This window comes from Lepisma saccharinum, chromosome 17 (assembly GCF_977018435.1).
Source record: "Lepisma saccharinum chromosome 17, izLepSacc3.1, whole genome shotgun sequence".
Lineage (NCBI taxonomy): Eukaryota > Metazoa > Arthropoda > Insecta > Zygentoma > Lepismatidae > Lepisma > Lepisma saccharinum.
In genome coordinates, this window is record NC_139245.1 from 2,187,663 (window position 1) to 2,764,378 (window position 576,716).

Sequence of the window (576,716 nt, forward strand, 5' to 3'; positions counted from 1 at the left end):
GTGTTAGTGGCAATGTAGTGATTCGCTTGGCATCTGTCATACCACATAATTTGTTTCATAAACTATACTTCGATAACTGGTTTACCAGTGTTGATCTGCAAGTTGAACTGCAAAAATGTGGAATCCAGTCATTGGGAACTGTGCGACCAAACAGACTGAAAGGTTGCGAGTTTACTTCTGACAAGGAGATGAAAAAAAGAGGCAGAGGAAGCTTTGAAGAGTTTTGTATGAAGAAAGACGGTGTCACTCTCCGGGCGATCAAGTGGTATGACAGTAAACCTGTGCATATTCTAAGCACTATTGTTGGTTCGTACCCTACATCATCAGTGGAAAGGTATGATCGAACCAAGAAAGAGAGGATCACAGTTACGTGCCCAAATGTTGTGATGTATTACAACAAGTTCATGGGAGGGGTTGATCTACTAGACTCGCTCATAGCTTTGTATCGTACTAAGATCCGGTCCAAAAAATGGTACTTACGGATTGTATTCCATCTCCTTGATTTGGTAGTAGTAAATGCTTGGCTACTGTACAGAAGGGACTGCAAAGCCTCGCAAGTACCTGCCCAAGAAGTACTGAGCCTACTTGAATTCAAGGCATCTGTAGCATCATGCCTTTGCCTTCAGCACAAAGACACACAGAAGAAAAGGGGACGACCGAGTTCATCATCACTAGAGCATGAGTTTGAAATGAAGCAGAAGAGAGGACGTACAGCTCCAATACCCGAGAAAGAAGTAAGGATGGATGACGTGGGTCACTTGCCACAATTCACAGAGAAGACGCTGTAAGAAACCTAGATGTGATGGAGTGCCAAAGATTATGTGCATAAAATGCAAGGTTGGTTCATTTGTGTCTCACTCCCAGTAGTAATTGTTTCCTCGATTTCCACAGAAACTAATCAAGTGTTTAAAAATGAAGTGAACAACCTTGAGGACTGAGCTATGACATTCCTTATTTTTTCAGTTTGATACTACAGAAAAAGAACCTGATTATATCATAATAATGTTTTGTGTACCGATTTTGTATACATTTGTGTGTATTTCATGTGTATTCTAATGTGTTCTTTTGCATATAAATGGAAATACGTTCACAGGATATGGGTTTCATTAACAAAATGAGTGTCACTTTTTGTGTATATCACTATTGTTGTAGCTTTAACGCCCAATGGGTTTTCAAAATTTTGTTTTTTGTACTAATTACGTCCTCTACCAACTCTCAAAGTACATAAATATATTTTTCCACTGTAATGTGATAAGTGCATCTAGAAGTATACAGGGTGAACATAAAAATCTTTCCATGATATAAAGCATTTGTTACATGAAAATATAGGAAAGACTTTATGCTCCATTGAAATAGTGCATAATGAAATGCTTAAAAATAATAATCAGCCTATTCAAAGACATTCTATTACAAAGATTTCCAAGTTGCATGTTCAAAGTTACAGAACACATTTATTTTTTTAATTTTTTTAAGTCTGGATCAAAATCCACACAGTTGAAATTTTTGTATTATCTGTGACCCCTAGAACTGGCAAAGAATTCTTTTTCTGTGGATATGAGGATCAAAAGATTATGAATAGGGTAATCTCTTTCATATCAAACTGTTCACTGTCATCCTCATCGAGCATGATCCATAGTTTTCTTCAAGCAATGAACTAACTATATTATGCACTTTTAGTTTCAACCTAGAACTAAATGCAAATATTATAAAGTACTCCTGTTACGTAATTGTGTAAATTCTTTTCCTTTCATAAGTCGTCTCACTAGATATGCAAGGTATCAACAGCACTGTATACTAACAAGGAAACATAAAACTCAAACTTATGAACAAAACTTATGTCATTAAATTCAGCATTGAAAATTATGTAAATGGCATTAATGTTTCCAACACCTTTCCGCTATAAAAGATATGAGCAAAATAAGTGTAGTTGAAGCCTCGCAGATACAAAAGAACAGATTTATTGATTTTGGGTAACATCGTTGCCTAAAGAATGGGAGGTTTTAGTTTCAATCTCAGATGACTATACTGATGGCCATTCAGTTGCACTCTAAAATCTTTTTGTAAGCTAACATAACACTTATTTTAGTTATATTTTCTTCTATATTGGAACTGTTTGAAATATACAGGTCTTGTAAGTTTCTTTCAACAATGAATAAAATGACAGGTTTTATGAAAATAAAATCCATTGAAAAGCTACTTAAGAACATTAATTAATAACACAACTTACTAGGTACAATCCTGCACACTTCTGTGGGAAAAAACTTCACTCCATCCATTGAAGTTATTTTCCAAAACTGAACTGACACTGTCTCCCATCATCATCCACATGGAATTCTTTATGATGCTCTTCAGGTCTTTCCCTCCTACAAATGGCAAGCATCCTTTTGATATGCAGAAGGAATGTAGCAAATAGTACATGTGAATGCAAGCATGTGTATTACATTAATGAATCTTTTGAAGAAGTTCAGATAACGCTACCTTTATGTTGTAGTTTAGATGTATTTGGCAATAAAAGTATAAAAAACCTATAGTGGAACCACAAGCAAAAAAACCTGTGCAGGAAAGGGCAGGGGGAAGGGACATTCATCGCGGCTCATGCCAGCATTGCCAGGCATATTGATTTCTCGGAAGAATTCCTTAATAAACTATTGCTATGGAACTTCCAACGGCCAGCTCAAAAACATGTTTCCTGCTCATCTTACTTGAACACCAAACCCCAGCAGAAGGCAAATTAATTTGTTATTGTTAGCATTAGACTTGAAAGATTGTGGAAAATCCCGACAACGAAGGGTGGCACGTTAGCTTCATTTGTGAACACAACTTTCTACGATTTACTGTCCGAAAATAGATGCATGGCAGACCCCTTGTGTCGGTGCTGAGAAAGGCCAAACTTGAGTGTGTTTTCCGTGCACCCTCTTAGATTTTACCACCCAAAGATGCAGAAAAGATTAAAGACATTGGTTGGGTCCCTCGGACGGTTTACTTTCTTTTGTTTGAAACACGTCCACTCCTGAAATCAAGATGTTTGGTTTATTTTTGCCAAACACAGGGTGCTGGGTTTAGCACCATTGTTACAAAAGTATCCGACGTGTACATCGTAAACAACGCGTGCCACTGCAGCAGGGGGCTTTTATTGTGACCCTTTGCTTGGCATCTCTAGGTTATTAACAACCTATATCATTCCCTTCCCTTCTGGAAAATGAATGTTGACATAAAAGTACCTATTATTTCAGACCTATGAGTCTATTTCAGTCACAGTAATTTACATCCATTATTATAATAGGAACATGGTAATTTCAAACTCAAGTGGTGTTTTCTGAGAGGGCAACGCTATTATGGGTTAATATGCCTAGTTTACCTGCCTGGTAAAAAACGAAACATAGTTTCCCCCTCGCTGGAAAAAATCTGCAGACATTCCCTTGCCCCCAAGTGCGCACCCCTATACCCCTTCCCTTAAAAAAATGTTGTTTATCCTCCATTAGATCATTGGATTTTGTAGCAGATCTTCTGGTTTCCCAAGGAACAGTGTCCTGATTTTTGCAAGTCTGACCTGGCAACACTGCCCGAGCAAAGACAACGGCAGGGAAGATGCGCGAACGCTTTGACGAAAGATTTTTTCCTTGTGGTCGAACTATATCATGTTTAATGTAAGGAATATATTTATGTGAGAATATTTATACTTTTTTAAAATAATGTCCATCTGTAGTGAGTGAAAAAAGGGTTCTATTAGTTTAGTCTTAATTCTTATGTGATAAAGTCTTACCAAGAACTTCATGTATGTATGTATGTGTGGGAGTGTCTGCTCCGGGGAATTTAAATCCTCCAAATTCTTCAACAGAAGTACACCCAGCAGTGTCAGCACTTTCTGTATCTCCAGGTCACTAGCAGAAAATAATATTTTGGTCCATTGCTCCAACTTTTTCCGGATGATCAGCTATTGTGGTCTGAAGCTCACCCAGCAATATTCGGTTCTGTAAAAACAGAACAACGACTTGTTTATACAGTGCAAAGGTACACACCAATTTAATATAATAAACATGCAAAAAGCATGACAAATATACATAAATATAATTCTGCATACACTATGCATGAAAAACTGAAGTAAGACATGTATTCTTTCTCATAAAATTAAAGCTATCAAACTTGCTTCTGAAATTCCCATCAGTCAGTGTGGCAAACAGAAGGAAGTTGCACTATCTCTGTTTTATACGCCGCATACTGACAGAAGGTAAACTGCAGTAGCTGTTTGAGAAGATGCATTCCCGTAGGGAAATCCATCAGTATGTTACCCGTAAGCGGAACAACTTCGATTTACCCCATCACTCTACCACGGCCTACAAATCCTCTTTCTCCTTTTCGGCTCCCAAAGCATGGAATGCATTGCCTGCAAATATCGCTAGTGTAAAAAACCCATTATATTTCAAAGGTAAAATAAAAGATCTGCTGTTAGTGGAACAATGGCAGAGTCGGGGCACATACTGAAGGTATCAAGTCACTCACTATAAGGAATTGTATTATTATTACTATTGTCTTTTTTATTTCTAGTTACACTTTTTTTTTGTATGAAACTAATTCCTATGTATTTTTTTCTTTCTTCATTTTTTATTTTTATTATTATTATTATTATTTTACGTTTAGCTTACTGCTCCATAAGTTTATAATCATCTCATATGTATTCTCATATTGACAAGGGTTAGGTGGCAGAGCAGCCCTTGGCTGAACCTCGCCCGCTGAATAAAGAAAATTTATTATTATTATTATTATTATTATTAAACAACATTTATTTTCTTTTTAAAGAAATATGAAATGAGAGATTACACATGATAATGCTATTTAGAAATCTATATGTAGTACTTTAACATCTGAAAAGGTAAAGGGCAGTATGACAAGATGGAAGTTTCACGACATTAAAAAAGAAGTGAATACAGTAAAAGCAACAGTGAAATTTTATTTAGTTATTTTACTTTTTAATGGAAACCAACCTAGACAAAGACTCTGAACAACCTGAACTTGGAAGATCTATAGTGCAAGAAGTTAAGCTTGGATTTGAGGGCTTTGGTTTTACACATGAGTTGCTTTGGGAGAGTTGGAAAATTTTGAAGGTGACTGAATGGTATAATAGCTGGAAGTAATGTAGATATAAATATTCATGCTTCTTTTGAAGGAATTTAATGAAAGGCATTAGTGACAAAGTTTTACTATTTCTGCCTTGCAGTACTGGGATCAAAATAAAGATTTGTACTTGCTGGAGAATAGAAATCAATCATAGTGGAAAAAGGATAGAAAAATTAAAACATTATACTTACAGTGTCTCTGCCATAGACTTCTGGGACATTGATATTGATATAGGCTGTTGCCTTTTCTGTACCAAGGAATCATCTGTTCATGTGCCACTTCTCTGGATTTAGATTATCTTCTGGTTTCGATACTTCCATGCTGCAGGATCATCCACCAGTCTCTACCCTGGCCCCTTCTGAGCTGCAGAATCATCAACTCGACTGTGCTACAGATACAACTACTAAATGAAAAAAACTTTCAAACATTATTAACTCTCTTCATGCTGGATAGCAAACCAATAACACCACCTTACTTACTGCATGCCAGGAACTTACCTCTTATCCATTTCCAAGTACTCACCGTAAATGTTGATGCAGATCTCTCTTCCTTTTCTGCTCTTCTCTGCACCCACAAATAAACAAACAATTTCTTCTCATACAGGACCTCAACTTGTTTCAGGCATGCTGGAAAAAATGCATGGATTAAAATATGAAATTAAAAGATTCTGCACCTACCTCTCCAGCTATGGCCTCTGTCCCCCATCTGGATTCCATCATCTCCAGGATCCATCCATCCAATTGGAAGGGCCTAACATCTTGTGAGGACGTCCCTACCAATATACACGCTGCTGGCTGCCTGGTGCCAGGTGAGGCAGAGCAGACCCCTTCACCAGCCACTCCCGAACTTTATATATCGCAAACTTATTACAACGGTCCTTCTTGGACAATCATCAAATGTCTATTTTGGAGAAAGGATATCAGATTGATGCAGAATGAAGACTTAGTAGCTGCAAAGGACAATGGATGCAGAGATTAATATATATGGTACTTACCTTCATAACCTTACCTTGGCCATAGACTGTTGAATCCATGGTACATGTCCAGCAGTTATTTGTCCTGCATGTTCTCAGCATTCTGGAGTTCACTCATCCATCTGTGGCATGGAAAACTTAGAGCTGTGGGTGCATCTGTATCTCTAACACATCTTGTCCTAGATTCTGGCAGAAATATGAGATTACACATGGTAATGTTACTTAAAAACATATCGAGTAATTCAACAGTGTATATTTTGAAAAATTAGAAACATGATAAGATTAAAGTTTTAACGTTTAATCAGAAAATAAAAAAATCCAATAAAACTGCCAGGGAAAGTGTGGAGTTTAATTACTACTTATTTTTAAAAAAATGAAAAACCAATCTTAACAAGATGCAGAGCTACATGAACTTTGACCATTTTTGGCATTCAGCATTATGAAATATGGTTGGTACACATGATTTGCTTGGGAATAGTTGGAAAGTTTTGAAGGTGTTTGAATGGTATGAAAGTAGCTGGTAGGAATGTGGAGAGAAATGTTTATGCTTCTTTAGGGTGAGAAGCAGTAGCTAATCTTGTAGTGTGAAGCCACCCTGCGTATTGCTCCCTACATAGTAGCTAATCTTGTAGCGTGAAGCCACCCTGCGTATTACTCCCTACATAGTAGCTAATCTTGTAGTGTGAAGCCACCCTGCGTATTGCTCCCTACATAGTAGCTAATCTTGTAGCGTGAAGCCACCCTGCGTATTACTCCCTACATAGTAGCTAATCTTGTAGTGTGAAGCCACCCTGCGTATTGCTCCCTACATAGTAGGCAATCTTGTAGTGTGACGCCACCCTATGTATTACTCCCTACATAGTAGCTAATCTTGTAGCGTGAAGCCACCCTGCAAAATTACTTCCTACATACTAGCTATCTCGTAGCACGAAGCCACCCTGCAAAATTACTTCCTACATAGTAGCTATCTCATAGCACGAAGCCACCCTACAAAATTACTTCCTACATAGTAGCTATCTCGTAGCACGAAGCCACCCTGCAAAATTACTTCCTACATAGTAGCTAATCTTGTAGTGTGAAGCCACCCTGCGAATTGCTCCCTACATAGTAGCTAATCTTGTAGTGTGAAGCCACCCTGTGTATTACTACCTACATAGTAGCTAATCTTGTAGCGTGAAGCCACCCTGCAAAATTACTTCCTACATAGTAGCTATCTCGTAGCACAAAGCCACCCTGCAAAATTACTTCCTACATAGTAGCTATCTCATAGCACGAATCCACCCTGCAAAATTACTTCCTACATAGTAGCTATCTCATAGCAAGAAGCCACCCTGCAAAATTACTTCCTACATAGTAGCTATCTCGTAGCACGAAGCCACCCTGCAAAATTACTTCCTACATAGTAGCTATCTCGTAGCACAAAGCCACCCTGCAAAATTACTTCCTACATAGTAGCTATCTCGTTGCACAAAGCCACCCTGCAAAATTACTTCCTACATAGTAGCTATCTCGTAGCACGAAGCCACCCTGCAAAATTACTTCCTACATAGTAGCTAATCTTGTAGCATGAAGCCACCCTGCATTTTGCTCCCTACATAGTAGCTAATCTTGTAGCATGAAGCCACCCTGTGTATTACTCCCTACATATTGGCTAATCTTGTAGCGTGAAGCCACCCTGCAAAATTACTTTCTACATAGTAGCTATCTCGTAGCACAAAGCCACCCTGCAAAATTACTTCCTACATAGTAGCTATCTCGTAGCACGAAGCCACCCTGTGAATTACTCTCTACATAGTAGCTAATCTTGTAGCGTGAAGCCACCCTGTGAATTACTTCCTACAGAGTAGCTAATCTTGTAGCGTGAAGCCACCCTGCAAAATTACTTCCCACATAGTAGCTATCTCGTAGCACGAAGCCACCCTGCAAAATTACTTCCTACATAGTAGCTATCTCGTAGCACAAAGCCACCCTGCAAAATTACTTCCTACATAGTAGCTATCTCGTTGCACAAAGCCACCCTGCAAAATTACTTCCTACATAGTAGCTATCTCGTAGCACGAAGCCACCCTGCAAAATTACTACCTACATAGTAGCTAATCTTGTAGTGTGAAGCCACCATGCATATTGCTCCCTACATAGTAGCTAATCTTGTAGCATGAAGCCACCCTGTGTATTACTTCCTACATAGTAGCTATCTCGTAGCACGAAGCCACCCTGCAAAATTACTACCTACATAGTAGCTAATCTTGTAGTGTGAAGCCACCCTGCGTATTGCTCCCTACATAGTAGCTAATCTCGTAATGTGAAGCCACCTGCAAAATTACTTCCTACATAGTAGCTATCTCGTAGCACGAAGCCACCCTGCAAAATTACTACCTACATAGTAGCTAATCTTGTAGTGTGAAGCCACCCTGCGTATTACTCCATGCATAGTGCTAATCTTGTAGCTTGAAGCCACCCTGCATATTACTACTCCCTACATAGTAGCTAATCTTGTAGCGTGAAGCCACCTTGCATATTACTCCCTACATAGTAGCTAATCTTGTAGGGTGAAGCCACCCTGCGTATTACTCCCTACATAGTAGCTAATCTTGTAGCATGAAACCACCCTGTGTATTACTCCCTACATAGTAGCTAATCTTGTAGCGTGAAGCCACCCTGCATATTATTCCCTACATAGTAGCTAATCTTGTAGCATGATGCAACCCTGCATATTACTCCCTACATAGTGCTATTCTTGTAGCGTGAAGCCACCCTGCATATTACTCCCTACATAGTAGCTAATCTTGTAGCATTACTCCGTACATAGTAGCTAATCCAAATGATAAATGGATCCACAGCTGTCAAATTGTATAGTTTTCTTTGCGAGAGGTCACACAATAATGGCCCTAACTTTTAAAGCCTCTTTTTTAATGAAATGTGTAAAAGTTAACAAAACACAATAACTATGAATTTCAGTACACTAACTGTACAAAATGTAAGAAAACAGTAGTTGTGTTTGGATATTCATTCATACAGTGAATAGAGTAGCAAGTCTCTCCCTTTATATAATAATTAGCTGATTACCAGGCATTGCCCAGGTATTTATTTATCCCAATCTTCTATTAGACAGGAAAATAATGAATTCCAAGTATTGAGTAAAATGAACTTTGAGTTGAGTGGCATGGACAGTACTCTAGAATAGAAGAGAAACTCTGTACATTTCAATGTGGTGGCCCTGTACATCTAGGCATAGGATGCACCTCTCTTGCGTAGTCCAGAACAAATGCTTCCATAGCTTTGTGATCTCCCCTGTTGCTGCAGCTATTCGCTGTGTCTGTTGCTCTATGGTGTTGATCTTTACTTTGTACACCCTAGACTTAATGAAACCCCAGACAAAAAGTCAAGGGAAGTCAGGTCTGAGAGCGAGCCACCCAAAGCCTTGGGAGCCACGGCAGATCTACCTGTTGGGGAAGGTATCTGTGAGGTAGTCTCGAACAATTCTGCTGAAATGGGGTGGTGCACTATCTTGTTGGAAAACTGCTGTGTCTTTTATACCATCCTGAACACCCAGGGGCGCCGACTTGTCAAAATTATTGGGGGGGGGGGGCTCTGATCACTGAAATAAATTAATGTATGACTCACTCTCTCCCTTTTTTAAGTTTTGATTTCAGTGTTCGGAATCACGTAAAAGCCCATGAATTCCTCAAAAATATCAAATTTTTTATTCACAGTTCTAATGCAGAATATTAATATTGTCCACGAATGGATATTTCACAAGTTTCGTCAACCATAATAGCAAAATATTCCCGACTTTTAATATCTGCTACCACGGACCACAAAACAGATCTCTCTAATATATCAATGATCTCGTTCTGAATGTCATGTTACAGCCATTTGTAGCCCAAAAGTCTCATCCACTACTCTAGTTCATGCACATCGTCTTTTGAAACTCTTTTTAGTAAAAATTTTAACAATACTCATAATTACATACTTAGTATATAGTAATAAGTCATGTGTTTTGCTGTCTCTGGTTATAGCCACCCCCAAAGTTGATGGTTTAGCGGTCTCAGCCCCCCAAATTGGTGGTCTAGAACATTTCAAATGTGTATTTAAAGTTAAGCTCATGTGGCACAATTCTGAGTAAACTTTTCAAGAGAAGCAAAATTATTTGGGGTCTCTACCCCCATATCGTTAACATTGGGGGGCTCGAGCCCCCCCCCTTCCAACCCCATGGAGTCTGCGCCTATGTGAACACCAGACATTAGCGATATAAGCAAAATGTCAAGATACTTTTGAATCACCCTGTATATGTGGACATCCCCCCTTGCATAGAGGTAACGACATTGTCTTGTAAACAAGGGATCCCAGATTTAATACACTGTACAAGCACATCTTGGTTTGAATCAGACGTAAAATCTTATGTCCACCTCCCCGATCGCATAGTGGTAATGTCATTGCCTTGTAATCAAGGGGTACCAGGTTCGAATTTGTCTTGTAGCGTAAAGCTACCCTACGTACTATGTCTTATACAGTAAATTGATCTTGTAGCGTGAAGCTACCCTACGTATTATTCCTTATACAGTAAATTTGTCTTGTAGAGTGATCCCATGAGATATCTGGAAGCACTTCATAGAATTCAAATTTTGAAATAGCATGTAAACCTAAACAGACGAGAGGTGTCGTGAAAGGCAGCATATTAAGTGCCTATGCAAAATATCCCAGTGCTGGGGATACTTTATGAGAATTTTCCTAACTGGGGGAAAATAGCCCATGCCCCGTCCCTCCTTCCCCAACTTTAAACAGTGCTGTAAATATGAGATTTTTACATATTGTTTTACAAATTTTACATGTTTGGGCTACATAATAATCCGGACCATAATTATTACTCTTATAATACTTTTATCTGTGGTAGTACGATAATAATTTAGAACACTACAGTATATGTAATACTTAACATCTGGTTTTCAGTAAGATTAACAAAAACATGACATTGTTCAAAATATCCCGTGTCGTATTATGTCCCCCATGCTTGGAGCAGATTTGAACATACAGTAAAAACTTGTTAAGCCCGACAGGCAAAAGGCCCAAAAAAACAAAAAAAAGCAGAATGCAAGGTTTTAAATGTGGCTAGAAGTCCACAAGAGAATTTCCCAAAGAAAAGGAAGTCAACCACTGATGAAATTCTGTTTCCTGCAGACTTTGTACTGTACTGTATAGTGTATTTAGGCCTATGCCCTATAAGTACACCATAATAAACTTGTTTGTTGCTATAAACTAAGTTTTAATGCACTTTCTACTGTTCTTTTGGGTTATTTCAGTTAATCCGGACTTTCGTTAAACCGGTCAACTTATCCCCCATTAGTCTGGATTAACGAGGTTTTACTGTATTACCGATGTTTTGTATTATCCATTTAACCATTGGCGATTCCTCCATGTAGGAAGTAAGGAACTTCCAATAGTTCATTTACACTTATTTCCAGTTCTGTGCTTTTTCGAAGTTAAGATCATAAAATTATGAGTGCAATGTGCATGCATTTCACTGGGATCCCTAATGTTCGGTATCACTCACTTGATGCAGCTGCCGCCAAAAACTAGTCCTCCCTGCTGCTGAGGATAAGCGGGGGTGTGGAAGGGAGGGGGGTTTCTAAGTGGTTTGTTTGCGAGGAAGCATCAGCAAGTTAGAGGGGATGAACATTAGTTTGAGTCTTTTACGATTGTTCACTGTGTATCAGTGCCGAAACATTTTTAAAAACACTGAGCGGGCTGAACTAATTTGTTTTATAATTTTATGCCATGTCAGGCTGAGAATTTGCCCTGAAATACCTTTCTCCTTAATTGATCATAAAATGTACGCTTTTGAATTAAACCGTTCCAGGCCACTTCTGAGAAGTGTGAATTTTAGTCTACTTAGTCGTAAGTGAGTATTTCGAAGATATCCGCTTTTGAGTGCATAATCCGGATAACTGAAAAATAAGTCAATGTTCATCGCTTTTAGATCCTAAGTTATATTGTATTTTAGGTGTTTTTTGCCCGCCTCATTTCAGAGTTTTTAATGCCTATCGATTATCATCCTGGATATAAATCCTTATCCTTACTTAACTTCATAACTGTAACCATGTAGGTCATTGAAAATTAACGCATTGGATGTGTGGCAAAGTTATTGAAATATTGGGGACGTTGACCCACTGTGCCCCTCGAGAATTATGTTTCCTTTTTTATAGACAGATTCAGATGTTTTACCTAAGATAAAGTTGGTTCCAGCGAGCTGAAAACTCAAAATGGAGATATTTGATCCCAAAGTGTGGCCCGCGAAAGTAAATCTTGAAATCTGAGTACTTTCGCTTTTTATTTGTAAAAGCCATTTTACACACACTCAAATAGAGCATGTCGAAACCTAGCAATCCTATCCTAATGACTTAAAATTATAGCTGCTGTTGTGGATGCCGCGTTGGGTGCTACGCCTTCGGGCTGTTCTGTAAGGTAACAAACGCACTTTACTTCACAATAACACATTTCCCCTAGCTAAACATAGCTGAAAACGATAAATAATTTCACGAACCATAAAAAATATTTCACTTCCTCGAGTGGTTACAGAGGGTGAAGGGTACCGAAATATTTTGATAAAACTCTGTAATTAAGTTGTGCAAATTCTCGAAGTGTATAATGAAATCTACAGTTTTCGTAAGCGCGGGAACTTTATAATAGGCAAATAATTGGGAAGGCTCGAGCCCCACATAATTTAGCACCACTTGTGTGCACACATACCTGATATTGGATAATATCCTGGAAATGTATCAGTTGCTCGAATAGTTTTTGACGCCGTATTTTACCCAGTACAACCAAACTACATGCAACAGGCCCACCGAAAAAACATCCCTGGGCGAGGAGCGAGTTCTGCACTTACAGTACGTCGCAAGAAAACAAGCGTTGCCTCTTGCTCTTGAAGGTTGACTTGCACTGCATGATTTTCCCAGGGTTCAGAAGTGAACCTGATAAGCAGGGGGTGGGATTAACGAAACTGTATAGCGCGCTCTGTCGTTAAATTTGGAAAGTTTGAGAACAAAAGTTCGCGATAAAAAAAAAAAGGGAAGAAGGGACTGAGGTTTTGCAAGGAAGCTTTGATGTAATCAAGAAATTACACCATGTGAGGCACATAGATAGATAGGAGGGATGATCGGGGGGGGGGGGAGAACACAATGACTAAATTCTATTAGACGAATACAAACGGACTCACGTAAAAGGATTCTTCATGCACTAATTCTCAACATAGTCTGCTCCCCGGTTCAGGCATCTATCCCAGCGCTTCACGAGGTTCATAGAACTGTCTCATAGAACTCGGGGTCCTGTTGTCGTGCTCGACATCATCATCCGAGTGAAACCGGCGTCCTCAGAGATGTTTCTTCAAAGGAGCAAAGATCGACTGATTTGGTGTTTTAAATTGACTTTATGCACAGTAAGGCTAATCGAGACTAGACCTACACTTTAAATTGGGATCCGAACCACCATGTGCCTCCACCAGGTATTTAACCCGGGACCTCTTGATTACAAGGCGACGACGCCATCGGGGAGATCCCAAGCAGCAAAAAGATTTTCGTCCGTGAATCACTTGTTTGCATTTACATGCTGTGATATTGGACATGTCAATTTGTGTTTACAATATCATAAACATTGCAATATAATAATATTACAATGAAATGCAATATACCGGGTGGTCCAAAAGTCCCGGAACGTTATCATATCGTGAGAAATACACAAGTGTTCCTCAGTTACGACCGTTAGTAGAAAATGTTGCTGGCAAGATGATGTCCGATCAAACTGTCCGACGTGCCTTGTGGAAGCATGGATATCATGGCAGAATACCACGAAAGAGGCCGTATGTAAATAAGGTGAATCGCAGGAATATACTTTCATTCGAGAAAGAGCACATCCAAAAGGACCAGGAATTTTGGGATAGTGTCATATGGTCAGACGAGTCCAAGATGAATATATACGAGGCAGATGGGATAAATAGGGTCTGGAGAAAATCAAATAAAGACAATGATCACATTAGCACATTTCCAACAGTTAAACACGGTGGTGGGTCATGAATGATTTGGGGCTGTATGTCGTCCAAAGGTGTTGGTACCATTCAGTTTATTGATGGTATCATGGATGCATATGTCTCTTTGGACATATTGAAGAACAATGTAAAGCAGAGTGCCCAAAAAATGGACATGCCCCCTATCTACAGATTCCAACAAGACAATGACAGTAAGCATAATATGCGAGTTAACATGAATTGGCTAATGTGGAATGTGCCCAAACTACTACAAACACCAGCTCAAAGTCCAGACTTAAATCCCATTGAGCATTTATGGGCAATTTTGAAGAGGCGAGTCCATAAAGCAGGCGTCAAGTCCAAACAAGAGTTGAAAACTGTTGTGCAAGCCGAGTGGAATAAAATAAACTCTGAAACATGTCGGAAACTGGTTAATTCTATGAAGAACAGGTACAAAACAGTAATTAAAGCCAAAGGATACGCATCAAAGTATTAGAACTGTCAGTCAATTTGCTCTGAATATACTTTTTTCTTTTATATTATTAAGTGTACGAATAGAAAAGTTGTACAGAAAATGACATGTTTCTCTTTCAGTTTCATTAAATTTATTATTGTCATTGGTTATACAGAATTTGGGCAAGATTTTATGTTCCTAATGATATAAGTTACTGAATTGTAAAGAAACAATTTCAAAAGAGTGTATTTCCTTGCAGATATTAAAGCATTTTCTTTGGAAATCCGTGTGTACGAATAAGAATGTTACATACTGTATGTGCCTCCACCAGGTAGTTTTACAACAGGTGACGACATCGGGTACTTTCGCTACTTTTTCCTAGACTGTGTCTTTAAAAAGAAAAATATTTTCTTTAACAAAAAAAATAATGGTGGAAGAAAGACAACAGCCACTAATCATTGTTGAGACTTTCCCCCTTCCCCAATAAAGGAAAGTAAATGAGGTTCTCTTTCAGATTAGGATCAATGTCTGTTGTATACAAAAGCAGCGGTGCTACTTCAATGTGACGACAAAGTTTTAATAAGCCATACATACAAACCTCTTCGCACCTTTCCCCCGGCGCCACCCATGCATGAGAGCAAGAAAAGTTCGGTCGAAAGCAGAAAGAAATGCATACGACATTTTGTGTTACATACGATTCATTGTTTGAGCTCCGAAGTACAGCGCCTTGAATAACGTAGTGTGGAAAACGATCCAAGAAACTAGTTCCCCAGACGGATGACAAACATACGTAGATGGCAATACGAATGCTAATTTTCTTATGAAAGTAATGTGACTTAGTTAGTTTTTGGAATATATTGTGTAGATTTGTTTGTCTTGAAAGGCGGTACGTGAATTGATGGAAACAGTTATATTTGTGGAGTGATTTGCAGTCACGAAGTGGCATTAATTTGGAAAGAAAAGTAAAATAAAATTAATAAATAAATAGAATGCGTAACACAAGAAGAAACATCGCAAAGTGATTCCGGACGTCAGGTGTTGGATTGTGTACTAGAGTTTTATTTTTCTATGTTATTAGAATATAAATAGTATCCTGAGAGATATTTCATACCGAGGCGACAAACCACAAGTGTCGTTTGGAAGCGAGCAGTCCGTAATCAATGCAGCCTTTCGAACCGTAGGGACACAAGCTCTGACTGCACCGCTTCCTCAAGGAGATTTTTACACCAAAGCGACACGCGACAAACGATACGAGGATTTCACACCAAAGCGACACGGGTCCTTCGGTCCAAGGTAACTTTCATACCGAAGCGACACATGTTGCTTGGAAACGAGCCAATCAAGAGCAACATTTCACATCGTAGCGGCATGACTGGCAGCACAGGCTAGCGTTTGGTTGGTGAAATCCTCAAGCGATAAGTGTCGCGTGCCGCTTGTCGCTTTGGTGCGCAATCTCCCTAAAGCAAGACACTCATTGCATCGCGCAAGCGCGAACAACAAATCACGGCAACATGTTGAAAGCTATTGAGGAAATGGCCTAGTTTGAGCGACGCACAAGCGACAAAGCGACACGTGTGGTTTATCGTGTCGCCTAGATCTGTTGTTGTAATATGCAGTTTATCGTGTCGCCTAGATCTGTTGTTGTAATGTGCAGTTTATCGTGTCGCCTAGATCTGTTGTTGTAATGTGTAGTTTATCGTGTCGCCTAGATCTGTTGTTGTAATGTGCAGTTTATCGTGTCGCCTATCTGTTGTTCGCACAATTAGCAGCGAACGCTTGCTAATAGACTGAAGGCACCATGTCGCTTGTCACTTAGTTGGGAACTCCCCCTGTAGCGCGTCGCTTCGGTCTGAGCACCCTTCCTTTAAGGAGCTTTCCGACCGAAGTAACAAGTAGCACGCGAATACGCCATATGAACGTGTCATTTGCTGTTTAGACCCTCATGTGCAATGAATGCTATTTTACAGTCTGGAAGTGTGTGTCACTAGTGTGACAGTGTGAACATTCCGTGTCGCTTGTCCCATTGGTTTGAAAGTTTCCTTACACTCATGTCAATGGCACTACGAAAGTTTTGTGGGGTTCCCCTTGTCGTTTCATGTAATCATCATTATCATCATCATCGCCGCGATTATTTTAAATCGGAAGAAAAGAGACAGTAAATATCAAAAATACAAATGCTTCAGTGTGTATATCTTTAAAAGAAATGATGATAATAATAATTAACCTAATTCATACACAAAAATTTAGTTGCCAAGAACATTCCACGTGTATTTTTTCTCCCGTATTATTAACGAAAGTATGACGATAACAGGACGTGGTCGACTGTCTAGAATTTTCGTTAATATCATACCACTGTACCAAATATCATATCAATTATCACATTCATAGAAATGCTTCATGTAAAAGAATCAGACGTTGCAGCGAAAACTCCATTTACTTCCATTATAAGCAGACGAATACCAAGCACCGGGATCAACACCAGCGCCTCTAGCGGTATCCTTTCTGAGTGGAACCTGCCAGAGAGGCCAAAACCATAGACATACTACTACAAGATGTTACAGCTGCGGGTTAAAAATGGTTGACAGTATGGCGGCACTGGAAGGTCGTTTCCTCGCGACCACCGACAGCAGCACCGTCGGGGGAAAACAGATGACGAACGATATGCGCAAGCACGCGCAGATTGCTCGAAACAACAAAACACTATCGTGTGCCGTACCATTCGCTTTCCGATACTTTCTAACCGCGTTCAGGCGATTTGCGTGTATAATAAATTATACGCGCAAATTGACTAAACGTAGTTAGAAGTGGCGGAAATTAATTATATGCAATGATTTCGTTTAATTACAAACTTTTCGCATTAAAATTGATTTATATAAAGAAAAAATAAAAGTATACGAAAATTATACGGAAAACGTACTATTACCAAAACTTCCTGAAATTGCATTATTACTTTGAGCGGAAATATATAATTTCCTCTAAAAGCATTTTTTTTAAAAATCTTCATCATACGAAAATGACAGTCTTAAAATAGGTGACATTTTTTTTTCTTGGGTGGAGAAATGGAATGAAATAAGTGTACAAGAATTCAGAATGATTTATGTCATGCTAATCCATATTTGCAAAAATATTTTTTCCCTGATTGATCCTTCGGCTATACAGGATTGTATTGCAGGATTTTACACAGATCAATAAAAAACATTTTCTTTGCCACACATTAAAACGGAAAAAAATGACTGTGTACAGCAACTACGCTCCATTCGATAATAAAAATTCCAATACTGTCAGGGATCAGATCCAGTGGCGTGACCAAGGGGGGTTGGTGGGGGTTATAACCCCCCCTCTTTGGCCCAGTAATCCTAAAAAAAAAGAACATCAAATGCAGGTAAAGATGGCAAAATGAGTGCTGACTACTAAAAAATGTATACATAACCCCCTCCTTTCGAAAATCCTGGGCATGCCACTGATCAGATCACATACCTTAAGGCACTGATTAGAAATAGGTTAGTCTGTACAGAAAAAAATATAATAATTACTAAGAGAATTCTCGGAAGTTTTCTCAAAAATCAAATAAACAAGAAGTACTAGGTTGAATGCTACGAAAAGGTTGAGCCTTTAACACAAATTTACCGTCATGACAATGACCACTAAGTTGAAGTGAAATTTCATACCTTATTGTAGCAAGTGCAGCAGCACCTACTATACATACTATATGCTTGAAAGAAAAGTATGAAAACATTTTGGAAAATTAATTGTTGTTCCTTGTAGACTTCTTTCAACATTTAAAGCAATTGAAAGAATGAAAACCTCTAGTATTGAAAATTAATATTTCTACTTTAAAAATACTAAGAAAATATTAACAAAAGAATATCTACATATACATATATATAAAAAAATATCTACAATATCTCTTACATAAAACAGCTTATTTAAAAACCAAATACTCATCATTTACTAAATAGCTGAACATGAATGAAGAAATGTTGATTTATTTCCCTCCACGATGAACTTTGTGCCAGCTGATACGAGACTTAAACAGAGACGTGCCATATTTATTACACTTCCCACGTCCAAGTCCCATACCGGACTTTGCATTTGTATCTCTTCTATCTTGATGTGTGCATAAAACACGCGCACAGGTGGATAATTCCTAGAAATTAAATAAATGCTCTACAGTGCTGTACAGTGGGATTAATTTTCTTGCATTTTCATGTTCAAATACTATTAAAAAAAATATGAACTGGGAACTGCTCAATGGGTAACATAGTTTCCCTGGTGACACTAACATTTCAGTAGCCAACATGCTAGAGTGCTCACCACATACGTAAATGAGAGTACACTTTGAAAAAATAAAGTTTCCCGAAGCTATGGCAAACAAAAATAATGTACTTAATGTATTCACTCTAAGAAATGCATGACTTCATCAGTAACTTCTGTACTGTGTGTATCATGATACATGCATGTTACTGAACACAAAAATGTTCATCTTAAAATAGATAAATTGTGGAAATGATCACACTCTGAAGTGTTTTTTTTTTTTCACACAAAGGTTTCTCCGAACTGCAAAGTTATTCCCACACAATTTCAAAATTTAAGCAGACTGGTCGGCCGGATGAAGCTACTTATCCAAATTAAAAACTAAATATTGTGTAGATGAAAGAGTTGTAGAATACGTGCATTGCTGGTACTATTTGTAAATATTACACGTATTCTACTCACATTCTCGCAATAAAATTTAGTAAGTAGAAAAAAAGGTTCGTGAATATGGACACGAATTTGACTTCAGCCGGTTCGCGAGGAACAGTAGAAACACAGAATACTAACTACGGTCAACCAATCTCCCATAAGACTGAAACAGCCCTGGCCAAAACCGTCAGTTTTCCACGCTACATTATTCAAGGCACTGTATCCGAAGCATGTAATCTCAGGAAGCAGATGCAAATGATGATATTCTTTCGGCGTCAGAAAGTGCTTGCGCATTAAACTGAAGCGCGAACTTGTCCAATCCATCAAAATATCGCTGTTGTGCATCTGCTACGACAGATAAGGGACCCTTGAGCAATGTGGGCATGCTTAGCCGAAACAAAGAATTGCTGTAGCTTTACAATACTGCTGCAACAACACTTATCCCGTTGCTTTTCATTTAGCCAACTACTGCTCCTTTTCAGTTTGGGATTAGCTGAAAGCATACGTATTCAATAGACTTAGTTACGTGTTATGGAACATTTAAAATAAGCGTGTGCCAGGATGGATCGAATTCGAAATCCGGGTCCCATTCAAAATCTGTATTCCCTCCGAAATCCGGATTCTCCGGTTTTACTATCCGGATTCCCAAATCCGGATCGTGCGTAGAATCGCCTCGGCCCTCGATCTGTTGGTACTGCCCGTGTGGTGAATACTTTTATCATAGACGAAAGAAGATCCTGTCGCTTGTCACTTCAGTGTAAACCCCCGTGTGACTTGTCGCCTGTCGCGTGTTCCTTCTGTCTGAAAGCTTCCTACGTGTACAATGGATAAAGAGTGAATGTGAACCAGAAAAGCAAGGCAGATTCTATACACTATCTAGCTATTGATAACAAACTTTATTTTAAATTCTCATGATTAAGGAATCAAATTTATTCTCACTATACGGTGAGCAAAGTGATTAAAGGTTAAACCCATTTTCGAGAATAATATTTTGTGATTCTCCCACTTTTAACTTTTGTAGGCATAATATCCTGCATTACTTTTACGAGACGAGACAGAACCCTTCGACTCAAGTGGCAGTGTTGCTCGCCACCCCCTCGCTCGCAGGTAGCCATGCTCACTTCACCTGCTGATCGAAGAGTAGCTACGGTCAAATGGTGCACTGCGCCTACTTTTCGTTTCAAGCATAGTCCGTCCGGAAGGTTTCTGGCACCCCCTCCTATCCCACCATGATTAATATTTGTGACCCTTGCACTTTTAAACCCCTTATCGCAAGATAAAGCTAAGTTGGTGGCATCAATTTTACACGGCGAACATTTGCTAAACAAATTTCCGTGACTCGTGCTAACGGCAAATTAAAAATAGTCAAAGGAATTATACACAAGAGGAATCAATTACCGAAAATGGTAAAGCACGACACCGAAATCTGTAATAGGTCCGAAAGGAAAATCGTGAAAAAAAAGTATAAAAGTTCTCGAACAACCAGATTAAAACAACAAACAAAAGCTAGCTCGAACAATGCAAATGAAAAAAAGTAGGAAAAGAACTAATACGAAATGAAATATGCGAGCATCGGAAGTAGGCTGAAGGAAGCAACCGATATTGAATAAACGTGGATAGAAAACGTAAATCAAAGATTCGCGACGGGAGCCCATATTTGTTGTTCGATTTGCACTCTGTTCAGATGCATTTAGACTTAAAACAAACTTCGTCGAACTTTTTCCAAAACAGATATATCGGCAAAAATTTAAAAAGAAAAAGCGCTCCAAGATGAAATAAAACACATAACAAAAGTCTGTAATGGGTGCAAGATATAGTGGGAAAGAACAAGCGTCACAGGCCTAGGCACACCGAACGGGGAGGGGGGTGTAGTTATTGGGGTCAGAATCCTCTCTTTGGACTTACTCACCTATGGTGGCAGGACCAACGAGAAAAAAGATCTCGAGAAGAAAAAAACTGCAGAAATAGAGTTCAGGGGTTGATTGTATCCAGGACCGCTTGCTTGATTACAAGGTGACTTTACGCTATCGGAAGAAGCTTTTTTTTAACAAAGGAAAAAAAAATCTCAAAATAAATCTGCCAGCCGCCGTGGCGGGGAGTGGTTATCACATAGCGCTACGAAGCCAGGGGTCCCGGGTTCAAATCCCGGCCTGTGCATGGGTGTTTGTGAGTGTCCATTCACCAATTTCATCACATCATTCATCCCCATTTTCGCAATTAGCCAAAAGTGGCAGAAAAGCGAAGTGAAATAAAACAAATCAAAGAAATCAATCAATCAAAATAAACTTGTTCTCTGTTGAAATCAAATCAAGAAGGAAGCAAGACCGCCACACACTCGCGTGAAACTCTGGCTAGATTCAAGAGTTGGAAACACTACACTTCTCGCGACCTGCTCTTCCAGGCGAAACTACAGTCGGGACGCGCTAGCAAGCGGCGTGGAACCACCCACTCTGGTAGCGACGCGCTGTTGCCGGATTGACCTATTTCAGGATTTTCGCCAGCCCACAGAAACACGTGTAGGATTAAACATCTGGTTAAACAGTCAACAACGGGACCCTTCCATTGTTCTCATCGAACTTATTTAGGCACAGGTCAAAGGGCTGGTAGCAGAGAGGAACACTTGCCACCTTTTACACCGTCTAAAATTTTGCAATTGACAGAACAGGCTATCGGGGATGACAGCAGATAGGTGGCGCTCGGCTATAGAACACACAAGGAAGATTATTTCCGAAGCATGGGAAAAGGAGGGAGTTAAGAACAGCAAATGGAGGATTTTGTAATTTCACTTGGGCGGGAAGACAGCAGTGACAGTAGTAGCTCAGATGAAGATGTTCCTTTACCAACCAACAATGAAGATGATCTTGGGATAGCGCCACTGCAATGGTAGCCGGTAATGAAAAACAACAATTGATTCTCTAAGTACTACTTCTGTTCTTTCATTCATTTTTTATGTTTTTACATGCAGGTAGCTCAAAGCATTAATAACACATGTACCAAATGTATCATTAATGTTAAGGAAATCGAGCAATTGCCAAGCGTTTCGTTGTAATTTATTGAACTCTGTATTGCCAGAGCCTGTATTCTCATATAGCTTCCCAACAAGGGCGCCGACTTTCCAAAATTTCTGTGGGTGCATACAGAGGCCTGCACAAGACCTGGAGCAGACCCGTTCGCGAGACATCGCTCCTGAAATGCCATGCAACCTGCGCAACACCCTCGCTTGAGCAGCTTGTATGCCCACCTGCACAGATCGTTCCTGGCAGGCATGGTAGACCCGGCGGGTACCCGCAGTCTTACGATACCTAGTAGGTCTCAGTTCGTTCTTTCCATCAACTGCAGACCCCTCCCTCTACATGACGTAGTTGCTTCGAGTAGAAACTGCACCGGGCCCACACCGTTCTGCAGTGTTGCCAACTGCAATAGATTTTCACTACTTAAAGAAGGGAACTCGAAGCTTCGTAAGCCACATCACCAATGAAATGAGATTTACGAATGTTGCTACCCCCGCCCCCCCCCCACACACACACATTGAAATAGGTTTTCCGTGGCACAGGATCCATAAGTATATGTCGTAAACAACCAATATACGTATATATAGTGTAGGGCCTCCCCCATGGCGCAGTGGTAGCGTCATTGCCTTGTAATCAAGGGGTCCCGGGTTCGATACCCGGTGGAGGCACAAGTGGTTCGGATTCCACTTTAAACTGTAGGTCCAGTCCCGATTAGCCTTACTGCGCATAAAGTGGACTTAAAACACCAAATCAAACCAAACGTATATATAGTGATATAGGGTGGGACTGAAACATGTCACGTTCGACGCCGAGGTCGCGAGTCGAACAACACACTGTTCTACTGCGAACACCAGGGCCGTAGCCAGCCAGGGGCATTGCCGTTACCCTCGTTTGGGGAGGGGGGTTTCAAGTACTTGGATAAACGTACCAACAACAACAATCACAATAATAGTAATAAAGTAGCATGAAAGGCATTATTATCCTCATAAATCACGCAAAAAGGGCACGCAAAGAGGGGGTAGAAGTCCGTTCTCACGTATTTGTGTTGAAACAGAGGATTAGAAATATTTTTTTCAACACGTCAATTTCACATTAGCTAATAATGGAAAACAAGCACACAAACTGTTTTTGAAAGAAAGAAAGTGCATGATAAATGCATTCCGAATGTACATACATATGGCATGTAAAATTTCCATCTACAATATTTTCTTTTCACATGGAGCGACGTATTACATAATCAATTCATCCAACTCGTAACAAACCAACATTAATAGCAAATAATATCACGGGCCGCCATAGCATTCTCTGTTTTAAAACTTTTCTCACTTAGATCGTTCGGCGCTCAGGGCCGACTCCCGCTACCCCTTTGCTACGGCATTGAACTTGATGAGACTGTATAATATTTTATAACATATTTCTACTTTCGTAAAATTTGAAATCAAGGGGTTGCAATTACCCCTCCATTCCCCCCCCCCCTTGCAGGTGCCGTTGGCCGTCTGGAATGAAAATGCAAGAAAAATATGAAAATTAATTCCATCTTGAATACCCTTTAGCCTTGCTACTCTTAAATTCTGCTAGCCTGTTTTTACTTGTACTTTAATGTTTGACCCCCACCCTGACCCCTCCGCTAGACTTAATTTCCGTCCAAGGTTGTGAGCAATGCACCCTGCCCGCTCTGGTTGCGCCACTGCGTGCCTGGTTAAGGCACCATGCAATGAAAAACAATTAGTTTTCAGTGAGGAGATTTTTGTTTGCTCGATCATTCATTTAGATAAATGAAGCTGTAATACTGCGTGCATTTCCTGACAATAAGATAAAAACTGCTTACGCTGAACTGAAAATGCCAAGTATATAAATTCTCCTTGGAGGAGAGAGCTCCTTCTAGGACTTCGTAGGATTTAGGAGCTACGTAAGTAGGCAACACTGGCTGTAGCTGTCCACGTGGTGATGAAACACCTGGAGCGACACGCTGCCGAAGGGCTGTTTCCTTCCAGCAGGTTTTGCAGGCGCCCGGGTCTTGTTGAATGCCCAGTTACCTTGTAAGCGCAGAGCGCCTTGAAGAACAAGAACCCGGGTAAAGACGCAAGTCGACTCGTTGCCGTGCGCAGTCGAGCAGGTATACCTGTCCTCGCGGGCAAGCGGGCAGTGGGTAGGTAAAAGGCATACAATGCAGCCCTCTAGGTGCATATCAATGGCGGTTAGATCTGTAATTATCAAGTATTGTATACTTTAAACAACTTACTTGCACAATGATTGCAAGAGGCAATGTTATTATCAACACGTTACTACGTTACTAAAAGAAAATACCACATCCATACAAATTAAAATGAAAAAATCTTCATAAATGCAAATAATTTGAATTGTATTGCAGAAAGAACTATGCAAGGATTTTGTTGTGAACAGAAACTACAAAATGACTAACTTCATGTACCAAATAATAATAATAATAATCATGACATGTTAACTATCAATATAAAACACATTCCTTCTTACGTCATTTGCACTTATGAATTTCTTTATGAACATGCAAAATTGCCAAATCATTCAATCTTTTTTGGGTCATTGTTGACCGCAAAAACGTTTTCATTTCGAACAAATGCATTACACGAATCCCTGTCTGCAGAAGTAGCAGTTGCCGACGGAAGCACTATACTGGAATCAAAAGCGTTTTTACACACACAACAGAACACTTTGTCCAATTCTTTGTCGTAATAAATCCAAGAAAATGTCTTTTTCCATCCTTCATGGTATGACCTGCCTGACAATTTCTTGACACTTGTTGCTAATGTACTACAGGAACTGGCAGAAGACACATTCTCGGGTTCCTTATTTTTTGACTGAACATGCTTTTCACTATGTTCAGTGTCAGTAATATCCACCTGTGATGACGACGACAAACGTATGACGAATTTATCCATAGCGACTAGCAAACCTACTGTTCGAATTCGAAAGTATGTAAAGAAGCAATACTCAATATTGTGTTTCAGCTTTCCACACGCGTCCCGTGCCACGTTTGGAAATTGCGAAAATTTTTGCTCGGCGAAGTAGAAATTTTAACTTCCATCTCAATGTTTTAATTGCTTATTATTTTTTGATAATGGCAGGTGAGAAATATTTATTTTATTTTGTTTTTATCAAACTAAAAATCTTGTGGGTGCGGCGCAGTGGTAGGGTAAGTGTTGTCGCCTTGAAATCAAGTAGTCCTGGGTTTGATACCCTGTCGAGGCACATAGTGGTTAGGATCCCACTTCCAACTGTAGGTCCATTCCAGATTAGCCGTAGTGTGCATAAAGTGGACTTTAAAACACCAACTCAATCAATGAATTGTCACTTACACAAACTGCATTGTTGTTCTTTGAGGTAGAGGATCATAGATGGCAGCATGCAAAAAGAACGACGTTTATATTTGATGATGCATAAAGCAGTTTAGGAAGTGGGCCAGAGATGGCAGCACCCAAGAAAACTTATACAATTGTAAATAGAGAAAAAGGAAAGCACTGATGTGGTGAAATAATGATTGTAGATATTAATACTAATTATAATGAAATAAATAAATGTACAATAATAGGATATAAATAAGGTGGAAAGGGTAATTAATATTCAGTAATAGCATAAGTGATCATTATATAAAAGCAAACCAGTCGAATTGTAATTACGATTCTGGGTATTTTACGGTTCCCACGAACTGAGAGTTTCGTGCGAATTTTGGGTTGTTTTTCCCAGGTGTAGCGTCATCTTACGGCAGGCACCCAACAGGCGCGGCTCGTGCATTATGTACCCGGGGGTTCACTGAAGTCATGTGACACGGCTTAAAAGATTTGTCCAGAATTTTTTCATGTGGGAGTATAAGGTTTTGTAGTAGGGGTTTGCGAATAAATTTAGGGCTGAAACTACAATAATTGTGCCTTTATGAAAAAAGTGGGGTTTTGTTGGAAAATCATGGACGTCCTCAAGGAGGGGCAAAAAAACACTCCTTCAGTCTGAAGTTACTGCAACGGTTTTATAATAATTACCAAAAATTACTGTGACTGAAAGTAAATTATATGCGTGTAATATATAATTTTTGGTTGACATTCAATTTCCATGGGGGGCGACCCCCTTTCCCCCTTCCGGACGTCCATGCCGACTAATCAGAACTAGTCCTACACTTATCAGAGGGAAATAGCAACTAATGGCATGTGCATACTACATGATGAAATCGAACCTGAGACCCTTTCATTGATACGCGACAGCTTTGTTCAAATTTGGGGCTGGTCGACCAGAACACGCTTTTTTTCAGTGGACAAGGAAGTTCGTTTACGTTAATTATGTGCATTTCTATCGGTCATTTCTTACCTGCCCGGACAGCAACGCCTGCACTGCATCAAATGACATAACCTAGGTAAAGTCCATCCCTCGCTTCACTCGCAGCATCATTTAATACTTTCCAACAAGTATCCAAGCACTTCAAAAACCAACAAACTTGAGACGATTGACACCGAGCGACAGCGAGTCACGTCTTCGCGCCATTCTTTCTCTTTCGCGAACCCGAAGTGTTTCCACGTTTAAGGAAAAACCTCTGAATGCATGCACAAGGTATTTTGGTAATGTATCTCCTTTATTTTAATTCATCGCATCTAAGTCCAGCTTTTATTTGTTTCCACTCATCATCTCTGCCACAATCTTGCATTTATTCCAAGAATTTCGGTGCAAAAATGATACAAGAGAAGATTGAATATGTAATGTGTGCGCTTCAAACTTGAACCCAACACAGCAACACTGGAAGGGAGGAAGCAGCGAGAACGGAGCCTTGTCCCGCGGCTTCTGCGAGAGAACGAACTGCGCATGACCGTTGGGTGGAGACATAGGTTCCAGTGTTGCCACATGAAGGGAAATTTCCCTTTTTGAAGGGAAATTTGGAGCTAATTTTAAGTGAAGAGGGGGAAAAGGGAAATTCGATGAAAAATAGCGAATTTTCAGGGAAATATTAAGACAGACTCAATATTAATTATATTAAACATTATACGAGATTCCAGTTTTGAAAATAAGATTTTTTTTAAAAAAAAAATTGTCATATTCTTTGTTCTGAGAGGAAGGGTGGAATTTGGGTTGGTCCACATCTGGCTACCGTTTGGGGCTGGAGGTTATTGACCATTCACCCTTATGTCCCGGCTTTGGGAGTGGGTGGCTAATTGCAAAGATGGGGATGAATGATGATATGATGAAATTTATGAATGGACACTCACAAACAGCCATCCCAGGCGGGGATTCGAAACAGGGACCACTGGCGTCGTAGCATTTCAAAGTTAAATTGTTTAGCATTTTATACATACATACGAACATGGATCAACAATAATATTTATTATTATTATTATTATTAATTCTTTAGATGAAGGGAAAAAGTGGACGAAAAAGGGAAATTTTACCCCTTGCAAAGGGAAATTGTGCTTACATATTGTGGCAACACTGATAGGTTCTGCAATCTCATCTTCCATGTATTTTGTCCTATACCCTCCTCGTGCTTCTGCTCCCGCACGAAGCTTTCACAATGGCACGAGCTGTCCTGTGGGGGTTCAACTGAGGGTCTGTATCAGGGCGGCCGATTCGCGGTTTCTTCTTCTCAACAGTAGCGAAGCGTAGTCTTACGAAGGAGGCAAGCAATGTTTCAGTACAACAAAACATGTAGTACAACGACATGCCGAGGGGAAAGATTCAAGGTTTATAGCCTCATTTACCCAGTCGCTGGATTTGTCAAAATATCGTAATAAAGTGACTGTACTAAAAATAAACCATATGATCCGCAAACGTCACATTTACTTTTTAAAAAAAATCCAGGTAACGTTATTCATATGATATTAAACGTTTTGCATATGCGAACTTTCCGCATACGACTAAAGGGAGACGGAATTTCTTACTTACTTATTAGTACCTTTATTTGTTCATTATTATTTAATATGGTCAAACGGTGACCAAACCGATTTAGATAAAAAAAATGGGAATCATTTGTTTATTTTACGCTGCATGATGTAATTTAGTATTTTTGGGCACCCTAAAAACCGCATTGGAGTAACTTAAACACTAAATAAAAAGTTAAACACAAGCAATAAAAAATTCATTTCAAAGCAAAGAAACACATGCTTAGACGATGTACTCACCACAATAAATTTCAAACTCTTGGTGTTGGTCGACCCCCTTCCACGATTTTCATTTTAACACTTATCTCTCTCGAGCTAAACGAAGCAATTTTCAATTGCTCAATAATACACCCGCACTTCACATCAACCGTTCCTAAATACGCGTTCATTCCGATAAATTCACAGCACAAAACACGAAGCAACAAACACTCACACTATCCCACGCGCTTTCCAAAACTGTAAATGCAAGCATCCACACAAGATCACTTTGAAAATCTCTGAAACAACAGAAAGTGATACCAACCTATTTCCTTAATTTTATCCGTCACAAAGGAAAGATATATCAGTTTGGAGATAAAAATTACGCGGAGGAATCAGAATCATTTCAGCAGAACGAGTATGTACATTAATATTTAAGTAATAAAGTGTCATTCAATGGCGTGCCCGGGGCGAAGGGGGGGGTGGATGGTAGACATAACCCCCTTTTGGCCCAGTATATCTAAGAAAAAACGCCAAAGGAAGGAAAAGATGACAAAATGGGGCAAGGGGTTCCGGGTTCGACACCCGGTGGAGGCACAAGTGTTTCAGATCCCATTTTAAACTGTAGGTCCAGTCCCGATTAGCCTTACTGTGCATAAAGTGGACTTAAAACAACAAATCAATCTATCAATCATTAAAACATATCCTTGTGCTCATAATATGCAGAATGTATAGGATTTACTTCTATGCCATGTACAAATATCAGTAGATAGTTCTTTCTCAGATAGCTTTATTTTCACCCCAAGTTTTATTCAAAAGCAGTCAATTTATTGATTGTAAAATTTGTGAAAGAGCTCACTTGAATTACTGCGTAAATAATTTGGCAGTTGCAAACACTGGTAGCGGTCAACACTTCTGGCGTAATTTGAGCTGGACCGACCAGGAAGCAGGGTGCAGGACCAAGGTCCGTCCAATCTTCCCTCCCTCCCTGAGAAAACTCTTCACGGGGGTGCAGAAATTCCACTGCCCCAACTCCCAATGTCAACTTTTTTTACGCGTTTTACATTTCGCGAAATCTAAAATAATTTGTAATATAATATGATATATATGGAATTTAGAACAGTGATAATAACTTCTTTTAGTTATTTTATGACTAACAATTATTATTATATTTGCGATCTTGTTTACGTGTTCATGAAGACAAATATTCGTTACTAGTTTCTGCTGGCAACGTACCCATAGATGAACCCTTCTGCTTTCGGTTGAACTCGGCTATTTTCGGGAATCACGCAAACTCGGAAAGCACAGCTTTTTGTAGAAGTTTTGTGGACGGGTTCCACCAGAATTTCACGCTTCGCCATGTGACTCCTTCGGAGGCCTTATTTTCCCGCGGAACGGCTGCAAGCATTGAGGCTGGTGCTTGCTACAGAGCTGCTGAGGGAGTTTGCGGCCGCATTTTTTCGCGAAATCGAGTGCGATGGAAACTAAATACGGTTAGAACATTAAGTACATTAAATGATATTCGAATTATGCAAGCAGTGCTTGCATTGCTTGTACTATATCTTCGCCTCTGCTTCTCAGCAAAAGAGTTCGCCGTGTTACGGGCACAAATACATGACTTATTGTATAGAATTTTTAGCGAAATAATGTGAAAATGTAAAGACATTGTTTATTGTTCATTCTCGAGGTGATTATCGTATATTACTGGGGGTTCACTGATCCTGTGCGCTATAGGGCCAACCGCGCCTGGCACCCAAGCACTTTTGGTAGGCGCATCTATTGCAGCTCCAAGTTAAGGTTAGCGCCGGCCAGGCGGCGATCTTTGACTAACCCCTTTCTCTTTGTTTGTTTGGGAGATCGATTTTATTAATATTTCCGTCAATTTGAAAAAGATCGATAAAGAAAAGAAAGAAGAAAAAGTACACAATATGTATTAATTGCAAGAAGAAGAAGCCTTAGCAATTACAAGAAGAAGAAGCATTAATTATAAGAAGAAGAAGCCTTATTAATTGCAAGAAGAAGAAGCCTTAGCAATTATGAGAAGAAGAAGCCTTAGTAGAAGAAGATGCCTTATTAATTGCAAGAAGAAGCAGCCTTAGCAATTATAAGAAGAAGCAGCCTTAGTAGAAGAAGATGCCTTATTAATTACAAGAAGAAGAAGCCTTATTAATTAGAAGAAGAAGCCTCAGCGATTACAAGAAGAAGAAGCCCAAAGAAGATTGGCTACAATTAATAAGAAATAAAAATAGAAGAAAATTAGTGTATAAAAAGATTTCCAAAGTTATCTAATATTTGTACATGATTATTCAAGAATATATTACGAATTGTACCCTCCGTAGTGGGTTAAATACATTGTTTCTTTCCATATATTCGTAGTGTTAATCACCCTGATCTGTGCCCAGAGGTATCTCATTGTTTCTACCTTGTGCTAAGCTGGCAGATGCTCACGTGAGAGGACGTGGCACAATTCACACACATTTGATTTGTTCTTGATAAATTCTTCTCCGTAATACCGTAACTCAGTTCTGTAAAATTCTGTTTTAGAGGTGAATTTTTGTAGGTTCCTCAAAATATAATCTAAAAACGCAGTGATTTATCTACACCCCCCTAACACCCTCCCAAATTTTGGTGAACACCCCCCCAAGCAGAAAAGTGGAACACCCCCCCTACAGGGTGGTGTAAATATGGATGTTTATATCAACAATAGAATGACAATACTTCAACATTAACAGAAAGGAATCATTTGTAGCTGAGGAAGCGTAGTCCAATGGACCTTCCGATCAACTAAAACCAAAGTGTCAAGGAAGGAGGGTGGAATGTGCAGCATCGTCATTTCCTGGAAACAGCAGCACCCTTGACAAGGCTTCGGTCAGCTCTAGGGAAGGGACACTGCCATCTGGAAAATGTCAAACTGACCTCTCGCCCTCCTTCCAGGGAGCACATTCCACGCACAGTGTTCACAGTTCAGCGTTTGAATACCTTATATATATTACAGATTCGTAAATTCAATTATTCAACCCCTGAGTCAATGAAATTTACATTTTCTTGCATTTTCCTTTCGATTCTTTCATGTGAAAAATGTACGATAAAAGTAAGGGAAGAAATTCAAAGATACAGGTTTGACTCCTTGAAGTGAATTCTGTTACTATGGTTAGCAACACTATTCTCTGTAACTTGGCGAGAAGAATGATTTTGGAATGGTAGAGAAAAGAACAGTCAAATGCCTTTGGCCTTAGGTCAGTCTCAGTGTAGCATCTCCGTTCGTGTGTTGTCGTTCTGTTTAGTGTATAACAATGTCTGAAACTTTACTGCAAAACTGTCTGAAGAAGATAGAGAAAATGAAAAACCAGACAGAAAGAAACCGAAAGTGGTGAGTAGAAAATCAGTGAACCGATATTCATAAAGTACCAATATAAAATTTACTCACCGAGTATTCGATATAAAATGGCAAGTATTTCATGAAGAACCTAAGTGATTCATTCAGGTCTATAGTTGATGACCATTTTTGTGGCTCCACGAGTTCTTACCTTTGTAAAAGAAATTATATACTATTAGAAAGAGAGTTGTAAAAGAGGGAGGGTCCACGTGGGGTGCTTGCCTAGGCGCTAAGTACAAATGTGGTGCCGAACAAGCAAAGCAGATAAAAATAGAAAAACGTTAACGTCGTGGTGCCCTGTGAAATTACTGGCACCCTATTAAATTAAAGTTATTGTCAGTTTGCAAAGATATAGCTTTAGTAAAAATTGTATTTCTCTTTGTATCTAGTCGGTTCCCTGACATAATGATATGTTTAAGTTTATTCAACTTTTCAGAAGAAGCAAAGGAAGTGGAAGCAGGCCCGTAACTAGAGGAGGCAGGGGGCAACTGCCCCCTGAGAGCCTGCTTTGCCCCCCCTGTGAAAAATACAGAACGCCTAGAATTCTCACTAATCTTTACAATTACTCTAGCAACATAACAAAGACACTTATTGATTTTGTGATTTATGAACGTGTGGGGGATTCAGTATAATGTCGTATCAGGATTGGGAGGAAAAATTTCCTTTTTGGTAACAGTGATTCATGTGGTAGAGAGGGGGAGTGGATATCTGATTTTTGTTACTTAGCGTTGCTTTTCTTCCACTTATAGCTAATTGCAACAATGAATGATGACGTGAAATTGATGAAGAGACACTCATAAACAGTGTCGTAACCACAGGGCGGCAGGGGGCATTGTCCCCCCTACCGTCCTGACCTTGGAAGGAAGTCCATTCTAGGGGAAGCAAACATTGAAGTAAAAAAAACAAGACTAGAAGAATCTAAGAATAGCAGGACAATTGGATACTCATGATGGAATTAGTTTTTACGAGATCCTTGAATTTTTATTCGAGACTGCCAAGGGCACTTGCAAGGGGCAATTACCCCCCTCTCGATTTCAAAATTTTATACAAATAAAAATACATTTCGTAAAATTTTCTTGCTCACTTCGCTCGCAATGCCTTCTATTCTTATTGTCCAAGTTCAGAGTCATAGCTATGGGGCGGTGGGAGTCGGTCCTGGGAGCGAAACGTTCTATATGAAAAAAGAAATGTTAAAGGGAATGTCATGGTGCCCCGTAAAATTATTTGCGCCCTATTAAAACAATTTCTTTCTATGAAACTTAATATGAAATATTAATTATGACACTGTAATCCAAGAAGTCATTGATCAATCAAGGGATTCCTATTTGTTTGTCAGGTGTCAAAACATGTATTTCAACTATAATATAATACAATTCACACAATATTTTGCAAAATTGTTAACGTAACCAGTAGGCAATCATTGTCTGTAGTGATGCAAGAGTCTCCCCTTTGAAGGAAATAAGAGTCCGTGGTGGACACCCATATTTTAGCAAGTACATAAAAAATGTATTACAAATTTTTACATAGTTCATCAAAGTGTAGATAATATGTAACCATTATTATTTAATTAATTCGATTTTTCTTGCCTAACAGAACACAATGGTGTTGTTGGATTCTCGTTAGATTGCTTTGTGCGGAAAAATCTTGCATACTGGAAACTAGAGGGAATCATTATGAAGCATGATTTATAAAGGGCTGCCTTAATCAGTTCTTCAGAGAGGCCCATTAATCGTCTAAATATCAAGTGTATACAGTCCCTATCAGCCTATTTATGTTAAACTTTATATTCTTTGCCAATCTGGAGAGGTCATTATCGAAAAAATGCCATTTGATGTTGATCGAAGTTTTTTTTTGTCCGTTGAAGTTTCAAGATATCATCCCTTTTCTGTTACTTATCTCTTTTGGAGGAGGTGTCAAGTGCCTCTGTGTACCCTGCTATATCTGCCAATGCGACCGACACAATATATTAAAAATTTGCCCCCTTCTAGGATTGACTTTGCCCCTCCTACAAAGAATTCCTGGTTACGGGCCTGAGTGTAAGGAATTAAACATAAAAGAAATTTAATTTTCATTAAGTCGCACAATTTATATCTGACCATAGGCGCACCAGTAGGTCACGACGGCCCTTGCCACTGCCTGCTGGAAAACGTGGAGAGAGAAAATTTGTTTGGTTCATTGTGCTCTTTGTGTTGGATAGTGAAATAAATGCTATTCAATTTTTAAATAATTGAAAATAATAAAGCATTGCCTCAATTTAGAAGTGAAACTTCCTTGTCTTCATTTTGCAGTTAACATGCCATGCGTTTATTTGCACATGTTATTTCGTTTCCCTTTAAGGCAAAGAGGCACGTGGCTCCTAATTCCCTGGAGTCTCTCATTTAGTGTTTGAAAGATAAACTCTCAAAAGCGCCAAGCGTATTTTCTAAAGTTTTGTAAGGGTATAATGCATATGCATATTATTAATTAAACACAGCGACAGTATGATGTTTACTCTTTACAATCTTGCTTTGCTCGTTCGGCGTCCTCTTTACCTCACCACATGCCCCCTGCCCCCCTTCTGTTCTAACAGAAAATATGCATGTATAATTTTAATAGTTCTATGTAGCGAGTGAGTTCCAAATTCTGCTGGTATTTTCAAATCTCTGTTTAAACGATGATTCACAAACTGAAATAAAGTAATGAAACTCGATATATTTAGAGCATGACCATGAAGACGTTAAAATGTAGTGGAAAGTTTGGATGCACATTTGATAGATACCTGATATTGCTTTTGAATTATATCGGTCAAGGAATTTCATATTGAAGTCTTCAACGAACGAGCAAAGCAAGATTGTAAAGAGTAAACATCATGGGATACTGTCGCTATTTTTAACTAATAATATGCATAATCAGTTTGCAAAGAAATAGTTCTAAAAATTTTCTTGCTCCCTTCGCTGGCAGTGTCATAATTTATTTAAGTCATATTATATCTGCATTTATTACTACTACTTCAGACAGGCAAGTGCGCACACACCTATGCAATTCATTCTCACTGATATTTCAATTGGGCACCCCAAGATGAACTCAGAGTTACACCTAGGGCAAGAACGATACAAATACAATTAAAAAAAATATTGCGCAAGTGTTCCTAATTTCTTATAACTAGCTTAAGAATTGTATGAAATGATTCCTGGTAATATGATGTTAAAATTTTGTGTTTTTTAATGTCATCCCTTGTGTTTTGTCTAACGATTGATTAAATCAAGTACTGAACATTATCGGAAGGAAAGCAACACTCGAAACGTTAAACTGAAATGTTAACATTAATCTATTTTCCATCTTTTCCTGTATTTGACATCTTTTTTCTTCTGAAATGTTACGTGAAGGGAAGGGAGGAAGGGGTTAATCTCTAGAAACATCCATGAAGAAATTGAATTAGGGTGAACATTTTTAAAACTGTCCAAAATATGCACTTAACTTCCCCAAACTTACACCCCCCCAAAATTTTCCAGCACCCCCCCAAGGGAAAAATCCTGGATAAACCCCAACGAAACGAAGTTGTACGTAATTTGTTTACACGTAATTTGCCATAATTTTCAAGAAATACATTTCATTTGTACGTTCTGAAGCTTCAACAATCGCGGCGTGACAAAGAAGGCAAAGAGAGGCGGCATGAAATCAAAGGAGAACGATTTGCCACAGTGTTGTTCATAACACGGACGCATTTTCTTTTGTTGGTAATTGATACGTACGTGCTTAATTTCGCGTGACGCTTTTTTCCCGAGCTTGCCAATAGCTGACGCCTGTCCGTGTGTTTGTGCGAACGTGGCAACGTAGAAACCCCCCAGCCACATGGCAGCCAACGAGGAGACAGAATTTGGTCACGTTCTACCGTTCTGATTGCACGTGTAAAGTCAACGGCAAAGATAATAGTAGGTCAACTGTTCATCACTATTTTTATTCAGGGTTGTTCAAGGTCCAGGAATTTTAAATAAATTCAATTCCTGTCCAGGAGGGAAAACCAGCAAGCGTAAATGGGTTCTGGACCGTAAAGTATTTCAATTCGGTCCAGGAACCTTTTTTCCGGCTGAATTTAAATACAATCCAGGAATCTTTTTTTTTTTTTGATCAATTTAAATACGGTCCAGGAATTTTTTTAGGATGAATTTAAATGCGTTCCAGGGACCTATTTTTTGCGGATCAGTTTAAATAGGGTATTCCGTATTGAAATGAAACAATTCGCAACTTTGACCGAATTTAAAATGTGCGAGAAAAAAAGGTCACAGAACCTTTTCCCGGATAAATTTAAGTACGGTCGAGGAATCTTTTTCCAGATGAATTTGTAACATTTTTATACACAACACACATAGCTATTACTATTGTTTACTGACGTGAAAATGTCGATACGTATACAATGGGATGTTTGTAGCATTTGGAGTAATGAGTGATGAAATTAGCTAACACATGCAACAATAATAGTAAGTTTTGATGGAACAAGAGTTTGAGAAAACATTGGAGGTGTGTATACTACGTATATATTTACGAATTTCCCTTCTTCCATCACTCAGACATACTGACTGGAAATTTATTATCGGTTGGAAATTTCCCATATCACACGACTGGTGCACGTCGAAGGTAAAATATTAATTAATTCCAAGGTATGTGGTAAGTTGCCCTTGTTTGATGATTCATATTGTTAACTACAAATGGTTCAGAATGCCTGATTCGATGCATTTAGTTTAAAATATCATAACACGATCCATTGCTTAAACGTTTCCGATCCGAACTTCATGATAAAGATAAAAATCACTTGTCACAAAACCGTCCTTCTCTCAAACGTCTACTTTCGATGCCATCATATAAGCATTCTGCTCGAAGGGAGGTTTGCGGGGCAAATGATAGCAAAACATTTCGCAAAATCCGCCCAGCTGTCTCGTTGCAACTGTGTTTAACCATTGCAGCATCACGCTAATAATCCGAAGGCTCAACTAAACATTCCCCTCAGCTAACATTTACCACCTCAAGCGCTGATCTAACCAGTTTGACCTTCAAGGAGGCTCCGTGGACAGCAAGCAATGACTCGTCGTGTATATGAACAATTCTTGTCCTACTTGCTCTGTTTTCGGTTGTTTTTCCAATGCCTTCCTAAATTCAGTATTCAACTATTCACGGGCCGACTGACTAGTCCGGCGCGCTACGACGCAAGGGGGTCCCAGCAGTGGCGTCTCGTCCCTTGGGGCTTCCGGGGCTTAGCCCCTAAAGAAAAACGGACGTATTCACGTAATTATCAATCACCATAACGCATAACTATCACACAGTCTTTTAAATGGCGATTTTTACCCACGTAAATTCATCGTCTGTTGCAATGGATACGACAGCGCTCCTAGCGGCATTGATGTCAATTATCGCTTTCCGGGGCACGTCGCAAAGGAAGGCGTGGCCTACACCCACCTACGCTACAGTGAAGGTCACATGCTAGCAGAGAGAGAAGGGAATAGTGCAATGGATTTCAGTGCTGATTCGGGGCTAACTCCGTTGCGTCCCGTCGATCACACGTGTTGTACTGGCTTTCATTCGCTATGTTTGAGTGAGTTTGGCAGGGTTGATGTTCGAACACAAATTGATGAAGGACATAGGCTGTCAATTACAAGACACAATGAATTTGTCCGGAAAAATAGGCATATATTAAATAGAATTATAGATTGCTTAAAATTCTGTGGTCGACATGAACTTGCTCTAGGAGGACATAATGAAAGAGAACAATCTTTAAACAGAGGCATCTTCCCATCCCTTCATAGAGGGAAAACTAAAGAGGGAACTTTGTGTTCTTTATTGCAGTGAAGAGTTGAAAAACATAAATTCAATCAGTAGATTGCATTTATTTTTTATTTAAAATTATTTAGAGGGTACCTTTTCAGAAACAGTAAAAATGACAAACATAGTTTTAATAACTCCAGTGGCAACAGCTGAATCTGAATGATGTTTCAGCACATTGAAGCGTATTACAACCTGCTTAAGAAATGCAATGGGACAAGACAGACCAAATGCCTTGGCACTTGCTTACAATAGAGAAATAATACATTTCCAACATAGAGGGCTTCAACGAAAAAGTAATAACAAAATTTGCTGAGCAGAAGAACAGGAGTCAACGTTCGTAGAAAGGTATGTTTCACAACAATACCTGTTTCTTTTGTAATCATGTTAATTGTCATTATATTTTAAATTCTTTATTAAATAAGTCCAGTTTTGTAGTTTAGAAGAAGATAAATACCTTTTTTTTGTAATTCATGTAATTTGTCATTACATTTTAAATTATTTCAAAAAAGTAAGTCCAGTTTTGTAGTCCAGAAGAAAAAAAGTACCTATTTTTTGTAATTCATGTGAATTGTCATTATATTTTAAATTCTTTAAAAAATAAGCCCCGGCCAAATTTGAGGCCACGAGACGCCAATGGGTCCCAGTTCGAATCCGGACGTGATCAAAGATTGAGTTTATTTTTTAAACCCACTTTATGCAAAGCAAATATTGACGACCTGCAGCTTAAAGTGGGATCCGAACCACCATGTGCCTCCACAGGGTGCATAGTTTTTTGTTTTAAAGAGTTGGATTTATTGTTGGCAAAAATTAATTTAAGTTTCTGCTGAATAACTTAATAAGTACATTGCACAATCATTTAGCAAATTAAGCAAAGAGATTGTTGTTGTTTTGATGTCATTATGTACGCATTAAATAAACACATACCTACAATAAACACGTTCCTTAACAGTATAATACTCGTAATGATAATAATCCGTGGGTCTACTGCTCTTGAAGGGCCTTGGCCTATCTCCCGACTGCCAGTCTCCCTCCCACAATCCTACCTAGAGGTGTGGAGTTCTTGAACTGGTAATGGGGTGACGCGTGGTTAGCACGTCGAACCCCCAGCCGTTATAGGAGATATCCATTACCGGCTTAACGCTCCTCACTCGTAGCTCCCCAATTTCCTCACGATGGTGGGTTGCCACCGATCCTATACACAGGCCGAGAACCCAGGAAGACTCGAACCCATGCTGTCCCGCAGTCAGAGCCCACCCAAAGCACAGTGCCTTAGACTGCACGGCCACGGAGGAGAACTTGACAGTATTGAAGTATTTTTAAAATAAAACTATTACTTTTCGTCATTAAAACCGTAAATATTATGACAGTTGTATCATTTGATTAATTTTGTACTCGAGTATATTGAGGTAGGAACGTCGCTGTGACGTGGTAGACTACCTCAGAGCTCCTCATGCCTCGCGTCTCGAGCGAGGTGGAAAGGGGGCGGTGCTAGTAGTTGAAACGGCAGATCGCTTGAAGTCGGACTGGGAACCGAGCAGTGGCTTGACGTTTGTACGGGGTGTAATACCTGTAATTACGTGTTTGTGTCGAATAAATAGTAAGTCAAGGAAACTGATTCTTTTTACTTCCCGTCGTCATAAGTATGGCGCACGAACAGGAGGACTCGATCGTCTACGTCGTTAGAATCTGGTTGTAGCTGTTAGATGGAAGAATTCAACTTTTTCGTCTGTGATGTTGGAACGTAAGTACTGAACTTTTTCTATGTGGAAAAGAAGAGTGGCGAATAACTTTATCGCGCTGTGATTGTGGCACCGAAATTGTAAAATAGTTGTACTGAATACGGCGACTAAAATTTTCAGCTAGCAGTAACTGAAATTGAAAATGGCTACAAAAAAGGAATTGGAGTTTCTCTTTAAACAATTTGAAGCTAGACTCGCGGAACAAGTCAGTAGTGTTGAAGCTAACGTCAAAGCTGATATTAATAGTGTTGAAGCTAATGTCAAAGCTGATATTAACAGTGTTGAAAGGAACGTCAAAGCGGATATTAATAGTGTTGAGGCCAGTGTAAGTAATGTAGGCACCAGCATAGGTCTCTTAAGGCAAGACTTCGAATTATTGGAAGCACGAGTCGAAAAGAAAGTGTCTGATAATTTGGTCGAAACAAAGGAATGCGCCCATGAACTAAAGGAACAAGTGGTCAACTTGAGCACGAAATTGGAAGAGAAGATAAACGAGGTTTCTGTTACGTGTGTAAATCAACATAAAAAATTGAGAGAGGTTTTCGATTCTCATGTAAAACAGGTAGAAAATGAATGCGTAGAAATTAAGAAAACACTCGAAATAAATCAAAAGAAGTTTGAAAGTTTAGTCAACCTTGTACATGGAAATGAAAGTAGTATGAAGGAGTTGTTTAATAACATTAGTGGACATGAAGTTGCTATTGATGAGTTGAATAGTAAATTTAACGAAATTAGTGTTAAGTCTGGACAAACTATTCAAGATCTAAACTTGAGCGTTCAAACCGTTCAACAGAAAATATCTAGTAATGACATTACTGTTAAGGGTTGCTTACAACAACTTACAGAGATTACTAACAAATATGAGGTTCTAGATGATAAGCTGGAGAATATTCGGTATCAAGTTAGAGATTTAACGAATGATTGAAAGCAAAGACCATTACGTAAAGGAGAATCTGATTCAGATGTAAAATTTTCGAGCTCTGAAACTAAAGTTCAGTTAAGGGGGCTTAAACGTAAATCTGTAAGTAGCTATAAGACAGGTAGAGTTGCGAAAAGCATGTCAAGAGATAAATTTCATGATAGTAGTTCGGAAAGTGGAACTGATCATAAAAGTAGTAGTTACAGAAGGAAGTTTGTACCTAGTACACTTAAGTACTCCGATCTAGATAGGTTACCTAAATTTACTGCAACTAGGATGGATTATTTGGCGTCACAATTTCTTGAAGAGGTTGAGGATCGCTTGGATATGTTAAATGTTCCCAAAAAAGATTACATGAAGTATGTACCAATGCTTTTGAAAGGTGTTGCTAAAAATTGGTTCTCTCAAGAGAAACTACACATTGTAGATTATAGTTCTTTTAAGGTTCTTTTCCTTAATGCCTTTGAAAGTGCATCGTGGAAGTCAACATGTCTTGCAAATGTCTTGTGCAAGAGATACAGCAAAGAAAGTAGACAAACTCTGTTAAATTATTTCTGGTCACAGATTAATTTACTAAATTCCATTCAGCCAGACATGCCAGAACAGCAAAAAACTATTTTAGTAGCCCAACAGTTACCAAATAGAGTTAGAGAAGCAATCTTAAATCAACCTAATATTAGTCTTGGTACCGCTGCGGAATTGGTTGCGCGTCATGAAGCTTTGTATGCAAGTGCTGAAGGTGAAAGTAGGAGAGATGGAAGGCCTGTTGGTATTAGACAAGTACAAGTTGTTAATGAAACTAAAAGAAATAATCAATCTAGAGTAAGCAATATGCAAAATTCTAATACAAGCCATGAGACTAATGTAAGGAATTATGGTAATTTCAGGAGATATGCCACTGATAATAATAGTAGTAATGATAGTAGATCTGGTCAAAGGTCTTGGAGAGTAAACCGTTTTCCATATTCTGGTAATAACTATAGAAATAGTAACTTTCGAGGTAGATACAATTATAGTAACCAAAATCGTATAAATGCTGATAATAGTAGACCTAGGTATAGAAATATTAGTACAAACACTGTGTCACACGATGATGTTCAAAACAATCCTCAAAGAAGTGAACCTAGATCTAGTACTAGGGAAGAAATAGAAAATGGTAATGGTGGGTCTTCACTTAGGGTGAATAGATAGTGAGTCTATTGTTATTGTGACACAGAATAGCATAGGCGAAGATGAGAATATTGTGTCAGTAGACAATCTTAATACTGAAGATTTAAGAAACAAACTTTGTAATGAAAATTCTAATAAAGCAAACTGTGAATCATGCCTTAAAAATGTATGTAGGGTAGATATTAATTTTTATGAAGACTTGTTAGAAGATGAAGCGAAATATAGTTCTAATAACTTAATGTTACCTGTAAACCTCAGGAACAAAGTCAAGAATACAACTTCTATCTTTGCAAATATTAATGGGATAGAGAGTAAATGCTTAGTAGATAGTGGTAGTGACATTTGTTTGATGTCAGAGAACAAATGGAAAAGTATTACTAGCGAAGTCACCAGACCTAAATTAGAGCCAATAGAAGATATTATTTTGGTTGACTATTCTGGAAAAAGAAAACAGAAAGTACTTGGAAAATTTTGTGTTGATATAGAAATTGAAGATATTATGTTTTTTGTTCAGTTTGTTGTCAAAGATTTGACAGTAGACATTCTTTTAGGTTTAGATTTTTTGTATAATGTAGAGGCTCTTGTAAACTTCAAGGAAAATTCTTTATTGTTACACACCAAACAAGGTGAAAGGTTAGTTAAATTATTACCTATATCTTGTCCAACTTCTGATGTGAGTGAAGAGGCAGAGAGTAGTTGTCTTAATGTAACCCAAACGTCAAAAGAGGAAAAAACTGTTGCTAGTGTAGAAGATCTTAAATTAAAAGCTATGCAAGCTGAAATACTCGGTGAAGATGAAAAGAAGCAACTGTTTGATTTGTTACTTGAATTTAGGATGTTGTTTGATGAAAAACCTGGTTTATGTACTAAATATGAACATCATATTGAATTAGATACAACAGAACCTTTAGTTTCTAAGCCATATCGAATACCTTATCATTACAGACAAAATGTTAGAGATCATATTCAAAAATTACTTGAGTGGGACATTATAGAACTTTCTGATTCACCTTATTTAAATCCACTAGTAATAGTTCCTAAGTCTGATAGAAGTGTAAGGGTATGTACTGACTTCAGGAATATTAATCAACACCAAAAAGTTAGTCAAATTAGACCTATTAATATTGAAGAGGCATTACAAGGATTTGTTGGTAGACCATATGTATCACTGGTCGATATGTCCTCTGGATTTCACCAGATTTTGTTGTCAGTCATCTAAAAAGTATACTGCATTTTTGTTTGAAGGTAGACAATACCAATACAAACGTTTAGTATTTGGTACATGTAATGGAGTACAAGCATTTACGATGGCAATGACCAAGGTATTAGGCGACATTCTGTCAGAGAATGTTATCATTTATGTTGATGATTTATGCATTAGAAGTGAATCTTTAGAAAGTCACATAGAACATTTAAGAAGTGTATTTTCTAAATTAAGAGAGTCTGGTATGACTGTACGTCTCAAAAAGACATTCCTCTGTAAAGAAAAGTTATTGTACTTGGGTCACATTATTGACAAAACAGGTATAAGAGTAAATCCAGAAAGAGTAGAGGCTATTCTTAATCTTCCTACTCCGAAGGATGTAAAGACACTTCAAAAAATAATAGGTTGTTTCTCTTGGATGAGAAGATTCATTCCAAACTTTGCTACCATATGTGCACCTTTATATGAATTGTTAAGGAAAGGTAAGAAATGGATATGGACTAAGAAGGAACAAGAGAGTTTTGATTTGCTCAAACAAGAAATTTCTAATGATGCTAAACTATTTCATCCTGATCTTAATCAAAGGTTTTATGTCCAAGGAGATGCTTCCTTACTTGGCATCGGAGGATATTTGTATCAAATAATTGATGGCGAGAAAAGAATAATAAGTTATGTAAGTCGTACACTGAAAGGTTATGAGAAACAATACACCATAACCGAGCTAGAATGTTTAAGTCTTTTATTTTGTATTGAGAAATGTAATCAATATCTTTTGGGTAAAGAATTTACTTTAGTTTGTGATCATAAGTGTCTCACTTGGCTGAACCATTCGAAGAATTGGAACCCTCGCTTATTGCGTTGGTCCCTTCAACTTCAAAAATACCAGTTCATTGTGGAATACTGCAAAGGATCTGACAATGGCCTAGAGGACTTATTGTCCAGACAATTTTCAGAGTCAGAGCCGATCTTGATGCACATAAACAATAATGTAAGGTTTAAAAATGAAGTATTGGATATACCTGTAGAGTTGTTAGTCCAAGAACAGTACAATGATAAGATATTTCAACCTATTATTGATTATTTGAACAATTGTGAAAATGTAAATGTAAGTTTACCTCAAAGGTGTAGGAATTGGAAAAAGTTTTATAAAGTATGCAATGGAATTTTGATGATAAGAGATTTTCACTTTGAGAACATCTGGAAAATATGTATACCTCAATCTTTAGTTTCGGTAATACTGAGGAATTATCATGACAATATGGGCCACTTTGGTTGTGAAAAGGTACTCAGAAGAGTTAGGAAACTGTACTTTTGGCCTGGTATGAGAAAAGGTATTCTGAGTTATATCAAAGATTGTGAACTATGTATGAGAACGAAGCCGAGTAGACATCCGCCCAAGGGCATATTCCAACAACATTGTAACCAAGGTGAAACTATTTTGTTTTTGGATATACAAGGACCATTAATTAAAGGTTCGCAAGGAGAAAGGTTTCTTCTAACCTTACAAGATGCTAACACTAAATATCTGTTCGCTTATCCAATTAGGTCAGGTACAGCCAACAGTATTGTAAAAGCCTTGCTAGAAGGATATGTCAGGCATTTTGGCATTCCACACAAGTTAGTCAGTGATAACGCCACGGTGTTTCATTCTAACAAATATATGGACACTTTAACAAGTTTAGGTATAAAATTGGCGTATACCCCAATATATCACCCTAGTTCTAATTTAGTTGAGAGAATTCATTCTGAACTCAACCGGCTTATGCGTGTGTTTTGTAAAAACAACCACAAGGATTGGCCGAAATATATAGATGTAGTTGTAAGCTTATTAAATGATAGTGTACACACACAGCTAGGATTTGCTCCCTCAGAGTTACAACTAAATAGAGATCTTAACTCATGTATTTTGAATCATTTTAATTTACCGCCTAATGAAATTTCTCTGTGGAAAGATAAACTATACATGGCTTTTGTAAAGGGTTTCCAAGCAAGGAAAAAAAGAAATGACAGGTACAACTTGCAACAAGAAAATAGACCTGAAGTTAAAATAAAAGACCTGGTATTTGTAAAAACCCATTATCTTAGCAGCCTCCTAGAAAATCGCACTAAAAAGTACTGCGAGGTCTATGAAGGGCCGTATATGGTAATTGACAAACAAGCAACTAATGTATACATTGTAATAGATTTGAAAACTGGCAAAATAAGTGGTAACCATCACAGTGATAATCTAAAAATCTGGAATTGTACCATTGAAAAAAGAAGTTGTTATTTAAGCCAATTGGAAAAACTAAATCCAAAATTGTACATACATTTGTTTGGGTAGATCAAAGAAAGATTTTGTTTAAAATTATTTATATTTTCTTTAACATAAATGTTGTTGTATTGATTATACCCAGTGTATTTGATCATGATGTATACCAGTTTAACTGTAACCACACAAAGTATGAGTGTAGATAAGATAACAATGTGTAAATTATAAATGGGTATTTTGTTTTGTAAAAATTTCACTTGAAGGAAATTTTTCTCCCAAGAGAGGGGAGTTATGACAGTTGTATCATTTGATTAATTTTGTACTCGAGTATATTGAGGTAGGAACGTCGCTGTGACGTGGTAGACTACCTCAGAGCTCCTCATGCCTCGCGTCTCGAGCGAGGTGGAAAGGGGGCGGTGCTAGTAGTTGAAACGGCAGATCGCTTGACGTCTGACTGGGAACCGAGCAGTGGCTTGACGTTTGTACGGGGTGTAATACCTGTAATTACGTGTTTGTGTCGAATAAATAGTAAGTCAAGGAAACTGATTCTTTTTACTTCCCGTCGTCATAATATATAACATGGTTATGATTGGGACTCTGAAGTTGATGACCTTAAAAATGTCAAAAAATGACCTACATAATGACCTTAAAATTCTTAAAACATTACCTATAAAATTATTTTCGCTCTGAAAATGAAAGCTTGATTTTTTCATAAATTACAAGAGAGTAGTTGAATACTCGATAAAATCCGTTGTCTGGTAGTTGAAACCACTGAAGCGAAAGGACAAAAGCAATTAAGTGCTAATGTAGTTTTCTTTATTTTTTACTTCAAGGTTTCTGTAGAAGTCCTTCATGTTATTTCAGACTGAACCTTCCATGATAGAGTAGTGGGACAGCATCTGAAAATACAGCTGTGCACCAAGTTCAAATGTAACGAGGTACAAAACAGGATGATATATATAGACAAAAATTACCCCCCTCCAGACTATTAGAAAGTTGTTCTGGAACATTCTAGCAGGTGGCTTTCTCTTGTCAACTGTACTTTCTTTCACCTGAAAGGCCACACATTTTCTTCCATGTTGAATGTGGTTGGACTTTTTATCTCACGCTCTATTTCCTTCATTTTTCTCCCTTCTCCTCTCCTCTTTCTCTCTTGTCCTTTCCACTCTTTCTAACACCTTCTTCCATTCTTTGTTTAACTTTAGTCCCTCATTCCAGTTCATTGTGTCTTCTTCATCTTTCTTCTCTATTTCCTTGGCCTCCTTCAATTTTCTCACTAGTATTCTCTTCTCCCTTCCTATCTGCTTAGCCTCATCCCACTTTGTCATGTCCTGTGGGTGGGTAGGTCTATGACTTGAAAATGACTGCCAGTAGACAGTTTACTTTTTCTTGGTAGACAACGTCCATTAGCCTGCGATCGGTTGCAGGTGAGTGCCGTGCTTACTTTAAATTTTAATGAAGTGCCATTTTAACAGTATTTAAAATACTGGCCTGTGGTGCTCTCTAGCTGACTTTTAGAGTTTCACGAGTGACGTGATCACATTTTTATAAGATGACGTAAACGACATTATTAGAGAGATCATTGTTGTGGAAATAGTGTTGTCAGAGTGAGCGCAGAGCTCACACGCAACCGATTACATTATGTATTTTCTTATTTACATTTGTGCATTATTTAGTCAATAGGTCTATCCTGTTTCTAGTGAGTTTTCGTACCTATATGTTCTTGTCGTGTTAACAGAAAATTCGAAAAGTGTTACAGTGATTTTATATCATATCAGATTTCTGGAGATCAGATGGAACTACTTCAGAAGAACATGTACTTTTTGTTAACGCTGAGACTTGTTGGCTTTGAAGACATATACTATGCTGTTTGAAAACAAATAAACATTTTGAAACAAAAATGTAATGAATAAGAAGCTTTAAAACCAGGGGTGAGTGTCGCACTGACCCACAACCGGCGACATGACTACAGCGAGCGTGACCAATCGTGGGTTAGGGACGAAAAGTAGGGGTTAAACAACCAACCACAAGTCTCCCTAATGGCTGTCACTGTTGGAAATGAATAAATTATGTGTAGTTCTTTTTTTAGTCTGTTGCACGAAGACATGTATACATTTAAATTAGTCTCTGAACCATAGAGCAGGGAAATAAATGAGGGGGCAACGAACATTAGTGTCATGTTAGTTTGAATTCTTCAAATACAGTGATTTTCGGCAGGTCCGGACACATTCTATACACAACCCTGTTTTGTACCCATCGATGCAATAGAAAACTGAGATAAAATAAGGGTCATCAAGGCTTTTGTATCCTAATCAGAGTGTCTACACATGCCTATGACAGGACATGTGTGCACACATATACACATCATATGCACTTTCCAAATCGAGACTAAAATAACTTATACACACAGTTTGAAATATCCGTTGTGCCAGGTAAGTGTTCGCAAAATACAGGGTTTTGCATGTTCCCATGCTACAACTGACTGGATAATTATAAAATTACTGTCACATTTCGTTGTCTAAAGCTTATTTTTGTTGAATATACAGGGTGACTGGTAATTAGATGTATTCCCTGAAAGGGGTTAAAGTAGAGACAATTTGCAATAAATTTGACCATATGATACCCCATCTGAAAATTAGTAGTTTTCAAGATAATCGAGTTTCTATTGTTTTTTCTAAAAATGACAATTTTCCACATAAAAAGATGAATTGAGAAAAAACTGCTCATTGTATGGAACTTATTTCAGCGTTTTCTGATAGCTAACAAATAAGTGGTTCGTTTAAAAAAAAGTTTTTTCCAAATAACAATCACATGTAAGTACCGGGTGGGTCTAAACTTACAAGTGATGATAAAAAAATGCACTCTTAGTTTACTTGGCAACGTATTAATAACAAAAATGGTATGACACGAACCGTACAAATTACTTAAATTACTTCCTTGAGTCATCAGCTATCCAACAAGGTACAAATGTTGCTAACATTCACATTTGTGTACAAGAAATAATACTTCATTCATCTTCATGTGTATGGAATCAATGAACAATACAATTAAAGAACATTACACGTCTTGCTCAAAGTGGGCACCTCCGTTACGAATGCAGGCACGCAGGTTTTTACGGGTCATTTGGTCACTTAACTCGTGATGTGATGGTGGCCTTGACGTGTTGACCAGCTGTTAAGATCCTCTCCCTCAGCTCTTCTTGCGAGTTTACCGGTGTTTTGTCATGTGGCTCCAAATGTAAAAGTCGCAAGGCGTCAAATCGATCGGGGGATCGAGCTGGGCAGTCATCATGCTGATAAATCATGTCACTTCTTGTAGCTAGAGGCACATCCTCCAACAACATTGCCATCCCGTTCCGCAAAAAATGTTCATAAGTGATGCCATTTAAGATTTGGGGCTGGAAAAATGGCTCTATGAAATGATTGTTGATTACGCCCATCCATACTTCTGCCTGGGCGTGCGACAGTGGCTGGATGAAAAGTACCCAAAGAAATGGATTGGCCGAGGCGGACCGATTCCCTGGCCGGCTCGATCCCCCGATTTGACACCTTGCGACTTTTACATTTGGAGCCACATGACAAGGCACCGGTAAACTCGCAAGAAGAGCTCGGAGAGGATCTTAACAGCTGGTCAACACGTCAAGGCCACCATCACATCACGAGTTAAGAGACCAAATGACCCGTAAAAACCTGCATGCCTGCATTCGTAACGGAGGTGCCCACTTTGAGCAAGACGTGTAATGTTCTTTAATTGTATTGTTCATTGATTCCATACACATGAAGATGAATGAAGTATTATTTCTTGTACACAAATGTGAATGTTAGCAACATTTGTACCTTGTTGGATAGCTGATGACTCAAGGAAGTAATTTAAGTAATTTGTACGGTTCGTGTCATACCATTTTTGTTATTAATACGTTGCCAAGTAAACTAAGAGTGCATTTTTTTATCATCACTTGTAAGTTTAGACCCACCCGGTACTTATTGTTATTTGGAAAAAAACTTTTTTTTAAACGAACCACTTATTTGTTAGCTATCAGAAAACGCTGAAATAAGTTCCATACAATGAGCAGTTTTTTCTCAATTCATCTTTTTATGTGGAAAATTGTCATTTTTAGAAAAAACAATAGAAACTCGATTATCTTGAAAACTACTAATTTTCAGATGGGGTATCATATGGTCAAATTTATTGCAAATTGTCTCTACTTTAACCCCTTTCAGGGAATACATCTAATTACCAGTCACCCTGTATAAGTGAAAAGGAACAGTTATGCCAAAAAGTCTTACAAGGCAGTTCAAAAACAGGTGTGTGGAGTTAAGGCTGAACTTACTGTTGTTTTTAACACTGGGCATCCATGATGCATTTCCAGTTTTTGCTATTCACTTGCTTAGCAGTCTTGCGAACTATACGGAAATGCCATGTTTACTCTTGCCCTGGTACTCCATCACACTTTACATAGTCAATACTGTGTGTGACCTCCTCGAACAGACAAACAGACATGACATCTGACCTCCATGCTCTGGATCAGCTTGGTAATCGACGCTGGAGGAATATGGGGCCACTCCTGTAAAAGGGCATTCCTCGGGTCAGGAAGAATCCGTGGTAGTGAGTTATGCTCTGCAAGTGATCGCCCAAGAGCATTCCAAAGTGCTTCATATAATTTAGGTCAGGCAAGCATGCAGGCCACTCAATATGGGTGATGTCTTCTGTTTCCAGGAATTCTGACAAATACGTGTGAGGTGAAGGCGAGCATTGTCATACATAAACAGGAATGGTTTTTGTGTTTATTTCCTTCTGTTCCCTTGGTGTTCCTCAAGTTATGTGGAGCAGTGTACAAACAGAATAATAATAATGAACATTAACTATAATAATGATATAAACTAAGTAATTCGTATGGAACTACAGGTGTAAATCCACATGAAGACCAGCTGAACATTGTACTCTGTTGGATAATCTCAAAGGAACTCGAAAATGTTTGCCTGTTTAGAAGTGCACTTAATGTCCTCAGGTGCTAACTGTTTTGTATGAAATGTGAAGAAAGTGTTCAAGGAAGGAAGCAAATAGAAAGGAAAATGCGAAGTGCAGGATTTCCCCCCACCAACAATCTTACCTCACAAATCCTCCCCAGAAATTTCAGGGGAGGAGTTTTTGTTATAACAACAAAAGATAAGCAATTAGTTTTGATTTAAAATATGCTTTTCTAAGGATAAAATCGAAAGTATGAAAATGTTAATATTGTATGCTTTCTCTCTCTCTCTCTCTCAAGAGATCATTAACAGATCTACATCAATAACAATACATGCACAATAAAAGTAAAACAAAACTGCAGACAATATACCAGGGTCACTATTTATATTTTGAACCTAACAATGAAAAAACAGGAATTTGGCATTGAAAACTGCTTTATTGTTTTTCGAAGTATTCTCCTTTATGGTCAATACACTTTTGCATTTGTTCGAACCATTTGTCAAAGCAGATTTTCCAATCTTCTTGAGACACCTCCATAATATGGTTTTTGAATGCATCAACGGCATCTTCCGCCGACGAAAATCGTTGTCCACGCAATTTATTCTTGACATTCGGAAACAAGAAGAAGTCATTGGGTGCCAAATCAGGATTGTATGGCGGATGACCCATCAATTCGATTTTTTGACTGTTCATAAGTCGGTTGTTAGACGAGATGTGTGATAGCTGGCATTGTCTTGATGAAGAATGATCTGACGGCGTTTGTTTGTTTTCCGTATTTGACCGAAGACCTCTGGCAAACAAATTGTTGTGTACCATTCAGAGTTGACCGTTCTACATTCCTCTAAAGGCACAGTTGCCACATGACCACATGCCACATGAAAAAACAGGCGACCATTTGTTTCGATGTGCTTCGAGCGCGAACAACTTGTTGGATTGGGTTCATCTTGAAACATCCATACAGTCGACTGCTGTTTACGTTCCGGCTCATATGCATATATCCATGATTCGTCACCTGTTACAATCTTATATACGTCTTTTGAAGCACCACGATTGTATTTATTGAGCATTTGTTTGCACCAATTGACGCGAGCATCTTTTTCAGTTTTTGTCAAATTGTGTGGGATCCAACGAGAACATACCTTTCTCACAGCTAAATGATCATGTAATATTTTATATATGCTGGTGGAACTAATGCCTATGGTTGCCTCAATCTCACAGTATGTCACATGACGATCTTGCAGTATTAAGTTTTGCACAGCATCAATGTTTTCTTGAACAACAACTGATTTTGGATGATTCGCGAATCTCGTCGGTGAGCGAATGGCGGCCACGATTAAATTCGTTATACCAGCGTTTCACAGTGGCAAAGGATGGGGCTTCATCACCAAATGTGGAAGTAAGTTGATCGATGCACTCTTGTCTTGATAATCCACGTCAAAAATCGTAAAAAATCATTGCACGAAAATGTTCACGAGTTAATTCCATTTTATTGTTGTCGCGCAATCTCCAAGGCAACATAAACAACACAAATGAAGCTATTGACAAAACATTTGAAGTACGTTATGGTCAATAATGCCAGACGATTCCGTGCAAACGTCAAATCGCGCCTAACTTCAATCAGTGTTGCCAAGGCTCAAAATATAAATAGTGACCCTTGTAACTATGAAATCTAATTGATTTACATAAATATGAGAAATCGTAGAAATCCAAAACTAAACAAAAACCTACACATACTAAAACTATTCCAACTACTTGTTGCAATAGTTGAACAGGTTTAACCAGACCAGTTAGTAAAGGAGTTAGTTTGCCACCTTATAAATTTCTGATATATGTAAAAGTAAGAAATTAATTCCTTTGTACGTATTAACAATAATGCATTTTTAAATATTAATTTATTTTTATATTTAATAACATTATAAATATACATAATTATCTATATATGTATATATTATGTGTGCGTGTGTGGATTAACATCTGCCTCCCCCCCACCAGTTTTCAATGATTTCGCACCCTGTGCATAGGTCTATATATCAATTATGCCAGAATCTTAAAACAATGAAACTTACTATCTATAAATCAGTGACGTGCACTGAGGAGTAGCTAGTCTAGCAGAGATAGATTAATCAATCTCGCATCTATAATTATTTTCAAATCACAATATTTATTGTCTTGTTAAAGCCACAGTTCATATGCAACACTTTCTTTTTCACGCACTTCTCGTCCCTCTGTGTGATCCGCGGACAAACTGGCCTAAGCCCCGCGACAGGTTAAGTTTGCAGCAGGTTTTATGTATTAATCCACTCTAAAACCGCACTCAGCATCCCCGTGCCAGTCTCGCCTTAACCGCCGAGCTGTTCATATCACAGACAGTGAGAAAATCCGCAGTATTGAAGCGGAACTATTTTCTGCGCGCACGTTTGGGTCTATATATGCGAAAAGTTGCTGCAAGGTTAACCTGTCGCGAGGCTTAGCTCGCTCTTCTTCCACCTTAGCAGTTCCAGGTAGAAACGGGTTTCCGAAGGAAAAGGGAAGACCTCTCGCCCCCACTGCAATGGTTGAAAGCCCGTGCTTTCAGGTCCCTCAGTCTATCTCCTATAGGACAGATAGGGGATTGGTTGTCCTTGATTCTTTGTAAAACCTCTAAAGAACTCAAGGGAAAATTTTCTGTAGTACTTTCGTATGTTCTTTGTATTTACAGAACTTTATGGGGTGTAGTTTTATTATTTATGAAATGGAAACGTGTTATGTGCAGACAATAATGTTATGCTTTCTTTATTTTTCTTTTTTCAAATATGGAATATATAATGATTAAATTACAAATATTTGCTCAGGCTCTCTCTCGCTCTCGTTTTAGTAGCATTTTTTTTTTTAATATACTAATCTCTTGACCTCCAACGGATGTATTTATGCGGGCAAGAGAACGAACGTTCATATTGTTGTTGGTTTGGATTATTTTACTTCGCTTTTCTGCCACATTTGGTTATCGCAAAAATGAGGATGAGTGATGATATGATGAAATGGATGAAGGGACCTCGAACAATCCAGGCCAGGATTCAAACCCGTGATGAGTGCGCATTCTTGTTCCGGTGTTGTACTCTGTAGTGAATAATGAAATAATTTGAAATGGAAAATGTATCTCAGAACTCAAGAAGCCAAATGAATATTATTGAAGAAACTACAAAAAAGTGTGTTTTGTTACCTGTTTTGTTTCTGTGCATAAAGTGGACTTAAAACACCAAATCAACCAACCGTGGGGGAGTGGTTACCACAGCGGGCTACGACACCAGAAGTTCTGGGTTCGAACCCCGACCTGGGCATGGGTGATCTTTGTGTTTGTCCCTTCATTAATTTATCGTATCATCTTCGCAATTAACCAAATATGAGAAAAAAGCGGTGCTAAGTAACAAAAATCAAGTCAAACCATTGATTGATTGCTTGATTTGGTTTATTTTACTTTGCTTCTCCGCCACTTTTGGCTAATCGCGAAGATGATACAATATAATTGATGAAGGGACACACTCAAAGAATACCCATGGTCAAGCCGAGATTCGAACCCAGGATCACTGGCTTAGTATTCAAATCTTTTTTTTTTATTTTCCAATGTGGGTGGAGGTTACGTGTACTTTTTTAGTACTCATTCATCATTTTGCAATCTTTTCCTGTTATTGATGTTCTATTTTTAGGAATACTGTGTCCTAAAGGGGGGGAGGGGTATGACCCACACCAACCCCACCCCCTTGAGCACGCCACTGATTGCTACCCCAAGTGTCGACGTCACCGCACGTCACTGCTATAAATAAATTCCAGTAGAAAAATATAGGAAATAGTTACTATAGATTAAGAAGGAACAGAGTATGCAGGGTGTCCCTTGGCGACTGCAGGAATAGTCATCATCTACTGGCAGTAATTTTCAAGTCATAAACCTACCCACCTCTTCAGCGGTACATAATTATGTAGTGGCACCCTATGCACCATTCATTCCCATGATTAAATCTCTTGCAACTATTTTCTCTCTTCTCCACACCAAAGTTTCTAAATGTGTCATCTTTTTGAGACACCCTATAGAAGCATGCAGCATCAGGCATGCAAATTTCGTTTTTGACGAAATATGAAATAACATTACTTACGTGAAATTTAGAAAATTTCGCACTCTCACGTTGCACAATTTAATGGTTAAATCGTATTAATTTTGAAGATCCACTGTCTTCATTCACAAAAGGGTACGGCCTTTAATAGAATTTAACCATTAAATTGTGCAACGTGGAAGTGCGAAATTTTCTAAATTTCACGTAAGTAATTTTAAACCTGAAAGGTGTGAGGTGCATTTTCCTACCCTGTTTTGAAAACAATTTTGGATGAGAGTCTCTAAATTTATGGGAGGTGTCACAAAATAGATGAATTATCCCCTTTTGGCCATTCATTCTTCCTACAGAATGCTCTAAATTTCAAAGGTTATATTGGCAAATTGTAACAGAAGAGCTGCTCTAACACTTCTGTAACTTTCAATCTCCAAGCTTCAGTCTGCGTCAAGTTCCGAAAATGTCAAAAATGAGCAAGGAGTGAAGATTTTAAAATCATTATGGAAGACTTCATAAAAAACATTTATAATCATGTTCTGCATCTTCAGATAAGATACACAAGACATGGTGTGGGCCTCACATTCCACTACAAAGGCTTCTGCAATAAAGGGTTAAAAATGACATTTTTTAAAGATTTTATAACCGTTGACACCTTGTACGAAATCACACATGTACTGAATTAACAACGCATAAAATATACCAGAATAGCCAACATACCCATAAGTAAAACCATGTGAAGATAATTGACTAAACTTTTTGCAGGACTTCCAATAATACATAATAATTGTCTTTAAAACATGTATTTTCATTCTTTTTTCCATTACAAAACTACAAGAAAATACTTACTCTAGTCTTTTACATTAGAAACTAAAAATTCAAATAAGTTCAGTCTTACTATCATTGTAATTGAGATCTTTAAAATGCATACCAATGCTCTGCATGGTACAGAATGGCAATACCTGAATTGTTCGGACGGATTGAATGATACAAACACACTACTTTACACAACTATATTACCTAAAAATAAAACACATATATGTATACTTCCATACTGTACATGCTACATGTTGAAGTTACAAGGACTTAAAAAGCTATATGAAGGTTATGTTGAAAAATTTAATATTCCTGCTAAAATTTGACAAGTCTCAATTGAATGTGATCCAAATTTGAAGCAGTAACTGTTATAGGATGAAGTTAAGACAACAATGGGATCTAAATGTATGTTTCTTAGTAACCACACATTGGGTATGGGTCATTCCATGTCAAATCATCCAGAATTTTGTGAAAATGTCACCCACCATCTCCGATTTTGATGAAATTCAGTATACTTATAGAACTTTTCATGCTGATTACAAAAATGACAACTTTTTTGAGATTGATCAAGGAGTTCAGAAATTACGCGTTTTTAAAAATCTATGTGTACGCCACATGCGGCTCCACTTTGAATGACACACATTAGGCTATAAATTATAGTATCTTCTCTCAGGTTTGCCGTAGAAACTTCAAGTTTGATTTCTTTTGCTCAGGATAGTATAAGCTTTCATTTAAATAAGGTTTCTGATCAGTGTATCAATAATCATGTATTTTATGTATAGTTTCATGTATTTTTTTACAAAAATAAATGACTAACTTCAAGAACGAATTTCGTGCAATGCCCCCCCCCTTCAATTTCCCCCAAATTTTATATACAGGTAGCTGAGAGTGGGTACTAATGCTTGATGGAAAAATTGGGATGGGCGGTTCAGAGACAGGGTGATAAAAAAATCATTTGCATTAAAAGTTAATGTTATTAAAAATGCTTATGTATTAGCACAAAGTCTGAAGTACAATATGTTTTGAGGTATAATATTCAAAATTTCTGTTCACTATGTGTGAAGGTAAGCATAGGCGTAACCTGGTGGGGACAAAGGGAATCATTTTTCCTATCCAAAATTTATAGATAAATTAAAACCTACAAGTTAAATATATTTTGTGAATCTCCTGGCACTTGAGGAACAAACAAAAAAAGAGTAATTATTGTGATTTTTCAAATGTATTTAGTAAATAATCTTTGACACTATTTTTATGGGACTGAAAACTTTGATTCTCTCAACCAAAGATAGTTCCCAAGTTCCCAAGTTACGCCCATGAAGATAGTACCGAAAAATACTTACTCGATTGTATTCTATGCATTGCCAAAATTTCATGCACTATAAATTGTGCCGTTCACATTTTCTGTTCCCAACTGTAAAAAAAAATATACCTGTACCTTCCCTGGATGCTACGTAAAAGGATTTTCTTGGAATTGCTGGCCTGTCAAGGAAGCTATGCTTTGTTGCATGCTAACTTCATCCACGCTTTACTTCAATTCATATCTACTTGTATGTGAAAACTTCAGTGTTTTAGGTGGACTGTCGAGCTAGGAAACAGTCATCGTTGAAGGAGTGGATCTTTGGATCTTGTTGAACTTGGAATGGAGGATAAAGAAATAGGTGCAAGTGGAATCAATTACACCATATTCAAAATACCCTGGTCAGCATTCAAATGATTTCTTAATTAAAATCGTTCAAGCAAAGTTGATTCCGTGTTTCGTCATTTATTTGCAGTAGTAATGTAGGTTTATGAAGACATACGGATTATGTACTAGAAACACAATTTGTAGTTTTTACACAAATCAATGATCATTAACTGTAAGTTTCTTTCACAGTAACAGTAAAATAACTCAGTTACTTTCAAAGTACCAGTAACTGTAACGGAGTTACTTTTTAAATGATTAACTGAAACTCGGTTACTTGTAAAAAGTAACTTACCGAACACTGTAAATAACCTGTAGCCTAAGTTCAAAACAGTGCATACTTAATCTTCCTGATGCTGTTGTATAGTTGCAATCGCTGACACATTGTACAGTGGGTTGTTATCATTTCACCTTACGTGATTAATAAGAAATTTATGCCTCTAATACTATTTCTATGGAATTGGTACTTCATTGCTGAACTTGTTACTTGATACTGTTGATGTCTATACAAGTACAAGTCTTCTAAGTGTTCCAACCACCCCATCACAAGGAGATTTTCTCAGGTATGTGGAGAGAAAAGCTCCATTTGGAAAAACTTCAATCAGCACAAATGTGTATTATTAATTCTTACTTCATATTATGTATCTCCGTGAAGAGTATGAAAAAAATTCCATATTGAGATAAAATGCACAAAAAGAAGAATGTTCTCGAAGAAAATTTGCTAAGCTTGGGAATGCTAATGACTATGATTATAATTTTTTTAAAAAATTGAAGACAGTTGAAACTAACTTAGATAGAGTGGAACTTCGATTTTACGTTGTTCAGGGGTCCAAGCTGAAATGCGAGAAAATGTAAAACCGAGGAAAATTTGCTAAGTTCAGACCACCAATATTGAATGTAAAATGCAGGGAAATGTAAAATCGAGGAACTTGAAATCGGGGTTCCACTGCAATTATTATTTGTAGGTTTTAATTAATCTATAAATTTTGGATAGGGAAAATGATTCCCTTTGCCCCCACCAGGTTACGCCTATGCTTACCTTCACACATATTGAACAGAAATTTTGAATATTATACCTCAAAACATATTGTACTTCAGACTTTGTGCTAATACATAAGCATTTTTAATAACATTAACTTTTAATGCAAATAATTTTTTTATCACCCTGTCTCTGAAACGCCCATCCCAATTTTTCCATCAAGAATTAGTACCCACTCTCAGTAACCTGTATATAAAATTTGGGTGAAATTGAAGGGGGGGGCATTGCACGAAATTCGTTCCTGAAGTTAGTCATTTATTTTTCTAAAAAAATACATGAAACTATACATAAAATACATGATTATTGATACACTGATCAGAAACCTTATTTAAATGAAAACTTACACTATCCTGAGCAAAAGAAATCAAACTTGAAGTTTCTACGGCAAACCTGAGAGAAGATACTATAATTTATAGCCTAATGCGTGTCATTCAAAGTGGAGCCGCATGTGGCGTACACATAGATTTTTAAAAAAGCGTAACTTCTGAACCCCTTGACCAACTTCTCAACCCCTTGACCAATCTTAAAAAAGTTGTCATTTTTGTAATCAGCATGAAAAGTTCTATAAGTATACTGAATTTCATCAAAATCGGAGATGGTGGTGACATGGCCTGGATGATTTGACGTGGAATGACCCGTATCTGCTCCTTGGCAAGCTACAGTGAGAAACTGTTTTCATCAAAACAGGTACTCACGTTTTCCGCGATAGAGAAATAATTAGAAAATTACTTAAAAACAGCTTTGTGGAAAATGAGTACCTGAACTATCTATTACTGCATCTTTCTTTCCTATAATATGAATGTTTTCATCAAATTGGAAAGCAGATCCACAATTGACATGCGAGATCACACACCAATCCTTCCTATGAAATTTGACACTTTCGAACTGGGTCAACATTACTGCAATCACCTAATTTTGATAAGTATTATCATCTCGGATAAGAATGAACATATTGTTTTTCCTCTCTGACATATTCGCATCAAGCATTGTGGTACAGTTCTGAAGATTGTTGTGTCATACTAACATATTTAAAATATGGTTAATGGTAGCAATAAAACCAGGCATGACATACACAGCATTTTTTGGATGGCATTCATGGCATATTTTGTATCACAAGTATACTTCCTCTTGTAAATCACCACAGAAGTGTTATGTCATGTGTTGCAATTCAATGCAACTTGTAAGAGTGAAGAAAATTTACTAATAAAAGACAGTGAAAGTCATGAACAATAATGAAGAAACTAAATAGTAGTGTAATATCACAAAAGTTATGAAAAATACACATTCCTTTGCTCCGTGACTAGAAAATATTATAAGGCATTTCTTTGAAGATAACACCTTATATTATTATGTTTTAACAAAACTATATTCTTATTGCCAGAATATAAAGATGATTAAATGCAACTGTAATACTATGAACTGATCTTATGTTCCATCCCAACTTTTTGTTGTAATGAGCACATTATTACAGAATAACCTACACCTAGGCAGTCAAAACATATACCATATTTACTCAAAATGCCCCATTCTCTCAAATAAACTAGTGTAAACGATATTCTCATGATTGAAGAGAGGAAGTGTTGTTCTGTCAGTATCCACCAATTATAACAGGGTGTCTACCAAAATAAATCCAAAATTCTTGACCTTTCTTTCCTTTTCCTTTTTTCTTATCATAAATTTAATCGCCCCCCTACTTAGGTATAGTTGGAAATTAAGAAAACATATTACTATATTTTTATTCAATGAAAAATCCCTACGACAGAGCCGGTTAAGATGAAAACTGAAGCTGTACTTTAAGAAGAGATTTAGACTTACTTTAATATAATTAAAGTTAATAATAGTTATTAATGCATGTAAAAATTAATGCTTCAGACTTCATCCTAAATGGGGAATAGTCACATTATTTTTTTAAATATTTTTTTCTAATCATATGTAATTCTTAAAAAACAAAGTGAAAAAGTCTTAACAACTCAATACAATTTTTGATTTCCAAATATTCAAATTTATCAAATCCCGGTAAAGGTATATAACAACGTAAATTAACTGTACTGTAAAAAATAGCAAAAATTCTTGACAGGTAGACACCCTGTGTTCATCTCTACTTCTTTCATTTGTACCCATGTTGCTAAATGTATGCCAATAATGTATGCTTTCATACACAAGAGGTCAAGTCATGTACAACACACAATCTCTGGCCCTCCCTCAAATACTGGAACTTCCCACAGATGAACCCAGCTTTGTATCTGACTGTGAGAGTGGGGTGGATGCCAGAATTACATGCACAGAGTTGCAGCTGTTCAGCACTATGAGAACAAAAGGAAGAGGATTATGATTATGATATTTTCCCACGAAAGAGGAATACGGCAATACTATTCATTCAAATCCTAGACTCATGACGACTGGAACTATTTAATCTCCCCTCAATGTTTCAACATACTTGACAAGTGATTAAATCAAACCTCATTATCATCTTCTGATTTATCATCATATTCGACTTGGCAAATTAATAACTCTCAACGCAACACATGCAAAGCATTGTTGAGGAAATAAGGAAGTTCTTACCACAACCTGTATACCATTTCATATTAATGGCATTGTTTTGACTGTGTTAATATGAACAATTCAGAAATAGAAAAACTTTAAGTTGTTAAAAAAGATGAGGAAATTGGTATAGTTTCAGATTTCTGCTAAAATCGGCAATTTTTCTTCTTGTCGATGTATAAAAGAAATGGGCACTAATTCTTAAACTGAAACCCAGTATGAAGTGAGACATAATCATATCTGAATAACTTCACAAATTTTGTTTAATTCAACTTTCCACAAATAACATAAAACAAAAATACTTCTATCTTTAATGAATAATCCTAAAGTATGAAATCTCTACATGTTTACAAATGTTTAGCATCAATTCAAGGTGCCAGCATAAAATATTCTCCTATATGTCCAGGTTATTTGAGGGCATAGGGTATTTTAGTAAATATAGTATTTCAAGAAATTACACCAGGAATATATTACATTGCATAATTTCTACCAGCAATACAGAGGCTACCTCCTCGAAGGGAGAATTCAGACCGAAGCGATAAGTGACACATGACTAATGTCTCTTGGAAACGAGCCAATCAACAGCATGTAGCTGTAGTGGCATGACAGGCCAAACAAGCCTGCATTCAATTGGTGAAATCCTCAAGAGACACATGTTGCCTGTTGCTTCTGTGTGAAATCTCCCTAAGGAAGCTTTCAGACCAAAATGATAAAAGACAAGTGACAATCTACAAACAAGAAGTAACATGACATGGGATGCTTCAGTCTCTTAAAAAAAAAAAATACTGTGCATGCATAATCACCAGATCGAGGTAACACAATGAACAGTATTGAGAAAATGATACAGTGTCTGTGACACACAAACAACATGTGCATGTGTGCCATTTCGTTATGAAATGTTGCATTAATTTTCTGAAGGTTCATTTCCAAGCGAAAGGGTTGTTTGCTATTTGTCTGGTCTGAAAGCTGCCTTAATTACTTAAAAAGAGTTAATGATGTATTACTTATAATCCTGGCCTTATGACTCCTGACAATACACGAAGTACTCACTTTTCTATTACACTATTTTCGTTGTTTAGGAAATAAATGTATCTATCAATTCAGTTTAGCAATTAAGGCACAGTGCAGTCCTCCTAATGAAAATAGGTAGAATTATTTCATAGAGCAGTTTCAAATTGAGCTTCCAATTTCCAGACATGAGGCACTTGACAACTTGTTAGAACAATTGCTATGAACTTGGCATTAAAAATGTTTACTGAACATGAACATTAATCTCCCGCCACATACCTTTCTAGGCACAACTAATACATTTATTATGGACTGGAGAAATTAACTGACACTCAATCTGTATTTGTGAATAAATGCATATAAATATCTCAGTTTATCTGTAAAATTACTGATGCTTTTACAGGTGCAATATACCTATAAAAATTCTGCAGTTTTGTTACTATTTTCATTAATTTAAGGGTATAGTTAATGTACCCTGGTTTTGTAAAGTAAATGTCTAAACATTCACTTTATTTTCCAGAGCAAAGTCCATTGTGGTTCCCAGGTTACTTGTATTAATCAAAGAGGTGAATAGACCATTCAAGCTCTTCATATTTATATAATAATATGCTGCACTGTTCAAATGGACTAAATTACACTCCACAACTTATTTGCAATGATCGTTTACTTTCACTGCAACAATGCAGTCATGTGGTATACTTGGGGCATTTTCCATTATGCGTAATTACTTTGTAATTTCTTTCAGCCGTCTTACAGTAATATAATGGTTCTTCTTTTTTCACCAATGTAAAAAAAACATTTCAAATAAAAAACTTTGAGATAGAATTACAGGACACATTACAATTATGTGACAATTAAAAATTCTAGATCACTTAAAGCTTACAGGAAATTGCTCAAGATCTGCATTCAATACAGAAATATCTTTTCAGAAACACAATCCTTATTTTACCAACCTACTTAATTAATATTAATTGCTTCAACCAATACTTTGCTTGTCACTCAGCACTTAACCATAACAAGGAAAAAAAATACACAGATTAAAACAAAGGAAATGACTATGAAAATTGGATTGTCTGGAATAGGACATGAATTAATTTGAAAACATGTCAATCCAAATAATGAAATTTCTCAGAACAATAAAAACATATAAAGCTTTCAAAGTAAAAACAACTTTATCACAAAACACTAGGCACATCTAACTAGGCCAGCTTAAGAAATCATGCTCACGGTGATATGTTAAAAATAATTTCCTATGCACCATGGTTGTAACAATGAAACAATCACAAAGAATGTGACATAAATGTGGAGCAATGATCAACAATTCACAGATTAATTGCACTACAGAAAATTAATTCCCTCATTTAAATTATGGGAAACACTGCTGTGACACTTTTCATGACTTGAACATGTTGATAACACATGGTGTGAGATACTGTAACTTTTTGGGGCTAGAAAGGTTTTTAAATATTTCAAAATATGTAAAAGATCAACTCGAGCACACCCATTCTCTCTTACCTTAAAATAAAACATACGAACGATGACCACTTACATGACAGTACACATAACACACCTTAATATTCTCCACAAAAATATTTGTAACACAATTCAAGAAATATCTTGCATCGTCATATGCAATCGTCATATGAGAAAACGTTCGTCAATTAACGTCTTCTTAGCCAAGTTTTTCCTTCCACCCATGTCTCTAATTCCCACAAGAACCTTCAAAGAAAAATATCAAGTATACAATCATTTTACTTTCACATACACCTGAATATGGATAACACTTTTAGCAGATATACAGTGTGTCCGGCTTAAAAGTATAATAACAGAAAAATTCATAACTTGTAATATTGAACCAATAGCACAATAAGCAGCATGTAGTTTGAAAGATAATCTCAATTTTTTTTTTACAATGCTTGCAAAATGTCAGCAGTCGTTACATTGTGCATGATTTCCCCAATGTGTGGTGCACATTGATGAAGAATAGGGTCGTAGGCCCATTCTTTTCCATGGAACAACGTGTCAATGCAAGAACATACTTGGACATGTTGCAGTTGTATGCTGTGCCTCAGTTTACGCCTGATGTAATCTCCAGCAAGATGGAGCACTGTGCCATTACGTGCAAGAAGTGAGGGGTTTCCTGGATGCTGGAAGGGATAGGTGCTCCTATCGCTAGGCCCCCTAGATTCCCAGACATTACTCAGATTTTTTCTGTGGGATTTTGTAAAGTTTCAAGTGTACCAAACACAAGTTCGTGATCTTCCTGATCTACAATTTCACACTTGTGCTGCAATCTGGAATGTGACGCTAGTAATGCTGTACAACAGATGGGTCGAGCTTGAATATAGGTTACTTGCATTAATCAGAGGTGCAACTAACTAATGGTGCAGGTATAGAAGTGTATTAGGCATGTAAAAAGTTTTTGAGTTACTCTATAGGCAGTAGAAAACTGTAAGGAAATATCTTAATAAACTTACGAGTTATGAATTTGTCTTTTATTATACTTTTAAGCTGAACACACTGTATTTTATTTTTGCTCTTCACATTACTTCTACTAGCAATGTCAATCGGTTATTGAAACCAAGATCATTGTTGCTGTTCATTCTCAAGTGTACATAAAATTTGAATCATGTAGGCATATGAAGTAAATTTTATATTATACATTAACTTTATTGCATAAACACGATTCTCTCATGTTATTCCCTGTCATTTCCATGAAATTTTGAAATACCTTTCTGGATCATTCTGTGGTATTCAAGAGAATAAAGTTTACTCAACATTGTTCAAAATAAATGAACAAAAATAAACTATATAAAAAAATATGCAGAAAATGTTGTCAAGAAGCTCGTTCAAGCAAAATATTTAAATTTACTTTCAATGGCGATGACTGGGTTCTCTTATCAATTCCTTTTCCCAATTACAATTCTATTAATATACAGGGTCCGTTCTGAAAGTATCCGAACTGTCCGCAGTGCGGTGCGAGAATCGGTCGGCAGTTCGGGTAAGCTGTGCCAGGTGGCAGTGGGGACCTTAACCTTCAAAACATGGCCTAGCTCAGTTGCCTGTGAGCAGTGGTTGAGGTGCAATCGCTTGTGTTGTGTACACGGAAAAAACGTCGCGTCGAGAATTTGGTGAAAATGGAGCGCACTTTAGAACAGCGCTACGCTGTGAAATTTTATGTTAAATTGAAAAAAAAAAACTTTACGGAGACTTTAACCATGAATGGATGAAACCTGGCTATTCGAGTATGACCCCGAAAGCAAGAGACAAAGTTCAGAATGGCACACCCCTGCATCCCCTCGTCAAAAGAAGGCACGGATGTCAAAATCAAAGGTGAAGACAATGCTCCTTGTCTTTTTCGACGTGAAGGGGGTCGTGCACAAAGAGTTTGTACCTGCTGGGACCACCGTGAATGCAGCTTACTACAAAACAGTGCTTCAGCGTCTCCGACAGAGGGTCCAGCACGTCCGGTCTGACATCGCTGACAAGTGGGTGCTCACGACAACGTGCCGGCTCACGCAGAGCTGTTGGTAGGTGAGTTTTTGGCCAAAGTATGCATGCCAACGCTGCCTCATCCCCCTTACAACCCTGCTACTGGGTCAACCCTGAAAGTCTGGGGGCTCCCAACAAGAATTGAACCTGGGACTGGTTGCACCAAAGGCAAGAGCACTAATTATCTGGCTACACATGAGCCTGTTGGCCAACATTTCAAATACTATATTTACTCATGTATAATACATGAGTTAGAACAGGTCTTTGATAAATTTTCTCAGTATGATATGAAAATTCTGTTAGGTGACTGTAATGCACAGATTGGGAAAGAAGAGACATTTAAACCCACGATTGGTAAAGAAAGTCTTCATGAATTAAGTAATGATAATGGTATAAGATTGATTACTTTTGCAACCTCAAAGAATTTAATTGTGAAAAGTACCACTTTTAAACATAAAGATATCCATAAATATACCTGGTCTTCTCCAGATGGTAAAACTCATAATCAGATAGATCATATTCTCATTGATAAGAGAAGGCATACTAGTATAATTGACGTTCGTACACATAGAGGTGCTGACTGTGCCAGTGACCATTATTTAGTAATTGCTAAATTAAGAGAAAGACTCTCAGTGATAAATCATAAGCAACAAACTCTAAAAGTTCTAAAATTTGATACAGGAAAGTTTACTGATGAAAGAATTAAGAAAGATTACCAAATTAAACTGTCAAATAGATTTGATGTTTTGCAGGATTTAAATGATGATGAAAATATAAATGAAACAGACGTAAATAAGAATTGGGAGAACATACGTAATGCAATAGAATCAGCAGCTAAAGAAAGTATAGGATACCATAAACCGAGAAAAAGTAAGCCATGGTTTGATAATGAATGTCATAATCTAATAGAAATAAGAAATCAGGCTAGACTTAGGTGGTTAAATAACTCTGATGATACAAATCTAAACAATTATAATAGAATAAAGCGAGAAGTTAACCGCACGTTTAGAAGTAAAAAAAGAGATTACTTGAAAAGCAAAATTAACGAAATTGAAACAAACAGCAAAAATAAAAATATCAGAGATTTATATAAAGGTGTAAATGAATTTAGAAAGGGGTGGCAACCTAAAGTAAACTTGATAAAAGATAAAGACGGTGATTTTCTAGCTGACCCAAGCGATATTCTAAATAGATGGAAGAACTACTTTAATGACCTTTTAACTGTCCATGTAGGAGATAAATCAGAAGTGAATGAAGTACACACAGCAGAACCTTTAGTCCCAGAACCTAACTTGACTGAAGTTAAAGATGCTATTAAAAGGCTAAAGAATAACAAAGCACCTGGCATTGATTTAATACCAGCTGAGTTAATTAAATATGGTGGAAATTCATTAATATGTCAAATTCATAAATTAATTTGTTTAATATGGAATAAAGAAGAAATCCCTCAACAGTGGAAAGAATCCATAATTGTTACTGTGTTTAAAAAAGGTGATAAAATGAACTGCAATAATTACCGTGGAATTTCTCTACTCTCAACAACATATAAAATATTATCTAACATTCTTTTAACAAGACTAACCCCATATGCTAATGAAATTATAGGTGATTATCAATGTGGATTTAAACGCAACAGATCAACTACAGATCAAATTTTTCACATCAGACAGACACTTGAAAAAAAGTGGGAATATAATCAAAATGTCCATCAGCTATTCATTGATTTCAAAAAAGCATATGATTCGGTCAAAAGAGATAAATTATATAATATATTAGTAGAGTTTGGAATACCTAAGAAGCTTGTTAGTATGATAAAAATATGCACCAGTGAAACAGAAAGTAAAATTCGTGTGGGTATTAATATGTCTGACAAATTTACAATTCATGATGGGTTAAAACAAGGAGATGCATTATCTCCATTGCTCTTTAATTTTGCCTTAGAATATGCTGTTAGGAAGGTAAACGAAACTAAAGAAGGACTAAAATTAAATGGTGTGACTCAGTTGTTAGCATATGCAGATGATGTAGACTTACTGGGGGATGATATGAATACAATTAAGAATAATGCTAAAATATTTTTCAAAACTGCTAAAGAGATAGGTTTGGAAGTTAACAAAGAGAAAACTAAATATATGCTTACAGGCCGAAACCAAGTGTTAGGTAATAATCAAAATCTAATTATTGATAACAACTCGTTTGAACCAGTTTCCAAATTCAAATACTTAGGAGTAATATTAACAAATGAAAATTATATTAAAGAGGAAATAAAAAGTAGGCTTAATTCAGGAAATGCATGTTACTTCTCTCTTCATAAACTTTTGTCTTCTCGTTTAATATCTAAGAATCTAAAAGTTAAAATATACAAAACCGTAATTTTGCCTGTAGTATTATATGGGTGTGAAACTTGGTCCCTTACATTGAAAGAGGAACATAAATTGAGAGTATTTGAAAATAGGATCCTTAGGAAAATATTTGGACCTAAAAGGGATGAGGAGACAGGTGAGTGGAGAAGGTTACATAATTTAGAACTACATAATTTGTATTCATGTCCAGACATTATTAGAATAATTAAATCAAGAAGACTTAGGTGGGCAGGCCATGTGGCACGAATGGGAGAGGAAAGAGGAGTTTTCAGGATTCTTGTTGGGAAACCTGATGGTAAGAGACCAGTAGGAAGGCCAAGACGAAGATGGAGGGACAACGTCGAGATGGACCTAAGGGAAATCGGTAGGGATGGAAAAGAGTATATAGATCTTGCTCAAGATAGGGACAGATGGAAGGCCTGTGTTGCTGCAGCCATGAACCTTCGGGTTTAAGAAGGCTAGAGAGTTAGTTAGTTAGTTAGTTACTCATGTATAATGTGCACTTTTTCAAAAATTTTTGCCCACAAAAAGGATGGTGCATATTATGCACGGAATAATTTTTTAATGTTTATGGAACCCTATCATGTTTTATATTGTTGTAAAGCTTGAATCCTGAAGTTTCGGAACATGGCAACAGTATTCCATTCAAAATGGCAACACTTATTTGCAATGCGGTTGAAATAAGCTCATTACAAAATGAAGGAACGTTCTGATTTTTATGGTACTTTGTATGAAAAAAGATAAGGAAAAAGAAAATAATTAAAATGTATAACTGGCCAAATAATATGGCATATATGGAGTGTGTAAGTGCCTTAATGGAGGAAATCTTGTGCTGCTAGCTGCTAGCTTGAGGGTCCTGAATGTGCCTCCTATAAATGTTTTGTTAGTCATAGAAAAAGTATATCTTTTGAAGTTTTCTGATAAAAGTAAAGAGGAAATGAGCAAAACCACTTATAAAAGTTTAAAGGCCATGTGCCACAAGTTGTCACTTTGTAATGTAATGTTCTCCTCTTAGTCCACATAGCAACAGGTGGCTCATTGAATTGAAATGATGTGATTCACTGTTGATCGGCATAGCAACAGTTTTACGACCTACAACTAAGGAAGCCATTTCTTGAACCTGAATGGTACTGTGCATTATATACGAGATATAATTGTTTGTCACTTTTCCCTATCAAAAACCAGGGTGTGCATTATACACGCACGCTCATTATACACGCGTAAATACAGTAAATATCCTAAAGATGAGACCTGTTGTATAACCTGATGCTACTTACCTTTTCGATCAGATAAGTGATGCCAATTGCCAAGAGATAATTCTGGGAGAGTACTTCTACAAAGCAGAATATTAACATGTCAAATGTAGTTAATGTAAATTCATTTCCATAGAACAGAACGTTGTCAAATGAGTGGCCATTATCTGTAAAAAAGAGAAATGAAACCGGATTAGAAGATGGAAAAATACCACACAACAAATATTATGGGTAAGTTTAAAGAAGATTGCAGTAATGTATGAATAAAATACTTTTAAACTTTCAGAAAAATCTCTTTTAAAAAAAACGTTTTTTATGGGTCTGTTTCCCAAAATGGGGGACACAAGTGACATGTCATTAAAGAGTTGTCTTTTGTCATGATTTACTGCAAATTACAAATAATTTGTGTTTAAATATCTGAGCCACATTTAAATAGCATTGCAGACCTTTCCTTGAAAAAAAAATAGTTATAAAAAGCAGTTTAAAAAACACTAAAAATAATGGGATTGTTTTGTTATTCAATTATGTCATAAAATCATTTGCATATTAATAAAAAACTGAAATATCGTTTGATAACACCCTACCCACAAAAAACTTACCTCCCTACAACTGAAAAAAAAACATTACCCTTAAAAGGTAATAATATGAGTAAAATAATAATATTGCACTAGAAAATCATATTTTCATTCCCACCAGACGAAAATAGAACTATTGTTTCCTCCAGAAAAAAGTGTGTGAATACTAATAATACTTGACTGCCGGCAGTTCATCTGGCTTGGAGAGAATATGCACAGTTGTACTGCCAATGGTACAATGTATTGGTACTACAGACAATTTGCAGTTTGCCAATTGTACTGCATGGCAGGTGGTGATCCTTTGATCGTGTATAGTACATTAATGTACTGCTAGTCATTACAGAGTTGTGATGATGTGAAAGTGTAAGATCTTTTTGAATTACCCTGTATATTCCTGTAAAATTTTAAAAACACTACTTCAAAATTCTAATCATAATTATTACTTTCACATCATTCAACAATTGAAACACTACTTGAAAAAAGCTAAAGGAAGCTTTTAAATATTCTACAATATTTTACAATTATATGATGATATTTATTATATACTTTATGGAAAGTAACACAACTAAAATTGATAAGCTCTTATGCACTTTACATGAGCTATTTCTACTTCTGATCTCAGTCAAAGCATGTAAATTGGAAGGACTCTTGTTCCATCAATTTCTGTTTACAGAACATATTTTCAACAGAATTCAATACAAATACAGGGTGGGCACGAAGTCGCTTTCCCCAATAAATAAAGAAATACTTGTTTTGGGGAAAGCAACTTTGTGCCCACCTTGTATATATGTTTGGTTATTTTTACTAAAACAAGCTGCTTACTCGTGTATACTAGAAGAAGAACATTTTTCAAAGATACAATCTCTATCCGTTCTTTGACATCACTCAAATATAATCCTTACCTGAATATAAAACTCCCTTATCCATAGTGTCTGTGAATTCTATATCTAGCAAAGATTCCATGAAGAGCTTCTCCCTTACTTCATAATCCAAATCTTTAAGAGCCTACAAAAACACATTTTTTTAGTGTTCAACATAAAATCAGCTGCATAACAAATATATTTACAGAATGCCAACAAAAGAAAGAACATTTCATATTATAAATATACTACACACTTCTTTCCAATTATCTGTAAAATGGAAAATGAGGTACAGAATATTAGAAGAAATTATGCAATGGATTACATGACAAATATGTAAGAAAACAGCAATTTTCAATTTGTTGGTCTCAAAAAACCAAGGTACAGCATGGGTAAAATGTATAATGATAACACTGGGGAACAGTGAAATTGCGGCACAGTGTTTGAGAGCTAATTTAGGGCGATTTCATGCTGCTGAATAATGATATAATAATATATTTCCTAAATTGGCTCTAATTTATGAAATAAATGCAACTAAACCAAAATGGCGGAAACATAAGACATACATATAAATGAACTTCCAACAACAATTTAATATTTCTTTTTGTGATTACAATCATTATTATAAAAATAAATTTATATAGGCCTATGATCATAATAATTAAGAAAATATGTACACAATGAAGTAACAAACTATGTGAAATGTTTTCTATACAATTTCCTGCTGTATTGCTTTTTAGGACAATCCCTCTGTAAGCTCCAACAGTAGTCGGCCATCATGTGGTGATCCCACCGTCCCTGGTACCTTTCTTCCATTATCCTTATATCCTAATGGAACATTTCTACCTGTTCTTCACTAAAATCACCAAGGTCCTTAGGGAATCTGTCAATGTGGCTATGTAGAAAATGTATCTTCACACTCATATTAGCTCCCAATTTCTCAAAATTTTTCAACATATTTCCAACTATATCGCGGTAGTTTTCTGCTCTGTGATTCCCCCAAAAGTTTTTGACGACGGACACAAAGCTCAACCAGGCCTCAGATTCGATGTAAGACATGTAAGTTGTAAAATTGGCATCATTTATAAGTGTACGAATTTGTGGTCCGTCAAAGATTCCTGCCTTCAATTTTTCAATACTTAGTCCTGGAAAAGTGTGGCATATATATTTGAAACAATCACCACTTGTATCTAAGGCCTTGACAAACTGTTTTATCAACCCAAGTTTAATATGCAGTGGCGGAAGGATGATTTTGTCCCTATCTATCAGCGGTTCATGAATGACATTAGCTTTTCCCACTGTAATATTTTCCCTTGGGGGGCAAACTTTTATCGTCCAATGCTTTCCTCTAGCACGACTATCCCATAAACATAGCAAACAGGGATGTTGTGTGTACCAACTTTGCTGCCCTAGTAAAAAAATCACAATCTTCAAATCCACACACACGAGCCACTTATGTTCAGCATATTCAATTTTTTCTAAATCCATTTTTATGTTTTGGTATTCTTCCTTAAGCTTTGTTGATTGTCCGATAGGAACTGAACGATGTTTATTACCATTGTGTAGTAAAACACATTTCAAACTTCTTTTAAAACTGTCCAGAAATAAACGCCAATCCTCTGGGCGATATGTTGATAGACCTAACAGCAGCAAAAGCTCAGCAATATTGTTACAATACACAAGATCATTGTCTTCGCTAAAGTAAGGAAGAATATTGTGTTCTCTTGTTCTATATGATGTTACAGTAACACCAGGCTGAAGACAATGTTTTTATCTTAGTCGCGATGCTAGAATCTCAGATGATTTTTTTGACAAATGTAGGTCACGAATCAAATCATTCAGTTCGCCTTGGGAGAATTCTTGCGGTGTAGAACTACATCCTTCAAAATCACTTTCGTTTTTATTGTCATTAGCACTTTCATCTGATATCTCAACGTCATCGTCGATATTTTACGAAAAGGTACATACTTTTAAAGGTAAATTTTCACTATGCAGTATTGGCGGCTTTGCTGACTCTACATTAGGGTATACCCAATTACGCTTTTTTAATCTATTCATGCCTTTAACATTTACAGCACAAAAATAGCAATCATTAACATGATATTTTGGTTCACTCCATGTCATGGGCACTCCAAATTTGAGTCCCTTTCGTCCGCCATGGCCCAAATAACAAAGTGATTCCAAACAAGTTTTGCAAACTATATGTGGGACCCATTTTTTATTCCGTTGTCCCAGATTTTTGGCAAAATAAGCCTGACACAAATCTCTCACTACATCCATGATATTTCTTCTCTGTGATGGTAGACAATATATTCCACATATATAGCAAAAAACATTTGGGTTATTGAAACACTTACTACGTGAGGAACTCATATTTCCAATGTATTCACATTAAACGCATTTCGCTTAGTTATACTACAAAATTCAACATTAAGAGATATATTGCTTCATACGTTGCCTAGAAACAATTTACAAAAAAATAAATAAGTTTCTAAATAGGAATTTCAGCCAATTATCAAATTTTGATATTACCGAGAAAAGTGTGGAGTAATTTTACCTCCTACATTTTCCATGGTGTGTTTATTTTTGTAACTGGAGTCAATTCAACTGAACCAATCATACAATTGGCAATCACAGATGTTTTGTGTGCTGAAACTGTTATTAAACTTTATGCCACACAATAAAATATTTTTTTTGTTCCCCAGTGTAATCAATGTAGAACAATATGGTACTTTCAACAATCTATGTCGAAGTAGTTGGATATTTTCCTCTAAAATGTCTATGTGATGAACATTCCTTCAGTTCAAGTTTACAAAGTTCAGGATTCCAATAATGTTTCAAGTGTGCAGCATGACATAGTTGTATAGCTTAATCTTTTACATGCTTTAAGCTACTTTGGTTTTAAAGTATCTGAATATGGTGTCAAAATGTCACATATGAAGATGCACTTCAGTTGTCGGGAGCGGCCGAGAGGTCACTCTGGCTTTTGACGTATATCTTACAGCATTTTAATAGTTTAAAATTTGTTTTTTCTACTTCTGGTGCTCTGTTTATTATATCCCTTTTGCTTCATTACATTTTTGTTTCAAAAGGTTTTTGTTTTCAAACAGCGTAATGCATCGTCAAAGCAAACAACTCTGAGTGCTAGCAAAAAGAGCATGTTCCTCAAAGCTGCCCTGAAGATTTCAGGGACAGTTCCATCTGTGCTCCACAAATCTGATATAATATAAAATCACTTAAGACACTTTTCGTATTTTCTATTAACATGACAAAAATTTATATGTTCAAAAACTTACTAGAAACAGTGAGTAAATAATGCACAAATCTAAAGAAAAAAAATGTAACAATCAGTTGTGGGTGAGCTCCACGCTCACTCAGACAAAACTCCTTCCACAGCAATGGTCTCTCGCAAACCACAGTCTAAGTCATCTCATTAGAATGTGATCAGGTCACGCATGACACTATGAAAGTCAGCTAGAGAGCACAACAATCCAATATTTAAAATACTGTTAAAATGGCACTTCATTAAAATTGAAAGCGAGTGCAGTGCTCACCCACGACTGATCGCAGGTTAATACATCCCTGTTCTTGTTTTCCTATATTATACATTCATGTGTTGTTATGCAATTTTTAAAATTGTCTTCTTCTATTTCTGTTATGCAGGGTGACCACTCTAGAACCATGATAAAATTCAAGTATAATTCCTGGTTTTCAAGGTGAACTTTCCAAAAAATCAACGGTACAAGCAGATGTTTTCCCTATTTCAACTGTACGCATTACCGCCTCTCACTACCCACACAAATATATTAACAATATAAAGGGTAAGTGTGATTCCAATGCCTCCAAAAATTCTAATTCAATTGAATTATACAGTATTTAACATTTTTCTTGTATGTACGCATTGCTTGCATTCTAGAATTATTTCTCTTGTAGTCTACGGTTGTTACAAGCTTAAGGTGCAGAGTATACATCTGTCTTTTCACATACTAACACTCAAAATACATCTACAACACAAGTCACAAATTATTTTCCTGTAGTTTACGGTTATTACAAGCATAAGAAAACAGTTTTTCTTTGTGACGTTTCAGGAGAACACATGCTCCTTTCATCAGACATCCAATATGACCCATCATTGCAACTTTCACTCATCCTGCATACAAACTATCCACATATTTAGTTGAAAGACTTGCTATAATTAAACAACAAACACCATTCAGTGTTAAAAATGCATATGAAGTGAAACAGAAACTAAAAAATATTGTTAAAAAAATAAATAAATAAATAAATGTCTGATGAAAGGAGCGTGTGTTCTCCTGAAACGTCACAAAGAAAAACTGTTTTCTTATGCTTGTAATAACCGTAAACTACAGGAAAATAATTCTATAATGCAAGCAATGCGTACATACAAGAAAAACTATAAGGCACAAATGTTATGGGATATACTAATGTACCAAAAATTGTTAATTGTATAAGAATTTCAAACTCAAATTTACCTAAGATATCTTATCTTGCAATAATCTTCCATCTGTCAGACAGATTGTTCTGCTAAGGACACTAACAAAGTAAATGGATTGAGAGGATTCTGTTTTATTTTCCACGCACCTATTTTTTCCTTCCTCGACAAAATTAGAACCTAAACTATAAAAAAATGCCTCAGGGCAATTATGAATATGTATCAATTCAATGGGATTTGGATTAATAGAAGTTCCAATTTTTCACGACTTTGGAGAAAAATTTATGCAGAATTCATGCATAATTATCGGTGAGTAGCCACCCTGTTATATCTATCTCACTTATATGTTAAGATGTAATTTACAATAGCATTTTACAAATACACTGTTCTAAGTGACAACTCACATGCTCAAGAAAAGCCGAAAGAAATTTGTTCATGTTGTGATATGCTTGAATGCTCCGATCTATCCCACCACTATTTACTCGAGCTCTGGATGCACCTGCTGTAGAAATTCTTCTCATCAACTGTGCAGCCTGAAGGAAATATAAATTTAAAATGTTTTGTAACAAACCAAAACAAAAAATAAATCACTGAATCACATTCATTCTCTCACTTGCACACATGTGTGTTTCTTTTGTATTTCTGGCACATATTATCTTTTTTAGAATACACAATACTGTACATGTCCTCAAAGAGTGGTATTTTGTCATGCATCCACAGAGCTGACATTAGAAGTGATTTTACAAAATATTTTTCCATAAGGTGACCACACTGCTTTTCCCATATAGTTATTATTTTTTCCCCACAAAGTATCAGCCTATTTTCAACACAACTTTACATCCTTCTCCATTAACTTTCATTATTGTGAGATACAATGTATAACATTTCACCTTGCTAAAAGCCCTGTCATTCAAGGGGATTTCACCTCTCTACGACAATTAGTTCTCATGCTATGATTTTTTTGTACTTTGCGGCAAATTTGAAAAGTGCATGCCTGGAAAGTGCTTGTCCATAGAGGCTAACATGCAGGAGAGGCATCAGTCTCCTAGAGATTAACCATTACTTTTAAGTGTGCATATTGCTTCTTATTAACGTATAATTTATATTGTTGAACTAGCACAAATCATTATCGCAAACTGTCTTGCATTAAATGCATGTGTCTTTAATTCATAATACTAATATATAATCACCAAGTTTACTTTATGTATCATTGTATTTTTTGTATGTCTAAAACTATCAGACAAGATATTGCTCAAACTTTCTATGGATTCATGTAGTCTGGTTTTCTCCATTATCTTGATTAAAAAACAACGTAACAATCCCTGTCATCTCTGTCAAGTAAAGTGTGGAATCAACTGCCTTTAAATTGCAGAAAGGAGAGTAATTTGGCCAAATTTAAACAACAGATTAGGACATTAATCTATGAATACTGACTGACCTGTGTCTCATCTACCTCATTGCCTTCTTCACATAATGTACTTGAAAATTGTTTATTCCCTTTTATTTCTTATGCTTTTTAATTGTATAATAATATTCCATATTATTAGAGGCACATATTTTTGGTAAATAAAAAAAAGCAAAATTTTGGTACAAAAACAAGTCAATTTCGGGTTCAAAAGTGGCAAATAATATAAAATTTTGGTGTTATAGCAGTGAAAAAAATGACCAAAAGTAGTACATGTATATAAAATTACATTTTGATTTCAAAATTGTGAACATAATCCTAAATTTGATATAAAAACTGTACTTATTACACAAAATAAACATATCCTTTCTAATAGCACATTTATATAGTTATATAGGGGTTCATTTTTGCTTCTTAAATATTTATACCAGAATTAATAAATTTTCAGTGAATTGCATAATGCAGTGTCGCGTCGGTAAATAATCTCTAAATGTCGTGTTTAAAAGTCTATTTTGCATTTTGCAGTTTATTTCGCATCATATCGTGACAAAACATGGTAGGAATATGCACCTCACACCTTTCAGAAACAGGAAAACTTAACATTACAATGTGTTATTTCACATTTCGTGTTTTCGTCAAAAATGAAACATGCATGCCTCTACATATTATATATATTTACAAACAAATAGCACAACTGTACATTAATTCATATAAGGCAAAAAGCAGTTTTTTATAGCTACAGAATCAATGTAAAGTAAGTTTAAGTATAACCCTTCTCCAAATAAATAATAATAATACTCTACTAATATGTTATCATAACCTTGCATACCCCTAAATAAAAATATTTTTGTATCAAATATTTTCAAAATATCAAAGCATGATTTCTTGCATGCTACTTACTGAACTGATTGGTGCCATGACTTTCCTGTAATATGCACGCAGGCGATGTGGTACAGACATCTGGAAGGTTTGTTGATCCGTGGCTGGAAGAAGTCCACGGTGACCACAGAGGTCATCTTCTTCACGTTGCAGCTGCTCCAGCATTGTCTGCATGTCGGTATCGGCAAACCCATGGGCAGATCTGAACAGTGAAAATTTCAAGTCTAATCACATGAAGATTTATGAGGGAACACAATGGGATAAATATGATAGTTTACTCTGTCCCGTAGTTCTATATTAAATGAATATGTGGATACAGCATGTAAAATTATTGTCAGTTTGATAGTCAGCCTTAAAATTAATAAATATCTGACACAAACAATCCCACACTGGCAAAACAGGGTTACCAACTGAACTACAGCACCGAGTCAATGCAGAAATATGAATACAGCTTCTCTCTCTCTGAGTGAGTGAGTGAGTGATGCGAGTGATGAGTGAGAGTGAGAGAGAGAATGAACTTTCATCATCTCTCTCTCTTCCTCTTTTTCCTTCTCTCATTTCACCCCCTTCCCACCCCCACCCAGTGAGTGAGAGTGAGAGTGAGAGAGAGTGAGAGAGTGAGTGAGTGAGTGAGTGAGTGTGTGAACGTCTTCTTTTCTCTTTCTCTCTTCCATCTTTCTTTCCTTCTTTCTTTCTTCCTTTCTCTATCTCTATCTCTCTCCCACTATGACTAATAAATCAATAATAATTAGAGCCACATAATGGTGAATAAAAGATGAAGATTTCGGTGCAAAAAGTGGGCACATTTCAGGATCAAAAGTGAAATTTCAGTGTTAGAATTTCTGAATAAAACCTTAAATTTGATTTTAAAAACTATACTTATTACACAAAAGAAACATTTATCTTCTAATAGCAGATTTATGTAAATATCAGAGTATTAAGTACACTTCCTGTGTAAAGAAGTCCATCTTTGCTTCTCAAATATTTACAGCAGAATTAATCAGTTCTCCCTTCCTTGCATAACTCACAGGATAATTCAGACTTCAGAAAGTGTCGTGTCAGTAAATAAACTCTAAATTTCGTGTTTAAGGTTCTATTTTGCATTTTGCAGTTCATTTTGTGACTAAATATGGTAGGAAATTGCACCTCAAACCTTTCAAAAAATATGAAAATTGAACATTACAATGTATTATTTCACATTTTATGTTTTTGGCAAAAACTAAATATGCATGCTTCTAACAACAATAAAATAAATGCCTAAAATACCAATACATACTACAAAGTGAGTGTAAGACACTTATGTGCTGCACAAGGTGTAACCTACGATTTAATTACATAATCTTTGTTTGCAAGTAACACAGAAACTTCATTACTTTATACATAGAAGTGAATAATATTTAGATATTATTTCTGAAGCCAGTCTATGTAAATACTCCCTACTCTGCCTCTTGGCATAGCACAATACCATCCTGAAGATCGGAAACCATCAAACACTTTGGACATATATTTTTATTGTGAAATTGTATGTGAAATGTTTTCTTGCAAAACACTCTCAAGTTACAAACAAATATTTTCCAGCTTGTACCTGATCAGATTTTTTTTCCACAAATATATGCTATTTACTTTACTGTTGATACTTTGAACAGCATAACAACAGCAATAATAATAGGAAGCAAATCTAACACACATCTAAAATTTCAATTTCTTATGACAAAAAAGAGACAATGAATTACTGTACCTTCCATGTATGTAATAGCCAAAATTTTCTGCTGTAAGGATAAATACACTGACGTTTGCTATTGAGCATACGTCAACAAACTCCTGAATTCCATTTTTGATGTATCTCTCAAACACTGCTACCACAAATAACCACTGAAAAAAATTATTTGATAATATTAATTATACATATACACCCGCCGCAAAATGACTTCGGACCTCATAAGAAAAGCACAAAAAATATGGAAAATTCATGTGAAAAGCTATTATTAAGCTATTAGATACGGCAAAAAATGCATACGGAGTCATATTACTTTTGAGAACCATTTGGATGCGCTTGGGCATGGAATCACTAAGACTTTGGAAGTAATTTAAGTCCTAAAAATGAGATTCAACTTCCCATTGTTAGAAAGGTTTCCATGGAAACGAAGCCTAAATGTTGGACATGGAATGAAAATGTCTACGGAATCCGATAGAAGGCACCGAGCTGAATGCATTGGGCGTCAAATCCTTTGTCTATGTTAATTAGCAATGGAGATATGGGCGTTTGAAATTATGTAATTGTTTATTTCAAATCATCTCCATGGAAACAACAATGGCTAAAAATGAGATTCAACTTTCCATTCTTAGGAAGGTTTCCATGGAAATGAAGCCTAAATATTGGACATGGAATGAATTTATTTTATGGAATCTGAAATAATAGCTTTTCACATGAATTATCTGTATTTTTTGTGCTTTTGTTATGAGGTCCGAAGTCATTTTGCGGCAGGTGTAACTATCTATACAGAACATGGTGAATGAAAATCATGATTTTTACTTTAAAAATATTTTTTTTTTAAAAAAAAACATGCTTAAAATTGCTTGTATGTTTTCTGGCACCATACATATAGATATATATATATTTTTATAGAAAGGCTTTTTCTGGTAAATAGCCCTGTAAAATATTTGAACAGTTTGATTAAAGCAAAAACAAATTACATGTAAATATATATTTTTCTATTTCTATTACTGTATGAACTTACTGTCGAAATTTTCTCTGATAAGCTTACTTTTCATTTTTCCACGTAAATTTTTCTCGCGATCGATTTCGCCACCCGTCTGGCAGCTTCATCAGGTGTGTACTGTCTTTCTGCGGGTGGCGTGGCTCCTTCTTCTATCACTTGTGCAAAAGAAGGAAGCACTACACCCGCACCAGAACAGTAGAAAGTGAAAGGACCACATCAACTAGCACCACGAGCACAAGTGGAAGAAGAAGGAACCACACTGCCTGCAGCAAGACAGTACATGCCTGACGAAGCCACCAGATGGGTGGCAAAATCAATCGCGAGAAAAATTTACGTGGGAAAATGAAAAGTAAGCTTACGTGGGAAAATGAAAAGTAAGCTTATCAGAGTAAATTACCTATCTCCGCGTAATCGCCAAACAGATATCTTTAGATACTACTGTGGAAATGTTTGTTGAGTGTCTTAATGAAACTATAAAAATTTTCTTCCACTGAAAATAAAACATTTTGGATTAATTGTAACAAAATATTTTTTATAGCCTTTGTAGCTGAATTTTGGCAGTTTTTATAGCCTTTGTAGCTGAATTTTGGCAGTTTTTATAGCCTTTGTAGCTGAATTTTGGCAGTTTTTATAGCCTTTGTAGCTGAATTTTAGCAGTTTTTATAGCCTTTGTAGCTGAATTTTAGCAGTTTTTATAGCCTTTGTAGCTGAATTTTGGCAACTTTTTAATGATAGTTTGCAAAATATAAGCTGCCATGTTTATTTACAGCTTAATGATAATGACACTCTTTGCAGTTTAACATGAGTAGTATTTTGTACATTATTCTGTGCAAAATTTTTGCTCTTTTTGCCTATAAGGATTATTGAATTTTAAATCAAGAAAATTTAAGTGCGTTGTACTGATGCTCATGTATCAAAAAGTATCACTTAGAATCTATTTATCGATACCAGCCAATTCTTTTCTGGCATTTTGTATTTTCATGGGGGTCTGCAAAAATGTCACATGACATTTTCACAGAGCATAATTATCCTGGAAATTGTGTAAAATTAGATGTTTCTCTTTACTTTGCACAAGTTTTGTATGAAAAATGGGTTTTTGTGATTACATAATATGCATTCTGAGGTCTGAATTATCCTGTTAGTTATGCAATTCATGGAAAATTGATTAATTCTGTTGTTAATATTGGAGAAGCAAAAATGGACCCCTTTACACATAAATAAACTTAATAGTCTGATAACTACATAAATGTCCTATTAGAAGTGAAATGTTAATTTTGTGTAATAAGTGTAGTTTTTTTTATCAATTTTAGAATTATATTCACAATTTTAAAATCAAACTGTCGTTTTATATACAACTTTTCATCCAATTTTTCACCGCTATAACACCGAAATTTTATTTTATTTACCGCTTTTGAACCCGAAATTGACTCAGTTTTTCTACCAAAATTTTGCTTTTTTATTTACCAAAAATATGTGCCTCTAGTTATTATCCATTGTCTAGTGCATATGCTTTTAATTCTAACACTATGTTTTAGCGTTAGCTTCACACTTCTACTCTTGTGAAGAAATTTCTTTTGTTGGTGGTGGGCAACTTAAACATAACGTAAAAATAAAGTTCCCCGTGCATATAGCACAAAGCAATTAAGGCACATTTAGGGGATGTGGGGGGTAGGGCCCCACACATTCTCGATCATGGCTATTTTGGAGGTGATGTGATCAGCACTATGTTCTGGATGCCTTTACCTCGCCAGGGTTGCCCCCCAGGTACCCGTTGATTTGAAACAGGTGGAACCCCGGAGCTTGCTTTATGCGGGAACAAGGCCGGAAAAATTCCAACCTTAGATCATCCACCCTGGAATCGAACCCCGGTCTCCCACGTGGCAGTCAGACACCCTATTGACTAGACAACCACGGCTCTACTTAAGCGTAACGAAATGCAGTACAGTAGACTCGCAATTAACCAAGGGAGTGGTTGGAAAACATCACGATTCATAATGCACCCCCTGTTTGTTTACTAGTAAGTTGGAGTCAAGTCACCATCCACGCTGCACGTGTTCCTTACATTGTTGGTGTATCCGATTGTTGGTGGTGTTTACATCTGTGTAGGTCTATTCTAAGGGAGTAATGTAGTACGAGTGGCAAACGGAAATGGTGTGTGGTTTCTCTGGAAACAAAATTCAACGCAATAAAAAGGTTGGATAAAGGTGAGTCTATTAAAAAGTTTGCTGCTGATTATGGAGTCAGGGAAGTGACTGGTGGAGATTGGAGACGTAAGCGGAAGGACATTGAAAAGTGGGTGAGTCAAAGTGTGAACAGGGGCAGTGGTTTAGCGCAGAAAACGATGAAGAAAGGTGAATATGAGCGGTCCAAATAATTACTATGCAGTTTTAAGTGTTGTTTCGTCATTTAAGACCTATTAGCACATTATCTCCATATTATCCGAGTTTTTCCATATCCGAGGTAGTCTCGGTCCCAATTAGCTCGGATAATCGCAAGTCTGCTGTATAATATTTCAGTGAAGAGTTGTTGGTCAGCATGCCAGATTTGGAACAAATTACAGTCCATCAATGGTTCAAGAAATTTCTTTCACCTGAAGATGGGAGATCCTCGCTTGAAACAGCACTTTAATAGCTGAAGTAGAAGCACTAGACAATGGGTAAGTCCAATTAACATTATCAACATTACATGTTATGCCATACCTGCACGAAATAGATGAAGAAATAAACCATGATGCCTACAGCCAGTCTGCATATCATGCTTGGCGAGTTCTGTGCCATGTTTTCTGGCAAATGAAGGTGGACTTCTGGATCAGGCATTGCCCAATATTTAAACCCAACCACCTAAGTAAGAAAAAATACACCACGTTAACTTCACACAAATTATTGAACAGGGATGCGAAAAGTCCATACACTCCTGATATCGATCGACATGAATTTTAGTTTCCTGTGTAAGAAGCATTGAATGTTATGAGCCAATACTGAATATACGATTTATTGCAGTTCGAATGACAGATTTTGGCCCAAACAGAATCTCTATTCTATTTATTTATTTACTTACTTACTGATTCATATACAGTACTGAAACACAATTTTATACTGAAACTGTAACAAGAAAACCACAACAAAACAAGACAACACAAGATGGCACAGAAAAAATTAAGTTAAACGTAAATTTTTAACGACTGTCAGAAATTGCATCCTGACAATTGGAGGCAGGTTATTACATAAACAGGGAAGCTTATAGAAAAGAGATCGCTGTAGAAGGGAGAGCATTGTAGCGGGATTGTGAAAGAGCTTTACGTTGCGGGTTGACTGTGTGGGGACTCGTAGATGAAATTGATTGATTAGGCATTCAGTTTTAATTTTGCCATTTATAATTGTGTGCAAAAATTTCATGTATGCTAGTTCGTGATGAATGTGTGGTGGCTGGATATTCAAAATACACATAATATCTGTTTCATGGAGGTGTCTGAGAGAAGGTATTCTATGGCGAGCAACAGCAGGGTAAAAGCTGAAGACAGGGTCAATCCTGGAAAGATTAGTTTTAAAAGCCATAGTCCAGATGCAGGAGCAATATTCAAGAATGGGGGAGATAAAGGATTTGAAAAATATGCTAATGGATGACTAGTTTTGGATTTCAGTGAACCCGTACAGAAGACCAAAGAGATGCATGGCTCTATTAGTAGTATGGTCTTGTAAATCACCAACAAATTAATAATTCTAGAAACATGTATGGTGCTCATTTTTTTCTTCCATGATAACACTAAGATCTCTTTGAGAGGACATCTTTTACATGGGAGTGTTTAACCATCATTCTGAATTCAAACTCAGTATTAGCACAATAGGAAGCTATGGTTCTATATTGAAAACGAAATTTCAATTTACATATGCTAATAAATAGTTTTATACTCAAACAATTATAAATATTTTTTATAATTATTATATTGATTAAAAAAAATAGAAATAACAAAAATTACAACAGAATCAAATTATGCATTTATAAACAAGAACATTTATAACATATAAGTGTTATTTATAAGAAAATATTTATATTATTATCTCTTTTTGAGATAAAGTAAGTCCTCGTTTTTATAATTTAGCATGCATACATTCCACCACCGAGCATACTCAACATGCTAATTTCCTCATCCAGGCCTTCTACAATCCTGATCTTCAGTTTTCAAAACTCAGCATCTGGCTAAATCACATCCAAAGTTGAACATATGTTTGTCACTTTATATAACTTTCCTTAAAGTATTCATTTGAGGAATTGTAGCATTTATAAGCTTGCTTGTTCAGGAAGATGAAAGCAGATACATATTCACTGCTTCAAATTCAACATGATATATTTTCTACATGGGAGTGCAATTCCACAACTTTCCAATCTTTTTTAAAGATTATATCATAATCAAAGTTCACTAAAGATTCATAAAAGGCTTCTATAAAGCTTAAGCATCCAAGTTATTATCAAATTGTCACGTTTAATGCTTTAAAAGCAACAATAATTGTACAAATATTTATCAATGCCATATTGCTATATCTGTACTTATCTTTGTTCCATCATGAGATTCCTCCTAAAGTCACAGACAACTAGTATGATACTAGATGTCTGTGACTTTAGGAGGAATCTCATGATGGAACAAAGATAAGTAGTATCAGAGTAACTAGTTCAAGCCCGATTTTTTAGTATGTGTTATCTTCAATTGTTTTTGTTATATTTTGTATATTTTTGTCAATAAGTGCTTAACAGCTTGCATGTTAGTGTAGTAAATGTAGATATTTGTTCTGTTACAGCTATTTTACAATGTATATCCCAATATACTTATCTAATAATTACAATTACCATTTTTTTTAATGTTGCTACAAAATACCAAGAATGACATCATATTATACATTGAACAATTTTAAAGAGTTGACCTTCGTATATAAACCTTGATGCCAATGCAAATGTACACAATTTCAATAAATTTAATTATAAATTTGAATGTAACTTATCTTGCTTGTCTGAAAGAACACATGATAGAAGATGTTTGTTTTTCATTTTGTCAGTCAAAAATAACTGTTATGAATATGAATTCAAAATATTGCACAATTTTATAATTTTGTCATGATATGCAAATTGGCTTTTTAAAACATCATATTTAATAAAATTAGTTTAAATAGTAAATTCATGCATTTAATTGCATTATATGAATAAATTTTGAGCAATCATATGATTAAATTATTATAATTATTGCACATATGTGGAACTCTGAACTTAGCCTAACCATTTTCAAATGTTGTTATGACAATGTATTAATTTTATTGTCATAAGTGTTTTCGAGAGTATAAAGAGAATGCACTTTGTTCCTTTTTAAGAAAATGGTGAGGCAGGAGCATTTCTGGAGAATCAATTCCAGTTTCCACTGACGACACCTCACAAGCAGAGCTTGCTGCAGGATTAGTGAATCACGTTCTGACAAAAATATCTTTGAAGAGTTTACAGTCATCGGCAAACAGAAGAGCATTTATAAGAAGAGATGACAGTCTGTCAGGGAGATCATCCATGTAAAGGAACAAAAGTGGGCCTAAACGATGCCCTCCTAGGGGACACCAGACAGGACAGGTAAAAAGCTGGAAGAGGTGCCAGAAAGAATAACATACTGTTCTCATGTATAAGATAGTCTTTTAGCAAAGATAGAAATTTTACATGGATGTTACATTTGGATTGTAATTTATGAAGGAGATTTTCCAACTTCGAAAATAACCCACATTGACTGATGGTTAGGGCAGGAATGACCAAAAAATTATCTGCTTAGGTTGCCTTTTTGGATGGTCTTATCTGCATATCACTGACAAATAGTTGCTTCCTGAAGTCCAGACAAGACATATCAAACAATGTCTGGCTATTTTGCAACTTAGTGAGATTTTCATTACCAGGTGGATTGGTTGGGGATCCACAGTCCATATCTGACACTATGGCCAGAATGAAGTCTAGATTTAACTATGCCAGACAATTCTCTATGGGGAATCATAAAGGAGTATGTCTGCAAAAGTTGCTATGGATCAACGATGTGTTGCAAAATGCAGTGCACAATGCCATAGTGACTGACACTGCAAATACTATGATAAATCAGCAACCAGACCTGGCAACACATCCACCTGTGGAAGGAATAGATGTTTTGGATCCATAAAAGCCAACACACATTATTTACTTCATGTAGATGTCAGTGGTGTACAAACTTTTCACCCACACTGTAGTGTAGAAAACGTTACTGGTCATCTGCAATTTGGTGTATTTTTTAGTGTGGGATATTACCATCAAATACCACAAAAAAATTTCAAATATGCCAAGACTGTTAACACCATTAAGCCTTGTTTTCATGACAACCATTTTTGTATTTGATTTTCATTTATATTTGGTACAAAGTCTGAAAAAATACCTTGCTAGAAGGTTGAAACATAATGTTTAGTTTAGGTTTTAAAATAAAATAAATTCTACCTTGACCAGCATATTGGATTTTTGGTCAAGGCCGTCTATTATAAGAAGTCACACTAAATAAATAATTATACGCATTCCACTTTTTAAACACATTAGAAACCAAATAACAGCATTTTAAAATGTGCTGCAAAATTTCTTAATCATTCAACATACTTACTTCAAGAAAGAATGCAGTTAGAAACAGCTGCAATGAAAGGCATATTCTTCTCTTCGTTTGGATCTCATTCCATTCGTTTGCAACAAAGTACGTCCTCCATATGCTGACTGGTTGTTCAGTGCTTTCTGAATTTACTGCACTTGGGCAAGTTGGTCGTGGTATGGAATTTTTAGCACGTGGTCGTTCCCAGTCAATAAAAAATATGTCAATTGATACCTGTCTTGCCACTAAATGTATTACTTCCACAACCTACAACAGAGGTAAAAAATATATATCTGCTGCATACTGAGCAAAACTTGTTAAAAAAGTTGAGAGAGATATTTGACAATATATATTTCTCTTCTTTTTAACAAAACTAAGCAAGTATATACTGAAATATTAATTTTTAGAAATAAAATAAAGGGTGTCTACAAAGGATTGAAGCGGTTTCACAATGTTACTGTACATGCATTATTGAACATATCATGAAGTGACTTTACAGTTTTGTAAAGAAACTCAGCAAGTTTTGTGACATTACAAGTTTTCGATACGTCCCCGCTTCATGATTCTGAAAACACAAACTTCATAGTCAAGTTCTTCCCAAACGCAATGCAGCATGTCTTTATCAATTCGATCAAAAGCACTGAAGACCTGAGCCCACAGTTCTGCGAGATCACTCGGTAATGGAGGCACAAACACTAAATCCTTCACATAACCCCCCCCCCCCCAATACACACACAAAAAAAAGTCACATGGAGTTATGTTAGGGAATCATGAAGCAATGACAGCAGTTGTTGATCATCATTTCCACAATGACCAATCCATCGTTTTGACACTCTGGTGGTTAACAATTTGTGGACATCGTGATGGAACTGGGGCGGCGCACCATCCAACTGGTGGATAAAGTTCTCAATGTTCGTCTACAACTGTGGCATGAGCCAATTTTCTAACATGTCAAGATACCTGTATTCTGCAATGGTTGTTCGGTGAAGAAGAAGGGGCCGTAAACTCTAAATTTTGAGACTGCACAAAATGCATTGCATTTCGGAAAGTCACGAATATGCTCAACGGCGCCAGAGGGTACAGAAAATCCACAACTTGCAATGTGTCACAAACCTTGTGATATGTTCAATAATATATGTACATTAACATCATGAAACTCCTTCAATCATTTGTAGACACCCTGTATATTCTGAGAGAGTTGTATAAATAAAAGTAAGGTAAACATTAAATCCAATGTAATGAAATACCCTTTACACTTCAGTATTTTCCATATATTCACATGGACCCAGCCCTTTTCATTTCACAAAAACTTTAAATTTTATTCTTAAGATTTTATTCAATATTTTGCTCCAAAACACAGCATGAAAATGTTACATCACACCTCTTAAACCCCACATCAAACATTACATATGGTTTTCTTCAAAAATGAAATACGTATGCTTCTATTATAAATGAGCCAAAATGAATACATTGAAAATAGTGTTGAGTACACTTTAATCACAATATGCAATGAACTCAACAACTTTGTTCAAATGAAAATGCATTTTCCAAGTTACTTAACTCCCTAGTAGGGCAGAATCCATACCACTTAGAACCGATGCCCTCGCACATTCCCACTGATAGTGATGCTTGATAATTGTAATAATTAAAAGTTCCTTAAAGTACTGATCAATATTAGTGACTGGGTATTTCACTCCAATTAAAAGCATCAATTTTCCAGAGTTTTGCTTCTATCTATCAGACTTTTATCTTAAGGAGACTTCACACCCAAAGTGACAAGTTCCTTACAAAACACGTCACTTGGAAGTGAACCAATCAATAGTAATGTTCCACACAACATGCTGCACAAGCCTGCATCTTCAAGTAACACATGGCAAGTGCTACTTGTCATTTTGATGTGAAATCTAGTAATATAATATAATCCTCTCTTTCTTGGATCCATCAATCTGTTATGTAAAAGTAAAGTAAAGTGTTCCCCTGTGCATAGCACCACGCCATGAAGGTCAATCTTTTATGTAAAAAAAAAAAAAAGTATTACTTCTCTCATAGATTACAGTTCTTACAAGCACATAAACACAATTTTCAACACTAAAGTTGCTGACCACGGCAGTCGTTCGAGCGTCTGAGTACCATGCGAGAAACCTAGGTTCAATCCTCGGTGGGGGAGAACCGGGATTTTTCCCACCTGTTCAAGGGGCTTTGGCACCCACCCAGCATTGTATAAAGTGGGTACCTGGAGGAAACTCTGGGGGGTAAAGATGGCCAGGGGCATGGTGTTGATCACATCAACCCCACCTTCAGGCATGATCAAGAAAGTGTGGGGCCGTAACTCCACACCCACTATATGCATTCAGGGCATGGTGCAATGTACAGGGCAGCACATTACTTTTTACTTGGTCAGCAACTTGAGTGTCTTTAATATGGAAAGAAGGCTTAATTATATTACAATTTTCAATGTAACGTTTTGGATGAACACACGCTCCCTTCATCAGACATTTATTCTTGTTGACAGTGGCGGCGATTGGGTTCCAAAACTGCTGAGGCAACGTGCCAAAACTTGGGGGCAAGGACGATTTACTTTTTCTTTATACATAGGGTTTAGAATTGTACGGGGGTAAAAGTAAAAACCCGTAATTGCCGCCACTGCTTGTTGATTAATTTTACACTAATAATATTACAAAGCATGTGTTCTCCCAAAGCGCTACATTAAAAATTGTTTAGACAACTAATTCTACAATGCAAGAAAATTAACCCCAAGTAGTAAAAGGTCACAGTTACCTTTAAAGCAAAAGCTACAATGATGTAAATCTTAATAACTTCTTCCTCTTCAGCTGATGGGAGTAAAACTTGAGCCACTGACTGTCCTTTGTAGAATAGAAATGTGTGAAGGGTTACGCCAATGGCCACAAGGAAAAACATGTTGGCTAAATATCCACAAGAAAATAAAACAAGGTGGGCCAACGTCAGAAAGTCAATTGCCACACGACCAGATCTTCTCGACCAGCTCCATGTTTGAATGCCGGACAGTACGACAGCAATTGCACTTAGAACACCAATGGAAACCTAAAACATATGTAAATACCTTTGTTTCTTAACGAGACACTAATATTGATTATGCTATCTAATTACAAAATAAACCATCACAAGTGTATTTAGTAGGGATGGGACCGATTAATCGGTACTCTATCGGTATCGGCCGATATAGGCATATCGGTGTATCGGTTTATCGGTAAAATTACCGATTATTTTACCAATCCGATATATCGATTATTTTCTGATAATTTAGTGCAAAATTGTGCCATTTTGTTGTAATTTTTATGGATAATATACATGCCCTACTTTCTAAAAAAGTAAATGTCTAAATATGCAATTTCTCTTGCACTGCAGTCACCTTGAAACACACATTTATTAAAGAGATCAGTGTACCTTTCAGGTTCTTCAAGGACTATTTGTAAGTTTATATCGGATCGGTAGAATATCGGTTATCGGTATCGGTAAATTTTATATCGGTACTTTATCGGTATCGGCCAAATTTTCATATCGGCCCATCCCTAGTATTTAGGAACTCACAGCTTTGCTACTTATCCGGTTTCCAGGTTGCAGAAAAGCTATGAGTTCCCAAGTGGATGATGGCAGAGGCCACTGAAATTAAATGGAAGTAGGGATGTGCCGAAGCCGATTACAGATGTATGAAAATCGGCCGAAATTGACATATCGGCATCGGTATCGGAATCGGCAAAAATCCGATATTTAAACCGGTACAGATTATACTAGAGTTTTACCTTCTAACAAGTTTTATATTCTAGTTTTGTAAGATTTATTGAAAATTAGGTTCTCATTCATCATTATTGTAGAGTTTTTGTAATAAAATTATTGCAAACTCTCATTCAGAGGATCAACCTAACTCAAAATCGGAAATAAATCAGTACATTTCTGATCCAGGATCTGCTGTTGTATTGGAAATTCAGAAGTGAGTGTTCAAACCTGAAGCAAGTGCTGAGAAAATACTTGGGCATACCTGCTGCATCAGTATTCAGTGATTGAGTGTTCAGTGTTGCTGAACAGATTTGCTATAGGAGAAGAAGTAGAGGAAATGCTTCCAAAACTGGTGTTTCTGAAGTTGAATCTGGCAGCAGTAAATTTCCAACATTAAGAACAGGAATGCATTTTGCATTTCAAAGAGCTGCTTGTGTACTAATGTTAAATCTCTTGAGAATCCATGTTCTTCTTAAAGGTTCACATAACCACCTTTTTGTAGATGCAAATGTACATTCACATCTCTTGAGAATATATATGTATATACATATGATATGCAATAGAAATGTACATAGCAAATTTATTTTTGTCATGCTGAAAATAACATCCAATTTCTGTTTAATAACCTTATGTATCGGAATCGGTTAAATATCGGCATCGGTATCGGTACCAAAAATTATCGGTGAGTACATCGGCATCGGTAAATTTTCAGCTTCGTCACATCCCTAAATGGAAGTATAAAAAACAGTTTTGTGAGTGTGTGGGGGGGAAGGGGAAAAGTACCTCTTTTTGAGAACCCTTGTATAAATCATCACATTTTTATTCCCTGATTCATTCACAAATTCTTTCAGGGTACTCATCATCAAAGCTGAAAAAATATTATCCTTATGCAATGGTAGTGTCCAACCATTCATCCATATCAATAAAACCAGTCACACTGAATTGTTGCAATGTGGGGGGGGGGGAGGGTGAAGAACCAATGTGACTTTTAGGATTCTGCAATCACCTGGCACTCTTTGTTTTTTGCTGATATTGTCAATTTTTATTTGCCATAAATTTGTGTCACTATCTATGAGAATCTTCGAAACTACCAGAGCTATAGAAACAAATTTTGGTGAACCAATAAGATTCACCAAATACACTCTGTAAAGAAAAAATAGCGACACTTGCTCGGATATGGTTTTCACAAGATTCATTAACCAACACACCCAGTGCTTTTCATCCATTCATCCATATCAATAAAACCAGTCACCTAGCACTTTTTGTTTTTTGCTGATTTTGTCAATTTTTATTTGCCATAAATTTGTGTCACTATCTATGAGAATCTTCGAAGCTACCAGAGCTATAGAAACAAATTTTGGTGAACCGATAAGATTCACCAAATACACTCTGTAAAGAAAAAATAGCGACACTTGCTCGGATATGGTTTTCACAAGATTCATTAACCAACACACCCAGTGCTTTTCTATTTCATCTATTTTTTATGTTTCCATGCAAGAGGCTCTCTCTGGTGCTACTCTGTTGAATGGAAGCCGATGAGTGCTTCGTGCGATGCGAACTTCCCGCCTGCACAATGCACCTCAAAAGCAACGGAGTAGCACCAGAGGGAGCCTCTTGCATTGAAACACAAGAAAATAAATGAAAACAGAAAAGAAGTGGGGTTGTTGGATAAATGTCAACATTTTCGCAAAACCACCTCTCGTTTCTTCTGCAATGATAGGAGCGAGTGAGAGAGGCATCACATGAGAGGTTTTCCATCGAACAAACACGACTGACAATGCCTCCTGCCTCTCTCACTCCCTCCTATCCACTCCCTTGCAATCCTTCAGCACCCCTGCTCGTTCTAAAGTTTACTAATGCATTTGAGAACGCTCCTTCACAAAAATGGCTGGCTGGTGGACAAATCCTGATTTTCTTATTGTTTTAATTCACTTCATAATCTTGTGAAAACCATATTTGAGCAAGTGTCGCTATTTTTTCTTTACAGAGTGTAGACAACATAAACTGGCCATGAGAGAAAATAATCGATCAAAAGGAAAGTGTTGATATGTGAGAAATTAGTAAATGCGAAGATCTGAGATCTCCTGAAATTGAAAATCAACCAAATGTTAATTTAAAGTGACATAAATTATTTCGATTTGTGAGCCTGCCTGTCTATGGGTGTAAAATAATAGAGATTTGTGAGCCTGACTGTCTATGGGTGTAAAATAATAGAGCATCAGCAATCAGTTAATTTTTAGCATTGTAATATTACCTTCAATCATTCAAAATACAAATATGAAGTCTGGAGAGTTCAAAGAATTGTGGATTATTAATTTGATGTGATATCCATCTTATCATCCTGTCCATTTATCTCTTCAATTTATCATTCAAACCTGATCACCTGGGTTTGAATCCCAGTCTGGGCATGGGACTTCTTTACGAGAGCCCCGTTATCAATTTCATCACATTATCATTCATTACCACCTACAGTAGGCCTCTGTGGCAGATGGCCAAAATTTACATTTTGTATTAAAAAAAAAAGTATTTTTAAAATGTTTGTCTTCTTCTTATACTTAATAAACAATAAAATGGTTATTACGACCACAGTTGTACATACTCTGTACAGACCAAAACGAGGCATGACTATTAGTATCCAAAAAACAATTAAATATATTCTTCCGGTTGCTTTTGGGTACATAAGTTGCTTTACTTTGGAAAGCCAAACACTTTCATCCGAAAGTATCGACAACAAGTGTGTAACTGTTGCAATCAGAGTGGTACACATACAGTCAAACCCCGATTTTACATTTTTCAGGGGCCAGTAAATAAAATACGTAAAATGCGGGAAAGCATAAGGGAGGGGTGAAACTCAAGTGTCAGTACGAAATTACTACACAATCGACTTTTTATGGGGTATATTGTATCAAAAATTATTTAACAATAGGAAGGAAGTATAATAATCCAAGTTCTAATGACGGATTAGTGGGACCCACTTTCGAGAGTAGGGGCGGTGGATGACTGCTTCTAACTGTTGTCTATTAGGTTCAGTTTATGCATCCGATCGTGTGAGATCTCCGTTCACTCTGTAAACTGGTAATTACTTGCTAATTTTAGAAGTTCTGGGTAATTGGAGGGTGGGGGGGGGGGAGGTGATGATTTATAGCTGGATGCCAAGCATCTATATATACTGTAATCAAAGTGTCCTGAAGACGTACAGAATGGTTCAGATTCCACTTTGAGCTGCATATGTATCCAGTCCCGATCAGCCCAACAGCATGAAGTGAACAAAACAAGCGAGAAAACATATAATGCGGGAATGTAAAATCGGGGTTTCACTGTATAAAACAATATTGAGGTACTGTTTTCAACCCTAACATCCAGGCATTGCCTCTGTAGAGGATAGATGAAGGTCAAATTTCTGGTAAAAAATGTAACTATCTTCTACTACTACTTACTAAAGCAAAATTGGTATTTATGACCATAGGCCTATAGCCTATGTGTACTGAACAAAACAAGGAATGATTGTACCTCTACTATTCGTAGTTTCTGAGATATCAATTTTATTGAAAACAGTATGGCATTTCAAATTTTCAGCTGAAAAAAGTTTGTCACAATGCAAATACTAGGAAAACAAACTGGGCATCAAAGGGTTGATAACAAAAAAAAGTAACGCTTTTAATCTCTCTGATCCTCACCTCTATTGCATGTAACATTGAGCTGTCCATTTCATACTCCACAGTAAATGATGTTGACACTACGTCATTATTCTTTATCTGATCGTTTGATATTGCACTATACGAAATTATTACTAGGGGTGGATAGATCTTCCCTTCCTCTTCTTTACCTTGAAGCTTTATCCTGAAATGAAAGAATTGTTGACAGGAAAATTTAGAGTAACCATTTACAATATTTACTTATATGTAAAACACACACAAAACTCCAACTATGTGCCAACAGATGTGTAAGATTTATCTTAAGAACCAGATTACCAAAAGCGATAACTAACCAGAAGCTATTGAAATGAACAAAGAAGTGCAGTAAAAAATCAGATACCGGAAATTGAAGAATAGAGTATCCAGTTCCAATATGTAGCAAAAATGACAGATTGGACCGCAGAAGGTTAGAATAGAATGGAATTCAATGGCATGCATTCACCTCCAAGAGGGGTGAAGATGACAGTAAAGTAAGGTAAGCTATGCAACAAAATTACAATTGCACAAGTTTTCACCTGTGAATAAAACATCTACCAAAGTTTCCTAACGTATAAATCATATGGAAAAATATCAGAACAATTATTTCAACAAGTAATGGATTATAAGTACACACATGTTTAAAAAATATTTCGTGTTACTGTTTGAAGATATTTTATTGAAACCATGTGTGTCCAGCAAGATGGATGTGGGGACTAAGGTGTCAAGTTTTGTTCTCCAGCTATGGGACACCTGCAGGTTCGAGTCTCCTGGGGGAAACGTAACAACTTTTCTTCTGAGATATTGGCCAGCGTATGGGACCAGTGGCTGCCCACCATCATGGTGAAATTGGGGAGCTACAAATGAGTAGCATAACCAAGTCGTGCAAACCCACAACTACAACTGGCGGCTCGTTGTGCTGACAACATGTCAGCCCGTAACTGCTTGGATGATCTCTAGAGGCACATATTTTTGGTAAATAAAAAAGCAAAATTTCGGTGTAAAAACTGAGTCAATTTCGGGTACAAAAGCGATAAATAAAATAAAATATCGGTGTTATAGCAGTGAAAAATTGGATCAAAAGTGGTATACGAGGGCAATTCGGAAAAAAACCTCCGTTTGCACATGCACGAGAAATGTCCGGGAAGAGTGACGTCAGTCCTGTGGCAGTATGTGCAGTAGTCCAGTGGACAGTGAGCAGTGGAAGGAGAAGGTTGTGTTGCAGTTCACTCGTCCGTTACAACAATTGAAAATGAACGTTCCAATAGCAAAGCCCGCCAAATGTGAAGTGTGTGCCGTAATTCGATTTCTGTGTGCGAAAAATCTTTCGGCGGCTGCGATTCATCGCGAACTGTGTGATGTTTACGGACCAAACGTGATGAGTGACAGTGTCGTACGTGAATGGTGTCGCATGTTTAAAGATGGACGAACCGACGTGCACGATGCGGCAAGAAGTGGGCGCCCATCTGTAGTCAGCAACGAACTCATGCAGGAAATTGACAAAACTGTCCGTGAAACCCATCGGTTCACGATATCGGAACTTTCTCTGCGCTTTCCCCAACTTTCTCGGACTGTTTTGTACGAGGTGGTGACAGAAAAGTTGGGGTACCACAAGTTCTGTGCTCGTTGGGTTCCAAAACTCCTTTCGGAGGAGCACAAAAAAACCAGAATGGGCTCTGCTTTGGACTTTCTGTCGCGTTATGCCAAAGAAGGAGAACAATTCCTTAACAGAATTGTGACTGGCGATGAGACCTGGGTGTCGTACGTGAACTCTGAAACCAAACAGCAATCAATGGAGTGGGGACATACGCACTCACCAAAGAAACCCAAAAAGGCTCGGCGAACATTGTCTGCCAGAAAGGTTATGGCAACAGTCTTCTGGGATGTGAAAGGTGTACTGTTAGTGAAGTTCATGGAGCGTGGATCGACCATCACTTCGGAAGTCTACTGTAAAACATTACGACAACTCAGACAAGCCATCCAGAACAAGCATCGGGGTATGCTGACTTCCGGTGTGGTGTTGGTTCACGATAACGCTCGCCTGCACACTGCTGGACTTACTCAAGAACTTTTGGAGCAGTTCCACTGGGATGTTTTTGGTCATCCTCCCTATAGCCCAGATTTGGCACCGAGCGACTACCACCTCTTCAGGCACATGAAACAGTGGCTTGCATCGCACCGCTTCGACAATGACAATGTGCTTCACGATGCTGTTAGCAGGTGGCTTCATTCCCAGGTGGCAGATTTTTTTGCAGAAGGAATTTCAAACCTTGTAAAACGTTATGACAAGTGCCTCAATTTGAATGTTGATTATGTTGAAAAGTAATGTCATGTTCTAAGTTTCAAATGTATATAATACAAGTTCTGTATCTACGAATGTATGTCATTGATAACCAAATGGAGGTTTTTTTCCGAATTGCCCTCGTATAAAAAGACATTTAGGTTTTAAAATTGTGAATATAATCCTAAATTTGATTTAAAAACTACACTTATTCCACAGAATTAACATTTCACTTCTAATAGCCCATTTATGTAGTTATCCGAGTATTAAGTTTATTTCTGTGTAAAGGAGTCAGTTTTTGTTTCTCCAACATTAACAGCAGAATTAATAAATTTTCCGGGAATTGCATAACTCTCAGGATAATTCAGACCTCAGAAGGTGCTGCGTCAGTGAATAAACCCTAAATTTCGTGCTTAAGAGTTAATTTCGCTTCTTGCAGTTCATTTCGCATTATTTTGTGACAAAACATGGTCACAAAATGCATCTCACACCCTTCAAAAACATGAAAAATTAACACTACAATGTGTTTTTTCAAATTTCGTTTCTTTGTCAAAAACAAAATGATGCATGCCCCTAATGATCTCGCATCTCGGCAGTTGGTAGGTACACCCTGGCCCTCAAGGGCTGTTGCACTACAGGGTTATTTATTATTTTACACATATGTGTATAATATAATTTCCTAAATGTATATATAATGGAAGTTATTTTACAAAAATGTTAGAAAGGAAATATTCAAGATTTAAGAACAGGCCTCAGTGAATCCATTATAAAATCTACCCACACAATAGAGAAACTGATAGCAATTCAGAAGAAAAACATTGAAAAGTGATAGAAACCAGATGGATATGTGAATGGAGAGATAACAAAATGAACCATGATGTACGAAACTAGGCCAACTTTTCGACAGAAATAATAATAAACAAAAATATGTCTGTAACCCATTAATAAAATTTCCCTTTCGTTCTTCCAACATAAACATTTGCAGTAAGTCAAGTTTATCTGGTGAGAGTAACAAGTGAATGGGGTGGAGAACAAAGAAGAGGCATTCACACACCATAAGAACCAGTCCACAAGTCTTCAGCTAGTCCAGCAGACAGTACAAGACAGGAACCCACATGTGGCTCATAACTGAGATGTGTGGTAATGCATCTTGATAATACAAGATGCCTCAATTATTGAGATCATTAAAACACACCACAAAATTATTCAACATTGATATTAAGTTATATATTCTCTTTATATCCGTTAGACACAGATCTCCAAAAAGTTGCACGGCATAGATACCTAAGATTCCAAGAGAGATGGTTACTTAAGTGTTCAGATCCATATGAAATCTTAACCAAAATGTCATTTTACATGGGTTGGAAATTTAATACTGGCGACACTTACCTTGCTTCTCACTTATATCACATGTTACTTTGATGCCTAAGCTACCTCCCAGTAAATGGACTCTTCCTTCCAACACTAGGCTCATGCACAGTGACGAGAGGAATAGAGTATCGTTGTAAAGTTGTGTAGTCAGATCCCCACTAAAGTGAAGCTCTGGTGATTGTCAATGCGCAGTATTACTGTTCATTTTTTGAACCTGCGACCTGCATTGTGAAAGAAGAGGGGACACTTTCTGCTGTATTCTCCTGTCATTTTGCAGGGCAATGCTCGGGTGCATGTTGTGCAACCTGTGGCTGATTTGTTAGCTTGATGGGGCTTGCAGATGCTCTACAAGCCCCTGTGACTTTGCTATGATCCCCAAGATGAAGCTTCCAAACTGTTCCAGAGATTCTGGCAACAGTTGTACACAATGCTGGTGACTACATCGAAGGGCTGTAAAAGTTTCACAGAGGTATCTCTTTTGTATCATTTGAGAATATATAGTTGCCACTATTAAATTTCCATCCCACATATATACTGCTTTTGATCCCAAAATATGCTGCTTTTGTACCGAAATCTTGATCTTTTATTCATCATAAATATGTGGCTCTAGTGAGAAGTTACACAATCAATTGTGCCATCAATTTGTTTTTGTTTACTTGTTTTGCAGCTTCTGTCTTGAAAGACTCCTGGATTCTACAACCTTAAAACATACGACACTTTTTACAAATTATAATACGCCTGTACAATAACTTGAGTGAATAAAATGTATACATGCCTTATTAAACAAGAGCTCATGTATCTTACAACAGAAGGCTCTAGTTTACTATCCTGCTTATCTGATGTGGCAGTCTTTACACCACTTACTGTATCAACAAGAAAAAACCTTCTTGTTAAAATCCACTTCGACTTATCTTCATACTGCAACAAAAAGAGTGTCTTAGTAAAAAATAGTATTATGTAATCAAAATAATTAAAAAATATATATTTAAGATTATGTAGCTGTACTCAGAAAATTGTAGTAAACTCTTTATTTTATCACAAAAATATTTTCCTTAGCTTTTGCCACAATGAATACATCAATTATTGATTCTTCCTTGCATAAAGCAGTCAACTACAGGCAAATGTAACTTCAGTAGCAAATGAAGAATTTAAGAGTATTAACAACATGAGGTAAAGTGTCTTGATAACATGTATTAAAAATTTCTACAAGATGTGTGTGTTGCATACTTGAATTTGATTAATTTGTACCAATATTCATATTTTTGACAAATTCTGCCAATATTAGTAAATATGAAAATTGTAACAGTTTAAAATTGTTTAATTTAATAATAAATGTTAGAATATGAAAATTTCAGTGAACTGTCATGTCAGTCAACTACATATTTAATTCTTGTTTACAGTAATAGAATAATAATAGTAAATACAGCATTTTAAATCACTTATCAATTTTGATGATGCAAATGCAGTCAAAGCATGGTGCTGATCACATCACCTGCAGAAATGGTGGAGATTGTGAATGTGCCTGACCTCCATATCTGCCAATAATGTCTGCACAGCAAGCAGTGATTGATTCATTTGGTTTATATCTCTTCACTTTTCTGCCACTTGTGGCTATAGCGAAGATGAAGTTGTGATAATATAATGAAATTGATGCACAGACACACACACACACACAAAAGCATGGCTGGGAACCCCTGGCGAATTTGTAGATGATAAAAGACTTCACACATATAATGTGGAATCTCGATGTTTATGTGCGGGGAAATATAAAATCAAGGGAAAATGTTATAACATTTTTCTGTATTGGAAGTATAATGTATAATGGGAGAAAATGTAAAATCGAGGTTCCACCCTGTCTCTCTGTGTATGAATGGGGGGATGAGGAGGCATGTATAGACTAAAATAGCTCCCTACTTAATCACGAGTTAAAGGAAACGGTACATACAAATTCATAACACAAAATATCCACAGTATTGTGTGTGCCTCGCGTGACATAAAAAATGCAGAATATTTCAATTTGGTTAGTTTATACTGTATTCCACCTCTCTAAGTTAAATGTGATGAAGATTGATTCATTGATTGATTTTCTGCTTTAAGTCCACTTTATGCACAGAAAGGCTAATCGGGACTGAACCTAGTTTAAAGTTGGATCCGAACCACTATGTGCCTCCACCGGGTTCGAACCCGGGACCGCTTTATTATAAGGCGACAATGCTATCACTACGCCATTGGGGAGGCCCCCAAATGTGATGAAGAGGATAGATGATGAAGTGTTGAAATAGATAATCTGACAAACACAATAACATCGATATATTTTGCCCAGGATTTGAACACAAGGCACTCCATTTCTATCTTTGCATTCGCTCGTATCTGATACTGATAGATTACAATTCTGATACCACTTACGTTATCATTTTAAAGAAATAAAACCTACGAGTACAGCTGGCAGCCGACGAGAAGAGAGCTGGCAGAAGAGGTGTGACGTACTGCCAGGCGACTCCACTCTTTCGCGTGGGGGAGGTGCTCTTCCGCCAGAACTCTTCTCGTCAGCTTGACAATGACCCGCCAAGAAGAAAACAATACTTCCTTCTCCCCAACCACCCCTAAATTCTGCAAATGAACCTGACCCTCCCTTTCCCTCTGTGCCCCGTCTCCCTTCATTCAGCGATGTTCTCGTCGGCTGCTGGCTGTACTTTGTATTGTTGTGAGATGTGAGAAAGAAATGCACCATCACAGGTTTAACTCACATGTGGTTTAAAAAGTAAAGTAAAGTTCACCATGCATGTAGCATTGTGCCATGAAGGCACATTTAGGGAACGTGGAGGTAGGGCTCCACCCATTCCTGATCTCATCATTTCTTGAGGTCATGTGATCAGCACCATGCTCTGACCACCTTTATCACCAAGGGTTGACCCCAGATACCCATTGATACTGGGTCTCCCATGTGGAAGTCAGATGCCTACTGACTATACACCAAGGCTCTAAAGTTCCTCTCTAAAACTAACATTTTCACCATACAAAGCATATAACAGCAAATCCACAACAGTGGCACTCAATTACATAACTATTTCATCACAATACTTACTGTATTTACATGATCTCCTTGAGATCTATAATTCAAATGAAGTACAGGAACTGCATACAAATGGCTATCCCCATTATCGTCATAATACTGGAGATAAAGGTCAATGAACTCTGTGCTGCGATGTGACAAAAGCTGCTGAATAGGCACCAGGCAGGACCAATGGTACATTGTCCCAAACCTCAAAGCAGTGTCTAAAATGGTGCTAGTGCTTGGGCACAGCTGTAGGAAGCTACCTGTAGTAGGGTATATGCCCTTGAAGTGCCCTTCTGCTGAAAATACAGCTGCGGTAAAATTTAACTTTCCCTTCTGAAACAAAAGAAGTGAGTGTCATTTTAAAACTTGAACAATTTTTGGATATACAACCACCAGATGAAAATATCCACTATGTTATTTTATTTGACAGAATTCCTGAAAATCAAAAGTTATAAACTTCCCCTTGCTTCAGGAAATATTCTAAAACCTAAAGAACATTTGTAAGGCATTTCTAGTGATGAGAAAATTTGCAATTTAGGAAATGACTGATAAAGAGTCATTTCTATTTCATTAATTTGCAATGTATCAAACATTGGTTGCTGGAAAGAATAAACAATATAATAAAAGGTTCTCACATTGGCACGACATAAGGATGTTATCCTACATTCCACCAAGAACACTTGGCTTCTTCAGGGATAGGTTATGGAACAGGAGACCTTACAAGTTGGAGACTGCAGCCTTAAAAGTGTAAAAATATGTGCCTATAGGTAGGTAAAAAACAAGTACCTTTTATTACAATAATATGTTGGCACATAGTGAGCCAAGCTTTAATTAAGAATACACAATACAGTTTTTGTCACATTCAATTAGAATATCAAAGCAGAGAATTTTTTTTGGTTTAAACCAAAATAAAGTTAGTGGAGAAATAACTGTATATTCTCATTTCTGGGAAAACACACATCTTAAATGATGTGTCACATGACACCCTTCCCACTTAAATCAGTATGTAATTCCAAAATGGCGGCTTTCAAGATGGCCACTATGATGCATACATACTGGCCCCATCTGGTGTGCTCCCACCCCCATTAACAATATCTGAAGTTTAATCGTCCTCCATCAAGCAGTTTTCAAATTAAAATGGCGGTGCTGGACTTTTGCCTCATCCTGTATATTATTTGAATATTGCACGAGTTAAAATATACATTGATAGAGCCTAATTAATATGTAAAATTACTGCTGTAAAATTATTCCATTTCTTGTTGCATGTCATGTGTTATTCTATCCATATTATTTTTAAAAAAACATGTTAACTTTAAATGTTGGAATTATTAGGGTACTACAGTGGAACCTTGATAACTCGAATAAAATCTTGATAAGACGAATTTTTGTACAGTTTATGGAATGCCGTTCGAGCTCAATAACTCAAAGGTACAGTATGAAAAACCTGTATGAGTCGAAGTTAAATTCTAATCATCTCTATAACTCGAAGTTTTAGTCCCACGGACCTCAATAAGTCGAAGTGTAGTAAACTTTAGACCTCTATAACTGAAAGTCAGCGATTTTGTCCCTCTATAACTCGAACCTTGGTAAGTTGAAATCCTTGATACCTCGAATTTTTTCCCCCTCAAGTTCACGTTATCAAGGTTCCACTGTATTAACAATTCACAGTGTACACAAAAATTCTTACAATATACAGGGTGTCCAAATTGAAACACCCTAATTTCAAATACTTATATTAAACATAATATACAGGCAAGAACAGTGAGGTAGCTTAGCTGTGGAAATTTTAAATAGGTAATGAATAGTAAAGATTCGTTTATTTTGTATCGTTCCAGGGGGTGAAATGTGAAAATGACAACTAATTCTGAAAAAGCGCAAACTGTGTGGTGGTACGCAGAATTGGGATCCATTATTGCAAGAAATCGGTTTGTACACAAAATTTGGGAGAGCAATCTCACGTGATGCCGTACGAACGGATTTCTTGGGACTTCGTGCAAATGCATCTGCAATGAGCTGAACGTTTTCCTCTGATGTTCATGATGGCCACCACCATGCCTCTTAGCGACAGATCCTGTCTCTAGAAACACTGCTTTCCATGCCTTGATTCTCTTGGCATCGGGAGGGTCTCTGTGATACTCTGCACAAAACAGTCGTTGAACTGCAATAATGGATCCCAATTCTGCGCACCACCACACAGTTTCCGCTTTTTCAGCATTGGTTGTCATTTTCACTTTTCATCCCCTGGAACAATACAAAATAAACGAATCCTTGCTATTCATTACCTATTTAAAATTTCCACAGCTAAGCTACCATATACCACCTACCACACTGTTCTTGCCTGTATATTATGTTTAATATAAGTATTTGAAATTAGGGCGTTTCAATTTGGACACCCTGTATTTTTAAAGAACCTGGATATATTGTCCAATGTAATGTAATTAGTGGAAAAATTATTATCACAACTCTATTGCTAAATATATGATCAAAATGTTGGTACTTCACACCACCTGTCAAGGCACATTAAAAACAAAAGCCAAGGATCGGTTGATTGCTGCAGGAACATGAAAAGGACTTCAAGTTTTTATACTTTTCAATCCTTTTAAGCTACTTTAACAACTCTTTCTTTCTTTTTATCCCTGAAGTAGCACCAAAGTCTGTTCAAAAATTTGGAGGACAAAACAAAGTGTGTTTTGTGATTTGATTTTATATTTAACAAAATAATGGTATAGGTAATAATCCCCCTTTGAAATTACCTTATCATTTGGATCCAAAGTATAATGAGCTGAAATCTTCTTCCTAGCAAGAACAGTTGGTGCATCACCCTCTCCATAATAAAGCCATGGCAAATACTCGTTTTCTGCTGTTGCAGAACTTTTAGCACTTTCTAACAGCACGCATGGGCTTGACTTGGAATCATCTTTGTAGATCACCAAGGTGCACATATTGGCAAGAAACTGGCAAGCTGTCATGTTTTTCTTCTTCTGGAATTAATCGATTAAACAATTCAATTTTAGCCGTTAATCTTGAATATGTTTCAATAAACCACTAGTGGCAAAAGGTTTTTATAATAGACCAAACATAATTTTACTTCATGAAACAGAAAAGTGCAAAAGGAGTGGAATTCATGTCATACCAGAGTGAGTCGTGAATTCATAGCATTTTGTTGTACAAAGGTAGATTGGTCAGGGACATCACCCACAGACTGATCAGTTGAGATGAGAATGTCAGAGGAGAAATTTGTTGTTTGTGTACTCCTACAACACTATTAGGATTATATTTCTTGCGGTTTACAATTCTTACAAGAAAACATTACAGCAAAATGTAATAGCAAAAATTGTGTTTATGTGCTTGTCAGAATCGTAAACTGCAAGAAAAATTATTCTACAATGCAAGCAATATGTAGATGCGAAAAGAACACTATTAGGATTTGATTTGTTGATTTTACTTTGCTTTTCTGCCAGTTTTGGCTAAATTTCGAAGATGAGGAGGAATGGTGATCAGACGAGTGAAAGAACAAACAGACAACACATCACACACTTCCACAGGGGATTTTCCTGGCTGTGGATTTAGGTGCGAAAGCCTTGTTAGCCCATCAAAATGCAGCCCAGGGTATACTACTTAGAACAGAGGTTGACAATTGAGTGCCTTTAGAGAAGGTCACCCCTTACACCATCCCACTATTAGAAAAAGAGGTTAAATGCAACAGCTGCAGTGAAGGAAATATACAGTGTAGAAGGTGAAGGGATAATGCACCCTGCAAGAACAAGAAAATAGTTCCAACACTTCTGGTCTGAAGGAACAATCTTGTTGGCAAGTCAGGGGATGGATGGTTCAGTAACCACCAGCACCAAAGCTCTTCTCGATGCTGTTGAAGAGCATGCTGGTATAGGGTGACCACAAACAAAAGAATCTTCGGGCAGAAGCCTTCGCACACCTTCCCCTCCATCCTTCAACTCCAGCCATAAGGAAGCCTGCTCCACTCTCCCCCTCCCCTTCACATGGGAGTACGATGCACAGGAGTCATGGTTCTGCACAGGTTCTTTTGTGTGTGGTTCCACTATACCTGCACCTCACAATTAGCAGGGGAGGTCCTTGCACCTCAAACCACCATGGCTTGTCACATCAACCAGCTTGTTTACCACAAGCTAACCCCAGAGAAAAAAATCATCCTCTGTTCAATATCACTGCAAAATTCAGTTGGCAACAGGTTTTGATGGAGAATCACAACAAAACACAACTGAATCAATACTGATGCCATGTACTGGTACCGACTAATACCAATGGCATTAGTATTAGAAAGTACAGGATGAAGTTCACATGATGACTGTTAACATTATGGTTTCGTTTCACATAGAGTGTCTGAGTTGCTTTTACACTAGAGTTATTTTGGTGTTAAAAATTAATACTATGATCCCAAAACATGTGCCTCCTTGTTTGACACATTGAATTGAATTGTTCTATTAGGTCCACTTTATGCACAGATAGGCTAATTGGGACTGGACCTACAGTAAAGTGGGATCCGAACCAATGTGCAATGTGCCTCCATTGGGTATTGAATCTGGGACCTTCTTTGACAAGTGAAATGAAATTGATAAAATCTGACCAAGTAATCTACCTGATAATAATTGATTGATTGATTGAATTGGTGTTTAAGTCCACTTTATGCACAGAAAGGCTAATTGGGACTGGATCTAGTTTAAAGTGGGATCCGAACCACCATGCCTCCACCGGGTATCGAACCCGGGACCCTTTGTATACAAGGCAACGATGCTACCACTACGCCATCGGGGATGCCTATCTGATAATAAGCTGGAGATACAATTCATTTCATTAAAATCCATCAGTTTGATCCATTCTCCTCCCGTTGAAGCCAAATCATGACACATGTCTTGACTTCTGAGCTGGATATCTACTATTTTTGAACCATGGTAATTATGTTACACAATCTTTGTGAACATTTCCGAGAGAGAGGTTTGTGAACATTTCCAAGACATGCCCACTAACAGGTCATCATGTCTCAAGCCTAGATTCAAATCCATAATACCCAATATATTATGGATGTGCCAATATGAAATTTTGGCCGTTACCGATATAAAATTTACTGATAACGATAACCGATATTTTACTGGTCCAATATAAAATAAATGGTCCTTGAAGAACCAGAATGGTTCATTCACCTCCTAAATAAACACTATTTCCAGATGACTGCAATGCAGAAGAAGTTGCATTATTAGACATTTACTTTTTTAAAGAGTAGGGCATGGAGATTATCCATAAAAATTATAAGAAAATGTTAGAATCTTGCACTAAATTATATTGGATCGGTAATTTTAGCAATAAACGGATACACCAATATGCCTATATCGGCCAATACCAATAGAGTACCGATTAATTTTTCCTAGGGATGGGCCGGTATGAATTTTTGGCCGATACCGATAACAGATATTCTACTGATCCGATATAAAATTAGAAATGATCCTTGAAGAGGTTCATTGACCTCCTTAAATGTGTGTTTCCAGGTGACTGCAGTGCAAAAGAAATTGCATATTTAGACATTTACTTTTTTAGAAAGTAGGGCATGGAGATTATCCATAAAAATTAGAACAAAATGGCAGAATTTTGCACTTAATTATCAGATATTTATTGATATATTGGATCGGCAATATAATCGGTCCCATAAAACTGTTAAGTGTTTGTTTCAAATCCATTCTCAGATACTGATATCATATTTATTTGTTATTTAAAGAAAGTTATAACACTACCTTGCACAAATAACCCATGGCTCTTAAATGTTTCTTCAAAAAATCTGATGTAACTTTCTCTCCGTTTTCATAATCCATAACAAACATATCTTTGTCTTCAGGAATGTCTGCCAATTCTGATTTGGGAATACAAAGACCATCCAAATATTCATGTGATCCACTCGAAGGACACGTACAGTTCCCTTGGCTTTCCAATTGCAAATTCAAGGAACACGGAACACACAAACTATGATCTGAAGATGGTACAGTGCTTACAGTACACTCTTGACATTCCAGGGTATCAAGAAAATTTCCATTTTTTGTCTGTTCAACTGAAATGAGAGAAAAATAGATATTACAAATACAGTCCTTGATAACAGCTTTCACGTATTATCTTTGAAGAAGACAAATAGACGGTAGCATTAGTGCCAAAGTTTGTAAATTTTCTTAACATTTACATGCTTGTTAGTTTTAAGTTCACTTCAGGCTCAGATAGACTGGGGTACTGGACCTACAATTTAAAGTAAGATCTGAATCACTATGCAATGTTCCTCCACCGGAGATTGAATCAAGAGCTCCTTGATTACAAGAAGAAAGCTTTACTAACACGTTGTAGAAGCCATCAACATTTTGATGCCCTTTCATTGCAAGTTAAAAACCTATTCAGTTCATGACAAAAATTAAATTTGTTGAAATACTATTAAAATAGAGTTAATATTGATTTTGTCCTGCATTTCTGGAATTATACAATTAATGTGTTCTTGGTTCCGATACAAACAAAACAGGGATGGACAAATATGGAAATTTTAACCAATACCAATAAAGTATCAATATAAAATTTACTGATAGTGATATAAACAAGAAATAAATTGTTCAATAAACAATATTCTGTCCATATAATATGAAAACATTCCATGACGAAACTGAATTGTTCATTCAACTCTTAAATTACGACGCCAGGGGTCCCAGGTTTGAATCCTGGCGTGGGCATGAATATTTGTGAGCGTCCATTCATCAATTTCATCATATCATCACCCATCCCCATCTTTGCAAATTAGCCAAAAGTGGCACAAAAAGCGATGTAAAATAAAGCAAATCAAATCACAAATCACAAACTCCTAAATTATTGCATGTAATGAAGTGTCTAAATTGTTTGCGTTGCTACATGCTGGTGTCTTGATGAGTGATTTTCACTATTTTTGTTGCATGTTTATACATGCTGTCATGAGACTGTTGGGAGTTTGAACATTACATTTCTTGTTAAAGTTGGCAAAAGTGGAAGTGCAATTGAAGACATGTTACTCCAATTTATAGGGATAATGTTATGAAGAAAATGGATTAAACTTTATTTTGAGGAAAGAGAAAGTGTCACTGATGAAAGGAGGTCAAGGTGGCCAGTAACGAGCAGAACTTGTATCAAAATAATCTGCAAAAATGGCCGAAAGGAACTCACTGATGAACAAAAGCAAAGGAGAGTCGAAGTTTGTCAGGACCTTTTGGCAGGGTTTGAAAAAAAACACATTTTTTTAAAAAAAAAAACTGGCCCAGGTGGGTTTAATCAGGTTTCATTGTTTTTTTTGGGGGGGGGGGGGTTTGTCGAGCTTTTATAAATAAAATGTGAATACATGTAATATAATTCACATTTGTAATTGCTGCTCAACCTACCCACTGCACTTCGCCGCACGGCACACCAAGTAGCAAACCACAACAAACTGCTAAACCATAGTAATGTTTATTTTTTATCCTTTATTCTCTTACGATTCCCTGGTTACCTCTGTGGATAGCAAGTTTGTATGTTTGAATTGATATTAGCATATGTTGTATCAATAATGGATACATTACGACTTTTGTCAGAAGCATCAAGAGATCAATTGCAGGTGTGTACTATTATCTTCAGTCACAAGCATAATAAAATAGCAATAGCATAGATAGTATACATAGTATTCCCAGATAGTATATTTTTTTTCAAGAAATACGCTGTTACGTAGAACGTAATAGTTGTGTTATTGTAATAATGTAGTAATCATGTAATTCTATGCTATTTGGTATACAAACTGCAGTAGTGAATGTATTCAATATTGAGCAAACATAAATACGTTGCTGTTCAACATACATATTGGTATCTTTTGTCTAAAGTACCTGCACAATCTACAGCTTAATATAGGCCTATGTAATTTCTTAATAAAGATTAAACGTTTGTATTGGTGTACTGAGCTCTGATATTTTGTTCTACTTCATTTCAATATTAGAAGTGTTGTGCATTTTATATAGCAAAATTAATCTCGAGTTATAATGACAGTCGTTATCGCATTCTAAGAATCTAAAATGCAATCTTCATTAGTATACACCTCTATGACGTTCTATCATTTCAGAAATCATTGAAATACCAAAGTTAATGAAAAAAAAAACACATTGGGTTTTAAAATGTTTTTTTTTTTCAAGTGGGTCCAACCCTGCCTTTTGGAGAGGCAAGACAATGTTTTGGGCCATGCTATCACTGGTGATGAAATATAAGTGTACCAAAACGACCCTGAAACAAAGCATCAAAGTGCACAATATAAATTCACCAATTCTCGACGAAAAAAAATAATTCTGTCAGTCCATTGATTGATTGATTTGATGTTTTAGGTCCACTTTATGCACAGTAAGGCTAATCGGGACTGGACCTACAGTTTAAATAGGGATCCGAACCACTATGTGCCTTCACCGGGTATCGAACCTGGGACCCCTTGATTACAAGATGACCACGCTACCACTGTGCCATCGGAGAGGCCCATTCTGTCAGTCCAAATCAAGAGTCAATACGATGCTGTTAACCTTTTTTGATAACAGAGGGATTATTCACCATGAATTTGTGCCAACTGGACAAACAGTAAACCAAGTTTAATATTTGGAAGTGATGATAAGGCTGTGTGAAAAAGTTAGATGGAAACGATCTGAAAGTTTCAGCAACAACTCGTGGCTCTTGAATCATGATAATGCACCAGCTCACATGCCACTGTCTGTGAGGGAGTTTTTAGCTAGTAAACAAATAACTGTAATGAAACACCCTCCCTACTCATGTGATCTAGCCCCCAACGACCATTTTCTTATTACGGGGTTCACTCCCAGACATACTCACATTATGCCATGTGTTCTGACACATGATGTGTATCCTCGGTACTAAACAAATTTAAAAAAACCCTCATTACCAACCAATATATCCAGAACTTTTGTGTTTAACTCTGCAAGCCACAGAATATATGGAACCTTCCTATCAAGGAACAGCATGGTGGCAAACCTGGAACAACTACTGTCCTTCAAACTTGGACATGCCACATAATCCTGCATCCCCAACCTCCCTTCCCACGTGCGCCCAGATCAGAGACTTGGGAGTATTTTTCATGTAGGAAGTCATAGATAGTAAATAGAGTTTAGGTGGCAGATGATGAAAGTCTCTTGGGATGAAACGAGATAAGATATGTGACAACAATTTACAAAATAAAGGATCCGGCAATATATATCTACCATTTTCAAATATTGGTATTCCCAATGACCCTGCAGTAGAGATGAAACCCAGCATGCTACGTAAGAGCATGAGGGATGCAATTTCCATAGCAATGGAGTGCTGCATCCTGATCAACATGCTTTTGTGGTAGAGGCGTATTTTAAAATTAATCATTGTATGGTAGCTGTTTAACATTAGGACCAGAACGACACAGTATGGAGGTGGGTAGTTTATTTCCAACTGTCTCCAGGAGTAAATCACGACCAGTTTTTTTTGCAACATGTACCCCAAAGTTTGATTGATTTGTTTTATTTTACTTCGCGGTTTGTGCCTCTTGGCTAATTTGCAAAGATGGGGATGAGTGTTGAAATGATGAAATTGATGAATAGACATTTTACAAACAACCATGCCCGAGCGGGATTCGAACCTGGGACCCCTGGTATCGCAGCACGATGTGCTAACCACTCAGCCACAGGGTCCGTCACCCCTAAGTTTGAGACACCATAGAGAACAATTACAGAAGTCAAGGCAATTCCATCCACAATGCTCATGCCAGCCCCCGTGACAGAGTGGTTAGCACATCGCACTACGATGCCAGGGGTCCTGGGTTCGAATCCTGGTCTGGGCATGGATGTTTGTGAGTGTCCATTCATCAATTTCATCATATCATCACTCATCCTCATCTTTGAAAATTTGCCAAAAGTGGCACAAAAAATGAAGTAAAATCAATTCAATCAACAACAATGCTCATGTCTGCAATGGATAATTTTGTTTGTCAAATCCGTGAGTGTAGTTACAATGTGGAAAGGTGTATATATACCTGATGTGATTTGCCAAAAACAAGACGAAGTTAACAGTTTTGTGTTATAAATGGCATTATTGTTGTTTATCAATTACCACAATCTTCCCTTACATTAGTTGCATTCTGTTACTATGGGAAATATATTAAAATGGTAGATATACATTGCCAGACCCTATACCCAGTCATGCCATAAGTTCTGTCCCTAAGTGCAAGAGCTCCACACGGCCCATTCGACTGACGTCCGCGACCAGCTGTGTTTACAATAGGTCATGCGCATCCTGTAGCGTAAACCAGTCCCTAGTTTGTGGCGTTCACTTGTCCAGTTAAGATGGAGTGGGCCAGCAAGGAGAATCGGATCGCTGTGATCGTGTTGCATAAATGCAACAATTCACCGGTGGAGATTTTCAATCTTCTAAAGCCATTACAAATTACGCAAAAATTTGTGTATCGGTGCATCAACCGGTTCAACGACATCTCCTCTATCGATGACAGAGCTAGAAGTGGCCGTCCGTGCACTTCACGGATGCCAGCAGCTGTGAAAGCCCTAGCTGCCCGAATTCGTCGAAATCCTCTTCAAAAACAGAAACTTACGGCACGGGAGATGGATATACCGAAGAGGACGATGTCCCGCATCATCAAAGAAGACCTTAAACTTGGGGCTTACAGAAGAACCACAGGACAACTGCTGACACCTGCTCTGAAGAAGATACGAACCACAAGAGCCAAGAGGTTACTCCAGCGGTACGCGGACGGGAAACACAGGAGAATCCTTTTCACCGATGAAAAAATTTTCACCGTACAAGAAAAATTCAACCGGCAAAATGACAGGATTTATGCCCACAGCTGCCAACAAACTTCCTAGGGTCCCAGCTTCAGTCATGGTTTCGTGGGGCGTGTCGTACGACGGTGTCACCCAGCTGCACTTTTGCGAACAGGGAGTCAAGACCAAGGCTGCAAATTACCAGAACGATGTTTTGGAGAAGGTAGTTAAACCATTGAATCACACTCTCTTTTCTGCTGAAGATTGGACATTCCAGCAAGACTCCGCACCGGCCCACAGGGCAAAGATGAACCAGCAGTGGTTGGCCAACAATGTTCCCAACTTCACAGCCGCAGAGGATTGGCCCTCTGGAAGCCCGGATCTCAACCCAGTGGACTACCGCCTTTGGGACTACTTAGAGCAGAAGGCCTGCAAGAAATCTCACTGCAATATTGAGTCACTTACGGCCGATTTAGTGAAAGCAGCCGCTTCCATACACCAAGATGTGGTGCGTGCATTGACGCGTGGCCTCAACGATTGAAGATGTGTGTGCAGGCCAAAGGAGGCCACTTTGAATAGACTATGTTTTGTTTCGTTCCTGTGTCCCTAATGTACACTTGGCAATAAAGGATTTAGTGTACAACAACATTTTGTGTTATTTACACCTATTGTAATAGGGAACAGAACTTATGGCACGACTAGGTATAAAGATTGGCAACCCATCTGGTGGTTGGCAGAAGATGATGATAAATTGAAATGAATTTTTGAATGAAGTCCACTGTATGCAGTGATAGCCTACTAGGGACCGGACTTGAAGTTTAAAGTGGGATCTAATCAATGTGCAAAATGCCTCCATCAGGTATCAAACCTCGGACCCCTTGATTACAAGGCGACAAAATTACCATCGGGGAGGCGAGGATGATGAAGTATGAAATCATACAAACATAACTAAGAATATATTATGTTGGGCTTTATCTTACAAATTAACAAATAAATATCAATTAAGGATATATGCGTTAATAGGAAATACTAAACTTGCCTTGTATTTGATTTGAAGAACAGACATCGCATTTTGCTGTCACGTTTTCTGTTTTATCAGCTGCAGTACACAAGATACATCGTTGCCTGTCACTGGACGGAACGTGATTTGCTGGACACTTTTCACATGTTGGAAAGCTTCCTAAATTGTCAACCTCTCGACAGTCTGGAGTACAAATGCATGAAAGTTCTAAAAAATAATAATAATTAAAAGAAAGTTCAAGCAACTGAAACATGTAAAAAATATGGATCAATAAGATTTTGGAAAATCCTCAGAAATTCCTAGAATTATCAACAGACACTAGAAAATACACATTAGTTTGACAAGTAGGTATCTACATGCACTCTCATAAAAAGTTAAGGTTGTTTTGAGTGGAAACTATAATAATACTACAATTTGCATTCACAGCTATGGTACATTCACTGCATCACATACAAAATACAATTAAAATAAACTCACAGAGTGGAAGTACATGGAAAAAGCAAGATTTTCGTAGAAAACGACATGCATTCGCATTAAATTGGATCAAAACTACATTCCCCAGACACCTATAACTTCTTCGTTTTGTCAATTTTTGACATTTGTACTTACCTATCTGCTTCGCAGAACATTCTTTAACGTGTATTCACGTTTTTTTTATCAAAGTAATTGCAATTTTTTTTTAAAAAAAAAAGTGTTTTTGTAACTGAAGAAGGTACGTTTCCGCAAATGGTTTGTGGGGCTGTGTGTCAATGGTTCGTGGGGCTATTATATATTAGGTAACAGTTTCATACATCGGAGACACATTTCTTCAATTTGACAGAAGAAACTACTTACAGAAATGAGTTTCTCCAATGTTTACAACGTTCGTCGAGGTATTTTCTTTCATCGTGGAATATATTTGACCGGGAAATCAAGAGAAATATCTCACCGACACACAATTGCCATTGCTTTCATTTGCTTGCCCTACGACAGTCAAGATTTGCCAGGCATATTCTGTGTTATGGAAGCGAAAAAAGGAGTCAAAGAAATTACTCTCTATGTGAAAAATTGTGTTTTTTTTCTTGTAAAAAGCATAATGGCACCTTGAACTATGTTCCGCAATACACAATTGGTAAGTACGAACCACGCGAAACACAAAATATCAGATTTTAATGTGTCTCCGATCTATGAAACTGTTACCTATACATTATATTATATTTTTGGTACCAGTTGTATAAGCCGGAGACACATTAAACTCATTTATTTTCAAATAAAAATCATTTCTACTTACCTCATATGCATACCGGAACATTTTTCAAGCTGGGGATCACTTTTTTTTCCATGAAAAAAGCGTTATTTTTAACATTATAATAACATTTAACATTATATTTATTGGTCGTTGCTAATTCAGCGGGCAAATCTTGACTCATGTTGTCTATCGTCAGCTGATGTGCAAGTGTTTCCAAACTTATGAACCGATAAATGCCGCACAAACTATTCACAAAAGGTTTTTAAGCGAAAATTGAGGCTAGACTCTACTTTACGTCCTTATCTGCATGGTGATTGCTTCTTTGCGTTCGCGGTGCGCGATCGTGGTGCGTCACTCGGCATTTCTTTGGGTAAGTACCTTTTTCTTTTTATACTTTCTGTTCACGATAGCCCCACTATCCATTCACGGGGTCGAGGTATGCCTACGAGGTTAGGTTAGGTTCCATTACCACTCATTTCACCCCTAAATATGTGCTTCAACATCGAAAAAATTCCTGAGTACGTTCAATTACGCATATCCGGACAACATCGGTTTTTCTCAATTTACTCCTTCAGGAAATTTTTCCTCGCTTTGGGATTTACGTTGTTCAATTCCTTATAAAATAAACTTTCCAACGATATATGACATGTATTCCTAAGGAAAAGGACATAAACTAGAGTAAACATACACATAAACACCCGCTCACACGTCATCTTGTAAAACTACCGGGTGGTTGCTACACTGACAGGGAGTTACATAATCGAACGCACGGAACATTTGATTTACGTAGTCGACGGTAATGGCGGCACGAGCTATCATACAACGGAGATGCATGAATGATGAAAAATACCTTACTTACAGGCCAAATAAGTTGCACGATTCGAAAAAACAATTTCCCCGGCTTCAGAAAGTCCTCAAAACGCAATTCCGTAAGTACTTTCTCGTCTTTTCTCCTGTAAATTTGAATATATCCGTCTCCGACTTATACAATCGTTACCATATTATTTTCGAAACAATTTTTAACTATTGTAACCTATACGTGACCCTACCTAACCTATCCTTACCGGAAATGGTTCGTGGGGCTGTGTGTCAATGGTTGAATTTCCGCTATGAAACATTCCCACATCACACAAAACACCTTCCAGATGTTAGACAATGCTACAGGAACTTATTACCGTAAGTAGTTTCTTCTGTAAAACTGAAAAAATCTGTCCGGGGAATATCAGATTAGTACACTTTCTCGTGTAAATTTGATAAAATCCGTCTCCGGTATAGTAGTGTTACCGTTCCTACTAATGGACAGTTGTATAATTATGTGTCAGAAATTGAAAATTCTCAGCATATGCATTCTTTATTGCTGGAGTAAATAATACTACTTACTGTCAAACGAAGGAACCAAATATTTATCCTCCTCGCAAGACATACATTTCATTAAGTTCACGTTGAAATATTCGCCTTCCTTACAAAATCCTGAATCAGCATAATAAATATTTTCTACAGAAAACACCTTGTTTGCAGTGTACAACAAATTTAAAAAAACGACGAAAACATAAGCATCCATATTTCGAAACTTGAGCACAAATTTTGGTGCACAGATTATAAACTTGTATACAACACCATATCGATCAATCGAACAGAAGATGTGCGATAGATTGACAAGATTGCCAACCTACTCGTACTACATGTAGGTGAAATGCTGATGGATCAACCATCAAACACTGGAAGAAATATGTACATTGCGTTTAATTGATATTTTCCTTACTCCTCAAAGATAATAAACTAGAACTAAAATTGCAATGAATTTGAATTATCACACTGATACGAAATTTTACGTTGGACTTCAATTTTTTGGAACAGTATAATTTTTTGGAAGACGTTTGCAATGCTGGCAAAGTGCACGTATAAGTAATATAATCTGTGGTTGTGTAGTGAATAAACATATGCATAAAGTGCAAGGCTGGTGATAGACGAGAATTATTCCTTGTATCACGTAGAAAACCTCTTCTCTCGAAATGACGGACTCTGATTCTGTAGCGACTAACGATCTGAAAGAAAGAATCAGAAACTACCCTGATTTTCCGAAACCTGGGATCCTTTTTAGGTGAGTATTACCTTAATGTCTGAGGGTAAATTTGTATAGTGCATAAATTGTACATCGAAAAGGAAGGGGAAAGTGTAGCGATTGATGTTCCATGTGCGACAATTGCTTTGTGATATCAAGATGTTCAATATTATACATTACACTGCTGTAATCATCCTTCCTAGCATGCATGTATCCACTATATTTCGGCAGTGGTCCGAAACAAGTGTCTTGTATGTAATAATAATAATAAAGTTTACAATTAATAAGATGAATATGTGTATTAACAATATATTAAAGTAAGCCAGTTTGATAATTATTGTTAATACATGATCAGGTAAAAAGATGATATGAGAATAGATAGGGTGACCAGATAGTTGTTGACCAAAAAGATAGGTTGAAGGTGCGCGTGCATTTTGCTCTTTCAAGGGGTCCGCAAAAATCCCGCGCGACTTCTTGACAGTCTAATTATCCTGGAAATTATGCAAAATTAAAACATCTATTTTAATATTCTGATGCAATTCTTGAATATTCTAAAGCAAATTTCTTGGTATGTTCATGCATATAATTGGAGGAGAATATTTACACACCAATATTGATCAATATTTTGAACAAATTTGAATTATTGCAATTTTCAAGTATGGGAATCGGTAAGAGTATCGGTATCGGTTCAAAGTGGTATAATCATTATTATTAAATTCCAATGAATTTGAAAGATTTTTGCTTATTGATGGAATATGAAAATGCCACTTGAAATTGTTCATAGGAAATTCTTGAGTCAAGGAGTAAATATTTCAGTTTGTTGACATCTTGACGTTTTCCGTTCTGTGGATTTTAAGGCATTTTTACGCTTAAAATAATGAATGAAATTAAATAGCAAGAAAAATAGTATATTTGGGAATTTTTTGCAAATTGAAAAGAGTATGGAGTATATGAACTTCTAAAAGAGTATGTCTGGTCACCCTAGAATAGATATATAACAACATGTATACCTACTTGATCTAGCTTATGACTAGGCTAGTTATGATTGCCCAAGTTCCTTTTGTTTTATTGTAAATTCATCATGCTACGAATGCAATTTTTACATGGTTCGATTTCGATGTATGTCTGTTAACACATACTGCAGAGTTTTAGTGATTGCTTAAGATTTTGTTCAATATATGCTTTCGTGGTTAGGTTAGGCAGGTTAGGTTCCTTTAGCATTAAAAAAAACTCCCTAAATGCATTCTACTAAGGTTACGATTTACTTCTACATTCATTCCCATGCTTCTACGATATTTACTGTCGCTTGTCAACGAAGAATATTGTGTCCATGAGAAGTGTGCATGCTTGCATAAGGTAATTTTTAAGTTGTTGTTTTTTTCAACATAAATAACACTCTTTTTTTTAGTCCAAACAGTGCTCATTATTTTAAGGAAGGTTCAAATTTCGTGTGACAATGATTTCCAAAATTATACGATAATTAGTCTTTGTGCTGGGAGAAATCATAAAACAATCAGAACCGTTACCGTGAAAAGGAAGACAAAATAATTCTGGGTAGTAGTATTACATAATGAAGTGATGAAGGTAGCATAGTGTTAATGTACGAGGGTTGTTCCGAAAGTTTATGGACTGAGATCACTATTCGGAGTCATAGTCAGTACGAGGGTTTGTGTGAGTTTCCTTTTCGAAGTAGCACCCTTCACACACTATACACCGATTCCAGCGATACATTAGCTTCTCAAACACATGTTGCAGACCATTTTCTGAGAGTGAATGTGACAGCTTTCACTTCCTGGTCCTTGCTAAACTTCCTTCCGCCTAACTCTTTCTTAAGTTTTGGAAACTCCCAAAAATCGCAGGGTTCAAGGTCTGGGCTGTATGAAGGATTGTTTAACTGCCCACCAATTTTCTCCAAAGCTGCCATACCTCGCCATGCCACATGTGGCTTAGCGTTATCCTGCAGAAGAAACCATACGTGTGAAGTTGTGAATTGCACCCTTCAAATGCACTTGCAAAACATTAGCATAATAATCTCTATATACAGTTTGATTACTTGGAACCTAATGCTGCAGTACTATTCAACGGATATCAAAAAACAAAATCAACATTAACTTCACAATGTTCTCATCGTGTACTGATGTTGATGGATGCTCACTTCTCGCCTTATCCTGCACATTGCGTTTACCTTCCTTAAAATGCTTCCACCACTTGAATACGGTCGATCTGCCCATTTCTTTGTCACTGTAAGCTTCTTTGATCATATCAAACGTTTCATGGCCACTTTTGCGTAACGTCACACAAAATTCAATAGCGATCCTTTGTCTAGTAATTATCGGTATATCATTCTCATCCGCCATTGTAATATACTCTGCAGTTCGACTTTTATAGCGAGCAAACAAACAACAGCTGCACGTTGGTTCACTCATACATTAACAAAGCAAACCACAGGCTATCTTCACGTGCAACAATCTCAGACTCGACTTACACAGAATCAGCACAGTGTTGCCAATCTACGAACTTTCGGAACTTCCCTCATATTTCAAATAATGGACACATTTATTCACCATCTATTATCTAGATGGGAGTGTCATCTAACTGAAAATTTGTGAGGAATGGGTCAGATGCCTGCTTTCCTGAAAGGTGAATTAGATGTGGTGGTCCCATCTCGTGGCCAGTAAGAGCACAGGAACCACTCCTTTGTCAGTTTCTTACATGTGGTTCTTTGTAAAAATTTAAATTATCAAATATTTCAATTACTGATTAAATTGACAATTCATGCATCACCTTGGGCCTGCTGCACATGTGTAACTTGTAGTTACATTTAATAAATGTTTTGGTTGCTTTTTTTATTACCATCAAGTACATTAGCTTTCCAGCAGTAACATTAAATTAGGGGATTTTTGAATGAAGTGCTTTATTTTTTCATATATTAAAGATTTTTAGTGAAAATATAGTTAGCTGAGTTATCTGTGTTTTGTGACATTTATATGTGTCATTGTGAATTTCTTATTGTAATTTTTTATATCTTTTCTATAGGGACATATTTTCCGTATTGAAGGAACCAGAATCTTTCCGCAGTTTACGAGATATCCTAGTCAATTATATTAGAAAGCATATTCCACAAACAGAAGTCATTGCTGGGCTTGAATCTAGAGGTTTTCTATTTGGTACTGTAATAGCACTAGAACTCGGAGTACCATTTGTACCCATAAGAAAGAAAGGGAAACTTCCAGGAGAAGTGAAGCAAGTCACATATACATTGGAATATGGCTCTGTAAGTGTTATGTGCAAAATTCACAGTTTGTGAATCTTTGTAAATTTAGTTGTTTCCTGTTGTTTAAAGCCGTGTAAGGATGGTTCATGATCTATTGCTATGAATTCACAGCATGTATATCTTTTTTTTACACATTAACACACTCACTCTCTTTCTCTCCTCACTTCACCAGTGAGACTCAGTTGGGTACTTGTGAACACTACCATGAAATCCAATGCGAAGAGCTGTGTTGCATTGTGCACACATTAAAAACTACTTTTCCCTCATGCATTCTCCATCTTATGTAATGAACAAATTTACAGTTTCTTGTTTAAGACAATACATATTTTTTTTCATAATGTGCATTGAGTAGCACAGCTTTTTTTAATATGTATATTAAGCTCAATGAAGAAATAACGAAGCAGAGGATATTACACCAAAACTATGGTAGCTAGAAATGGGTCGACGGGCCCGTAATGGAGATGCAGGTGTGACGAAACTGATTCGTGCCCGTTTTCCCACTAGATGGCTTTACGTGTCTGGCAAGGTATGCACAAACGCTGCTAATCGAGCAGCGGCCGTGTCCAGTCATTCCCAATGGGTCCCGCATCAGTTGGCACCAGAACAAGAGGCCTATCGCATGGACGTGTCTCCTCAATCACTGCAGCATTACGACGACTGTGGGGACGATTTTCCTCTCAGCAATTGTTACCGGTGACGAAAGTTGGTGCAACCACTTTGAGCCCGAGTTGAAACAGCAGTCGTCGTTAGTGGAAGTACGCAGATTCCCCTCCACCAAAAAAGTTCAAGACCCTCCACACTAGTGCCAGGAAGGTCATGCTTTCGTTCTTCTTCGATCGCAAGGGACTGTTCCTCGTTGACTTCCTGGAGCATGTAGCTACAGTCAATGCCCAGCGGTATTGTGGAACATTAACGAAGCTCAGGAAGGCAATCAAATCGAAACGTCCTAGTCACCTTTCGTGTGGTGTCGTCCTATTGCCTGACAATGCTAAATCACACACAGCCAACGCAACAAAGGAATGTCTGAAAAAAATTAAGTGGGAAGTCCTGAGGCCCCCCCCCCCATAGTCCAGATCTGTCCCCATGTGACTTCCACATCTTCAGTGGGCTCAAAAAAGCACTGCAGGGACAACTGTTTCAATCGGACGATGACATCAAGGAATACATGTGCAATTGGTTCCACCAGCAGCCAAAGGAGTTCTACGAGCATGCCATTTTGCGACTGGTGCCACAATGGGATAAATGCCTAAACAGTGGTGGACAATACTTCTGAGGTTTGTTACGTAAGTACTGTGAAATATCCTCTGCGTCGTTATTTATTGACTGAGCCTCACATACAAGTACCCTCTATTGATTCCCTACCATGCACTGGGAGAAACTCAACTAAACAACACTTTTTTGGTCACAAGTTGATCCTCTATACTATGAATACAGTGGAACCAGCTTACCAAGAAATAATCCTACACATTCTCAATTTAAATACTACACAAACCACTTTGCTTTACACCACTGCAGATTTCAATAGATTTTCTTACTTATCCTGGGCATCAGTTCTATGAAGGCTGAGTTTATACGTGATTCTATATTTGACTTTTAATCACTCATTCAAGCAGAAATTTGTAATTATAAATTAAAATCTTTACAATCTAATTTTCAAAGATACTTTTCTTTGGTTAAGAATAAAAATATTTAAATAAATTTACATGAAAGAACCTTTAATATTACTTGTAATTGGGTTTATTTTTTGCAGGATGCATTTGAAGCACAGAGTGATAGTATTAGAAGTGGCCAAAAAGTTCTTCTAGTTGACGATCTATTAGCAACTGGTGGTAAGTTGCCTTTAGAATTCCTCAGTAACGCGTCTGACTACCATGCTAAAGGTCCCGGGTTCGATCCCCGGCCGGTTCAAATCCGGGAACTTTTCTAACGATGGAAGCGGCCCCGGTGCCCACCCAGTGTCGAGTAACATGGGTACCTGGGGGAAACCCTGGGGGGTAAAGGCGGTCAGGGGCGTGATGCTGATCACATCACCCCCACTCACGACCGGATCAAGAAAGTGTGGGGCGTTACCCCCACACCCCCTATACGCCTTCATGGCGTGGTGCTAAGCACAGGGGAACACTTTACCTTTTTTTTACCTTTTTTTTCATACAATCTCTCCCCCAGGAAATTAATCTTGGCAGTGCACATGTTAAAGTTACACTGGCATAGTGGCGTATTCTCTGTTATCGCATTTTCTGGTGGTAAACCAACTTCTCTCACAAAAATGTATCAAAGATTTAGCTCTAACATATATGCAATTATATAACAATGTTTGCTTGTATCATTTGCTGGGAGCTCAGAAATAGCAAAGACAAAATGTTAGTTATCTGATAGTGAATTTGTGAAAAAATTTTGGCGTATGTGGTGAGCCTTTCCAAAGACACTCAATTGTCAACATCTCTTCCAATTAGTGTACCCTGGACTGCATTTTGTAGGCTATTGAGGCTCTGGCGCCTGGACCTGCAGCCAGAATAATCAATCCTCTGTAGGATTTGTGCCATCCACATGTGTTTGTGATTCTTCCTTCACTCATCTAATTGTATCACCAGTCATCCCCATCATCGGGATTACACCAACCAGTGCGGATCTACTTATCGCGCCCCAAAGCAAAATATTACCAAAAGCCCCTCCCCACCTACCTACCTTTGCACACACACACACACATATGTACACATACTCATATATAATAGTTTCACTGACAGGTGGGATACCCCGGATGGATGATCTAGTCAGAATTTTTCAGACTTTGTCCCCCGCATAAAGCGGTTCTAGGGCCCACCCAGCCTCAAATCAAATGGTATCCCGGGGGAGGGGTAAAGGCGGATGGAGCGTAGTGCTGATCATCGATAATATGTGCGGCCCTACCCCCACATACCCTAAATGTGCATTCATGGCATGGTGCTATATGCACAGGGAGCTTTAAATTTTACCTTTACCTGTATATACGTATTGTATTAGTTTCTGTACCCCTGAGGAACTACGTTTTTTTTTTTACATACGCATATACGATGGCTAAGGCCCCTCCTAGAGCCTTACTTGTCTCCGGGCTTCCCCGCACTGGGGGGTTAAACGGTTTGTAGATCCAGCACTGACACCAACCTCCATGGTGATTAGCACAGCATGCTACAGTGCCAGGAGTCCCAGGTTCAAATCCCGGACTAGGCATGGGTGTTCTTTGTGAGGGTCCCTTCTTCAATTTCATTCATATCAGCCATCACTCTTGCTCATCTTTGCAATTAGCCAAATGTGGCAGAAAAGCGATAAACCAAATCAAACAATAAATTGTCCCGATTAGCCAAAAGTGGCAGAAAAGCGATAAACCAAATCAATCAATAAATTGTCCAGATTAGCCAAAAGTGGCAGAAAAGCGATAAACCAACTCAATCAATAAAATGTCCTGATTAGCCAAGAGTGGCAGAAAAGCGATAAACCAAATCAATCAATAAATTGTCCCGATTAGCCAAGAGCGGCAGAAAAGCGATAAACCAAATCAATCAATAAATTGTCCCGATTAGCCAAGAGTGGCAGAAAAGTGATAAACCAAATCAATCAATAAATTGTCTCAATTAGCCAAGAGTGGCAGAAAAGCGATAAATCAATCAATAAATTGTCCCAATTAGCCAAGAGTGGCAGAAAAGGAATAAACCAAATCAATCAATAAATTGTCTCAATTAGCCAAGAGTGTCAGATAAACGATAAATCAATCAATAAATTGTCCCAATTAGCCAAGAGTGTCAGATAAACGATAAATCAATCAATAAATTGTCTCGATTAGCCAAGAGTGGCAGAAAAGCGATAAACCAAATCAATCAATAAATTGTCCCGATTAGCAAAGAGTGGCAGAAAAAGCAACATAAAATAACCTAGTTCAGAAACCTACTGCATCCCACCGACTGTGCTTGTTAAGCACATGCTGTGAAATTAATTACAACCAGTCACATTGGACAATCAATCACATTGTGTGGCTTTTTTATTGTAATCTGTAATGGGTCTATGGAAACAAATTATTTTATTTTTTATTATGTAAAACCTACCTTGCATAATTACTTGCTATATATAACTTTTGCTTATGTTTGGTGTATTATAGGTTCATTGAAAGCATCATGCCAATTGGTGGAGGCTTTAGGTGGTGAAGTCTCAGGATGCCTTGTTGTAATGGAGTTATGTGACTTAAAAGGAAGAGATAATGTACCAGCAACAGTGCACTCTATTATCCAGTTTTAGTTACACATCACAATATATACAATATTTGTTTGATTGCAGAAGTGAAAATATTAGTTTGAGAAAACTACAATGAACAGTCAAAACCAACTGTGATAATTTTGAACTCTGCTACATTCCTTAAGAAGTATATCTTATTGTTTTCTATATATTGACTTGATGCTATTCATTCCTGTATACATATGTAATGATTTTTGTGGATGCACTCCCATTTTGAATGCAGTTTTACTTTTATAAATGGGTATCCATGATGTATGCAGCTTTGGGGTGTAAAAAAAAAAGTAAAGTGCTCCCCTGTTCTTAGCACCACGCCATGAAGGCATATAGGGGGTGTGCGGTAACGCCCCACACTTTCTTGATCCGGTCGTGACTGGGGGTGATGTCATCAGCATCACGCCCCTGACTGCCTTTACCCCCCAGGTACCCATGTTATTTGATGCTGAGTGGGCACCTATTTAGCAGTTTATATATTATACATAACTGAAAACTCTAATGGAAAGATAAACCTTCATAAAAACAGTAATAGTATACCTATATGCTGAAAAATAATCCATTAAAAGTATATATCCATGAATTGGTCACAAAAATAACAAAAGCATAAAAAAATATTCTATCAGCATAAAGTTGAGCTTCTCAAATCTCTTAAAAGATATACTCAGCAACATTTTAACCTGCTTGCCAAGTGAAAAGTGTCACAAGCATATCATGCCTTTAAAAATATATATATTAATTATTGTTCTGCTGGTTGTCAGTCAATTTTTTGAGCAAACACAGTTAAAATTGGATTTGTTAGTTGACGGTCTAAGAACATTTTCATGTGTCTAGTTTTATGTGGAGGTGGCAAAGTTATTTATATGCATGACAAATGTGCAGCCACAGGTGAAAAATATTATTGTTGGCAGACTGAACAGTTTAACAATGTGGCCATATGGCTAACAGTGGTTGGAAGCAGTTCCATTTTTTTTTCAAACTGGACATTAGAAGTTATAGAGGTATAACTAATTTAACACTAATTTAAGTTTCTGGTTTATTTGGTTTTGTTTCAAATGAGTAAATAAAACTATTAATGTTCAATTTGCAAAAAAATAAAATAAAAAAATTGTGAAGTGCAACACTGTTGGCTATGTAGCCACATTGTGTTTTATTTTGTTAGTCCTTCATATTGGTGCATTCTTACAGTAATATCTTGCTTGGTTTTCAAAATGTATCAGAATAATGGGAACTGGACAAACGTCACAACAGTGACACACAATTATAAATTTCAAAGCTTCTAAAATCTTTGCTTTTGTCTTTAATGACATCGAAGTCTATCTTTGTGTGCAAGAAAAATTGGTGTTACTTGTATAAAAATATCGCTAAGATTCACAGAATTCGAAATTTTAATTTGATTTTCTGTCAGACGCATATTGTTTGTTTGTTTCTTTCTTTTAAAAAAAACATTAATACTATTTAGTACAGGGTTATTTTTGACATGAAGATTTTGATCGCAGTAAAAACTAGAATTTATTCAAGTGGTAAATTTTATGACATGAGTGAAAAATTGACTCTGATGGTCAGAAGAGTAATGGTGAACATGTAAATATTAAGGTAGTGAAGTGAGAAAATGTAGAAAAGGATGGGTTAAAACTAGGGCTGAGCTGATACCAATGGTGATGATGGTATGAGTACCGGAAAGTATTGGTTGGAATTTATTACAGTAACCCAATGACTTATGTAAATTCGCAGTTACACAATAACTGTACATAGCTGTCACAAGACATTTTTTAAAATTGAAAAGTGTGATTTCCGTTTGTTTTTATATTCTTTTATATATTTTTCATAATTTTATAGTTTATATCCGAGTAAATACTGCTTCATGATGTTTCATTTATAAAATAATACTGTGTAAATATATACATACATATAATAATTATAAATATTGCAGTTTCTTGCAAGGGTTGTTTTGAAAGTTCGTGGACTGAGATCACTATTCAGAGTTCGAGTCAGTACGAGGGTTGGTGTGAGTTTCCTTTTTGAAATAGCACCCTTCACACTCTATACACAGATTCCAGCGATGCACTAGCTTCTCGAACACATGTTGCAGACCATTTTCTGAGAGTCTGTGTAAGGTTGTGGATGTGACAGCTTTCACTTCCTGGTTCGTGCTAAACTTCGTTCCGTGTAACTCTTTCTTAAGTGTTGGAAATGCCCAAAAATCACAGGGTGCAAGGTCTGGGCTGTATGGAGGATGGTCTAGAAACTGCCCACCAATTTTCTCCAAACACTGAACGCGACAGACCTTCTGTTCTTCACACTCGGTGAACGTGGCACCCATCTTGCACAAACATGAGACATTTTCTGGTGTTCCTTAATGATTTTGTGACATCTTGCTACACCAACATTCAGTTTAGCTGCCAATTCACGAATCGCCAAACGTCTTATCTTCTTTTAACAATGTCTCTGCTTTCACAATGTTCTCATCATTCAATGATGTTGGGGACACCCACTTCTCGCCTTATCCTGCACATTACGTTTACCTTCCCTAAAATGCTTCCACCACGTGCAACAATCACAGACTCGGCGCAGTGTTGCCAATCCACAAACTTTCAGAATTTCCCTTGTACAAATTACACTCAAGCAATTACTCATACCGGCCAATACTTTTCCTGCAATTTGACCTTTCGTGAGGTCCTCAAAAAGGCCACGCAAGATTTTGGTAGAGTGTAATTTTCCTGGAAAATAAGCAAAATGCAAAGCTTCTTTTTATTCTACACCAACCAGTTTTGCATGAATAAATTTTGTGGTAACGTGTCGGTGGGTAATATTGGTTTGGCCGTAGTTTAATCAACAAAGGTTTACTTGATCTTAAGTCCTGTTTGCATTATCTCTACTTCCCTAAGACTAATAGTAAGATTTTAGGATTTCTGAACATTAATAACAGCTGGGAAAGTATGTAGTAGTTAAAAATAAATGTATACATTAGGGATGGAACCCGTGCTCTAGCATTATTTGCTGATATTAAAATATGAGTGCATTGGGTTATCAGTAAAATGGCCAGTAATTTTCCCAATCTGATGTTTCTATGATGAGTCTGTAACTAAGTGCAAAATTCTGTCATTTTAATGGCTATAACTATGTAATTTACATGTCCAGTTTTGTAAATAAACGTCCAATTTCACAATTTCTTTTTCAAAGGTAAAACACATGGCAGTCATCTGGTTGCATTGATTATGGAGGTTAATAAACCCATTCAGGTTCTTGAATGAATTTGCAATTTATATCAGATTGGTACTTTATCATTATCAGCAAAAATTTCATATCAATTCGTCTCTAACATACTTTAAAATGAATCATGACTTTGTTTAAAATTGTTGCCATGTCTACATTTTTAACATTTCACTATGAAATACAGAAGTTAAAACCCACACAAAGTATATTTAATCATGATTGACATATTTTTACTATATTCTAAAGAAAAGTTCTATTTTTGTAAAAAATATTCCATGTTAATTGGTCATTAATTGTTACATGTATAAACATTCCATTTTATTTATTTGGTAACTTCATTGTTATTAAATGTAGTGTTAAGAATTGCTAAACATTAATTTTAAAAATGACATCTATTTTTATAAATGGGCACTTTGTTTAAATATATTGTATATTTCTATTGCACATTTGCCTCTGTAAATTACTTCTGCTCATATTGTTGTGATGCTCTATTGAAATTAACCGTTGATTTACGGTCTCAATAAAAAATATCACAGAATATTGTGTACTTATTACAGTATTAATAATCCTTACTGCTACATACTTGAATTTTTTCATCCAATTTCAAGTGTGTCAGAACTTAAAAGACAGTTTGTTAGTTCAAATTACAGAAGTAGGCATATTTTGAGAGGCTACTTCATATTGTACTTAACTAATTTATATGATACAGAGATATTTTACTGAAAGAACTTATAAAAACTAGTTAAATGACTTTTAAATAGAACTACAGGATGAATAGAATAAAGTAATTCAAAGTGTACTATTATTATTATAATTGTTTGGATTATGAATCTGTATACCTTGACAGTGTCAAATTAAAAAAAACATTAAAATATACTACGAGGGTGGATCATTAAGTATCGCACTACATTTTTTTTAAAAAGAAAGTTTAATAGGTAAGACAACATAAATTATACACATTGAAACCACATCTTTTAGCTACTTTCCGACATAGGAGCCAAGCTTTTCAACATATTTTTCCCATCGTGGCACTAGTTTCAATATACCCTGTTCATAGAACTCCGTCAATTTGGAATACAGCCATCTGCGCACAACCGATTTCACTTCTTCATCGGAATTGAAGCGTTGGCCATCTAGGAATTTCTTCATTGGGCCAAACAGATGAAAGTCTGAAATGTTGAACCGGCCTGACAAGGTTCTCAGATGGATCCGCCGGTCATTGAGAATTGCCTGCTCAATGGCTGTAACATTCAGTTTCGTTGCAGCTTTTACTGGTCGCCCGGAACGTGACGAGTCAACAAGCTTCAGACGGCCTCAGGTGCACCACCTGGAGATGTTGCTACGGTCCAAACAGTCTTCCCCATACACGCCCAACATTTCCCTGAGAATTTCACTTGGGTTTTGTCCTGTCGTCCACAAAAAAACAAACTACAGCTCTTTGCTTTTCACACGTTAACGACAATAACATGCGTGCCATCCTTGTTAAGTAGTTCACGCTTCTGCCACAAAAGTTATACCTGATCAAACAAATTCCGTCTCTAGCGCGAACTTCAAACCATACATCTGTAAAATTTCAACGTCCCAGCCACAATAACATCGCGGGAAAAAAATTGTTGTGTGATACTTAATGATCCACCCTCGTATGTTTCTTCAGTTTTGTGTACACGAGGATGATATACTAAAATGTTAAGGGCGTACTCCCACAGAGAGAGAGATATTGTGTGCATGTATGTGTGTGAATGGTGAGATTTGATTGATTTAGTAATTTAAGTCCACTTCATGCACAGTAAGGCTCATCGGGACAACCTGCAGTTTAAAGTGGGATCCGAACCACCATGTGCCTCCAGGTGAGAATTGACTGAGTCTACTAACACAATATTTGGAGACTAAGCAAGAGACTTTTATATAAATGAATTGCTCCAAAAGACTATATACATAATTAAATAATAAACCTGCCAATTGATTGATTTGCTTTATTTTACTTGGCTTCTTGTGCCACTTTTGGCTAATTTGCAAAGTGAGTGATGATATGATGAATGGACACTCGAACATCCATGCTCAGGCTGGGATTCAAACTCGGCACCCCTGGCTTCGTACCGCGATGTGCCAACCACTCTGCCACGGGGGCCAACTGTAAGATATTAAATGAGCTGAGTGGAGCTGATAGTGACATGGCGAGATGTAGGTAGTGTAGCTTCAAGATTTAAAGTCTGGCCACTCATTTCACTGATAGTTCTAGAATGGAGGTGTGTGTATTCACTACATTGTCTGACTTGTGGTTAATTGGTACAACAGAAATAAATGCGCTGGTAGAGTAAAATAGAGTTCAACACCACTGCTGACGTAAGCGGGTGTTTCCCTGCTCTGTGCATAATCCTCATTGCACTGCTGGAGAATCAGAAAGCACCTGAATTCTTAAAAAAACACGAAACTCTTCCCATCCAAGGGCTGAACTGTTGGACAGAGAGAGATAGAACTTGTACAGTGGGATCCATAAGTATTACCAAACAAACTGTCCATCACCACATTTACTCCCTTTGTTTTAAGCAATGAAAGCTTCAAGAACTGACACAAAACACCAATCTGCTTACAACCTTTGAACCAGTAAACGTAAAAATACGTTGGAAGAAGATAAAACCAACGAACATAGTTATAGATAATTTGCTGAGCAATACTTATGAATCCCACTGTACTGTTTGCATGACCTCGTAAACTACAACCCTACATCAGTTTCAAAACCTCTTGAAAGCCCACTCTTTTACAGCTTACGCATGATGCTGATCCTCAATACAAACAACAACAAAAATGCCAATGTACCTTTTTGGTTTTACGAGAGATACTGTGGAAATTTCTGTAAATTAATCAGAATTGCTCTTAACTATGTTGCAGCAAATTCGTAACATGCTTCACAAGTTGTAGGTTGTTCATTTGAACAGTATATAGCATGAAATAGACAAAAATGTTAGCAAGAAATGTTGCGTGTCCAATGGATATTTCCTATTAGTGGCTGAGACTTTCTAGGACAGTTGAGCATGCAGACGTCTGTCGAAACTTGTATAGAATTAAACACAATGCTATGAACTCTAGCACTGTATATGATATGAATACAGGTGACTTTAAGTTGTAATTGTTGGTGACAACAATAAACTGATTCCTCTCTTTGTGAAATTCCTCATCACTCATCCAATCATGAATATATAAGATAACCATAATGGCAGTCCCGCACCGAGGGCAGATGGTCCAAGGCATCGTGCTTCGGGCTATGGGATGCACAGGTTCGAGTCTCCTGGGGGAAGCATAACAACTTCTCTCCTGAGATTTCGGCCTGTGTATGGGACCGGTGGCCATCCACCATTTTAAGGAAATTGGGAACCTACGAATGAGTAGCGTAACCCGTTCATGGAAACCTACAATGATGACTGCGGTTTCGTCGTGCTGACCACACGTCACCCCGTAACTGGTTGTATGATCTCCCTCCTCAGCAGATAGGAGAGAGGTTGGCAGACGGTAGGCAGGCCCTGGCCCTCATGGGCTGTTGCATCACAGGGTTATTATTATAATGGCAAATTATATTTTTTGTTATACTACACACACAGACAATTATGAATTGGCCAAATTAGGCTACGAGAAACTTATGAGTTACATTTGTAGGTGATGATATTGTAGTCTATAATTAAGCAAACCATGGAGGAAGATATCTGGCTTAAGTATCATGGTACATTTGGGCTGTGGGAACTTGTAACATAACTCATCCCAAAGGCTACACTGACAAAGACTACCCAAGACAAAGAATGTTAATATTATCATACGCCCTGTATCAAAACAATGATTCCATGCAGAACAGTGGCAAAAAATATGAACATAGTCCAAGAAATATAGTATTTACAATGCATGTGTTCACTTTTACCCAGAATTCCAACATTCAAATTAGAACACAAAATAATTACAAGATTTTTATTTTGTCGTACATTGTTCTCAAATAACTTTCACAAACATATGCAAATTGTGCTAACGAAACAAAATCTGCATATTCACTCTTTTGGATATAATTTGTTCCGCTGTCACACTGGCAAATTCTGAAACCATTATGATTGAGTTGATAGTTGCAGTATTCTTATGTTAAAAAAAAGGCTGGAATTTTCTTGAGTTTCTGCATTGCTGCTTGATATAAACTAACTATACATCAAAATAAATAGTTTCACCAAATTCCTCAACATGGTTGAGAGATTTCCTGCTCCACAAAACTCAAAATAAAACGAGTGGAAATCCATAAACTGTGTCTTTTGTAAGGGCATAATATAAATCACCTGCTCCCAGGCAAGCATAAAAAGCAAACTTTAATGGTGGAAAGATCACATTAAGCACCGTTCAAACTCTCACATACTTCCTCCTCTCAATGCCAAAACTAAATGGAGCACTGAACCTCCTTGCACCTTATAATCTTGAGCGGTCTTTTCATCATTCCTACAAAATAAAAGATAACATATTCAATACCCATTTCGTTAGTTTTAACTAGGGCTGAGCCGATACAACTTTGAACCGATACTTTGAGAATTGTAATAAATAAAATTGGTTCAAAATATTGGTTTGTAAATATTATCCTCCAATTTTATGAATCAATTTTCAGTATTCGTCCATAATTTGTGCAAAATAAAATGAAAGTTTCAATTTCGTATAATTTTCAGGATAATTCAACTCCGCGAGAATGTCACACGACCCTTTTATGAATCCCATGAAACACCAAAATGCAGGAAAGTATCGGCTGGTACCAGTAGCTGTAATTCAACCGATACCGATACATCAGCATTGGCTCAACCCTAGTTTTTAACACATCTGAACTTTAAACACAAGATGAAGAATTAAGTACACTTTATGCTCAGATGGCTAATTGGGACTGAATCTCAGATTGAAAGTTGATCTAAACAACTGCATAATGTTCTTTTACCGACGTCTGTGGCAGAGTGGTTAGCACATGCCAGATATCACATGTTTGAATCCCGGCCAGGATTCTGACTGTGTCCCTTCATCCCATTCATCATATCACTCATTCTCATCTTTGTGATTAGCTAAAAGTGGCAGAAAAACAAAGTGAAATAAACCAAATCCATGTCCTTCCATCAGGGATCGAACTCTGGACCCCTTGATTACAAGGCAACAGAGTTAGTTGTACCGCTACATCTTTGGGAAGCCAGTGGCAATGAATAAGATAATAATACTTTCTACAGTAAGAAGAAAATTGCAGTTTTTATGCAATCACTAAAAATTTCCCAAAATTCATATTCCTCTTTGACAGAGAAGCCTGGTAATGGTAAAAATGGAAAGGCACTACAAAATGCAAGTTCATTTTTCAGTACATGGTGTATGTTGTAGGAATTTTAGCATGTTTTTCTATAAGTCCCTAACAGTGGCACTTCACTCCTGACTGTACATTAACAGACAAGGCATTATGGATGTAGTGGGACCACAATTTTATACAAACCACACGCTATCTTTGTGCCTTCAATAAAGTAAAATTTTATAAAATTCTTAGAATTTATATTTGCAACATTGTAAGTTATATGTTAAGCAACAAACCATTGAAAATGTATAATTAAAGTTCTAAAGTTCTCTATCGTGTATTTCAATATACATCTCACCTTACATGGTTGCATCTTTCAACTACTAATTTGAAAAACATTTCTTCTTTGCTCTCTTTATTAACTAGCATCAAATGAGATTTCAAATTGATGGTTGATCTGTAGTAGAAATTTCTAATGTATAGAAGAATGTTTTTACTGTAAATTTATCTCAGTTGAAATTGTAATATTTTTTCTTTGAACACACATGGAACTCACTTCATCTTTCTTTGCAAGCTCATGCTATTTCTTATTTTAAAAGAATAACTGACCCAAATTGTCGCTTCATAAAAAAAAGTAAAGTGCTCCCCTGTGCTTTGCATGAAGGCATATAGGGGATGTGGAGTCAGGGCCCCCACTTTCTTGATCATGACCGAAGGTGGGGGTGATGTAATCAGCACAATGCTCCTGGCTGCCTTTACCACCCAGAGTTTCCTCAAGGTACCGACTTTATACGACACGGGGTGGGCGCTGGAGCCACTTGAACAGGTGGAAAAAATCCTGGTTCTCCCTCGCCAGGATCGAACCCAGGTCTCTCACGTGGTGATCAGACACCCTAGCGACTAAGCTACCGCGGTTTCTTAAATTGCCACTTCATACAATTGTAAAAAAGGATGTATCTTTCCAGCTCTGAAAATTGAAGATTTTGTCTTCGAAAGTATCTGCAATTGCTAAATGTTAATTGGATGACTACTACAGCTCTGTAAAAAAATTCAAATAAAATTCCAAGTTTCGCAGCAAAAAACTCCAAAATTTTCAAACTCAATTTTTTCCCAAAATATTCTTCCAAAAAAGTTTTTGAAATTAGGATAAAACTAAATGTTAGTACATTTAATATACTGTAGAACCCCAAATGTTTCCTTTTAAGCACACTAATCAGTACAATTTGAGAATTAAAATGCTTGTGGTATCCAATACACTGATCATAGCAATCCTTAGTACTTCATACGTTTGATACAAAAGTACGGAATTTGTTGATAAGCTACATACCTTCATCATGAACATCATCTACAGTAATATAAGATGAGGAATTCTATTTTGAACACAGATAAAACAGCTATGAAGAACACACATTATATTTATGAATATTCAAGATGTAGTAAAGTCTTGATAAACCTATATGTATCATATGTACCCTCATTCTCTACTACATTTTCAGTTGAAACTGCATGAAGTATTCACATAAATACACTATTCATAACTGGGAAAAGAGAGACACGGTAGTATATAAATACGGAGAAACTAGTACTCACTTTTATCCGCGAAGCTGTTTTTTCTTTTTCGATTAATTTCAGTGACCACTGACACCATCCTCGTTGGAACTTGCTGTACTGTTGCTTGGCGTGCGTCTTTTGTTGGTATTTCTCTAGCTGCCACTAGTTACACTGTTGTTAACTATGCGTCTCGGTCTGTGTTGTCTTACTATTTCCAGGTGATAACTGTTGTAGTAGGGGAATCCAAGTGTGGTGCGCTTGCCCGCTATCGATGTTTAGCTCGTGCGGGAAGTGCATTATGGCGTGCGTTTCCTTATTTTTGGTGTCTACGAGCGTGTGGGCAGTGTGTTTGACTTGAACCTCTTGAATTTAACAGCTTCGCGGATAAAAGTGAGCACAAGTTTCTCCGTATTTAAATACACTAATTATATACAATTACTTTCAGGACATGTCTCCTATTTAAACAGAATTTATAGAAAATAAAGTTTGTACATGGCATGTTATGTTACTACGAAGCAAAAATCTCAGCTTTAGAATATGAATAGTGCAAACACGAAAAAATGAAATTAGCGCATTTACTCAAATACTAAATGTGCTAATTTTATTTTTTTAAAAAATGCAGTTTAAAATGAGGATGCACATCTTACACAAGTATAGTCAACTGAAGACAATGGGTGAAGTTTGTGGAAGAACATATTTTTCTTACCAGTGAGACAGGTCAATATTTCTTGTATTTTGAAATGCCATTGGACACTAGTGACAAAAAGAGTACAAGAAATCTTAGCTTGTGAAATGCAGCAATAAAACTTCTGCCATGAAAGCTCAAGACTGGCAGTGGAATTGACTTCAAAAGGTACAATGTTCCCCTTTTCAACCCCAGGTGCATGACTGATTTGAGGGGCAACGGTACTAGAATAAATATGGTGCACAACATTAAAAAAGCTCATGATGATGGATCAGAATGAGTTTACTCATGCAATTAAGGGTAGAATATATAACACTCACTGGTTAGCCTTAATGTGCCAAGGATATATGCTTGCATTCATACCATTTAAAATATTGGGTGCCCCACGAAAGCTCAACATTGGAGCAAACCGAGGTAGCAAGGTCCCTGGAGGCACTTGCTACCTGGGTGTTGCAAGGTGGTAATTGCTACTTCAGGCAGCAAGGATTTCACGTGCTACCTGCAGTCAACATAGTCGTCTGCTAGTGGCAAGATGACGGACCGGGGTCTTGAGCAGAATAGCTTCAACGGTATAATGCACAAAATCAATGTCATCAACATTTACATAGTTGTAAATAGATATCTTTGTTAACCTTTCTGGCCCTTCATTCAAGTTTGACATGCAGTGTGAAAAGCATGGATCACAAAATGTTTGTAATTTGTTATCAGTTGTTGCTTCCTGCTACTGAATTCAGAAAATTTCACAAAACATGCCCAACCTAGAAACTGCACTTTGCTCTAATGTTGAGCACTTCTGAGGCATCTATTATCACCCAGCTCACTGTGATCATGAACACACACATATACTAAACTGATTCATACCCAATGAAGTTCATCTGGCACAAAAAAGTATCTAAATACAGATTCTACTAGATTGCTATTGTCTTACATCTGTTTTCCTGAAAATATCAACCTCTGCTGCTGTGGGGGAATTCCTTCCTTTTCTTCAACCCTCTCCTTAATCCGCTCCACTTTGTCTGTTGGCTCAATATCAATTTCTATCTGAAAAACAAGAGTAAGCAGTCTGAATTAGTTGTAAGATAAATAACAATACATAATTTAGGGACAAACTATATCTACACCGTGTTCATAAATTATTGGCCGATTTTGTAGACTATATTTTCATCAATAATGAACAGAAATATATGATACTACCACCCTTTGAAAGAGGAATGTTTGAAGTTTTACATAGACGTTAAATGCATTTGACGTGTGCCCACCATGTGGCAGGGCAGATGTCCACAAGGTACAACATTCTTCGCCAAACCTTCTCAAGCATGTTTTGCAATGGCAGTTTCCCTGGTCACTGGACCTCATATGATGTAAGTTCATCTGCAAGCATTTCATCAAAGACAATGTTTAAGTTTCTCAAGTTTCACAGACACTGTCAGAATTGAGCACGCTGCCATCACAGACGTCATACAAAACATGCTTGAGAAGGTTTGGTGAGAATGGGAGTACCACTCATCAAACCATGCTTTGATGCACCAAGCAGTATGAATGAGGGCATTGTCATCTTGGAACACAGGTCGTTTGCCAGGGAACACAGTCCAGGTCATAGGATGGAGATGATCCCCCAGAATGTTGTGAACCTCCCATGAAGAACTACAAGTGGTCCAAGACTATGACACGATGTCTCACCCCACACCATCACAAAGACCCCTTCTCCATGCTTAACAGCAGGAAAGATCAGACCAACATGCTGATTCGTCAAACCAGATGACCTGTTCCCATTGTTGTTGTGTCCAGTCAGATCATTATCTGCTTCTTCAACTTTTGTCCACTGTTCCATTTCGAAGATGACATCACTGTGCTCCTTGTAACACCCACAAGGTTTGCTGTTTTGATATGGATGTTCACATTAATTTGTCAACAGCCTGTATCTTACTGCAAAATTGTGTCATTTTATTAATTCTTGTGGATAAACATGAGTTGTCATATACTAATTTTCCTGTGAAGTAAATGTCTAAAGACACAGTTATGTTTTCAAAAGAAAACCTACTGCAGCCACCTAATTAATAATAACCCATGGCTTAAGACACCATTGAGAGCCCAGGCCTTCCTACAAACTGTCGGCCTCACTCCCACACGATCGTACTCACTCACGTGCCTGAGGTGGGAGATCATCCAACCAATTATCCCACCAATTAAGAGGTGACTCGTGGTCAGCACTACAAACCCCCAGTTGTTGTAGGTTTTCATGACCGGGTTACGCTACTTATTTGTATCTTCCCAATTTTCTCACGATGCTGGGTGCCACCGTTCCAATACACTGGTTGACATCTCAGGAGAAAAGTTGTTACGCTTCTCCCAGGAGACTCAAACCTGCATACATCCCGTAGATGGAGCCCAAAGCATGATGCCTTACACTGTACGGCCATGGTGCAGGATGCAGTCACCTAATTACATGCATTAATTAGGGAGGTCAATGAATCACTTATATTCTAAACTGGATCAGGCCTTTGGTGAGAACAGTGCCAATAGGAGTTTGATTGCTGACCATGTTCTAACCCACCAAAGAGCAGCTTGATAGATCCTGGTCCTCAAAAGATTGTTGTGCTAGAGATATTTGTTTTAGTGTTGATTAGAATATCAATTATAGATATTGGTATATTATCAGTATCAGTAAAATTTCATACTAATCTATTCCTTCAACTTAATGATGATAATATTTCATTCCCACTGATATGCTATATATTTTTACATAAAAATATCAAGAATGGCCGGTAAGGTTGCAAAATAGGTACAGGATAGCTGATAATAGTTGTTAGAAAGGTGGCAGCATATGGTAGGTAAAAGAAACTAACATGCACAGCTGTCCTGATAATGCTGAACATGCGTGCCGAGTGCATAACCAAAGAGCAACTCTCTCTTGTGCAGTTTTTGTGGTAAAATGATTTCCTTAAAAGGATGTCTTAAAGACAAATTTTGAGTTTTTCTTAATACAAAAGAAAAAAAATAATGTCTCAAACTACTGGTAAGCACAGAGTTAGCTTAGGTATACTTAGACTATTCCTATTCCTATATAATGCAATGATTCAATATGGGATACAGCTCAAATTGAGCAATCAGATTCGGTTCCCTATATAAACAAAATCATTAATACTACTGTAATAGCACACATACTACAAAAAAGGGGGGAGAGGGTTCATTCAATACATACCTCCTTTCCAGTCAATGTCTGCAGATAATCATGCCCACATGAAAGAAAAGAAATATATGTAAACATTAGCATAAATATACAATTTCACACCCAATATGTTAATAATTTACTAGAAAATTCTGAGAACAGAATATCTTTTATAACAGTAAAAAAATATGTAAATCCAAAAAAAAATTATCCAAACTGAAATCTTAATAGTATTAATTAATAATCCACAATTAAAGTTCTCCACCATGAAAAATTCAAAAGCACACAAATTGAAACATACACAAAAAAAGTAAAATAACAATTACAGTTTGGAAATTGGCAAGGTTATTCCAAAACACAGAATTTCATAGTTTTCCATGTTGTGCAGTGGAATTGAAAACTTGCAGATCAAAATCTTCAAATAATCACAACATAATAATCTTACATTTTACTAAACAGGCAGCAGCATCGGTGCGTGATTCATCATATCGCATTTGTTTATAAAGTGCCATCTGAATGGGGGAAACCCTGGGGGGTAAAGGCGGTCAGGGGCGTGATGCTGATCACATCACCCCCACTCACGACCGGATCAAGAAAGTGTGGGGCGTTACCCCCACACCCCCTATACGCCTTCATGGCGTGGTGCTATGCACAGGGGAACACTTTACCTTTTTTACCTTTACATCTGAATGTGCTACAGTACATTTCCCTAATCCAGTATGCAGTCATTGTTGAATGTTAACTATGATACTCACTCTTATGCAAATTACTGAAGAATTTCCTCACTCATATTCCAATATGAGAGCCCACAATAACTCAAGAAAAGTTGTGACTCATCTGTCTTCCATGAAACAGAGAGAGTTGTGGGTGAATTTTATTTTTGCTACTTCCCGTTGCTATGATGCCACTGTTGTCTAATCCCAACAATGAGATGATTCATGATTAGATTAAATTGATGAAAGGAGACCCTTGCCCAAACCAGAACTCAAGTTTTTTGGCTACTGAGGCGACTATAATGGATAAAAAGCATAGTGGATGTCCATTGGTACTGACTCAGGGTTGCTACGACTTTTTGATTATGAAATTCCCTGACATTTCCATGTTTTCCAGTCCAAAAATGAAATTTTTCCACACTTGTTATCATCATGAATTTTGCTTTCCAAACTTGTGTTTTTCAATTAAATATGTAATCCGTTAATATTCACTTTCACAACTTTTTTTTTTTTTTTAGCAAATTTCATTCTACACACACAAGAAAATGTGAAAATTCTAAGAGTAAAATGTAAAATTACAATCGGTATCAAATGTATTGGGTGCTACAATCATGTGCATCTAGCCTTCAGGCTCAGGTAACAGAGGAGCATTATTTCACCATAACAGATCTCCACAATATAAAAGAAAAAGTTAATAAACCATACAAAATTTCTCATTTTCTGGTGGATCTATACTGTCGTAGAAAATGCTGCTTTTTTGCTTACATTTATAAGTACACAGAATCTGGAGAAATTTTTGTTGCATATAGGAATTTTATAGGAAATACCAACAAGACTAAGATCTATAAAACAATAGACGATAACCTCATCTTCACCAACCTTTCCAATAATTATGATCATATTGTCAATATACTTTAGTTATCAATCAGATATTTGGACTGCAAGTTTTACTTTGATATTCTTTCTAATATGGAGTATTATAAAAGTGAAAATTTATTACAGACATTCGAAGGAACCATAATTTTGCACGAGACTGAGAATCATAAGAACAAAAGAAACAAGTTTCTAAACTGAATCATTTTTGGGATTGGAATCACAAAACCGAATCCGGAAGTGGAAGTGAATTGTTTGTTCATTTTGCAACTTTTTCTCTAGCAGACTCCAAAATTCACATAAATTCCAGACGATGTGTAGAAGTCCCCATTTCCCAGTTTTCCAGGTTTTACAGATTCATAGCAAACCTGTGACTCAGATGAAAAAAAATATTATGATATTTTGGTACGAATATTGCACATTGTTCACCGTCCAACGAACATTGTGCCACAGTGTATAATCAACGGAACGAGTTTACAATACCGGACCACTCTCCAATTGCTATGAAATTTCGCCTACTCACTAATTGAGACCTCCTAATCACGAATCTGCATGTAATAATTGGCGGCAAAGTATGGAAATATAGAGAAAAAAATGAAATAAACTATGTTTTCCTAACGTAAGAACAGCAGGTCCACAGAAGATGCCATTTTCCCAACATGAAAAAATCAGGGTGCAATACACCGTTGCCAAACGTACCTAATGAAACGAGTCCACATTCCTAAATAATAATTTTTCATTGGATTTATGCTAATGGAACCTAACCTAACCTCGTAGGCATTCCTCGAACACAAGGTAGGAAAACTGTTGTGCGCGTCTCCCGCCCTTCTTCCATGCTGAACACAATGTAACTGAGAACGCAACAGTGTGGCAACGCTGGATACACCATAACGAATTGGGTCTCACTTATTGCACAACACTTGACCAACCTTGTGTTCTGACGTCAAGGCAAAAAGTTTTTCAATTTTAGTGTGTTAAGTTCTCTTTGCGTAAATAATAATTTTTCGTTGTATTTATGCTAATGGAACCTAACCTAACAGGCCTAACCTAATTTTGTAGGCATTCCTCGTCTGACGTCGGAACACAATGTAGGAAAACTGTAGTGCGACAAGAAATGCGAAAGAAACATGGTTGTCATTTGCTTTGTATGGAGAATCATCGTGATATCTAACAATGTTATTCTACAACTTCTACACATTATTTTACAATTTTCATGCTTGACCACCAATTATTAGATGCAGATTCGTGATTAGGAGGTTTCAATTAGTGAGCATGCGAAATTTCATAGAAATTGGAGAGTGGTCCAGTATTGTAAACTCATGCCTAAACAACATACCATAAAGTCGTCCTGTACATGTCAGGTTGTGCGACTGATATGTAACGCATAAATTTAACATCTTGATACAAATATATTTGAGGAATAAAAGCATTTCCTTAGTTAATAATAGACAACTAATAGCTATCATGGCTCACAACCTTAACCTGCGAGTGGTACACATGGGTCCTCAGGAGCCAGTGGAATTTTGTTGACGTGTTTACTCACAGATGGCAGGTCTGATTACTTTCATCTCCCCGGTAGTCTTTTGACTGGCAGTGGTGAGTGTTGTGCTGAAAAAGGTTTTCCGCAAAGTGTTCGGAAGGTTGTGTATTACAGGGGAGTGGGTCCCCAGGACCCAAGTGTACCATTTAGGTAACTTTTTTTTCTGGATGAGGGATTGTTGATCATTTGTTATATTTCCCTCTGTTCCAAACATTATGGCGGGAGGAAGTCATTTAACCAATGATGAAATAGCAGACATCCTGAATAGGGAAGACGATTCTGAAGATGATGCTAATTATGTACAGTGAACATGACAGTGAAAGTGAGATATCATCTGATAACACCATTGCTGGAACAGAGGAAATCGGTGGTATAGTGCTGCATATTCTTGGAGAAGCAGATCAAGAAGAACCACCAGCTGTTGTAGTAACTACTGAAAAATCCAAACATAAAAGTTGCGCATTGTGCCCCATCAAAAAGGACAGGAAAACAACTACTGCCACCGTTGCAAATTGCCAATCTTTCAGAAAAATTTTGATCTCTTTTGTAGCAACTCATGAGAGCATCTATATTGTACCTGAAAACTTTTGAGCAATAAAGAAAATGGTCAAAGGTCAAATTTCCAAATTTTAATAATACTGGTCCCCAGGACCCAAGTGTACCAGTCATGTAACTTTTTTTAAGTGTACCACTTAAGGGTTAATCAAAAATATAATTTGTTTCTTGGCATTTTACATTCAATTCACAAAACAAACTGAAATGAAAGACTTTGTCTATTACCCATCTGTGGCTGCTGTACATTATCCAAGCAAAGGAGCCTTGCCCCCCCCCCCCCCCCATGGGTCAACCTCTTCTTTCTTCTCTGATAATTGTGGTGGGTGCCGAAAGAGAAAAAAATGAGGAAGCGAGTAGATAGAAAGAAAGAGAGAAGGGAGATAGTAGGGGAGGGGGTTTGAAGATGAAGAAGAGAGGAAAGAAGAAAATGAGGCACCAGAGGCAAGACTTCCACCGGGTATAGAGAGAGAGAGATCGAAAGTGCACTGTATTTGATTTATTTTTATGGCACTTGATGCACTCAGTAATCAAGGAGATCTAAGTGCAGATTTCCTTATGCCTCGCTCCCCTTCAATGTTGCAAAAATTAAATACACTCTGTGGTCACATTGACTATTGGGTCTATAATACTGCATGGGACCACATTTGTTCACTTGTAATCATTCAAGTCTCCCACCCGCGAATGTACTGCGCCAAAGCATATACAATCAAAAATTTGTATATATGAGGTGTGAGACCCTTCTGGGTACTTATCTGATAAGGCCCGAACACCTCTCACACATTTATTTCCTTAATTTTAGCATTGATACTTACCTATTATGCATTGCGGAAGATTCTTTAAGGTGAAGTTTTGCCTTTTTTCCATAAAATAGTGTAAACTTTTCATATTACGAGTCATTATTTGTTTTCCTTGTTATGCTTGGGTAACAGACAATATGGCATGCACTCATCATGGATCATCGCACGTCGTGCTTGTGTTTTGTCGATTTGGAGTGGGTATGCAGTGTTTCAACCTTCTTAACCGAAAAATATCTACTTTCGTGTTCATTGTCATCACAAACCATTGACGGATAGCCCCAAAAACCATTGATGGATAGCCCTAAAAACCATTCACGATAGCCGCACGGACCATTTCCGGCAAAGTAAGGTTAGTTCGGTTAGGCAAACATAGTTAAAATTTGGTGTTGTGGTAGTATCAGAAATAAAAATATTTGGTTGTGAAACAAAAAAATTTGCGAAAATCGACAGTTTCCATTCCGAAAACGGTAAATTTCTCGTATCGGACAAACAGCTGAAATTTGCTAGTTCATTTAATTTGAATATTCGTACTTACGTATTCTGCATTGAGAAACATTACTTAAAGTGGCATTTCGCTTATTTCACAGAAATAAGCTCTATTTGCGACATATCGAGTAAGTTTTCTTTGTTTCTTTTTGCCTTCGGTAACACGCAATATGGCGGTCACAGTTTCACTACCGTACTCGGCATGCAGTGTTTCCACCCCACTGCACCCAAAAATACCTACATAGCCCCACGAACCATTTCCGGTAAGGTTAGGTTAGGTCGGGTCACGTATAGGTTACAATAGTTAAAAATTGGTTTCGAAAAAAATGTGCGTAGCCCCACACACCATTCTCGAATAGCCTCACGAACCATTGACACATAGCCCCACGAACCATTGACACATAGCCCCACGAACCATTGACACATAGCCCCACAAACCATTGACACATGGCCCAAAAACCATTTGCGGAAACGTACCTTCTTCAGTTACAAAAACACGTGTTTGGAAACACTGACCGGGATTACGTCATCACACACAGGCTATATCCACCTGGAAGTAAATGGATGCAAGAGCTTTCGTGCATCGGTCACACATTTATATCGAAAAGTAGATGACTTACCAGCAAAATTCAATGAACGATGCAAGAAAGCACTTACCCAAACTTCCACAAGTATAAAGAAACTGCATTCGGTAATTCCTCCTGTAAATTTGAAGAAATCAGTTTGTCCGATACGAGAAATTTACCCCAAAAACTAACGCCTTATTTTCACTTATTTTGCAATTTCTAGACGTTTCCAACAAATTTTAACTTCAGATTCGTGATTAGGAGGCCTCAATTAGTGAGTATGCCAAATATGAAGAAAGTCGGAGAGGGGTCCGGTCATCTCAAGTCGTTCCGTTTTCAGTTTCCGCGAAAGAAAATACCTCCAAGAACTTCGACAATGCTACAGAAACTGATTTCAGTAAGTAGCTTCTCCTGTAAATTTGAAGAAATCTGTTCGGGCGATATCGGATAGTTACCCATTTTCTGGATCAAATATCCAAGTTATTTGTGGTTTCCGCGTCTGGGAACAAATTTTAAGTTGAAAGAAACATCGAAATCTATAGAGTTAAAATAATCAACGTAATTTTCGAGGGGGTACAGTAAGCCACCGGCCACCAAACATGACTGGAACATAATAATAATATTTCACATGCTGTATATATCGTAAAAATATTTCGTAAAGGCACTCTTCATTCCAAAACTAATAAACAGACAGCGACTGTGATCCGACAATTTTGATACATCCCATAGTTATTGGGTATAGCGATCTATAATAGACGAACTACCGGTATGCAAATCTTTAGTGCCGGATAATAACGTTAAAATTGTACACAATCAGTACGGCCCACATAATAGACACAATGTTTGAAAGTTGTAACTCCGTAATTTGTTATAATTCATGTACATCTTTCAATATATTACTTACCTTCACTTTAATTAACATTTTCTTGGTTGACTTTGTTCTTTACTTCGTTCAGAAACACAACAATCTACAGATTACTGTCCACTCAAAATCACGTCACCGTCGGCAGGATTCAATGTTGCAGGTCACTTACAATTTGACGAATTTCGCTCCATTCTTTTTAGTTTTTACTCAAGAAAAAATGACAAACTGCTCTCAAGCGTAAATATGTATTTGCTATGGATGGTAATTAGGTGCACTAGCGTACGTAGCTTTTTTTTCCGGCGAGGGCTAGGTTACTGGCGTACGCCGAGGGGGGCTGAAGGGGCTACAGCCCTCGAACTTTTCATAAAATATCAATTAAGAGCAGCAAAAAACTGAAAGTGGTAAGGACAATCCTCCTGTAAACAGGGTGCGAAATCACTGCAGACTGGGGAGGGGGGGGGGAAGCAGCAGACAGACACACACACACACTCACTCTCTCTCACACACTAGTGTGTGTGTGCGTGTATATATAATACATATATATAATGTATTTAAATAAATAGCTTTGTGTCAATTATTAAATAATCAAATTATCCATATTATAAAATATACAATATATTATATCGACTGTTCTTAATTCAAAATCCGATTGCAAATTGAAGATTTTTAATATGCTTTAAGGGGGAAGAGCAAAAATTTAGAGACATTAAAAAAATAATAGTTCCCTATATAAAAGTCACATCTAAATGCTATTGTGTGTTTTGTTAATATATTTATATACTTCGCGATAGCTGACGAAAGGCGATGAGAAATGGAGAAGAAATAACAAGTCGGACTAATTTCTGTGTTCTGGGGATTGCTGGGTTCAGTGTCCTTAGAGATGAGGGTCATTGTTGTCTATTCTTCGTATATATTTTGTATCTTATTCCAATAAAGTATATTTGACTCCCAAACTAATTGTTTGTGTTTGTTGTGAGAACAAAAACTCTCTCCCTCGGAAACGTTTGGTGGGGGGGAAATTTCAGGACAAAATCGTTGATGGGGGGAATTTCCCCCTGTGCCCCTGGGATTTCGCACCCTGCCTCTAAATGACCCTTATAACCATTCTTGTCTTTTACTTTTAAAACGAAGGTTTAAAATGGTAATTGAAGCTCATATCTCATAGGGTATCACCGAAATCGATTTATGTAATGCCATGATCCAAGCAAGGATTTAATCTCAGTAGAAGTTATGTACCATTAACTTGAAAATTTTAATAAAACTGAACATTGATTGATTGATTGATTTGGTGTTTTAAGTCCACTTTATGCACAGTAAGGCTAATCGGGACTGGGCCTACAGTTTAAAGTGGGATCCGGTATCGAACCCGGGACCCCTTAATAAAACTGAACATTCGGAGGTCCAGTGCATTCTAAAATTGTCTGAACTTCTGACCAGAGAAGATTAGATTCATGATACTGATCTCACGTTCACATTCAGCTGTAGATATTGGTACAATTTCGATTTAATTCTCATAATATTTGAGTGAGGTGGAAATGTGTCTTGTATTTTCTTTGTAGATGTGAAAACCTTAACTAGTGACGCACACATGCTTTACTGTTAAATGTTTACTAAAACAATGTGATTGGTTTGGATTTCGATCCCTTAGGATGATTTAAAACCGAAACGACACGCGATGCTTGGAAACGAGCCAATCATCACCAACGTTTCACATTGCAGTGGCATGACAGGCCGCACAAGCCTGCGTTCGATTCCTGAAATCCTCAGGCGTCCCCATGTGTCACGTGCCGGTGTTAAATCTCCCTTAAATTCGCCTTGGCCAACACGCCGCATTTGTAGAAGAGCGTTCTTGCATACCCATGTGAACTGCAGAGCGAGCAGCTGTACTCTAGCGTTGTAAGAAGACCTCGAGGTTTAGTGTGCAGGTGCATTGGCGTATTTAGCGGGGGGGGGGGCACGTGTGCCTCACAGAAAAGATGGCTAGAAATTACTGATAGAATTATATTGCAAAGAACAAGAAACATTCGAGCAATCTTTTCCCGGATAGTAAAAAAAAAAATAAAGCGAAGTTTAGCACGAATGCATTGTTCAGCACTAGATTTACTAGACAAATACTCGACACCGGAAATCGAATCCGAGGTTTATTGGTTACAATGCAATAACGTTAACTGATTGACATAAAGCGAGAACCTTGTACGAGGGTCACTATTTATATTTTGAGCCTAACAATGAAAAAACAGGAATTTGGCATTGAAAACTGCTTTATTGTTTTTCGAAGTATTCTCCTTTATGGTCAATACACTTTTGCATTCGTTCGAACCATTTGTCAAAGCACTTTTTCCAATCTTCTTGAGACACCTCCATAATATGGATTTTGAACGCATCAACGGCGTCTTCAGCCGACGAAAATCGTTGTCCACGCAATTTATTCTTGACATTCGGGAACAAGAAGTCATTGGGTGCCAAATCAGGACTGGACGGCAGATGACCCATCAATTCGATTTTTTGACTGTTCATAAAGTCGGTTGTTAGACGAGATGTGTGACAGCTGGCATTTCTTGATGAAGAATGATCCGACGGCGTTTGTTTGTTTTCCGTATTTGACCGAAGACCTCTGGCAAACAAATTGTTGTGTAGCCTACCATTCAGAGTTGACCGTTCTACGTTCCTCTAAAGGCACAGTTGCCACATGACCAGTTTTCCCGAAAAAACAGGCGACCATTTGTTTCGATGTGCTTCGAGCGCGAACAACTTTTGTTGGATTGGGTTCATCTTGAAACACCCATACAGTCGACTGCTGTTTACGTTCCGGCTCATATGCATATATCCATGATTCGTCACCTGTTACAATCTTATATACGTCTTTTGAAGCACCACGATTGTATTTATTGAGCATTTGTTTGCACCAATTGACGCGAGCGTCTTTTTGAGTTTTTGTCAAATTGTGTGGGATACAACGAGAACATACCTTTCTCACAGCTAAATGATCATGTAATATTTTATATATGCTGGTGGCAGTGGCGTAGCGTGGGATTTTTAAAAGTGTTACCGGTTATCAGTAGGACATTTAAGGGAGGAGCCGTAAGACTTGGGCTCCTCTCCACCTCATGCCCCCCCCCCCCCCCCCAATGTCTTCCAAGTAGTTCGAATAATATCATTCTGGTACGATTGAAATTCAATACCAGATTTTGGTAAAGTTATTAATCAGGGGAAAAAAATGTTGGCATAAGCACTGAAGTGAAATCACACACATTGGTTGTTGACACAATATACATTAGCCTAATAAAGAAATACGTAATATGATACTTACAGAAACATCGAAGGCTACTTATAGAGCAGATCAATCCGACGACTCTTCTTTGAAAATAGTTTTATGATGCTGTCATAAAATGAAGTTTTCTTCTTGAGATCTCGAAGCAGGTTTTTTTCTATTGCCATCAATGATAGACCCGACAATCTATTCTGTCCTTGGGTGTTTCTCTGATACGTGTGTATCCGCCGCAAAGCGGAAAAGGATCGTTCTGCTGAAGCACTTGTAGTAGCAGGAATAGTTAAAATCAAACAACACAATTTGGTTACTTCAGGTAACGCTTCAGTGAGTCCAACGGTATGCAAGTGCATGTTTATGTCATGAACTGATTTGCTTCTAAATTCAGGAGAAGCATATATGTATGCAAGTTCATCCTATCACGTTAAAAAACTGTCCAAAGTTTCTCAAAAGTACGCGAAGCGCTTTTTCTGGGAAGTGTTTTGAATAAGTTATGAATCCATCACAATCAAGCAAGGCCAAGAATTCCAATTTATCAATATCTGCAAATTTTGTTATAAATTGACCTTTCAACGTATCGGTGATTTCGTAGAAGAGTCTCCGACAGATGTCTTTCTTACTGATAGCAACTCCACTAACTTTTAGTCTCTTTGACTGTTGCGCACTCACACTTTCATTCAGATTTTCCATTTTCGACCACAAAACGTCAAAATCGTCACGCATTCTTGTAAGGCTGTCAACAAAATCACTGATTTTCTTTTTGCAATACCCAACATCGTGTATTTTCTTTTGCAGAACACTGAACAAAATATCGGCTTTTGGAAATATAGCATGAAAAACTTCCAACATAAAGTTAAAATCAAAGTTTTGAAGGGCTCGAAAGTATCCTGCTGCACAAGCTCTAGTTTCGCCGTCCCATTCATCCGTGTCTTCCATCATGGACTTGAACAAACTTGTCAATTCATTTTTACAATTGAAAACCACCTCAATTATTCTATTCCTGTAATTCCACCTTGTGTTAGAAACTGACGGCAATCACCTATTAACTTCACGGTCTAGAGCTTCTGTTCTTTTCGATGATTTTGAGAAAAAAGAAGATAAACCTGAGATTGTTTCAAAGAACACCTTACATTCTTTTATGAAATTAACGGATTTTTCCAAAACTAGATTAAGTCTATGTGCATAACAGTGCACGAATATTACCTGTAAATATTTCTGCTTAACGAGAGTTTGTAGTCCGCCAATTTCACCGGCCATGACTGGAGCCCCATCGTAAGTTTGTGCGACGAGTTTTGTACCACAATTGTAGTCATCCACATAGCGACACAGAACTTGAAATAACCGAGCAGATGTTCTGTCAGAGCTTACGTCTAAGAAACCTACAAATCTTTCTTCTACGTTACCTTTCGAAGTGACATAACGGAAAACGGTCGAAAGCTGAGATTTGTTAGAAACATCCGTCGTTTCATCCATTATTACAGCAACAAACGCACTCTCCTTAACTTCTTTCTTTATTTCGTTCATCATGTGAGACGAAATGCACTCAATAATATCATTTTGGATATCGTTTGATGTTCCTGAGAAAACTGTAGAGGTTCGCAGGTGATGATTCAGTTTATCGTCAGTTTCGGCCATTAAATGAAGCAGTTCCACATAGTTCCCTCGATTCAAGGAATCGTTGGTTTCGTCGCTTCCTCTGAAGGGTAATTCTTGTGTAGCTAAGTAGCAATAGCTAAAATATATCTATTTCTTTTAACGTTGTCATTGTACTTATCCACAGATCTCTTAAAAGCTTCGCTCAAAGAAAAATCAATCCTTGTTTTACCAAATGAAGCTAGGGAACACATTGATGCAATATGCTGCTTCGAGATCTCGTGCCGTCCCCTGATGGTTCTGAAGTTTTCCATGTTATCCACACCTGAATTCCACACGTTTTTTTCACCCGAAAATAGAGTACATGGCCAACAAAACAGTTTCGACAACTGCGCACATCCACATAACCACGGATTGTCGTTATACCACGAAACATTGAAATGTCGGTCATATCCAGCAGACGACTTGGTTTTTAAATCGTTCCAAATAGACGTTGGCCTTCCTTTCGTCACAATTTCGCTTTTTTCTGCAAAAGAACGCGAACCGAAAGATTTCTTCAAAATATCTTCTATCGCACAATTACACACACTGTTCAGATAGGACGAACCAGACACCTTGGAACTCGGAGCAAGCTCCATTTCGCTTGTTAATTAATTTACAATGCCCGAAAACAACACAAAGACGAAAGACACCACTCACAAGAATCGCACTGCACAGTCCCTCCCGCCAACCGTTGTTTACTTTTGTAACACGTGAAGCACCCCGTCTCCCTTGACCCCCTCTCCTCTCAGCATCGGCGCTTCCCCAATAGCCAATATTTCCTTCGGAACCTTACACTGCAATAAATCTAGTTCTACTAGTGTTGCCATCTTAGTTATTTTGAAACCAGATTTGCCTAAATCTTGAAACTTTTCATTTCAAATAAGATGTATGTAGAGTAGGTGTCTTCATTTGTTTCCTAACTACTCCCATTCCCATGTTTCGCTAAATCCACAGAAATCTCATCTCTGACACCACTACTATTTCGTATATTTTACGTTCCTTGCTACCTTTAAGACTTTCGCTTTATAGGATAATCGTAATCGTGACGATGAGGATGCATGGTGAGTTATTGAAATAAAATTATTATTATTTTGTGTATGTAATTATTAATTTTTATATAACAACAAACATTGAAATAACCATTTCTTGCTGAGGATTCGAACCTGCGACACCTGACACTTTAGAGCGTGCTAAGATAACAATCTTTAAATTATGCTTGTAAGTAATGTTTTCATCCAAAAACAGTGTTGCTACCTCAAAAACATTGCTTCAATCCGAAATTATCGCATTCCTGCGTCAATCTCAATCGGCCCTTTCAACAATTATCAAAAATTCCTGTAACCGAAATAATATTATATGTGTGAAATATAAAATTTTAGGTTGACATTTTTAGAAGGACAGCGGACCCCTTGATCATACCCACCCCTCTCCTCTCCTTCTCGCCCATGATGTCGAAAAAGGACATAGAGGACTTTCGTAATCGCTGATATTTAGAGTAAATACAAAATATCACTTGGTAGTTTGCTTTTCCTCCAGTGTGATTTGATTTTTTTTAAATTTTGATTTGGCGATTTAAGTCCACTTCATGCACAGTAATGCTAATTGGGACAGTTTAAAGTTGGATCCGAACCACTTGTGCCTCCACCGGGTATCGAACCCGGGATCCCTTGATTATAAGGCGGCGACGCTACCACTGCACCATCGTTCCCCAGTGTGACTGGACACCTTCTGAGTAAGATAGACCCGATTAGGCGACTTAGCTCTTTTCTGTCAATTGAATATGGCAACACTGATCTGTTTCCTGTAAGGATCACCGGCAACTGCGCCGGCTAAACAGTCATGCCAAAAACCCACCTCCTCCTCCCGCGGTCAGTCTTTGCCGCAACGCGAAGTCTTCCTTGCGTGGGCTCAGGGCCCTTTCCTCATGTTGCCTGTGGAGGGTACCGGATCAGTCCTCCTCTTCGCTTTTGCCGGTGTCAGAAAAAATGTAAGTCTGCAATGTTTACTTTACGACAATATTACCAGTTTATGTACCTAATAATATTTTAAGACGGGTTCTTCAATTCTTTACATTTTGGTGTTACCTGCGGTAACAGCGGCTACATGCACGCCACGCCTCTGGCTGGTGGAACTAATGCCTATGGTTGCCTCAATCTCACAGTATGTCACATGACGATCTTGCAGTATTAGGTTTTGCACAGCATCAATGTTTTCTTGAACATCAACTGATTTTGGACGACCTTCGCGAATCTCGTCGGTGAGCGAATGGCGGCCACGATTAAATTCGTTATACCAGCGTTTCACAGTGGCAAAGGATGGGGCTTCATCGCCAAATGTGGAAGTAAGTTGATCGATGCACTCTTGTCTTGATAATCCACGTCGAAAATCGTAAAAAATCATCGCACGAAAATATTCACGAGTTAATTCCATTTTATTGTTGTCGCGCAATCTCCAAGGCAACATAAACAACACAAATGAAGCCATTGACAAAACATTTGAAGTTCGTTATGGTCAATAATGCCAGACGATTCCGTGCAAACGTCAAATCGCGCCTAACTTCAATCAGTGTTGCCAAGGCTCAAAATATAAATAGTGGCCCTCGTAGATCAAATATTTCCTATGATTATGGCAGTTTCGATTGACGAAATGAATTAATTCTCTATCAATCATTGATTATACACGTAGAACTACTTCTATCTCACAAAAATCTACTTATGTTATCACCTTATAATCAGAGACTTCTGGGTTCAGGTTCGTTTCCTGGTGGAGTTATAGTCACCGGCATGGCCGTAGGCAGGAAACATTTTCGGGGGGGGGGTTCATTCATAATTGTTCCCATGGGCGTCGCCAGAAATTTGAATAATAGAAATAACAACAATAATTATACAATATTTATTAAAATTTAATAATAATAAAACAAATTTATTCCATAATCTAATAATAATAATAATAATTATTATTATTATTATATCCATGGGGGGGAGGCTTACTCAATCCAGCAGATGATTGAATATCCAGCACAAGTTTTATTTTTTTAATTTTTTTAACGTTTCATATAGTGTGTACTGAAATGCACAATTATTATACTTTGTTATTATATTTTAGATAACTTTTTTAAAAAAAGCTTTAATAGTTACATGGAAATTTTAGTCATAAAGTTTTTGTTGTTTGACCTTAAAATTAAATTTTTGGTATTTGGGAAAGTGTGGAACCAGTTATTCTTTTAAAAACAGCCTGGTGCATGGATTGTAACCTCAATCGCGAACATAATGCGCTAGGAAACTGGAGATCCTAGGTTTGAACTCCTATCAAGGGGGATTTTCGACTTTTTCGGACAGGCAATTCAAAAGTTGGAGAGGGAATTTTGGGACAATCATAAGGGAATTTTCAGTCTGTATTCCTTGTGACGCAGGAACAACACTGGAAAGAGGACAGCAGAAGTGAAAATGGAGGGGTCGCGGGTGGGCTACGATTCCGAGAATAAATCCTGTTTCACTTAAGTTTCAGAATTCCAAATGTATGAAAATTCTAGCTCGATCGTTTCAACATTGTCTCCTTGTATTTTTGTGATGCTTCGAAAAAAAATTGAAAATGAGTTACAGATTTTGGTTTCTGAACTTCCACTAATCCAAAATGTCAGAAGTTTCGGGGAGGTTTGAACCCTAAGAACCCACCCCCTCTAAATACGGCCATGGTCACCCGAAATAAAAATGGGACACATCGATCCTGAGATACTCGCTTTCCTGTCATGCGTTAGGCTATGTGCGTTGCCTAACACTCCGGCGGCGATAGAAGTTGATATTGAAAATTTGGTATTAAAATCCACTTATCGCCTTAGAGTTAGACAACACACATAATGCATTGCAGGGAAGTTAGGATTTCAGGAAATAAATGTCACATTTTTATTGCCTGTGACTGTACATTAGGGTTCCAATTTTAAACTTATTCCGAGTAGTTTACCTGTCCACAATTCAACCTAAAACGAACCCTTGTAACTGTATTGATGTAATCACACACACACATATATAATTTAGAGGGGAAATGAAGTGTTTTAATTCACATGGAAAACTCAAAACAAAATTAGGTAAGTCTCCCTAAGTTCGCCACCTTAAGCAAATTTGTTTTAAAAATCAAGAAGAAATGTTTTTTTTTTCAAAATATGAAAATACTTTTGCAATGATAATGTTCAATAGAACAACATATAAATTTGTGAGAAGAAAAACGGCCCCCTCTCTCGACGCACGTGTTCCCTAACTTCGCCCCTTGTGTACAAGCGGTAAACTCAATTAATATTTTAATAACAGTAGAGAGTGGATGCAATTTATTTTCATACTAAACAAATTTTTATATTAGTTTTAATTGATAAGAAGCAATCATAATAATCACTATGCTACAGAATTAATGAGTTGATAATGAATGATTGATTGATTTTGATTTGGTGTTTTAAAGTGCTCTTTATGTACAGTAAGGCTAATTGGGACTGGACCTACAGTTTAAAGTGGCATCCACCGGGACCCCTTGATTACAAGGCGACGACGCTACTACTGCGCCATCGGGGAGGCCTTTGATAATGAATGACTAAACATAATTAGAGGTCAACTTTTTTCCCATTTTTTCCCCCCTGCTAGTTATGTAATGTTCTAAAATGTGGTATTCTTCTGATTAGCTTGCATACAATTGAAAATGGCGGGCCTCCCCGATGGCGCAATGGTAGTGTTGATCCCTTGTAATGAAAGGTCCCGGGTTCGATACCCGGTGGAGGCACATAGTGGTTTGGATCGCACTTTTAACTGTAGGTCCAGTCCCGATTAGCCTTACTGTGCATAAAGTGGACTTAAAACACCAATTCAATCAATCAACAATTTAAAATGGGGAATGAGTGGAAGGAAAGCGTTAGTTAATGCGTCAGAGAGATCTATAATGAGGCACGATCAGAAGTGTTCAGAAGCATCAGGGATTCAGGCGAACACTTCTATTGAATCTGTAAAGGCAGCTGAAGTGGAAAAAGGTTATGTCACAAAATAATCAGAAGACGTTTTCGTTTCTTCTGGGTCTGGACCTACAGTTTAAAGTGGGATCTAAACCAGTGTGAATTGTGTCTCCACCGAAGATCGAATGCATAGGGCATATTCGTTAGAAGGCGATAGCGTTACCATATATGGAAATATCTATAAAGAACTCACGCCAAACGTGTCATTTCATCACAACAGAATATGTGTATAATACCTAGGTAAAGAAAGGGATACACACAGGGCGGGATTAAGGTGGGTACTATTGATGCTGCAGCATTAGGCCCATTCCTGAAATAGGCCCAGATGAAAACAGATGAGAATTTTCCGAAAGCTGAACAGTTTTCTTCTTGCTATATTAACCTGAAAATAAATCTTAGAATGAAATGGAGCCCCAATTTCGGACGCCTACACACAGCGTTACTTATTATACAGTTACTATTATTCTTTCCGCTGTGACGTAACTATAACATCGTTGTGTTTATTGTTCACCGAAGATTTCAAGCATCAGGCCCAATTTCGTCTTAATCCGGCCCTGGATACACAGTACAGTATCACAATGGTATTGCCTGAGGATTAAAATACGTCTTACATTTACAGACAGAAATATTTGAGCCGGCTCGTTGGCGCGCGCATTAAGTGGTCGACTTTCAGTCTAGCCTCCGAAGATCTCGTGTTCGAGCCCTAGGCATGTGTAATGTCCAGCTATCTTATGAGACAAACCAAAACTTGCTTCGGAACAACGAATAGCAACTTATCAATTCCCTAACAGATTATTCAATGATAATATTTGGTCAAAATACCCTTTTTCTGGTCTACGAAAATTTTATACAGAATGAACAAAGAATTTGGTTGTTCCGGATGTTATAACTTTCGTAATAAGGCGTTAATTTTACTTTTCATTTGTGAATATTTTGTAAGCCAGGAAAATTGATAATTAACCCTCGATCATTAAACAACACTTCTTTCCAAGGTTCTTTCCGTTAAAACTCATAATATGATAAAACTATATATTCAGGTATAGACAATGGCGGCGACTGGGTTCCAAAACTGGGGGGCAAGGTTCCAAAACTAGGGAGGGTGGGGCAAGGACAGTTTACCTTCTCTTGATAGATAAGGTCTAGCATAGTGCGGGAGCAAAAGTTGCAAAAAATGGGGGGCAACTTTCTGCCCTCGCCCCCCCCCCCTAATCGCCGCCACTGGCGTATACACATTTGAGTTATGAACAAAATAATTGAATTATTTACTATTGTTTATCAACCACACTTTAATCAGTATCATCTATAATATAAAATGTACTGTGCGCCTTGTATTTTTTGCTCTTGATTGACAAAATATGATGTAACACACGCTTACACCCAACTCAAATTTATTTCACCGAGATGGAAGAAAGATAAAATTATAGAGAAATAGTGATATATATATGGACGACAAAATCAGATATATAGCTTCTGCCCACCTGATCGAAAATTTCTGGCGCAGCCCCTGTATTTGCACACAATAGCCTCTAAAAAGAAGTAAGAGACATATAAATTATAACTATTTCACTTTTAAAATATTCAGTTAAGAAATCTTTCACAAAATGTCAAGCTCGTTCGTAACAGTTTACGTCACACCTAAAATGAAAACAGAAGAGAGGGGAGGGGCGGGGGTTATCCGGTAATTTTAACGAACACGTTTAAGCGATTTCGTGTGCAGGTTCTTGTTTTTCTGAAGAATAATCGTTTTAAATTTTAACAACTTTACGCAATTTCTCCGAAACATTCAATTTGTGCAAGTCTGTGAAGACCTCCTACCTCGTCATAAGAAAACTCCAGAATGCAAAATATGTCCATCTCTAAAATGGGTTACGCCCCCTGCTTCTATTCATAATATCTTTGATTTCGAAATAATCACAAGAGCCGTGTCTGATCTGTACATAAAGGTCATCTATTTATTATTTACGTATTTCTGCCTGACAAGATAACAATTAAGGTTATAACTCGATTAATGTAATTTAGTGTGAGACATGACAAGGTTTCGATTTTCAACGTTACTAATACTTTTCGCTTTGCTGATTGTGCCACTAGTATGCAAAGAATATAATGATTCTTTGACGAAAAATCCTAGCTTTGCCGATGAAGACAATGATCCAAGAAAGCAGAAGCAATATTCTGGTTAGTGATTTCGTGTAAATAAACATTTACATTAAGTGAGAATTCTATTAGACAATTGTATTATTCAATTACGCAATGCCATGAGAAAGTTAGATTTCTTCTATTGGCATCATGTGGACAAACTCTTTGTTGTGTTATAACATTTGGTCTCCTACTTCCGTGACTATAAGGCCTCCCCGATGGCGTAGTGGTAACGTCGTCGCCTTGTAATCAAGGGGTTCCGGGTTCGATCCCGGTAGAGACACATGGCACAGTGGTTCCGATCCCACTTTAAACTGTATGTCCAGGCCCGATTAGCCTATATGTGCATAAAGTTGACTCAAAACAACAATTCAATCATGTGACTACATTTTCGTACATTTGCTTTATGAAATCAAGGGGTCCCGGGTTCGATACCCGGAGGAGGCACATAGTGGTTCGGATTCCACTTTAAACTATAGGGTCAGTCCCGATTAGCCTTACTGTGCATAAACTGAACTTAAACACCAAATCAATCAATCAATCAATCAATTTGCTTTATCAATTATTCACTTATTATTTAGCTTGATCAGACATTTTAACTATTTTCTGCTTCAAACACCCCTTCGACATTTCTATAATCTCATAGCGCCCGCCTCTGTGGCGGATGATTATCACACCGCGCTACGACGCCAGGGGTCCCTGGTTCGAATCCCGGTCTGGGCATGTGTGTTCTTTGTGTTTCCCTTCATCAGTTTCATCATATCATCACTCATCCACATCTTCGCGTTTAGCCAAAAGTGGCAGAAATGTGAAGTAAAATAAACTAAATCAATCATTATAATCTCATCTCATAATAGTGAGCATCTAATTGCCTAATTTAAAGATGTAACTCTAGTTTTAGCTTATCACAGTGAGTCAGGGAGCGTATGTCTCCCAGTCTTACTAATTAAGCAGTGATACCTTCCATTGGTCCCAAGTGAGATATTGGGCTTATGGTGACCCGAACTGATCTCCGTTCTAGAATATATTCTAATAGTTCTCACTTTCTGACTGCAAATGATTTCTTAAATTTAGAAATGCTTACTTAGTAATGCATATCATTAATATTTTGAATATCCTGAATCATCTGCTATGCTTTTGATTGAGTTATTTGCTTTATTTGACTTCGCTTTTTTGTGCCACTTTTGGCTAATTTGCGAAGATGGGGATGAGTGATGCTATGATGAATGGACACTCACAAACATCCATGCCCAGGCCTGGATTCGAACCCGGGACCCCTGGCGTCGTAGCGCGATGTGCTAACCACTCCGCCAAAGGGGCCGGCATCTGCTATCAACATTTGTGGACTGTTGACTGATAGATTTTACTTCGCTTTTCTGCCACTTTTCGGTAATCGCGAAGATGGGAATGGGTGATGATACGATGAATTGACTCTTGGCGTCGTGGCGTGATGTGCTAACCATTCCGCCACGGAGGCCGGCATATGTGAAATGTAAACACAGTAATCGGCACTGTCGAGAAAAATAAAATATGTCTGCAGGAAAAAAATGCAATTACGATTCTGCTCACAGACACAGACTGGCTCTTTCTATTTTCATTATCTTTTGCGTTTAACAAATCACTACAAACGTCCTTCTCCCAACACGTCCTTGTTCTCTTGTTTTGTGTATAGTTTCAATTCTCAGTTTTACACGTAGGTAGTATTAAGTAATTTTATTTGTCTCGAGGGAAGAAGTAAATATTTATGTCCGCTTCATATACGTTTTAAAATTTTTAAAATGATGAAGATTTTTGTAAATTTGTATTTCTTTCATTTTCTCATATCCTTGGAGGAAGGTGGTGGGGGTTGTCACACTATGATATTCACACGAATTCCATACTCATTTGTATTTTTTAAAAGTTTTTCTCTGCATAAGTTATTGTCCTTATTGACAATAATCGCATTACCTCTCTTCAATTTATCTATTATTATTATTTTGATCAGATAAACAAAAAAATAATTATACGTATTTACCTCTGCGATTGTGCTATATTTATCGTCACTGTCACGTAATGTTCATATTTCAGAACCCTTTTCTGTTGCACTTGGAAATATATTTCTTCATTACTATAGGTCTTTTCTACTCTTACGACGGCCGATCCTAATGCTGGCAAGGGAAGTGTGGAGCGAGAAAGCGACCAATCCAGCGCGATAAGAAACGCAGCAGCCTGTAGAACAAGGTGCACGTAGTTCTTCTCCCGCCATCACCGCTGTTGTCTGGTTGGTCTGCGACCTATTCCCCACTTCCCTTGCCAACATTAGGACCGACCACCATAACAGTAGAAAAGACCTATATTCTCTGCTACTCAGAGAAGGGTAGCTTTTCACATAAATACGTGACCAATGCTGGGAACTTTTAATTTGCGAATATTTCCAAAATTCCTGGCGTGTAAATTTCAATATTTCGGTCAAGCACATTCGAAAACGTTTTCTGTAATTTTCATAGAAACGTAAAATCTGAAAGATGGTTGACTAACTTTTTAATCATATGACTTATAGAATCGGAAATTAAGCGCAAACAACTAAATGCTTCATGTACATTTTTAACAGAAATATGGCGGATATGCAGACCTGGTTCATTCATTAAAGTTCCAATAGAAAGTGAAAAGGAAATGAACAAGATGGAGTTTTCTTTTGACAACGACAAACTACTAACGAGAGAGGTCTTCAACTGTTCCTTTGCGTTCACCACTGAAGAGAAGAACCTGCTATTGGTGAAATTTCAAAAAGTTGAAACAGATCCTTACCCGCTATGCTTGGACACTGGTTATGTTTCGGTAAGTTCTAAGTCTCCTTCGTAATGCAGCAAAATCACTTATATATCTGTAGTTTGGTTATTTTGCGTCGCTTCCACTTAGACCAATCAGGACGAGGTTGAGTTGTGAAATGACGAAAATAAATAGAGTAATCTGACTAGGCCAGGGCCACTCGCCATACTTCTAGAAGAGCGCTCTCGTATGCACCCAGGCCCGTAGCTAGAGGAGGGGCAGGGGGGGCAACTGCCCCCCCTGAGAGCCTGCTCTGCCCCCCTGTGAAAAATACAGAACACATTCCTACCTGGAATTCTCACTAATCTTTACAATTATATCATGTGTTACTCTAGCAACATTGCAAAGACACTTATTGATTTTGTGATTTATTAGGGTGTATGGGATTCCGTATAATGTTGTATCAGGATTGGGGGGAAAAATTCCTTTCCAGATTAGACTTCGGGAAATGATTTCACAATTTTCAGTATCTAGAACAGTTGTGACATTTTGAGTAGTATTGTATTAAAGGTGCCTAATGTGTTTGGATGTTTATCTTGGATGTGTTGCTATGAACTTTGAATTGCTTAAATTTTTGTTTCCAAAGTCCTATCTTTTGGTAATAGTGTGGTAGAGAGAGGGAGTGGATATTTAATTTTTGTTACTTTGCGTTGCTTTTCTGCTACTTCTAGCTAATCGCAACAATGAAGGATGACGTGAAATTGATGAAGAGACACTCATAAACAGTGCCGCAACTACAGGGGGCAGACAGAAGTCCATTCTAGGCGAAGCAAACATTGAAGTAAAATGAACAAGACTAGGAGAAACTAAGAATAGCAGGACAATTGGATACTCATGTTGGAATTAGTTTTTACATGTTCCTTGCACTTTTCTACAAGACTGCCAAGGGCACTTGCAAGGGGCACAGAGGGGCAATTGACCCCCTCGATTCCAAATTTTATACAAATAAAGAAACATTTCGTAAAATTTTCTTGCTCGCTTCGCTCGCAATCTCTGGTGTTCTTATAGTACAAGTTCAGAGCCAGCTATGGGTCGGCAGGGGTCGGACCTGGGAGCCAAAGATCTATATGAAAAAAAAATGTTAAAGAGAATGCCATGGTGCCCCGTGAAATTATTGCACCCTATTAAAACAATTTGTCCTCCTCTGTAGCCGAGCGGGTTAAGGCGTTCACTCGTCTTGAGATCGTTCGCTGCGGGACGGCGTAGGTTCGAATCCGGCTCTGGTCGGAATTTATTCGGCCTACGTATAGGGCCGGTGGCAACTCACCATCGTGAGGAAATTGGGGAGCTCCGAATGAGTGAGCGTAATCCGGTCGCGAAGTCCTACAATGGCTGGGGGTCAGTCGGGCTGACCACCCGTCCCCCTAGTCTGGCTGCAGATCTCCACGCCCCCTTGGTGGCTCGCGTGGGAGGGAGGCCAGCAGTCGGTAGGTAAGCCTTGGCCCGATATTGGGCTGTTGCGCTATTGGATTATTATTATTATATTATTAAAACAATTTATTTCTATGACACTTAATATGAAATATTAATGATGATACTGTAATCCGAGAAGTCATTGATCAATCAAGGGATTCCTATTGGTTTGTCAGGTTTCAAAAAATGTATTTCAACTATAATATAATACAATTCACACAATATTTTGCAAAATGGTTAACGTAACCAGTAGGCAAACGTTGTCTGTAGTGATGCAAGTCTCTCCCCTTTGAAAGAAATAGAGTCCGTGGTGGACTAAGGGACCCCTATTTTAATGCTTTAGCAAGTACAAAAAAAATGTATTAGCTACAAATTTTTACACAATTCATCAAAGTGTAGGTAATATGTAACCATTATTATTTAATTAATTCTATTTTTCTTGCATAACACAACACAATGGTGTTGTTGGATTCTCGTTAGATTCCTTTGTGCGTAAAAATCTTGCATACTGGAAACTAGAGCGAATCATTATGAAGCATGATTTAAAAAGGGCTCCCTTAATCAGTTCTGCAGAGAGGCCCAAAGTTGTTGGTGCATCTTAATCATCTATTAACATTATCGACCTGTAAATATCAAGCAGATACAGTCCCTATTAGCCTATTTATGTTAAACTTTATATTCTTTGGCAATCTGGAAAGGTCATTATCGAAATATTGTAATTTCATGTTGCTCGAAGTTCTTTTGTTCGTTGCAGTTTCAAGATATCATCCCTTTTCTGTTACTTATCTCTTTTGGGGAGAAGGGGCAAGTGCCTCTGTGTACCCTGTTATATGTGCCAATCCGACATAATATATTAAAAAATTGCCCCCTCTAGGATTGACTTCGCCCCCCTACAAAGAATTCCTGGCTACGGGCCTGTATGCACCAGAGAGAGCAGTACTGTAGTGTTGTAAGAGGAACGGAAAGAAGGGATTAAGTTTGACAGGAGAGTTCGTAGGTCGCGTTCGTGCAGTGGGAAACCTCTTGTCATCTGATTCGTAACAGTGCAGTGTGGAATTGTAATCAAGAAACAGGAGGTGGTGGAAAAGGAGGGGTCTCTCCTGTCTTTTTTTTTCAATTCTGAACATAAGCACTTCTACTCCTCCTGTCTGGTGCTTACTGACCTCCACATGTGCAAGCGAGATACTTATTATTCTGAAAGAGGATTCGAACTTAGGACCGCTTGGCTCGTTGCATACTATCTTACCACTCCTCGTCGGAGGCTGGCGAAATAATTCATGTTATTATAGATAATTGTTGAGGCGGTAATACAAATTTAAATGTTTGATGGATGCCTTGGTGACCAAGCACGTTAGCTGGCCGACTGACGATCCTGCTTCCGAAGGTTATGAGTTCGAATCCCGGTCAGGTATTGGCGCCACTAGACTTTATTATGAGTGCAGGAGCAACATAATAAGTGGAACGTTTATTTACAAATAAGATTTAAAAGTTTATCTTCTGAAATATTAAGAAATTCATCTTAATTTAACATATCGCCAGTTCAAATTTGTTTTTGTAATTTAATATTTGAACTGTTCATCTTCAGGCAAAAATGAACGTTTAAAAATTCGAGATTCATTTCAACACTCATCCTGGGATTTGAAATCAGAACTCCAGTTTTCAGAGCGCGTTTTATTAATATAAAATAGTGTTCCGAATATATTTTCTAATGAAAAAAAATAACTTAGTAACGGAAGTTAACCTTCTTTGATGGTAAGAGGACAGTAGTCACTGTTTTTCTTGAATGCCTGAATCAACTAGCTACAATTATATTGGTTTTTTGAAACTTTTTTCATATTTTGTTTACAGCTTAGAAATTCAGTTAATGAATTTTTTAACATAAGCAGAAGTAAGCTAGTCCTCTTCTCGGTAGTCCAGGACTGTCCTAGCCCCAATTGGTGCAACCCTGCTGCCAGAACATGAATATTATAGTCTGTTTGTTCTTTTATATCCTCATTGTTGTGATTAATTTAAACCAGTGTAAAATAACAAAAAATGCATTTAATAAAGTTGGCATTGAGAACCTTATCATCGCAACTCCCGTTATTATCATTGTTGTTACTATTATTAATATCATGTATGAAGACATCTGCATCAGATTGTTGGTTTCAGATACAGCTTATTAGGAAAAAAAACATATCTTTGAAAAATGTCTCTTCAATAGTATCAATACCAAAATATTAGTCATCAGTTTCAGTGACGGAGGGGTTGAAGTGGTGCATTGCGAATCCAGAAGGCTTAGCTTCAAATTCCGGGTAAGGCATATAAACAAACAACTTAATTGTTTGTTTTCGAACGTTACAGGAAATTGATTGATTTGGTGTTTTAAGTCTACTTTATGCACAGTAAGGCTAATCGGGACTGGACCTACAGTTTAATGTGGGATTCGAACCACCATGTACCTCCACTGGGTTTCGAACCCAGACCCCTTCATTACAAGGTGACGATGAGTTACAGGAAATGAATTAACGTTTGTCAGCTCTTGAGAAACACATACATAATATTGATTATACATTATCATCATGATCCTTTGCCGTTTCCTGCCTTTGGCTGGATCGGCATAGAAGTCAAGCCTCTCCATTTTCCCCTGGTCTTCCCGGGTTTAAATCCTGGCCTGGGCATGGATGTTTATGAGTGTCCATTCATCAATTTCATCATATCATCACTCATCCCCATCTTCGTAAATTAGCCAAAAGTGGCACAAAAAGTGAAGTAAAATAAAGCAAATCAATCAATCTCCTGGTCTTCCACCACCCCGCTCCTTCAACGGTGTTCCAATCTTGTCCTCTTCTCCTAACACTCTCCACTATCTGCTCTTTTCACCGACATCTTGGTCTCCCCCTTGGCCTTATTCTCACTTGTTGTCCATTGTAAGCTCTTACTGGTAGTCTTTCTGCATCCATCCTCTTTATGTGTCCAAACCATCTGATCTGTGCCTGATCTATCCTGTCCTGAAGCTTCATCACCACCACTGTCTGTCGTATCTCCTCATTCCTTATTCTATCCCTTCTAGTCTTCCCCAATATACTCCTTCAAAAGTTCATCTCCGCTGCCTGCATCTTTCTTTTGTCTCTCTCTGTCATTCGCCAAGTCTCTGCTCCGTACATAATTATTGGCACATAGTATGTGTTATATATTACCTGTATACATTAAAAATATGCATAATGAATGGTGGAATTTGTACATGTATGTATATTAAAATATCATTGTGAACTTAATGGATTATTTATTTTCCAGGTTTATGTAAAGCCACACGACAAACAGTTTATTTTATGCCAAGATATTATGATGCATGGAAACCGCACGATTAGAATATCAGATATTAAGTCTGAGCAAGGGAATATACTAATGAACATTCAAAGAACGCCTACAGGTCCCAAACAATTGGAACTCAGTGTCACTGCTATACCAGGTGAGTCAATGGATTACATTAGTGGTTCTCACCTTTGAATATGTTACCATACATTGACTACAATAATTGTTCAGAAAGTAAAGTACAATTACGATACATTGTTATTTGTACATTATTTATTACCTCCATTTTTGCTCAATTCTTGCATATTGTGTCATCCCAACATCACCTCCTCTTTCTATTTTTCTCCGAGAGGGTTTCAAACTCATGACATTTACATTATTAATCCAGTGTACAGTGACATAGTGGCTGCTTCTGCAATGCAGGGTAGGGAGCAGGAGAGGGGGGGGGAGTTGTAGGGGCCCTGCAATGTTCTTTCTATATGTCCCTGAAATTTTATATAATACCAGAAATTCATCACATAGCATAGTGTCACTTATTACAAAAATTCGATATACGAAACAGAAATCTGGTTCCCAGTAACATATCATATGACTATGTCTGCGAATAAGTACGAGCGTACTATCTCAATCAGAGGTGCCAAGACAATTTTACATATTGGTCCCCTTCAAATGCAAAAAAACTTACTTGCTCACAGATGGCTATCTATAGGAAAAATCCATCTCATACCTTTATAGATACGCCATTTGTGGTAAACGTCTAGTGTATCAATACACTACAGAAAGATTCAGTTTCTCAATCAGTCGATGCCTTAATGCTACACAATAAACAATTAAACTTTATGAATTTTACCATTAATATTCGTTTTAAGGGTGGTGTTTTTTCAAATGCAACTTTCTACCAGATATTTTCAGGGGACCCCAAGCCTTTAATATTCAAATATTTGCTGAGAAAACTTTTTCACATTGTCCACACTTGTTATATGTTACTTCAAGAAGGGGCCCAAAAACTCAGTAGGATGTGGGGTCTAGGGGGTGCAATTATCCCTTTGCCCTAAGGGCCAGTACACACTCTTCTCTCCTGCAGGGTATACAACGTATGAGTTAAATGTCACTATTATTTTGGGCGATTTTGTGAAGTTCATTTTTCTTCCATATTGAAATTTTGTGTACATATCTGTCAGACCAGTTCTTCTTTTCTAGTATGTTACTATTTTGTAGGGATGGGACCGATTAATCGGTACTTTATCGGTATCGGCTGATATAGGCATATCGGTGCATCAGTTTATTGGTAAATTTACCGATTATTTTACCGATCCGATATATCGAAAAATATCTCATAATTTAGTGCAAAATTCTGCCATTTTGTTGTAATTTTTATGGATAATCTCGATGTCCTACTTTCTAAAAAGTAATTGTCTAAATATTCAACTTCTTTTTCACTGCAGTCACCTCGAAACACACATTTATTAAGGAGATCAATGAACATTTCAGGTTCTTCAAGGACCATTTCTAATTTTATATCGGATCAGTAGGATATCGGTTATCGGTATCAGTAAATTTTATATCGGTACTTTATCGGTATCGGCCCATCCCTACTATTTTGTGATGTACAGTGATCGAAGTGGAAATTCTCAGCTGTGAGAGTATGCTTACTAGAGTTTGGGAAGAGAAGGGAGGATCCTTGTATGGATCAACATGGAGACAATGCAGTAGGTGGGGGATGCTTACGAAAATTATCTTAACTGGGGGATGGCATTCCCTCTTATCTTTTCCATCCACACACACACTTTGACCACTGATGATCTATAGGTATTTATGATGATCTTGTTTCATGAAAAAGTCTAGAAATGTATGTTTGTTGGCATATCAAACAGAAATGACACCATGGAAATTATGATTAATAATATCAAGGTCAACCAACATTAAAAATAAACACTGTCTCCATGTGGAAACAACATTTTGGGGGTCAAGTCTTTCTGATCAGCCTTTCATTGAATGACGCATTTTCAGTGAATAGAGTTCCATAGCCATTCTATTACCTGTCTTTGAAGACTGGAGTCTGCGTTATTTCCTTCTCGTAGATTCCAATTGACCTTGTGATGCTGGGTTAACACTGAGAATCTAGAGATCCAGTTCAACCCCCAAAACTAAAATGATGCTTTTGCTTGAATATACCTAGGTATTACTCACTAGTAGTATTAGATAGTGAATGTTCACGACTCTTCTGTTGAATCTTGGCCTGGCACAGTCAGGGGATGAATTCTTGGGCTGAAAGTGCAACTACTTCAAAGTTCAAAAGAGGAGTGTTTACTAATCTTGAAACAATTTCCCCAAAACAGTATTTTTTTCAATATCTGAGTAATATTTGTGTCATACGTAACCTAATTTTTCAAGAACAAATGTATCAAGCGAAATAAAAGGGACCATGAACAAAATATTTGGAAGCGTGAAGCCTCCCCTTCGTATCCTCCAAGAAAGAAACCTGGCTGTACCACTGTGTTGAAGTAAAAGAAAATATTTCCAATTTCTTCTTCCAGTTATTTGTCAAATATTCAGCCAATCATGACGTAGTTTCCAGAAACTGCTACATTGATATACTATATAAGTTGATAACAAAAGATGAGAAGACAAGGTATTTGGGGGAAAAGTTAACTTATTCTACAACTGATGGGGGGAGCATAGTTAACTATCGTCCCCCTCTCAATGGTGTATATGTCGTTATAATATTCTCAACATTTTTTCTCACTAAGGGACTCCCAATATTTTACTTTCAGGGGGGGGGGCAGTAAACTGAGCTACGCCACTAGTAGTGTACAACCCTATTCCAGATAGCACTCCAGAATTTGATGTTACTCATTGATACATGAAAGCAGTGTTGTAATTAGGTAATGGCCAAAGGTGATGCCATGGGGTAGGAAACATAGTTTCAGGAGAAGTTTTCACAGGGTTATTATTTTCACAACTGATGTGTGTGTGTGTGTGTTTTCTTCCTATTAATCTTATTGCTATCATTTTATCAATACAGAACTGTTCAAAATTCCCCGGCCGTTCAGGATCCCGAAAATTAGAAAATAATTTCCCAAAATCGGAATCGTTGCAGGAAGCTTTTCTTTTCGATTCCAGTATCAAAATTTCCGGATCCCGCACACCTGTAGTGATTTCTAAAATTTGAAACGTGTGTTGACATTATTCCTCTGTCTCTCTCTCTTTGATCATGTGTTTCTCCTCAATGATGTGAACCTATTCTGAGGTCTGAATTTGCACTAAATCATGTTCCGCTCTTTCTTGTTATAACTGTAATTCTTAAAATATAAAATAACGTTTATGAATCTAAATTATTGTTTCTTACTGCAATTTCAGAATCATCATCGTTTTCATTATCTTCCTCTCCTATCATAGCTTTGATAGCCGTTTTGGGTGCTATGATGCTTGTATTTTTTGTATGCATGGTATTAAAGGTAGTGAGAAGAGAGTCTAGTGATGCTGGAGAAGTTGTACTGGAGGACTGTGACGATCCAGAAAGTAGACCAACCACAGAATTTAAAGATGGGCAACCTTCCTCAACTTGGAACATTTATAATGGCAGCAGAAATAAAGTTTATATTAATGAGGAAGACTTGGTTTCAAATAAAACAGAAGATTTCGAGTTCATCATTGAAAAAGGTCTCATAATCAAAGTTCCTGCTTCGCTCATCGCACTGCCTCCTGAACTGGAACAGAGAAGACGGTTACAGCTTATGAGAAATCCTTACCTCTATCATAATTATACTACACGAGTTCATGGTAGAATTCCTAACATAGCAGCACAACGACCCTCTAGAGGTATAATTCTTAGAGACGTATTGTCCCCTAAGGTAGATGAACTTGTTTTGCCATGGTCAAATCAAACGCACGAAACACAGAGTTGTTATTTCTCCAAGGTTGCAGGCCCTTCAGCTGTAAGGGAGCAATCTTTAAAGCTGCAAGACGAAAGGCTCATCCCTGTACAAGAGGCCAAAACGACAGAACTTGTACCAGTTTCAGATATCTCTGCTACAACAAATGAAGTGACACAAAATACATCAGTAGAATCTAATGTGTCAACCAACATTGAACTAAAGCGTGAAGAAGTTCTTTTTAGTCTAGTAGACAAAATGCCATCACATCCTTGCGAAGATGTCGAAGCTAGTAAGAAAACGATAAAAGAAGTGCCTTCCATTATGCTTGAGCAAAATAAAACTCTCAAATTGAGATTTCTAGATGGCTCTGAGGGCAAGAAATCCAGTGCACCTCAAAACGTTTTAAAATCATCTGACATATGTCCTCTAACAAGCACTGAATGCATTGAGAAATCATGTGCAATGAATTCAACAATAGGTAAACCAAAATCGAATTTCAGGGAACAACATGGAAGGCATGTTAGAACTTCTTATGGAAACTCTCTACCAGCAAAAGTATTTGGAGAAGAACAAGTTACTGCTACCAACAAAACATTACAAAAGGAAATGCATCAATACCAGGAAGATGGTGCCGAATATACACCAAAACTTCCAAAAGATGCTCGTATACGTGATGAAGACATTTGTTTCTTATCCCTTAGAAAAGAACCCGATTTATCTCTCAAAGAGAAAAAGTCCAGAAGAAGCAGCAGATATTTCGACCACAAACAAAAAAATAAAAAAGAGTCTCCGAGAAGGTTACGTGCAGATATACCACAAGATGTGAACATTGTGTCTGGAGACAGGAAAATGGAGACAGCAATTAAAGCAAGAGATAAGAAACAGGCAGAAATAAAATATTTAGAACAGGGAGAAGTAATCGATGAAAAAGAACCTATCACATACATTCCTGTATATTCTAAGGAAGTTTATTCTGATACTTCAAAAGAAAAGGGTGAAGGTAGAACATTGACGACAAGGAGAGAAGAGCCATGTGTAGCCACGGTAGATAGAAAAAGATATAAAGTAGAGGGTGGAAATGAGGGTAGAAATAAGAGACAAGTGCAGCACGTATATGGACCCGAACCAACAGTTTTCGTCCCTGTTAGATCGTTAAAATCCACAAGACAAACGAAAGACTTGATAGGACTATTGCATGCGGATGAAAGCTATGATTCAAGAGTTATTCTAGAAGGGACACAACTTAGCAAAGGTGCAAACACTGAGAGTGTGGTAAGAGCCACGGAAGAAACAAGAGAGTCGATAGGTCTATTGGGTGCCAATGAAAATTATGACTCAAGAGTCATTTCACATGACAAGCAACTAGGCACAGGTGGTAAGATTGCGAGTGTGACAAAATCCAAAGGAGAAACGAAAGAGTCAATAGGACAATTGAATGCCTTTGCAGGTTACGAATCGAGATTAATTTTAGAAGATAAACAACTGAGTATAGAAGGAAAAGTTCAGACTTCGATGGAGAGCAGGATAACAGAAGAAGATGAAAATGTACATGACAGGGAGCCTTCACTTTTTCTACTTGGACAGCCAGCAGATTCTCCACCAGTTATCGAACAACAAGAGGGTGTATCCAGAGAAAAAGCTTATATAGACATAGAACGAGAGACGATAGCATCCAGGAAAGGTAATAGTGTAGTTAAATCCACACAAGAACACATTGGGAAAAGTTCAGAAGAGAAACCCGAAGAACAGGTAGAAAACATTTCTGGAGTAAAACAAGTCATATCTTCAAATTTAGAGGATGACACTTCTGAACCATCAATTATAAAGATGAATGACACAATAACCGAAGAAAAATTATATAATTATGAAGAGAAAGAAGTTTGTTCTACTTCAGCTTCTGGTCAAGGAAACGAGAAATGGGCATTTTATTATGGTCCAGAACGCTCTAGTAATTTTAAAGAAACACTATCACATAAATACCAGTTTCAGGAACAACCTCACCCAGGGAAAGTTAGAAAGGAAATGATAAAACCTCCATACGTAATTCCTCGGAAGCAAATAAGAGAACTAGTGTGCGAAGAGATACAACCAGAGAAAATCTATAAAGAAGCGATGGAAATTCCGACTGCAACTCAACATGTTGCTTTTGAGCACGATACAACTGAGCATAGTCAAGTACAGAGAATGAACACATACGTGTTATCAGACAAGACAGACAAAAATAGAGATTTAACAAAATCACATAAAAAATATTTTTCAGACAATATTGCTGCAGGTTCTGGAGCACAGAGTAGAGAGTCATCTAAGGATTTATCAAGTGAAGAGAGCGATCTCGTTCTACTTCAAGAATTGTCACCTTCACAGTATCGCTCGTTAAGTGGCCAATCATTAAATTCTGGGAAAATATGTGTGAGTGCAGAAACACAAACCGAATCAGATAACTCCTTGGTTGGGGCGGAGGGTGCTAGCAATGTTGCAAGTGTAGAAAGTTTTGGAGATAGTTCTCTGATACAAGTAGAATCACACATGTCTGCATCCTCGATTCACTCTGTGGAACAAAGTGAAACAGAAATGCGTGAAGTGATTGAAGAATATGTTAAAATACCTGTGATGTATATAGATGCAGGAGAAATCTGTATGTGTACTGAATCGCAAGTGGAATCAAGGATCTTGGATCCAAAGTATCCGTCCATGATTGAAATTCAAGACGAACCCGACAAGTTAGAGAAATTTTGCTCCAGCTCAGAAGAACAAACATCATCACAATTATTAACCCCAAGCTACGATTACCTAGTTGAAATCCCTGAAAAGCCTATTCATTTAGAGAGTATTTGTATGAGGTCTGAAAAACAAGTAAAATCAAAACTTGCAACTCAAGCAAATAGACCTCGAATTGAAATTATCGATAAACCTATAAATGTAAACAAATTGGTCAGCAGTACACCAGAAAAAATGCATGGTTATATTCAAACACCTACGTACGATCCACTAATAGATATCACAAAAGAGCCAATCAGATATAGAAGTGTTTGTTCAAGTTCAATCAAAAAAGTACAGTCTCCTGTTTCAAAGAAACTGCATGAGAGTCATCAGATTATTTCTGTAAGGTCTGCAACTGTAGAAAACAATTATGAACGTTCTTCAGAGAGAGCCCAAATAGCACTTCAAGAACCCTTACATGAACCCCAAGTCCATATTGCTGAAGGACACACAATTGCCAAAACACTGCGTCCAAGCCTTTCAAAAAAAATGCAATCTTCTGTATCGAGACAAGTTTCTGAAGATCGAATCGAAATTCCTGAAGAATTTGGAATTGTAGAGAAAACAAGTGAAATTCCTTTGGAACAAATTAGATCTTCTATCCTGAAACAAGATTTTCAAACTCAAGTAGAAGTTTCTGAAGAATCTGGAACAATGGATAAAATATGTGAAATCCCTTTAGAACAAATGCAGTCATTTGTACCAAAACAAGTTTTTGAAACTCAAATAGAAATTTCTAGAGAATCTGGAACAGTGGGTGAAACATATGAAATTCCGTTAGAACAAATGGAATTTCACTTTCCAAGAGACAATGTCAAAACTCATGTGGAAATTTCTAAAGTGACTGAAACTGAGCAAAATATCTATGAAAGTTCGCCAAATCAAATACAATCTTCCATTGCAAGAGAGGTTTATGAATGTCAACTTCATGTTTCTGAAGATCCTATAGCATTTGAAAAGTTGTATATAAGTCCTGAAGAAAAAGTACATTCTACTATTCCACAACAAGTGCACAAAGCTCTAGAAAAAATAGTTGGAATAGGGCGAACCAAAGAAAATCGAAAGATAAAAAATGCAGAACAAATACAATTTTATGCTTCAAAACCAAATTATGAAACTGAAAGTTCTGATGAAATGTTACCAAATACAGATGATGAACGGTTAGGTAGAGAATCACATATTCCATCGGTTTCTCAAGATTTTCAAAACAAATTGAAACAAAAAAGTGCAACGGCATCTGCAAGTTCCAGTATTGGTAAACATTTTCCTTCTGAAGATTTGCAGGAAACCACAGACACAATGTATAGTTCTTCTAATAGTGCACAGGTAATATCAAGAACAGACACAGTAGTCAAGACATATAGTACTCTAGTACGATCCACACCTCCTTTGCTTCTGCAAACGTCTGGAAAGCACTTCGCACTTGCTTCGGCTAAGTTACAAGACAGCAATGAAGGATGCATTGAAAAGACAGTGCCAGAAGGAAAACTTACCTCGTCATTGCACGAAAGTAAGAGGAAAGAGTGTCCAAAAGACATTAAAGTCAACAGCTCACCTGCCAATATTCACACAACTGTTGATGCGAGATATTTGGCCAATAAAGAGCACAATGAAAGACAAGAAGGAGCATCAAAATTGTCCGTTCAGAAGAGTCTACATCGTGATAGAACATTCATAACTAGCTCAAGTGAATCATGTGAAGAAGAGAAAGAATCAGTGATGCATTCTCCGTTAAAACTGGAAGACTCTACTGTGATAGGATATCTAACGAAACAGAGATATACTTCAAATCCTGTACCTGCAGAATCTGGAACAAGCGATATTGGTTCATCAGTTGAAAATTACTATAAATTGGAGAAAACTCTCACAGATGGATTACAAACTGGTCAGGGTTCCATACGAACTTCAGAATCTGCAGAAAATACTAAAATTAATATATTGCCATCCCAGGTATTATATGATGAAAGTTGCTGTATGCCTGGCAATACCAATGCACAAGGAGTAACAGCTGAACACAGACATTCGCCAACTTCAAAGTCTTCGAAACGTTCTAAAGGTAAGATTTATTCGTTCAAGACACCATGTGATAAAAGTTGTTGCAGGACAGATCAAACTGCTGCAGCAGGATTCAGAGGTAAGCACAAACATCTACAAACTTCAGAATCTACTGATCGTTCTGGAAATAAGATTTACTCATCCCAGTTATTATATGACAGAAGTTGCGATAATTCTGACCAAACCACTGACCAGGGAATGCAAATTGAATCTAGACACATGCCCACTTCAGCAACAGCTGAAGGTAGTAAAACAAAAATTTATTCTTCCGAGTCATTATCTGATGATCGAAAGCCAGGGCATATATCTACACGAGAATTACAAATTCAGCAGATGCAACAACTAACTACAGACACTGTTGAAACTGTTAACAGTAAGATCCAATCATGTGAAGAAAATGCTAAACTAGAGCAAACATCTGCATATGGATTACAAGATGAGCAGATATATACATCAACTATACAACCTGTTCAGAGTCATTCTGCCGGAAATTATTCAGAGCCAGAAAAAAGCTCTAAACAGGGATTACAGGTTGAGCAGAGATCCTCTCCAACTACAGAATCTGTTAAATATGATAAGAGTAAGATCCAATCACCTGATGAAAATTACCGTAAGTCAGAGCAATTTGCACGATTATTCCAAATTAAACAAAGATACTCACATTCTTCAGAAGCTGTTCCATATGTTAAAAGTAAGATTTCTTCATTTAGAAAAAAGAGTAAGCTAGAGGAAACAATTGAATCAGGATTACCAACTTCAGATTCTGCTAAACAACATAAAAGTAAGATTCATTCATCCAAGATGGATCATGACGATAATGATGTTCAAACAGAGCAAATGATTGCAAGGTTATTACAAATGAAGCAGGAATACTCAGTAACTGCAGCAACTGCAGAATATTCATCAAAGTTACCACATGACAAAATACATCTTAAACCAGGCACATCTCATGAATTAAAAGAGGATTCGCCTTCCACCGAAAAAGAAGCTATTACTGAACTTGACGAAACTGCTCATTCAGTTTCTGATTCTGAATCATCAAAACTACCATCTCCAGATGCTGCACGTGAAAGACCTGTGACGACAGAAATCAAGAAACCACACAGTCTAGAAAGGAGGAGGATGTCAGACAGTCCAAAACGTTCCTCTTCATCAGGACTACATAATAAAGAAGTGAAACCAAAGGAGGTTTTGCCATTGGAAGAGAAGGAAGACATATGCTCGTGTGCATCTGAGCAGGTGGCGGACCATTCGGAAAAGTGCAAGGACAAAGACAATACAGAACAACTCGAAAAGGAAGTTCAAGGCAGATTACGATGGAAAATTATAATAAACCATCACAAAGGCGATAAATGCAGCAAAATGTATGATGTAAATGAAAACATACAACATGAGCATCACAACGATGACGACTGCATGAAACTATTGCAAGAGCCAGAACCTGATGAATCGAAGAAAGTAAGAAAACATGACTGTGTGAAAAGAGAGGCAGAAAAATCGAACGAAGGCAAATCAAACAGCAAGGAAGGGTCTCAGAAAAGATCGCCACCAGGACGGAGTACACATGAAAATAAGAAATCGAATAGTAGCTCTAAAGAATCCCCTAAAAAGTTTTAGTGGAGGCAGAAATACAGATACCGCCATGAAATTCTGTTATATTATTTGCTCATATATTTTATATCATACCTTTATTAACTTTGCTATCTGATTTCTACCATTGTTTTTAATTTTTATATATTTGCATTTGATAGGTTTGTTTTAATTTTGCTTTAACATAAAATATTTTTTGTAATCCAAAAATAAAAATGTGTACATATATACAATCAATTCTAAAAATAAACTATATTAATATTTATACTACAGGTCTCATTTATTAAATATTCAATATTGTGATCTATGTAAGAAAGCAAGATCAAAACAGAACATAGCTTCAAAGGCGAATGCAAAGAAGAACTTACCGCCTACATGGCAGACTGCTGAGTGTAACATCAGAGGTCCCATGTTTGAATGATGATATAATGGATGTACCGTTCCATTTAGCCCATCACGTATTCATCAGTTCATCATTCATCCTCACCTGCTAGGTAGAAAAGTGGCGTAAATATCCAATACAGAAAATGCTTGTTTCAGTTTTAAGTCCACACTCATACACATTTAGGCTAATCGGGGCTAGATCTACAGTTTAAAGTGGGATAGAAACCACTGTGCAACATGCATCCATTGGGTTTCGAACCCAGGACCCCTTGATTAAAAAGCAACAACATTACCACTATGCTATCATACAGAAAATAGGAAAGGGAAGTAGTACAAAGTTATTAAATATGTATCAAGTACAATTTCTGTTATAACTAACAATTTGTAATTATTAGTTAATGTGTGTCCGCAGTGTAATTGTGTGGTATAAGCTTTGGGCTTCAGCTATGGGATGCAGGCAGGTTTGATTGTCCTGGGGGAAGCTTAACAACTTTTCTCTGGAGATTTCAGCCTGTGTATAGGACCGGTGGTCATTCATCATTGTGAGGAAATTGGGGAGTTACAAATGAGTGTAAAAGTGTTGTCACAGACAGTGGCATAACAAAATCATCAAGGCCCTGCTCGCAAGAAACAAATTTGAGCCTCTCAAGTACAGTCAGCAACAAAAGTTTCTTCCTAAAAAAAATAATATATGTAATTACTTTGAATGATTGGTTGGGGCTACATACTAATATTAATAATACAAGTAGAACCTACGTCTGTTAATTACCATATGATGCCAGGGGTCCCGGGTTCGACTGTTGTTTGCGAGTGTCCATTCATCAATTTCATCATATCATCATCCCCATCTTCGCAAATTAGCAAAGAGTGACATAAAAAGTGAAATAAATAAAACCAATCAATGTTAATTATCATAAATTATGATTTATTTTCCTTTGACGCTTCTTCCATATTTGAAAGTAGAAAAACAACAACGTACTTACTCTTCTTTACAGAAAGCTAACTTCCCATATATAGTTCTCTGTGCTGCGAATGACATTGTTACTTCACTAGCATTAATAGATCTTGACCTTTCAGATTCAACACTGAGAGTGCCGAGTTTGCTAAATGTGGCCTAAGTAATACTCCAGAACTAGTAGTTCTTTATAAGTTTCAATTTTGAGAAAGGTAGTTTTGCTGCAGCGACATTTACAAGAAAAGTAAGAAACAAACAGAAGGTGGTGCAGAGCTCAGGAACGCAGCTAGTCTATAGTTATCAACCAGAAGGAACTTTGCACAAGAATTACGGGATGTGTTGAGGTGATTTCAGATTTAAGTGTATCCCTTAAACTTAGAACTTGATCAGGAAATTCCGAGATAAACCATCATTGCACTTGTTACGGAGAGCAATCGCTGTACTATGAAGTTCCTCATCTGAATGGAAGTTTAGAACAAGAACTGTGAAAACTACAAACATTATCCATGCCCTCAAATCTGTTTTTAAGTTGAGTAAAACATGTCCAAACAAGTATTAAACACTGTTGCTCTTAATTCAATCTCCGTATTTACTAATCTTGCATCCACAAGCACAGTGGTTCAACTCCTCGTTTTAGCAAAGCAATTTCGCTAACACAATGATTTCTGAAAATTCTTTTCCATCGAAAGGCAAGGAGGGTCGAACCAATTGGCTTGGAGATGGAAATCCCGGAGGTATTCTACTTTGCCAAACTTATGACTGAAAGCAAAACACGTGGTAAAGGCATCCACAACAAGACCAAGGCTTGGCAAAGCCCAACGGTCGCCGCAGGGTATCAAACGAATGGGTCTCCGTTCCTCTGCCTCTCCCTGAACAGAAAGTCGGCTGGATTTTTGACCTGGTGTGCAGGTAGGGAAAGTTCATTTTAAGCAGGACAGGACATAATATCATTAGCAGCATGTCCTGCCAATGTGTTTCTCTGTTGACGGAAGAAAGAGCAAAATGAGTAGAAAGACATGTCTTTCTTGGGATTGATGACTGAAAATTCAAGAGCAGTCTTCAAACTGTAAGCAACATTTACTGAAGACTTATTTACAACATTTGTAGTCAAAGGAAAATCTTCAGTAAAATATAGAAAAAAATGCCGGGGCCATGTACGTTGGCTCTCCTTAACCTTTAGGGATGCGTGCTTACTTCACTTACGCACTTACTTTTTACATATAAAAATTAGCTGCTTTCACAAGCTTAAATTATTATATTCTGCATGGCTATGTTTTTTCTAAGGTTTTTATATTTATACTTTATGTTATTTATAATATTTAATTGTTTGGATTTATTTTTATTGGGTAAGATTGTTTTAATTTTGGAGGCACATTGTCCAGTGGTTCAGATCCCAATTTAAACTGTGGGTCCAGTCCCGATTTGCCTATATGTGCATAAAGTGGCTTAAAACACCAATTTAAGTTTCTAAATTATTTTATTATTTTAAATTGGTGACAAGTTTATTTTCAAGAATACAAAAGAATTGAAGTTATGTAAGAGATTATTCACTACAGTATTTTAATAATTCGCTTGAACTTAGATGAACGCAAATAAAAACAAATAAAAAATCGTCCTTGTCACCTGAAGATTCTTGAAGAAATCATTCTCTTTCACTTGTATCTAATCTATGTGACATGTTCAGAGTTTCCAAGTTCTTCGTGTTGCTGACAGAATACATCGTATAATATTACAAAAACTATACACTAGACTCTCGCTAATCCGGCCCTCAATAGTCTGCCCTGTCAGTAGTCCGGCCCACATCCGGCCTGTAGTCACTCAAGCAGAAATGACATACACAACAATGAATTATCTTGTTCAACAATGTTGTTAGTTAAAAATGTTAAGCAATGCTATACATACGTACAGTATTTGAAATTGTGACTTTCTTACAGTAAAGTTCAGTACATACTATGGCTTCTAAAAGGAAACACGTAAAGTACAGCCTCTATAGTCCCTATGTGTTTAAACTACATAGTAGTACGTAATTTCCGACCCTCTCAATAATCCGGCACTTCCGCGAATCCGGCACCCATATGTGCAAGGAATGGCAGGATTAGCAAGAGTCTAGTGTATTTACTACTCATAAAGCACACTGTGTATACAGAAAGATTGAAAGAAAAAAAAAACTCGATTTCATTTAATCAGTGATTATTTCGATTTGTATCAGAACCAAACATATTTTCCCACAAGACTTCTTCCTGTCTTCAAACCCAGTTTCCTCTGCATCATTAGTATTATAGACCTGTACTAGAACTTTCTACCTGGTCTTCTTTTGGAGCAATTACTGGTGATTGTTCGCTTCTAGCTGCCAATGAAAGACTTGACAATAAATGCATTGCAATAGCTGTTGGCTGGTTAACAAATGCTGCTGCCAAATTAGGTGTGGATATCTGTGTCGAGCTGTTTGTAAGACTTTCACTTTCAGGTTCTGTGTGCTGGTAAAAAATGCCTGTAATTGTTGGTACGTAGACTTTGTATCTGCGAACTGCAAGGAACAGTAACAAGCACAATGTAAAGAGAATGGCGAGTGTCTTAAACCAACTCATGTGCGTATCCTCTCCTGGAAAATAAAGAAAAAATATGCAGGTTTAATCAAACTTTTGCACAAGAATCAGATTGAACATATAATTCATATTGAGACGAGACAAGATGAGACTTGGCGAGGTCTCAGCATCTTCTCAAGTTTTATATGCCTGTCCCATTTTCAGTCTCGTCTCAATTTACAAACACCCGTCTTGAAATATATCTAGGTCTGAAAAATTCTCGACCTCGACCACAGATGGCGATATTGTCAGCAAGATTTTATTTCCCTAAGTTTGTACATCTGGGATAAGCAGTAGGGGCAGGCGATTGAGTGCTAAGCAGGTGGGGGAGGAAAGTTTACTTTCTGTTGGTAGACAAGGCTTAGCATACTGCAAAGGCAAAGAGTTGTAACAAAAGGGGAGGACTGCCCCCCCTCCCCTCTAATCGCCAGCATAGGCTGGTATAATCGCAAGTCATTCTATCATTTTTTATGCAGCTGTTTGAATCAGATGTGTGCATATATTCCTTAAAATAGATAAAATTGAATATCGTTTGCAAAGAAGGTTTAACGGCAAAGAAAAATCATTCAAAGTTCATATAATTTACAGATGACCTATGTGTAATAAGTGCAAATACAGCAGAAATCATTGAACAAATATGTACATGATGTGGTATTAGATTGATGACTGGCAAGTTAAAGTGCGTGAAATTGCTGGGGCCATAGGTATTTCGATAGAATGTGTAAAAAATAAAAAAAAAAGTAAAGTGCTCTCTTATGCTATGCACCATGCCATGAAGGCATATAGGGGGTGTGGGGTTAGGGCCCCACACATTCTTGATCACGGCCGAAGGTGGGGGTGATGTGATCAGCACCATGCCAGTGTTGCCACATGAAGAGAAATTTCTCTAATTGCAGGGAAATTGTGACCGAATTTTAAGCCAAAAGGGAAAAGGGAATTTCAATGGAAAATATCAAAATTTCAGGGAATTTTGAAGATATCAGACTGAAAAGTACGTTTTAGACCTATTATGTTTTGCTTCCATATTCACACTTTTTTTTATTGCTGTCACTTGCTATTTCCATTCCTTTGAATTTAAGCTTGTATGTATACTTAAATTTCTATTTTTTACATCACTTTTCCTGGCCAAGGTTCGAACTTGGAACATCTAACCTGATTATGTAAGCATTGTTAAATATTTTTCTTAAATACGAACATGGACCAATGAATATATTTGATACTACTGATACTTATTATTATGATTATTATCACTTAAAAATAAACTTAACTATTATTATTATTATTATACCTATGATTTCTTAGTTGAAGGGAAAATCTAGTCAAAAGAGGGAAATTTTTCTCCTTACAGAGGGAAATTCCCCTGCCTGCCTTTACCCCCCGGAGATTCCTCCAGGTACCCACTTTATACGATGCTGGGTGGGTGCCGGAGCCGCACCGCAGGTGGAAAAATTTCCAGGTTCTCCCCTGCCGGGAATCAAACCCTCGTCTCTCGCATGGTAGTCAGATGCCGTAACGACTGAGCTACCGTGACCATGATAGAATGTGTAGAATATATTTTGCATGAAGAATTGCATGTGTGGTGGGTGCCATGTTTGCTAACAGCAGATCAAAAATGCACTCGTATGAAAATATCTGAATAGTGTTTGGAGAGGTTTAACAAGAATAAAACTGATTTTTGTGTCGATATAAAACCACGGATGGGACTTGGATTCACCATTACATATCTGAATTGAAACAGGAGTCAAAACTGTGGCCAGAAGCCAGTTTACTACAAACTACACCATACGAGAGGACCTCCTAATACAAAGGCTGTCGCAGAGAAGGTGAGACAGATTTTTTCCTGGCTTGGCAACACTGCCTATGGTTTCGGCACTAGTCGAGTCATGTAGGTTGACTCATTCTGTTTCCGTAGCAAATTGTCACATGTTGCAAAACCACGTTAGTGAGCAGCTGTGTTGATTTACGTGGAACATGTTTCATTTACCGCTCCAGGTTTTTGTGTATAACATTGCTTTTCATGATGAGTATTCAAGATGAACAGCGACATGCCATAAAATTTTGTTGGCGTTTGTAATGCCTGTTTAGGGCTGATGTCAATTTACCCAGTTAGTACTATATGATGTAAAGGAAGCGCATGCAAAGGATACCCATATCAACATCTACAACCGCGCAAGCGATACAAAACCAAAATAATGCGACGTCCTTGCTTCGCGCGAGTTCCAGGAATTACTCCGCTAACATGGAGGTCACATTAGGTTCTAATTATTACTAGAAACACGAAGAACGGGGCTAATCCTGCGGATTCCGTTCTATTTTTACCCTATAAAGGAACAATGTTAGTTATTTTTACAAAAAATCTCAGATTAAGTAACCACTTTGAGCGGTTATCTTTCCATACCTGAAAAAGGTAAAATCATGCACATATATGTATGCGTATATAGATTATATCAACTATTATCTACCAGACCCTTGTAGCGTCTATCCTATATCACTAGAGGGATATCCAAAGGTTCAATTAATTAGTCATAATCCAATTTTCATAACTTTAACAATTTTCTTTTCTTTATTACGGTGTTTGACACGTAACCAATTGAACTCTACATCAACAACTATGCCGCAAAGGCATCCCTTCAAACATAAGTACCACTATACATTTAGTAATTACTTTGGGCTAACATCGCACCCTTCCTATGTCTATAGGTATAGATATATATATATATATACACGTGCACAGCGAACGTTTTCGCATTTAATCATACGCACAATAAATCCTCTTCAAAAGGACGCCGTTCTTGAAACAGCCGTACCATTCATTAATTCCGGTCCAACATTAACATTAAGAACAACTTTACAACGGACCCGTATAGGAATCAATTATCAACCAAAAAGGGATTCGCTAATAGCATAAATAATTTAAATTCTTTCAATGGCTGTATTGCTTGATTATACTAGGTCCTATTCTATACACTTCGTGGACGCTTAAACCTCCGTGCACGGAATTGATACTACTAATTACCAGGTAACCAAGAAAGTTCATGCGGTTTTTACAACTGCCCATAGTTTTCGTGGGGTAGTACGCAGTTCAGCCACCAGGGGTTCATGTATGTGTGATTGGCGGAAAGCTCATTCCTTGGCACGTCGGCTAACGTAGATAACAGGTCGCAGTCGATAGTTTGGGATTAAGTATTTGCAGTGAACCATGGCTGTGTCGAATGCAGTAATCAGGGCGTGTTTACTGTATGAGTACAAGTTGGGCTCAAAAGGAGCGGAAGCAGCAAGAAAAATATGTGCAGCTTTTGGAGAAGGTACAATTAGTGAGCGGACAGCGCAAAAGTGGTTTCAGACCTTCTCGAGTGGCGATGAGACACTGACAGACAAACCTCGATCGGGCAGACCGAAATCTCTCGATGTGGACCAACTGAAGGCAGCAATTGAAGAGGATTCAAGTCAAACGTGTCAGGAACTCGCTCAACGATTTGCGGTAAGTGCTGAAACAATTCGTGTGCACTTGCATGAGCTTGGGAAATCATGGAAACTGAGTAAGTGGGTCCCGCACGAGCTGACTGCTGCGAACCGTCTCCAACGACTGAACATTTGCGCTTCCTTGCTCACTAGGAACAACAACTGTCCAATTTTGGACCGCATTTTGACGTGTGATGAAAAGTGGGTAATGTACGATAACAAGAAACGCTCATACCATTGGCTATCGTCAAATGACACCATACCTTTAACTGCAAAACCTGCTCTTCATCAGCGGAAGGTGCTGCTGTGTGTCTGGTGGACTACGGCTGGGATTGTGCATTATGAGTTCTTGGAAAGTGGTAAAACCATCAACAAAGAGGTGTACTCCGTGCAATTGCAACGAGTGGCCAAATAGCTTACAAAAAAACAACCTGCATTAGTGAATAGGAAGCGTGTTCTTTTCCACCAAGACAACGCTAAACTGCATACAGCAAAGATGACCCTGGAGGTGATTTCTTCTCTTGGCTGGGAACTTCTGCCACATCCAGCATATTCACCCGACATCGCTCCATCAGACTACCATCTTTTTTTGTCTATGGACAACCATATGCGCAATCAACATTTCCAAACTCGTGAGGAGGTTGAAAACGCAGTGGTGCAGTTTTTTGCGGCCCTACACAAAGACTTTTTCAAACATGGCATCTACAGGCTTGTACAAAGATGGGAGAAGGTTGTAGAAGCGGATGGTGGATATTTTGCAGAATAAATATAAGGTAAACACATTTGTTTTGGACCTTTTCTTCTTTGTACTAAAACCGCATGAACTTTCTTGGTTACCTGGTAGGTATAGGTATCCTAAGGTCATTTTTCCCATTTATCGTGTTGAGTAAGATGGAGGGACTAAATGTTCCAATCATGAACGACGGTAGCCAGAGACAAGTGGATAAACTCCTCATTCGTTCTTGAGCAAGCAATTCAAAAAGGGGCAATCCAAGGTGGATTGAATTGTGCAGCACATATCTATCATGTTTAATTCTTATTTCCGCACGTATGAATCATTTAGGTCCTGCGCTTATTTGCCGTATTGGTTTAGGTCAATTTCACTAGTACAAAAATGGTCGAATAACGGCTAGTCGATTAAACATACAAGTCTCGCCAGTTCTTGACCATTAAGGTCGACTTCGTAGACAATAGGTCCTATCGTAGAACAAACAATGGGATATAGTATGCAGTCTCTGATTTACCTTGTGGTCCTTGACGCCTGCTTTAATGTTCCTCTTTTAACCGCACGGGTACCCACTTCTACGGTTAGCTGGTTCTGCATGGATGCAAGGCACTCGGCGACAAGGAAAGGCTCCCGTTTCCGCTGGCTGGCGAGGCGTGCGAAGGAACTGCAGTGCTGGTAGCGACTTCTGAACTGCCGTACTGGCAGCGACTTGTGAACTGCTGTTTGCTTCCGATCGTAGTAGTCGGGAAAAAAGGGGGGAGGGGGAGGAGGAAGTTAGTTTCAATTAAATCCGCTTGACGGCGACGAAAGTCCTGGCACAATACTGCTGCTGTCTACATGCGGATATGAGAACTTAGTTAAATCAAATAAGTTCTGTTTCCGTACCTTCACGTACGTGTAACTATCACAAAAGTCAATAAAAGCTTTGTGATGTTACACGTGTAGGGAAAAGTACTGCGGAAACATATGCAATGTTTCAACAGGCATATGCCGATCAAGACAGACTGAGTGAGTAGAGCCACAGCCACAAGGAGTCATTGAAACTCTGCGCCAGCATGTAGCAAAAAAGAGGCTGCATTTGAAGAACTCCTTCATATTGCACCACGAAATTGCACGCCCGCATCCCATGCGGGCTTTTCAGGATTACGCGATGAAGAGAAAAATATAAATTTTCCCGCATCCAGCATACAGCCTGGACCTTGCACCCTGCGCCTTTTGGCTATTTCTACTTCTAAAGGCCGCTGTACATGGTCGTCATTTCATGACGAACTAAGAAGTGATCACTGCAGAGCAAGTTTCTTCAGTTTGCTACCTGACGACGAATTTTCAAAGATATTCACAAAGTGGCAGGAGCGTATGGACGGTTGCTTAGCTGTCAATGGTGCCTATTTTGAAAAAGATGTACGTCTACTCGATATGGCTGATTCTGAATAAAAATTTTGTGGTTTGTAATTTTTTTGTTCCCTTTTAATGATTCTTGGAGGGGTCCATGTACATGCTTTTCTTTTAACTGCTACGCAGTCACGACGTTTTGACCTATTGTGCTCATTTTGGTCTCAATCAGCAGCCAATTAACCAAATTTTCATCCTAGTACATTTGCTAGCCAATAGAGGTCGCTGTTTTCCTATACAGGAATTAGTCTCACCTTCTCTACGACAGCCTTTGTATATACGTGTATATGAGGGGGAGGAGTGCAAAAATTGGTACACAGATATACATTAACTCCAAGTAGCAATTGTATACCCACTTTTGTATGTTTTGTTATAACAATAAACTACATATAGGCCTACGTGTAATTTTTCGGTTTGGGGGTGACCCTTTTCCAAAACTAAATCATTTTTTTTTTCCTTTTCCTTTGATCAAAATTTTATCGATTTATGACACAGGAACATGGGGTTACAAAAAGTCATAACCCTATATGATATATATATATATAATATATAATGTTCTTGTCTATCATTATTCTCTTTTGTTTACTTTTAATTGTATTTTGATGCTGTAGTGATTTTACAGTTTCATATGAAATAATATTTTCACTTTATGATTTAATTATTTCCCTACATAATTAAACAAACAGTCCGTATTAGCTATTTTTGATTGAAATATTTAAACACGATTTTTATATAGTATTTAGTTTGGAATATATTTTCGGTAATTTTGGATACTATTAAATATGTCAAAACAATCCATGAAGTCAGGAAAAGTCATATTAGTTGCCTAATTAGAAGCACCAACATTTTATACAATAATTTTTACCTGGTGCTGCCCCCCCCCCCCGCCCCATCACTGAAGCATGGGGCATCGGGCAAGTGACCCAGTTGCACCTCTCTAGGGCAGCTTTCGAGCTTAGACCCTGCATATTTTTGGTTCGTGCTATAATGGTGGTATGACCAGCAGCACACTCCCACCATCTTTACCCCCTCCCCTACAGACATCTATTGATTCGAGGTTGGGTGAGCATTGTGAGACATTGCCACAATGTTTGCTGTCAAAAAAATTACAATTTTCTGCAACGAGTGTGTAGTACACATACCATATGACACCTGGGAAGATACAATATACTACTACATTAATATTTTAAACACAAAATTGATACATTGGACTTACAACGCCAGTACAGTTCACTTTCATATACCTTATAGTTTCAGAGATATGTTAAACAGAACAGGATATTTCATCTGGAACAACCTTGGTACCTTGCAACTTAGGGACTTCTTATGACTATTCAGGCTCGGAATAGCAGTGGTGGTTCAAGCTAAAATTTTCACCTGGGTGAGATGGAATTTTGGTACTCCATACTTTCCACTCTGGTAAAACTTCAATTAATTATTGATAACAATAAATCCAACTCTAAAACAAATATCCCTGCACCCAGTGGAAGCACATAGTGATTCAGATTCCACTTTAAACTGTAGGTTTAGTCCTGCTTAGCCCTTCTGTGCGTCAAGTGTACTCAAAACAAGAATTCACACAAACAAACAAATAGTGAAGCAATATGTAATCAGAACTAAGGTTTTGGTGCTAATCAAGGAACACATCCTGGTTTAGTGGCCCCCAACGATGCACCTCGGGTTGAATGGCCCTTAAGCTGCCCCTGCAGAATGGTCTCCAAGTTGTAAGGTCGATGTTATGGCTAACTGCAGGTTGCTTACCCAGCCCAAACTTTCATCGTATGTCCTTTCTCAAGACTCTCAAATTGGGCTTCCCTGATGGTGCAGTGGTAGCATCATCACCTTGTAATCAAAGGGTCGATACACGGAGGAGGCACATAGTGGTTTGGATCCCACTTTAAAGTGTAGGTCCAGTCCCAATTAGCCCAATTAGCATAAAGTTGACATAAAACACCAAATCAATCAATCAATCAAGATTCTCAAATGGCAACCTCACTTCCACGTAGTACACCCTGACTGCAATCAAGACTCTCAAATGCCAACCTCACTTCCATGTAGTACACCCAGACTGCAATCAAGACTCTTAAATGCCAACCTCACTTCCACATAGTACACCCTGATTGCAATCAAGACTCTCAAATGACAACCTCACTTCCACATAGTACACCCTGACTGCAATCAAGACTCTCAAATGCAAAACCTCACTTCCACATAGTACACCCTGACTACAATCAAGACTCTCAAATGCCAACCTCACTTCCACATAGTACACCCTGACTGCAATCAAGACTCTCAAATGCCAACCTCACTTTTATATAGTACACCCTGACAGCAATCAAGACTCTCAATTGCCAACCTCACTTCCACATAGTACACCCTGACTGCAATCAAGACTCTCAATTGCCAACCTCACTTCCACATAGTACACCCTGACTGCAATCAAGACTCTCAAATGCCAACCTCACTTACACATAGTACACCCTGACTGCAATCAAGACTCTCAAATGATAACCTCACTTCCATATAGTACACCCTGACTGCAATCAAGACTCTCAATTGCCAACCTCACTTCCACATAGTACACCCTGACTGCAATCAAGACTTTCAATTGCCAAAATCACTTTCACATAGTACACCCTGACTGCAATCGAGACTCTCAATTGCCAACCTCACTTCCACATAGTACACCCTGACTGCAATCAAGACTCTCAATTGCCAACCTCACTTCCACATAGTACACCCTGACTGCAATCAAGACTCTCAAATGCCAACCTCACTTCCACATAGTACACCCTGACTGCAATCAAGACTATCAATTGCCAACCTCACTTCCACATAGTACACCCTGACTGCAATCAAGACTCTCAAATGATAACCTCACTTCCACGTAATACACCCTGACTGCAATCAAGACTCTCAAATGCCAACCTAACTTACACGTAGTACACCCTGACTGCAATCAAGACTCTGAAATGCCAACCTCACTTACACGTAGTACACCCTGACTGCAATCAAGACTCTCAAATGCCAACCTCACTTCCACATAGTACACACTGACTGCAATCAAGACTCTCAAATGCCAACCTCACTTCCACATAGTACACCCTGACTACAATCAAGACTCTCAAATGCCAACCTCACTTCCATGTAGTACACCCTGACTGCAATCAAGACTCTTAAATGCCAACCTCACTTCCACATAGTACACCCTGATTGCAATCAAGATTATCAAATGACAACCTCACTTACACATAGTACACCCTGACTGCAATCAAGACTCTCAAATGCCAACCTCACTTCCACATAGTACACCCTGACTGCAATCAAGACTCTCAAATGCCAACCTCACTTCCACATAGTACACCCTGACTGCAATCAAGACTCTCAAATGCCAACCTCACTTCCACATAGTACACCCTGACTGCAATCAAGACTCTCAATTGCCAACCTCACTTCCACATAGTACACCCTGACTGCAATCAAGACTCTCAATTGCCAACCTCACTTCCACATAGTACACCCTGACTGCAATCAAGACTCTCAAATGCCAACCTCACTTCCACATAGTACACCCTGACTGCAATCAAGACTCTCAATTGCCAACCTCACTTCCATGTAGTACACCCTGACTGCAATCAAGACTCTTAAATGCCAACCTCACTTCCACATGGTACATCCTGACTGCATCAAGAATCTCAAATGCAACCTCACTTACACGTAGTACACCCTGACTGCAATCAAGACTCTCAAATGCCAACCTCACTTCCACATAGTACACCCTGACTGCAATCAAGACTCTCAAATGCCAACCTCACTTCCACATAGTACACCCTGACTGCAATCAAGACTCTCAAATGCCAACCTCACTTACACATAGTACACCCTGACTGCAATCAAGACCCTCAATTGCCAACCTCTCTTCCATGTAGTACACCCTGACTGCAATCAAGAATCTCAATTGCCAACCTCACTCTCACATAGTACACCCTGACTGCAATCAAGACTACCAATTGCCCACCTCACTTACACATAGTACACCCTGACTGCAATCAAGACTCTCAATTGCCAACCTCACTTCCACATAGTACACCCTGACTGCAATCAAGACTCTCAATTGCCAACCTCACTTCCACATAGTACACCCTGACTGCAATCAAGACTCTCAAATGCCAACCTCACTTCCACATAGTACACCCTGACTGCAATCAAGACTCTCAAATGCCAACCTCACTTCCACATAGTACACCCTGACTGCAATCAAGACTATCAATTGCCAACCTCACTTCCACATAGTACACCCTGACTGCAATCAAGACTCTCAATTGCCAACTTCACTTCCACATAGTACACCCTGACTGCAATCAAGACTCTCAAATGCCAACCTCACCTCCATGTAGTACAACTTGACTGCAATCAAGACTCTCAAATGCCAATCTCACTTCCATGTAGTACACCCTGACTGCAATCAAGACTCTCAATTGCCAACCTCACTTCCACGTAGTACACCCTGACTGCAATCAAGACTCTCAATTGCCAACCTCACTTCCACATAGTACACCCTGACTGCAATCAAGACTCTGAATTGCCAACCACACTTCCACGTAGTACACCCTGACTGCAATCAAGACTCTCAATTGCCAACCTCACTTCCACATAGTACACCCTGACTGCAATCAAGACTCTCAAATGCCAACCTCACTTACACATAGTACACCCTGATTGCAATCAAGACTCTCAATTGCCAACCTCACTTCCACATAGTACACCCTGACTGCAATCAAGACTCTCAAATGCCAATCTCACTTCCATGTAGTACACCCTGACTGCAATCAAGACTCTCAATTGCCAACCTCACTTACACATAGTACACCCTGACTGCAATCAAGACTCTCAAATGCCAACCTCACTTACACGTAGTACACCCTGACTGCAATCAAGACTCTCAAATGCCAACCTCACTTCCACATAGTACACACTGACTGCAATCAAGACTCTGAATTGCCAACCACACTTCCACATAGTTCACCCTGACTGCAATCAAGACTCTCAATTGCCAACCTCACTTCCACATAGTACACCCTGACTGCAATCAAGACTCTCAAATGCCAACCTCACTTCCACATAGTACACCCTGACTGCAATCAAGACTGTCAAATGCCAACCTCACTTCCACGTAATACACCCTGACTGCAATCAAGACTCTCAAATGCCAACCTCACTTCCACATAGTACACCCTGACTGCAATCAAGACTCTCAAATGCCAACCTCACTCACACGTAGTACACCCTGACTGCAATCAAGACTCTCAAATGCCAACCTCACTTCCACATAGTACACACTGACTGCAATCAAGACTCTCAAATGCCAACCTCACTTCCACATAGTACACCCTGACTGCAATCAAGACTCCCAAATGCCAACCTCACTTCCATGTAGTACACCCTGACTGCAATCAAGACTCTTAAATGCCAACCTCACTTCCACATAGTACACCCTGATTGCAATCAAGACTCTCAAATGACAACCTCACTTACACATAGTACACCCTGACTGCAATCAAGACTCTGAATTGCCAACCACACTTCCACGTAGTACACCCTGACTGCAATCAAGACTCTCAATTGCCAACCTCACTTCCACATAGTACACATTGACTGCAATCAAGACTCTCAAATGCCAACCTCACTTACACATAGTACACCCTGATTGCAATCAAGACTCTCAATTGCCAACCTCACTTCCACATAGTACACCCTGACTGCAATCAAGACTCTCAAATGCCAATCTCACTTCCATGTAGTACACCCTGACTGCAATCAAGACTCTCAATTGCCAACCTCACTTCCACGTAGTACACCCTGACTGCAATCAAGACTCTCAATTGCCAACCTCACTTCCACATAGTACACCCTGACTGCAATCAAGACTCTGAATTGCCAACCACACTTCCACATAGTACACCCTGACTGCAATCAAGACTCTGAATTGCCAACCACACTTCCACATAGTTCACCCTGACTGCAATCAAGACTCTCAATTGCCAACCTCACTTCCACATAGTACACCCTGACTGCAATCAAGACTCTCAAATGCCAACCTCACTTCCACATAGTACACCCTGACTGCAATCAAGACTCTCAAATGCCAACCTCACTTCCACGTAATACACCCTGACTGCAATCAAGACTCTCAAATGCCAACCTCACTTCCACATAGTACACCCTGACTGCAATCAAGACTCTCAAATGCCAACCTCACTTATACGTAGTACACCCTGACTGCAATCAAGACTCTCAAATGCCAACCTCACTTCCACATAGTACACACTGACTGCAATCAAGACTCTCAAATGCCAACCTCACTTCCACAGTGTACACCCTGACTGCAATCAAGACTCCCAAATGCCAACCTCACTTCCATCTAGTACACCCTGACTGCAATCAAGACTCTTAAATGCCAACCTCACTTCCACATAGTACACCCTGATTGCAATCAAGACTCTCAAATGACAACCTCACTTACACATAGTACACCCTGACTGCAATCAAGACTCTCAAATGCCAACCTCACTTCCACATAGTACACCCTGACTGCAATCAAGACTCTCAATTGCCAACCTCACTTTCACATAGTACACCCTGACTGCAATCGAGACTCTCAATTGCCAACCTCACTTCCACATAGTACACCCTGACTGCAATCAAGACTCTCAATTGCCAACCTCACTTCCACATAGTACACCCTGACTGCAATCAAGACTCTCAAATGCCAACCTCATTTCCACATAGTACACCCTGACTGCAATCAAGACTCCCAATTGCCAACCTCACTTCCACCTAGTACACCCTGACTGCAATCAAGACTCTCAATTGCCAACCTCACTTGCACATAGTACACCCTGACTGCAATCAAGACTCTCAAATGCCAACCTCACTTCCACATAGTACACCCTGACTGCAATCAAGACTCTCAAATGATTACCTCACGTCCATGTAGTACACCCTGACTGCAATCAAGACCCTCAATTGCCAAACTCACTTCCACATAGTACACCATGACTGCAATCAAGACTCTCAAATGCCAACCTCACTTCACATAGTACACCCTGACTGCAATCAAGACTCTCAAATGCCAACCTCACTTCCACATAGTACACCCTGATTGCAATCAAGACTCTCAAATGACAACCTCACTTCCACATAGTACACCTTGACTGCAATCAAGACTCTCAAATGCAAAACCTCACTTCCACATAGTACACCCTGACTGCAATCAAGACTCTCAAATGCCAACCTCACTTCCACATAGTACACCCTGACTGCAATCAAGACTTTCAAATGCCAACCTCACTTTTATATAGTACACCCTGACTGCAATCAAGACTCAATTGCCAACCTCACTTCCACATAGTACACCCTGACTGCAATCAAGACTCTCAAATGCCAACCTCACTTCCACATAGTACACCCTGACTGCAATCAAGACTCTCAAATGCCAACCTCACTTTTATATAGTACACCCTGACTGCAATCAAGACTCTCAATTGCCAACCTCACTTCCACATAGTACACCCTGACTGCAATCAAGACTCTCAATTGCCAACCTCACTTCCACATAGTACACCCTGACTGCAATCAAGACTCTCAAATGCCAACCTCACTTACACATAGTACACCCTGACTGCAATCAAGACTCTCAAATGATAACCTCACTTCCATATAGTACACCCTGACAGCAATCAAGACTCTCAATTGCCAACCTCACTTCCACATAGTACACCCTGACTGCAATCAAGACTTTCAATTGCCAAAATCACTTTCACATAGTACACCCTGACTGCAATCGAGACTCTCAATTGCCAACCTCACTTCCACATAGTACACCCTGACTGCAATCAAGACTCTCAATTGCCAACCTCACTTCCACATAGTACACCCTGACTGCAATCAAGACTCTCAAATGCCAACCTCACTTCCACATAGTACACCCTGACTGCAATCAAGACTATCAATTGCCAACCTCACTTCCACATAGTACACCCTGACTGCAATCAAGACTCTCAAATGATAACCTCACTTCCACGTAATACACCCTGACTGCAATCAAGACTCTCAAATGCCAACCTAACTTACACGTAGTACACCCTGACTGCAATCAAGACTCTGAAATGCCAACCTCACTTACACGTAGTACACCCTGACTGCAATCAAGACTCTCAAATGCCAACCTCACTTCCACATAGTACACACTGACTGCAATCAAGACTCTCAAATGCCAACCTTACTTCCACATAGTACACCCTGACTACAATCAAGACTCTCAAATGCCAACCTCACTTCCATGTAGTACACCCTGACTGCAATCAAGACTCTTAAATGCCAACCTCACTTCCACATAGTACACCCTGATTGCAATCAAGACTATCAAATGACAACTTCACTTACACATAGTACACCCTGACTGCAATCAAGACTCTCAAATGCCAACCTCACTTCCACATAGTACACCCTGACTGCAATCAAGACTCTCAAATGCCAACCTCACTTCCACATAGTACACCCTGACTGCAATCAAGACTCTCAAATGCCAACCTCACTTCTATATAGTACACCCTGACTGCAATCAAGACTCTCAATTGCCAACCTCACTTCCACATACTACACCCTGACTGCAATCAAGACTCTCAATTGCCAACCTCACTTCCACATAGTACACCCTGACTGCAATCAAGACTCTCAAATGCCAACCTCACTTCCACATAGTACACCCTGACTGCAATCAAGACTCTCAATTGCCAACCTCACTTCCATGTAGTACACCCTGACTGCAATCAAGACTCTTAAATGCCAACCTCACTTCCACATGGTACACCCTGACTGCATCAAGAATCTCAAATGCAACCTCACTTACACGTAGTACACCCTGACTGCAATCAAGACTCTCAAATGCCAACCTCACTTCCACATAGTACACCCTGACTGCAATCAAGACTCTCAAATGCCAACTTCACTTCCACATAGTACACCCTGACTGCAATCAAGACTCTCAAATGCCAACCTCACTTCCACATAGTACACCCTGACTGCAATCAAGACTCTCAAATGCCAACCTCACTTACACATAGTACACCCTGACTGCAATCAAGACCCTCAATTGCCAACCTCACTTCCATGTAGTACACCCTGACTGCAATCAAGAATCTCAATTGCCAACCTCACTCTCACATAGTACACCCTGACTGCAATCAAGACTACCAATTGCCAACCTCACTTACACATAGTACACCCTGACTGCAATCAAGACTCTCAATTGCCAACCTCACTTCCACATAGTACACCCTGACTGCAATCAAGACTCTCAATTGCCAACCTCACTTCCACATAGTACACCCTGACTGCAATCAAGACTCTCAAATGCCAACCTCACTTCCACATAGTACACCCTGACTGCAATCAAGACTCTCAAATGCCAACCTCACTTCCACATAGTACACCCTGACTGCAATCAAGACTATCAATTGCCAACCTCACTTCCACATAGTACACCCTGACTGCAATCAAGACTCTCAATTGCCAACCTCACTTCCACATAGTACACCCTGACTGCAATCAAGACTCTCAAATGCCAACCTCACCTCCATGTAGTACAACTTGACTGCAATCAAGACTCTCAAATGCCAATCCCACTTCCATGTAGTACACCCTGACTGCAATCAAGACTCTCAATTGCCAACCTCACTTCCACGTAGTACACCCTGACTGCAATCAAGACTCTCAATTGCCAACCTCACTTCCACATAGTACACCCTGACTGCAATCAAGACTCTGAATTGCCAACCACACTTCCACGTAGTACACCCTGACTGCAATCAAGACTCTCAATTGCCAACCTCACTTCCACATAGTACACCCTGACTGCAATCAAGACTCTCAAATGCCAACCTCACTTACACATAATACACCCTGATTGCAATCAAGACTCTCAATTGCCAACCTCACTTCCACATAGTACACCCTGACTGCAATCAAGACTCTCAAATGCCAATCTCACTTCCATGTAGTACACCCTGACTGCAATCAAGACTCTCAATTGCCAACCTCACTTCCACGTAGTACACCCTGACTGCAATCAAGACTCTCAATTGCCAACCTCACTTCCACATAGTACACCCTGACTGCAATCAAGACTCTGAATTGCCAACCACACTTCCACATAGTACACCCTGACTGCAATCAAGACTCTGAATTGCCAACCACACTTCCACATAGTTCACCCTGACTGCAATCAAGACTCTCAATTGCCAACCTCACTTCCACATAGTACACCCTGACTGCAATCAAGACTCTCAAATGCCAACCTCACTTCCACATAGTACACCCTGACTGCAATCAAGACTCTCAAATGCCAACCTCACTTCCACGTAATACACCCTGACTGCAATCAAGACTCTCAAATGCCAACCTCACTTCCACATAGTACACCCTGACTGCAATCAAGACTCTCAAATGCCAACCTCACTTACACGTAGTACACCCTGACTGCAATCAAGACTCTCAAATGCCAACCTCACTTCCAGATAGTACACCCTGACTGCAATCAAGACTCTCAAATGCCAACCTCACTTCCACATAGTACACCCTGACTGCAATCAAGACTCTCAAATGACAACCTCACTTACACATAGTACACCCTGACTGCAATCAAGACTCTCAAATGCCAACCTCACTTCCACATAGTACACCCTGACTGCAATCAAGACTCTCAATTGCCAACCTCACTTTCACATAGTACACCCTGACTGCAATCGAGACTCTCAATTGCCAACCTCACTTCCACATAGTACACCCTGACTGCAATCAAGACTCTCAATTGCCAACCTCACTTCCACATAGTACACCCTGACTGCAATCAAGACTCTCAAATGCCAACCTCATTTCCACATAGTACACCCTGACTGCAATCAAGACTCCCAATTGCCAACCTCACTTCCACCTAGTACACCCTGACTGCAATCAAGACTCTCAATTGCCAACCTCACTTGCACATAGTACACCCTGACTGCAATCAAGACTCTCAAATGCCAACCTCACTTCCACATAGTACACCCTGACTGCAATCAAGACTCTCAAATGATTACCTCACTTCCATGTAGTACACCCTGACTGCAATCAAGACCCTCAATTGCCAAACTCACTTCCACATAGTACACCATGACTGCAATCAAGACTCTCAAATGCCAACCTCACTTCCACATAGTACACCCTGACTGCAATCAAGACTCTCAAATGCCAACCCCACTTCTATATAGTACACCCTGACTGCAATCAAGACTCTCAATTGCCAACCTCACTTCCACCTAGTACACCCTGACTGCAATCAAGACTCTCAATTGCCAACCTCACTTGCACATAGTACACCCTGACTGCAATCAAGACTCTCAAATGCCAACCTCACTTCCACATAGTACACCCTGACTGCAATCAAGACTCTCAAATGATTACCTCACTTCCATGTAGTACACCCTGACTGCAATCAAGACCCTCAATTGCCAAACTCACTTCCACATAGTACACCATGACTGCAATCAAGACTCTCAATTCCAAAATCACTTTCACATAGTACACCCTGACTGCAATCGAGACTCTCAATTGCCAACCTCACTTCCACATAGTACACGCTGACTGCAATCAAGACTCTCAATTGCCAACCTCACTTCCACATAGTACACACTGACTGCAATCAAGACTCTCAAATGCCAACCTCACTTCCACATAGTACACCCTGACTGCAATCAAGACTATCAATTGCCAACCTCACTTCCAAATAGTACACCCTGACTGCAATCAAGACTCTCAAATGCCAACCTCACTTCCACATAATACACCCTGACTGCAATCAAGACTCTCAAATGCCAACCTCACTTCCACATAGTACACCCTGACTGCAATCAAGACTCTCAAATGCCAACCTCACTTCCACATAGTACACCCTGACTGCAATCAAGACTCTCAAATGCCAACCTCACTTCCACATAGTACACACTGACTGCAATCAAGACTCTCAAATGCCAACCTCACTTCCACATAGTACACCCTGACTGCAATCAAGACTCTCAAATGCCAACCTCACTTCCACATAGTACACCCTGACTGCAATCAGGACTCTCAAATGCCAATATCACTTACACATAGTACACCCTGATTGCAATCAAGACTATCAAATGACAACCTCACTTACACATAGTACACCCTGACTGCAATCAAGACTCTCAAATGCCAACCTCACTTCCACATAGTACACCCTGACTGCAATCAAGACTCTCAAATGCCAACCTCACTTCCACATAGTACACCCTGACTGCAATCAAGACTCTCAAATGCCAACCTCACTTCTATATAGTACACCCTGACTGCAATCAAGACTCTCAATTGCCAACCTCACTTCCACAAAGTACACCCTGACTGCAATCAAGACTCTCAATTGCCAACCTCACTTCCACATAGTACACATTGACTGCATTCAAGACTCTCAAATGCCAACCTCACTTACACATAGTACACCCTGACTGCAATCAAGACTCTCTAATGCCAACCTCACTTCCACATAGTACACCCTGACTGCAATCAAGACTCTCATTTGCCAACCTCACTTTCACATAGTACACCCTGACTGCAATCGAGACTCTCAATTGCCAACCTCACTTCCACATAGTACACCCTGACTGCAATCAAGACTCTCAAATGCCAATTTCACTTACACGTAGTACACCCTGACTGCAATCAAGACTCTCAAATGCCAACCTCACTTCCACATAGTACACACTGACTGCAATCGAGACTCTCAAATGCCAACCTCACTTCCACATAGTACACCCTGACTGCAATCAAGACTCTCAAATGCCAACCTCACTTCCACGTAATACACCCTGACTGCAATCAAGACTCTCAAATGCCAACCTCACTTCCACATAGTACACCCTGACTGCAATCAAGACTCTCAAATGCCAACCTCACTTACACGTAGTACACCCTGACTGCAATCAAGACTCTCAAATGCCAAACTCACTTCCACATAGTACACACTGACTGCAATCAAGACTCTCAAATGCCAACCTCACTTCCACATAGTACACCCTGACTGCAATCAAGACTCCCAAATGCCAACCTCACTTCCATGTAGTACACCCTGACTGCAATCAAGACTCTTAAATGCCAACCTCACTTCCACATAGTACACCCTGATTGCAATCAAGACTCTCAAATGACAACCTCACTTACACATAGTACACCCTGACTGCAATCAAGACTCTCAAATGCCAACCTCACTTCCACATAGTACACCCTGACTGCAATCAAGACTCTCAATTGCCAACCTCACTTTCACATAGTACACCCTGACTGCAATAAAGACTCTCAAATGCCAACCTCAATTCCACATAGTACACCCTGACTGCAATCAAGATTATCAATTGCCAACCTCACTTCCACATAGTACACCTTGACTGCAATCAAGACTCTCAAATGCCAACCTCACTTCCATGTAGTACACCCTGACTGCAATCAAGACTCTCAAATGCCAACCTCACTTCCACATAGTACACCCTGACTGCAATGAAGACTCTCAAATGCCAACCTCACTTCCACATAGTACACCCTGACTGCAATCAAGACTCTCAATTGCCAACCTCACTTCCACATAGTACACCCTGACTGCAATCAAGACTCTCAATTGCCAACCTCACTTCCATGTAGTACACCTTGACTGCAATCAAGACTCTCAAATGCCAACCTCACTTCTATATAGTACACCCTGACTGCAATCAAGACTCTCAATTGCCAACCTCACTTCCACATAGTACACCCTGACTGCAATCAAGACTCTCAATTGCCAACCTCACTTCCACATAGTACACCCTGACTGCAATCAAGACTCTCAATTGCCAACCTCACTTCCACATAGTACACCCTGACTGCAATCAAGACTCTCAATTGCCAACCTCACTTCCACATAGTACACCCTGACTGCAATCAAGACTCTGCATTGCCAACCTCACTTCGACATAGTACACCCTGACTGCAATCAAGACTCTCAATTGCCAACCTCACTTCCATGTAGTACACCCTGACTGCAATCGAGACTCTCAATTGCCAACCTCACTTCCACATAGTACACCCTGACTGCAATCAAGACTCTCAATTGCCAACCTCACTTCCACATAGTACACCCTGACTGCAATCAAGACTCTCAAATGCCAACCTCATTTCCACATAGTACACCCTGACTGCAATCAAGACTCCCAATTGCCAACCTCACTTCCACCTAGTACACCCTGACTGCAATCAAGACTCTCAATTGCCAACCTCACTTGCACATAGTACACCCTGACTGCAATCAAGACTCTCAAATGCCAACCTCACTTCCACATAGTACACCCTGACTGCAATCAAGACTCTCAAATGATTACCTCACTTCCATGTAGTACACCCTGACTGCAATCAAGACCCTCAATTGCCAAACTCACTTCCACATAGTACACCATGACTGCAATCAAGACTCTCAAATGCCAACCTCACTTCCACATAGTACACCCTGACTGCAATCAAGACTCTCAAATGCCAACCCCACTTCTATATAGTACACCCTGACTGCAATCAAGACTCTCAATTGCCAACCTCACTTCCACCTAGTACACCCTGACTGCAATCAAGACTCTCAATTGCCAACCTCACTTGCACATAGTACACCCTGACTGCAATCAAGACTCTCAAATGCCAACCTCACTTCCACATAGTACACCCTGACTGCAATCAAGACTCTCAAATGATTACCTCACTTCCATGTAGTACACCCTGACTGCAATCAAGACCCTCAATTGCCAAACTCACTTCCACATAGTACACCATGACTGCAATCAAGACTCTCAATTCCAAAATCACTTTCACATAGTACACCCTGACTGCAATCGAGACTCTCAATTGCCAACCTCACTTCCACATAGTACACGCTGACTGCAATCAAGACTCTCAATTGCCAACCTCACTTCCACATAGTACACACTGACTGCAATCAAGACTCTCAAATGCCAACCTCACTTCCACATAGTACACCCTGACTGCAATCAAGACTATCAATTGCCAACCTCACTTCCACATAGTACACCCTGACTGCAATCAAGACTCTCAAATGCCAACCTCACTTCCACATAATACACCCTGACTGCAATCAAGACTCTCAAATGCCAACCTCACTTCCACATAGTACACCCTGACTGCAATCAAGACTCTCAAATGCCAACCTCACTTCCACATAGTACACCCTGACTGCAATCAAGACTCTCAAATGCCAACCTCACTTCCACATAGTACACACTGACTGCAATCAAGACTCTCAAATGCCAACCTCACTTCCACATAGTACACCCTGACTGCAATCAAGACTCTCAAATGCCAACCTCACTTCCACATAGTACACCCTGACTGCAATCAGGACTCTCAAATGCCAATATCACTTACACATAGTACACCCTGATTGCAATCAAGACTATCAAATGACAACCTCACTTACACATAGTACACCCTGACTGCAATCAAGACTCTCAAATGCCAACCTCACTTCCACATAGTACACCCTGACTGCAATCAAGACTCTCAAATGCCAACCTCACTTCCACATAGTACACCCTGACTGCAATCAAGACTCTCAAATGCCAACCTCACTTCTATATAGTACACCCTGACTGCAATCAAGACTCTCAATTGCCAACCTCACTTCCACAAAGTACACCCTGACTGCAATCAAGACTCTCAATTGCCAACCTCACTTCCACATAGTACACATTGACTGCATTCAAGACTCTCAAATGCCAACCTCACTTACACATAGTACACCCTGACTGCAATCAAGACTCTCTAATGCCAACCTCACTTCCACATAGTACACCCTGACTGCAATCAAGACTCTCATTTGCCAACCTCACTTTCACATAGTACACCCTGACTGCAATCGAGACTCTCAATTGCCAACCTCACTTCCACATAGTACACCCTGACTGCAATCAAGACTCTCAAATGCCAATTTCACTTACACGTAGTACACCCTGACTGCAATCAAGACTCTCAAATGCCAACCTCACTTCCACATAGTACACACTGACTGCAATCGAGACTCTCAAATGCCAACCTCACTTCCACATAGTACACCCTGACTGCAATCAAGACTCTCAAATGCCAACCTCACTTCCACGTAATACACCCTGACTGCAATCAAGACTCTCAAATGCCAACCTCACTTCCACATAGTACACCCTGACTGCAATCAAGACTCTCAAATGCCAACCTCACTTACACGTAGTACACCCTGACTGCAATCAAGACTCTCAAATGCCAAACTCACTTCCACATAGTACACACTGACTGCAATCAAGACTCTCAAATGCCAACCTCACTTCCACATAGTACACCCTGACTGCAATCAAGACTCCCAAATGCCAACCTCACTTCCATGTAGTACACCCTGACTGCAATCAAGACTCTTAAATGCCAACCTCACTTCCACATAGTACACCCTGATTGCAATCAAGACTCTCAAATGACAACCTCACTTACACATAGTACACCCTGACTGCAATCAAGACTCTCAAATGCCAACCTCACTTCCACATAGTACACCCTGACTGCAATCAAGACTCTCAATTGCCAACCTCACTTTCACATAGTACACCCTGACTGCAATAAAGACTCTCAAATGCCAACCTCAATTCCACATAGTACACCCTGACTGCAATCAAGATTATCAATTGCCAACCTCACTTCCACATAGTACACCTTGACTGCAATCAAGACTCTCAAATGCCAACCTCACTTCCATGTAGTACACCCTGACTGCAATCAAGACTCTCAAATGCCAACCTCACTTCCACATAGTACACCCTGACTGCAATGAAGACTCTCAAATGCCAACCTCACTTCCACATAGTACACCCTGACTGCAATCAAGACTCTCAATTGCCAACCTCACTTCCACATAGTACACCCTGACTGCAATCAAGACTCTCAATTGCCAACCTCACTTCCATGTAGTACACCTTGACTGCAATCAAGACTCTCAAATGCCAACCTCACTTCTATATAGTACACCCTGACTGCAATCAAGACTCTCAATTGCCAACCTCACTTCCACATAGTACACCCTGACTGCAATCAAGACTCTCAATTGCCAACCTCACTTCCACATAGTACACCCTGACTGCAATCAAGACTCTCAATTGCCAACCTCACTTCCACATAGTACACCCTGACTGCAATCAAGACTCTCAATTGCCAACCTCACTTCCACATAGTACACCCTGACTGCAATCAAGACTCTGCATTGCCAACCTCACTTCGACATAGTACACCCTGACTGCAATCAAGACTCTCAATTGCCAACCTCACTTCCATGTAGTACACCCTGAGTGCAATCAAGACTCTCAAATGCCAACCTCACTTCTATATAGTACACCCTGACTGAAATCAAGACTCTCAATTGCCAACCTCACTTCCACATAGTACACCCTGACCGCAACAAGACTCTCAAATGCCAACCTCTCTTCCACATAGTACACCCTGACTGCAATCAAGACTCTCAAATGCCAACCGCACTTCCACATAGTACACCCTGACTGCAATCAAGACTCTGCATTGTCAACCTCACTTCCACATAATACATCCTGACTGCATTTTGCAGACTAGCAAGGCTCTGAAGTCTGCCCGTGGCCAGTATAATCCTCAATGGGACTTATTTTGTGATCTGCCCATATATGTTTGCGAGTGTCCCTTCATCTATCCATCTTGTCACCATTCATCCACATCTAGAAATTAGCCATGACTGGCAGAAATACGATGTAAAATAAGTAAATTAAATAATTCAATCATGGCAAACCCTGAGTAAAAGTAAGACAAGGCCCCATAATGTAATGTTTTCCATAATGATAATTTTTAAAAATATTTGGGTTTTGATTACCTTTGCATAATTGAGGGTCTTCGTCATACTTATCAGGCACACCACAATTCAAATGACCATTGCATTTTGTTTCTAGCGCCATGCATGTCTTCAGGTTTCTAGATTCACACATTAATTCTCCGTCGTCAGCGCAGTATTGAGAATAATCTGAAACAAGTACAAACAACAACAATAATAATAATTTTACTACAAATATAATTTGTAAACCTACTATTAAAACTCATGTATTCCCGTGTCACCTAATAGCTTATCAGCACAAGATAATGTTGTCATTTTAGGTAAAATGGTAATTCCTGTTTTGTCTAATCCAGTGTAAGGGGAAATTTTGGTAGTTAGGGAAATTCTGGCCATTAACAGAAATATAAAAATATATATGATTTGTTTTATAATGATAGCATATTTTCTTATTCTTTTTATTTCAATATAAATGTTAAATTTATGTCAGTTTGACACAAGATAATGCCTTACAATGTTTTGTTGGAATATATATTTTTCTTATAAGTATATGAAAAAACGTTTATAGTTAAAAGCAAAGGGAAAGGTAAATATATTCCCTGTGCATTCACTGTACAGTGGGATCCATAAGTATTATCAAGCAAATTGCCCATCACCATGTTTACTCCCTTTGTGTTATGCAATGAGAGCTTCAAATCTGACACAAACCACCAAACAAGCTGCTTACAACCTTTGAACCAGTATACGTACAAATACAGTCCTTAAGAATACGTAGGGTGAAGATAAAAACCAACGAAAATAGTCATGGACAATTTGCTGAGCAATACTTATGGATCCCATGTACCATGAAGCCACATAGGCAGTGGAGAGGTTGGATGCCACATATTCTCGATTGCGATCATATCACAAGTGATGTGATCAGCACCACATCTTGGCAGCTTGCACCTCTCTCTAGGGTTTCCCAGGTATCCATCAATTAGAGGCTAGATGAGTTCCAGAACTACTTTAAATAAGGACATTGTTGGAAATAGCACGTGAGATAACCCATGTTGGGAATCGAACCTGGCTAGGTATTATATGATTCCATGGTTTTCCCAAATTGATGTTTGGTCCCAAAATACTCATTCTGTAATACAGTTAACATCAACCGGGTATGGGATTAAAAGAGTGATTATAATGGATCCTGTGAGAATATTGAAAGCAATTTCATAAATTCAGTTTCTTTGTTTTCTTTCCTTATACTTTACTGATATCAGTGCTCGAAGCGAGGGGGGTCCAGGGGGATGGTATCCCCCCAGCTAGCAAAATATTAGCAAAGCATCCCTCCAGCTATCTCATTGCCACCAAGTTAAACCATAGAAGCATCCCCCAACTAACCCCAAGGCTCGAGCAAACATCCCCCCAGCCAACATTTTCCACTTCAAGTGTTGACTTATATGGATCACGGAGGTCTAAGGGAGAATTCACACTGAAGTGACAAGCAATGCTTGAGATTTCTCCAATCGAACGCAGGTTTGTGGGACCTGTCATACCACAACAGTGTGAAACGTTAGTGCTGCTTTGTTCATTACCAAGTGGCATCTATTGTGTGTCGCTTGTTGCCTTGGTGTGAAATTCTCCTTAACATACAATGCAGCTGTATTTTAGTCCCTGCCAAGTGGCGATGTTAGAGGGAAAGAGAAAATTATTTTTTCTTAAAGAACAAATTAATATTTTCTAATTTGTGGGAAAGAGACATCCATCCATCTTAGATTAAAGTTACTGCTTTCTAGCTACTGTATTAGCTACAGGAGTTCCAAAAATGAAAAGTAATAGATATGGAAGTCAAAGTGCGCTACTAATACAGGGTCCAAGGCAAGGTTCAAACCCTGGGTAAGGTATGGATTTGTCAGTGTTTTCTGCTCATCCATGTCAACAGTACATCATTCATTCTCATCGTCACCATTAACCCAAGAGGTTGAAAAGTGGAAGGGGATGCAGGAAATGCCAGTTAAAATTACTCAAAGCATCCTCCATCTGTTTAATTGTTCCCCAGTTAAAATATAGAAGCATCCCTCTCAGCTAGCCAAAAGACTAGTCCCACATTATACTTTGAGCACTGTATCTATTTATATATATTTTATATATACTATATATGATATACAAGTACAGTCGTTAATCCGGACTAATGGGGGGATAAGTTGACCTGTTTAACGAAAGTCCGGATTAACTGAAATAACCTAAAAGAACAGTAGAAAGTGCATTAAAACTCTGTTTATAGCAACAAAACATGTCTATTATGGTGTATTTAAAGGCCATAGTCCTAAATACACTATAACGTACAGTACAAAGTCTGCGGGAAAGAAAATTTCATCAGTGGTTGACTGCCATTTCTTTGGGAAGTTGTCTTGTTGACTTCTAGCCACATTTAAAACCTTGCATTCTGCTTATTTTGGCCTTTTGCCTGTCCTTATTAAGTCATAGGTGTAGCTACGGGGTGTGCCGGGTGTGCCTAGGCACACCCTAATGGGCTGCTATATCAAAGAGAATTAAATACAGATATTTCAATAAGAGAGAAAATAAGCGTCAGTTTGTAAGAAGTTGAAAATGTCATTACTTGGTAAAAACGTGTGCATTATCGCTGATGAAACGGGTGTCTATAGATTTTTGATTTTTTTATGTCATTGGAGAAAAGATATTTACTGCATTCTACTCTGTACTGCAGCGCCTTTCTTCTATACCTGCCACAAGCTGCACGTGTGAGAGAGCTTTCTCCAAGCTTACTCAAGTTAAAACTAAATTAAGAGCAACTCAGAAGCAGGATAGATTGGAAGCCCTGCTCTTGCTATTTGTGGAACAGGAAAAAGCTTAGTTTATTGATGTAAATGAAGTTATTGATGAGTTTAAGAACATTGTACCTTTTGACAGACGTCTCTTGTTATAGATGACATGTATTTTGATGTATTTGTTTGTAACATTTATGAACATTTTGTGTGTGTGTGTAATTTCTATGCAATTTGATTTTTTTCTACTACATATATTCAGAAATTTTCAACACTGTCATTTAGTGAATTTATATTCCTTTACAAACATCAGTGCAGTTAAAGAGCCAAGTGATTGTGTTGCAAAATATGCTATTAAAAAGGTACAAGACCTCATTTTTTTTTTTGTGCACACCCAAATATAAAGTTCTAGCTACGCCTATGGATTAAGTGATGTCCAGCTTATCGGGGTCTGGATTAACAAGGTCTTACTGTATATGAGTGTCTCTGCCTTCTTTATTTCTTTTCTCTGTTCATCTCTGTACATTTTATTTTCTATTCTTTCATTCTTTATTGTTTCTTTTCTCCTTCCTTTAAAATATTTACTTCTTCTGATAACAATGTAAACATGACACCAATATATCCAACTTGAGAACACAACCTTTCTAATTTAACCCCTGCACCCTGGAAAATTTTCGGTGAGCGCTCAAGTGTGTGTGTGTGTGTTTTCTGCAGTGCATCACACTTACCTCGTGCAGCTGTAACAGTCACCTTCAATACCTCGGGAAAAGTGAGGTTGATCACCATCCAAGAGTGACCTACTCGGCAAATGTGAAGAAATATGTTTGAATTCTCCAGCTCCTGTCGAAGACTAATTTCGGCACATACGTCTCGGCCCTTTAACCGAAACAAGCCGGTATCGTGCACCTGCAGGCAATGAAAATTTGAAAAAAAAATTGTGCCAGTAGGATGCAATATAAATGAATTCTTCTTGTAACGCTGGGGTGCCCACTGAAGTGGAGGGAAAACGAAGAGAAATGATGAAACTATTCGCTTCGGAGCGGTGCTAGCCCAGTGCCAGCAACAGAAGTAGACTTCTTCCATATATGCAAGACAATTACAAACTTATACAGAAATATGTCTTATTACAAGAAAATTGAAGAAATACGTTGTAAAAATGATAAGTTGCTAAAATCTGTCAAAATATACCTTATCAAATTTGTCTATTTCAGCTGATTTTCATCAGATATGTAAAGATCTCAACCCAGTATTCGAAAATATGTTATAACATAAAGTCCTGGGTCCTACTCAGGCCCGTAGCCAGGAATTCTTTGTAGGGAGGGGGTTGGGAGGCGAAGTCAATACTAGAGGGGTCAAATTTTTAATATATTGTGTCGCATTGGCAGATATAGCAGGGTACACAGAGGCACTTGCTATCTCCCCCAAAAGAGATAAGTAACAGATACTGCAACAAACAAAAAAAACTTCGAGCAACATCAAATAGCAACATTTCGATAATGACCTTTCCAGATTGCCAAAGAATATGAAGTTTAACACAAATACCTAGGTAGGCTAATAGGGACTTTATCTACTTGATATTTACAGGTCGATAATGTTAATAGATGATTAATATGCACCAATAACTTTGGGGCTCTCTGCAGAACTGATTAAGAGAGCTATTTATAAATCATGCTTCATAATGATTCCCTCTAGTTTCCAGTATGCAAGATTTTTACGCACAAAGGAATCTAACGAGAATCCAACAACACCATTGTGTTGTGTTATGCAAGAAAAATCGAATTAATTAAATAATAATGGTTACATATTATCTACACTTTGATGACTTGTGTAAAAATTTGTAATACATTTTTTTGTACTTGCTAAAACATTAAAACATGGGTCCTTTAGTCCCCCACAGACTCTATTTCCTTCAAAGGGGAGACTCTTGCATCACTACAGACAATGTTTGCCTACTGGTTACATTAACCATTTTGCAAAATATTGTGTGAATTGTATTATATTATAGTTGAAATACGTTTTAACACCTGACAAACAAATAGGAATCCCTTCATTGATCAATAACTTCTTGGATTACAGTGTCATCATTAATATTTCATATTAAGTTTCATAGAAAGAAATTGTTTTAATAGGGTGCAAATAATTTTACGGGGTGCCATGGTATTCTCTTTAATTTTTTTTTTCATATAGATTGTTTGGCTCCCAGGGCCAACTCCTGCCGCCCCATAGCTATGGCTCTGAACTTGGACTATAAGAACAGCAGAGCAAGCAAGAAAATTTTACGAAATGTATTTTTATTTGTATAAAATTTGAAATCGAGGGGGGCAATTGCCCCTCTGTGTCCCTTGGAAGTGTCCTTGGCCGTCTGGAAGAAAAATGCAAGGAACACATAGAAACTAATTTCATCATGAGTACCCAATTGTTCTGCTATTCTTAGATTCTCCTAGTCTTTTTTTTTTACTTCAATGTTTGCTTCCCATAGAATGGACTTTCGTCCAAGGTCAGGGAGGGGGGGGGGGAATGTGCCCTGCCCCCTGTGGTTGCAGCACTGTTTATGAGTATCTCTTCATCAATTTCACGTCATCATGCGATTAGCTAGAAGTGGCAGTAATGCAACGCTAAGTAACAAAAATCGAATATCCACTCCCTCTTACTTCCACATGAATCACTATTATCAAAAGGTAGACTTGGGAAACAAAAATTTACGCAGTTCAAAGTTCATAGCAACAGATCCAAGAAAAACATCCAAACACATTAGGCACATTTAATACAAGACTACTCAAACTGTCACAACTGTTCTAGATACTGAAAATTGCAAAATCATTTCCCGAAGTCTGAATCTGGACTGGAATGTCTCCTCCCAATCCTGATACGACATTATACAGAATCCCATACACCCTACTAAATCACAAAATCAATAAGTGTTTTTGTTATGTTGCTAGAGTAACACATGATATAATTGTAAAGATTAGTGAGAATTCCAGGTAGGAATGTGTTCTGTATTTTTCACAGGGGGGCAAAGTAGGCTCTCAGGGTTGCAGTTGCCCCCCCTCTAGCTACGGGCCTCCTCCTACTTATCACCATTCATCCCCATTTATACAATTAGCCAAAAGGGGCAGAAAAGTGAAGTAAAATGAACTAAATCAAGCAATCATTGTGATAACAAAAATTCTTGACTTCTTGACCTACTTGTTGATTTCTTTACTTTTCTTGAGGGCCTCCCGGATGGTGTAGTGGTAAGGTTGTCACCTTGTAATCAAGAGGTCCCAGGTTCGATATCCAGTGTAGGTACATGTCACAGTGGTTTCGATCCCACTTTAAACTGTAGGTCCAGTACCGATTAGCCTTCCTGTGCATAAAGTGGACTAAAAATAACAAATCAATCTTTACTTTTCTTGACTTTCAAGACTTTCTTGGCTGGAGTGATTGATTGAGTTGGTGTTTTAACTCCACTTTATGCACAGTAGGGCTAATTGAGACTGAACCTACAGTTTAAAGTGGGATCCGAACCACTATGTGCCTCCACCGGGTATCGAACCTGGGATCCTTTGACTACAACCCTGTGGAGTGACAAGCTGCATGTGTCTAATTGGTCTGTTGCAAGTACATACATAGTGAATGCTTTTCTGCAGAAGGGATGGAGTCCAACCTGCATCTCACCTAAATGAGTCTCTGCTCCGTTGGTTTCTTCATTTTGCCTCCATTCCAGTGGGTAGCCAGCTTAACTCATGTGAGTGTTATATATGAGATCTGAGTATGAGAAAGTGTCGCTTACCTGCCCTCTAAAAAAGGTGAGAAATAAATCACTAAAACCTCTGGATTTTTAGTAAGCAGTAACTTGGAACTAAGTTATTTTATTTTTGGAACACCATAAGTATCACTTTAAACATAATTTTAAATACTGTTTGCACATGTAAAAAACAATAACTTGAATTTCACCTACATACAGAGTACATTTGTAACTTTGTAACAGACAATTGTTTGAAAAAAATAATAAATTGCACTATCAGCGTCACACTACGAAACCGAACGAAATGAGCCGGTAAGTGATTTTGAACCCATTGGAGGGTACCTGGGAGTGCACAGAGTGAACCCTCATTTGGCATGTTTGTTTATTTCCATCAGCATCTATGTTTGCACCATCAAAAATTAAGAAAAAGTTGTTGGCCTAAATGACATCTATACGCAGTGTGACACACTCTGTATGTTGTACAAACTATGTATTTCTAGACTCAAGATGAGACCAGGACCAAGAAAGAGGCAGACATTTACAGGAGGCCACTCTAGCACCATGATAAAATTTAAGTATAATTCCTGGATTTCAAGGCGAACTTTCCAAAAATTCAAGGGTACAACCAGATATTTTATTTCAACTTAACGTATTACCACCTCTCACCACCCCCACACAAATATATTAGGGGTGTAAGGGGCGACCTTCCACGTAGTACACCCAAATGTCAACCTCACTTCCACGTAGTACACCCTGGACTGAAGACTAACGAGGCTCTGGCGACTGGCCCCATGGCCAGTATAATTTTGTTTGTATTGTCCTGTTCTTTTGTCCTTATGTGTGCTGAGTGCCCCTTTACAGCCTCAGCTTTTAACGAACGTCAGAAGATTTTAATATTTTATGATTTTAGTTCTGCAATGTTAGAGTTGTTATTTGTAACGATAAGGGGCTGGACCCCGTATATAATGTGACGGGTGCAAAATAGCCTTAGTGCTGACGCACCCAAATTTTTAAATTCAAATTCAAATTCAAAAACACAAATATATTAACAATGTAATGTCTGTGCGATACCAACGTATCAAAAATTCTACTTCAATTCAATTAAATGGTGTATATACTTAAAATATTTAATTTACATTAGGCACATATACTCAGACTCGAAACATCTACAAACAGAAGTCACAAATGTTACGGAACATTCTAATCTACGAAAAATTGCAGCTTTATTTTCCTTCGTTGATAAAAATTGAAGACTAAAATTGGTAAACGATGTAAGTGTCAAAATAATTCAAACACCGTTTTCCACGTTAAACTGTGAAATGTGCCATGCTTTATAATGTGGTAAACGTGAAAAGTGGCTGGTAGCCCTCTAAGTAGTTCAAAGTGCGTGCAAAGAGGTCACTAGCATGAACGATCTTACAGGCTGATGTGCGGAACGATGCGATTTCCCAACATCTTTGCTTTTGACACTTACAACATTTACCACTTTTAGTCCTCAATTAAAGCTAAATCTTGAAAAAAAAACTTACCTCAGGGCATTTATAAATATGTATAAACTCAATAGGATTTGGATTAATAAAAGTTGCAATTTTTCATGTCTACGGAGAAAAATTCATGCATAATTCCTGGAGCCAATAATTCACACAAAATCCTGAGTATTTAGGAGAGCCTTATCGTGTTGCCATCCCTACTATTAAATATAAATATTTACATGCGTAAAGAAAAGGACGTAAGCATATTTTCCATTTCCAATGGAGTAACTTGTTGACACATGGAGCTGAATCTTACCATAATGGAAGTGTTGTTGCCTCTATAACATGGTCTTCTGTCTGCTGTGTTATTGGGGAATTCGGCAACAATAAATAAGTAGTATCCCTCCTCTGTCAAGAATCTAATCAAGCAGCTTGCAGGTTTAGATTCCTTTGGAGATGCTAGAAGGACAACAGAATCAGAACTTCCCATGCCATACGTGAGGAAAAACCCATACGTTTGATCGTCTCTACAAAGCTTAGTTATATCTGTAACAAAATATATAAACACCAAAAATTAAAGAAAGCATTCAGAGTATATAATCCAATGCCTAAGGTAATTTAGGACAGTCCTATATTTCTTTTGAAAGTTTAAGGATAACATATGCTGGTATTATGTTTATGTAAGCACATGTGGTAGATAGAAAACGTTTCCAGAAACTATTGAAGGAAATAAATGTGGGCAAAATTGCCGTTGCCCAGTGGTATGTTCTTACATTTCGCCAACCATTTTCAGTACGGTTGGGCCAACCACTTTTGGTTACTTGGGGTGGTCCAAATACCACCTTTAACTGTAGGTCAAGTCTCGATTATCCTGTTTGAACATAAAGTAGATTTGAATTGAATCTGGGACCCCTTGGGATTAAAATGAATTTCTACTCTTTGAATGAATCTCACCTGGAAATGGAATGTTTACACATAATTATGCAAATTGAAGGTTACGTACAACATTATGTTACCTGTTACCTGTTTAGTAGATTAAAATGAATGGAGTTCTAAGCAAGATAGGGCTAGACTCTACTTTACGTCCTTATCTGAATGGTGATTGCTTCTTTGCATTCGCGGTGTGCTTTCGTGGTGCGGCAGCCGATATCTCTTCGGGTAAGTACCTTTTTCCTTTTACACTTTCTGTTCACGATAGCCCCACTAACCATTCACGGGGACGAGGTATGCCTACGAGGTTAGGTTAGGTTCCATTAGCAATCATTTCACCCCTAAATATGTTCTTCATCATCGAAAAAATTCCTCAGTACGTTCAATTATGCATATACAGACAACATCGGTTTTCTCGATTTACTCCTCCAGGAAATTTTTTCTCGCTTTGGGATTTATGTTGTTGAATTCCTTATACAATAAGCTTTCCAACGATATATGACACGTATTCCTTAGGAAAAGGATGTAAACTAGAGTCTTACCCAAGATAGTACATTCCCACTTACCTACAACACCATGGTTATGATCACTTATCTTTTTTCCATAAGCAACTGTAATTAATGAGAACCCAACAACATAAGCACATATTTTAATATCTAAGATTGAATTCATAATCAGTTCATTCATGTGTCAAACTATCATTGGAAATAACTTCTCAAACAACAGGTTGTTAAATCTCAATACACAGTCATTTAATATATATAATTACATGCAATAATGAGAAAAATTAAGCAGTAACATGCAGAATAGATATTAAAAAAAAAACAGTTCTGTGAATTGGAGATGTGCCATGTACATTTTCCAAGAACTATTTATTGTAGGATGAGACTCTTTTCCCATAAGCTTGTGCATATTCATTATCGACCCACAGAACCCTCTGGTGGCTGGAAGACATATTACATTGCAAGTGATCAACATGATGTTTATTACACATATAGTAATATTTTAACAAGATATTAGGTATTCAGCTGGGTTTTCAATAAAACATCATCCATGCATGTTTTAGCTAGAAAATGAGATGCCTCACTAAGCCACAAATGTTTTGAACTCTGGTGTTATATACCTTGTTGTTATACCTTTCTGCATGACGCAAGTCATTAAGAAACCTACCTGTATCACAAGCGCCTCTGAATAACAGTAGAGGTCATTGTTGTTGGTGATCCAACTTCTGATTGATTTGGTTTATTTTACTTCGCTTTTCTACCACTTTTGGTTAATCGTGAATATGAATATGAGTGATGATATTGATGAAGGGACACTCACAAAGAACACCCGTGCTCACGCCGGGATTCAAACCAGGGACCTCTGTTGTCTTGGCTCGCTGTGCAAAACACTCTGACATGGAGGTGGGTGGATGATCCAACTATAGTACACTCAACTGACGTAACAGTGCTGATTAGTAATTCAGACCACTGTTTATTACATCTTGAGAATGTTGATAAACATTTTAAAATAATTTTGTCGGTAACGCGTCTGACTACCATGCTAAAGGTCCCAGGTTCGATCCCCGGCCGGTTCAAATCCGGGAACTTTTCTAACGGTGGAAGCGGCCCCGGCGCCTACCCAGCGTCGAATAACATGGGTACCTGGGGGAAACCCTGGGGGGTAAAGGCGGTCAGGGGCGTGATGCTGATCACATCACCCCCACTCACGACCGGATCAAGAAAGTGTGGGGCATTACCCCCACACCCCCTATATGCCTTCATGGCGTGGTGCTAAGCACAGGGGAACACTTTACCTTTTTTCCTTTACCAGAGATCATTCGATGTTAAGAGTTTTCAAATGAATGCTAAACATTTCCATTGACAGATACTAATGAAAAATAATAATAATAATAATAAAAAGAATAGTTTTGCAGGTTAAGTGGTAGAGCAGCCACAGGCTGAACTTCTACCACAAGGACTTCACCAACTTATTTGACAAAAACTGTGTTGATCTTTTAGTTTTCAATGCACATCGCTGTTTGTGCAATAAACTATACAATGCAGTGGCCATTATGAAGTGGTATACTTGAGTTTGGTAAAGTTACGTCAGCCAACATTGCATATTGTAGCATCACATAGCACGAGTGGCATGAGCGTGAAGAATGGGGTAGGAATTCTACCGCTGTCGTCTGCTTCAGAAGGCAGGAAGGGTCACATGAACCAATCACCATAGCCCTCTGATCTGTATGCTGGCGTACAAGAGAGCATTTGCGCGTGTGCTGTAGAGATCCTAGCTTTCCCTCCAGATAGACAGCAAGGAATATAGAGTTCTTTACGCCGAACCTGCACGGCATCCAGGCAGGAAAGGCATTGAAAAAAAAATGCTAGAATGAGTGCTGTTAGTGGAGCGTTACAAGCGGATCATGAAAAATAGCTATTATAATGCCATGACGGTCAAACATATATGAGATTAGTCAAGTTTTACTTTATATTTACAGCATTTACGCATTTTTGAAATTTTAAATCTGGGAACGCCGGGAATACAGGCGTACTATAACGCTACACCACTGATTCTTAGTAACAGAGTGAAAAGGATGAATAGACAGCTAATGTTAAATAGAAGGGTGGATTATTATGTATCGCATAACAATTTCTTCCCACGATGTTATTGTGGCTGTGACGTTGAAATTTTACAGATGTATAGTTTGAACTTTGCGCTAGATACATCATTTGTTTGATCAGGTATAACTCTTGCGGCAGAACTACTTAGCAAAAATGGCGCACATGTTATTGTCATCAACGTGTGAAGAGCAAAGAGCTGTAGTTTGTTTTTTGTGGGCGAAAGGACAAAACCCTAGTGAAATTCTCAGGGAAATGTTGGGCGGGTATGGGGAAGACTGTTTGGACCGTAGCAACATTTCCAGGTGGTGCATATTCTTTCAAGGAGGCCGTGTGAACCTTGTTGACTCATCGCATTTCAGGCGACCAGTAACAGCTGCAACAGAACGGAATGTTACAGCCATTGAGCAGGCAATTCTCAACGACCGGCAGATCCATCTGAGAACCTTGTCAGAGCGGTTCAACATTTTGTACGGTACAGTATGCGATATTCCTACGTGGCCAATGCTTCAATTCCGATGAATAAGTGCAATCGGTTGTGCGTAGATGGCTGTATTCCCAAATGACAGAGTTCTATGAACAGGGTATATTGAAACTAGTGCCACAATGGGGAAAATGTATTGAAAGACTTGGCTTCTATGTCGAAAAGTAGCTAAAAGATGTGGTTTCATTGTGTATAATTTATGTTGACTTACCTATTAAACTTTTGTTCTAAAAAAGATGTTGTGCGATACTTAATGATCTACCCCCGTATAATGGCAGGATGTGTACCAATCAGGAAAGTTATGAAAGCCAAGAAAAAGTAAAGAAATCAACAAGTAAGTACACAAGGAAGTAGGTAGGTAGGTAGGTTAATCAGTCAGTCTAAACATGGGTCATTCTAGTATTTTAGAACAGGGCACATAGCTCTTAATTTCTAAAATACAATTTGCATAACTTTGAACCGCCAATGTAAAATAATAATAATAATATTCACAAAATATATTTTTTTTTACTAATTCTGTGGGTATTTTCAAGTTGGTCTTAGCAAGTTTTAAAAATATGTGCAATTCAGGAACAGATAAGCTAGAGACTTCATTCCATTGTTTTGCACAAATCTTAAACAGTTTCTTCCCCTATTAAGGCTTCTTCTAAGAGCACAGATCAAGTGAGTTAACTATTGTAATATAATAGATTCACAGTGGTTTGAACTGTTTTGGAAGTAAGATAATACAGACAAAAAACTTTTTTTGCATTTAGCTACTACAAATGAGATTCTCTGAATGAAAACATCTTTCACCTGTCAAATTATTGGAAGAGGGTACAAGGGGTACAATTTGGGTAAAAGGATTTAGGGGAGTACTTTACTCCCACCCAAAAATTGGGAGTACAATGTACTTCTTTATCCCCCTCCCCTTCTTGTTCCTGCACCAGTGACTATTGGTGTCCACATTCTTCATGATTGCCTTGCTCTGGCATTGAAAGTGTAAATCTATTATGAAGAAATACTTTCTCTAAGTTATAAGTTGGAGATGGGGTATTTTCTCACATTAATTCAGCTTTTTTCCTTCACAGAGATGCATTTTTAAAGCATACTATAAATTCATTTGTGTATTTTGATGTTTTAAATGGATAAAAATGAAAATTGGGTGTATAATGCACATTCTATTTTCTTTGTGCAAATAACTGTGAAAGTAACGAAAGAAAATTGAAATTACGTACAAGTTCATGTTTACTGCCTACTTTGATGGATTTTATATTTTATAATGCATATTTTCATTTTTGGTGCCTATTTCCCTACCTATTTTAGGGGTTTTAAGTCTATAAATATGTCCCTTAATCTTTATCATTCTTCATAACCCACACTTCACACCAAGTGTCATTCACTTTCAGGAATGTAAGAATTTCCCTAGTTACATTACTCATACGTAATTGTCAAGTATCGGTCTTATGCACGAAAAATATTTCCACAATAGCCACTGCTAAGTTGGAAATGAAAGTCTATTACTTACATCAGGTACATTACTTACAGTGTTCATCTTGAATGCAGGGCAATATTTTTTTATTTTTTTTTAAACTTGACGGACTTAACTTGTACTCTTGTGTCATTCTTGATACTTTAGTTCTGTAGGCATGGAAGGCATACATAAAGTAAAAAAGTAAATAAGGTTTGAAATAATTCTGCATGTATTTATTTATAGGTGTAACTACAATTACATACACAATAACTGAAAATTTAGCAACCCCAATCATGCAATCAAGCAGAGCATGACAATTTATTTCTAAACTATGTTTTCCTTAGTTTCAAACTTTGTCAATTTTTCTTTTTCAAATATTTGTAGTAAACATGAATAATCAAGTCCATTCGTTATATATTTGTCAATATATAAGAAAAGTAACACAAATAATAAATGATGTAACCAGAGCTGATGGTTTCAATTTTAGTTAAACATATTTGATGCGGAAGTAATTGATTTATGGAGGCGACTGTTATGTGTTGCTAAACTCCATTTTGTCCTGAATAATTTGTTGCATATGAAACAAGAATACACATTTTCTTGATTGCTATGTTTAGCTTCAATATGACGTTTCAATACAGGTATTGATTTGAAAGTGTTGTTGCATACATGGCAGAGGAAACAGTCTCCAGCTATAAGAGGTTCTTGCATTTCTGAAAAGAAAGAATGAAAATATGTTAGTTTTCTTATATCTTAGTCTAAAGACATATCAATATTATATACTTCAGCAAAGATCATATCCACAATGCTTACCCAAATGCAGGAGCTGATTTGTTTGCCCAAAATATGGTGGTGGAGCGTGATTTCATGCAATGAATTGTGGGGGAAGTTGTTCACTGAATATCATCCATTACTTTACATGAAACGCAAATTTCGATGTTTTCAAACAAAAGAAAGTTAATAACTGGGAATATGCTGAGCTATCTAGAGGTTCATTATACTCCCTCCGTTCCACAATATGGTATAGAAACAGGCCTTTTATGTTGTTCCACAATATGGTATAGATATGTTAAATTTGAATATTGTTCCACAATATGGTATAGATATGTTACATTGTAAAGCATTAGAGGGTTAGGCTGTATGTTAGGTATAGACTAGAATGTGGTTTACAATTTCATACTCATAATAATGCATTTTATTCCACATTTTGCTGGAAATAGAGACACATTTGCGAACAATACATGGTAAAGTTATGTGACAACATATGGTAATGTTGTTCCTTCTTTCAAATACCTAAATAGAGTTGTTTGCAGGATTCCAATAGCAGAAGCCAAAGATCTAATTGTTCCATGTTTATACAGAGGGGTGTCTTTGATTCTGTTGAATTGAACAGAATAGTCCTTGCCCTTGCACCTGCACTTCACCTTCTTCATGCTCCTAACATCAGCATTTAATATCCCTTGGCCATACTGTGCCTTAGCACGATGCCAAATGAGTGAAATAGTTAAAGATGTTACCTTGAATTTCATTGCAGCTGTCTTAATGGCACCCTTCTTTAAGGTACCATTTCCCTTGAATTGGAGTAGGAATTGTAGAATGGCACTACAACATTCGGCTGTTAATTGTTTTGCTTTGGTGTTTCTACTCACATTTGCCTCGGTTACTGGTGTGTTTCCTCATCCTGGAACGCCACAACGGGTGCCCACTTGACTGACGTCCATACTCAGCTCCGTATCTGTTTCCTTTGCACGGCTTGTAGTACGCTCTGCATAGTGAACGTCTGACTGGATGAAGGATCACTTAACTACTGCACACCCAATCATATCCGACCACTAATCAGATGTGCATGCATAATAAATAAGGGCATTCATCCTGTTTCTATACCATATTATGGAACGGAGGGAGTATGTAATACTGTATACACAATTAAATATTCATATACAAGTACTGGAATTCTAATAACAAGATTTATTAACAATAATCCTATGTCAATTTCTAAAATAATGTCAAAAGAAAATGTAGTGCAATTTGACCATGTATTGAGTTAACAACAATAATGGAATACTTTCAACAAGAATAATTTGATAATCACAATTTTCATTCATAACAAACCCTTTCAAATGAAACTGGAACAATATAATAATCACAAATATCTACCAACATCATTATATTGGTAAAAGTTGGTTAGTCAACATAATACTTGGTTCTGCCTCCTCTAATTAATATGCATTTAATTTATTATCAGAGATTTATCTGAGTTCTCTTCATTCAAGAATGGTATTAAATTCATGATTATGTATCGAGAAAAGGTCACATCCAACACACAACACTGAATATATCTAACTATTGTTAAAAATTCAATATGAAAGGCTACCATCAATTCACTAAAGAATAGCAATGCAACACCAGAACCACATGCCTATAGGTGTGTATCACCTACATCACAAACTGTTGCATTGTGGCTTCAAGCAGCAATGATTGAGGCCAGTTCTTGTAATCACATGGAGTTCAAATGGGCATGCTGGATATACTAACACACACATTCGTGATTTAGAACTAACGTGGAGCTGGTGCAGATGTAACGAACACTCTATGATGGATATTTCCTTGCAAGTGACAAATAAAATTTGCCGCAAACATGGCAGCTGTGTGCATCCTGACGTCACATGAAACCCACTTATACTCGATGCAGACATGGAACCGACGTCCAGAAAGTTACTTTTTAAAAGTAATTGAGTTACAGATACAGCAACTTGGTTTTAAAAAGCAAGTTACAATTACTTAACTTTCTGCTGGATATTTTCTTGCAAACACCCCTAACAATTACTGATGGTTTATTGTAATAAAATAAATAGTTTACAAACTTACATGAGTTTTATTTGCTTTTGGTACATAATGTAAGACTTATATATTTAATTATTACAAGTAAAAAAAAATGGAACAAAGAGTCAGCAGTGATATCACCCAGGCAGGAACGTATCTAGAAACATGTTTTGGGGGGGATCCAAACCAACCAAGTGTCTCTCAAAATAATAATAAAAATAATAATTTTAAACTAAAATAATTATAATTAGCTATATTAAATTAATTAATATTACATTTTTATTACATTAATAGGTAAATGGACAGTACAAGAATAGTGATACAACAGTGCATATTCATTATCTAGCTTACGTGTAGTTAAGATCGGCAAAATTTCTAAAAAAAAACGACTGCCCTGGCAAGGAAATTAATTAATTTTATTTTATTTATTTATTCCTTGTTTTGGATGGCGAAGTTAAGACAAGCCTTTTCTTCCACTTAACCATCTCTACTTTACATTTTATAAATTGATTTTTGTACCTGTTTGTGAAATATATAAAAATTAAAACATTAAGATACCAAGAAATGAAATATATAAAAGCTAAGAACATTAAGATACAAAAAAAAAACACAAGAAAAAATAAAAGAGAAAGATGCAAAAACATAAAAAATAAAAACAAAAATACATACACACTAAGTAAAAAAAATACACGTAAAACATAAACACACACGCAACAAACATAATCAAATTACAGAAAAAGTCGGTGGGTGTTGGTCCTACAAGTTTACATGAAGGTTTAATTTTATTTCCCTGTTTTCAGTACTTGTACTAAATGTCAAATATACAAAGAATTGAATATTTATTGAATATAAAAAAAAAAAGGATGTTAGATCCAGTTGACGATAAGTAAAGTTCCTGTAATATTTTATGTATATTATTATAAGTAGTAATAAATCTTGCATAAATCTTCTTTGGTACTGTCATTCAAAGTCGTATGACCTCAATATAATCTTTGCCTTCCAATAAGTTTGACAGAAATAAATAACCCTCGATTAAACAACAAGCATATTTTCATTACTTAATTGTAGTTATTTTATTATTTCATTATTGTACTTAGTAGGTCTTTCAGGGAGGGGAGGTCTGGACCTCATCCCCTAAATACGGCCTTGTGCCCAGGTCTCTTGGCTCTAAAAATCTGAGGTGGGATTGTGATAGCATCAATTCCATTTGCATCTGTTCCTTTCTCTTCCATTCCAAGCTCAACAAGAGTTTGAAAGTTACTTCTCTCTAGCTTGACTACCACGTTCTAAATGAATGCAGCAATCTACCCTAAACACACAAGTCTTTTATGCAATTAGAAATGATGGTTGCAGTAAAGGTGGATGTTCTAAATGTAGCATACTACGAAGCCTACCTTACTTGCCTTAGTTATTTAAAATTTAACTCTTTCCCACTTTACAAATTTTCAAGTGTTGTAAAGTAACTGTTGACAACATTATTTCTATTACAAAACAGTAATTCTGTTACAATTACAGCTACTTACTTTTAAAAGTAGCTACGGTTGATCCTTGATTATACATTTTTAAGGGGAGCAAGCTGCAAAAACTTAAAATGCCGGAAAATGTAAAATTGAGGAAAATTTTATAACATTTTGCTTTCTCAACACATATCTCACAAACTTTCCTTTTTTTCCTGCCATACACAATATTTATGAGAGTACCAATGGAGTACTGATTACTCTGTTTTGCCTCTAATAAGTTATACTATCAGTTAATGTAGGCTAAAGTTTCGTAATTTTTATAACACGAATAAACTATTTTCCTCAAGGAATTGCATTTACAACAGCTTACCAATAGTGGATTGGAATAACATGTTAACAATTCACCTGAAAAGCATCATTTGCCCATAAACTCATGACTTCTGCTGAGCACCATGATATATACTTCTGTGTGTCCACATGCTGTACCTGTTTTTGAACAGTTTGCCACAAAATGGACATTCAGTTTCATTGCCCATCATGTGAGTTGCGTTGATATGACGGCGCATAGATGTGCCAGGTTTGATCCATTTTCCACAAATTCCACATGGTCTCCCCACTTTCATTGGAGTGGAGACTGAAAAAGAAACAACTTTGTGTCAGTTGTTTTAACATATTGTTAACAGTTGTTTTAATTCCCTGTATGAATTTCTGTACTTAATATTATATACGTATATGCTTGTATCACAGTAAGTGGTTTAAATATAATCAACTTACTATTATCTGGATTAGAATGAGCTAAAAATGGATGAGTTTTTCTGTTTTATCCTAAATCTGAACAATCAGAAAATGGTTGAACATCTTTTTACAAATTTCTTAAGTGTGCTGTTAAAAATAAGTACATACACACAATTTTGTACAACTTTTCATTGGTTCAAGAGTCAGTGCATGCAAAAAAATACTGTAAATTGCAAACAATGTTGTCCAATAAACTAGTAGCAAAAACATTTCTCCTTTAACTTCTGGACCCACAATTTGCCATGCTTCCACAGAGGACTGAACCGATGATTACAATTACTATTATGCCATCAAGGAGCATGGTGGCAAGTTTAAATTCCCTTATTTGTGAAATTAAAAAAAAAGCATAGCTTATGCCTTGTGTCAACATGTTGATGGTAAAAATACTTCCTTTCATTGGTATTTCTGGCACTTCTTTGATTTTTCCACAATATTTCAACCGTTTCAAACAGTCTTAATCAGGTGAGATTTAGCATACTTGTTATTATTCATCTGATTAAGGCAGGCCCGAGGAGATGGTGTGGTGGTAATATCATAGCTTGTAAGCAAGGAGTCCTGGATTCTATACTAGACAGAGGCACATGGTGGTTTGGACCCAACTGTAAACTATAGATCTAGTTCTGATTAATCTACCTGTCAGGCACATATCTAGAAATATATTTCGGGGAGGGGGTCCGAACAAAGTGTCTCAGGAATAATAATAAAAAAAATATATTTTGATTAAATTAATTAATACTATATTATTATTACATGAATAGGTAAGAAAGACCAAATAAGAATAGAGATAGAACAGCACATATTCATTATCTAGCTTCTCTGTAGTTAAGATCGGCATAATTTGCATAAAAACAAGTGCCTGGGGAATAAATTAATGTCAAATAGATGAAGAAGTGAATATATATTGAATGAAAAAGGATGTTAGATCAAGTTATAGAAAAGTAAAGTTCCTGATTAATATTTTATGCATATTATCATAAATAGTAGTATGCAAGCATAACTCTTTGATAGTGTTCTTCAAAGACATATGATTCCAATATAATCTTTGCCTTCCAATTAGTTAAGAGGAAATTATAATAATCAATCGTACAATAAATGGTAAACAATTAAATTTTCATTATTTAATTTTAGTACTCAGTGGGGTCTGGACCCCCTGAACCCACTGCCATAAATACATCCTTGCTATCTGTGAAACAAGTGGTCTTAAAAACAAAACTCCAACTCAAACAAAACACCTCATAAAACATATAATATCTAATTTAAAATTCTGGGATGTTAGAATTTATCGGTTACATTACATTATACACATACATAATTGTAATGTAAATCTCTCATGCTTGCTGCATCCTTGTGTGAGTTGCTTCACATTAATGGTATGACAACCCTTTCGGAAGTTTATCTGATAATAAACATCTCTGGCTCTTTCAGAATATGATACAAACTGCAACCACTGTATCAAAGAATCCAAGTAACTTGAAATTTCTGAGTAAAAATCAATATACTCATCAACAGACATAGCAACCATTGGGAATTGAATCATGCCTGAAATTAAATAATGGCACATCCAACAGCAAAGATAATAGAAGCAAATTGCATCACTACTTTCATCCTTTCTTTATTGCGCATCTTGTGTATTTTTAAGGAATGGAATTCTGTTAATGCATTGATTGATTCATTGACTTGTTTTATTTTACTTTGCTTCTTGTGCAACTTTTGGCTAATTTGCGAAGATGGGGATGAGTGATGATATGATGAAATTGATGAATGGACACCCACAAACATCCATGCCCAGGCCAGGATTCGAACCCGGGACCCCTGGCATCATAGCGCGATGTGCTAACGACTCTGCCACAGGGGCCGGCTTCTGTTGATGCGAAGCAGTGCTGTCTACTGCTAATTGGCATTCCTATTTGAATTCATGATCATCACATTGTGGAAAAGAGACTGAATTGACAATGATGTTGAACAATTCACCTGCTATTGCTTTTGCTGTTGGATGTACCCATAATTATTTTTAAAACTAAATATCGTGACAAAAAAATAATAAAAACACATTTCAGTAGGATGAAATTTTATTGCTCATAATTTTGATAAAAACATTACAGTTTTGTGAGGATTATAGAGAATATGGCGCATGAAAAATGTTTGGCATGATGAATGAACATGCTAAAAGGTTTGCCATCACAAAATCCTTTCCATGAACTTCAATATACTTAAGATATCATTTACATGTGTACAATCTTTACACATGAAAATAATACTTTCACTGTGACGACACTGAATAGCCAACATATTTGAGTCTCTTCTTTCCATAACATCTAGTGGTAGTTATGGGTTGTCGTTTGAAGATTCCATACGTAATTTCACAGTGAGTAATGTGATATATTGCTTGAACAAAATAAATAAATAATAATTATCATGCATTTTATATAATAACAGTTTTTAACTACATCCTAACCATATGGTAGTGTTTTTCAAAGTTGTTTGCATTTCTTGAGTCAAAAAGAGATTTATATTTTGATTGTTGCCTTGTTCAATTGGCAGATTATATAATTCAATACCGAAAATAAAACACCCAAATGTCAGTGTCAAGTCTGGAAAATTAATTAATATTATTTACTTAGATGGCTATTAACTAAATCAACCCTGAAAAACAGCAAAAATACAGTTCGCATATGAAGAACTATATTTTGCTTATGCCTAAAAAAAGATATTGTGTGCTTGTCAAAGCTTTTCTTATATACTGATTTGAAATATAACTGATATTTTATTAAAGTTTACATAAAGATAGACAAAAGTTACAGCAACTAGATAATTATCGGCAATTTCATTAATTTTGATTTGACAAATTCTCATCCTATCAATGATGCTTATTACTTACGTAATTCTCTTACATACATTAGCAAGAGTGCTAGTTTTCAGAAAAAAATCCTTGTTAAATTTTTTTGTTAAATAGAGATGTTAAAAATACACTTTTTGTCACCAGATAACACAAAGAAAGAAACAAACAAACAAACAACAATGAAAAGAGAAAAATACAAAAATAATACCTATATGAATACATCTGTAGGAATACATAATGATTAGAAGTGATGCAAACTAATTTAGTTCACTTGCAGAAACACGTATACTGGCTATTCAGTATCGCTTATGATACTTGCTGCGGTGTGCCCACATTGCATATTTATTCTTATACATTTTACCACAATGGGGACATTTTTCATAATTTCCAGTAATGTGAGCTGATTCAATATGGCGAATCATGGATGTAGTCTTTGAAAACATCTTTCCACAAATATTGCATGAAGATTCATCTTGTCTTGAAGCTGTGAAGTTTTTCTGCCAAGTTAATTCTGTAAACAAAAGCAAAGACAGTCGTTCAGGATCAATGTATTAGAATAGTACATTTAGTCTACTGTATAGTCAAATGTAATGCATAATATTAACTTTTAAACTCTGAGTCTGTAGGGTACAGTAAAACCTCGTTAATCTGGACTTCGCTTAATCCAGACAGGCAAAAGGCCAAAAAAAAAAAGCAGAATGCAAAGTTTTAAATGTGGCTAGAAGTCAACAAGAGAAATTCCCAAAGAAAAGGCAGTCAATCACTGATGAAATTCTGTTTCCCGCAGACTTTGTACTGTACTGTATAGTGTATTTAGGCCTATGCCTTTTAAATACACCATAATAAACACGTTCTGTTGCTACAAATGGAGTTTTAATGCACTTTCTACTGTTCTTTTAGGTTATTTCAGTTAATCCGGACTTTCATTAAACCGGTCAACTTATTCCCCCCCCCCCCACCATTAGTCTGGATTAATGAGCTTTTACTGTACTTGCGCAAAAGCCGAGGACGTTTTCAGCAGAATTTTTAAACTTCCATTATGTTTTAAGTAAAAATTAATATCTCGGGAACTATAAATGGTAGAGTTACAAAGTTTTGTTCAGTACAGATAGGCTATATAAGCCTATGGCCGGAAGAAAAATACAGTGGAACCCAGATTATATGTTAATGTATTTTACATTTTCCTGCAGTATTCATCAGTCATGATGGTCCTAACATAAGAAAATGTTATACAATTTTCCTTGATTTTACATTTTCCCACATTTTAAGTTTTTTCAGCTTGGTCCCCTGAAAAATGTAAAATCGAGGTTCCACTGTAATTATCAAGTAGAAGAAGAAGAGGAAAGAAGTCAAAAAACGTACTTTTGTTATGAACATTTCAAATTCGGTTGGCTCCCATCTGGACAATGCTGTGACATGAGGGTTCAGAATAGTACCTGAATGTTGTCTGATATCTGTGGCACTCTCGTTGCAAAAATTATGCACTTCAGAGGAATAAAAAGAATTCCAAAAGTAAACGAACACACATCTTTATGTCAGTTACATCTGCAACTATACATGAACTTCTTTGTTGTCAGATGGTCAAAAATAGCTCCACTTTCCCAGACCCCTCTCGCTCTTTTGTGACTCCAGTCTCCCTTTCTCCAAGCTGCTGACAATCGGCACCAATGAAAACATATAGTTTTGAAACCAATAAGTCGCTGACCAAGGCAGTTTATTAAGGTAAAAACACTTAACACGTAACGTTTCGACCCTGTAGCAGGGTCTTCCTCAGATTTTTTTTTTTTTTTTTTTTTTTTTTTTTTTTTTTTTTTTTTTTTTTTTTTTTTAGTTCTTCGTCTGAGGAAGACCCTGCTACAGGGTCGAAACGTTACGTGTTAAGTGTTTTTACCTTAATAAACTGCCTTGGTCAGCGACTTATTGGTTTCAATATGGAAACAAGGCTTAATTATATTACAATATAGTTTTGCTGTCTATAGTAATGGCTAGGGGCATGCATATTTATTTTTTACGAAAACACAAAATGTGGAAAAAAAATGTAATGTTAATTTTTCATGTTTTTGAAAGGTGTGACGTGCATTTTGACACCATCTTTTGTCATGAAATGAACTGCAAAATGAAAAATAAACTCTTAAACACAAAATTGAGAGTTTATTTACCGATAGGACACCTTCTGAGATCTGAATTATACTGTGAGTTACGCAAATCATGGAAAATTGATTCATTCTGTTGCAAATCGCATAAAAATAATTAATTCTGGTGTAAATATTTGAGAAGCAAAAAATAAACTCCTTTACACAGGAATAAATTTAGTAATCTGATAACTATATAAATTAGCTATTAGAAGTGAAATGTTAATTTTGTGAAATAAGTATAGTTTTTAAATCAAATTTAGGTTTCTATTTACCATTTTAACACTGAAATGCCATTCTATTTACTGCTTTTGATCCCAAAATATGCCCAATTTTTGTGCCGATATCTTGATCTCTTTTTTACCATAAATATGTGGCTCTAGTAATGGCAGAAGCATGACTCCTTCCCCTTCCCACCACTACCCCCTCCACCCTTTCAAGAAGTGCAAAGTTCAAGCTTCCGATAGCAAACAGGAAAGGAACACTACTTGTAGATACCAGAACTGGAGAACAATGATGTTCACAAAATCCAATAAAAAAATTAAAAGAAAGCTAGACACTTCAAGAATGACTTCCCCTCATCAACCCTACAAACATAGCAGAATTAAATTACTTTTCACAAATTACTAATAATATACTTCAAGGCATATGTAGCAATCGAAACATGTATCTCCCCAAATATTATCTAAGTCACACTATGCAACAATGCTGCTTGTTCAAAAATGGTCCAAAAATACCTGGTGTCAAGTTCTGAACCAGCTTGGCACCTAAGGGTTAACTAAATTACAGAAAAAAAATAATTAAAAAATATTATCAATAAGATGAATGACTAGGGTTACCAGATCGCTGTAAGGGAAATGTAGGACATGCTGACCCAAAATGTAGGACATTAAGTCAAAATGTAGGACACAAAACATTCCCAATAAATAATACATATTTCTAAACACGTTAGAAAGTAGTTGAAAATTGACACTTTTCAGTTTCAAAAAAATGATTTCTTAATGAATTTTTAAATGTAAAATTTCAAAACTTGTAATCATACTAATCAATGAACCTCTTACTACATGATTTAAGTGGTCCTTCTCAGAGGAGACAATTCTTATTAAAATTTCAAGTTTAGTCAAACTATATTTATTATTTATGTTAGGGTGGACAGTCAACTCTTTGAAATTATAGGGACCAGTACCAAATATTTTACAGACATTATGGAAAAATAATCTCTCTCGTGAGTCGGTTGTGCTGATTGTAATGAAAGTACTCTCTCAACATTTGAATTATGACCTGTAATGGCAAACAAATATTCAGCATTTACCGTAATTTAAAATAGTTCCAGAAGTTTCAACTTGGGTAGTTTTTAGTTCAATAACAGTGTGTCTACAAAAATAACAAAATCCAGAAATCTTGACTTTTTCTGGACTTTTCTAGACCTTTTTCCAGTTTTTCTTAACGTTTATTTATTCGACCCCTACTTAGATAAAGTTGGAAATTAGTAATTAAGAAAATAAATATTTATTTAATGAAAACCCCTACCAAAGGGCCAGTTAAGATGAAAACTGATGCTGAATTTAAGAAGAGAATTAGATCTGCTTTCTCGTGTTAATGCATCCTGAACTGTGTTTGGCAGACAAGCGAGGCTTTGGCGTCTGGACACACAGCCAGTATAATCTTATGTGGTGCTTGTGTCGGTTGTCCCTATATGTTTGTGACTGTCCCTTCATCCATTTTATCTTACCACCATTCATCCTCATCTTCGCGATTAGCCAGAGGGACAGAGAAATGTGAAGTAAAATATACTAAATCAACCAATCAGTCATTATGATAGTAAAAATTCTTGACCACAAGAATACTTTATTGCCTTTTAATTGACTTCTTGTTGATTTCTTTACCTTTTCTTGACTTCCACGACTTTCTTGACTGGCAGACACCCTGAATAACTTCGCTCTATATACCCCTGCTTTACAATCAAATTATATTGAATATTGAATAACAACACCTTGTTCCATCAGTATAAACCCTAAGGCAAAAATTCTACTCAGGCATTGAACAGTGACGTTATCAGAATGTGGTCCCAAAACTTTGTTCATTAATTGCTTCCGTTTTCCCGTTTGGTTAATAGCAGGACAAACTTTTTCTTTTTGGCCAATGACTGAATCGAAATATATTTTACTATTGAGTTTGGAAGCACAGTCCATAGACTTGTAACTTGCATGATTTTTTCTGTTACATATTTTCCTAATTAATATTATGTGATGCTCAAAATGTAGGACATTTATAATATTTTTCAAATTCCTCCCGGATGCCGGACATAAGGCTAAAATGTAGGACATGTCAGGGAAAATCCGGACGTCTGGTAACCCTATGAATGACCCCAGTTTGATCCAAGGTGAGAAACCCAATATCATTAATGTTCATTTTCCACACTGTGGGGTTCAAAATCAAAACAAAAGCACTAATAAGCAGAGAACCACATCTGGGCATGAGCATCCAGAAAGGGGACCCCCTGGAAAATGAATGTCCACGTAAAAAGTATATATTTCACACATAATTTCATCTCAGTCACAGTGATTTATGTTATGTATTAGTGAGTTGAAGGAACATGATATTTTCAGACTGAAGCAGTGTTACTATGGTGGACATATGGCTTCTTTGCCCACCTGGAAAAAAAATACCCTGCTTGCTCCTCCCTGGAAAAATCCTGCAGACGTCCATGCATCTGGGTCTAGCGCAAGTAAAATTCAATGGAAAGACGAAGACATTAATTTGACCAAAAAGCCAATAAATCACTTAGGAACATTTAGTTTTAAATGATTTTCATTCAATTTCTTATTTAAGCTGAAAATGGAGTCCCAACTTTCACACTGAAAAATGAATTGGAGAATTGGTGTTGAGGCCAATACCATAGAAAACATCTGACATCTAAGTAAAGGTTAAAGTCATACACATTTAAAAACTGCATGTTACAGGGCCATGCCATGGCTGAACATAAAATGTCATTCCATGGCTTATAACATAACTATTTTTTTTAGAATAGTGGTCATTTATTAAAAATGTTGAGTACATAATCTGTTACTTTAATATGCTTAAATTACAAAATAGAGAAGCCACATATTCTTGAAGCTAAAACAAATCATTTCCAAATCACTATATCCTTGATCATCTCTAGACACATACGTTAGTGTAGAAATTAGCCCTAACACTGACCTTGAGTTACTAATGCCGTTTAGGTCGCCTATTGATAGCATCAACGCCATGGCGTAGAAGATGAGTTTTCATATGTGCTGTGCGACTAAATACTTTGCCACAAACAGGACACGAAGTATGGCCACGATGGCATTGTTTGTGAGAGTACCAACTTTGGCGATGGCGATATACAGCTCCACACACAGAGCATTCAAAATTTGGATGTGCATGTTGAGAAATCTCTGGACACCCTACAAAAAATAATGTGAACTATTATCTGTCTTAAAATGACGTATGCAATTCAACTCTAAACTGAATGACCGTACAGTGGCAAGGTGCCTCTTCCATTAATGCTTACAATAAAAGAAGTAAAATATATGTATGGCTGTATGTGTTTATGAATAATAAAGATAATGAGCATCCTTTAATCTATTCCAATTTTTCACTTGCTAATATATACACTAACATTACATTTTAACTCAATATTTCAGAACTCCCTCATATTCTCTTTACACTGAGACATTACTCATACATACATGTGTATTGCATGTGAATGTAAGAATAAATAGTTGTGAAAAACCATATGTTTCATGTTTGCAAAAAGTGGAATGCATTTATCATAGTGTAAACACACTACAACTTGAACTTATGTCTAGTGTTCCTGTCCAGAAACCATTCTGGCTCTAAATTGTTAACATACTGCATGATTTGTTTGTTTTACACCTGACTTGTTGTGTCCTCCACTGACTCACAACTGAGTGAAATAATGTAAATACGAGAGCTGCAAAATGAACCCAACGTACAAAGATTAGGAAGTTTCTAATAAATAATGCAACACATTGCAAGTTAATTTATTTTACTTTGGAAAGTAACATTATCATTATTGTTACTTTAAGTAAAGCAATATTTTACTAATGTATTATTTTCTGTCATATAATATAGATGGAACTTACAATAGGTTACATGGGGTAAAAAAACATTAAACACAAATATAATGTACTTACTATTTATTCCATCATATCATGAGCCATATAATAATAACATGAGTCACATATTTATTATTATCATTAAAGTTATTTTTTACAAAAGTCTGACAAAGTTTGCTGTAAGTCCACTGTCTGGTCAGATTGGCTTATAGGCACTGGACCAACAGTTTAAAGAGGGGTGATAGTCACTGTGAAATACAGCAGAATTCAGATGAAGCAAACTGTATATTAACCTTAATTATATCAAAGTTAATGATTTAATACCTATTCTAAACTATACTACAATGTGACTTTATTGTTACGTAACATTAGCCCCTCCCCCCAAAAAAATCCAAAATACCTGATGATGAAACTAGTTTTACATACCTGTAGATGTTAAAATTTTGATTTCATGTTTTTTGAGCTGTAATGTATGAACTAATTGTAATTGAAGCAATTCAGCATAAACATACATCAGGTAGGCACTTCCACAGTCACAGGTAAACTAACCTAATTTTTTGATTATTTTTAAAATGTTTTGAGGCCGCCTATCCACACTACCCTTAGGGAGTACTGATAACTTTTAGCAGATTTGAATCTTTGTGCAAATGCTAAAAGACACTGACCTTACGGGTGTGTGGGGCGTTACCCCCGCCCCCGCACCCCCATGGTGTGGTGCTAAGCACAGGGGAACACTTTACTTTTTTTTTATAATTATTATTATTATTAAACCTTACAGGCATCAGAAGCAGATTTGCCCAGTTTCTTCCCCACACCTTCCAACATGGGAAGAAAGAAATAGAGCTTGAAGCTTCATTGGAATATTTTCATCTCCTCACAACTAGAATTGTACAATATTTTGTGCAGTGTTGTTTGGATTCGAAGTTAAAAACCCACTACCAAAGTCATAACTTCACAGGTGTCCTTTTCCAAGAAGTGGTTGGTTGCACATGCCTCATCAAGATTTGAGCCTCCCCAATAGCATAGCCTTGTAATCAAGGGGTCCTGGGTTTGATACCCAGTGGAGACACATAGTGGTGTGGATCCCACTTTAAACTGTATTAACTTTAAACAATTAGCCTATCTGTGCTAAAAGTGGACTTAAAAAATAACCCTTCAAAATTTGAAAATATTGCGATAAAAATAGTTTATTTCTGTACCAAAGACAACTTATTTTCAGGAGGGAAGAAGCAAGTTTTCTGCAATCCAAACAGAAATTTTGCTAATCGTGATAATGAGGATGCATAATGATTACATGAAATTGATGAAGTCCATGCCAAGATCAGAACTCAAACTTGGTGGAAATTATGGTTGTGAGAGCATGACGCTATCATTCAATGTGCACAGCATCATGACAGCTTAGGAAAGGTCTCTGAAAAAAAGTGGTAGAGCTTGCATCACCTATCATGCGTTCACTACCTATTTTGGGTGGCGAGTGAGGGCAGAACCTTAACACACAAAAAGTACTAAACTGTCCTGCCTTCCGCTTGAGCATCACACTCCAACCTAGGACATCTGCTAATGCTCAACAGAGTGACCTCATCTGAATGATGCCTTGTTTGGATGTACTACTAATATTTATTGTCCCCCTTAAGATACCTGAAGTGTATTGCTGTCTTTAAACTCCCGCACTACCACAGAACATTATGCTAGACACACAGTTACAAACCCAGCAATGTGAAAAGGCATTTGTGGTGTCCTGAGCTTATCAGCTTTATGGGAATTTTAAAATTAACCCACAAATATTAACTTATCTTTTTCTTCTGTGGCTTCATTAGCCAATTTCGGTGGTACTTCTGCATTATCTTTTACATTAAGAACCCTTTTTGAGAACTGGTAACAGTTGGGCTGAAAAGTTCGTAGGCTAACATAGTAAAAAATATTTTTTTGACAAAATTCGATTTTATTATTCAATATAGTTGCCTTTGAGGGCGATACAACGATTATAGCGGTCATACAATTTTTCGATGCTATTTTTATAGTACGATTTCTCTTTAGCCTCAAAATAGGCCTCAGTTTCGGCGATTACCTCTTCATCAGTGCTAAATTTCTTTCCAGCGAGCATTCTTTTAAGGTCTGCAAACAGGAAAAATACACTGGGGGCCAGATCTGGAGAATATGGTGGATGGGGAAGCAATTCGTAGTCTAATTCATATAATTTTGCCATCGTTTTTATTGATTTGTGACACGGTGCATTGTCTTGATGAAACAGCACTTTTTTCTTCTTCAAATGGGGCCGTTTCTTCGTGATTTCATCCTTTAAACGCTCCAACAACGCTATGTAATAATCGCTGTTGATGGTCTGGCCCTTTTTGAGGTAATCGATGAATATAATACCATGCGCATCCCAGAATACTGATGCCATAACCTTGCCAGCCGACTGTTGCGTCTTTCCACGCTTTGGATTCGGTTCATCATGTGCAGTCTACTCGGCTGACTGTCAATTGGACTCTGGAGTGTAGTTATGGAGCCATGTTTCATCCATTGTAGGTAATATATCGCCGGAAAAATTTGTGTTTATTACGGTTGAATATCGCTAAACATTGCTCCGAATCATCAAAACGTTGTTGCTTTTGATCGATTGTGAGCACGCGCGGCACTCATTTTGCACACAGCTTTCCCATGTTCAAATATTCATGCACAATATATCCAACACGTTCCTTTGATATTTTTAAAGTCTCAGCTATCTCGATCAACTTCACTTTACGATCATTTAAAATTATTTTGTGGACTTTTTTGATGTTTTCGTCGCTAACAGCCTCTTTGGGGCATCCACTGCGTGCATCGTCTTCGATGCTCATTTCGCCTCGTTTAAATTTAGCAAACCACTTCTCAACGGTTGATTTTCCTGGTGCAGAGTCCGAATAATGTTTATCAAGCCAAGCCTTGGCTTCAACAGTATTTTTTTTCGCCAAAAAGCAATGCTTTATTAACACACGAAATTCTTTTTTATCCATTTTTTCACAATAACAAAAGCTGCTTCACTCACAATATCACGAACTAATTATCCGGCAGCTGTGAAATTTATACACGTATCTTTTGAAGGTTAGTACTAAGCAAAAATCACATGGATTTAATTCTAGTAATGCCATCTATGAGTCAGCCTATGAACTTTTCAGCCCAACTGTTAAGTTTAGCAATTTGTAAACAGATACTTATATCCACAAGTTACTCAAGAATTTTTTGAGTGCTACAATTTCCTGGGAACAGAATTCCATTGTAGTGTCAAATGATTGATACTGAACAAAGATATGGCTATAAAATGCAAGAAGATAATATATAATACATAATACAATGGACTTATACAGTACATGCTCATAATTATGCATGGAGCAGGAGCATGAACAATGAAAGAAAGAGAAACAAAATCCAGGAAATGGGATGAAATTCTTACAGAGGCCAGAGGAGAAGGGAATGGGGAGATTAAAAAAAGGGGGGGACAGTGAAGCTGCAGTGATATATGTAAAGTACCAATGTCGAATTTACAGATCTAACACAAAATTTTAAATGTTCCTTAAATAATATGAATGATTTGTTAACCTCTTCGTAACCAGGTGATCGCAATGGGTCTTGCCTTTGAAAAATAAACTGCATATCTAATAAAACCAGGACATATGAACGGTTTACATTCATAAAGTTAGGGATGTAGTATTAGTTCAAATTTAATCTCCAATTTTAGCCAATACTGTTCTGGAGTCCAGGTGTCTTGCAGAGCCCATAAAAATGCAATGTGACACTTCTGTGAAGGCTGAATATCCTGGAAATAATGTGGACTGAAATGTAATTTTGTTATTAAATGGATAAATTAAATGATTATTATATTTTCTTGGTCAAATTATGAGTAATTTTTCCAATAAACTGATGCACTGATACACCTACATACTGGCTCATGACTGCCTTCAGGTAGGGATCATCCACCCCTTACCCCAAACCATGAACACCTCAGTAGGAAAAAGAGGGGAGGGTGTGCATATCAGCCATGAGTGCAACCACACACCCTGGACTGTAACTTTCCCAATGAAACCCCATTTCCACTCCTCATCCCCACCCCCAACCCCTCTCTTCTCACACTGCCCCCTTGCTATTCTAAATACCTCATGTAATTTTCACCTCCGATTAGTTAAAAAAAAGTGAGTCAGTTTGAAAATTCAAACTACAATTTAATACAATAGAGTATTCTTCATGAAAATGTTGCTTCTATGCTTGGGTGATGCAGTTTAAGCATTTCACAAGAAAACTGAACTCTATAAAAGTGATAGGTTTTAAATCAATATATTTAGAAATTAAGAATCATACCTTTATTATTGATATTGTAACATTTACATTCAGAAGGGCTAGAATTGTACTTATGAAGCAAATCCAGCATTTAATTGTGCAAAAAAAATTATATATATTTTGTTAAAAAAAGTACTTAATAAGAAAAAAATTCAGAACCTTATTGTTTTGATAATTTATAATGAACACATGCAAAAGAGGATGGTAAAATGGGATACAAAAAGACCAAAGCTAAATTAGCATGCACACACAATTTGTTGGGCACATTTTGGTAGTATTGCTCTGGACAGATATACCGTATTTACACGTGCATAATGTGCATGCATGTATAATACGCACCCTGGTTTTTGATGGGAAAAAGTGACAAACCATTATATCTCGTATATAATGTGCAGTATAATTCAGGTTCAAGAAATGGAATGGCCTTGTCATGGAATGACCTTGTACAGTTTCATGTTGGCTGTCCGAATTATTCCATGCATAATACGCACCAGTTTCTGGGGGCAAATATTTTGGAAAAAAGAGTGCATTATACGTACATGAGTAAATACGGTAAACCTTTTTTTTCTCTAGATAAGATCAGATATCTTCAATCATCCCTTCCATGAGGGAGCACAGCTTGTGCTTGAGTGCCATAAATAACTGCAGTTGGAAAATTCTGTAAAGAATCAATGGAATTGCACTTTCACAGGACTGTGCAAAGATCAAGTGCCTTTCTTCTGTTCAGAACTTTAAGAGAACAAAGATCAGTGTGAAAGGTATTTATTTTTTAAAAAAGCTAATAAAATAGAGAATAAATTGTATGAACTTTCATGCTGAAGTAAAATATATAATTAAATCACACAGCTTGATTTCCTATTCATAAAATTTCACTCGACTTACGTCAATATTCATGAGTTTAGCAATTAAAAATATATACTGTACTTAAAGGGAATTTAGTAAGAAATAACATTGGAATCTAGTGGTTCACTCTTTTGTAAAAGACGAATCATGTAATACATACAGAAACTACATATATGTTCACAATTTGAAAAAGAGTTCAATTACTCTTTCCACATCATTGAAGCCATGTCTTATGTTTTTCCTAGGTTTGTTGAGATCCATGCACTGTATAAAGATGACGCAGGAAATTTGATTTTCGACTGAATATTTTTGTACAAATATGGCACTTTGTTTCTCCCAAGTGAACTTTCATATGTGATGTTAAGTTAGGTGCATGTTTATATCCAGCACCACAAAGTTTACACACATGCTTCTTTTCTTCGTCTTTCGATATTTGAGCAGGTAACATATGGGTAAGAACTCCGTGAAGTCCTAGAAAGAAAGAAAACAATGATGTCATTTATGCAAGGATATACACAAAAATATACTTCTAAATAGATTTAATTGCTGTTGAAAAGGATTTTGTGTGAAATAAAAACCAATCATCGGTCATAAATAGCTGTATCTTGTACAATTGAAACTATTAACGTATATTATATAATTTACATATTTTATGAGTTAAGAGTATAATTACATTATAGCTCAATAGTGAATTTCCTCTTGCTGTATCAATTGTACATAACAGAATTTTTTTTATGTTCTTTACTTCAATTGTATTTATACTTGTTCTATTATTAGAACCACATATTGTATTTGTGGGTAACAGGAAAATTTTCTATGAATTTCAAGTACACTTAAGTTAAAATTTGGTACATGATAATTATCATTTATTTGCTTTTTAAAAAAATCCACCCATAAGAGATATAAAAATGCATATCTTCACCTTTTATAACCTATGCAAAAATATGGGAGTAAACAGCTTAAGATTTGTTGAAAACATTTTCATGCCTACCTAACAGAAAATAATATGCAGAAAGCCCATTCTCACACAGTCAGTGATAGATACAGTTATCCAAATTGGTTTTGCGGTAAAATAGTAAATTTCTGGATAAGGCTCTGAGAGTTGAATTACACAAAGAAAAATCCTGATCATATAAATAAGAAAATAAATAATTCTCAAATTACTTTTATTGAGACCAATACAAAAGAACTATCAATCTCTTAGCAAATTCTTGCCATTAAGTTGAAAAGAATATTTAAAAAATTAAAAATTATTCCGAGTAAGTTATTTATGTTACAAAATCATTTACATTTCAACATTCCATGTTAGATAAAGATGAAAAGAAAAGTATAAATGAGATGCAGAAGTCCCTATAAAATTTAATTAACACTTAAAAGCAGCCTTCAAAATGAAAGGTTAGAGAGGGTAACATGCTCCTAGCTAGGAAAAACACCCCTCCACTTCACAGTTGGGCTGAAAAGTTCGTAGGCTGATTCATAGATGGCATTACTAGAATTAAATCCATGTGATTTTTACTTAGTACTAACCTTCAAAAGATACGTGTATAAATTTCACAGCTGCCGGATAATTAGTTCGTGAGATATAGCATTGTGAGTGAAGCAGCTTATGTTATTGTGAAAAAATGGATAAAAAAGAATTTCGTGTGTTAATAAAGCATTGCTTTTTGGCGAAAAAAAATACTGTTGAAGCCAAGGCTTGGCTTGATAAACATTATTCGGACTCTGCACCAGGAAAATCAACCGCTGAGAAGTGGTTTGCTAAATTTAAACGAGGCGAAATGAGCATCGAAGACGATGCACACAGTGGACGCCCCAAAGAGGCTGTTACCGACGAAAACATCAAAAAAGTCCACAAAATAATTTTAAATGATCGTAAAGTGAAGTTGATCGAGATAGCTGAGACTTTAAAAATATCAAAGGAACGTGTTGGACATATTGTGCATGAATATTTGAACATGGGAAAGCTGTGTGCAAAATGGGTGCCGCGCGTGCTCACAATCGATCAAAAGCAACAACGTTTTGATGATTCGGAGCAATGTTTAGCGATATTCAACCGTAATAAACACGAATTTTTCCGTCGATATATTACCTACAATGGATGAAACATGGCTCCATAACTACACTCCAGCGTCCAATCGACAGTCAGCCGAGTGGACTGCACGTGATGAACCGAATCCAAAGTGTGGAAAGACGCAACAGTCGGCTGGCAAGGTTATGGCATCAGTATTCTGGGATGCGCATGGTATTATATTCATCGATTACCTCAAAAAGGGCCAGACCATCAACAGCGATTATTACATAGCGTTGTTGGAGCGTTTAAAGGATGAAATCACGAAAAAACGGCCCCATTTGAAGAAGAAAAAAGTGCTGTTTCATCAAGACAATGCACCGTGTCATAAATCAATGAAAATGATGGCAAAATTATATGAATTAGACTACGAATTGCTTCCCCATCCACCATATTCTCCAGATCTGGCCCCCAGTGTATTTTTCCTGTTTGCAGACTCTAAAAGAATGCTCGCTGGAAAGAAATTTAGCACTGATGAAGAGGTAATCGCCGAAACTGAGGCCTATTTTGAGGCTAAAGAGAAATCGTGCTATAAAAATGGCATCGAAAAATTGTATGACCGCTATAATCATTGTATCGCCCTCAAAGGCAACTATATTGAATAATAAAATCGAATTTTGTCAAAAAAATATTTTTTACTATGTTAGCCTACGAACTTTTCAGCCCAACTGTTATTGTATCGTCATTAGTCTGAGCCATACAAGCACCAACTTCAAATCAACTTTTTGCCATTTTGTTTCAAACATATTTATTGCCATGGCTGTCATCACATCACAGACGAGGCCTTGAAAATGCTTTGATATGCATCTCTGATATTGTTTTAGCATATTTCCAAATACTAGAAACTTTCACAAGTCACAATCAACAATTTTCATACTAAGCAAATCTTCTCTGTACAAATGTCAATAATTTCTTTGCTTCAATATACCACACATTAATTTCAGTTTCCTGTCATGGAGATCATCATTAACTTTCTTGTTTATTTTCCATAGAACCCAGTAACAATGCACTCATATCATCATGACTACAATTAATTGAGTTTTTCTTCTTCTTCGGTTATAGGCATATCAATGCTTTGGTAAAATTCTGCCATTTTTTTTTTTTTATGGAAATAAAGATAAAATTTCTGTATCCTGGTTTGGTAGAGTAAATGTACACAGTTGTCTGGTTACACATTTTAAATTAAAGCAATTATCAACTGTTATTGCTTATTGTTCGTCAGTGTGGCCACTCCAGGACCATGATAAAAGTCAAGTAAAATTCCCAGTTTTCAAGGTAAACTTTCCAAAAATTCAAGGGTACAAGCAGATGTTTTCTCTATTTCAACTTCATGTATTATTGTCTCTCACCACCCCCACACATACACACACAATATATTAACAGTATAAAGGGTCTGTGTGATTCCAATGTATCAAAAAATTCTAATTCAATCCAATTAAATGGTGTATATATTTAAAATATTTAATTTAAGGTACGGAGTTTACATTTGCCATTTTACATACTCAGGCTCGGAACACATCTACAAACACAATTCACAAATGTTACGAGATATACTAATCTACGAAAAATTGTTAATTGTATAAGAATTTCAAACTCAAATTTTAATTAATCAAGATGTGATCTTGTAATAATCTTATGTCTGTCAGATAGACTGCTCTGCAAATAACACCAACAAAATAAACTGATCGAGAGAATTCTTTTTTATTTTCCACGCAGCTTCTTTTCCTTCCTGGATAAAAATAGAAACTACAGTGTGAAAAACTTGCCTCAGTGCATTTAAAAATATGTACAGGGTGGCTCAATAAGTCACTTAACACCCCCAGTACAAGGCCACTGCAGCGCGCAACATGGAAATGGTGATGACCAATCGTTATCAGGCCAAGGGGGAACCACATTGACGCCACCCACACGGTCGGCGGCCATCTTGATGTCCGCCATCTTGAATTCAACTTCAGAATTTTAAATGGGAAGGGGGTCGTGTGACATATCAAAATGGGCTAGAATTTCACGAGAAATGCAATGGTGAAGTTTTTTTTGACATATCTTTCAACAGTAAAAAGTTATGACTGAATTCTTGTACCAATTAGCTCCTTTTTGAGGTGTTAGAAAAATGCCTTAAAATTTGTTTAGCGCATCGGTAATGCATCGAGATCAAAGTGACGTCTAGGGAAAGAAGTTCGCATGCCATTGCACACGATTTTAATCGAATACATCCATGAAGAGCTGCGCATTATGAATGGTTGTCGCGAACAATTTACAGTGTGACGCTTCCATTGAATTAAAAGTCCTTCACAGTGACAAGGCTAATGTTTATGTTCAGAAGGAAGTTTATAACAGAATATTCGATGCTTTTTATCTGATAACCCATTTTCGACAGATCAAAGCTGAATGGTTAGTGTTGGTAAGTTAATGGTGTGGCGTGCTGTGTGGAACACGATTGGTTAGTCAATTTTCCATCAACGGAACCTTAAATGCTTAGGGCTAATTGGATTTGTTCAATAAACAGTTTTTTTCATCCTTGCTTATGGAAGAAGGTACTTTTTACAGAGTTTTTTCAATAGGGAAGAGCACCAGAACACTTATGGGAACATTATGAACCAATTTTTGTCCAAAGTTAGTTATCAGATGACAAGCATCACACTGTAAATTGTTCGCGACAACCATTCATAATGCGCAGCTCTTCATGGATGTATCCGATTAAAATCGTGTGCAATGGCATGCGAACTTCTCTCCCTAGACGTCACTTTGATCTCGATGCATTACCGATGCGCTAAACAAATTTTAAGGCATTTTTCTAACACCTCAAAAAGGAGCTAATTGGTACAAGAATTCAGTCATAACTTTTTACTGGTTAAAGATACGTCAAAAAACCCTTCACCATTGCATTTCTCGTGAAATTCTAGCCCATTTTGATATGTCGCACGACCCCCTTCCCATTAAAAATTCTGAAGTTGAATTCAAGATGGCGGACATCAAGATGGCCGCCGACCGTGTGGGTGGCGTCAATGTGGTTCCCCCTTGGCCAGGCAATGATTGGTCATCGCCATTTTCACATTCCATACCGCAGTGGCCTTGTACTGAGGGTGTTAAGTGACTTATTGAGCCACCCTGTATAAATTCAATGGGATTTGGATCAATATAAAACGTTGCAATTTTTCATGTCTACGGAGAAAAATTCACGCAGCCAATATTTCACGCATAATTCCCGGAATTCAAGGAATTCCTGGTGAGTAGCCACCCTGTTCATGGAACATTTGTAATTTAACATTAGCTTAGCAGAATATCAATATTTTATCTTATTATTTGCAGCAAAAATTTTAGTTCTCTCTCTCTCTCTGGCTCTACAGCTCTTGGTGGGCCTTGGCCTCCTCTACAATCAGCCTCCATATGTACACACATACACACACACACACAAAAAGGAAAGGTGCCAGTTTCCCACTCTGTTTCTAAAGTGACAATATGGCCAGGCTGCAAAACATGAAAACTTTCAAACATATATAATAAAATCAAAATAGAAAGAAAGAGAAAATATTCAACGAACAAAATTAAATTGTCAATATTTCACAACCCAGGCACATTACCCTTTGGTCTTCAATGAAAATCCAGCCAGACTGTGAAATATCAGTATTTTATTTTGTTTGGTGAGTATTTCCTCTTTCTTCCAATTTTGGTTCATCTGCTTTTCAGGCTTTTTTAAATTTGTAATATTAACCTCAGAAACTGAAAACTAAATATCAAAGGAATGAAAAACTTTCAAAAGAAGAATTATTGCATTATCTTGTAAAAAACATTCTATACCATAACTTTTTTACTTTAGTTTCTCTGAAACAAGACTTCCCGTGTTATTATAACAGTATGACATACGCAAATCACATCACAATTATATTTGCGTTCAGAATAAATTTAATAGATAATGGCAACAATATGCAGGGAACCCCAATTTTGCATTCCTGGGTTTTACATTTCAGCTATTATATATCCAATCTTCATGGTCCCAACATAGAAAAATGTTACATAAAACTTTCCCCAATGTTACATTTTCACATATTTTAAGTTTCTTGAACTTGTTCCCCTGTAAAATATAAAATCGAGGTTACCTGTAGTCTCAAATATTGATGTACATTTCACAAATATCATATAAAATAACATCACAACTTATAAAATTTTGTTTATTGTATCAATTACAAATTAATGTAAACTATGATCAATTACACAGATTAAATAAATGAAAGCTAAGATCTTTTCTATGGTACAATAATAATGTTGCACAACACAATGCAATTTGGATACAAGGTCTATATGTTTCACAATACTGAAGGCCTGGATATGTTTCTGCTACTTAGATCTTATGAACTCTACCAATGTGACGAACAACATGGGATTTCCGGCTGAATATTTTATTGCATAAAGGACATTTTGTCTCCCCTGTATGAAGCTTCATGTGTGACAACAAATTTGGATAGTGCTTGTATGCAGTCCCACAAATCTTGCATTTATATTCTGTTATGCCTGCCACCTTTATGGCCTGCCTCCTATCAGAAAGTCTCCACTGCATACCTGATGATAAAAAAAAATCTAATTAAAATTATAGATAAAAAAACAGCCGAATTAAATGTACAGAACATGAAATTTATAATTTTGTCTAAACTGAAAGTTGTGCACCTTTAGTATTAGGCTATACAACATATTTTTCAACAGATGTTATCTGTCAAAAATACTTTGGCGAGAGAAGTGGCACCTTCTTGTGCTTCTCTTCTACTTAAAAGTTTGCACCCTATGCTCAGGGTCTTTCATAAATCAAGGGTTACTTCTTATATATCTGACAGTAATATTGGAAATTGAAGTTAATGAATATTTATGAGTGTGTGGTGCAAATTTTTTGTATAATAATTACACAGAAAAGTTATTTCAGTGAGATTTTAATTACAAAAAAATCACATTTCTCACAGACGATGTAATAATTTAGCTTGTCACTTGCATCTTACTGCTATCAGTAACATATCTTTCAATGAGATTTTTTAGTGTTAGTACTACGCAATATAAAGCATTGGATGTTCTCCTTGTATCCTTAAAATATATCATGTTGTAATACTAATGTATCACAGATCAATAATAATGTCATCTAAGTTGGAAACGTTTTGAATGAGATGAGTTAATATGTATCAAGAAAACCTTCAGTAAGATCTTTTACACTGTAAAACCTCTTGGAAAAGGAGGTTTCAAAGTGTGACCTCCCTTAAGTCAAATGATGATGGGACACAGATGTCCAATTCATCTGGGGAGCATAACACTCAATGGAGCTTTCAGATCAAATAGATAAGGCACCAGCAACAAGGGACACTTTTCACACCAAAGTGACACGACAGGCTGCACATGTCACTCCACCTGAACCATCTTGTCAATAGCATCATCCACTGTGTTGCTTCAGTCTGTTGGTCCCACATGTACAGTGAATGCTTCTTAACAGACTTACTTGTATTGCTTGTTGTGTTTCCCTTTGGTCAGAATCTCCCACACAACATGCCACTTGTCATTTGTCACTTTGGTTTGAAAGTTTCGTAAGTGTTGGGAAATAAATACACTAAGTGAATAATGAATTAACTGTTTATTAGTCTCACACATATCAGTGGAACAAAATAATGTAACATCAAATACAATAGAAATATAATGAATATATGTTTGCAGACAAGGAAAGTGCATTGAAATTTATGTAAAAAAAAAAGAAAAACAACAAAAAAAAATGTTAATATTCTTTAGCTTTTTCTTCCTCTTGCTCATATGAAGGAGAAAAACCATGAGTGGATCTTAAGTGCCTTATAAGGTGAGATTTTCGACTTAGCACTTTGTGACACAAGTGGCATTCAGTTCCTCCAAAGTGCGAGTGAAAATGATGCTGCAAGCTCTGCAAGTGTTTATAAGCACTTCCACATTTATCACAGACAAAACGACCTTCTTCCATACCCTTCCATCTTAGAGATGAAAGTGTAAAGGTGGAATCTCTCTTCATGCCAGTGAAGTATGCTTCTGAAATGAAAAAAAAATATGCATGAACAATGAAACATTTGACAATCAGCATGCTATACAATCATAAAAGACAGTATTGCTAAATTTCCCAGACTTTCATTGGGTTCATATGGTTGAGATAATCACGTTTAGAAATTTCCTTTGAATAAAAAAATTAGGAATGTACTAATACATTTTTTTGCATATACTGATACAGTAATGATATAGAATTTACATTCATCATAAACATGGTCTAGTGATGTGACGAAATCGGAAATTTATGACACAATCTCATAGTTCCATGAAAAATGTAAAATCAAGGTTTCACTGTATGTGTGTGTTATGTGTTGGACTAGCTTTCCTGCTATGTGGAATGCAAACATCAGCATTAAAAAAATCACTGCCCTCACTCCAAGGTTACGACATCTTGCAGCAGACATATGTATAAGAGCAGTACACATAGGCGCCGACTCCATGAGGCTTAGGGGGGCTCGAGCCCCCCCAATGTTAATGATGTGGGGGCAGAGCCCCCCCCAATAATTTTGCTTAAGAGGATCTAATGTATTATTTTTCTTCTCTTGTAAAATTTACTCTGAATTGTGCCACATGAACTTAACTTTAAATACACATTTGAAATGTTCTAGACCAGGCATGTCAAACACGCGGCCCGCGGGCCGCATGCGGCCCTCGATATATTTTTGTGCGGCCCCTTTGCTATTACCTGTTTTTAAGTAGTAGAACCTTCAGATGTAGCAGTTGCTAAAATATCTGTGTTATTTATTTATTTGCCTTCTACAGAGAAAGGATATCTCCAATTGAACTGTAACACGATGTGAAATTTCACACGTTTTCCTCTTGGACAGGATATACCCGTCGGTAGGTGAAAAAATGTGATCGTGTTGCATTATTGGGTGGTTGACGAATGTAGTGATTGCCAGTTGTTCAGAGTCGAAGGCTAAGTCGTCTTCCTGTGCAGTTTTCCCTCCGGAATCTAGAATGAGGGGAGGGTTGAAGGGAAAGGGGGAAAAGCTGCCTTCACCTGAAAACCTATTACCGCATCTTATAGTCTGCACGACTCACCCCTCTCTTGCCTCTCCCGCATCTTTGCTACCCTCATTCGGTTCCATTTTCCAAGAAGTTCTGGTCTAACAGTCTATTCGGGTTGCTTTGTTTGTGCTACCAACAATGTCTTTGTCGAAACCAAGTGGTAGTAAACGAAAAATTTCTGATGAACATCGTAGTTTTCAAGAGAAATGGGAGTTGGAGTACTTTTGTTGTGAAGTGAAAGATAAAATTGTTTACTTGGTGTGCAGATCAACCATTACTATACCGAAGTTATATAATGTCAAACATCATTATGAGCAACACAGAGCTACATACAACCAATACGACGGATTAATGAGGCAAGAAAAGCTGAGAGAGTTAAAGGCAGGATTGAAACAACAACAAAGTATGTTTACTAAAGTAGCTTAAGAAAGCAAAGCTGCGGTACGCGCAAGTTACGCATTGTCGGAGTTGATAGCTAAACAGTCAAAACCTTTTGCCGAAGGCGAGTATATTAAACGGTGCTTGGTAAAAGCTGCTGAAATAGTTAATCCCGCAAGTGTAAAAGCTTTTCAAGGCATTTCACTATCCTGCAACACGGTTGCTGAAAGAGTAACCGAACTGGCCTGTGATTTGAGTGATCAAATTAAAAGAAAAGTGTCAAATTTCATTGCTTATTCCATCGCTTGTGATGAGAGTACAGACATCGATGGTGTAGCTCACTTAGCTGTGTTTCTTCGTGCTTGTGATGAGGAGTTCAACATTTTCGAGGAGCTATTGGACATTGTACCGTTGCATGACACAACTACCGGTGAGGATATATTTATTGCTGTTCGTGAACTTTTGCGGAAGTATGATTTACCTCTGTCAAAGTTATCCTGTGTAGCTACGGATGGTGCCCCTTCAATGATGGGAAAAAACAATGGTTTTGAGACAAAACTGCAAAATGAATTTCGTGAAACCTGCGATAAACACATGTTCCATCATGTGCATTGCATCATTCATCAAGAGGTCTTGTGTTCAATAGTAATAAACATGGAAAGTGTGATGAAGCCTGTGAAAGAATCTATCAACTTCATAAGATTCCGTGGCTTAAACCAGCGACAATTTTCTGCTTTCTTATCAGATTTAGAAAGCGAATATTCTGGAGTGCCCTACTACACAGAAGTGCGCTGGCTATTGTGTTCTATGGTTCTTGAAAGATTCTGGAACTTGAAAGATGAAATATGTCAATTTTTGGAAATGAAAGAACAAGACACCAGCCCTTTTTCGCAACCAACGTGGTTACAAGATCTTTCCTTTCTTGTTGATATAACGAAACACTTGTCAGATTTAAATTTGAAACTGCCAGGAAAAGCTCAATTAATCACCAACATGAATGATCAAGTCAAAACATTCGAGCGTAAGTTATCGCTTTGGGAAAAACAGTTAACAAACGAAGACTTGACACATTTTCCAACTTGTTCTAAATACAGATCAAGTTCAAAGGACCCTGTTTTGTACAAAAAGTACGCTGAAAAAATTGAGCTTTTGAATACTGAATTCGGGAAAAGGTTCCACAATGTTCGTTCTTTCGAAAACAAGATCTCCTTGTTTTCAGCCCTGTTTACGACTGATGTAGAAAAAGTGGCAGCACATTTTCAGATGGAAGTAATTGAAATTCAGTGCGACTCAACTTTGAAACAAAAGTACAGCGAAGTGGGTATCCCTGACTTTTACAAGTACTTGCCTGCACGTTTTCCAGAAACCTGCAAATTTGCGTGTGAAATAATTTCCATGTTCGGTAGCCATTACCAGTGTGAAAAACTTTTCTCACTCGTGAAAGGAAACAAGTCATCAACGAGATCCAGATTATCAGACGTTCATCTTAGCTGTGTTCTGAAAGTAGCTGCTTTAAATAAGATGTCTCCTGATATTGATAAGTTGGTGGCAGAAAAAAGATGCCAGCTGTCAGGCAAGAAGCAATGATCAAGTTTCAATGAATGTTCAATATACTTTATTAAGTGTTATGTTAGTCATTCTCTAAAATAAAGTATTAAAGAAATAATTATTTTTTTTCCTTTCGGCCCGCCCTATTGAACACTACTGACTATTTGGCCCAGTTCAGATTTTGAGTTTGACATGCCTGTTCTAGACCATGAACTTTGGGGGGCGAGACCGCTAAACCATCAACTTTGGGGGGGCTATGACCGGAAACGGCAAAACACATAACTTATAACTATACACTGAGTACGTATATAATTATTATTTACTATTATACATATAATAATCAGAGACATAATGAATTTAGCCGACTTCTTAAAGACTGTTTGGGAATCACATAAAAGAATGCAAATATTTAGGAATATTATTGATGTGAATGAGAAGGCTGGCCATACTGGACTGCGACCACTTTGCCCCCGTCGGTGGACGTTGAGAGCCTCCAGTATGCAACAGATCTTAAGGAACTATGAAAACCTTCTCAATTTTCTTGAGAAATTTTCTGAAGAAGATTCTACTGACGCAACATTAAAATGTGCTAGATATCTGGAGACAATGCTTCACTTCAAGACATTTTTCTTTCTCTCCCTCTACTGCCATGTGATGGGTCCAATAGAAGAGGTAAACTGTAAGATTCAGTTTCCACGCATTGGTGCTACAGAAGTAGAATCAAAACTAAAATACTTGACTGACATCTTTCAAGAAAAGTGAATGTGTTTTGAGCAGTTTTGGCTGAAATGCACAGAGGGCAAACCGAGCCTCGTTGAGCCAGAATTGCCCCGGCAACGTCAGGTCCCTAAGAGACTTGAAAATCCTGATGCTGCCAAACATCACAAGTTCTACACTCCAAAATAGTATTATAAATCAATATACACTGACGTGTGTGACACAGCAAAATCATGTGTTAAACAAGGACATGAATCTACAGGACTACAAAATTAACAGCCGTAGAGAAAGAATGCATCTCAGCTGTGAACAGTTGCACAACAAACTTTCAGCAAACGCGAGAATTCTTTCGCAAAGATTTGGATGCCGATAGGCTCTCCTTACACATGTCCATGCTTGGTGATATCGCCAAACAGAAGAAAGTGGTTCTAACTACCATGCATGATATAAGAAAGTTTCTTTTGGAAGACAGCACCCTCCAGGAGCCAAATTCATGATGGTCCTCCGCATTGTGCCAGTGACGAAAGCCACAGATGAAAGGTCATTTAGTGCTATTAGCCAACTAGACATATTTGAGATCTACAATGAGGTAGAAGAGACTAAGCAGCTTAGCGGTACTCCACATACATCAAATTGTGCTTGATAATTTGGACCTGAGACCACTCGTTAATTAGTTCATAAAAAATAACCCACTGCGTAGAGAGACTTTTGCTTTATTTTTAAATCCTGTAAATATGTTTTTGTTGTGTATGTCAATTTATATCTTAGTGTGCATGCTATTTTTTTTATTATTGCAAAATTAAATTTAAAAAGTAAAATATTGTAGCAAGAACAAAAAAGTAAAACCATTTTCCTGCTATTTGTGTTAGCATTTATGTAAATAATTAAATAAAACTGTTAAATATTGTAAATATTGTTTATTTTATGGGTTATTTGCAACCCATCACATGTCTGTTGCGGACATTAAAACACGACCATGCCCTCGCCAGAATTCGAACCCGAGACCTCTGGATCAAAGCTGGTTGAGTCTGCCCGCCAACACGCTCGGCCACCGAGGTTGGCATAAAACTTTTAGGTTGGTCTCTTAATGTAAATACATACTTTCCAATAAAAATGTTAACTGTTATCTAAAAAACAAATGAGCAGACACAATAGACATAAAGAGACTTTGAAACATTTTCTAAACTTTTTTCATGTTACATTTCATTTGCATGAGGAATATAATAGCTGCTTAAAAACTGCTATACGAAGACGTATTTTTTATTTTGTAAAAAAGAGAGGGAGTGAGTCATCATTTATTTATTTCAGTGATCAGAGCCCCCCCAATAATTTTGACAAGTCGGCGCCCCTGGCAGTACATCACAATTCCAGGATAGAGGTTCCATTGTCCTTAATATGCAATTCACTTGGCTTGGCAACACAGCCTATGGTATTGGCACTAGTCGCATTGTGTAGGATGACTCATTCTGTTTCCGTAGAAAGTTGTCACATGTTGCAAAACCACGTTAGTGAGCAGCTGTGTTGATTTACATGGAACATGTTTCTTTTACCCCTCCAGGTTTTTGTGTATAACATTGCTTTTCGCTATGAGTATTCAAGATGAACAGTGACATGCCATAAAATTTTGTTGGCATTTACGGAAAAGTGCTGCGGAAACAAATGCAATGTTTCAACAGGCATATGCAGATCAAGACAGACTGAATTCATGATGGTTGCGGTAAACGCGGTTTAAAATTACTTACGTGAAATTTAGAACATTTCGCACTTTCGCATTGCACAATTTAATGGTTCAATCCTATTAATTTCAAAGATCCGCTGTCTTCATTCACAAAAGAGTGACACGGTACCATCTCCGCTTCAAACGCCGTACCCTTTTGTGAATGAAGACAGTGGATCTTCGAAATTAATAGGATTGAACCATTAAATTGTGCAACGCGGAAGTGCGAAATCTTCTAAATTTTACGTAAGTAAGACAGACTGAGTAGAGCCACAGTATTACCAAGTAGTTATTGAGACTCTGCACCAGCACGTAGCAAAAAAGAGGCCACATTTTAAGAACTCCTTCATATTGCACCACGATAACGCACGCCCGCATACTGCGCGGGATTTTCAGGATTACTCGATGAAGATAAAAATAGAAATTTTCCTGCATACAGCATACAGCCCAGACCTTGCACCCTCAGACTTTTGGCTATTTCCACTTTTAAATTCCACTTTACATGGTCGTCATTTCATGACGAACAAAGAAGTGATCACCACAGTGCAAGTTTTCTTTAGTTTGCTACCTGACGACAAATTTTCAAAGAAATTCACAAAGTGGCAGGAGCGTATGAACGTTTGCTTAGCTGTCAATGTTGCTTATCTTGAAAAAGATGTACGTCTACTCGATATAGCTGATTCTGAATAAAAAATTTGTGGTTTGTAATTTTTTTGTTTCATTTTAATGATTCTTGGAGGGGTCCATGTACATACTTGTCTTTTAGCTGCTACTCAGTCACGACTTTTTGACCTATTGTGCTCATTTTGGTCTCAATCAGCAGCTAATGAAGCAAATTTTCACCCTAGTACCTTTTCTAGCCAATGGAGGTCGCTGTTTTCCTATACAGGAATTAGTCTCACCTTCTCTGCGACAGCCTTTGTATATGTAAAATACGATAACACAGTAATTGCTCTATTAATCCAAATACTTAAAACAAAATGATTGTTTGAGTTGGTGTTTTAAGTCCACTTACCTTATGCATGGTAAGGCTCTGGGCCTACGAACCACTATATGCCTCCACTGGCTATCAAACCCGGAACACTTTGATTACATGGCGATGACGCAACCACTGTGCCATCGGAGAGGCATAAAGCAAAATGAACGTAAGAGCTTATGTCTTTATTCATTCTGAAAAAATACATACTGATGTAGTAGCAAGACCAGAACAGGAACCGGTCCCCGTGGGAGTGGTTAGCACATTGTGCTATGATACCAGGGGTACCGGGTTCGAATCCCTGCCTGGCCATGGATGTTTGTGAGTGTCCATTCATCAATTACATCATATCATCACTCATCCCCATCTTCGCAAATTAGCCACAAGTGGCACAAAAGGCAAAGTAAAATAAAGTAAATCAATCAATAAGAACAAGGACAGGAATAACAATAGCATGAAGAACAAAATATTACTGGTGCACTGTGTCATTGAATGCCAAAAATACTTTATTTTGAGTTGCAGTTGAGTTATTGTGTAGTAACTTTTCCTTTCTTTCCCCTTTATTTCTCTTCTTTACTTCCCTTACAATATTCACACAAAGATTTACATGAAAAAATTCTGGCACTTTGTAACTAAGTTGATTTTCATAGCTTTTTCTACTCCTTGTGATAACTATCAGAGGCGGCGAATTGGGGGGGGGGGGTGCAGTTGTCCCTGCACTTTTTGCCACATTTGCCATCGCATCTAAAAATGGAAATATACTGCATTTGCCCCCCCCCCCCCCCCCAGTTTTGGCACCTTGCTCCCCATTTTGGAACCCAATCACTAGTATGCTGCAGTGAGAGGTTTGCACTTGGGCACCCAATAGTTTGTACAGATTATGCTAGTGTACGGAATTGAGAGCTCTTCCCTCATCATAATGCCATGAGTGAGTAACAGGCACTCCAAACTAGGTAGTACCACATATAAATGTAATTTGTCTGTGGTAGTGAGCTCTCAAATGAAATGAAAGATGCAGTCAAATTGAAACTTAAGTGAACATAGTCATCACTTCCATAATAACATGTAGTTTAGTCTATTTTACCAATACATAGTGATATGTGAAAATGAAAAAGATGATTGTAGGGTGAAACTACCGAGACGAATATATATGTTGTTGTAATCCCGTTTTACCTAGGATCTGAGGTCACAGGGAAGTTTCAATTATACATTTAGGTACAGCTTAATTGTATCTGTTGGCTGAACCTGCTCCGATTAGGAGGGTAGAGATATGGAAAGTTGAAGTAAAGGTTATTCACGCTTGTTCATACCTGGTAGGTGTGTGATGTTCTTGTCCTGATGCTTCTTGCAGACCGAATCGTGACAGGTGCCAAGGTTCTATCCTTCGACCCTTAGCTCACCAAACCGAGCAATCCCTTGCGACTTGTAGCATGCTAGGCAGCCGTAACTCTGTGTTCCGTCGTCGTAGTTCAGTAGTGTTAATGTGTTGTAAAGTAATCAGAGACTAATTATCCATGTGAGCGTCGATTAGAGTCAAAATCCAAAAGAGAGCGAGCTCCGGAAGTGAGCTTGCTTTTATAATCTTAGGCTTCGAAAGGTTGTTAAACCTTTCGAACGCGGTAGATCTTGTTTTGATCCACGCGTTTGCCTTTCAGTTCCTTGTTTAACGGAAGTTACAAGTTAGCGCATTCTTGGGATCATCCGTTGGTCGGACAATTCCAGGAAATAAACAAGCGTGAATATTACCATGACGAGGTTTTCTCGGTTTAATAATCTCCATATCTCTACAATATATATATATATTTTTTTTTTTCATGTAAGAGTATTTTATATATGTATGTTTCTACAATTACTGTCACATTAAAATGATGTTCAATTGTATGTTGTTATTGAATTTTATTATTTCACAGAATGTGATTATCCTTTTCTACAGTGAAAAATTATGTACAAGTATTTGTTGCACTGTGATATGATATTTTGAATTGCTTAGGCAGGTCTGTCAGAATGTGTACCCAGGGGTTCCATTTAGTTTCGATCTGTAGATACTGCATACCTTCATATATAGTATTTCGGTCTCACATAGTAATGTACAAATTTATTATTTAGAATTGTAATTTCATAAAGTAGTATCTTTCCATGTATGGGTTTTAGATTGACAGTGCTGCTTATTCGACTCCATAATATGGAATGATAATACCTGTAAATCATTACACTACAAGTGTTACGCTCGAGCGCAGGACACTCAAAGATAGGTAACTTGAATGATTACTGGTGAGTGAAAGTGATTCCATGCAGACTCTAGTGTCCACTCAAACAAAATTTTCTGGTGATGCCACAGTATAACAAAGTTATGCTCTGCATAATTTTCAGGCAATCCGTGCAGAATGAAATAAAATAGCTTAAAGAATCATACCTGTAAAAATTATTTGTAATGCACCAAGATATTGAATCCTAAATGAAAATTGCTAAAATTAGTGTCAGTGCTCGAAGTGGGAATTCATAAATGGGATAATGCTTTTATATTTCTTTCCATCTCAGTTCTTTACATTGCTTTTCTACCTCTTAGTTAATCGTGATGATGATGAAAGGGGAAACATACTGATACAGCCACAACTTACCCAGGGTTTGAAACTGAGGTCTATGCCCTCATAGCATGCCTCACTGATTACTTCACCACGGAGGGCATTGGGAAAATTCTTGATTAAGTGTTTTGGAAACCTGAGTTGGTGGGGTGCTTATGCAAATTATCCTTTCTGGGAAGATACCTTGCACAAACTGTCGTAGCTTGGGGCAGCATCCCCCTGTATCACTCCCATTTTTAGCACTGTTGCATTTTTTGATACCTTAAATCTTCCAACATAAGATTTAATAAAAGTAAAACTGTTACTTGTGTTCAAGCTACTGTGTTGAACCACTCACACACACACACAGAGAGAGAGAGAGAGAAAAATAATTGTCTTACATGCAGCTAGAATTACTACTTAGATTTCAATAAGTAACAGAGCCTATCAATTAGAAATACAAACTGGCCGATCATGAAATTCTCTTTAACTAACCACCAGGTAAAACTTTGGAATTCCTTCCAGAAACCTGATCCATGAAGTACGAGAAGTTTATTTACAATATTTACCTTGATGTCCTACTTGAATGAAGCATCAAATTCAACTTTGTGAACACATCGCATATGTCTTCGCAAATCATATTTTCTGTTTAACACAATAGAACAGATTGGGCACTTAGTTTGATTGTTGTGAGACTGTATGTGACAATACAGAGATGCGTAATATTTATATTTTCCCCCACACATAGTACAAACATAAGGTGTAGGGCTATTATCCTGCCCTTCTTCAACAATTGCTGTGGAGTGGCTTGAATATAAAACTTCTTTCCAGGCAATGTCTAGGAAGAAAAAAGGATAAAAAACACATAAATCATGCTGTTATACCAACAGTTTTAACATTAAACAGTTTTGAGGGTACTGGATGGTACTTACATTGCCAACATAAAAAATAGTTAACCTCAATGAACACAAACTCTTCAAATTGATAACTAAGAAAATACCAACAGTTTCTCTAAAATTTATTAAAATCCTTAGCATCTAATCTTTTTATTCTTATACAAGTCATTTGCAAATATATTAATGTCAATTTAAAGATATTACAGAATACTTAGGATATTATGCCTTTAGATTAGCCCCCTCAATTCAACAAAAGTGAAACAATTTCTAATTAAACTGACCATTCTTTTGACATGAGAAATTCTCCAAATAAAACTACATTTTATTATAACAAGAACATTTCTACATTTAATAGCAACAGAGTAATCAAATGTTTTTTATCCTTTTGGGTAGAAATAGATATATTCGATCATTTATACCTGATATGAAAATATAATTATAAAATATGCTTGTGGGAGAAAACTGGGATCTAAAATTTATCATATCCTAGGAAATTATTTTTTCAATAGTGTTTTTTTCTCTCAATAATTCCTACAGGATTACACAATAAGCATGTACTATGGGAAACAACTGTGCAGTAATGTATTTTCAATCAACTATTTCTCCTTCACTTACAGTATCAGAAGTCTGTAGGTTCATTCATAATTTTATACATCATAAACATATTTTCCACTTTAAAAAATATGTAGTTTTCCAAGGGACATTTACATAAAGTTATAAAAACAACAAAAGTGTAATAAAATGTATTAGTGGTTGCAAACACATTCATATTCACTCATTTTTTTTACATAGTCACCATTATTATGCAAGCACTTTTGGTACTGTGGAACCAACTATTATATATGCTCTGCATAAAATTCTTCCACTTGGAGCCTCAGCCAGTCCAACAATGCTTCACACCTTACTATCTTTGAATCATTGAGATGCAAACAACTTCTTTAGGGCAGGAAGACATGATAGTCACCAGATGCAAGGACAAGCCTGTAAGTTGGATGATCAAATCTTTCCCATCAGAACTTCTGAATCATCTGGACAGTGCAGTCACCTATGTTGAGGGGCATGTTATGGAACAAAATTCCATAAAAAATTAACTTTCTTGTATGCACACACTACACAAACACTGATAATATATGAATTTTCTATTGTTTATCTTTTTATGAGTTCCATATGGAGCACTGAAACAATTACTGAACCTTATATACAGCAGTGAGAAAAATCCATTTGGAAGGTGATGGAAGTAATTCTTGTCAAGATAAAATATTGTACATTGCATCCTGTTAGGTATTTAGCATACTGTTTGTGTAATTTCTATGAACAGTTTTCAAGTGGCGCACCAAAACATACTTTCTACTGAACACCACATTACAGATGTGACACCTGGTTTCATTTCTATGAGCTTGCATATGGTTAGCAAGAGATGTCTGATGACTGTATCTTCTGCCACACATGTTGCACGCAAAATATACTTTATGAGAATCCACACCAGGTTCAGTTCCTTGCGTTGTATCAGAACCAAATAATCCTGACATGCTTGACTCCTGCCAGATGCTTTCTGAGAATAAGAAAGGAATGAAGCATCTCATTATTTTCAGAAGAAACATACTATGAAGAACAAGCTAACATTTAGAGGGAAAATATGCACTTCTGATATAATTAGTCTCTTTATAGTAAAGGTATTCTAATGACTTATTTCCTTACAAATATAGACCAAAGTATATGATGTGTGAAGTGGATATCAGTATAGCAAAAACATTAAAGGAATACTTTTACAATATTAAAAATTGTTTGATGTTAATATAAACTAAAGTTGGGGCAAATCACTTCTCTATTGGTACTGGCTGATATAGGCATAACAGTTTATCAGTAAAATTACTGATAATGTCCAATATACCTACAACTAGCCTGTAATTTAGTGCAAAATTCTGCCATTTTGTTATGGTTTTTACATTTATAAACATGTAATTCAAATGCCTTACATCTGTACAGACAGAATATTTTCCAAAACAAAACACATTACAGTCAAGTTCTTCAAGAAATTAAAGAAAAAATGTATCAGAGTAGGTGTCGATAAATTTTCATATCAGTAATTTCAGTATCAGCCAAAATTTCATCAGTCCATCCCTATTGTAAATGAAAGATTTTTCCATCACAATTTCAGGTATGGAAGCCATTTATAATCAACCATAAGAAGAAATTTGATACTTTACATGTCCTCATGTGGGAAATTTATCGAAATTAGATATACAACTCACCAATCAGTACTCAATCCAGGTCTGAAAAAAAAAATGTTGATAATCTTACCAACACATTTTGGTGCAAAATTTGCCATTTTATACAGTAAATGTCCAAGTATGCATTTTCTTTTTGTAATGTAAAACTTATCGCAGTCCTCTGATTTCATATATTTAATTAAGGAGTTGAAGAAACCAGTAAAGTTCTTTATGGGAAATTTACAAGTTTGTGTGTGTACTTCAGGAAAAAATAAGTTGATCTGCAGACAAGCATTTAGGCATTCTTCACATGTGACATTTACAGTATCCTCACTTTTAAGGGTAAAGAGGAAGTTTCCTCATCCTTAGTTGAATGAGAGGAAGACCTACACAGCTTGCATTGGTTGATTGATGGATTTTTGTTATTTAGCATCGCTTTCTGCCACTTTTGGCTAATTGCGACAATGAAGATGAGTGATGATATAATGACATTGGGTGCTTATGCATCAATGGTTTATGCACTTACTTTAGGAATATGTTACTTACACAAAGCACATGAATAGAAAGGAGAAAGGTTGAAGAATATAAAGTCAGACCAGAAATGCCAATTGTTGCTCCGAATCAAAGTAGATTGATTTAAATCAGGTGATTTTTTTTAAATCACTGATTTAAATTACTTTAAATAAATAATTTACAGAATAATGTAGATAAGGATTTTGTAGCTATCAGAAACACTTTTGGTGAGAGTATATTACTCTTGTAATCATTTAATGGTGTTAATAGGCTCTAAGAAAGGAAAATTGATTGATTGATTTAGTGTATTTTACTTCGCGTTTTGTGCCTCTTGGCTAATTTGCGAAGATGGGGATGAGTAATGAAATGATGAAATTGATGAATGGACATTCACAAACAACCAAGCCCCAGCGAGATTCGAACCCGGGACCCTTGGCGTCGCAGCGTGATGTGCTAACCACTTGGTCACAGGGTCAGGCTCTAAGAAAGGAAACAAAATGTATATGTACTGATGGTGTGAAGCTCATACGAAAGGAAATGTAAAATGTAAACTGTAAACACAAGTAAATTTCTCTTGAAATAAACTTCAATAATTTTAATGGGCAAAGTTAGCAAACATTTTGTGTATAAAAATATACAAAATACTAATCATGTTAAACCATAAATAGTGTCATTATCATTAACTGTAAATATGCATGGCAGCTGATATTTTGCAAACTACCATTAAAGAAATTGCGAAAGTTCAGCTACATGTACAAGGACCATAAAAATATTTTAAGATAAAAGTATGCAGTACATCCAGAATGATTTATTTTCAGTGAAAGAAAAGTTACTGAAATTATTATAGTTTCACTAACACACTGAACAAACATTTCCATAGTAAGTTCATACATACAGTATGAGAAACAGAAAAATGTATATTTACATATATTTTTTATTTACTTCAATCAAACTGTTCAAATATTTTACAGGGCCGTTTACTAGAAAAAGCCTTTCTATAATAAACATTTATTTATATGTATGGTGTCAAAAACCATGCAAGCATATTTAAGAGTGGTTTTAAAGAAAATAAAAAAAATGATTCAAATGAAAAAAAAATCATCAAAAATGATTGTTTTAAATAAAAATCATGATTTTTATCCACCCTGCTCCGAATAGTGAAAATGTTAATAAAGAGGAAACATTTTCACTCTCCATAACAAATACACATACTTTAGAATACATCAGAAGCCTTTCTCAATATCAAATTGTATTTTGATAGAATTGCAATAATTGTACACTTTATGCAAAATTATAACTCATGCTCTTAATGTGAATGCTAATTAGGGAATCAATTTAAAACATTTAAGGTCCTGAAATATTTAATTGTTTAGGACAATACAAGTTTTTATGTTATTTTGTACTTTAGGGATTATATAACAATGGTAACAACTGTAGGAGTAATTTAATGTTATTTCTGAAGCAATTCAAACATTATAGTGTGCTTCTTGTGATGTCTTCTTCCCCTGAGACATTTTGATCCAATACAGATGAATTCTTCAGTGTCTAAACTTGCTAGAAAAAGTATCTGTGTATGGTGTTGAAATGTTCCAGTAATACCAGAGTGGGGCAGGGGGTACAGGGTGCAACCAAGAAAAAAAATATTTCTGTAATAATGTAATTATCTGCAATAAAACTTCTAAAATCAGCATTTGAAATTCATCAACTGAGATACAATTATATAAATAAAGTGTGATATATAAATATGTTTTAATTTATTTCTTACTATACATTATTCATGAGCAAATCACTCATCAATTTTCACCCACAATATTTAAAAAATATCAAGATTATTATTTGAATTCTTATCTCATATGTGAAGAAATAACTCAGAACATTGCAATAATTTAATATATTTTTTAAAGAAACTGATAGTTACTTACAAAGGCACATTGCTGATTAATTTAATCTCAACAGGATTAGAGTATTGCAATTTTGAAAAATCATTAAAATCGTGAAAACTTTAAATATACAATAGAACAGAGGTTGTAATACCAGAATTGGTAAAAACATGTAGAACTGCAATAGATTAAGGTTACATATATTCTGCATAATTTTTCTTTTCAACAGGGCCAACATGATGTACCATTTGAATGTGATATTTTAGATTTGATTTCCTGCTGAATACCTTATTACAAAATTTACATTTTGTTTCATTTGAGTGAACATGCATGTGATTGTATAATGAAGTCAAATGTTTATATTTTGATCCACATAGTTCACACGAAAAAGGCCTTTTTCCTTGTCGAGAAGTTGCTTGTCTTGATTCCTCATATGGTAATGAATAACATAAACCACTTGTACCATCTGGAAACAAGAAACAAAGTTCCATTACTACATGGAATGCAATATTTTAATTTCACATGGAAATAGAAACGTTAACTTATTCTTGCAAGTATGTCTCTGACTTGAATTATTTAAAATTAAGTCTATTGTGGAAAGACAAGAGTTGTGCAATTAGTATCGGAAAGTACTAATTTAAATTAATTCACGAACACTAGCCGATTCTTTCCTGAATCCTGGGCATCTGAACTATTGCAGAGTGGTTGTTTGGGGACTAAATGTCTGACCCCTTGATTAAAAGATTACAACATTACCACAATGGAATCAAGGTGTAAATGAAAATGAAAAATATGAATTTGTTGCAAATTTTAAATTTCTAGGTAGGATAATCACATAAAAATATATGTAAAAAATACTGCAATACCTCATATTACATTTACACGGAATGAAATAATCAGACAGAGTAAATAAATACAAATTGCTGCTGTAACATCAATCCATGCTAAAACATTTCTAAGACATTCCGTAACTGCTAGGTTCAAATAGAATCAGGTGCAATTGCTATTTCAAAATGAAGATAACCTAGTATGGTTGCTAAACAAAGGCTTGAAAGTGATCTTGATCGAAAAATTAGGATTAGAAAAAAAAGTACACATTGTGACCTTCTTGATTGTTTTTATTTAATTGAAAGTGTTGCTTCAGACACTTTCTAGTATTTACAATAGATGCTTAATAAATAGGAATATACCAATGCATTGCAAAGGTGTATAAAATCTGAACACAATCAGAAAACTTTCTGAGCATAACCTACACAAATAATCCACAATAATCACTCAATGTCCAACAATTTATAATCAGTACCCTTATAAATTTTTTGAGCTACTTTTAATTAATGATGGACTGGTACGCAATTTAATAATACCTATGTAACTGACATTCTACTGATCTGATATAGAATTACAAATATTCTACGGGGAACATGAATGGTTCAATCATCTGCTTAATTAGTGTATGCAAACAGCTAACTGCAGTAGGTTTTACTTTAAGAAAAGGAACTGTGCATTTAAGCTTTTTACTTTACAAAACCAGGGTATATAAATTATACTTTTACATTCCTAACAGCAATTCTACCAAAAATCAAAGTACCTATTACAAATGATAACAAAGAATACCAATTAATTTGTCCCAATTCTACTCTTAATAATAATTTACATGGCAATTCTTAAGGAGGGCAAAAAATAAAGAGAGAAATAACTTCCAAAAAATTCAATTTAAGACAGCAAGATCAGAATATTCTTTCGTGATTTTTATAATTTTCCTTATTGATAGTATTTATTATTTTTGTAAATTTATGTTTAGTCATTCTGCTAGCTTTGTATATTGTGAATCATATATTTTTAACCTTAATATGTATATGTGTGTGGTGTGTGCACAATTCCTTCTGTTTATTACACATGATTACCAGCTAGTGTGTCTTGTCCATAAAATGATAGAATGTTACTAATATACAACAACCAAATTTTATTAACCATTCAGAGAAACCACATATAAAATTTTATGTAAAATATAAAGAACATCTTCTACTAATGATGCACTGAACATGAATAAATTCATTGCAGTCACTGTCCAACACCATGAACAACAACAAGATGTTGTTTCAAGTACGATGTGCGATTTAGAACCACCTGACATATAGGACATTGAGTCTTGCCTTCATGTACACTTCTATGCTTATACAACGAATCAGGATATTTGAAAGATTTTCCACATGTGTTGCAAACATAAGCTTTTGGAGTTTCAAAGGCACTGACAGTTTGATCCTTGGGTGAATTATCTTGCATTTGTGGAGTCTCTCCTGGTGGCCAAGAACCGGTTTTTGAGAATACATCCAACCATTCACCACTCAGCCATTCAGGCTCTACAGAAATAGAAGGAAATCAGTGATAACTAAGAAAGGAATTAATCATTTAATAGGATACAACTATAAATAATTGGATTACATATTATAACAATACAGAAAAAATACATAAAAAGACCAATGTGATAATAGAAAAATAGTAGCAGACATTGCAATAACTATTCTTAAACCATTGGGATATTATGTAAATCATACATATATTTACAGTTCCTCCAAAGCAAAGTGTCAAAAATTAGCAACCACAGGCCGGATGCAGAAAACCAGAGAGGAGAATTCTCCCTCATTCCTCTTTGAAATACCACCCAATAAACACCTAAGGTTAGATGGCAAGAAGTTTTGAAAAAAATAACTGTAAATTTCACAAGGAAAAATCACAACCATGAATAAAAATAAGACATTGAAAGCTCAACAACTCTTAATTGATTGATTTGATTGATTTAGTTTATTTTACTTCCTGTTTTGTGCCTCTTGGCTAATTTGCGAAGATGGGGATGAGTGATGAAATTGATGAATGGACATTCACAAACAACCAAGCCCGAGTGGGATTCAAACCCGGGACCCTTGGCATCGCAGTGTGATGTGCTAACCACTCGGCCACAGGGTCCGGCTCGACAACTCTTAAAAACTAAACTATGTAGTACAATATCTCTACAAGAGCTAAGGAAGGCCATCACAACTTTTGACTGGGTGATGTGTGTCCAGTCCTTCAAGTCCTATAGCCATTGTCATTATGCTTTCTCAACCAGAGAACATGTCTATTTCTTCCAAACAAGTCGGCAATATTCTTGTTGCTGGTTCAACAAAGAATTCTGGGACTTTCAAGGAACAGGGTATTTATTTTGAATACATCCCAACTATATACATATGTGTTGGATTATTCATCTCTATCATATAAGCTACAACTACGACACTAAGAATTAAACTTATGTAAAATGAAAAATTAATATTTGATTTTGAAATAAGTATTACAGCATTAAACACTTTAAATGTTTGGATATCTTACATTGCTTTCCTTTCTCTTGAGTTAATCACAATTACGAAAGTGAATGATAAAACTCATGATGTTTTAACCATAGTTCTAACCTGGGACCTCAGGTTTTGACCACTTTGTCACAGAGGCTGGTGATTAAACACTTTCCAATTCATACTTTTCTATGACATTGTAGACATCTGTTTACTCAAAATCTACATTATTTACATTATAGAGTACATCCAGAATGATTTATTTTCACTGGAAGAAAAGTTACTGAAATTATTATAGTTTCATTAACAAACTCAACAAACATTTCCATGAAAGGTTCATGTATACTAGAAACAGAAAAATTTACATGTGATTTTTTATTTGCTTTAGTGAAACTGTTCAAATATTTTACAGGGCCGTTTACTACAGAGCATTCCCCAACATTCGCTACGAGACTCGGCGGCAAGCGGCCCGGCATCTGCGCTTGTCTTTCCCGGTGAACGGGGTCCGCGACAGTCACTAGAGTCGGCTATTAAAATTACAGTTTTCATATTGTGTACTAATCTTGACTACATAAGGTGTTGAAAATGATGTCCCTCTGCTGCAACACATTCCTGGCATCTCCGAAGGAAATTGGCATTTACACGCGCAAGTTCGTCTACTGTAATTCTCCCAAAATACTCTCTTTTAACTCATGGATGGTGTGCCGATTGTCTTTGTATACTTACTTTTTTAGATTTCCCCATTTTTCTTTCCACTTTTATTCAGAACTGAGCCTGTTACTCTAAACTTCTTTACAAGGTTTAATATAGTGGTCCTATGTGGAACGGGAACACCAGGAAATTTTGTTGCAAAACGTTGTCGCACTTCTCCACAATTCCTCTTTCCGAAGTAGCACTCGACAAGATAAATCCTTTGTTGTAATGTAAACTTTTGTGGTGTCATATTAAGCCACAATCTTCAACACACAGACACCACACAACACAACTTCCCAGGGAAGATTATACTGGCGTCAGTCTGCAATGTCAACAGAAAGGGAAAGAGAGCGAAGGTAGGGAGAGCGGAAAAAACAGACTGTAGCATGCGACGCCGGGCTGCTTGCCACCGAGTCTCGTAGCAAATGTCAGGAAATGCTCTGTATAAAAAGCCTTTCTATAAAAAACATATATCTATATGTACGGTGCCAAAAACAATGCAAGCAATTTTAAGGGTGTTTTTTTAAATCGATTTAAATAAAAAAAATAATAAAAAATGATTTTTTAAATAAGAATCATGAATTTTATCCACCCTGATAAAAACATAGTTAAAAGGTTTACAAGGAAAAAGACACAATTTCGATTTTAGTAAATAATACTTTTTTATTAACCTTCTGAAATAAATATACATATTGGATTGACATGTATTGAAGTACAAGTAGTATGAAACAAAATCTTATTTAATCTGCAGGTTACATTTCACTTTATATATATTTCTTTTCTTTCAGGGATGCAAAATAACTTAGCACTTTCAACAGTTGAATTAATCAATGCATATGTGTTATACTGTCATCAATTTTTATCTGTACCTGTTGTTGAAGTCTTATCTGCTAAACTTCAAGGTTATCAGGTACACATGTTATACACTGCATGCATTCCCTATAATCTACTGTATCTTTTCAAAAGATAAGTGCCAAGAATGCCAAATGCAGGCAAGATGGCCATGCTACTGTCTGACTTCTCCCATGAAGTCATCAGAGTATTTCCTTAGATATTGCACATACAGTGGAACCAACTGGCACAATATCTAACTTCACATGGATGGATTAATAATAAACAACAATAAAACAAAATTTATGGTTTTCAATACAATCCGAACCATGGATCACAAACACTATGCATAGACATTGAAACTGTATCTTCAGTGAAGTTTTTGGGCATAACAGTAGATCAAAAATTAAAGTGTGAAAAACAAATTAACAACATCTGCAGTGCTATCATCTAACCTGCTAAAACAAATGGCTGAATATAAATTATCAGAAATTACAAATACATATATTATGGACAAATTTACCTATATATTGAATATGGCATAATGGCACGGGGTGGAGCGACGTCAAAAGAGAGTACTTAGAATTATGTACAAACAAGACTGTAGGGCATCTTGCAAATAATTATTCATGGAGAAACAAGTAATGACAATATACTCCCTATACATCTATAAGGCAATAACATTTATTATAAATGCTACAAGTATTACTAAAAATAACCAAATACACAACCACAACATAAAAACAAAAGATAATTACTACCAGAAACAGCTTAGACTTAATATCTCAAAACAATCGCCAAAGCAGGGAAAATATTCTACAACCAGCTGCCTCATGAGGTAGAACTGATAACTCCCAAAAATAAACAAATGCAAACATTAAAAAACTATTTGAAAGAGAGAGCTCTTTACAGTCTTGCAGAATTCATAGAACAAGACAATATAAATTAGAACCTGCTCAATCCTTGCACACTTCACAAGTAAATCTCACGATAGCGGAACTAGACAGCCTCCCTGCTTGAAATTCCAGCAAAACAAACATTTTTTTCTTTTCTAATTGTTATTCTTATTTTAATGATGCAATGTCAATGTACTGAATAATATGTTTTCTATTTTTATTCTTTCTTTAATGATGCAATGCCATTTTTCTATTATATTTATTGCAATGTAATGATGTATTTTTCTGCTTTTACTTTGGTGTAATGATGTAATATCGATGTAGTACACAATGTTTCTTCTGTTTGTTTTGTTATAATGATGTAATAACTAAACACCATTTTGCATCTTGACATTTTCCATGCCCTTTTAATCAAGGGTCTACGGAAGAAAATAAAAATTCAAATTCAAATTCTACATTTTCCTGCATTTTAAGTTTTTTTCGGCTTGGTCCCTGAAAAATGTAAAATCAAGGTTCCGCTGTACTTCCTATCTCCCTGACACTGTGTGGGAAAGGGGAAGGGGGTCCACATACAATTCATGCATTAACACACATAAATACTCAAAAATGCTTAATATTTCATTATTTAAAAGTGCTGTAGGCAAGTGCTACAAGTGTCCATGATGTAGCTGTTTTAAGTCCTAAGTGCTGGTAGGGACTGGTCAATAATAATTGCTGACATTGAATCAATCGACACCCAACATCAACATCTTATGAAGAATGTACACGTCTTGCATGTTAAGATGCCATAATGAAACAGGCTAAAAAATGGATGTTTCTATCATTGTCATTATCTGAAGATTTATGTCAACTCAATAACACAGATCACTTGAATCTCATATTTCTATTGTACTTTAAAGAGCAGCTGTATTTGTTGTAGTTAGGTATGAAACTATATGACTGTGCAGGATGATCCTCTATAAAGGAATATCTAATTCAAAATATTTAGTTATTACTAACATTCCAACATCTTCTTCTTGGATCCTTCACTTCTCAAAATGAAGCACACAACACATTATTAATACTTTTCCATCTCCTTGCTCTTCAGAGATGTACAGTACACACAAACTACATACATTGTCAAATTTCAATACACACATACAGTTTCCTGCTTGTTCAAGGATTAGTTCCATGAACAAATACCATATGGTGTCTCATGTACGATGGTCGACAAAGAACTGCTTTGCATATTCTGCATTTAGTCTCTCCTTTATGGACCGCCATGTGCTGTTTTAACGACCCAGCTCGTTTGAAAGTCTTTCCACAGACATCACAAATATTGGGAGCATCCTTCTGTTGTTTTGGATACAGAACAGTATCTTTCTCCCAGTTAGGGTCGAGTGGATCACCTTCATTAGTATGGTCTGGCCATTCATTTTCTTCCTTAATTATGAAATCTGGAGGAAGAAAAAGGAAACGTGACAAGATGTGGAATGCGACTCTAGAACAAATTAGTTTTGTTATGTAACTTCACAGACATTTTAATGCTCTGAGTAATTTCTACATGTAAATTTATGTGATCTTAATAGGATAGTGGTTTTTGTGATAAGCTTTCTTCACCCATGAACATTTCCACACTGCAGATGTGTACTTTCTCAATCATCCAAGACATCTGCTTTAATCCACTGCATGCAGAAAGTCATTGTATTATATTTTAGTAAATTTATGTCACTTTTCTCTTCCCCCAAGTCAATTGTGATAAGTGAGCAAATAAACACTAATAAATATGCAAATTGGTGCAGGATTCTAAAATAGGACTCCTGCCTTTATAACACATAGTTGGAAAAAACGTCAGATCAAATTTTACATAAACGTGCACTAAGAAACAACTTTCCATTACTCTGTTGTAATAAACAGTCATACATTATCAATAAACAGCTTCTATGAGCTATGTACAGGCTACAGAAACTTTACCAATAAGTCAATAAACCAGTACACTTTTACTATCCCAGCTACGTAAGTGATTCCAGTATTGCACTTTAGTTAAGACAGAAACAGAAGCTATTAAAAAATTGTTAGATATTTGAAGTAAAACACAAAATTAAGTCACAAATTAAAATATATGTGGACATGAAAGAGCCTATCCAAATAAAAGATGATGCAATGAAATGAAGAAGCTCCAACAAATACAAAGGTTTAAACCAGAATTTTATCAACCGATGAATCAGCAATGGTAAATATATTTCGTAGTTCAAGGGAACTGGAAAATGAAAATAAATAAAAACATTGGCAGAAAACTTGCTGGTTTTTGTCTATGTATGAGAATGAAAATGCAGTGAGTAGTTTTTTTTTTCTACAAACTAAAACTACAACAGAAGTGCAAAATAAAATTTTACCTTTCACAAAGTTCGGTGGCTCAGTCGGTAACGCGTCTGACTACCATGCTCAAGGTCCCGGGTTCGATCCCCCACCGGTTCAAATCCGGGAACTTTTCTAACGTTGGAAGCAGCTCCGGCACCCACCCAGCGTCGAATGACATGGGTACCTGGGGGAAACCCCTGGGGGGTAAAGGCGGTCAGGGGTGTGATGCTGATCACATCACCCCCACTCATGACCGGATCAAGAAAGTGTGGGGCATTACCCCCACACCCCCTATATGCCTTCATGGCATAGTGCTAAGCACAGGGGAGCACTTTACCTTTTACCTTCAAAGTTCGGTCTGTGAAAGAAATGAAAACAAAAAGAATCCTGACAATAATATAAAAACACAACAAAAGTTATAGTCAAGTAAAAAGAGAATCATGCCTTCCTTAGGTCAGATACTTAGTGCAAACGTGAGTGATGATGATGACCTTGCAGTTCCTCTACAATAAATAGGCCTACCTTCAAACTTCTTTCAGGTACGAGTTTCTCTTATATGCTGCAGTGATATGATATAATCCTGTGTAGAACACTTCACTATATATTTCATTGTACTCAAATATCACGTGCATGCATTATACATAAAAAGTTGAATATTGGACAGAACGAATTCTCTGTGTTTCCCTTCCGCTAGCAGTTGGTTTGGCAACAGTGCGACAGCACTGGCTGCATATTGACTGAACTCATGTTCCTTCTAAGAGCGTACGCTGTATAGTCCACAGTTACACGGGAACAAAAAGAACAGAGGAGATAACATGTCGAATCAGATCAGTGGTGTCATCAAAGGTTAGTCTTAATTTTTCCTCCTCATTTTCTCACACAACAAAAGATTGTGTATCCTGACAAGAAAACATTTACAACAGTGGTATTGGCCCTTGGGGACAAATGACCGGGAACAGTTTTAATTCTCAAAGAGGCATTCCTACTATCCACTCACGTGTCAGTGTGTGGCTAACGTACTCAGGTGCTCTTACATGATTACTTCTCATTTGCTTTCTCTAAAATTATTTTCACTGATGTTGATCTGTTCTTTGGGGTTTCCTTCCTTAAAAACTCATGCGCTGGCTAGAACTCAAACCAAGAACCTACAGTAATAAGACTGAGACCCCAGCATTAAAAGTGCTACACCATCAAGGCAGTTGGAACTGACAGTCACATGTGGATCAAAGATGAGGAAAATGCAGCAGAATAATGTAAGTACAGTTTTGCAGAGCATTTTTTTTAAAACACCATACTTAACTCATTTTAAAACACATGCCGCATAAATAGATATTCTATGTTGTACATGAAGATCATTCTAGGAAATGTTTAGTACAATGTCATGAATATTCACAAAGCATAATTATTATTTGTTTGTCTCTTTGTTCTTTATTGGATGCCCTTTTTTTTTTTGCTATTCAAGGGACACATGTGAGATGAGAAAGCCACAGATACTCATATGTTTAGGTGACAATCTATTAGAAACACCAAATTGGACAGCAGACTCCCAGCCTCCTATGGGAGGGTTGAGCCTCAGCAACCGGGCGGGTCGCAGGTGGCGGATAGCGAACGGTCATCAGATATGGTGGTTAGATGCGAATAAGGCAATGCCAAATAAGCAGTCCCGGGCCGAGGCGGCCGTGCTAACAGGGTCTGCGGGGGTTGGTTTGTGGCAGGACCATCCTCATTAAAACCCAGAAAAGCCCGTTGACAGCACTGTGACATGGCGAGGAAGTGCCACCATTAAATAAGCACTGCCCCTGCTGCCTTGCAGGGAGGGGAGGAATCCCCAAAGGCTAAGGGAAGGATACCATGACAAAAAACAAGGGTGGTGCAACTGCCCCAGGGGAGTAAACCCTAAATAAATCCACCCTGCGTTGGGCCAATCCACCCCCCCCCCCCATGCAAGGACATTAACGGATTCAGAGAGAAAACAGGAGCCTCGGAATGGACAGATCAACACAAATGGAAACGAGAACGAAATTAGAAGAATGAGTTGAGACCGGACAGAGTGGATGAGATGGACAGAACAAGGTACCCGATGCTTAACGGCATAAGGGAAAAGAAGAGAAGAAGAAGATAAGGACAGCAGACAATAACAATAACATACAACACCGTGCCATGAAGGCACATTTAGGGGATGTGGGGTAGGGCCCTCACACATCTTCGAGGTGATGTGATCAGCACCATGCTCTGGCTACCTCCCCCCTTTCTTCCTGCCAGGGTTGCCCCAGGTACTCATTGATTTGAGGCTGGGCGAGCCCCAGAGCAGCCTTATGAGGGGACAAGGCTGGAAAAATTCCAACATTAGATAACCCACCCTGAGGATCGACAATGGTTTAAATACCACTGGAAACCAAGCAACCGACTTTCTTGATTGAAGCTGCTTTATGGATAAATCTTCGATTACAAAATAGATTGAGACCAGCAAACACACATTTTATTGCTACTTAAATAATTAGAAAAGAAGAAGAGGCAGAATCCTACTCTAGTAGTACAAGACATATGCCTTTTTATGAATTTCATGTCTCTGAAGCAAAAATAAAAATCTTAAACCCTGTACCAGCTAACTGTAGACCAGGTGAACGACAACACGTCTCTGCACAAGTAGTGACACGAGACAGCTCCACCAATGAACAGCAGTGAGAGAAATGGGATTGCATAATGGACGACTGAAGTTACAGGCTTTCCCTGCTTCACTTTGTCTGCATTGCAAACTTTTGAAAACGATAATACCGTACGCACATGACAAACGGACCGTATTTTTGTCTCCAGGTCCGTACCCTTGGTTTAAGAATTTCCTAGGGAAATATTAGGGATACAACAGCAAGTGCAAATTTTGATAAGCCGTACATTTAGCATATGGACTAAGGTCTGGACCGTACGTCCGTACATGCCATGAAATTTCTGTACATGTACGGTAATGACCATACGGTTGGCAATGCTGCACTTTCACCACTCTCCTCCTCTGCCGCTATGCGCAGCTCTGCTCCACAGTTAGCTGGGATAGGGTATAACTTAAGATATGTAAGATAATATCAATTGGGTAAGAAGGCTGGAAATAAAATCAATGAAAAGGTAACTTACCTTTGCTTCCAATACTTCCCTTCCTCCTTTCTCTTCAGTTTCAGTTACAACACAAAACAAAAACCCATTTAATCATAACTCTGTAGTGACAATGAAAATAATCTAAATATGCTGCAATGTCAAAATGAGATGTTCTACTGAGAACAAGAACAGTAAAAAGAAAAAAAAATCCTCTGAATGTTAGTAACAATGGTTCTACATTAGCATGCAATGTTAATTGGACATTATCAATTGGCTAGTGCTTGTAAATATACGTACTCTACACAATTAGAATAAGTAAAGTTAAAAACACTTGATAATGGAGAATGTTCAATTAACAGTGATTACTAAAAACAAAACAAAAAGTTTCGATTAATGCTACTTGAAAATTTATGACAACACTTAAACTCAATGCAATGCAGGGTATTCTCAAAATATCTTGTTAATGTTTATACTGTTGCCGTAACGTGATATAAAATTATTTTTAGAACCAATAGTTTTCTTATGACAATAAAGTTAATAATTAAAACATACTTTGTATTTAAACATATCTTTATTGAAAAAAAATACCAAGTACAATTCTAACAGGCTTGCCTCAAACCTAACTCATTATGGATAACAATGGATTGATTTTAATAATTCACATCAAGGAATATGTCTTCCCCATAATTATTTCTATTAATTATTACATTAATAAGAAATATCACTTGAAATGTCAACTTTGCATCTTAATGTACGTTTTCCAATAATAGCTAAGAGATGTTTTAGAGAGGAAAACATATTTACAGTAAAAATTACTGCAATTATGGGCACATGGTTCTGTTGGCATGATGGCACTCTTTGGTCTCAATTCATCATGACATTTTCACATAATTGTAGTTCAATTTCTCCAATCACACATCAAATTTCTTCTTTGAGTCCATCAGTGGTTGTTAGTTTGTTGGCATTACCTTTCACGTAGCCACAAACAAAATAATCAAGCAGTGTCAAATCATGCAATCTTTCGCTTTCTCTTTAGGGTTCTTATACAGACCGAAATAATCAAGTATTTGGTGAAATGTGATTCTCACAGAACATGAACTCATATTATGTTTTTAACCATATGCAGACACTGTTCAACTGTTTTTCGCTCCATACTTATCACAGCCTATAACTGACAGCCAATGAATGGTATTCTGAAACAGTGTTGCCACATAGTAATCATAACCTGAAAACATCTGGTAGCTCCTACTGGACAACCATGTGTAAAAGTGCACAGGATAAGGAAAAACCTTTCTTATTTACAGTACATGCAAAATGTTTATGATATATTTACCTAAAATCACTCATATGCTTCCTTACTATGTCAATTTTCCAACTTCGAGAAAAAGAGATACAAGTGAAAATATTTTCATATGTTACGTGAATCTATTCAAACAAGAGGAAGTCTCAAAGTGGCTACATAGCATAGGCCCAGCCCTTGGACACATTAATCAGGATGATTAAAGGAGAAAAAATGTGTAGCAGTAGATTTCCAAACTGCACAGATATCTGATCTCACAAGTTATGTGTGTGTGATGGGAGTGTGCATGATGTATGATGAATATGCAACCAGTGTCCCAGGAGTTTGGTGCTAATCTTGGGAATTCTACCAGCAGGAGCACACAGACAAAATGCAGAATAAATGTACGTAGGTTGTTCAATAAGTTTTGCCTCCTGGGGTTTGAGTGAGGGAAGTTTATGATTTTACATTCAAATGAGTTTGGAATATCCTCTTTTAAAGGGTAACATCACTTTCGATGTAGTTTCCACCAGCGTGTACATAGTTTCTGCATGCCATCAGAGAAAATAAGGTTGCCTAACATTTGTCAGCTGACGAGAGACCCACCTTGAACACTCTTTTATGAACCCAAGTTCGTCATTGATGATACGATTCACTATTTCAAGCCAGAATGTCTACGATCTCCCTCTGCTTAATGCGGCAATTACCATGAATTAGTTCATCAACATGTGCCACCATCTCTCGAGGGATGTCCACTGCGGTGCTTGACTTTAAAGTGGCTGTAGCTGGGCTGTCCATGTGTGCAGTTCGCACTCATCTCCTGGCCATGCTAACATCCAACACATCCTACCCCATATACGGCACGCATCCGACGGTGGATTTTGATACATGGAACATCTTCCACAGTCGGAAATTCAATCACAACATGCTGCTTGAACCACATGTCCACATAGTACGACATCTTTCAAGCTACTGCTCCGACGTCAGTGGCAGTGGCTCAAACAGAAAACATCCTCTGAGAGCAGACATTCCAAATGTTTATTTAAATATAAAAATCATAAACTTTCCTCACTCAATAAAAAAGTTATAGGCCTGGAGGTAAAACTTATTGAACAACCCTAGTACAATGTGATGATAAATTACATGTTCACATGGTGTAATGGTGCAGGATGTCATCTGACAGTTGCACTACTGCCATGGCAGCAAAGATTAGAACTCACCCCCATTCATACAGCAGTCGACATTGATCAATTGAATTCTTTTATTTTACTTCGCTTTTCTGCCACTTTTGGCTAATTGTGATGAGGATGAAAGGTGGCAAGATGAAATTGGTGAAAGGACAATCACAAATACACGTGAACAGCACACACTAGTCTCACAGAGGATTCTACTGGTTGTGAGTCCAGATAGCAGAAAATCATTGGTCTGCAAAATGCAGTACACAGTGTCAAAAGTACAACATAAAAGTCTACAAATGAAGCCCAGAACAAAACAAGAAGAATATTTGCAACCAAGTATGGCAAAGAAAGAAAGTCAATATAAACAATGGCAAGAAAATACAAGATTACACAGAATCAAATTATCTTGTACACAGAACCAGTACAGTTTACTGTAGGGCATAAAATAATAATAATAATAATAATAATAATAATAATAATAATAATAATACACCCATTTAGTGCAAATCATGCAACAACAGTTTTTTAGATAGAATACCTGTGCTTTTGTGTGGTTTCAAAATATATCACTACAGCTTCTCTTTTTTTATTACCCCGAAGAATATATTTATCAGTTCAAATGCAAAGATGAAACTATACCCATACATGCACACATATGTCAACGTTCAAAGTCTTTAATTTTTCGTGATTCAAAATCTTTAAGGTTTGCTCTTAGTAGTAGCTGCAGCAAGATGAAAGAATATACAAGTATGACAAGTTTAATATGGGTGTCTGTTACATGCACAGTATATCTAAAGTGTTGTGAAAAATGCCTAATACAATAGTAGACATAAGGAAAGAAGCACTATGTGCAAAAAAAAGTTTGTAACAAATTTTCTAATGATAAGTTAGAAGAAACAAATCAGCATCCAAACAAACTTTCACGCACAAACACTCACACAACCACCTTCATTAAAGAGTTCATAAACTTAAAAATGCATTTTAATGCTTTGGATTTCTAGATGGAACTGTTTGTACAATCTCAATTATCCTCTTGTACCAAGAGTGGACTTAATATATATATCCTGAATATTACCCGAAATGCCTATTTTGTTCCTGTGATCAGATACTCAGAGTTTCGGTACACAAGTAGGTTTCAGGGTAATACAATCATTCTACAGTGCCTATGATTGCCGATTTTCATTATTAGTTCATGTAACAGTGTTTCAAAAGAGGAACAAAATAGCATTTCAACTCTGAAAAGTGTGTTTTTCTGCCTCTTTTGTTTACGTTTCTCCACAGGCATATTCAGGGAGCACAGGAAGGTGCTTCCCCTTATAGAACTTAACAATAAATATTAAATAAACATGAGAACAAAGAGTGATCGCGTCCATGACATCATCTTCAATGTGCATAGTAGGTAGTAACTAAAAAAATGTTCATCCTTCTGCATCTCGAGAGGAAGCCCATCCATTCAAGGTGATGGGTACCCATCAAAGTTCAAGTACCCTAGTAAATGGTCGACCCACATCTCAATACCAAAGATTCCTAGGTTGAGGGCCTCCCCGATGGTGCAGTGGTAGCGTCGTTGCCTTCTAATCAAGGGGTCCCGGGTTCGATACCCAGTAGAGGCACAAGTGGTTCGAATCCCACTTTAAACTGTAGGTCCAGTCCCGATTAGCCTTTCTGTGCATAAAGTGGGCTTAAAACAACAAATCAATCAATCAATCCTAGGTTGAATCCCAACCTGTGTATGCCCTGTCATCATGAACACAGATCAATTATTGTTATACACTATAGAAGTTTTCTATTATTTGAAGTTAGAACAGATAATTTTTTAAAAATTTCTGTTTTGAAAATGAATAAATAATGTATAAATATGTGATACTTTTTCAGTTAAATCAAAAATTATATAATTATTATACAATCCTCAGTATGTAATTAAAAATTACATCTGTTTACATTTTGTATGAGAGAATTTTAATTTGAAGCCTCTCATTATTCACAATACTGAAAGTGAATTATATGCCTTATTTATTTTAGTGCCTACAAATCCAGGCTCAATTAATAATAAACCTAATTGTATTCACACACAACTAACAAAAAGGTAACTGCGTTGATCTGATTTTATAGTTCATTCTAATCCATTAATACCAAAACAAATAAATTTGAAAATCCATATTTTTTCAGTATAAAACAAAAATAAAATAGTATTTACTGGAGATACTGGATTAACAAAAATCTGATTCAACTATAACATTTTTCTTACAAAACTGAAAATTACATATTTGAGCAGACACAAAATCAAAACTAATTTGCATTCATATGAATTTCATAAAATACATTTTAACTTAGAAATATTGATACAGAAAAACTGCACACACATGAAAATCAATAACAAAAAAGTGACAAGATTAACAGCAAATTAAAAAAAAACTACACTGAACTCATAAATATAAATTCATACAGGTCTGTTTTGGGGTTAAGCATGAAAATTTCATGTGAACCCTTGATAATTATGTAATCTTAATGTAAAATATGACAACTAAATTACAACTCATCAGTGTTTAACGTACACCAAAACATTCACACTCCCCCGGGGATCAGTGTTTAACGTACACCAAAACATTCACACTCTCCCGGAGATCAGCTAATATGGATGGTTTAAGTTGGTCAAAGTATTATCCTTTGTATCAATACTATCCAAGACCGAATCGGTGCTTTCATCATTGGAGACAGAAGAGTACTCTTGAAGAAATGTGGTACATTTTCCAGGCCCATGAACAGACAACATATGACGCTTCAAGTGAGAAGTTCGGCTGAGTACCACTTTGCATATTGAGCACTGTGTTTTGCCAGCATGGACATTATTGTGCTTTACTAATGAGCTATAGTTTCGGAAAGTCTTTCCACACAATTTGCAACCATATTCTGGAGCATTTGATAAGGCATCCGTTGGTGCTGACCATGTTCCATTGCTAGTATGTCCCAGCCAATCAGCTCCTGTCCATTCTCCTGCTAGAGGAGAAAAAAAGCAACAAAACGGTCAACTACTTGAATAACGTATGGCATATGAATCAGCAGAAAGTAATATCTAGTTAAATATTAATATCTTCGACCATTTTTGAACTAATACAAAATTTGCATATAATTACTATGATTAGGGCCGAGTGGATACTGCCTTGTTTCATTTTGATAGTCTTATGATTCTTGCTGATAATAATACAGGATGTGGCACAAAAAATGGGATATTTTGTTCTTGTTGAGAGAGTTTCTGTAATGATGCGGGAAACACTTTTTGTCACTTGCATCACCAATGTACGCCATTTACAGACATGGATCGCTGGAGCTGTAGCTGTAAGAGCATTTTTTTAAAAAATGGTAACACTGTTGCTGCTGAGAGGCAAGAAAATTGGCGTTATTTTAAACGTTTTAATGTATGGCCATCGGCCAATGAAATCAGGATGTGGGTGAAAAACTTTATGAGAAGTGCACTGAAGCAGAAAGTGACAGGTTTCAGATGTTGGAACATGCCATGGATAATTTTCATCACACATTCTCCAAGAATGAACGACGAATTGGTGGTCACATGTTTCACATAATTTTCAAAACACGAACTTGACTGTGCGTATGTCGCAAATGGCAATGTGTAAGGATGTAGTTGATGCGTTTGTGTGTGTGTATATATATATATATATATATATATATATATATATATATATATATATATATATATATATATATATATATAAGCGTAGTATTAGTTTTGTTGCATTTTTAAAGCCCATTTTTGTGCAACACCCTTTACTTGATAACTAATGAAAATTTGAATTTTGCATAATTCTCATGATATTTAGTTCCAGCTTCTGGAAACCTGGAAAAGTATCAACATGGATCATGTACAGTAAACCCTCGTTAACACAAACTCGCTTAAGACGAACACTCGCTTAACATGAACAAACTGTTGGTCCCGGCAGGGATGTATTATATTTTATAGAAAGTTTTATCGGTTAATGCGAATTTCGGTTACGAGCTGTTTTTTAGTCCGTTGCGTCATTAGACCTTATTTAACATGAACTTTCAAAGTTCTTCATAATTTTTTTCTGTTGTTCCTCTGCTAGGTATGTAAGAAATCGCTCAACAATCTCTATCATCTTGTCAACAATCAACTTATACAGTATTGTAACAACAGATTCAGATCAACAATGAGTTTTTCTATTCTTTAAAACACAGCCAGTATAAGTAACATCAAGATTAAAACATGGGTGCAATTGCTCGACAACCGCGATCATTGCATCAACAATGAGCTTATATGTATTTAACCAACAAATTCAGTTGTGTGTTCAGATGTGTTTTTCTATTATTTAAAACGTAGCCAGTACGAGTAACATCAAGTTGCAAGCAGTAAGATGGGACTCATGGCCAAGAGAAAGCAGACAGGTATAGATCTGCAAACAAACTGAGAATCCTAGAGGAAGTAGACCGTGCTGCATTGAAAAAAACGACAATTGCTGAGCAGTATAGAATTGCCAAATCTACATTATCTACAATACTTAAATACGTAATACGTATTGTAAATGGTTAATGTGTAGAAAGAACTGTATTGCAACAATAAAATTTGAGTCCCCGGTTAGCACAATTTTTTTTAACACAAACTCTTTAATTTTTCTGTCCCTTGGGATTCGTGTTAACGAGGGTTTACTGTAGTACTAATATAATGGTACAGCCATAACCAGAATAAAGAAAATATAAACAATTTTCAAGTACTGGAAGCCAACTTTTTACTACACCAAAGCACCAAATATTTAGCACACAGAGTATATCTCGAAAAAGAAAGTAAAGCTTGGAGAGTATTGTGCATTGTAAGTAGTGAAGTACAAAACCTTAACCCTTCATATGTTTCTATATGCAACAAGAAAAATGTTAGTATTCTGAGAATGTTAACTACAAAACTTAAAGAAAGTTTTGTGGTAAAAAGTACATATCAAGCAACATGTAGTAAATACAATACCATAGGACATCACATACGTATTATACAAATAATGGCTGAATTAAAATACACAGAAGAAAACTGCACTATTTTACATTTAACATGCAGAACATGAAGACAGATTATATTTAATCTCATATATTAATATACATATAAACACTAATGGTAACACTATTAAGCCTTAGGCACAGTGGTAGTGTCGTCGCCTTGTAATCAAGGGGTCCCGGGTTCGATACCCGGTGGAAGCACAAGTGGTTCGGATCCCACTTTAAATTGTAGGTCCAGTCCCGATTAGCCTTACTGTGCATAAAGTGGACTTAAAACACCAAATCAACCAACCAACCAACTATTAAGCCTTGTTTCCATGTTTAATAAAATACTAAAAAAAATCTAAATGTAAAATTGTTCATCAGACGAAGATGTGAATCTTTGTCTGATAAAGATCCTGCAAGAGGGTGGAAATGTTATGTTCTGCTTGGTCAGCATTTTCAGGGTTTTAAATAACACTAAATATTTTATATACAATGACATTAGCGTATCATAGAATGTTCCATTGGATTGAGAAAAATGGTAATTATGAATTATCATAAATGAAAATCTTCATAAAAATTCTTTTTAAACACATAACTAGTTTAGATTTGTTTGTTACAGTACGGAACTCTTATCAAAGTAGAGCAATGTGGTTAGCTGACTTCTAAAGACATTTCAAAATATATATATATCTATATATATATATATATATATATATATATATATATATATATATATATATATATATATATATATATATATATGGACGATAGGAAACTTTATCTGATATTGACAAAGTACTTATTTCAATTTACTGAAATTGATAAACAATATTCTACTGACCTGTGTAAAGAACTTGAATTTGCTCACTTCCTTACTTAATGTATGTAAACAGGTGACTGAAATGGGATTTGCCTTAAGAAAAACCTTTGTATTTTGATGTTTACCTAACAATAGCAGGGTATCTGAATACTTTTATAAGTAATGAAAAGACTGTGAATGTACTCTATCAATATACCGTTGTTGCCTTATAATCAAGAGGTCCTGGGTTCAATATCTGGTGCAGGCACATAGTGGTTCGAATTCCACTTTAAACTGTAGGTCCAGTCCCGATTAGCCTTACTGTGCATAAAGTGGACTTAAAACAGCAAATCAATCAATCTATCTATAGGAATATTGGTGTTGCATAGTTCTCTGAATATTAGCGACAACGGTTCTTTATTAGCATGCAATGTTAACTGGAATTTATCCTTTGTCTAGTGCTTCTACTTTTATTATTATTATTATTTTAAGATTATGTTTCAAGAGAGAACTTGTTTTGTTTTAACAAGAACTAATTTGTTTTTGTTGGTGGTGGGGATCAAATCTACAACAGACCTGTAATTTGTTCCACAACTGATACAGAAACCATTAATCCATGGCACCATGGATTTGGATTTGGAGCAAGTTACAGGTCTTGCATAGGTCAAAGCAAAACCAATTACATGAAATTGGTGAATGAACCATTTATGATCTTCATGGAACATTTAGAATTTTTCATTTGAATTGGTAGAATTTTGGTTATCAGTAATAGTAATTATTATTTATGTACTTTTTTTTGGTATCAGAAAATATTTCATATCAGTCAACCCCTGCTAAAAACAATACCGAAATAGGGGAATTATGTTCCCAATCAAATATTGATTGATGTTGTTTTTCTGATTAACCAATACACCCAAATTGACTGCTAAGCCTATGTTACTTTGAGCAGACAATGATATTCTAAGCAATTCCTACCAATACCGACTCTTGAAGCTAAAACAATTTTACATTTACATTATTTTTCAAAATATAAAGTACCCAACTGAAACTATACCACATCAATATACGAGAGATTTTGCTTCAAAGTATTCATAGATGCAGATATGGTACAGTCACGGACACTGTCGGGTTGTAATGAATACATTGATTTTCAATGGAATCGTTACAACCCAGCAGTGTCCGTGACTGTACAATTAGAGCCACATATTTATGGTTAAGAAAAGATCGAGATTTCAGTACAAAAAATTGGCATATTTCAGGATCAAAAGCGGTATATAAAATGGCAATTTGGTGTTAAAATGGTGAATAAATACCTAAATTTAATTTAAAGCTGTACTTATTAAACAAAATTATCATTTCACTTCTAGTAGCACATTTATATAGTAATAAGAGTATTAAGTTTGTTACTGTGTAAAGGAGTCTATTTTTGCTTCTCAAATATTTACAGCAGAATTAATCAATTTTCCGTGAATTGCATAACTCACAGGATAATTCAGACCTCAGAAGGTGTCGCATCGGTAAATAAACTCTAAATTTTGTGTTTAAGAGTTTTATTTTGCATTTTGCAGTTCATTTCGCATCAAAACATGGTAGCAAAATGCACACCTTTCAAAAACATTAAAAATTAACACTACAATGTGTTATTTTACATTTAATGCTTTTGCCAAAAAGGAAATATGCATGCCCTTAGGTATAATCAGAATAATAAAATCATCTACGTTTATTGTTACGAAATCAACTTTTCACACAATAATGGTGTAAAATTAATGGGAACTGCACATTTTGCAGAACCCGCAGTATTCTCCTATTCTATGGAAAAATATAGACCAGTATTCAAGGTGGTGTTTTTCAATACTGACACCATGCTGATTTCAACTCAGTCGAAATATAGGTTGGCAATAGAATGAATGGTGGTATTCTTCTCTGATCATTGGTGAGTAATGGCACTGACAAAAGACAACCCACAGAAGATAAGTCTTCCTTATGACAAAAGGGTTAGCCGAAACAGGAGACATCCAGAGAGGTCAATAAATTATGGTGTAGTTGCAGTCGACTTCAGAAACAGTTGCCCAACCTCACCCAGCAATAAAATCAATTCAATTCAATCAACAGCTGTTCTGGAATCTTCACATCTTGAAGAGAATTCAAGGAAACATGTTGAAACATTTGGGGAACCATGCTGAGATTGGTGGCGGACATGTGGAGCACATTTTGCATAAAGGGAATGTGTTGTTTATCAGTTCTCTCATTGCTTCCAGACTTTGTGGGCACCCTGTGCTGACAAATTAGGCCAATCCCTATTTCATTCTATTTCTGGATATCTTGCTATCTCAAATAGGCAATTTTTATGGCGAATTTTACATGCTCTACTGATGATTGACTTTTTGGTTATTGGAAACATACATGGGGAGGGATGGACGTATCCTTACAGAACACTCTTGCCACTTACCAAATTTCTAACAACTCTCTGCACAGCAAATAAATAAAAAACTGCATGACTTGATAAAATTGATTTATTTATACAATTTTCTCAATATAACACAACATACATGAAAATTTCTGTAAAAGTAAAAATTATTACACAATTATAATATTTTATACTCTTGAATTCAACTGAAATGCGAAAAAGTTACATGTAAAAATCTCCTTAGTACAGCTTGTTTCTTTGTTTACACGGTAGTCATTTTCTTGTTTGTACCACAAAATAAACCTCTGTCTAAATTCTAACACATGTAAAGTGGCATTACTTGTACTTGAATTAATTTGCACTTAACAAATAATTTGAGACACAGAATATATCACTCACTACGTTATAAAAATAGATATTACAAACACATTTTAACAACATATGGTAAAAATTACAACCTCCTGTTTTACATATTATTTACATAGAATGTCTCCAAGTATGTAACGAGAACTATCTACAGTGCATTTATTGTTCAAGTATTTACCTTACACAAAGATATTCTGTATTCAGACCTAAGAACAAAAATGTAAGACAACTTAAACACTCACATAGTTACAAGCTGATAAAATATAAAACTTTGATACCAAACTTATTTATCAACCATGACATTTTCTTGTACATTAATTTTGCACCTTGGATGACATTAGTATAGTCTACATACGTTCATGGAAACTTTTATAGCTTTATGTGCTGCAAATCTTGTGCAAAATAATGGAACTTAGAGCAGAGAAATAGAAGAACTTAAGTTCGGTCAGTGTTCGAAGTGGAAATTCCTGGGTGCAAGGGGAGGGTGAGGGGTGTAATTACACATTATTGGGGATGGCATCTCCCCATGCCACCCTCCCTATTCAGAGTACCCACTTTGGCGAGTTTCAACAATGTGCAAACTTCAGATGACTTACTTCTGAAAGTGCAATAGGATAAATATTATCAACAGTAGTTACTAGAGTCCCCTATGCCTACTACATGGCCTATATTATACATAATAATTAAAACACTAAGCACAGTATGTGAATAGGCTATCTAAACCTTACTAAAGTTACGAGTATTTCACGTAACTCTGTAAATACTATTTAAATCTTGTTCACAATGACAAAGACTAATTCTCGCTTCAGAGTCTGCAGTTAACACTGACTGAAAAATAACAACTAGGTGAAATAAAATGACTTCTTAAGAGTTCACCTCTACACTCATAGATTTCATCTTGTAGTTCCATTAATGTATCTCTCAATAAGGAATCATCTTTACTACATGAACAAAAGTAAACATAATACCAGTGGTGTATTCTTCCATGTTATCTAGTTTACTGTTGAAAAACCAACCTTCTTGATATTGTCTGAAAATTTGAAGCTGTCGGACTTTTGTTTTTGTTTAACTTGCATGCCTACATTGGTGTTTTATTTCTATTATATCTAATTAATATATAATAAACGTATAGAATAAATAAGAATTGTTGTGGTAAAACAGTTCAAATTTTCTGAATGTGCCACTGCATAATACTAAACTAAGAAATGAGAACAAATTAATCAGATTGGTGCAACTTGTTAACTTAACTAATAACTCGAAAGCATATCGGAGGAAAAAAACTAACAATATTGATCCAATCCCAAAGAAGACTATTCATTCTACTGTTTCATGTCCATGTCTACTTTTCAAATGTCGCTTTAAATTTGACTTTCTACTCAGAACCACACTGCAAATACTGCATTTTGTTTCATTACTATGTACTCGTGAATGAGACACAAGTGATCTGAAGTGTTTGTATGCTGCTCCACACAATACACAGACATGCTTCAATTCAGTATTATCTGGCGTTCTTGGTTCACCTCCAACACTTACAAGATAGGGATGAGCCGGCTCAATGCCACCAAGGCCTCCTTCTGGGAAGAAGAGATGGACAAGATCATCAGCAAATATTCACACACAATGCTGACGTCATGTAATTACTAATAAAAGTAATATAGAAGTAAAAAATATATACCAAATATTGTTTCATGTGCAAATAGAAAAAATGCACAGTATTCCTGAAAATTCAGTATATAAAAGTGAATTTTAAAAAATGCAGTGTTTGATTTTATCTATTGAAATATTACTGGTTTCTCACATGTGTAACATTGTTTCAAAGTACTGAAAGCCATTTTTTCTCCATTAATATGTACAACTATTTAAAAACAGTATCAATATTAGAACAAACTCTGATATCTGTACATTGGTGGATAAAATGAACATAAAAATATAAATTCTGCAAGAGTTACATATATCCTGCACATGTGTGCATGTGAATGCAAGAGATGGACTGACATGAAATTTTTGCCACTGCCTTGAAGTAATATTTACCAATGCTGATAACTCTATTCCTTTGATATAAAATTTCAAATGTTTCACAAAGAATTTAATTAATTCATCACCATGTGCAATATCCTGTTTGACTGCAATAGGTTTTGCCTTAGAAAATAAATCTTATATTTAGTCATTTACTTTAAAAACAGATTTATACTTAGATATTCACAAAAACAGGATAAAAACTAAAGTATGTGCTCAATGGATGATATTCAACTTGGCGTCATTACACAGTGCACTTTGGGGAAAAACAGCATGAAGTCGTGCAAACAGATTTGCACTTGTTAAAGAAAGCATACAAGAAGCCTTCTTACAGTGAGTAATTTGCGATATTTTATACATCCACATTCCTCATGTGATCATGATAATCATACCTTGAATCGCTTCGGCAAAGATCATATGCACAATGCTTACCCGGCATGTTTTCAATGAAGGATCTGATCTGTTTGTCCAAAGTGTGGCAGCAGACCATGATTTCCCACAATGAATTGTGGGGGAAGTTGTTCGCTGAATATCATCCATTACACTCAAAAAACAAGTGTTGGAAATTGCTAGAAGTGCTGAAAGAGCAACTTGTAATGCATGTATGCATTACTAAGCATAACAAAATAACACAAATTTGCCATAAATTGCAGGCAGTAATCAAAGCCATAAAACTATCAGCAATGTGATTACGTTGGTGGGTTAATGTATATATTAATCCACCAACTCTCTCTCTCTCTCTCTCTCATAACTTCCCTATGATATTAAATTTCTAATTAGAGTAATTGTCCCTTGCACCATAGCTGTGCAGGCTATGGGATGCAAGCAGGTTCGAGTCTCCTGGGGGGAAGAATAACAACTGAGATTTTGGCTAGTGTACGGGACCAAGGGCCACCTAGCATCGTGAGAAAACTGAGGGGCTATAAATAAGTAGTGTAAGCCAGTCATAGGAACCTACAACAACAACAACATTGAGTTCATCGTGCTGAGCACACATCACCCTGTAACTGGTTGGATGATAGCCCACCTATGCTGAGGCATTTAAGAGTGAGGCTGGCAGTCGGTACGTAGGCCATGGCCCTCAAGGGCTGTTATGCCATGGGCTATGTTATTTAATTAATTTAATTATTCAAAAATAATAATTTGAAAGGAAGACTAAATGCATATCAACCAAGAACTATTTTCAATTATTTTCCAGTAGGGATGGGACCGATTAATCGGTGCTCTATCAGTATCGGCGGATATAGGCATATCAGTGTATCGGTAAAATTACTGATTATTTTACCGATCCGATATATCGATAAATATCTTATAATTTAGTGCAAAATTCTGCCATTTTGTTATAATTTTTATGGATAATCTCGATGCCCTACTTTTTAAAAAAGTAATTGTCTAAATATTCAACTTCTTTTGCACTGCAGTCACCTCGAAACACATATTTATTAAGGAGATCAATGAACATTTCAGGTTCTTCATGGACCATTTCTAATTTTATATCGGATCTGTAGAATATTGGTTACCGGTATCGGTAAATTTTTAATCGGTACTTTATCGGTATTGGCCAAAATTTCATATGGGCCCATCCCTAATTTCCAGTAACATCCTTTATTATTGAACAGCAAGTTTTGTTGTTTTGGTTTCATTGGTGCTTTAAAGCACACCACTAAGTGCACATCTGATATTCAACTTGCTTGATATATCAACCATATTTATCATATCATATCATGAAGTTAATATGCCAGTTTTTGTGGTGAGTTGGTCTACTTAGTGTGCTAAAAGCTAAAGGTCCCAGGTTAAAAATTCTAGTCAAGGAATGGGTTGTTTTCATTACTTATCCCAGCATCTACTTTATCTTTTCATCATTCTTCCTTATTATCATGATTACTTCAAGAGGTGCAAGTGTGATGCAAAATAATAAGTAAAGTGCTCCCCTGTTCTCTTCACCACACCATGAAGGCATATAGGGGGTGTGGAGTTAGGGCCCCACACTTTCTTGACCACAGCTGAAGGTGGGGGTGATGTGATCAGCACCATGCCCCTGGCTGCCTTTACCCCCGGAGTTTCCTCCAGGTGCGCACTTTATACGACGCTGGGTGGGTGCCAGAGCCATTTGAACAGGTGAAAAAAATTCTTGGTTCTCTCCCACCAGGAATCGAACCCAGGTCTCTCGAATGCTAGTAAGGTGCCCTAATGACTGAGCTACCATGGCTTGCTAATAATATTTTAAAAAAAATATTACAGCTGGTAACATAAAATGTCCAGAAAGTAAATGCTCGGTTAATAATGTAATTGTAAGTGAAAATTCAAATATGAACAATTTTAAGACCAAAACACACAGTGCGTCTGAAAAGTTCGGTGAATGATCCCATATTTGAAAAACCGTGCTTGTTAGGATGACGTGCCCGCGCATGCGCATTGAGAGACATGTCTACAAGCGGCCCCTATCGTGCAAATCGTCGAAGTGAAGCAGTGGTGCACCCTGCGACAAAGCTAACGGAGTGAGTGTGCGAACTCGTGTCATTGCAACTTGGAGCGCAAAATGGAGCAATGCGTTAACATAAAGTTTTGCTTCAAATTAGGGAAAACGGCGACGGAGACTCATGGAATGTTAGTGCAAGTGGATAAGAATACAAAGAATTTTATTTCCTAAACAGTATACAAGATATGGTTACATAGAACGATTATTATTTTTATGTATACGGATAAAAGTAGTCAAGCTACTTTCGGAGGTATGTGCTTATGCCCTGGTACCTGAAAATTAACCCAGGGCGTCAGTTCCGTGAATTTTTTACGGATTCCCCCGCTTTTCTTTGATTCATCCTTGATTTCCATTATTTTTTTAATTACAATAATTCACTGTGACATTGGCAAGAATGTCCCAGTGTGAAGAACCAAATTTGTTCGGTTTTCCTGAACAAAGTTGGTTTCACATCATTCTACAAGTGTATTAGTGCAAGTGTATGGTGTTGAAGCAGTGAGTAAAAAATGTGTGTTTGAGTGGTTTAAACGCTTTAGAGACGGAAATGAAGGTGTCGAGGATGAGCCGCGTTTGGGTCGACCGTCAACAAGCACAATTCCAGACAACATCGAACAAGTTAGACGGATGCTTGCGGATGATCGGCGACTGTCGTTGAGAATGATCGCAGAAGAGTTGCAGATAAGCAACGACAGTGTACGCACTATTGTTCACGAACATTTAAAAAAAGCGAAAGATTTGTGCCCGGTTTGTACCGCACACGCTGACAGACGAGCAGAAGCAAACTCGGATGGAAACGTCTGGAGATGTCATCGACATGTCTAACCGGAATCCGCTGTTTTTGGAAACCATCATTACTGGAGATGAGACCTGGTGCTACCAATACGATCCGGAGACCAAGGGACAGTCAATGGCAAAAAAAAGTCTGCTGACAAAATCCAAGATTAAGACGATGTTGTTCACCTTTTTCGACAGCAAGGGCTTGATCCAGCAAGAATTTCTACCTGCCGGTCAAACTGTCAACGCGGAAGTTTACGAGGGAGTTTTGAAACGGCTGTTGCAATGTCTCTGGCGGGTTCGGCCAGAAGTGTACCAGAGTGGACAGTGGACTTTCCTCCACAACAACGCACATCCGCACACTGCGATCCGCGTGGTCAAATTTCTCGCTCAACGCTAGGTATTCTCCAGATTTGGCACCTGCAGACTTCTTTTTGTTTCCCCGCCTTAAATTAGCCCTGAAAGGCTTCCGCTTCGCAGACGTTGCGGATATCCAACGCGTGACCACGGTGCTTCGTGCAATTCCACAAGAAGTGTTTGCTGCCAGTTTCCAACAGCTTTACACCCGATGTCAGACGTGTGTTGTAGCTAATGGTGATTACTTTGAAGGCCAGTAAAGGTATTTTGTTTGTAACTCTTGTTTAGTTTATTTTCTGAGACCATTCACCGAACTTTTCAGACGCACCTTGTACATGTCTTTCCCACTTCAAGTGTCTTGAGAGTCATATATAGCTTTTCCTGGAGGTATGCGTAAATAATGTGTACCAGAGTTGAGTTTTCTGTAGCCAGCAAAATGTAAATAAGTTATAACAGTAACAGTCTTAAAATCGAGCACATTTGAAAGAGAAAGAGGAAGAAAAAATACCCTTCACCATTGATGAAACACTCATAGTAACTTATATGATTAATAAATGCTACCACATACCATATAAGTACAGCACCATGGCTGTGCTGTCTAAGGTGCAGGCTTTGGGTTCCGGCTACGGGATGTGCACAGGTTTGAGTCTCTCGGGGGAAGTGTTCACAAAGTTCCCTCTGTTCGGCCTGTGTTTGGGGCTGGTGGCCACCCACTATCATGATAAAATTGGGGGAACTATGATTGATTGATTTGTTTTATTTTACTTCACTTCTTGTGCCACTTTTGACTAATTTGCAAAGATGAGGATGAGTGATGATACGATGAAATTGATGAATGGACATTCACAAACATCCATGCCCAGGCCAGGATCTGGGCCCGGGACCCCTGGCATCGTAGTGTGATGTGCTAACCACTCTGCCAGGGGAGCAGGCTTGGGGAACTATGAAAAGTAGCGTAACTCAGTTTTAAAAAACCTACAAAAATGACTTTGGGATTGTCGTTCTGGCCACACATCACCCCACAACTGGTTGCACGATCTCCAACCTCTAGTAGGAGTGAGGCCAGTAGTCAGTAGGTAGGCCCTGGCCCACATGCCACGGGATATTATTACATACCACATTAGTTTTACATGAGTACTGTTTGACCAGCGATTGGAGAGCTTCAGTTGGCAAAGTGCCAAGGAAAAGGGGAAGGCAGATGGTAGAATGCCATTCGCGGTTGCATGTTGAACAGTGTTACCAATCTGCAAGGATGCTTATCCACCAGAACGTAACTAACGAAACTGAGGGACATGCACAGAACTCCTCACAAATACACTACACACACGAACAAACTTCAAGTCTTTCCGCGTTTTGTTGAAAACATGCCGCACCATGGCCAGAGCACTTCCAATATCTTGTGTCAATATTCTCCGGTTGGCAACATTGCTCTCTTTCCCCACGTGACACTCGTGCTTCAAAGAAGCAGCTCCACGAACTAACCCAATTTATGAATTGACTCGGCTACTTCGGTCATGCGCAGAAAACTCGAGAGCTCTCTGATCGCTGGTCAAACAGTAATTAGTGTTACAGACTCACAATCTGAATGATGCATTTTCAACCCTCCCCACAAGGAATCTTATTTCCCACTTGCCAATTGGAAGTATACCTTTGCAAGCTCAACACGTGTCTTCAAACCTGCCATGTGACAATATTTTATGCACAAGTTATATGAGATCATTATTTTTTTTTAAGTCAATGATTTCACATATATAAATTTGTAAAACATATTTCTTATGATAAAGAACTACTACTTGTTGGAATATCATCCTATCTACCAAGTGGAAAATGAACCCTCTTAGAGCCTGCCTTCAAATCAAGTATGTAAATAAATATTGCTATTAGAATTGTTCTGGAATATTATTCATATACAAAGCTATGTATTCTTGAACAAGTTATGTTAACATCTGGACTATTTTGGGCAGAATGTATAAAATAGTAATATGACATTTGAGTTTCTATTTTCCGTTTGTGTTTCTTTTTAAAATCATTGGTATGTATTGTGTAAATTCATTCAACACTGTTTTCTTGAAATGACCACTTGCCTCAAGGTTATTAAAAATTTGTTCCATGTATGATGATTGAGGCAAGATTTTATTGCGTAAATTTAAATCAGTAAACGGCTCCGGTACCCCTTTCTACACCCTCGTTTTCAGGCACATTTCAAACATTTTCGTGAAAATATTTAGTTCCTCATAACAAACAGTGTTTGCAAATAGCGCGGAAGTTAATTTTTTAGATCTATGTGCTACGAAACTTACGTTTTTTATAAAATTAAAATTCCTTGTGTAACGTCAAAAAGGTTTTTCAGAACTTCTATGATGGTGGATGATGGATTCATGTCACAGGCGCACGTCTGATTTTTTAATTTTTCTTCTTATGATTGACTTGTGCAATGGGAACATTTGCGATTGCAATATGTTATTTGTGTGATATATTGGCAGATTGGACATTTCAGACATTGGATTTAATTTATGCGACTTCAGAAATTGGAATTAATTATTTCTTTTTGGCAACTGCAGGCCTTAAAGGGGAGGGTTGTTTTTTTCTAAATGACTTGTGCGATGGGATAATTTGCGACTTCTTATTTTTATGATAAGGGAGTGGAGGGTGGTATTCTGTGGAAAAGGACAACAAGGACTTTCAACGTAGGACTTACTTCATTTTTGGACTTACAAATTTCACTTCGACCTGCAATTCAGTGCCTGTCCTTGGTAAAAAGAGGTAAGTTACCTTCTTAGGTTTAATTTTATCCTTCATTTTTGGTATCTTCATGTGTCAATGCGGAAAACAGTGAGAAATAGTGTTGGGGGCAGGTGACTACGGCCAATTTCTAACATGCCATTAAAAGGGACTCTATAGATAAAGGTGGGGCCGCAGTAGTGGTAGGGGGCGGTAAGTCAATTACCCCAGGGGCGGCGCCCATAATTGGTGGGAAATTTGGACTCAACAATTTCAAACGACAAAATCTCAACTTTAAACGGCTGTACAGTCGTAAATACTTCTTTCCACGCTCCAATTTCTTTTATTCACAATTAGGATCACATAATCTTCTTAAAGAAAAAAAAATGAAAATTCGAGGGTGTAGAATAGGGTACCCGACCCAGTAAACTTCATGATACACTTCAATAAACTTCATTAAACACTCAGTCAATAATATAGTGACACTGATTTCAAGCACAACACTAGTTTTATTTAGACACTTGCTGTTTTTTATATTTGTGTCACATTTCATGGTCTTAACGGAAAAAACATTGGTATTTAGCAGTTTCAAAACAAATTGAAATTTCAAAAACTGTTGTTGACTTGAATTTGAACCCTTGACACTTTGTACTGCAGTCAGTTTTAATTCCCACTGGACTACACCATTATGCTTGCCCAGTTTCTCATATGCTCCTGCTCATTTATACTTGTGCTGTACCATATTTATCTGATATTCATAGAAAGCATTTCAGAGTGAAGTCATTTTCAAATCATAATTAGTTTTTCTTGTGAGCTCTACATGTTGAAACTAAAGTGTCTAAGAATTCAGCCACATATGGGATAACCTATGTCATTTATGAAGAAGACCAAGTTGATAATGTACAGATCTACAGTTGGCAATCCTCAGGATTTCTGAGTAAGACACAACACACACAGTCAATGTGATGATTCTCTCAGCAACATGTTATCATCCTTAGTTCATTTGCAGAGATGTAGCCAGGAACATAAAGGGCTGTTATTTCTTTTCCCATCAAGACATCAAAAATAGATTTTTTTTAAATTGTTTCTCTAATAAATGTTGACAATACATTGCTTCTAAAGAGCATTCCGTGACATTCGCTACGAGCCTCGGCGGCAAGTTAAAAAAAAGAAGTTTGTTTTGAATGTGATTTGAACCAGCAATCTTTGCTAAGCCAGCTTTTTACCACTTCCCCACTCACAGTCGAATAAGCTAAGTTGACATTTTGTTTAATGAGTCCTTGGCAATTGCAAACTTTTTAAATCTATGTGCTGTTTCTCCCTATTTTATTTTTATCAAAAGGAACAGACTTTGAGGTTTGCAACTCAGAACTAGACTTCTATATTAATTTATTCTCACGCATCTATTCTAGTGTGGCATGCCTCGTGTGTTGTAAATGTAAAGAATAACTGTTGCATGTTCCAAACAATTTCTCATTCCCGAGTGTTAGTTCCAGAATTAGCTGTCCACTGTACCTTTACATTCTGGACATATAGTACCTATATGTACCCAAGCACGTACCCTACAAATATCTATTTTTAAGAGTGTGCAGTTGTAATTAATTTTGCTTCCTTAGCAGGATTAAACATCTTGTAAAATAAGTTGTAATACACTGAGAAATTCATCTTCAGAGATAGTGACTGGTGATAATAAAATTCTGGTTATGGGCTTCTATGTTAAAGTATCACATGACAACAATTAATTCATCATTTCTCCAAAACTGAACACGATATTTCAGTTCTGTCCTTTTTGTTCATTCATATTCATATGAAGCTATGAAATATTCAAATTAAAATGCAATACAAGTATGGTTCGTATAGCTGCTACAACTATTTTTCATCGTTGTCGTCTTCTAAGAGAACCAAACCCAACAAGCCTAACCTAACCACCGATGGTGTTTAAATTGTGTCCGATAAGTGAGATCCCACAAAGCTACCAGCCAATGGCAATGCTTATAACAGTTGTAGCAGCAATCATTGTGTTTGCCAAATGTAGTTTATATTTTCTAGTCGATATGAATCTTAAAGCACTTCACTGACCATTTTCCATCCATGTATATAACTGCTGTTACATTCATTATATTCATACACAAGGCTGCAGATCAATGGGTAAACGTATTATAAATTATGTTACACACAATTCAAAATCTGGAAATTAAGAGTTACCAGTTTTCACCAATCATATTAAAATTTTATTTTCTGTTGGATACATGTGTATTTTTTACCCTGCCATTTACAAATTGGATAATAAATTTTAACAAATACTGATGCACAATTAAGTACTCACATTTCTCAAAGTTTAATTATTATAATTAATCTCTCATGTCAACTGTTTTGATTCATATACATACAGTGTAATGGTAATTAGATCTACTTGCTACTTTTAGATCCACAATTGCCCACATTAATTCATACTAAATGAGGCAAGCTTTTAAAAATTCATTTATACCTAAAAGCATTACATGATTATAGAGTCTGAAGTCAAAATTATAAACATATGTATTTGTCATGCATTTCCCCACAATGCATCATTTAAACTGGAAAGTCTTGTATTTGTAAATTTAACAACATATACATAAACAGTTTCAATAAAAAGTCCACTGGAATGTCATTTATAACTTGTACACATCACCACATCTTCTAGGAAAACAAATGAACAATGTATACAGAAGAACAAGTTCATATAAGATCTGATCAAGGCCTCGAGAAGCAGATTGAATGCAATATGCACTGGAAACCAAATTTTACATCCAGGCTTTCACAGTTTCCTACATTTCAAATATTTTTTGACTACCAGCCCATGTAAACTGTTTATTCAAGGTTTCACTGTGTGTGCATATGTCTTTTAAAAATAAAATTCACATAAAATTCCAGATTTCCCAGAAATTTTTTTTCCAAATTTTACCATTTGAACATTTTAATCCCTGTTTTTAGAAGAATGGTTCTAAAAGTATGAAAATCACTATTTTTATCCAAGGAACAAAACTCTATTTTACATCTCTCCCAATGGTGTACTTAGAAGTTCTGGTAAATTAGCATGGACTGGAAATTAAAATTAACATCATACCATGATACACTACCCATAATTATATAGTAAGTACATGCATTTAATAAAAGACAGAAAATATGTTCGCAATGTCACATCACTGTTTGCTGGGTTCTTGACATCATCAATTCTGTGTAGATAAAAAAAAATATGATGATGACATTATGTTTGTGAATATTTCATTGCAGTTGTTTAGAACCACACCTCATGTGTATCATATTCATGTGCAGAATTCTTGTTAAATTCCCAAAATTAAAGAATTCTCAATTCCTGGTCATTAGACATTGATTACCTTAATATATGTCCAGATGAAAGCTAACTGGAAACCCTCAATCTGGATTAATATACATTCATAATTTATCATTATCATTAAATCAAAAAATTATTGCTTTTGTACTTTCCAATATGCATGATCACATTAATTTCTTCAATAGCATTATTATTAAGTAAATATGCATATGAATGTGCTTATCACATGACAACACATTTCCATTGTAAACTTAGTTTCTACGAAAATACTTCAACTTTTGATACGTAGATATATATTATCTGCATGATTCTTTTTCACTACATATATCATACACTACTAATGCATTCTGGAGGGATTATGTGATTGCTAAATACAAGCATTTGAAGTTGAGAACAAATGCATGTGACAGACTTCAAATTCAAGCATTTCAGTAATAGTCCAGGGGCATATGTCAATATTTCTATAGCCTGTGGGTTTTTGAATGAAGGGAATATATGACTACCGGTAATATGTTGCTAGTGTGGTACACAATAACGTACTACCAGGTGTTTTGCTTGCAATTGTGGCAGAAGGCCTGTGTGATGTCCTAAATCCAAGATGGCTACCACTTCATGCACTAACTACGAAAATCCATCATAACTCCTTTAATAGTGGTTTTGAAAATATATATATGGTCAAAAGAGTTAAGGAGATGGGGTCATTTTCGTTTTTAATGTCTGCAGAGGCAGCCATCTTGGATGTATGATGTCACACAGGCAATACGCCACAATAGTAGGCATCAACAACATATCACAGGCAGTAATTTCCCCCCTTTATATGCCAGAATGTCAAGTAAAGTGTAAGATATGCATAGAATCCTTGCAGAAAAGGGCACGAAATAGTTTCACTAGATATATATCTATAACTGTGCGAGATATGAAAAAGACTGTAAGAATCAATTTTGTTCCTTTTTCAATTCTGAACAAAACATGTATCTATAATTGTTCTTTCAAAACCACTATTAAAGGAGTTATGATGGATTTTCGTAGTTAGTACATGAAGTGGTAGCCATCTTGGATTTACGACGTCACACAGGTCATCTGCCACATTTGCGAGCAAACACCTGGTAGTACGTTATTGTGTACCACACTAGCAACATATTACGGGTAGTCACATATTCCCTTCATTCAAAAACCCACGGGATTACAAATGCCCCTAGACTATAAATACTGTCATGGAAAAAAGCATATTCTTTATTTAACTGGACAAATAACACATCTCCCTATGCACCGTTTTCATATGTCGTTTCAAATCTGATTTCCTGCTCAACACTACAGAGCAAACCTTGCACTTGGTCTCGTCAGTGTGTACTTGAATATGCGACTGCAGTGAGGTGTAATGCTTGTATCTTGCTCCACACACATAGCATGTGTATTTGCGTGACTCGCCTGCCTGTAGCTCCTCAGTTCCAGCACCAAGAAGGGGATCACAATACACTGCTGCAGAGCCATGAGGTCCTTCTGGGAACAAGAGATGGGAAAAGCTTCAATTATTCAGTAGAAGCTTATGTACATCTCTTATAATTATAGTTCTTTAGTTGCAATTAGATTCCTTATACAGCCTTACGAAATGTTATATATATATAACATATATATAACATATATATATATATATGTAACACAAAATTAGGACAAATTCATTCCTTTTACATGCACATCAAATGAAACTTTTTTACCTGTAGTGTATGTTTGAGTTACACAACAGTCACACTTTATTATAGAACTTTACAAAAACTTCTGGTCTGAACTTTGAAAGTAATACTTTACTAACACATGTGACTTTATGATATAATACAGACAGATAAAGGTATTTCACCTTAAGCCTATATATGAGGGTGATTCAAAAAGCAAGATAACAAGAGCTCTCACAGGTATCATATCGCTCCTGTTCTTCGAATTTCCTGCTAGGCTTGCAGCAGAACAGCAGAGCTTTATCATACAGCCGTTAGATGGCACATATGTTGCATCAGACGCTCGCAATATCAGTTGGAAGATGGCTGTGGTCACGGAAACATGGTCAAGTGTGGAAGTGCGTAGTGTGATCAGGTTTTTGTACCTAGAAATTCATTGTCAACTGGTTTGGGTGTACAGTGCATGACCACACTCAGCCAACATCACGTGTGAATTGTTACAGCATTCCAGTTGGAGGTACTGGACCATCCTCCCTACATCCCTGACCTGGCACCCAGTGATCTCCATCTCTTCGGACCATTGAAGAACCACCTGGGTTGTAAGAGGTTCACAAGTGATACGGAAGTTCAGCAAGCAGTCATGAAGTGGCTTCAGGGACTTGACACAGATTCCTTCTATGAAGGCAATGATGCCTTGGTGTACCGTTGGAACAAATGTTTGGACAAACATGGTGACTATGTTGAAAAGTAATGTGTATCAGTGCCATACTACTGTGTATCAGCATATCTGCCTGTGGAATAAATTTTGTCCACGACAGCTCTTGTTACCTTACTTTTTGAATCACCCTCATACATAATGTTCACAACATCATGCTGATGTATGTTCATATTATTGCCAGTTGGAATTGTGAAAAAGAAAAACATGCTTCTTTATTCGTAAATCAGGTTTCATTCTAGCAAACATATTTACAAGTTCTGAATTTAATAACATAGCACAGGTATAGTAATATAAACAAATGATCGTTACTTTTAGAAAATAAACCACCATTGCAGTTACTGACATCATCTAGCAACATGATACTAATGAAACTGACAAAACAGTAAGGGGTAACAAGTACTCACGTTACTTGCATTATGTTTGTCAGTAACCATGTTTTATAATGTATTCATGTAATTCTTGGATACTGACAGTTAAAAAAAGTAACGAGAAAGTAACGTATGAAGTAAAATGAGTCAAATCAATACCAAACTGCAGAAGTTGTAAAAAGGAAGCTACTTAAAAAAAGAAATAGCAAGCTCTGGTCCAAGAAGTCAGAAAAACAGCAGTGATTGGACTCTATGCACCCACGTGCCACCCAATGAAAAGCCGTTGGCAAGCCTGGGCTCTCAGAGGGCTATTGTGCCACAGTGTTTAGTTTAGAAATTGTACTACCTAGGTATATGAAAATAATTAAATCAAGAAGAATTAGGTGGGCAGGTCATGTGGCACGAATGGAAGAGGAAAGAAGAGTTTACAGGATTCTTGTTGGGAAACCTGATGGTAAGAGACCTGTAGGAAGGTGAAGACGAAGATGGAGGGATAAACGTTGAGATGGACCTAAAGGAAATCGGTAAGGATGGAAAAGATTGAATAGATAGTGGCCAGGATAGGTTAGGGACAGGTGGAAAGCTTGTGTTGATGCAGCCATAAAACTTCGGGTTTAAGAATTCTGGGGAGTTAGTTAGTTAGGTACATGGAAATATATGTGTAAATTAGAAATTCAACTGCAGGTAAATTTTCCATAGCATGAAACAATAACTATTTGTATTCTGAGAATCAAGAGACTCAAATTATGCTGTATTCATTGAACATCAGAAGCTAGGGTAATGCGGGTGATAATTTACCAGTCTATAATTCAAACATAGAAAATTAGTCACCCCAGCGAAAAGTCCTTGCTTTGAGTCATAACTTGAGAGTGGGTGTTCTTTGTAAGTGCTCCTTCATCAATTTCATAGAATCATAATCATTCATGAAAACCACTTGAAGCCAGGTGTCTACATTTCCAATATAATCAAATGTTTTGATGTGTGTGGAGGTTCCAAATGTGATTTCAATTCTTCCATGCTTGTTGTACAAGTTAGTGTTCCAATTCTGGCATTAACAAATACAATGTGCTACAAGCACACTATGGCAGTAATATATTACTCTATGTTAAGTTGTTAACATTTCTTGCACAGAGGACACTCAATGTTAAGACACATGAACATTTTTATTACACTGAAACATCGACGCTTAATTCTTTAGAAAGACAAATCAACAAATTTCTTTTTTTATTTTTATTCTATTTTCTTTCCACGCAAGTACCAATAATAACGGTAGGTTGTGAAACAATTTTTACATATCACAGGCACTGTACAGAATGTGGCCTTTGGTGGATATGGTCTCCCTAATAGTATGAAGGTGATGATTTATTGTAATCAAGGAGTCCCAGGTTTAATTTCCAGTGGGAATACGATGTACAATGGTTCAGAGGCCTCTTTGCAATTCTATGACCATTTGCAATTAGTCTATCTGAGCGTAAGTGCAATAATTTTTTTATCTCTGGTGGAGTGATTAGCATATTGAGGATCCTAAGCTTGATTCTAGGTTATGACTATACGAGGGAAGTTGATCACACCTCCTCCTCCTCCTGGGTCAGACTTTTTAATAAAAGATCACCTGCAAAAATGTTAACAATTAACTTCTCAAAAAGAAAGTGATAGCCTCTTCTTATGGCCACAACCACTTTTCACTAAATACCCATGCACATACCAACTTGCATTCTCTCCATATTTGTTTCTTGCAGATTGTCTTAGCTCAGTAAATATTAGGAACGGACAGTGGGTTGACAAATGAAAAGGTAGGAGAAGGGTTATAGCTTCTGTTCTTAGTAGTCAATGCTATATTTTCCACTTATTTTGTTTAAGTATCCAATTTTTTAAAAAGAAACCTTATATTAAAATGAGGATTATAATCCATACAACTTCATACACATTGTTCCAAGTGACCTAATGGCTCTTCTGTTATTGTTGAAGTGTAGCGGAATTACTGCTTGTTAATAAAATATGATAAATTCATAATTATTGTAAAAGGAAACAAAAATAAATGTTTAGTACTACAATATTAAAGTCTGGCATAAAAAATAAAACTTTCATGACAATATCAAAATAAAATTTATTACCAAGGAAAACAAAGTGCATATATTACACAGACATTTTATGAAACTTGTTACACTGGATTTCAAGTTACTTTAACTTGATATATATATGAAAGGTTTTAACATTATATATATGTAAAATTTTCAAATGATTTCACACTTAGAAATTTTCACAATGCCATAAAAGTGGCTTCAATGAAATTTTAATGATAATCCTATTTTTATAAATTAAAAGAATCATAACTAAAGATAATGTACATGTAATGTTAAGCATGTTCCTTAACCAAGTCCAAAGGAATTTTGTGAACAATTTTTAAATGTCGAATCAAGTTTGATTTTTTACTTAAGACAAGATGACAAATTTGACATTTTGTTGCATTTCTATGGACATGTACATGTGACTGAAGAGAACTGTAATGCTTATATTTTGCTCCGCATGTTGGGCATACATATTTAGGACAGTCTTGCTCTTCGTGTTGATTCTCTCCAAAACCAAAGATCACTTGGCACGTTGCTGGATCTAACTCGTCAAATGCTCTCTCTAAGGAAATAAGATATGGACAATATCTCAACAAAAGTATATGGTATTTAACTTATAAATAGACACACTGGGATCAATTTTAAAGATTTTACAATTCATATATATTTGCCAAAATACTTGCTTTGACAAAAGTAACCGACAGTAGCATAAGTAAACACAATCACAAATTGTGATCTTAATTCTGTCGCCATTTTCTTAGTCTCCCAGAAATAGAAAAATTGGAAACAAAATCTTTAGTTACTTAAAATCACAGCAAGACACTTTCACAAGATATTTATAGAAAGTTAAGACAAATGTACAAATTATATCTTACTATAAGGGCATTAATAAAGTTAATATATTTCTCTTTACTTAAATTTGCAATATCTGATGACCACTCATGGCTATCAAACCAAACTGGTTCAGACTGTTAGATAATGAGTACAACCAAAGGATATGCATTATATAACAGCAGTGATGATTATGTTAACCTATTTATTCATAATGTATTACTACTGTGCAAAGATTCAATACAATATACAGGTGAGAAAAGATCTATCTCCTGCACTGTCCGCAAATTAGATATATGGGCCACCAGTTGTCAATTTCACTACACAACAATAAGAAAGTTGTACTCGTTATTGCCAAAGTCCATGAAAAAATCCCTGTTCATATGTACTTGTGTATTATCCTTTTCACTATAATCATTGAAGATCAGTTTCCATAAGATTGTAAATTTTCAGTCTGAAAATATTGTATATTTTTCTCTCTTCCCAATCAGCACAGTTGCCTTTCACAAAATGCATTTTGCACACCTGTAACTCTACGAATATGTATTCTGCCAAATATATAGGGTGTCAAAAGTCAGGTTACATAGGGATTTATAGTATATCTTTAACGTGTGCACCTTGAACATCAATGCATTTGTACACATGACGTTTCAAGTTCTCCAGAACCTTTTGCAGAACGTCTGGCATAATCACGTCTGCACATTACACAATGTGTTCCTTCATATGCTGGATATTTTGAATCTTAACTTAGTGGACGATCATCTTTAAAAAATCCACTGGTGTCACGTCTGGAGAGCACGGTGGCCACTCAAAAGGACCAAGGTGACAGATCCATGCACCTGGAAGCTGGACATTCAACCATTCACAGACAATTAACGAGACAAGGAAAACTTCCTACGTAACCTGACTTTTGCCTCACCCTGTAGATAGACTTTTTATTCAGTCAGAGTGATTTCTCAATTTCTATGTTACCACTGTTGTTAACATCAATATCTTACTTCATGGCTGCTTTATAAGTAATAAATAGAGAGCAACACACATGTATACTGTATGTATATCTTTGTGTGTGTGTGTGTAGAGATACAGACAATGCTAAGATCCCAGATTTTCAACTTTTTTAAGCACTTAATTTCAATTCCACAAAATGTGCAAAGTCAGGCAAATTTAATTCATTTTTGGCCTTCTTGTGAACATAAACTAACTTCTTGTTATTGATCTAATCATGCACAAATATACATGGAAGTGTAATCCAAACCAGGGAACTGCAATACATTGACTTCACAAGTAATTTTTGGTCTAAATGGTTGGTTATTGGGCAAATTGAGAATGTTAGTCTCCTGCCATCAAATATACCATTTGTTAATAAAATATGTGTGGGATATAGAGCAGTAAAAAACAAAATTACTATCGATTTTCTTTATTTCTCCAAAACTCTTTCACAACATTAAAAAAATAATTGTTACAATACCATGAGCACAGTGTAAAGGTACAAATGAAACTCTCTCTCCAGAAAGAGTGAGCCAATATTTTATAATTTACTTGCATGATATTTTAAGGAAGTTTGTGAACATCTTTCAAATGCCGCATCAAATTTGCCTTCTTGCTTAATACTAATTTGCAAATATGACACACAGTCTTATTCTTGTGAACTTCGATATGATTTGTAAGTGACGTGTAATGTCTGTACCTCGATCCACACAAGTTGCATTGGAATTTTCGGAGAGGGTCATACACTTTTCTCTCTCCACCACTCACACTCTCATAAAAGTAATTGGCCTGAACTGCACGGTGAATCTCATGAAATACTCCTTCTGTGAATGAAAGAGAAATACGGCATGACTTCCATCACTGCCCACATCACAGAGCACTTATGCATAATACAATATGTGAATTCAACTTCCATGAGAATGCATACATCAACAAGATTATAAATTTCATGGCTGGAGTTACCAAGACAAATCATATCTGGTAAAGAGAACACGTTTGTATAATGCAATTGATTATGAATTAATTAACAAAGTCAACATTTTAGCTACGTGAAAGTTACTCCTAAAATTTTTCAGTGCAATAACCCTTACACGAATTTATCATTCTCGACACAGCTGATGTTTTCAATACTTTGACATATTGTATTTGATATTATCGGACTCTTACAAAACTGACCTTTGAATGATACCAATTTCTAACATAGATCATTGTAAATGTGATGAAAACTATGAAAAAATTTATACTTTTCAAAATTCTAGTATGCAAAATTTCTTGTTCTTTTATTTTCTTACATGAAAATTTAATATGAAACCACTTCAGAACATCTATTCATCATCCAAAAAAACATCTTCGTTTACTTTTCAAAGGTATCAAGAACTATTCCATAAATGCCTTTATGTATGCATACACTCTATCATTTATAGCAAAATTGTGGATTCATTTCCTGGAAACAAAATTACTGCTGTCATTGGTTATAGAACACATGCATTTGTTCTTTTCTAAAATGCATAAATATGTGCTTCTCTCAGAAGTAAAGGAAGTAAAAAGCATACATGAATATTGCTAGGATTTGTACAATATTCCATTAATTAAAACTTTAATTTGTCTGTAGGTTCCAACGTAGACTTATGCACTGCTTTTAAATGGCGAACAAGATCATATTTCCTGCTGAGAACTATGCCGCAGATTTTACACCTCGTTTGATCCATATGGACAGACATATGAGAATATAAGGAGCCATACTGTCTGTACACAGCACCACAAATTTTACAAGGAAATATCTTCATTCCTTCAACAACATGTTCCTGACTTTGACCAACAAATGAGAGTGCAGGGATCTTCTCCATGTAAAATCCTAAAGAATAAAAATAATCCATATTACCACAATGTATGGCTAATTGTATTTAAAGATAATTGTGATGAGTGATGAACTTGACAATAGTTGACCTATTCTGTTACTGTTGTTGACAATTCTGAAGCATTAAAAAGATTATAATGTTCATAGGATATTATTAAAAATTGGAGTCTTACGATTTCTCTTGACCCTGGCTTACTTGTTTGAGAAAAAAATGCAAACTAATACATCTCTTCACCTGCACTGGAACATTAACAGCATTTTGCCACCGTTTTTTAAAGCTGTGAGCACCAGCATTGTGGTTCTCCTAGCACGAAATGACTAGTTAAAAAAAGTTTCATTAAAATAAAATACCATCCAAACAACTCTAGCATTTGTCATATTCTTAACACCTTTATATTTTTAATTACCTTCAAAACAGACACAAGCACAAAAAAATACTGCTATATACCCTTTTATTGTAAATTACTAGTGGACAGCATCACGTGGGTCAACGTCAGACCATTGCACGAAGTATTCATTATCAAATCTTCTACTACTTGTGTACATTTAAAATATATTAATTTTGTGTTTTCGTTTGCTGCATATGCATAAACAGTGATATCTGAAACACTAAAAATCAGGTAAAGAGCAAATTTGCATTTTTCGAACTTACTATGCATAAAAATGTGCGTAGCAAGGGCATATATTCAGGGCTATCTGTGAAACCTAGACTCTGTTACCAAAATACAGAAAAAACATCTATCAAAAAATGTGCATAAAATTGTTCATTTCAACAATAAGATGGACCTAATTTCTTAGGAGTTTGAAACCTTGCCTGTGAGGCTGCATGGTTAAAACATGGCGAAACTACCACGAGAACCCAATCAATGTTGCAAACACATTTATCCCACCATGTAATTTCCCCAGGAACGGGAAATTATGGAGCTAAACTGTTACAGGGGAGGAAAAAGGGTTGCATATGGCAGGGAAATTGCCCTCTTAACTTTCTCAACAACCTTGGCCAAATGTTGCAAACCCATTGTTATCATCATGTAATTTTCCCAGGAAAATGGAAGCCAAATTATCACAGGCAAGGGGAAAGGGTGGTATACGACAAAAAAATTACCCCTGGAGCAAGAACATTGTTGAACGCTTGCAGATGAGTTGAAAAAGAGGATGTTGACCTTCAAACAACCAGAGAATTTGTTGGCTGACCAGGAATGTCCATGAGTGCATCTAAAAATAACTGAAATGACAAAGACCAGTTCTAGTCTTGATCGCTCTGAGGGGTGTTAAGGATTCCTTGGTGCCCGGAATTTATTTAGAGGCAGCATGTGAATGAAGTAGTGAGCGAGTTATTGAATTATATTTTTGTGAATGGTATGTACTGTGTTGTGTAGTGCACTAAAATGAGTGACATAATTAACAAGGTGTTTACTCAGCTTACTTATTAAGATAAGCTCCAAATCGTTGTGGATTTTTGTTTGATGTCCACTTTATACACAGATAGGCTAAGTGGGATTGGACCTACAATTAAAGTGAGATCTAAACCACTATGTACAGAACACGGGACCCCTCAATTTCAAGGCAATGACATTACAACTACACCAACGAGGAGACCCCAAACATCAAATAGTGAAAATAGGTAGGAAGAAGTTTATTTTTATTCTCATATATAGGCCTACATAAGTATTTCACAATATTTTTTTTTGTATGCGTGGAATTATTGAAATCCTTTCTTACTGTTTTTCTTTTAATGTTACAGTGTACTTTTCATATTTTATTTATGAGGTATGTATTTTTAATCACAATACCACATCACTTCAAAATACCAAATAATTAACAAAAAGAGTCCCCCATCCCCACAACTTAAGGCTCACACTAACAAGCCATTCAATTCGGTACAAACTGGTCAGTTTTCGGATCAGCATGGGATGATGCCAAGAAAGCTGTCACATCTTCTGGCACATACAGGCTGCAACCGTAAGCCAAGTGCAGCATTGCAACCTTCAACCATACTGAGTTGCAAATGAGCATTACCCACTATATAGTGAAAGCTGTTTGACTTTGGCTGTGGTGGCTCAGTCGGTAACGCGTCTGACTACCATGCAAAAGGTCCCAGGTTCGATCCCCGGCCGGTTCAAATCTAGGAACTTTTCTAACTTTGGAAGCGGCCCCGCCACCCACCCAGCATCGAATAACATGGGTACCTGAAGGAAAACCTGGGGGGTAAAGGTGGTCGGGGCATGATGCTGATCACATCACCCCCACTCATGACCCAATCAAGAAAGTGTGGGGTGTTACCCCCACACCCCCTATACGCCTTCATGGCATGGTGCTAAGCACAGGGGAGCACTTTACCTTTATCTTTTACCTTCAAATGGAACATTGTAGGTCAAGCTGAAGAAATGGCACACATCAGGTTGTTCCTAACTTCAGTGAATTTTACATTAGCACATCACACTTTATACTTTCACTATCTATACCTTCCAGGCACATATTGTAAATGGGCATGTTGAGGATCACCCTGTACATCACAGTTTCCCTTCCGAAGAATGTTAATAAAGAACTTGTTTGGAAAGTGAGAACTGACACTAATTGTACTTATTAGGATATTGCTTTCAGCAGAGTTCCTTTCTTCTTCTTCTTCTTTGATTATTTTACATCACTTTTTCTACCTCTTCAGTTAATCACGATAATGAGGATGAGTGATGAACTGATGGGTCAAATGCAATGATACATCCATGGGGTTTGAACCTGGGACCTCTGACTTTGTAGCACAACTGATACGCCATGAAAGGCAAAATGTTTAATAAATATTGTTTTACATTTATTTTATGCAAATCACAGACGTCACCCTCCCCAGAATTGATCATGAATTCAATGGATACAAAGGCGATCATTTTAGCTACTATGCTATTAGGTACACCTTATACGGTCTGTACAAAAATAAATATATTCCTTCAATTGGTTCATACTACTGGGAGATATCCGACACACTGTTACTACACGTATTCCTGCTCTTCAAACACATGTCTGTAGAGTTCCATCAATTTATTGCATGAAATACTAATGTTGAACATTATCTTTCCCCTCTTTTGCTTATACCAACATCACGTTTTCAGAAAGAGCAATCTTCTTTGATTTCATGAGTATACACACACACAAAAAAGAAGAAGAGAGAATTACTAATGTCCAATTCAGATAGCATGGCACCACCATTCAGACACTGGTTTTTACATAGCCAGTGTTGGTTTCAAATAAGTTTGATGAATTAGATGCCCTTAAAGTACTTATCCTCTTCTCACACACACACACACACACACACACAGTTATTTGAAATTAGTAACCTTACGCCTGCTCAGATCTGATATACAGATATACATAGCTTTGAAATACGTTGTTCTAATTCATCTTTGCACTATTATTTAACATTGGATTTTGTAGAACAAGACAACATTCCACACCACTGAAATCCCCATGTCACATATGCAATTAATCCAGTCCAATGAAGTGGAGTGAAAGCTTGTGGCTTAGATTTTAAACGTGGCAATATTGTGAAAGTTTCCGGTATACTTGAATAATTCATGACTTGACAAAGGTAAAGTTGCCCATGCATACAGCACCGTGCCATGAAGGAACATTTAGGGGATCTAAGGGTAGAGCCCCACATATTCTCAATCTCAGCCATTTCGGAGAAGTCATGTGAACAGCACCACACTCTGGCCACCTTTACCCTCCAAGGTTGCCCCCAGGTACAAAATTAGTTTAGGTAACTAATTTAGAATAACCCCATGTGTAAGTGCTTGTGCTTGAGATGACTGTAATATACTATTTTGTAAAGTAGATGCAAATCATATGAGTTTATTTTCCTGAGAAATAAAGAAAATACTTGTAATCTCACTGGTATATTGAGCAATATCTTATACATAAACACATCACGTAAATAAAGTCTTACACTCTTGTCCAATGCCATTGGAATTTCTATTGTCTTACAATAATCTCATCTGCTTTACATCATACAAAACTTATCATGGTTTTCAAAATACAGTTTTAAAAATGGACTTTGCAACTGACAATTGTAAATTATTAATTACCGAGAAAATTTTACCCACAACACGTACAGTTGCATTTACATTATTCAGTTCTTTGGACTAGTCTATTTTATGAACAGATCTCAAATGACGTAATAAATGGTACTTTCTACTTAAAACTAAGTTACAAAGATGACATTTTGTTTCATTCTTGTGAACCTGCATATGGCAATACAAAGATGAATACTGCTTGTATATTGCTCCACACTTGTTACAACGGAAGCTTACACCATCAGGGGACACGTGAACATGACTCCACTTGGAACCGAGAAGTGAATTATCCCATCCCTGGATTTCTCCTACGGAATAGAGATAAGCAAGTGTGAATATTCCAGTACTTCTTTTTATGTCAGTGATTAAATTGTCATCACACAAAACAAGTATATTAAATTTATACACATAAAATGTAAAGATTTTGATATGAAATGCAATGAATGGACAAAATAAAATATTAAATGTCCATTATGACACATTGAATATAAGTGAAATTTCGCATTTCAAGTATTTTACAGCATTGTAAAAAAAATGTACACTCTGAAAATAGGCATCACACTACTGGAGCAACAACAAGCAGCATTCCAAGTACCGAAGGTAGAAGAGTTATAATACAAGGAATCTAAAGAGTACATTAAACATTACTAAATTCTAAAACCTGTTCCTATTGAAAACCATATTGCTACCGTGCTTTACATGCACACATAAAAACTAGGACCGAGTCGATACCGATATAGTATCGGTATCGGGAAGTATTGGTTGGAATTCTTCTACCGATACCAGAGATACTTTTCCAGCATTTTGATCTTTCATGGGGTCCGCAAAAATCACATGTGACACTTTCGCAAAGTATCCTAGAAATTATGCAAAATTCAAACTTTCTATTTATTTTGCACCAATTTGGCATGAAAAACTGGATGTTGTGGTTATACAGGGTGACTCAGACATGTATACCCATTTTGGAATGAACATTACAGTTAATTGTACACCAAACTGTATTATTTTTGTTGTATAATGTGTGTGATCTATTGCCATTTATTTTACATTTATTTATTTATTTATTGCAGTTACCATGGAGTCGTGGTCGGTGGAACATCACATGTTCATGTATGATGCCTATGTTGCAGCTCAGAGTTTCAGCACCTGGTGGTGTTTTTGGAGTTACAGTGCCTGTTGGTCGAAACTGCTTAACCCATTTTAAGATTGTTTTGCATGTTGGAACTGCTCAATGCCACCTTATGTGGAAGTGCCAGCGGAATAACCTCCGAGTTGCTGTTTCTCACATAGGCATCATACGTGAACACGTCATGTTCCACCGACAACGACTCCATGGTGACTGCAATAAATAAATAAATAAATGTAAAATAAATGGCAATATATCACACACATTATACAACAAAAATAATACAGTTTGGTGTACAATTAACTGTGTAATGTTCATTCAAAAATGTGTATACATCTCTGGGTCACCCGGTATAACATATATTTTAATATTATGATTTAATTATTGAATATTCCAAAGCAAATTTCTTGGTAAATTAAGGCATACAAGCGGAGAATAATATACAGTATGTAAACTAATATTGATCAATGTTTTGAGCCACTTTTATATATTGCAATTTTCAAAGTATCGGTATCAGTGGAAATTGGTACGAGTATCGGCATTGGCATCGGTATCGGTTGAAAGTGGTATCGGCTCAGCCCTAATCAAAACCTATTTTAAACAATTCCAATAAGAAAGAAATCTTTCAGTATATTAAAAATTATCTGTACAACTTCTATTTCATGACATTATATATATTTGCATACGATGTTGGAAAACATAAGATGTAAAAAAAGAAATTAAATAAAATGAAGTGAAGGAAATAAACAGCTAAAGATAATATAATACAGAATCGTAAACCTTAAATTTGGAAAATCATACAAAATAATACATGATCAACCTACATTAACCCTGACACCATAAAATCGGATATACAGGCATTGTAGATGCATATGTATAATATTTTTTTATTAAATAGATAGATATTATATTAAAATATCAATAATTGAATTCAAAATAATTAATGTACAGCATACAGACATCTATAGCATTTTTCAGTAAACTTTATAACCTGCTACAAACATTATCTGCTGGTCATGCCTCAGAGACCTTCTATTAAAGAACAATTGTGGAAGTTATGCCAAAAGGCTTAAATTCCCAAGAGAATACCATGAATATATATTTTTCACATGTAATATTTTAATTACTCCATGTTAATATTGTATGAATATATTTATAACATCGGGGGTTTCCTAATTATATTCATCCAAAACAAAGTTCCTATCAGACAGACACAAATAAGTAGCAGGGGTGTCGGTAGGAAGAAAAAAAAAATCAGAAAAACATTATTAGGGTGTGGCACAGCCTAAGATACGGAATCTCAACAAGTCTCTCAACCTACAAGAAAAGTTCTCTATGACAAATATTGCAAGCTATTACTTTTCCAGAGGCCAGATGAACTACATTTATAAACGAGAAACATACACACATCTATTTATTTGACATTTTACTAATTTTGGTGGTCTTTGGCACCATCAACTTGGTGTTTTCACTAGAGTTGAGTCAATGAAACTTCGTATCGATTCCCATCCTAACCACTAACTCTCTAACCTTCTTAAACCCGAAGGTTTATGGCTGCAGCAACACAAGCCTTCCATCTGTTCCTATCCTGAGCAAGATCAATCCAATCCCTTCCATTTTTTTTAGGTCCATCTCAACATTATCCCTTCATCTTCATCTTGGGCTTCCTATCGATACCCATAAACATGGCAATATTCTTATCGATTCCCACCAATACCAATGTTTGAAAAACGTAAAAAAAATAACATTGTTCAAAATATTGATAAATATTAAATGTGTAAGTATTCCACTCAAAATTATAGGCAGGAATTTACCAAGCTAAACACATAAAATATTCAAGAATTTCATAAGAATATTAAAATACATGTTATGTAATCATAAAACCACATTTTTCACACAAACTAGTGAACAAACTGGCAAATAAATTTCAGCTGATGCTTTTTGATATTACCAATATATTGCCAACAGAAAAAGGTCAACCTGATTTTTCAGTGTTAAGCTTGATCCAAAGTTTCAATGAGGACAGTGACAAGGTGCACCAAAACTAAGGGACAGTCAAATTAATAGACATTCATACGTGTTTCACGTTTAAAAATATTTCATTTCATTTGCAGTTTATCAAAACATGAAGAAGTAAATCATTGGCTTCCCGAAACTTCAGCACATAAAAAGCATGTGTTAAAATTTTGCTAAAAGTGTGCCATCATAATGGTTTCAAACACAAGGAGCAAAGAATTCCGCATTGTGGACTTTTCAACCCCTTTATGTAGTTAATCCTTAGTAACTACGTTCATGTATGCCACAGAAATGATTCAAATACAGAACAACATAAGTTTATGCACTGTAATTCAGTTGTCAACTAATTTCTGATGCTGTTAGTTGATCATTTTAACAAAGGCAAGAAAAACAAACAAGAAAAGAAGTTCTCCAAAATATTTAAAAACAGTGTTGTTTCCATAAACTTAATGCCTTTGTCTGTATTCCCGTAATTTCACCAAAACAAATTCACAGACTGCTCCAGATATTTTAAAACAAATGCCCATGCAATTTGGCACTGTTTAGGTGCTGGAGTTATTAAACACACATGTGTGATTATTAGCATTATAAAGCCAATCATTCATTTCTATTTCTAAATATAGTACGATGCCAGGGGCACCAGGGTTGAACCTGACCTGGGCATGGATGTGAGATTTCCTTGATCAATTTCATCATATCACCCATCCTCATCTTCATGATTATTCAAAAGTGACAGAAAAGAGAAGTAAAATAAAGCAAATCAATCAACTAATTCTAAATGCAACAGAAGCTTAGTTTCAAGTTTAACAGAAATAAAAGTATGAATTTCTCTTTTAACTGGTAATCTATTACCTCTCAAAAATTATAAAAAATGAAAAGATGGTTTATATCGCAAATATTTATTTATAACTTGGAAGGTATACATTATGCAATACAAGTGGACCTTTAAATAAAAAGAACAAGATACTTTCTAATTTTGTCAATGTCTTCTGCAAAAGTCAAGATATTTGAGTGGCTCGGGAGTAAATCTTGATCATCCACAAAAGTATGCAAATGAGGAAACATGTCAGTGCAGCATTGGAATATGACTTTTTTTTTTATTCCACTGAAAAAACATTATGTCTTACACATTACCCAGATGTTAGTGCATATTTCTGCCAATTACTAGGTAAACTTTTGTGGAGCAACTGGATCAATATTACCTTAATGTTAAATGGAATGTGAGTTACCAAGTTTTACTCATGAGCTGTTTATGTATCTTGCTTAATTATATTAAATTAATTTCCAGTAAACAGGTGTGCAGCTAGCTCAAGGCTGCCCATGTTTCAATAACATGTGTCTCCTCAAGTTGTCACATCGACTGAAGATAGTATTACATATTGGGCACACTGTTTTCCCCTTATGGAAATCTCTGTGTTTCAGAATTGAGTGCCGACTTTGAAATACCTTGCCACATATCTTGCACTCATACACGTTACGTGACTTATCACTAGTGTTATAATCTTCTGCCTGTTGCCTTTCAGCTACGAAAATTTGTCCTTCAATAACTAGAAAGAGAAAAGCAACACAAATGACATTTGCAAGATACTCTAAATCATAGTTAAGAGTTTTGTGTGAATATGCTCTATAAACATTAGCAATGAATTATACGAACATGGGAATAGTACATTACCAAATAACAAAAACAACAAATCAGGTTAATTATTATTAAAAGATACCAGCACCATCAAAAATAGTATTAAAAAGGTAATCTACAATCAATATGTAAAATAATGTAAAATACTGTACAAACATGCTCTCTCATTCAATGACAATTATCTGAAGTTATTGAAGTAGGAAAAATAATTGGTGGCAGGAGGTAGGTGACTGAAAGTACACACTAATTCTAAGGTTAATAGTTATCTACAGTATATTGGTATTATAATTTTAATTAATATATTACCAACAATTTGCTGCAGCTACTCATTTGTGAACCATTTGAAACAAAGATGACAAATTAAAAGTTTGTCTTTTCAGTGGAATGAAAGACTGAATAATAATAATAATTAATAATACATTTTTAAAAATAAAATAATAATAAAAAAGTTGCATTTCAATGCTTCACTACACAGCACTTGTCTAGTTCCTCTCATTCTGGTATTGCCAAAATTGTTTGTACTGTTTCTCCATAGTGGATGGTTAAGGTGCTAACAGTAATGGAACACACACACTCGCCTTCTTATTTTTATTGCATTGTTTCATTTTTATGAAGTAATATAAGGTGGAGATACTGTTGTGCATTGCTCTGGATATATCAAGAAATACCACAGGGAAATAATGTGCTTTGTCCATTTTTAGCCAAATTAGGTAAAGGTGCTATCACAGCTTTGTGAAGGGTATTTCTAAGAATTGTAGAATACTAGAATGTACTTTTTCCATCCATTACAAAGAGGTTTAGATTGTGTATAAAGGGAAAGACGTTCTCATGACAATGCAAACAGGGAAATAACATGCTCTAGTGCAAAATCTATAAAATGGACCAAGAACGTTCTTTCCCTGTGGTCTCCTTTCTCCCCCTCCATTGCATTTTTGAGGATGTTTGGACTTTGTAGAAGTAACACTCTTCATTTCACACGACTCATCAGATAGACAGACTGCAGAAATATATAGGTGATGAGAGATCACTTTGCTCTAATCACATAATATAATTATGAATAATTTGAGAGACATGACTCAATAGCTGTGGACTTTCTTTTCTGCAATTACAATATTATGACCTTTTGGAAATTGTTCTCAGTTGTAGAAGGGTGTGGGTTATGCACGGTGAACAGCCACACCGAACTCCAAATCGAATTTAGAACCACTTTGTTAAAAGGCAATAGATTTGGTTATCTTGTTATTTGCACTTTCCTAATACTAAGTGGAGTCCAAGTGGACCCCAGCTCTAAGTTTTTATTAAAATATATGGAAAGTAATTTAAGAAAAGAACCAACTGACATCTCCTAATGGCAGTAGACACCTAGATTATGTGTACTAATGTTTATTGCAATAATATTAAGAATTCCATAAACCACCATGAAAAATCATTATTGTAGTTGTATATGGGGTTCACCTGGAACTTGGTTGATTACATCAATTCCATATCATAACATTAGGAAGGATATGGAAAAAAATAAATAAAGGAGAAACAGATGGGTTTGATGAATCAGGGGGGAAAAAAGAACAAGACTATGATCACAAGCTTTACAAATACATAACACACAGTGTTTCAAAATGACGTGAACGATTTCAACCTATTATATTTTATTCATAAATTGTCAAAATTAGATACAACTTCACACATATGTAATATAACTGTCCAAGTTTAAGTGCCAATGGTTATCGCGAAGTTAACTCGCAAATGCTCAATGTGAGCAGCCTTCATTACTCTGTACACTTCAATATGGTAATCTAACTCCATCTAGACACACGTTTCAGCATGTTCTCATCAATAATTTGCACCCCTGCACTCTAATAAGAGTTCTTTGCTAGCGGATCTTTATGAAATCGTGTACAAAACTGACGTTGTATGCTCACGACCAATTATCACAAAATGCTTTCTCCTCACCACTGGCAGCCTTTTTACAGCTGGTCAGGCTGGCATCTGGTGGTAGATTTAGAACTACTGGGAGCGGGGAAAAGAAAAAAAAAGTAAGGATGTGTTCGAATGTATTTCAGAATGCATTTTTATCATTCAGATCATTTTGAAACATCCTGTATAGTACATGCCACAAATAAACATAGATTTGTATACCTTTTTAACTCTTTCAGATGACTCTCCATGCACTTGCAACAGATGACGTTTCATGCTATATATTCGGCAAAGCACTATGTGACAAATAGGGCACTCAGTTTGCCCTTTATGAATGTTCCTGTGAGCTGACAAAGAACACATTTGTCGAAAATGTTTCCCACATGTCTCACATCTATAAATGTTTCTGGAGGATTCATCAGAAGCATATGGAAAACCACACTTATCTTCTTCGTTCAATCTTCCCAAGCCTTCAACTACTGGCCACTTTAACTGGACTGCAAGAAATATGTTTCCCTATCACAATGAGATTCAACTCCAAATATCAACACACATAAAAAGATGCAAGACACAATGAAGGAAATCTCCCCTTCAAATTTGCAGTATATATGCATAAAGTATACCATTAACAAGTTTATATTAATATTAATGTTTCAGAAATAATTGAGGGGTTACAAAAATGTATTGCAAGGTAAACTACTCAACTTCCATTAATGAAACCAGTCCAGAACAATCGAGGAGCGCAAACAGATTGTAAGTGTACATTTTGTTACGCTGAGAGTTCACATCGCAGCCACTAGGTGACACTCAAATCACTCACAGTGTTTTGTTCAATGTTTTTGTCCCCAAGATCACCGGACCTTACACCATCTGAGTTGTTTTGTGGGGTTTCATCGAAGACAGGGTATTCGTCCCACCAATGCTGCGTGATATCACAGACCTAAGGGAGCTTATCATCACAGCGATATCAACAGGCCCATGTTGATGCAAGTGTGGCAAGAAGTAGACTATTGTGTCGATGTGTGCTGTGTCACCCGTGGTGCACACATTGAACCTTTGTAGGTGTAAAAATAAACCTGTTTGCGTTCTTTGTTCGTTCTGGACTGGATTCAATGTAAGTTCAATACTTGCAATAAATTTTTGTAACCCCTCAATTATTTCTTCTCACCCAGTATTTCTTCCCACCCTAATTATTCCTATAAAACTGCAATACCTTTAGAAAATCAGGTTATTAAAAATGTACATAAACTGCTAAATGTCCAACAAATTTAGTAAAGTTGAACCATATGCGAATTTTTACTTATTGTAACAGTGTACTGATAGAAAATATATCAGTGCCAATAACCAGTGGTTATCTTCTAGGCAAAAAGGTTCTGGAACCCTTCGTAAGTCGGTTTGCTGCATAATAACAATGCAAAGTTAATCATAGCGGGTACTGAAAAGTACTATGGCATATGACTGCACATCTGTACATGTTGTTTTGCTTCTTTCGTTATTCAAATTATTAGTTCTTCTTCCAAGCTACAGGGGCTGTTCGGAAAGTTCTAAGAATCGGATAGAAAGAAACACAATATCAGAGTGATTGAGGTTTTATTTTTCAACATAATCTCCTCGAAGGTTAATGCACTTCTGCCAACGGCCTCCCAATCCTTGACACCAGCAGAATATGTGGATTCGTCCAGGTCTGCAAAATAGCCTGTCACTGTGGAGATGACTTCTTCAATGGACTGATATTTCTTACCAGCCAAGAATTTCTTCAGGTTTGGGAACAGGTGGAAGTTACTGGGGGCAAGATCAAGAGAGTACGGGGGTGGCGTAGCACTTGCAAGCGAAGTTCGACAAGTTTCCGGCCTGTGATCGTGGCTGAATGAGCGGGCACGTTGTCCTGCTGGAACAGCACTTTCTCTTTCTTCATGTGAGGCCTCTTCTCTTGGATTGCCACCTTCAATTGGTCCAGGTGGTTGCTATAGTAGTCTCCATTGATGGTCTTGCCTTTTTCCAGGAAGTCTATCAAGATGACTCCTTTCGCGTCCCATGCCATCACCTTGCCTGCCGATGCAACAGCCTTTACCTTCTTTGGTGGCGGGGAATCTGCATGCTTCCACTGCTTGGACTGCTCTTTTGTCTCAGGCATGTAATGATGAACCCAAGTTTTGTCCATAGGGACGTAATGCCGCAGAAACTCTTGAGGATTCCTCTAAAAAAAAGCGCCAAACATTCAGTGGAAGTCACTGTGCGAACACATTCTTGCTCCGGTGTGAGCAGGCGCAGCACCCATCTCGCCAAAAGCTTCCTCATGTGGTGTTCTGTCCACTGAGATGCCCACTTCTTGAGATATCTCCCGCACTTTCAATCTTTGGTCAGCCAGCACCATATCATGGGCTTTATCGATTGTTTCTGGTGTGATGGTCATTGGCAGACGTCCACTGCGGGGGTCATCTTCAACGCTGTCCCGTCCAAGCTTGAACAGCGTCATCCACTTGATAACAGTGGCAAATGATGGAGCAGAGTCTCCCAACACTATCCAATTCGGCTTTGATGCTGTCGCATTTAATCCCTTCTTCACCAGAAACTTGGATGACCACACAAACTTCCTTTTGTTTCATGTTGTCACGTCACTTGCACTTTTGCTCCTTCACGTGCCTATGGAAACCAGATTATTGGAAGAGTGGCGCTGAAATTTTCCCTGCATGTTCAGAACAGATGTGGCCTTCTAATGCACATGCTTTTGATTGAAACGCCATCTCTGACCGATTCTTAGAACTTTCCGAACAACCCTCGTATAAAGAAGTGTTGGTATAGTGTTCTGTTTCATGCTATGACAAAAAAAGCACCAAATCGATATAGGAGTCACAGCAGTCTAGTCAGTAAGGTGTCAGATTGCCATGCATTCCTGGGATGGGCGATCTAAAGGCTGGAATTTATCTGGCCTTTCCATTTTGATGGCAGACACTAGTGTCTCAATAAGAATAAAAAATGGCAGTATCTAGACCAATAACAACAAACGGTATCCTTCCATACTCTGTAGGCAGTCAGCCATTTTGAAATAGTCTAATAATCAAAGACTTTGATTTTTTCACAAACACACCACACAAAAAAGTGTATATGCTGGTGTGAACAATATGCATCTTAATCATGTGTCTTGTGCATACATACACTATGGATTATACTTTCTTGCATATTTCCCCACATTTTGAGATTAGAGACCAAAAATACAATGAACCCCGAAGATTTACAGTTGAGCAAATTCAAGTATGAATCTGCAATATTAATATTTCTTTTCTTTTTTCATTATTTTTGGATATATCATTCTTCCATGGTGAATCATCTAGTTAAGTAGATGTTTTACAGCTATTTTTTTAATGGCAAAAAATTAAAAATTGCCACTACACTTGGTTGCAAAGTGGTTTATAATGTTATATTTGGTGGCATTCGTCAGGATAAATATTGTTTTTACTGGGAGTTTTTAACTGACCTACAGAAGTTTGAGGTTAATTATCTTCCGTCATAACCTTTGTAAGCTGCAGTCTCCGTTTACTAAATTATGTGCTACATATAAACGTTTTATTGCGAATTTTTGTGTATTCAGTAAAATTAATTTCAAATAGTATAAAAAATACTATACAAAAATTCAAGTTCATACTAATAATTTAGATTTATCTATTCTAAATTCCTTATTTAGCATAGGTGAAAATCTCCAGTCACAAAAATAATGACCACATATGTTAAATAGTAATGTGTGGTGCAAAAGCCCTTGAGGGCCAGTTACAGCATAACGTGTGGTCAGCACGATGAACCCCCAATTGTCGTCGTAGGTTTCCATGATGAGGTCACACTACTAACCAGTAGACATCCCATAGCTCGAGCCCAAACCCTGACGTCTTATATCAAACAGCCATGATGCAGGACGGTAATGTTAAATATTGCTTAGGTTAAAATTCTTGCTTCTTTAAAAAAGTACGAAATCAAAGCTTAGTAAATAATTGCATATGCACTTTTTATATTACTTACATGTACAGTATTTAAAGTTACACATGTGGTTAATAAGAAAACAATACTTTATTTCTATAACATGGATTACAAAATTCAAATACAAAAGCAAGCAAATATTTGTTTGAACACAAAAACTTAATTATTAGCAATCTATTAAATGAATGTATATATTCATTATTTTTGAAATGAACAAAGTAAACCAGTGAGTGTCTCACTGAGTTCCTATGCCAGGATGCACCAAGTGCATGTGGCGTTTCATGTTATACGTGCGACTAAATACTAGATGACAAATTGGACACTCTGTAGAACCCTTGTGCAGATTTTTATGTAGGGAAATGGAAACTGGATGCTTAAAACCTTTTCCACACACATTACAATGGTATTTAAATTGAAATTCTTCATGTTCCAGACCTCCATCTTCGTCCAGCCAAATTGGAAGAGGTGCTACAGAAAAAGAGACCAGGATGTACACCATTGTTTTGTTTCCATATGAATATGTAAACTTTACATGTAGCTTATAATAAAAGTAAAATTTCCAGCAGGTATATATTAGGCGCATCCAGAAAGTAAGTTTCCCATTTGCCCACAGGTGGTAGACCATGTGTATTGAAACTGGTTTTGCGCATGCCTGTGAGGCTCATGCCCTGTCTAGTGAATGTCCTAGAAGACACCTCCCAAAAGTTCTCAGTAGTATCGCGGCAGCGATGAAACATGGGGGCACTTATTCCATCTCCCGCCGCGTGCGAGGTTCACTCGGTGATCAAGTTCTTAAAAGCACAAAACATACAGCTGATCAAAATTCATCGTCAGCTGTGCCAGACGTCATGAGCAAGCAGATGGTGCGCCGTTGGTGCAGGATATTTACTGAAGGCCGGCAAAATGTGCATGATGACTAGTGCAGTGGGCAGCCACCGGCTGTTATGAAAGAGCTTGTGGAGCAGGTGCAGCAGCATATACTGGAGGGTCGTCGCGTCATGATCACGGAACTCAGCAGCAATTTCCCGCAGATTTCTGAGTCATTGTTGCACGACATTGTTACCAAATGCCTCTTGTTCCGGAAATTGTGTGCCCGGTGGGTGCCGAAACAACTGATGCCCAAACACAAAGGAAAATGCATTGGCACGGCGCTGACATTTCTGCAGCGTTACCATAATGATGACGATTTTCTCAACAGGATCATCACAGGGGATGAAACGTGGGTAGCATACAGCATCCCAGAAAGCAAGGAGCAGTCCTTGCATTCGTGTCTCAGTGGATCTCCATGCAGGATGAAGTTCAAACAGACTGTGTCTGCATGAAAAGTGATGTGCATGGTGATCTGGGACAGACAAGGCATTCTGCTCATCGAGTTTCTGCCCAGAGGTGAGACTGAACGCTAACCATTACTGTGAAACACTGGGGACATTGCGATGAGCCATTCAGAATAAGCAACGTGGTAAGCTCAGTGGTAGGGTGATCTTGCTGCACGACAATGCGAAGCCGCATACGGCTAGGTTCGGTTGGGAGGTGTTCGATCATCCATCGTACAGCTTGGATCTCCCTCCCAGTGATTACCACCTGTTCTTGCACCTGAAAAAGTTCCTGTCCAGTCAACATTTTCACAGCGACAAAGAGGTTCAGATGGCTGTCACACAGTGGTTTGGCGCACAGGCGGTGGACTTCTAAATACCACGCAGGTATACAGAAGTTGGTCCCACACTATGACAAGTGTCTGAACTCGGCCGGGAATTATGTTGACAAGTAACTGGACAAGTGCTGTATCTGTGGCAATAAATCATTGAATGAAATAATGTTTCCTTTTTGTGCACGACCCCAGGGAACTTTCTGGATGTGCCTAATATGTTGTAAATACGTTTATATATATATAAACGTATTTATATATATGCTGGGGCAACATGTCCCAATTTACAAATACATCAATTCAATCTCAATGAAATTTCCATATATGAGCTCTTGGAAACAACTATTTAGTGCACCAACCACTTCATTGCATATATTGATCTTGGAATCATATGATAGTAGGGACAGACCAACAAGAAATTTTTGCTGAGAGAATTGATATAAACTTTACAGATACCACTATTGCATAATGATGAGATCATTACTGGATCCTTCTTATGTTATGAATTGTATGTACTGGCTTTCTTTGAATGTTTGGCCATTAGGATAGGCAGGTGTGTCACTGGACAGCCGACCAGCGGAAGTTTTCTGTAATGGGTTAGGTCATTACCGGGACCTATAAATAGGAAGGCAAGGAAGCATCTCCCTCAGATGTTTGGCTGAGTACTGCGATGTAACAGGTGACCACCTTCTCTAAGGGGATCGGCTGGGAGAGCTTTCCTTTACTATGTGAAATGACAGGGACTGAAGGGTTTCTTTTTTTTGTACTCGTGAAGCCAGTGGCTACACGAATCTACACACTCTCTTCAGGATGGGGGGACAGGGTACACTGAGATAGGGATTTTGCAAATAACGGCCAAGTTTTAACTTATTCTGTAAATAATATGAATAAACCTCCATATATCAAAAGGAAAATGGGTGTTATGTTATGATTTGATGAAATACTTGTCTCTTGCCAATAATTACTGCTATATTTTCACAGAACTTAAGGTACTATATATTTGTTGAACCTAGGGACAAGGTTATAAAATGTATGGGAGTGTATGCTGAAGGTGCGAGGTGTGAATCACCTAAAAAACACAATATATAAATTATACAATTGTACCAATCCAATAGAAATAATGTTCAGTGAAGAATAAAAATGGTTAATCAGCTCCTTAATACTTGTGACTAGAGTTTGAAGAGTGGATATCTGAATTGAAAGAAAAGGCATTCAATATGAAAAAATGAAAGAGGCTCATTGTGGTGAATAGCACATACTTGATGAGATAGTTCTTAAAACGGAACAGTGAAATTCAGAATTTCCTTCCCATCAGAATATACAACTTATACTTGATATTGTTGAAGCTGACCTCAATGGCAGACTAGTTAGTATAGTGAATTAGGAAGCAAGATGTCCTAGATATAAATCCTGATAAAGTGTAGATATTTTGTAGTGCATGTCTATTCATCTATTTCGTAAATTCATCTATCATCACTAAAAGGCAGAAAAGCGGTGAAAATAACATTTCAATATATAAAAACATAACATTGGACATATCTTATTCAGACATTTTTGTATTTTACTTGCATTATGTCATTTAAATGACAGTTTTGATTAATTGCGAAGACTAAATTATACTGATGGACATTCAAACCAGAACAACTCCTGTGACAAGATTAGGAGTTGACTACTCAACACACTTAAAAATATGCATCATTTGAAAAATCTGCTGGTTGCTTCTTTTCAGATGAATTTGAACACATTTAGATTTTAATATGTTGGTTCTCTTGTTGCAAGATTGGAGTAATTTTGCCTGACAACTGATGTCTATATGATACAAACCAGACAAAATTTAAACAATAGTTTATAATGTTAAGAATCAGTATTGACAACATGTGTTTCAACTTCTGTTTGCTGTATTTCTCAGTGTTTTAAAATATACACGGTGGTGCATATAAGTTGGAAACCCTGTCGGGAATGCAGGTGCGCAGAAGCAGAAATCTCCCATGGTTCGACAGATGCAAGTCTGACATGGAATATTCACCTGTTTAGACACGAATCATGCAGAAGGTACCAAGACGGACGGTCCAGTGAGTCTCCATTAACCCATGCCAGAGTGTCACTATATGATACAATAGAAAGCCAATGGCAGGGTGCAGAAACAAAAGTCTCCAGGTCAGAGGAGGCATATTCTCTGGCATCCTGATGCATCTCAGTGCAGTATCTTCTACGTCTCTTGAATGGAAACCGTTTGAATAAACGCATGCACGCCTGCATTCCAACAGGGTTGCCAACTCATATTGGCAGATACAATATTCACAAACCTGTGTGTATATATAAACATCTACTGTGAAATTTTCATTTTTCTTATTGCGAAGTATAAATATCATAAACATCTCTGAATTAAGATTTTTGATATATCTTGCATCTACTAATCTCATAAATGAAGTGGAACAAATTTTAAATAGATTATTCCAATGATGTTAGAAATTATTTATTTTCTCGGGCATACATGTTCACTCTACATGATGTACATATCAAATAATACAACTACTGTAGTACCTAGTGATTATTCATATCAATGTAACATGACTAATTTAACACACAGACATTTTCAAGATATAAATTACAATGTCAACAATACTAATCTGATTTCGCTACACTCAAGGCATTAAAAACAAACAAAAAAAAACATTAAAAATGTAAAGTTCTCAGATAAATCATATCCAGAAAAATTTAATATTTACATGATATGTATATTATAATGAATTAGATTAAAAAAAAAAAAAAAAAAAAAAAAAGAGCTCACATCATTATTATCACTTCTCACTCCTACCCAAACCTCTGCAACTGATTCTTCAAAATTTTGGGGGATATTGGTATTCTCCAATATTTAATACCTCCGTCTCTATCACTCTTTCTCTTGATGGTAGTTCAATATGTTGACAAGTGAATGCCGATGAAATATTGAAAACTGTTAACCATTTCATGAAACAATACATGCATTGCTGTAAATCTTGCGATAGCATAACTATTCAAGAGAAAAAAAAAATGCCTATTAATTCTTCATATTTACACAATTTCAAAGGGGGGAGGGGATTGCCATCAGCAGCTTGTATACTTGGCCAGTTAACTCATTTGCTTTCATAAATATCTTGAAATAGTACATTTGGATTTGTTCCAGATATATTTTTAAAGAAACAAACATTAATGTAAAATTCAAGTAATTGTTTGGACTGATGGAATATAGAATTTTGAGTATTCCAGTGTGAGGAAACAAACAAATAACAGTTTATGTTCACTTGCACTTGCCTTCAATTACTGTACATGACAACCTCACTATGTACCAACCGTGCGTGGACTCTCATATCATACATTCTGCTAAAGATTTTCAAACACACTGGACACTTGGTGTGACCTGTATGCAAATTCTTATGCATCGTTAGAGAATTACGATGTTTGAATTGCTTCCCACATATCTTGCAAACATGCTTCATATCTTGTGAAACTTTTGGAAGAAGAACTGTAAAGTCCGCTCCGAGTACTCCTTCACTTTTCATCTGCTTCTTTATTATACTAAGTCCCCACATAGCACTCTCGTCTTTCTTCATGCTCAGGTTTAAGCCTTCTTGTAATGTGTCTCCCGACAGCGTAATTGGTACTACAGGAAGAGAAGAAGATTCTATATTCACAACTGAACTGATGGTTATTGCTTTTAACTGAGATAAAAACAACTTTCAGAAAATGAGAAGAGACTATGGTGCGCATCAATCCACTGGGTTAACAATTTAAGTGTGTTAATATTTAATATAGATTCTTTATTAAAATGGAATAAACTGCTTGTATTTGCATGCATTACGCATGTATAAAATACGAGAAAGGACTAATGTAAATATGGATAAAGGATAAACAAAACAGGAACTATAAATATATTGCAAAGGACCAGGCTTGGAAACTGGACTTCCACTTTTAAATGTTATTTAGAATAATGTATACAATATATAAAAGCCAAATACATAGTTGACAAAATTTGATTTTCAAGCAAAAGACAAAACTAGTGTACAGCAAACATATAAAATAATAATAGGTATCTGGATCTGACCTTGAAAAATTAAACATATTGGTCAGCGTAAGTTTTCCAAATCCTAATGACACATTACACCTCAATTTTGATTGATTGATTGTTGCTACAAAACAGAGTTCCAGCTTAGAATCCAAAATAAAATGATTTTTTGTGGTATTTCATCTGATTGCCAATCATTGTAGTTATTATAATTACGTTCAACAGGGAGAAAGGAATAAAAAAATATTACATATTGCTTAGCCAAGGCAATGTAAATAAGACTGCTAATTATCCGATTATACGACATCAACAACTATTGCATATTCCTGCAGCAAAAAGATCTACAAAACATGCAAATCTCCCATCATGTTTATAAACACACAAGATGTTTAGATGCCAACTTAATTATGTTAAGAGCTAAAATTACAATCACGTTTTGCAACAATTAGTTATAAACAATGATGATCATGTCACAGTACCAAGGAAATGAACATGCCAAAATGCAGCATGCTATATATTGGCACACACACATGTGATATAGTTATAGGGTGACCATACATCCCGTTTTGACAGGGACAGTCCCGTTTCAGAGGTGTGTCCCGGTCATCCCGTCCATTTTATTCAAAAGCTACTACTTGTCCCATTTTATAAAAATCTAGGAGTTACCTTGAAAACCAAGTCTAAATTTGAGATACATTTCATGCTAAAGAAAAAGATTTTTTGTATGTATCCCGTTATTTGTAGAGCAATGAATAAGCACGTAGTTTCTTTACGGAATTGAGACATGAATTTACATTTCCTGCATCTTAACACAAAAAAAAAGAAAAAAAAAAAAGATTTTTGAACGGTTGGTGAAGAATAAAGCTTCTCTCAAAAAGGTTGGTTCTTCTAATAAATACAATACTTCTGACATTACTCAACTTCAACATCAAAACTTGGTCAGAAAGGACTAGAAACGCTATTTAAGTCTTACCTAGATTATAATAATCCCTTTTGACATTAGGAGAGCTTATAATTCATTTATTGCTTATGATATATAATTTATGTGATCCATCCTTTAATAAATAATAGTAATACGTTAATAATAACAATAATTGTATAATTAGGCTTAACCAATTTTTTAGGAAAAAAGGGGTAAACTGTTCTCCTTGAGATGTCCCGTTTTAAGATCAAAATATTATGGTCACCCCATATAGTTACCAAGTGTACAGTATCAAGCAAATGCAGAATAATATGAAATACTCTCTTTATAATATAAATGTGAATGAATGTCAATGAGAGGTTTAACTTCCAACAGAATAATCACAGAATGCAATTAAATGCACATTGTCTATTAATGATGCAAGGAGAGGATTTTACTCGATTTTGCTTGGACGATGCAATAGAGCGTATGGAATCGAGAGCTTCTTCGCTGAAGTAAATAATGCTCGAACAGGCAAAACAAGTGGTACACACTCAAAGCCCAGTAGTACAAATGTAACTCAGTGTGGTAGTGAGCCCTCAAATATGGATCGTGTAGTGGAAAATGCAGTGAAATTGAAACTTAAGTGAACATAGTTCACAGCTCCATGTTAAAATGTAGTTTAGACTATCTTACCAATACACCATGATGTATGAAAATGAAATACACGACTGTGGGCTGAAACTACCAAGGTCGATATTTTACACATGTGTCTCTACTATTATTGTAACAACAAAATTATATTCCATTGTATACGCTTCAGGATGGGAGACTCAAACACATACGAGCTAGCAAAAGTGGTCGCATGCAGGACTCTATTGTCCCTTGCGAGTGGCCCTCCATCAATCTCATCCAATAATCACTCTTCATTGTTGTGATCAGCCAAAAGGTGCAGAAGTGATGTTAAATAACAAAAATAACAATATAAACACATTTCAACTCTTCTCTCTTAATAAAAATTTAGAATGGCCAGGCTAGTTAAGCTTGATGCACATTTCTTCTGTATTCTGAGCCTTCTCCATTAGCTGACGGGACCCTCTCCTGTCTGTTAGCCTCTCGGGACGAGAACTTTTCAGACACACACTTTTCAAACTTTGTGGAATGTACAAAAAAAATCATAGCAAGAGTACTAATTGTCATAAAGGGATAAAATCAGTTTTCTTATTTCTGTGGAGGTGGAACTTAAACATTTTACTTCCCAATAATGAAAGTTTAAAAAGAGGAGAAAGAAATCAAAATTTCACACACAAATTCATATTCAGCAAAAAAAAAAAAAAAAAAAATGTATGTAGCAATGGTATATTCCTACAATCGGCGCTAGTCACTAGAGTACTACATCGGACCACTTTAGCTCGCTCAAACTCGTTCAAATCTCCCACACTCGAGCGTACCGCACTCGTAGGGGACTAGCTATGTCCTGTATTTCAGAGCCTAATAAGCATCACTGTCAACCTAAAACCCATACATGGAAGGACACCACTCTATGCAATTGCAATTCTACATCATAATTCTGTATATTATTATGTAAGACTCAAATACAGCACATGTGAAAGTATGTAATATCTACAGACCGAAACGTAAAATGGATAATGCTGAGAGACCTGCCTAGGCAATTACAATTGTTGTATCACAGTGCAACAAATACGTGTACATTATTGTTCACTTACCGAAAAGGATAATCGTATTCTGCAAAATAATAAAATGCAGTTATAACATTCAATCGAACATTATTTCAATAAGAGAAAATAATCGTGGAAACATAAAATGTTAGTGTAGGTAGTTTCAGCCCATAATCATTTATTTCATTTTCACATATCTCGGTAAGATATAAAAAACTGCATTTCAACATGGAGATGACAACTATGTTCATTTATTTTTCAATTTCACTTAGTCTTTTACTTCACGATCCATATTTGAGGAACCTCTACCGTAGACAATATGTCTACTAAGAGGGTTCGAGAGTTCGAGTGTATTTCATTTGTTCGGTCGTTTTTCACTCGAGAGGAAGAAGTATCAATTCTGTGTGCCATCTATAGTGGAACCACGAGCAAAACAACCTGCGCAGACCCGCGAGTCATGTGCACCGTAACCCCGCGAGTAGGGGAGGGGGAGAGTGGACCATGCTTCCTTATGGCCCGAGGTGGAGGGAAGAAGGGAAAGTTGCGCGGGGACTTCTCGTCCCAAGGTTTTTTTCCTTGTGGTCGATCTATAGCGTTGCCTGTGCAAACTATTTGCAGCTCGAGCAAAAAATGCTCTTTGCAGCACTCTACTAGTCACATTGGAAATATACATATATTTCCCGAAGGGGTTAATAATAATAATATTAATAATAATGTATAAGCAAAGTAGTGTAGCTATCTTATGAAAACGTTTCTGAAAAATTTGTTCTACTGTTAGCCCTATGGATGCTAGATGCACTAAATTTGTACAGAAGCAAAAGACCATGCTTTGCCCTAATTAAAAAAAAAATAATAACAAAAAAAAATTAAAAAGGTTAATTCTAATCTAACAACTGGAGGTGTCCCTCTGGTCCCCTGTCGACTGTTGAACATTTTTTTTCCATTTTTGCCATCATTACTGGTAAAAGAAAAAAATATCAGCAATAAACTGTGGTTACAGCCATGGTCCTATAAAGCGGGTACCTGGAGGAAACTCTGGGAAGTAAATGCAGCCAGGGGAGTGGTGCGATCACATCACACCCCCTTCGGTCGTGATCTAGAAAGTGTGGGACCCTAACTCCACACACCCTATATGCCTTCATGGCATAGTGCAAAGCACAGGGGAGGGAGCGCGCACGTGCGTGCACACACACACACAAACAGTGGTGGAAAAATAATACATCCATTCATATGTTTTAAATAACAGTGCATAATTTTCCTTGGAAAAATTTGGCACATTCAAAACGTGTTTAGTAAAAATAGTAATAGCATGTAAATTTCTGCCTCGTGGTACTGGTTTAATTTGAAACCAACCATAGTCAGGTTATTAGTCAGATATACAAGATGGATCCAGAAAGTAAGTTTCTCGAATGGCGAACATATAGCAGGCCATGCGTTGCGAGAGGTTAGTGCACATGCGTGAGAGATGCATGACGTGGCAATCATATGCAACAGGCAGCACTCCCGACAACTCACGGTAGCACCGTAGTAGCGGTTGAAGATGGCGGTTCTTATTCCAGTTCCTACCAACTGTGAGGTTCTGTCGGTGATAAGTTTTTGAACGCTCAAGGCATAGCACAGATCAAAATCCATCCTCAGCTGTGTCAAGTGAATGGGGCAGACATCATGAGCAAGCAGATGGTGGATCGCTGGTGCAGGCAATTTGCAGAAGGTCGGCCATATTTGGCTCAGCACACACCAGATCTTCTGCAGGAGTTCCGCTGGGATGTGTTTGACCATCCACCCCATATCCCAGATCTCGCTCCCAATGATTACCATCTTTCCTTACACCTCAAGAAATTCCTGTCTGGTCAGCATTTGCAAAGTGGCGAGGAGGTGAAGATGGCTGTCGCACACTGGTTCTGATCCCAGGCAGCAGACGTCTTTGACACAGGGTTACAAAAGTTGATCCCACGGTACGAAAAATGGCACAATTCCAGTGGGGAGTATGTTGAAAAATTGCTGAACAATTACTGTATCTGTTCCAATAAAAAATGTCCATTGCAATTGTGTTCCTTTCTGTAGATGACCCCACTGAAACTTACTTTCTGGACGGGCCTCGTATTAAAATGCATACACAACATTGAAGTTTCCTTTGCATTTGAATGGAACTATAAAAGCGCAGACATGGAGTTTGCATGTGTATTAGCTGCTAAACTGGTAATAATAAAACTAGAAGGAATTATGAAACATGCCTAACTTGTGGAAGAAACAGAACTTACGGGAAAAGAATCGAAGAAGAAAATAAAGTTATGTCAATTCATGCTAAACATGTAAAACTAGTGAAGAAATTGGCATGCAACGATAGGAACCATAACCCTCTGGAGAGAGAGGAGATACGCATAGCACAAGTCAATCAAAGGTCAAAACTACCTAAATTACAATTCAGCTCCACAACCTCCACATTTCGTCCCTTGGAAATCTTGTAACATGCACCTAACTTTACTACCTAGTCTCGCCATAAATACTGTTACAACGTAAATACTGAAGAACTGAGCAGTGGTTAAAGATATATTAACATAACTTTACATGGCACTTGTATGGAGTATTAACCACACTTAGCACCAATCAGTTTTCAAATTGGGCACCTTTGGCACGCACACAGGCTTGAAGTCATCCAGGCCACTCATCTATTGCAGCACGCATGATATCCACTGGAAAATCTGCCACTGCTGCTACCAAGGAACGCTTCAAACTGGCAGTTCTGGTGTGCCTATTCTTGCAGAAAATGCCCTCAAAGCACTGACCACAATTTGTAGTCCAATGGGTTGAAGTCGGGGCTGCGAGAAGACCAGTCTGCAGGTGAAATGAAATCAGGCATGTGATGCTTGAGCCACTGTCATGTTGATCGTGCCTTGTGGGCTGGAGAAGAATCTTGATGGAAACTCTATTGTTGGTTTGCAAACAATATGGTGCATCAATCTTTGACAACGGGCTCCAAGACTATGTTTGCACACGTTACTGCCTTGGATTTAACCCCCTTTTCACAAAAATGTAGCTGGGTGGCACCAGAATAACTCGCCCCCCACCAAACCATCACTGAAGAGGGATGATGGCCCCTCTGAATTCTGTGAACTTGTTAACGGGCCTCCTGCATGCTAGTGGCATACACCCAATCATTTTGGTGGTTGAAGCTCTCTTCAATTGTGAATATTTTCTCATCAGTGAAAAGAATACTCTGATGTCCATTCTGGGCGTAACGCTGCAGGAGGCATCTGCATTTCACACCCTCTGCTGCTTCAGTCAAGGTAATGTCCGGTAGATCGGCAATATGCTCTAAGCCCAAGGCCCTCACGAAGTAGCCTGGACATCGATCTTTCGATACGTTCATCTCACGAGCCATCACTGCCTGCTTCCGAACTGGATTTCGGCCTTCTGCACTGCTCGGGTCTGCACAAGGACGACCTTGTCGTGGGCGATACTTAACAGACCCGGTTTCAGTGAAGCGCTGGATGTTCTGGTGCACAAACATTCGACTCATTTTCAACTTTTTTAAGGTCTGGAAAATTTCACTGGCTGATTTCCCAACCTTGTGTAATGCTATCACAGCGACACGGTTTTTGTAATCTCCCCATTCTATGTTGACAGCTGCAGGTACATGCTTGCTCTTTCACAGACACACTCACAATGACTCAGGGTGGAAGCCAGCACATAGGTGGCGCTCTATTGTTTACACTTGTTGGATGGTATACGTCAGACGTTTGTAACAGTATTTATGGCAAGACTGGGTAGTGCTGATCACTGTAATGGAACCAAAAGTAAAGTGAGGGAGGGAGAGAAGGTTCATTTTCCCCATATCCACAGATGTGAACACTTGGCTGAGCCGATGCCGAGGTATAGGAATAGGTTTCAGTTTTGGTATTGGAAAGTATCAGTTTGAATTCATCTACCGATACCAGCCGATACTTTTCAGGCAAATTGGTCTATCATGGGGTCCCATGTTCGCGGGGTTTAATTTTCCTGGAAATTATGCAAAATTCAAACTTTAATTTTCTTTTCATTGTGCAGCGATTTTGCACGAAAAGCTGTATTTTTGCAATTACATTACATCTATTTTCAAACTCTGATGAAATTCTTGAATATTGTAAAGCAATTTCCTTGGTAAATTGATGCATAAAATTGGAGAAGAATATTCACACACCATTATTGACCAATATTTTGAACAAATTTTAATTATTGTAATTTTTCAAGTTATCGGTATCGGTGGGAATCAGTAAGAGTATTGGCTCAGCCCTAAAAATTTACTTTGTTCGCAGTAATCTATTCTCTATTCTCATTTACCAATATTTCAATTCCTCTATAGACATACAGGGACCAGAGGCATATGTACGAAGAGTACTTGAGAACCAGTCCTTCTACATTTGACATAGAATGCTGTTTTGATCGATTGAGTTGATGTCCACTTTATGCACAGAAGGCTAATCAGGACTGGACCTACAGCTTAAAGTTGGATCCATACCACTATGTGCCTCCACCGGGTATCGAACCTGGAACCCCTCGATGCTACCACTGAGCATTCTGTTTTGCTTGGTGCATTTTATACTTCTGTGTTGCTACTAGAACTTAAGTAAGTCACTGTACTTCCTCCCTTTTATACTTAATCTTGTGTAGTGTATATTGCTTTCTCTGCAGACATATAAAACATGAGTAGAAACACATCATATGTACAGAAAACACTTAAGCATTAAGATTATTTTTACTATTTTCCAATTTTGGAATTAAAAGTTTCCTTATTTTTAGAGAGAGGGAGTGCAAATGTGTGTGTGCACTAAGTGCTAGCAAATACCAACTCTTAAAGATTTTTGAAAAGTCCATCAACTTCCATACTTTAAAAGAATGAATGTGCCTCAAAACAAGATTCAAAGAGTGAGTTTCGGCACTGCAACTTTCCTCTTCTCCATTATTAACAACTTCTTTTCACCTTAACATTATCCTTACCCACCCTCAATTTGAAGTATGAAAAGAAAAATGAGACTTACAATTCAGCAGAAATAACATTACACATTAATTAAATCTAATGCCCGTCAAAATTGTTGATCAATAAGAAACATACTACACACACTTACACCAACAACAACAAAAATTAATATACAATAGTAGTAGTACTTGTGCTATTACCAGCTCGATAAAGGAAGAGCTCTTCTCTAGCAGAATTGTCTACACTTAAAACTAGCTCAACATGCATATATGAGCTTTTTGCTCTAGTGTGGAACCCCATCTAATCCAAGATTTTTGTAAAAAAGCCCTTATGGATTCCATGAGAAAGGAAGAGCCCCTCAGATTGATGTGCCTATACTTACAAAAAGGCACTTCTGTGAGATTGTTGTCCATAATCCTGTCAAAAATTGATATTTTTTGGCCATACCAGAAATTAAGCTAAACCCATACCTACCCATACATATTTACTTCAGGTTTAAGTTCAATTGGATACCAGGTTCAATCTAATATTAAAACAATATAATTCTTCTAGAATTGCTCTGTGAAAAAACCCTTGGGAAATTCTTGTAAAAAACAAATTCCCGTGAAAAATATGCCCCCTCGGAATTTTCTGTGAAAAAACCCTCGGGAAATTCTTGTAAAAAACAAATTTCACGGGAATTTCTTGGCTGATGCAATTTTGTTTGCACGCAAAGCTTCAATACTCAGAAATTGCATCAGCCGGGAAATTCCCGTGAAATTAGGGTATATAAAGAGATTTTGCATTACATCAGCCATTATTGTGAGAGTGGCTGAGGAGAACAGATGTGTTTTTACAGTGCTCCTCATACTTACAGGCCTGTTTGATTTAATATTCATATTAAATACAATATTTTGCCTGATATTTGTTACATCTAGCTTATTTGTTGTTATTTAGGGTCAGGCCTATATCTGTTACAGCTTGTTATACAAAAATCAATACATAACACTCAGTGCTGGGTCATTGCCATTCAAGATATGCATGTTCGTGCAGGCATTTGTGCTAGGTCAGTGTGAATCAATATTTATTCTCTTTTTCCACTTGTGGGCTATTGGCCTTACAACCTGTCATAAGATAAGCATAAAGATTAGATTTAAAAACCCAGGAAATTTTATATAAATACCAAAGCGAGAAATATTAACACACACACACACACACACACACACACACACATATACAGTACAGTGCTGAACCCAATTGATATTTTTTATTCAGTATAAAGTTTTGAATTGAAACCCAGGAAATATATATAATAAACAACAACAAAAATGCCGAATCAAAAATATTGTGACCAATGCAATAAGAATATATTTAGCTCTAATTGGGCCAGACACCAAAAAATTTGTAACTCCGGCAAATACAGAACTCCCACAAAAATATGCCCCAAATGCAATAGAAAATATAGCATGGAATATTTCACATATAAACATAAAGATACTTGTTCTGCACAGTCATCAATATTGCCCCCACAAGCATCTACATCTGGTCTGAAAAGGAAGCATGAAGCACCTGTTAATGCCAGAGCAGCAAAGCAGCTATGCTATGCACCTATCCATAGCAGTTTTAATGCTCAACTTAGGGATTATCGGTTTGTATCAGAGCCAAGATGTGGTATTCAGAATTTTTTGAACAATATAAATCCTGATCTGCAGGCAATTCTAAATGCACAAAATGGCTCTTATAAGCTCTCCCTCAAATTGTATACTCAATATAAGAAACCAAATGGTACAAAATTTACACAGCCCCACATAACAGAAACTGTACCGGTATATTCAAATGCAAATTCAGACACAATAATAAGCAGGTTGATGGATCAATTGAACATTAAACACTCTGAATTTGCGGCAAAAGAGTCTGGATGGAGCCTATGCGGCTTTCCGCACAAGTTATATGTTAATATTTCTGAATTCAGCCCATTACAAGGTTCCACATATTTGCCATTACCTATCAATATTAAAAACAAACAAGCCATGGTTAATATTGAAAATAATGATGAGAAATGCTTTTTGTGGTGTATTTTAGCTGCTTTGTATCCGGTTTCAAGAAATTCTCAGAGAATAAGTTATTACAAACAACATGAACATGATTTTGACGATGCAATGGAGGGTTTAGAATATCCAATGTCTGTTCAGCATATTGATAAATTTGAAAAAAAAGCCAGGGATATGAATGGTAAACAATTATCTATTAATGTATATATTTGTTCCACTGGCCGTGACAATTGCTTGATAGATCCTCTCAGAATTAGTACATTTGTTGATGATTCTGCTATTCCGATTAATCTGCTCTTAATTGAAGGGGATGGCACAAATCATTACACTCTGATACATAATCTTGAAGCTTTAGTCAGAACACAACTAGACAAATCTAATAGAATATTCAGAATATGCGGAAGATGTTTAACTGTACATGATGGTAGAAAAACAGTAAATGGGGTTTGTAAAGTGAGTGCAGAAATTGCCAAAAACAAGTTAATTGAGCATCTGAAATACTGTGGCAATCATAAACCTGTTCATATGGTGATGCCAATGCCAAGTGAAAATTGCAAATTTAAAAAATTTGAGGCCTTGTTGGAACACCCAGCATATATTGTTTGTGATTTTGAATCGAATCTCAAATCTCTTGCATCCTGCAATCCGGATCCTGAAGAATCTTCAGTTACACCATATCAGCTACATGAACCTTCCAGCTTTTGTTATGTGGTTGTACAGGATGGTGTTGTTACCAAAGAAGATTCATACATGGGGCCAGATGCCATCAAAATATTTGCACATAGAATAGAAAATGAGTGCCGTGACATAGCATCTAACATCTTATTAAAATCAAAACCCATGTTGCCTTTAACAAAGAAACAGATTGAAGATTTCAACAATGCAGAAAAATGCTCGCTATGTGATTCTGAATTTTCAGATACAAATATCAAGGTGCATCACCATTCTCATACAGATGGTCGATATAAACAGGTCCTGTGTAATAGCTGTAATATTAAGATCAAGAGACCAAGATTTGTCCCCATATTTTGCCATGGAGCATCCAATTATGATTTCCATCATCTAATCAGGTACGAGGGGTTTGAGAAGCAGAATTTAAATATTTTAGCTGAAAATGATGAAAAATATATATCTATTAGCAAAACAATTAAAGTTAATGGATTTTCTATTCAAATAAGATTTCTTGATTCTTACAGATTTTTATCTGCTAGCGTGGCTACACTGGCCACTCAATTACCTGATGATCAATTCAAAATCACACGTGCATTGTTTCCAAATCAGTACCTGGAATTAATTAGGCGGAAGGGTGTATATCCATATGATTATGTTACAGATTTTTCTAAATTTGATGAGTGTTCTTTGCCACCACAAGAAGAGTTTTACAGCAAAATCAGAGGATCTGGAATTACTGATGAGGATTATCACCATGCCCAATTGGTGTGGGACAATTTAAAATGCAAGACATTTCGTGATTATCACATGGCTTATTTAAAACTTGATGTGACCATCTTAGCAGATATAATGCAGACATTCAGAAAATCTTGTATGCAAAATTATGGACTGGACCCAGTGTATTTTTACAGTGCCCCGGGCCTAGCATGGGCTGCAATGTTTTTAAACACCAAAAAGCCATTGGATCTGATCCAAGATCAAGATATGTATCTGTTTATGGAGCAAGGTATAAGAGGAGGGATGGTGCAATGTTCTCAGAGATATGCCAGAGCAAATAACAAATATATGCCTGATTATAATCCAGAATTGCAATCAAATTATATAACATATGTGGATGCAAACAGCCTCTATGGTCACGCAATGATGCAAAAACTGCCATATGCAGGGCTTGAATGGCTCGAAGATTTCAATATTGAAGATCTTCAGAACTATGATGACAGAGAACATGGCCTCTTCTTAGAGGTTGATCTGACAATTCCTGATTATTTACACAACAAATTTTCTGATCTGCCCCCAATTCCCGAGGTTCAGTGCTCACCTGGCTCTAAACAGAAGAAGCTCATGATGACACTGGAGTCAAAACAGGGTTGTGTCATATATTACAAGAACCTCCAGTTCCTGATGCGTCATGGTGTTCAAGTAACCAAACTTGGAAAAGTTTTGAGGTTCAGGCACTCAGAATGGTTAAAACCATACATTGATACAAACACGGAGCTTCGAACATCTGCAAAGAGCGAATTTGATAAGGGCTTGTTTAAATTGATGGTAAATTCTGTATATGGCAAAACAATTGAAAATGTCAGAAAACATACCAATGTTAAAATAATTACTGACCCCAGCCTGAGCAAAAAATTGGTTGCAAAGCCTAATTTCAATTACAGAAGAATTTATGATGAAGATATGGCTCTTTTCAACATGAAAAAAACAAAAATTAAGTTTGATAAACCTATTTATGTAGGGGCTGCAATATTGGAATTGTCCAAATTACATATGTTAACATTGTATTATGATGTGTTGAAACCTTTTTATGGTGATAATGTAAAATTGATGTACATGGACACGGATAGTTTTGTTCTTGATATTAAAACAGAAGATGTTTATCAAGATATTGCACAGCCTGAATTGTTTAAATATTTTGATACCAGTGAATTGCCAAGCCATTTGAATATTCAACCCCACAACAAAAAAGTGCCCGGCAAGTTAAAAGATGAGACACTTGGTGATGTTATTGTGGAATTTGCTGGGTTAAATGCCAAGATGTACAGTTTTAAAACATGTAGTGGTGTTGTCAAAAAAGCCAAGGGCATTGGCAAAGTAGCTGTGGAAAAAGAGCTTAAATTTGAAGATTATAAAAATTGCATCAAATCCCAGAGTTTAATCAGAACATCGGAATCCAGAATTCAGAGTGTGGATCACTTGTTGACTTCAAATGTTGTAAGAAAAGTGGCTCTGGACCCACATGATGATAAGAGATGCATTTTATCATGTGGCATACATACTTTACCATGGGGTCATTGTGATTTGAAAAATGGCAATCAATGCCCAATTACAGAGCATGATTTGAAATAAATAAACATGCCTATGAACTTATTTGGGTTCAAAAAACGGACTGTTATGGACCTGCCAACACCACAAGCCTCTCCTGATATAATATCTAAACTGAGTGGCTTTTTAATTATTCATCTGAACAGCATATTTACAGATGTTGATGAGGAGACAGGCAAAATATTGTACATATTTAACAATAATTTAAATTATTACCAATTACCTGTAGGTGGGCAATTGCAATTTATTACAACTCCTGAGGGTGATGTCAAGATTTCAGTAGGGAGAAATATTTATAGAATTAAGCACTCAAACATGATTTCTGGCACTGTTTATACTGTTTCTGCTGGTGACTGCTTATATATTGAGGTCCCTGGATCTTATGACAAGCTTATACCCTTTTTTATAGAATTAAGAATCAGATACTCTATAATAAATAACTACTAATCAAAATGCCTAATGATATATTTGGCCATACAAGACATGAAGATCACAGTGATGAGATTCTGATGCTTGATGTCAGAGTCAAGAAATTAAGAAGTGATTTACAAGCTTTACAAACAACACTCAATGCCAGTCTTCAATTAGAAATTACAAATTTACAATCACAATGCATGGACCCTCTTCTTAAAATTGATTCTGAACTCAAATTATTGCTTCAGAAATATACTGATCTGGCTACATTGGATAATTTTCAAAGTTTGGAAGAGGCTGTAGCAGCTCTTCAAGCCAAATTTAAGACCCAGGCTAACAACTCTGAGCAATTGAAACAGCAATTAGAAGAGCAGATAAATAATGTCCAGACACAGCTCCAAACAATTGTCAAAAGCATAAAATCACAAGAAGATTTTGATCTAGTGATTTCCACTCTAAAGGAACAGATTCAGTCACTCCAAATACCTAATCTGGACCCTCTGAACAATGCCATAGCCGAGGTTAAAGAAAAAATTGAGACACTTGAAAATTTTATGAACAATTTGCCATCTTCTGATGCTTTGAATGCAATAACTCGGAGTGTGGCAAATATTAAGCTGCAACTTGAAACATATGAAGATTTTGGAAAAATTCAAAGTTCCATAACCCATCTTGAAGGTACAATAGCAGCAGTGCAAAGTGATTTGGCAAATGTACTTGAATCCAGATTGCCCGGGATTGTAGATACCCTTGTTAGTGTCCAGCAACAAATTACAAAGCTTGAAAACCTCAACACTGAATCTGAACTATCTCATTTTCATCACTTGATCGATGATATCCAAACAAAGCTTGAAATTTTACAACAATCCACACCCTCTCAGGCAGATATAGCCCTGCTCCAAGATGCCATGCAAAATGTGGCTCATGCTTCTGAATTACACAATGTAAAATTGGCACTTGAATCTTTGCAAAATACAGTATCAAATCTTCCTACATCACAGGAACTTAAAAATATTAAGAGAGCAGTGAATAGGATATTGAAATCAGAAGATATCAAGAATATCCAGGCAGAGATCAAACATCTTACTCAGACAGTGGCCACTCTACCAACCAATCAACATATTAATGAATTGCATGCCCTGTTTGAGGATATCAGAAGACAGGTCCATGATCTTTCAGCTCAAAATTCAAAATTGGCAGTTGTTGAAAATTTGCAACAAATTGTAGCTAATATCAAGCAACAGCTAGGAACCATGGAATCCAATCAAGCAAATGCTCTGTCTGTTTTTGCCACCCAGCTACAAGAAATTGTGCAACAATACAAGAAACTTGCTGTGGACATAAGAATCAAGCCTGGGCACGATGAGATTGTTAGGACTATCAATGAGCATCTTGAATCTGTAACAAGCAGATTGCTCACAGCAGAAAAGGAAATAACAGGCATAATCGAGAATCCAAAACATTCAGTAATTCTTGAATTGTACAGCATCCCCAACAAAGAATATGATTCTCCATTTACACCAGGTGGCAAAATATATATGCTGTCCCCTGCACAATTTTATTACCAGTTTTTTGTTGGGGGCACATTGAGACCAATCAAGATCAAATATTGGCTTCAGCCACAGGCACACCACTACCCCACCTTATCAATAACAAATGCTAACAACAAAGTGAAAATCACCAGTGTAGAATTGGAGGATTTTACAGATCCCAATACATTGGAAACAGCCTATACTGAAGATGATGGCACTTTGGAATTTAAAATACAGATAGGGGACAAATTATATTTAGAAAATCCTGCAGTATCAGCTGCTGAACACCCTATAGTTGCAATATTCTTGTTTACATATTATGTCTAGAAAAATTATTGTTGATGAATTACACAGACAGGCCCGACATAATTTTAAGAGACTCCCAGTAGTCACAAAGGGCATAGATGATTTATGGCAGAGCGACTTGATTGAAATGGCAAGTGGGCAGTTGAAAAACTTAGACAAAATCAACAAGGGCTACAAGTATCTACTCACTGTAATAGACACATTTTCAAAATTTGCCTGGGCTGTGCCACTCAAATCCAAGACTGGAAAATGTGTTACAGAAGCTTTGAGAACAATCATCAATCAGAGTGGAAGATCCCCGCGCTATTTGCAAACAGATAATGGCAAAGAATTTTATAATTCAGTGTTTCAACAATTTATTAAAAGCCAGGCAATAAAACATTATTCGAGTTACAGTGATCTCAAAGCCTCAATTGTAGAGAGATTCAACAGAACCTTAAAAAATCTTATGTATAAACAATTTACCCTCCAAGGTAATTATAAATGGATTAATATTCTTCCAGAACTTCTACATAAATATAACAACTCGGTCCATTCCACAATCAACATGAAACCCTCTGAAGTAACTTCATCTGATGAGCAAAAATTGATCAGCACTGTTTATTATCCTAAATATCAGCCAACAATAAGAAAAGCCAGATACAAGATTGGGGATCAAGTAAGAATAAGCAAATATAAGCACTTATTCAAGAGAGGCTTTACAAGAAACTGGAGCACTGAATTATTTACAGTGGTTCAAGTTAAACCCGGGACCCTTAACACATATATAATAAAGGATCACCGAGGAGAAATTCTCAAAGGCAGGTTCTATGAACAAGAGCTCAGCAAAACTAAACAGCCTGACACATATCTCATAGAAAAAATCATCCGCAAAAAAGGCAACAAGTTACTTGTCAAATGGCTGGGTCATCCGGAAAACAGCTGGATCGATGCAAACAAAATAATAATATGAACACCTGGGATGTTATAAAGAGGCTGCCAGAACCTGAACAGCAGAATAAGAGAAATGGAAAATTGTTACCTGATAATATTAGGTGTCTTATTGTTGGGCCATCTGCTTGTGGTAAAACTACACTAATGGTTGATAATTTTTTATTGGCACCCAACTGGTTAGACTGGAAAAACAGGCACTTGTATATCTTCTCTAAGAGCTTGGAACAATTAAAATATCAACAGCTGATGAAGCTATATGATGGATTGGATATTGCCATTTTTGAACCAGATGTTAAGCCACTTGATGAGTGTCTCGATAATTCTGTTGTTGTGTTTGATGACATTATATTGGATAATCAAAACAAAGTTAGAAATTTCTTTACACAGGGCCGACACAAAAACATTGATTGCTTCTACCTGGCACAGACTTTTTCAAAAATACCCAAGCAACTGATCCGGGACAACAGCAATTTTATATGTGTATTTCATCAAGATCATACCAACCTCAAACACATACATGATGAATATGTAGGTGGGGACTTGAGCTACAATGATTTTTCTAAGTTTTGCAGCAGGTGCTGGAACCAGGACAGTTATGGGTTTGTTACAATTGATATGACAAGAACACCTAATACTGGTAAATACAGAAATAAAATCAGCAATTTTCTAGACGTTGAAACGTATATAAATAACCATGAAAAGGCCAATCATTGATGATCTTAAGTTAAGAGATTATCTTGTAAAAAGATTTAAGGGATGGAAATCAGAGAACCGTGGAATTTATGAAAAACACAAACAAACAGAACAGCCTGTAATTGATGCTATTAATAATTTAGGTAAGAATATCAAAACTGTTACAGAGCAGAATCAAAATTTACTCACAGAGCTTGTACCTGTAGCTGCTAGGAACATATTAGATTATCCATTCACCCCACTTTCCAGTATTCATACACCTAGTCCTCCTCGAAGAATTGAGGCTAGTCAGGATCCTATTGAATTGGGTCTTCTTGCTCAAAAATATTTAACAACACCTAAAGACAATAAAGATGAGGTTTTTGGCTTATATGCTGACACAGAGCTTGATGGCAGCATCATACATAGAATTGGCAATTTCAGAGTAACATTTATGGGAGATGATATAATTGTTTATTCAGAATCTCGTCTCGGAGAAAAAGGTGCTTTTGTTAAGTATCTCGGAACACCTGGATTGTGGGAATTGATGACTAGGAAGAGACCTGGCAGCTATACAGATCAGGATTATGAGGATTACAAAGAAATATTAATAAAATCAGATGCTCTATACCAGAACAATGATCCCACACAAAAAAGAGTCAAGTCGAGCAGTGGGGCAAAATACAATAATTTAATCAAGCCCATATGGTCTCAAATCAAGACTGGCAGTGGAATCAAACAATACAACACCCTGCCTAAAGAATTTGTGTGGGTTGATGATGTCAGGAAACTTGTAGATAGGCTATTGGTAATAGCTGGGGAGGAAAATGCTGGGAACCACAATTTTTACAATGAAAAGGTTGGAATTATGGACATGATAAGCGCCAAATTGTCTAATTTTATAGTGAATGACACTAAGGGGATTGGATATCTCATAAAAATTATTAATACTCTACCACCTAAATTTTGGAATATTTCTGAGGGTCGGGGCCTTGTTAATGACATTATAAACAAGCTGCCATTTGAACTACATATTCCAGGTTATCAGTATTGTGGTCCAGGCACAAAATTGGATCATAGATTAAACAGAGGGGATCCTGGTGTAAATCCCCTAGATGCTGCTTGTAGAGACCATGACATAGCATACAACACACATTCTGATCTTGACAAAAGACATGTTGCAGACAAGAAATTAGAAGAGGCTGCATTTGGTAGATTTGTAAGCAAAGATGCTTCTTTGAGTGAAAAAATAGCAGCATTGGGGACCACCATAGCTATGAGCACCAAACAAAAACTGGGGTGGGGGTTGTGAATATGTATATAATAAACCTACAATGAAGGCCAAGGGTGTTATGTATCAAATACCTTATGCAGGTCTCAAATCTCTTAAAACTATTGACAGTCTCTTAACAAAAAAGCAGCGCAAGAAAAAAAATTCTTGTATTGCCAAGGGACATGGTATGAAATTGTTGCTTAGTACCCCCCAATTAAAAAAATTACAGCAATCAAGAAAAAAATCACATGTGGGGGGATTTATATTTACCATCCCTGCCATCTTAGCTGCTCTCGGGGCTGTTGGGAGCTTGGCTGGGGGTTCAGCCGCCATAGCAAAAACAGTAATAGATGCCAAGAAGAATAGGGCAGAATTAGATGAGCAGAGGCGCCATAACCTGGCCATGGAGAAACAAGGCAAAGGTATTAAGAGAGCCATGAATAAGTTTAAAAAAAACAAGAGCCGCTTACAAACCAAGATATTGAAGCTTTAATCAAGCCATTGGGCATCAAACATTTTAGAGGTGTGTACATGTCTGATTTTTTGCCAGAACAACCACTCAACAAAGAGTGTGGCATTGTTAATTTGGATAAGTACAAAAATCAGGGCACTCACTGGATCTGTTATCTTAAATATTTAAAAAATGAGGCATTTGTGTTTGATTCATTTGGAGGTGTTCCACCTGAAAATTTAATAAAATATCTAAATTCAGCTAATCTTTATTACAATAATGCCCGTGTTCAAAACTTCAAAGATGTTAATTGCGGTCATTTGTGTTTATCTGTTCTTAGATATATGTCTCAAATAAATAAACCATCAATTAAAGATTTTCAAAAAGCCTTGTGGTATCTGAAACATCATGGGGGTATTCCATCTCACCAGCCAAAATTCAATATTGAAACTCAAATTACATGATGACATTGTATATCCCAAAACAATAGCTCTCAGGGCATTTTATGGCATGTACCTAATCCCCAATATTACACACCACAACAACACAATTGCAGTAGGGGATGAAAAAATTGTCATCACTCCAGGGCAATATAATCTGTCCACTCTAAATGCTCAATTACCCAGAGGTGTAGTGTTAAGTCAAAATTCTGTCACTCACAGGGTAGAAATTGTATCTGCTACAGAAACAGTGGATCTGGCTACGATAGGAGAGCTGTTGGGCTTTGAGAACAATACAAAACTTGAACCGGGCATTAAACACACTGCTATGAATATACCTAAATTCTTAGCCATAGAGACTCTGAATATTCACTGTAATGTGGCTGAGGGTATGATCACCAAATCAAATGGCATAGGCACTCACAAACAAACAGGGATCATTGCAACATTCAAACCTAATTCTGAATTCATGGAGCCCATCATCTACAATCCATCCCCAACATTATATTTTCCTGTGTGTCATAATAGAATAGATTATATTGAATTGATGGTCACTAATGAAAAAGAAGAATTAGTTGATTTTGCTGGAGCCACAACAACTGCTATCATAGAGATTAACATTTAAATAAAAATACATACAATGGAAAATATTGAGAGTTATGAGCTACAATCATTCCCCCCAAACAGGAGGACATTTGCAAATTTAAATCAACCCAACACAGAAATCGAGGTTGATCTTGATGTAGGGGATGGCTTTATACACCCCCACAGAGCAGATCTATACATCAAATTTGATGTTGTAAAGCTCGATGGTACAAATTATCCGGCAAATTCAAATATAAGACTTGTAGACAATTTTGTGCCGCATCTATTCTCTGAAATTGAGATCAGAAAGCATGGTGTTGTTATAAACAGAGTAGATTATCCCGGCATTACCTCCACAGCTTTGGCTACATTAAAATTATCCAAAACCGAGGCTTCATACTACAAAATAGGAGGATTCGAGGCTGGTGATAAGATATTATCTAAGAACCACACAGTGCTGTTCCCCATGCGCCTATTGCCAGGATTCTTCTCAGATTACAAAGAAATTATGTGGAAGGGTGGGTTAAGAATCACATTTAGAAGAGCTGCAAATGATAACAATGCTTTGATGAGGTACAGTACAATAAACTCTACAGGGGAAGCTCTGCCTAATACCCTACCAGATGCAGGCAAATGCATTATTCAGACTATGGAGCTAAGAATCCCTGTTGTTGAGTATGAGGCCAGCTATGGTCTTAAATACAAAGCAGATATAATAAAAAATCCACAAATTCCTCTGCAATTTTATACGTATCAATGCGTACAGAAGCCCGCATCTGGTACATATTATGAGTTTGATGCTACAAACTCATTCTCCAGCATACAATTTGACATGCCTGATTTTGTGGTAGTACTGTTTCAGACTGGGAGACACAATAATCAGGAAAAAAATTCAAGTAAATTTGATAACTGCAACATCAAGAACATATATCTTAAAAATGGCAGAAATGAGGTCTTTCCTAGAGAAAATTACAATTTAGACATGTCCAAGGATGACTTCCTGAAATTATATGAAGCTTTTTCTTCCTTCAAGCGTGTCACTACAGGCAATACTGACATGTACTACACACCAGATGAATTCAAGACACAGAGACCCATGTTTGTAATTAACACTTCAAAAAGAAAACAGGTTGTGGTGAATGACAGAACAAATATTAAAATTATCTGTGAATTCCACGAGGCTTTACCTGATGACACCATATGTAGTGTTATTCTCATAGGAGAAAAATCATATGTTTATGATGTAAGAAATGAGAGAGTCACAGAGCAATTCTAGAGGGTCTCTGCATATTGCATTGTTTTTAATATTGGATTGAGGCTGGGGTCCAATTAAACTTAAATTGGAAGTAAATACGTGTGTGTATGGGTGTGTATGTGTGTGTGTGTGGCCTAGTTTTAGGTATGGCCAAAAAAAATATCAAGAGGGGCATATTTTTGACAGGATTATGGACAACAATCTCACAGAAGTGCCTTTTTGTAAGTATAGGCACATCAATCTGAGGGGCTCTTCCTTTCTCATGGAATCCATGAGGGCTTTTTTACAAAAATCTTGGATTAGATGGGGTTCCACACTAGAGCAAAAAGCTCATATATGCATGTTGAGCTAGTTTTAAGTGTAGACAATTCTGCTAGAGAAGAGCTCTTCCTTTATCGAGCTGGTAATAGCACAAGTACTACTACTTACAATGTTTGTGTATGTATGTAATGTATACATGTATTGGTAGGTAAATGCAGGGGAAAAAGTACTCTATGATAACACTGGCTATAATTGTAATTTTCTATGTAAATGTAACTAGAACTTTACAAATCAGTCAGTATAGTATTGTTAAGGAACATTAGAAGTATGCAGTACAATGATAGCTGCAATGTATTTAAAGCAAAGCAAGAAAAAAAGCACCTTGAAGTATGAAAGAATTCAAATTATGGAATATGTAAGTTAAGAAAATTCCTGATTGACATTTCAAATTGTGTATTTATTATACTACAAAGAACAAATGAACCAATTTCCCTGATAGAAACTATGATTTTATATACAATATCACATACACATTTCATAAATAATAAAGTTAACCAGACTGACAGCAATAAGCATGGAATTGTGACGTGATTCGAAGAAGTGTTCTCAGGTTACTAACCAGGTTAAATCGGCATTTAACCAGCATGGCAACCCAAGAATACTTGTACATTTCAACCACTGGCACATGCAGGGGGAGAGCTGATAGTACTACAATCCTTCGACATTTTAAGAAATAACAAATTTCAAATGAAACCAGTAAAGAACTCTGGTATAAAATGACCCTTGATTACATTCCTATCATTGAACAACTTTCAAATGGAATGTTAAAAATAGTTAAATGATATACTTTATTGTGTATCCGACTTCCCCTAAAACGCAGGATCTCTGTAAAAAAAAATTCTGCATATGCAAGTGCTTGCAACTGTCTTGCAGGGAAGGAACTCATAGACATCTCTGACAATAACCTCAGAACCTTTCTATACACTTTTATTAAAAATCTGAGCTTGCCACAGCTGATAAAACTCAAGTATAATAAGAGTGGCAAATAAAGATATTCAAAATATTAATTGCAATGTTTCATAGTGGTGGTACAAACTTGAGGCTACAGTGCAATTAGAATTACTAACTTCTCTGAAAATAACCTCTGTAAAACTAGTTCTTGAAAATCAACTTGTAACAATGTATTATGAAAAACAACAATGGGTGTTTCAAGTAAAACTTTATTCACTGATCAAAACTTCCTACAGCACTAGTATCATCAAACTTTCAAGTGTGTCAGTTCAATCCTTAGGAGCTAGTAAAAGTGGCATACGAGTTTTGAGAACATAAATTATACAAGTTACCCAGGTTTGGATTTATCTGTATCTAGATTGTGAATTAATTGCATATGGATCTTCATGTAGTAGGTCCGACTGAACACTTTTTGGCATACAGGGCATTGTGTATGACCACCATGTAATCTTTTGTGCATCGAAAGTGAGCCACTATGTTTGAACCCTTTACCACAAATCTTGCAAACAAACTTCAAGTTCGGTGACCGATCTGAATCACGAGTAACTAGCTTTCCAAGTTCTTCTTGAGCAGCTTCAGGTATCTCTCCCCACCAATCTTCCTGTTTCAGCCATTGAGCCACTACAGGAGGAAAAGATTTGGATGTACACAAAGTCCTTCATCCACTTAATATATACTACTTCAATGTTAATTTTATGCATATACAATTTATGTAACATACACACAAACACGAAAGCATGCAGTGATGTAATTTATCAAATAATTCTGATGTCAAGTGCTATAGAGCGACCACAAGGGGAAAAAAACTTCAACAAAAAGTCCCCGCGCAGCTTTCCCTTCTTCCGCTCCGTTCAGGCCATATGGAAGCATGCCCACTCTCCCCCTCCCCTCATCACGGGAGTACCGTACACAGGAGTAGCGGGTCTGCGCAGGTTGTTTTGCTTGTGGTTCCACTATAGCTAGCAGTTGCATTTTGCTCACTTGATATATTAAAACAATGATAAAATCACTTCTAAGTTTCTGAACTATTTGCAAAGTGTTATCACCAACTTAAAACTGATTTTATCATGCTTTGCTTTTTATCAGGTGAACAAAGCATGCAATAATGATGAGCTGAATATATTGCAGTGAATTCATTTTATTCATGGTCTGAATTTGTTATGATGCTTTATTTTTACAAAGACAATAACCTTATACAAGCACATGAAAACAGAAAATAAAAGCATTGTGGTTGTATCACACACACACAAGCAATACTCTACTCCTTTGGAAGAAATACATTAAGCACGCAATCCTGCAACTGTTCTCCAATTGAATCTGTCTGATGAGGTTGCCATGAATTATGATTGAAACATCTTCATTAACACAAAGCTCTAAATAAACTTAACATGCACACATTTGTTCTTAGGAAAATGGTATTACAAATTTTCTGCAAACATCTGTTTACCAATCTGTAAGACATACCCTTTATGACTCAATAAAGAAAAACTTTTCATGGCAAGTTCATTACGGGATAGGAACTTTAGTAAATTATTACACACCTTCAACAATTGCAAACACTGTTAAGTAAATTGGAAGCTAAATCAAAATGCACAACTCCCATGTACCATTTCGTAAAAATAGATACATAAAAAGAGATATTAATATAATTTCAAAGAAAAACTCAAAGAACCAAGGACGAGTAATTTCTCCTCTTTCTTCAACACAGCAACTACTTCTAAATCTATTCCAGCAGTTTCATTCAAAATTTCCAAATTACTATTTACAATCCATCATGCAGATTTACGTCCACACCATTATACAAAATTTAGGTTAACAAAGAGTAGGGAAGGGTTTTAACACAACACTGAAACAACATGATTAAAAAACAAATATGTATTTCCAGAATTACAGGATTCTATACAGAGTAGTGGCATAACAGAGTAGTGGCATAACATCATATAAAATATTTTGTTTCCATCTGCCAACAAAATAGAGATTCACAAAATAAATTTCAGAAAGGCAAATTAAAAAAATGGAGCTGCTTCTTGCATTTTGCTTATTGACTAAAAAAAAATTGAATATATTATGTGGGGGTAACCTTATGCTTTGGGGGACTAGAAAATCTTTCACTACATGTCACATTATCGTCATTATTCAGAACCTCAACATGTATTGAAAAAGTGTAATAAAAACATGTGTGTGTACATTCAGGGATAAACCTTATCATGTACAAAATAACAGATACATTATGCCTGATTCTTACTTTCTCACATGTTATTATTGTTCATAGGAAACTTTTAACAAATATTTTATGGTTATCGGCATTTGATTCTCATGGGTTTTAAACAGCACATGGCTAATTCTAGGGTGCTCGAGAAAAGTATACAAACTGCGATTATATGTTGCTTTCATTTAAGTTACACTGAATCAATTAAATAAAATGTAAGTATAAAATTATATCGGGCATGTGTAAATATTCTAAATAGTGATAACCCAACATGTACATTTGTCTGTAATGTTTGCTATTAAAAGAATAAACATAACTAACATTGCGTGCTTCTTCCTGAGCAGCCTAGAATTAACAAGAAAAGTTGACTCTGTATTTTCTATGAATCAAATACCTAGAGAAGTTATCTGATTCTTAATATATATTAAAATTTTCGTAGCATTTTCGTTTTAATCAACTGATAAAAATTTACAGTATTTAATTGGCCATGGAACTGGCTTCAAAATAATTGGTTACAACATCCCTAACCAACTGGTTAGGGATGTAACAAGCATGAACGATATAAGGGTCATCCAGAAAGAAACCTCAGTGAGCTGGTAAACTGAATCAAAGGGAAATAATTTAAAATAACTATTTATTACGTACATATCTATACACACACACACACTACTTCTCAACATGCTTGCTAAGAGATTTGAGTCACTTCATGATGAGACAATATTTGCGCAGGTGCAATCAATAAGCAATTATTATCTGCAGCGTGATTTGTGCCCAACTGGCTACTGACACACATTCGTACCACCCACGAAGGCATTGCATCCGATTTCTTTCCCAGACAGGAACGTTCTTTGATGAGGGCATCTTGGAGGAGTAGTGTACACATATGTAATAAATGTATATTCAAAATTCTCCACTTCTTTTTGTTTTATTTTACCAGCTTGCTATGGTTCATTTCTGGATAAACCTTGTATTTAATGGCTCTGAGGAAAAAGAAAACTATATACTGAAAAATATAGTAAAGGTAATCTTGAGATTGCAGACACTGGCTATTTCTACAAATAATGATTCTGTGCAATTATCAGCAAATTACCCGATAATCACAATTTAGTTCAACATCAACATATGATATCAAACCCAAGATTGCCTGAACTACATGTTCATTCCATCTTTCTGAGGTTCCACATTATGTACCATCTGCATATGAATTCTCATGTATGTAACACGGTTGAATACTTTGAAGCACACGGGACAACACGTGTTACCCTTATGCATCGATTTATGCAAAGATAGGGAGCTGCGATGTTTGAATTGTTTTCCGCATATGTTGCATTGAAGACTGAACCTTTTGTATGAGTCTGCTGAAGTCTGCAGTCCTCGGAACAATAATTCTTCTACTCCAGCACTTGATTCTACAGAGAAAGAGGGAAAATGTCATTCTCTTCCTTTAAACAAACTTATATTTTGCTGCAGCACTTCATGCCAGAAAGTCAAGGAAAACAGAAGAAGATAATGGACTAGGAAAGTCACTTTTTATATACAGCATGCATTTGGGTCTGATTTTTCAATGCACCTGGTCATGTGCTAGAATACAATTTAACAGTGCAAAAATAAAGGTGCGTGGCAGTGATGTAACTGATAAAACAAGAATTACATCTTTCAAGAGTGTGGAATATTTGTTAACAGCACTATAATTCAATTACAAATAAAAAATATTGAAAACACAGAAGACTTAGGCAGGCAGGCCATGTGGCACGAATGGGAGAAGAAAGAAGAGTTTACAGCATTCTTGTTGGGAGACCTGTAGAAAGGCCAAGACGAAGATGGAGGGATAACATAACGTTAAAGGAAATTGGCAAGAATGGAAAAGACTGGATTGACCTGCCTAGGACTGGAATAGATGGAAAGCTGTGTTGCTGCATCCATAAACCTTTAGGTTTAAGAAGGCTAGAGAGTTACTTATTTAACAGCAAACTATTGCAATTTTAAATCAGGCTTGCTCTATTTGAGCAGCGCAAATGTTTTATGGATCCGAGTATATCCCTGACTGACAGTCCAGGTTGCAGTTGCAAGCCTATAACAGGCAATTTTAGGAGAAAGGGATCAGAATTAATACACAGTATTACTGTACATTGATGAAGTGAGCTACACAAAAAGCCATTCAAAAGAGAATACCTAGGATGTTGTCTGGAAAATTATCATTTGCTTGGACACCTTAAAAAGAATCTGGAAAGGAAAAAATTTACTGAAGAACATTGGGAAAGCCGGACAAGGGAAGCCACTGCTTCCCCCCCACACCCCTTCACAGTCGGGGGCTTTGCAAAACTTGAGTTTTAATGTTTTATTGTCTGCTATTTTTTTTAAAATTCTTGCCCTCATTTTAAACAGGTAAAAGCATTCTCCATCGAGCAGGTGGTATAAGAAGAGATTTAAGTGAATGCTTATTATGACTATTCGCATTACTGTCCTGCCCTGAAGATCAACGTAGTTTTTCTCTTCGCTTATGAACACACCAAGCTACATCTTCAATTCTCACCGGCCACATCTCAACGAGAACATCTTATTTCATAAGCCCCCATATACCTACTATGGAAAGTCATTAATAGTTCAACAGTGTAGACAAGGGTGTACTGATAAAGAAAACAATGGCCATGTATTTCCTTAACTAAACCAACATACAAATTCCATATGCTTAGTAGGAGAAATTATTGTTGTTCCACTTTACATATTTAAAACTGTCAAATCGATAAATCCACAGATATTACAATTTTCCACCTCAAAACAAGAACCAGTGCACCAGAAAATATCTGTAAACTGATGATTAATTAAATCTAAACCATTGACAATTTACAAGTGCTTAACAATATAACAAATTAAGATTAACAGACATGCAGCTGTTAATTTTGGACCTTGTTTTATGCATTACAATTTTTTCTATGAATAAAAAGAGAACAATGAATGTAACACCCAATCCATGGAAGACTACAATTCTGCTAAGTACATGGCTCTGTGTGATAATGCATTCAAGACAAAAAATAATACAATTACATACATAAAAAAATGTCTGATGAAGGGAGCATGTGTTTTCCTGAAACATCACAACAAAAACTGTGTGCTTATGCTTGTAATAACCAAAGACGACAAGATAAATAATACATAGTGCGCCTTACACAAATCAAGTTTATATTTAAAATTTCTGAGCAATACAATTTTACATTTCTTTCTCCTTGCTCTATTTAAAAATTGATTTTCCTGCATTTCTTGGTATTTCAATTACAGTAAATGTAAACAATATCAATTTCAATTCTTACTACAAATAAGTAAAGATCAGAAATAACTGTAACATGTGGTATTATACTAAATATCAATATAATTAGTAAAGAGGGCAATTTTAATACTAACAACCATAATATGCACTGAATGTAAAATGATCTGTACTTAAGAAAAATGTGTAAAAGACTACATGAATTTAAAAAAATAATGCAAATGAGTATATTAATTTCTTTGCATTACAAATAGGACCAAACAAATATTACAAATCTAGGAGAAACCACCACATGGTGTTCATACAGTAATACAAAAGGTTAAAGGCTTTGCTTGTGCCAGGTGTGAACATCTTGACATAATAAAAGGTACTCTTCTCTAGTTTCATAATTTATCCCTGAAGAAGCCAAATGAACTTGGCAATAAAAAAACAAAAAACATTTGATTATATTAATACATAAGCTGCCCAACAAGGACAGGTGGATATTCTTACTCCATGAAAAATATATTATTTGCAAAATATAAAAATACACAAGAAAATATTCCGTTTAAATCACAGTTGAATTAAGTACTTTACAATGCTGTATAATACAGTTACATATTTTCAGATAGCAAGAATTCGGAACCATGCTGCTGCAACATATGACGTTTCATATTAAACGTACGACTGAAAACAATTTTACATACTGGACATCTTGTGGAACCTGTATGAATTGTCCTATGCTGTCTAACTGATCCATGATGCCTGAAGCCTTTCCCACATACATCACAATAGAAAGGAAACTTCTCGGGGTCTTTACTTCCAATGGACGATAGGATATTGCCAGCTGTTTTGATGGCTTCTCTTAGTGAAAAAGATGAACTATGGCTCCCAAATTCGTCTGATTCTACAGAAGAAAATATGTTGCAGTTACTTTAGTTACTTGTAGTGCTCTACACAAAAATGTGTTCATCAGCAATCAGGTATTCAGTTGTAAGCAAGTACATTCAAAATTATATGTTCACTTTAAAGTTTCTTAATTACCACAACTTCTTATTCTGGTATTCAAGAAAAAACTTTATGTATTAAATTAATTTGCAGTTTTTATGTGTAGTTTCCAACGTATAAAATCCAACAAACTTGTGTCACGGATAGATCATTTGACACTAAGGCAAAGAGTGACAGTTTTGCACCAGGTGTGCCTTGATCCCAATATCATTGGAATGGGCAATGCTATTCACTATACAAGAGAGTATGAATTTCTCCTCAAGTTGATTATTAAGCTAGACACAATGTTTGGAAAATATAAGAATTTTCAGAATCTCATGTATTCGTTATGGAGGGAAAAAAATGCAACAACCTTAAGTTAAAGCTTATCAAATGGGAGTTTTCGACATTTCTTACAAAAAAAAATATTTGTGTCCTCTTTCCATTCATGTTTTTTTCTCCTCTTCTTTGTGGCTCAACAGCCCTTGAAAAGGCAGGGCCTGCCAGAGTAGCTTCTTCATTGGGTGACACATGGTCAGCACATCGGATCCCATTGCCACTGTTCTCTGGCTTGTCACCGTAGCCCACTACTTCTTCTATTCAAGTAGCTTCCCAATTGTCCTCACGATGCTGGGTCAACACCAACATTTTGGGGGCTCCCGCCGGAAATCGAACCTGGGACCGCTAGCGCCAAAGGTGAGACACGGGAGCGATGCGTTTTCCTATGCCATCGGAAGTTCCCAAGAAAAAAAAAAAAAAAAAAAAAAACTTAATATTAAGATTTGTCCCCCCTGTCCCCACAACCATCTTGTGCACAGGCCTCTCCTTCTCCAGCTCGCTGCATCCAAAGGTCAGGGGGGTGGGGGTGGTTTAGGGTCTTTCCACTGAAACTGTTCCTCCTTAAAATGACCTCAATTTCAATTTTACAGGATTGTTTATAATGAATAATAAATAATCATATATGTTGCTAACTTTGTCTTTAATTGTGCTCCTGTGAAATGATTGGTTACATCTGGAGAACAAAAATGTCCTACAGTTTATCACAAAGCACAATACAAACAACTTTTTCATATATCATATATTTGTGGATTATCTGCAAAAATGTACTATTGAATACAGACCTAAAAAATAAGTATGCATTATCAAAGAATGCTCTTGTAACATGTCTGCGTAGACACTAGTTTTAAGTAAAAGAGGATATCTGACAAACAGGGATGCTCAGCAGAAATAGATTAAACCATTACTTTCCATATAAATGTTTTCTTTTTTATCAGAATTGCCATTTAAGTTTTATATCTAGGTACTTTTAACCCTTATGCAAGGAAAAAACACTTTCTGTATGAACTTAACTGTTGTTTAAGGTTAGCACATTTAGAGTCCATAAATTTAGTATGAAAGTTAACAAAATACTTTATATTCACTATGTAAACTCCCAATTCTTTACACTACTCTATTGACGTGGGTATATTTGTTTATTGGTAAAAATACCGATAATTTTACAATGTAAAAATAGCCTGTAATTGAGTACATAATTTTGACATTTTGTAGTTATGTATGTAGAAAAAAAATGGAGTTCCTTCTAGCAAGGCAAAAACCATGTCACCTGGTGTGAAAAACTTCTCGGGAATTTTATGGAATATTTTCCATGTTATACCAGATGAGTAAATTGTGTATCCTATCAATTAATCCCTGTTATAAACAAACAATAAATGTCATTGGAATGTCTACATCTCGGACATTTTTAGTCAAAATGATGCGCTTGTAGTTGAAGGGATGAAAACAAAAACGCACACACACAGAAAGAGAGAGAGTGGGAGAAAGATGGGGGTGGGGGTAACGATAAACTGAGTACCACATCCTAATATATGCCAAACTGTTTATCAATCTTTGTAGACCACTAACATCAGATAAAATATTTTCAGGTTTCCCTGAAATATTACTATTTTACAGCCTACGCCAATTATTTATCAATCTTATTTATTTTTAATATGTACAAAAATTTAATAGCCATTAACCACTTTACTAAATTCATTTAAATTCCCTCATAACAAAATGCGAAAAAATTGAATACTTCAAGCACTGTGTGTATCGTCGTGTGAGAACCAGATGGATGAAACTCCAATTTATCAAATTTACATGAGAGAGGAAATAAAGTATTATTAGAAATGTGCCAGACTCTAAAAAAGTTATTAAATTAGAGATATGTGACACACTTTACCACTAAGGATTAGATGTGGAGATACATTAAAACCGAAAGCTGGAATTTTGGAGTTACATTCCTCTGGTTCTCAAACGATGTTATGTGAAACCAATGCCACCAGCATACTAAAGATTATGAACTGCACGCATATGACGTTTCATATCACTCTTTCTTCCCAGAACATGCAAGCATATGCTACATTTAGTTTCTCCTGCATGCATTGCTTGATGATACCGAAGAGATTTAATGTGGCGGAATGTTTTATCACATCTCTCACAAGAATAAAAGCTTGAGGTGTGAACACTTTTTCGCAAGCTGTACGATGTCAGACTGGACCACTCAGAGACAGCTTCTTGCTCCCATCCAATACCAATGCCTTCATCTGGTTGTCCTCCTATAAATGGAGGATAAATGTTACTCTTATCTTAGTGGATATCCAGTAGTTCTAAAATGTTAAAATAAATTTTCCACCAGCACACAATACAATCATGTGTTATTTCAACAGACACCATAAACGCACAACTTGAAACTGACACAAATGTTTTTACCAAGAAACTTACATTTGTGGTAAAAGAAACCAACAAACATAATCACTGCATTTCAGAATAGTGTGTTTTTTTTATTTGATATGCCTAAATGCACGGCCAAAAAAAAGGGTAGCTGGACAGAATTGCATATGGGAAAAGCAAAGAGAGGGCGGGACAAAAGTCGCTGTTTCCCGCGCACTGTGTGGCAATGTCAACCGAGCTTCGTTGTCTAGTTCGAGTGTCAGACCGACCTCTCTCCCGGGCACTTTTGTGTCATCCCTGACCTTTGGGCAAATACTGTCAAATTTGTAACACATGGATTACGAAGATCAACTCTACAACGAGATCAATGTTCTCAACAGTGTGACCTTCTGCTACCTGCCTAATTTCATGGCCGTGCATTTAGCATATAAGTACTAAATTACATGCCAAAGGCCAAAACAAGTTGTTGTTAAGTATAATTACTATCATTATTATATTTAATGACTCTTCATTACATTGTAATTAAATTATCCCACACTCTACAGTTTCAAGTATGAACTATAAGCACACATCCAACTCTTAATTACAGTTAGACTTTAAGAATTCTTTTTATGGGAAATGGTGTGTTTGCACAATTTGTATGATTCTAAGATAGTCTTCCAGGAAAATAAGCCAACTAATTTTTCACTCCTATTTAGTTTCTTAATAATTGCTATGTGCAGCTGGTGAAAAATCTTAACGAGACTGAGCTGTGCAAAGAAACAACAACCAATACGGATGTGCAAAAATAATATTTCCTTGCAAGTTATTTTACATCACTTTTCTAGTACTTTTGGCTAATTATGACTAGATGAAATAAATGAAGGACTTTCAGAAAAACGTGGTTTCAGAAAAACGTGGTTGCTCAAGCCAGGACTCAAACCTGGGACCCTTAGTGGCCAAGTTCATAAGTATACATTGCACATGCTTCGCCACTGAGGAAGCAAAACAGTAATTCTAGACAGACCCATAAAGCTGATTTGTGCAGACTATGCTATAGTTAGTTAAAACTCACTCATCAACCAATTTTATACTCTTGAAACATTATGAAGAAGGGAAATGAACCTATCAAGTATTTTTCTTGGGTGTACACACTGTGGATGACACTCACACAATTGAATACTTCTTTACTTCAGAAGAACTCTATGAATGTAGAACAAAACAAAAAGTAGCATCTAGCAAAATTGTCACGGTAGTGAAATAAAGGTAGCAGATATTCTGGACCATACTTTTACAGTTGCAGCCAACATAAATTAGGTTAGATTTGACAGAGTACAAATTTCCAAGGAATAGATAAGTGGAACTTGCATAAAATCAAAACCACGACTAAAACTTCCGAGAAGTTTGCTCTGAGTGAGAATAAAGATGCCAATTGCATTGCCATGCACAGTAGCTAAAAAAGAGGCAACTTTTCTTTCTTCTTTTTAATTGTGATGATACTGGTGGAAGTTACATGTGTAGTCATGGTGCACATTCTTAACAATAAAAGGTATAAAACATAAATGTATGCAAAGGCTCTCTTATGTTACAACATGGGTTTTATAAAGGATTCCGCTCTCACAAAGGGAGTCTTCCCTGATATTTGTCTACTCAGATAACCTACTAAGTAAATTCGCAATGATGATCAAGATTGCCTTGCCTTTTCATGGAAAAGAAAGGTAGCATTTAGGAATTTACCACCAGGATAGGTAAAAGATAAGCTTCAGTGTGTATATATACCACCACATGGCATCCTTTGGTATTGTATTTCTTTTGTACTGAAGAAGGAAACTGAATTTTGCAAAATGTGAGGTTGTGTATGAGCAGAACTTGCGGAACAAGTAGTTTCTAGCATGCAGTGAATGTTTTTCCAGATTTCAACTATTTATTAAGGGGAGATTTCACACCAAAATGCCAAGTGACACTGGACCACAAACTGCACACAAGTAGCCAATCTCTCCTATCTGCCTAAACATTTCACTGTGCATGCTGAAAAAAGAGTGCTCGAGGGGGAGTTTGGAATGACATCCAGGAGACAAGCAGCATGTGCAACACCCAAGTGAAAGGATAGTTTATTTCTTGATGTTCCATTTCAAACAACATATCAGTTTAATGCCTGTCAAATATGTCCCTTGTCACTTTGGTGCAAAATCTCCCTAAAGGTACAGAATATGTATCATAGTGGTTGGGAGCAGAAAAACGAAATGAAAATTATGTGGAGCCACTTAGGTTAGGTTTTGATACTGTTAATCCGTACATTCTTTTATTTATTTCAAAATTCTTTCCTACAAATAATGCACTGTCTAAGTAATGAAAATTTCTGCTTTAAATATTAACCTTCAAACACAGAGAATAAAATGTACAAATTACACTCATCTCTACAATGCCCTACAATTAGCTGTGATACTTGTATAATTCTTTTCAGAACTATGTATTTCATATTTACAAGCAAATGCTGCACACTTGTAACTGCATATCATGTAGTAATTTTTAATTTTTTATTCTTTTAAGATGATATCTCTTATAACACCATTAAGCCTTGTTTCCATGATTATGAAAAACTAAATATGCTGACCAAGGCAGTAATTTATTTTATTAAAAACATAAACGTTTAGTTTATGTTTTTAATAAAATAAATTACTGCCTTGGTCAGCATATTTAGTTTTTCATGATATCTCTGTGTTAAAATACTACATATATGCTGAGTCTTTACAAGAACCTGAAATTTTGCTTCTCAAATAAATATTACTTGAAACTGACATGACAGCGAGTTATTGCAAATTCACATACGAAAACAGGTGCAATTTATTTTGAATTATGTGGATTCTTCCAACTGAGCACCATGAACCAACAAAAGATGGCGTCTCATATTTCCTTTCCTGCTTAACACAATTGAACATATACAACATTTAGTGTCCCCACGGTGGATGGGCATATGGTGTTGCAGAGAGTTCTTATGCTGAAAGTTCTTCCCACATATGGCACAACTAAAACCCTTCTTTCCATAGTGTTTCTCTCGGACTGTACTCACTACACTAAATTCTTCCGGAATGTGACCAAATCCATGAGCAGTTGACCGAGTTGCTAGTGATTTTCCTTCAGTTGGATCAGCCCACCACAGTCCTCCTACAAAAGGAGGAACAACCTCACTTTATCTTCCATGATATAGGTTTATTTGTGTTCATGAAAAAGTACATTAAGCAGGAAAATTAGACAAAGATAGTACTAACTAATCAAACACTTGGAGGTGCCAAAATGTGTGTTCAATTAGGCATCTAAGGCTAAAGTTTTTAATTTTACTTCTCAACCCAAATCATTCTGGATAGAGTATGAGAACACAAAAAATGCAATATATATTTCGCCAAGGTCACAAGAGTTATCCGGAAATCAACTTCTGGTAAGTTGGTGAAATGAAACAAAAAACAAAAGGGAAAAGTTGGGATATACATTTATCATGAACATCTATACTACTTCTCTACATAATCATGTAGCATATCATATCGATGAACAAGCTTTGTATGCCATCGTAATGAAAAATTCTCAAAACTTCTAATGACACTTGTCAATTCCTCTGGCAAGCACATAAAAAAAAAATTGCAAGGTGACACAGTATTTGTTTAGGTATCATTAGAGGCACATATTTTTGGTAAATAAAGAAGCAAAATTTCGGTACAAAAGCACTCAATTTCAGGTTCATAAGCGGTAAATAAAAAAAAAAATTGCTGTTATAGTGGTGAAAAAGTGGTATATAAAATTACATTTTGGCTTTAAAAATGTGAATATAATCCAAACTTTGATTTAAAAACTGTACTTACTACAAAAAATAAACATATCCCTTCTAATAATACTCTGGTAATAACATAAATGTGCTAAGTTTATTCCTGAAAAAGGGGATTCATTTTTTCTTCTCAAATATTTACAGCAGAATTAATCATTTTTCTGATAATTGCATAACTCACAGGATAATTCTGACTTCAGAAAGTGTCGCGTCAGTAAATGAACGCTAAATTTCATGTTTAAGAATCTATTTCACATTTTGCAGTTCATTTCGCATCATTTTGTGACAAAACATGTAAGGAAAATGCACCTTCACCTTTCAGAAACAAGAAAAATTAACACTACAATGTGTTATTTCACATATCGTTTTTTCGTCAAAAACGAAATATGCATGCCTCTAGGTATCATCAATAACCTACCACTACATGTTCACCCCACCCATGAAGCAAATATATATGGATCCATTTCAATTGATCACTGCTTCTCCTTGTACCAAACAATGAAAGGTGGCTGCCTCCATTGATGTTCCTGCCAAGTGTGAAACTTCACTCTGTGATTTGATTTGTGCACGTGGAAGGGCATAGTGCAGCTGGTATGCAATGAAGGGTGAGTATTGTGTATGCAGGAATGGTGCCGAAAATTTCAAACCAGAAGAACATAAACATATTATGACATAAAAGTCAAATAGGGTGCAATCTTTACTGACCGATAATCTTGTGCAGAAAGTAAACGAAGTTATTCGCGAGTAGCATAGACTGTTTGATCAACCTGCCTACAGTCTACACCTTGCACAAGGCAGTTTTTCATTTGTTCATAAAGATGAATGTGTGGTTGGGGGGAATATTTCAAGAACAAGGAATTGTTGATGTCTTAAGGATTGGATGAACTCCCAGGAAGGAAGTGTCTATGACAAGAGAAAGCAAAATATCGTGCGTCAATAAGACAAGTGTCTCAATTCACTTGAATTGAACACAACCTAAACAAATACCCAATTGCATAATATTTTGGGAGTGCTGAATGGTAGTGCTATCACATTTAGTAAAGCTTGATTCCAGTAGGAATACCAAAATCGCAAGCACAATAGAGGTGGCTGGTCAATTATGGAACTTAGTATATTCTACTACACACCACTCAACATAAAGCAATTTGTACATCTTTGTAGTCAAAGAGCTGTTAATGCCCTGGAGTTCAGTTTAGTACATAACCCCCCCCCCCTCTTTTCCAGATAATTGTCATTATTTCAGCATAAATACTTTTTGGAATGAAAAAAAGACCCAAACAAGAACAATATCTTTTGAGGACAGCATTGTCAAGAATAAATTCCAACAGAATGGGGTAACAAGCCTGAAGTTCTAGATTAATAATGGTTTAATTTGTGCAACCTAATGTTATGTACTTTATTAATGAAAATTACCGAATTTTCCAGCGTGTAAGATGCAATTTTCCCTTTAAAAATAGGTCTGAAAAACAGGGTGAGTTTTTGATTACCTCCATCTCTGGAAATTTTGTTCCTAGTTAGACAACTTCCTTGCAGTGTGGTGGAAAAGATTAAATTGTATTCTTTCCTAGTTAGATTAGGTAAATTATCTTTAAAAATTGACATACATTTTACTTCATGTATGAAATACTGTACATTAATTACGAGGTGTGGCTAGAAAAAACCGGATTGATATTGCTGTCGACAAACGGCAAGCGCGTCAAGGTCAAGCGGTGCATGAGTCTACAATGTGATATCCTGCCTATGGACTCCGTGATTTCCCAGGGTGCACGGCGATCAGTTCCGCTGTAGCTTGTGGACGAAGTGAACCGTACATCTGTGCTCAGTCGGAAAAATGTTAAGTGTGAAAGTGAAACATCATATTAATTTGATGTCTCTTATGAAACTCGGAAAATCCGCCACAGAAACTTATGGTTTGTTGAAGGAAGTATACGGAGATGAGTGTTCATCACGCACGCAAGTATTTGAGTGGTTTCAAAGTTTAAAGAGGGATGAGAAGTAATCGTGGACAACTCGTGTCCTGGATGGCCTTGCATGTCAAAAACGGAATCAAACATTGCAAATATTGGTGAATTGATTCAAAAAGATTGTCGCTTGAGTATTCGAGCTATTGCAAAACAACCAACATTATTACGGTGCTGACGACCCTTCGTGAGCCACCAAGAAGACTATGACCTAATTTGTGGAAAAGCAAGTCATGGATTCTTCATCAGGACAATGCTCCTGTCCACACGGCATTGTCAGTCAAGGTTTTTTTGGCCAAGCATGGGATCCCAGTGTTAGAATATCCACCCTATTCACCGGATCTCACTCCATGCAACTTTATTTTATTCCCAAAGGTCAAATCAGCACTAAAAGGAACTAGATTTACGACCGTAGAATCTGTGAAAACAAAAGCGACGCAGGTCATGAACATGATTTCAGAAAATGATTTCTAGCACTGCTTCCAGAAATGGAAGATTCGTTTGGAGCGGTGTATCGATAGTTCAGGGGAGTACTTTGAAGAGGATAATGTTCATATTGTACAAAATAACCAATAAAAGATTTTGTAGCAACAGTCCGGTTTTTTCTAGCCACACCTCGTATACTATTAAGTGATAAAGCTTCTTCCTCAAAAATGTGTCCCAAAAAAAATGGTGCATCTTATACGGCGGTGCATCTTATGTGTCGGCAAATACAGTAATAATTTTTAAGATTCAATTTCAAATAACAGTACATTTAAACATGCGTCACGAAATATCTATAGAAGATTGTTGTGAAAATGAACTAAATGAAGATTCTCAATTTGATGAAGACAGAAGGATACTCTACACAATGCAACATTATATTCTTGTCCTTTCATCTTTCTCCCGCCTCTCTCTCTCTTTCCACATTCACACACAAACTTGATTTCTATGACAATTTGTGCTGTACGTAATACTGTACAAATGTGTCCTTAGTAACAAATGAATTATTCTATTTAGTACTATTTATGCAAATTTTATTTTCACGTTCCAAAATATTTTACAATTTCAGGAGAAACATGTGCTTCAAAGAATGTTCAGGTCATATTCTCCGTGAAATGTTATACAAATGTTTAATCCAAGTATATAAATTTACATTTTACTTGTATCTCGAAATATCAATTTAATCCCAAAAATATCATTTTAATAGTAAAACTGACATAATGAGCAATTCAAAAATATTCAAAAGGTGCACACTCACACATAAGAGGAAAATCTTTACATATGTAACTGAGCTCCATGCACCATGACAATGTGTCTCTTCATATTTGATTTTTTGCTTAGCACAAGTGAGCATATATGACATTTTGTTGCTCCATAATGAACAGGCATATGATGTTGTAAAGAGTCTTTGTGTTGAAAGTTCTTCCCACAAATTTCACATTTGAATGGTTTTTTCATATCCTGTCTCTGGTTTTGTTTGCTTACTAACTGAAACTTATTGGCTACTTGACCAAAAACACGAACTGCTGATCCAATAGCTTCTCTGTTTTCTTCTGTACTACCAGTCCACCATTGTCCTCCTACAAAAGGAGGGAACATTAATTGTATGCATAATTTACTTCGATTTCACAAAAAATATGTATATATTGAATTTAAAATAATGTATTTTTAAAGCAACATAATGAGTTAATGCCCGGTGGATGTAGGTACACAATGGTTCGGATCTTACTTTCAACTGTAGGCCTAGTGCTGATTAGCCTATTTGTACATAAAATGGACTTAAAAACCGAAACACTTGTATATTTTCTTAAAATAGATTTCCACTTATCCATGTAAAGAAAAAAATTGTTCCCTTTATCACCGATTTTCCATTCTTTGCAGCTGAGAAATTGCACTCAAAGAAAAAGCAGAATTGACCAAAATGCCACATACGCCTGTCTCTCCCTCTGCTCTGTGTGTGTGTGTGTGTGTGTATGTGTACATATGTGCACACACTTGTAAATGTATTATGAGAATAGTCAAGAGATAATGTGTAAATAACAAATCCTTAATTATCTGTTATGAATAAATTTTTTACTTGCGCTCTTCTTGATTCCATGCAAGTTACAAATTTAAAATCAACAAAAAAAAAATCTTCACATTTCTATATGAATAAAAGTAGGTCCAGTTTTTAAAACTTTCCAACATATTGATGACCAAGGTGTGAATTTACAACACTCCATTATGTTTAATGACAAGGCCAAATTCCTTGCATCTCCACATTTTTGAAGGTAAATTACTCAAAGAAGCATAATACTCTAGCTTTAACTACCAAGCTGTTCCAGTGGGCATTTTGGAAAGTGGAAAAAATATGCATCACTGGAAGATTAGGAAACAAAGGAGGGGGGTGGATACATGAATGTTTAGAACAAAATTAGAACTTATATTTGAATAATTCATTTTATGAATTTATTGCAATATGCATAAACCACACATAAAATTGTCATCATGCCAACACCTGTAAGATGGAAACCATCTGCGTGACACTAAAAAAAATGTAAAATGTCTTCTTACACTTCAGAAACTAAAAACCTGGCACATGTAACAAGTAGGATAAAATGTGTGTTGAATTTAAAATATTGCTTTCATCCATATTGCTTATTAAATTTTCATGGATGTGTGTCATGTATTCTACAAATAAATTTGACATTAAGTTTATATTACACTGTTTTCTTGAAAACTGTTAAATATTTAGCACATTTCAATATGGTAAACAAGAAAAAAAGCAGGAAGCATAAAACTCAATACTGGTTTCAAATATTAAACACAGTGCAATATATAATTAGCAAATTTTACTTTTAAAACACAAAATTCTCTCTCCTCACAAAAAAGTGTGTTGCAATATAAATTGCAAAAAAAAAGTACTATACCATCAATGAATTCAAATATATCATATTCACAACTTCTCAAAAGCATTTTATGTAAATCTCCAGATGAAGTTAAATATACTACATATGCAACTTGCAGAAACTTGAAATTTCTGAAATTTTAAAATTCTTTTATTTACTAAATAATAACTTTACATCAAACAAAGCACATGCAAAATGTAAATATCATTACAAGCATCCATGTTATTCATATTCTCTCGAAATCACATCAGATGAATGAAAACACTTTGTAAATACAAGGTTTGTTTTTACAGTATGTACAAGCCACAGAAGCCATGAAAGTTTCATGAATTCTATGGAATACCATGTACAACATGAATATGACGCCTCATATTTGCTCTGCTGCTTAGTACTTGGGAACATATGTGACATTTTGTAGCACCACGGTGAACAGGCAAGTGATCCCGCAGAGAGTTTAAATAGTGAAAAGTCTTGTTACATATTTGACAGGTGAAAGCTATCTTTGCTTTTTCCTTGTTACTACTTTGGCCCTGTGTATAAAATGTAGTGGGTAGTTCACAAAGACTCTCACCAGTTGCCATTGTTGATTTCACAATGTCTTCAGCAATGCCAGTCCTCCACAGTCCCCCTACAAAATGAGGAACACTAACAATATCTTTAATTCATTCACATTAATCATTAAGAAAAACAAAATAATGAGGGCCATTTGTTACAAATATAATAACTTAAGATATTTCTAAAGTTTTTAAAAAAAAAATTGAAAAATATTTTGTTACATAATGCTTGAATTTCTCCATAAACTAGAAGAAATGCACTTGCATCTGAACTACAGTATTTAGGTTTTGTGATTTATATACATTGTCTTATAAAGGGTTTCAAGGGCAGCATAAAGAGCAAGGATGGATAAATATAAAATTGATTTTTTACAGATTGAATACTACATATCAAATGCTCTAGGAAGACTATAAATTGTTCATGTAGCCCATAAATGTATGTAAGTTACCAGGTGATTGGAATTGGATCTTTGCATTAAGAAAAGGAACTGTCTGCTGATTTAAAAATTCACGAAGCCACAGTACATTAAAAAAAACTATATTCATAAAAATAATAAAGTGGCAGAAGTTAGCACTGAATTACAGGTTAAACGAGGGGGGCTGGAAAGTTCATGAAATCACCCAGAAGAAATAAAAATTGAAAACAATCGTTGTAGCAATTAGAAAGAACATATATTGTAAACCTCTTTTCCTGCATATGATCCTTTTGTCATTGTTATTTTTTTTTTGTTTCAGGTTCAGTAAGAAGAGATGGCGAAGGACCTAAGAAAATTTGAGAAGAATGAGCTTCGCAGTGTCATCAAGTTTTTCGTGTTGCAAGACAAATCCCCCTTGGACATCCATAAAACTTTGCATGAAACTTTGGGGGAACATGCCCCAGGATATACAACAGTAGCCAAATGGGTGAGGCGTTTTAAGACGGGACATGGTGAGACAGAAGATGAACCCCGCTCTGGCAGGCCTGCAAGTGCAGTGACCACGGAAAACATTGACAAAGTGCACGACATGATTATGGAGGATAGGCGCATATCCACCAAAACCATTGCTGCGTATCTGGGGATATCGCGTGAGCGTGTGGGTGTCATAATATCCGAGTATCTGGACATGCGGAAGCTCAGTGCGAAATGGATCCCAAAATGTCTGAATGCTGACCAGAAGAGAACACGGGTGCAGATGTCACGGGAGATCGTGCGCAAGTTTCAACAGCCTGATGATTTTTTGCGCTGTCTGGTAACTGAAGATGAAACATGGATTCACCATTATGACCCACAGACTAAACAGCAATCCATGGAGTGGCGCCACAGTGGGTCTCCTCGACCGAAAAAGTTCCGAACTCAAAGATCAGCGGGGAAGGTTCTGGCATCGGTCTTTTGGGATAAGGACGGTGTGATCCTCATAAAATATCTTAAACAGGGTGAAACCATCAATGCTGCTGTTTATTCCCAATATTTGATTGAACTGAAGGCGGCTCTGAAGAAAAAACGTCGGGGAAAAGTGAGCAATGGTGTGCAATTTCTCCAGGACAATGCGCCCTCGCACAAGGCCCATCAAACCATGCAATTGCTGACGGATCTGGGCTTTACCTGTGTACCCCACCCACCCTATTCCCCTGATCTGGCCCCGTCCGACTATCACCATTTTCCAAACCTCAAAAAACATCTCAAAGGTACACAATTTAGGTCCGAAGAGGCACTGGTTGAGGAGGTGGAGGGCTGGTTCGCACGGCAGGACAAAACCTTCTATTTGAAAGGGTTACAAATGTTGAAACATCGTTGTAAAAAGTGTATTGAGCTTCGGGGGGAATACGTTGAATAATGTATTAAAATGGTTGTTCCAGCTGTATTTCTTCTAGGTGATTTCATGAACTTTTCAGCCCCCCCCTCGTATTTTATAGAAATAGATCAAATTACCAGCAAAATTTACATACAAACTGGTCAATAACAATAAAGTATTGATTAATTTGTCCCATTGCTGTCAAAATAAAATACAATTTCTTCAATCTGTGCATCCCTTAGCAACAAAGAATCCAACTTACAACCAAATGCTATGATTTAATATTATCTAAGGATATAACTTCCTGCAGAATAAATGGTGATTGGAGTGATAAAAATAATACTCAAATTTCTGCAGCTGAAATGCAAGTAATTTCTATGTCTGCTGTACACCTATATTTCTGGGTAAAAAAACTATTGCAACATACAAAACAGCAGAGCAACTATTACAGGGAGTCAAAACTGGTTCAGTAGGTCAGATGGTAGAGTAGTTTTACTAAATGATACCAGGATGTGAAACTAAATTATCATGTCTTCATTCAAATCAAACACAGTTGGAGAGCACCACATGCTTTCTGCCATTTTATCTATGAGATAAATGTGTTGCCTGAATTTTGAAGTAACAAAATGTAAGACATGTATACAGATTTATAGTTATGTCAAGGGATAGGAATCGTAGCTTTCCTGGGGAGATGATTTGAACAACTGTTCTCGGTTTACCAGCCAGGTTAAATCGGTGTTAGCTTCCAATGTTTCAAGCGCATACATTGCTCTCATCATCAGGGAATCTATGTAAGGGGAATTATATTTTAAAATATGACAGAAGTCACATAAATTAGATGTTAATTCATACATTACTAACTGCTGATAAAGAATAACTGTTTAAATGTTGCCGAAAATTGAAAAAAAAAAAGCACTTCTTAAAAAAAAAAACACTCAAGTGTGTATATAGTTCATTGGAATATTCCCTGCAGAGTAACACTAATGAAATATTACCATAAAGAAGACAGATTAGTTACTAAAACCTAAAATAATAAAATTCAATGCATATTGTTTGATTGGAATGCTCTTGACAAACAACCTATAAGTAAAATCTTGGTCTCATTTACAAGAAGTCAAAGATGTGCATTTTAACATCTCATTTCCCAAATATGAATGTAGCAAAGAGTTAAAATACCAACAATATCCTGTATAAGAATTAAATACAAACATATACTGTATTAGAGACAAGAGTCAAATGCCATGGGTTTCAACTATGCTGCACAAATTCCTAGTCAAGAAAACCTCACTGCCGGAGGATGTAAAAAATTACAAAATTTCAATCAGGGTAAAATAAACAAGTCTCACATTCGAAAGTCATTACAAGAAACCTCCCCTCAACAAATTATCCCACGCAACTAAATGATATTCCTGCACTGGGACGCATTCAATGGCTCTTTCAGTATGGTATTCCGTGAAGCATGGTATCTTGCACAGGCACACGTTACATTCCTTGCATTTAAAACGAGTCTGCTTGCAAATTCCCTTGGGGGTTTTTCTATCTTTTATTTTGCATTGCTTGCAGACTTTTCCATGTGCTTCAGCTTTCACAAGATGATGTAGATCATCAGATGTGTGTGTTCCATCATTTTGGGAAATTGTATCCATAATTCCAGGGAAAGCATCTATGTTATCCGGTTCCCTCTTTATGTATCCACTTCTTCCTTGTCCTGCAGGAGGGGAAGACTGATGAAATGCTTAGTTCCAGCTCATTTTTTGAAAATATTTTAATAAAAAATATATAAAATTTCACGTAATAAAGAAATGACTGACAACATATATGACAGGAATTCAACTATTCTCTACTCGAAAAGTGTCAAATTTCACAAATTCCAAGCAAACGCTTTAATCTCTTAAAGAACAGAAAAGTAAGCAAGAATTGCACACTTCTCTCCCTACTGTAAATACAATGCACACAATAATGGCATTCTTAAGCTTGATACACATATAAAATGAATCCTCCAGAACATTCTGTGAAAGTGATCTACAAAATTAATATTTTTTCAAATGGACAAAGTTCCACATCACAATAATAATTTTCAGTTTAACATGAATGCAACACACACATTCAAAATTACACTTTGGAATGTCGTCCTTGCTCTGTAACAACAAGGGCGTTGCTTAAATACAGTGACTGAAGCTGTTTGTTAATACTGATAAAACGAACCTAAGGATTCCTAACAGTCCAAGTGATTCCCATATCTATTATTAGAGAGCTATAACATTTACTTTACAACTACAAGTTGGGGCAATAATAACAGTACAAATAACTTGTAAATTCAAACTGAACTTTGATGCAACAGCTCTTTCATGGCAAAGGTTTGCCAGGTAGCTTTTCATATGGTGGTTCAAGTCGGTGCATCTAATCCTATTGTTGCTGCTTTCTAGATAGGAGCAAGCTACTGCATCATTTCATGAAGTTCTCCAATTGTTCTGATGATGCTACGGTTATTAGAACAGTGAATAATTGATGTGGTAGACATTTGGCTACAATGAACCTAATCGCTAGTCCTGACCCAAAATGCATTACAGATTTTCTTAACAGTGAACCTTCAACTTTGTTTTTGGTGAACTGAAAAATGAACATTCTTAGCAACATCAGTGCAGTACGGTACTTCAAAACAAACCTCCTTATACAGTGCTTTTTACGGTCAAGTCGGTTGTGACACATGTTAACAATGAAATGTGTGTTTGAGGCAAGGGACAGCCTATGGAAGGCAGTTCCAGCATGGAAGGAAACAGAGGTGAAGCTGACGAGGACAGCAAAAGATGTGTTCCAAGGGTTTCAGTGTGTGGACATCGAATTCAGTGCAGAAAAAGTATGTTCACTAAATCAGTATGGCTTAAGCAGCCACAGATAACATACTTCTTTACAGTACAGTAAATTAAGACTAAAATCTGATTTCATGCATGATACTGTACTGTACAGTAATAATAAGTCGTGGTGGAACAGGCAGAGAGGACCAGGGTGACTGCTGGCCTCTCTCCCACCTGCCAAAGTGGGGGATCAACCAACCAGTTACGGGGTGATGTGAGGTCAGCACGACAAAATCCCAGTTGTTGTAGGTTTTCATGACTGGGTTACACTACTCATTCGTAGCTCCCCAATGTCCTCATGATGGTGGGTGGCCACCGGTCCCTTACACTGGCAGAAATCTCAGAAGAAAAGTTGTTACAATTCCCCCCCCAGGAGACTCGAACCTGCATGCATCTCGTAGCTGGAGCCCAAAGCAAGTCTCTAAAAACATGTTGGTATAGGAAGGCTAATCAAAATATTGAGAACTAGCTACTTCCGTGTGTGATCTTCACATTCCTCATCACAACATTCTTTGAAAATACTGACGGAATCTTGCAGGGAATGTAAATATTTTAAAATGCACACTTGTTGACACAGAAACTGTTCTAATTTTTTTGTGTATTATAAGCTCTAAGGGAAAAAAATAATACTCTGGAGTTTATATCACACATTTATTTTACTATGAAACAAAATTTCATGTTACATTTCCACAATTTTTTGCATGTCGTAGATCATTCAATGGACAAATTTGTATGCCAGTTACAAAATTTCATCGTTGTAATAGAGAACACTTCAAAACCAGTATTATTACAACAGCTTACAATATTTTTTTCAGTGTATACCACACCAGTATGAAATTAAACTTTATCACTAATTACTCACAAGAAATTCACATGAACATCTAATCAATATTTGGCAAGTTTATATATAGGAGTTTATTACCTTATGTATGGTAAATTAATAGTTTTAATGACTAGAAATCGGACCTATCTTCCTTCAAAGTATACAAACCTAGAGCATTTGCAGAGAAATTTATAATATTAAACATTTTTCACTGAAAGACAATTCATCCACCATTGCAGAATTATAAGGAATGAACCAAAGTGCTAATTATCATGATATAAACAATTCAATAGCCAAAAATTTATTATTATATTTGGCATTCACAATTCTTAAAGGGAGAATCAGCATGAGGTATTTTTTCTTCTTTTTTTAAATAGAAATCAGAACTCTTGTTATGTCTAAAAATAATTTTCATTTGACAGTAGTGAAGTGATGGCATATTATTTGCACGTAAACTAGCATTGCAAGCCTAGCTTTATGAAAACCTGACACCGATGATTGCAATAAAAATTTCTACAGTATGTGTAATGAATGACTATTCACTTATAAGAATCCAAATCTTTGATGTCCAGTATAATTGTTATGCATTAAGTGTTAAGATTAGATTTCGGGGTGGGGGTAAATTGATTTACTATCCACCATTCGATAAATACATACTTTGTTCAAAATGTACGTTTTTCTCTTGTACATGTGTATATGCTTCTCACTGTGGTTTTTCTATGTATTGCTTCCATATGAGAGAAGCCTTGGTCAAATACTCCAAGGAACTTTTTTTCCTGCAAGTTCACAAAATGTAGATAAACAATGTTATGTAAAGAACCATTTGTATATACATACATACACAATCACACACACAATCAATCTAAACTGCCAAGGTCACTGTACTGAAATCTTAGAACTACACACATTTTCTATGCATATAAGGCTGCAGTTACACTTTCAAGAAACATGAAAATGGTTCCCAGAAAATGAAAATATTGCATATTTAATACCGCTTTTCTACCTCTTGAATCGAAATTGATATTTTGATGGACAAATATAAGGAGGGGGAAATACCAGATTTGTATCCCTTGAACACTGCTGGTAGGCAATAATTGCATCATCTAGAGTGCATTGTGTGGAAAGGAGTATAGTTCAGCACTTTTAAAATAATCTTTCCAACCTATAGTGGGAAGTGTCATGGAGTATGGAAAGTACCAAGATGTTTCATGATTGTGTTTTTCTAAAATATTGTAAACCAAACATGACAGCAATTTTACATAAAAAATTTGTGCCATTGATAGCTAATAATCAAATTGTCTGTCTTTAATACTTCAATCATTGCATTGTCATATTTGAAACCACAAACAACAAGTCAATGATGGTAAAAGTATTTAACATGTAATATCATATTTAATTCAAATGTCATTCACACATACATGGAAATATGCAACTGCAAAGCTAGTGAGTCTGTGGGCATGTTATGATCTGCCATGATGCTTCTCAGTAAATTCTGGTACACTTGTTACATGAAATGGAAGAACGGGAAAACTTGCCTAACTGTTATCAATGCCAAAGACATTAAGAATATATTTCTTGACTCTTGTACAATGATCTGTAATGATGGTATTGACAATTTATTCAGGGTGTCTACCAAAATCAAATTCTTGACTTTTTCTTGGTCGTCTTCTTTTCCTTAACCGTTATTTATTTGACCTCTAATTAGGTAAATTTTGAAATTAGCAATTAAGAAAATAAATATTTATTTCATGAAAAATAGAAACTGAAGTTGAGAATTATACTTGCTTTATCTACTAATGCATCCTGGACTGCATTTGGCAGACTAGCGAGGCTCTGGCATCTAGACTCACAGCCAGTATATCTTATGTGGAGCTTGTGTTGTCATCCTTATATAGGTATTTGATTGTTCCTTCATCCATCTTATCTTAACACCATTCATCCTTATCTTCGCAATTAGCCAAAGGGGCAGAAAAGTGAAGTAAAATAAAGTAAATCAATCATCAGTCATCATGATAGCAAAATTCTTTACCGCAAGTACAACTTCTTGAATTTCTTGACCTACTTTGTTGATTTCTTTACTTTTTCTTGACTGGTAGACACCCTGTTGTTCTTGTATTTACCTTCCCACCCAGTATTTCAAGAACTAGATTTTTCTATGGAAAACTAACATGCTGCTCCATTTTTAAAATTTTACAGTTTCAAACTAATTGCATGCAATAGAACTTTCTTCTTATACATACATTGAAATGTATCTACTCAATTCTTCCCTGGTTTGTATACAAGAAAAGATTTGCATATGCTTTTGCTTTCTACATGAAAGTTACTCAACGATGCCATGAATCAAAAAAACATGCCTTTTCTTATTACCAACAGTGCTGAAAACTTTGGAACAAATGTTGCATTTTGATGTCCCTTGGTGGAAGGCCATGTGATCACACAACGCAGATCTGTTCCGAAAAAACTTTCCACAAACAGTGCACGAGAACTTTTTCTCATCAACTCCAACAGTCTGTAGCACCGAATAACTTTCTTGTTGCATAAAATGAAAAACCAAACTGGATTCATTTCCTGTAGTCCCATGAATTCCTACAAAAGGATTAAATTCTGTTTTAATTATAACAGATGTGCCTTTTATATTATACAATGTATTCATTCATCTCTAATAAGGTCTGATGAGAACAAATGAAAAGTAGAATCAAAGCAAAAAAAACCTGATGCACATTTACTTTCTTCTTTTACTGTAGTTTGAATAGCATAGTGGGTACAGTCAAGCCTCTAGAATACACAAAGCAAGCATCACATGTTGAAGCTTGCAGCTCTTCTTGAAGAAAAATCGCATACTAACATACCTATTAGGAGAATGGGCATACCAAATGTTAAAAAATCATTATAAAATTCATCCAAAAATTAAAGTATTTAGAAATCATACATCATGGATATAAAAAATATAATTGTAAACAGCTGTTTGGTTGATACCTAGAAAAGGGCGCAATATTGTGGAAATCAGTTACAAAAGAAAACATGAGTTCCTAAAAACCCTGCAAACTGAATTGATAGACTTGTTTTAATTTACTTCTCCTTTCTACCACTTTTGGCTAATCGCAAAGATGAGTATGAGTGATGATATAAAATTGATGAAGGACCAATCACAAAGAACACCCATGCATAGGACAGGATTTGAATCCTGGACCCTTGACATCATAGCATGGTCTCACAGAAGTCAACACTAATTGAATTAACAATGAGCGAAACCTCAAACATAGTAGCGCCAAGCTTTCTGAAACCTTGGAAAATGCAAACTACAAGCTTCCCCGTAACTTATCCTAGAGACACTAGTATCACTGCTCCCCCACCAAGGGTTCATCAGATGGGTTGGTGGATCTATATCATTGATTGGCATCAAAATAATTTTACAAGGTGAGAACATAAATACACTTTTCTACTTCTAGTAAAATTCTTAAGATGTTTCATCAGTCGTTTTGGTAGATGGGCTTACAATTTTGCCACCAACAGTCCAAGGTTCATCAATATTGTGTTTCTGTCTTCCCCTTCATCAATATTATCTAATCATCATTCTCATCACTAAAAAAGTTAGAAAAGCATAAAAGAATACCAAAATGGTTATGTTTCATCATTTGGAAATTAATGCTACATTATATAATTTGTATTATTCAATTACTAGTTTCAAAATTATGGCAACGACTATATATTTTCTAAATCAGCAGTAGAAAATATCAGAGGTAATGTTGAAACTTCAAATGCTTAATGAACTATAGGCAGAGTAATAATATTCACAATCCCAAACACTACGATGTCAGAATATTTAAAGCCAGGCACTTGTTTTACATCAACATCCACATCCATCATCATCTATGATATCATATCATTTGTTTTCAACCACTTGACATAAAATTATTACCTACTCATCTGATTTTTTTTCTAGAATGACAATATACAGTTGAACCTGGTTATACGTATGTCAAGGTGAAGAGAAAATAATACGTATAACAGAGAATTACTTAGAAACCAGATTTAGGTACCAGGTCATATTATTAAAATACTGTTATTGCATCTATTTTGAGGAACAAGATATATGTAATACAGGTTATAAAGTGGTATTAGCGAATCTAAAAGTTTGATTCTTAAATACAGGTAAGAAGCGATATTTACAAATCTGCATATCTTCCCTCTTGTTGACGGGTTAAAATAGCATTTTAGTTAACACCATTAATCCTTGTTTAAAAATAAAATAAGTTCTGCCTTGGTCAGCATATTGAATATTTGATTTCGTTTAGTAATGACTGTGCAAAGTGTGGTATATGCGATGCCTAAATCTGCAGCTATTTCAGTTCTAGATTAGTTTTACAGGGATTAGCGTCCACTTTATATGTAAATTTTACTTTCTGGTCAGGCGTGTAAGTTCTCCTCTTTCTGTTCTCCATGGCCAACCAGTAGCAACTGAAAATGTTCACTGAAGGAACCGCTCTTGTTTCTATTATGGAACACTGCAAATGTCAGCTATCGCCTATCCCGTTTTATCGCCTTGTGTTTTTGTAACGACAAGAAATGTATACTTCTGTGACATAGTTGTAGCTTGGTTACGTACAATTCAACTGTATTTTATGAAAATTAGTATGTATAACACCGAATTACGTATAAATGCATTACGTACAAATGCAGTTTAATTAACACTGTTTTAAATTATATTTTGCCGGGACATACAGTAATTTACATATAAAACAGAATTAAGCAGAACTAAGCTACGTATAATGCAGTCTCAACTGTAATTATCTTGGCGTCTGTTGTAGAGACAGTAGTGACACCAGCACACTGAGGCATATACACACACCTGTGTAAGTTGCTCCACAACAAAGACAATATAATTTAAATCACAAAGAAAAGAAATAATTTGGACAGAAATGGAGTATACATGGGGATGGAGAAAAAACTATCCAGAACAATTTTTGACAAGAATACCAGGTGTATAAGCTTAAACCTGCTGTTTTGTAGTCAGAAACACACATGGTTTGTTCATAGAAAGCAACAAGAAATTTATTCAAAGTACTTGCCCTCGCGAGCTACACATTTTGCCCACCTCTCGGGCAATTTGTGGATACCACGCCAAAAAAAGTCCTTCTCTTTTGAGGCAAACCACTCATCAAGCCATTTTCGGACGTCTGCATACGAATCGAACTGCTGCTCAGCGAGGCCGTGGCCCATCTACGAAAACAGATGGTACTCGGAAGGGGACAGGTCTGATGTATAGGCAGGATGGGGTTGCACCTCCCAGTTGCATGTCTCCAAGTAGTTTTGGACCAGTCTTGACGTGTGCGATGGGGCGTTGTCGTGGAGGAAAATCAGCTTGTCATAGCTTTGTTGATAATCCGGCCTTTTGTCACACAGAGCACGGTGCAATTTGATCAGTTGTTGGTGGTAGCGGTGGGCAGTGACAAGTTTCACCAGGTTTCAACAGCTCAAAGTAGACTATACCCTGTTGATCCGACCAAACACACAGCATCGTCTTCCGGCCGAAGCGATTTGGTCTCGAGGAAGATGTTGATGGTTGGCCGGGATCAACCCACGATTTCTTGCATTTAGGATTCTCGAAATATATCCACTTTTCATCGCCAGTCACAATCCGATGCTGGAAAGACTTTCTTTTTTGTCTGGCAAGCAAGATTTCGCATGTGTTTTGGCGTCTCTCCAGCTGCCGATCGGTCAATTCATGAGGCACCCATTTTCCGATCTTTTGAACCTTTCCCATGGCACGTAGACGCATGGAAATGGCTGCTTGAGTAACACCCAATTGCTCGGCAAGCATCTTTTGCGTTTGGGTATCGTCCTCGTCCAAAAGAGCCTGCAATTGATGGTCCTCAATCTTCCTGGGCCGATTTTCATGCTTCTTGTCGCTCAGGTCAAAATTGCAGTCTTTGAACCGATGAAACCAATCCCTGCACATTGTTTCCGATACAGCACTGTCACCATAGGCCTCCACAAGCATTTGATGCGATTCGGCAGCCGATTTCTTCAAATGGAAGCAGAAAATCAGAGCTTCCCGCATATGCTCTTTTTCTGGCACAAAACTAGACATGCTTACCACAGGAACACTGTCTGTTGTTGTCTGCACGTGCTGACGATGTGCACCGATTCACGTTGGCAGATGTCCAACTCATAGAAACATACAGGTATGGCGTGCCCATGGTAGCTTCATATGCTCACTAACGCCATCTATGAGCAAACAGCAGATTTAAGCTTATACACCTGGTATATGGTGGAACCAACGAAATAGATGGTGTTGTTGAAGATACACAATTGAGAGTTCTATCATCTGTATGATGAGCCACAGCTGTGAACAAGAATTCAAATTGGGAGACTGGCATAAATTGAACATACCTATGACATGTGAATAAAATAACGAAGGGCCCCAGAAGCATTATGAAGCACAAGCAATTTGTTCAGATGAAATCAACAGTCGTGCTGGGTTAGAGATGGTGGATGGTGGCGTGGGGTAGATGATCTTGAGGAGATTAAGGTCAGCAAAGAATTAACAAACCAAAGAAGATAAAATTACTATTTCCTATCTAACAAAATAACACTTTGATGATCAAAGTTCTTTTAATTTTTAAATTTTGTTTAAGTTTTAGGTAAAGTTCTGGTATTGCACCACAATGAGTAGTTTATAATATCAACTATAAATAGTATGACACACACATACTGGTAATTTCATACATTTTCTTCATGTGACAGGAGCAACCAATCAATGACAAAACTGCATGTAGTGGCAAGACAAGTTGTTTATAAAAATATTTACATTTCTGACATTTAACCCATACACAGATATTCCATTAACACATCTGGCATACTTTGTAGAGCATCATTTCTTCCATTGCAATTCCAACATGCATTTCTTCAAGTTACTGCAATTTGGTACCTATGAATGCCAATTCTTGCGACACATGAACATACTAATAGTACTTAATTTTTCCTTGGCATCAAGAATCTAAAGTCCAGTTACAATAAGAAATAAATAAGTATATACTATCAACTAAACTAGAATTCACTGACTTTTGTATTAAGTAAAACCCATTTTCCTTTCAATGTATGCACACAATGATGAATTCCTTTTGACAATTTTTTAAAAAGCTCCCAATTTATTTCACACACTTAAAAGCATGATTTCTGTAATTATTTTGTATTGAATTTACACCTGCAAATGTTTTCCACAATACAAAGTCTTATGAGTGGTCCTGACCAAGGGCAATGCCGTGTATTTGCTGTAAATGGCGCTTCATATTACTCTTTTGACTTAGAACAAGGTTACAAATTTGGCACTGTGCACTTCCATCATGCATTGCAAGATGATTGTAGCGTGAATTTTTGTGCTTGAATTGCTTGCCACATATCTGACATGAATATTTTGATATCTCTTGTGGGGATCTGTAAGGTAGCTGTTGTTGTTCCTGATAATGATGTTGAATACCAAGGCTGCTCTTGACCTGAGGGGTCACTCCCTCTAGAGAGACATTGAAGTCTGCTGGCGAGATTTGTTTGTTCATCCACCGTAGGTTATTTTCTCCTATGGAAGGAGGAAAAGAAAACTGTCAACAAATATTCTTGAATAATGAAAAAATTATGAAAGCACATAAGGTAAGATTGGGTTAAGACACAGCCAGAGTTTCTACGCCTAGAGTGAAAATAGATTCCCTTCTTGAATAAATGTGAATGATTTGGAGCAGCAAATATTACAACAAATTAGTGAATTTCTAAACTTAATGCTGTTATTGAAAATTGTACTGTCTACACGTTCATGATGAACTCCTTGAGATCAAATTGAAGCATATGTCTAAAGTTCTCACAAAGAAAGTCGACCAATGGGACAAACATACCCTTGCATATGTCATTGTAGCCACAATAAACAACTACATCCGAGTCATCTAAATAAGTACGCAGGACAATTCCATAGTTATGTAACAACGTTTTCCTTGTGTATTCTTTGTATGAATCACATGCAAGCCTCGATTTGTCTTACAAAAGTATTTACAATTAGATCTTCATGATTTGTCCCACACAGTGGCCATGCGATCTAAGGCATCATGCTTTGGACTCTGGCTATGTGATGTGCACAGCTTTGAGTCTGCTGGGGGGAAGCGTAAAAACTTTTCTCCTGAGATTTCGACCTGTGTAAGGGCCACCCACTGTCGTGAGGAAATTGGGGAGCTACGAATGAGTGCCACAAACCCATCACAGAAATCTACAACAACGACTGGGGTTTCGTCGTGCTGACCACATGTCACCCTGTAATTGGTTGAATGATCTTCCACCCCAACAGGTGAGAGGTCAGCAGTTGGTAGGTGGGCCTTGGCTCTCATGTGCTGTTGCGCCACTATGGCAGTTTAAGTGAACAAAATAAAAAACCTTCAATTAAACTTCCATATTTCTGTGAACAGGCAAACAGAAAATGTTAACATGCACGCAATGATAAGAGATCAAGCTCTTATGAACTGAACAATAAATTTAAACTTATTTTCTAATTACATGATAATTAAAATGTTACAGACGGAACATTTTTACATTACAGCTTTTCTAGTCAAAATATTAACAGCAACATTAAATTTTTCACAAATACTGGGTGTGTCATGGAAAACTGACTGTTTTCAAATGGAGAATTCAAAGCAGGGAGATGTTGAGAGGGAAATTGGGTAGTATTGAACTTGCTCAACTATGCCATTTTCGGCTCAGCTTGGTGCGGCAGCAGTACATGCAATGTCACTTGCAGTCATGGTGCCATGGACAAGAGAGCATCGTGTGTTCTCATACGACAGTTTCATCAAAAGTGGCATGTCGATTATTGAAACACAGCAGCTCTTTCAGAGACATTTCAATATCGGGCATCATGTGTCCATTCCAAGTCACAATACAACCTTGAGACAGGTTACAGCACTTCGAACATGTGGAACCGTAATCAAGACGGAACCAGCTCGTTCTATCGCAACTGCACAAATCCCGGAGAACATACAAAAAGAGGGAGAGAGGTCATAATAAGGAATCCAACCCATTGTGCTTGGTGACATGCTGTCAAATTGAGACTAAGAGAAAGAACATTACACAACGATTTAAGATTCAATCTGTACAAACTTGGGTTTGTGCAGAAGTTACAAGAAGAAGATTAATCACAACGCTCAACCTTCGCCAGGAATCTGTTTGCCTTTTTCGACTAACATGAAGATGCCATTCTCATGATGAGGCACAATTTCATCTTATTGGTGCCAGCTCCTGTAGCAGAATGGTTAGCACATGCACTACGATGCCAGGGGTCGTGGGTTCAAATCCCAGCCTGGGAATGGGTTTGTGAGTGTTCATTTATAAGTTTCATCATATCATCACTCATCTCCAGCTTCGCAAATTAGCCAAAACTGACGTGAAATGAGGCAAATCAACAATCATCTTATGGGTGCAGTAAACAAGCAGAACTTCCCATACTGGGTACCAGCAAATCCTCGTGAAGTGCATGAATGACCACTGCACAGCCCAAAAGTGACTGTTGGGTGTGCTATTAATGCACGTGGCATCATTGGCCCACATTTTTTCGAGGAGAATGGCAACAACGACTAAACTCAGCTCAGTACATCAAGATGGTCAACACCTTCTTTGAAACAGAACAACGAAGACTACGAATTAACAGACAAGAAGTGTGTTTCAACATGATAGGGCCATCGCACATACTGCCAGGGCTCAATGGATGTTTTGTGATTCATGTACCCCGTTGACTCGTGTCACAATTTGGTTATGTTCCCTGTCTTTCACGGTCATCCGACTTGTCAATGTGATGTACGTTTGTGGGGCTACCTTAAGTCCCGAGTGAACGAAGGAAAGCCATGCACATTAAACAAACTTAAGGATGCCATTCGGCAGCAAGTGGAACTGATTACCCAAGAACTGTTGGAGAGTGTAGAAGAGCAGTTCAGGAGTGACTCGTCATTTGCATTCGCCAAAACGGTCATCACTTAAGTGACATTATAATCCATACATGATAAGCCTCAAATGGCACCTGATACTGTATCATTTCATTGTGGTATATATAAAAGGTTCACTACACATTACTGGAGTTTTATTTTCAAGTTGTCAGTTTCCTAAAATGCACTCTGTACATATCAAATAGTGTCACACAAACTATAATCAGTCAAAATTTTTGGTGGAATTGCTCGTGATATACCTTTAATGTTAAGTAATGCATTGCAACGTATACTGCATATTTTGTAACAGTTCTCTTAAAGTTGCTAAGAGAAATACATGGATTTTAATTTTGTGCATTGTGCAATTTGCATTACTTTACATTCTCTTAGATATGATGTACAGTATGGCAACTGTTACACAAGCAACAGGTCCCATTAGCACTGACAGAGACAATTCTACAAGGTATACCAGCAACCACGTAAAATCAGGCGAAACCAAGGCTGACTTTGTAGATCAGCTGGTACAGCAATGGCACAGCATGCCAGAGAGACAGATTTGAGTCCTGGTCAAGCCTGCATTTTTCACTGAAATTTCTACATAGTAAACAGGAAACATTGAGAATATGAAGATGATATACCCTGAAAGAGTATACAAACAGTAAGAAAATAATTTCTTTCACTGACTCATGGTTTTTATGGGGTACATCCGGAAAGAAAAGATGTGTCACATGTAGGTTGTAGAACTTGTTATGCATGTACACTGGCTCCATCTACATATTTTCTTGACAATGTTCTTTTGGCATTGCTCCACCAAGCTTTGATCGATTAACACATGTTTCAAATGGCAGCACTGATCCAGAATCCCACCAAATGCAAGGTGCATTATGTCATAGGGTTTCTCAATGCAAAAAGCGAGCATCCAGTGGAAATTCAAAGTGTTGATATTTATGTATAAATCAACGAAATGTGGCATGACTGATATTCATGACAAAGAAAGGGCACTTGGCTGTCTTTCATCTGTGATGATTTTCTCCACAAAATTGAAGTAATTCATGCAAATTGGCATTTGATAAGAGAATTGTATGACCTCATTCCTGAAGTTGTTTCGACTGAATTGTTTTATTTTACTTCACTTCACTTTTCTACCACTTTTGGCTAATCGTTAAGATGATGATGAATGGTGATAAGCTGGAAGGGATAAAGGGACAATCACAAACACACAATGACGGCACTCAAGTCCCACAGAGGATTATACTGCCCATGAGTCCAGATGGTAGAGCCTTCCTAGTCTGTAAAATGCAGTCCATTGTGTACTTTGTGGAAGGGAGGTAGACATTTGGATGTCATTTCTAAGAGCATGATTCATGAGACTGTGAAATTATGGTACAGAAAATTGGTCATGCTGGTGCTCAAAATGTTAATGGAAGAAAACAAAATGATATGGATGGGTTCAGTGTACAAATTCTCAATATATCACTTTCTAGACCACATTATGACTGGAGATGAAATATGAATCTACAGCCACATGCCTGAGTCCAAGCAACAGACACTGCAATGACATCATACAAATTCCCCACAAAACAAAAAAAACTTCAAAACTTTAGTTTTCTGGAACTGACACAGCATTCTCCTGGCAACAATTAATGCTGCTACATACTTTCAGATCCTGGAATGACTTCAGTGGGCCTTTCGAAATAAAAGAAGGGGTATGTTGATATGTGGCATCTGCCTCCTTAACAACAATGTGAGTCCACATAGTGAACATCCTCACTGTGGTTCAGGAAAAATTCAAGTGCGATCCTTTTGAATGTGCATCATATAGTTCAGACCTTGCACCTAGCGACTTTCACTAGATTCTTTACCTAACAAAGCATCTTTGTGATAAGACTGTTCAACTATGATGATGTGAAAAGCCATGATGTGGTTCAACAGGCTGGCAGCAGACTTGTAATTCATTTCTAGTGGAAATTTTGTAAAAAGGCATATTGGCCCTTGTATCTTTACTTTCTGGACACACCTCCTCGTACAAGCAGATACACACTTTTTTAATGTTATGCTTTGAAAAAACACACACTCCCTTCGACAAACATTTGTAAATTAGAAATGATCCAGATTAGATTTATAACAATAGAATAAATTTAACAATTTAAATGAATACATATATATATTTAAAAAAAGACTAGTTACACAATAAATTTTGTCAATAGTACTACATAATTTGTCACATTGTTGGAGCCTAACAACTGCATTAATATGGCATAATGAAGAATCATTTCCCAGCAAAAGTCAAATACCGTTGAGAATCCTGGCAGATTTGATATCATCAGAAAAATGTACAATTTGCCAATATTACTTTTCAATGACTAGAGTTCAATAGCAAATCAGTCCTATAAATTTTTCCACAATCACCAAACTGCTCAAATAGCAATAATTATGCTCTATCTTTTGGTATTACAAGTCCATGCATACGATAAGCATGGACTCTCATCGTGTAAGTTTTATTTAAAACTTTAGCACACACAGGACATTTGGTAGCTCCAGAATGTGATTTCTTGTGTAAGTACAAGGAACTCATATGTCTGAATTGTTTCCCACAAATGCAACAAGTTGGTAACTTTGATAAATTACAATTTCTATGCTCCAATTGCTGATTAACAATATGAAGAAAACTGCCATCTTCATTTCCTCCTGGTACATACCCAATTTGCCCTAAGAAGAAAAACATATAGTGTTAAAATGCTAAATTATAGCAATTATATGAAGGGCAAAAGGGCATAAAAAGGAAATGCTATCAGTACTCTGCTCTTCTATTATAATAAAGACAATACAGGTTTTATAGACCTGCACACAAGGCAGTTTATATGTAAGAACACTAATTTGTTTGCTTGTTTGTACGTGTGTGTGTGTGTGTGGTGGGGTGGGGGGGGGGGTCTTCAATGCATCACAGGACTAATTTATCAATCTATAAGGAGAAGAACATGCCATGAAAAGATATCGTCCACTGAGAATGCAAATGTTCTACTTCCAAATTGTAAACAAAGAGATATTTTGGCTGTGGTCTATTTAGGATGCAATTATTTCATCTCTGCTATCGTCTGATGCCTACATACAACCAATATTGATATATTGAGTATCTTTGAGGCCGATGGGCAGAATTTGGAAGCAGCCACGAGAATGAAAACTCCAACAGCCAATGAAACCTTACAACAATTTCCTCAACCAATCACAAGCGCCATCCGAGTATGAGATAAACCACTTCCAGTCTAACCTCAGTCACTTGTGGGAGCTTTAGCAGCAGAAGTGGTCTTCGGTTCTTACTTTTGTTGTTAACAGACAAAAATTTTGAAAAATTGGAATCAAAGAAGTTAATTGATTTCCCAAAATATGAATTATTTATTTTACTTTGCTACAGAATGACAAATTTATAATGACATTGTTATCTCCATCTCATTTCCAGAATGCAGTGTTATATCTGGTAGAACACTGGCACTCTCAAATCAAAGTAAGCGTTGCGTGCAATTGTACTATCTGAAACAGTGGCGGCGATTGGGTCCTAAAACCAGGAGGGCAAAGTGCCAAAACTAGGAGGGCAAAGACAGTATATTTCGTTTTGTAGATAAGATTTAGCATAGTGCGGGGGCAAAAGTGGGGAAAACTGGGGGGCAACTGCCCCGCCCCCTAATTGCACCACTGATCTGAAATTTTAATGATTAATTACAGCATAAGTAAGTACCTAACAAAACAACAACTACTTTTTAGACAGGCTCTAACATAACAGCCTTTGCAATGATACAAACTCCCATCACAATGGTGACAAAGATCCAAGAAATATATCATGTCAAACTTGAAAGGTACTCTCCTGAAAAACTGGACATAGAAATTTACATTCTCAGTAAACGATATGTTGATGCTATGTATTCTTAAGATTAACAAAATGCGATATGAACAACAACGTGTGCTGCCTATTATTGCACAAAAATGTTAAATACTGACATTATAAATAAATAAAAAAGCTACTTTAAATCCGATTTCAGTGATTGACTTATGTGTTAACCAAACAGTGAATGACAAAATATCTAAAGTTGCATTAGAAAGAAAATTCAAATGGATTTCATAACATTAACTTGATATGTTCAAGTAAGAATCATATGAACTTCACATCATATTTTTGTAATACCTAACTTTACTATTTTTTATAATCTTGTACTTGCACGTAAAATCATTCATTTCTGGAAGCAAAGCAATGCATATGAAATTGAAAGATGCGGATGACTGCATATTCCATTTTTACTCATTCACTAAATGCTCCCTTAGCAACAAATAATTCTGAATTTCGGATCATATTGTATTAAAACAATCATTGTGTGTTGTAAAGCACGTGCACACACACATACACACACTAAAAGAGGTACCAAACCATAAAAATGTTCTATATATATGTGCAATCTGTTTTGATCATTTAACTAAATATTTCTTCCATTGAATTAATTTCTTACATAAATGCTTCATTTTGAGACAAATTGCAGAATGTAATACAACTGAGCAGTGAGAACTTTACAAAATTACATGCATAAAAAGTTCAAATTTTGTTATTGACAAGATACACAAGTATATCAATGACAGATACGAGATACACACAGGTTTTTTTAAAAAAGATGGGAGAATTTTTTAAACAAAATGGTGGGAATGGCAACATGAAATGTAAAAATTGATCCTCCACTTTCACAGTTCCAGCCCATGTTTACTTCGTAGGTGAACCTTCAAGTCATACTTCCTGTTCATTACAACACTGCACACAGGACACTGAGTCTCGCCTGTATGAGACTTACGGTGATGGCTTAACGAAGAAGAATGATACATCACTTTGCCACATATATCACAAGCAAAAGTCTTCTTAGTCTTTTTGCAACCTTCATTTACATCTTCCATTTCAAAAGCAAAGTAATCTTGCGCGGCACTTTCAAGAGGACTCTCAGAACCAATGCTCCTTTGAAGACCTCGAAACCAGTTACCTGATATAGGGAGAAAATGCTCCTCTTAGATTATACACACACTTTCATCATCTCTACAATCACCATTCTAAAACCATATTCAGTCCCACAAGATTAACAGTGCATTCATATTACAGCTGCTATAAAATGAAATCTCAAAAATTTTCACTAACTTGTCAATAACTTTTTCTTCCCTTATCCTAGTGATTTGAATTGTTGTTTTTGTTTTAAGTCCACTTTATGCACAGTAAGGCTAATCGGAACTGGGCTTACAGTTTAAAGTGGGATCCGAACCACTATGTGCCTCCCCTGGGTATCAAACCCGAGGCACCTTGATTACAAGGTGAAGACATTACCACTACAACACCGTGGAGGCCCATTATCCTAATCTTCTCAACAGACAAGTTTTGAATAATGGTTTCAAAGTAAGTGCATAGTTAATAAATAAAGAGTATATGTGAATATACTCTTGTATGAAAATTATATTATTGCTAAAAATGGAACTTTTACATTAGGTGGGAGTAACATGAAAAGGAATGGTACAGTTTACAGATCCACCACCGTATTTGAAACCCTGGCATGAAAGCAGTGTTGCTAGTTCTAAGTCGTGGAAAAGCCTGTAGTTTGCATATTTTCCAAGGGTTCAAAAATTTTGGCTAAATCATCTTCAACTAGCATAAGCCTACTTAATGCAGACACGATCATCAAGATTATAGAGTGACCACAAACGAAAGAACCTTCGGCAAAAAGTCTCCGTGCACCTCCCCCTTCTTCAGATCAACTCGGGCCATAAGGAAGCATGCTCCACTCTGCCCCTCCCCTCCACGTGGGAGTACCGTGCTTAGAGTCGCGGGTCTGCGCAGGTTCCACTATAGACCGATGCTATGTTCATAAACTACATTGCACACACAAAATAATGGCATACGTCAATAGAAAGAAATGAAGATTGTTACGCAGGTGAGAGAACAAAGCTGTCAGGTATCGAGAAAGAATCCAAATTTTGTAATTATCTCAAGTTTAATAATTTCAAAATGATGTTATGTGCTTTGGCAATAGTACTGTTTGGCTGATGAGTCTTGGTGAACAATAGGAGTGGTACCATATTCCCATCCTATATGGATCACACATTGACCATACAATTGACAATTGCAGGTCATATACCACTCTAACACAACCTAAAGCAACTGGTCACTTTGTGATATTCGTGGATTGTTCACGATTATGACAAGACTATTTTAGTATGAAGCATGCACTTTTAGAAGTGATACATATATTTTCACCACTTTTTACACAGTTAAGAACTAAGTAGTCGAGCAGAGGTACTGAAAAATATTCCAGTTCTGGCAACCAACATGCCCTTTTCTCGTACTAGTAAATTTCAAAATGGCCAGGACCCAATTTTTTATGGCTCTCTATCATCCACCATATTGAATTCAAATATGACAGCCTGCAATCTACTCATTCCATCAAATATAAAATATTTATTATTAAACATAGAAATTGAAATCAATACAAATAATTTCACAATTCAGTCAATTGTATACCAAATTAAGACTGCTCACCAAACATTTGTTAAAACTGTTGTTAATCGCATGTAACAATGTGTCGAGATCACTGAAGATGCAGGAGATGAGCAAGGGATGGTTTGCAGCCTCAGCAGTCATGTGCAAACCCCCCCCCCCCCAAAAAAAAGGATAGAAAAAAAGGTTCATACTGGTGTTGACTGTGACTAGAATGGACACTAGAATCTGCTTTCATAATCTGACAATACGTACCTAGTAGAGTGCTGCAATGGGCATTTTTCGCTCGAGCGAAAAACGACCGAACTCTCGGACCCTATTAGTACACATATTTTCGTAATTTGTCTATGGTAGTGGGCCCTCAAATATGGATCGTGAAGTAACAGATGAAGTAAAATTAAAAAAAAATAAGTGAACATAGTCATCTCCTCCATGTTAAAATGCAGTTTTGTGTATCTTACCAAGATACGTGAAAATGAAATAGATAATTATGGGCTGAAACTGCTTAGACTGACATTTTATGTTTATCTTTGTTATTTTATTGTCACATTGATGATGTTCGATTGAATGTTATAACTGCATTTTATTATTTCGCAGAATATTATTATCGGCTCGGGTACCCTTTTCTACACCCTCGATTTTTCGCACATTTCAAATATTCTCGTTACAAAAATTAGCTCTTCATAATAAACAATGTTTCTAAATAGCACGGAAAGTAATTTTTTAGATCTACACGCTACGAAAAGTTTTTCATTAAATTAAAATTCCTTGCGTAACGTCAAAAAGGTTTTTCACAACTTTATGATGGCGAATGATGCATTCATGTCACAGGCGCAAGTCTGAAGATTTCGGATGATCGATTTATGTCACAGGCGCACGTCTGATTTTTTTCTTTTTCTTCTTATGATTGACTTGTGCAATAGGAACATTTGCGATTGCGATATGTTCTTTGTGTGATATATTGGCGGATTGGACATTTCAGACATTCAATTTCATTTATGCGACTTAAGAAATTGGAAATAATAATATTTTTTTGGCAACTGCATGCCGTAAAGGGGAGGGTTGTTTTTTCTAAATTACTTGTGGGATGGGATAATTTGCGACTTCTAATTTTTATGATGGGAAGGGAGTGGAGGTTGGTATTCTGTGGAAAAGGACAACAAGGACTTTCAACGTAGGAGTTACTTCATTTTTGGACTTACAAATTGAACTTCGACCCACAATTCAATACCTGGCCTTGGTAAAAAGAGGTAAGTTACCTTCTTTGGTTTAATTTTAGCCTTCAATGCGGAAAACAGTGAGAAATAGTGTTGGGGGCAGGTGACTTCGCCCAATTTCTAACATGCCTTTAAAAGGGACACTATAGATACAGGCGGGGCGGCGGTAGCGGTTGGGGGCGGTAAGTCAATTACCCCAGGGGCGGAGCCGGGAACCGGTGGGAAATTTTGACTCAAGAATTGCAAACGACAAAATCGCCACTTTAAACGGCTGTACAGTCGTAAATACTTCTTTCCGCGCTCCAATGTTTTTTTATTCACAAATAGGATCACATAACCTTCATAATGAAAGAAAAAAAAATCAAAATTCGAGGGTGTAGAATAGGGTACCCGACTCTTATTATCCTTTCCGGTAAGTGAAAAATGATGTACACGTACTTCTTGGCACTGTGATACGATATTTGTATTTGCTTAGGCAGGTCTGTCAGCATGTGTATCCATTTTAAGTTTCGCTCTGTAGATATTGCACTTGTATCCGAGTCTTACATAATAATATACGGAATTATTATTTAGAATTCTAATTGCATAGAGTGGTTTGCTTCCATATATGGGTTTTAGGTTGACAGTGATGATTATTAGGCTCCGAAATACGGGACACTGCCAATCGTTCCACTACGAGTGTAGTACGACCGAGCGTAGCACGCTCGAGTATGGGAGATTCGAACGAGTTTGAGCAAGCGATAATGTTCCGATGAAGTACTCTATACTGAAAGCAACTCCAACTGGCGGCTGACCTTGAAGGCTTATTTCTGACCCTTTCTGTCCCCCAATTATTTTCAGAGGCGTGTGGTCCAATGGGTGTCAACAAACTCAGTTGCGAAGTAAAAGCTGAACTGATCACATCGCTCTCCCCAAGCAATGTTGCCAAGCGTACGTTTATTTGTGCAAAAATGCCTGATCTCTATCGAAGAAAATTCAACTGATCGCTGATTCGCTGTTTCCCAGACGCCACTTGGAGTTGCGTTCAGTATAGTACCTAGAGATGTGTGAAAATCCATGTTGTATGGACGGAAAGGGACAAATTTTGCAAAGTGATAAAAAAAATGTCAACAGATATGTTAACAATCATTTCAATTCTCTATCTTTTAGAGACCTTACTAGATTGTTCTAAACAAATTTGGTAAATGACGGTTTTTCGTGCAATTCCGAATATTGACTTACTATAGACATCAACAAATGGGTAGAATTTCAAAATATTAGGAGAGACAGGAAAACATCTCATGATTCATTCAATATGGACAACAATTCTTGCTTTTGTAAAGAATCCTTCTCTCCATTGAAAGAATCCTAATACGAGGGTTGCAACAAATAATCCCTGCCATTTATTGAAGAACTTTAACTTCAAAAATCCAAAATCTATGTAATGCTTGCCTAGCTTCCGGAAAGACAGTTTGGCCACAAAAAACAGATTAGCATGGCAAGAAACTGAAAAGTGTGACCCTGCAATAATTTATTTTGCAAATAATTCACTCCAACCTGAGTTAGTTATTTGTGGAATTTCATGTATGGAGTGAACTGGCAATCAAAAGCATTGAAATGTATCTCACAGAGCAAGACTTTATAGGGTTCATGTTGTAAGCAATAAAAGTCATGCCTGCCTAAATTTTAAAACACACTGTAGAACCTAGTATTTCAGCCAGTTCACAACTGTAACACTGCCATAAACAAATGATATAACCAACTGAAAACATCTGCAGAATCAGTGGGCATGTTATACATCATTAGGTACAACAAATTACATGTTTTTAGTTTCACTTTTCATCTGAGATAACAAGTTAAACATAAGGAAAGCAACTTCCTTCTACAGAGGGGATGAGTTAAAGGATATGCAACAGAAGATCATATCAAAGTGCAAACAATATATTCTAAATCTTCAAGGCATACATTTGGCATGAATCTGTCATACTGATTTTTAGTGATCACATACACAGAGGCATTTAGCTATGAGCTCCATAAAAAAATCTTAATGAGAAAATAATGCTTCAAACATGTGAATTTAAAATGCACAAATTGTCTATCTTCAAATGTGTTTTAAGTATAAATTCTAAAAGTAAAACCAGTAAATGCGAAAGTTCACAAAATCAAGTACTGAAAGACACATATTCCTCAGCACATAAAGTTTATCATGAACAACATGTTAACCATTCATTCAAAAAAGTAGTATTGAACCTCATAACAAATTAAATTTAAATAAAAACGTAACAAGTAGATAAGAAACTAAATAATTTACAAAAGTACTCCAAGTTTTATCCTACGAAAACTCCAAAAGTGTATGTACTTTGAATGGCACAAATATATGACAGGTTAAGAAGGTATGTTACAAATGAAAGGTACCGTGCGTCCATTTCGATCTGCAGACGAGAGATCGGGAGAAGCGTGGCGGGCGGCGCTGACGGAGATGCCGACATTTGCGGCCTCAAATGCCCGCTTATTTTTATGGACATATGCAGACATTTATATAAATATTGCAAAACGAGCACTAACCTGTGTTATAAGAGTATAGTTTTAATTTTAGTAGCTTAGTGACTGTATGTGCCGATGATTTTGACATGCCCACCTCTTGTGAAACACGGCGTAGAGGTTTGTTTGGAGAACGTTCTAACGCTGCACCAATATCATCGAGTTTTGCTTCGGTTAGAATCCGTCGTTTTTGCTTAGGTGTTTTAAAATTTAACGATACAGTTTCTCGTAATTTAAGGACAAGATGTCTAACCGTATCTCTGTGTGGAGTTGAAACGCATGGGAATTTCTGTACAAATTACCTACACGCGTCTCGACACGAGTTTGTTTTCACGTAGGTATGTGTCATACATAAAAAAATCTTTGTTCTAACGTGAATCTTGCGGCTGGCATTCCAATCGTCTCACTGACACGTCACACATACACACTACAATAACACAAACAAGTAACTGCAAGTAACCAAGAATAACACTCTTGCGCACAGTACGAAATTAACACGCTCTTGGTTTACATTGCTCGCCACTATATTTACAACTCTGTCTTCATCTAGTCGCGAAGGAACAAAAAACTCGAGCTCGGATATTTCGGATTGCAAGGAAGCTCACGAAAACCATTCACTTTTATCGGTTTCGTCTGCAGTGTAATCCTGATACAGTGTTGCACATTCGAAACCTCCAAACGATTCCCATGGCCACAAAACTCTTTCAAGGATATAAACTTAAACAGGACGTTACTGGTCAAAACTATGATTAAAATGCTTTATTATCTGTGGCTCTTAACATCGTTTCTATAGCGTATTTATTTGTGTATATAAGAGCAGAACTTGGATGAATTACAGAAGAACTTTTGCGTGTTATAACACAGGTTAGTGCTCGTTTTGCAATATTTATATAAATGTCTGCATATGTCTATAAAAATAAGCGGGCATTACATGCCGCAAATGTCGGCATCTCCGTCAGCGCCGCCCGCCACGCTTCTCCCGATCTCTCGGCTGCAGATCGAAATGGACGCACGGTATATTGGTTTACAAAAGTACATGATAATTAAGAAAAAAGCAGTACATTGGGGATGGCATAAGCACCTTTTTCTCCCAACAGATTAAATTATTTCATCAAAACAACTAAATGGAGAAAACAGCCAATCACAGGGACAAGTTTGTTCAACAACACACACAACTTACACTATGTATATCATGTAATTTCACTACAACAATGGTGAGGAATGAGGAAAATACACTACTTAAACATTTGTAACCTACTCAAGTCCAATCGTCATATTCATATATCCCTTAAGATCACACCAAACTCTTCAAACCTTCCAGTTAAGATTGTCGCCCATGAACATTCTGAATATGCAATTTCAACGCATATGCACGACTCAAAACTTTCTGACATATTGGACATTTTGTGTTACCACTGTGCAATTGTCTGTGGAGATAAAGAGATTTGGAGTGATGCATGACTTTTCCACAGATATCACAAGAAAACCCATCTGATTGTGACATAATATTAGAGTCCATATTCCAGCTTGAATAGCCATTATCTGAAGCAACTGTCAGTAAAAAAGAAAAACACGAGATTTGAAACATGAAAGAATGTAGAACAAATACTACTAATAGCATTTGAAAAAATGGAATGTAACTCGGTGATATTTGCAATTTATATGTTATGTGCTATCATGATCATGAGTAAGGGGATAAAGTATGAAATTTTCAATAATTCTTCTACACAATGTTTGAAATGCAAATTCTAGCATATATTTGCACATGTTATAAACTTATACCAAAGACAAATATCAATGTAAGGTACTCAACTAAGGTATACATGCAAATCTGCATACATCAAGAACACAATGGTTCTTTTGTTTTTTTTATTCACAACTAAAACATTCTAGTTGTATGCATTTGTATTAAAGGATTCACCACTTGCAGTACAGAATAATATATATTACACATACATGTTTGTTGTTGCTTCAATAATACACAATACATAACCATCAGAACTGAGCCAATATGTTTGAAATACTGTTTTCATCAAATTTCTATCAATCATGGGCAAAATATCTGATCATGAAAGGAAAATAATAATTACAAGATTTAAAAAAAATTAAAAAGTAAAGTGCTCCCTTGTGCTTTGCACCACGCCATGAAGGCATAAAGGGGGTGTGGGGTTAGAGGCTCAAACTTTCTTGGTCTCGGCCGAGCTGGGGGTGATGTGATCAGCACCATGCCCCTGGCTGCCTTTAGGCCCCCCGAGTTTCCTCCAGGTACCCACTTTATACGATGCTGGGTGGGCACCGGAGCCGCTTCAACAGGTTGAAAAAGTCCCAGTGAGGACCTTCTCATCTCCTGGATGTTCTTTCAATCCCGATTCTAATCCAACTGCCCTACTCTCATTCTTCCTTTTCCATCAAAACTGCGATAGTTTACCTCTCTACGTCAACACTTTTACCACATCTTGCACTCGCAAAACTACGCATTCTAGCTCATGCTGACGCTTACATTTCCTCGTTCCTCATTCCTTCCAAATACACCATGAGCATCGTATTCATGTGAATGCATTATAGCATGGAGTTAAATGAGAATCTTTGCACAAAAGGACCATACCTCTTAGAAGAGGGAGAAAATGCAGTAAAAGTTACTTCTGATTGTTGTTTCAATGCTGCAAAACTTTCATTTGCCAGAACTGCTAAGATATGGAAATAAAACAAAAGTTGCATGGTTTCAAAAAGCAACTCCTCATACAGTAAGAGCTTCCATGAACATTATCAAATTTTTACTGGCCATGACATTTCTGTACGTGATAATTTCCTTTGGGGTTACTTCAAGGGGAAAGCACACACCAGATGAATTGAAAGTTGATATTTATCAGGATATTAAAGCATGAAAAAATGAAAGCATTTGTATCATGTTATTTTGAAAGCTTCATGAAAAGTTACTTACATGCTAACAAATGGCATACTTTGTTCTACAGATTTACGAAATACAGAGGCTGTTCCGCGTATGTTTGACCAAACGAAGGGAGGGGCCAGGATTAGCAACCTTTCGACACACTGTAGTCAAAATATTTTTCGCAGGCTCATACATGCATTCCTGTTTGCTTTCAAGCTCACAGACAAATGGGAAGTCCACAGAATTACTTCGATTAATAATTTTATTTAATTCATTTGAAAGTGAAATTATGTGACAGTTTCTCTTCAATTTGAAGCTTGGAAAGTTTAGCAAGAATAACAAAACTCAATCCAAATGTTTGGTAAATGAAAGAAAATACTCTGCTCACATTACAATAACGCAATATTGACACCCCTGATTCATGGCCTACAAATCTGGCCCTGCTTGTACTAGTTTTATATTTATTCACCAATTTTGTTCCATTGCAAGGCAATGAAACCAAAAGTAATTAAGAAGTAATCTATGAAGAAAAAAAAGCACTTACTCGTTTCATTTTTTGGGGCATGTATGAATAAAAATGTTGAAAACCTGCTCACAATAGGAGTGAGTATGTTTGATGTGAAAAAAAGAGAACATTCTTTGAAACTGAGCAGAAAAGTATATACAGGGTGCAGCAACTGAACCTGGCAGTTTTTAATTAAAAATAAAAACAAAACTCTTTCAAGGATTTAAGTCAATTTGAAGTATGTTGTACTACATCTCAAAACATTTTAGGAAAATAGCAGTTTCATGCCACTTGACAGGGACAATTCATCTTTTGAATCACACACCTGTGAGGTGGTTGCCATTATTGCGAACACATTCGTGTAGACGTTCTCTGAAGCTTAGTGTAACTCGGCCCAGAGTTGCCTGAGGATTCACAACTGACGAAATCTGGATTGATGTCCCGAGGATGGTTTGATGGTTCCTTGACCATCAGATTACTTTTCCGCACCTCACAGGTATGCTATTAAAAAATGAACTGTCCTTGTCAAGAAACTGCCACTCATGCTATTTTTCCTAAAAAAAAATGTAGCACAACATGTATTAAGACTTCACTGCATCAAAGAGTTTTGTTTCTATTTGCTAATAAAAACCATCAGGTTCAGTTGCCGCACCCTGTATATCTATGAGAAGTTGCTAGTTTGAAAACTGTCAGAGAGGAATTTTTATATATATATATATATATATATATATATATATATATATATATATATATATATATATATATATATATATATATATATATATATATATATATATATATATAAACTGGAGCACATGCCCACTTCTTCAACGCCTACACAGACATTGTGCAATTAGCATTAAAAATTGTATACGTTCAGCGAAGAGAAATTTCATGTCAACATTTCAAAATGTGTCAAGACATTAAGAAATTTAATTTCCAGTCACTAGAAATAATAATAAAAAAAATGTAACAACTTTCAGCAATACGGTCCTTATAATATCACTGGAGATGTTAGGGATTTTTCAATTGGACCACTGTAATGTTCAAATTTTAGCTTGTTCTTAACTTTGCTGCAAAATTGTTTTTTGGGTGCGGTTCACAACAGGAAGGACTCAAGGTACTGTCGAATTGTATCTACGCCACTAATCACTGTCCATGTGCCCTCTGTACCCTTCAGAAGAGAAAGGTAAAAAATGACAGGTTACTGTGTTTGTTACTTGGAACTGATGATCATCTACCCCCTTGCATGTGATCGGACACACTGTCTTTGTGGCTTGTGTGGCAGAAATGTTTGCACAATAAGGAATTCTGCTTAATGTATTGCCAATATAATAAAGAATCTTGCCGATTACATAACTCTCCACCTTATCTTAGATGGTTTCAATCTAACGTCAGTTCCGTTCTAAAATCAATGTGTATACAAACTTCATCACTTCTCATTTTAACAACTCAGGAATTGAGGGGGTCAATCTTCTGTTGGTGAGCAAGAAGCAAATACAACCCAGAACCCTAACATCACAAGCTTTTTAATTCACAAGCAAATCCAAAGGTTGAATAAAATTCATTACGGTCGTATGAGGTTTAAAATCATTCTAATTCTCACCCCCCTTCTCTCTCTCTCTCTCTCTCTCTCTCTCTCTCTCACTCACTCACTCACTCACTCACTCTCACACACACACACACACACACACACACACACACACACACACACACACACACACACACACACACCATACCTTATTATTCAACAGGTACAAGTTAAGCTCATAATGTTCCTCTAATTTTTTGATAGCACAGCAGCACAATTTATGGTTAAACCAAATGTTGTGATTTATCACATATCAGCGATAATTAAAATGTCAAGGTTGATCAACAGATTTTTTTTTTTATCGAAGACAGAATTTGATAAAATATACAATAAATACATTAAGCAAAGAACTGCAAATGTGAATAATACCATCACACTATTTCAGAACTGCAAGAAATTCTTTCCCTCCAGAATTAAGACTACATTACGTGCGGTTGAATGTGTTTGCAAGCTCAAAGATGTTGCTCAAATATATCAAGTTCTTATGTTTGGAGGTGCAGAAAGTGTTGGTTACATATTATAGGCTCATAACAACATGAATACAAACATTAAAAATATAATACAACTTGTACAATTGGTGTACATAATCAGCCTGATTCTCTAACAATAATTAGATGATATAATACTCTAGGTTCAATGGACATTTTTTCCATTAACAGCATACTAAATGCACATTCATCAATAAAAAGGACAAAAGGAACTCATTCCTTATATGAAAACCCCAACTCCATTTATGTTTGGGTAACACCACTTTTGTTATGCATTTTTCTTAGATTATATCATTAAGAGTGCACTGACTAAATCAAATACAGCAGACTCTGCAAGATACTATTTATACAAAAGTTTAATGCACCTGTACAATCAAAAATGGTTGTAATATTTCATATATGGCTTGTAGTAATATAGCTGTGTGTACATTTTGTTAAATAATGTACTTTGGAATTTATTTTCTATTATTACACTCTCTACAGAAACACACCATCTTATGTACATTTATAAAACCCATTTCTCCTTAACCTCCTGATGGCTAGCGTAGAGAAGCATGCATGTAATGATTTTTGCCCATTGGTTAGTAATAAAGTGTACTGCAATGGTAATTTAGACAGACCATTCTCAACACATTCGAATTGGATAAAAGGAAAATTTTAATTTTTGAGTTGGGAGGTAATGTTACGTGTATATATACAGTATATATATTTATTTAAGTAAAACTGCCTTGGTCAGCATATACATTTTCTTTTTAAATATTGGCTTAAAACATGATATACGTTTTACCTACTCAACTAGAATGGTGTACTTCAAATAAATATCACTGGAAAATAAAAAAGTGTTGAAATATGTGGTATTGGCGCCAAGTGTACAGAATACTCTACACATCCTTTTATGCAAGTACAGTAACAATTCCATTATAATATGGTATTTTTGCACTATTTCAGTCCTAACTGATGGAAACATTGAAAGGCAAAAACAGTTCCACTAATCTACAGGCATCAGAAGGTTAAGCAGAGGTTATACAAGATGTTGACTATTGCTAAATATCTTTTGTTCAAGGTAATAGGATGATTATGGCACTACGAGCATAGAGTCGAATCACTGAACTAATATTTGCTACATATTTTTAGCACATATTAATGTAGAATTCATTAAGTAATGAGTTTTTGCTTGATAGATATTGATTTACAGTTGTCTTGCCTATGAAAAGAGCACTATTCTCATGTAATGTACAGGAAGCTCAAAAGAAAATAAGAGAACTTGGGTTGTTGAGTACTACTGTGCAATGTGAGAATTCAAGAGACACTGCATTAAATACGATGGGCACATAAATATTTCCCCATGGCAAGACTGTTTGCAAGTGATTCACAATTATCTTACCAAATAACAACATATATGTACTGGCTGCCTTGAGCACTCTTCGTAATATTTCAAGGTTAAACAAAATATAGTGTACATTATTAGATATTCATCCCAAGTCGAACTTGCCACTTAGGCTATGGTTTTTAATTTATGAAACGCATATACACACCTATATACAATAGCTATAAGCACAAGGTACTTACATGATCAAAATCATTGGGCTGCTTTAATATTCTTCATATACATCTTCAGTCTTGCCTCAGCTTCATCAGATTCCGCAAAATTTGTTGTGTATATGTACGGATACACAAACACACTAATAATGGTTACACAAACCAGGTTTGTGCACTTTCTATTCTAAATATCTAATTGACGTGGCTTCGCCACTCTAGCCTCATCAAAAGGGAAAATTCAAGGCAATCTTATGCAGAATAAGTCAACCCAAGTAATCACAGATGCAACCAATAATGCAAAAGAACCAACACAGCTCCATCCACCATTAAAAAACCACCCAAACAGAACAATGACCAACCACAAAGTGCAATTCCAACACCTGTCCATAGCAAAATGGCACAATGCTGCACTATATAGCAATTATCAGTATTTACAGCACCATTAAATTTCTTACCTCTTACAATCTAATGTAACATTTGACATCCTTCAATTAAATATCACAGTACTGGCATTCAACAAATATATCATTTCAAAATCAAAGAATACTAGCAATTGGAAATATGCATCTCTGAATTGTCAAAAACCTAACATACACATGTAAATATGACATGAATGAATCTGAGTATCTCTGGTCATCTGTAACACCATAAAGTATAACAATGGGCAAAAAAAAATTGTTTTCAAGGACATAAGACATTAGCGGTAACTCAATTATCTTAGCTTTTCTGCCATTTTGACTAACTGCAACACCGAATACAAATGATTGTACGATCGCCCCCCATCAGGACTTGATCTTTGATCCTCTGGTGCTGAGACAAAGCCAATCACTCAACACACTGCAACCAAGGCAGTTCTAGAAATTATGTACAGTGTTGTGTAAGATGACCAGAAATAAAATAAACACTACAAATCTACAAATACTCATGCACAAAAATATTGTGAGCTTTTCAACAAGCACATTTAAATTAAGCCCACATAATAGTAGGCACATCAAAATCTTTGTTTAATACTTCCTGGTTATTTTATGTATTAACCTTTTGCTGCCCAAGCGTCTCGAACGAGATACCCAAAAGTAACCCTCAGGGGACCAAGCATCTCGATCGAGACGCTGTGTCAAGATCGTAGTTTTTACATTATAACTTTTCTATTTTTGGCTAGAATTTCGATTTTATTTTTTTATATTGTTCCTAACACAAGTATTTAACAGAAATGGTTTTTTGCATTTTTTTTTGTCTTCATGAAAATGGAGGGGGAAAGGCGGGAAAAGGGACTTCTCTTTTGAGTCTCTTTTCAAGGTCAATTTTTTGCCGACAAAAGAAGGCCGGATTTGTTGTTCTAAAGCAATGCGTTTCACTCCCTCCTGCTAAGTGCATTCGAAGGAAGCTTGTTTATCAGTATCCGATGTCAAAATGAAAGTTTTCCATGAGGATGCAAGCGGGGGGGGGGGGGGGGAGGGGAAGACTGGTTGTTGAATCTGCATTGTGAGAATGGAATTTCGAAGCACGCTGAAGGAAACCTTTGTTCTTTTAGCACAAGTGGCAACAGGGGTTACCCAGCATTGTCTAAAAATAGAATTTCAAGTAGCTGCAAGAATTGGCGCTCATTTGTCACTACGTTCTAGCTTTTCGTCCGTGAATGTTGTGCGTAGGTGTCATTTTGTGCCCAAGTGCGAGGACATTTTTTGGGTGAAGTGACAATTTTTTAAAATAATTTTTGGGGGTTTTCTCCCTTCCCCCTCCATATATACACCAAATTTGCAAAATTTTGCATTTTGTGCATTTTGACATTTTTTTCATGGCGGTGGGGTGGGGGGGAAACACCATATTTTTTTTTAAGAAAAGTATTTTTGAGGGGATTTCCCCCATTTCCCCCTCCATATGTACGCCGAATGTGCATAAATTATATATCATCTAAATCTGTGATTCATTCTGCATACAACGGTATATCTTGCATATCTCTAGGGCATTTAGTTTCTGAGCTATAGTCATTTCAAGGTACTGCTGCATTTTGAAGCTTGAATCAGTGGCATGCCGACCATTCCTTTTGGGGGTACAACTCAAGTTACATTGGTCATATGATAATAATGCAAATATTTTTGTGTTCCTTACATGTCAGCGATCATTTCCATGTGCATGTCGACACTGTCATGTACTTTTTTCTTGGGGGGAGGGTGGGGGAACCAAATTTTTTTTACGGAAATTTTGGAATTTTGAGAGTTAGCCCCCTACCCCCGCCACATATACGCCGAATTTTCACTGAATCTCTGGTTCATTCCGCGTACAACGGTATATCACTCATCTCTCTAGGGCAATTAGCCTCCGATCTACACTCATTTAATTGAAACTCTGCATTTTACTCAAAATCGGCTCGGGCAATAGAGGCTTACTTGTGAAAAAGGCCTTGGGTGGCAAAAGGTTAAAATAAAAAGTATTCCAGATAAAATTTAAAAAAACAATCTGTCAAAACTGCTGTTTCTGGTAGGCTGTGAATCACAGCTCAAATGTTTTATTCTGAAAACCTATAAGTAAATATGTACATTGAAATTTCCTTTTAAAACAAGCTGCAGTACTTCGGCAGGACAGACCATGATTCCTTGCGAGTAACCTTGATTCCTTCGATGCGCAGTAGTGTAAACAAAGATGGCGGCAAGTAATGTATCCGTTGCTGTGGAACAGCGATGTATAATGATATTTCTCGTGAAGGAGAAGGTGAAACCTGCTGAAATTTGTCATAGACTGCAAGCACAGTATGGTGAACAAACACTGTCATGGGCAAGAGTGTACGAATGGTATCAACAATTCAGTGAAGGGCGGTATTTGGTAGCAAATGAACCGCACAGATTTTTGAACCGTTAAGATTTTTGGAACTGTCTTCTGGGACATGAAAGGTGTTATCCATTTGGATTTTTTGGAGAAGGGTGCTACAATTAATGCCCAGTATTACTCAACACTGCTTCACAGTGCTGTACGTGGGGCCGTTCGGAAGAAAAGACCTGGAATATTGTCGAAACATGTATTTCTTCTCCATGACAATGCCAGGCCCCACACGGCCCATTTGATTCAAACAACACTGGCCAACTTGCACTGGGAGGCTTTACCACATAGTCCTTGCAGTTAAGATTTAGCCCCCCGTGATTTCTACTTGTGTGGGGCTCTTAAAGAGCATTTGGGCAGGATGCACTTCCAGACAGATGAGGAACTCAAGAACGATGTCCTGTAGTGGTTACGACACCAACCTACTTCTTTCTAAGCCAAAGCCATCAAGGAACTTCCACAACGGTGTCTGGATGTTCAGGGGGAATACTTTGAAAACTGACATAGTTTGGTGCTTCTATGTATGTATATTTCCTGTCTAGAAATAAAAGTTTTGGTCGACCTTGAACGACCCTTGTAGTTATGTAGTAAGAGAAAATCCAGAAGGAGAAAGATAATAAAATAAATATATTATATACGGATGAGCCCAACGCCAAAAAAATTCCAACATGTAGAAAACATGGTAGTCCTAAACAAGAGTATTCAGAAAGACTATTATCAGGAAAAATAACCAACTACCAAGACTGCAGAAAAACTGCCAGTAGTGTGTGTGTGTGTGTGTGTGTGTGTGTGTGTGTGTGTGTTTGTGTATGTATGTATGTATTTCATTTTGGTACTGTTAGAATTAGATTTCATCTGAAACAATAGCTTAAGAGATACCTCAATTAAAACTATACTCTTTCTTAAGCTGAAGAGATTGTGAATAGGACAAACTCATAACATATGGTGTGCGAATGGGGATGATTTTATTCAGGTTATTGTGAAGAGTGTTATTTATCACCAATTGAATACCAAGCAAGTTCATTCAAGATTGTCCACAAAGTAGCCTATGCTGTAGCTAGGCATGACATTGCAATGCTTTATAGAAACATTTAATCAAATTTGCATCAACTCTATTAGTGCTTCTTTTGTTATACATTTTGAAGTTTTCTTCGAACTAATATTTCACTAACTACACACTGGCATTTAAACAATTTGTTAAATTATTACACTGTATCACTTCGGTGAATAATTTGGCTTCATTATCTACAAGCCTCGAACATAACAATTCACCATGAAGTTTGTAAAGCCCCTACTTTGATAAATAAATAAAAGATCTTGTCTATAAAGTTTGGTCCAAGAACCTTTCTTATGAGAATGGTAATCTTACATTAAGATATTCACCAGATGCTTTGACTCCTATTTATTGAATGGAATGTTTCATGAACAATGGAAATGAAAGATTCAGTAACTTAGCACACACATCTCTCTTATCTGTTCGAAGCTTATGTTTCATTAAGATTAGTGCAATGTACATTAGTATTAATTGGATATTGTGCATTCTTCGATTTTGTGAAATGTCCTAAAAGGTGTCAAGAGTGTAAATAAAAGATGTGAGAAACGTTTATATCTTTGGAACTACAGTGACCTTTGGCCACGTTTTCTCAATTTAATTATACATAACAGACACATGAGGACTTCCTGTGTGTGGATATGATGGAATGAGGAATATCACAAATACCAATCCCTTTTCTAAATGTGACTTTAGTGACGAATAAATTCTGACAAGGCAAAGTTGGTATTTATTACAAATGTGTTTTTTTTTTACTTCAGTCAAGTTTTCAAACATTTTATGCAAGTTACCCACAACTAGCTCATAGTTGCCAAGAAAACTACAGCAAAAAATGAGGCATATGATGAATTGTCAACCTCAGACGGTAAAAAAACAGTGGCAATGGGGCTTTAATGAACTGACTACACATCCCTGAACAAAAAGCCATTTGTAAGGCCCAGGTCCTAGAAGGAATGTGATGCAAAACTGAACTTTAAAAGTTACATAATTATTTTAAAAATGAGGTCTTGTAGATTTTCAATGAAGAACATAAGATTGAAAATTCTGGAAGATTTTTGAACGGGAGTAGATTTAGCCATAATGAAGTCTTGAATAAAGCAATAGTGTTACACTACACTTGGAATAAAAGAGAAGGGGTTAATTTAAATATGACAATGTTCATATGCATCTAAATTGTATAGCAGAAGGAATAATATGTAACCAATTACATGCATTTTTCACATGCACTGAGGGGTTAGACAACCACTACCAATCATTGTTAATTTATATCACAATTTAAAAATTCTGTGAATAATGACCCAAATGTTCCACCAGTTAATTTATCATATCAACGAAAGGATTTGATTTCATGTTAAAACTGTGTCCAGGAATGCAACTTACCTTTAGAAGTAATGAAAGGATGAATACTGACAGTTTTCACGTAAACAGTGATGTGCACAAAGATTTCACTACTACAAAGTGTGAAAGTACATTCACTCCCCCCCCCCCTCCCCAATTTTGTGTAGACTGTAGACCTTTCAGTGATTTCGAAAGTTTTGCTGAAATTGTACAGTCAAGAAAATTAAGCTTAAATTTTATTCAAGATTCAAGCAGAATGCAAAAGTAAAACCAGACTTGGGATTATTGTCATCATAATTTTTCATGTTGGTTCCAAGTACCGGTATTATGGCAGGGTGCCTACCTGTCAAGAATGTGAAGAAAGTCAAGAAATCAACAGGTAGGTCAAGAAAGTCAATAAATTATGCTTGTGGTCAAGAATTTTTGCTACTTTTACAGCATAGGGGAATTTACATTGATCTATGCCTGTACTGGGATTTGATAAAATTGAATATTTGGAAATCTAAAATTGTATTTGTGATTAAGATTTGTTCACTTTGTTTCTTAAGAATTACATTCTTGTATGCATGAAGTTTTGTAAAAACATTCATTTTTACATGCATTAATAACTAAAGCAATTCTAAATCTTATTAAAGTACAGCTTTAGTTTCCATCTTAACCAGCCTTGTGGTAGGGATTTTTCATTGAATAAAAATATATATTTTCTTAATTTCCAACTGTACCTAAGTAGAGAGCGATTAAACAAATGTTAAGAAAAATGGGGGGGTCAAGAAAAAGTCAAGAGATTTGTATTTATTATTTTGGTGATTCTATGATAAACAGCATGAAAGTGTGTATTCCACTCCATTAAATGATTAAGTTACTTCTAAATCTCTGTTCGCACATGAAGTACTTATTTTCCCTCTGAAGTGGTTTGAGTTATACAGTTTGACAGATGAAGAGTAATAAACACAAATTAAAATATCCACATCTATATCAGTGGTACATACTGGAAATGCAAAAATAATACAAAAATATGCTTGTTGTTACCACTCACTGACAAAAAACTGACCAGTCACAGTGCTTCATACTGTAATATGCTACTGCCAACAAAAATACCTACCTAGACTAACTATTTAATAATTTTCTGAAACAAGATATCTTGTCATCACTTTATTCTTCCTCATAATGCATTGAAGTGTGCACCATACTTTAAGATAGTCATGCATGTTATGATGAGAGTAATTTATATGGATCATCAATTCTCGCAAGTCACCACATAAAATTTTTAATTCAAGCCAGTTGCAACATGGAGAGAAATTCACTCTCTCTTGTATTATGTTCTGTTCTTTCGGTAGCAGTGTCCACTCTGAAGATATTAAAATAAATGCATATCTGATACGAAACTGTCACTCTTTGCCTTAAAAGCAACAGTATTAACGACCGTTATATCACTGGTTTCCATTCCTAACTATTTTTCATGGATTTCCATTGAACTATTAACCGATTTGTGTTATTGGTAGGGGCATACATATTTCATTTTTGACGAAAAACGAAATGTCAATAGCACATTGTAGTGTTAATTTTCCATGCTTTTGAAGGGTGTGAGATGCATTAAAGTGAAATGAACTGCAAAATGTGAAATAAACCTTAAAACACGAAATTTATGGTTCATTTATCGACGCAACACCTTCTGAGGTCTGAATTATCCTGAGTGTTATGCAATTCACAGAAAATTGATTAATTCTGCTGTTAATATTGGAGAAGCAAAAATTGACTCCTTTACACAGAAATAAACTTAATACTCTGATTACTACATAAATGTGCTATTAGAAGTGAAATGTTAATTTGTGTAATAAGTGTAGTTTTTAAATCAAATTTAGGATTATATTCACAATTCTTAAACCAAAATGTATTTTTATATACCACTTGTCATCCAATTTTTCACCGCTATAACACCGAAATTTTATTTTATTTACCGCTTTTGAACTCGAAATTGACTCAAGTTTTTGTACCGAAATTTTGCTTTTTTATTTACCAAAAAATATGTGCACATTGGCAATATATATGAAATTAAATTTCATATGTTATGAATATTCATTGCGAGTAACCCTTCATTAAAGTCATCCAATCATCTTTTCACTGTGATTAGTGAAGAGCTGCAGAAACTGTATGCAAAATAACAAAAATACAAATGTAAATGTATGCTATGAAATTTGGAATTTTCTAACATCCATATTTTAGGAGGCGTAGAGCTTGTCGAGCTTTCTATATCTGCAAAGATGGTTTCTTGTCCAAATTCATTATGTGTGGCATATCTAGACTTGTTGCCTCTTTGGTTAGAATATTTGAAGTGTTTTATTTTCACCTTTGACTGAACATTTCAAACAAATATTTTACAGAAGAATTTCGCAGTTATTAGATTCAATGTGTCATACGATACACGAGAGAAAATGGCGACTGAGTTAGTAATAATAATAATAAACATCCCCTCGCCTTGAAACTACTTCTGGTATTTCCACTGGACAATAGTCTGAGACACGGTTACTACGTAACATCATTGACATCAGCACAATCCATGATAACAACGGTACTTTTTATAAATTTGAGAACATTTAATGATTCTGATTCATCATTCTTCATGGAAGTGACTTGCGAGAATAAAAAAAGCACCTGGTTTGGTCAAGGACCTAAGTTTTCAATTTCTGAAGAGGATGTATAGATAATGTTACATATGATATAACATCTGACAATTCTAAATATATATTAATGTCAGAATACAAAAATGATTATTAGTGTAAAACCATGTATTCAAGTTATAATTTCAATAACTGCTTGTTGCACTAGGGTGAAATTGATACTGATCTATCACTTGAATATCAGCTGATGATTTTCACACATCTTGGAATCTAGCAGTCTACAAAATGCCATGCAACACCATCACAGAGTCAACATGCATTTTTAAAAATGCATAATTGTACTAATTTTGAACCAAAATTGTATAAGTGAATTCTGTGCTTAAATGACATATTTAAATACTTGCACTTATGTGTACAAAGTGCACTGAAAAACTAAGAACGACTCACACTTCCTCATTGCATTCAGTCCTTATGCCACCTACACACGTTCATCTTTCCTTTGTCATCAACCTCAGCTTGACAATCCCACCCATTCAATCCAAGTTTAATCACTGTATGCATTATTTTCAGGGAGAGTTAGACGTTAGAATAAGTACTATAGAGTAGCTGAAGTGTGTTCTGGCAATGATTTTGACTGGGGCCAATGACACCTTGTTCACAACTGCATAAGCACCCAAACCAACTGCCTCATAAGAGCCATGTTAACTGTAGCGGCAATTATTCAGCAGATGGGCCGATTTCAAATAATACACAGGCGTTAATTAGGCAGATTTCCTGCCCCTCCTGTTTCATTGTGAAGGCAATAGGAGCATCAAAAATTATTAAGCTAATAGTCAGGTGCACGACTAAATACAAATTTTACATAAAATTAGCCCACACACATATACAGTGTATGAATATGTAAACAGTGTATCAATATATGCAGGGAGGTAATAGGGCTACATCCACTTACTGGCCCACAATTTCCTAAATGTCAGATATGTGAAAAGATAGTGCTGGCATGTTTAAAACAGTCTTCTTATACGTACAAGGAGCCATCATGTGAATAAACGTAGTACGGAAGACATACATTCCTATTGTGGTAAATAGCCGTAAGGGTATGGGATATCTCTACAGCAGGACATTGGTGCAGTGCATGTGTGTGTGTTTATGGTGACAAGTGTGCGTCAGCTAAGATAGTGTGGTTTTGTGTTGGATGGAACACGCTGAAGGACAACATGCAACCTGCACAGATGACTAATCTCATCCTTGGAAAGGAAAGTTGCCGAGATTGACACACTGATTCAAGCAAACCGGCAGATTTCTCTGGCATGCATCAGTGACACAGTGGCATGTCCTATGGCAGTGTGCAGCATGTTGTGAAGGGACAACTAGGCTACAGGAGAGTATGTGAACAATGGGTGCTAAAATGTTTGTCAGCAGAGCAAAAACTGAGAAGAATGGAACTGTCCATTAAGCATATGACCCAATATTGTAAAGAGGGATAGGACTTCCTCTCAAGGATCACTGCTGTTGAGACCTAGTGTCAGCATTTTTATCCGTAATCAAAACAGGACACAAGTGGTGGAAACACAAGGGATCGCCAAAGCTGAAGAAAATCACGTCAAGCTCATCCGCTGACAAGGTCATGATGACCTTTCTCCCAAAGGAACAAACAATGCACTTGCAGCTGAGAATAACAATAAAAAACAAGCAGCTTTGTATGTTCAGCAAAGGTATCAGTCTGACCAATGATAAAACACACTCTCATGTTGCCAGGGTCATGGTAGAATTGCAAAATTTGGCTGGGAAGCATTTGATCACCCTGCCTACAGTCTGGGCTTCAGCCATTGCAATTTTCACACATTCAGTTCCCTGAACGAACACCCTCAAAGAATAATTTGCATTGGATGAAGAAGTAATTCAATCCCCAGAGTGTGGCGACAGCAGTTCATCACAGTTTCTCAATGGGACAATCGCCATAACGAATATGGGGACTATGTGTAAATATCTTATGCAATGCACTAGATTATTCCTATTATTTAGAATAAAATGTAATGTTTCCATGCATGGCATAAAGGTGAAGAGAAACACTGGGTCCTGGACAACTTGGAAAAAATCTGAATCTTCTCAATTACCCTTTTTTGGTGTTTTAAAATAATGCAATCATGCATTTCAACTATAGTTAAGTGTTTAGAGGCATGCATATTTCGTTTTTGACAAACACAAAATGTGAAATAACACATTGTAATGTTAATTTTTCATGTTTCTGAAAGGTGTGAGGTGCAGTTCCCTACCCTGTTGTGTCACGAAATGAACTGCAAAATGTGAAATCTACTCTTACTCATGAAATTTGCCGTTTATATACAGACGCAACACTTTCTGAAGTCTGAAGTATCCGGTGAGTTATGCAATTCATGGAAAATTGATTAATTCTGCTGCAAACATTTGAGAAGCAAAAATGGACCCCTTTATACAGGAATAATCTTAATATTCTGGTAATGATTTAATGTGCTATTAGAAGGGATATGTTTATTTTCTGTAATAGTGCAGTTTTTAAATCAAATTTGGGATTATATTCACATCTTTAAAACCAAAATGTCATTTTATATGGTGCTTTTTCACCGCTATAACAGCGAGATTTCATTTTATTTACCACTTTTGAACCCGAAATTGGCTGTTTTTGTACCGAAATTTTCCTTTTTTATTTACCAAAAATATGTGCCTCTAATGATAGATTCCTTATCAATCATTCACTTCCTAGGAAATAAGTTCTCTTGACATGTTTTAGACTACTTGAAGGACCAAGAGCTGAGACTGAAGAAAACTTGAAACATGTGTATTCAAAAAACCTGCCAATTCCAGCTTAACATACGCAGTCTGAAGAAACGTTGAACACATGTAGGAGGCATTAGCTTGACACTTGTGTGTGTATAGTAAGATTTTATAAATATTGATAATTTTTCTTGGCTAGTTTACAGTTGGTCGATATAGGCATATTGGTGTATTCTTTATTTGTAATATTATTAATCCAATATACATACTGTATTGATTGCAATTCTTTGTAAAATTATCACATTTTTAATTTTAATGAATATATCCACATAATTGTAAACATCTAAAATTTCTTTTTCGAACTAAATATATTGCTTTTTTTCTTTTCTCCCCCTCAAATGTAAAAGTGAGAAATGATCCATCCTACTGTGCCTCCACCAGGAATCAAACATGCGATTCCTTGATTACAAGTTGTCAATGTTAAACCACATAGGTGGTTGTTGTATGTGAGGTGTCCCAAGTATCAATGAAGTCACCACAGATATTCGAACTGAGAATATAAATTATACGACAGAAAATTTCTTATGTCACATGCAGGCAATATAATTGTTAAAAACAATAAAAACATACAAACGGCACGATAAAAAACACTTTAGGAGTTCCTCCAAGCTTTTGATTCCATCTTGGAATCATCATCACGGCTGGTCGACAGGCAACGGAAGGGACACGGTAAGTACCGCTGGTGCTACTCGCTGTGCCTGCCATAATATGAGCGAGACCGCAACGACATCTTCCAGCAGATACCGCAAGTAGCGCCAGTTGTACTTCAACCATGTCCCTTCCGTCGCCTCTCAACCATCGCTGATGATGATTCCAAGATGGAATCAAAAGCTTGAAAGAACTCCTAAAGTGTTTTTTATCCTGGCTTGTAGATTTTTATTGCTTTTAACAAATACAGCTTCCGTCAAAAAATGTACACACTCTTTAACTGATGGTATCTGCGTATTGTTTTTAGAGTTGCATTGAATTATCTGCGGATATGGTGTTTTCTCAACATGTGTCAGTACCCGTATGGCTCTCTTGACGAACATGTGACGTATGATAGTGAATCAAAATGTCCACTGCACACCTGACATTTGAGGAATGGAAGCTAATTTGAAAGTGGTGGTTCAAGTTTGAAAATGTCGCTGCAGTTCAACGTGCGTAGGGACGTAAGTTTGCAACACAACCTCCAACACACTTGACAATTAAACGGGTTTGTGATAAGTTTGAGAGTATGGTAGAATTTGTGATGTGCTCAAGGGAAAATCAGGAAGACCTCGTACAGCTACAAGTCCTGCTTCTTCAGCTATGATCTTGGAAAAGTTTGCAAGGTCGCCACAGAAGTCTGCTACACAATGTGCTCGTGAGACAGGGGTTAGCAGTGCAAGTGTAAGACACATTCTGAAAGCCTCCAAGTGGAAAGTGTACGTACGAAGATTAATGCACGCATTAAATGAGGATGATCCTGATCGCCGCATGGAGTTCTGCGAATGGTTTAAGCATATGGCAGGTGAGGATGAGTTTGTGACGAAGATTGTGTGGTCTCATGAGGCACAATTCAAACTAAACGGTACAGTGAATCATCATACTTGTGTTTACTGGGCACCAGAAAATCCTCACGTTCATGTCGACAAGGCAGTCAACCTCCTGGGGGTGACTGACTGGTGTGGACTGTCATCTAGGGGTTTCATAGACCCTTCTTCTTTGAAGGTACAGTTCCTGGCGCCAGGTATCTGGAAATGCTACGCACATCAATTTTGCCAGCTACACGTGAACTTTATGGAAACAGTGAGTTCTACCAACAACATGGGGCACCCCCACACTACCACCGAGGCGTGCGGGCTTTCCTACACGAGAATCTGCCGGGACACTGGATAGGACGAACAGGTGCCCACCACTTTCACCAGATTTAACACCGCTGGACTTTTACCTTTGGGGGACCTTGAAGGATTTTGTGTATTGCAGGAAACCACATACGCTGGAGGCCCTTCGTGAAGAAATTTCAGCAGCATGTGCAGAAATGCCCGTGGACACATTGACCAACCCTGTTCAAGCAACCATTCGCCATTGTGGTATGTGTCTGGCTGCTAACGGCAGCCATTTTGAACACCTCAAGTAACTAAGCATGAAGGTGCAGGATGATTGTATTAAACCTATGAAGGGGTGCACAAAGCTTGTATTAAACCTCTGATATGTAATTTAGTTCAGTACTAACACACAATAAAGAATTAGTGTTTGTTAAATTGTCTATACATTTTTTTGACAGACTCTGTATAAATTATGTTGTATTCACCCATTACTCCAATCCTGATGTACATCTGTGAAGGATGGGAGAGAACATCAGCCGTACCTTCCAGTCTAATAAGTCAATTCATAGGAGGGGACCAGACATTTCAATTTTCAGTAATTTTTTATAGGGTCATGTTCTGCGGTCTGTGAAAAAACTTTAAAAACACCAAATATGCCCTTTCATTTAAAAATGTCCTGCAAAAATGCTGGCAATCAAGTTGAAATATGTGAAACAGTCACTATAAAGACGTTACTAATGTTCATGCATGTGTAACCTCTGACTCCATTAATGGAAAATAGGGCTAGCCTATTAAAACATGGACATTTCAAAATCATTTTTAAAAATATGTTAACTTGAACACATGTTTAGAATTATAGTTTGGTTTGACTCTCTTCCCACTGTTTTAGAAACAATACTTTGAAGTGTATGTGCTTCAGAGGATGTTGAATGAATGTTCTATATTGCCTGATAAATTTAGTGCTTAAGTAATGTTTTTAATAAGTAGAATACTGTATTTTCTTTACAGGTGTGGGGAAAGGAACCAGCTTCAAAATGTAAAACCTACATCATTCATACATAATGCTCTACGTTTTGTTTGTGAAAATCTGGTCACCCTACTATTCAATAGCAAACAATTGCAACAAATTTGACAGAACATTTGTTGATGGAAATATGGGTCTTACATCCATTACATTCCTATTAATACTTACAGAATTGTTTCTTTATTCTTTCATTATAATTTTGGCATGAATTTGCTTGTATGTGTGCACACTTGTATGGTGGTGAGTGTACATTACTTTCAAAGCATACCAACAAGGGAATCTTCTATGTGGATATCTCTGAACAGTAGCAATTTCCAGTATGAAGCATTGTAACTCAAGTCAGCATAGAGAAAAAATACATTGTACTCACCCTGTAAGGCATCCTGCGACAAGCCTTCATTCGATGGTCCAGGTTTAGCAATAACTTGACCTGAAAAAAGAAATATTCCAATGAGTTTTACGAACAACTAAAGTTCTCATTTTTCTATTCAATTTTTTTTAAAAAAAGTATGGATTTCGTGTTTTGAGTCCACTTTATGCACAGTAAGCGTGCTTTCACACGTACCATTCTTTTGTCAGGGCAGTTTCCCATGACAACCCCGATGCCTGCAGTATGTTTTGCACACACACCGACAAAATACTGGGGTTCTCACTGAGATCTTGGTGGTGGGGACGCGAGAAGTCAAGGTCAGTCTGAGCAGAGATGGCTCCTGCCTGGAATAGAAGGTTTTATCTTTTGTGTTTGTTGCATCTTGACATAAATATAACTGCGATGGACGTAAAAGATGCTACTGGTGAAAGGTAAGTTCAAAGAAAGCAAAAACTTCATTCCATCTCTTTTGCTTTTCGAATCGATCTTTGAAATAATCACTGGTTTTGTCCCAAAGCATGGGCCTATTTTCCACCAATTCTATCAATGTCATAATTGAATTTACTCATGGTTAAAACACTCCTAAAACACAACCTCCTTCTTGACACAGCTATGACTGAAGTCTGTATTCTTTTCATAGCTTGCTGAAAAAGAACTCCCTCCTTGAACAAAATTTATGGCTTGTGTCACTGTCCTCTTTTTCATTGCCCGAGGCGAAGGGGGCTGTGTCTGACTCTCCATGTGTCAAGGGGTGTTCCGGACGCATACTCGCCATCCGAAGGTCCTTCCAGGAAATTTGTCATGCAGGTCTATGTGTGTGCCAGTCCCATTTACCGCCACTGCTTCTTGGTGCTCTCGATATTGAGGTGGGGGTCGCAGTCGAAGTTATCGGTGTGTGTGCAAATGTGCTGAGGCTAATTGGAACTGGACCTACAGCTTAAAGTGGGATCCAAACCACTATGTGCCACCACTGGGTAATAAAAAATAAATTTAAAAAAAATGTAAATGTGTATTCATTTGTTATTTTTGCACAAATATAAAGTTGTCTCTTGCAGGGTGGCTTACTACAATTCACAAAACTATTTAGAACTGAAACGTTTTACAGGGTGTCTGAAAAGTCACAACCGAGACTCTGAATGTTCGTAACTTTTGTACAAAAAAAGCAAAACGACATATGAACCTTGTATTAACTTTGTCAATTTGGATATTTTAAAAATAAAACACAGCTTGCAAATATGTTCAATGTGTTGATGGTCTCTGTACTTATCAAATTGAAAAAGGAATGATAGATTATTAAGAATTTTATGCACTGCAGATGATTTATGGGGGTTAATTATGACATTCATATATATTTTTTAAATTATGAGGTTGGTTGTGCACAATATCTGGCTACGTTATTCAATCATTGCCCAGATTAATTGATTGATTTGCTTTATTTTACTTCGCTTTTGTGCCTCTTTTGGCTAATTGCGAAGATGGGGTTGAGTGATAAGATGAAATTGATGGACACTCACAAACATCCACCGGGCCAGGATTCGAGCCCAGGACTCCTGACGTAAATGCACAGATAAAAGAAAAATATTTTCTGTCATTTGCGATCAATACGAAACATGTGCAGCATTTATTGGGTAGGGACTAGTGATTATGTAGGTTAAGTGTTAAAGTGTCATTTTATGGGGTATATCACCTTAGTTGGAAACACTGGAAGGTAAAAATTTTGTCAACAGACGTAAGGAACGTGCACCTAACTATAAGTCATACATAGAGGCATGCATATTTCGTTTTGAAAGGTGTGAGGTGCATTTTTCCACCCTGTTTTGTCACGAAATAATGCGAAATGAACTGAAAATAGGCCAAATAGATACGAAATTCAGAGTTTATTTACCGATGCAACACTTTCTAAAGTCACAATTATCCTGAGAGTTATGCAATTCATAGAAAATTTCTTAATTCTGCTGTAAATATTTGAGCAGCAAAAATTGACCCCTTTATGCAGGTATAAACTTAATATTTTGGGAAGGATGTAAATGTGGTATTAGAAGGGATATATTTATTTTGTGTAGTAAATGCAGTTTTTAAATCAAATTTGGGATTATATTCAAATTTTTAAAACCAAAATGTCATTTTATATACTGCCTTCTCGCAGCTATAACAACGAAATTTTATTTTATTTACCGCTTTTGAACCTGAAATTGACTGTTTTTGTACCGAAACGTTGCTTTCTTATTTACGAAAAATATGTGCCTCTTAGTCATACATTTACATGAAAAATCATAGTCTTGCACTTAAATTGAACTCCTGAGAGGATCTTACGGTACCCCTGGCTACACTCAATTCTCTTGACACTCAATTCTGTTCACCCATGCCCCTTCACTACATGCATTTAACATGTCATATCTTCAAAACTAATAACAACATTACAGTTGTTTTTGTGCATATGATTTTATGGCATACTCGAATAACAATATAATAAAGTTCCTTTAATGCTTTTTAGAAAAGTTGTTGTTTTTTAAGAAAAGATCTTCAGTGTCATTGAAATCGGCCTCTGGCATTGGACTTAAGGATGATAATAAGTTGAAATTTGCAGGTTATCCAGACAAAAGTCACTCTTTGATGATAAGTTACTTGCATCCCCATACCTGGGAGGGGAGCTACTTAAAAAGCATTTGGGGGTAAAAATGAAAAATTTCAGAAAATTTGAAAATTGGATGCCCCTAATTGCGACCAATCGAAAATAACGATCCTGTCTCATAGTATGAACATAATTGCGACCAATCGAAAATAACGATCCTGTCTCATAGTATGAACATGTAAATACAATTCACCAAAATTTCACCACCAACCTTTAAATAAGGTGGTGGCAGTGAAAGAAGGAAAGGATTACAGTTGGAAAAAAATTCCCGAAATGTTTGCATCTCTTTCTTTTTAACATGATTAGTTCAATGAGAACATTTAATGTACATAGTGTAAATTATGAAGCCACAGGGTTTAAAAGGAATATACAGCCACATTTGTGACTCCCTCTTTCCATTTCATAACAAGCATTTCAGCTGGAATGCATCAACAGTGTTGCCAAGTTGCGCAGAAATTTACGCTTAAAAGTCAAATTTTGGTAAAAAAAATTATGATGTGATTTTTCATGTAAATGTATGGCCAAAATTTAGGCACATGTTGCTTGCATTAGTTCACAAAATTTTGACCCATTAATATTGTCAGTTAAGCTGATATGTCACTAAAATGACAAATTGAAATTAAAATGAATTAATAAGCCATAATCATAATGCAATTAACCCTCTCCCTATCACAGTTTTGTATACGCATTCTTGTCTCTTGAGAGCCACTCCATGGTTGCGTGCTCGTATGTGCTGAACTCTGCATACATACATTTTTACACACACACACACACACACACACACACACACACACATACACACACCTATTACATCAGACAAGAGACTTCAGAAAGGAAAGAAAAGCAGATATATGTGCAGGGAATGTGGAATTTGACTGTGTGTGTGAATGAATGCTTCCAGAAATATCACACTCACAAAGTACTAAACATTCCAGGAAAACAAAGATTATTCTTCCGGTGCTACTTTCTCACCTCCTTCATCACTATTGCTTCACTATCAAATTGATAAGTGTACAAGATATTATGCAAGTATACTTGAACAAATGTAAGTACATCAGATGTTGTAATTCATGTTTTGTATATTTTTTATTATTATTTTTTTATGGTAAATAAATACATCAAAAACACTTTTCCCTGGTATGGTGATGACAGTGTAGTAAATACAGAACTGGTTTCTTAGATTAAGTAAATTATATTTTACCAACAAAAATTATTAGGATCTGTGGCCTATATGTTTCACAGACAAGTGAAGTCAAATTTTAATGCATTTTTAAAGAATCATAGCATAAATCACTTTCGATAATGCATTCAAACTGTCATCATACTCACTTTTAAAGCATCATAGCATAACTCACTTTCATTAATGCATTGAAGCTGTTATCATACTCAAGGTTTCTTTTTCTCCATTTGTTAGCAGACACCACGAATTACTTTGTGTCTAAAACCTTACTGCTTAGGTGTGTACGTAGCACACGGAAAGCAGGAATGCACCGTATATACAGTGAAACCTCAATTTTATGTTTTTCAAGGGACCAAGCTAAAAAAATGTAAAATCGAGGAAAATCCTATAACAGTTTGGTACATTGGCACCATCAGGATTGACTGTATATGAGAAATTATAGCATCTGGGAACGTAAAATCGGGGTTCCACTATATTCATAAGATTTGTAGATGGGAATGACCCAAGTAACTCTTTAGCACAGAGCTTCAGCTACTTGTTTCATATCCTACGGTGGATGGTAGGAATTAGGGATGGGCCGATACCAATATTCTACCAATCCGATATATAATTCCAAATGGTCCTTGAAGAACCCGAATGGTTCATCATTGACTTTAATAAATGTATTTCCAGGTGACTGCAGTGCAAAGGAAGTTGTTATGTAGACAATTACTTTTTTAAAAAATAGGGTATCGAGATTATCCATAAAACTTAACAAAATGGCAGAATATTGCACTAAATTAAAATATAATTATAGATAGGCCTACATCGGATCAGTATAAAATAATTGGTAATTTTACGCCGATAGAGTACCAATTAATTTGTCCCATCCCTGGTAGGAATACAAAGTTTCTAAAGAATGTATCTTAATAGACTAAGTTAGGCATCGTTGTGATATGAAAAAAATATCTATCCTATCACCATTCTTTTAGAGAGGAACACGGGAATATACTTACTGAAATCTCCTGCCGGTAATGTATCACTTGAGCCAGGTAAATTTGAATCACCTTGATTAGAGTTATAAGAGTCAGTCTCAGTTTTACTGTCAATATTGCCCTCACTTTTGTGAATCAGTGGGGACATTTGAGGAACATCTTGAGTATCAAAACTAGGACCTGATGACGTATCATCGAGTTCAACATACTCCGGAACTTCAACTTTCACAGGAACTGGAATGATTTCAACAGGAGAACTTGCTCTTCTGGTGTCTTTCTTTCTCTCCGTATCCTTATCACGATTCACTTCCGGCACTATTGGGGGAACACTTGGACTACTGACACTTGAGCCTGACATATTTCCGGCATTTACATCTGCACTCGCACTAGGAGTGCCACCCGACGCACCCCATTTACGCCGTTTACTTGGCGGTGTTTCAGGTTCAGTGGCTGGGTAAAACTTTGGGGACGGAGCTTCACTACGAACAGATTGTTTCGTGCTCGTTACACGCATGTCGGTTTCAACTGGTAATCCACGTATTTCCCCTTCATTCTGTAAAACAAGAATTATCAAATATTAAACTCTACATAAAATGTGAATAATATTAAAGGCAGGGTTGGTATGATTTTTTGATTATGATTTCCCCGACATTTCCAGTTCAAAAATGATTTTTTTTTTCAGACATATTTCACATCATGATTTTTGATTTTGAACCTTGTGTTTTTCAATTAAATATAGAATCCGTTAATTCTTAGCAAATTTCATTCTACACACAGAAGAATGCATGTAAAATTTGAAGAGTAAATTCTAAAATTACAATTTGTATCAAATGTTTTGGGTGCTACAATCACATGCATCTAGCCTTCAGACTAAGGTAACAGAGGTACATCATTTCACCATAACAGATCTACATAATATAAAAACAACAGAAAAAGTTCATAAACCATACAAAGTTTCTCATTTTCTGGTGGACCTATAGTCGTAGAAAATGCTGCTTTTTTTTTGCTTACATTTATAAGTACACAGCATCTGGAGAAATTCTTGTTGCATATAGGAATTTTATAGGAAATACCAACAAGACTAAGATCTATAAAACAATAGACGATAACCTCATCTTCACCAACCTTTCCAATAATTATGATCATATTGCCAATATAATTTAGTTATCAATCAGATATCTGGACTGCAAGTTTTACTTTGATATTCTTTCCAATATCTAGTATTATAAAAGTGAAAATTTATTACAGAAATTCGAAGGAACCATAACTTTGCACAAGACTGAGAATCATAAGAACAAAAGAAACAAGTTTCTAAACTGAATTTTTAATGGGAGTGGAATCAGAAAAACCCAATGCAGAAGTGGAAGTGAACTGCTTATTCGTTTTGCAACTTTTTCTCTTGCAGACTCCAAAATGCATGTAAATTCCACACGATCTGCAAAGTTCCCTGACATTTAAATAAAGAGAAATTCCTATAATTTGCATGCATTTGGCATGATGTACATTACATTTGACTCACAAAATACAGAATGCACAAACAACATTGTTGAGTTTGGAGTTTAATTTCACATTGCTATGGTAAATCTCTAATATTTAGGGACATGCATATCTCATTTCTAACCAAACAAGCAATGTCGTTGATGAATTGGTATTTTAAGTCCACTTTATGAACAGTAAAGTAAGTAAAACATTAAATAGTAAGGCTAATCGGGAGTAGACCTAAAGTTTAAAGTGGGATTCGAACCACTATGTGTCTCCACTGGGAATCGAACCAGGGACCCTTGATTACAAGGCAACAACGCTACCACTACACCATTGGGGAGGCCCTAAACACAAACTATGATTTTACGCATTTTTGGACATTCCTAAATATTGTAGAGCTCCATCAAGTTCGTTGCACTTTTTTTTAACCTCTATGCACTCACACATCTAATTGGTTACACAGTGCAATGACGAGTCTTCTACTTCATTGATTTGGTGTAAAGTGGTGTATTTGGTATCTGCGCTGTTTGCACCACATTCTGTTTGTTTGAGTTGGTGTTTTAAGTCCACTAATCGGGAGTGGACCTACAGTTTAAAGTGGAACCCAAAACACTATGTGCCTCCACTGGGAATCGAACCCGGGACCCCTTGACTACAAGGTGACGATGCTACTATGACGGTATCATAATGAGTACCATCATAACGTGAAAAATAAAATAATTCTGTCACTTGAAATCTACAATTTAAGTTCGTATTTGGTGGTTTATATTTGTATAAAATTAATTTACATCACTTTGGCTTTGTTCTAATCGAAGTATGTGAGTAAACTTCAAACATTTAAAATATTTTTATATCTCAGCGATGTAATTTGGTTTGTGATGTATCAAGAATGTGCTTACCGTAGATTGCCAATTTATGCAAAATCGCACATATGTTTGGTTTCAACCGGTTTTACTCGCTCATTCATAAGTAGAGCCCGGATTTCCATGCACAAACAAACAGCAAAATATGCATGCAAATATGCACGAAAAATATCAAAAATATGCACTAAGATATGCATGAACAATTATATTTTTTTCCAAACATCTTACCTTAATGACCTCTGTTGCAATGAACTATGAACGTCTTCCTTAGGTTTTCTTCTGTAAACCCTCTGCGTTTATCAGTGAGAAACGTTTTGTAGATCGAGAAGTTCCTTTCTACATCAGCAGAAGTCACTGGTGCATGTGAGAAACCCCAAACTTTCTCCTGTGTTAGGTCCTCTTCCAAGTGCACATTTTCACTATTCAGTACATTTGCAATGTCACAGATTGTTCTGTACCCGGGATTTTTGTCTAATACTTGGCGAAGTTTTTCTGACGCTATTTTGGCGACACCGTGAGTTTCACTGGACAAAGTTTGCGATACTTCGCCCAACAAGGAGAGTGAATGCTGCAAAGGATTATTACGGGACTCTAACTGTGTAATAATTGCAGGTATACTCGAGAAGTGGTTGTGTATATACTTAATTTCGTTCTCAATGCCACTTCTAGAGAAATATTTCTGTGACACACAAATAGCGGCTGCGTCTTCTGGTTTTAGTGAGTCTATGACCGCCTTCACTTCATTGAAATTTTCTGCATAATACGACACAGCTTCTAGCCACGAGCCCCATCGTGTTAATACCGGTTGCGGAGGTAACGGAACATTTTTCGCCAGTTCGCGAAAGAGACGTACTCGCGAAGGAGCTTTCACAAATACTTTCTTTACATTTGATACAAGTGCGTCTACTTACGGGTATTGGTATCTGATTATTTCTGCTACGCGATGAAGACCGTGTGAAAGACAAGTCAGATGGATTAATTTAGGATACAACACTTTCAAACCAGATACTGCTTTGACAATGTACGGGGCCGCGTCAGTAACAAAGAGTAGCACATTGTCATACTGGATGTGATCTGGCCACAACAAAGTTAACGAATCGTTAAAGAATTTGGCAATTGTGGAATGATTCACTTTCTCAAACACCTCGATATTCAGTAAGTACGGTTTACCACTCGCCTTCATTGCACCAACAACAGCATTGCAAACACAACGTCCTGCCGCGTCAATAGTCTCATCGATAGACACCCATATTTTCTCGTGCTTCAACGCTTTCCGAATTTCTCCCATGACCTCATTAAAACAAACAGGCACATCGTTTTTACGTAGCGTTGATTCATCTGGCACTTTCTTTCCCGTGTACTTTTCAAGGAAACCTCGTAGATGGGCATTGCTCAGTTTCCACAAAGGAATATTAGCACTCACAAACGCAGAACACAGATCTACATAGAATGTATCACTTACTGTGCATTCAAATGTTGAATTAGTGGACGCGGTAGTAAGCAGTTGTTGTCTACTGCGCGATCTTCTTTGAAGGGCTTCCCTGTGTCTTGCTGTATTGACATGTTGAGTAACTTGAAATTTCTTCTCTGCTGAAACTCTTTTTTCGCACACCACACAGAACAAAACTGACCCATCTTCTGTAAATACACTACTTCCAAATTCTTGTACGTATTTACGCAACAATACCGCCTTACTTGATTTTTCAGGTGGCATGTTTAACACAACACAATATAACACTTACACGTTCGTGAACTCCTTTGATACTGACAGCAGAAACCATAGAGCAGAAACCCTTTCCACATATATGCCAAGTCGCGAGAAAGGCTTCGCCCTAGTTGACAGTGGTAAAAGCATCAGAAGGTGCTAGATCGCTGTTGTTTAAAAAGCGCTACATAAAATGCTAAAAAAAAAATTAAAAATTATAGTGTATATTGTATATTAAATTGGTATGTTCGCCATTCGATTATCGCCGTGCAGTCGAAAGTGAATTTACAAACAATTGTGGGCATCAAGTTCAACGCTATTATCTCTTGATAGACTATGAAATATGCTAGTATGTAGCAATAAAATTCGAAATATGCCTTATCCTGCAAAGTTTAAGAAATATGCATGCAAAACAAAATTCACTCAAAATATGCACTTATATGCGCTATCATATGCGTCTCAAAAGACTCTTTACAAGTTCGTCGGAAAGAAAAAAATATTTTCCATAAGATTTTGCATGCTACATGAAACATGCATTTTGCATAGAAATCCGGGCTCTATTCATAAGTATATGGATACGAACATGTATTTAATATGTATTACTAACATGTACAAACCATTTGTAATAAGTTTTGGTAGAATTTCGACGATAAAAATACGATTTGTTACAAGGAGCACCTTGGAGAGTAATCCTAATGTTGTAAAGTTGTGAAACATAGCCAACTCACGTAAAGGGAAAAATCTAAGTTGTACGTAAATAACCTTTTTCCAACCAAAATTGTAAAACTTAAAATAACTGAAAATGGTAAAAAGAAAATACGTAAACAAGTAATCGAGTATTGTAATATCTGTTTTATTGTATCTAATTTATTTTACAAGCATTTTCATGTATTATATCTGTACAATTCTATAATTGTCATTTGAAAAATAATAACAAGTTTGTATTCTGTGCGTAAAGTTGTAACAGTGTGAGTTTTGATACACTGCTTCATCTAAAAGATCACCGACGAGTAGTATGGAGTCGCTAAATTTTTCGGAAACTTAAATTGGAACTATTTGAATATAACATGAAGATTTGTCCGTGAAAAGTGATATTGCAGTGCAGATAAGTATATTATTTGTAATCCGAACTTGAAAAAACGTCGCAAAGTGCATTAAAGGTCCAAAGGACATTAAAATAGTGACCTGATGGGATCACGTAAAATGGCAGCCATCTTCTTTTGAAACTGAACGTACAGATAAGTATTTGTCGACATGCATGTAGCTATAAAAATGCAAGGCCTAGTTTGTTAATATGAAAGAATTGTCTACTCAGAATTTGAAGATTCTACTGAACTTATAAATATACATAATTGTGTTTGTTTCTACCTCGTGATAATCGAGCGTTTCGTGCAAATTGTCTCGTAAAAATCTTCGCAAGATTGGAAGTATTATTACGTGGTAATAAATTGACTTGATATTGTGCTTATTGTGAAGAAAAACCTGAAACATGTGAAAAAGATATCGTAATGCAAAATCTTGCTTCATAATATATATGAGTGTGTACTAAATTTATGTAAGAATGCTTTTAACTCAGTTGTTTAATTTTGTTTAAATACACTGCTCGTTAATATTTGAATTTTTGGTAATTTTCCTTTATTATTTCAAAAGTTAATACATAGAAATTTTGAATTGAACTTTGGTAAAATATGTTGTGAAATGTAATACAATTTTCTTTAATTCCTTTTTGAAAAATGACCACGACCGTGTTATTCAGTTTGCCGAGGAAAGAGTTGTTTTTTAAATATACGGTCATACAACCACTGCGATATCTGGGAGGCACACACTACATTCTGGACTAATGTAACGTGTGGTGTATGATCACATGGCATATGCCAACTAATCAAATAAATGTTCAAAGCAACAGACAGGCATTTGATGAATCTTCTGAACTTGAACACCATTATTCGTCTACTTATTCATCATTTCCTTGCACCAGCCATACACCTACATGACACCTAGTGTCAAAAGTGCAATGATCTAGACGGATGCTTTGTCACAAAATAAAATGTTTAAAAAAGAACTAGATTTGGAGTTTATGTACAGTACAGTACTTCATCAACAATTGATACTTTCAGTAAGTGGAGAGATGTAGTGTTTTGGTTCTCATTTTAAACTTAAATCCAGTCCCAATTAAGTTACCGCATTTACTCATGTATAATGTGCACTTTTCTCCAAAATTTTTATCCCCAAAAACCGTGGTGCGTATTATGCACGGAATAATTCAGACAGCCAACATGAAACCGTACAGGGTAATTCCATTATTTTGAGACACTTGCATTGATTTTTCATGTTTACGGAACCCTATCATGTTATATATCATTGTACAGCTTAAATCCTGCAGTTTCTGAATATGGAAACAGTATTCCATACAAGATAACGACGCGAATGTGAAATGCGGTTGAAATAAGTTCATCAAAAAATGAAGAAACATTCTGATTTTTATGGTACTTTGGATGAAAGAAAACATAAGAAAAAAGATAATGAAAATTAAAATGTATTACTGGCCAAATAATATGACATACATGAAGTGTGTAAATTCCTTAATGGAAGAAATCTTGTGCTGCTAACTGCTATTTGGAAGGTCCGGAATGTGCCTCGTATAAATGTTACATTAGTCACGGAAAAAAAAGTATATATTTTGAAAAAGAAGGAATGAGCAATTGAATAGGTATGACGTCATTCACTCTTGATCAGCATAGCAACAGATTTACAACCTACAACTAAGAAATCCATTTCTTGAAACTGGATTGTACTGCACATTATATACGAGATATAATTTTTTGTCACATTTACCCATCCAAAACCAGACTGTGCACTATACACGCACGCACACTATACACGCATAAATACGGTATCTGTGTGTAAAGGTGACTTAAAACACTCTTATCTGCTTATTGCAATAAGCATATTAAAAGTAGGGGCATGCAATTTTGTTTTCGACGAAAACACAAAATGTGAAATAACACATGTTAATGTTAATTTTTAATGTTTCTGAAAGGTGTAAGGTGCATTCTGCTACCCTGTTTTGTCACGAAATGAACTGCAAAATGTGAAATACTCTCAAAACATGAAATTTAGCGTTCATTTACCGATGCGACACTTTCTGAAGTTTGAATTATCCTGAGAGTTATGCTATTCACGGAAAATTGATTAATCCTGCTGTAAATATTTGAGAAGCAAGAATGGACTCCTTTATATAGGAATAAACTTAATACACTGTTAACTATATATATGTGCTATTAGAAGGGTAATGTTTATTTTGTAATAAGTGTAGTTTTATAATTAAATTTTATATTATGTTCACAATTATGACAGCAAAATTTAATTTTATTTACTGCTTTTCAACCTTATATGAACTGTTTTTGTACCGAAATTTTGCCTTTTTATTTACCAAAAATATTTGCCTCATATTATAAGGCATTGAATAAGTGTTGCCTCATATTATAAGGCATTGAATAAGTGTTAATTGCACGTATTGCTAGAATATGAATTTGTAAGTAAAAATATACCTACCTCTCGAGGGTCTGGTTCTTTGTTTGAGCCATCTGTCAGTCCTTGCACTTGCAACAATTCTGCTGTTGTCAGAAAAGATGCTAATTGATCTTGTATCACATTTACTTCACCCTGGTACATGAAATCAACCAAAGCAGCCAAATCTTCAAATTTCACATTTCTAAATATAATTACTGGATGTTGACATGGATTTTCCTGAAAACAAAAAGTACATACATCACAAACAGGCACAAAAAACAAGATTGAAAATAGACTCTATCTTTTATGCATGTTTTCCACCATGCTTGGATTTTACTTTGCATTGTAGTGAAACCTGATTTTTCATTTCCTTGCATTATACATTTTTCTGTATTTTACAGTTTAGTTTATTAACCTGCATTATTTCAAAACTGTAAAAACCTGGTTCCAGCGTATGCAAATAATCAAGTAATAAATCTGAGAGCCAAAAATAAAAATAGGGTAGTTTCTCTGTTGTCGCATTACTCACTCCTTCCTAATTTTTAGCCCTTGATACATACAAGGGTGTATTCAGTTCTCTTTTATGTGAGTAATGTCAAGTTCCAAGGATATAATAAATAAAATTGTAATGCTGAAAATATTAACATTTTCAAACACTATAGTGGAACCACACGCAAAACAACCTGTGCAGACCTGAAACCAGTGATGTGCGTCTACGCGTAAACAACAATAATCTACACTCTACAGGTAGACTATTTTATACACGTAGATGAGGTAATCTATGTAAACAACATAGCGAAAGGTGATAACTTAGCAAAGGGCACCATGGAAGTAAAACAAAATTATACCAGTTGGTAATGTGGCCGCAGTGGCTCGGTCGGTAACGCGTCTGACTACCATGCTAAAGGTCCCAGGTTCGATCCCCGGCTGGTTCAAATCCGGGAACTTTTCTAACGTTAGAAGCGGCCCCGGTGACTACCAGCGTTGAATAACATGGGTACCTGGGGGAAATCCTGGGGGGTAAAGGCAGTCAGGGGCATGGTACTGATCACATCACCCCTACTCACGACCGGATCAAGAAAGTTCGTTAGGAACCAATATATTTGAAAATGTCACTTCCCTTTCATGAAAGCCTTGAAAATTAATTTTAGTGTACTTTAGACTGTTTACATAGTCTATGTAAACTACAACCCAATGTAATCTATGCGTAGATTACGTGTAGACGTAAACTTATAGTATACAGCACATCACTGCCTGCAACTCCTGTGCATTCTGCTACGCCCCTTGTGGGTACGTACTTACATGTTATTTACCACGGCTACAGATATCTTTATCTCAGGGGATAGGTTCTTTGTTTGAGAATTCCAAATAAGAAAGCGTTTTATAGCCAAGAAGATATAGTTAAATGCGGATCTATATTCTGAGAACTTGACAAAATACAGAGAAAATATATGTATATGTATAATCGAAAAGGCTTCTTCTTCTTTTAAATGGCTTCTTCTTTTAAAAGGCTTCTTCTTCTTCTGAAAGGCTTCTTCTTCTTTTAATATGGAAAAAGCTTCTTCTTTTATTATGAAAACGGCTTCTTCTTCTTTTAATATGGAAATGGCTTCTTCTTCTTTTTCTTTGAATTTCTTCTTCTTTTATTAAAGCGTAATCTTATTTATGTGCTCGCTTTCCCCCCGCTTCTTTGTCAAACAATACAAGCTATACTTGTAGAAAAAGTAGGGTCGACTAAACTGACAATAGCGCCACCTCCTATTTGACGACCAAAGGGGAAAGAACCAGGATCGCTAATAACGAGCGCTGCCAATGGTCCAGTGCGACTAAAAAGAAGCGCAACCGTAAAGTGCTTCGGGGCGTCTAATTTGACACAGCGCCACCGGGGAACGGACAAATACAAAAGCTGACGATGTTCTCCTCGTCAGAGAATCAAAAGGAGATTGAGATACATTTCTGAATTCATTTGCTCGCTTAACAAATTTCCTAAACGTTTCATATGCGGCTATATTCTTAATTCTTTTAAATTACTATATACATCATTCTATTTACTTCTATTATAGTATTTGAACTCTTCTTTTATATATTTCTCAATTTACTATAATATATATAATCCCTCTTCTCCGCTCCTAGTTTGTACAATGAGCTCTGCTCTTCTTTACATGGCGTGCTGCCATCTCTTGTCGATTCCGAGAAACCATTCCTCCTTGCAACATTCATTGTGTCGTGCGAAACTGGCACGTGACACAATATCCCCCTCCTTGAGGATAAAAATTCATATATTGGAAAAAATCTTTTGGAAATAGATAAATTTTTCCACTTTCTCTACATCTCGTTTGACTTTTCTCATTGGTTCTCATTTCTACTGCTTACATTGCTTTTCACTTTCACTGTGAAATTATATCTCCTGGCATGCAGCATTTTTCCTCATCTCTCGATTTATCTCTTCTTTCTATTTTCGTTTCTAGATATCTAATCACCGTTCCGGAAATATTCGTGACATCTTAAGTTATTTCTAGATACAAAATATAATTCTTCAATAGTTCATCTCCTGCAAGTCTGCTCGTCTAATTTCTCCAAGATAGTTTTTACCTGACGATGTCCTGCCAAAATAGTAATTTTCGTTTCACCCCTTTCTTCTTTCAGCAACCTCTCTACAGATTATCAGTTAGCTCAGATTTTTCCGTTTCAAAGAACTCTCTCTCTTCTCTAAGTTGACCATCTAAGTGTTTTTATCAGCTACAATAATTCTTCACATCAGCCTTAATTTCATATCAGCATGTATCTAGATATATTTATTTTCTGGGATTACAACCCTTTTCTCGGAATACAACCGATTCTTCTTTAACTTTTTGGGATTACAACCCATTCTCTTTTACACTTTTCTAAATACACGATGACCTTTAATAGTCTAAGCTTGCAAAGAATTAATTTTGCTGATACTATTCGATCTTCTTTCATATTATCTTCTCCTTTTTCCTGAGAGTTTTCTTCGTAATTAACTTCCTTCTGTGCTTAACTGTTCTATCTTCTTTCTCTTCTGTTCGTATATTGAAAAGTTTACATCCATTTTCCATATTACTTACTTTGGCATCTCTTCTTTTACAGGTTTGATCTTTCACTATCAGTCTCATTGTTCAATAGAGTGGTGACATAAATTAGCATTCATTATTCTTTCTTTAGATATAACTTGCAGAATAGATTTTCCTCCAACGATGACTATCATATCTATATATCTTCTTACAGGAACTAACATTAAAGAACTAAAATTTTCTTCCTTCAAATAGATCACTAATAATTCCACGAATTTTTCTTCTGGTAAACTGGAACTTTCTCAGACAACTTTATTAATTCTAGAAACGTCTGCTTGCCAGTCTAAATAAGTCATAACATCTCCTTCCTTTGCACTATTCAGTCATATTTGTTTCTTCCGATTCTTTCAGATACTCGATGCTTGTCACTATCTTGTTTTCTTTCTCTTCCTCTTTTTCTTCTCTTTCTTCTATTTTCTTTTCTATTCTTCTCAAGATTCTTCTTCCCCCTCTTCCAACTTTCTTCCAGTAAAGAAATTACTTTCATTTCTCTCTTCTTCCAATCTGGTTTCTGCCAAGACTTCTTCTTATGTTCTACATCTTCATCAAATGCATGCTCTCCTTGTCTTTTCCGTCTCGTCTTCTTCTTCCTTCTCTTTGGCGAAGTAGCATCAAAATCCATTTGATCTATGTCGACCCTTCTTTGCATATTCTTAACTTTCTTCAGGTTCCTTTCTATTTTTAATTTCTTTCTCTTCTTCTTCCATGTCTTTACGTGAATACATCTAAATTTAATTTTACTTTTCTTTCTTCTTTGTTTACATCTTCTGCTAGACTTATGCTTCTTTTCTTCCTCCGTCAGAAACTCGTCACATGAACTTTCTTCTTTCATCTTCATTTCGACATGGATTTCTTCATCATTACATTGACAACTAAATTTTTCATCCCTTTCTATTTCTCTTTCTTCTTCTTCTATTTTCTTATCTTCCTCTTCTTTGACCTCTTTAAGTTCCTGAGTGGTTTCTTCTCTTAATTTTATAGCTACTTCCTCTATCTTGCCATCATGTTCTTCATTGGAACTTTCCTCTTTTTCTTCTATTTTCTTATCTGTCTCTTCTTTGTTTACTTTGCCTAACTTTATAACTTCTTCTTCTTCTATCTTACTGTCCTGCTCGTCATTGGAACTTTCCTCTTTCATCTTCCAACTTCTATCTTCTATAAGGACCTTCGCTTCTTCTATCTTGTCCTCGTTTTCTTCTATTCTGGAAACATCTACTTCTGTCTTGCTGTCATTTTCTTCTGTTCTTGAAACGGCTAATTCTATATTGTTTTCGTTTTCTTCTATTCTTGAAACATCTACTGCTGTCTTGCTGTCATTTTCTTCTGTTCTTGAAACATGTACTTCTGTCTTTCTGTCATTTTCTTCTGTTCTCGAAACAGCTACTTCTGTCTGAGAATGGCTTTCCCCAATTTTCCTTTCCGGACTTTCATTTCTTCGTTCATTTTTTTCTCTAATCTCTGAAACCTCATCTTCGCTTCTTCTATTCATATCTAAACTCGTACTCTCGATCGACAGCATTGTTTCCTCTATTTTGCTTTCCTTTTTGTCGAACAATCCCAGCATCCTTCTGTGATCCTCTTCTAACTTTCTTTCTAATCTTCTGGTATTTTCTTCCATCTGCATAGATAACCTCTGGAGCATTTCCATCACGGTCATTTCTTCTATTTTCTTTTGTTTTTCCTTCACTGTAGTTTCTCCGTTCTCGTCCTCAACTTTATTTTCTTTCTCCATCTTGGCTTTCTCTCTCTTTGCTTTCTTATTCACAATTCTACTAGCTGCAACGTTGGTCGCCACTAATGCTACGCCCCTTGTGGGTACGTACTTACATGTTATTTACCACGGCTACAGATATCTTTATCTCAGGGGATAGGTTCTTTGTTTGAGAATTCCAAATAAGAAAGCGTTTTATAGCCAAGAGGATATAGTTAAATGCGGATCTATATTCTGAGAACTTGACAAAATACAGAGAAAATATATGTATATGTATAATCGAAAAGGCTTCTTCTTCTTTTAAATGGCTTCTTCTTCTTTTAAAAGGCTTCTTCTTCTTCTGAAAGGCTTCTTCTTCTTTTAATATGGAAAAAGCTTCTTCTTTTATTATGAAAACGGCTTCTTCTTCTTTTAATATGGAAATGGCTTCTTCTTCTTTTTCTTTGAATTTCTTCTTCTTTTATTAAAGCGTAATCTTATTTATGTGCTCGCTTTCCCCCCGCTTCTTTGTCAAACAATACAAGCTATACTTGTAGAAAAAGTAGGGTCGACTAAACTGACAATAGCGCCACCTCCTATTTGACGACCAAAGGGGAAAGAACCAGGATCGCTAATAACGAGCGCTGCCAATGGTCCAGTGCGACTAAAAAGAAGCGCAACCGTAAAGTGCTTCGGGGCGTCTAATTTGACACAGCGCCACCGGGGAACGGACAAATACAAAAGCTGACGATGTTCTCCTCGTCAGAGAATCAAAAGGAGATTGAGATACATTTCTGAATTCATTTGCTCGCTTAACAAATTTCCTAAACGTTTCATATGCGGCTATATTCTTAATTCTTTTAAATTACTATATACATCATTCTATTTACTTCTATTATAGTATTTGAACTCTTCTTTTATATATTTCTCAATTTACTATAATATATATAATCCCTCTTCTCCGCTCCTAGTTTGTACAATGAGCTCTGCTCTTCTTTACATGGCGTGCTGCCATCTCTTGTCGATTCCGAGAAACCATTCCTCCTTGCAACATTCATTGTGTCGTGCGAAACTGGCACGTGACAATTCTCCTCCCATGTGGAGGGGAGGTGTGTGGGGACTTTTGGTCTAAGGTTCTTTCCCTTGTGCTCACTCTTGTCCTCGCTCTATAATACGCAAGGACCTCTACAAGATACAATGATGTATGCAAATAAAACTGGAATTAAAGCATTTTCACTCTATTGTACTTTTATGTCATAAATATTATTACACCTTGGGAAAAAGGATATGCAGTTTTCAATGTAGTACATACATCTTTATCCACTTGCCACAACGAAACTAGACAGATCTATTATGTATATTGTGGATACAATATGATCATTCAAAGTCACATTTTAACTAATGTTCATAAAAAGACAGGAAATGATGAACTGAAAAAAAAGGAGAGAGAGAAAGAGAGAGAAAGAGAGAAGAAAAAAGATAGCAGAGAGAGAGTGGCGGTTCTTGGGCTTCTTTCCTTTCCCCTTTCCCTGGGGGAGAGGGAGGGGAGAGGTATTGTCCTCCCCCTCTTTCTCTCTCTCTGCAGGGGGAAAAATAAAGCGAGAGCTACCAACTGTTAATGAATTAGCATGATGTACAAAGTGCACCCAAAGGATAAGTTCTAATCAGCCTTAACATAAAAAAAGGTATGAATGTACAATATAGAGAATGTCTCCATTTTCTTTCCTACTTCTTATACTCACTAAATATGCAGTCCTGGTAACGTATCTAGAGTTAAGATTTGGGGGTCACATGTAGAAATTGTACACTTATGTCTAATGTCTATATATGTTGCAAAATTACGTTCTTCATTACCCCGATCATTCTCCATACAGGAACACAGGAAACATGTTTCATGCTATGAACAAGTGACCTTCGGCATACATTGCGCTGTCTACAGCATTGCCACACTGTTGCTTCGTTACTTGCAGAGCATTAATTGTTGCTTCGTTGCGGACTTTGATTACAGTTTGGCAACGGTGTTTGAGCATTTGAGCATTGTTCTTGGAAAATGGCATCTTGCACAGTGAGGAAGCTAGTTCTACAAAACTTACATTTTGTTACAATATGTGCTCATTGGCAAAACATTTAACTGATATCCCCACGAACAATTTCCGGTAAGGTAAGGTTAGATTAGGCAAGCTTAGTTAAAATTTTGTTCGTAAAAAATGCGATACAATTCTAAAAAAAAAAATCCTACTTATATTGGCATTTTTCGCGATTTCTACACGTGACCCCAGCATTTTAACAACTGATTCGTGATTAGAAGGCCAAATTTAGTTACTATACCAAATATTTCCGAAATTGGAGGCATTCTCTATATTGCACATTCGTTCCTCAAAGAACATCAGTAGTCACTGGCATTTATTGGAGTGGTTACAGTGACTCATAACCTACTTTTCACCATATTCACCACCATTAGGCCCTCTTTAGACTGAAGCATTTCCTTTAACATTTTTTCTAGCATAAATGCTACGTAAATTCTTCCAAAAATCTTATAGCAGGTAGTACTTTACATGGGGAGGGAGGGAGGGAGGGAGAGAGAGAGAGAGGACCTTTCTTTCATTCTCTCCCCCCCCCCTCCATTTCTGAAATGTATCCTTACCTTAAAAAGATCCAGAAAATAGGAGCTGCATGCCGAAAGAAGCATTTTATGAGCACGTATCTTTTTCCCTTCACAACTCAGGGTAACATCTACCAAATCTGCATCATTTCGCAGAGAGTCAAATGAAGATGTTATGTGCCTCAAGTAATTATTCCAGCGAAGAGAAAACTGTTGACTGGTTCCCATTTTGATAGTTCTGAAATAATACAAAATGAAACTATCAAAAAGTAATAAACAGTAGTAAGTATACAAACATATATATTAAATTGTAGGATAAAGTGCACCATATCTTCAGAAAATAAATTATTGGTGGTTGTAGCCAATAATGGAACTAACGCAAAGGAATGAAAAATTGTTTGGAACAGTAACACTGATACTTTACATTTCCAGTACACATGGAAGAATAAGTTACATGGATATCTAGTTCTGAGTGGCAGATCTCAAAATCTACACCACCTCGAAAATAAACTACGTAGTGAGAAACAGTGGATAAGTTAATAAAATTGGTAAGATTGCTTCTAAAACAAAAATTCAACTAAGTATATATGATTAAGAAAGTGGAGAAGTTGTAAAGTAGCGCCTCCATTGCCTAAAGATAGCAGTTTCAAATCTCATGCTGAACTGGCTATTCTCTTCCTTTCTTTTTTGGGGTGTAGCGTAAAAGTAATAACTTGTCGACATTTCAAGATATTCATAAATTTATTTATTTCTAAACCAAAGACAATAACTTACCATTAAATTTACTTTTTTTTAGTTATTTTTTGCATGCTCGACACACACACACTCATGTTTCCAAGATATTTCGCGATTTATATTAAGCAATGACATATGGATCATGCAATTTATGAGCAGAAAGTCCTTTAAAAATTGTATGGTTCAGGAGAAGCAAACATACATTCCACTTGTACAGGTTTTGATGTGTTGTGCGGAAATGTACTTGGCTGCAAACAGATTCAGGAGACTTACCTTGAAATCCGGATTGCTAATGGTTCTGATTGTTATATTCTTAGCAGAAAGACTAATTATCATAGAATTTTGGCAATCATTGTCACACGAAATTTGAATCTTGCTCAAAGTAATTAGCAGTTTGGCTTTAAAAAAAAAAACACTTTAAAATTACCTTACGCAGGCATCCGTGCTTCCCATGGAAAATGTATTTTCCATTGCCAAACGACTGTTATGTCATAGACTACTGGGAATTAATGTAGAAGTAAATTGGAACAGTAGTAGAATGCATTTAGGGACTTTGGTAACAGTTTCATACATCGTGGACACATTTCTTAAACTTTACACAAGAAACTACTTACGGAAATGAGTTTCTCCAAGGTTTACAACGTTCGTCAAGGTATTTTCTTTCATCGTGGAATATATTTGACCGAGAAATCATGTATTTTTCAAGAGAAATATCTCACAAATGCACAATTACCATTGCTTTCATTTGCTTGCCCTACGACAACCGGATGCTGCGTACGTTCAATGACGTAAGCCTATGTCAGTTTCAAACCACCTTTTTTTCTCTTTTTTTTATGCATGTCTAACGTAACCAAACCTAACCTTATCGGAAATGGTTCGTGGGGCTATCCATCAGCTACCCGTGCATGATGTATAATTTCCACCAGTGACGAACACAATAGTAGGTATTTTTCAGTGAAGAAGGTTGAAACACTGCATACCCACAACATGAGTCAAGATGTGCCTGTCATATTGTGTGTTCCGGAAGCGAAGAAAGTACATGGAAAAAACACTTCTTCGATCTTCCGAAATTACACAAACTCAATTCCATAAGTACTTACTCCTGTAAATTTGAAAAAATCCGATTCCCGGCTTTGACAGTTTTACCAAAATCGGGATTTGGCCATGCATACAGAGTTCATATCAGCGTCTTTTAGGTACCGGCGTCTGTTATTCTCTAAACAAAATTCTAAGTACGCGTGTAGTAGGTTCCTACATGACTTGAGATGTGGTATACTTTCGTTATGAGATTTTCAACTACATTTTAGTTATTAAAATAGTATTAATACGTAGTTATGTTCGCGTTAAAAAAGTTTTGGGAAAAGAAAAAAACTGCAACCAAATACACAAAATTATATTTTAGCCAGCTTACTTACAAGGATTATATGAAAAATAAATACAATTCTTGCAGCTTTACATCTAATGCTTACCGTGACTTATTTAATGCCACCCTTACAGAAAAGGAAAATACTATTTTTGGGCTATTATAATATGAATTGATTCGCTTCAGTAAATTTGACTAAGAGCAACACAACTTCAAACTCTACTATGACTTCACCGCTTCTTACTGAATATAATGTGTCTAAAAATTTGTTAATGCAGTAATGTAGTACACAAGTTAAACTGTGATGTTTAAAACATTTCAGATATTTGTGAAAAAGTTCCAAAAATTTGTAGTTTTCTTACCGATTTCAACGTTGCTCACCAAAATCAATATGGCGGTTCATACAGTGTTGCCAATCTCCGAGTGCAGGATTTCCCTTTTACCAGTGTAAAATTTCCCTTTTTCGACCTAAATTTCCCTCGTTTTTCAAAACACATCTGAAGCTGTATCTTTGTATTACTATAACTGTTAATCAGGACCGTATATAAGGGGGTTTAGTGGGTTCAAACCCCCCATTGAATAAAATACTATAAACTGATCATAGTTTCATAATATAATTATCCTAAAATAAACATTTGAATTTTAAAATAAAACACTAATATGTTGAAAAAATCCCCAAAACAAAAAAAAAATCGTCTGCGGCGCAATGGTTGTCGGACTTTGAAACACACCCATTGTCAAAGCTTAGCTAGGGGCCTGCTGTTAATATTTTTTTTTACGCCTGTTTTGTTTGAGGAACAAACTTTATTATTATTATTATTAAATGTTTATGAAAATCATAAAAGTTTGAAGTAATGGGCAGCCACTCAATACGAAATTTTTTCACATGTTTCCCAGATATCTTTTCATGGGCAGATAAATCCCCACGACGTTTTCTAACCTTTTTGGGAGTTGCAGGTAGCTTCCTATCAGTCACCTCTTCCATTCTCCTTGCAACGACACAGGACACACAAAGTCACACACACAGCCACTAATACACGTTCTGAAATGATGGATGGAACAAGGAAAGAAGTTGAAAATCACGTCCCAAATTCTTTCCAGGTGCAGCGCGGCTCGTGCCTTGAGGCCTTCCTAGGAAACGCGACAAATATAAGACTGACCTGTCAAGGTAATCTATGCTATAACAGGGAGAAAGAAAGTTTACTGAAAAGTGTCACTGTTGCTAACTATTCATTTGGAAAAGTACACGCTGAAAAAAATATTTTCGAACTTTTTAAAAGAATGAATCGAAAATGTGAGTTTAAATTTCCCTGTTTTTTAGCTATTTTTCATTAAATTTCCCTTTTCCCTTTTCACCCTCAAATTTCCCTGTGCCGAGGGAAATTTCCCTGCTTTTGGCATCACTGGGTTCATAACCGTTTACTATTCAAAGAATTTTATAATTGACACGACACTTGAGAACCAGAGGGCTCTGTAGTCAACTTTAGCGGAGAGGGAGTTCCCTGTGAAAAGAACTTATGACAATCCCAGGGTATGGGGGAATCACGAAGAGTGGGATAATTCCAAATGATCCTATCTGAAAGTACCAATTCACGATGTTTCATGCACTATAAGCTTATTGTCTGAATTCTTTCCTTCTTTCTTCCATGTTCTCACTCCATTTCTCTCTTTTCTCTTCCTTTTCTAAGCTTCTTTCATTCTCTCTATCTCCCTGTCTCGCAAATCAGACCGTATTCAAATTCAGACGGAAAAATGTTCCTGGACCGAATTCAAATTCAGACGGAAAAAAGGTTCCTGGACCGAATTCAAATTCGGCCGGGAAAAGGGTTCCTGGACCGAATTTAAATTCACCCGAAAAAACTTTCTGGACTATTTTAATTGGTCCGGAGAAAAAATTCCTGGACCGTATTTTAATTGGTCCGGAAAAAATCATGGACCGAATTGAAATACTTTACAGATAAAAAGGTCATTTACGGTCCCCATTTACGCTTGCTGAGTGATATTCTCTCCCTGGACCTATTCCAACTTCGGAAATGATTTCCAGATTTTCTGAACCCCAAGCAGTTGAAAGATTTTGAACAGTCATGATCTTGAATTTAAATTTTTCCATAATGAATGTGGGAATTTCCTTGTAAGTGTGAAAACGGGATCCCGAAGACATTTCGACTTCAGGAAATGCCGAATGGTAATTTTAAAAAATCGTTAATTTTCGACGTTTCCTGCATTGTAAGCAGGGTTGGCATGTTTAAAACAAAAGTGTTTTAACCTTCGAGTGGGCGCGCCTGCGCAAAATTTACGCCAAAAGTAATTTTCTTTAATTTTCATGTGTTTCCTTTGATTTCGTCGACCTCTGCTTTTTATGTATTCCTCAAATAGGTATTTTGTGTTGCATATTAGCAGTCATTGTTACTAAACCATATGTTATACTCTGTCAATTGTTGTTTATTTCAGATCAGATCACCGTGTCGTAAAGTTTGCGCAGCGCGCCTGCTCCTGTTCAGTAATTATTTCGTCCGGTCATTGTTGAAAATGAGTAGACAAAACGTAGACATTAGCGAAATTCAACGTATCCTTCAAGTTTCTTGAATAGAATAGATTGATTGATTTTGTTTTTGAGTCTGCTTTATGCACAGAAAGGCTAATCGCGACTTGACCTACTTTGGTAGCTAGGCTCGTTCCCAGGGTGTTTTGAGGGGACGGACATATTCCAAAATGTGAAAGTAAGTTCTTATTATTTGGTTTATTTTACTTAGTTTATACGATATATATATATATATATATATATATATATATATATATATATATATAGAGAGAGAGAGAGAGAGAGAGAGAGAGAGAGAGAGAGTGTGTGTGCGCGCGCGCGCGCGGTGAGGAAAGGGGGAAGCGGGAGTGAGTACACAGGATATTGCCATAGACTGCCCATAATTTTTCATATGACGTAGAGAATTTTTACTAGACTCGATCCCTCTTGAACTTGGATTGTAAAATGTTTGTACATAGACTTGTAACATTTAGGTTTTCAGCAGGAATATTTGTCGTAAAAAGTATGACACGCGCCTGCTGATGAAAAGCGTGGTGCGCTATACATATGTAATAAGTCACGTACTATTTTTTTCTCTTTTTTCAGCATTCTAACTTGTATTTCAATATGTTTCATTTATATTAACCTCAGATATGATATAAATAAATGTAGATCCCAAAACATTTACGTTTATATTATAAAAATCCTCGCTCATAATGAATGATACTAAATGACGTAAAAAATGCGCCACGCGCCCGCTGGTGACACGATTATGAACGCGCCCGCTAGAAGGTTAAACACTTTGTTTTAAACGCTTAAAACACACGGCTTTGTTTTTTTTACAAACGTTTAAAACAATGTGTTTTAAACATGTTTTTTTTAGAAGTGTTTGAAACACATTTTGGTACTTGATATTTTATAGTCTGTAATATTTTTTTTTGTTTGGCAACCCTGTCATGCACAAGGTAACAAAACTGTTGTGCGACAAGAAAGACCCGTGCTCTACTGGAGAAATCGAAACCTCTCAGTTCTTTGTTTCCTACCGTCCTGTAAGTTTGAGACTGGTGGAAGCTGGAAACTAATATCTGAATACACAATGCGTGATTTTGATCATGACGTGATTATTTTTTCTCTTTCGATACGATTCATTGGCTTGTATAACTGAATGAAGCGCAGATGCTTTCTTTTAGTAATATATTTTTTTGGCCGAGTCTGCTGCCATGCACGTGTCAGCAGTAAGAATAAGCTTCCAATTTGCTCCTGTCACGTAATTCGTCTGCTAAGAGGATGTTACAAATCTTAAGAAAAGATTGAGACGAGAGACATGCAAGTTTATGATTAGTGGGAATTAATGTACAGGTAATTTGAGGTGCGTTGCAAAATGATAAGAACGAATCAAAAAGTAAGTGTGACACGTTTACTAAGTTACAGGCACACAGCACATTACAATGCTCACCTAATGTACAGAAAGAGAAAACATGTTGACCAGAAATCATGTGCAGGCAAGGAGAAGGTACAAAGCAACGCACCTTAAAAGTGACCATGTTTACTGTTGCAAAATGATAAGAACGGCATCCCAGAACCTGCTTTAATAGCCAATACACGAACCATGGCATTACACCATTTTGAAGACCCGATCACACATGCTGTCCACCAGCGTTTTCAATAGTTAGCATCAAGGGCATCCCATGCAGAAACGATGGCATTCCTCAGGTTATGAACGTTGTTGTACTGGGTTCCATTGGCGTACACTGAACGGTACAGAAGACCCCACAGGTTTTCCATGGGGTTAATGTCAGGGGAAATCGTCCACCAGACGATAGTGGACTCAACAGTGTGTATAGTGGCGTTGTCTTGCTGAAAACGACACCGATCGCCACCAATGCTATTGGCATTGTCCGTTAGGACGTTTTGGTATCCGAGCGGCCTGTGGGAAAGGCGAGATTCGTTTTCCCCCCATGATAACCAAACCCACCCCACAACATTACAGACTGTCCTCCCTGTTGTCTCTTGGAGAAGATCTTTTCCTCTTTGCGGAGATCATGCCAATATTATCTCCAGCCATCGGGACCATCCAAATTGAATTTCTTTTCATCACTGAAAATTACCCGCCGCCATTCCTACTTCCACGCCATGTGCATCTTGGCCCAAGACACGTGACGCTCCTTGTGTTGTGCTGTGAGTCGTGGCTGTCGTTTGGCCTTGCGATATCGGAGACGATTGCTGCGTTTCACAGCCCGTGATAGCGTTGATTGATGCACATGAATATGAGGATCACGAGCCAATTGTCTGAGGGATGTTTCACCAGCAGCCAGCTTCCTCAGGACGTTACGTTCCTGTCGGGGCGTCAATTTCCGCGGCCTTCCTGGTGCTTTCTTCATTCCATACCTGTCTCCAAGTTTTAGGAAGTTGTTCACCACACAGGCAATGCGACAAATTCGGCGTGCAATCTCATTCAAAGACACTCCCTCTTCTTTATATGCCAATATCTGCCCCTTTTCACGTTCCGACAATCCTGTTCGACGGCCCATTCTGCACCTTCATCAATGCTGTCGTACTCCTCAACAGGGCATGAATACCTCGCGATCTCACGCTAGCTCCAACAGCGCCCTCTGTAGACACTGGAAACGACATCTACTGGGGTAACCGCACTCCGTTCTTATCATTTTGCAACGCTCTTTTGACTTCGACCTTGCCTGCTGTTACACATACACGTCTTCCTGAACAGTACCACGTTCCTCATAACATGCTTTCCACTCTCTCTGTCAGTTTGCATCACTTTCGTTTCCTGTTTTCTTTTCGTTCTCACGATATGTTCAAATTCCATACCGTTCTTATCATTTTGCAACGCACCTTAGAACCTTTTTCTTTAGAAAGCATTTAGCGATATTATTTTAATGCTAACAGAACCTAACCTAACTACGAAAGCATTTAGATTTATTATTAGAAGAATGCTAAAGGACATGTGAAAGTAATCGCTACAACTTCACAGTATGTGTTACAGAAATAATTGCGTACATAGCATGATGAAATCACGATAAGACAAAGACCGAGTCTGCTGCCACGCGCATCTTTTTGAGGTTCCAGCAGAAAAAGAACGTGCCAGCAGACACTACCTAATTTTTTACTTGGAAAGATAAATTGATCTGGACAATCTATTATGACACTGCAGGTTGTTTTCTGCTATATAAACTGTTCAGGCAGCAGGAAATATTTCACCCTGATTCTTCCAGGACGAGAATAGTAATTCTATAATATTTAGTTTCTTGAAATTTAGATTAATATGAATCCTAACCTACTTCAGCAGTGGGGGAAAGGGGGGCTGTTACCCCCAACTTTTGTCCCTGTAGTAGAGGTGTGCGGGATCCCAAAAAGTCGGAACCGGGATCGGGGGAATTCCCGTCCCGATCCCGACTTCGGAAAATGACTTCCCGACTTTTCGGGATCCCAAGCAATCAGGAAATACCGAATGGTCATTTTAAAAAGTCGTCAATTCTCGACGTTTTCTGCATTGTAAATGTCTGGAACTTATCGGAAATTGTTAGTTTTTGTACCAGAAGTGCAAAAACAAGCACTTAAGATAGAAATTACGTGTAGAATTCGAGATTTCAAGAGCTTTGGGGGAAATTTCGAACATATCCCTTCCCGAAAATTTCTCGACTTTTTCGAGAAATTTTGAATCTTCCCCGTCCCGAATGTCGGGATTTAAATATTTTCCCGCCCCGACCCAAAAAAATTCTGTCCCGCACACTGCTACCCTGCAGTATGGTAAACTTTATCTCCAAAGGTAAATAAACTGTCCTTGCCGTCACTGTACTCATAAAAATGAGTATTTTTTCTATAACGACTTTAACTATAATTTACAGGGAAAAGGTTGACTTCCTTTTGTTTAAAACATATTTAAAACATGTTTTTTTAACTCATGTTTAAAACTATGTTTAAAACAAAAAAAACATGTTTTAAACAAAAAAAACAGTTTGTTTTGTTCGTTTTAAAAAAAACATAAATTTTGCCAACCCTGATTGTAAGTATCTGGAACTTATCGGAAATTGTGTTTTATTCCATTAATGTAAAAATAATCATTTAAGGTGAAAACGACGTGTTTAATTCGAGATTTCCAGAGCTTCCGGAAATTTCGAACATTTCCCGACTTCCCGACTTATCGAAACTGGTTCCCACCATAAAAATGCTTTACAGTGATTGCCAACGACCGGATTAAAAAAGAAAAGAAGCAAGGAGACATACGACACGGATTCACTTCATTTCTTTCAATCGTGGTGTAGTAAGGAGACATTCGGTACTCGTTACTAAAAATGTTCTTTCTTGGTCTTGATATTAATCCAATGGCAGCAATCACGTTATGATGCAATTCATTTTGTGTACATTATTTGCTTTAAGTTGGAATAGATGCCAGAAAGATCTAGTTACTAATTTCAGGATCTTACCCCCAAAATGAATATCAATATTTTTCCATTAACAGATTAAATCTGTCACATGTTCCAACGCAGAACAATTAGTATGACCCCATGTCAATTTTAAACAACAAGCCAACAGCGTAAACATCTCTCTCTGTAAGGAAGCAATAGGTAACTTTCAGTATATACTTTTTTAACTATATGTTAAGCAAGACGAATTACATTATTTTGATACATATTATTGAAAATAACAATTGTGATTGATGGCCTTGATTAAAATTTTGGTAACAGTTTACTATATCGGAAACACATTTCTTCAATTTCACACAAGAAACTACTTAAGGAAATGAGTTTCTCCAAGGTTTACAACGTTTGTCGAGGTATTTTCTTTCATCGTGGAATATATTTGACCGGGAAATCATGTATTTTTCAAGAGAAATATCTCACCGACACACAATTGCCATTTCTTTCATTTGCTTGCCCTACGACATCTTTTTATTACTATGCTTGCCTAACAACCAAACCTAACCTAACCTTATTGGTAATGGTTCGTGGGGCTATCCGTCAGCTACCCGTGTATAATGTACAATTTGCACAAGTGATGAACATGATAGTAGGTATTTTTCAGTGAAGAAGGTTGGAAACACTGCATGCCCACTACGGTAGTCAAGATTTGCCTGCCATATTCTGTGTTATGGAAGTGAAAAAAGGAGTCAAATAAATTACTCTCTATGAAAGATTGTTTTTTTTTGTTGTTGTGTAAAATGCATAATAGCACCTTGAACTATGTTCCGCAATACACATTTGGTAAGTACGAACCATGCGAAACACGAAATATTTGATTTTAATGTGTTTCCAATATAGTAAACTGTTAACCAAAATTTTTATGCTGCATTGTTTATTGTTTGGAGGATTTTAATGTACGCTGTTGAGTTCACAATACTACCCATTCCACTTTATTTGCTCAATGTGATGTTGAAGTGAAACAAAAATGTTAACAAGGTGAATTTCCACCTTAGATATCTGCCGGTTCATTTACAGGTACTTTACGAATATCTACTTTTTGATAGGTGTTTTCGCATTGAAAAATTTTGTGCATGTGAACCAGAGAATGCGAAGTGTGGAAATTAAAATGCAATGAAACGTAGCAATATTAACCTACCCCAAAATTTAGAACAAGTACAACATTAGCCAATCTATTTCTTTGTAACTAATTACCGTGCAACTCAGTGCAGTCGAGGTATTTCAAGCCAAATGATCCAGCCAAGGTATAGATAATCCGCTTCACCTTCACCATCCCAGATTTGTATGCAATTTGAACTATATGCCCAGAAACTAAATGTTGAGAAACACTCACACTTTGCATTTACAGTACAGAAGATATGCCACATCAGAGTAAATGGATGAGAATGAGTTGTCACAGAAGTCTAGTTCTAGGTTGCAGATCTCAAAGTCTATTCCAGCATGTAAAATAAACTAGTACAAAAGAGCAAGTAGGTGAACAAAGTTTGCAAGTTTGCTAACGACGCTCAATACAATATTTCGACTCATTAATGAACTGACACTGTACATGCCAACGTAGAAGAAAAAAGGGAAAAAAAATAATCAAGATATATTTGATTCCAAAGTATGGCCTGCATAAGTAAGAACCTGACATCTCGGGAGTTCTTTTGCTGCTGTTTATTAGTAAAAACTGTTTGTATGTACACTGAAAAGTGTGATGTCTTGGGGTTTTTCTGCTTCACAGTAAGGTAACAGACGTACTTTATTTCACAATAACACATCTCCAGGATCTAAAAACAATGGAAAGCATTCATAAACCATATAATCTTCATAAACTATACAATATATTTCATTTTGGGTAAATGTTCGACACAGTCCCAACACCTCTCATTCGTTCATTTCATCACTTTTAACAATCATACTTACCTATTCTGCATTGCGAAAGATTCTTCTAGGTGGTATTTTGCTTTTTGCACGAAAATAATTTCAATTTGTGACATGAGGAGTAATTATTGTTCTTCCTTTTTTCACTTCCACAACATGGCGAGACAGCTTGACTAGCATGGTAGATCATCAGTGGCAGTGTTGCAACCTTGTCAACCAAAATATTTCCATGAACCATTCACAGATAGCCCCACAAACCATGCTCGGCAAGGTTAGGTTCTGTGAGGTTAGGCAAACATAGTTAAAATTCTCATCTTCTTGCAAAAAAATGGCATTTTTGGAAACACTGACAGGGAGTTACGTCATCACACATTTGGTTCACGTAGTGCAAGCAAATGGAAGCAACAGCAATTGTGCGTCGGAGATATTTCTGTAGAAAAATACATGATTTCCCGTTGAAATAGATTCCACGATGAAAGAAAATACCTGCATGAACTTCTAAATGCTACAGAAACTAATTTCTGTAAGTAGTTTCTTCTGTAAAAATGAAGAAATCCATTGGGACTGTGTCGAATTTTTACCTCACTTTCTTGAGGGGGTACAGAGGGTCAAGGGTACCCAAGTCTAATAGTAATATTTATTTACACATTGATATGGAAATTAAACATACAGCATTTTTTATGTATGCAAGATTTTAAAAATACAAACTTGTGGCAATAAACTTGAAACTATCTTTAAATAAAAATATGGAGATCGAAGGAGTATACTTTTCGTTGGTCTGGCAGCAGTGCTCAAAGTGAAGGGGGATGCAGGAGGATGGTATCCCCCAGCTAGCAAATTTTGCAAAGCATCCCCCACTTGTCTCATTGTCACCATGTTAAACCATAGGAACATCCCTCCAGTTAACCCCAAGCCTAGACCAAATATCTCCCTAGCTTAAATTTCCCACTTCAGGTACTGTCTGGCAGACTGCATTGTTTAGGAGTACTCTGTTTCAGCTTGGTAGATATTTGAAGATCTTCTAACAAGTAGTAGTTTGTGATCATAAAAAGTTGAAGATGTTTTACAAAACTGTATGCATATGCAATTATTGTTAATGCAAAATGAAAGAAGTGTTATTTGTCATGGTGTAGGTTCAAATACAGGAATTTATAATGCTAAGACACCACCTCTACAGTCATATCCAGGGCTTTATCTCAGAATTATTGCTGATGCACAATCACTGCTATTTTATTCCAAAACATTTATTTTGTTAATTTGTCAATCATCATATTATAGTTTTTAATACACACACACACACAAAGAAAGATGCCAATTATTCCTCCCGTAATGAGGAATTTACTGTAGTAAATGAGATGACAGCCATGCTTGTTTTGTCTATATCTGTGTGGGGCTCTGAATATCATTCTGTTTGTTGGTATCACAGTCAATAAAACTTATCTTCTAATGTATTGTGTATTATATCTTCAAATTTAGGCTCCTGTGGCCACAAGGCATCCCCAGGGTTACTGTTAACAAGCCATGGTAAGTATACCTCACAATCTCGACATGGGTACTTGATATATATACTGCTGGACAAAAAAAACCGGACACTTGCATTTTTTGTGATAACGCAATGGGTCGATAAAAGCTCTGGTACAAGGGCTAACTAAATGTTGCAGAAACTGAATTAAGTACGAATGCATAAACAAAGTCCGAGCCTATGAATGGTGCATATAGTACTACATGATCTGCCGAACATTCTGTAATATACCTGCGAGCTGTTATTGCAATTCAGATGTCAAATATTAAAGTGTCCGGTTTTCATTGTCCAGCAGTATATAATTGGTGATGGGCTATTATAGAACCCTCCTGGAAATTTCAATTTGCAGTAATTAGTAAATTAAGACAGGAAGATGTTTATATTGAGATGCAAAACATTGCAGCAACATCCAACATTTCCTATTACATAGTTCTCTTGTATTTTTTATAGTGCCCAAAACTGAAATCATTCCTTTTTTAGCTGTTATGGAATGTCATGTTGGATGCTATATTCACTTCCATCATGCCTTCAGGCTGTTCTGCTTCATGCTGAGATAACAGATGTACTTTACTTCACAATAAAACATTTCTAGGAGCTGAAAACGATCATAAACAACATATTCTTCGTAAAACATGCAAATTATTTCACTTGCTCGAGGGGTTATGGAAGGCTAAGGTTGCCAACAGAAGATTAAAAGTAAATATGATTACAAATGAAAGATCTGGCAACAGTAAAATCATACATGTTTTGTGACAAGCAATCAGTCCTCTTGAATCTGATTCAGCACCAGTTCATTTTACTTGGTTCTTTCAACTCTATTCATCTGATGATATAAGTGTGAAGTACGAGGCATATTTTTAAAGTAAGTTCCATTTCGATATTACATCAACACAAGGACACATGTTGTAATAATTTTATTTTTACATGAAAGCCTGGACCTACATCTACTTTTCAACATAATTGCCAAGTACATAAGGGCACTTATCGTATCGTATGACCAGCTTCTGAATGCCATCTTCATAGAAATTGGCTGCCTGATGTGATAACCACTGCTGCACCCACCGTGAGCACAACTCCCGATAATTTAAGCGTACTGTCACAATTTTATACAGAACACTGCGTGACACTTCCAGAAACTCTGTAGATAAAGATGAAATCGTAAAGCTTCTGTTTTCATGCACTTTTTCATCAATTTGCTGCACCAGGTCATCTTTATTGATGAACAGTCGCCCACTTCGTCCCTCGTCGTGCACGTTTGTACGACCCTCTTTAAATGACCTCACCCATCTTCTCACCATGCTATCGCTCATGGCATTGTCTCCATACACTTCTGCAATCTGCCGATGGATTTCGGCCACTTTCACGTCTCTTACACTTAGAAAACGAATGACATCGTGTAGTTTACACTCCGCGGGACTTTACTACCATCTGTGGAGAGCCCATAGATGCAGGTCCTCAGCGTGCATGTGCGAAACGGCGAGTGCAGCGCTACAGGAGCCTAATTGCAAAACGGAACATACTTTAAAAATATGCCTCGTATGTGAAACTGATATGCAGTTCCTCAAGTATTGATGACGAAAATCATTTGAGCAAAGTTCAATTTACTTTGTTATTATACATAAAATAGTTTATGGAGGGGTTTTGTGATATGGTGTTTCCACCAAACGTAGTTGGAATGTATAATAACAATCAATGTGATTCGAAGTCAAAATATTGCATTCGTGTTAAGGTCTACTGGGACCTTGAGTTCGTTCCAGATAATACTTTTTCTAAAATAGCACAGATAGCTATTCTAAATTTCAAAATAGATATGTTTACAATATCTTAAACTTTCTTGAACATTCAGCATGTAATTCACCATTCTGCAAATGTTTGTAATGGGAAATATAATTATGGACCATCATAAAACTTAGGTCTTTAAAAGATAAAAAACACATTTAAGAAAATGTAGTTCAGACTACCAAGATCCAGCGTAACCTAGATAATTGGATAATGAATTGACTTATACATGTGATTTGAGCAGAAATGCATTGACTCCTAAGTTACGTTTTTCAATCGTTCTATTTTTCACAGTATCTCAATAAATGGATGTCCTATGCAAAACTGTAACTTACTACAGAAGGTCTAATTTCAGCACCAAATCAGAGGCCAGCAGAAAGGTTCCAAAGTAATTAATTTTCTTTCCAAATGTATATTTAGCAAAATATTTCCTTTGTTTTTACAGCTGCCTTCAGAAATGAAGACTACAGTAAATCAGAAGCTTATAGAAACTGGAGAGAAGGACCGGTAAGAACATTTAACAACTATTCATGTTCTGTATAATTCTGTGCTTTTTTTTCTATACATAGCATTCATGTATTTCCATAACATGGTCAAACATGCATAATTATACCAAATGTATGTATTTTAAAGGATTCCTCTAAAGTAACTGAAGCACTGAATTTAATTTACAAATACGAGGTGCATCCAGAAAGTAAGTTTTCCTATTTTTTTTAAAAAAAAAACCAACACAGTTTCAGGAAACCATTTATTGGCAACAGGTACAGCAAAGGTTCAGCTATTTTTCAACATAGTAACCACCAGAATTGAGACACTTGTGGTATCGTGGTATCAACTTTTGGATCCCACTGTCGTAGAACTCTGCCGCCTGTGAATGGAACCAGCGTGTGACAGATGTCTTCAGCTCTTCGTCGTTGCCAAAACGCTCACCGGAGGACAGGAATTTCTTGAGGTGCAAGAAAACGTGAAAATCGCTGGGAGCCAGATCAGGACTGAACAACTCCCAGCCAAATTCCGTCAAAACAGCTGCTGTGCGCCGAGCCGTATGTGGACGAGCATTGTCATGGAGGAGCACAACACCTGCAGTAAGCATGCCACGCCTCTTGTTTTGAATGGCACGTCGCAATTTCCTTAGTGTCTCACAGTAATGGTCAGCGTTCACTGTTTCACCTCTGGGGAGGAAGTCAATGAGCAAAATGCCCTTCCTGTCCCAAAACACGGTGCACATCACTTTCTGTACCGACAGCGTCTGTTTGAATTTCTTCTTGACCGGAGATCCACTATGCCGCCAATGCATTGACTGCTGCTTGGTTTCCGGGGTGAAGTGCGAAATCCACGTCTCATCGCCCGTGACGATCCTGTCGAGGAAATCATCGCCGTCATCATGGTACCGTTGCAGGAATGTCAGTGCTGCTCCTGAACGTTTCATTTTGTGTTCGGGTGTCAGGTTTTTCGGCACCCACCTGGCACACAATTTTTTGAACAGCAGGCGCTGCGTGACAATCTCATGCAACACGGATCGCGATATCTGCGGAAAAAGGCTACTCAACTCCGTAATCGTGAAGCGACGGTTCTCTACGATGCGCTGCCGCACCAGCTCAAGTGATGAGGGACGGACGCCCACTGCGCTCTTCATAATGGACACTTTGACGACCTTCCGAAAACTGCCGACACCAGCGACGCACCATCTGCTTACTCATAATGTTCGGCCCATAGACCTCACAGAGCTGACGATGAATGTCAATTGGCGCAATGCTTTGTGCATTCAGGAACTTTATCACCGACCGAACCTCGCATGCGGCGGGAGAAGGAATACCAGCTTCCATTTCGGACCACTGCTGCCTCGCTACTGGCATGTGGCGGGCGAAGGAATACGAGCTTCCACTTCGGACCACTGCTGCCTCGTTACTGGCGCCGGGCGGGATCTGTCCGCCTGGCATATGATTGATACGTCATAGCTCTGCTGCGCATGCGCAATTTACACGGCTCATTATGTTTACTTTCACGGGAAAAAAAATAGGGAAACTTACTTTCTGGATGTGCCTCGTACATAGATAATGGTACTTGTTTATATTTGTCAGTGCAATGTATTATATTCAGAATCGTGTTCAAAATGTACCTTGTCACTTCATGAAATACATAAAGAAATTTTTTTTTTGTAATTGTTCCTAAATTACAGTCAAACCTCGTTAAGCCAGACTTCGCTTAATCCGGGAAAAAAAATGAAAGAAAGAAAGCAGAACGCAAGGTTTTAAATGTGGCTAGAATTCAACAAGAGAACTTCCTAAAGAAAAGGCAGTCAACCACTAGTGAAATTCTGTTTCCTGCAGACTTTGTACTGTACTGTATAGTGTATTTAGGCCTATGCCCTTTAAATACACCATAAGAAACGTGTTTTGTTGCTATCAAAGGAGCTTTAATGCACTTTCTACTGTTCTTGTAGGTTATTTCAGTTAATCCAGACTTTTTAAACCAGTCAACTTATCCCCCTACCCCCATTAGACCAGATTAAGAAGGTTGTACTGTATAACAATAAAATTAATAGCATTTGCATTTTATTACAAACATTGTCTGTTTAACCTTCAGCTCACCATGAACAATTTTATGAATTTTCCTTTCTTAGCTCTTAGCACTGATGCGTCAATGCAGCATATCATTTTAGGTCATTACATCAATGGATGATATTCAGCAAACAGTTTCCCCCACAATTCGTTGCATGAAATCACCATATTTCAGGCAAAGAGATCAGGTCCTGCTTTGAAAACATAAGTATTGTGCATGTGATGTTTGCTGAACTCATTCTAGGTATGATTATCATGATCATATGAGTAATGTGTACGCATAAAATATAGCATTTATTTTCGCTGTAAGTAGGCTTCTCATACTCTCATGCACTTTCCTTAACACCTGTGAATCTGTTTGCCTGACTTCACTTGATTTCTTTTCAAAGTGCACTGTGTGATGACGTCAAGTTGAATATCATCCATTAGATTTCTATCCTACGAGGTGCATTTAAAAAAAAAGGGGCCAATTGTTTATATCAAACTAGAAAAGAAGTGTAGCAACGCAGCATTATTGGCTACATACAAGTACATATCCACTTCATTTTTCAACATAATCACCATTTTTTCCCAAACACTTTTGGTACCTTAGAACAAGCTTTCTTAGGCTCTCTGCCAGTGGCGGCCCACAGCGAGTATGATGGGTAGTGCCAACGTGATCAAGAATTTGAAAAAATCTCTGCTAACGTGTGTCATAGAAATCTAATGAAAGGCCTCCCCGATGGTGCACTTCACCTTGTAATCAAGGGGTCCCGGGTTCGATACCCGGTGGAGGCACAAGTGGTTTGGATCTCACTTTAAACTGTAGGTCCAGTCCCGATTAGCCTTACTGTGCATAAAGTGGACTTAAAACAACAAATCAAATCTAATGAAATTAAATTAAATTGAATTCTATTTGCTAAATTTACATACAGACAAAATTTCAGCTACTAATCTGAATAAAATTCACTTGCTACCCAATCTTTCACACACTATTGGACACTTTCACTTCGCTGATGTGATAGTTGCTTGGAGGTGCACAAAGGTCCAGAATATAGGGGGGGGGGGGTCAAATAATTTCCATCCAAACCTCAGAAGAGTGATGCCAACAGTGTGAGGTCTAGCATTGCCATGGATTAAAGTTCCTGAGTGCATCATTTCATGTCATCGGTTTTGTATGGCACTTCTTAATGTTTCACAGTACACTTGCACTGTGACTGTTTTCCCTGGCTCCTTAAAATAAATGAAGGAGAAAACAACTAGCTACAACAGTACATCTCCACCACGTGTCACAGTCCTAATGGCTCGGCACTCGCTTATTCATTTCCCCAAAAAGTCTGCATTGAGGTACAAACCTGACCAGATTAAATAACAAAACGAGATATGTTTTCTAGACCCATAACCATCGTGATTGAGAATGGCAGACACAAGGGAAGATGGAACTTGCCCTGCTCAGGCACACAGTGTCTCGAACTTCTCTCTCTCTGTCTCAAAACCTCCAGCGCTCCTCTCAAAGCGATCTGAACCTTTTCCGATCTCTGCCGGCCCTTTTTGTCCTGTCATATTTTGCAATTGCATTACGTTCACCCCGGCAGTGACCGGACATTTAGCTGAGAAACTCCTGACTCATCATCTTTGAGTTGCGAGACTCGTACCTGCACCAACAGACATTCCACAAAGTAATACACCTTAAAAAGCATGTAGTTATAGTTCTATTATGTATACTCAAGTAACAAGTGTAATTTATTGATATAACTATCTTCTAGAAACTTAACAACAGATAGCTTGGTCTGATTACCCAATCGTTTAGTACATAATCTTATCTAATACACTTGTGCTATAGAGCACACACTTTTATAACTAAAATATGAATGTCTATGAAAACAATTAACATAGTTTTCATAGAGAACTTCGCAGCTTATTTTGAGCCTGGAAACAAAAAAATTTGACAAACAGCAATGCCCTGTTGGCAAAAAACATTGAACTTGAAATTTGAACAAACATTTATTAACATGTACTTTCCCCATTTCTCAGCCGGTTACTTTCTGTAACGCTTGATGCACAAACTAATAGTAATTTTGGAGGAAGAGTTGTGCATTTTTACTTTGTGATGCCTCAAATTGGAATCAGTATTATCATGACATTATTCCCATTATAGTTTGGAAAAACACTTATTAGGTTCATCAATGTTAATGGCAAAGAATGTGAATAGTACAAGACAAAATTAGGGCTGTTACAGACATAACTTTATAACGAATAGGGAGTAATCATCATTGCCATGATTAGCCAAACGTGGCACGGTAAAATAAACTCAATCAAGTAGTAAGTCATTGAGGTATAAAACTTAATGTTCACACTTGAGCAAGCATTTTTGTTGCAATGTGGCCAACAAAAGCACTGTGGATAACATCAAAAAATTCCCACACTTGAAATTATAGTGGTGGTTTGGGCATAGTGTACATATTTTTATTAGTTTAAATTGTGTATTACAATATGTTTTAAATGTTTTTATTTTACTTTTCATAGGTTGAGAGAACTTCTTCACACTAGATTGGTTGAATGTGGTTGGCGTGATCAAGTGAAGATGCATTGCAAGGAAGTCGTCAAACAACATGGTGTTGAGAATATTACTGTAGATGAGCTTGTTGGTGAAGTTACTGCCAAAAGTAGAGGTGGGTTATTTTGGATTATCTTTGGTTATTAGGCAATGTGTATACACTTCACAAGCAAATCTCATGATAGTGGAACGAAACAGCCCCTGCCTGATATCCCAGTGTAATAATAATAATAATAATAATAAGTGCTTTCTAAAATAATTCTTATTCTTATTTTGATCCAATGCTAATGTGTTTTTATTGTTATTGTAGTGTAATGAAGTGTATTTTTATCTTTTTAATTTTGTGTAGTGATGTAATGTACTACACAATGTTTCTTCCTTTTTGTTATGATGTACTAAACGAAATACTATTTTGTATCGTGACGTTTTCCATGCCCTTTTAATCAAGGGTCTAAGGAAGAAGAAGAAATTCAAATTCAGTTGTAGACATGTGCCTTTTGAGTCGTGTAGCGACGTACAAAATAAATATCACTAAACAAGAGAGTTAATCAGAAAGTAAGTTTCATTTGCAAATGTTTAAGTTGCAGGCTACAGTCATAGTACACATGCATGCTAAGTTTGTTGATTCTTTGGCACTGATGCCATTTTTAGACATTAGACGAGGCCCAACATAATATATGTTCATTTTGGGTCATTGTAGGCCAGAAAAAGGTGGGTTTTATGTGTCCTTTTTTGTCATTTTTTGACTTATTGGTTCTTTTTTGGCCTTTTTTAGATCTTACTGGCTTTTTTTTTGCAACTTCACCTTCTTTTGACTACGTTTTTACTGCTCATTCTCAATTCAAATCATCATAAGTTCATCACCTCTTAAACATCCTTTCTGTAGTAAAGAAATAAAAAGAAAGAAAGAAAGAAATATATTTGAACCATCCCTGAAACGAGAGAAAAACATTTTTGGACGACTGAATCAGGTACGGTACAAGGTCCGTTAACCGTAACTTGTCTGGAAAGTGGCAACTCTCTCTTGTTTTGAACCTTTCAGTTTTTTTGCACTGTGTTCCATACCACCAGAATTTCGTATTTTTTTTATTCACTAAATATATAATTAAAATGAAGTTAGTAATTAATTTGGATCACATTTATACGTCCTTTTTTAATATTTTTAGGTCTTTTTATAGGTCTTCAACTTCCGAGCCCTAGTAATAACAAACTAAATATTAATTTTTTTTCAGAAATAAGCAAGCAAACATTTCCTTTTTCTGAACTGTTTTATATGGAATGACCCTAATTAGAATTTCATTCCATGAACTTAATGATCTAGCTCATTTCCTGTGCATTTTCAAACTTCTCTATGGATTTGGTATGTTGAGAAGACTTCTTCCACCTAGTAATCATTGTGAGTTAAAAGAAGTGGACAGATAGGGTGGCTACTTACAGGGAATTCTAATTGATTTATTGACTTGGGGCATTATGCGTGAATTCTGCATGAATTTTTGTCCGTAGATGTGGGAAAAATGCAACTTCTATTAATCCAAATTCCATTGAATTTATACACATTTATAAATGTCCTGAGGCAAGTTTTTCACAGTTTAGCTTTTATTTTTATCAAAGGAGGACAAGAAAAGAGAGCTGCGTGGAAAATAAAACAGAATTCTCTCAATTTCTTTTCTGTGTTAGTGCCCTTGCAGAACAATCTATCAGACGAAAGATTATTGCAAGATAAGATGTTTAGAAGTTGATAGGTAAATTTGAGTTTGAAATTCTTTTACAATTAACAATTTTTCGTAGATTAGTATATCCTGTAACATTTGTGACTTGTGTTTGTATTTTGAGTCAGGGTATGTGAACTCCGCACCTTAAAATAAATATTTAAAAAAAAAACGTTTACTTGAATTAGAATTTTTGAGTACATTGGAATCACACAGACCCTTCATATTGTTAATATATATGTGTGGGTGGTCATAGCCAGTAATATGCAAGGTTGAAATAGAGAAAACACCTGCTTGCACCCTTGAATTTTGAAAAGTTCACCTTGAAAACTGGGAATGATACTGAATTTTGTCAAGGTTCTAGAGTGACACCCTGATGGAGATTGAATATACAATTCAGTAAAATGTAAAATTGTGGTTTTACTGTGTACAACTACATAAAAACTATTGATGATTTTTGTCGCATCTTTCAAAGTTAATACCAATATTAAAACATAGACCTCAATAAAAGTCTGTCATAAAATAAGGAAGAGTGTATTCATCTGTGAAGAATAACCTTGTGTCGTTGATTTTGTATACTCAACATGTGATTGTGCATTTTATAGTTTACTGTAAGCCTAAATTTTTAAAATTTTGCTTTCCAGCATTAGTGCCAGATTCTGTAAAGAAGGAACTCCTGCAAAAAATCAAGTTGTTTCTGATGCAACAGGCTGACGTGAAAGTGTGAAAAACGTGTATACAAAAACTAAAGAGTTGTAAAACTTTTGTGTGAAGATAAACTGAATGTTATTGTGTTCTATGAAACTGGTGACATAAATGAGTGTGTGTCATTGCTTAGGCATTTTTCTGTGTAACAGTGCAATTGATAATTAAAGAATGTTTTCCTAAAATGTGTTATTTTTCGTACCAAGGATTATGATCATGCTTGAGAAAATGAACTTATTGTTCATGTAATGTGAAGCTGCCCACTAAAATATGGGAATTAAAACACATTGATTTTTTGAAGTGATAAACATTAAGAATAATAGATGTCTGTAGGATTTTTCCAAGGAGGTGCAAGGAAGGATTTTTTTCACAGGGGAAAGAGGAGGGGAGAGGTTTAAAAATGTCCAGACAAGCATGAAGCATAAAGCAGGAGCAAGATGGGCATCAACCTCCACCACTGACGGGAAGATTCAACAAGTTCGAGAAATGATTCTGACGATCTGGCGGTTAAGATAAAACCTCGGTCACATAACCACAAGAGGGCCTCCTCGATGGCATAGTGGTATCGGTGTTGCCTTGTAATCAAAGGGTCCCAGGTTTGATACCTGGTGGAGGCACATAGTGCTTCGGTTCCCATTTTAAACTGTAGGCCCAGTCCCAATTAGCTTACTGTGCATAAAGTGGACTTAAAACACCAAATCTAACTAATGTAACCACAAGAGTACCACCTTACAGCACACGACTGCTGAAGGCAGTGTGGCCAACCTAAAGAAAGTTAAGAAAGTGCAGATAATTTTTGACTTAACCTAGTGTCTTGAATAGAATATTATCATGTCTTCTAATGGAAATTAAACAAAGCTTATTTTCCTATTGTGCCACTCCTTTAATTTTTCAATGTTGGTACTTTTCAAAGTAATTTTCTTACTAATTCTCACAGCCTGTATTGAAAATTGTTTATTACATCAGTAATTTTTATCTATCTTGAGGGTTTACTTCATTAAAGGAATCTTATTTGAGGCTCAGTACCAAAATGTCTACATTTCTCAATCAGTTGCAATGCAAAAATATACAAGGTGATACAAAATTAATGTAGATGTTAAAAAGAAAACCCACAGGTAATATTTCAGGGTGTCTACTAGTCTGGAAAAGTCAGGGAATTTTATTTTTTCTGGAAAAGTCAGGGAAATTTACTATATTTCTGGAAAAAATTGTATTTTTGTAGACCTTGTACAATAAAAAAAGTAAAGTGCTCGCCTGTGCTTAGCACACACCATGAAGGCATATAGGGTGGGTGGGGTTAAGGCCCCACACTTTCTTGATCTTGGCTGAGCTGGGGGTGATATGATCAGCACCACGCCCCTGGCCGCCTTTACCCCCTAGAGTTTCCTCCAGGTACCCACTTGATATGACGCTGGGTGATCTTGTACAATAGAGATTGTTTAAAAGTTTGGATGTTGGCTGCAGCAGGTGGTATTCATTCAATGACAAAGCACACCTTACATCTGGAGCTTGTAGTTTCTGTCTCCATGTTAAACAAAGATCTCTGTCCATAACAAATGCTGTCTGATGCCATACCTTGGCTTATCAGTAGGTTTTGACTCTGCAAATTGTGTTTATATAAGATTTTGATTACTTTGAAATGGTCATTTTAACTTTTATTTATATAACAATTAGAATTGACATTTTCACAATTAGAAAAGTTATAGGATTCTCACACACCTGAGAACTGGAAAATTTCATGGAATCTGCAGCAAAATATACAAAGCTCAGGTAAAATCTTACGACCGATGAATGAGTCCCAATGAAGCACAACTAAGGGACTTTAAATGCTCCTGTCTGCTCATAACCCAGGCTGTTGTAGCATTTCTCTTTCAGCAAGGATCACATATCTATTTGCTTGTCTGTTTCTCATTTTAAATATGTTTCCAGGGCTGGTGACCAACTGCATTGCAATATTCAAAACTATATTGGAATTTTAAAATAGCGGCAAATTAGTTATAATATCCTTTTTCATACAATACTGGTGCAAAACTTAAAATTTGGTATAATTCCCAGCATAATTAGATTCCATGAGAACATTGTTCTGCATTTGGGGAGATCCTGCAAATAGTGAGTGGTATTGGTGAATAAATTCCAACTGATATTTCAGTACAGATACAGCAGCGGCAGTATTGGCTCAACCCTAATTGTTATCTACAGTTAGTCTAGAGCAGAGATCGTCAAACTCCCAAGCTATGGAACTACTTTCCACATTTGAAAATACATAGCAAAGTACATGGACTAAATAAAAATATTAAAAATAGTTTCTTGGTTCATAAGAACTTTAACATGTAATGAAATTATTCGTAGATGGATGGGGCAGTAAAGATGATCCACATTAAACTCTTAATTGCAGGATCTTGGAAAAACTTTTAGATCTCCTCATTTACTAACTTCTGATATAATTGTAGATAATTTTAGGTTGATGTCTTGTCTCCTACAGCCTGATAGGTGTATCAAATCAATTGTCTGAAAATATTACAATGTTTGTGTAAGAAGATACGTATGAGATCACCATTGACATATAGGCTCACATATGGTGCAGCATGTCTCTCTCCAGCATCTGTTTTGGATGAAAAAGTAGGTGAAGACCAAGTAAATGTGGCATTACAAGCCTAGTTGAAAAGCACCGTTTTTCTGGCCCTGCTGCAGATGATATAAAACGGTTCTATACTGACTTATGTAGTAATGACAGTGTGATTGCATGAATGAAAAATTTTGACATTGCTGTCGATTGGCTGGATCAGATATGAATGACAGTTCTTGAAGACTGTTTCAACAATGCCTTTATACTGTTTGTCCAGAAGATTTTAATGCTTTCACATGGAGATGCTTCTGTTGAGCACAATTTCTCTGTAAATAAGCAATGCCTTGTGGATAATTTTGATGAGGACTCACTTATTGCCCAGCGATGTATACATGATGCAATTGTAACTTATGGAGGGGTTGAAAAAGTTGCTATAGCAAAATCTTTAATCCATGCAACAAGGAAAGCAAATGTAAAGTGGAAGGAAGCACTGAAAAGGAAGCATAATACAACAGAAACTCGGAAGACTCATTTAGAAGAGAGGAAAAGAAGTATGGCGGAATTGAAAGAACTGAGTACAAAGAAAGCTAGAATCCTCGAGAGATCTGCAAAGGAAATCCAAGAAGTTGAAAAGATGAAAGCATTAAAGAAGAAAATAGTGCAGTTGTGTTTTTTCGAGTAATGTGTTCTTTTGAAACTTTCACATGTTAATGAATGCCAATTCTATATGTTAGAAAAACATTTCAAGTATTCAAATTGTGTGTTTATTTTAAAGGAAGAAAACTATTGTACAAAATTACATTCAGTTTATAAACATATATATTATTTTTCTTCTGACTACTGAATTGTTATGGAAATAAATTAACTCCAAAAAATTGGTAAAACAATTATTTTATAATGTGTGTGTGAATCAGATTGTAAGGGGTGAAGGGAGGCCATCAAAAATTTCATATAATGTGATAATGAAAGCTTGCTAGTATATTGGTAAATTCCCATAAATATACAGGTACAAGAAGATAAAGTATGCTTTGTGGTGAAAAGATTAATCTGATGTACTACAGTTTACGGTTTTAAACTTGAGTGTGACTTAGTGTGAGTTTTCATCTAAGTGCTCTGATTTTCTTACATATATCACCTTTGACTGGGTGCCAAAAGTTTGGAGTTTGGGCAAGGACAGTTATTTTTTTCTTGGTAGATAAGGGATAGCATTAAGAGACCATACTGGTGGGGCAAAAAATAAAGGGGGACAATCCCCCCACACACCCCTAATCGCTGCTATTGTACATACATGTTCATGTACATTAATTGCCCTAATGACTTGGGGAGTTTTGTTTTCACAAAATAGTAGACACCCTGTATTTGGGGAGTTTTGTTTTCACAAAATAGTAGACACCCTGTATTTATCACCGCTGAACTCTATGCACTAATATCTGGGAGATTGCAATACTTCAAGAGAACAATGCACATAATTTTTTTTTAACAGATTCCTTTATTACAGTTCAACATTGTTACTTGACTCAGTATGAAAGAGATCTACCTTCAGATAATACTATCCAATTTATGCTGCAATCAGTGGTGAAGTGGTCTTAAGAAGAACACAATGGATATTCTAGAAAATACATACAGTACATGGGCTTCCCTCTTGGATGTGTGATTAAATTATATTGCCCAGTGGCTGCTGTTTGTCTAAGGAAAAGAGAACATTGGATTTGTCAAAAGATAAAACATTTAACAATAATGGCCATATTCCTAATTTTAAATTCTTGGTCACATTACTGATTGAATTCTCTGCATTACTTTCAAACTTCCTATATTTGTTTAAAATATCCATATTTGTTTTTTGGTACATTCACATCATCACAAGCAAGACCGAACGCTCACTTCACCATGCGTTCTTTCCACAACTACAAGCAGTGAAACAAACTATACTCTGTCCCCGGAATCTGTGGAGCAGGGTCACGCATAGTGGCAGAGAAGGGGGAGGAAATCGAGTGGGCAATGCCCCCTCCATGCAATCCTGTTCACTCTCATGTGTTTATTGGTGGTCGTCTCGTGTCACTACTTGCACAGAGCCTTGTTTTCGTTCCCTTGCTCCAGAGATTCCTGAGACAGTGTATATGAGTGGAAGATCATTTTGAAAAGCTCTGAACCGAAACTAACAGGGAAGTGTTGCCAACTTCATTGCTTAACACTAGAACCGCGGGAGGGGTCAAAATGACCCCTACCTTCACCGTTTCTTTAATAACGATCTAGTTTTTCTGATTTTTCCCTCGAAATTTTGTGACTTTTCATAATTATTTTCCTTCTTAAGATGGAAATCTACAAAATATAATTTATTTCTGTGAAATTTCATGTTATACCCGTAGAAGAGCGAGAGGGGGCAATTTGACCCCTGTAAATTTTCATTTATGAATGCAGCAATATCTGTGTTAGGTTGCGGTTCCTGTGTCATCCTGTCTCTAGCATGTTCCCACTTGTCACAGTTTACATGTTGTCATGTAGCTAGTCTTCTTCGACAGGGATGTACGTCTCCGAACATGAGGCATCAAGTAGGAGTTTCTGGTGGTAAAATATTGTGTATTGTGGAGTGTTCCGTTATTGGTTATTATATTTTATTTGTAATCAAAATGTATTACAAGCCACCTAAACACTTAGATTCTAATACATAAAGCACAGAAAATAATGTAAATTAAAAGTATGTTCCCATTCTAAAATAATTAGAATTTTTAAATGCATTTCTTACAAAATGACACCTTTCCGCTGTTCTAGAAGGCATCAAATCCTTCGGCGTTCTAGTGTTAACCCCGCATTGATTGCGCACAGTTTCTAGTTCCGGGTGTGGGGTTTTAACCCTGTTATTTATCAATGATTTTTTTATCAACACTCTCCCTCTGTCTAGCCGAGTTAGAAACGTTCCTCTTTTACACGAAGATTTTGTTTTCAGTGTTAGTAAGATCTTCGAGCAGCTAGGGAGGGTTCGTTGAAGACCCTTGCTGTCTGAGTTCATGCGCGACTATAGGCGTACCTACTGTTTACTGAAAATCCGGTCTGCTGTTTCGTTTCCGAATAATGAGGAGTGCCTTTCTATAATTTGATAGAATTTCAATATTCTCAGTTTTATAGAATCTCAAATGTTCAAAGAAAGGATCTGAAAGTAATAATTGAAGATTTGGTATTTTATTTTAGACCATTAATTTGGCATACCATGCGCAACCATCGACGTAACTTTTCTCACGTGACTCACAAAGGGTTAATTACAACTCGCAAAGTAATGCAACTGGTTTATTATAACAGGAAGAAAATGTACCTTCTTATTTTCTAGCGCTTCTTGAGTACTCTGTTTGCATATTAATAGAATTCAAGTTTCGTCCAAATATCATAAGTATATTGAAGTTGTTTGCGTGGCAAACACACTATCATGTAAATTGTTGGGTAATTGTCAACATTGGTGGTGTAATTTGAGACGAAGGAGGCTGAAAACATCCTGCTATTCTAGAAATTCCATTGCTTGCCTGTGCAGGAGAAATCTCGAATAACCTTGGGGAGAAGTGACCTCTGTTTGAACCCTTGAAAATCGACATTACTAACATGTTTTACAAATCTTGAAACAAATTGTAATTGCTTGAAAATTCATCTCCATGGAATTTCGAATAGTTATCAGTTTATTTCATTAATGCTTACACAGTGGATCCCTGATTCTACATTATACATTCAATCTGCATGGTAAAAACAATCAGTGGCGTAGCATGGACATTTCGGGTGGGAACGCCAAGTCCGAAGGAAGAGTCGGCCCTTTCTTGCTTAATAATTTACTTATGGTATTAGTCGCCACAGGTATTATTTGCCTGAAGTAAGCTGGGTTTTCAATAAAACATCATCATTGCATGTTTTAGCTAGAAAATTAGATGCCTCACTAGCCACAGATGTTTTGAACTCTGGTGTTCTATACCTTTTTTTATATCTTTCTGCATGACTCAAGTCATTAAAAACCTACCTGAATCACAAGCGCCTCTGCACAACAGTAGACGTCATTGTTGTGGGCGATCCAACTACTGATTGATTTGGTTTATTTTACTTCGCTTTTCTACCACTTTTGGTTAATTGCGAATATGAATATGAGTGATGATATTGATGAAGGGACACTGACAAAGAACAGCCGTGCTCACGCCGGGATTCGAACCAGGGACCTCTGTCGTCTTGGCGCACTGTGAAAAGCAGAGTGGATGATCCAAATATCGTACACTCTACTGACGTAACAGTGCCGATTAGTAATTCAGACTACTGTTTATTACATCTTGAGAATGCTGATAAACATTTTAAAATAATTTTCTCCAGAGACCATTCGATGTTAAGAGTTTTCAAATGAATGCTAAACATTTCCATACACACAATATTAAGTAGTTAGATAATAACGAAAAAATACAATAAAAAAATAATAGTTTTGCGGGTTAACTCTTTGCGGCTCAGGAGTTGGATAAATTTCCCGACCCTTCCGGCGCGGAGAAGGTTCGAAATTTTTTTTTTACATTAACACTTTTAATATCTTTTATTTTTACATAAGAATACATATTTTCATAATATTTCTTAAATTCTATTGTAATTGTAATTTTAATTTGAAAAAACTGGTGGTTATCAGCACTAACCACCACGCAAATGTAACATGTTTTTTTATGCAACATATGTGAATGAAAATTGTGAAATACAAAGGTTTTCTTTACCTAAATTCAACTTCAATTTCGGTGAAAGGTTTGGAAACAGTCTTTATCCTTCCGCAAACAAAGGGGCACATTACAAACACTGCACATCCATATTGTGCGGACTGGATTGCTCTTCGTGCTACACTTGCGCTGCGACGCCAAGGGTCCCGGGTTCGAATCCCGGTCGGGCTTGGTTGTTTGTGAATGTCCATTCATCAATTTCATCATTTCATCACTCATCCCCATCTTCGCAAATTAGCCACGAGGCACAAAACGCGAAGTAAAATAAACTAAATCAATCAATCAATCAATCAATCGTGCTACACTTAGCACATCTTCTTGATGTGGACCTCTTAGGTTGATGGCTTGCACTCTGGTTCCTAATACTCGGCATGACACTAGGTTTGTGGCGCTTTATTTCTACACTTCTGTTTGGGGGAGTGTGTGGAGTTGCTATTCTTTTGGAGAGCAAACCTATATATACATCCCTCCTAAATTCCTTGTTAGTGAACTTCTCACCTTCAATTTGATTGTGAATAATAAAAGCATTTGTTAGAGCTGCATCAAGAAAGTGAAAAAATAATCTCAAGTACTATTTCTTACTTTTGCGGTCAATCTGGTAATCATTCTTCAGTCGATCAAAATTATCGACAAAATTCATATTTTCATTGTACTCCTTCACAATCTTTGGGCAGGGCACATCTGAAATAGTACCATCTTTTGCCTTCCTACTGATGGTTATTGTATCATTGGGATTGTGGAAATTAGACAAAAAGTTCACTGCTCGTTTATCCTTCCATCTTATCATTGTTATGTCATCATCGGACTGTTGCCAATCATATTCTCCTCTCTTTAGTTCCTTCTCCCCTTTGAGACTAGGTAGGAACTTCCGTGCAGGATTCACTGTCCCACATGCAAAAATATTTTTGGCTTTTAGAGTTAGCAGGAGCTAATAGCTATAGAAGTAGTTGTCTACAAATAGAACATGGTTTTTATCAATAAAATCATGACAGAGAGAAGCCAACCCTTTCTCACCTTGCTCGCTTGTTTTCCCAGTATAGATTTCGAACCTGTGGTTTTATCCAGACGAGTCACAGAGCATCCATATCTTGAAACCTCTTTTGATTGGCTTATCCCTCATGAATTGTTTCATATTAGATCTTCCTTTGAATTTTACCATCGATTCATCGACGACAAGTTTCTGATAAGCTTTGTAGTTTTGCACGAAAGAGTGTGCCAGATTGTTCAGAAATGGTCGGAGTTTATATAATCTATCAAATTGTGGATCACGACGCTCTGGTTGAACAGCATTGTTGTTGAAATGTATGTGACTCAACAGCCAACCAAACCTTTTTACACTCATTAGTTTTGAAATATAATAGTCATGCCAGTCTGGTTTTGATGACCAATAATCTCTGTAGCTTGACATTCGTTTGAGACCCATAAAAATGTTCATTCCTATAAATACTCGAATTTCATCCATGTCTGTCGGTTGGAAGGGCTTACCTTGTTGTGTAGCATATAAGTTCGTGTGAAACACAATATGATTGAGCAACTCATCATTGAAAAAGAGTGAAAAAATTGCAAGAGGGCTCTTATCTTGCAGTTCCTTCACAGCATCAGTCGGTCCCACCCTACTTGAGAAATGTGGCACTGGAGTTGTTTGATGAGATGTCTGATCCCAGATTGGTGACCTTGTTACATGAACCAATGGCACAATTGGAGTACTCACTGTGACCTCATTGGAACCATCCTGTTGTCTGATGCTCATTGATGCACTAACACAACCTGTGGCACTTTGTGTTGATGTCGAAGGTCCTTCGTTAGTAGGAATATTGCACCCAAGAAATTCATCTTCAGAGGACGTTTCTGCAATGCACATTCCTTCTGCACTTATTTCTGGGTGAAAAGTGGGATCTGCATCTGAATCATCACTACTGAAGTCCAAATCGGAGCCTGAGGGTATGTCCTCAGCATTAAAAAAGTCTCGAATATCCTGATCAGTCAGCCTCTCCATGATTCTAGGAAATATGTAAACTTTACACAGAGTTCCGAAAGCAACCAAATCTGCGCGGTGGTCAGCAACACTAACCACCTACATATGAAGAGTTCCTTTGTGAACGACCGCACAAAAACCTCCACTTCCTGGCACAGATGTAGCCACGGTAATGGGGAAATATAAAAGCACAGTGGATTCGGCAGAAAACGAAAAAGAACTACCATTACAACAATTAGTCATTTACAATCACTGTTTACAACAACATTCAACAAAAGCGGCACCATAAAGGAGACTGGAGTAAACATAAGAAACAACAATCCCCAAAATCTCATTTCAGACAAAAGGCGATACACCTCAAAGCGAAACATTCGAGTTAAAATACCACACAAAACGAAAATTTGCATTTCAAGTGGTGGTCAGTGACACTAACCACCGAGCCGAAAAGGACAATCTTGAGGTGGTTACCATTGATAACCACTGCGCCGCAAAGAGTTAAGTGGTAGAGCAGCCACAGGCTGAATTTCTATGACGAGGACTTCACCAACTTATTTGACAAAAACTGTGTTGATATTTTAGTTTCTAATACACATCGCTGTTCGTGCGATAAATTATACAATGCAGTGGCCATTAAGAAGCAGTATATTTGAGATTGGTAAAGTTACGTCAGTCATTATTGCGTATTGTAGCATCACACAGCACGAGTTGCATGAGCGCGAAGAGCGAAGAACCGGGTAGGAATTCTACCGCTGTCGTCTCCTTCAGAAGGCAGGAAGGGTCACATGAACCAATCACGGTAGACCTCTCGTACGCTGGCGTAAGAGAGAGCATTTACGCGCGTGCTGTAGAAATGGAAGCTTTCCCTCCATAAAGGCAGCAAGGAATATAGGAGTCCTGTACGCCGAACCTGCTCGGCGTCCGGCCGGGAAAGGCATTGAAAAGAGATGCTAGAACGAGTGTTGAGAGTGGAGCGTTGCAAGCGGATCGCGAAAAATAGCCATTATAATGCCATGAAGGTCAAACATATATGAAATTAGTCACGTTTTACTTTATAATCACAGCATTTAAGCATTTTTGAAATTTTAAATCTGGGAACGCCGGGTGTACGGGCGTACTATAACGCTACGCCACTGAAAACAATACTATAAATGTTTGCAGGATTTTGCATTTCCCCATATTTTAAGTTCTTATAGCATGGTCCCCTGGAAAAAGTAAAATCGAGGTTCAACTGTAATGAGAAATTATTAATCTTCATGATCGCAATCACACTCCTATGCAGACAACAGACTATATAGCAAACCTTAACCAAGGGAGGGGCCATAGCTCCCCTCGAAGTATGAAATATTTTAATGTGATCCCATAAAAACGTACAAAAATTACACTGATTTTTTAACACATTTATACATTTTAATCGTCACATATTTAATTTATAAATATATTATTTTTCAAACATTAAATTACCATGGCTGGTTAACTTAAAGGAAATTTGAAAACATTGTTACTATGCAAAACACAGTATTATTCAAATACTTCAGTGAATTGAATGTGAACAATAAGCACTAAATCCCGGGGGAGGCACATAGCGGTTCGGATCCCACTTTAAACTGTAAGACCAGTCCCGATTAGCCTTACTGTGCATAAAGTGGACTTAAAACAACAAATCAACCAACCAATAAACACTAAGATGTACGCCATGTGACAGCCTTTCTATGTAAGTGACTGTGTTGCTGACGCTTACATTGGGGGGGGGGGGGGGTCCTACTGAGTCTGAAGCGAAAGACGCACACACAGTCTGTATGTTGGTTGGTTGATTTGGTGTTTTAAGTTCACTTTGTGCACAGTAAGGCTAATCGGGACTGCGCCACTATATGCCTCCACCAGGTATTGAACCCGGACCCCCTTGACTACAAGGCAACGGCGATATAACTGAATACTGGAGAAACAGAAAATTCTCCGAGCTGCCTGCAGGCCCGTAGCCAGTATTTTATTTCGGGAGGGGCTCATCCCTCATCAGCAGCCTCCATATAAAGGCGGAAAAGTGGGGGGTAGAAGCCCTGAAGATGAATTTCACAGTATATTACAAATTATTGTACAGTATGTTTAATCACACTTACGTTCTTTTGGGCTTCTTAAATAATGTGATAATAATTTGAGAGAATTAATTATCGAGGCAAGACGGAGAATGTTCTATAACCATGTTATTGTTAATAGCACGAATCCAAGGTGGGGTATAGGGGGCTCAAGCCCCCTTCAGGAATTTTTTTTTACGCTAGATAAAATTAGGTTTCTGGCTTTTTGAATAATGTGATGATAATTTGAGATAAATAATCATCGCGGCAAAAAGGAAAGTGTTCTATAATCCTGTTATTGTTAATAGCACGCATCCAAGGTGGAGATCAGGGTGTTTGAACACCCCCCCCCCCGAAACCTTTCACATTACACTAGTTAAAATTAGGTTTTTGGTTTTTTGAATAATGTGACGATTATTTAAGGAGATAAATAATTATGGAGGAAAGACGGATAATGTTCTATAACCCTGTTATTGTTAATAGCCGTATCCAAGGTAGGGTACAGGGGGCTCGAGCCCCCTTCAGGTAATATTTCTGTTTACACTAGATAATATGTTTTTGGCTTCTTGAATAATGTGACGATAATTTAAGGAGATAAATAATTATCGAGGCAATATTGCCTATTGCACGTAAACTATATATGCACCAACTCCATCTAACAACGCAGACATGATTATTACCCAAACAGGCAATTGAACTAAATAACAGACTAAAGCTGTTCCCAGTGCAGTAATAATACCAATAGCAACACCAATTTTTTGTTTTCTAGCATCGAACAGACGAAATCTGTGCGCTTTCGGTGTTGTCGCAGTGAACTTGAGCACTATGTAGAGACTTGTCAGGATTTGGAAGCTGCACAACAAAGATAGCGCCAGACGTAGGGCGATTCATTGTAATTTTTAACCTCTGGAAAGTGCGAGAGGGAACGTTCTTGAATAAGAGAAGGAGTCGATCTACTGGCAATCATTTCTAGGTAACTATGACAGTGGCGAGATTTCACACCGTGTAGCCTGAGGATTTCACAAGTCGAAAGTAGGGTTGTGCGGCCTTTTGTGTCGCTACTGTGTGAAACGTTGCTGTTGATTGACTCATTCCAAACGACATGTATCACGTGTCCCTTCAGTCTGAAATCTTCCTAAGTCTTGTAGATTAGTCACAAGGATGGAAAATTAGGGCTTTGTTAAAGTTATCTGCAGAAAGAAAGCATCTTACTTCAGTCTCAAATACGAAATGACAAAAACTTCTGGCGAGTTAATTTTAAAAAATGTATCCGAAATAAAGAGAGCCGTACCCAGGATTTTCGGGAGGGAGAGGGGTTACGCATACTATTTTTAGTGGTCAGTCCTCATTTTGCCATCTATTCCTGTCTTTGACGTTCTTTTTTTTAAGGAATACTGGGTAAAATAGGGTTAGGACCCAACCAGCGCCCCCTTGGGCACATAACTGGATATAAATGAGTAAGCATTTGATCATATCGGGAGACAAAACATTACAGCTGTATTCTAGAAGACTTCCTTTGTTTCGTGCCGATATATGACAAGACTGCGGAAGCTATGACAGACAATTTTGAACACTTGCGAGTGCTTAGGCCTGAATATGAACAATTTGGTGGGTTTCGGCTTTTATAAGAGCTGCAAACATGGGAGGACAAGGCACAATTATGGTGTTCAGGCTCTAATCAGAGAGAAATATTCGAGAACTGTCTGCGTCCAGATCGCAGCCAACAGTTTGAATCTCCCGTTATCGAGTGGATTGTCCATCCCGTGCATGTATAACAGCTTTATAAAAACACTTACTTCTGGTAGTATTTGTAGATGTTTTGATGCCTGATGAGAAGATATGGACATACACACATACTGAGATGGTTCCGACACACAATGTTAGTGCATGGAAACAGAGGGTCAATTGGTAAAAGATGTTCCGATTTCACCTTCCGATTAAAATCACAGCCTTAAACAGTGGTGACGATTTAGAGGATAGTTGCTCCCCATTTTTTTTTGCCTCGACACTATCACTATGGCCTCTTAATGCTAAGCCGTGTCTGTCAAGATAAAGTAAACTTTCCTTGCACCCCCCCCCCCCCCCCCCGTTTTTGAACCAAATTGCCGCTACTGCCTAAACATACAATTGTGAGGATATATCTATACCCCTTAAAAATATGGAGTTCAGCCCCCACCGAAAGGAATTCCTGGATACGTGCCTGACGAAAAGAGATGCCTAAACACATTTCTATCCATGCCACTGTATGGGATAACTCGCAGTAACAAATCTGCAAATTTATTCTTTTTGCAATGCAATTGATCTCCCCCCAAACCTTCCCTTTCCTTCCTATTGGAATGTGCTTAGAAAGTTTCTTGAACTATGCGATTATCTTTCATCTAGCCTTGGGCTATTTTACGTGCAACTATAAATTAAAGAAAGGTTCAGATTACGTAATGCTTTATGTAAAGCGCTTTTCTTTCATTGGAAAGAAAATAATATGTGCCTGTCGTGGAGAAGCATTCAGTTTTGAATCGCAGTGAGTCAGGTGTGGGAACCATGAATATTTTGCTACGTTTGGTGTCGATTCCTTTTATGGCGCTCGGAGCTCTTCTCAAAGTTCTTTTGGCGTGTTTCACCAAACACGACAGTAGTCGGAAGGAAGAACAACTGGATCCACCAGCCTGTTTGCGAGACCCGACCCTTGGACGACACTGTTATTTGACGTTGCAGGTAAGCCTCCCTTTGCATAGCTACTCCTTGACGAGTACCGAGCGTTGAGCATTCAGTATGTGAGGGGTGCCTATTACCAGCAGGGTAGCGATTAACTCACAAGATGTGAAAAAAAAAAATCAAGAAAACCCCAGGATATTGTAGTTACTCAATCTGAGGCAACGATGCCATATACAGTCCCTTTTATGGTCGAGGTGTCCGTGGAGCGGCGGCTAGCGCAGCGGGAAGTAAGATCGCGTCTGCCGGCAAACTGGATGCAACACCCGCGTAACTGGAACCGATAGTTATGTAATGAAATAATCTCGTGCAATTATATTGACAGTTACAATTAAAATGAGCACGTACCTTGTTACAAGAGGTCAGGCCCGTACACAGGATTTTTTGAGAGGGAGGGGAAGGCCAAGCCCGAAACCTTGGTTATATATATATACATAAAATTGTCATGAAATCATGAAATATATGTCAATTATTAAATAATTAATTAATATCATTAATTAATTAAATAATTTACTTATATATATTTATATTTATAAACATATACTATAAACAAAAATTAATTTGCTACATTTATAAACTAGCAAATTAATTCCTTTAACGACTGGTTCAAAATGTCAAAAAATTAGAAGATAAGTGAAATGTATTTAATAAGTGTTAGATATTATTTAATTATTGCTTTTTATTAAAAATGATAATTAAATGTTCATACTTTAATTGTGTTATGTTTTTATAATGGTGTAAATCTATTAATAGTCTCTCGAAAGGAAATGTTTGCTCATCAGAGTTGTAGCTCGCCCATGACGAGAATGATTTTCGCACCCCCTGCACCGAAGTTGCACCTCTACCTAGATGCAGCTGGCATACTTACGCTCTGCTTAGACATTGTAGATATTTTATGTACTTACTCTTTTCCGTTGAATCCGATGAAAAGAAAATTTAGCATTCAAGAAATGTGGCTAATAAATGGACAGTCGGTTGTGCATCCCACACCAGCAGCGTGTGTTATTGTTCACATTTGCAAAATCGATTGCAAATTAAAGATAACGAGGTGGAGGGACACAAAATGAGAAACTTTAAGAAGACATTAGTTTCGTATTAAATTAACATGTAAATGCTATGTTTTATTCCCGACGAAAGGAGGTGAGAAATGGAGGAGAAATGACAGGTCGGTCGGTTCTTTGTTATTTCTTCTTTGTATGTGTTGATGTTATTCTTAGTAAAGTATGTTTGAAGTCCAAACTAATTGCTTATCTTTGTTGCTATAACACAAACTCTTACCCTCCGAAAATTTCAATGGGGGAAAAATTTTAACAGAAGAAGATCGTTGGTGGAAAGGTGGGCGATCCCCCTTCCGCCAAGGCAATTCGTACCCTTAATGTGACCACCAACGCTATGGAATTATCGAAGAACATGTCTGAATGTGAATTAACCACAAAAACAGGACATTTTCTCATCAAGACTGCAGTTCGAGAAAAGTAAAAACAGGGAGTAAATATGGTGAACTGTCCCGAACAAATTGGAACATTTAATAGCTTGGCATAAATGGTTATAAAACTAAAATTACTAAATATAGTAGACTGCAGACTTCTGGAGTCTGCCTCTCTCCAGAGACAACCCATTCATTTATACAACAAGAGAATCTAAATTCTTGCAAAATCTTAAAAAAAGTTATCCATGTTATTTTTGTAGGTTTGCATCAAAATATTTCATGGCTCGAGGAGGGGGGGCATGCCCCCCCCCCCTGGGTACGGGCCTGCAAGAGGTGTTGGAAATTTTGTCCTCCTGCATCCACACATTTACGGCATATTTATAGGAAATTTTCACTAACAAGTTCCTCTTCCGAAATTGCTTCAATTTCTCTCCTGATATTTTCTTTCAATTTTTCTAATGCATGGTTTCAGGTTTGAAAGCTTCGTATAAATATCTCTATCATTGGCGTAGCTACGGGGTGTGCCGGGTGTGCCTAGGCACACCCTAATGGGCTGCTTTATCCAAGAGAATTAAAGACAGATATTTCAATTAGAGAGAAAATAAGAGTCAGTTTATAAGAAGTTGAAAATGTCATTACTTGGTGCAAACGTGTGCATTATCGCTGATGAAACGGGTGTCTATAGTTTTTCGATTTTTTGATGTCATTGGAGAAAGAAGATATTTACTGCATTATACTCTGTACTGCAGCGCTTTTCTTCTATACCTGTCACAAGCTGCACGTGTGAGAGAGCTTTCTCCAAGCTTACCCAAGTTAAAACTAAATTAGGAGCAACTCAGAAGCAGGATAGATTGGAAGCCCTGCTCTTGCTATTTGTGGAACAGGAAAAAGCTTAGTCTATTGATGTAAATGAAGTTTTAGAACATTGTACCTTTTGACAAACGTCTCTTGTTATAGAAGACGTGTATTTTGATGTATTTGTTTGTAACATTTATGAACATTTTGTGTGTGTGTAATTTCTATGCAATTTGATTTTTTTCTACTACATATATTCAGAAATTTTCAACAGTGTCATTTAGTGAATTTATATTCCTTTACAAACATCAGTGAAGTTAAAGAGCCAAGTAATTGTGTTGCAAAATATGCTATTAAAAAGGTACAAGACCTCATTTTATTTCTTTGTGCACATCCAAATATAAAGTTCTAGCTACGCCTATGCGCTCCAAGATTAGTTACTGAAATTTCCCCCATTGGAAATTTTCCAAGTACCACACCGTATATATGTGTATGTGTGTATATACTGTACACACACACACACACACACACACACACACACACAGGTTTAATGTGGAGATGACGAAGGGGTTCCCCATATTCAGTGGATGGAGTCATCTTCCGTAGCCCTTTGGTAGCGAGCAGTTGCATAGACCCGGTCGGGAGAGCTCGGCATTCTTTATCCTTCATTATGTTTCGATTATTTTACGTTGCTTTTGTCAATGGCCAAGAAAAAGAGCGACGACCTGGCGAAATAAATAACTGGAAAAATACAAGGAGACACCCACGCCTCCATTTTTTTTTAAAAAAAAATTTTTCATTTCTTGCAGGGCATGAGATTTCATTATGTTGAAAATGGAGACAGAAGTAAACCCCTAATATTGTGTGTGCATGGATTCCCGGAGTTTTGGTATTCCTGGAGGCATCAGCTAAGAGAATTTTCCAAGGAGTATTGGTTAGTTGTTTCTTTTACGATAGATATTATGTTTTCTGTCATAAATCCGTTAATAGGCCAAGCTATAATTAGGCAATGGAATATGCATTAGATTGTCATATATTTATTCAACCTCCATAGGTTAATCGTGTACCTTATCCAGGATTCGAACTTAAGGGACCTACAGGAGCAGCGACGTACAGCCAAGTTGGCTCAAGGTCACGGGTTCGATACCCGGTGGAGGCACAAGTAGTTCGGATCCCAAACTCTATATCCAGTCCTGATTAGCCTTACTGTGAATAAAGTGGACTTAAAATAGCAGATCAATCAATCAATCAACCAAAGTTTGTTCACCCTGTTGAAATGTAATACGCAGATTTTACAATAAAAATAAAATGAAAGTGTGTAGAAAATGATGAATACATATTTTCTTTTTCTTTGAGGATGTGGTCCACCTAAATCTTATACAACTATCCAGTAGTCCACTCACACAAGAAAGTCCGTCGCAGAGTCCGTGACTTAAAAGTGGGTTACGCTACAGGACATGACAATATGTTATATGTTTAATATTCTCCTATCATTACAGACCTCAAAAATTCGCATGTAAAAGCATAAAAAATCGCGCAGAAACATTGCCATTAAAAGTGGTTTGAAAAACTTGTAAGATTTTGATTAAAATCGTATATAAGTTTTAAAAAATCAACATGCAAACATTTTTACCAAGTGTATAAATAAAATGCATAAAAAGTTAAAAAGTCAGTATTTATATTTAAAATATTCTAAGAATAACACTTATTTCTTAAATAGGTTTATAACATGGTTATTAGTAATAATTATAATAATTCTGTCTCTTGCCATCGTAATCTATCATTTAGGGCAGTGCCACACAAGGGTTGGTTGAGGTGTCTGGCCGCCATAACCACGTTAACCTGCAATAAGACAGTTTCTACTACGTGGAATATAGGTTGACACTTTAGTATCTTCTGAAAACTTACTTACTGTTACGTACTTTGCATTTTTTTTAGTAAGCAAACGAACAACTTAAAAAATGAAAGTGGTAGCCTACATGTTCATGGGAAATCTACTTCATAAGATTTATTTCCGTAGGGTTGTCGCAGTTGATCTTCGCGGATATGGTGACTCTGATAAGCCTAAAGAAGCTGAAAACTATAAGCTCAGACTCTTAGTAGAAGACGTGAAGAACATCATCCATGGATTAGGTATGTATAGAAGTATCGTAATGAACAGCTAATATGCAATGACAGGGTGTCTACCAGTCAAGAAAGTCAAGAAAAAGTCAAGAAATCAAGAAGTAGGCAAAGAAGTCAATAAAAAGTCAAGATATTATACTTGTGGTCAAGAAATTTTGCTATCACAATGACTGATTGATTTAGGTCATTTTACTTCACTTATCTGGCCCTTTGGCCAATCGCAATTACGAGAGTATTGTATCGTATTTCAGGCCCGTAGCGAGGGGTAGGCTAGGGGGGGGGGGTTGAAGCCTGCTATCACAAACCTGCCTAGGGCGCCAATCTAGCTATAGGGCTGTAAAACCTATCCATTAGAACGTACTTTATTATTTCAACTCTGATACAATAAGCATAGGTTCTACAGTATAATACTAATACAGTACCTCAAACAATTTTTACGAATAATATTTACCAGCTTTTAAATACGGTCTTGAAAAGGCCAGAAGCGTGTCCTTGCCTGAGAAAATCTGAAGGAAAAGTGAAACATTTGACTGATAGTAAGGCATATGAAGCCTATTTAGTAGTAGTAGTACTGTATGTAGGGTTGCCAGACGTCCCGTATATACGGGATTGTCCGCTTTTTTAAAGAAATGTCCCGGTATTCCGGAAAATGTTCTCGGGACGCCCATTTGTCAGGTATTTAGCTAAAGATAACGAATTCAAATTTCAAAAATCATTTTATACATCATATTTTCTATGATGACTGTTCAGTAGACCAAAGAACGAAATCGGCTGGACTTAACAACAGGGGAAAACATATTGCAAGTTCTAGTGAATGAGAATAAGTCATGTTCTGAATTTTATAGTAATGCATTGGGAAAAAAATGTTCTTTTAAAGGACGCCAAGAATTCACTCAAATATTAATAGATTTTGCCAAAATGATAAAAATTAGGGATTAACAATGCTTTAAACAGCAATTGATTTTGTAATGTTTAAAAATGCTATAAAAATAAATTTAACTATATCCATGTCTATATAATCTGTATGTCCCGTTTTTTTTATTTTAGAAATCTGGCAACCCTAACTGTATGATATTTATTTGTATCCTTTGTAAGTACTCTGTATAATTGGATGTTTTAACATTTCTTTAGAAGAATTACAAATAGTTTTTACAAAAGAATAGAAAAATACTGCTTAAATGCAATCGTATAATAGTGATTGAATCGAATCTTATGCACATTTCCTATATCGCATCAAAGGCGTACGATAAGCAGTAAATTGTGTTTAAACCTAATTTTATAACAAAATTATTGCCAATTCAAATGATACAACTTAAAAGACAGCCTGATTGTAATATTGTTTCCGATGCTGTGGATAACTTTCCGAGAGTTCTATTCAGAGATTGTTGTACCCATGAGTAGAGTGAGATGCATAAGTATTTCCAGGCAAATTGTCCATTGCTCTTTTCATTCATTTTCTCTCTTACAGTGTACCTATTTTTAAGGAAATTTATTGTTCTGGTATTTTACATTCAGCAGACGTTCTCAACTGCTTCGTTGGCACTTTCTTTCAAATTTTGAATCAAACATTGCTTAAAACAAAACGAATGAACACGGTGATCAACAATTTGCCTGATATTATATTATTTGCGTGTCCCCAAAAAAACATGCCTTAACAATTCACATCACGAACTTTTTGATCGTCCCTCGCATGTTAGTTTGAAACTAGATTATTGCAAACAATATTAATATACTTTTTATATTACATAAGGAAATTCCCGACAGTGGAAGTCTTAACCATGATCTACACACAAGACTTTTATGGAAAAGATAAATCGTTCTTCCAAAAGGAATTTAAAATACATTCTTTCATTGAAGGTTCTGAAAGATTGAATTCTTGTACTTAGATTGTTATTACGTAAAACACTCTGATAGTTTGTATCATATTGAGGTAACACCTACCTAGACCCTAAGGTGCAATTGTACACTCTTACAAAGAGAATAAAGGGAGTGGAATTTTAATGATCCTAGTTGGAACTCAATGTCAGAGAAAGGCATGCGCGTGTGGTAGCGGAACAACTTTTTTCCTTGCCTCAGGAGGTAAAAACATTGAAGTGAAAGTGGAAACCCAATTAGTATCAATAATCGTCGCTAATTTCAAGAATGTAGGCAATCAGTGAGCACGTGGTTGCATAAATATGTTGTTCGCAAATGAACCTCTCAACAAACTTACATAAAGAACACAAAAACAATTGAAATGTATGAATTTCTATTTAGCCACGCTATAAATAAATCTGTTCACGCGATTTCGGTAACAAGTGAATCCAAATTTATCGCTTTTAACTAGGGTTGAGCCCAGTGGCGTGCCCAAGGTGGGGTTGATGGGAGTAATAAACCACTCCCGTTTGGTCCAGGATTCCTAAAGATAAAGAAAGTCAAATGCAGGAAAAAATGGCAAATGAGGACCGAAAATCCTGGGGACGCCACTGGTTGAACCGATGCCGATACCGAATTTCTTTCCGATTCCCATCGATACCGGTACCGATGTTTGAAAATTGTAACAATGAAAAGTTGTTTAAAATAAGGCAGGTGAACCAGAGATGGCCCTAGTTAAGCTTCTAGGGCAATTTACAAATCTCTAATGAGATGAATTTCTTGAAATTAAAGGAAATAACTCCTACAACCAATTAACAACGTGTACCAAGTGGAATTTTTGTAACATAGCTTGTAACTTACCAAAAACTCAATATGCTGACCAAGGCAGAAATGTATTTTGTTCTAAAACATAAACTAAACGTTGTAACTTTTTTTTTAAAACAAAAGATTACAAAATCGTTACATCTGTTCCCAAGGTGGCCCACGGCTTATAGTTGGCTTAGAAAATGATGCTTGTGCTCAAGAAAACACATTTATTCATGTTTCTTCACGTTTCTGCATCTAATTGGAGAACATTGTTGGTGTCAAACTTTTGATTGTTGACATGCATTATATACAGTAACAGCAAATAGTCGACCTCCGTGGAGGACTGTTCTGCGCAGTCCCCACGACGCCAGGGGGGTCCACAATAACTTAAATAAAATGGCTGCTGACAGCCCGAGACAGTTCGTTTTCTGCATGGTGCACCTGAGGGGGACTGGGTATATTAATGTAGTGCCATATGTTGGCTGTGTTAAATACTAATATGATTTTTCGTAACCTTTGGCTCGCCTACCTTATTGACTAATATTAGTGGATGAGCATCCAACTCCAATTAAAAACATCAATTTGCCAGAGTTAAGCTTTAAAATGTTCAAAGAATAAATCAGAATATAAAATTACTTGTTAAGTAATCACAAAATACAGTTTCTCACATAATTCTGGTACAAAATCAACGGAAAATCGAATATTGCATAATTTGACTCCGCGAAAATGTCGATAGTATAGGCCAGTATCGAAAATAAAATCTAACCGATACATTGGCATCGATATTGCCTCAGCCTTATACTTTTAACTAAACCTAGTACTCAATATTTGTGATTTTTTATTATTGTGCTCATATTTTCAGTGCAAAATAGCCAGTGTTGTATCTGGAATAACATAAATGAATAAATGATACGTTACTGCTAAGATTGTTCTTATTTGAATTGTTTTCCAGGGAGAAGTAAGTGCATTCTTCTTGCCCACGACTGGGGTGGTTTGTTGGGGTGGGATTTTCTGAGAAGATACCCAGATATGGTGGAGAAGTTTGTTATTATGAACGGACCTCCGCCAGAAGTGTACATCCAAGGCGTGTTCACCATTCCACAACAGTTCTTTACATCTCTGTAAGTAAATCAAGACTCATTATTGCAATATAGTAACAAGAGAGTAGACAATGTAGGATACAAATATATGTTATATGTAGACAGTCTTACAAACTAAGATATAGTGCATACCAAATTTTCTCAAAAAGAGAGCAGATGAAGATCGTATTTGGTCTCTTGCACTGAAAGATATGTTGCACTCAGGGTTGGTTGGGGCCTTGGGAACTATGGTTCCAGACTTAACATTCAAAGGAAAAAAAATATTTTAGGGGGCGCAAAATGGAAAGGACGACTCTGACTTAACTTCGCCTAAAAGCTACAACTGAAATTTTATACAGGGAATCAATCCTCAGGATCTTGACAGTTCGGGCCTCCATACATACATGAATCCAGGTCTGATTGAATTACTAATAGTTATGCTTTCTAATAATTGTGACTTAGTGTCAGTACTGTATGAAACTCTCCTGGTTTGCATATCCTCTGTGCAGAAATGATCCAAAGTACGTATATCAACTGACAGAAAATATACATTTTTTCTTTGCCTTCAGTAAAACATTAAGGTGCACTAAATGTATGTAAACTAGGGTGACACGAACTTAATTTGATTCACCTAGATTCCCGCCATAGGAGAAATAATGCAGAGAATGTTGCTTTTCTGCTTTTTATAGTGAAGCTGCAGCATTGCCCACATGGGACGAAACCATTTCCAAGAAACCAAAAGTGTATTTAGACTAACTATATCAATTGATGAACCTCTATCAAGTTTGCTGTAGAACTGTAGCTATGGGGGGAATACGTGTTGGGACTTTGTAATGAAGTGATCAGAAAAGTGTATCCTACAGCTGCTTGACAAACAATAAACATATCCTGATTTTCTGAGTATTGATAGTTATACAATAATAATTCGTCGTGGTGTTCTGTTATATTTAAAGCGAATGTGTATTATTTTTAATAATATTGTAGAAATACTATTCTACAATTTTGTTTGTGTATATTGACTCATTGTAAATCATCCAAAAGAACAAACAAATAAATAATGCCAATGGTCTTTTCGAACGTTTGTCTTAGTAAACTTCCTAAAGTTAAAAGAATCAAGACTTTTGTTGTAAACATGGTCGGTGAAATTAGGAGCGTAATATTTGTCCAAGATAAGGAAGTGCCGAATTCGGTTGAGGCGCCACCAAAATCAATTCTCGTCCTGGGCCCAGCCCCAGAAATCATTAACTAAAGTTCTGGTTTACTGAGACACATTTTGAATTTTGAGTACGTCCAATACTTTAACAACGGAAGCAAATTACTCTACTTTGTTCTATTTTACAGTTACACGTTTGCATTTCAATTGCCTTGGCTTGCCGAGTTCTTGATGAGAAGTTTGGATTCCATGAGTTTTGATTCGATCCTAAGAGGAGGAAAAGCTGACAGTAATATCACGGAAGAAGACGTCACAGCGTACAAATATGCATTTAAAGATCCAGGTAATTAACTACCCTTCGATAGATTGGTTTCATATGACGCCAGAGAGCCTTCGTCTGCTCAAAGGGCTCTACATAAGAATTCTTGAAATGATGTATACAGTTGAATCGCTGATTAGAAGTAATTACAGGGGAAAGTGTTCACACACATCTCGTATATGTTACCACTGACCTCAGTGACGGATTAGTGAACATAATTAGCCACGAAGGTCCTAGGTTCGAATCCTGGTTAGGCACGACTGTTTCATAAAATTTGTTCCATCACTCATTTCAAGATTCATCAATAAAATATAACAAAATATAAATATTTATTTTCCATTTTCTAAAAAAACTTGCTCACAATATTCTTATAGGTCATATCGCGACATTTGTTCATCAGCTAAATTTCATTCTGTTTTCTTTTTAAATCTCTTTCCAGAATTCTTGTCAATATCTTTCAGCGTAAAATATATGGAAAGTGGCATCTTTATAGTCGGTAACGACATTGTGTATATTATTTTTTTTATTAATCTTTATTACACACAATACACTTGAACGCATTCTTTACACAAACTTGGAGGCACGTAGTGAATCCCACTTTAAACTGTAAGTCCTGTCCCGATTAGCTCTTCTGTGCATAAAGTGAACTTGAAACATCAATTCAATCAATCAATTACACAAACTATTATGTACATCCATATAACTGTCTGAAGTTTGTTTTAAGTCTACTTTATGCACAGATAGACTAATCGGGACTGAAAATACAGTTTTAAGTGGGATCTAATATATTATGTGCTTCCACCTCCACTACATGCATCCGTATAAGCGACACATCTGATATTCCAACCAACACATCAAGACTCCGGCTATTCACTACTTTTATGCAGCATCCATCTTTTTGATATTACATATTTTTTCAATTCCGGTAATTGAAACAAAAACTTATATGCATTATTCTTACAGGTTCCTTTGTGTATGGTGTGAACTACTACAAAGAAAACGGTCCACGATTCATTTTCAGGTGGCTAAATTCAAAAAAGTCTCAGAAACGAATCACTGTGCCAGGAATGTACCTGTTTGGAGAAAAGGATTCTTACATCCATCTAGGCTTGCTGAAGAAAATGAAGAATTACTCAGACAATTTGAGAATAGAGGTTGTGAAGGGAGCAAACCACTTTGTGCAGCAAGACGATCCTCGGAATGTGAACAGGCTAATTTGGTCACTGCTGGAAAATTAAAATTTCACATCATAAACTGTCTTGATATTTATTTATGTCCTCTGTGATATGATATTTTTAAGAGAAAATTATCGCAACTATATAAAACAAAGAGACAAAAACGAAATCGATCCTTCGAGACGAGACAGAGAAATAGTTTCGGAACCGAAACTGGGGTTCGAACCAAGTGTCTCAGGAAAAATAATAATAATATGATAAAAATATCATAAATGTTTAAATTAATATGTTAATATAATTTGTAGGTCTATCCACAGTATGTAAATTAATGAATAAGTGAATAGCTACCTAAAAAGACAGTGTAATTGATTGAATTGCTGTTTAAAGTCCACTTTATGCACAGAAAGACTAATTTGGACCGGACCTTGTTACGTGCCAGAACGGCAAACACAATCAAGTCGCAAGATGAAGTAGTTCGCGGGAGCGACAATAGATGTCAGTGCGCTGTAGGATGAAGGCAGAAATAAATTGTAGAGATAAGAAGAGAAGAAATATGGTTGTATATATAATAATAATTAGGAAACAAATGAATGAATAATACAAGATTATGTATCTTAAAGAATAGACAGACTGTAAATGATAAATTATTAAGATAAAGTATATATTAACATGAATGAAATTGAGGAAAGTTGATAACATTATGAAAATGTGTCCTTTTCTGATTTGAGAATCTGTAGATACTGTATACGAATGGGAATATAACAGCATGTATTCATTATCTAGCTTACGTGTAGTTAAGATGGCCAAAATTTTCATAAACAACTTACCTGACAAGGAAATGAATGCGAAAGATAAAGAATTGAATATTTATTGAATAGCAAAGAAATGCATATGTCCAGCTGACGAAAAGTAAAGTTCCTGAATAATATTTTATGCATATTGTTATAAGTAGCAGTGTGCATAAATCTTCTGTACTGTCAATTCAAAGCCTTCTTGTCCAAATCTAATCCTTGCCTTCCAGGATGGGGAAAACGGCGATTCACTGAATTTTAAGTTAATTATTAGAAGGTAACTGCCCCTATCCCCGTGCGCACGCATATGCTTATACGAATAAAATGTGGGATTTTTTTTTTAAAGTTAATTTTTCTTCCGTTTTAAAGTTTTATGGACATTTCTATAGTGTCAGTTTTTCTTTCCCACTCGCAACAGGACAAGTTGTTGTTGAAGGCTGGATTCTTCACCCTTGATTGTCAGACTAACAGCTTTTATTAGGAATTTAATTAACAATAATTAACAAAAAGTGGGGTAACATAACAACCATGTGCAATTTTTATGCATGGCATGTGTCTGCTGCTGCTGTGATCTAAGCAAGTTGAAACGATTTTCCTCAGTTATATAACGAAATTGTTGACTGGGGAAATTACTCGGAACCTTACGTGATAATTTTTACACGGTTCAGCACAAAAAGCGACCTTCTTTGGCATGTAGAAATACTGCGTATGTTTAACAAGATTTTTTTTGTGTACTTACATTCTGGATGCTGGAAATAACAAATGAATTATTTGTGACCTTGATTCATAGTCGAACCAAAGATTCAGGAAGATTCAGGCCTTCAACAAATCCTTGAGATCATTTACGGAGGTAATACTGTTAAACCTATGATAACCTATGATCCCCAGAAAAGCACCTCACTTCCAAGTAGTACACCTTGGACTGCATTTTTAAGACTTTACTCCCAGGCAGTATAATCCTTTTTGGGGCTCGTGTTGTCGCCCATATTGTCCCTTCATCCATCTCACCGCATCATCATCAGTCCTTATCTTCGTGATTAGCCACATGTGGCAGAAAACCGACGTAATATAAACTAAAACAAAACAAATTAACCAGGAAGAGCCATAGTCATTTTTGTAATGCGATCAATTCTCACACCAACGAAATATATTATATAAAAATCTGATACGATTAAAAATTCCATTTCCTATATCTTTACTTTCTCTTTTATCTGATTTATCAATACCAATTATTTGGATTTTATATGGATACGCACGAAAATGTCAAATCGAAATATAAACAGAATATAGAATGTTAAAGTGTAAAAATGAAGATTTATTAGTGTCATCTGTCGTGTATCATATTCGTATTACACGGGAACTGGAAAAGTTGTGTAACGAAAATCCAATACCACAGATTACTACTGTCCCATACTACAAATACAGGAACGTTGGCCAAAGTCGACAGTGTTTTGTCTGGCAGGGTCAGAAAAAGAAGAAGAAGAAGAGCCATAGTCAGAGGCACAAGGGGTCATTTCATAGTTGATGCAGCACTCATCACGCTACTTGAAGAAGCAAAGTGCATTGCAAATGAACATATTTCTGAGATACGTTCAGTAATCGTTGGCCTGCTTAATTCAGAAGTAGACGCTAATGTAAGTTTAAGCTCTGAGGTGGTGAAAATCTTTATCTACATTTCATGGGCGTCGCCAGAAATTTTTGCAGGGGGTCGGGTAAATGATAAAAGTTGAATAATAGGAAAAAAAATAAGTATTATTACCACGGTTATAAATGTTATTATACAATAATAAATATTATAAACTAATAAAAATAAATTTTATTCGAAATAATAATAATTATTATTAATTACTATTATTATTATTATGTAAATGGGGAGACTCGATACACCAAACGAGTGAATACCAGCACAACTATTTTCCATTATTTCTTTTGCATTTTATGCAGTTACTATCTGAAATGCATTTTGATATTCAAGAAAAGGCTTTATATGTTAGGGGTATTTTTTTCATAAAGTGTGTTGTGTGACCTCTCACCTACAACTATAATTGTTAGAATTTTGAAAGTGAAACCATTTGTTCTTTGGATGAAATGGTAGAATATAACCTTGTATTTTTCACACTCAATGTTTTCGATCCAATGCATTTTTACTTTGATTATTCTGTTCGAATACTAACTAAATGAACTTTATTTCTGTTCTTAACAATAAGAGTAAGAAGCTTTCGGCTTTCTTGCATCTTTAAATTAACGATGTCAATTTCCAGGGGGGTTGACCGACCCGTTCGACCCCCCTCCCGATGATATATTTGGTTCAACTTTGAAAGATAACAGGATACTGCTGCTCTGTGGCTGCAATACATTAGAATGCTCTAAAGCCTTCGAAATTTAATTGAAGCCGAGCGTATTGGGAAGTGAAGTTTACATCTTCCATCAGTTGCTGTATCAGGGGCAACACCTGTGCTACAACTACACGTCTGTATGTAGAGGAAATGATACAATTTAACATGTTAGCACCAGGTATCTACAAAAAATTCTGCAATGGACTCTAAGGCAAAGTGATCTACGCTAATTCTAAAAATTATAGAAAATATTTGAATCTTTCTAATTCAATTAATATTTATGGTAGCTCTATCAAACAAAGTGTGGCCGCGGTGGCTCAGTCGGTAACGCGTCTGACTACCATGCTAAAGGTCCCGGGTTCGATCCCCGGCCGGTTCAAATCTAACGATGCAAGCGGCCCCGGCGCCGGCGTCGAATAACATGGGTACCTGGGGGCGTGGTAAAGGCGGTCAGGGGCTTGATGCTGATCACATCACCTCCACTCACGACCGGATCAAGAAAGTGTGGGGCGTTACCCCCACACCCCCTATACGCCTTCATGCTATGCACTTTACCTTTTTTCTATCAAACAAAAAGAATGATAATTTAGCAAATTTTCTGCTCTTTCATTTTGGTTATCTTCACTTTTTGTGTACATTGCACCGTTTTCGAGATATTATAATTTTTTAGTTTTTAAGGTTAATTTTTGCCGCCATTTTCTAAGATAGCGGATTTTAATGTATTATTCACTATACCATTCCGCACAATCTGGCACAAAAAAACTTTTGTGTGGCAATTATTTCCGGGTTAGGCCATTTTTTCCCGTTCGTTTCCTCCACTATATCATCCGACCTACATTAACTTTATACTTCTCCCCTCATGGGTGTTTTTTTCACCCCTTGTTTTAATCACTCAAGTCAGAATTTTAGGTAAGGGGATATTTCCCCGAATATATTGAAGGGTGCTGAAGTGCCGACGCACCAAAAATTTTTAACTCATTCATTCATTCATTCTGCTTCTCCCTTTCATTGGCAAACTTCCGCTACGTAACGGATACTGCAGCTGACCCAGAAAAGAATCTAGGTTTTGCTTGGCTGCATGACGTCACCGTTTTATTGACAGTGCGAAGTTCAGACGTTAACTCCACGCGTTTATCTTGCAAAAACGGCTGCACAATCATGAGCCAGCTCTTCTATAGATAAGACTAAGGTTGCAGCATGCTTCCTCTGTCTATCGAAACGTGTTAACACAAGCAGAATGGCTTTCGTGAGGCAAATGTTGTTCTCTTTGCTGGCGCTCGCGCTACCTTATTTCTACGGGTTTCTCGTAGTTTGCAAAGCATTCTGGGACGCAATCCGCCATCCTTCGAGAGTGAAATGGTCAACGAAACATCGTGCGAATCCACCTTCTTGTCTAACGGATCCGTTACTTGGCCAGCACTCATATCTTCAATTAAAGGTAAGATTTCTTGCTAAAGGTGAATTTCTTTATATTGCATGTGATATTTTAGTGCTAGGGAGATTTCACATCGAAGCGTCAAGCAGGGCTGTTAAAAGGTCAGGAACCCATAATTCTAATGGGGTTTTATTGGGTTCCGCACCAGGACCGGAACCATTTTAAATTCCTGGACCTTGAACAACCCTGCCGTCAAGCGGCATGAGTCGCGTGCCACTTTAGGGAGATTTCTTACTGAAGCAACAAGCGACTGGTGTCGCTTGAGAACGAGTCAGTCAACAGCAACGTTTCACACGGTAGCGGAATGACAGGCCCCGCAAATCTGCGTTCGATTAGTGATATCCTCAACGACATATGTCGCTTCGTGGCTCCCTAAGGGAGAATTCACACCGAACAGACACGCAACAAGCGACACGAGAGTTTCACACCAAAGAGACAAGCTGCACGCGGCAAGCGACACTACGCCCTAAATGGTCAAAACACGTCCTCTTTACACGATGTTGAAGGCAAATCACAGCCGATAACTGCATCAAAAACTTGATAAAGCCTAAAGAACGTTGTGTTAAAATCTTAAAACATTGTACATATCGATACTTTATTATATCAACAAATTAGAGGTTCAAACATGTTATAAGGCCTCTCTGAAAATAGCTCGTTGGGGTGATGTATTCACTGCACATTCGCGAACAACAAACTCAGGCGACACGATGCAGGGTATTGAGAAAACTGCACAGTCCGAGAGGCACGTAAGCGACATGCGACACGTGCAGCTTGCAGTGTTTCTGCGGTTCGATTGATTACTGAGTGTTCGCTTGCAAGCGACACGTGTCTCTTGCAGCATGTCGCGTGTCTCTTCGGTGTGAATTCTCCCATAGATGTGTGAGAAGCCCCCCACCCCCTAAACCACTTATTTTCAAAGATATGTACGAATGATCATACATGCAATCACTGGTGACTTATACGACATCACATGATCACAAGGAGAAGTTTACAAATGGTCTACATCCTCTTTAATTAACAATTATATTGACTCTTTGTTGTGCTATTAGTGAGTTATGCACAATATACGTCGTTGTCTTTCAATTGGGGACGTAGTGCATGAGGCACCAATATAATTTATCTATAACATAGATTTCTGGACAGTCATAGTTCGTTCATATTTCGCAAGCTATTATCAGAAAATGAAACCAAAGTCAATAGACTAATCTATTATTTTTCTAAGAGGGACACGTGTTTTTCATCCGAACATGCCGAAGTGCAGTTTTGACATGACTATGCAAAGAGCACGTGAGTTAATCTAGAAATTTCCTATGAACTTTCAAGTAGTCACTTTGTTCTTATCTGTTCAATGCGCTGAATGGAGAATTACGATTCAGTCAGGCAATTTAGTCTGAGAATTCAGATTTTAAATGAAAAATAGTACACGTAGCGGCGGCGATCATGGGATGGGGGGGGGGGGGTAGTTGCCTCCCACTTTTTGCCACTTTTGGCCCAACACTATGCTAAATATTATCTACCAAGGGAACTGTCCTTGCCCTCCAGTTTTGGAGCCCAATGGCCGCCACTGGTGGTACCACGCAACAGTATGCCGTACCGACACCTTTTAATAGGTGAGAATAAGGGTAATAACGTTTTCATTTAACAAAAGAAATGCGTGTGCGTGTACGTGAAACTACATGAATGAACGTTTATTTATGAACATACTACAATATTTCGAGTATTTCTTACATAGCTACCTTCATAAACTTCCGGGAAAATATTCTACAACCAGCTGCTTCATGACATAAAACTGATATCTCCAAAAAATAAACAAATACAAACAATAAAAAAACTATTTGACAGAGAGAGCTCTCTACAGTATCAAAGAATTCATGGAACAAGACAATACAATTCCAATGTACTAAACAATATGTATTTTAATTGTATTCTTATTTCAATCATGCAACAATGATAATGTGTTTTTATTTTTATTATAGTTTATTTATTTACATTTTACTTGGGATTACCGCTAAGCAGTTTTTCCCATATCTATATATGTACTGTACATAAACTTACATTTTTTAGTACATTATTATTAAAAGATACTATCAACAATTTTTTTTTTCTACTAAATAGTTAAGCCACATTTTCTAAAAAATGATAACAATATATATCCAACTGTAAGGTTAGGTTCACAAATCAAAGATTCCAAACACTGAGGAAAAGGAATTTCACAGTTTATAAGAGTTTTATAGAATGTCTCTCTTTCTTCTGTGTATCTATTACACTCAAATATGATATGATGTATATCTTCCTTGTTACCACATGTACAGTTTGGGTTTTGTACAATCCGGAACTCTTGTAAATGACTTTTAGTAGTTGTATGTCCTGACCTAATACGATTTAGTAATACTATCACATTCCGTGAAATTTGAACTTTTGTAAACCAAAGTCTCATTCTATTGAAATTAGCTATCCTCTGATAAAAGCTGACTTCAATTTTGTATGTGTCGTATATAGACAATGTATAATCAAAAGATATAGGTTCAAATGGAATGCTTTCATGAATCATAATTGCAACTCCTTTACTATCATCTATAATCTTTTCATAAATTGTGTTATAATGATTTACTTTAAAATAATCTATGTTTGATGGGTTCACAGAGATTTCCGATAAACATAAAAGTTCAGGTCTATATTCATCTATTAATTTCACCAGATTTTGCTTTCTTGCTTTCAGTCATCTTACATTCCAGTGTACCCCCACGAATGTTTTCCATTATTTTTTCTACCACACCCTAAGGTGTCTCTCCAAAAATTTCCAAATCCTCAATAATTTTCTGCACCTGGCCACTTATTTGTGAGCATTCTGTTAGTATTTCTTTTATGCTTAATAAGTCAGAATTTTTAGTTAATGTCGCCATAAGTTTCGCCATTAATTGTAACAAATTATACATAAGATCCTTCTGAGATGTTATGTGAGGAAAGTACACGATTTTTTTCTGTTCTTCATTGTTGTAGATTCCGGTGCTCACCTCCTGCATGCTTCTGTTTGTACTATCCACATCTTCCTCATTTTTCCTTATCTTAATTACAGTTCCTGTAGACTTTCCATTTAATTGTTTTTGATTACTTTGTAATTTCTTTAGAGAACCTTTACTTGATTCTCCTTGAGAATTTCCATTATAATTCTTTGTTTGTGAATAGGTATATAGACTGAAATGTTTTCCAAATTTATTTTCAAATTTGGAATAGTCTCTATGATCTTCTGGAGGAACCCTTTTCCATGAAACATTTTCCAAGTATGTATCTGATTTTCTTTCACCCCAATCACTTAAGGTTTCAAATCTGTTTTGTATTGTTATGCTATTTCCTACAACACCAGTCTTTCTTGTGTTAATTTCACTTACTTGACTTTTGTTTATATGGTTTTTTATTTGATCAGCATATGAGTTGCCTTGAACAACATAATTGCTTGGAACATTACCTGTTATTATTTCCTCTCGTGCTTCTTGCCGGGATAAATTATCATATGCCATAACTCTCATGATTTCTCTTTCCATTTCCCATTTTACACATGACTTATCAGTAGCAACATGTTCTCCTCCGCAATTTAAACACTTCGGAGTTTCAATACAATTTTCATGTTCCTCTCTTCCACATCTAGCACACTTAGCTTTATCCTTGCATATGGCTGCTGAATGTGCAAATCTGTAACATTTCTTACATTGCATCACATTTCTAACTTTAGGAGTAACATCGAAAATGTGACTAACCACTATAATCTGTTTAGGCATTTCTTGAGATCTAAACGTGATTGATATTAGCTTAGTAGGAACAAAATAATATGAACCATCATCTTTTCGAATTCTCTTTTTCATTCTTTCCACTGATATTACGGTCGGGTCTTCAATACTTTCCTTAATTTCCTCCTCTTCAAATTCAGTGGGCACACCATATATCAATCCTTCCCTCATCAATAAGGATTCTGGGATGAACACATCAATATTATTTTCTTTATGAAAATGCATATTTTTCATGAAATTGTTAGCTTCATTCCTGGTATAAAAATAAATCTTTGCTCTATATAAACCACTTGGTTGGATATATCTGACCCTTATATCTTTCTTTCGCAATTCATTTCCTATTTTCATAGAGTTAAATTTCTTTTCTGCACCTTTTGTACTAGTCATTATTACTAAATATGGCCCATTATGTGTATCATAATACATTTTACACTTGTCTACATTATTTTCTCTTCGACCTTCTCCAAACTTGTTTACTTTATCTCTATTATCTAACCTGTCCATTCTTACCGCTTTTGCTGGAACTTGATCATCTTCAGGAGATCTGACTCTTTTAGCTTGTTTTCTAGATGTTTCTTCTATAATGTTATCTTCTATAACAATTTCATTGTCTTCTACCAAGTTCGTTATAATTTCTACTTGATTATTAAGTTCCATATAACCTATGGCATCCGCCATGACGTTAACAAGAACTGCCTTACGCAAATCACATTAATGAGTATATTTCCTTTTACCGTAGTTTTAAACTTCAACTTAAATAAGTGTATGGGTTTAACTCAATTCCAGTCACAAAATTCTCTCTTTAAAAACAGTACTCACTGAATTAACAACTGTTAATATTACCACAATATTACACAAACCTTGTCAAAGTTTCCAACCGCAATAAATTTCTTTTATTATAGTGTAATGAAGTGTATTTTTCAATTTTTACTTTGGTTTCTGATTTTCTGTTATGATGTACTAAACTAATTATTATTTCATTATATATCTTGACGTTTTCCATGCCCTTTTAATCAAGGGTCAACGGAAGAAATAAAATTCAATTCAATTCAATTCAATACAAGGCGACGACGCTACCACTGTGCCATCAGGGAGCAAAGAGACATGATGGAAGCTATAGAAAATGCAAGGAAGAAAATTAATGAAGCCACAGAGAGAGAGAAAGAGAGAAGAAGGGAAATATAAGTGAAAGACAGATAAAGAAAGAGTAATAGAGACAACACACACGAGCGGGTAGAGAGAGAAGGGGGAGAGGGAGAATGAGAAATAGGAAGCGAATTGTAGAGAAAAAAACGAGAGATAGAGAAGCAAGAAAGAGAAGAGAGAAAGACACGGAGAAAAAAAAGAGAGAGAGAGAGAGAGACGAAGAAGCCAGGGAAAAACAGAGACAAATAGGGAAACTAAAAGTAGAGAGAAAGATATACAGGAACGAAAGAGAAAAGAAATATAGAAGAGAGAGAGAGAAGGGGGGAATAAAGAAGCTAGAGAAAGAAAAAGAAAAGATAAATTTAGAAGAAAGGCAGCAAATAAGAGAGAGAGAAGGAATATGAGAGGGAAAATCTAGAAAAATAAATGACCAAGAAGAAGGGAAGTAAAGACAAAAAAATAGGTAGTGAAGCTGAGAAAATATAGAAAGAAGATACAAGGAAAAAGAGACAGTTACAAGTAAAAAGGAAAGAGGTTGGATAAGCAGGCAATGTTCCTTGATCCAAGGGGGTTCAAGCGCCTTTATATTGTGTGTCACGTACACAAACTGCATTGTTGTTCTTTGAGGTATAGGATCATAGATGGCAGCATGCAAAAAGAACGACGTTTATATTTGATGATACATAAAGCAGCTTAGAAAGTGGGCCAGAGATGGCAGCACCCAAGAAAACTTATACAATTGTAAATAGAGAAAAAGGAAAGCGCTGATGTGGTGAAATAATGATTGTAGATATTAATACTAATTATAATGAAATAAATAAATGAACTTAATACAATAACAGAATACAAATAAGGTGGAAAGGGTGATTAATATTCAGTAATAGCATAAGTGATCATTATATAAAAGTAAAGAAGTCGAATTGTAATTGCGATTCTGTGTCTTTTTCGGTTGTTTTGTCCCAGGTGTAGCGCCATCTCACGGCAGCACCCAAGCACTTTTGGTAGGCGCATCTATTGCAGCTCCAAGTTAAGGTTAGCGCCGGCCAGGCGGCGATCTTTAACTAATCCCTTCCTCTTTGTTTGTTTGTCTGTCTGATCGATTAATATTTACGTCAATTTGAATAAGATCGATATAGAAAAGAAAGAAGGAAAAATACACAATATGTAATAATTACAAGAAGCAGCAGCATTAGTAATTATAAGAAGAAGAATTAGTAATTACAAGAAGATGAAGCCTTAGTAGTTATAAGAAGAAGATGCCTTATTAATTATAAGAAGAAGAAGCCTTAGTAGTTATAAGAAGAAGATGCCTTATTAATTACAAGAAGAAGAAGCCTTATTCATTATAAGAAGAAGAAGCCTCAGCGATTACAAGAAGAAGAAGCCCAAAGAAGATTGGGTACAATTAATAAGAAATAAAAATAGAAGAAAAATATTGTATAAAAAGATTTCCAAAGTTATCTAATATTTGTACATGATTATTCAAGAATATATTACAAATTGTACCCTCCGTAGTGGGTTAAATCTATTGTTTCTTTCCATATATTCGTAGTGTTAGTCACCCTGATCTGTACCCAGAGGTATCTCATCGTTTCTACCCTGTGCTAAGCTGGTAGATGCTCACGTGAGAGGACGTGGCATGTGGCTGTAAATTCCTACATTGAAAGTTAGTGCCTCTTTTGCATAAGCTTGGCTAAAATTACCTTTCTTGGGTATTTTTCTTATTTCCTCTTCTTTTCGATACTTCGCTTCTCGCACGTCGTGGAAGTTTGTCAGTGTTATTTGACTACAAGTGAGTGTCAGAGAGAGAGAGAGAGAGAGAGAGAGAGAGAGATAGCAGTGGTGTAAACAGAAAGGAAGAAGAGATGCCCCTTTCAACTCTTAGGTCATTTTATACTTTCGCATAACATATTTGACTAACAGAATAACCGAAATAAATAAGGTTTACGGTATTTATTGTAATTTGTTGAATAACTTAATCATTTTGAACCATGGAAAATGTATACCTACTTATTTTAAGCTCCTGCAATATCTAATAATGTAATTGGTATGCCTTGTGTTTGCAGGACGTGAAGCTTCACTATGTTGAAAATGGAGACAAAAGCAAGCCTTTGATGTTGTTTGTTCATGGATTTCCAGAGTTTTGGTATTCATGGCGACACCAATTAAAAGAATTTTCTAAAGAATTTTGGTAAGTAAATGAACTCTTCAAAATGCCTTTCTATCCAATCTCCACTAATAATAATAATAATAATAATAATAATAACAACAACAACTTCATATTCCTTTTCTTTGAATCAGAACCTGGAACCTGACATCCAATTTTGAAGAATAAGACTATTATAATTATAATTATGCAATTAGTTTCCTAAATGTGCATAAATGTACAGTGTGATGCACAAGTGTTACTCGGCAAATTGTCCACGAGTATTTTCATCAATTTTTCTCTTGTACCCTACGTGTATTTAATGACTGAACTTTTACTTAAATCAGTGCAGAAGTTACCAGTAGTGTGTCTCTCGTTATTTTTTTTCAATTGTTGAAGCTATTATTGGGTAAAAAGAGTGTGCCTGAACAAACGATGTACAGTTTGCTTGGTAATACTTAGGCAGCCACTGTACGTCTAATCATTCACGTAATACCTTAAAAGACCCTGTATCCCTACTTGCATGTATAATGTTTCGACAGTGTTGAAAATTGTCCTGTATTCTTAAATTTTCAACTTTTCATTCGCTTTATATTCATTGAACAATTGGCAAGGAACTAACTCAACCTGTCGATTACAAGCCCAAGGACGTCCATGACATTAATATTATTAGAAAGTTTAAGATGCAGACATGGAATGAATGGCCGTTTTAAAATAAATAAATACCAGGTGGTTATAATTAAAGTGACGGTGTTCAGAGTGGTACAGCACGGGCTGTAATGAGAGTAGCAGTCTGAAACTTCGTAGATATGCTAATGAAGCAATGCGCTCGCGAAATATGCAAAGAAATAATTAGTTCCAATTCTCGCCACCAGGGTAAAAAATGGCGCTGTAAGCAGTCAAAACTTGGTATAGTTACAGGAAAAACACTATAAATCGCAGAAAACAATACTCCTTTTATTAAAATATCGCTACAATTTCACTATTCGAATTACATGAACATTACTAAAGGAAAAAGCAACAAGCGTCACCAACAACAACCAGGGAGCTCACACAATGGTTAGGCAATGTCACCGACTTTGACGTCAGAGTTACGGAAAATTCCACGTTTTGACTTCTTACAGCGCCATTTTTTACCCTAGTGGCGAGAATTGGAACTTTTTTTTTTTTTTTTTTTCATAATTCGCGAGCGCATTGCTTCATTAGCATATCTACGAAGTTTCAGACTGCTACTCTCATTACAGCCCATGCTGTACCACTCTGAACACCGTCACTTTAATTATAACCACCTGGTATATATATATATACAGGTATATATATATATATATATATATATATATATATATATATATATATATATATATATATATATATATATATATATATATTTGGGAGATAATCGCCATAATTTAAATTGTTATTTTTTTATATTGGGTGTGTACGTATATACAGGGTGGACTATTTAAGTTGATAACTCGAAATATCTTACAAACCAAGCGTTTTCGAAATAAATGTTTCAAATAAAACTTAATTGGCTGTATGGGGGAAAGAGAGTCAGTCAGATTTTTTAAATTGAAACAATTTTTTGTTTAATATTTTTATTCCTCTTACAAAAATAAACAACTTTTCTATTAACAATTTTTACATTCATCGCTTAGTTTCACACATTTGACAAGTGGCAACAGGAATTTATACTATTTCATAAGCACTGAAATTTTCATTCCAAAAAACAAGAGAGACTTTGATTGATTGGGTGTTTTAGTTCCACTTTATGCACAGTAAGGCTAATCGGGACTGGACCTACAGTTGGGATCCGAACTACTATATGCCTCCACCGGATATCGAACCCGGGATCCCTTGATTGCAAGGCGACGACGCTACCGCTGCGCCATCGGGGAGGGACGAAAGAAACTAAATATGCTACTATACATTACAACGAGGGCCTCTTTCTAAATAGATTATATTTTAATATTACGATGTGATAATAATGTACGTAGTAAAATTCCACATGTGATCTAAATGAAAAATATGTTTTTTATTAATTTTGAAGGGTTGTCGCCCTGGATTTGCGTGGATATGGAGATTCTGACAAACCAGAGGGTGTTGAGAAGTATATGAAGTACCATCTCATAGAAGATTTGAAACAGTTTGTCCAAGGACTAGGTAAGTAAAATAACAAATAGAAGATAATTCTACTCTAATCACGAGCGGAATTTCAGCACTTTCATGTTTTTTCACGTACTATTAATTACATGCTATAAATGTTGTGTAAAGCCACGAAACATTTAATTTTTCGCTAATAAAATATTTCAGTCCTGATTTCGTACTTTGGTCTCTGTATTTTTCAACGCTTTGTGGGTCAACAGTCTACCATCTTGAAACTGAAAGTATGTATCCACTGTGATTAGGCAATTGTCTTTATTTTCTTTCTACCATTGTCGGTATTTTAACCCTCAACTACAGTTGTGACGTCCCACGGACCGGAGCGTTCCTTTTGCTTGCTACCCCGTCATTAGTTTTGATCTTGAGGCTACCTTTCTTTCAATACCTTCCTCAACTTCAGTGTGCTGTGAAAGCGTGAAGGGAAAGGTTGCATTATCTGCTTCTGTGGTGTTTTATTTATATACCGAGGACGTCACGACTGTGTTTGAGGGTTAACGTTGCTTTTTTCTATCCCTTGAGTTCATCGCGGCGATGAGGATGAGCTGATGAAATTAATGGTTGAACCACCCTTGACCAGAGTTTGAGCCAGTACCACACGGAGGTTGGCTAGTCCATTGTCATGAGGGTGAATTGATATCTGCATTTTGAAATGCAATGTTTTCCTATAACCAAAACTTCAACGTATTAATGTTGTCTATTTATACTTGAATAAGTTCTAATTTGAAACTTTAAATATTTCTTCTGTACGGATTCGAAATACGAAACCATGGAAGTAAATATATTTTTTAATTTTTGCCGTTTATAACTGTGCCTATTCAAAATAAAACCCACACAATTCTCATACACTGGAGTTAAACAGCTTCCTGTTAATTATATATTTCCCTTGCCGACCGTTACGTAAGTCAAATTTTGGTTCACATGGAATAGTGAGAATCAACCAACCAAAGAAGAGAGGTGCGTTATTTATGTTTAACCTTGGTGGAAGAAAATCTTCAAGGATATTACGAAACGTGACAAAACTTATTTAGGAAAGATAACAGACACGGGAACGTGAGTGTAGAATCCTGGTATCATAATATCCAATTACGATCTACTTTTCTGGGGGGGGGATACATCTGTAGGCGGATCCAGAATTATTTTTCTGGAAGGGGCATCGGAAGTTGATGACCTAAGAAATGTCAAAAAAGACCTTAAAATTCTTAAGAAATTACCTAAAAATAATTTGCGCTCTGGAAATAAAAGCTTGATGTTTCATAAATTACAAGATTGTTTAAACTACCGAAGCAACGGGATAAAAACAATTAAAATACATTTCAAAAGCTTTATTCATATTGACGATACCTGTCCCTCACAGTTAACCTTAAAAATCACTTCCAAATTAACAATATACAACACAGTATTTTAGTAAAATATTTGATAAAAATGCAGTAAAATGGAGACAAATGAACAGGGGATAAGTTGACCGGTTTAATGAAAATCCGGATTAACTGAAATAACCTAAAAGAACAGTAGAAAGTGCATTAAAACTCCGTTTATAGCAACAAAACACGTTTGTTTATTATGGTGTATTGGTATTTAAAGGGCATAGGCCTAAATACACTATACAGTACAGTACAAAGTCTGCGGGAAACACAATTTCATCAGTGGTTGACTTCCTTTTCTTTGTGAAGTTCTGTTGTTGACTTCTAGCCACATTTAAAACCTTGCATTCTGCTTCCCCCCCCCCCCTTGCCTGTCCGGATTAATCGAAGTCCGGCTTATCGGGCTCCGGATTAACGAGGTTTTACTGTACTTTCACTTAGGACTAAAGAGTCATGCAATCGTCGATGTAATTGTTACAGTTAAACTTAAAAACAATACACATTAACAACAATGAACACCGTGAAAGCCTACATCTTAAAGTTTCTAACATCAGTCCTCTGCCTTGTGTGTGAAATGCCTGCTAAAAGTGTCTGTAATGATCCTTGTTTTTTCAATACTGGTTACTTCCAGGCAGGGACAAATGCATCTTGGTTGCTCACGACTGGGGCGGAGCTCTGGCGTGGGATTTCGTGACTAAGCACCAGGACATGGTGGAGAAATACGTCATAATGGACGCACCGCACCCAGCAGCTTACATGGAACTTGTGCGAGAGACATTGGACCAGTTCTTCATGTCATGGTAAGACAAAATGCCTTTTAGAAGTTATGAATGCGAATAACGTAGCATCCATTTTAACTCTGCATTATTTGAAATACGGAGTCGAAATTAACGGGTAATCTCCCTAGTCCACTAGTATTGCTGCCAACAAAAGTGAATTTTCATTTGTCAAGGATGAGTTTATCTATCTCCCATAACAAAGTAATTGTTATATTTGATACACAAATATTTCCCATGTGTAAACTTGTTCATATAGCAAATAACGTGTTCTCTCTAATATTCGAAATTCGTAACTCTGTCACCTTGTGATACAGTAGCACCGGGTTGGATTCCCAGTGGAGGCACATTACATATCAAACTTTGACAATCAAACTTTTGACGGTGACACTGAAACCACATCTAACTTTTGTGAAGCTGGCGGCATATACCCAACTTATTATCAGATTCGTAACAAAATGTTAAATAATTTATTAGACTAAACATTAAATGGTTGTACTTCCTCCTCCAACCATCACAACGTGAGGAACTCTTTTTTTTCTTTAATATTTTCCTTTCGTTCTGGCGAACTCGACACATACACTCCGTCCCAGCTAACTGTGGAGCAGGCAAACGATAGCAAGTCTCTGCGCAAGTAGTGACGCGAGACGGGCTCCACCAATGAACACGTGAGAGGAACGGAAATGCGTGGAGAGGGGGACGAAAGCGACTGAAGTTACCAGCCTGCACATCAGCGTCTACTGCTTCGTTCTGACCAATAGATTTCCCTCGCTTCTATGACCCTATGCGGGGCCTTGCTTCACAGTTAGCTGGGACAGGATATAGCTCACGAAGCAATGGGAACCTTGTGCACTCCCCCCGCCCCCTCCACACACAATACAAAAAGGAAAATCGTGTGGTGAAAACCTCAATGACAGAGCCAACGTAATGAGTACACAAACAACAAATTAACATAAGAAACCACGCTTGAGAACAAAACATTGTAACTCGCTTTCTAGAACCCTAATTCATGCCTACACGCACGGCCATGAAATTAGGCGGGTGGCAGATGCTCGCGCTGTTGCCACGTCGAAGCACAACCCCGTGTGTTCGGAGGTTTAAAAGAATTGAAGATCTTGTTGTAGAATTGGTCTTTGTAATCCATGCGATACAAAGTGACAGTATTTGCTCGAAAGGTCAGGGAGAGAGGTCGGTCTGACGCTGGAACTATGCAACGCAGCCCGGTTGACGTTGCAACACAGTGCGCAGGAACCAGCGACTTTTGTCCTGCTCTCGCTTTGCTTTTCCCATACGTGGCACCAGCGCAATTCTGCCCAGCCGCCTATTTTCATGGCCGTGCGTTTAGTATCAAAATGTAAGGCCACAACAAAAGTACCCAAAATTGTTCTTAGATGCTGATATATCTTGTTTTAGTAGTCAGTGCTCCATTTACATATATTTTAATGGATTCCACCATATTTACAGCCTGAAACACCCTTAACCAAGTTAACATCACGAGAAAGAAACACTCTTTGTACTCATTAAGTGGATGCTCTTGCTTTTCCGTTTCCTTTATGTACTTTCCATTGGTAACATCCTTGCTGGGATACAAGAGATCTGACCAATAATGACAGTCACGTGGGTTTCAAACGTCACCGAAAGAGCTCTCCCCCCAATTTGTGCTGGAAACAGCAAAAGAAGACGGCCGCGCCATCTATTGACCACCGACGGAACTGCAATTTCCAAGCGCAGCGAGGTTTAAATGTAGCTTCCACTTCTATTACCTAACTTTTCTATGCTTTCTCATTAAAATGTCCTTATTTTGTCTTCCCAGGTATGTGTTTTTCTTTCAACTGCCATGGCTTCCGGAGCTATTCGTGAGAAGAAATGATTTTTCCATATTCAAAGCTGTTCTCAAAGGTAAAAAGAAGTCGGTTAATGTTACCAACGATGATATTGAAGCCTACAAGTATACGTTTGGACAACCAGGTATGTTACGATCCACACACATTATGATACCGAATCTTGTATGAATGGGTAGCTAATTGCATGGATAGATATGATGGATGCTTTCATGAAAGCTTGTAAGCATGCATAAATACGTGTGTGTTCCGGTACGTAGTCTAAACTCTGCATTTCTGGTATTCGCACTCTACCACTGCTTTTTACCGGCATCTCTCAATTTCAGCATGTGTGTTTACTTAGATGTTAGAGTAAATTAGTCTTTTAAATTACACATTTACTTTTCTAGAATGAAGTATGTGTAATTTGTTTAAGCAAGCGAAGAGGGCTTCTTAAAGTACTCGATATTAGCAAAAATATGATTACAAACTGGGTGCACACCCCTAGAAGTAATTCTGCCGGCGCCCATGCTTGTGGGTCCCATGAAGTGTAATATCCCTCAAGGTGCGTCCCGGATTGAAAAAGGTTGAGAACCATTGATCTAAACGTTCACATTCTTACCGCATTACACATTGGCACTCATGCGCAAGCACGTGTGTTCACTATTGGAGTATAAACTCTGAGAGTTTCTTTATCTTACAGAACGAAAATCATAATATCTTTCTCTGTTTTTAAACGGTGAGCATTTGTTTCTCGATACTTCCAAGCAAAATTTAAATTCTTGAAACAATGTGTCTTATTAATTTGAATGTAATAGGCTCTTAAGACACAGTAAATAAACTTTCTAGCCCAACTTCGCCACCGCCAAAGGCCCTCCCGGGAGCCACCAGTGGGTCGCGCCCTATAGGTTGAGAAACAATTGTTTTAGATGTCTGCAAGGCAACTCAATTGCATAGACAATTTTCCTAAACTCTGAGAGTTTCTACACCAAGGTATGTTAGAATGTGTGTTAATAATCCACTATTCAAATTATCAATTATTTCTCGATCTCTCTAAGCGGAACACGCTGTACTTGGATATTAGGATAAACTTGTGTATGCATGATGAGATGGATTAATGGACACTTGGATAGGGTTGCTGTTTCATAAGTGAAGATCCGGAAACCTGTAGGGGAGGGGAAGAATCTGGACCCGATGTACGACTTCTGGGTTGTAACGATACCATTGGAAGCAAGTAGTATCATTACAGGGCAGAAGTGTCCACGACTGTACACCATATTTTTATGGCTATTCACTGAAACTGCGTTGGATTCCAAAGATGGTAGGCTAAGGTATTTCAGAAACGATTTAAAAGGACGCGGGGGAAAATGAAAACATCGCCTAACTTGTAGCCTAACTTTAGAAGACACGTTTTTGCAACAAAAGTCACAGAAGTTCAAGAATTTTCAGAATATAGCTACTTTTTGGGAAACCACTATACATGATACAATGTCAGGACTGTCTCGGAAAATCTCAAATTTTAATCTCGAACAAAGATCATAGCTTTATTTATATAATCATTTCAGACTTATAGGATAATAAAATACTGATTATCTTTAATTCATAATTATATAAGTTTAATATTTACATTTCCGTACGTTACGAAACTCTTAATTTTGTATATGAATATTTAATATGCAATTAATATAATATAGCTATAGCGTGTTTGATTCCCCGCGGAACACCTAGTTCAGAGTTCCTGGCTCTACAAGTTCTTTCTTGGATGCGTAGCACGAACTTTCGACAGTTGTATAATCAAACGCCCTGTATTTAGGTCACGATTGCAGTGTAGCCGTCAACTATAACTTCGATATACCATTTCTGACGTGATATTGTAACACTTTGTTCTTATTTGTTTACAGGTGCCCTCACTCCTCCGATCAACTACTACAGGGCATCATTTAAGCGATCACCTGTAAAATTTAAATATGAGAAGGCAGGAATAAAAGTTCCCGGACTTTATATATTCGGAGAAAACGACGACTTCTTGCACCTTGGGTTGATGGAGAAAGCCAAGAAGTACGCTGACAACCTAAAGATTGAAATCGTGAAAGGAGGGAACCATTTTGTGCAGCAGGACGAACCTGATGCGGTGAACAAGCTTATGTGGACATTTTTGCAATAGTAGATGTAGTAAAGAAAAAAAACTGCCATGAAGTTCCAAATGTGAAAATGTAAAATTGGTCTCTCAAATACGATGTACAGTCAAGGTCACTTCTGGGTTGTAATGATTTAATTGAAAGTCAATGGTGTTGTTACAATCCAGAAGTGTCCGTGACTACATATTTTCTCTACATAAATATATATTTTAATATTAATAATCTTACTTTTCTTTACAACTGCCCATCAGCAATATTTTACGTCTGCAAATAAGACGAAAACAGTTTTAAGCATGTACTTTTTTCCCCATTTTTTGTTTTATTTGAAAGTTAATGGTACACCCAACGGCAAAAGAAATAGTAGGCGAATTGTCGGTAACGGTTCCGAATGTTTTATGATTTTCTTTTCAAATTCTCCTAGCAGGAAGACTAATTATCGTAGTCACACGAAATTTGAACCTTCTTAAAGTAATGAGCCCGGTTTCGAAGAAACGTTATTTATGTTGAAAAAAATTACCTTACGAAAGCATGCGCGCTTCCCATGGACAATGTATTTTCCGTTGACAAGCGACTGTAAGTATCGTAGATATGTGGGAATTAATGTAGAAGTAAATCGGAACCTTAGTAGAATGCATTTAGGGACTTTATTTTAATGCTAAGAGAACCAAAATTGGCCTGCCTAACCTAACTACAAAAGCATATATTGAACAAAATCTTAAGTAATCGCTAAAACTCCGCAGTATGTGTTAACACACGTAAATCGAAATAGAACCATGTTTAAATTGCATCGAAGCATGCTGAAATCGCAATAAAACAAAGGGAACTTGGGCGAAAACGATAGTATCATAAGTTCACTTTCGCTGCACTCGTTATTAATCAATTTAACATACCTTATGATGTCCATAGACGTCCAGAAGCATTACTGGTATCGTCGTGCATCAAGTGTCAAAGAGGACGGTCAAATTCTGGTGACTGTCAAGACCTAACAACGTAGTCATTCTTCGTCTGACGTCTGAACGTAAGGTTGTCCTCTCGTTGTGCGATAACGGAGACCCAGCAATGGGGCTGTTCATTGCCAAACTTTTCCGGTGGCGGCGCCACCCCCGTTGCGTCCCTAAATAATTTCGTTCGTCATTTGGTTGCCCTAAGCTTTACATTGGAGCTCGATGGGATGGCTATTCAAATGTTATTGTCAACGAAGGTAAGAATTTCTCGTGCAAATCGATAATTAAAATGGGTTTAGTATAGTTTTAAGATTATGTAGCAAGTCATAAGTTTCCGAAAATTACATTCTCCTGAGTAGTGTAAAAGTATTGTTTCAAAATAACACTTTGTAGGTATGCATTTGTAGCCTCTGTTTTTTATCAATTGAATATCACTTTTTGACATATTTTGACAATTTTTTGTCGATGTTTTAGCGTTTAGCGATGTTTTAGTAAAATTTCCCTTTTTTCCCACTCGCACTTGGTAGGTATGCATTTGTAGCCTCTTTTTTTATCAATTGAATATCACTTTTTGACATATTTTGACAATTTTTTGTCGATGTTTTAGCGTTTAGCGCTGTTTTAGTAAAATTTTCCTTCTTTTCCCACTCGCATTTGTAGGTATACCACGATCTTACGTGATATAACTTAACCTATTTTTTTTCCGTGCTAAACTACACGAGAGCCTCTACGTGCTTTGACCTACTTTAGAGTAGACCCAAATGGAGAGTTCAGCGTCATTAATTGGGGTTCACCAAAACCTCAAAAACTCACTTTCTCTCCACGTTCCGCCTCGAAGTGAGGCTCGGTGAGGCTCGCCTTAATGGTTTTACGTGATATAACTTAACCTATCTTACGATTTTTTTACGATCTTCAGTGATATAACTTAACCTATTATTTTTTTTTATTTGCACACCGAACTAACTTACATTATATTTTATATAACCTAAGAAATGTGTTGATTTTTTTTAGTATGTGGCAATTTTTTTTAGGAATATTTTTTAAAACTGCTCCGTGACCCTCTCGTTCTTCACGTCGTGGATGAAGGACTTCTCTGCGACCAGGATGACGCTGCATAGCGTATCGGCAGGCAGCGCGTCGTGGAACTCGCAGACGATCTTGATGTTGGTGCGATCGTTGACCACGACCTGCTTCCTTTTCGTGGTATTGATGACGGACATGGGTCGGTCTGTGGGTTTTGAATTCGCTGGGCGTGTAGTATACGTCCACGCTTCCCTCGGTCACGCGCTTGTAAGCCGTGTAAGCTTCGTAAAGTTTGAGGTAATCGTCTTTGGTCATGTCGAGGTTGTAATTCTCGCGCGGGAACACTTCGTTCCTACCATTCTTGAGGTAAACGTTCTTGATCTTGCAGTCGTCGAACTTGCTGGAATTTTTTTCCTGATTCTTGTCCCTCCCGGTATGAAAGAGCACTACGACGAAATCTGGCATGTCGAACTGTATGTTGTTGAATTGAGTCGCGTGCCTTTCCACAAACTCCAGATAGGCCTTCGCCGTGGGCCACACGATGCTCGTGACGATCTGTTCCACCGATTCAGTGGTGCGATATCCCGTGTCGAAGTATTCGCCCCATGCTTTCTTCAAGATCGTGAGCAGAAAATTTCTCTCTCGCACGTCTATGGCGGTCCTCAGCCCTTTAAATTGCACCTCGTCGCTGTCGGCCAGCTGCACGACATATTTTTTCTTGGTTAACGCGAAAAAGTTTTTCAGTACGAATTCAACCTTCACCCGCAAGTTCGGGAACCAACCGCTCGTGCAGGTAATCGATCAAGCTAGCCTGATCGCGTTTATCCATGAGGATGAAAAGCGAATCCGTATCCATGTACATCATGCGCGGTCGCTGGGGTTCGAGGGGAAATTTTCGACCACGTCGCGCGATTTCAGCAGGATGGTTCTCGACAGAAAAGTAACGAGAGACGCGCAAGCGCGGAGTTTTTCGAAACGAACGAGTCCCCAACGTTTTTCCGTACGGCCTTCGAACGTAAGGTTGGTTCACGTGAGATCGAATTTCTTCGTGAATGTCTTTCAGTTCGTACATCTGACCGTACATGCTGTTCATCATCAACTTCGCCGTGTTCTGTTTCGCGTCCATTTCGAGCAGTTTACCCGGCGGCAAGGTCTTCTTGCAATTCTTGACTTCCTTGATTTTTTTTACGCAAGGCCATGATCTTGCGGATGCACATGGCGTTGAGCGTGTCGGGCGAGAAATACACGTGGAGCTCCGCTTCCGTGCAGCCGGTGGGATTCGTACTGCCGCGATAAACATCCACTTCCGTGCCTGGTGGAACGGACGTTCCGGTATGGAATTCACGCCCTTCAACGTGAACTTGGAGTGGCGAGAGCCGCACTGCGACCATGACGCTCGGGTAGAGAGGACGTATGAACCCCGAGAAAATTCTATATAAAATAACATACCTGGAAATTATATTCACAGTATAGATTGAATTCTTGAGTTTTTTTTGTATTCGCACCCAAGAAATTCTATATAAAATAACATACCTGAAATTCTATTTACAGTATAGATTGAATTTTTGAGTTTTGTATTCACACCCAAGAAATTCTATATAAAATAACATACCTGAAAATTGTATCGCTATATACTAGACTTTTTTTGATTTCTGTGATTTTGGAGAAAGCATAATGGCATCCACCACCAGTTTCAATCGTAAAAATGATAAAACTGAATGTGTTACTTGTGGGAAGCTAATCTCAAGGAACAATTTATCGGTACACAGGGCAAGATGTAGCGAAACAGGTTCGAGAATTAATCGTTCGTTACCTTCTAAGCCTTGTGCTCGATGCGGAAAGATGATCAGCATTGCACATTTAAGTAAACACCTGAAAATTTGCAAACCATCGACCGAACGAGGAACATTGAAAAGAAAAATCGATGATCCAGAAACGGAAGCTTCCACTTCCAAACAAGTTAAATTATCTAATGAACGCAAACCAATTAGATCTGCATTCAACCGTCATATTCAGGATTTCTCTTTTACTTCGGAACCAGGCTGCGACATTCTTAGTTTCTTGCGTGAAACGAAAACATCCGTGATAAATATTCTAAAAAATAAATTTGAAAATAATTCCATAAAAGTATACGTTGATCTATTTTCCGAATAGGAAAAAGTCGATGGTACAACAAGAGTCTTTTATCATCGAACAAAAAACCAGGCTCTTCATATGGTGGACGTCGATAATTTGGACGAATTTTATTATAAAGTTACCAATGAGCTGGTTAAGAAACACGACGATTTCGAGGCTAAAGGGTCGGGATGGTCTCTGTGTGGTAGTCCTCACACGTTAACCGTTTACGTGAACCAATTCTCGCCTCTTCGCGCTTCCAGCTACGTTCCTCTTCCACCGAACATTCAACACAAGAGGGCTGTGTTAAATATACAGAACAGCGATAACAAGTGTTTCCTTTGGTGTATATTGGCTGCACTGCATCCTGTTTATTGCAAAAATAATCCACAGTGGGTTGGACATTACAAACAATACGAGTCCGAGTTTGAAAGTGTAATGTCTGGCATCGAATACCCGACGACCATTTCTGATATATCAAAATTCGAAACACGAGCACGAGATGCAGAAGGAAAACGCTTAATCATTAACGTGTATTCCTATACGTTGGATAAACATGTCGTGCATCCCGTCAGGATAAGCGATGTCGACGATGATGATGCTCGTGTGATTAATCTTCTTCTAATTTCAAACGACAGTGTTCATCACTACACACTAATTCGTTCACTATCACGCTTGGTCAGAAGTCAAACTACCAAGTATGCAAACCACATCGAAGTTTGCCCGAGATGTCTAACCACATTCAACGGTAAAAAACGAGCCGATTATCAAAATTACACCGGACGTCAGATTGCTATCGATAAACTTGCCGAACATAAAATTTATTGCGGTGACAACAGACCGACTCGCATGTTGATGCCGAAATCAAAAGAGGTCGAAGAATTTAGGATGCATAAGGCATTGTTGGAACATCCCGCAATCACCATTGCTGATTTTGAGTCTTTTCTCAAACCGTTGTCGTACTGCGAACCAGACCCCGAACTTTCTTCCACAACACCGTATCAGTTGCACGAAGCCTCGAGTTTCGGATATGTTGTCGTGCGACAGGATAGGATAGATGAACCGTATGTTTACCGAGGACCAGACGTAATCAAACATTTTTTTGAAAAGATGGTTGAAGAGGTTGAGACCATTGGCAGCCTCTTACGCGAATCGAAACCAATGCTTCCATTATCCAGCGATGAACTTCAATCTCACAATAACATTGAAACGTGTCCGGTGTGCGATCAACGTTTCACCGACGAGAACCGGAAAGTATTTCACCATAATCACTTCACCGGAAACTACATCGGTGGAATCTGTAACACGTGTAATCTAAAGATCCAAAAACTTACGTTTGTCCCCATATACCTTCATAATGGCAGCGGTTACGACTTCCATCTCTTATTTCGGAATCTTGGATATGATAGACAAAAAATAAATATTCTAGCAGAGAATGAAGAAAGGTACATCAGTGTCAGCAAGCGAGTATTGATTCCGGGAACAAACGAAACTGTGGAGATGAGATTTTTAGATTCTTACAGATTTTTATCTGCGAGCTTGGACGCTCTTGCAAGCAAACTTTCGGCTGAACAATTTAGAATAACGAGAGCTAGTTTTCCCAACGTAGACATAGAAATGATTAGACGTAAAGGTATTTATCCTTACGAATATGTTAGTGATAATTCTAAATTTAACGACGACACTCTTCCACCTCAAAAAGAATTTTACAGTCGACTCAGAGAGAAAGGAATCACGGACGATGAATACGAACACGCGCAACGGATGTGGGACAAATTAGGATGTAGGACACTCGGCGATTATCACGATGCCTACTTAAAACTGGACGTGGCAATACTCGCGGATGTTTTTCAAGCATTCAGGAAAACGTCGGCGAATATTTACAAATTAGATCCTGCATATTTTTACGGTCTCTCGGGCTTAGCGTGGTCTGCCATGTTACAGACAAAAATAAAACTCGAATTGATACCGGACGTGGACATGTTATATTTTATCGAGAGGGGGATACGAGGTGGAATGGTGCAATGCGTACAGAGACATGCAAAAGCAAATAACGTTCACATGACAGAAGAATACGATCCTAACGAACAATCGAAATACATATTTTATGTGGATGCAAATAATTTATACGGACATGCTATGATACAAAAACTTCCTTACGGCGGGTTCGAATGGGTGGATACCACTTCCATTAACATTAATAATTTCAACGACTGTGAATTTGGCTTGTTTATAGAGGTGGACCTCGAATTCCCCGACCATCTACACGATTACTTCAAAGATCTACCTCCTGCACCCGAACTAAAATGTTCGCCTGATTCAAATCAACGTAAGCTTCTGTTAACATTGGATAGGAAAGAGAGATACGTTCTCCATTACAAAAATCTTCAATTCTTAATTGAGAAGGGAGTTCAAGTAATAAATGTGAGAAGAATAATGAAATTCAAACATTCCGAGTGGTTAAAACCTTACATTGAAAAAAATACGTATCATAGAACACGCGCCACGTCAGATTTAGATAAAAAAATTTTAAACTCATGAATAATGCTGTTTACGGAAAAACAATGTAGAATGTCAGGAAGCACGTGGACGTGAGATTAGTTCCCGATTCAAATAAATGTAGAAAATTGATAGCATCGCCGACATTCAAATCACGAAATATATATGATGAAAACCTGGCCCTGTTTGTGATGGATAAAAAAATAATCAAGTTCAACAAACCAATCTACGTGGGGGCGACGGTTTTGGATTTATCTAAACTGCATATGTTTGAATTTCATTATAATGTCATGAAACCCTTCTATAATGAAAATATAACACTTTTGTACACGGACACGGACAGTTTTATTTATTCCGTACAGACATCTGACCTCTACAACAATTTGAAACAACCGAAAATGATTGATCATTTCGACACATCTTCCTTCCCCCAACCAAACAGATTTGATCTCCCTTCTCGCAATAAAAAAGTGCTTGGTAAAATGAAGGATGAATGCAACGGAGAAATCATTCTGGAGTTCGCCGGCTTACGTTCCAAAATGTATGTGGTGAAAACAGAAACCAGCATCACCAAAAAAGCCAAAGGTGTTGGTAAAAATATCGTGAAAAACAAGCTTGTGTTCGAGGATTACATCAATTGCCTCTATTCACAGTCGAGGATTCTACGTTTGGAGACAAGGATACAAAGCGTTGACCACGTGCTTACCACAAACAAAGTTAAGAAAATTGCGCTGGATCCGCATGATGATAAAAGATGTATTTTGTCTTGTGGAATCCACACGTTGCCTTGGGGGCACTATCGTTTAGAAATTAGTAAAAATTGTAGGCAATGCAAATGAAAAAAATAAACTTAAATAACTATAACTAAAATAAAAAATAAACTTTAACTGTCTCACATACAAAATAAATAAATAGCAAGGACAATGAATCTCTTTGGTTTCCGAAAGCAAACAATGGAGACTGTACACCGCACGACAGATCATGAATTTCTACCTTCCGTGTTAACTAAACTCAACGGTCTGTTGATCATTCACCTCAACAGCATTTGGACGAAATTGGATGAGGACGTGGGCAAGATTTTTTACGTCTTCAATAACAATTTACATTTCTACGAAATTCCGATCGACGGGAAACTTCGGATCACCGTGAATCCGGAGAACGAAGGGCGAAATATTAAAATTTCTAGCGGCAAGAACATTTTTCGAATCAAGCACGACAAGATGCTTTCTAACATTACGTACGATGTTTCAGCAGGAGATTTTCTTTACGTGGAACTCCTAGGAGATTACGACAAACTCGTTCCTCTCTTCGTAGAATTACGAATCGTCTATCCTATAATAAATAACCGTTAACAAAATGCCTAACGACATTTTCGGCCACACCAAGCGTATAGACCACGCAGAAGAGATTCTCATGCTGGCCGTTTGAGTTAAAAAGTTGAGGAGCGATTTGATCGCTTTGCAGGAGACCTTAAACAAAAGTTTAGAGTCGGAGATCGCTACGCTCCAAACGCAATGCCTCGATCCTATTCTGAAAATCGATTCCGAACTGAAAACGCTCATAAGAAATTATGTTGACGTACCTTCTTACGACAACGTTCAAAATATACAGTTGAGCGTGGATTCGCTTCAAAATGATTTGACCAAATTACAGCAATTTCAATCGAAAAATGAAGATTTGGAAAAATTGAAACTCGAAATCGAAGAACGAATTTCCGCAATCGAAAAGAATTTCTCTGAACTTCAAACCGTCGTGAATGATATCGATGTAGAACGCTTGCATGTCGTCGTTTCTAAATTACAAGAAGAATTCACCAGCACGTTGGAAGAAATTAAATCCAAGTTACAGACTTTGGAAGATACCATGACGAACCTACCATCGTCAGACGAACTGCAGGTCATCGGTAAAAGCGTTGCGAACATAAAAATTCAATTGGAGGCTTATCAAGATTTCGAACACATTCAAACCACCATCGCTACGCTTCAGGCGTCTTTGGAGTTGATCAACGAAGAAATTAAAAATATTAGAGTTCAAGCGAGCGCGTTGACGAGCATTCAGGACAGGTTAAGCACGGTTCAGCAGAAGATCGAATATTTAGAAAATTTGAACGTCGAATCCAATCTTGCTCATTTTCATCACGTACTGGACAACATACAGGGTGACTTGGAATCGTTACGGACGAGCGTGCCTTCGAAGGAAGATTTGGAAAAATTGAAAACGGCGGTGACGGCATTATCCGATTCGAGCGACATCAAAAGTTTGTTGAGCGATCTCGAGAGTAGGGTGGCCAATCTCCCCACCTCCAAAGAATTACACGCTTTGAAAAGGAACATATCTCGAATGCTGAAACGACTGGAAACGGAAACGGTAAACGTGGAACAGTTTCGAGATGAAATTACTTCGCTGCGAGACACGGTTTCCACGTTGCCTACATCGCAGAGCGTCACGGATCTTCATACACAGTTTACCGAGATGCGAAGCATCGTGAACGATCTTACCGAGAAGAGCTCGAAATTGAATCAAGTTGAGAACCTTCAGAACATTGTCGTCAACATCAGAGATCAAGTTGGAGTGCTGGAATCCACGCAGGAATCGACGCTGGCTTCTTTCGGTGCCAAGTTGCAAGAACTGAACGAAAACTACAAGCAGTTGAACGTGGAGGTGAAAATCAAACCGTCATTTTCTGCCGTAACGGATACCATAGTCGAGCATTTGTTGCCCATTGAAAATAAACTTGGACAAGTTCACAGTAATCTGCTCAGCGTCGACACTAAAATCGCCAAATTGTTCACATTGCAAGCCATCGAAATCAACAGCGTACCCAATCAACAGAGAATCTCCACGTTCGTCGAAGGTAACAAACTGTACATGTTACATCCTTATCATCCGTACTACAAGTTTCTCCTCGATGGCACGATTCAGATAAACGAATTTTCGTACTGGTCTCACGGCAGAAAAGCTAGCGTTCCCACCATGACGTTGATATCGAATCGTGGTGTCCAGAAAGCAGGAAACATTCCTCTGGCACGTTGGAACGAAACGCGCAACATATATGAAATACACGAAGACGAAGATCTTACCGTTTTCGACGTGAGTGCCGGCGATAAGCTGATCATTCAAAACACAAGTGAGGTGCCACCCTCTTTGAATCCCATCACGCTCGTGCTTCTCTTCAAACGTAATCTCTAAAAAAAAATGTCTAGGCAAGCCATCGTCGAAGAATTGCATAAACCTGCACGCCGCAACTACGAACGTTTGGCGGTGGTAACCAAGGGCATCGATGACCTCTGGCAAAGTGACCTCGTGGAGATGAGCAGCGGCAATTTGAAAAATGTACAAAATTGAACAAGGGCAACAAGTACCTCCTCACCGTCATAGACACATTTTCGAAATTCGCATGGGCTCTACCTTTGAAAGCCAAAGCGGGAACGTGCGTCACGGAAGCATTCAAATTAATTTTTCGCGAAAGCGACAGACGACCACGGTTTTTGCAAACAGACAACGGTAAAGAATTTTACAACGCCGTATTCCAAAAGTTTATTCAAAAACATGACATTCGACATTATTCGACCTTCAGTCACATCAAAGCCAGCATCGTGGAAAGATTTAATCGAACCTTGAAAACACACATGTGGAAACGATTCACGCTTCGGGGAAATTACAAATGGGTCGACATCCTGCCGGAACTCGTCGACACCTATAATGATACGGTACACAGAACGATAGGCATGAAGCCAGCTGACGTTACGAAATCTGACGAGCAGCGTTTAATTTCTACAGTTTACTGTCCAAAGTACACTCCGACTACCAAGAAATCAAAATTCAAAATTGGAGACCAGGTGAGGATCAGCAAATTCAAACGCACCTTCGAGAAGGGATTCACAAAAAATTGGAGCACGGAACTTTTTACGGTGGTTCGAGTTTTACCCGGAAACCGACACACGTATATAATAAAAGATAGTAGCGGCGAGATTTTGAAAGGAAGATTTTACGAAGAGGAACTCTCTAAAACGAAACACCCCGACACGTACCTTATCGAAAACGTTTTGCGTAGGAAAGGTGACAAACTTTTGGTGAAATTGCTGGGACTTCCGGAAAAGAGTTGGATCGACGCGAACGAAGTGATCTTGTGAGTACGTGGAACGTGGTGAAGCGTCTACCGGATTCGGAAAGTCAAACGAAAAAAAAGAACGGTGAGTTGCTTCCCGACAGCATCCGCTGTCTAATCGTAGGTCCTTCGGGGTGTGGGAAAACGACACTGCTCGTGGACAATTTTCTCCTCGCACCGAATTGGTTAGATTGGAAGAACAGGCACCTGTACGTGTTCTCGAAAAGTTTGGAGCAATCCAAATACCAGCAACTGATGAAACTGTACGATGGTCTGGACATTGCAACGTTTGCTTCGGAAATAAAACCACTCGACGATTGTCGTGAAAATTCAGTCGTTGTGTTCGACGATGTCATCCTGGAAAATCAAAATGAAATTCGCAACTTTTTCACGCAAGGTCGTCACAAAGGAATGGATTGCTTTTACCTAGCTCAAACGTTTTCCAAAATTCCAAAACAGTTACTACGCGACAACGCTAATTTCATATGTTTGTTTCGTCAAGATCACACCAACCTCAAGCACGCGTACGATGACTACGTAGGCGGAGACATGAACTACAATCAATTTTCGGAACGCTGCTCTTCTTGCTGGAACAGTGACGATTTCGGATTCGCGACGATCGACATGACGAGGAAACCCAACGACGGAAAATACAGAAACAAAATCAACGACTTTCTAAACGTTGCAACGTTGTGAGAAACGACGTGTATAAATAACGTTATAACGAAACGAAAAATCGAAGACGAAAATCTTAAGCTTCGCGATTACCTCGCGAAACGCTTCAAAGGTTGGAAATCCGAGAATCGCGGATTCTACGAAGAGAAGAAACGTCAAGATCAACCTGTGATCGATGCCATCAGCGGTCTAGGTAAAGAAATTAAAAGTGTCACGGAACAAAATAAAAATTTGATCAACGAACTCGTACCACTTGCAGCTAAAAGTTACACTGTACCCACGCCCATTTCGAGCATTCCTTCTACGCCGTTCGAACTGAAGGACGTACCACGACGTCAAGCCATAAGCAGCACGTCGTCGTCTTTGGATAAAATCGAGTTGGGACCTTTGGCACGAGACTACCTGAGCACGGGGAAATTCGACAAGGATGAAGTGTTCGGATTGTATCCGAGCATGGAAACCAACGAAGGTGTCGTGTGGAAGATTGGGAAATCGAAAGTCACCTTCGAAGGCAACGACATTAAAGTTAATTTAGGCGATAAGAATAGTTGGACCAGGTATCCGGGTACGGTGGGACTGTGGGAACTCGTTGCAAAAAAGCAGCCGAAAGATTACACCGACGAAGATTACCAGAGTTACAGGGAAATTCTAATCATGACGGATGCCATGTACCAGAACAACGATGCCTCGCAGAATAGGGTGAAATCGAGCAGCGGTGAGAAGTACAGGAATCTCATCAAACCGATATGGAACGAGGTGAAGAGTGGAAGCGGCATCAAACGCTACAACACGTTACCCAAAGAATTCGTTTGGGTGGACGACGTGAGGAAGCTCGTGGACCGATTGTTGGTGATAGCCGGCGAAGAGAATGCAGGCAATCGTAATTTCTACAACGAGAAGGTTGGCATCGTGGACATGATCAGCACGAAACTTTCCAACTTCATCGTGAACGACGACAAGGGCATAGGCTACCTGATCAAAATTATCAACACGCTGCCTCCGAGATTCTGGAACGTGGCCGAAGGAAAGGGACTCGTGAACGACATCATCAACAAGTTACCTTTCGAGATGCATTTACCTGGCTACCAGTACTGCGGACCGGGTACCAAACTCGAGAAAATATTGGAGAGAGGAGACAAGGGTGTGAATCCGTTGGACGCTGCATGCAAAGATCACGACATCGCCTACAACAACACTCGCACCAATCTGGATGCACGTCACGAAGCAGACAAGAAATTGGAACATGCCGCTTTCGAAAGATTCGTCAGCAGAGACGCTTCGTTGGGTGAACGGGTCGCCGCACTGGGCACCACCATCGCCATGAACACGAAACAAAAATTTGGGTGGGGTATATAAATAACATACAGTAAAAAAAATAATAACATGTCTCGTATAACTGATTTGCCGCCCGAGCTACTATGTAAAATATTCAAACACGCAGTAAACGGAGATTGTGAGGATATAGGGAAACTTGTAATCATAGCAAACACAACACCGGAATTTCATATCCCTTGTGAAATGGTTGTCAAGGACCATCTTCGGGAGATCAGCGGCCTGAGGTGCGGTGATCTCGACACTCTTCTTTCGGCCGCAGGGGAAAAATTAAACGACAGGATGGACACGGATGATTGGTGCAAGTCTGAACAGAAGACGGCAGATATTATAACGCACATCATCGCGTTTTCCGAAGCACGAGCTTTCTTCCTCTTACACACACACTGAAAAAAAATAATGTGTCAAAAAAATATACGTGTCAAAAAAAATATGAGATAAAAAAATATACGTAAAAAAAAATGTACATGTCAAAAAAAATTGCCATGGAAAAAATTTTTATCGTCAAAAAAAATTTGTCTCGTCAAAAAAAAAATTGACGTGGACATCGTCAGAAAAAAAGTTGCCTTGTAAAAAATTTTTATCGTCAAAAAAATTTGTCAAAAAAAGTTGACGTGGACATCGTCAGAAAAAAAGTTGCCTTATCGTAAAAAATTTTTATCGTCAAAAAAAAATTGTCACGCCAAAAAAAAAGTTGACGGAAAAATTATCACCGTCAGAAAAAAGTTGCCTTATCGTAAAATTTTTTTTATCGTCAAAAAAATTTCTCGTCAAAAAAAGTTGACGTGGAAAAATTATCACCGTCAGAAAAAAAAGTTGCCTTATCGTAAAAATTTTTTATCGTCAAAAAAAATTGTCTCGCCAAAAAAAAAGTTGACGTGGAAAATTATCACCGTCAGAAAAAAAAGTTGCCTTATCGTAAAATTTTTTTATCGTCAAAAAAAAGTTGTCTCGTCAAAAAAAAGTTGTCAAAAAATGTGCAACAAAAAAAGTACGTGTCAAAAAAATGTACCTGTCAAAAAAAATTTGAGAAAAATGTAGGTGTAAAAAATTATACGTCAAAAAAGTACGTGTCAAAAAAAATATGACAAAAAAAGTTGTCAAAAAATATGCAACAAAAAATGTACGTGTCCTAAAAATGTACGTCAAAAAAATATACTAGAAAAAATATACGTGTCAAAAAAAATATACAAGACAAAAAAATGTACGTGCCAAAAAAAATGTACAAGTCAAAAAAAAACTTGATATATAAATACATCGTGAAAAAAAAATCTACGAGATCAAAAAAATAATTCTTCGGTATATATAAATAACACATTGTGAAAAATTAAAATTCTGTAACACACACACCCTGAAATTTCTCTTCGATATGACGACTGAAAAAAATGAGTGATCTTCAAGCATTAAAACAAATGCTAAATTTGTCAGTCGAGTATGTAAAAATTCAGGAATTGGAAGTCGACAAACCTTACACGATAACTTCCGGGTCAATCGTTTCTACCCAGTATGGTTCCAAGGTGCGTCTGTTGCTCGACGGACAATACAGTCTATTTTTACCAGATCGATACGCTAACATGTTATCCGACGAGAAGCTATCTATTTTAATCGAGAACAAAACTCGAATCGTGTACAAGGGGACAAAGGAACTTCTTGGTAAGAAAACGAAGCACGTAATAGAATTTGTTTAATCACAGACACCCACCCCCGGAATATATATATAAATAACATACCATGAAAAAAATGACAACTTGTATAACTCAACTTCCTCCCAAAGTGTTGCACAAAATATTTACATTCACGTTCGACGGGGATGTAACTAAACTCATAGACTTGTGTAAAGTAACGCCAGAATTTCGTTCACCGTGCAAAATGATTTTCATGGATCACCTCCGAGAAATAAGCGGAATGAAAAAATGTTCCGATCCCCAGAGACTCTCTTTCGAGCCGCAAACAAAAAAATTGACGATAGGTTAGACGAGCTGCACGAGTGGAGACAGGGGAGAAGAAGATTTACCGAAGACTGGTACGCGTCGAACATTGAAACTGTCGATCTTGTAAACCACATGATAGCATTAGGCGAAGCAAAAACTTTTTTTCTTTCCCAGAATACATATATATATAAATAACACATCGCCACCTATTCTGAGTGAGACGATATAAATAACACACATCGTAAACCTAACGCAAAAAAAAGTTGTTCTCTTTCCCAGATAACATATAGCATCAAAAAAAAAATGAAGCCCAAGGATGTCGTGTACCAGATACCATATTCGAATCTGAAAACGCTGGGTGCCCTCGATGGGTTACTCACCAAGAAACAGCGCGAGAAGAAACGTTCTTGCTTGACGAAAGGACATGGAATGAAATTACTTCTCAGCACACCTCAATTGAGAAGGTTGCAGCGTTCGCGGAAACAGCAAAAGATCGGAGGTTTCATATTCAGCATCCCGGCCATCCTGGCAGCATTGGGGGCCGTGGGAAGTTTGGCTGGGGGTAGCGCCGCCATCGCGAAAACCGTCATCGACTCGAAGAAGAACAAGGCGGAATTGGAAGAACAGAAACGTCACAACCTGGCCATGGAGAAGAAAGGGGGGAAGGGCGTCATGAGGAAGTTTAAAAAAAAGAAACAGCACTCACCAACCGAGACATTGAATCTTTGATCAAACAGTTACAAATCAAACACTTCAGAGGAGTTTTCATGTCCGACTCACTACCTTCAACCGTTAAAAGAAGAGAATGCGGAGTAGTCAACTTGGACAGTCAAGAAAATTCAGGCACGCATTGGATATGTTACCACAAAATGATAAAGCATTCGTTTTCGATTCTTTCGGAGGTGTTCCACCTACAAATTTAGCTTGTTATCTGAAAACGAACAATCCAATATACTACAACGACGAACGCATTCAAAATTTCGGAGACGAGAACTGCGGTCATCTCTGTCTCTCCATGCTCGCGTTTCTCTCTAAAATAAATAAGCCATCGGTGGAAGATTTCCAGAAAGCATTGTGGAACCTGAAACAGCATCACGATGGGCGTGTTCCATCTCACGAGCGAATCTTCGATCTTGAAACTCACGCTGCACGACGACATCGTCTATCCTAAATCCGTAGCTCTGCGTGCATTCTACAGCATGTACCTCATACCTAACGTCACGCATCACAACAACAAAATTAGCGTCGGAAGCGAACATATCGTCGTCACGCCAGGTCAATACAATCTTTCTACTTTGCAAGCTCAATTACCCAAAGGCACGTACCTTTCTCAAAATTCGGTCACGCACAGAGTGGAAATCGTGTCCGCGACGGAGACCGTGGACCTGGGCACCATGGGAGAACTTTTAGGTTTCGAGAACGACACCAAACTCGAAGCTGGCATCAAGCACGTAGCAACCAATATTCCTAAATTCTTGGCCATCGAAACTTTGAACGTTCACTGCAACGTAGCGGAAGGCATGATCACGAAATCCTCGGACGGATTGTTGGGAAGTCACAAGCAGACGGGAATCATAGCCACGTTCAAACCAAGTTCCGAATTCATGGAACCGATCATCTACACACCCTCTTCGCCGATCTATTTTCCAGTATGTCGCAACCGCATAGACGACATAGAGTTGGTGGTGACGAACGAGAAAGGAGAGGTGGTGGATTTCGCAGGTGCCACGACCACGGCCATCGTGGAGATCAACGTATAATAAATAACACACATAGTGAAAATGGAGCAAATCGAAAGTTACGAATTGCAATCTTTCCCTCCGAACCGTCGCACGTTCGCCATTTTCAACGAAGCGAACCGGGAGATCGAATACGACGTGGAAGTAGGGGACGGGTTCGTTCATCCTCACAGAGCGGACCTTCAATTCGACGTGGTGAAGAAAGAAAGCTGAGACGCGTTCCCCGCAGCAGCAAATTTGATACTCGTGGACAACTTCGTGCCTCACCTGTTCTCGCAGGTGGAGGTGAGGAAACACAACACCGTCATCGACAGAATCGATTATCCAGGCATCACGTCGACGGCAGTGGGAACATTGAAATTATCCAAAACGGACGCGGCATACTATCAGGCGGGAGGATTCGAAGCGGGAACCAAAATATCGACGAGAAGTCACACGGTGCTCTTTCCCATGCGTCTGCTTCCGGGATTCTTCTCGGACTACAAGGAGATCATGTGGAAGGGAGGACTGAGGATCACGTTTCGAAGAGCGGCCAACGACAACGACGCACTGATGCGATACCCTACTTTGGGTCCGGACGGCACCACGCCGCTGCCCAACACTTTACCCGAAGCAGCCAAGTGCGTCATCCGGAGCATGGAGTTGAGAATGCCGGTGGTGGAATACGAGACGAACTACGCCCTCAAGTACAAAGCGGAGATCTTGAAAATCCGCAGGTGCCGATTCACTTTCACGGTTACCAGTGCGTGCAGAAGTTAGCGTCGGGAAGTCACATGGAATTCGACGTGACGACGCAGTTCAATAACATACAGTTCGACATGCCAGATTTCGTCGTAGTGCTCTTTCAGACCGGGAGGGACAAGAATCAGGAAAAAAATTCCAGCAAGTTCGACGACTGCAAGATCAAGAACGTTTACCTCAAGAATGGTAGGAACGAAGTGTTCCCGCGCGAGAATTACAACCTCGACATGACCAAAGACGATTACCTCAAACTTTACGAAGCTTACACGGCTTACAAGCGCGTGACCGAGGGAAGCGTGGACGTATACTACACGCCCAGCGAATTCAAAACCCACAGACCGACCCATGTCCGTCATCAATACCACGAAAAGGAAGCAGGTCGTGGTCAACGATCGCACCAACATCAAGATCGTCTGCGAGTTCCACGACGCGCTGCCTGCCGATACGCTATGCAGCGTCATCCTGGTCGCAGAGAAGTCCTTCATCCACGACGTGAAGAACGAGAGGGTCACGGAGCAGTTTTAAAAAATATTCCTAAAAAAAATTGCCACATACTAAAAAAAAATCAACACATTTCTTAGGTTATATAAAATATAATGTAAGTTAGTTCGGTGTGCAAATAAAAAAAAATAATAGGTTAAGTTATATCACTGAAGATCGTAAAAAAATCGTAAGATAGGTTAAGTTATATCACGTAAAACCATTAAGGCGAGCCTCACCGAGCCTCACTTCGAGGCGGAACGTGGAGAGAAAGTGAGTTTTTGAGGTTTTGGTGCTGTTTTCTTCGCTGTGAAACATCGTCAGCGCAATAAATGAGGCGCGGAACGTGGAGAGAAAGTGAGTTTTTGAGGTTTTTGGTGAACCCCAATTAATGACGCTGAACTCTCCATTTGGGTCTACTCTAAAGTAGGTCAAAGCACGTAGAGGCTCTCGTGTAGTTTAGCACGAAAAAAAAAATAGGTTAAGTTATATCACGTAAGATCGTGGTATACCTACAAATGCGAGTGGGAAAAAAAGGGAAATTTTACTAAAACACCGCTAAACGCTAAAACATCGACAAAAAATTGTCAAAATATGTCAAAAAGTGATATTCAATTGATAAAAAAAAGAGGCTACAAATGCATACCTACCAAGTGCGAGTGGGAAAAAAGGGAAATTTTACTAAAACATCGCTAAACGCTAAAACATCGACAAAAAATTGTCAAAATATGTCAAAAAGTGATATTCAATTGATAAAAACAGAGGCTACAAATGCATACCTACAAAGTGTTATTTTGAAACAATACTTTTACACTACTCTCCTGAAACTAAGAATCAATACATGAAAGCACAACGGCAGGGTATCTCAAACGGGCAAAATATTGCATGTTTATGCACAAAGAGCACTAAACTAGACGTCAGTTGGGTCGACCCTAGCTGCCACGGGTCGATAATACAAAAACTAAGATTTTTACACTACGCAATATGCTTTTTTTTTCTGGTTGCGCGTATGTGTAATTCAACGGCGGGAGTTGGAATCGGAGAAAGTACGAGAAACTCCCAAAATTATAAAATATATATCTTATATACAGAGCATTCCCTGACATTCGCTACTAGACTCGGCGGAATACTTGTTGTACTTTTCGACATCTAGTTCTGTCAGACGGGAGAACCGATTACTTTCTGAAGGCTTGACCGCACCACAATTCAAAGAAAATCAACAAATCTGGAATACTCCATTATGCTTGCAAGGTGAAACACCCGGAAATATAAATTTGTGTATGATGTTTTAAAATTTCTTTAAAACGATTGCCTTGATGATAAAAAAGAAAGCACGTTGGTTATTTGCAGTAACAATATTAAAGATGATGGAAATATCCTAAGCCTATTTGAGATTGATTGCCTGATATTGAGTTATTTTACGTAGCTTTTCTGTCACTTTTGACTAATCGTGGCAAGGAGGGTAAGTGATGATATTATGAAATCGATGAATTGAGTGACACTCACAAAGGACAATCATCCCCAGACAGGGATTCGAACCCGGGACCCCTGGCGTCGGGGATTGCTATGGTAACCACTCCACCACCAAGGTCCGCTCTTAGGCCTACCTGAATTGAAATTGGTTTATTTTGGTAATCTCGCACACACAGCATAGTGCTACAAGTACAGTCTTTTACAAGAAAGTTATGTTTATTTCATACAACAATACAGAATCTTTTACAAACATACTCTTATCGCAATATAGACAGTGGCGTGACTAAAGGGGGGTGGTGGGGATAATAACCCTCCTTTGGCCCAGTAAAAAGAATGTCGAAGGCAGGAAAAGATGGCAAAAAGATGGCTGCCTACTAAAAAATGTATAGCCCCTCCCCCTTTCGAAAGTCCTTGGTACGCCACTGTACATAGAGCTAAGTAGAGCTTTGTTTTTATGCCCACTTTATTGACAGGAAGGCTAATCGGGACTGGGAACCTGCAGTTTAAAGTGGGATCCGAACAACTTGTACCTCAACATTGCATCAAACCTGGGACCCCTTAATTACAAGGATGCGACGTCACCACTACACTATCCATCAAAGAAAGAAAGGCGAAAACTGTCCCACAACTTGTCAAGACATGGGCTGTTCCATTTGGAACACAGAAAAGTAGGAGAAAGGGCTGTTCCACTTTTTGATATGGGAGGAAGTTTGATAATTTACATTCACATTCTTAACATTTTAAAACTTTTTTCTCGAAAATAGGACGAGGCCCCAAAGTTTTCTCATTTTCATGTGTTAGTACATATATTCAGCTACAAGATGGCATACTTAGTTTATTTTTTGCTTGATGCTGTTTTGAGATAAGTCTAATTCTAAAGTTGCGGATTTCGCAATTTTTGAGTATTCAAAGGGTTATATATGCTAACAGCATCAATATCCAATTAATGTGCTATATCAAGTAACTTGTTGTAATGGTGAGCTTCAATGTCCAGTTAACAAATCTTTGGGCTACTGTTGCTTAACCAAGATATTAAGGGCCAAAAACAGGAAAAAATTGCATTTTGGACCCTTTTTGTTACCGAATAACAATGGAAAGCAACGATGTCCCATCAAAACAATTGAATGTATATAAGCAAACAGTCTTATATTAACTGTATATCAAAACAAAAGTTTGGGATTTTGTTGATTCCCAAAGATACAGCACTCCGAACTTACCCATGTTTCACTTTACATGAAAAATGGAAGGTCTGACCTTGAACTTTGACATTTTCTACAGGAGAGGGAAAATTTTTTCAAGGTCTCAAAATTGCACAATATTAATTTCTCATGACCTACTTCAACATATAAAAAAATCAAGCCAATCAAAAAATACAACTATCCAAATTTCCTTTCTTGTTCGAATTTCAAAATAATGGCTTTTAATGATATGAAACCTGTAGGAAGATCAAGGTGAAAATGGATGGCAATGAAAGAACTTGGCAAGAATGTGAAAGATTGAATTGATCCCTCCTTGCATAATACATGTGGAAAGCTATGTATTTGTATTTTGCATTCCTTTGTCATTTTACGTCGCTCTTCTGCACCGTTTGGCTAATCGCGACGATAGGGAACAGTGCTGATTAGATGACGTCGATGAAGGGTTACAAACAAAGGCCGGGACTCAAAACCGGGAACTTCGGTCGCGAGATAAATAACTATGTAGCAGTGGCAAAAACAGCTTGGTTTACGAATGCCAAAGAGCGAGTTAGCACGCCCAAATTTATGAGGCTCTCACTGTAACATGTGGACGTGGATAAACAATAGTCTACGAGCGATTATGCACAATTATTAATGATCTCATTACAATATGATTCATAGTAGCAGCAATTACTTCTTTGAACGTAAACAAGAGAACACATTTCGGACAATCATTTAGTTCAAGTTACGTCAGAGAAAAGAGATAATGCGATAAGAACTTTGATTTTATCACTAGAAGAATTGCTACGACTATCTTTCTGTATCTCTCAAGCTTACAAAAGAATTACAACTCAAAGTGACATAATTATTATCTTTAATCTTGACGTTCAATGTCTAAGGGCTCTCGAGCAAATATATATATGGACACATACATAACGTTGCGCATTATTCAAGATGGATTCGAGCTTTTCATTATTGCTGTTATCGACTGCTATTGTTGCTACATTCGCTCAAGACTCTCCCACTGTTGTCATTCCTGGATTGGGAACCATCAGAGGGACGACTGCCGTGACAAGAGGGAACAGGACTGCGTTCGCTTTCCTCGGAATTCCATATGCAAAGTCTCCGAGTGGTGACAGGAGGTTTCTGGTGAGTTATCGTGTTGCTTTCGGTTGTTTCTTGATCACTCTCTTAAGACTCTGCCATTGCCACTTCTGATAAAGGAACACTCAGAAGGAGACAAGTGGGGAAAAATCCAAAAACTTATGATTTTTATAGTTAATAACAGAAATTACGTTCAAATACACAAAGTAAAATAGGTTAGATTAAAAAAGTTAAATGTATAATACAGGAACGATCAGTTTTAACCATTTAATCCAAAGGATAAATGGTTCCACAGTTTTGAATTTCCAAAAATTAGAGATTTTTTTTTTGTGTGAGAAAACAAACATGAACTTTAGGACTAAAATATCCCCATAACATTTTCTCGAACGAGGTATCTAAACGTTAATAACAAAATAATTATGCATGTTGTGGATAGTATTTGTGTTACATGCTTATCCATATACGTTTGGGGTTGATAATAGAGAGGCTCCATGAAGAACACTGTCTTTTAAAGAAGGTTAGAGAGGGTTGCACAACATCAAACCATCCTTCATATTTTAAGTATAAATGTATATATACGGTGCATGTAACATACTTTATATTTCTTTTCGCACTCACTATCTTAAGAAGTATTTATGCGCGGAATGTGTTTGTCACTGGAGAGAATGAAAGACAAGAGCTCTCTAAAGCAATTGAAATGTCAATTTCTTCCTCTTGCAGCCTCCAGAAGACGTGGAACCTTGGGAAGACGTTCTCAATGCGACGGAAGAACGGAGACCGTGCCCTCAAATGTATCTGACATCTGAGGAAGGAGATCCTGAGGACTGCCTCAGCTTGGACGTTTACACGCGAGAGGTAAGCCAGAGAATGAACGGAAATCTTCCTTTCCACGACCCACGACGTGGGATTGAACTTTGGAGAGGCTATAATGTGTAATGTCATGAGTAAGGTTCGGAAGTTGATGACCTAAAGACTGTCCAAAAAATACCTATAGAAAGACCTTAAAATTTGAGCTCAGCTGATACCAATGTATTGGTATCCGAAAGTACCGGATGAAATTTATTTACCGATACTGTCCGATACTTTCATGGCATTTTGATCTTTCATGGGCTCCACAAAAAGCCGCAGACATTTTTTCTAAGCCTATTTATCCTGGAAATTATACAAAATTCGAAGTTTCATTCTATTTTGCACCAGTTTTCTATGAAAGATTTTTTTGTAACAACAAGTAATTTAATATTCTGATGTAATATTTGGAGTATTTTATAGCAAAATTCTTGGTAAATTTATGCATATAACTAGAGCGGAATAATTAAACACAAATATTAATCAGTATTCTAAGCAACTTCAATTATTACAATTTTAAAGTATCTGTAACGGTTATAAAGTATCGGCATTGCTATCGGTGGTTCAAAGTGGTATCGGCTCGGCCCTACTTAAAATTATTAAAAAATGACCTAAAAATTATTTTTGCTCTTAAAATCAAAGCGTGATTTTTTTATAAATTACGAGAGTAGTTTAATAATTTGATAAAAACCATTGTTTTGTGGTTCCAACTCCTGGAGCACAGGGAGAAAGCAATGGGGTATATTAGTGGTGACGTCACAGCAGACGACAAACCAGGATTTGAGTGTAACAACTGGCAAACATGTTTTTCTCCTATCCAAATCAATGGGATTTTCCATCGCAAGGGGTAGCTATAATTATTGTGACAGCAGTAAAGCCTGGTTTACACTGGTCGAGTAGACGGGAGAGTAGCTGGAGCGAGTAGGGTAAAGCGAGCTACTCTCCTCGTCTAAACAACTGGGGGAGAGTACTGGAGCCAGTTGTCGCTCCAGTAGTCAGGACAGTCGAGTGGTTGTCCACGGAGGACAGAGACTCTACCGAGTTGCTTCCTCTCCCATCCATTTCTTCACTCGCGCGTAAACTCGACAGACCACTCGGTCAATGTAAACGCTTTCTGAGGACAGTCTGTGTTGTGTGAGTGTCCAATGTCCATGGAATTTGTGTCGATTAAACTACGGGCGTATGAAGCTTCAAGTGTATGAGATGAGACTTGATGTATTTGGCGTAGGAGAAGTAAAATAAAAATAATAAGTAATTTACCTTCTACACAATCAAGAACGATCTAAAATAGAAAAATCAAGGAAATTGGTTTTCTTTCCAGACATATCCCCGTGCATTATTGTATTGATTTCTCGTGAATGCAGTCCATTATGTGACTCCTGTGCACCGTACTTCCGCAACCAGGGGAAGGGGAGAGTGGACCATGCTTCCTTATGGCCCGAGCTGAACGGAAGAAGGGAAAGCTGCGCGGGGACTTTTCGTCCAAGGTTGTTTTCCTTGTGGTCGCTCTATAGTGACGCGAGACGGCTACACCAATGAACACCTGGGTGGGAATGGAATCGCGTGGAGGGAGACAAGCGACTGCTGTTACCAGCCCTCGCAGCGCCACAGATTCCTAGGATAGATGATAGGAGATTGAAGCAGGGTTAGAAATAGATAAATATTACAAAATTACAAGTTGACTACGTTAAAACTACGCCATAAGGGACGCCGAAATAAATTTTATATAAAAATGGAAATCTTAAAAATTCAATGAAATTTTCGAGCAGGTACAGATAACAAAACCTTTAATTAGAATAATGTTTCATCTTTCAGATTTCTGGGACTGCTAGCTATCCAGTTATACTCTACATTCATGGAGGAGGATTCACATCGGGATCTAGTACAATGTTTATGAACTCAGTCTTCTTCTTGGATGAAGAAATTGTGCTGGTTAGCATCCAATATCGCCTTGGACTTCTGGGCAAGTGTCTGTTTTTTATATCTACCTACCAGTGGCGGCGATTAGGGAGCGAGGGGAGTCAGTTGCCCCCTCCCACTTTTCGCCACTTTTGTCCCCGCACTATGCTAAATCTTACCTACAAAGGGAAATATACTGTCTTTGGCCCCCCAGTTTTGGTACCGTGCCCAACACCGGTTTTGGAACCCAATCGCCGCCACTGCTACCTACAAAAAAAAAAAAAAAAAAAAAACCAAGTCCAGCAGAATTAACTTGAGAGAAATGGCCGCTCGGTGACTGATGCAACTGCGCTCGAATTGGCTAGAGTTTCCATTGGCCCGTTACAGCGGGAAGTCCCCCGTTCTAGCCAATTCGAGCGCTTGCATCACTCACAGAGCGGCCATTTCTCTCAAGTTAATTCTGCTGGACTGTACCTATCTATTCATCTATCTCTCTACTCTACTATACATCAATTCGTGCTCTACACCTTGCTATCGATCCATAAAACATGATCTGGTAAATTCCACCATGAGGGCCCAGTATGGTGACCAACTTTCAGCATTGAAGTTATGTCTCCGGTGTAAACAACAGCAATAAGTTGTTAATTACTGTGTAAAGCACAAGTACAGGGCCGGTTTAAGACTAAATTGGGCCTGATGCTGTCACGTCAAAACCTAACAATGAAATACCGTCGATATTTTCTGTACAACTAACTTTCAAGTTAAAAATTTACTATGTCGCACTTACCGAACAATAATAAAGTGGCAACAATCGCCAAGATATTGCAAAAAACGCAGCTAAATTACTAAGTAAACTGTTTAACGTAAAATGGATAGCATTAACTTGAAATCTTCGGCGAACAATAAACACAACGTCGTTATAGTTACGTCACAGCGCAAACAAAATAATAGTAACTGTATAATAAGTAACGCTCGGAAAACGTCCAATGGCAACACTGTTAGGCCTTGTTTCCATGTTAATAAAACATTAAAATGCTGACCAAGGAAAACTTTTATAGTATAAAAAATATACATAAAAGCGTAACGTTTCCACCCGCTAACAGGGTCTTCTTCAGACGAAACTTCACATTAAATTTATTGTGACCTGTAACGTGGTTGTTGCGTACGTAAGAAACAAGTGAAAGTTATTTAAGGAAACGTGCTAAAGGTCCGGGATCAATTGACGTACGTTCGTAGAAAACGAATAACAACAGACCAGTTACAAAAGTCGCAAAAATGTTGAGGTTAATGGCAAGCGTTTATCACTGCCACCTCAGTCTCTATTGAGAACCAATGGGAAAAAAGGGGTGACACGCGTCCGAAGATGCGGGACCCTCCCAAAAAAGCTAAGGAAGACAAAAGGTATGCAATATATTCACAGAGTATCGTGGAAAATTTCACACTATACCGATCATTCAATTTAGATATGTGTATATTCATGTACGGGAGTGTACACGGAACACCACAAAAAATGCATGCAATATCAACCAATCAACTCGTCTTTTCATTTAACTCTGGTAAATCTTTCGTTCTTTTGTTAGCAAGCAAGGTTCCAAAAAAAAAAAGATGAAAAAGAGAATAAAGTTCATTTGCGACCTTAAGTCAAAATTTATTGCGTTAATCTCGCAGCGAAAACTGATTAACGTCCCAACATGAAAACATATACATCAAACAATTATTAACGAGAGGCCCGTCTTTTAAATCTCACAAGATTATATCAAAAATAGATCCAACAATTACTTCTCCCCTCGATTTACTCCACAGGCTTCATACATTAGGTCGTTACAGTTACGACAACAAGCAAGAATAAATTCAACTCAACCGCGGAACCATGTAATATCAAATATCTTTAACCAGTTAAATTCTCAACAACAAGTTATAGTAAAAAACTCCTTTTTCTTCTTGTAACAATTTATCCCCCTTTTACTTTGATGCTCCCTTCTTCCTTTATTTTAACATTTTTTGTAACAAACGTTATCTCTCATTGTATTCTATCACCCCTCCTGAGACGCAATAATAAATTGCCCAAGTGTGCGCCTTGCTTAATTAATATTAAGAAGTTAGAAATTCTCCTTTACTTTTTTGTACACGAGGAACAGTGACATCGACGCGCTTGCCCAAACAATTACGTGATTAATTCCATTTGCATACTTCCAATAATTCGACGCTTACGTTCTCTTTCTTCCAATTATTCGAACTGTAGATTCAAAGTATTTGAACCCGACGCACTTCACTTTATTTGATATGTCACAAAAGAGGGATTTGACACAGTACATACCTCAATAGTCCATTCAAAACTGTTCCATCTGACCAATCAAACTCTGCCACCTGAGCATCGAATGGGATTTGGCTTCCTTCTCGTCCGGTCGTCTTTTTCCTTCACATTGGCATGACGAAACTCCGCTTTTCCCTCAATCACGGTTCCGTAGACAGCTCCATAGAAGTAGTGACAACGTGTATCATGTAGAATACGCCGAACAGTCTGTTTTCACGTCAAACTGGACTCGGTACACGCAAATTAAATTCCTCTCAAAAATGTAGTCCTCCCGCTACTTAACTTCAAATGCGAAATTGTGAGAACGAGTCACTTTGATTGGTAGTACGAAGTACGGAGAGATAGTCCAAAACTATTGAGTGCAATTAGAATCCAAAAATGCAAGTCTCGTCCCGCGAGACACCGTTCCACACACTAATCGCACGTCATGCTCCTATCTCTCTCGCTCGTTTCCTGCGAGCAACTCCGGCTGTTACGTGAAAGTCGGCCGGATCGGAACTGATTCAGCTTACACGTTCGAAAATGCAGCACTGGGCAAAGATAGGTGGATACACCTAGCGGCGACTGGCGCAACCAACAAACAAGCGAGACGCAAGGCGTACTACGAAGGAGAACTGTGAGGTCTTTTCTACGCGAAATATGACGTAATACTTCTTTATTACAAATCGCGCAGGAAAAAACGTCACAAACTCCCCCGACTAACAAATACAAAAAGAACAAATATATATGATAACAACCATAATAATTTGGCAAGAAAGTCATATGAACTAACCAGACACAGATATACCATTTCGGGAGCATCTAATATATATGTAAGCAAATTCCCCTTAATCGAAGAAGAAATACCCAAATGCGTGTGTTTTTAAAGAACCATAAAGACACATAATAAATAGAGAACACACATACCATGTGAGAATATATGCAAACAAATACCTAAAAAATACATATATATCCCACACAAATTGATTAAATTGAGACTAGATTGAATAATATCAAAAATATGCACAATGTTGATAACCATTTTAAACACAATAGATAATAAGATGAATAAATACTCTATAAAAAATGATTGCGAAAAAGGTGAGCATGAAAAGTCGATTACAATCGTATTAATGAAATGATCATATGGGATGAAAAGTTAACATTACAAATAAGAATACTCTTAACCAGAGATATGAGTATATGTGCCATTAAAAAAGGCATTACATCAAAGTAAACATTCAAGTTTCACAATACACTCAATATAAAGATACCTGTTAAATAACACCTGTAAGTAGAAAAGGAAAGTGCAAATAAACACTATAATGTGGAGAATTTCTCTAAAAACAGAAGAGACGTTTTACAATCAGGTTAGCACTCCAAGAGAGTAATATGGTGGTTGTTTTCCATCTTTGCGTCAAATAATGATTCCAGGCTGGCACACTCGATATTTATGTTTCCTCAATAAACATGAAAAATAAACAGAAAAAAAAGGGCGAATTAGAATAGAAGAATAGAAGAGAAGAAAAAAAAAGGGATAGGAAAGAGGAGAGGAAACCAAAACAGAGGGGAATACAATGAGAAATGGGAGCACCAATTACAATTTGTGATTAAAACAGTCATTCTACATATACATCAAAAATTGCAGTAAGAAATATGCAATAAGAAAATTATTTATCAATGATATCATGATTGACATTTGACAAGAAGCATTTGTCTCAAAAACACAATATGCCACACATAAGCTAATTTACAACATGAAAAAAATATTAACAAAAAAATCAAGCATATATCAAAAAGCATAACATATATATATATCTTCAATATTCTTAAGATTCTAAGTCAAATACAGGACCAAAATACAAAATCCAAAGTTGTGGTATTCCGTGCATTTCTTAGATGCGAGGAACTGGGTCATGAGAAGAGTGACGGGTGGTGGGGGGACGACGTCGGCAATGAAAAGCAGAGTGTCCATTTCTGTGGCAAAAGTTACAGTAAAAAGATTGGCGTGAATGTGAAGAACGCTGAGGGTTTTGATCCCGGGTGGTGGGGTACAAAAGTGAAGCCATGTGCGAGTCTGATAACTCCACTTCTGATGAAGCCTCCTCGCGGAGATAATATGGTTTAATATGAGAAATGTGGACCTTCCGGAGGAAAACTTCAGTTTCCGGATCTACCAAGAGAACCGTTACGGGGCCCAAAATCTTAAAAACCTTAGCAGGACCTGCCCAACGTTGCTGGAGCTTTGCAGTGACTTTCAGAAAGGCATTACTTTGTGGGAAGGTTTTGTAGAGAACTAAATCCCCAACCTTAAAGGAGGAAGGTTGCCTTTTAGGGTCGTATCTATTACGTCTTTTCACCCATGCCTTCTGCAAATGACGGTAGGCTTGTGCCCAACATTTAGCACGATCTGCGGAAGGAGGACCAGCCAATTCCGAATCGGATGTAAATTCCCAAAAGAAGTTCATAGGTCCGTCAATGTCCCGTCCAAACAAAATCTGTGCTGGAGTAGTTTGTATACTATCCTGTACGGCAGTATTGAATGCAAACGAAATGGCATTTAAGTGAACATCCCATTTGGTATGATCGTCAGAATGATAGGCGATCAGAGAGGCCTTGAGATTACGGATAAAGCGTTCTGCCAGTGAAGGATTAGGATAGTAGGAGCTGGTATAGATATGTTTGACTCGAGACTCAAACAGAAAGGAATTGAAATAACGAGATCGAAAATATGATGCATTATCAGAAACCAATTCACATGGCGCCCCAAACACCAGAAACAAAGACCGAAGTTTTTCTACTATGTGGTTGGATGTGGGACCTCGAAGAGGATAAAGGGAAACCCACTTAGAAAAGGCATCAACAACCACCAATATATATGTATGCCCTTTTGATGAACGTACCAAAGGACCAACAAGGTCAATGTACAGTCGCCGCCAAGGGTGCTTGATGATTTCCGATGACAAAAAACCAGGAGGTTTACGTATAGCCAATTTGGCTTTTTGACATGTATCACAAGATGTAACATATGTCTTGATATCCCGTTTGCACGACGGCCACCAAAATATATTCATTATTTTCTTGATACATTTTTGAACACCCAAGTGGGAACCTCCCACGGGGGTATCATGATAGTAACGGCAGATAAGATGTTGTAGGGTATGAGGAACGACAACCAATGAAGATTTAGAACGTGGAGGTTGCCAAACAAGTAAGTCGTTATAAAGAGCATAATGTGTGTACGATTGCCCCGTTTGTAATTTCTGAATAATGGGAAGTAAAGTAGAGTCTTTATGCTGAAGGTCAAGAATATCAGAATTACTAAAAGGGATAATTTGAAATTTGGGAGCAGCGCAAGCAAGAGAAGTGATGGGTTGGGGAGAAACCTGAAATTCATCAGGGGAGTACATTCGGGATAAGCAATCCGCGACAGGATTCAAACGAGAAGCAATGTGCTCAACAGAATAAGAAAAACGTGACAAGTAAAGCAACCAGCGACCAAATTTGCCGTATTGCTCAGGATGGCGTAAAAGCCATGAGAGTGCTTGGTTGTCCGTCTGAAGAGTGAAATGCTTCTCAGTTAAATATGTTTCAAACTTTTTGAACCCGTAAACAATGGCACCGCATTCAGCCTCGTATATAGATTGTCGACGTTCCAGGTCTGTCCGTTTTCGAGAGGCAAAAGCAATAGGACGCAAGGACCCATCTTGCATACGTTGGTTCAGGGTAGCACCAAGAGCCAATCCTGAAGCATCGCATTGCAGAACAAATTCCCGTGAAAAATCGGGCAAAGCTAAGACGGTATGTTTGAGAAAAACCTTTTTGAGATTATCAAATTGTTGTTGATCTTCATCAGACCACGTGAAGGGAAGACCCTTTTTCTTTTTATCAGTTAGGAAGGAGGTAAGGTCCGAATAGGATGGAATAAAACGCGAATAATAACCCAATAATCCCAAAACGCGCTGAACAGCTTTGACGTTCCTAGGAGAGGGCATATCTTGAATTGCTGAAATACGATCTGGATCTAAAACAAGTTGTCCCTCACGTAAAATATATCCTAAATATTTAACCTCAGTTTGCATCCATTTGGATTTCACGGGATTGACAGTTAGGCCGGCCTCGCGAAATGCCTGCAAAACCAATTTGAGATGAATCAAATGAGTCTTTTCATCTGGGCTGAAGATCAAGACATCATCAGCGTAATTGACCAGGAATTTATATTTAAAAGGACCCAATATTTTGTCCAAGGCACGAGTCAATAGTTGGGTACCAAGATTGATACCAAATGGAACCCTAGTATATCGGTATTGGCCAAAAGAGGTGACAAATGCCGTTAAGTCTTTGCTAGGTTCATCTAGCCTTATCTGGTGAAAACTTTTGCAAAGATCCAGGCAGGAAAATACTTTAGCAGCTTGTAGATGTTGGAAAATCAAATCTATACGGCTTTGTGGAAAAGCGTCATAGGCTATAAGCCGGTTAAGATGCTTATAACTACAGACAAGGCGATGACCGCCGTCCTTCTTATCTACGAGAAAACAAGGGGATGCATAAGGGGAGGCGCACTCCTCTATGATGTTCTGGTCTAACAACTCCTGAATTTGCTGACGTAAAATGTTTGTTTGGGTGGGGTTTAATTGAAATGGTTTTGAGCGAAAAGGAACATTAGTAATTAGGGGAATAGAAACAGGTTCCAGCGTACAAGTACCAACACGTTCTGTGACAACATCCTCATATTCCTGTAATAAACTAGTAATGCTGGTAGACAAGTTATTAGTTGGGGAGTGACTAACTTCCTCAGCAAGTCGTACCTGATGTTTCTTTGTCTGAGGTACCGCAGAGGTGAAAGGAATGGGATCATTTGAATAGGGAAATGAAACAACTAAATGGTCAAAGGAAATAGTCCCCTTTGAATGGGAAAAGAAATCAGAGCCAAGAATGACGGGAAACGGTAAAGTTTCGGAAATCCAAAAGGTCCATTTCCAGGACAAGCCCTGTAATTTCAACGTCAAAATCACACGTGAATTAAGGTGGATAGACTGATTATTAACAGTTTGCAACGTACGTACATTATCTTGAAGAGTAGGTGGTATGGGACGTAAGGTAGCTAAAAATCCCCTCGCAATTAATGACACAGAGCTGCCAGAGTCGACCAAAAGACGACTCGGTGTAGAATTTAAGGTGGCATGTATGATAGGCATAACCTTGTCGATAATTGTCAAAGGGTGTTCTATATGGGGTGTAGTTGTAACTTCTGACGACAAATGTCGTTCTCTGTCAACAGGAGGAGACTCAATGTGCGATAAATTAGAATTTTGCTGTGAAACAACCTTAAAGGGTAAATCTTCAGAGATCTCTACCTTAGGCAAAGAAGAGGAAGAGGAAGAAGGGACAGGTAAGATTGGGAATGATTGAGGAAGACGAGAATCAATAGAATGTAACGTACATTCTTCCTGTTGTTGTTCAATGCGACGTAACTCTAAGGGCCATATCTCCCTAGATAAACAAATAAAATTAGCGATAGAAGTCGGTCGATCAAAGCCCATTAAATGCAAACGTGTGCTCTCTTGTAAATTCAGTAACGTAAATTCCAATAGACCAGATTCAGACCAGTTGGTGGGTAACACATGATAAGCCTCGTAGATGTCATTCAAATAAGTGGAGAGGAATTCCCCACTTCGCTGAGGACGAAGAAGATGTTTATCTAATAACCCTTGCATCGTGGAATAAGGGACGAAGCGATACCATATGACACGTATAAACATAGGCCAGGGGAATTTCTCGTGAAGAGAATCATACCAAGTATCCCGAAGGAGTCCTTGCGTGGATGTAAATGCCATCAGCAGTAAAGATTCCAAATCAATGAGGTTTAGTTTGAAAATTTTATGGAGGTTCAACAAAAAATAAAACAACTTGTCAGGATCTGAACCGTCCGTCGGTTGTAATACCCGTAAAAAATCAACAACGGTTGTGTATCTAATGTAATTTGTAATATAGGAATAATCGGGAGGCAACAAAAGTTCTCTGGGTGTGTGTAAGTTTGGGGTCTGTAAAAAAGGTGAAGGTTGTATATGAACCGGGGGGAAGGGAAAAGAGGTCGACCCAACCCGAGGCAAATGGCCTTGAAAGGGAAGCGACATTATATTTGTTCCTCGATGAGGAAATCCAAAAGGTGTCAAAAAATATAGCCAAAACAAAAAGGGGACTAACAATATCCAAAATACAAGGTAAGTGCAATAATGCAACATCAAGATATACTGTAAAATATTGAAAATCAATAAACAAAAGTTCTTATGTATGAATCTGTACAAAAAAAATTTCAAAAGAATGTCTCAAAAAAAGGGGGGGGTAAATCTATCGTCCGGGAAAAAAAAGGGGGGGTTCCAAGGTTAACAAAAAAATTGTTAAGCACCAACAATGTATGGCCAGAAGGGAATGTAGTGCACAAAAAAAAGGTACAAACGGAATGATGGTATCACCAATACTACCAAAAATAGTAGTGTGAAGGGAAAAAAATTTTGTGGTATTTCTAGTATATAAATTAATAAAACCAGCTCTGATACCAGAAACTTTGTAACGTGGTTGTTGCGTACGTAAGAAACAAGTGAAAGTTATTTAAGGAAACGTGCTAAAGGTCCGGGATCAATTGACGTACGTTCGTAGAAAACGAATAACAACAGACCAGTTACAAAAGTCGCAAAAATGTTGAGGTTAATGGCAAGCGTTTATCACTGCCACCTCAGTCTCTATTGAGAACCAATGGGAAAAAAGGGGTGACACGCGTCCGAAGATGCGGGACCCTCCCAAAAAAGCTAAGGAAGACAAAAGGTATGCAATATATTCACAGAGTATCGTGGAAAATTTCACACTATACCGATCATTCAATTTAGATATGTGTATATTCATGTACGGGAGTGTACACGGAACACCACAAAAAATGCATGCAATATCAACCAATCAACTCGTCTTTTCATTTAACTCTGGTAAATCTTTCGTTCTTTTGTTAGCAAGCAAGGTTCCAAAAAAAAAAAGATGAAAAAGAGAATAAAGTTCATTTGCGACCTTAAGTCAAAATTTATTGCGTTAATCTCGCAGCGAAAACTGATTAACGTCCCAACATGAAAACATATACATCAAACAATTATTAACGAGAGGCCCGTCTTTTAAATCTCACAAGATTATATCAAAAATAGATCCAACAATTACTTCTCCCCTCGATTTACTCCACAGGCTTCATACATTAGGTCGTTACAGTTACGACAACAAGCAAGAATAAATTCAACTCAACCGCGGAACCATGTAATATCAAATATCTTTAACCAGTTAAATTCTCAACAACAAGTTATAGTAAAAAACTCCTTTTTCTTCTTGTAACAATTTATCCCCCTTTTACTTTGATGCTCCCTTCTTCCTTTATTTTAACATTTTTTGTAACAAACGTTATCTCTCATTGTATTCTATCACCCCTCCTGAGACGCAATAATAAATTGCCCAAGTGTGCGCCTTGCTTAATTAATATTAAGAAGTTAGAAATTCTCCTTTACTTTTTTGTACACGAGGAACAGTGACATCGACGCGCTTGCCCAAACAATTACGTGATTAATTCCATTTGCATACTTCCAATAATTCGACGCTTACGTTCTCTTTCTTCCAATTATTCGAACTGTAGATTCAAAGTATTTGAACCCGACGCACTTCACTTTATTTGATATGTCACAAAAGAGGGATTTGACACAGTACATACCTCAATAGTCCATTCAAAACTGTTCCATCTGACCAATCAAACTCTGCCACCTGAGCATCGAATGGGATTTGGCTTCCTTCTCGTCCGGTCGTCTTTTTCCTTCACATTGGCATGACGAAACTCCGCTTTTCCCTCAATCACGGTTCCGTAGACAGCTCCATGGAAGTAGTGACAACGTGTATCATGTAGAATACGCCGAACAGTCTGTTTTCACGTCAAACTGGACTCGGTACACGCAAATTAAATTCCTCTCAAAAATGTAGTCCTCCCGCTACTTAACTTCAAATGCGAAATTGTGAGAACGAGTCACTTTGATTGGTAGTACGAAGTACGGAGAGATAGTCCAAAACTATTGAGTGCAATTAGAATCCAAAAATGCAAGTCTCGTCCCGCGAGACACCGTTCCACACACTAATCGCACGTCATGCTCCTATCTCTCTCGCTCGTTTCCTGCGAGCAACTCCGGCTGTTACGTGAAAGTCGGCCGGATCGGAACTGATTCAGCTTACACGTTCGAAAATGCAGCACTGGGCAAAGATAGGTGGATACACCTAGCGGCGACTGGCGCAACCAACAAACAAGCGAGACGCAAGGCGTACTACGAAGGAGAACTGTGAGGTCTTTTCTACGCGAAATATGACGTAATACTTCTTTATTACAAATCGCGCAGGAAAAAACGTCACAGACCCTGTTAGAGGTGAAAATAATTTGTTTTTCTGACCAACTTTTTCAACGAAACATGAAAGAAAAGGAAGGAAGAAGGTGCTGAAGCATCAAAGAGGGGTAAATAGGCGATACATGTGCTAATCTCACAGAAAGGTGCAACAAAGTGTGTTCATTTTACTTGATTTCATGTCCTAAAATACATATATCAAACGATCGATATGAAAACACTATATTTTTTGAAAGGTGCTGCACATTAAAATCCGTTCCCTAAGAATGACTCACCAGAATAATTGCGAAATCAATACAGTCTGGATTAACACTCGAACTTTTCGATAATTACAGGATTCCTGTCCTTGCAAACTGACGAGATCCCTGGTAATGCGGGGTTCCTGGATCAGCTCAAGGCCATGCAGTGGGTGCAGAGCAACATCAAGGCCTTCGGAGGTGACCCGAACAGGGTTACACTCTGGGGTCTCAGTGCTGGGTCAATGAGCGTGCAGTGCCATATGATCAGCCCTTTGTCAAGGGGTAAGTACTATTAGAAAAGTAGTGTAGCTCAATGCCTAACTAAAAGTATCTATGGTTATGAAAATATATTAGATAATTAAACCTTAAGGATAGGATTGATTGATTTGGTCTATTTTACTACACTATTCTACCACTTTTGGCTAATCGCGAAAATGGGGATGAGAGATGATATTGTGAAATTGATGAATGGACTCTCACGAACAGCTGGGATCCCTAGCGCGATATGCTAATCACTTTTACCACGGAGGCCAGTCCTTCAGATACCAAGAAATCTTGAATTTACATTTGTAGAGATATTTTGACTGGACAAATTTATCCAAAATTATTATGAAATTGGGAATAAAATACTATCAAATGGTGTTCGAATTTACAGAATAGTATCTCTAATGCTAGGAAACATTTTTTTTTACATAATCTAATAAAAAAAGGTAAAGTGTTCCCCTGTGCATAGCACCATGCCATGAAGGCGTATAGGGGGTAACGCCTCACACTTTCTTGATCCGGTCGTGAGTGGGGGAGATGTGATCAGCATCACGCCCCTGACCGCCTTTACCCCCCAGGGTTTCCCCCAGGTACCCATGTTATTCGACGCTGGGTGGGCGCCGGGGCCGGCCGGGGATCGAACCCGGGATTTTTAGCATGGTAGTCAGACGCGTTACCAACTGAGCCACCGCGGCCAATAATCTTATAGCTTTATGTAATGTACTAGGAATAACTGAATTTATTTGTGTTTTGATTGGATTCTTATTCTATAATATATGACTTCAACATTAAATTATTTGACACTACCTTTCAGATTTTGATATATCTCTTGTCCTTGCCAATCATTTTGTATTATGTTATTATGTTTATTTTGTTCATTTTCTTTTTCTATTCTGTGGCATTTGATTATAAGCATATCCATATTTTATTTGTACGGATAACGTGATGTAATATGAAGTCTTCCTAGTACTGTAAATACTGTTTTTTTTTAAATTTAATTATTTATTTTACCTAAAGTTTCAGATACAGTACTGAATGACCATTTTACACTGAAACAGTAACAGCAGGAAAATAACAATAACAAGAACAACAAAATAGAGTACAAGATGGCATTGAAAACAAATCAAAATTATACATACATCGTTAACAATTTTCTAAAACTTTGTTCTGGCAAGAATATGTCCACATTTGGAAGCAGGTTATTGTATGAGCACGGAAGCCTGTAGAAAAGAGACCGCTGTAGAAGGGAGAGCCTTGTGGTGGGATCGTGAAAGAGCTTAACGTTGCGGGTTGGCAGTGTATGGGACGAGTACATGAAATTTGTTGAGCAGAAATTCGCATTTAATTTTACCATTCATGATTTTGCGCAAAAATTTCATGTCTGCTAATTCGCGACGAGTGTGTGGTGGTTGGATATTGAAGACAGACATAATATCTGTTTTGTGAAGGTGCCTCAGAGAAGGTATTCTGTGGCGAGCAATGGCGAGGAAAAAGTTGAGGACAGGATCAATCCGGGAAAGATTTGTTTTTGAAGCCATGGTCCAGATAGGAGAGCAGTATTCAAGAATTGGGGAGATAAGGGATTTGTAAAATATGCTGATGGATGATTGGTTTTGGATTTCAGTGAATCTGTACAGAAGACCGGGAAGACGCATTGCTCTTTTAGTAGCGTTTGTAATGTGCTCATTAAAGTTTAGTTTTTCGTCGATGATAACTCCGAGATCTAACAGATTAACCTGGCAGTAATTTTTACAGATTGAGGTGTATTATAGGTGTGTTTCACCTACGTCACAAGCAGTGATGTGCCGTAGACTATAAGTTTACGTCTACATGCATTGTCTACACGTAATCTACGCGTAGATTACATTGGGTTGTAGTTTACATAGACTACGTAGACAATCTAAAGTGCATTAAAATTAATTTTCAAGGGTTTCATGAAATGAAAGTGACATTGCCAACTATATTGGTTCCTAACGAAATGAAAAGAACCCTATTTACAACAAAATTTATCTTCTCTTCTATTATCAACTATGGAAGAAGATAAATAGTATGCAAAGAAAAAACAACAACAGATGGTAGTAGTGAGGCAAGAGTGGTCTTTTTCCCATAAAGCACTAGAATATTTCCTATATTAGGTTTCTTCCTAGGTGAGAAATTGTTCGAATTTGAAAGAAAGAGTACGAAAAGTTCTCCACACACATCAGCAACTGATACGCAGTATAATTTTCTTTTAATTCCACGGCGCTCTTTGCTAAGTTTTCACCTTTCGCCATGTTGTTTACATAGATTACGTAATCTACGTGTATAACATAGTCTACGTGTAGATTGTAGACTATCTTTGTTTACGCGTAGACGCACATCACTGGTCACAAGCTGTTGCATTGTGGCTTCGAGCAGCCATGATTGATGGAAGTTCTTGTAAGCACACGGAATTCATGCAGGCGGGCAGAAGATAGTAACACAGACATTCGTGATATAAAATAAACTTGGAGTTGGTGCACATGTAACGGACGCTACTTGGTGGATATTTCTTTGCAAACGACAACGAAATTGGCCGCAAACATGGCGGCTGTGCGCATTCTGACGTCACATGAAACCAGGGTGGATAAAACCATGATTTTTATTTTAAAAAAATAAATCGATTTTTTTAAAAAAAAACATGCTTAAAATTGCTGGTATGGTTCTTGGCACCATACATATAGATATATCCTTTTTATAGAAAGGCTTTTTCTAGTAAACGGCCTGCAAAATATTTGAAAATTTTGATTAAAGCAAATAAAAAATAAATTATATGTAAATGTTCATTTTTCGGTTCCTGATACTGTACATATGAACCTATTATGGAAATGTTTGTTGAGTGTCTTAATGAAACTCTAATACATAATTTCAGTAATTTTTCTTCCAGTAAAATAAAGAATTCTCGATGTACTCTACAATTGTAACTTAAAATATTTTGTAGCTGAATATTTGTATTTTTAAATGATAGTTTGCAAAATATCAGCTGTCATATTTATTTACAGTTTAATGGTAATGAAACTATTAACATGATTAGCATTTTGTACATTTTTCTGCACGCATTACATTTCCTTTTATATGAGCCTCACTCCATCAGTACATATAGTTTGTTTCTTTTCTTAGAGCGTAATAAACACTATTAAATGATAATTGTATTTTTACTAAAGTCATTCTATAAATTATTTATTTAGAGTGATTTAAATCAGTGATTTTTTAAAACAAAATCACCTCATTTAAAAACAACCTGATTTAATCAATTCACCTTGCATGATACCACACCTATAGAATTCACTAAAAATGGTTTCTTTGGCAGGTCTTTTCCATCAAGCAATCATGGAAAGTGGCTCCATTCTCTCTGATTACGCGGTGGACAAGGATCCCGTGAGCACAGCCATGAACATAGCAGAAGATCTCGGATGTTCTCTCCACAACCTGACTTCGGTTGCTGCCTGCTTCCGTTCGGCTCCAGTCGAAGATCTAGTTTCAGTCGAAAACGACTATCAGGTACCAATGTGCACATTAAGCTTTTTTGTACTTGCTATTTCATTTTGGGAGGTAGGTTTCTTTGGGGTATGCAAATTTGTATATCTTGCCAGTCACAAAACTATTGCCTTGGTGTGTAAGTACCTTAGAATAGTGGTTTTAACCTGAGTCAATCGCGCTGCAACGCCAGGGGTATCGGGTTCGAATCCAGGCCTGGGCATGAATGTTTGTGAGTGTCCATTCATCAATTTCATGATATCGTCACTCATCTTCGCAAATTAGCCAAAAGTGGTACACAAGAAGCGAAGTAAAATAAAACAAATCAATCAACCAATTAACCTGAGTCATTAAATCATTTGATAACATTTACACGTAATTTAGAAACAGTATATTTACTGTCTGTCTCTCTCGCACAAGGAATTATAAAATTATTAACATGCCCTACCCGATGGCGTAGTGGTAGCGTCATCAAGGGGTTCCGGGTTCGATACTCGGTGGAGGCACATAGTGGTTCGGATCACACTTTAAACTGTAGGTCCAGTCCCGATTAGCCTTACTGGGCATATGGTGGACTTAAAACACCAACTCAATCAATTTCTCAAGGCATTATTAAGAGATCTAAACGAATTACAATGCACACAGCACAGTATAAGTAAAACACGGATGCAATACAAATATAAGTTTGCAATGTTATTGATTTATACACTCTTCACAAAAAGTTTGAAACATTTTTATATTAGGCAACAGATGATAGACACCGCCTTGGAATGCAACAACACATAGCATCTGTTCAAGGACGTCAGCAGGCTTTTTTTCAGGGAGGGGCAAGGAAGATTGTTTCTTTTCCAGGGGGGGGGGTAAACGATACATATTTTCCCAATAATGGTGTTGTTCCCTCAAAAACATTGCTTAAATTTGAATTTATCATACTTATGCAATAATTAACACATATTATTGTGGCTGAAATGAAATTATATGTGAAAAATATATAATTTTTGGTTGACTTTAATTTTCCAGGGGGGCCTCGACCCCCTCCTCCTTGCCCTCCTTCCGGACGCCATGCTGTCTGGAGGACGTTCTCGTCTTCTCGCCGACATATGCCACCGTGCCTATCACCTATATCCTAATGTAATTTAATCGAAAATTGTTCTGCCTGATGTCACAATATTCCAAACTTTTTGTGTGGAGTGTATAAATAGAAAACAAAAACTATACAGAAATACAACTATTTGGTAATTTATTGACATATTTAACCAGTTAGTAAATTAATTTGTTTGTTACCTCCACCCCTCGCCCCAATGATTTCACACCCTGACATGCTGCAGCATTTATGATGAAGTAAAGTTATGCTCGATCTGATTACTTTCGAAACCAGTAGGTCGAGGGCCAAAAATATTATTAATAATCTTTATCAACTTTTATTTTCCAGGAAGAATACCTTCGTTTGGGTGTGCAAGTCCTTCCTTCGCGCATAGTAGCCCAAACTGCTGGTGACGTGAAATTTCTGGAAGAGGACCCAATGGAACTATATACATCAGGGAATTACTACAAGGTTCCTATGATCTCGGGAACAACCAAGCATGAAGGGATAAAAGTATTTTTAAGTGAGTTTTCAAAGAAGTTTGTTATTGCTGGGATTTTCCCAGAATCTTAAATTTAGTAAGACAAAGATAATAAACATGGTGATGGAAAATCCATGAATATATATATATATATATATATATATATATATATATGTGTGTGTGTGTGTGTGTGTGTGCGTGGGTGTGCGTGTGTGGGTGTGTGTATGTGTGTGTGTGTGTATGTATATGTACATATATATAATATATAAGGAATGGTAAATTACATTCTTGATAGGCAGTTAGTGTCCATGTATACGTATTTGAACTTTGTTGAATTTATAATACTAAAATGAAAGAAAGACAAATACGCGTAGTAATAGCTATGCAACACCTACAACATTATTTACTATGTAGTAATATAAAATATATTACACTAAATTAGCTGATACGGTATAGGGCATATAAGAATTTTAACTCTCGGATTTAATTTTCTTCTACAAAGTCAAATTTGATAATTAATATATTCAAAAATAACAATTGCGTCTTGGTATATAGCTTAAATACATTGACGTCCGTAGGTTTTTTCCAGGTAATTTATTTTCCGGTGGGGCAAAGGAATAATAGTGATGCCCCCTCAAAAAAACACTGCTTCAGTCTGAAATAGTGTTGCCCACGGGACGAGACGGGACAGGCTTTTAAGAATTCGAGACGAGACGAGATTGACCATGTGTCATAAGACAAACGAATATTTTCGAGACGAGACAGCATTTCCAGGAGACTCCACGAGACGAGACAGGTCAAAGTCTCGTCTCGTGGGCAACACTAGTCTGAAATTATCATGTTCCTTCAACACTCTTATAAAAATTAACATAAATTACTGTGACTGAAATTAAATTATGAGTGAAATATATACTTTTTAGGTGGACCTTTATTTTACAGGGGGGCCACGGCCTCCCATTTTGGACGTACATTCTTAAATATACTTAAATTTGTATTTTAAGCATGAAAAGATAAAGTAATGATTTTCAATAATAGGCTCTTCATCTCTTCTCTTTATCTAATCCTCACTCATCCTCATAGTCGCGATTAGCCAAAAGTGGCAGAAAAACGACACTAACAAAAACACGTAACGTTAACTCGACAAAGCAACGTTTCCAGTGTCGACAAAATTAGCAGGAAAAATACACATAAAATCCAGATCACAATTCTTGAATTTGTTTAAATGGACAAATAGATGAGCAGAGGCATTTTCTAGGTGGGCGGATGCCCATAATTGGCTCCGTCCGTAATCGTCATTGGGTTGAAATGTGAACTACTTCCATTATATGATTTCTCACCTATTTTGTCAATTCCATCTATTCTTATAAGTGATCTTGCAACGTCCCTCTAGTGCACTTCTAAAATGTTATTTATACCACGGCTACAGATATCTTAATCTCAGGGGATAGGTTCTTTATTCGAGAATTCCAAATAAGAAAGCGTTTTTATAGCCAAGAGGATATAGTTAAATGCGGATCTATATTCTGAAAACTATATACAATACAGAGAAAACATATAGCGAAGCTTGTATATACATTGAAAATATATATATATATATATGCTGATTCCAAATTTACGTCGGTTATATTCTTCTTAAAAGGAAATCTTCTTCTTTCTTCTCGTAATTTCTGGAAAAGGCTTCTTCTTCCTTCCTATCTTTGATTTGGGAAAAGGATTCTTCTTCTTTTCTTCCTTCTATTTTGGAAAATACTTCTTCTTCTTTTCTTCCTTCTATTTTGGAAAAGACTTCTTCTTCTTTTCTTCTCTTTGATTTGGGAAAAGGCTTCTTTTTATTTTCTTCCTTCTATTTTTGGGAAAAGGCTTCTTCTTCTTTTCCTTCTTCTAATTTATTTCTTCCCTTTTAAATCGTAATCTTATTTATTACATATATGCGCTCGCTTTCCCCAATTCTTTGGCAAACGATACAAGCTATACTTATAGAAAGAGTAGGGTCGACTAAACTGACATTCTAATAAGGAGCGCGCGCAACCGTAAGTGCTTCGGGGCGTCTAATTTGACACAGCGCCACCGAGGGACGGACAAACACAAAAGCTGACGATGTTCTCCTCGTCAGAGGTATTAAATCAAATTTTGATCACTAGGATCAAAAAGGAGATACATTTCTGAATTCATTTGCTCACTTATTTACTTTCCTGATTGTTTCATATACGAGCATATTCTTAATTATCTTAATTGGCTATATACAACATTTTATTCACTCCTATAATTTTTATACTCTTCCTTTATATATTTTTCATTTACTATAATATACATAATCGCTCTTCTCCGCTCCTAGTTTCTATAATGAACTCTGCTCTTCTTTATATGGCGTGCTGCCATCTATCGTCGCTTTCGGGAAACATTTCTTCCTTGTGTTTTTCATTGTGTCGTGGGAACTGGCACGTAACAATCTTAAACTTTTGAGAAGAAAATAAACAACCAAAAAAATCGGTAGTTGCAAATTACAGTGCTCCTTTCATCTGCAAGGAACCATTAACAACTTCAATTAACAATGGTACAATTTCCACTTTACTTTTTCAGACTACGCCGAAGCCTATTTGGAACCCAACAACTTTACCACAGACGTTGAACTCAGGAAAGATGAACTAATAGAAGCATTGCTGCGACTATTCGGTAAAGACATGTTTCATATTTTAAATACAAATGTAAACTTACACTCTTAGCTCTTATTTGAAGATAAACTTTCAAAATATTCATTTTAATATTAATATAACGTTACGAACTACTGGTTACAAGACTAGACCTGATTAATCTTGCCTGGGGGGATTGATATTTCAGAGACGGAATGAAGTACCAAAATCTGCTCAAATGGAATGTCAATATCTTGATCGATCGACGTGCTTGTCTACCAATGGAGTCTACAACTGACAGAGATAATCTGTATTACGTCTTGTTGTCCTGCCCCTATCCTAGAAATATAAAAATGGAAATAGATATATAGCGTGTTCAGATAATATTCACCCCATAAATGTTGTCCTTACAAAAATTGCTATGCAAGTGGAGTGAAGGCAAGACCATCTTGAGAAGGTAATGGTGAAGGTTGTTAGTATTAACTTGAAGAACATCTCAAGAAAATTCTTCCATGTACTTGACAACACTCTGTACCATAATGCTTTGCGGCAAAACAGCAAAACAGTGAAAATGGCGACGGTTCAGGTAAAGGCGATGTGTGTTTATATATGGTTTTAGGAAACAAAATCTCCTGTAACTGTTCAGCGTTGTTATAGGAAAGAATAAAAAAAGGATCGGCCTACAAAACAATCACTGGGACTTTGGAATGGATGTCAAGGAGGAGGCTGTAATATCAATCACCGTGGATGTGATCCGCAAAAGGTGGAATGAATTCATCAAAATACTGGATATTGTGACAGCCACTCAGGGTGCCCATGTAGAGGTTTATTAATAATGAGAACTATGTTCCCTAAAGATTCTTTGAGTCAATGAATTAATTTCATGTCTGTTGTTTCCGAGAAACTTTTTACAGTAAAGATATTTTGATCTGTTAAGTGGATGAATAATTTATGGACACCCTGTATATATATTGGAGTGAAATATGGATAAGATAACAATTTTACAAAAGATTAGTTACGTCTCTCAGAACATTTAGGATACTACAAGAATTAAATTATTAATAATACACTAAAAATGCTGCCCAAGCAGAAATGTATTTTAAAAAACATACTATACACTTCAGACTGTTTTTAAAATACATTTCTGCCTTGGTCAGTATCTTTGATGTGTTATTAAGCATGGAAACAAATCTTAACAGTGTTATTAAATTTAAAATGAAGTAAATAGATAAATAGTTCATAAACATCTGTAACCAATAAAGTGTGAATATGTTACGTTATATTCAGTACAAATTGAAAATTCTTTCTTTAAAGAGCAAACGCAGCTCCAATTTGTTTGCACGTCATATACTGTATGTAGTTTATTCTTCCTTAATAAAAATTGTGTCATTTATTTTTACTATGTAGAAGGAGTTGTAAGGGATATGCTGTATGATAAATATGCTAGTGAAATTTAATGGGAACAAGTAATGACTCCTCAAATTTCATTCAATTTGTAATGTTGTTGTTTTGTTTTTTATTATAATATATATATATAGACAGTATATGTTATGTTATGTTATGTTACAGGTATAGCAGATCCTGGCCACGTTCTGATTGATGCTATACAAGAGATGTATTTTGCAAACACAAGCATGGAAAATTTTGAAAATCTTATCCCAGGTATTGTAGATGTAAGTAATATACATGGAAAGAACGTAGATTTTATTTTTTATGATCGCGATGAAAGTCTTAATTTGAAACTGACAGTTGTTGACAGTGTAATATAAGTGTATTGAACAGTGCCATTTAGAAAGACGGAACTGGCACTACTGTTACGAGTAACATGGCCGAAACAATGTATTAAAGGAAACAGATGCTTGATAAATTTTAGTAGGCATATGGTACATATTTTAAGATCTAAATATCTACATTAAATACTTGCGTTTTCATCTATGATCATTTAATATTGCTACTTAACTTCAGCGTAAAAAAATGAATTGGTATGTTTTCTATAATTTTTCATTGCTACCAATATTGGTTCTATCGCGGCTAATCCTGTATTCAGTTAAATTACACCATCCACTTAATTTTCTGGAACATTATATGAGAATTAACGTTAGTTATGTAGATACTGAATATCAAATAATTAGTTGAAAATTACACACTTCAATATTTGGAAATTTACTTGCTGTTTTATACAATTTTGACTTGGATTTCTGATAATTAAAATTAGCATAAGGAATCAATATGTCCTCCTCCTTGGCCGTGCTGTCTAAGGCGCTATGCTTTGGGCTCCGACTGGATGGCATTGGTTCGAGTCCTCCTGGGTTCAGTCTCTGGGTGCTCGGCCTGTGTATAGGACCGGTAGAAACCCACCCTCGTGAGGAAACTGGGGAGCTACGAGTGAGTAGCGTAACCCGATCTCCGAATTCTCCTATAACGGCTGGGGGTTCGACGTGCTGACCCTACGTCACCCCATTTCCGGTTGAAGATCTCCACACTTCTAGGTAGGACTGTGTGAGGGAAACTGGCAGTCGGGAGATCGGCCTAGGCCCTTCTAGGCCATGGTTTGTTGTTGTTATTATTATTATTATTATTGTTATTATTATTATTATTATCATTATCATTATTATAAGAAATCAATATCCCGGATTTCAATCAAGGAGTTAATGTTGAGACCGTTCAACGTGGCGACAGTCTGCTTCCGGTTTTCAACTTTACACAGATATGAACTTTGCTCTCATATGATAAATCGGAATATAAAACTCTTTTCTTGCTTAAGACATACATATATATATATATATATATATATATATATATATATATATATATTGATATTATGATACTTTTTCAGGTTCTAAGTGTTCTGTTTATGAGAGGGCCAACCTACAGAGCAATGCAAGTGAACTCAAGGTATCAAACGAGCTACTGGTATGGCTTCAACTTTTTTCAGCCACAGTTTTCGTCACCGAATAAGTACAATATAGCAGGTAAGAAAATTTAAAAATACATATGAATAAATTTTAGTCATTAGCTACTAGTAAGAAGAACATATTTTGCTATTTTTATAACTCAAAAGATCATGGTATCCAGAAATAATAACAATTACTCGGTTTCATTTTATTGATGAATCATATGCATTACATAAATAGTGTGTCTCGAAGTAAATATTCGTATTTCGTCTGCTTGTAATCTAACTACAAGTAATTATGTATCTATTTTCTTGTAGGGATTCTTCTGAAAATGTTGATAGAATCTGAGTTTAGTATTATAAGCATAGTTTCAAGCAAGGAATCACCACAAGAAGTGTTACTTTGCGTTGTGGTGTTGTTCTCTCTTTCTTAACAGAAACAATTTGCTTTCACAAATCTGGTTCTTTATTTCCTTTCTTCCTTCTAATTTAGTAATATCTTCCCATTTTATCATATCTCTCTCATCTTTCTGTTCCGTAGATAATATTCCTTTTCTTTGTTAGTACTCTCACATAATTCTGCCTGCAAATTTTCGACTTGACTAACATGTATTTCATATACGTAGATTTTTCTTTTTTGCACTCTGCCTCCCGCATATCTCACTTTGTCAATTGTTTTCTAATGTTTTATTTTATTTCAAATCAATGTTTAAATTCCTTTCTTTCTTTTCCTCTCTCTCCATCTCTTGCATTCTTCTGTTTAACTGAAGCTTCAGACATATGTCTGAGTTTTAGTGTACGGCAAGAAATTCTATTCTATCAATACTCGTGATGCATATCAGCGTGAGATGATTATAAGAAAACTTCCTTCATTATAATAGTTCTTTTAAAAAAGAAAGCATAAAACTCAATGCCTTTGCAAATTTTACAGAATGAAAAGTCCTTACGCAAAATTATAATATTCAAACATTGCCATGCACGACGATCATTATTTCGTGTAAATTCATTAATTATTGTCCCTTCATCTTTTGCATTATCATTCTTTTTGTATTACGAATTGATATGTTTATTTCAGGAGTCGTTCATGGAGACGATGCCAAGTATTATGCACCCATTTTGCAACAAGAACTGGATGACGAGGGAGAGCAATTTTCATTGAAAGTGGTTAAGCTGTTTGCAAACTTTGCAATATACGGGTAAGTGATAGCAATTTAGAATTTTTACCAGAGCTAGAAATGGAAATTTTCACTATACGTAACGCTTTACCTTCATTAACAATGTGGTGTCTTTCTTTTTATTTTGTCTGTGACACTACAGTGACGAGATTAACGACTAGTAAAATGACGCTATATTACAATTAATTATAGTTAATATTAAAATATTTACATAAACATCAAATAATACACAATACTTTGGTGAGTGTCAACAACCTAAGTTTCGAAGTAAAAGCTGTAGGAGTAACATCGCTCTCACGTTACAACGTTGCCAAGCGTGCGTCTGTTTTTGTCAGTTGTTTTATTAGCTTGTTTGTACAGTGTTTCGATGTTTGTGTACTACTAATTTTCCGTGCTTTGTGTACTATTGTACAGCTTTTATCCGGTAACGGCGCTTATCAAATATCTTCCCCGTTTTACAGTAACTATGGCAACATGCTGTGTATTCGACGCTCATTTGTTTCGTCCCGCCAGCAACTTTCGTGACACGAAAATTCCCGATGTCAGTCGAAGAGAATTCAACTGATCGCGGATTCGTTGTTTCCCAGCCGCCAGCTGGAAATTCGAGCAGTATAGTGACCTCTGTATAAGCAGAGGAGGAGAATTTTCCGAGAGTGAACGAGAACTTTATCGTCCTGCAGGATTTCAAGAAAACGTTCACTTTCTCTTCACATGGAGATCTCGTAAATAACAAATGCTGTTTTGCTTCAATATTATAGTGACTTCGATCTTCATTCCAGGAATCCCACTGCTCCAGAGAACCCGGTGACTGGAGTTCCAGAGTGGCCTCCCTATTCTGCAGAGGAGGAGAGCTATTTGAGAATGAGCGATGAGTTTGTCGTCCTGCAGGACTTCAAGAAAGAGTTCACTATTTCCTCACAGGAGGGTCTGCCTCAGCCTCCAAGCTAAATGAAGCCACAAGCATATTACACTTTGAATTGTACATCAATGTTCAATTCTGTATATGATGACGTTGATGCGGAACAAAAATCATATTTTTAAAATATATGCATTTACACAAAGCATAAAGAATAATTTTCGTTGAGCTCAATCGCTCAAAGAACCAACTTCAAGTTCTATGTTTGTATTTACCGTCGAAAGGCAGGGAGGGTCATATGAAGAGATAATAATAAATCATATATAAGTGATTAAGGAATTAAACCTTGACCGTATTTACATATTTATTATGTAACTGTAGTGTTGTGGAGCTTTCAAACCAAAGAGAGAGATGTTTTGTTGAAGCCGGTTCCAGACTTGGGACCAGACAGAGATGAATCTTGGTGAAATCAAAACGGGACGATACCTGATGTCCGATGCACTTTGGTGCGAGGGACTCGATTAGGAATTTCGCTAACATATCTAATTTCCAAATAAAGAAATTGCTATAACATTTCAGTCTGCGTGTTTGAAACCAGGCTTCGAAAACAGTATGTTTACATTTGTTCGTTCGTCGATTTCATCAACATCTGTCTCACGTGTCTCTCAATTTATTGATATTACATGACACTTGAACCAATATGGAGATGTTATAGAATGAACAGTTTTGAATGTCAGTCCGCATTTATTGGAAATTCTTTGTCTTCGTCAGTTTGTAAATACTGTAAATATATTTCTTGCAACGTCATTATTCTTTTGTATTTTGCTCAGGTAAGTCTCCCAAGTATCTGTTTTCAAGTATTCTCTCTTAACAAGGGATGCTTATGGCAAAGCCTACCACACGTTCCTGGAAGTTACGTCAGAGCGATCGTTTGCTGTGTTGGGTTGCAAACAGGTTAGATTATAGCGCAGAAAAGTGACTTGTTTCTATGATATCAGCAGACAAGCGTTGTAGAATCGTTTTAGGACACACACACATCACCCCCCCCCCCACACACACACATATATATATATATATGTGTGTGTGTGTGTGTGTGTGTGTGTGTGTGTGTGTGTGTAAGTTCAATTTTGACCCCTCAACAGAAAAATGTTCGTGCTTCATTGTCCGGATAGTACATTTTTTGTCATAAACTCCGTAGAACGGGAAGTTAATGGTATTTTACAAAAACCTACTACAATCACTTTATTCGATGCGATTTATTTGATAATAGAACACATTGCTAAGAATCAAACTTGTCCAAGAGTTGTGTGTATATTTTAGCGTCCATAGTAGCCGTAGTAGCCGACAGCAGCTGGGTAGCCGTAGCCAAGTCCGTATCCGCCGTAGTAGAACTGCTCGGCTCCCTCAAGGGCTTCCTTGGGGGCTGGCTTCTGGGCTGAAACAGCCACGACGGCGAAGAGGGCCAGGAGGATGATGGCCTGGAAATACATTGAAAAATACGATTTTTACCTAGGGAAGAATGTTCCAGTTTAAAAAGAAAACATGGTGGCAAGAATATATATTAATTTTTAAAAGACTATTAAGCTATGCACAGTTAGCTTTGAATCAGGAACATTGAATATAAAATTTAATTAATTTCGGTCAACATTCAATACAAATGTTAAGAGACGACAGTTTATGTAACAATATGTGAATTTAAAAGGTTGGGTGAGTACATAAGTAATACAGAAGTGAATTCTTCACTTTAATTTTTATGATACAATGTTATAATTCGATTAACAGAGACTTTTGTGTTGATCTCTAATTTAAGCTGGTGGTCCCACCCGGTGGCGTAGTGGTATGGTAACGTTATCGCCGTCTAATTAAGGCTCCTTGGGTCGCTATCCCGCTGGAGGGACTTAGTGGTTCGGATCCCACTTTAAACTCTAGGTCCAGTCCCGATTAGACTATCTTTGCATAAAGTTGACTTATGAAAACAAAAACTTTAAAAACATTTTAAAATATTAAAAAAAATTAAGCTAGCCAAAAATCTCTTACAAACAGTCTTACTCCGATGAGCGTCTTGAACAAAGATAATTTAGGAAATGAACACTTTTCCAAATGAATACAAGTAATGAAACTACTTACGACAAACTTCATATTGAGTGTTGGTGAAGACTGGCAACTGATATTCAGCTTAAAGTGTTAAGTCTCGAAGCTCCCTTTATATACTCAGAAGTGACCATGTCCTTCAAGCCTTTCTGTGGATGGAGACCTCTTTCCGGGTGTGGTCATGCAGTGGGTGGGCGTCCTACTCTTACTGAACAAGCATTCCTTTCTCCTTCCTTATCATGCGAAACCAGTGTGCAAGGAATACTACAAGCTTTACAACATACTATAGTTTGTCATTAAGGTTACCTTATGTACAATATTTCCGTCCAGGCTCGTGGCCAGGATTTTTTTGGGGGTGGTAATCGGAAAATGCGGAAGAAGGAGTATTACATTTAATTTACATTAATTGCAGCTAGACGTAAAATTGTTGAGTTGCAATATTATGGTCCAAAATAAGAGGAAAAAAAATCAACCCACTTCCACGTACCCATCATCAGCAACACAGTCACTTACCGACAAAGGTTGTCACACAGAGTACAGTTGGGTGCTTATTGTTTACATTCAATTCTAAGAAGTATTCGAGAATAGCACTGTATTCCGCTAAATAACAATGTTTTCAAATATTTCCTGTACCCAGTGGTATTAGCCGTGATAATTTTGTTAGACAATAACGTATCTTTGAATTAAATGATACGTATTAGCAATGATTCTTATAATGAAGAACATGCTTGAATAAAAGAGGACCTTTTCGCATCTCGAATGCAGTTCGTAAAAAGAAGAGATAGGGAATAGAAATAATGGAATGTTTCGACTAAACCGGGACGTCTGGTAGTCTTGCATAAATCATCATAAAACTAAAATTACCTAATATTGCAGACTTCTGGAACCTGCCTCTCTCCACAAACAACTCATTCATTTATACAAGGACAAAATCAATCTATTTGCAAAACCGAAAAAAGAAATGTTATTTCGATACCAGACCGAGAACGAAATCTGGACTGGGGACTTGCAGTTTAAAGTGGATGTTGTTGATTCCCAAAGATACAGCACTCCGAACTTACCCATGTTTCACTTTTCATGAAAAATGCAAGGTCTGACCTTGAACTTCGACATTTTCTACAGGGGAGGGAAAATTTTTTCAAGGTCTCAAAATTGCACAATATTAAATTTCTCATGACCTACTTCAACATATAAAGAAATCAAGCCAATCAAAATATACAACTATCCAACTTTCCCTTCCTTGTTCGAATTTCAAAATAATGGCACTTAATGGTAAGAAACCTGTAGGAAGGTCAAGGTGATAATGGATGACAATGTTAAGATTGGCATGAAAAAACTTGTCAAGAATGTGAAAGATTGAATTGATCCCTCCCAGCATAATACAAGTGGAAAGCTGTGTATTTGTATTTTGCATTCTTTTGTCATTTTTACGTCGCTCTTCTGTACCGTTTGGCTAATCGCGACGATAGGGAAGAGTGCTGATTAGATGACGTCGATGAAGGGTTACAAACAAAGGCCGGGACTCGAAACCGGGAACTTCGGTCACGAGATAAATAACTGTGTAGCAGTGGCAAAAAACAGCTTGGTTTACGAATGCCAAAGGGCGAGTTAGCACGCCTAAATTTATGAGGCTCTCACTGTAACATGTGGACGTGGATAAACAATAATCTACGTGCGATTATGCACAATTATTAATGATCTCATTACAATATGATTCATAGTAGCAGCAATTACCTCTTTGAACGTAAACAAGAGAACACATTTCGGACAATCATTTAGTTCAAGTTACGTCAGAGAAAAGATATTCTGAGATAATGCGATAAGAACTTTGATTTTATGTCTAGAAGAATTGCTACGAATATCTTTCTGTATCTCTCAAGCTTACAAGACAATAACAACTCAAAGTGACATAATTATTATCTTTAATCTTGACGTTCAATGTCTCAGGGCTCTCGAGCAAATATATATGAACACATACATAACGTTGCACATTATTCAAGATGGATTCGAGCTTTTCATTATTGCTGTTATCGACTGCTATTGTTGCTACATTTGCTCAAGACTCTCCCACTGTTGTCATTCCTGGATTGGGAACCATCAGAGGGACGACTGCCGTAACAAGAGGGAACAGGACTGCGTTCGCTTTCCTCGGAATTCCATATGCAAAGTCTCCGAGTGGTGACAGGAGGTTTCTGGTGAGTTATCGTGTTGCTTTCGGTTGTTTCTTGATCACTCTCCCAAGACTCTGCCATTGCCACTTCTGATAAAGGAACACTCAGAATGAGACAAGTGGGGAAAAAAATCCAAAAACGTATTATTTTTATACTTAATAACAGAAATTACGTTCAAATACACAAAGTAAAATAGGTTAGATTGAAAAAGTTAAATGTATAATCCAGGAACCATCAGTTTTAACCATTTAATCCAAAGGATAAATGGTTCCACAGTTGAAATTCCAAAAATTAGAGAAATTTGTTTTGTGTGAGAAAACAAACATAAACTTTATGACTAAAATATCCCCGTAACTTTTTCTTGAACGAGGCATGTAAAAGTTAATAACAAAATAGAATAATTATGCATGTTGTGGAAATTATTTGTGTTACATGCTTATCCATATCCATTGGGGTTGATAAGTTTCGATGAAGAACACCGTCTTTTAAAGAAGGTTAGAGAGGGTTGCACAACATCCAACCATCCTTCATATTTCAAGTATAAATGTGTATCTAGGTATATACGTGTATGTATCATACTTTATATTTCTTTTCGCACTCCACTATCTTAAAAAGTGTTTATACCAGAGTGAGCTACTCCTGAATACGTGGAATGTGTTTGCCACTGGACAGAATGAAAGACAAGAGAGCTCTAGAGCAATTGCAATGTCAATTTCTTCCTCTTGCAGCCTCCAGAAGACGTGGAACCTTGGGAAGACGTTCTCAATGCGACGGAAGAACGGAGACCGTGCCCTCAAATGTATCTGACATCTGAGGAAGGAGATCCTGAGGACTGCCTCAGCTTGGACGTTTACACGCGAGAGGTAAGCCAGAGAATGAACGGAAATGTTCCTTTCCACGACCCACGACGTGGAATTGAACTTTGGAGAGTCTATAAAGTGTAATGACATGAGCAAGGCTCGGAAGTTGATGACCTAAAGACTGTCAAAAAAAATACCTATAGAATGACCTTAAAATTTAAGCTCAGCCGATATCAATGTATCGGCATCGGAAATTTATTTACCGATACCGGACGATAGTTTCATGATATTTTGATCTTTCACGGGCTCCACAAAAAGCCGCAGGACATTTTCACGGAGCCTATTTATCCTGGAAATTATACAAAATTCTATTTTCCACCAGTCTTCTATGAAAAAAATATTTTTTTGTAACATGTAATTTAATATTCTGATGTAATTCTCGCAATTATTTTAAAGCAAAACTCTTGGTAAATTTATGCATATAATTAGAGTGGAATAATTAAACACAAATATTAATTAGTATTTCAAACAACTTTAATTATTACAATTTTAAAGTATCTGTATCGGTGCAACGCAGTGGCGGAGCGTGACCTTTCCAACAGTGTAAGCCTATCATGATGAAGGTTATTTCCCGTTGGCTTTTTTTTGGGCTGACATGGTTAGTGATTTATCCACACACATCGACACCCTGTCCCCATTTTTTCGGAACACTTCCCTAAAATTTTTCACCAAATTAAAATTTCTGGATAAATCCCTGGGATTGGTGTTTTCTTTGTTAGGCTGTGTATCTCCTACATTTCAACTGATAATTAAGTCAGTCTTATTCCTATCACGATGAGTAACGTAACGATAAAAAATATGCAAAGTTAGATAAAATGAATAATAATAATAATAATAATAATAATAATAATAAAGAAACGAAAACAGAAGGAAACAGCAAAGTGCTGAATACTTTTTACAACCGCATAACCAAGTATCAGTTTCGTACCCTGAATCACAAAATCGGGGCACTTTATTTTTCGTTTCTGTTACTATGCCTGCTAGAGAAGGAAGGGTGGGCCTGCCTACATCCACAAGTTTCTTCTTGGCAGCAAAATTCTTGCTGGATAACGGCGTCTTCAACAAGTTCTCCACCCCACCGCACAATCACACTCATTTTATTCCATAATGCACTTCACTATCACACCACAGCACAGGGCCGACAGTCCGCTTTCAATAGATGGAATTCGCAAAAGCAATACCTCGATAACAAGAACGGGGAAACAAAAAGAAACTAGATCCAAAATTGGTCACTGCTCAAAGCAGTGATCTTTCGGACTGTGAGGGAAATATCCCTTTCGGATATAAATAAATTCCCTCTCTTGCCTTAAAATTCCCTATATTTAGTAAAAAAAAAAGACAATATTAATTATAAAAGAAATGCTCACTAATTGTAGGGACATATCCAGAAATTTCTATGAAAGGAGATGTAAGTGCTTTCTTAGGATACTGTAAAAGCAAATCTAGCACCTAAAAGATCATAAACAGGCTTTTCGAACGTTGTTCGAAGAGTGTTTGAATCACGGACTACGTAATTAATAATGTTTGGTTCACATTTGACATGAGATTTGTAAAATTGGTTCAATCTTCAGCTTTCATTAACATTTATATATTTATTTATTTTTGCACTTTTTAGCTCAATTATTACCAGCTGAGTTCATACATAAATGGAAAACAGAGATCTTAATATTTCTGATGTTTATGCTCTCCTGCAAGCTAAAAACAGAAACAAGAATTTAGCACATCAATGTGTATCTAGTTTTCCCGTATCCCGCTCATTTTTAGGTTTCTCCTTTTTCCCCTTCCTGTTAGATTTTTGCTTCAGAATTCCCTGTTCCTGGAAAAAACCTCCTTGAAGCACCACCGGCTCAAATTTCCTTTGCAGTCAGCCATTCATACCCGACAACGCTGGAGCCCCTCCCTCCTCTTGCAGGACCTGTGTCTCGCTGGCGCGTATTCAGTGAAGCCAACCCAAGCATAATGGTGCTAAATCAAGCACAAGTTTAAAAATTGCCGAGTCTGCTGCCACGCACGTGTCAGCAGTAAGAATAACCGTCAAATTTGCTCCTGCCACGTAATTCGTCTGCTAAGAGGATGTTACATATCTTAAGAACAGATGAAGACGTAAAAAATGCAAGTTCATGATTAGTGGGAATAAATGTACTTTTTTCTCTAGAAAGCATTTAGCGATATTATTTTAATGCTAACAGAACCGAACCTAACTACGAGAGCATTTAGGTTTATTATTAGAAGAATGCTAAGGGACCTAATCTTAAAACATTTTTGTGAAAGTAATCGCTACAACTTCACAGTATGTGTTACAGACGTAATTGCATACATAGCATGATGAAATCACGATAAAACAAAGACAGAGTCTGCTGCCACGTTCATCTCTTTTGAGGTTCCAGCAGAAAAAGAACGTGGCAGCAGACACTACCTTTAAAAAGTCGTTTGTACGTTGGGGATATAAATAAAACAAGAGGGCCACTTTTCGTTCTGGTTGAATTTTCTCAAACTTTTCACGTATAACGTCGAACCCATGCCGTTGGTTGAACCATTCGAATTTGTATTTATGTTCAAGAAAGTGTGGGGCGTTACCCCCACACCCCCTATACGCCTTCATGGCGTAGTGCTATGCACAGGGGAGCACTTTACCTTTTTTTTGTTTTTGTTATAAATTAATATTAATAAACTGAAAATCACAGAACAATTTAGTAGTATGTAGCATAATTTCGGAGTTTAAACGACACCATGGATGTCCAGAAGGGGCAAGGCAAGGAGACACTTCCTGAAAAATGAATTTCAACCATTTTCACACATACAATTTCATTTCAGTCACATCAAATTGTTAATTATTGTAAGGGCGTTGCAGAAAAATGTTAACTTCAAATTGAATTAGTATATTTTGAGAAGGAAAATATACCTAGTTTACCCCAACCCCTGAAAAAAAATACTTTGCTTAATCCTCCCTGGTGGAAAGAAATACTGCGGACGTCCATGAACAACACTTTTTCTAAACATGAGGTTTGCCACGCTGCTGTAGGCCTTTTTCCTATATTCCTTGCTCTTCTCCATCCAGATACGGTAGGCACTGCTCCTTCGCGGTCAGAAATTTGTAAGGCAACATTCAGACGGCTTACAACTTTCCGCAAGCAGAAGGCGGGAGCTCCCATGTGCCCCTGGTGCTGAAGTGTTGCAATCTAACAAACAGGATCTCGAAGACTGGTATCGGGCCGAGTTGAACTTTGAAGCTTTTACGAACTTTGCCATATAATTACATACATTTTACTATAACTAATAAAGTGTAAGCCCGGCTTACACGGCTTACATGGATGCAAGTATCGGCATTGGTATCGGTGGTTCAAAGTGGTGTCGGCTCGGCCCTACATAAAATTATTAAAAAATGACCAACATATTATAAAAAATGATCTAAAATAATTTTCGCTCTTAAAATCGAAGCTTGATTTTTCATAAATTACAAGAGTAGTTGGATAATTCTATAAAGCCCATTGTTTGGTGGTCCCATCTCCTGAAGCAATAGGAGAAAATCATTTAAGTGCTCATGTATTTTACTTCAAAATACACCTCAAGGTTTTTCTGCATTCACCACCTTTCAGAGTGGGCCTTGCACTAGTTGACCAGCATATGAAAATACAATTGCGTTTCTCTTAAATCAGATTATATTTTTTTTATGTGGTGACTAATTTTACTTTAAAACCACAGATGAAAGCGACAATACTGGTCAGCGAGGGAACGTCAAAGTAGAATTCACACAAAATATTTTACGTTTAAATAAAATGAATTTACCACAATTAATTATTTACTCCATTGCCAAACATTACAGTTAAAAATAATATTGTGCTTTGCATTAACCATATTTTCAATTAATGGTGAGGGCCTCCCCGATGGCGCAGTGGTAGCGTCGTCGCCTTGTAATCAAAGGGTCTCGAGTTTGATTCCCGTGGAGGAACATAGTGGTTTGGATCCCACTTTGAACTGTGTGTCCTGTCCCGATTAGCCTTACTATGCATAAAGTATACTTAAAACCTCAACTCAATCAATCAATCAAATCGATTAATGGTGACACTTGCTAAAAAGACTGTCAGGAAATTTAAATATTAAGTTTTGCCAGCAAATGCATTTAAACAGTGGAAGAGAAAGATGAACCTCAAAAATGAAGAAAAATGCAACGAAAACGTCAAAAAATACTGGAAAATGACCTAAAAGCTAAATAGGTCTAAAAATGCAAACAAAAATACAAAATAAAAAGAGTGTTTTCTTGTACTAACTGAAAGTACATGGGCTGATTTCAGCTATAGCATTGTTTTCAAGGCTCAGGAAGAAAGGTGATTTTTCATATTTCGAATATTTGTGGTTTCCGCCTGTTGAAACAAATTTTCTGAGTTTTTCAGTCAATTTTATGCATATGCAGGCTAATCGGGGCTGCACATACAGTTTGAAACGGGACCCGAACTCTCATGCGCGTCCACCGGTTATCAAACCCGGGACTCCTTGATTACAAGGCGACGACGTCATCACTATAACATTGGGGAGGCAGGGTCGACAGTTTTAAACAGGGTTCCTACCCACTGTGCAATGTGTCTCCACTATACTCTGTCCCGGTTATCTCTGGAGCAGGCAAACGAAAACAAGTCTCCGCGCAAGTAGTGACGCGAGACTGCTCCACCAATGACCACGCGAGAGGGAATGGGATTGCGTGGAGGGGGAAAAGCGACTGCAGTTATCAGTCTTCGCAGCAGCGTGCACCGCTTCGCTCTGTCCACTCGATTCCCCCCCTTTCTCTATGTGCGGCCATGCGCCACAGATTCCGGGGATAGATAATAGGGGATTGAAGCCGGGATAGAGATAGAAATTATAGAATAAATTTAATATAATATAAAACATCAAAATCTATCCATTTTAATAATTCAACGCAATTTTCGAGATAGCACCGACAACAAAATTATTAATGAGAATAATGTTTCATCTACAGATTTCTGGGACTGCGAGCTATCCAGTTATACTCTACATACACGGAGGAGGATTCACAGTGGGATCTAGTACAAGGTTTATGAATTCAGGCTTCTTCTTGGATGAAGAAATTGTGCTGGTTAGCATCCAATATCGCCTTGGACTTCTGGGTAAGTGTTTATATATATATATATATATATATATATATATATATATATATATATATATATATCGACCTACCTATCTATCTGTCTACTCTACTACACATCAATTCGTGCTCCACCCTCGCTATCGATGCATAAAACATGATCTGGTAGATTCCACCTTGAGGGCTCACTATGGTGACCAACTTTCGGCATTCAATTTATATCTACGGTGTAAACAACAGCAAAAAGTCATTGATTACTGTGTACATTACAAGTATCTCATAACTTGCAAAGCAAAAGTAACGGTCCGCTTCTTGTCCATGCATTTAGTGTTCAAAGCCGGATTCCACTTGAAACTGTAGGTCAACTTCCAATTAGCGCATCAGTGTAAACTTAAAACATTTGTAATATAATGAAGCCTTTTTTTATATAAAAAAACACTAAGATTGCTGACAAAGGCAGTTTATTTAAAACGTTACATGTTAAGTGTTTTTATATCTTAATAAACTGCCTTGGTCAGCAATCTTAGTTTTTTTTTTAAAACATTTGTATTTTTTGCTTCGCCACATGCAAAGGACTCACCAGAACAATTGCGAAATCAATACAATCTGGATTAACATTCAAACTTTTCGATAATTACAGGATTCCTGTCCTTGCAAACTGACGAGATCCCTGGTAATGCGGGGTTCCTGGATCAGCTCAAGGCCATGCAGTGGGTGCAGAGCAACATCAAGGCCTTCGGAGGAGACCCCAACAGGGTTACACTCTGGGGTCTCAGTGCTGGGTCAATGAGCGTGCAGTGCCATATGATCAGCCCTTTGTCAAGGGGTAAGTACTATTAGAAAAGTAGTCTAACTCAATGCCTAACTAAAAGTCTCTATGGATATGAAAATATATCAGATAATTAAACCTTAGTTCATCCATCATCAGTTGAATTTACATTTGCAGATGATATTTTGACTGGCCAAATTTTCTCAAAATTATTATGAAATTGGTTATAAAAATACCAGTACATGGTGTTCGAAAATAGAGAATAGTACCTCTCATACTTAAATATAATGCTATGAAATAAGTTTTACATAATTTAATAACTTCACATAATACTACTGAGAATAACTGAATTTATTGTATTTTTATTCTATAATATAGGACTTTAATATTAAATTATTTTACACTACCTTTCAGATTTTGAGATACTTCTTGTCCTTGTCAATCATTTTGTATTTTATTATTATGTTCATTTTGTCATTTTCTTTTATTCTGTGGCATTTGATTATATAATTACATCACGGATAACGTGATGTAATTTGTAATCTTCCTGTATATAACACTGTAAATACTGTTTTAAAATTATTAAACAGATTACTCTCGCAGTTTTTTTTACAGAGTGTGGTGTATTATAGGTGTGTTTCATCTACGTCACAAACTGTTGCATTGTGGCTTCGAGCAGCCATGATTGAGGCCAGTTCTTGTAAGCATACGGAATTTAAGAGGGCGGGCGGGAGATGCGAACACACACATTTGTGATTTAAAATGATCTTGGAGTTGGTGCACTGACACTACTTGCGGGATATTTATTTGCAAACGACAAATACAATTGGTTGCAAACATGGCGGCTGTGCGCATTCTGACGTCACATGAAACCAGGTGGATAAAAATCATGATTTTCATTTAAAGAATCATTTTTGATCATATTTTTATTTAAATCTATTCCTTTTAAAAAAAACATGCTTAAAATTGCTGGCATTGTTTTTGGCACCATAGGCTACATAGAGATACACGTAGAGTAAGGTGGGGTAAGACTGCGCGGCGGGTAAGACTGCGCACCGGTTTTTCGAGGTGAAAATCACACACAGTTGGCACCACTGCGCCACCGTTACTTCGTCCAAGATGGTAGCTAGCTGTGGACAGTGGTGAAGATACGTTTGAAATTCGTTGTGCTGAGAGAGGTAAGTGAAAAGATTTTGAGGGTGTTTGCTATTTATTTTGGTACTACGTGTTTTGAGTACTACGTCACTGTGAATGTATACAATATTACGATTTTCATGGATAGAAGAAGCTGTGTTAATGCCGAGCCCACCTGTGTATTAGTTTCCATTGCTTTGTGCAATGGCTGGGCAGCATCACGTGATTTGTTCAGGAAAGGAGCACGGGGCAAGACTGCGCACGTGCACAATTTTACCCCACAAGTGTGTGGCTTGCAGGTGCAAGTGTGTGGCTTGCAAGGCCCAGCCATTAGATCATTTTTTGGTCCACTGAAGTCGTTTCATTCATCTGAGTGTGATAAGTGGATGAGTAACCATCCGGGTCGCCCAATCACAGTTTTCCAAGTGGCATCCATTTTTACAAAGGAATATGGGAAGGCAGCTACAGTTGGGAATCCCATGAAGGGCTTTGAAGTGACTGAATTATGCCCATTCAATCAAGACATCTTCACTGAGGATGAGTTTCTTCCCTCTACTGTGACAAATGTATCAGCTCCAACTCCATTTGAGCAGCCTTCAACAAGTGGGGTTAACAATACTGGATCATACGGGCACATTTCCGTTAACCAGATATCACCACTTCCACGTGCAGAGCATATTCAGCACCGCCGACGAAAGGGAAGGCAGTCTCAGGTGTTAACTGGATCTCCATTCAAAGTCAACTTGGAAGCCTCCTTGGCTGAGAAGAGTAAGAAGAAAGTTCAGGGGAAACAGAAACGGAACATCATTGTTGAAGCAATGTAGCAAGCAAAAAACGCCAGAAGAAAGAGTACAATTGCCCAGGTTGTAATGAGAAGTACAGCGATCCTCCAGTAGAGGATTGGATCCAGAGTTCCACATGTGACGAGTGGTGGCATGAAAATTGCACCTCGTATGAAACAGGAACCTTTATTTGTGATCTGTGTTAGCGATTCCTAACCCAAGTGAAGGACGGAATTCACTGTGCCTACTGTGAGAATGCCACGAGAAATGTATCCCATATGATAGAAGAACTTTTTTAGGTGATTTGTGTTTCTTTTTATACAAATGTGACTATGTAGAAAGTGCGCATTCTTACCCCAACTTGATCGCAGTCTTACCCCGCGGTGCGGGTAAGACTGCGCATTTGCATGGTCACGGTTTTGTAATTGTTTCATGCAGAAATATTGTTCATTCAGCTTTCGGAAATTTACTGTGAGTCAGCAAAGGATAGTGCAATGTGTATTGCATTTTTCATGTGTGTCTGTAGTTTCATAGCTTGAATATAAAATTATGAACTCAAACTGCGCAGTCTTGCCCCACCTTACTCTATATGTATTTGAAAATTTTGATGAAAGCAAATAAAAAATACATTATATCTAAATGTACATTTTTCGGTTTCTGATACTGTTGAGTGTGTTGATGAAACTCTAATACATAATTTCAGTAATTTTTCTTCAGTGAAATAAAATATTCTGGATGTACTCTACAATTGTAACTTAAAATATTTTTTTAAGTCTTAAAAATGGGTCAATGTAGCTGAATATTTATATTTTTTAAACGATAGTTTGCAAAATATCAGCTGTTATATGTATTTACAGTTTAATGGTAATGAAACTATTCACGGTTTAACATGATTAGTATTTTGAACATTTATCTGCACAAAATGGTTGCTATTTTTGCCTATACAAATTATTGAATTTTAAATCTAGAGAAATTTAAGTGTGTTTACAGTTTACACATTTCATTTGCTTTTGTATGAGCTTCACTCCATCAGTACATATAGTTTGTTTCTTTTCTTATTTCTTAGAGCGTAATAAACACTATTAAATAATTACGAGATTATTGTACAGCGTGTTCCTCTTAGGAGTATAATAAGAGAAAAAATCATAAAATTAGAACAAATAGTTGGAATGATAGTTGGCAACTCTGTTTAGAGTAAGTGAAAATGTTTTAAATGTAACGTGCTGTGGCAGATCGCGCAAGCTCAGAAGCTATAGGCTCGTTCAAGCCGGACCCTGTGGCCGAGTGGTTAACACATCGCGCTGCGACGCCAAGGGTCTCGGGCTTGGTTGTTTGTGAATGTCCATTCATCAATTTCATCACTCATCCCCATCTTCGCAAATTAGCCAAGAGGCAAAAAGCGCGAAGTAAAATAAACTAAATCAATCAATCAATCTATAGGCTCGTTCAAACTGCCGCGTAGGCATCATTCGCCATGTGGACGCCACAACAGAAGGTGTTTTGTGTTTTGGCACTTGCAGAATTTAAATCTGTAAAACGTGTGCAGCGAAGTTTTCACACTCATTATAACATTGGTGTAGCGGGCAATGTCCCAACGTACGTGTCGATTATGAAATGGGACAAGCAGCTGAAAGAAACAGGATCTTTGTTGCCGATGACTGGGAAGCATGCGAAGCGGAAGGTTTCTGAAGGATAAAATCATCGGTCCTCTTTTCTTGGATCGACTTTTTCTTGTGGGGTTTTGTGAAGGACCAGGTGTATGCTACAAAGGTTCTAGATTTACGAGACTTACAGGAAAGAATTCGTGATGCAATCAACAATGCTAGAAAACGTATGGGCTGAGGTGGAATACAGATTAGACATTTCCCGCGCAACCAATGGTGCGCATGTTGAGGTGTACTAGACTTGTAAAAAAAACTTTTTGAGTTTTTGTATGTATGTAAAAGGTTTTGGACGAAAATAATAATAATTAAAGAAAAAATGGTATTTTCTTTTATTATACTCCTAAGCGGAACACCCGGTATTTTCACTAAAAGTGATTCTGATATCTACAAAATCCTTATGTACGTTATTTTATAAATTATTTGTGATTTTGTTTGAAAGAATCACTAATTTCAATCAGTGATTTTTTCAAACAAAATCAACTGCTTTACATCAACCTGATTTAAATCAATTCACCTTGCATGTAACCCACCTATAAAATTCACTGAAAATGGTTCCTTTGACAGGTCTTTTCCATCAAGCAATCATGGAAAGTGGCTCCATTCTCTCTGATCACGTGGTGGACAAGGATCCCGTGAGCACAGCCATGGACATAGCAGAAGATCTCGGATGCTCTCTCCACAACCTGACTTCGGTTGCTGCCTGCTTCCGTTCGGCTCCAGTCGAAGATCTAGTTTCAGTCGTAAACGACTATCAGGTACCAATGTGCACATTAAGCTTTTTGTGGTGGGGGATGCCCACCCAGTGGCGTAGCTATGATTTCATTTTGGGAAGTAGGTTCTTTTTGGGATTATTCAAATTTGTTTATATTACCAGTCAGTAAACAAAACTTTTACCTTGGTGTTGCAAGTACCATAGAACAGTCATGGTTTTAACCTGGGCCAATCGCCCTACGACGCCAGGAGTCCCGGGTTCGAATCCCGGCTTGGTCATGGATGTTTGTGAGTGTCCATTCATCAATTTCATCATATCACTTATTCCCATCTTCGCAAATTAACCAAAAGTGGCACAAAAAGCGAAGTAAAATAAAACAAATCAATTAAACCAATTAACCTGGGTCATTAAATCTTTTGATAACATTTATACGTCATTTAGAAACAGTATATACTGTCTCTCTCTCAAGGAATTATTAAATTATTAAAAGTTCTCCCCGATGGCGTAGTGGTAGCGTCGTCGCCTTGTAATCAAAGAGTTAGGGGTTCGATTCTCGGTGGAGGCACATAGTGGTTCGGATCCCACTTTAAACTGTAGGTCCAGTCCCGATTACCAATACTGTGCTTAAGGTGGACTTAAAACACCAACTCAATGAATCAATCATTCTCTCAAGGGATTATTAAGAGATCTACACCAATAACAATGCACACAGCACAATAGAAGTAAAACAAGGATGCAATATATATGAAATGTTATTGATTTATACACTCTTCACAAACGTTTGGAAAATTGTTATATTAGACAATAGGTGATAGGCACGGCCTTGGAATGCAACAACACATGGCAGATATGTCTGGTGAACGTCCTCGTGTTTTCACCGACATATGCCACCGTGCCTATCACCTATTGCCTAATGTAATTTCATTCCAAACTACTTGTGCCTGATGTCACAATATTCCAAACTTTTTGTGGGGAGTGTATAAATAGAAAGCAAAAACTAAATAAAAACTTATACATAATACAACTATTTGGTAATTTATTAACATATTTAACCAGTTAGTAAATTAATTAGTTTGGGTCCCGGGTTCGATACCCAGTGGAGGCACATAGTGGTTCGGATCCCACTTTAAACTGTAGGTCTAGTCCCTATTAGCCTTACTGTGCACAAAGTGGACTTAAAACAACAACTCAAATTAATTAGATTGTTACCCCAGCCCCCTCGCGCCAATGATTTCACGCCCTGACATGCTGCAGCATTTATGATGAAGTAAAGTTTTGCTCGATCTGATTACTTTCGAAACCAGTGGCTCGAGGGGCAGGAAAAATTATTAAACTTTATCAACTTTTGTTTTCCAGCAAGAATACCTTCGTTTGGGTGTGCAAGTCCTTCCTTCGCGCATAGTAGCCCAAACTGCTGGTGACGTGAAATTTCTGGAAGAGGACCCAATGGAACTATATACGTCAGGGAATTACTACAAGGTTCCTATGCTCTCGGGAACAACCAAGCATGAAAGTCTAAATGAATTTTTATGTGAGTTTTTCAAGGAAGTTTGTTATTGCAGGAATTTTCCCAGAATCTTAAATGTATTAAGACAAAGAGAATAAGCATGGTGATGGAAAATCCATGAATATATAGAATATATACCGGGTGGTCCAAAAGTCCCGGAACGGTCACATAGCGTCACTTCGAATCGGAAAACGAAAAAATACGTGTTTAATAAGTGAAAGAAAGCTACTCAATGATATCAGACTTGATTCCCCACCCCCGCCCCATGAGGGTGGGGCGGGGGGCAACTGTGAAATTTTAAATGGAAACCACCATTATGTAAAAAAAAAAAAAAAGTGATCGTAAAAAACCCCCTTCCATATACTCTATTGTAAGGTCTTGACGTGCAGATTCCGAATCTGCAATTGCTTTCACTCTAGCTCAATTAGGGGCAGAGATAAGTCCCTTTAAAAAAAATAGGTTTTTATGAAATTTTCACGTTCTTTTTTGTTGTTTTTTTGTGAAAATTTAAAATCGCCATATCTCCGTTCCTAATTGAGCTAGGAGGGTGGTTGATAGCTCGTTGGACTCGGAATGGAGTCCTCTTTCCGATTCTACAAAACAAAATGGGTGTTCCCATATAAATTTTCATGGGGAATCAAGTCTGATATCATTGAGTAGCTTTCTTTCACTTATTAAACACGTATTTTTTCGTTTTCCGATTTGATGTGTGACCGTTCCGGGACTTTTGGACCACCCGGTATATAATAAGGAATGGTAAATTAAATTCTTGATAGACAGTTAGTGTCCATGTATATTTGAACTCTGTTGAATTTATAATTCTAAAATGTAGTAATTGCTATGCAACACCTACAACATTATTTACTATGTAGTAATATAAAATATATTGTACTAAATCAGCTGATATGATATAGGGCATATAAGAATTTTAACTCTCTGATTTAATTTTCTTCTACAAAGCCAAATTTCATTAGTAATATATTTAAAAATAATAATTGCCTCGTGGTATATAGCTTAAATACATGGACGTCTTCAGAATTTTTTCCAGGGGAGGGCCAGCAAGGTTATTTATTTTCCGGGGGGACAAAGAAGGCATATTTTCCCCCATAATGGTGATGCCCCCTCAAAAACACTTCTTCAGTCTGAAATTATCATGTTCCTTCAACACACTTATAATAATTATCAAAATTAATGTGACTGAAATGAAATTATGAGTGAAATATATACTTTCTAGATGGACCTTTATTTTCCAGGGGAGCCACGGCCTCCCTTGCCCCCGCTACCATTTTGGACATCCATGCTTAAATATACTTAAATTTGTATTTTAAGCATGAAAAGATAAAGCAATGCTTTTCAATAATAGGCTCTTCATCTCTTCTCTTTATCTAATCCTCACTCATCCTCATAGTCGCGATTAGCCAAAAGAGGCAGAAAACCGACACTAACAAAAACACGTATCGTTAGCTCGACAAATAAAGCAACGTTTTCAAAATTCTTGAATTTGAAATGAACAAATAGGTGAGCAGAGGCATTTTCTAGGTGGGCGGATGCCCATAATTGGCTCCGTCCGTAATCGTCCTTGGGTTGAATTGTGAACTATTTCCAGTGTATGTTTTCTCACCTGTTTTGTCAATTAATTCCATTCTTATAAGTGATCTTAAACTTAAAAGATAAAAATAAAAGATAAAGTGCTCCCCTGTGCTTAGCACCACGCCATGAAGGCGTATAGGGGGTGTGGGGGTAACGCCCCACACTTTCTTGATCCGGTCGTGAGTTGGGGTGATGTGATCAGCATCACGCCCCTGACCGCCTTTACCCCCCAGGGTTTCCCCCAGGTACCCATGTTATTCGACGCTGGGTGAGCGCCGGGGCCGCTTCCACCGTTAGAAAAGTTCCCGGATTTGAACCGGCCGGGGATCGAACCCGGGACCTTGAGCATGGTAGTCAGACGCGTTACCGACTGAGCCACCGCGGCCACCTTAAACTTATGAGAAGAAAATAAACAACAAAAAAAAATCGATAGTGGCAAATTACAGTGCTCCTTTCATCTGCAAGGAACCATTAACAACTTCAATTAACAATGGTACAATTTCGACTTTACTTTTTCAGACTACGCCGAAGCATATTTGGAACCCAACAACTTTACCACAGACGTTGCACTCAGGAAAGATGAACTAATAGAAGCATTGCTGCGACTATTGGGTAAAGACATGTTTCATATTCTAAATACAAATATCAGCTTTTACTCTTAGCTCTTATTTGAAGATAAACTTTCAAAATATTCATTTTAATATTAACATAACTTTTAGGCTACTGATTACCAGACTAGACCTGATTAATCTTGCCTGGGGGGATTGATATTTCAGAAACGGAATGAAGTACCAAAATCTGCTCAAATGGAATATTAATATCTTAATCCATCTACCAATGGAGTCTACAACTGACAGAGACAATCTGTATTATAGTGTCTTGTTGTCCTGCCCCTATCCTAGAAATATAAAAATGGAAATATATATATAGCGTGTTCAGATATTATTCACTCCATAAATGTTGTCCTTAAAAAAATTGCTATGCAAGTGGAGTGAAGATCGTTAGTATTAACTTGAAGAACATCTCAGAAAAATTCTTCCATGTACTTGGCAACACTCTGTACCATAATGCTTTGCGGCAAAACAGAAAGACAGTGAAAATGGCGACGGTGCAGGTAAAGGCAATGTGTGTTTTGTGGTTTTGGGAAACAAAATCTCCTGTAACTGTTCAGCACTGTTATAGGAAAGAATACAAGAAGGATCGGCCTACAAAACAATCGCTGGGGCTTTGGAATTGATGTCCGGAATCGAGGAGGCTGTAATGTATATCGCCGTGGATGTGATCCGCAAAACGTGGAATGAATTCATCAAAATACTTGATATTGTGAAAGCCACTCAGGGGGCCCATGGTTTATTAATAATGAGAACTATGTTCACTAAAGATTCTTTGAGTTAATGAATTAATTTCATGTCTGTTGTTTCCGAGAAACGTTTACAGTAAATATATTTTGATCTGTTAAGTGGATGAATAATTTATGGACACCCTGTATATATATTGGAGTAAAATATGGATAAGATAACAATTTTACAAAAGATTAGTTACGTCTTTTGGGACATTTAGGAATCTACAAGAATTAAATTATTAGTAACACACTAAAAATGCTGCCTTGGTCAGTATTTTTGATGTGTTATTAAGCATGGAAACAAAGCTTAACAGTGTTATTAAATTTAAAATGAAGTAAACAGTTAAATAGTTCATAAACATCAGTAAACATTAAACTGTTAATATGTTACGTTATGTTCAGTACACATTGAAAATACTTTCTTTAAAGAGCAAACGCAGCTCCAATTTGTTTTCACGTCATATACTGTATGTAGTTTATTCTTCCTTAATAAAAATTGTATCATTTATTTTTACTATGTAGAAGGAGTTGTGAGGGATATGCTGTATGATAAATATGCTAGTGAAATTTAATGGGAACAAGTAATGACTCCTCAAATTTCATTCAATTTGTAATGTTGTTGTTGTTTTTATTATAATATATATATATATATATATATATATATATATATATATATATATATATATATATATATAGACAGTACATGTTATGTTATGTTACAGGCATAGCAGATCCTGGCCACGTTCTGGTTGATGCTATACAAGAGATGTATTTTGCAAACACAAGCATGGAAAATTTTGAAAATCTTATCCCAGGTATTGTAGATGTAAGTAATATACATGGAAAGAAAATAGATTTTATTTTTTATGATCGCGATGAAAGTCTTAATTTGAAACTGATAGTTGTTGACAGTGTAATATAAGTGTATTGAACAGTGCTTTTTAGAAAGAGGGAACTGGCACCACTGTTACGAGTAACATGGCCGAAACAGTGTATTAAAGGAAACAGATGCTTGATAATTTTCAATAGACATATGGTACACATTTTAAATCTAAATATCTACATTAAATACTTGCGTTTTCATCTATGATCATTTAATATTGCTATTTAACTTCAGCGTAAAAAAATGAATTGATATGTTTTCTAAATTTTTTTCATTCCTACCAATATTGGTTCTATCGCGGCTAATCCTGTATTGAGTTAAATTACACCATCTACTTAGTTTTCTGGAACATTTTATCAGAATTAACGTGAGTTATGTAGATACTGAATATCAAATAATTAGTTGAAAATTACACACTTCAATATTTGGAAATTTACTTGCTGTTTTATACAATTTTGACTTGTATTTCGGATAATTAAAATTAGCATAAGGAATCAATATGTCCTCCTCCTTGGCCGTGCTGTCTAAGGCGCTATGCTTTGGGCTCCGACTGGATGGCATTGGTTCGAGTCCTCCTGGGTTCAGTCTCTGGGTGCTCGGCCTGTGTATAGGACCGGTAGAAACCCACCATCGTGAGGAAATTGGGGAGCTACGAGTGAGTAGCGTAACCCGATCTCGGAAATCTCCTATAACGGCTGGGGGTTCGACGTGCTGACCCTACGTCACCCCATTACCTCTTGAAGATCTCCACACTTCTAGGTAGGACTGTGTGAGGGAGACTGGCAGTCGGGAGATCGGCCTAGGCCCTTCAAGGGCTGTCGAGCCACGGGTTGTTGTTATTATTATTATTATCATTATTATAAGAAATCAATATGCCGGATTTCAATCCTGACGTTAAAATTGAGACCGTTCAACGTGGCGACAGTCTGCTTCCGGTTTTCAACTTTACACAGATATGGACTTTGCTCTCATATGATAAATCGGAATATAAAATTCTTGTCTTGCTTAAGATATATATATTATGATATTTTTTCAGGTTCTAAGTGTTCTCTTTATCAGAGGGACAACCTACAGAGCAATGCAAGTGAACTCAAGGTACCAAACGAGCTACTGGTATGGCTTCAACTTTTTTCAGCCACAGTTTTCGTCACCGAATAAGTACAATATAGCAGGTAAGAAAATTTAAAAATACAACTGAATAAATTTTAGCTCATTTGCTACTAGTAAGAAGAACATATTTTGCTATTTTTATAACTCAAAAGATCATGGTATCCAGAAATAATAATTACTTGGTTTCATTTTATTGATGAATCATATGCATTGCATAAATAGTGTGTCTCGAAGTAAATATTCGTATTTCGTCAGCTTGTAATCTAACTAAAAGTAATTATGTATTTATTTTCTTGTAGGGGTTCTTCTGAAAATGTTGATAGAATCTTTAGTTTAGTATTATAAGCATAGTTTCAAGCAAGGAATCACCACAAGAAGTGTTACTTTGCGTTGTGGTGTTGTTCTCTCTTTCTTAACAGAAACAACTTGCTTTCACAAATCTGGTTCTTTATTTCCTTTCTTCCTTCTAATTTAGTAATATCTTCCCATTTTATCATATCTCTCTCATCTTTCTGTTCCGTAGATAATATTCCTTTTCTTTGTTATTATTCTCACTTAATTCTGCCTGCAATTTTCGTCTTGACTAACATGTATTTCATGTACGTAGATTTTTCTTTTTTGCACTCTGCCTCCCGCACATCTCACTTTGTCAATTGTTTTCTAATGTTTTATTTTATTTCAAATCAATGTTTAAATTCCTTTCTTTCTTTTCCTCTCTCTCCATCTCTTGCATTCTTCTGTTTAACTGAAGCTTCAGACATATGTCTGAGTTTTAGTGTACGGCAAGAAATTCTATTCTATCAATACTCGTGATGCATATCAGCGTGAGATGATTATAAGAAAACTTCCTTCATTATTATAGTTCTTTTAAAAAAGAAAACATAAAACTCAATGCCTTTGCTTCCATGCAAATTTTACAGAATGAAAAGTCCTTACACAAAACTATAATATTCAAACATTGCCACGCACGAAGATCATTATTTCGTTTAAATTCATTCATTATTGTCTCTTCATCTTTTCCATTATCATTTTTTTTTTGTATTACGAAGGGATATGTTTATTTCAGGAGTCGTTCATGGAGACGATGCCAAGTATTATGCACCCATTTTGCAAAAAGAACTGGATGACGAGGGACAGCAATTTTCATTGAAAGTGGTTAAGCTGTTTGCAAACTTTGCAATATACGGGTAAGTGATAGCAATTTAGGATTTTTACCAGAGCTAGAAATGGAAATTTTCACTATACGTAACGCTTTACCTTCATTAACAATGCGTTGTGTATCATTTTCCTTTTGTCTCTGAATACTAGAGCGACGAGGATAACGACTAGTAAAATGACGCTATATTACAATTAATTATAGTTAATATTAAAATATTTACATAAACATAAAATAATACACAATACTTCGGTGAGTGTCAACAACCTAAGTTTGGAAGTAAAAGCTGTAGGAGTAACATCGCTCTCACGTTACAACGTAGCCAAGCGTGCGTCTGTTTTTGTCAGTTGTTTTTATTAGCTTGTTTGTACAGTGTTTCGATGTTTTGTGTACTATTTTTCCGTGCTTTGTGTACAATTGTACAACTTTTATCCAGTAACGGCACTGATTAGTTCTCTTCAGTACGGCAAAATGCTGTGTATCCGGCGCTCATTTGTTTCGTCCCGCCAGCAACGTTCGGGTGCCTCGTGACACGAAAATGCCCGATGTCAGTCGAAGAGAATTCAACTGATCGCGGATTCGTTGTTTTCCAGCCGCCCGCTGGAAATTCGAGTAGTATAGTGACCTCTGTCTAAGCAGAGGAGGAGAGTTTTCCGAGAGTGAACGAGAACTTTATCATCCTGCAGGATTTCAAGAAAACGTTCACTTTCTCTTCACATGGAGATCTCGAGATCTCGTAAATAACAAATGATGTCTTGCTTCAATATTATAGTGACTTCGATCTTCATTCCAGGAATCCCACAGCTCCAGAGAACCCGGTGCCTGGAGTTCCAGAGTGGCCTCCCTATTCTGCAGAGGAGGAGAGCTATTTGAGAATGAGCGATGAGTTTGTCGTCCTGCAGGACTTCAAGAACGAGTTCACTATTTCCTCACAGGAGGGTCTGCCTCAGCCTCCAAGCTAAATGAAGCCACAAGCATATTACACTTTGCATTGTACATCAGTGTTCAATTCTGTATATGATGACATTGATGCGGAACCAAAATCATATTTTTAAAATATATGCATTCACACAAAGCATAAAGAATAATTTTCGTTAAGCTCAATCGTTCAAAGAACCAACTTCAAGTTCTATGTTTGTATTTTCCGTCGAAAGGCAGGGAGGGTCATATGAAGAGATAATAATAAATCATATATAAGTGATTAAGGAATTAAACCTTGACCGTATTTACATATTTATTATGTTAACTGTAGTGTTGGGGAGCTTTCAAACCAAAGAGAGAGATATTTTGTTTCAGACTTGAGACCAGACAGAGATAAATCTTGGTAAAATAGAAACGGGACGATACCTGATGTCCGATGCACTTTGGTATGACAATTGAAGAATTTATTAAAATTTACATTAATATGTGACTTATTCAGACATAGCAGTGTTGTACGGGGTTAACCTTTTGAGAAAGCTCCCAAAAATCAACTTGGACTGCATTTTGCAGACTAACGAGGCTCTGGCGTTTGGCCTATGCCCAGTATAAATCTGTGTGTTGTCCTCTTTTTTTTCCTCCTTATGTGTGCCGAGTGCCCCTTTGCAGCCTAAGATTTCAACCGAAGTCAGATCTTTTAAATATTTTTGTAACACGACATTACCGTTATGTTATTTTAGTTATGGTTAGGGGCTGGACCCCGTATAACGGGACGGGTGAAAAATGCCTAAGTGCTGACGCACTCAAAATTTTAAATTCAAATTCAAAACCTCGGTAACTGCAGTCTTGCACACATGATGCAGTGACACCTTTGTCCATGTCGGAACTCGTGTCCGGAACCTTCGATAGCGAGATTGTGTGTCGATTTCTAAACATGCTCGGTCACCGAGAGGACTCGAGAATATTCCTCTGTGTGGTTATATGTTGTCTTGTGTGTATCCGAACGCTCGATATAACTCAGCGCTTGATATGAGTATGGATTATTTGGTTTTTGATTTTAATAAGGAGGTGATCCTTGCACTTGTTTTAATGCGTGAATTAATAATGTTTAAACGCGTTTCTTTTTTCATTTTATTGCAAGAGACCTTACCATTATTTTCTTTCCAGTAAGGGATTTGCCCCTTTTGTGCGAGGGGCTCGATTAGGAATTTCGCTAACATATCTAATTTCCAAATAAAGAAATTGCTATAACATTTCAGTGTGTGTGTTTTAACCAGTCTGCGAACACAGTATGATTACATTTGTTCGTTCGCCGATTTCATCAACATCTGTCGAACGTGTCTCTCTCAAGTTTATTGATATTACATGACACTTGAACCAATATGGAGATGTCATAGAATGAACAGTTTTGAATGTCAGTCCGCATTTATTGGAAATTCTTTGTCTTCGTCAGTTTGTAAATACTGTAAATACAACGTTATTATTCTTTTGTATTTTGCTCAGGTACGTCTCCCAAGTATCTTTTTTCAAGTATTCTCACTTAACAAGGGATGCTTATGGCAAAGCCTACCACACGTTCCTGGAAGTTACGTGAGAGCGATCGTTTGCTGTGTTGGGTTGCAAACAGGTTATATTATAGCGCAGAAAAGTTACTTGTTTCTATGATACCTATCAGCAGACAAGCGTTGTTGAATCGTTTTAGGAGACACATTATATGTATGTGTGTGTAGGTTCAATTTTGTCCCCCCAAGAGAAAAATGTTCGTGCGTCATTGTTCAGATAGTACATTTTTTTGTCATAACAGGAAGTTAATGGGAACTTACAACAATCACTTTATTCGATGCGATTTATTTGATAATAGAACACATTGCTAAGAATCAAACTTGTCCAAGAGTTGTGTGTATATTTTAGCGTCCATAGTAGCCGTAGTAGCCGACAGCAGCTGGGTAGCCGTAGCCAAGTCCGTATCCGCCGTAGTAGAACTGCTCGGCTCCCTCAAGGGCTTCCTTGGGGGCTGGCTTCTGGGCTGAAACAGCCACGACGGCGAAGAGGGCCAGGAGGATGATGGCCTGGAAAGACATTGAAAAATACGATTTTTACCTAGGGAAGAATGTTCCAGTTTAAAAAAAAAACATGGTGGCAAGAATATATATTAATTTTTAAAAGACTATTAAGCTACGCACAGTTAGCTTTGAATCAGGAACATTGAATATAAAATTTAATTAATTTTGGTCAACATTCAATACAAATGTTAAGAGAAGACAGTTTAGGTAACAATATGTGAATTTAAAAGGTTGGGTGAGTACATAAGTAATACAGAAGTGAATTCTTCATTTTACTTTTTATGATACAATGTTATAATTCGATTAACAGAGACTTTTGTGTTAATCTCTAATTTAAGCTGGTGGTCCCACCCGGTGGCGTAGTGGTATGGTAACGTTATCGCCGTGTAATTAAGGCTCCTTGGGTCGCTATCCCGCTGGAGGGACTTAGTGGTTCGGATCCCACTTTAAACTCTAGGTCCAGTCCCGATTAGACTATCTTTGCATAAAGTTGACTTATGAAAACAAAAACTTTAAAAACATTTTAAAATATCAAAAAATATTAAGCTAGCCAAAAATCTATTACACACAGTCTTGCTCCGATGGGCATCTTGAACAAAGAGAATTTAGGAAATAAACACTTTTCCAAATTTATACAAGTAATGAAACTACTTACGACAAACTTCATATTGAGTGTTGGTGAAGACTGGCAACTGATATTCAGCTTAAAGTGTTAAGTCTCGAAGCTCCCTTTATATACTCAGAAGTGACCATGTCCTTCAAGCCTTTCTGTGGATGGAGACCTCTTTCCGGGTGTGGTCATGCAGTGGGTGGGCGTCCTACTCTTACTGAACAAGCATTCCTTTCTCCTTCCTTATCATGCGAAACCAGTGTGCAAGGAATACTACAAGCTTTACAACATACTATAGTTTGTCATTAAGGTTACCTTATGTACAATATTTCCGTCCAGGCTCGTGGCCAGGATTTTTTTGGGGGTGGTAATCGGAAAATGCGGAAGAAGGAGTATTACATTTAATTTACATTAATTGCAGCTAGACGTAAAATTGTTGAGTTGCAATATTATGGTCCAAAATAAGAGGAAAAAAAATCAACCCACTTCCACGTACCCATCATCAGCAACACAGTCACTTACTGACAAAGGTTGTCACACAGAGTACAGTTGGGTGATTATTGATTACATTAAATTCTAAGAAGTATTCGAATAGCACTGTATTCCGCTAAATAACAATGTTTTCAAATTTCCTTTACCCAGTGGTATTAGCCCTGATAATTCTGTTAGACAATAACGTATCTTTAAATTAAATGATACGTATTAGCAATGATTCTTATAATGAAGAACATGCTTGAATAAAAGAGGACTTTTTCGCATCTCGAATGCAGTTCGAAAAAAGACGAGATAGGGAATAAAAATAATGGAATGTTTCGACTAAATCGGGACATCTGGTAGTCCTGCATCAATGGTTATAAAACTAAAATGACCTAATATTGCAGACTTCCGGAACCTGCCTCTCTCCACAAACAACTCATTCATTTATACAAGGACAAAATCAACCTATTTGCAAAACCGAAAAAAAGAAATGTTATTTTCGTAGGTATATATTGGTTCCATAGTTCATGCTCCCTTCGATACCAGACAGAGAACGAAATCTGTGTTTATAATTCACACAAGACCTAGGGCGAGCCAGGTATTTTACAATTCGAGACGAGAACGAGAGACTGTAACATCTCGTCTTGTCTCGTCTCGACATCAAGTCTGGAGTGTGAGGAGTGACACTTTGTTAAGACTTAAAATTGTCAACCTCTCTTTCACGTAGTAACGGGGGAGAGGATGCCTCGATTTCCCTCACAGTTTCATAAAGGACTTTACAACTTTGTAATTATATATAAATTTATTCACACACCTCACAAAGCTGGTTTTGGTGTCATTTTGTAGCAAAATACATCAAGTTTTGACTCACATAGTACCTTAGTCCCGAATCACACCACCGCTAGTGCTAGCGACAGTTGTACCAAAATGGCTGCCTTCACTGGTTTTCAGCGAGTGTTTGCAGAGTTCGCAAATTCACTTCCAGCAAGACGGCGCACCGCCACACTACCTCAACAACGTCCGGGATTTCTTCAGTAACCCCTTTCCAAATCAGTGGATAGGTCGAGGTGGGCCAATTGCATGGCTACCTCGTTCACCAGACCTGACACCTCTTGATTTTTACTTCTGGGGATTTATGAAGGATAAAGTTTTCACTCGCTGATCTCAGAGCAAGGATCTATGCTGCAGTTGAGGAAGTTAAGCCTGACATGCTGCAGCGGGTTTGGCCAGAAATTGACTTCAGATGAGATGTCTGCCAAATTACCAATGGAAATCACATTGAACCTTACTAACTTATAGGGTAAAAACTTGATGTATTTTGCTAAAAAAAATGACACCAAAACCAGCTCTGTAAGTCGTGTGAATGAATTTATATATAATTACAAAGTTCTAAAGTCCTTACCCTGTATATCCCCGGCAATAGAAAATTATTTTTATCCCCGCCATGGATGCTTTCATCTCCCTCAAAAGAAAATTAAATTGAAAGCATAGAGTGTATAGTGGAACCACAAGCAAAAAAGGCCTCTTGATTTCTCGGGAGAATTCCTTAATAAACTATTGCTATGGAACCTCCAGCGGACAGCTCAAAAACACGTTTCCTGCTCATCTTACTTGAACATGGAGGGAGAGGTGGAGTGGAACTCCACACAGCCGTGAAAGTGCTGTTTGAACTGTGAAATTATGTCAAACGCTACTCAATTGTGCTAGGACATTATTTTATTACTTTTACTACATTACTATTTTTAGATGTCTGTATTTTATCCCACCCCAAACTCTATTTCTATTTTAGTTATTTTACGTCGCTTTTGTGCCTCTACGGGTAAGTACGACAACATGGATGAATGAAGAAGTGATGACATGGATGAAGTGACACAAACACAGTGAAACGTCCTTGCCTGGCTAGGTAGAACCTCTGACTTCGTATCGTGGACAAATTATTATATATATATATATATATATATATATATATATATATATATATATATATATATATATACATATATATAATGTATGTATGAATGTTTGTGGATTTATTTCTAGCACATGGGTGAACCCTAGCATAAGCGTTGTTATCTTCAATTATTGAGGAAGATATGCTGTATAATTCACCAATATATTTCACATACGTAATTAATTTTCTTATTATGGTGCAGGACCCGTGCCAACCCTTAACGATACCTGTACACCGAACACCAGCAGAAGGCAAATTAATTTGTTATTGTTAGCATTCGACTTGAAAGATTGTGGAAAATCTCCGACAACGAAGGGCAGCACGTTAGCTTCATTTATGAACACAACTTTCTACGATTTACTGTCCGAAAATAGAGGCATGGCAGACCACTTGTGTCGATGCTGAGAAAGGGCAAACGTGAGGGTGTTTTCCGTGCACCCTCTTAGATTTTACCACCGGGAGATGCGGAAGAGATGAAAGACATTGGTTGCATCCCTCGGACGGTTTATTATCTTTTGTTTGAAACATGTCCACTCCTGAAATTGAGATGTTCGGTTTCTTTTCGCCAAACACAGGGTGCTGGGTTTAGCACCATTGTTACAAAAGTATCTGTGACGTTTACACCGTAAACAAGGCACGCCACTGCAGCAGGGGGCTTTTATTGTGACCCTTTGCTTGGCGACTCTAGGTTATTCACAACCTATCTAGTTCCCTTCCCTTCTGGAAAATGAATGTTGACATAAAAGTACCTATTATTTCAGAGCTATGAGTCGATTTCAGTCACAGTAATTTACATTCATTATTATAATAGGAACGTGGTAATTTCAAACTCAAGTGGTGTTTTCTGATAGGTTAATATGCCTAGTTTACCCGCCTGGTAATAAAAAAAAAACGTTGTTTCCCCCTCGCTGGAAAAAAATTGCAGACGTTCCCTTGCCCCCAAGTGCGCACGCCTATGCCACCCCCCCAAAAAAGAAACGTCGTTTATCCGCTACTATTAGATCATTGGATTTTGTAGCAGATCTTCTGGTTTCTCAAGGAACAATCTCCTGATTTTTTCAAGTCTGACCTGGCAACACTGCCCCGAGCACCGACAACGGCAGGGAAGATGCGCGAACGCTTTTGAAGGAAGGTTTTTTCCTTGTGGTCGAACTATACCATTTCTTAACTATCTGACAAACAAAATTGAAAAATCATTCCTGTCCATTAGCACTGCAGTGGTCGCGCGGATCACATCCACTCGTATATATGTCGATGTATCGGCTGATATCAGTATTATTGGTATCATAAAGTATCGGTTAGAATTGAACCGATAGCAGCCGATACTTTTCCGGCATATTGGTCTTTCACGGAGTCCGCAAAAATGCTGAACGACATTTTCGCGGAGTGTAGTTACGCTGGAAATTATGCAAAACAAATTTTCTATTTTTATTTTCCAAACATTTTGCACGAAAATCTGTTTTTTTACACATGAAATCTAATTTAATCTGTTGTAATTCTTAAATATTGTTTTTTATACATAACATCTATTTTAATCTGTTGTAATTGAGGACTAAGAGTGGTAAACGTTGTAAGTGCCAAAAGCGAAAGTGTTGGGAAATCGCATCGTTCCGCACATCAGCCGGTAAGAACGTGCACACTAGTGACCTCTTTACACGCCCTTTGAACTACTTAGAGGGCTACCAGCCACATTTCACGTTTACCACATTAAACATTTAACAGTTTAACGTGGAAAACGGTGTTTGAATTATTGTGGCACTTACAGCGTTTACCAATTTTAATCTTCAATTCATAAATATTCTAAAGCAAATGTATTGGTAAATGCATGCATATAATTGGAGAAGCATATTTACACACCAATATTGATCAATATTTTCAACAAATTTTAATTATTGCAATTTTCAAGTATCGGTATCGGTTGGAATCGATGAGAGTATTGGAATCTGTATCGGTATCGGTTCAAAGTGATATCGGCTCAGCCCTACTCATATGTTTTCAGGTGCTACTGCAGTTTGGCATAATTCTTGGCTTGGCCTTTGTTCCTTGTGATTTGTGAACCTTTCTGGAACAGTCCAGGAACTAAGCGTCTTCGTTCAACCGTTACTTGAAATATAATTACCTTGATATTATACCTCATATTTAAGTGGAACGAAATTGACGGGAGCGTTTTCGGATTATTAGTATATATATATATATATATATATATATATATATATATATATATATATATATATATATATATATATATATATATATATATATAAAGTACGTGTCTGTTAAGCAGTGTCCAGACTACCAAAAACCTGTTAGGGATTTTTTGGGAAAGAAAATAACAAAAGTAAGATTCTAAGATATGTATTTTTGTTTAGTTTCATCACATTCGAATGTAATGCACTAGATTTATAATTTCCTCCCTCCTGTAATTTTTTGTTAAGCCAATCACAATACTTCAAAAAGGACATTGTCGCTTTATAAGACCCGAAAAATTTTCACAAATAATGGGTAAAAACATAGGTGGCCAGATTCATAATATGGAAAACCATATTGCAATGCGGAATAGTATTCCACACCATTATTTTCGTTATTACTTTACAGATGAGTAAGAAACGAAAGGTATGGGAGGATGGCTACAATTCAAGACGTAAGAAATTTTAAAATGGGGTACTTACAGGCGACAAAATTTCATAATTTAGTTGTATCAAACCAGACACCACAGGAAGCTGTATTGCGGAAACTGCGAAGGAAACCCAATTGTTAATCCGAGTTGGAGGAACAATTGGTGCAGTATCTCGTTATGGGCAGGAAGGGTTTTGGGTTGCTACCTTTGGAACACTTCTCGCTCCGGTCCCATCTTCCTCTGATGGTTGTACTCCAACCTCTGCGCACCATGATATCACTTCAACGTTTGCTACACCAACTACATCTGGCAAAGAAAGTATCTCCATCGATGGTTTCTGCAGTGTCAATTGTACAAATAACATGGTTCCAAAAATTTTAGGGGTAAATCCATAAATCCTGTAGATATACGTATGTTGTAGTATTTCAGAAACAGGAAACCTCTTAGTTACTTTACTTCTATTTACCTCAGGATTATGGAATTTTACTAGTATTCTATGTTCTAACTTATTTTCATTACCTGTGTTATTCCAAAATTGAAGCACTTTTTCTTAGGATAGAATTTTTACTCTTTTACAATTTCAATCTTCTTCTGCTGTGTTTTTATGGTATAACCGAATGGTGGATACTCTACGGAACATATGAAAGTTCAACACATATTTATTTCAATTAAATTCGCCATAGCTGAAAAAAAATGTATTCCATAATTGGTACGTTCCTCTATATAGCATATTTTTTTTAAAAAAAACTGAAAAACGGATAGGAGTTGAAGAAAAGTAATGAGAGATTCAAATATTTATGTGGTTGACAATTTATTTTAACGAAGATTTCTGCCGATGAGAATACATGTAATGCATTGAACATCGACCAGCACTCCTGACAATTTCATCTCAACATGCATGGTGTCACTTTAACGTCCATAGAGACCGTAGTAGCCGCCGATGGCTGGGTACCCAGCGTAGCCAAGTCCGTATCCGCCGTAGTAGAACTGCTCGGCTCCCTCAAGGGCTTCCTTGGGAGCTGGCTTCTGGGCTGAAACAGCCACGACGGCGAAGAGGGCCAGGAGGAGGATGGCCTGGAAACAAAACACATACTATTAAACAAATGAGCAAGAAATATCATAATAAGCAGTAACATTCAGAAACATACTATTATTTTAATTGTTGAAACTTATACCGGATAGTTGTAAGTTTGAATTTTAGTGAATCTATGTGTAAATTTTAGTAAGCCTATCGATGTGATTTCGTGTGAAGTTGTAGGCTTTATTCCGATTTGTTTTTGTGCGTATAGTTGACATTGAAATTCATGTTTATAGTTAATTCTTGACTTTTATTCTAGAACTGCAGTTATAAAACTATTCCGATGATATATGAATTATACATACTGGCTAGATTTATGACTGTAATGATCCAACATTAGTGAACTTGTAAATTATAATATTTTTGCATTATAAATGTACAATGGTAGCATACACTTGTCGATCATGAACAGCTATAAAAGAATCATGTATGAGGTCCATTGCCAATATGTGGATAGAATAATATGACAAAGAAAGTGTCTATCATTTACTATGTTATCTAAACAAATATGTCTATTTGGACTACAAAGGAGACGGTCTGAGCCGAACTCAGAATTTCTGATTAAAGAAATCCTTTGATAAATAAGAGATAATTTCCTTTGGAAGATCTGAAGAATAAATTGCACCCGTGTGGTACTTTTCAGTTGCTTGTTTATCCTACTATTGGGACATATCAAGAACTACAGCCATAGAAGAAAGAGACAGAAATGTATAATCAGTAGCTGAGATTGGGTGTCAAAGCTGGGAGGGGGTAAGGACAGCTGACTTTCTCTTGATAGACAAGGCCCCCATAGTTAGGGGGGAAAATGGCAAAAAGTGGGAGGGGTAACTGTCCTAATCGCCGCCACTGTGCAATGGTAGGTATAACAATGTTGCAGAAACTAAAGGCAGCAATGGTAATTAATGCTAACATGCAATTTTTCATTTACCAATTATGAAATAAAGGTAGGATATCTCCGATCCTATAGAAACACACACAGTGGCTTGAGAACTCCTTTCTTACACGTCACAGCAGGCGCTCGAAACAGCAAATCAGAGACCACATTCTTAAAATTGCCCGCGCTCTTATTCCATTCGAGGCCTGAAATTACTCCGGCCGTGTTTTAGTACAACGGTGCGACTCGAACCCGAAACCTTAGGTGGCAAGATGTGAACCGATCATATGAACGTGGCCACTGTTAGTTAAATATTTGCATTTGTGCGAATAGGCGAGACTGTCTCAGCATTCAGTTAATTCCAGAACCACGCAGTACCTGGATACTTACAAAGAACTTCATGTTGCGTACGTTTAGCGACTGTAAACCAGCTTGCAGTCCCGACTCCTCCACTCTCTTTTATACACGCCGAAGCTGGTCGTGGCCTTCAGGAGCCACCTTCTTTCTGTGGAAGACCTTCCGGGTGTGGTCTTGCTCCAAACAAGGAAGGAGAGCCGTTGCTATTAGAACGGCATACGAGCAAGGCGTATACCGAAAATATATGCTGGTAAGAGAATAAATATTAGTTTATATTGAATCATAAATTGTAATGAACAGCGATTTTTCCACACTCACCTTACACCATCCCTTCGTGAGGTAGGCAAAGAAACCCAGGCTATATCCCCAATATGAATCATATTTTTCCCTCTTAAACACCACAATCTGCATTCTGGACGTAACATACAGGGCCGCAATGCGGGCAGGCCTGGAGTCTAAGGGATCCGAAAAGTGTAAAACGTATTCTCGTATTTTTCAAAATATTTACGCAAATTTTCACGATAACTTGCTTCGACATTTCTACCAGTTTCATCTTGTCTTGAGTAAATAGCGCTTTTTGTTATCTTTTCTCTTTTCCCTTACTTTCTAAATCCGCATTTTATTTTTTTCGTTGTAGGTGTGTTTCCCCTACACTGTTGTACAGTGTGTCCGAGAAAACAATATACCAATAAAGAATTTAAATAACTCAACAATCGTTAACGATAGAAATGTCAAATAACATTTATTTGGAAGAGGGAAGAAGGGATTTTTTTTTTACCACCAGAAGGGAAAAAATCGTAACATAATTAAGCGCATGCGCGGCTTTGTTCGTGAGTAGTCTGTACAATGGCGCCGTTTACTGTTCGTCAGAAAGTTGAGTGCTGCTTTTGGTTTGCAGAATTGAAGTCTCCTGTAACGGTACAAAGAAGATTCCGGCAACAATATGGACAGGAAGCACCAGAACGTCATTACATTGTTAAATGGCATAAACAATTGCTGGAAACATGGTCTTTGTTGAGGAAGAAAGGTAGTGGTCGGAGGCGTGTGAGCGAGGATAAAGTGGTTGCAGTTCAGGAAGCTTTCCAGAGAAGCCCGCGTAAATCTGTGAGACGTGCTAGTTCTCAACTTCAAATTCCACGTTCTACTTTGCATGATATCGTACATAAAAGGTTAAGCCTTAGAGCCTACAAGTTACAGCTTGTTCAGAAACTAAAGTGCAGTGATAAACCCGCTAGGTTTGATTATGCTAGTGAAGTGCTATCACGCATTGATGATTACAATGAATTCCTGACACGCGTAACATTTTCAGATGAGGCTACCTTCCACATTTCCGGAAAAGTGCATAGGCATAACTGTAGAATATGGGGTGAGCAGAATCCCCATGCAGTTGTTGAACAGGAACGCTACAGCCCCAAGTTGAATGTGTGGTGTGGTTTGACACGAGATTCCGTAATTGGGCCCTTTTTCTTTGAGGAAGCTACAGTTACAGGTGCAAGTTACCTGCAAATGTTGCAACAGTATGCTGTACCTCGTATACCTCATGGGTACATGTTTCAGCAGGATGCCCCCCCCCTACATTATGCCCGCTGTGTTACTAACTTCCATAGTAACAATTTCGCTGGAAATTGGATTGGGAGTGGTGGACGCATTAAATGGCCACCACGGTTACCAGACTTGACTCCTTTGGACTTTTGCCTTTGGGGTTATGTGAAGACTATGGTTTACCAAACACCTGTGCAAGACCTCAATGATCTCCGTGAAAGAATTATCGATGCATGTGGCTTCGTCACTCATCAAATGTTGAAGAACACTTGGATGGAGGTTGAGTACCGCCTTGATGTTTGTCGAGCCACCAAAGAAGCACACATTGAGATCTACGAAGGTGAAATTTTTTTCTTGTTCTTTGGTTAACAAAAATCTATGATTTTATCTTCCAAATAAACGTTATTTGACATTTCTGTCGTTAACGATTGTTGAGTTATTTAAATTCTTTATCGGTATATTTTTTCTGGAACACACTGTATTGTGGCTTCGAACAGCTCCATGAGGCCAGTTCTTGAAGGCATACGGAATTCAAAAGGGTGTGAGGGAGATACAGAACAGACATTCGTGATTTAAAACAAACTTGCAGTTGGTGTTGATGTAACGAACGCTACGTGGTGGATATTTCCTTGCAAACGACAAATAAAATTGGCCGCAAACATGGCGGTTATGCGCATCCTGACGTCACACAAAGCCCACCCATACTAACCCATGCAGAATTTTTAACGTATTTTCGGCTAAATCATCAGGAGTTGAACTAAAATTTCAAATAAAAGAATTTGAATCTAAAACGTCATTTCGATTAACTACGTCTGGGTGAAAGAGAGTCAGCTCGAAATTAATTTAAAACAGTAGTATTTAGTCCTGTCCCGCACTGTGCGCAAGCTTTGAGCTCCGGGAGGTTCGGAGGTTCAAGTCTCCTGGGAGAAGCGTAACTTTTCTCCTGAGATCTCGTCCTTTGTTTTGGACTGGTGACCACCCACCATCGTGGGGAAATTGGGAAGCTACGAATGAGTAGCGTGACCAGGTCATAGAAAACTTATAACAACGACTGGGGGTTCGTCGTGCTAACCACAAGTCACTCCGTAACTAGTTGGATGATCTTTCACCTCTGGTGGGAGTGAGGTTGGCAATCGGTAGGTAAGCCCTAGCCCTCACAGGCTGTTACGCCACGGGTTATTATTATTATTATTATAATATTTAGTGCTTGTTTGGACATAGTTATTACTTAGAACAGATTTGAGGACATAGATAATATTAGGTTCAGAACTTCATAGTGTAGTGATTGCCTACCGTAACAAGAGCGAAGACGATATAGCTTCCGAATTTTTTAAGTTCTAACACAGACAAATGTATACCCTACAGCACAGAAGAATTTCTACAGCATATCTAAAACTACTTTCTCTGTCTCACCCATGTACATAATCAATTGGACACAATATATATATATCAACATGTACAGAAACCTTAATTAATCTGATATGATTCCCATATACAGAGCATTCCCTGACATTCGCTACGAGACTCGGCGGCAAGCTGCCGGCATCAACGCTTGTCTTTCCCGGTGAACGGGTCAGCGACAGTCGCTAGAGTCGGCTATTAAAATTACAATTTTCATATTGTGTACTAACCTTGACTACAGGAGGTGTTGAAAATTATGTCCCTCTGCTGCAACACATTCCTGGCATCTCCGAAGGAAATTGGTATTTACACGTGCAAGTTCGTCTACTGTTATTCTCCCGATTTCTCGTACAATACTCTGTTTTAACTCACGGATGGTGTGCGGATTGTCTTTGTATACTTTATTTACCCATTTTTCATTCCACTTTTATTCAGAACTGACCTTGTTACTCTAAACTTTTTTACGAGGTTTAATATAAGCGGCTGTCGCGGACCCGTTCACCGGAAAAGACAAGCGCTGATGCCGGGCCGCTTGCCGCCGAGTCTCGTAGCAAATGTCAGGGAATGCTCTGTATGTAATGTAGTGGATGTAATATACATTTGTAACTCAATTATGCTGATCTACATCCCAAATATGTTATCAAGGGTATGTAATATAAATTTGTAACCATAACTGCTATATGCCATGTATGTAATCAAACCGATATGTAATAATATATACTTGTAACTTTAATCATACTGCATCCCAAATAAGTACCAAAGTGGATTTATTTGTACTGAAATCATGATAATGTTATATGTAACAAATACATATACTGCTGCAGATAGAAATATCTACAATGTAGTCAACACAAGAATAAATTACAATTACAATTCACATGCCACAAAAAGTACAACAATTCTAAGGGTGGGATTCGAACCCATAAGATTCTCAAGACTGAACGGAACGAATTCGGTTTATTTTCGAGGCACGATTTGAAAAATGTAATGTTCCTTTTGTGCACACTTGTCTTTGTCCTATTAGTGGCAAGTGGAGGCCTTGCCATTTAACATAACATATACAAGACGTCTAGTAAAATGCTATTGTTATTTTGCAGTCTAAGCTTCCTTATCGTATATAAATATTCATAAAATATTCATGTTTTTCGCGGAGGTATTCGATTTGATTACGCTCTAAATAACCTTGTTGTCCTTGTGTTCTTGAAGAGCGAATTCTAAGGCCCCAGGAAAGATCCGCAAGCAGACTCGTGGATTCTATCTTGTTTTACTTCTCAAACGTGAGATTAATTAAGAGAGATCCAATTACATAAGCCAATGATATTAAAGTATGCTTTACCAAGATCGAGTCGTCCTTGAAAGACAAATGCCTCATCTGACAATCAGGTTTCCCCCCTCTGTGACGGAGAAGGACAAGAGTCCTAGGTTCGAATCCTGTGGCATGGACGTAACTTT

At 37.2% G+C, this 576,716-nt stretch overlaps 11 protein-coding genes and 2 long non-coding RNA genes across 53 annotated transcripts in view; 7 read left to right on the forward strand and 6 right to left on the reverse strand.

The window, feature by feature from the left end:
- Nucleotides 1–57,872: 57,872 nt before the first annotated feature.
- LOC146001465 (meckelin) lies at nucleotides 57,873–114,297 on the reverse strand. Its single transcript, XM_083138792.1, has 16 exons — nucleotides 114,108–114,297; nucleotides 111,518–111,706; nucleotides 105,451–105,761; nucleotides 102,442–102,669; nucleotides 99,716–100,021; nucleotides 97,406–97,548; nucleotides 92,985–93,147; nucleotides 88,330–88,614; nucleotides 85,570–85,818; nucleotides 81,632–81,772; nucleotides 77,951–78,084; nucleotides 76,234–76,414; nucleotides 74,333–74,461; nucleotides 69,518–69,620; nucleotides 68,065–68,207; nucleotides 57,873–62,651 (listed from the first exon to the last, which is right to left on the reverse strand). The coding sequence occupies exons 1-16, from the start codon at nucleotides 114,286–114,288 to the stop codon at nucleotides 62,571–62,573; spliced, it is 2,967 nt and encodes a 988-aa protein (XP_082994918.1). The 5' UTR covers nucleotides 114,289–114,297; the 3' UTR covers nucleotides 57,873–62,570.
- A 343-nt stretch (nucleotides 114,298–114,640) lies between these two features.
- Nucleotides 114,641–126,234, forward strand: Aprt (adenine phosphoribosyltransferase). The gene is made up of 4 exons (XM_083138793.1): nucleotides 114,641–114,828; nucleotides 117,826–118,063; nucleotides 119,814–119,892; nucleotides 122,193–126,234. Exons 1-4 carry the CDS (start codon nucleotides 114,740–114,742, stop codon nucleotides 122,327–122,329), a joined length of 543 nt encoding a protein of 180 aa, XP_082994919.1. The 5' UTR covers nucleotides 114,641–114,739; the 3' UTR covers nucleotides 122,330–126,234.
- A 3,239-nt stretch (nucleotides 126,235–129,473) lies between these two features.
- On the reverse strand, nucleotides 129,474–142,794 carry Nedd8 (Nedd8 ubiquitin like modifier). Its single transcript, XM_083138435.1, has 4 exons — nucleotides 142,651–142,794; nucleotides 136,250–136,267; nucleotides 133,976–134,088; nucleotides 129,474–129,997 (listed from the first exon to the last, which is right to left on the reverse strand). The coding sequence occupies exons 1-4, from the start codon at nucleotides 142,666–142,668 to the stop codon at nucleotides 129,910–129,912; spliced, it is 237 nt and encodes a 78-aa protein (XP_082994561.1). The 5' UTR covers nucleotides 142,669–142,794; the 3' UTR covers nucleotides 129,474–129,909.
- Nucleotides 142,795–154,430: 11,636 nt separating this feature from the next.
- LOC146001467 (uncharacterized) lies at nucleotides 154,431–172,577 on the forward strand. The gene is made up of 4 exons (XM_083138794.1): nucleotides 154,431–154,679; nucleotides 157,231–157,457; nucleotides 162,138–162,312; nucleotides 165,516–172,577. Exons 1-4 carry the CDS (start codon nucleotides 154,532–154,534, stop codon nucleotides 172,463–172,465), a joined length of 7,500 nt encoding a protein of 2,499 aa, XP_082994920.1. The 5' UTR covers nucleotides 154,431–154,531; the 3' UTR covers nucleotides 172,466–172,577.
- A 3,402-nt stretch (nucleotides 172,578–175,979) lies between these two features.
- On the reverse strand, nucleotides 175,980–208,402 carry LOC146001144 (uncharacterized). The gene is made up of 4 exons (XM_083138436.1): nucleotides 208,177–208,402; nucleotides 203,390–203,567; nucleotides 199,945–200,091; nucleotides 175,980–176,379 (listed from the first exon to the last, which is right to left on the reverse strand). Exons 1-4 carry the CDS (start codon nucleotides 208,348–208,350, stop codon nucleotides 176,054–176,056), a joined length of 825 nt encoding a protein of 274 aa, XP_082994562.1. The 5' UTR covers nucleotides 208,351–208,402; the 3' UTR covers nucleotides 175,980–176,053.
- Nucleotides 208,403–213,775: 5,373 nt separating this feature from the next.
- Nucleotides 213,776–426,696, reverse strand: LOC146001468 (zinc finger and BTB domain-containing protein 8A-like). 38 transcript variants are annotated; one of them, XM_083138835.1, is made up of 7 exons: nucleotides 426,655–426,696; nucleotides 424,237–424,432; nucleotides 416,853–417,047; nucleotides 409,269–409,800; nucleotides 404,462–404,521; nucleotides 218,019–218,247; nucleotides 213,956–214,043 (listed from the first exon to the last, which is right to left on the reverse strand). In XM_083138835.1, the coding sequence occupies exons 2-6, from the start codon at nucleotides 424,420–424,422 to the stop codon at nucleotides 218,045–218,047; spliced, it is 1,176 nt and encodes a 391-aa protein (XP_082994961.1). In that variant the 5' UTR covers nucleotides 424,423–424,432; nucleotides 426,655–426,696; the 3' UTR covers nucleotides 213,956–214,043; nucleotides 218,019–218,044. The 38 variants fall into 38 exon arrangements, with proteins under 38 accessions (XP_082994956.1, XP_082994961.1, XP_082994960.1 ...); XM_083138831.1 differs by lacking the exons at nucleotides 213,956–214,043; nucleotides 218,019–218,247 and adding exons at nucleotides 221,638–221,758; nucleotides 226,581–226,810; XM_083138822.1 differs by lacking the exons at nucleotides 213,956–214,043; nucleotides 218,019–218,247 and adding exons at nucleotides 240,634–240,734; nucleotides 250,227–250,495.
- A 6,398-nt stretch (nucleotides 426,697–433,094) lies between these two features.
- Nucleotides 433,095–446,106, forward strand: LOC146001145 (transcription and mRNA export factor ENY2-like). Of its 2 annotated transcripts, XM_083138437.1 has the most exons (5): nucleotides 433,095–433,399; nucleotides 436,592–436,639; nucleotides 438,862–438,923; nucleotides 443,483–443,628; nucleotides 445,867–446,106. In XM_083138437.1, exons 2-5 carry the CDS (start codon nucleotides 436,637–436,639, stop codon nucleotides 445,947–445,949), a joined length of 294 nt encoding a protein of 97 aa, XP_082994563.1. In that variant the 5' UTR covers nucleotides 433,095–433,399; nucleotides 436,592–436,636; the 3' UTR covers nucleotides 445,950–446,106. The 2 variants fall into 2 exon arrangements, with proteins under 2 accessions (XP_082994563.1, XP_082994564.1); XM_083138438.1 differs by lacking the exon at nucleotides 436,592–436,639.
- A 13,660-nt stretch (nucleotides 446,107–459,766) lies between these two features.
- On the forward strand, nucleotides 459,767–470,775 carry LOC146001147 (epoxide hydrolase 4-like). The gene is made up of 6 exons (XM_083138439.1): nucleotides 459,767–459,967; nucleotides 462,998–463,122; nucleotides 464,209–464,321; nucleotides 467,926–468,094; nucleotides 469,394–469,548; nucleotides 470,488–470,775. The coding sequence occupies exons 1-6, from the start codon at nucleotides 459,794–459,796 to the stop codon at nucleotides 470,760–470,762; spliced, it is 1,011 nt and encodes a 336-aa protein (XP_082994565.1). The 5' UTR covers nucleotides 459,767–459,793; the 3' UTR covers nucleotides 470,763–470,775.
- Nucleotides 470,776–474,967: 4,192 nt separating this feature from the next.
- Nucleotides 474,968–490,630, forward strand: LOC146001148 (epoxide hydrolase 4-like). Its single transcript, XM_083138440.1, has 6 exons — nucleotides 474,968–475,264; nucleotides 482,259–482,383; nucleotides 484,389–484,501; nucleotides 486,494–486,662; nucleotides 488,452–488,606; nucleotides 490,360–490,630. Exons 1-6 carry the CDS (start codon nucleotides 475,064–475,066, stop codon nucleotides 490,620–490,622), a joined length of 1,026 nt encoding a protein of 341 aa, XP_082994566.1. The 5' UTR covers nucleotides 474,968–475,063; the 3' UTR covers nucleotides 490,623–490,630.
- Nucleotides 490,631–511,788: 21,158 nt separating this feature from the next.
- LOC146001771 (pyrethroid hydrolase Ces2a-like) lies at nucleotides 511,789–538,691 on the forward strand. Its single transcript, XM_083139491.1, has 12 exons — nucleotides 511,789–511,983; nucleotides 512,659–512,793; nucleotides 514,600–514,747; nucleotides 522,258–522,368; nucleotides 525,726–525,911; nucleotides 529,222–529,412; nucleotides 530,821–530,995; nucleotides 533,534–533,626; nucleotides 535,153–535,256; nucleotides 536,420–536,555; nucleotides 537,552–537,672; nucleotides 538,431–538,691. The coding sequence occupies exons 1-12, from the start codon at nucleotides 511,789–511,791 to the stop codon at nucleotides 538,597–538,599; spliced, it is 1,764 nt and encodes a 587-aa protein (XP_082995617.1). The 3' UTR covers nucleotides 538,600–538,691.
- Nucleotides 538,692–539,755: 1,064 nt separating this feature from the next.
- On the reverse strand, nucleotides 539,756–540,715 carry LOC146001149 (uncharacterized). The gene is made up of 2 exons (XR_014443527.1): nucleotides 540,635–540,715; nucleotides 539,756–539,985 (listed from the first exon to the last, which is right to left on the reverse strand). It is a non-coding gene; the product is annotated as an uncharacterized LOC146001149 (long non-coding RNA).
- A 1,844-nt stretch (nucleotides 540,716–542,559) lies between these two features.
- LOC146001150 (carboxylesterase 1F-like) lies at nucleotides 542,560–562,546 on the forward strand. The gene is made up of 11 exons (XM_083138442.1): nucleotides 542,560–542,793; nucleotides 543,498–543,632; nucleotides 548,602–548,749; nucleotides 549,368–549,553; nucleotides 553,641–553,831; nucleotides 555,145–555,319; nucleotides 557,405–557,497; nucleotides 558,950–559,053; nucleotides 560,147–560,282; nucleotides 561,287–561,407; nucleotides 562,170–562,546. Exons 1-11 carry the CDS (start codon nucleotides 542,599–542,601, stop codon nucleotides 562,336–562,338), a joined length of 1,653 nt encoding a protein of 550 aa, XP_082994568.1. The 5' UTR covers nucleotides 542,560–542,598; the 3' UTR covers nucleotides 562,339–562,546.
- Nucleotides 562,547–570,810: 8,264 nt separating this feature from the next.
- Nucleotides 570,811–576,716, reverse strand: part of LOC146001151 (uncharacterized) — an 11,315-nt gene continuing 5,409 nt past the window's right edge. For 2 of the 3 annotated variants that reach the window (XR_014443530.1, XR_014443528.1), the window contains exon 2: nucleotides 570,811–571,086. This is a non-coding gene — a long non-coding RNA (uncharacterized LOC146001151). Of the gene's footprint in view, nucleotides 571,087–572,354; nucleotides 572,420–576,716 lie in introns of those variants that run through there. The other variant, XR_014443529.1, reaches the window with a different exon arrangement.

Bases quoted from the DNA above. Each gene is read 5' to 3' on its own strand.
- LOC146001467 (XM_083138794.1), top strand. From the start codon at position 154,532: ATGACAAGGTTTCGATTTTCAACGTTACTAATACTTTTCGCTTTGCTG. The intron at 154,680-157,230 runs GTTAGTGATTTC...CATTTTTAACAG, and splicing joins AAAGCAGAAGCAATATTCTG to AAATATGGCGGATATGCAGA. The intron at 162,313-165,515 runs GTGAGTCAATGG...CTGCAATTTCAG, and splicing joins CAGTGTCACTGCTATACCAG to AATCATCATCGTTTTCATTA.
- LOC146001145 (XM_083138437.1), top strand. The intron at 438,924-443,482 runs GTAAGAACATTT...TACTTTTCATAG, and splicing joins GAAACTGGAGAGAAGGACCG to GTTGAGAGAACTTCTTCACA. The intron at 443,629-445,866 runs GTGGGTTATTTT...TTTGCTTTCCAG, and splicing joins AGTTACTGCCAAAAGTAGAG to CATTAGTGCCAGATTCTGTA.
- LOC146001144 (XM_083138436.1), bottom strand. From the start codon at position 208,350: ATGGGAAGTTCTGATTCTGTTGTCCTTCTAGCATCTCCAAAGGAATCT. The intron at 200,092-203,389 runs GTAAGTGTGATG...TACTTGTTTCAG, and splicing joins GACTGTTACAGCTGCACGAG to ATTATTCTCAATACTGCGCT. The intron at 176,380-199,944 runs GTAATCAAAACC...TTTATTTTCCAG, and splicing joins AGACCCTCAATTATGCAAAG to GAGAGGATACGCACATGAGT.
- LOC146001465 (XM_083138792.1), bottom strand. From the start codon at position 114,288: ATGGATGCTTATGTTTTCGTCGTTTTTTTAAATTTGTTGTACACTGCA. The intron at 102,670-105,450 runs GTAGTGTTATAA...GATTAATTCCAG, and splicing joins CCATGGGTTATTTGTGCAAG to AAGAAGAAAAACATGACAGC. The intron at 93,148-97,405 runs GCATGTATACAT...CTTTCATTTCAG, and splicing joins ATGAGCTCTTGTTTAATAAG to GATAAAGCTTCAAGGTAAAG.
- LOC146001148 (XM_083138440.1), top strand. From the start codon at position 475,064: ATGGCTTTCGTGAGGCAAATGTTGTTCTCTTTGCTGGCGCTCGCGCTA. The intron at 482,384-484,388 runs GTAAGTAAATGA...TTAATTTTGAAG, and splicing joins GAATTTTCTAAAGAATTTTG to GGTTGTCGCCCTGGATTTGC. The intron at 486,663-488,451 runs GTAAGACAAAAT...TTGTCTTCCCAG, and splicing joins GACCAGTTCTTCATGTCATG to GTATGTGTTTTTCTTTCAAC.
- LOC146001147 (XM_083138439.1), top strand. From the start codon at position 459,794: ATGAATATTTTGCTACGTTTGGTGTCGATTCCTTTTATGGCGCTCGGA. The intron at 463,123-464,208 runs GTTAGTTGTTTC...TTATTTCCGTAG, and splicing joins GAATTTTCCAAGGAGTATTG to GGTTGTCGCAGTTGATCTTC. The intron at 468,095-469,393 runs GTAAGTAAATCA...TCTATTTTACAG, and splicing joins CAACAGTTCTTTACATCTCT to TTACACGTTTGCATTTCAAT.
- Aprt (XM_083138793.1), top strand. From the start codon at position 114,740: ATGACGGACTCTGATTCTGTAGCGACTAACGATCTGAAAGAAAGAATC. The intron at 114,829-117,825 runs GTGAGTATTACC...TCTTTTCTATAG, and splicing joins AAACCTGGGATCCTTTTTAG to GGACATATTTTCCGTATTGA. The intron at 119,893-122,192 runs GTAAGTTGCCTT...GGTGTATTATAG, and splicing joins CGATCTATTAGCAACTGGTG to GTTCATTGAAAGCATCATGC.
- Nedd8 (XM_083138435.1), bottom strand. The intron at 129,998-133,975 runs GTAAGACAATAG...TTTATTTTGTAG, and splicing joins ATATTTTCAGGAAAACAGAT to GAATGATGAAAAGACCGCTC.
- LOC146001771 (XM_083139491.1), top strand. From the start codon at position 511,789: ATGGATTCGAGCTTTTCATTATTGCTGTTATCGACTGCTATTGTTGCT. The intron at 533,627-535,152 runs GTAAAGACATGT...GTTATGTTACAG, and splicing joins AGCATTGCTGCGACTATTCG to GTATAGCAGATCCTGGCCAC. The intron at 537,673-538,430 runs GTAAGTGATAGC...TCTTCATTCCAG, and splicing joins GCAAACTTTGCAATATACGG to GAATCCCACTGCTCCAGAGA.
- LOC146001468 (XM_083138795.1), bottom strand. From the start codon at position 424,422: ATGGGAACCAGTCAACAGTTTTCTCTTCGCTGGAATAATTACTTGAGG. The intron at 409,801-416,852 runs GTAGGTATATTT...CTTGTTTTACAG, and splicing joins AAGAACCAGACCCTCGAGAG to AATGAAGGGGAAATACGTGG. The intron at 404,522-409,268 runs GTAAGTATATTC...TTCTTTTTTCAG, and splicing joins ATTACCGGCAGGAGATTTCA to GTCAAGTTATTGCTAAACCT.
- LOC146001150 (XM_083138442.1), top strand. From the start codon at position 542,599: ATGGATTCGAGCTTTTCATTATTGCTGTTATCGACTGCTATTGTTGCT. The intron at 559,054-560,146 runs GTAAGTAATATA...ATATTTTTTCAG, and splicing joins TTATCCCAGGTATTGTAGAT to GTTCTAAGTGTTCTCTTTAT. The intron at 560,283-561,286 runs GTAAGAAAATTT...TGTTTATTTCAG, and splicing joins GAATAAGTACAATATAGCAG to GAGTCGTTCATGGAGACGAT.